This window comes from Lynx canadensis, chromosome E1 (assembly GCF_007474595.2).
Source record: "Lynx canadensis isolate LIC74 chromosome E1, mLynCan4.pri.v2, whole genome shotgun sequence".
NCBI classification, from domain to species: Eukaryota; Metazoa; Chordata; class Mammalia; order Carnivora; family Felidae; genus Lynx; species Lynx canadensis.
Genome location: NC_044316.2, coordinates 52,317,378 through 52,857,504, shown reverse-complemented (window position 1 = coordinate 52,857,504; position 540,127 = coordinate 52,317,378). Strand labels below are relative to the sequence as shown.

Sequence of the window (540,127 nt, the reverse complement as noted above, 5' to 3'; positions counted from 1 at the left end):
GTCTTTTCTGTGTTGGGGGAAGTCACCTCTGTGGGGCAAGATCTTTTCCAGGGACCCCTTACAGCTGTGGTGAAAGCCTGTGGGCGTGGGATTGGTTCCTCAGACAACTAACTGCTGGGGACTTTAAATGGAGAGCCACTGATGTCAAGAGGCATCAGGGACACTGGAGATCTCATTCTGGGGGCAGTGAAGGTACCTCTTGGCAACATCCACTCTCCAGGGGCAGCAGGGGCATTGAATCCAGCTGGGGCTCCCAGCTGCCCATGTAGCACTGGTCCTGGTGGCAGCGGTGGGCGACCCCAGTGAGGCCCCTCATCTGAATTGATTGCCTAGACATATGCTTTGATTGGGTTCTGAATGTTCTCGCTTCTCTTTATTCCTGTCTGTCCCCTGAGCCTGATTCTCCAGCTTTCCCGGAGGTTGTATGGGCTGTCCAGTATCTTACTGATAAATTTGATGGCTTTGAAAAATCAAAACCACTTTTGGTCGCTTGCCCTAGGGACCCTGACTGACACACCGTTCTGAGTTTCCAGCTCAGTAAGAGTGTGGCTGGTGTCTAACAGCAAGGGGGAGGCGTGTTGAGGCATCGGTTATGGTGGGGGACCTGGGGGTTTCTTTGTGCATACACCTGCCATCTCAGGTAGAGGAAAGGCCAGCTGGCCACAGAAGTCTCCACTGCGGAGCGTGTTGTGAAAGCAGGTTACCCTCTGCTTCCCTGGCCAAGTTCATCTGGCCATCCTGAAGATGCCACTGTTACTCTTCTGACTGCAGAACTGAGCGCCTGACAGAGGCTGTTCCTGAACATTCGTGCTCTGGAAACTGGGCACTAGAAACACTCCCGGGGCTGGAGGTAATGTGTCCTTGACTCTTTACCTTCTTTGGTTCCTTTTCCTTTCCCCTCTATGTCAAGGTCCCCCCTCCCCTTCATCTTCTGCCTTTTTTTTTTTTCTTTTACCATCTTGCCTTCTCAAAATCAGGATGGGGGCCAAGAGCTCAGCTTCAGCAGCTGAACAAGGCAAATGCTGGGCACACAGGGGCAGAGATGAAAAACTGTTTTTTTTTTGTTTTGCTCAAGGAGGTACATGAGCAAAGGGCACTTCGAGTTTTTATGCCATCATTTTGTTTTGGTTAGGGAAGTGTGTGTGTGGGGGGGGGGGGGGGGGGCAGGGGTGTGTTGGTGTCATTTTCTTCTTTTCAGCTTAAATCTTTAGGGTCAGGAAACATCCAGTGTTCCCATTCAAGAGATTACATTTAGATCATCCTGGGTCTCTGAGTTCAAACCCCAGCATTCTGCTAGTTACGAGAGCTGTGATTTTGAGCACCGTCCAGACACTTTGCATATGTGATCTCTAATCCCAACAATAAGCCTACAGCATTGGTGGCTTTCCACCCATTTGATAGATAAAGCCAGCTTCGGCAGAACCCAAGTAACCTGCCTGAGATTACGCAGCCTGTCTATATGTCCCTGGCAGCCTGACTCGAAAGTCCTTGATCTCCCTACTTTGTCACATTATTAGCTTCAAAGAAAATTTCAGAACATCAAGAGACAGATGGGTCAAACCACTCCGAGCACCATTCAGAGGGCGCCCACACTGCTTCCTGTCTGTTGCCCGGAGGTGGGTCTCTGCCATTGCCTGGGCAGTTTGGGACTGGAGCTGGAGTGCTCCTCCGGTGATGTGGGGGCAGGCGGCAGGCGGCTGGTCAGGCCTGGTAGCCAAGTGTTGGTGCCGGAGAGCCCACTTTCAAAGCTGGGACCACGTTCTGATACGTTTGCTTTCTCCGGACCCATCGGTGTTCCTGTCTCACTCAGATGGTTGAGGGGGCGGGATCCGCCTTACTTTTTATTTATTTAATGTTTACTTATTTATTTTGAAAGAGAGAAGGAACGCACGTGGGGGAGGAGCAGAGAGAGAGGGAGAGAGAATCCCAGGCAGACTCGGTGTTGTCAGCGAGGAGCCTGACGCGGCGCTCGATCCCCTGAACCATGAGATCATGACCTGAACTGAAATCAGGAGTCAGATGCTTAACCGACTGAGCCACCCAGGCACCCCTCTCCTTACTTTTTTGTTTTTGGTTTTTTTAAATGTTTTATTTATTCTTGAGAGAGAAAGAGAGAGAGACAGAGTGTGAGCAGAGGAGGGGCAGGGAGAGAGGGAGGCACAGAATCCGAAGCAGGCTCCAGGCTCCGAGCTGTCAGCACAGAGCCCGAAGCAGGGCTCGAACTCACAAGCGGTGAGATCATGACCCGAGCTGAAGTCGGACGCTCAACCGACTGAGCCACCCAGGCACCCCGATCCTTACTTTTTAATAGAAATATGGAAAGCAAGGCAGCATCATGTTTAAATTGCAGGGTTCTTAACTGGTCTCCTTCCCTGATGCCACATGTGGTCTAGCATCCAGGAAAGGGGCCCAGAGACCTTGGCTCCCGGGCTAAACAATTGAATAAATATTTGCAAGATGAATGAATAGTGCCATGCACAGTGTCACAGAATCACAAAGTGCCTGCTCAGAGGGTGCATTGGAAAAGGCAAAAGGACCTACCATCAATTGCCTAAGACGGTTCTCACTCGTCCCACACCCACCTCACCGACTTGTCTCAGGACCTCTCCTTTGATGAACGGTGCTGGGTGGCCGTGGGTCGGGCATGTCTGTGTTCAGCCTGAAGGGTGAACCTGCAGGATACTGTCCCGCTATGATGGTGTCAGAGAGAGGGCATCCTGTCCCAAGAGTTGGGGTGGGATGCGGGCCGGGCACCCCCGGAGGAGAAAGAACAAGTAGAAGATGGAAGCTTGCGTGGGAACATGAAAGTGAGCTTAATTCTGGCTGAGCGAGAAGAGATGGAAAAGGAGAAGGAAAAAAGGAGAGGCACCCTCAGCAGATTAACAGAGAGGGGAGGAAAGCTAGGAGGATTTGATCCGGTGAGGGACACACCGTGTTGATAAAAGGAATGTCAGGGGCTTGGAAGGAAGGCTGGATTCCACACCTGAACCCTGGTGGGATTCAGACGTTTGGTGTTTGTTCTGGGCTGAGATGCCAGTGGGATGGAGAGAGCCTAATGCAGTCGTCCCGCCGGCTTATCTTTATAGCTGTGTTTATCAGCTTGTGTCTGCTAGAGCTGACGTTTGCGGTGGAAGGGTTGGTTGTTTGACTCAACTGTTTGCAGATTCCGGAGACTCCGCCTTCAACAAATAGCCAGGCAGGCATCACACCTGACGACAGGAGCCTGGACGTCCGGGGTGCACACGTTCTCAGTACCTTGACTAAAACATGGTGCTAGGCGATGCAGAGTTCATGCTCCAAATGTTATGTCCTTGATTGGTGTGTGATTGAGTAATTACTGTGTTATTTGTTTGCTTGTTTGTTTACTTATTTATTTATAGAGAGAGCATGAGCAGGGGAGAGGGGCAGAGGGAGAGAGCGAGAGAATCCCAAGCAGTCTCCACGCTCAGTGCAGAGCCTGACAAGGGGCTCAGTCTCACGACCCTGGGATCACGACCTGAGCCAAAATCAAGAGTTGGACACTCAACCGACTGAGCCACTCAGGCGCCCTGAGTGGCTGCTATGTTAACTAGCTCTGTGCTGGACGCTGGAGAGAAGACAAAAGGTATTTGACTAACAGTGACTCTAGGGGCACTGGGTGACTCAGTTGGTTGAGCGCCTGACTCTTGATTTCGGTGCAGGTCAAGATCTCACAGTTCGTGAGATTGAGCCCCAGGTCAGACTCCGAGGTGACAGCACACAGCCTGTTTGGGAGTCTCTCTCTCCCCCTCTCTCTCTTCCCCTGCCCTGCTCACAGATGCGCTCCCTCTCTCTCTCTCTTTCTCTCTCTCTCTCAAAACAAATAAACGTAAAAATTCAGTGGCTTTGTAGCAAGCTCAAACTTTTCTTTTTTTAAAAAAAATTTTTAATATTTATTTCTGAGAGAGAGAGAGAGAGAGCAGGGGAGGGGCAGAGAGAGAGGGAGACAGAGAATCTGAAGCAGGCTCCAGGCTCCGAGCTGTCAGCCCAGAGCCCGATGCAGGGCTCGAACCCATAGACCGTGAGATCATGACCTGAGCTGAAGTTAGACGCTCAACTGACTGAGCCACCCAGGCTCCCCTTACATTTCTTTTCAAGTCCCATACACAGGCTTTTCCCCTCCCCAACCATTCCACAGCGGATGAGCCTTTCTTGTACGTATTGAGAAAATCAAAGTAATCAGACACGAATGTCCTCATGTTAAATCTGCTGTATCTACCAACCTGCCTGAATAGAAACTTAGACCTCCCGCCTTCTCTCTTGTTACGAAGAACCAAGTGTTCCTGCTCCCTTGACCTCTCCACTTGGCCTCTGGATCTCACTCCCCACTTCTCAAAAGCTTCACCTCCTTCTCTCTCCCATATAAGGAGAGAGGGTTCTGGATGGTTCAGGAGGATCCTTCCCATGACGGGCATCCTCTGCTTTTTGAAAGTTCGTGTAAGGCCCCTTCACTTTTTTTTTTTAATTTTTTTTTAACGTTTTTATTTATTTTTGAGACAGAGAGAGACAGAGCATGAAAGGGGGAGGGTCAGAGAGAGAGGGAGACACAGAATGTGAAACAGGCTCCAGGCTCTGAGCCGTCAGCCCAGAGCCCGACGCGGGGCTCGAACTCACGGACCTCGAGATCGTGACCTGAGCCGAAGTCGGATGCTTAACCGACTGAACCACCCAGGCGCCCCAGGCCCCTTCACTTTTAAGAAAGACCTCCCTTCATACCATTTTCGCTAACCAAAAGAAACCCGAGGAGGAGTTTCACTTTTATGATAAACAGGCCGAAAGCGCGAATAGGCCCCTACAGAGGCAGCGCACCTGAGCGGGGACAGGGGTGTCCAGCCCCTTCCAGGGACCACACTCGGCATCCCCGCATCCGGCTGGCCGCCCCAGCTTTGGACTGTGTGAGCATCCAGGCTGTATCTGCGCTGGTTTTGTGTGTCCCTTAGCAAGATGTGTCCGAAGGTATCAGAAAAGACTACGAGAGGTGACTTTTAGCATCAGTGGTAACTGCTTCCCTGCGCTGCCCCCTGTCGGCCAAGGAAAGGCTCTGTAGGAATCTCCACTTTCAGACAGTGGGGCGGGGCGGGCGGGGAACCTGGATCTTAAAAATACCCTCTGCTGTCTCCCATCTTAAGCGTCGCGCTCCTTTGCACGCCTTCTTGCAGCCCCCGTCTGCTTCTCGTCCTCTCGTCAGGAGGAGACGTCTCCAGTCACCTCCTGTTGTCCTGCTCCGCTCCACCCATCAGGGCTTCTCACGTCCCCCGCCGCATCCAGTGCAAGGCCCTTCCTGGCCATCTCGCCAGCTCCAGCAGCTTCTCTGTTCCTGGGCCTTTCGGCATAGCTGACCTGCGGCCTGTGGACACTGTTTCCTCTTGGCCTCTGCGACATGCCCCGGGGCCTTTCCTCCTACCGCACGAGGCACTTCTTCTCCATCGTTCTTGCTGGCTCTTCTTCCTGTGCTTGACTTCAGGCGTCAGATGGGCCCAGGCTCGAGCCTTAGCACCCGTCCCTTCTTGCCCTGCATTCCCTGACCAAGTGACCCCCTCCTGGCCCTCAGGGTTAGACGGTCACTGTGGCAGGTCATGTGGGAATTGTGCCCGTGGTGGAAATAGAGGGCAGGGAACACATGTCTGCAGGTGACGCCGGCGTGTGTGACTTCAGCCTGAGCTTTTGCGGGACGCCTCGCCGCCTCCTCAGAATCTCCACTTGGCTGCCTAAGAGACATCTCAGACTTAACACATCCACACTAATAACTCTCTTCCCGCCCCCCATCCTACACTCTCCTCCAGGGCACCCCCATCTCAGGAAATGGCACTGCCCAGTCAGGGCTAGAAACCCAGAATCACCCTCCACCCTCTCCTCTCACCATCCACGCCCCATCCATTTACGAGCCTTATGGATTCTTCCTCCAAGATAGGGGTCGATGAGCTTTTGCTAGAAAGAGCCAGAGTCAGTGGGCTTTGCCTGCTCTGTGGTCTCTATCCCTATTCAACGAGGCCTCGGTAGCAGGGTTAGGAATAGAGAAGATGTGAATCGGTGGGCATGGCAGTGTTCCAATAGCACTTTAGTTACAAAAGCAGGCAGAGTGGCCACGTCTGGTCCGTGGATCGTGGCTCACTGATCCCTGATCTACCGTAGATTCGTGTCCTCCACCTCCACCCGTCCATCGTAATGCATCCTTTGCTTCAAACCTCCAGTGGCTTTCTGCCCCTGGAGGGCAGAAGGCAAACTCCCATCAAAGACCACCAAGTCCCTGCAGGCCTCACTGGTCCCAGCCCTCTGTTCCTCCCTCACCAGCCTTCTGTTTCGTGAACAGGCTGTGGGCCCACTCCTCCCTAAGGACTTCCCTCTGGCCATTTCTTTTACCAGATCTTCACAGGCTGGTTGCCTCCTCTGAGAAGCCTGCCTGGGCCGCCCTCATCTAAAGTAGGAAGAGTTAGGGGCACCTGGGTGGCTCAGTCCCTTCAGCATCCGACTTCGGCCCAGGTCACGATCTCGCGGTCCGTGAGTTCGAACCCCACGTCGGGCTCTGTGCTGACGGCTCGGAGCCTGGAGCCTGCTTCAGGTTCTGCGTCTCCCACTCTGCCCCTCCCCATCATGTGGTCTGTGTGTCTCTCTCTCAAATACAAACAAACATTAAAAAAATTAAAAAAAAAAAAAAAGTGGGAAGGGTTAACCTTTATGAGGGGCTCACTATATGCCAGCCACTGTTACAGATTCTGAATATGAACGAACTACCTTACCTTATTGAGGAGGAAATTGGGGCCGAGGGAGAGTCTATAATTTGCCCCCAATCATTTAGGAATTAGCAGAGCTGAGACGCAAACCAGACTGGCTTCGGGGCCTGGGTGCTTAACCATCCTCTTGGCTGTCCGTGTATTTTCATCAGAGCGTCTGTCACTATATTGAGAGTTCACGGTCCTTTATTTATTTGTTGAGTGTCTCCGCTGCAATAAGGAGGGGAGACGTGGTCTGCCTTTCGTCTCACTGAATTCCTAGCTTCCAGAATAATGTCTGGCAACATAGTAGACGCTCACTATGTTTTTAGTGCACAGACAATAATTTAACTTTGTGGGGCGCCTGGGTGGCGCAGTCGGTTAAGCGTCCGACTTCAGCCAGGTCACGATCTCGCGGTCCGTGAGTTCGAGCCCCGCGTCAGGCTCTGGGCTGATGGCTCAGAGCCTGGAGCCTGTTTCCGATTCTGCGTCTCCCTCTCTCTCTGCCCCTCCCCCGTACATGCTCTGTCTCTCTCTGTCCCAAAAATAAATAAACGTTGAAAAAAAAAATTTAAAAAAAAAAAATAATAATTTAACTTTGTAATAATTTATTCGTATGCTGACGTATCGATAAATATTCAAAGTACACCTTACCTTAGAATTCCTACGAAAGAAAGAAGAGAAAGAAAATAATCAGATTTCCTTGAATTTCGGAAACGTCGAAGGAATTCACCTTCTGACCAGCCCTCCCCTCTCCCCCCAAGTTATGAGGTGAACTGTTTGCATTTTTGAACGTCCCTTGTGGAATTAGGAAACAAAAACAAAAACTCCTGTCCATTCTGACCATTTTGTTCTTTCATCTGCTTGGCCCCAGACTGGATTAGATGACAGATGCTCGGTCTTGAGCCCCGAGGAAATGTGAAATTCGGGTACTTGCAAATGTAGTTGGGGAGCAAATGCAAACAAGTGGTTAAAGTGTACTGAATACCCTGCGTAGGTGGGGGGAGCAGAAGAGCACACTACTTGACGTTCACATTTGGCAAGTTGTGCGGACGATTTGGGAGACCTTGACGTTGTATTCTGCACTGCGAGTGCCCCACGCAGAATTAAACCTTTGGGAGTTGGCCACCTTGAATACTATGTGGATGGAACTCGGACCCTGGACCCCTTTGGCTGCATCGACGCCATCCAGTGGTTATTTTCTGGAAATCCAGTTTATCCTCTTAGGAATTAGGGAGTGCTCCTAGGGTCCCCAGGGCCCCCTCTCCCCCAGCTGTGTCTGTGCCTAAGGTGGAAGTTTTACCGAACGCCCTTCAGCTACGCCGGTAGACCATGGGCTGCTTGGAGAGGGCTGGGACCCTACACACTGGAGTGCTGCTGGTTCTCCACGTGCCTCCCACCTGCCATTCTGTCCGTTCTGTGCCCTTCTCTGCTCTGGGCACCGTGGAGGACCTCTGCGGACTGCCTCCCTTGGCTCTCTTGCCCTGTGGCTCTGGTGGAGCTCAGCCACGGGCCGAGATCAAAGGGGTCCACTCTGACCCTGACCCTGGCTGAGTTCCTGTGCAGCTACAGCTCCCGTTGAATCCCACCTTCCCCCGTGGCTGTGCCTCTCACCGGGCTCTGGTAACAGCATCCCCTCCCTTGTCCCTTCAGCTTGAGGGCTGGTAAAGGCTTCCACCTGTATCTAGTGTCCCGGCGCCTCCTCTGTCCCTGGCTGATTCCCTTACTGCTCACACCTCTCTGTACGCGGCTCATTCCTTACATTCGCGTTAAAACCCGTTTCCAGCTGGACACAGATGGTTACAGACCCCAGATCAATGGCGTGATCCTCTCCTTCTGGTTAGCACCAGACCCCAGGTGGACCATGGTCTCACCCTGGAGGGAAAACACAGAATCGACTCAGCCATTTGTAACATGCTGTGACCTGCTAAGTTTCTAGAATGTTTCAGTAATATGAGGCTCTGTTTAGGGAGGTGACAAGTTATATTCCTGGTCCGTTCTGAAGGCGACCAAAGTTTAGTTAGGCTTGACTGCCAAGCCTGCACTGCACTGGCAGGAAATCCCCCTCGCCAGAAAGGAACACCCCGTGTAGACAGAAAGCATGTCGCGCCTTATCAGGCAGACACATAATGCATTTACTTTTCTGCCCTGGACTGGCTTTCACCTTGCATCACATGCTCGGCTTTGTTAGTGCCAGCTAAGCTCTCCACTAATGGCAGGATTAGAAGCTATAGTTTAATATTAGCCAGTTTGGAAAATGGTCATTTGTTTAACAACCAAAACGTTTCTGGTCTTTTTTTTTTTTTTTTTTTTTTTTTTTTTTTTTGCTGTGATTGAAGGTGAGGGAAACCTAATGTGTACTGGGCACCTCTGTGCGCCTGACAATGTGATAAAGCATTTAAAATACTTGCTTTCATTCAGTCCCTTGCACAACTCTGTGCGGTCCGTGGCGTTATCCCTGCCCTGCAGACAAGGAAGCGTGGGCTCGGGGGTATCCGGCACTGGCTCGGAGGTCGCCTATCTTGTTGGCCTGGTGCCGCGAGTTCGCTGTGCCTCAGTTTCCTTGTCTGTCGAGTGGGGTAACGGTGGTACTCCTGGGGATTAGCTCCTGAGGGAACTGAATGAGACGATGTATACACAGCGCCTAGAACAGAGCTTGTACCTCGTGAACGCCGCAAGCGTTGGCTCGCTTTCTTTTCTGGTTTCAGCAGTCTGGTTTGTGGTCAAGACCCTGTTTTAAGCAGCTAGAAATATCCATCATGTTTTGATGTGGAGTAAATGAAAAGGCGATGGGAAGGGGACAAAAAGTTCTCTGACCTAATTTTAAAACACCCGCTGTTTCCCTGTAATCACTTTTGCCATCTGCAAGACTTGCCGCGCCCTTACGGCATTTCTGGAGCACCCCCCTTCACCATCTGCTTTACCGTGACTTAAGCCATGCTCTTTAAACTCGGCCAGAATCCCGAAGACATCAGATCCGGTCATTAAGGGTCAGTCTGTGGACCAAAAGGGACTCAGCCGTGGTGGTCTGGTTTTAAATTTTGTTTTCCTTTTGCTACCGCGTGATTGCTAAGACATCTAGAAAACGTTTTGTAGGCTTTTCATTGGGTTTCGAGTTTTAAAAAAAATTCTGAAATTCTACACTCTCCAGTTCAGCGTTTCGGGAAACATAAAAAGTGCAGGTTATCGCGTGACCTGGGACTGTGGCCCATTTTCCTGAACACGTAGCGTCTTTTTCAGAGGTAGATGGGAGCAGAGGCGAGTTCACACAGGTGGCCTAATGAACAAACTTCAGTCTGAGTCCCGCCCATGGAGACTATGATTTCACGTGAAGGTAGTTTATAGAACAGAACACTTGCGAAGAAAAAAAGCAATACAGTTACTAAAAGCCACGTTTGCTTCCCGCTTTCCAGTATACACAATCAATCAGAACAGCAAAGACAGAGGTAAGTTTATCTGACATACAGAGACACATACAGACTCACAAAGTTAGTTAGAGCTTACTTGGAGGCCAAAGCAGTTTTAGCAAATTCTTCTCAATACCGGACATGCAGGAATGACATGTTCACGAGAATAACCACATTCACGGTACCACAAGAATGATAAACATAGCTTGTTCGCATACCTAAGCTTGTCATATTAAAATCATCCATCACACCATGTCACTGACATGGGTTTTGCAGTTGGACTCCCGGAGGCTTTTTTGGATGTCCCATGTTTCTTGTGTCCAGAGCATGGAAGGAGAAAGAAAACTCCCATTAAGCCCTCACAGATGGGTAGGAGGGGGCCTGAAGGCTCGAATTCCGTGACATCCACCACCTTCGGGAAACAACGATGTCAGCACCGCTCAGAAGAACAGAGGGGGTGAAACGCAGTGTGAGCGCCTGTGTATGAAGTATGTTCAGTCTCTGATAATGATTGATCCACTGCTTGTAAAAACCTGCTGTTGTTTAATGGTGAGTGACGGACAGATTACGAAATAGAGAGTAAGTACACTTTAGGAAACATACCATACATGTGAAACTGTTGTTGAACAATTGTCAAAGTCCACTCCATACCATTGACTGACTGTTTTTTCTTGCTGAGATGGTTCTCAGGCTGTTGGAAACTGGAATGGAGATTTTTTTTTCCAGGAGAAAAGGCTTTCACGTCATTTGGGAGAGCAGAATTGTCTACCTTTGCCCTGTATTATCATCAGATAGGGTGACCGTGGAGGCCGCTCATGGCATTTGGTTGTGTGGCTGGGCTGGCTGATTTCCTCCTCCAAACAGATGGGAAACCAGCCTTCATTGTCGGGTTGTGCTAAGTAGGAACTGTTTTCTCCTGTTCAACCGTGTAGTAGACCGCTTCCGTCTGAGGCCATGCTACAACCGGAAGAGGGGAGAGATGGGGAAAGATTGAGGCCTGGCTCTGTACCATCCACCCATAGGATTAAATGCCTCTACTGACTCTTTCCTTCAGAGTCGGTTCTCATTTTCTCATTTTGTGAAAACTAAGGTCTTTCTATTGTTTAAAGGTGGACTTTGGGCGAATGAGTGGCTCGGTCGGTTGAACACCTGACTTCAGCTCAGGTAGCGATCTCAGCTCAGGTAGTGAGTTCCAACCCTGCCTCGGGCTCTACGCTGACAGTGCAGAGCCTGCTTGCGGTTCTCTCTCCCTCTCTCTCTGCCCCTCCCCTGCTCTCTCTCTCTCTCAAATAAGTAAATGAACTTAAAAAAAAAAAAAAAACAAACAAGGTGGGTATTGTGGAATTCTCAAGGCAGTTTTAAAATTTTCAATATATATACATTTCAATAAATATTAGAGAACACTGTTTTGAAAGATAGATGGAAGAAACAGGATTTCAAAGAGGTACCTGCACCCCCATGTTTATTGCAGCATTATTTATGGTCGCCGAGATGTGGAAACAACATGGGTGGACCTTGAGGGCATTATGCTAAGTGAAATAAGTCAAAGATAAATACTATATGATTTCACTTATATGTGGAACTTAAAACAAAAAACCACACACACACACACACACACACACACACAAAATAAACTAAAGAACAGGAACTCTGATGAGCTAAAATTTTTAAATGTGAGACTCCCTGATCAAAGGCACCCCCCCCCCAACTTCTTTCTTAATGCTACCAGAGTACCTGGACCTCGGCTGACCTTAGCATTCTTGAAGGTGAAGCCCAACTCTGACAACAGGCTTTGCTGTCCGCCCCTTCAGTGCCCCACTTTGGTTCTTCTCCGACGATTAGAGTTGACTTCACTGATCCCGGAGGCAGAAAGGAAGCCCTTGAAATTCCAGATCCCCTAAACACCCATTTCCACAATGACCCAACAGCCCAGAACGATGTTGCTGATGGCAAACCGGATTTTGTATCTGCTCAGTTGGACTAGAAATGTTCTGTTTAACGGGTGAGGAGGGATGGGTTCCCTCAGCTGCAAAGACTGCTCCCAGCAGAGGCCACGTGCTGCGTGGCTGAGAATACGGCAAGCCCTGGGAGCTAGGAGAATGCAAAAGGTGGTCGTGTGAAGGCCCAGAGGAAAAGCAAACCATCTGTGATCTGTTGCCTCCTAGAGCAAGCTTGCGACACATACTACCATGCCCATCCACCTGGGAGTTTAGAAGTTTTAGGAGACTTACTCTGCTAAAAAGCATTTAAGGTGAGGCCAAAGTGAGTCTTTATCCAGTCTTTGTTCCGGAAGCGTCTAGATTACAGGTGGGCGTCACAGCTCTCTTTCTTATCACATACTGGCCAGTACTTAACAAGTAAAGAGAAGGAGCTGACGTGGATCTCCCAAACCACAGAGTGGACTGGAGTGGAACCATGGACAAGGGGAAGACTTCTTTGATATTGGAGAGCCTCTTTGTGGGGGTATGCTCATGCCTGAAGAAGAGACTGCAGTGCATTTTCTTGGTGGCCAAGCCTCTCCACTTCCCCCAAAGTGTTCAACCTGATTTTTATTAAGAAGCATGGGGGCACAAAGCTAGAGTCATCAAAACAGTCTGGTATTAGCATAAAGATAGACCCGTATATCAGCGGACCAGCATAGAGAGCCCACAGATAAACCCACATGTATGTGGTCATTTAACCTATGACCAAGGAGCCAAGAGTACACAACGGGGGAGGGACAGTCTCTTCGATACATGATGTTGTGCTGGGAAAACTGGACAGCCACGTGCAAAAGAATGTGTGTTCTTACAGCACACACAAAAATCAACTCAAAATGGATTATAGACCTAAAAGTAAGACCGGAAACCATAAAACTCCTGGAAGAGAGCATAGGCAGTAAGCTCCTTGACATTGGTCTTGACAATGATTTTTTGAAGTTGACACCCAAAGCAAAGGCAACAAAAGCAAAAATAGACAATTGGGACAATGTGAAGCTAAAAGGCTTCTGCAGAGCAAAGGAAACCATCAACAAAATGAAACGGCAGCCTGCTGAATATGAGGAAACATTTGCAATCATATATTTGGTAAGGGGTTAGTATCCAAAATATATAAAGAATTCCTACAACTTAGTAACAATAAAAATTTTTGATTAAAAAAATGGGCAGAGGATCTGAATATTTTTCCAAAGAAGACATACAGGGAGCCAGCAAGAACACAGAAAGGTGCCCAATATCACAAATCATCGGGGAAATGCAAATCAAAACCACAATGAGATATCACCTCACACTTGTCAGAATAGCTATTATCCAAAAGCCAAGAAAGGAATGTTTTAGGGAGGAAAGAGAACCCTTCTGCACTGTTGCTAGGAAATGTAAATTGGCACAGTCCCTATGGAAAACAGTATGGAGGTTCCTGAAAAAATTGAAAATAGAGGGCTCCTGGGTGGCTTAGTTGGTTAAGCGTCTGACTCTTGATTTCGGCTCAGGTCATGATCTCAGGGTTCATGAGTTTGAGCCCCACGTCGGGCTCAGCACTGACAGAACGGAGTCTGCTTGGGATTCTCTCTCTCCCTCTCTCTCTGCCCTACCCTGCTTGCTCTCTCAAAAAAAAAAAAAAAAAATAGAGCTATGATCCAGCCATCTAACTTCTGAGTATCCATCCAAAGGAAAACAGGATTTCAAAGAGGTACATGTACCCCCATGTTCACTGCAGCATTATTTATGGTTGCCAAGAAACAGAAACAACATGGATGGGCCTTGAGGGTATTATGCTAAGTGGAATAAATTAGAGAAAGATAAATACTATATGATTTCACTTACGTGTGGAATCTAAAAAAACAAAACAAAACAAAACAAAAAACATACACACACAAGAATAAAAATAAGACCAAAAAACACAAAACCAAGCTCATGGATACAAACAACAGATTGGCGGTTGCCAGAGGCAGAAGATGGGGGGGGGGACGGTGGGGGAAATGAATGAAGGGGTTCAAAAGATACAGATTTCCATTATAAATAAGTCAAGGGATGTAAGGGACGGCATGGCCACTATAGTTAATAATGCTGTATTGCCTATCTGAAAGCTGCTGAGAGTGAATTTTGAAAGTTCTCATCACAAAAAAAAAAAAAAAATTCTGTAATTACATGTAGTGACGGATGCTTAGTAGACTCCCGTGGTGATCATTTCACAATATATGCAAATATCAAACCATCACGTTATATACCTGGAACTAATACAGTATTGTATGGTGGTTACCCCTCAGTGAGAAAAAAAATTTAAAAAAGCAGCACGGGAGAAGGAAATATGTGTTAGAGTGCTGTCCTCCATGAGAACCCATTTGAAAATCATTTTGAGTGATTTTTCTGCACAGAGATGGTTATGTTTTTTCTTATGCAAGAGTATTGCTGTTAGCAGGACATGTGCTTTATGTTGTTTAACCAGCGGGGATGTGGTTTTGCCAACCCCTCTACTTTTTTTGAAATTGAGGTGACCATCATTTGCAGGGACAGCAGGCGGTCCCGGCTTGCACCCTATGATCTGGCATGGAGTTGTGTGCGTGAAACATTAGCTTATATGCAATCTCCCCCCGCCCCCCACCATAAAAAAAAAAAATGAGTGAATGTCTGTAGACTCCCAATGAGTTAGTCAAATTACAGTTCTCTCCCTCCATTGGAAGCCTTGGAGAATACCTGCATCGGAAGTCTTGCCCACAAGATCCAGGAGGTGTACTGGGTGTGAGCATGTGTGCGTGCACCACGGTGTGCCTCACATGCATGTGCGTGTGTCCCTCATGTGTGGGACACACGTGTGCTGCATTGTGTTGCCCTGTGCGCTGCATCCCAGGGGTGCGTGTGTCCGAGGGCACAGAGCGCAGCGAGCCTTAGGAGGCTGTCCCTCTGCACTGAGAAGTAGGACGTTGGTGAACGCTGACAAAACAACGAGACCTTGGTTATGTTGTGCAAGAAACAATTGGGTTTCTTGTTAAAAATAACACGCATGACGGGGCGCCTGGGTGGCTCAGTCTGTTAAGCATCGGACTTCGGCTCAGGTCATGATCTCACGGTTCGTGGGTTCCAGCCCCGCGTCGGGCTCTGTGCTGACAGCTCAGAGCCTGGAGCCTGCTTCGGATTCTGTATCTCCCTCTCTCTCTGCCCCTCCCCTGCTCACGCTGTGTCTCTCTCACTCAAAAATTAATAAACATTTAAAAAATTAAAAAAAAATAACACCCCATGAGGGAAAATGTCTGCTCTCTCAGTAATGACCACACTCCCTTGCCTGGGCACCAGCCCTCAGTGAGGAAGAGGGAGCATGGCCCAGGAATGGCACTGCTGCACCTTTGAGGTCCCCAGTGGCGGGTCGACAGGTGGTCCGGTAGAGCTGACCGTGGGTCTTCCTCTTTTGAAACTAGGAATTTCCCGGCCATTTTGCGATCTAATCTTCATAAGGACCTGGGACAACTGTGTCTCCTGTGTGCAGGGTTGAGGCGGTCTGATTTGGTTCCACCTTTCCTTTAGTGACTGCCCTTCAAAGGGACTTGCTCTATTGCTGGAGGAATTAGAGGCCCAGTCACTGAAGAACGGAGCGGGAGAGGCCATGGGACGCCACTTCAGAGTAGGCTTCTGTCACACTCCACGGGCTCTCCTACAAGGACAGGGCAATTTGATGTCTGGCCAGTCCTCACAGGCTAAGGGGCAAAGTGAGCCACCTCTCCTCACCAGACACCAGTCTCCTGGCAGAGAGGTCTTCTTCTGTCCCTCCTCTGTCCCTTCAGGAATGCCAGGAAAGAAGAGGGACGAAAAGCTAAACGTGTCTCCCCTTCTCCACCCACCTGGAGGCTGAGTCTGCGTGATCGGTTCTCACGCGGACAGTCTCTGTCCCCTGAACCCAGGGAGCAAGCCATGGCATTTCATTTAATATTATACTCACTTTTAACCTGGGGAGAATCCATCGTATCCTAGTCGGCGTGGTTAAGTCTTGGTTAATATTGACCTGTGTCGTGTAGCACAGTCCGGGTGCACGCGGCCTCGAAACGAGAAGACGGAGGCGATCGGCCTGTGTCCAGTCACTGCTGAGTTCACAGAAGCGGAGTGGGCAGCGGGGGCAGGAGGCATGAACACTTGCCCCGGAGTTGCTATTTCCAACCCTGACGGTCTGCCGACTGGAGTAACAGACCCGCGGAAGCTTTTCAGCCATAAGTAGAAATACAGTCCCTGGTGCCTCCTTTCCAGATGAGCTGCTAGAGGTAAGAATTTGAGACGCTGCCTATGGGGATATTCCAAGAAACTCACACATTAGGAGCCGAACAACCACTTAGGTGAAGGTTTGCTCTGATGGGACGGACCCGTGATAGGAAATGTGGTGTTTCAGAATCTGGCAAAACTCGGGATCAGACAGGTGACTGATTACAAGTTGTTAGAAATCTCAAATGCTTGGCTTGCTCGCTGCCTATGGTGATTTTTATGATGACACACATTCCAGAAACACTAATCGGGCCTTCCCAACCGTCTGTGGAGACCTGATGATTCTCTTGCCATCATCCTTCAGCAAGGCCAAAGTTCATCTCTGCCTTCCATCGTAACTTAGCTGTCTTGATTGAACCGTCACATTTGGAGCTGATTAGCAACACGTATCTCGACAGTCATTTCCTTCCTACCTCTCTCAGTGACCACACTGTCCACTTTTCCAGCGAGGTGCTCCTATCTAGGGCAGCTGGGGCTGAAAGGGTCAGCCATCAACACTGGAGATTAAATCTGTGTAAGCAAATAGACTCCAGTTTACTGCCTGCTCTGGAAGCCCCGCCCACCAGCCCGCATTTTCTCCTCTGCATGCCATTTGGGGTAGATAAATAAATCCATGCAAAAATTTTTTTAAAAGGTACAGTTTTAAGACGAGGCTATAGGAAAGGGAAAAGCTGTTACCCAAAAGTGCGTGCAGTAAAAATCCCATGCTATTGCTTAAGGAAAGGTCGGCTACAAGTTCCACTCAGGATTTCCTAGCAGTTACAACTAAGGAAGAGTCATGATTTCTCCTCCCCCTCCTCCTCCCCCTCCCCCTTCTCCTCCTCCCACCTCTCCTCCTTCCAAAAACAAAGGAAGGAAATGCAGTGTCCTTCCATTACCCACTGTCCTTCTCCTTGGCCGCCTAGACTGTCCCAAGCTATGGCACAAAATCCACCAAATGCTCGCTATTCCTCAACTCCGTGTTACTGAAACACAAGCTAACGTTGTCCAATACAGGCCACAATGTCCTATTATCTCTCCTGATACCTCTCTCACCAGATCCACTTAGGTTTAACCAGCTCTTAACTACCCATGCGAATGGGTAGGTTAAATAGTAGCTTGCATAATCCAAATGATCAGATGCCCTAAACTCACTGGAGTGCCTTACTTTTTGTTCTCTCCCAGCATCCAGCAGATTTATATTCATAATTGAATGCTGAGCTGAGGCTAAGCTGACATTTTGGAATTAAAATTATGTTAACATTTAAATTAAAACAGCTATTGATTCCCGCTTTTGGAAGAAAGAAAACCACCAGAGAGCAAGTTATCCTTGAAAGAGAGATTTTGAAAAATGGAGAATTCCTTTTCATCCAGTAGCAACCTGCCTGCTTATTTGGAGAGAATTATAGCTTCAATCTTAGAATGATCGCCCTGTTGATGAGCACCGACTATATATCTGGATATGCATTTTGTGTCAAGACTTTAGGCGGCTGCTGTGGGCCCCGGCCCCCTTGGAGGGAGCGTCTGATTGCAGGGGCCTGAGTGCTACAGAGTTCGTCCGTCTTCCCTGAAATTATTTCCACTAATTCTTGGTCCCTTGGAATCACTTCCCTAAGTAAAAACTCAGCCTTTATTCAAAGACCCGGGAATGTCTCATATTATTAGTATTGGCAAAGCCGGGTTTAAAGCATTTCCTTCCAAATCGTTGCTTGTTTTTATGGCGGAAGAGGAGGAAGAGTCACCTTCTATCAGTTGTGGCTGCTAAGAAGTCCTGAGTGGAACTTATAGCCGACCTTTCCTTAAGTAAGAGTGTGGGATTTTACTGCGTGCACTTTTGGGTCACGGCTTTTCCTATAGTCTCATCTTACAATTGTGCCTCTTTTAGTTTTTGCGTGGATTTACTTATCTATCATAATATTACTGAGCACATTTTTCTAGGCCGCAGTGAGTCCTTTCGGGAATGAGGTGGCATGAATAATATAGACAGAACGAAGGCGGCACATTAACAGCAATGCTACAGGTGGGGTTCTTAGTCATTCTGTCAAATGGGCCTTGCTTAGGGAGCCAGAAGAGGAAGGCTCCTTTTTAAATATGGTAAAATCTATATGTGAGACACTCAGGGAGTGAGGCTTTCACAGAAACCCAGAGATGATGGCATCCTTACAAACACCCACGTGTTATATCTTCATACCCTGGAAATTTTGCTCAGTGAAATGGGCATCATCTCGTCTCTTACTGCTTTGTACGTGAGCCCATCTACCATTTCAGGCACAGAAAAATGTCACCGATGGTGTGGAGTGCCTGTCTGTGACCATGCTTGAGGACAGCTCAGAGTCTGTGGCGTTGAAGGTCGATGTTCAATTTGTATATGGTGGGCGGGGAAGGTGGCACAGGCATACCTGTGAGGGATGGGACTCCCGCCACCACTCCTACCCAGGCACCCTCTACCTGCTACATTTTGGTTGGCTGGCTCCCATGCCTATGTTTCAGGAATAGCATCCTTGGGTCTTTAGTGTGTACTGTGGTTTTCTTAGTGCCTAGCTTTGTATCAACTCCTTAAAAAAAAAAAATCAAGGAGTTGTTAGATTATATTTCCATTTTCTTTCATTAGGAAGTCCTGTCTGCCTTTTTTTAAAAGAAGAATTTCGTGGTTTCTCGTCAAGGTGTAATCTTGTTTTATTCTTATTCATTTATTTTCATGGTGGGGGAGGATTAAATGGTTTCCCCACAAGAATTCCAGTCAACTTTTTGCCTGTCATGTTGGTGATTTCCTCCACCCTCCCCTTCCATGGCTCCCTAAGAAAGACCAAAGCAAATTAAGAAGGAACAAATGCAATCTTACAACAAAGCAGGCTTTGTCTTGATAAATACAATAATCGACGCCCCCCCCCCCCAAGCATTTAAGTCCTTTTGGGTAAATGAATGATTCTTTGATTATATCTAAGGAGAGAAAACACATGAATTTATAGTCTGGGTCCTCAAATAACTCCTTTGCCTTTCTCACTCTGATCCAACTTGCTGGAAATTAAATAGAAGCAAATACCCAGGGGGCAGAGGTGGGTTTGAGAGGCTGGAAGCTTTAAGGAGATGTCTTTAAGAAAAAGAATAATACAAAAATATCTTCCTTTTACAATTTTTTACGAAAACATGTGGTCATGTGAAAATACTGCCCAAGCATGTGAGATCCCTGAAGCTTAAACTTTATTGGCTTCATGGTAAGTCCACTTCTGTGGGTTCCATATTGTAACAAATGTCCACCTATACTATGCACACTTCAACTCGCTACTCGTGTACTTGAACACAGGGAACGTAGGAATGACTGTACAGGGACTAGAGAGGAATAGAATAGATAAGTATAAACGTTAAGACCACAAGATTACATATTAGGTTTTGAACATGCAGACGTACTTTCCTATCTTTGTTGAGCGTCACCATTTCTACAGATCATACCCAGGCATGATCTCTTCTTCTCCTGACTTGGAATTGTCTGCCTGCATTTAAATGTTCGCTTTAAGGGGGAGGTAATCAATTTAATACATTATCATTCACTCAGACAAGCAGACTCAAACACTGTTCTCTGATTGGACTCATGCTGAGCAATTCCCTATTCTAGAAGCCAGGTGTGATGGGCAAGAGGAAGGGAAGGCATGGGGGCAGGGAGCATATTGCCACTTGGCAGAGCTTGGCGTTTTATTCTATTTTTTATTTTTCAGGCAGTTCAGATACTGGTCTGGAGATCCCCATTGAGGAGGGTTCTCTGGGTCTCTGTGGTCTCATTCAGCCGGGATTTGTCCTGCTTACTGTCACTCCGTTCCCCGTCATCTGTGCCGCTCACCTTGACCAAGCAGAGGACATTCTGGAAGCTCTTCTTGAAGTTGTCAGACAAGAAGGCATACAGGATAGGGTTGGCACAGCTGTTAGCATAGGTGAGGACCACCACAAAGTCAAACATGCCTTTAAGCGCTGGGGTGGGATTGATGGCCACAGACACGGAGGAGACATTAAATATGTAGAAGGGGAGCCAGCAGAAAATGAAGACGGCCACCACTATGGACACCATCCGGGTGACCTTCTTCTCAGACTTTTTCCTCTTGGAGGAACCCACGCGGATCCCAGAGGACTTCACCTTGATGATAATGAACAGGTAGCAAAGACAAATGATGGTGAGGGGCACCAGGAACCCCAAGATGAAGGTGTAGATAATGAACCCTGTGTACCATGCCCCAGATTCACCTGGCCAGTTGATGGTACAGCTGCTTCTCCCCCACTGGTTGCTCCGAAGCCCAGCATAGATCATGATGGGCAAGATGACCAGCAGAGACACTCCCCACACAGCCACATTGACCATCTTGGCCGTTCGGGGTCTCCTCCACTTGGCCGACTTGATGGGGTGGACCACAGCCAGGTATCGGTCGATGCTCATGACCGTCAAGCAGAAAATGCTGGTGAACTGATTGATGCCATCCACAGTCATGACCACCCGGCAGATGGCCTTGCCAAAGGGCCAATGGACCAGAGCCACCTGCATGGCCAGGAAGGGCAGACCCAGCATGAAGAGCTCATCCGCGATGGCCAGGTTGAGGATGTAAATGTTGGTGATGGTCTTCATCTTGGCATAGCGGAGGATGACGTAAATGACAAGCGTATTGCCACACAATCCAATGATGCAGACTACAAAATATATGAACGTGAGGACTGCGTTGCTGGTCAGATCATAGTATGGCTCTGTCTGGTTGGAGCCGTTGGCCGCCACCACAGAGCCATTGAGGTCAAAGGGAGGGGAAAGCCACGGGCGGCTCTCATTGAGTAGCTCGTACTCCATGTCCATGGCTGCCTTACACTCCTCTAGGCCGATTCCAGCCAGCCAGAGATCTTACTCTCACCTTAAGGTGTCCTGGAGGCAAAGGATCCACTGTGACATCTGCAAGGGAAAAAAGGAAGACGGGTCCACCAGTCAGAGGCTTACACTCACGCCAGCTTTCTGGGTCTCCGGTTTACCCTCTCAGACATGCCCTGCAGTCGAAAAGCGTGTTCTCTTTCTGCATCAGCGTCAGAGCTACCGACCCATTCTTATGAGTGTGCAGACTCTTTGAGTTGTTTTTCCACCGGGGGTGGGGGGGGGGAGTAGGGAGATGGGGGGAAGGGTTTGTTTGGGTCGGGTCATCATGGTTGACCTTGTCATCTGTGGTGACGCATGTGTGGGACATGGCTGAGGCTGCAAAAAAAAAAAAAAAGGACTTTGATTCCTAAGAAGTTGACTGGTCGACCGTAAAGAGGCAGAGCATGAAGTCCCGCCACTGACTCTGAGGGGTCTGACACGGGCATTCTTGGCCTTTTCCCTGTGAGGACATCTCCACTGACTTGCCGACTGCTTTGGAGTCTTTCCATTCTAAAAATCCCAAGTGGAAAAATCCCAGAGTTTAGAGGTAAAGCAGAAGGGTTCCACCATGAAGCCTGTGTGACCTCGTGCCACACGACCCCTCTCACTCTCTCTCATTTGTGAAAACGGGGGCGTCATGGGGCACCTGGGCGGCTCAGTTGGTTAAGCGTCCAGCTCTTGATTTCGGCTCAGGTCATGATCGCACGGTTTATGGGATTGAGCCCCGCATGGGGCTCTGTGCTGACAGCATGGGACCTGCTTGGGATTCTCTCTCTCTCTCCCTCTCTCTCTCTCTGCCCCTCCCCTGCCTCTCTCAAAATAAATATTTTTAAAAATGGGGGCATCATGGAGGTTAAGGGATGAAATGTATGTGGAAATGCCTGGCATTGTGCTGAGCTCATAATCAGAACTAAAAAAAAAAAAAAAAAAAATCTTCTTTCCCCCTTTTTTCCTCTGCCATCTGAGTTAGCTCTAATTTATTGAAATCTACTCACATAATGAATAAATTTATAGTCTTAAATATCAAAAATAAAAATCTGGCTTGCTTTTATATTTAAAATGCATGTTTTAGTTTAGTTTGTTTCTTCTGTTTTCGTTTCTCCAATACCCAGTGCTTGACCTCCGCATGCTTCACAGAGTCCCTGGGGGGGAGGGTTACTCCCTGGGGGCTGGGGGGGGGGGTGGTTACTGCTCCGGAATGCTCATCTTCTAACACTCCAGCGGATTTGCCTGGGATCCCTGGTTAAGGAGGAAGACAGGAGCCAGGTGTGAGGGAGGCAGGCTCATTCACAGAAGTGCATTCCCAACACTACCTGGTTCATTCACGTCTCTATCCCCTTGATCTTCACCACCATCCTATGAAGTGGGATAACTGTCTCCGTTTTACAGATGAGAAACCGAGGCTTAGGGAGTTGAAGTAATTTGCTCCCATTCCCTTGTATGTAACTGGTGGAGCTGGGATTTAAACACAAGACGCTCGACTCTTCTGCGTTTTTCACAGCATCATATCTGCTGCTCGGTGGACTGGAAAACTAGTGGCTGATAATTGGGCTTTGGTTTAAAACAGCTGACTCCTGTTTTACGTTAGCGCTCAGAGAATAATTGTAACTCCACTGGCTTGGCCCAAGTCATAAAACAATAGCCCATCACATAATTAGGTGATTTATCTACTGTCATGAAAAAAAAACAGTGCTGGAGGGGGGGGTGGGTGGGCAGATTCTTTGTTCTGCACACCAGGGATATAGGAATGAACAGGGCATGTCTGGTGCCCTCTAGGAGGTGGTAATTTAGGGGGGGGGGCAGGCAAGGAAGCCAACTCCTATTGGGTGTGAATTGCATGGAGAAATGAACAAAGGGCTTAAGAATGCCTTCCTCTCCTGAAGGATTCAGAGGAGGCTTCGTAAGAGGAATGTGTAGGCTGGGTCTTGAATATATGAAGAATAAAGCAGGAAGGGCAGGAAGGAGGTCATTCCAGGAAGAGAGAAGATGGTAGAAGACCGGTGTGCTCAGCACACAGTGGGAATAATTCACTTGGTGGACACATGTCTCCCGAGCAGGGCACTTTCCCTGGTGCCTGAGTGAAGATTGGAGATTGCTCCTTTATGCTTGGAGAGACTGCTAGTGAGCTATAGGGGACTTAGCCACCAACAAGTTCTAGAGAATCCTTGCCCACCTTTGCCTCTGATTCATTCTGCACTGCCAGGCACAATTGTTTACCCTCTCTATGCTAATTTCCCTACCGGGCAACTATCTGTAAAGTGGGGTCTGGGCTCTGTGGCTGACCTTTCTGCAAAGCACTTTGGGGACCCAGGATTTAATGTCTTCGTTGGGTAAAAAGCATAAACTGGCAGCTCTTAGAAACCGAAATTATAAAGAAACCATTTTGGGTATCCCTGGATTAATTTGGGTTGTTTCCACTATTATTCTAACCGTCTTATTGGTACTTTAATTCTACAGACCCAGAATCCTGTTGAAGCTGCCTGCACTGGGGTGTGTATTCATCACTAGCATTTCCAAGGTCCCGTCTATGTAACATGCAAGGTCACACTTCAGTGTCTGGGTGAGCCTGAAGACCTCTGGGGGACAGAGCGCTGTCTAGAGGTTTGGAGATCGAGATGATGACAGTGGAGGACAGTGAGGGAGGGTCAAATGCTGATCTCCAGCCCTAACTCTGCCTTTTTGGCTGGGGTCTCCCTCAGTGGGATGGAATTGCCTGAGGTGATTGTTTTTCTGAAATAGGCTGTGAAGCAGCAGCACATAGCGTTCAGGGCTTGGTGAAGGTGGCAGAGGTGGTAAGCTGGCGAGCCAGTCCAGAGTGGGAGCCCTCTCCAAGGAAGAAATGAGTTTCAGTCACAGTGACTCTTATTATTTCATCAACAATGAAGTCAGCTGCCTAAGGTCTCCGAGTGACCTTCTGCTTCATCTGGGTCCCGGGGAAAGTGGAGTCCCATGCTAGGCAATCAATGCCTGTTGGATTGGGGTTAAGTTAGACGCACAAGGAAGCTTGGCTAGAATTCTGCTTGCCTTATTTTTCCAGCCTAAGAGTTAGTCACTGGCAACGGCTAGTTGTTGATTTCCTCTGAGACTGAGTCTGGGCTATGTTGGAGAGGAGGGTGAGAATGGTCTGGGGTATCCCTTGCCCTTCCGGGAGCCTATGAATCGAGTGTGGGCATTGGGACTGGGCATCAGGAGCGGTCCTAAATCCTGTTGGGCTCCAGCTTTTCCCTTCTTCCCAACATTCCACCCCAAGCCCCCCATTCATTCCTCACCACCACTTCCCCAGTGGCCAGCTAAACCCAAGTAGGTCTCCAGCCAGCCATAGCTCAGCCCTGCTGGTGGAAGAGACAATAGTCAGGTGCTAGCCACCGCGGCAATACAGCGCCTGAGGAAAGCCCAGGCAGCCTGGCCAAAGGGCATGGGGGAGAGGTGAGACTGGGGACAGTCCATTTGGTTCCCCAGGCTGGCACAGAAAATCCTCATCACTCAATTCCACGGCCCTCAGGTCCAAGGGTTTCTTAAAGAATCCTCTGCTATTTCCAGGAGGCTGATGGGGGAGATTAAAGACTGTGGTGCCAGCACTCCCCGTCGCTAAACGCAGAGGTGGTGGCCCAGGCATCAGGGCGGCAGGGAGCTGTTAACAGCCGCTTGGGGGCTTGGCCGGCGGCTCCCGGGCGCGGGCCCCTCAGGGGTTGGGTCTTTCCAAACATAGGCGAACTGTCCTCTCCTCCCCGGCGCTGGGGAAGGAGTCCCTAGACCTCTCGGGATCTGTCTCCCAGGCGGGGAAAGGAAAAACAGAGGAGAAGCCACCCTTTTTCTCTGCTCCACCGCCTGCCCCGTACAGGCTTGGATCTCGAATGCACGCCCCGCAGGAGCCCCCAGCAGTGACACCCTCCACCCCCGTCCCAGCCGGCTTCGCTCTCCTCGCGTGGGGTCTCTTTTGCAGGCGGCTGGGAGAGAAGTTGTCCCCCGTCGCAGCTACCACCTGGACGAGCCGGTTGGGGGACGAGGACTGGACAAGGGCGCATGCCACGCACACCAGCCTGCGGTGGTTGCGGACGCGTCCGATCCCGCACACACGATCCACAGCCCTCACTCACTCCAGGGCACCCGCCGTCGTTCCTTGCCACCAAAATCGCCGCCCAAAAGGCACAGGGGCGGAGAACCACGCTCCGGGACCTACTCTCGGGCACACCGAGGCGCGCACCACCATGCAGCGCAGATGCACCCAGGTGCCCAAGTGCGTCTCTCTCTCTCTCTCTCTCTCTCTCTCTCACACACACACACACACACACACGCACACACGCACACACGCCTCACCTTTGCTTTTCCGCTGCAATCGGCTAGCTCGGCTCGTCGGCACCCAGCGACCGTCCCCAACCCCGCCGGGCGCCCAGGCGCGCAGCAGCTTGGCCGGCGCCTGGCGCTCGGCGTCCCGCGCTGCCGGCTCCCGCTCGCCCCTCGCGCCGCCCGGAGCCCAAAGGGCCCGCAGACCCCCGGCGCCGAGCGCGGACCGAGGCTCGGGGCGCGGGTGGCCGAGCGAGCGCGTGCGCGCGGGTGGCTGCGTCGCCGGGACTGGCCCCGCGGAGCCCGGGCCCCTCGGCACATTTCCCCACGCGCCTCCCCCCCGCCCGGTTACGTCACGGCAGCTTCGCTCCGCCCGCTGGTCCGTAGGAGGACGGGGCTGAGCCGCCTGGAGAACCCGCCGGGGGCTGCGGGGCCGAGCTCACCGGGGCGGGGGCGTGAAGGGCCGAGCGATCCCGGCCTCCCGGACGCTCGTGGCGGGGACACGCGCTGCGTTCCCTCTTACCGCTTGCACAGGATCGGGTGTGTTCCAGCCAGCATATTCCGTGCGGCTGGAGTGGCGGCCCGGGGGACCCGGACCCGCGCCGGGACCTCCGCGCCTGGACCTCCGCCATCTCCCGTCAGACAAGTTTGCAGAGCCGGTCGTCCCGGGGCGCAGGGCCGCGGGGACAGCAGGGAGGAAATGGGTGTGGGGGAAAGCACTTCATGCAGTGGCCAGCACCCCTCCGGCCCAGCGTGTGAGCCGGCACATGGGTTCCAGAATTCAGCTCGAGGCTCAGCAGAGGACTCGTGCCCTCTCCCAGCTTTCTGTGCTCGGAGGTGCACAGGCATACAGCCAGTCGCCCGCCTGTAACCCTGTCCGACGGCACCTGTTGGCGGGACCCAGCTCGGCTCCCCTCCTGCGAGCTGTGCGTGAGCAAGAGGGGACACGCAGGAAGTGGGAGCTGAATCCCCCGGGGAAAGCGTTTTCTTTTCTTTTTTTTTTCTTTTCTTTTTTTTACTGTTTATTTATTTTTGAGAGGCAGAGAGACAGAGCACGAGCAGGGGAGGGGCAGAGAGAGGGAGGCACAGAATCCGAAGCAGGCTCCGGGCTCTGAGCTGTCAGCACAGAGTCCGACGCGGGGGCTCGAACTCACAAACTGTGAGATCATGACCTGAGCCGAAGTCCGATGCTTAACCCACTGAGCCACCCAGGCGCCCCCTGCCTCTTTTTTTTTTTTTTTTTTTACAGCGTTTTCATTTTTGAATATGATGATTCAGCTTCTGTTCCAATAGATTAATAAGTCATAATCGATCCTGCAGCCTCTCCTTATTCACCCTCCTCCAAGCACAGTCACAAACTCACCACCCTGGGTACAGTTTTTAGAAGACGGGGAACAGAAAGCAAACATTAATTCCAGTTTTGTCTATGGGCTGACAAGTCCAGAGGCTGCGTGCAGAGCGGGTAGCGGGAGCCCTGGAGATAGGTGAGTCACCTGGGAAAGAAAGTGCCCGGTTGGGTAGCAGTCAGCGGCAAGTATCTGTCTGGGCCACATTGTGTCCTGGGGTAGCTGCTGCAGGGGGTGAGGGTTTCCTTGGGTTTCGTCTCTTTCTGAGCTGTTGGTTATGATGGGGCTTGAATCCCTCTTGCTAGGGTCCGGGAGCGAGATGGAAGTTGAGTGAGTGGTTGCCTCATGTTCCAAACCATCCAGGAACCAGGTTCTCTCTCGACTCCTGTGTGCAGGGTAGAGGGGCTGGGGCAGGTGGCTCGCTGGAAGAGGGGTGTCCCTGCTCACTGTTGGCTGGGAGAGATGGGGGTGTTGAGGGTACCAGGAGGGCAGAGTGGGATTGAGCTCACAACTCCACATGCTCTGCATGCCCAGGGCACGCAGCTGGTGCAACAACCCCTGTTGCCATCTCCAGTTTAAAACCAGTGACCCGACTGGTTTGTAGGAAAAGGAAGACCCACACAGTGCCCATTCTGCTCTCCTTGCGATCATGCTGTCTTCTTGAAGGTCTTAAACATGTGTCGTTAAAAAAAACAAAGTAACCACAAGTTTTGGGGCGCTTGGGTGGCTCAGTCGGCTAAGCGTCTGGCTCTTGGTTTCGGGTCAGGTCATGCTCTCACAGTTCGAGGGTTCGAGCCCCGCGTTGGAGTCCCTGCTTGGGATTTTCTCTCTCTTCCTCTCCCTCTGCTCCTCCCCTTTCTCTCTCTCTCTCTCTCTCTCTCTCTCTCTCTCTCTCTCAAAATAAATAAATACACTTTAAAAACATAACCACAGTTTTGTAACCTGCACGAGAAACAACCACTGGCTTTCAATGCCTCTATGCACCTGCCCCCGCCCCGACCACAGTGGCCCTGATAGGACGATGCTTGGTTTGTTTTTCTTTCTGTTTTAGTACGAGTAGCGTACCAGCAAGAGCAAATTGCTCCCGGAAGATCAGGATCATCTTCCTTCAAGGCAGCTTGGGTGGTGAGCTGGCACCCTTCTGTGTGCCCGTTGGTTTGCAACCTCGGGAACTCTCTAGTGAAATCCGAGAGTGGTGCTTTACACGGAGGGCAGAGAGAGACTGAGGAAATAGGCAGGCCAGTCCGGATTGGTAGGTGGCGGTTTTAAGAAGCAAGAGAATTGACTTAGGAGGCTTGCCTTGGGTGCTTCCAGAATCTTAAAAATGTCTATAGAGGCCTTCTAGACCTGATGGTCTCAGTAATACCTTATTCTCTCAAGGCTGCACCCTTGAAGTGAACCCTAGTATGGGACAAATGGGTGAAACATACATTTCAAGGACAGGGAAGGAGGATAATGGGTGACCCACCTCCTCCCAACAATGTTCCTTTTTATTTAAAAAAAAATTTTAGGTTGATTTTTTTTTTTTTTTTTGAGAGAGAGAGAGAGAGAGAGAGAGAGAGAGAATATGAGCAGGGGAGGGAGGGTGAGAAAGAGGGACAGAGGATCCGAAGCAGGCTTTGTGCTGACAGCACAGATGTGGGGCTCGAACTCAGGAACCGTGAGATCATGACCTGAGCTGAAGTCTGACACGTAACCGACTGAGCCGCCCAGGCGCCCCTCCAACAATGTTCTTTATCTCAGAGATGGAGTGCAGTGAAATCCCCCTTCCTGTCCTTCACTTGTGAAATCTCTCCTTGCCTAATGTCAGGTTGGAAAAAAAATGCTGGTTCAGTCCACCTCAGGTGCACCTGTCTCTTGTGCAGGGCAGAGTGAATGGGGTTGAATAGCATTGACCTTGACAGCAGAAAATGTGTACTCTAGAGCGATTGTTGATTTTGTCTGGATAATGTACGCCTCCCCCTCGTCCCCCTTTGAATGCCTCAAAAGGCATTGACTTTGCTGCCACCCGTACTCAGCAGCCTTCCTGAGGCTCCCTCGTTGACTTCTAATGGCTACTCTTTTGACTGTCCTCTCCACCTGCCCAATGAAGTCTGCACTGTCACACCTGGGGCTGCCTCGACTTCTCTGCGGCTCAGTTAGTAACCAAGTAACACAACCGTGAGCCGGAGAAAGAGAGCGGGTGGGGAGGAGATAACCCGAGCACTGGCTTGTTTGATATCTTTAAAGCAATTAAATAATCCCCTTCCCCCTTTCAGCACTTATCGGAGAGACAATAGACAACAGGAAATTAAGAACAGAAGCAGGAAAAAGGGCCAGGGGTGGGAACTCAGCCTGTAACATGGGGTGGGAGGGGCGCTACTCCGTTCGCTGCTTTGGTGAGGAGTTCACAGCCTTAGGAACACGGCTGTGGATACAAATCCCAAGTAGGTCATTACATCTCTTAGCGGTTTAATAAGCTAAACGGGGGGGAATTGTTCCTCTGCAATCAGTTAGTGGACGTTAAGTCTCGCAGTTGAGCCTGAAGGGCAAGTTAGAGATCCCCCAGAGGAGGGTTGGACCTGGCCGGGAGTGGTTCAGGCCAATCCAGGCATCCAGTGTGGTTTTTATTGACTCTGTGGGAATGCCAAGGACAAAGTTTGCCACTTCTATTAATGTGGAAAGAGCAACGCTCCTGTTGTGGAGAACATACAGATGGACGGAGGAAGAGAAGGTCCCGGCATGATGAGGGTATTTTCTGGACTACCTGGGGGGACACTATTTTCAGCTGTTTTGTCCCTTGTCATCCCTAAACCAACTGCACTTGGCCAAAATTGGGATGTCACCTTCCACATTCTGTCTCTGAGGTTGCATCTTGTACCTGGTGGCACAAAAAGTCCTTTCCCACATCGGAGTCCTGACCTTTAGTTTGGAAGATATAGAATATTTAAACAATTTCTTTTAAAGATCTGGCCACTTGGCAGAGTGGGTTTAATGGTCTCTTCGGATACAGAAGGGGTTGACGTGAGGACCAGTCTTCGCTTCTCTCTCTCCCCCACCCCGTGACAGATAGGTTTGGCTTGACACTTCACCCCTTTATTCTATTAACATCCTCAATCCGTACAGAATACAATGGCTGAGTGCGCGAGCAGGCCTTAGAACCTTGCTGGAGACCACTGCAAATAAGTCTAGACCCAGGGATCATGGTTAGAAGACACCCAGGCTTAGACATTATTCCTTTTTCTCTCGCCTCCCCCATTCTGGCAGAAATGCACATAAATGGAATCCGGGACCCAGAGGGACCTTAGACATTCTCAAGTTTATAGCCCACATCCCATCATTATACAGGGAAAGATACCAAAGCTCCAAGAAGCACCGTGCCTTGTCCCGGGTCTCCCCCTCCACCGACAGTGGCAAAGTCAAGGGTCGAATGGGCTCTCCTCCATCACAGACGCTTGCCCCTCCCACAGGCACCCCGCCCCACGTGGTGTGTGGGAGCCAGCGCAGTAGAGGCCCAGCTCTTCCCTTCCATCGGTACACTACTCCTGATGGCCAAGTCCCTGCCGCCCCTGCCCTGGCCAGGCTCCTCTTTTTCGGTCCCTTGGCAACAGGGTGGGGACACATGTGGCCACCCCTGCTCTGTGATTTTTTTTTTTTTTTCCAGAGTGTGCTTCCTGGAGCACTGATTCTGGGAGATGCTGTGTAGAAAAAGAGCCCAGGTCTGTGAAATGCTTCTCCTTCTCTCAAAGACCCACCACGCATATTAATAACACTCATAGGTAACATTTATTAAGTACCCATTATGTGCATGGAGGGCTGAGGGTCTCGTACGTCCATTATCTCACTTAATCCTCTCAACCTTTGACATACATACCATTATTGATGGTATTTTGGGGCACCTGAGGGGCTCAGTCAGTTGAGCGTCTGACTTCAGCGCAGGTCATGATCTCATGGTTTGTGAGTTCAAGCCCCGCGTCAGGCTCTGTGCTGACAGCTCAGAGCAAAGTATTGTTACTTTGAGCAGAGAAGGAGGCTATTTATCTTAGACACGGTGTTTCCTCAACTTATTTAACCCTGGGATCTTTCCCTGTGAAGAATTTTTAACGCTAAGCGTTTACTGTGTGCCAGGCACCGTGTACTTTGTACACTTTGTACTTACTCATTTATCCTAACTGAAACCCTGCGAGCACATCACCATATTACCATCCCCATTTGTGAACAAAGCAACCGAGGTACAGAGAGGTTAAGTAACATGCCCAGGGCCACACAGCTACCCAGCGAGCGACAGAGCTGAACCACTCTGCCCCTCCAAGTACCAACGCCTGAGGCATGGTTTTGCGGGGCCACACATGTAGGAGAGGGGGCCCCTTCCGACCTGTAATCACTCTCAGGGGCTGATTAAGGTAGGAGAGGGTCTTTCTTTCCCCCGTGAATAGCCTGAATTGTTTCAAGCTCTTTTCCCTCCGGTGCTCCCCCCCAGCCTCACCGTGCATGTTGGTGAGTTCTGGATTGCTTCCAAGTCCTCTGAGGCCCTGACAGCCATCCGGTCCTCCCAGGACCCATTTATCCTCCCCCTTCCAGACGGAGCCAGGAGTATCTGGTGCTCTCCTGCTGCACGACCTGCCCCTCCCCCACTCCCCTCCACCCCCCCCCCCTCCCCACCCGGTGTCCAGCTTCCTGATTAGCCTGCTCCCTGGGGAGGCCTCTTCCTGGAAAAGGGGAGCTGCCTTTCGGATTGGATTTATAGACTCACAGAAGCCCAGCGGCACTCAGAGGGCATCTAGTTCAGGGCCTCACAACCAGGCTGCGCACCAGAATCACCTGGGGCGTCTTCAAAACTAAAGGTGGCCTGGGCCCCGTGCTTAGCGATCCTGATTTAATGGAGCTGGGATGGGGCCCAGATGATTTTTAAAAGCTCCCTAGATTCAGGGGCGCTGATGTATATGGGCACTCGTACCCCAATGTTTATAGCAGCACTTTCAACAATAGCCAAATTATGGAAAGAGCCTCAATGTCCATCAACTGACGAATGGATAAAGAAATTGTGGTTTATACACACAATGGAATACTACTTGGCAATGAGAAAGAATGAAATATGGCCTTTGGTAGCAACGGGGATGGAACTGGAGAGTGTTGTGCTAAGTGAAATAAGCCATCCAGAGAAAGACAGATACCATATGTTTTCACTCTTACGTGGATCCTGAGAAACTTAACAGAAGACCATGGGGGAGGGGAAGGGGGAAAAAAAAGTTAGAGAAGGAGGGAGTCAAACCATAAGAGACTCTTAACTGAGAACAGAGGGTGATGGGGGGGAGGGGAAAGTGGGTGATGGGCATTGAGGAGGGCACCTGTTGGGATGAGCGCTGGGTGTTGTATGGAAAAATTTGACAATAAATTTCATATTTAAAAAAAATAAAATTGGGAAACAAATTAAAAAAAATAAAAACTCCCTAGATGATTTTAATGTCAGCTAGAGCTGAGAATCACAGATAGTACAACCTTCTCATTTCAGAGGTAGAGGAGCTTTGGCTGGGGGCAGGCAGGGGGAGGGGAAAAGTCTGTCCTGGGTCAGACAACAAACCACTCGGTCTCTTTACTCTAGGGCTACCTCGGACTCACAACCCGCGCCATGAGCCCAGGAAGTCTGTGACGAGGCTAGAGGGAGCACTGGGCAGGGTTGGTGCAGGCTGGGGCCTGGAGGCTTCCGCTCTGGCGGCAGATGGGACCATGTTGTCCCTCTCATAAGGAAAAGCCCTGTTGAGTGGCAAACACCCCTGTCTCATGGTGACATGTCAGGGTGAGATGGGGGGAGGCGACACCTCAGTTCCCTTTGGCAAGTGCCCACTGCAGATGCTGTCTCTTGTAGGAATGGGTATTTCACAGCTATGAGAGGCAGGCAGCAATTTCATAAATGGGCCAGAACCAGCAAATGGGTCTCAGTGGCTTTGTTTTTATGAAGAGCAGGGAAGATCAGGGCCAGATTTCATCCTGGCCAAAGTGCTTTTAGAATCACTGCACTGGGGATGCCTGGGTGGCTCAGTCGGTTAAGCATCTGACTCTTGACTCCGGCTCAGGTCATGATCTCACGGTTTGTGAGATAGAGCCCCTTGTGGGGTTCTGTGCTTACAGCACTGAGCCTGCTTAGGATTCTTCCTCTCTCTCTCTCTCTCTCTCTCTCTCTCTCTCTCTCTCTCTGCCCCTCCCCTGCTCGCTCTTGCTCTCTCTTCCTCAAAATCAATAAACACTAAAAAAAAGAAAAAAGGATCTCTGCACTGAAGCACCCTCTTCTTTCTGGCATGTTCTTTCCCAGGGTCTGTGTGAGCATCCTGGGACCTTGGTAAGGAATCCCACTGGGTCCTTTCTTCATGGATAACCCCTCCTCCAGGCCCTAGACATTCTCCTTGTCCTTTTCTCCCTGCTCTAACAGCTAAAATCATCCGTTCACCCTTAACGGGACATGAATATTTACATTTTAAAAGAATTTGGGGGAGGCACAGGCCCCTAGGAGAGGCTCTCCAAGTGGAGACACTGGCCTGATATTGGCAGAGGGGTCTTCACTCCAGAGTCTGCGATGGCAGAGGAGTAGCACTGTCTCCTAACGTCAGGAATTTCTGCTGCCCAAGGGCCTCTATTCCCCAAGAAGCGAGAGCCGCCCGCCCTGAGTTAATCCAGTAAAGGCAGTTAATAGATTTTAAATCCTGTTTCCAAAGAGGCTGCAGTTCCTCCGCTGGCCTCTGGGTGGGGTGAGCGCACAGAACTCACCACCCATTGGGCCTCTGCGCGGCGTGGGGGGCGGGGGGCAGCAGGTGGGGCAGGATGGGGCCCCAAAGCCCACCTCCCCACTCTTCTTTTCCTTCCCTCCTCCCCTCGCCACCCTCCTCCCATCTGGGGCTGGGATGTAGCCCCGATAGAATCAAAATGACTGCAGTGGCTGGGACTCCTTCGTTTGGCGCAGATTCTGAAGCCCTCCGGGAGAGGAGGACTCTCCCGGTCTCCCCTTTCCCCATAGGTGTCCCCTCCGGGATCACTGCTGACAAGGACAATCTCCTCTCCCCCTGGCCTCTGTGTGAGATCAGGGTGGCCTGACTGGGAGTGAGGAAACCACAGCTTCTTGCAGCCTAGGTTGAGCTGGGCTGAGCTGAGGAGGCTTTGAGGGCCACTGCAGGTCGTGCGCGGGGAATTTTTACGGACATGGATTCGGAAAAGGATCTTGGAGAGCTGTCTTGGGAGCTTAGTGCCTGTTCTTGGGCTGCGTGCTGAAGCCCCTAGTGAGGCTGTCACCGAGCGGCGCAAAAGTTTCTGCAAGACAAGCAGGACAGATTTTCCTTCTTTTCCGCAGGAGGCGGCTCCACAAAGACCCGTGGGCATTGGCGGGGCTGCAGTTGCTGCGCCAGGAGGGGCTTCCTTCATTGAGCCAGGTGACGAAGCCCCGGTGACGAGACTTGGCCGCTTTCCAAAAGTGGGAGTTGACTGACGGCTTCTCCCTTCTCGCGGGGTGGGGAGGCAGGCGGCCTGTTGGTTTTGTTTGCTGGTCCAGCTGGCGGTCCCCAAGCTTCGTGGTGCCTGCCTGCCTGCCTCCCCGGCCGGAGCAGAGCAGATGGCTGGACCGGAGAGGGGGACCGGGGGTTTCCGTGCCCCACAAGGCATCCGTGTGTCCCCCTTCACCCCCGCGTCCCCTCCATGGCTGCTTCTCCCCCCTCCCCCCTTTCTCCTCCTCCCTCCTCCTCCACCTCCTCCCTGCCCTCCCCCACCCTCCCCCACCGCACTTTCCTTCTGCAGCCAGATCCCTTCTCCGACAGATTGTCCCCGTGCATGCCGCCAAAAACTAATTTCTCAGTGCCACTTCAGACACTCAATCTTCTTCCCTGGCAAGACCCTTTTATTAGAGGTTGCGAAGCGTGTCAAGTCCCGGTTCTTGTTGCTAGCCTGCCTGAACACGGAACCCTTTTGAGTAACTGGATCCAGGGCTTTGGAGGTGTCTTTGCTTCTAGTGGGGGGGGGGAGCACGTGGTGGGGCCCTGACACCGGCAGACCAAGCAGGTGACAGGGGAGATGGGACTTGGCTTCACCATAGGGTGCCGAATAAGGGCTCACTTTAGGGTTTTTTCAATAATAAATTCATTTAAACAGAACTTCAGAATTTTTTTTTTCCATACAGCTCTTCTATGCATACACAATATATACCAATTTTGAGCTACTTATCAAAATATGGCTGGTTCCAGAAATCAGATCGTCCCTAAAACAGTGATGATTGACCACCAATGAGTCTATTCTAAACATTGTGCTTTGGGTTCCAAAGTGAATTTTCTTTTTTTTAAAAATTTTTTTTTTCAACGTTTATTTATTTTGGGGACAGAGAGAGACAGAGCATGAACAGGGGAGGGGCAGAGAGAGAGGGAGACACAGAATCGGAAACAGGCTCCAGGCTCCGAGCCATCAGCCCAGAGCCCGACGCGGGGCTCGAACCCACGGACCGCGAGATCGTGACCTGGCTGAAGTCGGACGCTTAACCGACTGCGCCACCCAGGCGCCCCCAAAGTGAATTTTCAAAGAAGGGTTCCAAAAAAGACTTGGCAGTGGAGGTATTGAGTGCATGTTTAGTTTTCCAAGAGGAGCACCTCTCAGCGCCGTGAGATCGTTAGACCGTGTAGGAATAGGCTCTGATGTGGTTGGCAAAAGAAACAAACCAAAAATGTAAAAAGGCACCGACAACGTGATCGTGCTTCTGAAGGTTACATCTAGAGGCACCTGGGTGGCTCGGTCAGTTAAGCGTCCAGCTTCGGCTCACGTTATGATCTCTCGGGTTCGTGAGTTCGAGCCCTGTGTCAGGCTCTGTGCTGACAGCTCAGATCCTGGAGCCTACTGTGGATTCTGTGTCTCCCTCTTTCTCTGTCCCTCTCATGCGCTCTCTCTCTCTCTCTCTCTCTCTCTCTCAAGAATAATAAATAAACATGAAAAAATTTAAAGAAGATTATATCTGCACGTGAACCTCCTACACAGATACGTACCTTCGTTGACTCGTCCATCCATCCGTTCAGTAAACAAAAGAGCAGATCAGAGAAAAGGGGAGAAAATTTGTTTTCTGAGCTCTGTGATCAAATTTCTGACTGCGTCCTCTCCTGGTGAGGGAACTCAAAAGCCCCCACCTCAGGCCCTAAATCCTTTTGAGCAAGTGCTCAGAAAGCACGCAGGGCGATCACTGCATTGGATGTGCCTCTGTGGGCCTTTCGGAAATCAGATATTTTTTCAGGGTCTCTTGTATCCCACACAGGAGGCAGGCTAAAAGGGTTGTCATCGCTCACACTGTCTTTGTCCCCCGTTCTTGGCATCTTGCCACAAAGCTGGCAGTCCATCAAAAAACAATTAGTGGTGCATGACTTAAATGTGATGCATTTCTTTAGTGGGGTGGGAGGGCAGCACCAGAGCCCTGAGCTGCCAGAGGCTGCCTAGTGGGCTGGAGTTACTCATCCTGGTTAATTTCTTCCAAAAATGATATCATTGTCTATAATTTGAGGTCCAGAGAGTAAAATATATGCTGACAAAATATGCTGATCTTTAGTTCAAGCTGCTAGAAGGATTTGTTCAGCCAGGAAAATGTTATTTTAAATTTAATTTTTTGTCAGATTCTATGTGCTACGTGGTCAGAGAGTCAAACACTCCCTGAGGGTGAATACTTTCTTTTTGCTGTTTTTTTTTTTTTTCCTACTTAGGTACCTACATGTTTGTAAATGACACGCTTACAATTCTATGTCTTGATTTTTCTGTTTTAGATTCTTTTGACTTCCTGTGAGGAAAGAGCCCCATCTCACCACTTACACAGTGTTTTTCCCTACGCTCTTCCCTCTTGGTATAGTTATCCTTTTTCGTCAAATCAGGGGTCAGTGTTTGCATTGTTATAACTATGTAAATATTACTTAAGGCTGACCCAAACACTATTCTCTGCTGGTCTCTTCTTTCTTGTAGAGACTGTGTTTTCCATGGAGTTAATGATTACCTCTTTAAAAAAAAAAAAAAAAAAACTTGCTTACTTTTCTATGTAACTGTCCATATGTGACTCATCTTCAAATTCTGGCAGAATTGGAAGTCGTCTCTCAATGGAGTTAACCCACAGGTTTCATTTTTGGCTTGGAAGCATCCTTCCTGGATCCCTTTGTCCCTTCTGCTAAGTCCGGACCCATTGTCCTCGAAGTCTGCTGCCGAGCTCACGTCTCTTCAACATCATCCTGAGGCTTTTCTTTCTTGCTTTCCAACATTAGTTTTCTGTTCCCTCTCCCTCACTCTGTTCCTGGATAGCTTCTTTGTTTCACTGGAGCAGCTCCTTCAGGAGTTGTTTCTTCTCCTTCTTCTTCTTCTTCTTCTTCTTCTTCTTCTTCTTCTTCTCTCTTTTTTTTCTCCAAAATTTTATTTAAATTCTAGTTAATTAACATACAGTGTGACATTGGTGTCAGGAGTTGAATCCAGTGATTCATCGCTTACGTACAACACCCAGCGTTCATCCCAACAAGTGCCCCGCTAAGTGCCCACCACCCATCTAGCCCGTCTCCACCCACCTCCTTCCATCAACACTGTTTGTTCTCTACCTTTAAGAGTCTCTTATGGTTTGTTTCCCTCTCTCTCTTCCCCCCTTCCATATGTTCATTTGCTTTGTTTCCTAAATTCCACATATGAGTGAAATCATGTGGTGTTTGTCTTTCCCTGACTGATTTATTTTGCTTAGCGTAATACTCTCTAGCTCCATCCATGTCTTTGCAAATAGCAAGATTTCATTCTTTCTGATGGCTGAGTAATATTCCAGGGTGTGTGTGTGTGTGTGCACGTGCGCATGTGTGTATATATGTGCGTGTGCGTACACGTGCACATGTGTGTATGTGTGTGTGTGCACATGTGCGTGTGTGTGTGTGTATACACAAACTATGGAGAGAGCCCAAATGTTCATCAACTGATGTGATATACCTCATCTTCTTTTTCCATTCATCCGTCGATGGACATTTGGGCTCTCTCCGTAGCTTAGGTATTGTTGATAATGCTGCAATAAACATTGGGGTGCATGTACCCCTCAGAATCTGTATTCTTGTATCTTTGGGGTAAATACCTAGTAGTGCAACTGCTGGATTGGAAGACAATTCTGTTTTTAACGTTTTGAGGAACCTCCACACTGTTCTCCAGAGTGGCTGCACCAGTTTGCATTCCCACCAACAGTGCAAGAGGGTTCCCCTTTCTCCGCATCCTCACCAACACCTGTTGTTTCTTATGTTGTTAATTGTAGCCATTCTGACAGGTGTGAGGTATCTCATTGTGGTTTTGATTTGTATTTCCCTGATCATGAGTGATGTTGAGCGTTTTTTCATGTGTCCGTTAGCCTTCCTCCAGGAGCCTCTTGAGAAAGGGCATGTGGTAGTCGGCTTGTAAGACAAGCCCCAATAATCCCCATCTCCCAGTCCCTTCCCACACTGTGCTGGGATTGGTCTATGTGACCAACAGACTATGACAAAAATGATGGTGTGTCACTTTGGAGGTTAGGGGATACAAGACACTATGGCTTCTGTCTTGCTGACTGGCTTACTCTCCCCTCCCTTCTTTTATTCTCCCTCCTCCTTCCCCTCCCCTCCTCCTCCTCCCGCTCTTTCTCCTTCTTTTCTTCCTCTTCCTCTCTCTCTTTCTCTCTGATCATTCTTTCTGAGGAAAGCCAGTTGCCCTGTCATGAGCAGTCCTTTGTGGTGAGAAGCTGGAGCCTCCAGCCAGCAACCAAATGAATGAGCTTAGAAGGGCATCTTCCAAGCCCCAGTCAAGCCTCAGATGACCTTGCGGCTTCCTCGACACCTAAACTCACCCCCTCCTGGGAAGCCCCCAGCCAGTACCACCCAGAGAAGCCTCTCTCAGAACCCCGACTCACAGAAGGTAGGTGATGATAAATGTGTATAGTCTTAAGCCACTAAAATTTGGGTAACTTGGTTTGCAGCAATAGATATGCCAGCGGTAAATTTTTTGATACGGTGCTTCTCTAAAAATGTCTTTATTCTCACTTTCCACTGATGATTTGACTGTGTGTAGAATTCTGTCCCCTTCTCTCAGAATTTTGAAGGCAGTCATTTATTGTATCGTGGCTTCCCCGGGTGGATGTTGATGTGGCCAACACCTTTCTTTTCCCCATAACTCTTTAAACTTCCCTTCATTGCAGGCATTGGGACATTTTGTGAGGTTATGCTTTGGTGTAAATCGCTTTGGTTTTTACTGTGAGTTACGTTTGGCCTCAATTCAATAGGCCTCTTTAATCTGAAAAATCACGTTCCTTATTTTTGAAAGAAGGATGGCCTGGGTGGCTCAGTCGGTTAAGGGTCCGACTTCAGCTCAGGTCATGATCTCACGGTTCGTGGGTTCGAGCCCCGTGCTGGGCTGTCTGCTGACAGCTCAGAACCTGGAGCCTGCTTCGGATTCTGTGTCTCCCTCTTTCTTTGCCCCTCCCCTGCTCATGCTTTGTCTCTCTCTGTCTCAAAAATAAAATAAACATTAAAAAATTAATAAAATATTAAAAAGAAAGAACGATGTCGTTACATTGTTTTTTTGGAAATTATTCCATTCCTCTTGTCACGGGTCTCCCTTTCTGGAACTTCTGTTATTCAGACACACTGTTCAATTCTCTTGGCGTTTCTCTATTTTTCATGCCTTTGTTGTTTTTGTTTTACTTTCTGAGTGATCTTTTCTCTTCTAACCCCTCTGTTGAATTTATTTCAGCTATTGTATTTTTAATTGGTAGGAGTGTGTCCTATTCTCTAAACATGCTCTCTTTAGTAGTCTTCTGTTCTTGGTTCGCGGGTACAATATTTTGGTCTCAACTTTCTAAGGATTTTCTTTATTTTTAGTTTCCTTCTACTTCTTGCTTATTTGTTTCCCTCAGATTCCTTTCCTTATTTATTTTTATCTGTATTTCAAGGCTTTCTGCAGACAGTGATTCTTTATTGATTACGTATTTAAGAGAGAAGCCCAAAATGGCTTTTGAAGGCTCTTTCTACACAGGCATGGCTTCAAGTGGTGGATTCATTGTAGATTCTCAGGTGGAGGAGACCAGGTCACCTGGTCATTAGGAAGCCCCCTAATCTGTAGATTGTTTTCGTAAGCCTGCCAGCTTCCTGGGAACACCCCAAGCTGGAACGTAAGGGTTGTATAAGGCTGGCTAACATGCTCTTAGAGCCATGCAGAAAGAGACGGTTGAGGATTTCACCAAGTATTTAGATGTTCATTAGTTTCCCTGTTGGCAGTATTGCACCACGTCCCCACCTTTCCATAGACTTGGTGTCCCCGAGTCTAGAGCCTGGCTGTTTCAACCACTTCCCAAAGTAAACTTCGTTAAAAAGAAAAAAAAAAACTGGGGTAGAGGAAGCTGTATGGTGTGGGGAAGGGATCTAAGGTTCTGATCACTTTTTTTTTACTTGAAGTATATTGGACATAACATTATATTAGTTTCAGGTATACGGTATAGGGATTCACTATCTGTAGATACTGCAAAATGACTACCACCTTAAGTCGAGTTAACATCCATCACCATACATAGCTACAAAAATTTTTTGTGGGTGATGTCTAAACATTTCTTATGAAGTCATTCAGCCATCCTCGTCTTTCCAACCCTACTTGGAGCCTCTGATTCCTGGATCTTTCTGGAGATCTGAAGCTTGACTTGGCTTTCTTTCTGGTTGGCTTTACCCATTCAAGGTCACATTTCATTTTTTCTATCCTACAGAGTCAGTTACCTCCCTGGCTGTTTTCCAACTTCTGATTTTTGTTTCTGACATTTTCTCATGTATTGTCATTTCCTCTGTCATTTTCTTTATAAACTTTTGCTTTTGAAAATTTCTTTACTGTCACTGTAGAGGAGTTTGGAAGGGAGAGAAGAAAACTACACGTGTTCAATCTGCCATATTTAACCAGATGTCTTTACTGGTAGTCTGCACTGGAGTTTTTTTCATTCATTTGGTTTTATTTTGTTTGTTTATCCATGTGAATGTTTTTAGTTTTCATTTGTTTGATTGCTTTTAACCAGCTGTGTATTAGTGACTTGGTTAGCTTTGGACTTGGTTATTGATGTGGTTAGCTAAGTGTTACTGACTGGATTAGCTCACTGCTTGGTCCTCACCCATGGGATGACTTTCTGCCTGCTCTGTTCTGCATTCATTAATATGTAGTTGCAGGGATGGTGGCCACTGAAACATCCAGCTTAGAGTGGAACTGTTATGATGCCTTTCTCACTCTGGACTGACAGCTTCTGCTGAACATATCCTTTGCTGGGGTTGGTTGGGACTATGACTAGCAAAGTGGAGTGGCTCCCTCAGATATGTATAACTTTGTTCTAGTTAGGATACCTCCACATGGTAGATGGTTGTCAACTGGTCTTCAGGGCCAAAGGACATGATTGACCACCACCTACTTCTTGGATTCTCTTCCTTGAACCTTCCTTCAAGCTAGCTACCTTCTCCTGTTTTCTTTCCCCTGACCCTTTGGTCCCTCATCTGTCCATCTATTCACTCAACCAAATCTTTTGAGCACGTGCTATGTGCCCGGTCCTGTCTGAATAAGATACAAACACTTGCATCATGATATTTTTACAGAGGCAATGGTGCCCATGCTATGCACATCATGCTAGGAAGTTTGCATTTTATGCTGAAGGAAATGGTGGGAGGGGGGGTGGGTGTTGGGAATTCTACCAGGAGTGTGATGTGATCACTTACTTGTTTCATGGAGATAATTGGGCTGGGTATGGAAGAGTGGATCAAAGGTAGATAACACTGGTTGGGGAAGGGAGGGGATCTGTTAAAAGTCTGTTGAGGGGATTCAGCACAGAGCTGTTGAGGGCTTGATCTGTAGCAAATGATGTGAAACCAGGGCCACAGATTTGAGAGCGTTAAGAGGGAAGACTCTGGAAGGCTAGAAGCTTATGGGGTTTAGGGAAGGAGGGAGTGGGGATCCCAGGTTTCTGACTTCAGTAACTGGATGGATGGTGGTACCTGTTACCAGAAGAGGAATAGAGGGGGAGAACACAGTGTAGGCAGAAGAGAGTGAGTTCCATTTTAGTTGTACTGAGTTTGAGATGCCTATGGGACAGCTGAAGGAGGTGCCCAGTGCGAAGTTTGATCTGTGAGTCTGGATATCTTGGGAGAAAGAAACTGAGCTGGACATTTAATTTGAGAGTTACTCTCTAAGGTGATAGTTGGAAGTGGGGGAGTAAATGAGGTCATCCAGAGAGAATATAGGGATGAGAAGAGAAGAGAATGGGGAATTCCAATATTTAAGAGACAAGTCTTCTAAGAGAGACAGGGAGGGAAGAGATGAGGGAGAGATGGAGAGAAAGAGAGAGAAAGATGAAGAGAGACCCAGAGAGAGAAAAGCAGAAAAGGGGCCTGATCATTGTCTTGGATAGCAAGAAGAATGAGTCTCCCAGGCAGGGAGGGCTGAGGAAGTAGGGTTATGAAGAGGAGAACTGAAAGATGCATGTTGGCTTGAACACCCAGGAAGTCATTGGTGCCTTGGGAGGTGGTGTGGGCAGAAGGCAGATGGCAGCATGTTGAGGAGGGAGGAGGCATGGATGCAGAGGTGGTAGAGACGGCAGGTGTACTCAGTTCTTTCAGCACCTTAGTCGGGAAGAGGAAGGAGACACCAATGGCCAGAGGAAAGCATCTGGCTGAAAAGTGGGTTTTTTAAGGTGGTAAATGTGAGTAGATGTGATTAGGTTAGATTAGGAGAGAGAGGGAAGAGGAAGAGGGAGGGGGAGACTGAAGAGTTGAGAGGAAGGATGGACCTGGACAGCAAATGGGACTTCTCTTGTGTTGTGTTTGAAGAAGCTCATACATGCAGAAGTGACCACAGGCATTAGAGTTACGTGGGTGTGGGTGTAGATGCGAGGTGCATCTGGAAAAAACAGGAAGAATATGAGAGGGTTTTTTTGTTGTTGTTCAAGAATCATGCATAATGCATTTTTTTGAGGATTTACTCAGTTCCAGACACCGTGTGTCTGGCTGGAGACAGGGAAGTGAAAAACACACCCAGCCTTAGGGAGCTGTCTGGGGGGAGCACACTGATATCAACACACAAGTGTGCAGAATGTTGGGTGAATCCCTCCTGTGGCGTGGGGTCAGGGGAGGGGGGTCAGGAAGCCTTCACCGGGTGCCTCTGGTGCCTACCCTGGAGTGGGGTCTGAAAAGATGAGAAAGAATTTTCCAGGTGGTTAAAGGGGGGAGGCACATGGTTGGCCATGCAATTTAACCACAGGTATTTATTAAGCACCTGTACATATTAGGCATTGCACCTGGCCCACCAGGTGTAAGGGAAGTGAGCTGCCACTCCCACTGAGCGGTGTACCACATCTGGTGCAAGAGACATGCAGATGATTTCAATGCGGTGTGCCGAATGTTCCAACGGTAGTGAGTGTCCTTTGGGGGCACAGAGTGCCATTTGCTGTAGAAGGAAAATAGAGAATGGGAGAGGGAAAAGCAGGCAGGGCGAAGGGCAAGGTTTAAAGGGTCTGAGATACTATCCTGTAATGGGTTGGCTCCCTGGATTGACTGCCAATTGTGGGTCAGAGTCCTATTTTCGTCTACGGTCTGGTCATTGTATGTTTGCATATTCGTTCTCTGATGAGTGAAGATGAGGCCATGAGGGTGGGTCCTAAATCCAACATGACTGGTGCCCTTACAAGAAGAGACACAGACACACAGACACACAAGGAGAAGGCCATGAGATGATGGAGGCAGAGATTGGGGTGATGCATCTGTAAGCCAAGGGAAACCGAGGGTTGTGGGCCACACCAGAAACTAGGAGAGGCAAAGAAGGATCCTTCCCTAGGGCCTTCAGGGGGATCATGTTCCTGCCAACACCTTAATTTCAGATTTGTAGTTTCCAGAGCTGTGAGAAAATACATTTCTTTGTCTTTATGCCACCAGTCTGTGGTATGTGTTACAGCAGCCCTAAGAATCTAATATAGGCATCCAATGGGATGTTACCTGGGGATGGGCAGAGTTTCTCATGCATGTGGTCTGTGGGTTACCTGTTTCAGACTTACCAGGGGGCTTCTTGAGAATGCTGATTCCAGGCGCCTTGCACACTCTTTTGGAACTGGAATCTCTGGAGAGGGGGCTGGAGAACCTGGATTATAGCAAGACTCTCTGGTGATTCTTATGCTCACTAAAGTTCCAGACTGTGTTCGTGGGACACAGTCTGAGAGAAGGGAATAATGCAATCAGACTGTGCCTAAGAAAGATCATTTATCTTACGGGACAAGCAATCTGTTTCAGCAAATATTCTACAAGGAATACAAGAACAAGATGGAGGGGGAATCTGTAGATTAAAAATCTCTGAAAAGACAGATCAACGAATTTAGTCATTAGTAAGTGACAGAGCCAGGCCTGTCTGTCCCTGAAGCATAGAGGTGCCCACACCCACACCAGTTGTCAGAGAAGCCTTTCTGGCCCCCATGACAGACACGCACACCCTCTTTTGCATGGGGAGCAAAGTTTGCTCCTCAGTCCCTCACAATAGGCTGCCTCTTGTGTCCTTGGTCTCTCTCCTAGTCCTCAAACATTAGTTTGTGCAAGAATGACCTGAGGACATGGACCCAAACCTAATTTAGTAGATGGGGAGGGGCCCAGGAATCTGTATTTTAAAGTCTTCCCTCGGGGCACCTGCGTGGCTCAGTCGGTTGTGTCTGACTTGATATCAACTCAGGTCACGTTCTCATGGTTGAGAGATCAAGCCCACCTTGGGCTCTGGGCTGAGTGTGGAGCCTGCTTGGGATTCTCTCTCTCTCCCTCTCTCTCTCTCTCAAAAAATAAATAAATTAAAAAAAAAAAAAACAGTCTCCCCAAATGGTTTGTCTGCAGTAGGCAGTGGGCACGGGGTGGGTGAGCCATGACTGCATTGGTTCTTCTCTGTGGGAAGGATGGAAACCTCCGTTCCACGCAGTCCTTCTTCGATCTCTTGCTACCTGTCTTTGTTTGGGCCGTAAGAAAGCACCACAGCCAGGGGTGGCTTAAACAACAAACACTTGCTTTCTCACAGTTCTGGAGGCTGGACGTCCAAAATCAAGATGCCGGCAGGTTCGGTGTCTGATGCGGACTCTCCTGGCTCAAAGATGGCTGCCTTCTTGCTGTGTGTCTTGAGAGAGAGAGAGAGAGAGAGAGAGAGAGAGAGTCCCATCTTTCTTGTGTCTCCTCTTATAAGGGCACTGGTCCTATTCCTGAGGTCTCTCCTCATGACCTAACCACCTCCCAAAGACCCTACCCTCTAATACCATCATGTCGGGGGTTAGGACTTCAATGTGGATTTGAGGGGCACACCAACATTGAGTCCATAGCACCACCCCAAGAGGCATTGAAGTCTCGAGCCATTTTGGGGGTGGGGTGGGGTAGGGAGGGTGGTGGGAAAAACCAGTCTCATGTCTTGTCCCTCATATATATTTCTTTTTTTTTTTAATGTTTTATTTATTTTTGAGAGAGCACCAGTGGGGGAGGGGCAGAGAGAGGGGGACAGAGGATCTGAAGCGGGCTCCATGCTGACAGCAGAGAGCCTGATGTGGGGCTCGAACTCACGAACCGTGAGACCATGACCTGAGCCCAAGCCAGACACTCAGAAGAAGTCGGACACTCAGCCGACTGAGCCACCAGGCGCCCCTTCATATACATTTTCAAAAGAGACCTTCTAGCTCCTCCTTCCCAGCCCCCCCTCACCCCACCCATACTCACTTTCCTGTTTCCCTACAGGAGCACATCTCTTCTTAAAACACCAAACTATTATTATTTTTGAATTATAGAAGAATCGTGTGCTCCTTGAAGATACCTTGAAAACACAGAAAAGCACAGAGTCAAAGAAACAAACAAAACCGTTGAGTGATCTCTTACCCAGACCCAACCTCCGCAAAAGTGCCGTGCATGGCCCTCCAGTCTTTCCTGTGCACGGTGTCGCCTCAGACAAGCGCACCCTCTTCCTCCCAGCTCACCCAGCAGCTTGCTCTCCCCGGCACCCCCACACTCTCCTCAGCGCCCCGCTCGCTTCTCCAGAATTCAGACCCATCTGTGCCGGCCTCCAGCTACCTGCTCCCCGGCTTGCTTGGCTCCTTCCATAGGAATCACTGTCTTTGGGGGACACGTGGCAAGCTGATGGTGCCACCTGCTTTAACTGGCAGCACTTAACGCACCGTCTCCCTTTCTCCTGTCCTCCTCCTCCCTGCCCCTGGTCCGGGGAAGGGGGTGACATCTTCCGTATGAATATTGTGAAGTTTCGGCATGGTGAATGAAAAAGGTCAAGGACCTAGATTTTCCCTCTGCTAACTGAGAAGTACACAGCTCTGCAGGGGGGCTCTTTTTGTCCGTCTCTTCCTTCAGCAGAGATGTCCTCTTGAAGTCTATAGCAGGCTCTGTCCAGTCTCCTGTTGAAGGAACAGAGGCTGGAGGCCGCTTCCTGCCATCCCCGTGAAGAGTCTCCCGATCATAGTGACTGGAGAGAGTTATGGTTTTATTTGGGGGTAATAAACATGAGCTGCTCCGGAACCCAGAACAAATCCTGTTTCCATGCAAATGTAGTTTGTAATAAAAACCTGCCAGGACAGAAGTATGGGGGCTGTTTTTCCCAGCAAACGGCTCCCTTTGACAGAATATTCTTCAAAGTTATCCTGGGAGTAATCAAAGCAGCTGTCGGAAAGGTTCGAGTCTCAGGGATCCCAGTGGCGGCCACTGCTGTTGAATTAAGAAGTGATGGGGCGGGGCGCCTGGGTGGCTCGCTTGATTAAGCATCTGACTTCGGCTCAGGTCACGATCTCACGGTCCGTGAGTTCGAGCCCCGCGTCGGGCTCTGGGCTGATGGCTCAGAACCTGGAGCCTGCTTCCGATTCTGTGTCTCCTTCTCTCTCTGCCCCTCCCCCATTCATGCTCTGTCTCTCTCTATCTCAAAAATAAATAAAAACGTTAAAAAAAATTAAAAAAAAAGAGAAGTGATGGGGTGGGGCGCCTGGGTGGCTCGCTTGATTAAGTGTCTGACTTCGGCTCAGGTCATGATCTCACGGTTTGTGGGTTCGAGCCCCGTGTCAGGCTCTGCGCTGACAGCTCAGAGCCCTCAGCCTGCTTCTATTCTGTGTTTCCCTCTTAGCACCCTCCCCCCACCATCCCCCAGCTCATGCTCTGTCTCTCTCTCTCTCTCTCTAAAAAAAATAAATAAACATTAAAAAAAAGTTAAAAAAAAAAGTGATGGCGAGGCAGGAAGCTGGGCAGTGTGGTTAGGGATTGTAGAATGTGAGGCTGACTGCCGGCCCTCTTGCTTTCTTGACATTGTTGGCCAAGCCGTAGTGTAAAGTCAATCTTAAATTCCTACATTTAATACTCCTTTCAGACTGGCAGAATGAGTGCTTTGCAGATTCTCAACCCTGAAGTGCACAGGGACCGGATGAAGGAGTGAATACAAATTTTGCTGTTCCCTCTGCAACTCACCCATTGATGTTGCTTTGGGTGCAGAGCCCAGAATCCCAGCGAATCCGCAAAACAATACAGGGACTTATCACCCCGAGAAAAATGAATGCCCCATCCCACTCCGGGGACGTCAGTGCCTTCCTTCAGTTCTCCCAGCTAATCAGACACAATCAGAGCCACTGGACTCCAAAGCCAGAGCTCTCCTCCCATGCTCGTGCTCACAATGGACAGAGAGAGAGAGAGAGAGAGAGAGAGAGAGAGAGAGAGTGTCAAGGCTATCCCAGAAGTCCAGGGAGGATGTTACTATCTCAAAGCCCGTGCAAAGGCGCCAGCTCTACCTGGAACCAGACCGGGGTTTTCAGAAAGCAGAGCAGAAAGAGGGTAAGACCCCTCAAGGGCTCTGAGAGGCCAGAGGTGCTTCAGGAGGAGGGCAGTGCCCAGGAAGAGGAGGGTGGAGCTTGGTGGGCTGGCAGCAGACAGATGGCCCAGGCATCATTTCAATTTCATCTTCCTGACCAGCTGTCACTAGGAAAATGCGCCCTGGGCTGGAAAGGGGCCAAATGAGGAGAAGAGAGAAACTCAGACATCCAGAACTTCTTTGTTTTTTCATTCGTCTCCCACCCCACCCCCCCCCGCCAGATGATGGTGGTCTTCATGAGGTGTGGACAGCAGCAAGAGAATCCCGAGTCGACCAGGTGTCGGCTTGCTGGGCTCTGAGGTTTGTGTCTCCAGTCAATGAGTCGCCTGCTCCACCGCCACTCTCACTCCCTGGGGGGGGGGGGGGGTCATCTCCGGTGGTCCCTGGTGCCAGGCTGCTGTTTGCATATGCAAGGACTGACCGTGCGTCCGGTCAGCAGAGGATTGCAGGACTCAAAGGGTCATAGTAACATTGCCAGGCAACACTGGGGGAGTTTCCCACGGATCAGAATTCAGCTACTAAGCACCTTGCCCAGTCCCATCTCTGTTCAGCGTGCTGCGGGGCCATTTTCTGTGCCAGCTCGGAGACAGCAGGCCTCCACTCCTTGAGCCGATCACGGGAGAGGTGACCAAAAGCACTTTGATGGACAGGACGGTGGTTGGTTCCAAGTACAGTGCGCGATAACACGTTGGGATCAATAGTTTTGGTGGACCGTGGTCTCCAGTTCACAATATTTTAGGAACCTTTTTGAAGAAGAGTTCTGTCTTTTAGAGGGGTTTTTTTTTTTTTTTAATGATTTTCTCTCTGTTTAAAAAATTCCGATTAAAAATAGTTTTGGGGTTTCTTTGGCAAGTAATTTCTGCTCTGTGCTGTTGGTAATCGTTATACTTGGAGACCACTGTGGTGTCCACCAATAGAGGCTTGATGAAATGCGCCATTTTTGGACAAGACTCTGAAATAACAGCCAGTGTTTCGGAAGCTCCTTTTATACCAGGTGTCTATTCAGGGTTTGGCGGGACTTATTTCATTTAATCTGTACAATCTTGTGAGGGAAGAGACCTTAGTACGCTCTTGAAATTTTTTTTAACGTATATTTATTTCTGAGAGAGAGATAGAGACAGAGACAGAGAGAGACAGAGACAGAGCATGAGCAAGGAAGGGGCAGAGAGAGAAGGAGACACAGAATCCGAAACAGGCTCCAGGCTCTGAGCCGTCAGCAAGAGCCCGACGCGGGGCTCGAACTCACAAACTGCGAGATCATGACTTGAGCCGAAGCCGGGCATCCAACAGACTGAGCCACCCGGGCGCCCCTGGTATCCTCTTTTAATAATAAATGGAGGAATGGAGGACAGAGACATCGAGGGACTTGCCCAAGGTTGTGGGAGTTTTAGTTCAGGCAGGTTAAACCCAGAGTGTGTGCTCAAAGCCACTCTCCTCGAGCTGAGACTGCTTGTCGCTGGGTGGTGAGGTTGGAGACATTTTTATATTCATCTCGTTGTCTGTTTTTCTTACTTTTAACATGCTCACATTGCTTCCACAATAGGGAACAATATCCCAAAATATATACAAGTAGAAAATGATAAGATAAAAGAATCTGAAGTTTTTGGACCAGGAGGAGGGGTTTAAAAATTCCTAGCCCACTTTCATCCAGCTAGTCTTCATGTTTCATGGTTTTGGCAGGAGCTTCATCAATTTTAAAAGTTTGCAAAGTTGTCGCAATAGCCAACTATGTTTTCTATCTTATCTTGGTATGCATCTCACTTTGTCATATACTTTAATTTCTTTTAAGGAATTGATGGACATAAGTCTGTTTGTGACTTTTTGCTGTACAGAGACCTGGAAATAACTGATTGGAAATAAACTGGAAGTAAGATCCACTTCTAATGGGCGCCTTGGTGGCCCAGTCTGTTAAGTGTCCACCTTGGGCTCAGGTAATAATCTCGTGGTTTGTGAGTTCGAGTTCCGCGTCAGGCTCTCTGCTGTCAGTGCAGAGCCTGCTTCGGATCCGCTGTCTCTCTCTCTCTCTCTTCCCCTCCCCTGCTCACATTCTGTCTCTCTCAAAATATAAATAAACGTTAAAAAAAAAAAAAAGAAGTAAAGCAGTGCCTGGGTGGCTCAGTCGGTTAAGCATCCCACTTCGGCTCAGGTCATGATCTTGCGGTTCGTGAGTTTGAGCCCCGTGTCGGGCTCTGTGCTGACAGCTCAGAGCCTGGAGCCTGCCTGATTCTGTGTTTCCCTCTTTTCCCCTCCCCTGCTCACACTCTGTCTGTTTGTCTGCCTCTCTCTCTCTCTCTCTCTCAAAAATAAGTAAACATAAAAAAAATTTTTTTAAGAACTAAAACCCTCAAAATAAGGGAAAAATGGAATTGCAGAAAAAATAAAGTGTTATAAAGTATTATAAAACCACTTCAGGGTATTCCAGAGTTGCTAATACTGGGGAAGACATTGGGACAGTAATTTGGATCAGATCGTTATCCTGACAAAATTATATCCAACCAAATTGCACTGAAATGGATACTCGTTCTTGTGGTTGCCCACTATGAGAACTGTTTTGTTTACAGAAAACTTTCCCAACTTATAAGACAGAGCTCACCTCTGGAATAACCAGTATGGGGTTTCCTAGCCTTCATTGGAACTGGGGCGCGGGTGCCATGACATGGGAAGTGCTAATCATATGCATCCACGCGTGGCTTTGGATGAGAAGTCAGTGGCCAAAAGAAGCAGGGACCATGGTGAATCCATTCTTGGTAGGGGGGTAGCAACAGCAGTGACTATGTCCAGGTTTTAGAATGTTCTGGAAATGGGATCCGGGGGTCTCTGGTGATGCAGATGACAGTGTCCAACCCCTGAGGGTTGCAGCATGGCTGTCCTCACTAGGTTAGTTCTATAGTGTAATTATTGGATTGCACCTGACTGTTTAATCTTTGTCCCTCCTGAGGATTTTGCCGGTGACTCAATAGTCATTTAATAACATTTATTTCTGTGTAAATAAATCAGAGTTAGATACACACGTGCTACCATTTTCTTCCATGTATTTATCAGGCATATCTTTAATCCAATACTTTATACAATAAAATGATAGTGGGGCCAGGAAATACATTAAGGACGAAGAGAGTTTCTCGGAATTTTGGAGCCTTAAAAATTAATGTAAGATATTTGCATGATTTATAATTTATAAGTGATTTAAGCCTAAGGTTTTATGGAAGTCACCGAAAGGTATTCTAGAGGGATCTTGCTTCTTTTAGGTAATAAATTGGGTCATACATTGAAAGTTTCCAAGGGCCGTGAAGGTTGGAATAAAAACATTACTTATAATGAATCTCATACTTCATCATTTTCCCAAGTGGTGGTGCATTTACATAATAGTGGGAGTTTTGTGATGAGGTCTTTTGATTTTCGATGTTGCGGCAATGCCAGCTCATTTAGTCCAATACTGTATTATTAATAACTCATTTTTGCACACCATTGAAATCTCAGTGTCTGGGGGAATATCCAAGAAAAAGAAACTATTCCTTTTCTACCCATCCTCTCCTTCCCTACAAAAGTATAAAATTACATTTAGGTGTACTTAGGTCAAGGATTTTGTGAAACATTTTTTTTATTACGATTTTATTTGGGTTTTACATGAGGTTCGTGAGGGGAAGAAGTTCACAGGCTAGCATTTGGAATGCAGGGAGTTATTCATGTATGCAGCAAGCATCCTTTCAATAAACTCCCTGAGTCCTTCTCCAATGCCTCACCACGTCCCTGCTGTAAGTGTAGAAGTCATGCTTAACTTATGATTAAGTTCCACTCGAAGTAATAGAAACCCAAAAGAACAATGGCTTAAATTAGGTAGAAACAGGTCTACAAGCAGTCCAGGGCTGACATTGTGTCTCACAGTATCAGTGGCCCAGTCTCCTCCTGTCATATTGCTCTGCTGGGTGCTTTCATCCCCAAGGTCCCTTATGGTGCAATAGCGCTGCTCCAGTGACAGCCATTGCATCACATCTCTCCCAGCAGGGAAGAGGAAGCTTCCTCCTTTCAGGACACTTCCTGGTTAGAGCATAGTCACATGAGCTTATGTGGCTGCAAGGGGTCCTGGGAAATGTAGTCTTTATTCCAGGGGGCCATGTTCCCAGCTAAGAACTGAGGTTTCTTTAACTGAAGAGAAAGAGGAGAAAGGATTCCTGAAGACAGCTAAGCAATTATAAAGAACAGGATGATTTTTTTCCTAAGGGAGGAAATCAACATGTACACTTGTTGACTGCCTTGCAGCGTGTTAAACGTGTCAGTAGTGATGTATTCAAAGGGCTATGAGAAGATAAGAAGGGAGAGGCAGCGTGGAATAGCGTGGAGGCCGGTGAAACCTGATCTAGTCTTGACCACCTGGGCTCGAATTTGTTTTGCCATCTCCTAGCTGCGTGACCCCAGGCAAGTTCCTCACGCCAACCCCTGCTTCCTTAACGTTGCTACATAAAACACAAGACACCTGGGGTCCCAATACTTGGGACGTGCTTATGCTAAAAAAAAATTGTTATTTATCTGAAATTTAAATTTCACTGGGAGTCCTATATTTTTTTATATATATATATATTTTTTTTTATTTTTATTTTTTTGGGGAGTCCTGTATTTTTATTTGCTATATCTAGCCACCCCACCACCCCTTCCCCATCTGTAAAATGGGGGTTATTCGACTTCATAAACAAATGTATATTCCCTGGGAATTTACTGTATGCTGCATCCCGTTTTAGAGATGGGGATAAAACTTATGCGATGGGGTTATCAGGATTAGCCAAGAAGGCTCATGTAAAGAGCGAGGCCTGGCCCAGGATCAGAGCTCGTTGACCTCTGCTGCTGCTACACCTGCTCTTTGGCCTGGGGAAGCTCTGGTAGGGGGCAGGCTGAGGGATCCCAGCAGAACAACTTCTGAAGGGTGATGCCGTGGAACCCGTGACAGAGTAGATGTGTCCTGCCCATCCCAAGATTTAGTCCAGCTTCTCACCTCTAGAAAGCCCTCTGGGGCTACTCTGACTGAAAGAAAGCCCTCTCCCCCTGCTTCCGTTTCATGGTACATGTTTATACTTCTCTTTTGGCTATTAAGAAAAAAAGGCCTGGGGTGCCTGGGTGGCTCAGTCAGTCGAGCGTCTGACTTTGGCTCAGGTCATGATCTCATGGTTCGTGAGTTCGAGCCCCCCCCCCCCCCACCTCCTTGGGCTCTGTGCTGACAGCTCAGAGCCTGGAGTCTGCTTTGGATTCCGTGTCTCCCTCTCTCTCTGCCCCTCCCCTGCTCGCATTCTGTCTCCCTCCCTCTCTCTCTCTCCCACTCTCTCTCAAAAAAAAAAAAAGTCCTTGCACCTTTCATTCTGTAAAAGATTTGAGGTGACTTAATTGGCAATTTTTCATTGACTACATTGGCAGTCTCTCTCTCTCTCTCCTCTCTCTCTCTCTCTCTCTGCCTCTCTCCTGTCTCTTCCCTCACCCTCTCTCTGATCTCTTGCATTGTTATTCGATGTTCAGCAGTCTCCCATCCTTGTCTGCAAACTTCCTGAGTCCCAGGGTCATGGACCACAGTCCGGGAGAAACAAGCCCTTCCAGCCCTTCCATGGAGCACAGTCCATGAGAAACAGCTGTAAGGTGCCTTTGCCTTTCCTAGGAGGTAGACCTTGCCAGTCTTTCAAGAAATTGGGTGAAGAGTAAGTGTCTCCCCCCTCCCCCACCTCCCTCCCCCCACCTCCGTGTCTTTCTCCCTGGGCATCCTCTGGGGAAGCCTGTAGAACTTCTCCTGGTCTGACCACAAAGCTGCCAGCCACTGAATGGCTCTGCCACGAATGACCTCAAAAGGTGCCATGGTGGGCGGAGGGAGCAGAGGGAGGGAGAGAAGATACTTTGCTTTAAGATACTTTGAATATCAGGCCTCTCTGTGACATCTTAATTGAAGAAAGGGTTGCTGGATTGCATAAAAGGAAACATTAAAGCCTCTGTTCTAGACGAAGGGTTAACAATCTGGTGTCTTATCGATGCATTTCAAGGCATTTATATGTAAAATTGGGATGTGTATATATGTTTCCACTCTTCTGGAGAGCACATCCATAATTTTTGTCAGCTTTTCAAAGGACTCCCTACCTAAAGAAGTTTGAGGGATTATTTTTAGGGCCAACTCCTATTTCTTTTTTTTTTTAATTTTTTTAATGTTTATTTATTTTTGAGACAGAGACAGAGCATGAATGGGGGAGGGTCAGAGAGAGGGAGACACAGAATCTGAAACAGGCTCCGGGCTCTGAGCTGTCAGCCCAGAGCCCGACGCGGGGCTCGAACTCATGGACCGCAAAATCATGACCTGAGCCGAAGTCGGCCGCTTAACCGACTGAGCCACCCAGGCGCTCCCCAACTCCTATTTCTTATTTGCATCTCAACTTTTGCTGGGCCCTGTGTGGTGTAGCCCATTCCTTTGGAGTTCATCCCTTTAGATAATTTCTTTTTCTTTCTTTTCTTTCTTTCTTTCTTTCTTTCTTTCTTTCTTTCTTTCTTTCTTTCTTTCTTTTTCTTTCTTTCTTTCTTTCTTTCTTTCTTTCTTTCTTTCAAGTGTATTTATTTATTTTTGAGAAAGAGAGAGAGAGAGAAAGAGAGGAGGGTGGGGGAGGGGCAGAGAGACAGGAAGAGAGAGAATCCCAAGCAGACTCTGCACTATCAGCACGGAGCCCAACACGGGGCTCGAACTCACAAACCATGAGATCACGACCTGAGTCGAAATCAAGAGTCAGACACTTAACCAACCGAGCCACCCAGGCGCCCCTTTAGATCATTTGTGAGTTCACTGCTGCCTCCCCACTTGGCAATCAGGGGGGTGGTGGAGGATGCTCTGGGAGTACGGATGCATCTTCACATCAGCCGAAGTCACGCATGATGAGCCAGGTAAATCCGCTTGGGGAACGGAGAGAGCTGGGTGACTCCCATTGACATCTGAAGCCGATTCTAAATGTTTTGTGTTATCTGCAGCTTGGGATTTTCTGTGCCATTTTCTGTGGGACTTTGGGTGCACCGTTGGGAGTTGGCTGCACTAGGATGTGGAATAGCAGAGAGGACAAAAGGGAGCAGAGGATTTGTTCGTCTTGGAATAAGGAATGAAGCATATACCCTCCCCTACCCTGGCATACTGTTTTCTTTCCCTAGAGCAGAGGTCAGCAAACATCTGTAAATGGGCAAAGAGTAAATATTTTCAGCTATGTGGACCATGTTATTGCAACCACTCCACCGTCACGCTTAGCAAAAGCAGCCAGACACAACGTGTAAGTGAGTGACCGTGGCTGCACGTCCCGATAAAACTTTATTTACAAAAACAGGTGGTGCCCAGTACGCCCACCCTTGAACTAAAGTTTATGAGGGCTCAGTTTCACTCTTGCTTCCTCCCTTCCTTTGAAAGTCTCAAATGGTGCCGTTTATCATGCCTCCATGGCGCCCACTCGGTCCCACCAGGGTCCCATTGCCCTCTAGGAGAGACCTACTTTGATGCTAAATTGATCCTGACATTTTCTGGGTGGTGTTTTGTGCAGCCGAGTTCTTGGCAAAGAGCACTATAGCTGACTTTTCTTGTTAACAACTCTTGTTTCATAAGCCTGTTTGGATGGTCCCCCTGCAACTCCATCCAACTATGTAATGCTTTTCCAATCTGTGCTGATGAGTTCCTGGAGGCAGGAGACGGAGCCCAGGCCTCCTCATGGGCATTGCTGTCCAAAGCTTCACCAACCAGGGTGGTCTGCACTCAAAGCTTCGCGGTAGGGTTCTTGTAGGTGCGGCTCCTCCCTGAAAAGCCGACTTATGGAAAAAAAAAAAAAAAAAGAAAGATATATAATTACGCCTTCATCTATACATGTGTTTATAGCTTTTTAAAATTGTGGTGAAAAACATGTAACATCCAATTTACCATCTGTGAGATAATAGAAAATACATAGATTGGTCTCTGTCCCTGGTTCCTGGCGTAGAGCTCCAAAACCCTTGTAAGAACACTAGGATCGTCTCTTGTTCTAATATTTGTCTTTGGCCCTGTCCCTGACACAGGGCTCTTAAATCCCTTGTGAATTCCTAAGTGATAAGCGCTACAAACATCTTTTGTTCTAATGAAGTGACTCTGGGTGGGCTCTACGTGGCTCCTGGACAGGGGCTGGTCACTAGTACTGGGTTTGGAGAGCTTCCAGATGGGGGACCACAGCCTCATACTGGGTGATGCACCCAGCTTCACGGGGACAGAAGCTCCTGCGTTGGGGACCCTCCAAGGCCTTGCCGTATGTGTCTCCTCACCTGGCTGTTCATCCACGTGTATCTTTTCTTATATCCTTTAGCGAACTGGTAAACGTTAAATGTTATTCCTGAGTTCTGTGAGCCACTCTAGCAAGTTAAAGGAAGGCCAGGTGGGAGGAGGTCATGGCAACCTCTGATCTGTGGTCAGGTCGGACAGATGTTGTAGGTAACCTGGGGACCCACTACTTGAAGTTGGCGTCTGACGTAGGGTGGGGAGTGGTCTTGTGGGACTAAGCCCTTAACCTGTGGGATCCCATGTTACCTCCAGGGGTAGACGGTACCAGAACGGAGTTAAATTGTGGGACACCCGGCCAGTATTGCTTGGTGGGGAGAAAGCCCACACGCACGTAGTGACAGAAGTGTCAGAAGTGAGGTGTTTTCTGAGAGTGGTAGAGGAGACACACAGGAGTCGCACACTGAGTTTTTCCATTACGCCATGGAAGCCATTTTTAAGCGTACAGCCCGGTAGAGTTGACTGTATGCACGCCATTGTACAACAGACCTCTGGAACTTTTGCTTGCCAAACTGAAACTCTGCCTGTTGAACAACAACCCTCCCTCCCCTTAGCCCCCGGTGTCCATTCTACTTTCTGTTTCTAAGAGTTTGACTACTTTAGATACCTCGTGTGAATGCAATCAGTAGTGTCTTTTTTGTGACTGGCTTATTTCGCTCAGCACAATGCCTTCAAGGTTCATCCATGCTGTAGCCTATGTCAGAATTCCCTTCCTTTTAAGACTGAATGGTACTTCCTTGCATGCACGTACTACATTTTCTTTACTCGTTCATCCATCGATGGACATTTGGGTTCTACCTCTTGGCTATTCTGCATAAAGCGGCAATGAACCTGGGTGTGCAAATATCTCTTCAAGATCCTGTTTTCAATTCTTTTGGACGTATACCCAGAAGTGGGATTGTTGGATCAACTGGTAATTCTATGTTTATGTTTTTGAGGAACTTCTATTCTGTTTTCCATAGCACCTACGCCATTTTGCATTCCCGGCAACATATTAATAGGTTTTTTTTTTTTTTTTTGAAAAAGGTAAAAATGGAAGCAGGAGAGTCTATATATTCATTTAATAATATTTACTGAGGCTGCCTTTGGCTAGGCGCTGGGGTACTGCAATAGACCAGATAAATTCTTGTCCCTTGGCATTACAGTCTGGTTGTCGAGAGTCAGTAACAAATAGACCTATAGTAACACTAGAGAAATTGAAAAAGAGTTTGATTTAGCTATGTTGGGTGGGAAGGGAATGGTGCTGGTGCTTCCGGGATAGACATGGAGGGAGTGGACCCCTTTACGACTCTTCCTTAGGTAAATGCATCTGTAGATACCTATAGTCAGAGCTTAACTGTGGTGAACTTACTTATCATAGATATTTTATTTTATTTCATTTTTAATGTTTATTTATTTTTGAGAGAGAGAGAGCATGCATGCACAAGTGGGGGAGGTGCAGAGAGAAAGGGGGGTGCAGAGGATCCCAAGCAGGCTCTGTGCTGACAGCAGAGAGCCCGATGTGGGGCTCGAACTCGTGAACTGTGAGATGGTGACCTGAGCCGAAATCAAGAGTTGGATGCTCAACTCACTGAGCCACCCAGGTGCCCTCATACATTTTTTTTTAATGGGAATTAAATTCCTATAACATAAAATTATTCATTCTAAGTGAACAATTCAGCGGCATTTAGAACATTCACAGTGTTGTGCCACTGCCATCTCTGTGTGGTTCCAAAACATTTTCATCGTTCCAAAGCGAGACACTAGACCCAGTAAGTAGTTATTCTCCAGTCCTCTTCCTTCTGGTCCCTGAAAACTATCAGTCTTCTCTCTGTGTCTATGGATTTACCTGTCCTAACCATTCCATTTATCTGAAATATAAATACTACAAGTGGTCCTTTATGTCTGGCTTTTGTCGCGAACATCGTATTTTTGAGTTTTGTACACACAGAAGCGTGTATCAGTACTCCATTCCTTTTAGTGGGTGGAAAATATTCCATTGCATAAATATACCCGTTTTGTTTATCCATTCATCCACTGATGGCTGCTTAGGTTGTTTCCACCTTTTGGCTGCTGTGGGTGGTGTGAATTGTTGGCTACTGTGAACATTTACGCACAAGGATTTGTCTGAGCGCTGTCTTCATTTTTTGAGGGCGTGAGGATCATAGATGATTGTGGCTTCTTGATCACTTGGGTGCCGTCTCGTGAGAGGGAGCCCAGAAATGGCGTGAGCTGCCCCAGTGAGCTGTTGGGAAGCCCCAGGTCGCATGTGCTGTTACTTCCATTCCTCTCCCTCCTGGCTGGGCCAGCGTTCACTCTCTTCCTCCTGTTCTGAATCTGGAAAAGTCCCTGCCCTCCTCACACAGTCCCCAACTCCCATAAGCCACCTGCCCTCAAAGGGAAGAGCTGGGGCGCCTGGGTGGCTCAGTCGGTCAAGCGTCCAACTTCGGCTCAGGTCACGATCTCGCGGTTCATGAGTTCCAGCCCCACATTGGGCTGTGTGCTGACTGCTTGGAGCCTGGATCCTGCTTCAGATTCTGTCTCCCTCTCTCTCTGCCCCTCCCCCATCCATGCACACTCTCACTCTCTCTCTCTCAAAAATAAATCAACATTAAAACATTTTTTTAAAAAGGGAAGAGAAATCCACAGTCAGCCCTTCTGGAGCCCCAGAAGCTCCTGCCCATTCAGGCTGCCCGGCCCCCCTCTGTGGCCTCTGCAGGGTCCTCTGGTGGATATCTCGCGATGCTCTCACTTCCCTCTGTGGTTCCCAAGGGAGCTGGAGGTAGGACCAGCCTGTCTTTGAAGGTGAAGGGGGCTCTGACTTCACATCTGCCCCAAGTAAGTCCTCTTGTGAGGTGTCCTTTGCTTGGGGGCAGTGAGAGATGTTCTGGGCCAGGGGAGGAAATCAGGGACGGTTGTGGGAACCCCTTCCCCAGGAGGAAAGCACACCCTTTAGGTGGATCCTCTGCCCCTAGTGGATCCCCTTGGCAGATTCTCCAGGACAAGGAAAAGCTATTTGTCTTGAGATTGAGGTTCAGAAAATTCTAGGATTCTCTCTCTAATCAGGGCACAGGCAAAGCTTCTCTCTCTTTTTTTTTTTTTTTTTTAAAGAGAAGGGTTTTTTTTTTTTTCCCAACGTTTATTTATTTATTTATTTATTTATTTTTTTTGGGACAGAGAGAGACAGAGCATGAACGGGGGAGGGGCAGAGAGAGGGAGACGCAGAATCGGAAACAGGCTCCAGGCTCTGAGCCATCCGCCCAGAGCCTGACGCGGGGCTCGAACTCACGGACCGCGAGATCGTGACCTGGCTGAAGTCGGACGCTTAACCGACTGCGCCACCCAGGCGCCCCCAAAGCTTCTCTTTTTAGATGCTTCTAAAAAGTCTGAGCTTCTCTTTTTAGATGCTTCTGTTTCAAGGTGAGTGCTTTGTTAAATTCCAAGAATCACCGTTTGGTGATACCTGGGGATGCCGTCACTGGAAGGATTAAATATAAGCCAGTAGGAGGAAAATGGAGAGTGGGAGAGAGAAGAGCGGAGCATAGCCAATAGAAGAAGACACACACACACAAGAGAAGCATACCGTGGAGAGGGTCGCTTCTGTGGGTTCAGGGGCCCCACTGTCGCTCTGTCTTTGACCTTGAGGGGCTGCCTTTTCTCTAGTGTTTAAGCCTCTCCAGCACTCAGCAAAAAGCCCCGTATGTGGTAAATGCTCAGTAATGAGTCAATTACCATAAATGAGTGACGTCTGCCTTCGGAATGAGGCCAGGATGGGGCACGCAGAGCGCAAGCTGCCGCCAGGCCCAAACCTTTGGGATTTCCTCGCCCCGAGATGGTAAATCACTTGTTGGGCAAGCAAGTAACGCGGTTACCTCTGCCCCAGACAGCATCAAAATGAAATGTCAGCTGGCAGTTTGGCTTTAATTCTGGAAACACTCATGTTTCCTGCCCAGGTCAGCCTGCCTTCAGGTCCTCAGTGGTCTGATTGACAACAGTTTCGAGAACTCTGTATGCACTTATTAGTCTAATGGACAGACTGGAAGGTGGCTGCCCAGGGCAGAGAGCTGCTTTTATGTTCCCCTGTTTACATCCTTGGGCATAACTTGCCACTGGGGAACATCTGCATTATCTAATTTATTCCTTTGAAGCATTTCATTTTTGTTGATTGCTGCTTAAAGGTCATTTCCAAATAAACATGGAACGAAAGGTCACTGCACCCAGTGGAAAAATCGGCTTTGGTCGGATTCGTTTCCAACGCTGACCTCCTCACCGGCCCAATCTGTTCTTTTGGTTGTATGTGGCTAATTGTGTTGCCCTTTCCTTCTCAGCTCTGGATTTGGGGTGGGAGTTAGCAGTTGGATGGCAACAGGTACAAATCTCGCTGCGAATCTTTATTTATGGAAGTGTGGGCAGAATGTGTGTGTGTGTTGGGGGGATTAAGTCATTTCCAGAAATCGCTAGGGAGTAATACAAGTTCTGGCTGGCAGTTCTGAACAACTGTGCTCCTGGCCTGGATGAATTGGATGCCTACAGGCTTGGAGGTGAAATTGTGGATTTGCTGAAAAGGATTTTGGGAAAAGCACAAAGAAGAGACATTATGGCAAAAGACCAGGGATGTTCACCTTTGTCTGTGTTTTCCAAATAGTAAAGAAGGAAAAGACTTCAAACCAAGGGCTTGTTGATTTACTGCCCATCCTGGGCTGTGTTCTGAGAACAGATTAACTGCAGGTGGTTTGTGTGCACTGAGAGGAAAGACTTGAGCTACAAAGAGGAAGCTTTTGATGTTATCTGTTTTCTCCATCGGCCAGTAGATGTGCTATGGACATGGGACCATGGACTTTTTTTAAGTCTATTTATTTGTTTTGAGAATGAGGGGTTGTGGGGAGAGAAAGGATCCCCAGCAGGCTCCGTGATGTCAGTGCAGAGCCCAATGTGAGCTCTATCCCATGAACCACGGGACCATGACCTGAGCCGAAATCAAGAGTTGTATGTTCAACGGGCTGAGCCACCCAGGCACCCCAGGGACCATGGGATTTTAACGGGGCCTTCACCACATGGGCCTGATGCTTGGGCAAGATGGGTGGGCTCGAGAGCTGCCCCACAGGGGCAACATCCCAGGCAGGTGTGGGTGAAAACAAAAGGAAGGGTATCAGCACATAAAGACCGGTTGCCAGGATAAGCAAAAGGAGTTGTGGTCAGGAGGGTCGAGAGAATTAAGGAGGAAGATAAACAGGCAAAAACAGAGGGAGCAACAGAAGTGAAATTGGCGGCTGGGGGAGGTGAGAGAGAGAAGTGGCTTGTGTGGAGCAGGTAGAATTCCACAGGCTAGCTTCTGCGTAGACAGTGGGGCCAAGGCTCTGCACTAAGCACTTGATCTGTGCCGTTTCCATGTCATGGCCACTGAGTCCTCCCATGGTATCGATGATGAACTAGGGGCACCAGTCCCTGAGAGGCAGAGGCAGAGGAGAGAATCTGGCTGTGGGACACCAGGGCTCATGCCCTCTCCTGCTGCGCCACACGCCCCTCGGGGGATACGGCTGGCACGTGGACACGAGGAGGGCCACCGACAGTGGGTGCCCGAATGACGTGCCATCGTTGTCTGTTGGATTTGGCAGCCACGACCCCCACAAAAGCGTTTCCACTTGCTGATAACGGAAGTGGAATTTGGAGAACGCTTTCAGAAGTGTAGTTTGGGGACTTGGGGGTATCTATGAAGAGAAAACATGACAGATCCTATGACCCAGCTTGTTCCTCCAGGAATGGATCCTCAGAAATGTCCTCATCAGCATTGAAAGATGAAGACAGAAGAGTAGTCATTAGAGGGGCGCCTTGGGTGGCTTGGTCAGTTAAACCACCGACTCTTGGTTTCCACTCAGGTCATGATCTCACGGTTCATGAGGTCAAGCCCCGCATCAGGCTTTGCGCTCCCAGAGCCTGTTTCGGATTCTTTCTTTCTCCTTCTGTCTCTGTCCCTCTTTCCTCTCTCTCTCTCTCTCTCTCTCAAAATAAATAAATAACCTTAAAAAAAAAAGAGTAGTCATTAGAGTGTTGTCTGTACTAGCAAAAGATTAGAAACATCCTAGAAGTCCTTCAGGAGGGACTGGCCAACTAGAATACAGTTCATCTCAGGGGCGCCTGGGCGGTTCAGTCGGTTAAGCCTCTGACTTTGGCTTAGGTCATGATCTCGTAGTTCGTGAGATTGAGCCCTGACTCGGGCTCTGTGCTGACACCAGAGCCTGCTTGGGATTCTCTCTCTCCCTCTCTTTGTCCCTCCTCTCCCCTCAAAATAAATAAACATTAAAAAAAAAGTATAGGTATGTATGTTTGTATGTATACATATCTGTATAAGTATATAGATGTATGGAAATACGTATGTGGGTATATGTGTGTGTGTGTGTGTGTGTGTGTATACAGATAAACATGTACACACACATATATACATAAATGTGAACTTTTGGGGGACGATATAGAGGATGCTTGTGCATTCTGATGTGCTGCACAACTCAACAGATGACCAATGATTTGGTTCAGCCCCTGACTTAGGTAAACTAAGTCAGTCCTCCTCACTGTGCCTCTGCCCTGACACACTAAAGGACTTGTGGCCCCTTCACCCCCAACGGTGTCCCCAGGGCAGTTATTCTCAATTACAGGATCTTGCCAGTCAAGATGCGGCTCAGACACCCTGGTCATTAGTTCGGGGTCATGCCTCAGTCTGTTTATCTGTGAAGTGGTATGGTATCAGAAAGCTGCAGAAGGTGGCTGTGAAGGTCAATTACAGTGCAGCGGGCAGAGGACTTAGAGTGGCACTTTGTGCCTCGTAAAGTGTTAGCTATTGTCTGTAATTTTTAAAAATCCCTGAGGGGAGCCTGGGTGGCCCAGTCGGTTAAGCGTCTGACTCTCGGTTTCAGCTCAGGTCACGATCTCACAGTTTGTGGGTTGGAGCCCTGCATCGAGCTCTGCACTGACCATGTGGAGCCTGCTTGGGATTCTGTCTCTCTGTCTCTCTCTGTCGCTCCCTGGCCTGCTCTCTCTCTCTCTCTCTCTCAAAAAAAAAAATTGAATAAACATTAAAAATGGAGTTATTATTATAAAAAAGTAGAGTATAAAAGAAATTCCCGAGATGGACGTGCTACATATCCCTGCCCTCTCCGCCCCTCCACCCCCTAACCAGTAGAGAATCTCCAGTCGAAGCTAGAAGGAGGTCTTTGAACCAATGGATTCATTGGTGAACTCACCAAATTTAGTTGTTGAGCACCTACTGGGCAGGTTAATTTCCGTAGGTGCTGGTGATACAAGGCTGAGCGATATCGGTGTTATGTGTGTGCTTGGAGCTTTCGTTCCCACAGGGAAGACACGCACCAATCAAACACAACCCAACAACAACCCTTCCCCCGGCCCCCCACGGGTGAACACGGATAAAGGATCCGTGGCAAGTTATTTAAGTTTTCGTATGCTGATCCCAAGACCCTCACCTTTATCTGTGCCCCTTCCTTCAATGAATATGTAATGATTGCCTCTAAGGGTTTAAAATCTACCGTGATGTGTGGTCCATCTGCCTAGCCCCCAACCCTGATGGAGGCCTCAGGTTCCTGAAGTCGATCTTACTGCTGAACGTTCTAACTCCCTGATGGCCAACGAGAAGGAAGGGGATGCCTCTCTCTCTGGGCCAGGCTTGTTTCCAGAGGCGAGGCCGGTGGGCTCAGGCCTCAGCTGCTCCCTAAGACTCATCCGCCACCAGGCTCATGCCCCAGTTCCCTCTAGGTCGTCTGATCTGGCTATAGAGGAATACTTTTAGCTTTTAGCCAATTCTTGTCAGATGACCGAGGGACGTCAGAGAGAGAAATCGGGTGGAGAGGCTGGAGGCTGAGAGCTGGCGGCATAAACGTCATCGAGAGCTACTTATCATGCTGATGCGCTAACTGCCCTCTCTGGTTTCATGACTCACCTGGGGACTCTGGGGGTCCTGGCTCCTAAAGAAAGGTTTGTTTCTGGTTCTCAGGCCCTCACAGATGCCCTCACTCAGCTCGCCTGGAAGGGCCGGAGCCAGCCTCTGCCAGCAGCAGCCAGCTGTGCTCCAGATGTCTAACTCACTCAGCCTAGCAGCTCACTCCAACACTTTGTTACAGACCCTCTATCATTGAGAGGGACCTCGGCTGGTTAGAGGGAACTCAGAGGAAAGCCACGGTGGTCCTGTGAGGCTGGGGAGGTGGAACTGATATAGGATTCAGAGGGAGAGCCCAGCGCAGGATAGGAAAGGTGGGAAAGGCCCATTAATCATCTTTGAACACGGCATCCATCGTGGCACAGAAGATAGCAACTAACAGCGGTCTAGCCTTGCGGAGGGAGAGGATTAAACTGTGTCACAAGAGGCTTGGGTCAGACGGAGCAAAGTTAGAGAGCAGGACGCCGCGTCTTACTGAATCTAAGACGCCGTTCACCGAAGGATATGCTATTGTTTGTGAACCACCAAAGAAGAAAAAGCAAAACACACTCTCAAAACCAATACGATTTGCTTATACTTAGAAATTTCAAGTCTTACTTATTAAAAGAACCCTTTGATGCTTGACTTTATCTTATACACACATGTAAAGGAAGATATACCTACATGCGTACCTACACGTAATACGTATGTTATGAATACGCATGAAGGAATGTAATTACAATTAATTGCTAGGGGACTCACTTCCTGAAACTTCTTCCTGTCTGAGCCTGATGCTTCTCAATGACTTTTCAAGTCAGAACATTTACGTCATGTATTTTTTGTCTCATTATCCAGCATTGTCCCTATCTAGAATGTTGCTGATGTAGCATTTCTTAAAAGCATCCACGAAAGAAATAAAAGCCGCTGGTGCTAATCTCTTGCGCTAAGCCACCTTCGTGGATTTAAGCCAGACGTGTGGAGGAGGGTTTCTCGGAAGGTTGAGCATCGTCAGAATATCCTGAAGTGCTGGTAGAAACACACGTCGCTAGACGCCGCTCGCAGAGATTCTGGCTCAAGAGGCCTGGCATGGGGCCTTAGAATTTGCATTTCTAGTAAGATCCCAGGTGATGCTCATGTCGCTGGTCCAGGGATCACACTCTGAGTAGCTCTGTTGTGGGACTGGCTCGGTCTGCCTCCTTCAGGAATGCCACTAAAGACCTCCGATTTCCCACCTCCACGTTCCCTGGTCGTCTATCTCCTAGGGGCCAAAAGAGTCCTCCTCGGCTTCTTCCCAGTCTCCGAGGCCCTGCTGAGAGTTTTGTGCCTGTGTTTCCGATGTGGGCGTATGATCGGCCTTTGACGACTGCTTCCCACCTGCCACCTGGCCGACGGCAAAATGAATCCGATTTCCCAGGTGCCAAATTGGGGGTGGGGTGGTGGTTCACGCATCCTAGAACGAACGAAACGCAGTAGTTAACCTTCTCTACATGCCTTGAGTGAGAGTGAGGCTCCGGCCGGCCTGGTGCTGGCGGTGGGAGTTTCTCCCCTGTCCCCAAGCCTCCTGGGGCTACTCAGATAGTAAACAGCCCCGCCAGGGTACCCTTTATGTTACCAGGTCTGCGGATTGGGCCAGACGGTTCACTCTGGCGATTTGAACAGAGGCTACCCAGTCTTTTCTTTTCTTTTCTTTTTTCTGAACAGTGCTGTTAGAAACTCTCCGATATCATTCAATGCGGCACTCCCATAAAAAGGCGAAAAGGCCTTCTTTGCGCTCTGCTGGTTAAATACCAAAGAGCAGCTGTAAGCAGAGGGGCCGGTGACATGAGTTTGTGGCAACGGGCTGCTTGTCTCCATTAGTGTCATCTACAGAGAGCTTCCCCTTAGACTTAGACACGGGTAGGCCCTGAGGCCACCCAGCTGGTCCCCCCCACCCCACCCCCGCCCCAGGAGCCTGCAGGCATCAGCTTGGCCTGTGTTTTTTTGAGACTTTAACGAGCTCCCCAGCAGGCGCAGTGTCTCCCTGCGCTTCTCGTTGCCCTAAGAGAGCCTCTTCTTTGTCTAAGACGGTGGTTCTCCACCCGAGGGGGGGTGAGGGGGGCGCTCTCGCCCCTCAGGAGGCATTGGGCGATGACTGGCGACCTTAGTGGCTGTCACGTTGGGAGGGGGTGCCACTGGCATCTCGTGGGTAGAGGCCCAGGATCCTGCTGAGCATCTGACCACGCCCAGGACGGCGTCCCCCACCACAGAGGATGACGCGGCACAAAATGTCCCCAGTGCTGTGGTTGGAAAATGCTGGTCTGATACGGCAACCACGGACTCCAAGAGGTCGTGCCGGACGGTTGCCTTCTTCCTTGACGTCCAGAGGAGCGAGTGAAGGGAGGAAACAAGACAGTTCCGTAGGGCAGCGTGCTCCGCCGCTTTCCCGCAGTGCGAGGCCGGCATTGCTAATAAAAAGCTATCATCCACCCGGCGCCACTTGGGGACGGTTTCCCCTGATAGTCAAACAGGAGAAGAAACGGCGCATGCGCAGACTCCCGGACCCCGTTAAGGAACACATTTTATGCAAAAATCCCATGCTCCTGACACTTGAGTGCATATGGGAACACCCCGGGGGGGCCGTTGAAGCTGTAGGTTCTGGCCCGTCGGGTCCAGACAGGGCTGAGATTCTCCACCTCTACCAGGATCGCCACCCGAGACCTGCTAGGTGTGCCCGGTGCGGCGAGTGCATAGGTCACACGTGGCGGGCATGCCCTAACCTGGCCGGCAGCGTTCCTTCACATGTGTGATGTGATGTGGGGTGACCCACCCATCCTGGTTTGCCTAGAACTGTTCTGCGTAAAACCCAAAGTCTTGCATCGGAGAACCCCCGGATGGTCGGTCACTCTAGGAGCCCCACCGTCTCCCCAGGGGAAGGACAAGGTTGAACCGTCCAAATTTCCTTTAATGAGGAAGGCGCAGAGTCCCATGCAGGGGGGGACTCAAGGAGAGCTTTGTCTCTATTTTAGTTTCTCTCCCGTTCTGGGGATAGAAGCGGGTATGATGTCAGGAAACCCAGCTGCCTGCCGCTGGGACACGTCTGGTGTCACCAGGACTGTGTTTCTCTCTCTCTCTCTCTGTGAATTATGCTGCTGCAGCCTCCGCTCTTCTCTTCTCCCCATCCCTATTACTCTCTGCTTCCAGATCCTTCCCTACCTCCTCTGGCCAGGCCATTTCCCAGCGCTAAACTTGCAGTATTTCCTGACTGGTATAGTTCTCGAGGGTTTTTGCCCTTAAGGAAGTTGAGTTTTGTGGTGGGTAGAAAGAAAGCGTGAGATGTTTCCAAACTCATAAGTAGCTCATATTCCCAATGGGTAACAAATACACATGGCTTATAAAGGTCTGAGGGGCACCTGGGGGGCTCAATCCATTAAGTGTCTGACTCTTGGTTTCTGCTCAGGTCATGAGCTCACGGTTCGTGAGTTCGAGCCACGAGTTGGGCTCCCAGCTGACCGGGTGGAGCCTGCTTGGGATTCTCTCTCTCCCACTGTCTCTGCCCTCCCCTCCCCACGAAAAAAATAAGTAAATAAACTTAAAAACAATGAAAAGTTCTGAGATATGATGTAATTAAGGGCTACCATGCTGGATGGAGTAGAGAGTCTGTGTTGATGTGGATTCGCAGGTGGATGAGGGTAGACTCAGTAAGCACGTCATCTAAACGCTCCGCACGATGGTTTGTTCAATTTCTGTGTAGTTGGCCAAACACTCTGGTTAATTCCTGCCTCTGGGCCTTTGCTTAAACTGGTCTCCCCACCATGATTGCCTTCTCCTCTCCTCTCTGCTTACCCCCATCCCTCACTGTTCTATAAGGATCCCGTCTTTACCATGCCCTTCGCTCTCCCAGCCCTTAATGACCTCTGCTCTAGGACTTTGGGCATGAAATGGGGGTGACACTGCTTTCCAACTGATAGTAACCCCAGTCTGGACCAATGAGGGTTCGAGGATGGGAAAGCCTCCAAGAGAAGAGAATGAATTAACGCTTACAGTGGGGAGATTATCTTAGGGTGAGCTCCTCCCCAAACCCCCCGCCAGCCTTCTCATCTCAAGCCTCATCGGTCCTTGGGACCAGCAGCTGCTCTGACTTCTCTGATTAATCTTGTCCTTGGGGGTTTCTGTGAGATCCTGTTCTGGAAATCTTGCCTGGGGGTATGCACTGTAAAAATTAAGAGTCTTAAAATATTGTAGGTCATCCCTCATTTATCTGACAAATATTTATTAAGGGTCTTCTCTGTTCACCAGCGGGATAGCACACATTCATTATAATTCCCTTTGGAGCTGAAAAACCTAATTTGTATATGTGTTAGAACAGCAGTGGACAAGTCACATAGTTAGTTGTTTTGCATGGATGTGTTTACGTTGTTCTCCCGGTTTCTGGATGCCGAGGACCATGTGTTTCATTTATTCTGCAGCTGTGATTCCCAGCTTGGGGTTCCTGAGCTTGAAGGGACTGCCTAGTATCATGTTTATTAATTATTAATATTTCCAAAGGCCAAAACGAGGCAAAGGCAGATTAAAATCTAATTTCTTTGCTTTTGGCTGGAATGACAGCCACTTAGCTCTGCAGCTCTGGTATCTCACATTGATCTGAAGCTCTGATTAGTAGTTACATCAGTGTGTCTTGAAGGGATTAAAAATGGGGAAAATAATTAACCCTTGTTTAACATCGCTTGCCTGGCAGAATTCTTTCAAACTATTTTTGGGGGGATGGGGTTAGGAAAATAATAACAGGTGGCTTATAGTTAGCACAGAGGTGGTTACACATGGGACAACCAGTGCTCGTTAAAATGAACACAAAGTAGACTTTGATATTAAAATGGACCAGAGAGTGCTTCCCCACAGTGGCCATAGAAGGTTCTAGAAGAACTCAGGGTAGCCTTCTCAACCCCAGATGGAGGCACTTCAGGAGACAACATTCTAAAGTCCAACTGCCATGTGGCCCCCTGATGGCAGCTGGGTATGTATCGGGGGCCTTGCAGGAAGCCCCTCTTTTTTGTACTTTTCTGGAGCTGGTGGGAGGAGAACAGGAGAGTCAGTTTTGACCGCTTTGCCCTGTGCTTGTGGGTACTTCCCTGGGAATATCTGGGGAGCATTTGGGATGACCAGAGGAACGGGGTCTCCGGTGGGCAGTGGGAGCTCACCCGTCTGTGGGAGCCTCAGGGCTCAGATGTTCTGTCTGAGCCGTGGCCTCGCCAACCATCTGTCTGTGAAACTGGAAGGCGAGAGTGTGACAGGCTCGCCTGGTGGTGACAGGCGGTCCCCAGGGGGCTCCGGGAGGAGCAGGAGCGTGTGCATGTGGGAGGGAGGGAGGGAGGGACCTTCCTTGGGCCTTTGGCTCTCATCACTTAGAGACTACCTCATTCTGCAGCTGGCCTGTTGAAGAGCTAATGAGGTGCAGACAATTCTTGGAAATGATTGATTAAAATAAATCATGGAAAATTTCAAGGGCACCCGGCTTTCCAAAGAGCTGGGTGTTTTAAACATCCAGGTGCCTTTAGATATAAGCGCAGAGTCTATTTTATGGACTGATGGTCTTGTGCTGAGGTTTTGTAGTACCTGGATTGGGTGTCTTTACTGGCTTTAGGCATTATGATTTAAGCTCAGTGCAACTTGTTTCCTATATTCATCTTCTTTTATACCTTACCAAAATATTTTTAAATTATATATATGTTTTTAAAATTTTTAATTGTTTATTTATCTGCTTTGGGGGGGGTAGGGGCAGAAAGAGAGGGGGACAAAGAATCCAAAAAAGGCTCTGAGCTGTCAACACAGAGCCCGACGTGAGGCTTGAACCCATGAACTGTGAGATCATGAGCTGAGCTGAAGTCAGATGCTTAACCAACTGAGCCACCCAGGAGCCCCCGCCAAAATAGTTTTAAATTATAAAAGGAACATAGCATTGTAGAAAGGGGGAAAAGCTCTACCTTCTCATCACCCGATGCCCCAACTAATTTGTATGAATTTCCTTCTTAGTCTTCTGTTCCTTGTGTATTTTTTTACTACTGTAATAACAAAATGGCATATTTTTTGTCTATTGCTTTTTTCACAAAATATGATATCGTAAATACTTCCTGTGTTGCTATGATCTTTATCATGTTTACTAACCGCATAAAACTCCACTGCATTTATGTTCTGTAATTTGACTATCCTTCGGTTGAACATTAAGATGATCCATATCTTTTTCTCCCTATAATTTAAATGGTTTTATTCAGCGCGTTCCTGAGAAATCCTACTGATGGGCCACCCTCATTAGCAGGAGCAGGGGGCACAGGGCAAAATGCAGGGTTCCATCATTCTATTTAATTAGGCAAATGATTTATTCGAGTGCCTTTCATGTGGAAGACTTTCTGTCTGTATTGTTATTGTAGGTCTCCACTGAGGTTTTCTGAACATGTGGCCAGACTGTAAAAGCGTTGCCAATTATGATGACTTTAGGTAAAAGGCCAGCGTGAATCTGTGTCAAGTTTCAATTACGTAGTATTTTGAATTTCCGTAGTATCTTACTATGAAAACAGCTACAGTATTCTTGATTCGGGGATGTGTTAAGACACGGAATGGGAAAGTCAGCTGTTCGCAGAATGCCTGGAAAGTACCTGAACCATTTTTATTAGCTCTGGTATCCTGACCCATGTCCCTGTAGTTTTGCTTCCAATAATCATTTTCCCGGTTGAGCTGCGAGGCTGGGACTCTGATCCGACAGCCTAGGATGACTAAGGACTATCAGAGTGTGAAATGTGGGGGAGTTGGGGCCAATGGGAGATGTGGGGGCCAGCCCCGGCTCTGGCACCAACCGGCTGCCGGCCCAGGGTTTGTGCGGCCACCCGGGAAGCCAAGAGGCTTGGACCAGAAGCTCTCGGAGGGGCTTCCCAGCGCTGAATTTTATGGTGTAAGCCACAGTGACGTGCCGCCCTGTGTCAGCCGGAACCTCCATAACAAAGCACCACAGACCGAGTGGCTCACACAACAGAAATGTACTCTCTCGTGGTTCTGGCAGCTGGAATTCTGAAATCAAGGTGTCGCAGCGTTGGCTCCTACTGAGGCGCCCGAAGGAAGGATCCATTCAGGCCTTTCTCCTGGGCTTGCAGATGGCCGTCTTGTCCCCGTGGCTCTTCACGTCGTCTTTCTTATATATGTGTCCCTGTGTCCAGATTTCCTTTCTATAGGGACACCAGTCACATCGGGTTAGAGGCCACCCTAATGATCACACCTTGACTTGATCACCTTCGTAAAGACCCCATCTCCAAATAAGGTCCCATTCTGAGGGACTGGGGGTTAGGACTCCAACATGTGAATTTCGGGGGTGGAGGGAGACAGGACATTGGTCGATCAATAAGAGCCCCAACAGTGGAAGTTGAATTGGGAAGTCGGTCTACCTCCCTGTTAGGTTGAGAAAGTCCCCCTTAGCACAAAGAGATGACTTCCTCCCTCCCTCCTTCCCCCTTTTCTTTTCTTTTCTTTTCTTTTCTTTTCTTTTCTTTTCTTTTCTTTTCTTTTCTTTTCTTTTCTGTTTCTTTCTCCCTTCCTCTTCCCTCTTTTTCTTTTCTTTCTTTCTTTCTGGCACAAAAGAACTCCTCAGCTATACTTGGTAAAGTGTTGGTGCCAGTTTTGTGGTCTGGCACCGTTTTGCTTTGGCAGTTTAATCAGAGAATCAACGTTCAGCATAGGAGGGACCTCAGAGGTCACCTGAGGTCCAGCTCTTACACTTGGCAGTTTCAGAGAGGAAAGAACTGGCCCAAGATTGCCCAGTGAGTTATTGGCAAAAGCAACAACAACAACAAAACAAAACCAAACAAAGAAAAACTTGGAGCTCAAACAGCAGTGCCCCGATTCCTTGGAACCAGCCTGCGTGCTTCCTCCTTGATTTCTTGTGTCACTGCTGACACCTGTCAGGCCCTCAAGTCCAAGGGCACACCTGGCTTAAATGACAAATACCTCCCTTCGTGGCCACACGGGTGCTGTGGCGCACAAGCTCACAGAGCCAAAGGAGGGCTTTACCGAACAAGAACTCAGGTGCCTGAGAAGGTTCTTTGGCTAGGGGGGTGTTTTATTGGTTTTATTCACCTTTCACAGATGGTTTTTGGGAGAAATTTGAAGTGATGTGTTTAAGGATGAGTTAGGTTTCCCTACAGTGATTTGTCATGGGGGGTGGGGTGGGAGGATTGGCGGGGGGGAGGGGCAGGCATGGAAGAGACAGGAATCTTGGCCCATCTGGCAGAAAGGCTAGCGGGAAAATACGGCATGAATTCACTTAGGGATGGATCCTTCAGAAAAATGGAGAGCCTGGTCAGATGTCTGGGGAGCTGGTACCCGTCTGCCCAAGCAGCGAAGGGATGGGGAGGGTGGGGTCATCGTGTGTTTTTGCTAGGGGCAATTCCTGGCGCTTGGGGGCTTTCCCGCCTGCACGTGGTAGAAACGTTTGGACTCAGGGTGTATTGTTCCCTGGTGGCCGAGACAAAATGCCACAGCCTAGGGGACCTAAAACAACAGAAATGGATTCCCTCACAGTTCCGGAGGCCACAAAACCAGAACATGAGCTGCAGGGCCACGCTCTCTGAAGGCCCTCGGGGAATCCTTCCTGGCCCCATCCAGCTGGTGGTGGCTCCTGGTCCCCCTTGGCTGTGGCCACGTCACTGCGGGCTCTGCCTCCATCTTAACGTGGCTTTCTTGTCCCCGTGTCCTTGTCTTCGTTTCCCCTCTATCTCTTGTAAGTACGCGTGTCACTGGATGTAGCACCACCTCATTAATCCAGGATGACCTCTTCTCCAGACCTGCAAAGACCCTTTTCCCAAATAACGTCACATTCACGGGCACCCGGGGTTAGGATTTAAAGGTATCTTCTGGGGCGCCGGGGTGGCTTAGTCGGTTAAGCATCTGAGTCTTGATTTCAGCTCAGGTCATGATCTCATAGTTTGTAGGATCGAGCCCCGAGTGGGGCTCCGGGGTGACAGCACAGAGCTTGCTTGGGATTCTCTCCCTCTCTCTCTGCCCCTACCCTGTTCATGCATGCATTTGCATGCTTTCTTTCTCTCTAAATAAATAAATTTTTAAGAATTTTAAACGTTATCTTTGGGGGCAACCATTCAATGCACTACATGGGGCTTCTCGGATGACTCTGCACAGCACCCATGCATTTCCAGCCCCGGCCTTGCCCCCCCGCCCCCCAATCCGGTCTGATGGGACCTGGAGAGACTTGGAGGTGTGCTCCTCTCTCTGACTACGGACAGCTGAGAGACCACCTCCCCACCTTCTTGCCTTCTGCACGCGAGGGGGGTTCCCTTCCCACCATCCCATCTACTGTGGCTCCTGATTGGCTGGTCCTATTGACAGTTTGACAGTAGGAAACCACCGTCCTTTCTGGAAAGTTTCGTCCACCCCTCTCCTCGGGCCTCTATGAGCCTCAGCTAGTGAGATGACTTTAGTTTCTGCTCCTGCTTGGAGAGAGGAATAACGTTTATTGCAAGCCTGCCTCCCTCCCCATTCCCTGGGGCCTCTTAGGGTCTTTGCAAGCCCCCAAAGAACTCCTGCGTTTTGGGGTCTCATCCCACATTGCACCGAGCATATATTAAAATGCTCCCACATTCCATATTAAGTATGTTCTTTCCCCCACAAAATAATCAGGAAGATTTTTATAATTTTGCCTTGGAAATCATTTGGCTCCAGGCTGATTTAATTTATGATCGGCTGTGATTTCTTGGCCATTATTGTGCATACTTAGAAATTCTCCTGAAGTGAGAAAAGCTAACCTCTGATTGTTATTTGAATGTAATTAAATTTTTATGAACACCAAAGTCAACAATTAACAAGGTCTTATAGACATTTAAACACTTATTAATTTAAATTTCCAGGTTTTTTTTTCTTATTGAGCTAAAAATCTAATATTTTTTTCAATGCTTACCCATTTCATGGGCTGCTGGAAAACTTGGGGACCCCAGATACCGGTCCACTAGCTTCTGATGGCTAAGATGGCCCTGCTCTTCCCTTGGCCTCGCCTCGTCCTTCCCGGAGTTTCTCCTTCCCAAGTCCCAGGCTTCTCCAGCAGGGTGTCCAGCCCCTCTCTGCAGTGTCCTGGGACTGCCTTTGTCCCCTCCCCAAGCCGCCTGACACGAGCACCTTGCACTGTCACTTATGTTTTCCCTCTGCCCTGAACGTCCTGGTTCCCAATCTCTCTGGGGACTTCTGTTCTTTGGATAACCCACCCTGGCCCAATTTCCTAATTTTGACATCATGACCTTCTTCAGTCTGGCCCCACCATCCCAGCGCCTGTGACAGGGCCAGCTTCATGGGCGTGAGACCGATTTGGGAGTGCAGGGTCTCGTGCTCAGAAAGGCTCTGCACTTGGTTTAATGCCCTGCTGTCACCATCTTGAGATTTCCTAATAATTTTATCTCCGAACTTGGGTTTTGTAAGCAAAATCTGCTGGGACCCTGGAGTCCTCAGTGAGCAGAGAGATGCAGAAGAAAAGAAGGGCTTTATTAGTTAGTCCTTTTTTTAATGTTTATTTTGGGGGGGGCAGAAAGAGAGGGAGACAGAGATCCAAAGCAGGCTCTGCGCTGACAGCTGCAAGCCTGATGCGGGGCTCGGTGTGGGCTTGATGTGGGGCTTGAACTCAGGAACCGTAAGATCATGACCTGAGCTGATGTCGGATGCTTAACTGACTGAGCCACCCAGGTGCCCCTTAATTAGTACTTTTTTTTTAAGCTTATTTATTTTATTTTGAGAGAGAGAGAGAGAGAGAGAGAGAGACAGTGCGAGATGGGGAGGGGCAGAGAGAGGGAGACACAGAATCCCATGCGGGCTCCAAGCTGCTAGTGCAGAGCCTGATGCAGGTGTTTGATCCCATGAAGCCCTGAGATCATGACCTGAGCCAAAGCCAAGAGTCCGACGCTTAACTGACAGAGCTACCCAGGTGCCCCTTAGTGAGTATTTTCATGGCACTCTTCCGCCTACCTTTTGAATAAGTGGTCCCCTGTTTGCATTTTGTGCCAGGCCCTACAAATTGTGTAGTCTGTCCTGCCTAGTCATGACGGTGGGCAGGGGCCGGGTGTGGGTCCTGGTGGTTCACGGTGTCACCGGAGAAAGGCACCAGTGAAATCAGATGCTTCCAGGCAAACCCAAGTGTGTTAGTTTCCTTGGGCTGCAGAAACAGAGTACGGAAATCCTTGTCGTTTGAACCACCACAGATTTCTCATCTTACGATTCTGGATGTCAGAAGGGCCAACAGAAGGGCTAAGATCAAGGTACTGGCGGGGGCTGTGCTCCTTCCGGGGACTCTGGGGGCCAATCCATTTCCTTGCCTTTCTGGCTTCTCGAGGCCGCTGGCATCCCTTTGCCCTGGCCTCTGTTCACATCCTCATGCCTCCTACCCTCCTTTGACTTTGCTGCCTCCGTCCTTTCCCTTGTGGGGACCCTTGTGATGACGCTCCGCCCACCCAGAGAACCCAGGGTAATCTCCCCCCCTCGAGCTCCTTTGCTCAACCGCAGCTGCAAATACCCTTTTTCAGTGGGAGGTCCCCATTCACAGGTTTCAGGGATGAGGAGGACGTGGGCCTCTTCTGCCTACCAGAGGAAGCTATTGGTTTTCCAGCTTAAATCTCTAAATATGCACCCAGGGCACATTAGGTTTTGTGGGTTCTGAAGTTTATACAATTTTAAGGGTCCTCTTTAAGAAAAAAATTAGAAATTTTGATATTAAGATGAATATTACTTTAGTCTGAGGAAGAAACCACAAGACCTTAGATTGAGGCCCTTTTCTTCTGAGGCTTCTGGGCATTATCAGCAATGACATATGCCCTGGTCTGCTAGGTGGTAAACCTAGAACATTCTCCACTTCCTGCAACCTAGGTGCTCAGTTGATCTTGGAGTACCGGGGCCCCACAGAGTGTCTAGATGGATCAGAGGCTTGTGAAATAGGCATTGAGTAAAGGCAGGCAGGAAAGAAGGAAGGAAGGAAGGAAGAGAAAGAAGGAAGGGGAGGAGGAAGGAAGAAGGGAAGGAAGGAAAGAAAGAAGGAAGGAAGGAAGTTAGGAAAGGAAAGGAGGAAGTTAGGAAAGGAAGGAAGGAAAGAAAGAAGGAAGGAAGGAAGTTAGGAAAGGAAAGGAGGAAGTTAGGAAAGGAAGGAAGGAAGGAAAGAAAGAAGGAAGGAAGGAAAGAAGGAAGGGGGGAGGAGGAAGGAAGAAGGGAAGGAAGGAAGAAGGGAAGGAAAGAAAGAAGGAAAGAAGGAAGGAAAGAAAGAAGGAAGTTAGGAAAGGAAGGAAGGAAGGAAAGAAAGAAGGAAGGGGAGGAGGAAGGAAGAAGGGAAGGAAGGAAGGAAAGAAATAAGAAAGAGGAAGTAGGAAGGAGGAAAGGAAGAAGGAAGGGAGGAAAAGGAAGGAAAGGAAAGAAGAAGGAAGGTAGAGGGGAGGAAGGAAGAAGGGAAGGGAGGAAGGAAAGAAAAAGGAAAGAAGGAAGGGAGGAAAGGAAAGAAGGAAGAGGGAAGGAAGGAAGGAAAGAAAGAAGGAAGGAAGGAAAGAAGGAAGGGGAGGAGGAAGGAAGAAGGGAAGGAAGGAAAGAGAGAAGGAAGGGAAGAAAGAGGGAAGGAAGGAGGAAAGAGGAAGTAGGAAAGGAGAAGAAAGAAAGAAGGAAGGAAGGAAAGAAGGAAAGGGGAGGAGGAAGGAAGAAGGGAAGGAAGGAAGGAAAGAAAGAAGGAAAGAAGGAAGTTAGGAAAGGAAAGAAGGAAGTTAGGAAAGGAAGGAAGGAAGGAAAGAAAGAAGGAAGGGGAGGAGGAAGGAAGAAGGGAAGGAAGGAAGGAAAGAAAGAAGGAAAGAAGGAAGGAAGGAAGGAAGGAAGGAAGGAAGGAAGAAGGAAGGAAAGAAAGAAGGAAGGGGAGGAGGAAGGAAGAAGGGAAGGAAGGAAAGAAGGAAGGTAGGAAAGAAGGAAGTTAGGAAAGGAAAGAAGGAAAGAAAGAAAGAAGGGGAGGAGGAAGGAAGAAGGGAAGGAAGGAAAGAAAGAAGGAAGGAAGGAAGTTAGGAAAGGAAAGGAGGAAGTTAGGAAAGGAAGGAAGGAAAGAAAGAAGGAAGGAAGGAAGTTAGGAAAGGAAAGGAGGAAGTTAGGAAAGGAAGGAAGGAAAGAAAGAAGGAAGGAAGGAAAGAAGGAAGGGGAGGAGGAAGGAAGAAGGGAAGGAAGGAAGGGAAGGAAAGAAAAGAAGGAAAGAAGGAAGTTAGGAAAGGAAAGAAGGAAGTTAGGAAGGAAGGAAGGAAGGAAGGAAGGAAGGAAGGGGAGGAGGAAGGAAGAAGGGAAGGAAGGAAGGAAAGAAGAAGGAAAGGAAGGAAAGTTAGGAAAGGAAAAAGGAAGAGGAAAGGAAGGAAGGAAGGAAGGAAAGAAGGAAGGGGAGGAGGAAGGAAGGAAGGGAGAAGGAAGGAAGAAAGAAGGAAAGAAGGAAGAAGGAAAGGAAAGAAGGAGTTAGGAAGGAAGGAAGGAAAGAAGAAGGAAGGAAGGAAAGAGGAAGGAGGAGGAGGAAGAAGGGAAGGAGGAAGAAGAAAGAAGGAAGGAAGAAAGAAGGAAAGAAGGAAGTTAGGAAAGGAAGGAAGGAAAGAAGGAAGAAGGAAGGAAGGAAAGAAGGAAGGGGAGGAGGAAGGAAGAAGGGAAGGAAGGAAGGAAAGAAAGAAGGAAAGAAGGAAGTTAGGAAAGGAAAGAAGGAAGTTAGGAAAGGAAGGAAGGAAGGAAAGAAAGAAGGAAGGGGAGGAGGAAGGAAGAAGGGAAGGAAGGAAGGAAAGAAAGAAGGAAAGAAGGAAGTTAGGAAAGGAAAGAAGGAAGAAGGGAAGGAAGGAAGGAAAGAAAGAAGGAAGGAAGGAAAGAAGGAAGGGGAGGAGGAAGGAAGAAGGGAAGGAAGGAAAGAAAGAAGGAAGGAAGAAAGTTAGGAAAGGAAAGGAGGAAGTTAGGAAAGGAAGGAAGGAAAGAAAGAAGGAAGGAAGGAAAGAAGGAAGGGGAGGAGGAAGGAAGAAGGGAAGGAAGGAAGGAAAGAAAGAAGGAAAGAAGGAAGTTAGGAAAGGAAAGAAGGAAGTTAGGAAAGGAAGGAAGGAAGGAAAGAAAGAAGGAAGGGGAGGAGGAAGGAAGAAGGGAAGGAAGGAAGGAAAGAAAGAAGGAAAGAAGGAAGTTAGGAAAGGAAAGAAGGAAGTTAGGGAAGGAAGGAAGGAAAGAAAGAAGGAAGGAAGGAAAGAAAGAAGGAAGGGGAGGAGGAAGGAAGAAGGGAAGGAAAGAAAGAAGGAAAGAAAGAAGGAAGTTAGGAAAGGAAGGAAAGAGGGAAGGAAAGAAGGAAGAAGGAAGGAAGGAAGGAGGGAAGGAAGGAAGGAAGGAAGGAGAGACAGCCAAGAGATAATCATTCAGGTTGCCATGATGGGTGCTGGGCTGGGCGTTGGGTGATTCACTCCAGTCACTGTCTTAGGATGGGGAGCCTGAGGCTGGGAGGGTTTGGGAGGGGCTGGGGAATTTTTCCAAGGAAACTCATGTGCCAGGCTGAGATTCCTCTTGGCTGTCAGCTCTATGACCTCCTAAGAGAAATCAAGATCTCGGACAGCGAGGGAGGGAGAAGGGGAAGGGGGAAGAAGGGGTAGAGAAGGAAAGACCCAGGACCCACTGGGTTGGATCCCTTGTGCCCATCTCGTAGCTCTTCTCCACGTCCCCCAACCTGGGGTGTTTGGCTGCAGACACTGCCACTATCCCCACCCCCACCTCCACTCTGCCCCCATGCTGCGAGGGGGAGGCCCTGCCAGCTTGCTTCCCCAGGTCAAGCCACAGTAAAGGGCCACCATTCTGCTGCCCTGAGGCTCCTTTGCTGACTGTCAACATCACTTAGTTTTATGGCCTTTAGATACTCGGGAGGCAGCCCTCATAGCCTGCCTAACACCCGCCTCTCAGTGCCTGCTAGTGTGTGTGTGTGTGTGTGTGTGTGTGTGTGTGTGTGTGTGTGTTTACGGTTCACTGGGGGAAGGAAAGAAATTCTGAGATTTGTTTCTTGGGGGTCGGCCACCCAGCCTGAGATCAGCCCGAGGCTCTGCTGACCGGGGTGTTGATTTCGTCCTGCGAACCCTGTATGTCCGATGCAGGAAGAGTGCCCTCTCTGGAGTCAGCTGGGCTTGGGTTCCCACACTACCCTGTCAACCTGGAGTCCCGACAGAGCTTTCCTGAGACTCAGTCTCCTTATCTGTTAAATGGAGTGTCACAGCCCATTTGGGCTGCTGTCACCAACCACCACAGACTGGGTGGCTGATCTCCAAGAGAAACTGATCAGTCACAGATCTGGAAGCTGGAAATCCCAGATCAGGGGGTGCCAGCGTGGTGGGGCTGAGGGACCTGTTCTGGGTCGCGGACTCCTCATGTGTCTCCACACGGCGGAAGGGGGGGAGGGAGCTCTCTAGGGTCCTCTTTGTAAGGACACTAATCCCACGCAGGAAGGCTCCACTCATGAAATTCATATGTCTAACCCCCAATATGACTGCATTTGGAGATAGAGCATTTTGGAGGTAAGTAAGCTTAAATGAAGCCATAAGGGTGGGGGCCCTCATGCGATAGGATTGGTGGCCTTATAAGAAGAGGAAGGGAGAGAGAGAGATCTCTCTTCCTCCACAAGAGGACAGTGAGAAAGCAGCTGTCTGCAAGCCGGGAAGATAGCTCTTACCAAGAACCAAATCTGCACCTTGATCTTGGACCGATCCTAGACTTCCTGTTTCTAGAACTGTGAGGCAATAAATGGCAGCTGTTGAAGCCAGCCCCTGCCCCACCCCCCAGCCCTTCCCCGATCGGTGGTATTTTCTTGAGTAAGACACCTGGTCTGGTTCTCTGTTGGGTCTGAGAATCTCCTGAGGGCAGAGAGCCCCTACGGTCACCAGGCCATCTCATTTCCTGACACGGTGCGCGAATGTGGTGCCACCCTCAATGGGGATGACAGCTTTTTACTGGACAAAAGATGCCAGCTCCTATTGAATCCTCTGGTGTGTGGCACTGTAGTTATGAACAGTTTTTCTGACCTGGTCACCCTCTGGTAGGTTCCTGAGACAAAACATAGGACACCCAGTTAAATCAGAATTTCTGGTAAACAACGAAGGTGAAATATGTTTTTAGCATACGTATGTCCCAAATATTGCACAGGACACACGCTAAAACACGATTTGTCTTTTATTATTTATTTATTTATTTATTTATTAACGTTTTATTTATTTTTGAGACAGGGAGAGGAGCATGAACAGGGGAGGGTCAGAGAGAGGGAGACACAGAATCTGAAACGGGCTCCAGGCTCTGAGCTGTCAGCACAGAGCCCGACGTGGGGCTCGAACCCACGGACCGTGAGATCGTGACCTGAACCGAAGTCGGACGCTTAACCGACTGAGCCACCCAGGCGCCCCTATTTTTAAAAATTTGTAATTAAAAAATAATTTTTTTAACGTTTATTTATTTTTGACAGAGAGAGAGAGAGAGAGAGAGAGAGAGAGAGAGAGAGAGACAGAGCATGAGCTGGGGTGGGGCAGAGAGGGAGACACAAAATCCAAAGCAAGCTCCAGGCCCCCAGCCATCAGCACAGAGCCCGACGCGGGGCTCGAACTCACGGACCGCAAGATCATGACCTGAGCCGAAGTCGGACGCTCAACTGACTGAGCCACCCAGGAGCCCCCACGATTTGTCTTTTAACTGAAATTCACATTTAACTGGGCATCCTGTTTTTTTGTTTTGTTTTGTTTTTGTTTGTTTTTGTTTGAGAGAGCACAAGCGGGGAAGAAGCGCAGAGGGAGAGGGAGAGAGAATCCCAAGCAGGCTCCATGTTCGTTGCAGAGCTCGAGCCCACAACCCCTGGGATCATAACCTGAGCTGAAATCAGGAGTCGGGTGCTCAACCGACTGAGCCACCCAGGAGCCCCCCCCCCCCCCCCACGCTGGTCTTTTCATAGAAGGCCTGGGAAGCAAAGCCCTTGACCTAGAGCAATGGTTCTCAAAGCGTGGTCCCAGGACCAGCGCATCAACAAATCTTAGTTCAGAACAGAAAATCTCGGTCCCGGCTCAGACTGGCAGAGCCAGAACCTCTGCAGGGTGCCTGCATTCTGTGTTTTGACATTTTCCCTGGTGATTCTGATGGGAGCTATAGATTGAGGGCCACTGATTCAGAGAACGATGTTAATACCAGGAGGTTCCTCTTACCCCCCTCCCCCCCCACACATCAGCTCACTCAGCTGCCAAGTGTAGTGACAGAAATGATATCAGGGACGTTGCAAGGCGCTCTCTCCCCGTGGTGTCTGCGGCTTCATAGGAGACCGCAGAGGCTTGTACAAGCAGAATGTTCTCCGCTTGGCCTCGGGGCTCTGTTCCACCCGCCCCATCTGCTCCCGAGCCTGCGGAGGGCTGTGAACCAGAGAATTGATTCTTCAGGCGGGATCTGCCAGTCGCAGCCGGCGGGGAGGGGCCTGGCGGCTGGAGGGACACGTGTGCCGGGAGGGAAGCAGGAAGTGACTTCGGGAGAGGAGCCGGCCGAGCCAGCGGCAGCGGGGCTGATGGAAGTGGAGTGGGGGCTTGAGAGGGCACCGTAGTGAGTCAGCTCTTTCTCCCTTCAGCGCCTTGGTTGGGCCGGAGGCCCGGGGTCTGGGGCCCTCAGGAGAGTGTGGGACCTGGAAGGGCAAAATGGAGTTTGGAAGGCGGTGCCCTGCGGGGAGAGGAGGGGGTCGGGGGGAGAAGCCGGATGGCTGTGGCAGGTGGCAGAGGAGGGGAGGGGTGCCCGGAGCCCCCTCTGCCCCTGGCCGGGGTCGGCTGGAGGGTGTTGACCTGCCTTCCTTTGACAGTGGTTCACCGAATCCTCTTTGTTCGGCGGTTCATGGTGGGCGTGCGGGTGTGTGTGGGGGGGTGTCCCTGGGGCCCTGGGGCCCTGGCGGGGGGAGCAGAGGCGGGGCAGTCAGCGTCCCCTCCCACTCATCCTGGGGAGCAGCACGGCCTTTTGAACCTGACTGGACATTTGGTGACGGTGCAGCCGGCCTGAGCATGTGCATTTGTAACCCTTCCCCGGGGTCACTGGCCCCCAGACCACACTTGGAGCAGTGAGGTATCAGAGAACTTTCCACAGTCCCATCTGCCCAAGCCTGAATCCCGTTGCTGGATTCAACTCCTGGAGCGAGTGTGTGTGTGTGTGTGTGTGTGTGTGCAGTTTCATTAAATGCTGTTCCCACCTCTCCAACATCATCAATACTTGAGGCCGGCTCTGGGAGGCAGGGCAACAGGTTAGCGAGGGAGAGAAAAGAAATCCTGTATCAGTCAGGGAGCCTCCTGTGCAGCTGGAGAAGAATGTGTGCACACATCTTTAAAGTTGGGGAGGGCAGAGAATAATCCTCCCTCTTGCAAATTAATCCACGTTTATGTATTAACATCCGGCCCACAAGGAAGTCTGAGCCCCATCGCGGGCGGTGCTGGGACTGGTGCCCCTGTTCCCAAGGTGCCACTTACTGGCCGACCTATTGGAGAAAACTTTTCGTTCACTTGGGACTCTGTGCCAGTCTTGCCAGTCCCTCCCTCGCAGGGCAGGGGAAGTCACTTTCAAGGCCCTGGGCCTCCTAGAAGCGCCAGGGTTAGAGCAATGCTTTCCATTTTAATGGGTGTGAGACTCCCTCACAGAACTTGATAAAATGCAGAGCCTTGTTTCAGCAAGTCCCGGTGGGGCCCAACATCCTGCATTTCTAACTGGCTCCCGAGGGGGACCACCCTTGGAGCAGTGAGGATTTAAAACAGCACATGGAAGAAACTTCTCCCAGGGCCACCGGGTTTGCATTTTCAATGGTAAATGCTGTGATTCTTGGGACGGAAAGGGCGTGCTTGGCCTTGCTGATCCTTTCCCTTCTATCTTGGGTGCTCAGGTAGGTGCAGACAGGCTGGGATAGTGCTGTCCCTCAAACCAGGCCTCCCCCCCCCCCCGCCCCCGGCCCCGCTCCCGGAACACCCAGAGCTCTCTTGGTGGCGAACCCACAAAGCCCACGTTGACTTTGGCCTGTTGGCAAATGTATGTGGTCTCCTCTTCTCTATAGCTGTTAAAAGGCACATTCAGTACTGAAAAAAAAAATTTGTGTTTATTTTTTTGTTTGTTTGTTATGACCTGTCTTAGATGATAAGTACTAAGGGGTGACAGCTGTGTGCCTTTCTTTGCAAACGCTGTTTTAAATTTTATCCACAAGCAGCCAGAAATAGAAGGTTGGGGGGGTAATGATCCAGATGTCTTGGTTGACAGAGAAACAGAAACCACTCATTTTAGGGGGACCTAACATGATGAAGTATGTAAATGGGTGAGTTTTTAAAAAAATATATTATTTTCTCTTTCTTGGGGGCACTCCCTTTCCTGAGTTTTTATTTAGACACGGTCTGAATCCATAGACGCTGTTTCTCTTAGAGGTTTCCTGGCAAGGGAGCTGGGCTTGGGCTCATCTGGGCTCACCTGGGGACCCACAGCCTTCCCAGGTTGGAGTCCTATCCACGTTGCTGAGCCCCTTGGCATAAGGGCCCCGTCCACCCTCTGCCACGGTTTCCTTACGGGGTTAACAGAGTCAGCGTCTTTAGCTCTTGGTCCGCGCTCACAGAGCTCTGGGACCTGGCTGGGCTGAGCCCTGTGGGGTCATGTCCAGCCCTGTGGGAGCTGGAAGACCGGTGGGCAGTTGAATGAGCCCTTTGAGATGAGGCTGTGAGCCCTGATGTTTGTGTACCGGAACACGGGGCTTTTCAACAAATGGGTTTCTCTGCCTTGTAACTTTCCACAGCAAGACTCCGATCCCCTATCGTGTCAGAGCTAGAATTTAAAACGTGTTCAAGTCTAGAGGAGGTCCGCTGAGCGGAAACAAGAAGGAATGGTACTTCCCTTTCTTTCCTTGGTGGGCAGTAGTGTGAGTTCCGTTTCATTGGCGGTGTGCTCAGTTGACGGGGAAATGCTCCCTCTTCTAGCTCCCTCTCCTTGTCCTTGCTGAGTGTCCCATCAAGGTAAGCTGGCCCCTTTCTTTTGTTTTTAATTTTTTTTCTTAATGTTTTTTATTTATTTTTGAGACAGAGAGAGACAGAGCATGAGCAGGGAAGGGGCAGAGAGAGAGAGGGAGACACAGAATTGGAAGCAGGCTCCAGGCTCTGAGCCATCAGCACAGAGCCCGATGCGGGGCTCGAACTCACAGACTGTGAGATCATGACCTGAGCCGAAGTCGGACGCTCAACCGACTGAGCCACCCAGGTGCCCCATAAGCTGGCCCCTTTCAATATGAGTGTTTTTTGGATGCCAGGAAGCCCCATTTCATAGGGGTGCCAGGTGTGAAAAGGTATCATCCCTGTTCTTAAGCAACTAATGATGTAAAAGATACAGGAGGCGAGTCCATACAAAGAAAGCACCGCAGGTGTGCATAGAGACAGGCGTGGAGAGGGGTCGAAGTTGGCGTTAGAAGGTGCTCTGGGTCTGCTGGCTGGAACAAGGGAAGGAAGGCATTCTGGGAGGGAACCTGATGAAGAGTGACTTGGAGGCAGGACGATCTGGGACTTGCCGAAGGTGCCACAAATGACTAGCTGAGCGGGAGTTTGGGGTGGGGGGGTAGTGGCAAAAGAGTCGGTGGGGTATGCCCTTGGCAGGCCATGGGGAGCCATTGAAGGTTTGGTCAGGACTTAGGTGGGAGAGCTTCAAGAGGGAATCTGAGTTAGTCACCTGTATTTGGAGGAGACAGAACCGATGCTGGGCAAGGGCAGCCGGAGTAGGCAGGATATGGCAGAAGGCTGTAATCAGACCCTCCCCGTGCTCTCTTCCTCCCCGCTGAATAATCCACATTTTATGAACTTCTTCTCTTTGGAACTATCTCCCCAATGTCCTAAGCTCTTCCGTGGGCTCCTCTGGCGTCTCCCTAGGCGTCCCCAGGTCTGTGCGCGCAGGGTTAGATGACTTCTGATACTTGTGGGGCTGGACGAAGAGGCCGGGTCTGTGCCGGGTCGTTGAGGCCGCTGAGGGATGGCCGGGCGGAAAGGTGCATAGCGCCAAGCCAGATCGTGGGCCGGCTCAGGTGGAGGGTGTCAGGACACCTTAGCACGTGCAGGTGTCCCTGAAAGGCGCCGCTGGTGGCTGACCCCCCTCTTGCTCCTCTGCACACAGCTGTATCCAGCATGCTCCAAGGCCACAACTCTGTGCTCCAGGCGTTGCTGGGGACCTTCTTCACCTGGGGGCTGACGGCAGCTGGGGCAGCTCTCGTGTTCATATTCTCTAGTGGACAGGTGAGTTGGCATCGCTTGGGTTCTGAAGTTTGCAGGGGGCGGGGCTCTTGGCAAGCTCTGAAACCACACAGGGCAGGTTTCCCCGGGTAAGGCCACTGGCCACGCCTCCTCACCTCTGTGGTCTTTCTAGGTCCTGTTTTTCCCTCCTCCTCTCCCTACCCGGCTTCCGCTCCCCTCCTGGTGTGAAGGGAGGAGGAAGGGAGCCCAGTTATTAAGCCTCCTTTAGCTCCTGCCTGGTTTCTAGCTTCCGGCTCGTTTCCTTCAGTCCTGGTGCAGGTGGTCAGTTTGGCGGGTTAGCCGTCCCGCCCTGTGTCCTTGAGCTAGCTGGGATGATTGAAAAGCCCTGGGGAAAGGAAGGGTATCTGTTCCGCTTCTCATTGATGGCCATCTTTTCATTCTCTCCCCGACCCTCTCTGGGATGGAGACACACAGACTTGTCTCCCCCTGCCCCCACAGACCCCCACCCCACCCCTCACCCTGTGCATCCTCTACCCCTGCCCCCGGCAACCTCACTCACCCTGGTGCCTCCACACCCCACCCCCACACACCCTGTGCACCCCTGTACCCCCACCCCCCACATTCTCCCACCCCTATACCCTACACTCCTCCTACATACCCCACACAGACTCCCCTACCCCTGCCCCTCCATGTGCACACCCACAATCCTCCCAGCCCACACCCTATCTCTCCATATGCCCCCACCCCATACATCCCATATACCCTCACGTACCCCACATGTATCACACAGCCCCCCCACTCCCACTCACCCCCCCCCCCTCACGACACACACCACATACCCCTCCCCACTCCACAACCCCAGCCCACCTCATATACCTGAGATTCCCTCCTCTTCCCCAGCCCTTGACCCCCTCGGTCCATAGGCCTGGAGCGGTCAACCCATCTTTATCTTGAGGAATTGTCAAGTCCCCGCACCCTTCAGCAGGCTGCCTTAGAAACTGTAGGCGTGATAAGCGAGGGAGTGATTTAAGATCCATTTAAACATGCCGTGAGCCGGATCTGGAAAGGAAAACACAGCCTAGGAAGTTGGCAAGCCAGATGCTCTTGTGTTAGAGACCAGTAAGACGGGTGTTTGCTGTCAGGTAAGCTCTGACTTCCCCACCGCCCTCCCCCTCCTCTCCTCAGTGGGAGGTTTGGAGCCTATGAGACTTACAGCACCGGCATCCCAGCTTGCCCTTGGCAGGTAGTGAAACCTTTCAAAACCCAGTCCCTGAATGAGAGACACCCAGGTGGCAGAGGAGAGGGCCCAGGTCACCTCCTCCTCCTTCACGACAGTCACGCCAGGTTTTCTGGGGTCCCGTCTCTGTGCCCTTCTAGGGCAGGGCAGCCCGTGGTTGTAACTTCCGTAGTTACCCTGCGTTGAGGAGAGGTCTCGTCGCCCCCGGGCGTGCTGCCCTGCCGAGGGCTGAGCGAACGGCAGCACGACGGTGGATGGGGCCCCAGAGCCCCGTGTGGCCCGGGCCAACGCTCTGGGGGCACTTTGGGAGGGAACAGGTGCCTTCCCTTCTTCACCGACGTGCCCCCTTCTGCTGTGGAGCCTCAGAGCCCCTAATTTGTCTCGTGTTACTATAATCACCGAGGTCAGTAGGAGAAATTGCTGAAGACTTCTACTGTGTGGAGGCATGTTCCCCATGAACGTCACCACGTTTGGTGATTCACTAGAAGGACCCACAGCACCCAGAATATAGTTGTACTCATGGCTAAGGTTTAACATTGAAAGGATCAGCAGGAGAAGGATATAGGCGGAGTCTGGGGACATCCGTGCACAGGCCTTTGATGCTCCCTGCCTCCTGTGAGGGGCCCAACGAGGGCGTTCCTTCCCCCAGCAAGGAAAACGCAGTTAACACACGCGTGATGTGTCTGCCCGGGGCACCCTGTGGGGCCTCAGCCCCAAGGATTGTACCGGGGGTGCTCATGAAGGCAGTACATGCTGCCGAAATTCCAGACTTGCAGAAGGAAAGCAGGTGTCCTGCATCCACGACCTTGTCTGGAAACCAGCATAGGCACCTTGACCCACCCTTACCAGGGAATGGAGGGGGCAGTTCAAGCACCACGTTCCCAGAAGCCAGCCAAGGACCAGCCTTGCAAGCAGGACCTTGCAAAGGTAGCAGGCGTGGGTGGGCTATAGGCACCCTTTCTGCACAGGCAGATTGCATGAAAAGTGGGGGGAGGCACGGCGTTGGGAGGCAAAGGTGGCCAGAGACAGGAGTTCACAGAGCTGTGCTCTGGTCCCCGCAGCAAACCTCAGCTTCCATTCGGCTAAGATGGGGGCCGCAGTGAGGGTCACCTGGGATAGTAGACACGTGGACGCTGCCCTCCACAGTTGCTCTCAAACGTCTCTTCGCTCAGGGGCGCCTGGATGGCTCAGTTGGTTAAATGTCTGACTTTGGCTCAGGTCATGATCTCACGGTTCGTGAGTTCGAGCCCCGCATTGGTCTCTGTGCTGGCATCTCGGAACCTGGGGCCTGCTTCAAATTCTGTGTCTCCCTTTCTCTCTGCTCCTCCCCCTCTCATGCTCTGTCTCTTTCTCTTTCAAAAATAGATAGACATTACAAAAAATTAAAAAAAAACGTTTCGCTCAAAATTTGTTTTCTTGCTTTAAAATATATTTTAATTGTAGGAAACTCATAACGTATGAAAAAGCTTAAAGAAATAATAAAAAAGGTGCTTCTCAGAAAAAAAAAAAAACAAAACTCCAAGCCCTGAACCTGTTCATCCAGAGTTCAGTTCTATTCGCGTATACATGAACTTACCCGTATCTGTTTCTTTACATGACAGGGATCAAATTTTATGTAATATTTTACAACTAGTTTTCCTCACTTGGCATCATAAACATTCTTCCTACATCCCTAAATGCTTTTTTGATTATTTTGATCACTTCGGTTACTTAACCGGGCGTGTAATATTCTGTTGTAAGGATGGTCTGCAGTTTATGTAGCCCTTCCCCAACTGTTATGTCTTTTTTCTCCTAATGTCTTTAGAAATACTTTTGTGATGAACATACACCTTTGAGCACCTAGCTGATTAGTTCCTTGAAGTAAATGTCTAAAAGTGGAAAAACTTAAAAAGTATAATTTTTCTCCTTTCAGGATCCAGATGAATGCTGATAGAATAATTTTTTTTACCTGACTTCTTTATTAGATCTGTCTGGTTTCATTAAATTATTTGGTTGGCCAACTTTGCTTATGTCATGGCACGCCTAGAGGAAAATGTCATTTGTATGGCTTCCTGGGGTCAAAACTTTCCATCCACCTCCAGCCGCTCAGAGGTGGGAGAGGGCTGAGCAGTTGGGGTAATCACCTCAACCAGCCTGTAACGTGTTCACGGGGCTATAGATTATGTTCCTAACTTAGACTACAAAGTTAAACAAGTATTTTTAAATGGAAATATAAAATGCATATAGAAAAGCACACATTTTATTTTTATTTTTTTAACATTTATTTTTGAGGGAGAGAGAGCGAGCGAGCACGCACGCGTGTAAGTGGGGAGGGGCAGAGAGGAGGACAGAGGATCCAAAGCAGTCTCTGTGCTGACAGCAGCGAGCCCGATGTGGGGCTTGAACTCACGAACCATGAGAACCTGAGCCGAAGTCGACGTTCGACCGATTGAGCCTCCCAGGTGCCTCAAAAGGCGCCCATTTTATAAGTGTGCAGCTTGATGATTTTTCACGATCGCCTATAAAACTAGTACCCAGGTCAAGAACTAGAACAGCACCAGCCCCACAGCAGCCTTTCAGGATCCTTTCTAATCCCTACCCTCCATCCCCAACCTCCACTGCCAAGAGCAATCCCTCTCCTAGCCTGTGCCCGTAGAGATTAGTTTTCTCTGTTTCCGTACATTATATAAATGGAGTAATCATATGGTATGCGCTCTTCTGCGTCTGGCTGATTCCACTCTGCTTATTTTCCAGTTTCCCCATGCCCCTGCCTGATTATGGGCTCCATTCATGCATATGTCGTGTGTGTTCTCATTGCCGTGTGGTATTCTGTTGTGTGAATACATCCTAATTGTTGCATCCATGCTACTGTTGGTGGGGCGTTCGGGTAGTTTCTAGTTTTGGCTCTCACAAGTACTGCTGCTGAGAGCTTCTCTGGACACGTGTTCGGTGAGTCCAAGTAGGCGTTCCTGTTAGGTGATGATTTCACTACTCAGGGGCAGCACTGCTGGGTCGTAGGGTATGTTCATTTGCAGTTCGCTGGCTGCTGCCAGTTCGTTTTCCAAAGTGGCTGTGCCACTTTGTCCCTCCACCTGCAGCGTGGGAGAGTTCTGCTTGGTCCCCATGGTCCCTACCAACACTTATCAATTTCCATCTTTTAGGCCAGCTACTTACTAAAGGTTTATAGTTATCATTCACAGGAGAGCCAGGTAAAAGACAACACGTGGGTCAATGGAAGCCAAGCACCACTGAAAAAAACTGATTGGCTGTGGGATGGATGGAAGGCTAAAAAAAAAAAAACAAAAAACAAAAAACAAAACATCTTCCCCCTGGTTCTTGGCCCATTTGATAAAGGTTCCAATCCAGGCTTCTAGCTGGACAGGTTGACAAACTTAGGCACGGGCCAGTCTTTATTCGTGCGGCTCTCTTAGATCATATGGTTTCCTCTTATCCTCAGACTCATCCCTCAGACTCTGAAACATCTTGTTTATATTTTCAGAGGCGGATCTTGGATGGAAGTCTTGGATTTGCTGCAGGGGTAAGTAGCGTGTCAGTAGGAGCGATGTAAAACGGAGACATGCTTATTCTAACATTTCTGTGCCAAGGGGGTCTTTCCAGTCTCTCTTCTTGCCACCTAGATGCATCTCTCTGGGCTCCAGGTGCTAATGGCCCCTTCGTATCTCTGCCCCTACTTACCGTCGAGCTTATTGAAATGCTCCCACCTCTCAGCGAGAGAGGACTGCTTGTAGGGCAGCTGTCTCAGGACTTGTGAAATGAGGTGGTTTTTAGGAAGGGCCTCCACGGCGCTAGTTAAATATCTTTTCTCTCTTTCCCTTCCCTTTAAAAGCCCTTTTTTAATTGACATCTCCAAACATGTAAAAAAAGTGGAGAGAATCCCAGGTAGCCATCATTCAGCTTCAAGCATTACCGATGTTTCGCTAATTTCATTTCTGCTGACTTCCCCCAACCTTCTTGAGAGGTTGGAATATTTTGTTAAAGCGAATCCAAGACATCGTGTAAGTTCACCCGAAAGTTAAATCCCCATCTCTAACCGGATGGCTTGTTTCGTTGTTTTTTTACAACATAATCCCCTCATCACACTTACCCAAATTAGCAACTCCTTGCTGTAAGTAACCTAACAGCAGATTTTCTCCCATTTTTTCTTAAAAAAAATTTTTTTTTGATGTTTTTATTTTATTTTTGAGACACGGAGCACGAGCTGGGGATGGGCAGAGAGAGGGACAGCGCGCTCTGGCGCTGACCGCAGAGAGCCTGAACCCACTTGCCTTTAAGATCATGACCCAAGCCAAAGGTGGTCGCCTGGCCCACCGAGCCACCCAGGCGCCCCTCCTCCAGTTTTTCAAAGGGGTCATCGAATCAGCAGCTGAGCAAGATTTTCATATCGATTATATCTTTTAAGTGCCTTTTATTCTTAACAATCCCCCTTTTTTTTTTTTTTTCTCCAGTAATTTGTTGGAGACACTGGGTCTTTTATATCCGTAGAGTGTCCCACATGGTGAATTTGGCTGATGGCTTCCTCGGTGGGGGGCTGTGTACCTTGCTCCCCGGTTCCCCGATCTGTGAGCCGGGCGTTAGAGACTGGGGTTTGGGGAGTTCAGAGCCCCCTTCACAGGCACGCGTATACCGTGGTGGGATGTTCCGGTTGTGTTCGTCACACCGGAAGTCCCGTACCACGTGGTTTTCTCTTCCGGGTGATCAAGATTTGGTTCCTTTGCCTTCTTTTTACTGTGATCTGCAAAAACTGGCCCGGGGGTGGGGTCTCCCAGAGGTCGCCTAAGTCAGCAGCCGTCAGACTGGGGTCGGTGTACCTTCCAGGGCACACAGAGGCCCTCCCGGTGGTGCACAGAGGCACGGAGAGTGTTCACGAAATCCGTTTCCAGGTCCTCAGCGGCCACAGGCTGTCTTTCCTGAAACCCACTCTGGTGAGGACACCCTGGCAGCCCGAGGTGCTCCTTGCCCGAGTCCCCTTCCGCGTTTGCCCTCTCCCACTTTACAAGATAGATGCACTCTTGCCATTCTACCCTGTCCCTAGGTGGCAAAATCTCCATGCATAAATGGGGGAACGCTTGCGATGTTGGTGCTGGAGTGGAGAAAGTGAGGCCTCTAATCACCGATCCCTGGGCATAAATCCTTAAGTGGTTCAGACATGTCTCGCCCTTTGACTGTGGATCTAATCAAATTGTTTGCAGAGCGATGCTTAAAAACCATTTTGGGATTTGGGGCCTGTAACTTGGATAAAATTCAGAGAACAAAATGACATTATTGTAACAAAGTATCTATTTTCTCCATCATTTATACGAACACATTTCCTCTTTGCTTATGTTTAAAAAAGAAAGAAAAAGGCAAGAAAAATAGAAACAAAATTGATTCCCAACTCTTAATCTAGTGATGACCACTTAATATTTGTCCATGGATGTATGAGTGAATGGAAAAAACAAGGGGGAGGCCTCATCCATGAAAATACACATTTCCAAAAAAAAATTATTTTTTAGTGTTTAGTAATTGTAAAACAGTGTATTATATTTTTGTTGTTAGAAATCTGTTCTCTACCACTAATCATTTTAATGGTAACTCAATCTGGGAAATTCTTACTTAAGCAGTTAGAGCCCTAAGTTCACGTGAATTTTCCTAAAAATTAAATTAAAATGTATATAGACATTTATATTACAAAGAAGTAGGATAAATAAATCATTGATAGACGTTCTAGCGTAAAACAGAAGTTGCTTTAGGGTAAAATTCTGTGGGGAAAGAGAATTGAAATTTGAGTCTGGGAGAAAAAGTAATGACGTAAGTTTTGGGACTTTTCAAGAAGAGTTCGCTTTTTTGTGTGTTTAGGATGTAGCCTGTGAACAGAAGAGTACATAAAACATGAACATACAGTTTATATATATATATATGTTTATATATATATTTTAAGAGGATAAAATATTTGTCCGTGGATATATGAATGAATCACTAGAGTAAGAGTGGGAATCAAATCCCTATGCTGTTTAGATCCCAGTGGATATAATTAGTTGACTGATGACACAGAAATCGATATTTATATGCCGGAAATGAGTTTGCACCTCTTGAAATTCAAGATGAAAACCTTTTAAATGTTAACTTTAAAAGGAGTGAGGGGGTACCTAGTTTTTCAAAAATTCTTCTAGGGGTTACATAGATACAGAATTTGAAGAACTCTGTTCTGTACTGTCTTTCTGCTTTTGACTAGGCATTTGTGTCTCCTGTTCTAGGTGGCTCTTTTAGGGCAAAAGCCACTGTAAGGTTTATATAGCAAAAAGCAAAAAACAAAATGAAACAAGAAAGGGAACAAACAAGGAAAAGCAGAGAATAATAGTCTTCAGGACATGTAAGAATAAATTTGGGAGCATAATGAAACATGAAAATTTTAGATGTAATTTCCCCCCCCCCCCCAAAAAAAAATCATCAGGCCACTCTTTTGTGGTCATTTAAGTATGAGGATCTAAAATAAAATAGTTTTACTTCCGTTTTTTAATGTAGTTGTTAAAAAAAAAGATTCTAAAAATTATTTACGTGTGTGTGCTTTTTTCTTTTATTTTTTAAAGAAAATAGGATTTACTTTTCTGAAATTGACCTTGAGCTAGTTCCACAGGAGGAACTTCTGGAAAGTCACCAGATGCATGGAGGAAAGTAAAAGTGTGCTGTGGGAGACCGTTGAGACTCAAAACTCAGGAAATACCAGTGGCCTTCGTGACTAGTAATGGGTTCTCATAAATGCTTCCCCAAACTAGGGAGAAGGCAGTAGAGCCCAGGTGGCCTGAGCTGTAATAACCACTTGTACTAATCATGGGAATAATTTGTATTTAACACAGCCATTCTGTTGGCTAGGACAGTAGTTCTCAACTGGGGGGCGGTTTTACCCCCCGCTGCAGGGGGACATTTGGCATGTTCAGTTGTGACAACTGATATCTAGCGGGTAGGGGCCAGGGATGTTGCTAAACACCTTCCAGTGCACAGGACAGCCCCCCTCTCCCCCCCCCCCCCCCAAAGAATTACCCAGCCCAAAACGTCCGTGGTGCCACAGCAAGAAATCCCGGTCCAGAGCATTTTGATGTATCCTCTCTGGTCACAGAGTGGAATGTATAAAAATACAGATGTATTAGAAGTTAAAAAAAGAAGAAGAAGAAAATCATCCTGCCTCCCCCCCGCGCCCCCCCCCCCTTGCTTCTCAGAGGTCACCGCTGTTAACCATGAGCAGCTCCTTGGAGAACTGTTTATTATGCACGTACAAAGTATCGGCATAAACATGCCACAGGGCTTGCTAGCCTTCAGCACGGCTCTGAGATGCTTTGAGTAAATATCTTGAAAAGGGAAAGCCAGCCATCAGTCGGTTGACTGGGGTCCCATTGTACTTTGCACAGATGTAACATGTTTTCAGATCAGCGGGATACATTTATGCATGTGTTGTATGTGCATTGACACCCGTCTCTGCTTTAATGCTGCAGTGATGTATCTATACAATATATAATTGTGCACCGAGAAAGGAGATTCCTGGGACAAAGGACGTGGTGTTTTAAATGTGCTTAGCGGTATATTTCACAGGTGGTTTTTTTCCCTCATTAGCAGGGCCTTGGAAGCATTAATCAGTTCTCCTTAAATGACTCTTCAGAGAATCCAATTTGCCTTCCGCCGCCCCCCACCGACTCCTGACTCCTAAAAAAGGTTTAGACTCTTTTAAGTCTTTCATAATCGTTGTCTTTTTCTTAGTACCCATGTCAGCCGTCACGTTTTGCCTGAGGTGTGAACTTAATGGGGAGAAATTTTACCGTTAAAAAAAAAAAAAAAAGGCAGAAAAAGAAACCTAGAGTATTACAGCATTAAAGCCGGAAGAGTTTTACAACTTAAAAAAAAATTTTTTTTTAATGTTTATTTTTGAGAGAGACAGAGAGAGATAGGGTGAGCGGGGGAGGGACAGAAAGAGAGGGAGACACAGAACCTGAAACAGGCTCCAGGCTCCGAGATGTCAGCACAGAGCCCGATGGGGGCTCGATCTCTCGAACTGTGAGGTCATGACGTGAGCCGAAGTTGGGATGCTTAACCGACTGAGCCTCTCAGGCGCCCCAAAGCTGGGAGAGATTGTAGATGGTTATAATAGCTAGTATTTAGTGCACCTTTGTTGTTTACAAGGTGCTCTGCTGAGCACTTCGTGTCGACCATCTAATTTAATTTTCATAACGACTCCATGAGGTATGTAACATGTACTATTATTCACTCCCACTTTACAGCTGAGGAAATAGGCATAGCAAGTGTAAATGAATTGTTCCGGATCTCCCACGGTGAGCAGAGGCAGGATTTGAACACACAGTCTGACTCCAGAGCTTTCCCTCTTAAACCACAGTGCCTCCCGGCTGATGTCTGGTCCAATTGCCCCCCATGTAGAGGCAGGAAACAAATGCAGAGAGAAGAAATGACTTCTCTAGAATCGGAAATCACTAGGTAGGGGCAGAGCTAGGACCAAACTCAGCTGAGAAGTCAGGAGCTGCTGACATTTAGCTGTGTGACCTTGGGCAAGCTCCTTAGTGTTCCTGGACCTCAGTTGACTCTGCTCAGTTGACTGACATTGGGCTTGATGGTTTGTTAAGGGTTTCTTGGTTCTGTCCAGTTAAAGAGGCGGGTTCTAGCATGGGTTAGTGTATATCCTTTTCTTGTAAGGCAATTGGGAAGCATTCGTTCCACTTCACCTGTTCACTCACTCACTCACTCACTTGTTCGATGGCGAATTTACACATGCAGTTGAAGATCTTTTCATCTGAATTGAGATGAGCAGTCGTCGTCCCAAAAGGTAAACATTTGGGGGAATTCGAAGAGGCCAAAACATCAAGGGTCACCATTCACCATTTTAATTTTCTTTGCTCTGGTTTTGATGTCTCTTTGGTGAGGTTGACATTCACTAGTAATCTCTGAATCAGTGTACATCCTCTCTCAAGGAAGACGCGCTTGTGTGGAATAAACAGGACCAGGAACCTGCAGAAGAGAAAGGCAGCCTACCAATCAAGAAGCTTACTTGTAGGCAGGAAGAGGCAATTTAATATCTATTCTTTAATCCCATAGGGAGCTGGGTTCTCATGAAAGGCACGATTTTCTTAAGGAGGGTTTGGCTGAGTCTGTTTTTGTGCAGAACATGGTGAATAATATTTTCTCCAAATAACTGGCTCCCTGTTGGAAGTTAGTGATGCTCTCCGGTGATGGCCTCAGAGTCTGGAGGGACGAGGGTGACCAGCTGTTCTCCATTTCCATGGCGAAATGGATGGGCAGAATAGACTCAGTAGCATGAGGGATTCAGGGAGATTTCAGCCAGAGGCAGTGGAAAAGTGACCTGAGCCAAAGTCAGATGCTTGACCGACTGCACCACCCAGGTGGTGGTGATGTTTGTCCGTTTGAGGGCTGAGACTGTCCTCAGCCAAGAGGTGACGAGGTATACTGGGTTGGCTTGATGGGACTTGGAGCCGTCTGCCCTGGGGGTCTCATGTGACCGGCTAACTGTGGCATGGTGTGTGGAGAAAACGGGGGGAAGGGCGCCTCTCTAAGCAGGACCATTCACAGCCTCCCTCCAGGTTCTGTCACGATTGGCAAGGGGCCACCTGCCGCTTCTTGCCTCCTCTGCCTCTTGCATGGGAATGCCGTGGGACACTGGCGTTCAATCTCGTAACCGAGGGCTTTGGACCCTTAAGGTTTGCGTGAAAAGCATGTTATTTGTAAAGGTCTCCCATGGCCAGTTTACAACGGGAAAACTTCTGTGTCTCCGCCGAATGTTTTCAAACCTTGAGAGGCACGAGCAGCAGACGCTGAAGGCACCGTGGGGGGCAAGCCTGACTTCCGGCTCGGCGCTCCTGGACCCCAAACCGTAGCGGTTCTGCTGGGCATGAGAGCGATGTGGTGACAGCTGTGTCCCCTGGCCCTCCCCTCACCTTCCGTGACATGTGCCGGCAGGATCAGGGCCTTCCTTCCCGACACATCCGGACCCTGACTCCAGGGGTGGCCGGGTGAGAGAGGAAGAAAGGAGAAAAGGGAAGAAGAACGTCCAGGAAGGAGACAGACCATCACTATTATTATTCGTGTGTCTTTCCTTTTCAATTTCATGCTTCAGATCTCCAGTGTCGTAAACAGTGTGGGGGAGGAAATGATACACGTTACCTCCCATCTGCACTGACATCTAGGTGGAAGAACCCACGTGTGTTGTCTCGTCCTGCTAAGCAGCTGGCCCGTGTGGCTGTGGGGCCTGCCCAGAGTCGCCTGGATGCTTACCTCGCTTCCCTGCCTCGCCCGTCCTCTCTCCCTGCCTTTCCCGGGTGCTCAGGCTGTCTGTCCTCTCGCGGCCTGGGCACCTCTGCTTCCCCCTTGTTTCCTCTTCCTTTCCTTGCAGGCCTGGGCCCTGCAGGGATTGGGGCCAGGGCGTTCTCCTTGGTGAATACCTGCTCCTCTTTGTCTGGGGCATCCTTCCCTGTTCCGTGAAGGGGAGGGGCGAGTGTATGCAAGTGACCAGCAGCTTAAAAAAGGGCTTTGAGATTCCGTTTCAGTAGTCAGATGTGAGCGCTCCAAAGGCAGTAGCTCTTACACATCTCCCTGCAGGAGCAGGTAAACGTGTAATAGATATTCCTTAAGATGACTGGCTCAGTTTCACTCATTCACTCATTCATGCATCCATTCATTCATTCAGCATTTATGGAGGATCTGTTGTATTTCCAGGCACTGTGCCGAGTGCTAAGGATTTGAAGGGGTGATAGGAGGTGGTCTCTGTCTTTAAGGAGGTTACGGTCTAGTTCTAGTGGAGAGGTGGGCACCCTGCCTGTTTTTGTCGGCAGAGATTTATTGGCACCCACCACGCCTGTCTGTCCGCATACTGTCTGCGGGGCTCGTGCATCATAATGCAGAGTGAGGAACTGCTAAAGGACCATATCGCCTGCAAACCCTGAAGTATTCACCGTCTGGCCCTTTGCAGAAGTTTGCCGACCCCTGATTTAGTGTTTACGGTGGGGTTTTCTGAGGCCTGTTGCAGTACAAACAGCCCGAGCAGATGTCCACAGCTCCGTGCTGTGAGGGGCTCGGGCTGGCGGTCTCAGAACGTCCCTGGAATGTCTGGTGTTCCTGAGCAGGTGATTTCCTGGGGGAGCTAGGTTTTGCGGGGCGCGGGGGGGGGGGTCCTCCCCAAGGAGGCCTGACCTTGGCTGGTGAAATCGATGCTACTGCTGCCCCTTTGCTGGGGTGGGCCTTTGAAGAATCTTCAGGGGATAGCTTTGCAGGGCAGCACGGTGAATTATGTGGACCACTTTGCCCTCATCTTGTCACATAAGGCACACTGTGTTAGGACAGATGGCCAAGGACAAAAATGTGCGCTTTGAGATTGTGAACGAAAACTAGGTTTCCCAGCTCAAATCAACCTCAAGCTGGCAACCGTCCTCAGCACCCGTGGTCTAGCAGAGTGAGCTCACTTGGCCTCACATCCTCGGCAATTTAGTCCCAAGGAGCTTCTCTCTGGCTTTAGAGAAATTCCCTTCGTTCTGATGCAGTGGTTCCACTCAGGCTGCATGATAGAATCCTCTGGAAAGATTTAAAAAGCCCAGTGGCCTGGACACACCCTGGACTAACTACGTCTAAATCTCTGGGGCTGGGATAAGGCTTCAGTAGTTTCTCGAGCTCCCCGGGTGATCACAGCAGTGAGGACCCAGTCCGAATGGGGATGACGGTTTAATGAAGGATGGGCTGGTGTTTAGAAACAGCAGACTCCCTCCAGAAGCTCCAGGTAGCTGTGGGGCTAAGAGTCTGGCTGAGCCTGCGTGTGGGGCTGGGGCCGTGGTTACAGGGGCTCTGGGTGTGGAGGATGCCCGGACGGGGGTGCCCAGGGGGAGGCTGCTGCCGTGGCGGTCCACTGTGTGCCTGGCGGGTTGACTTTGATACCAGCCTGAGTTGGGACAGGTGTACTCACACGTAGGTTTCCCAATTGGTTAGGTGATACTGGTGTCCCAGCTGCCGGAATGAGAACTCTGGGCTCCCCGACACATGCAAAAGAAAGACGAGAGGCAGGATCTTGGCACCTTGGAGAACTTGAATGTGAGCGTAAATTCTCACCCGAGGCACAGTCTTAGTTGGATCGCACGCTGTGTCTGAAAAAAATCTCAGTATGGGCAGGGCCTTCCGGGAGTCATCTAAGGCATCCCTGTGCCATCAGACAGGGCAATGTTTTGCCTAATCCAGACAGATGGTGGGGATGGGGCTTGTTCCCATAGACTTTTATGAAGCAAGTCTCCGCTTTTTTTTTTTTTTTTTTTGTAACCTAATTGAGTGTTTAGCTAGCTTGTTAGAAACTTACCTAATCTAAATGTCTTCTGCAATTTAAATAAGAGAGAGTAGCTGACATCACCTTTCTTTGGCATCTTGGCACAAATCACATTACAAAGCATTTACTTAGGGTCAGTTCTTTTGCAAGATACTCCAAGTGCAAGGGGTCAAAGTCAATCTTGGTTAAGTCTTGTCCTGTGGCCTTAGCGTGCCAAGACCAAATCTCTACACGTGTTATTAACACAAGTGCTTTGTGCAAGGCCTGCCTTTGTGCAAGGATTGCTTCTGATTGCTTTTGAGTGGTGGCTCACTCATAGGAGGGGAGAAGAGCCGGTCATCAAAGCTTTGTCAAGCGCCTGTGCAGTTTTAGCGATGGCTCAGACATGTGTTCTGTTTGCAGAGGAACCATTTATTTTCCTCCTTCCTTAGGGAGTGGCTGCCCGGAAGGTGGGAGCAGGGAGAGGATGGGCCTCAGGCCAATCCATCCGCCATTTAGTGAGCACCTACTGTGTGGAAGGCATTGTGGGGGTACGTAAAGAAGCAAGATATAATCCCTCTCCGCAAGAGGCTAAGGCCGGCTGGGTTCCTGCAACCACGAGACAGGTCAGCATGTGGTTGTAGGAGGGTAATGTGTGCAAGGTGACAGGAAGCCTGGGGACAGGGAGGAGTTAGGGAGGACTGCTTCAAGGGTGAAAATGAAATTGGAAGAATATGTAGTTTGAGGATGGGCACGGAACGGGGAGGAAATGAATTCTGGGCAGAAAGAAGAGCATACTGGAAGCACGGGCATGGAAAACACAGGACTGTTGAAGGAATGGCGATTGGTTTGGCTGGAAGCTGCTGGCCGCAAGGTAGGTTGGGGCCTGGATATGAACAACCTGGGGCCCCGCGGAGGAGGGTTCGCGCTCTGTTCTCTAGATTGGTGGGGAGACCCTGGAGCTTTGAGGGAGGGGAGGTGACCGGAGTTGTAATTTCAGGAAGTGGGTTCTCTTGGAAGCAGATAGCACGGCCCATAGGGAGCAGATAGCACGGCAGCGGGAGGCAGGTTGGAGGCTCTGATGTTACTTTAGGTGGACTCCTGGACTCCTTAGAGGCCTCGAATCAGGCAGAGGCAGGGGAGTTGGGAAGGGAGAGAGCGAAGGTCAGTCCTGCTGGAGAACTGGGGACTTGGCGGTCCTTTGATTGCGAAGGTAGCCAAAGAAGTTCAAGCCCATCACAGGTACCGTGTTCCTGGGGCTCCTTCCCCTGGGGCAATCAGGGAATTTGGTATCACCTCCTGGCTTAGGGGCTGAGGAGGGGGGGCTCTACCAGAAACAGGGAGGTGGAGTTTATATCAGGCTTTTCTCTTTTGAGTGGGTTTGTACTTTGGAATCTGTGTGGCAGGATGGTCTCCACGGCAACCAGCCACCTACACCTAGCTGTACTGATGGTGATGCTTCCTTCTGCTCACCGTGCTTTTGACTGAGAGTCACTGAGACACCCCCCCCCCCCAATAGTGGCTTAAACAAGAAAGACTCCTCTCATGAAGAAGAAATCCAGAGACTGTGGCTGGGAAGGTAGGTCCATGGAGTCCTGAGGGATCCAGGCTCCTTTTCTACTTGGTGCTTTGCCCCAGAGGGAGGCGTTTGCCTTTCTGGCCCAAGGTGGCTGCTGGAGCTCAGGGCATCACAGCTGCCTCCAGGCAGCAAAATGTCAGCCGGGAGGGAGATTCCCTGTAAGTCTTGCCTGACAGCTCCACTTGTAGCTCATTAGCCAGAACTTACCGGAAGACCCCATCTACCTGCAAGGAAGGCCAGGACACCCGGTCTTTCAGCCGTGCTGCAGTGTGCCCAGCTAAACAGTGGGATTGTGCTGCTAAAGGAGATGGGAGAATGGAAACTGCAGCAGGCAATTAGCACCCTCGGCCACACAGCCCATCACGGAGAGAACGTTGAGCATTGGATGCTATTCTTGATTTGCCTTCCCTGTGTTCATTTTGTATGTGGTTGTTCTTTCAAGTGAACTGGGTTATTTTTTTCTTTAGTTTCTTTCAAAACGGGGGAGTAAAAACATGAACTTGGCAAGAAATTCAAGTAGTACAAAGGGCATGCAGTAAAACATAAGTCCCTTCATGTCTGTCATCAGGAGGCCACGAATGACGGAAAACCTAACTCAGTCTGGCAAAGGACTGATGAAGGAAATGTGTTGGCCCGCGCATTTAAAATACCAGGCTCAGAACTGACCTTGGATAATACTGCCAGACTGTGTAGATCCAAGGACATCACTGGGGCCTGGGTTTCTCCGTCTCCTGGTCCTGTTTTTCCCTGTGTCTCCACTTTTGGGTACTGTATTGACATCCTCTCAGACTCACGTCTGTGGAGAGGAGGAGCCCTTCTCCCCCAGCTTTAATGGCCCTTGGAATTGAGTTTCATGGGCAGGAAGTGACAGGCCTCACTTGGGTTGTGTCCTCTTCCCCGGACCCTAATTCCTGTTGCCATGGGGATGCGGTGTGTTAATTGGCCGGGCCTGGGCCACATGCCCACCCCTACTGGCCTCTTCCTCTTCCCCGTAGGTAAAAAGCAGAGACTAAAATTGATGAACAAGGAGGGGAGAGATGGTTCTTCTGAAGCAAAATGGAGGTATCCTTGCCCCAGTAGGTGTGATGGAGATTGGGTGGTCAACGTGCAGCAAACGTGCCCACATTCTTCAAGATACAGCAAACATCACCCACACTTCTTGTGCCAGTTAGAAACCACCCGAAAACACGGTGGCTTAAGTCAACAGCACTTTATCACTTCTTATGCTTCTGGATTGACTGGACTCCGCTGGGTGGTTCTTCTGGTCTTTCCTGGTGTCACTCATGGGGTCGGGGCGTCTGGTGGCTCAGTGGGGCTGCGGGGTATAGGAGGACTTCACTCACAGTGGTGGAGACTTGGTGCTACCTATTGTCTGGTCTCTGTCACGCACAGTGGCTCATGGGTCAGTGGTGCGGGTGGAAACTGTAAGGCCTTTGGAGGCCTGGTCTCAGGAATGTACACAAAATCACTGGTCGTGTTTTATTGGCCAAAGCAAGTTGCAAGGCCCGCCCAGATCCAGGGGGTGGGGAAATACTCCCTGGTCCTTGGTGACCACAACCTGCAAACTATCATGGCTCTGTGCTACCCTCTACCTCCTCGCTTTGCAGAGGTGATGCCTGTCGACAGTCTACCCTTCCAGGATCCACAGATCCTTTTTGTTGCCGGGTGCCATCTTGTTGTCATTTCTAGAAGTCCCGAGACCTCTCTCCTGGGTCTCCCTTTGTCCTGTTTTCTCCATCCTGCTTCTCAGCTTCTCTTTGGGTGTCACTCTCATCCAATGGGAGGAAATTCTGTCTTTCTAGGTTTCCATTCCATTCACAAACGAATACGCAAGGAAGGAATCTGAAGACCCTGTGAAACTTGATTCATGCTCTGGGGGCAGGAGAGAAGCAGAGCTTTTACAGGCCCAGATTAGTCATAGGTGTTCTGGTCTCCTGAGAGGAAGGAATTTGGGCTAAATTCTTAGGCAAGAGCCCCACTGTTCCGGAAGCAAGAATTAGCCGTTGGGTGAGGTGACATTCTGTGGCTAACAGTAATGTAATCGGTCTGGAATCTTTTCATATGGGGACACATGACCTTTTGAGAGTGGGTGTGTGTCCACACTATGGAATTGGAAGGACCCGGGAGAAATACCAGTTCTTACATTCCGTGCTTCAGCATTGTTTGGTTTTGTTAACCTGTATGACTTTGATTTTTTTTTAAAGTTTATTTATTTTGAGAAAAGGGAGGAGGGGCAGAGAGAGGGCGTGGGAGAGGGGCTGAGAGAGAGAATCCACTGCCAGCGAGGAGCCTGATGTGGGGCTCGAACCTACGAACCCCAAGATCATGACCTGAGCTAGCGTCGGACACTTAACTGACTAAGCCACCCAGGCGCCCCTGATTTTTTTTCTTTAAAAAAAAAAAATTTTTTTTTAACATTTATTTATTTCTGAGACAGAGACAGAGCATGAACAGGGGAAGGTCAGAGAGAGAGGGAGACACAAAATCCGAAACAGGCTCCAGGCTCCGAGCTGTCAGCGCAGAGCCCGAGGCGGGGCTCGAACTCACGAACCGTGAGATCATGACCCGAAGTTGGATACCTAACCGACTGAACCACCCAGGCGCCCCCTTTTTCCTTTTTTTTTAAAGGTCAAAAATTTCCCTTTCAAATTCAGGCATCAGTCTTATTCCCTCTTTGCAGGGGAATCTCTGCGTCATTTTGTGAACAGAATTTAAGAATATAAAGAGCATATTGCTGAGGGCAGGGTGGTGGAGTGAACGTCCATCCTGGTGTTTCTCTGATGGGCGTGCGGGTCGAGCGGCAGGACGGTTGCTGAACTGTGGATTTATCCCTCTTCTCACTCCCCCACTGCCCCCAAGCGTGGCGAGTGCAAGGAGACCAGAGAAGCTATAATCAGAGGCTGAGGACGCTCACTCCTGCCTTCTCCCAGGGCCCCTTGGAGAGTTTTGTCAGCCTCTGGCTCTCCTTCTACGATGCCTCCCATCCCAAGGGATGGGACCTCAGGAGTGCCTCCATCATACCTCCGATTTCCGAGGCAAGAGGAGCCTTCTTGGGCAGCTGATCCCACTCGGTGATAAACAGTGCTGGGCTCAGACAGGGAGTCGGGAGCCCTGGGTCGCTTTTCTAGCTGAGCTGTTTACAGTCCCTGTGATTAGCAGCAAGTCTTGTAACCTCTGGGCATCTCGTGGCTCCGCCGAGACTGAAATCCTTCCCCTCCTACCTCGTGCAGAGAGTGGAAGGGAAAAATCAGGGCATGATAGTTTAATGCCTCTGTGCCCTCTGGAGCCAAGCGAGAACAAACTACCAGAGAGGCAGCCGCCTTACTAGCTTGCTGGTGGACGTTGCCCTTTGCTGTCCGGGTGCCCTGGCTTTTAATCCCACATCTGACTTTGGCCCAGGGCCACGATGAGCTGTTTCTCCACGCTTCGCCGAACAGCGGTGGGAATAGAACCGTCAGGCCCGATGGAGAGTCAGCTCTGGGAGGATTGTGCGTTTGACAAGCCAGTGAAGGGAAATGGAAGCCTTCACACTCACCTGTGCAGATTTTTTTTTTCTTTTTTTCTTTTTTTTTTTTGGGGAGCGTTTCTTTGGAAACGTCTTAACTTTCTGAAGCCCTGGACTTCTTGTGAAGAAATCAACCACGACAGCCCTGGGGCTAAGTGAGTGAGTGTTCCAGGAGGATAGAAAGGAAAACAAAAACAAAAGCATATCTATCAGACGCATAAGCAAGGGGAAAATGGGTTAGTATTGTATCGAAGAAGGAGGAAGGGACCCGGAATCGTTGCCTGTGCAAAAGCGTTAAGTAGATTACCCGTCTGAATTTGCGGAACCCTCTGTAATTACGCATGGAGAGGTCTGTGGGGTGGGGTGTGTCCATGAGCTGACTGCGGGGAGCACTTACATCTTACGGGCTCGTGAGTCCCAAATACTATCATCTGACAATGGTTTATTGCTTTATACTTTTCAAAGCATTTCCCCATCCATTACCTCAACCGACCCTCATAATAATCCTGTAGCTGTAGGCTTTCTTTTTTGCAAATAATAGATGAAGGGTGTGCCGTATCTCATGCTGGACTTTTCCGTGTGACCTGTTCCTGGGGTGCTGGGGGCAGTGGGGAAGAGAAGGGAGCCTCCGGTACCCTCCTGAGATCCCGCCAAGGTGTGCCAAGCACTGGGGGTAAAACAGAAAACAAAGCAACCCCAAATTCCTGCTCTCACGGGACTGCCGTTCTTGCAGAGAGAGTCACAGGCTACGCTCTACGCTAAAACATATAGGATGTCAGACAGAGGTGAGTGTGAATGAGAACAATAAAGGAAAGGAGGATGATGGATACTGGGAGTCACGACTATTGCAGTTTTAAAAAGAATCAATCAGTGAAGATGCTAAGGAGATGTTCCCGATGTGTGGAAGGCTCTCAGTCAAGTCTTTTGACGTATTGAACAAATAAACAAAGGCTCAAATGGATGGATGGATGGGTAGGCGGGTGGATGGATGCACAGATTGTGGGTGGATGGGTGAGTGGATGATGGATGGATAGACAGAAGAGGAAGGATGGGTCCTCCCCCCGCCTCCCCCCGCCCCCCACCCCCTGCCTCCAGAGACCTGTGCTTCCTTCAGGAGCCTTACTATGCCTCACTATTTTTATATTCCCTTGCCCCATTTCATGCATCAATGTGGTGTACCCTAAGTGGGACCTCACCTCATGTAAGACCCTGGTGAGGATGAGCCCCTCCCTGCTGGAGAGAACCAGCATCCCACTGGTTAGGAATAGGAGGGCTCCCGGTTCTGTGCAGGTTGGGTTGGGAGGTAAATTGTTGCTAACTGGTCAAGGGAGAATTTGCCTCTCGTTTACTCCTACTCAGCCTTGTCATCATGGACCTCATGTCCTAAGTCCTGGGAGCTTGCCTGCTCTGTCTTTCTGGGAGCCTGGTCTCTTCCACATCCTTGGCATGGAGACTTTGCTCCTCGAGGAATTGAGTGTCTCATTTCCCCCTTCTTAATTTCTTAACCCCTATCCAAGATGGCACTCAGTGCTCCTTGGCAAGCGTTTGTAGCTCTCTGCTTATTCTGTACGGTCCTTATCTCTAGATCCTAACTGCTTGTTCGTTTCTCTTTCCTTAGTCCCAGACTGGAGGCACCTGGAAGGCAGGGGCTGTCCTTTCCACTGTTGAAACTTTGTCCCTAGTACAGAAACTCCAACATGGTTGGCACTCAAAAAAATATGTTTTTGTAGTATATATTATTTTTGAGAGAGAGAGAGAGAGAGAGAGCGCGCGCGAATGGGGGAGATGCAGAGAGAGGGGACAGAGGATCCAAAGCGGGTTTTGTGCTGACAGCGGAGAGCCAGATGCAGGGCTCAAAGTTATGAACCCTGAGATCGTGACCTGAGCCGAAGTCAGATGCTCAAATGACTGACCCACCCAGGCTTTCCAGCATTCAAAAATAATTTTAATATAAGCATTGAATGAGTGTGGTGAGTGCATTAAAGGTTTTCCTTGGGGTTGGCTGCCTTTAGGGCCAGCCCAGTTTCTCCAGACCTTCTGTGTGCACTGATGTACATCTCTGGAACATCAGGATGAAATCTCAAAATAGACAACGAGAAACCCTACCCTCTGGGTCTATAAGGAAATCGGTCTTTCTGATCCTTCCAACGAAGGAAGAAATTAATTGAATGTAAACTCATTACATCTCTGAAGCACTTTGAAAATTTCCCCATAATTTAATTACAGTGAACTTCTCAGGATGTAGTCATGCCAGGAAATGTCTCAAACTGTCAGTGGCGTGGGGTGAGGTAAGGGCAGGGGGATTGGGTACTGCGGGTGGGGCCTTATTTCTAGAGGACATGTGCTTTGGTATTATAACGAGCTATGGAGTCACCCTGGTTCGGTTTGATCCTGGTTTCTCTAATTAGTTGTGTGAGCTGGGACTTTGTAAGCCTCAATTTCCTCATCTGTAAAACAGGTTATAACAGTGCTGTCTCCTTTACGGGGTTGTTGCACACACGAAATGAGTCAAAATATTTGAAGCTCTTAGCACAGTGATGGTCACGTAGTAAATCTTGATTAGTATTATCTTCTGTCAGGGGAAACAGGTGGAGGACACACATGGAATTTGAAATTAGTAGAAGTTAGTGAACTTGGATATCAAGGTTTGGATCAGCTTTCTTTCAATATGTGACTCTCACATTACTGAGCGTCCCTTAATCACCCGCAGTTGATTATCTTACCTGTGCACACTCCTTCCTCCTTTCTTCCTGGCAGCACCGTCTTGGATGCTTTCTTTGTTCATGTATAACTTAAAAAAAAAAAAAAAAAGGGATCATACCGGACATAATGTTTAAAAGCATGTTCTAGGGTGCTTGGGTGGCTCAGTCGGTTAAGCGTCCGACTTTGGCTCAGGTCATGATCTCACAGTTAATGGGTTTCAGCCCCGCATCAGGCTCTGTGCTGATGGCTCAGAGCCTGGAACCTGCTTCAAGTTCTGTCTCTGTCTCTGTCTCTCTCTCTCTGCCCCTCTCTGCCCCCTTAGAAATAAAATAAAAAAAATTAAAGTTTTTTTTAAAGCACGTTCTTTCACTTCATATATCTTGAACTTTTTTCATATTCTCTTGGATCACAAGAACTGCCCATGTTTGTTTTCACTTTTGATTGAGGTATGATGAAAACACACCCAACTGCACGCAGTAACTGGGATATTTTTAACCAATGACCTGTTGCTCATTTCAGTTGGACTTGAGGCTTTGAATCGTTGTTTACTTTTATCAGGGCAATAGATGTACGCGACTAGGAAGAGCAAATGTTCGTAAAAGGCTTATAAAGAAAAGGACAGCATTCCCTCCCCTGCCTCCCACGGCCCCTTCTCTTTCCTAAAAGTGACCGCTTTTGTCTGTTTCTTGAGAAATTTTCCCTCATATTTCTAAACAAATCTATTCTGCAATTTTTTTTTTTTTTTTTTGATTGGGAAACCAGTACCCTTCAGTCTGGTCATTGTTCTTTTTAGATATCTTTAATAGTTTCCCCCGCTGGCCCTGTGTTCTCTCTCGATTAATCTTACTAGTTGGCCGTGGGGCCTCCTGGATGAACCTCTCGTTTTCCTCTCTTCTCTATTTTGTAATCTCTCTGCTGTTTTGTTCTGCACGGTGGGAAGTTTCATGGACCTTCAACTCCATAAAAGGAGCAAATGTTTTTTGTTGGTGTTTTCATAGTTTCAGTTTCTGAAAACTTTCTTGTTCTCCTTGTTTTTGTTTTGTTTTATTTGTTTTTTCTTTTCCTTCCGGCACCCTGTCCTTTTCAATGTTGTCTCCTTGAATTCCCAGGGTTCTCTCTAAGAGCCTTCTTTCTTCCTGCTTGGTTCCTGGGGTCGCCCGCGGGAGCATTTAAAGACAGTCTCCAGGAGCTCCTGGCTGGCTCAGTAGGTGGAGCCTGTGACTCTTGATCTCAGGGTTGTGAGTTCGAGCCCCACATTGGGCGTAGAGCTTACTTAATAAAAAAATAAGAATAAAATCAGTTTCCAGCTGGGTAAAGAAACCGTGCCTCGTAGTAGTACCAGCCAACATTTCGAGTGCCTCTCAGTAGTCCTTGCAACAGCCGGATGAGCGAGGGGCTGCCATTCCAGTCTTGCAGATGACAAAGCTGGGGCTTATGGAGGGGGATGGGACATGCCCAGGCCCTGTTGGGATTTGCCCTCAAGTCTGTGTGATTCTCGAGTCCTTGCCCTAAGCCTGGCGATACACGTTTCCCTGAGTTTTCTTTGATTACAGGGGAGGTCGAACATCTCATTAGTTCCTTGCACCCTTGGGCATTTCTTTGGTGACGAGCCAGTTATTTACAACCCTTGCCCCGTTTATGTCTCTAAGTTGTTATTTGCACTGGGGCTTCTGCAATCAGGCTTGAGTCTCCCCCCGATGCTAGTCCTCTCTGCACCTGCCACCTGTATACAGCAGCTTCCAGCCCAGGCCACCGGATGCCACTGTGGGCTCGTCACGGTCTCCTTGTCTGGGACATGCACTGATCCGCCCCTGCAGATCTCTAGCCGGTCACCTGATGGGCACCTCGCACTTGACAAGTTCAACCCAGGGCTCTCGACTGCTTTATTTCACTTCCTTCCCCATCCTGTGTTCCACATGTGCTCTCCCCTAGGTCTCCCCTCTCGGTCAAGGGCACCACCTTCCGTGAAGCTGCAGGGGCCCCAAACCGGGATGTCGCCTTGATTCCCATCTGCACTAGGTTGCATGATGTCACCATCCCCCCTCTCCGTCCCAATCTCTGTCCACCTAGAACCTGTGGGTATGGCTTTATTAGGAAATAGGGTCTTTGCAAATGTAATCAAGTTGAGATCATGCTGAATTAGGGTAAGCCCCAAATCCCATGTGACTGGTGTCCTTACGGGAAGAGACAAATATGGACACGGGCTTAGAGACCCATGGGGAGAAGATGGCCATGTGATGGGAATGATTGTCTACAACCCAAGGCATGCCGAGGATGGCTCACAGCCCCGGAGGCCAGAAGAGGCAAGGAAGGTTTCTTCTCTAGGGGCTTCAGAGGGACCATGGCCTCGCAGAGTCTTTGATTTTGGATCCGTAGGCTCCAGAACCACGAGAGAATACAGCTCTGTTGTTTCCAAGCCCCTTGGTTTGTGGCATGTGGCTAGGCAGCCGCAGGAGACCCCTACGCTCTCTGTCACATGACCCTGCCCCATCCATTCCACCGACAAGCCCTGTCTCTCCCTCCAGAATACAGCCCAGACGTGACCATCATTCTTCACCATCTGGTCTGCACTGTGGTCATCTCACAGGTGTGCCGGAGTGGCCTCTCTGGCTCTCTGCCTCTGCTCCCGCCTCCCCGCCACCCTGTGTCTACACCCCTTCATCCGCTGCAGCCTGTGTGAGCTTCTGTAAATGCACATTTCAGCTCCATTGCACCTGCGGGAGAGTGAAATCCTAGCTGCCCCACGATCTGCGAGGACCCTGCCCTTCTCTCTCTTCTCTGGTACCCCTCCCTGCCTCGGTCACTATGCCTGAGTCTTCTTTTCTGTCCTTAAACTTGTTCTGACCTCAGGAACGTCTTCCCTTTACTTGGAACTGAATATCGGCCCCTCTGATCATTCAGATCTCATCTCAAATGTCCCCTCCCCAAAGAAGCCTTCCCTGACCACCCACGCAAAATAACTCCTCCCCGTCAGTATCTGTCTCAGGGCAATGTTTTATTTCCTCTGTGTCATCCACTGTTCTCCGAATCTCTTATTTGTTTTCTTGGGTATTGTTTGTTGGCTCTTCCCAGAGAGAAAGCTCCTCCTGGGCAGAGTGTGCCTGTCTTGTGTATTACAGCCCTCAGTGCCCGACTCGTTAACTGTTCCCTGAATTAATTAATGCTGCCCCCAGAATTGTCTTCCTAAATCATATTTGAGATCCTTTCCCCTGCCCCTGAAGTTCTCCGTGGTTTCCTGTTTCTTACTGAATAAAGTTTAAACATCTTGGCACGGTATTCCCGGCTCTCCTGGCCTGTTCCCATCTCCTTCCCGTGCTTCTCCCTATATGTGTGCTCTGCCTTGACCTTTGCTGTTGCCTGAACCTGCCCTACCACTCCTGGAATGCTGAGTTTCTGCTCTGATTTCCCAGCCCCAACCCGGCTTTTTGGGTTGCGCGCACCCTGTGGTGCAGTGCTCTCTGTAGCCGGTCTTCCCGGGATCCCTCCGTGTGGACCTCCTTGGGTGCAATGCCTTTGGCCTCATGGTGTGTCGTCTTCTGCCAGATCCTTCTCTCCCAGCTCCCTGCTCACTGTCTCCCACAAATGCGAGGCACAGTTCTTTGTGCACACAGGCCCGTGAGCGCAAACGGACGCATCTCCATGTGTTATTGAAGTGGATTAAAACTTCGTGGGGCGCCTGGGTGGCTCACTCGGTTGAGCGACCAACTTCGGCTCAGGTCGTGATCTCGCGGTCCGTGAGCTCGAGCCCCGCGTCGGGCTCTGGGCGACAGCTTGGAGCTTGGAGCCTGCTTTGGATTCTGTCTCCCTCTCTCTCTGCCCCTCCCCTGTTCATGCTCTTTCTCTCTCTCTCTGTCAAGAATAAATAAACGTTTAAAAAAAATAAAACAAAAACAACTTGGTGATCTGGTGGCAAGGTTGAGGGTACTCTGGCCGCCGGGGATGCCTCCCCTTTGTCGTGTGTTTTACATGTGGCGCCACCTGGGTACACAGCACATGCTTCATGCTTACACGTGTTGTGTTATGCACCTGCAGACACGTGTATATGCAGTTTTCAGGATGGGTAAATTGGGCTTCTGTCCCTAGGAACTCCAGAGTTTAGATCATAAGGCTTTGGTTTAAACTCTTCTCTCAAATCCTTTGCTCTCATAATAGTAAAAATGGAGTCATATAATAAGCATTATAACGCTTAGTATTTATAGAGTTTTTAGGCCAGTTTTTGTGCTAAGCACTTAACATGCATTATTGCATTAATCCTTGTAGCAGTTACAGGAGATAAGCCCCACCTCAGGGACGGTGTTATGCTCTAGAGCAGGGACTCAAGAGCCACAGTGACTGGATTTGAATCTTGGCTCTGCCAGTTACTAACTGCATGCCCTTATCAATTACTTAAGTGCTCCGTGCCTCAGTTTCCCCAAATGTGGAATAGGGATAATAATAGCACCTAAATTTTTAAATGATTTTTTTAATATTTATTTCTGAGAGAGAGAGAGACAGACAGACAGACAAAGTGCAAGTGGGGGATGGACAGAGAGAGGGAGACACAGGATCTGAAGTAGGCTCCAGCTTCTGAGCTGTCAGCACAGAGCCTGATGCGGGGCTCAAACTCACAAACCACAAGATCATGACCTGAGCCAAAGTCGGACACTTAACAGACTGAGCCACCCAGGTGCCCCCTAAATTTTTAAAAGAATATATTCATTTGTTTATTTTTGAGAGGGAGGGGACGGGCAGAGGGAGAGGGGAGACAGAATCCCAGGGAGGCTCCATCCTGTCAGCACAGAGCCCATTGAGGGGCTCGATCCCACAAACTGTGAGATTATGTCCTAAGCTGAAATCAAGAGTTAGTTGCTTAACTGACTGAGCCACCCAGGTGCCCCCCAATAGTATCTAGCTTTAAAAAAAATTTTTTTTATATGTTTATTTTTTTTGAGAGAGAGAGAGAACATGAGCAGGGGAGGGGCAGAGAGAGAGGGAGACACAGAATCCAAGCAGGTTCCAGGCTCCGAGCTGTTAAGACTATTAACTTTTAAAAAAATTTTTTTTTAAAAATGTTTTTATTTATGTTTGAGACAGAGAGGGACAGAGCACGAGCAGGGGAGGGGCAGAGAGAGGGGGAGACAGAATCCGAAGCGGGCTCCAGGCTCTGAGCTGTCAGCACAGAGCCCGACGTGGGGCTCGAGCCCACAGACTGAGATCATGACCTGAGCCGAAGTCAGACCCTTAACAGACTGAGCCCCCCAGGTGCCATTATGGTCCCTAACTTTTCACCTGAGGAGGATTACAAAGGTTCCTGGGGCGGAGTCAATCTATAAATGTTGTTATGATCGATTCCATTTTACGTATGAGAATCACTATTCCACTATTATTTCTGTTTTCTGTGTGAAGACATAGGAGCCCTGGAGAGATGAATCTCTTCCCCAGGTCTCCCAGGCTGGGAGCTTAGGTTTGAATCAGGAAGTCCGACTCCACAGTCATGCCTTCTGTCCATTATGCTGCACTGCGTTTCACCAAGAGGGAGGAAGACGGGAAAAGAGTGGACGGGTGGGGCTAGCCAGGGTTGCTAGACCACATAACACGTCCCTATGTGAATTTGAATACCAGATAAATAAGAATTCTTTCATATAAGTGTGTCCCAAATGAAAAAAAAAACTCACTGTTTACCTGAAACTCGGATTTGCCTGGGGACCCTATATTTTGGTTTGCTAAATCAGGCAACCTAATGGGGGGGCTCTTTCATTCTTCAGTCCCTTCCTTAAGATTGTGTCCCACCAGGGGAGGAAAGGGGAAAAAAAAAAAAGATTGTGTCCCACCATTCCTGACCTGCTGTCCATTTCCCCGGGGTTGCTGCCACCATACTGATGGGGTGGTCCTTTGCACCCCCCAAGTGAGTTAGGGCAGGAAATGCGGAGAACCCATGTCGGCCTGAGTGGTAAAAATGAAATGTGATCTTGTTTGCAATAAAGCCTGGCATCTTTCTTTCTTGACCATGAAGATTGTGTCCCTAAGCCTTGCTGCTAATTTTCTTTGAGCCAGGAGAGGGGCACAGAGCCAGTGGCATGGTGGTTTCTTGCCACCGGTGAGGGAGAATAGTGAAGTCGAAGAAAATCTTCAACCAGATCTTTGAGTTTTTCTCGGTGTGACCACACAGCGGACTCTCACTCCTCCGAATGTTGGCAGGGACTGCTTCCTCCGCAGCCAGACCTGGGACAGATTGGATCAGTGTGAGTGAGTGGTGGTGTTGGGGTAGGGGAGGCTTGACCAACTGGTGCAGTCGTCCATCAACAGGCTGAAGGGAAGAGGGTGCTGATAAATTGGTGGCTGGGTGCCACGGAGAGGTTGCTTTGGGCAACGTCATGTTCTCGCTCTCTTGATGACCAGCTGGTGAAGAGGTCCAGTAAGGATGCCCTCCCCCTTTTTTAGTGTACATGGCATTAATGATTTTGGCAGGCCGCAGGATTCTGGGAGTCCTCCCTCATCTGGCTAGACTGAATCTGCTTTGAAAGGGCTGAGATAATTAGCATGCTTGCACCTGTCCATTATTCAGAAGAACGGGTCGGTGGAAGAGGAATGGCAAGCTCAAACCAAAAGTCTAAATATTATTTGACTTTGGAACCTCGTGGTCTTGGGTGCGGCTGAGGTCATTGCCAGTAGGTGCCCCAGTCCCGGGGGGCATCTGACACGACGCAGTTGCTTGGTAAATGTTTGTTGAGCTGAGTTGTACTTGGAATAGGAACAGGAACATAGGTTTGGAGCAGAACTGGGCTGGAGGGCTGACTTTTTCGGCTCTTTTCCCTCTGTTTGGGCAGGGCAAGTTAGAATTGGGTCGTTGGCCAGTAAATTGGAAGCCCAGATGTGCCTTGGGTGATTATTTTTGCTTTGCCCTCACCATGGAGACCTGTGGTCACTGAGAATGGATACTGAGAGGTCCTTTCGGGCATGATTAACGTATTTGCCTAATACTGCTGGCACTTCGTGTTTGATAATGGCCCGACTCCTAGCTCCGGGCATAGGCCTTGTCGGGTACTTGGTGATTGTGTTGGCCTATCCCCAGAGGGACCATGTTAGGGTGGACCCTAGACCCTGGAGACCCCATATACTGTTCATGGCACAAATGTGGCTCATCAAAATATGGGGGAGCCTCCCTAAGAGTCTTTAAAAAAGGGGGGCGCCTGGGTGGCGCAGTCGGTTAAGCGTCCGACTTCAGCCAGGTCACGATCTCACGGTCCGTGAGTTCGAGCCCCGCGTCGGGCTCTGGGCTGATGGCTCAGAGCCTGGAGCCTGTTTCCGATTCTGTGTCTCCCTCTCTCTCTGCCCCTCCCCCGTTCATGCTCTGTCTCTCTCTGTCCCAAAAATAAATAAACGTGGAAAAAAAAAAATTAAAAAAAAAAAAAAAAGGAACATACGTCCAGATCTTACGGCGTCAGCCCAATGAGTTTTGATGGTTATATACACCTGTATAACCACCACCCAAAGGGAGGTTGAGAACATTTCTGTCACTCCAGGGAGAGCTTCTATTACCTACGCTAATTCTTCCTCTCTTCCCAGGCAATTACTTTATAATTTCCATCACCATATGGTTTTGCATATTCTTGAACTTAAGTGGTTGCATTTAAAAAATGCACGAGGAAAAAAAAATAAAAAAATAAAAATAAAACAGGGGCGCCTGGGTGGCCCAGTTGGCGGAGCATCAGACTCTTGATTTCTGCTCAAGTCATGATCCCAGGCTTGTGGGATCGAGCCCTGCATCAGGCTCCGCGTTGAGCATGGAGCCTGCTTGGGATCCTCTCTCCCTCTGTCTCTGCCCCTTCCTAGCTCGTGTGTGCTCTCTCTCTCTCTCTCTCTCTCTCAAAACAAACAAACAAACAAATAAAATGAACAAGCCTATATATACAGTGTTGTCAGGTGTCCTTCACTCAGCGTAATGATCTTGAGATTCATACATGTTTTGATATCAGCGGTTTTCCCCCTTTTTATTGCTAAGGAATGTTTCATTTTATAAGTGTAGCGTTAAGAATGTATATCTATTCTCCCACTGATGGACATTGGGTTCTTTCGAGGTTTGGTCTACGAATAAAGCTGCTGTGAACATTTCTTGTGTAAGTCTTTGTGTGGATGTATGTTTTCATTTTTCTTGGGACAGCTATCCAAGAGAGGAATTACCGGGTCGTAGGGTAGAATTTTTTTTTTTTTTTTTTAAGTTCGTATGTTGTCTCCTACTTTGGAGCATGCGTGCAAACTTGCAGGCCAAGACCTTGCCCATCATTTTCACCGAGTGGGTGTGGCTAACAAGAGTCAGGCCATTCAAGCCAGTCTGCATCAACTAATAACTGTAATTGAAGCGAAGTGTAAATTATTATAATTCTGAGTTGTTAGATTGAAGTCTGTAAAATCATATGAAGCTGGTATATTATGAGGGCTTTCTGATAAAAGAAAATTAAGTACAGATATGGCCCCTGTATCAATTTGATTCATGCTTGAGTCATGAGTACTAACCGACTTGCCAAATTTGAGAGCTGACTCAATGCAGAATTCATGTGGCCAACCATCGTGGGGTCCTGGGGGGGGGGGTGACTCAGTAGTCAGTGGGCCCGGCCAAGCTCATTCTGGAGGGTTCTGATCCCACAACCCTGGGATCGTGACCTGAGCCTAAATCAAGAGTCGGACACTCAACCGACGGAGCTACCCAGACACCTCTTCCCTTTTTCATTAAGAGGGAAATTTTGTTCCGTGGCTTGGATTTTCTTCCAGTCTTCAAACTGTCTTTGCTGTCATAAAATCAATGCTTAACTGCACTCATCATGCCAGACTATTCTGATCCTTAAGGAACTCTTCACAAATTCATTTATATGATTTCCAGAGCAGAAATCGTCTCAAAATGGGCATTTAAGCAGAAATGAAAAGGTTTGCCTGCTGTGGGCTAGGTGTTTAGCTGATTGTTTTTGATTATTCTATGCTGGTACCTCTGACACCAGAGGGAAATTAATAGCATTGCAAAGTATGGATCCCTGTGGCATTTTACACCATATTTTGAGAAAAAAAAAAAAAAAAAAAGCATCATATGGGTTTTGCTAGCTTTTGGAAACCGCAGAAGGGAAGTGGGTGATGTTAGGCTCCAGCAACGTGAACGTGAGAAAGAGCTTGCAAACACATCTGCTGATTTTTAAATGTCTCCTGCAGCCCCTTTTGGCTCCCTGGTGTCCAGGCTGCGATTAGGAGCCTTTGACAAAATCATGCCGTCTGGGGCAGGGGGTGTCTCGTTATCATGCAGAAACATTTCTGGAAATTGAGTTTTTGTCCATAGGATCCTTTTCTCCCATTGGCTTTTTTTTTTTTTTTTTTCACTGTGACAGCAGGCTCTTCTATTATTAAAACTTTCAAAAATTGTATTATATATTTATTCATCACATTTACTTACATATTTAAGTATTTTAAAATTACATTGTCAATTTATTTTAAGATTGTCCCCCAAAGATATGTGCATGTGTAGTTTGAAAAGTTAAACTCTTGGGGCGCCTGGGTGGCTCAGTCGGTTGGGCTTCTGACTTAGGCTCAGGTGATGATCTCACAGTCCGTGGGTTTGAGCCGCGCATCGGGCTCTGGGCTGACAGCTCAGAGCATGGAATTCTGTGTCTCCCTCTCTCTCTGCCCCTCCCTCGCTTGCGCTCTCTCTCTGTCTCAAAAATAATAAAAACATTTTAAAAAATTAAAAAAAAAAGGCAAGTTCTTCTACAGGGTTGATTAACAAAAAGCAGCGATCTGCAAACACTCCCCTCCCTCTTTCCTATGTCTCAGGGATGAGTGTCAGTGTTTATTTGCTTCCAAATTTCTCAGCTGCACACCTACTCGGCCACTGCTTGGCTTTTTCAGCCTCAAATGTAGCCAGTGACTTCCAGGTGTGGAAGATGAGAACCCGGTTTTCTTATCTCCACCTGCATCCAATGCTGTAGATATGTTGTATTTTTGGGGGGTTAGTTCAATAATCACAGCTTAATCATGGAATATTATTGAGCCATAAAAAGAATATAATTGTGACCCACACTGCAACATGGAGGAACCTCAAAAGCATTATGCTAAGTGAAATAATCCAGATGCAAAGGGCAAGATTGCACGTTTCCACTAACATGGAACACGTACGATAGGCAAATTCGTAGAGACGGAGAGTGGATTAGAGGTTATCAGGGGGCAGGGTGGGGGGAAGAGGACAGGAGAATGAGGAGTTACTGCTCAGTGTTTACAGAGTTTCTGTTTGGGGTGGAAAGTTTTAGAAATAGCGGTGATCGGGGCGCCTGGGTAGCTCAGTCGGTTGAGCGTCCGACTTCAGCTCAGGTCACGATCTCACGGTCCGTGAGTTCGAGCCCCGCGTCGGGCTCTGGGCTGACGGCTCGGAGCCTGGAGCCTGCTTCCGATTCTGTGTCTCCCTCTGTCTCTGCCCCTCCCCCGTTCATGCTCTGTCTCTCTCTGTCTCAAAAATAAATAAACGTAAAAAAAAAAAAAATTTTTAAAAGAAATAGCGGTGATGGTTGTACAACACTGTGAATGTAATTAATATGGCTGAATCGTATAGACCTTTAACGTGGTAACTTTTATGTTACATATATTTTATCATAACAAATAAGCAAATCACTTAATAAACAATATTGGTCAGTTTACATTAAGACTGTAAATATTCTTGGGGCGCCTGAATGACTCAGTCGGTTGAGCGTCCGACTTGGGCTCAGGTCATGATCTCACGGTTCCTGGGTTTGAGCCCCGCGTCAGGCTCTGTGCTGACAGCTCGGAGCCTGGAGCCTGCTTCGGATTCTGTGTCTCCCTCTCTCTCTGCCCCTCCCCAACTCACGCTCTGTCTCTCAAAAATGAATAAACATTAAAAAAAAAAATAAAAAAAAGACTGTAAATATTCTTCATGAATTTCCTTTCTTGTGCAGCTGTGTTTTCTAGCATTAGTAAAGGTCTTTTTTTCCCCTTTACTGGACACCAGGCTCCTGCCTAGAATCATAAGTCTGTCCTCCAGACATTAGCCAGGAGGTCTATGATTTTGCTCTTGCCTGGGAACCTTCTAGCCTCTGTTCTCCTTCGGGCTCTTGGCCCTGGGCCTGAACTGTAGCTCCTGACACAGAGTGCCAGGACGTAAAGTCTTCAGCTGGCTTCCCCCCTGACCTGTGCAGGAAATCTGGGGAGGCACAGTGCTCTGGAGAAACCGCCCAGGGGGCGGGAGGTGGCCGGGGCTGGGGCAGGAGGGGGGCTGGAACGTGGGAGCACACTGGGCACTCCTGTTCCACAGGCTTTCACTTTCTCCTGTTTTCGGTGCGGTCCAGCCCCTAGCTGGGTGTGGAGTGCGGGTGGGGGTGTCCCCGAGTGTCTGGCAGGCCAGTTGCTTGGCCATATGAAGTTCAGGAAGAATCTGGGATCTGATGGCTTTCCAGCCTTTCCACCAGTCTTCTTTGCCACCCCATCTGCACCCCCATTTTGGATGGGTCTGGGCCCTTCCATCCCTGGGCTGCTCTGGGTTCTGTGGGGGGAACCACCTTAGGTCAGCCTTCTCAGGGTCTCTGTCAGTCCTTACGTGCCCCTCCTTTCCCTCTCCTTTCCTTTTTTGTGATCAAGATCCTTCCCGTCCCTATACTTTAAGTCCAGCGGGAATTCAGGAGCCAGCAGTCTGTGTTCGATCAGCCACCTGTAACCGAAAGTTCCACAATTTCAATTTCACGGTATTCCCAAATGGGCTAGGATTGACACACAGCAGCACGGTAAACATTGCTGTTTTAAACACAGTCAACACTGACAGTTATGTTTAGGGGGAAATCGTTCTCTGCTTAGACGTACTGAATAGGTGACATTGTGAATGTTACTGTTTCTGAGGAATTTCAAACATCTAGGGGATGGAATGGAGCTTTGGCGTTAAGAGCATGGCCTGGGTTTCAGATCCCAGCTCTGTGACTTCCTGCTGGGTGTCCTTGGGTGACTTACCCTCTCTGAGCCCCAAGGAGGGAGGCCGTAGGTTTCCCAGAGGTGAAGCTTGTGAGGCGCACAGTCCCCTCCGGCTACCACGAGTAGTGCCTCCCCAGGCCGGTCATTTTGCTGACCCCACAAAGCAAACCGTGGGCCCTCTTGGCTTCAAGTCTTTGCTCGCACAGTTTACGATCCTTGGCTGCAGTGATCCCCCTCAATCTTCTCTCAGGCCTTAGTAACTGTTACTATTAATTTTTAATAAACTCTTTGGAAGTATTTTAGATTTTGAGAGAACATTCAAAAATAGCACAGGGAATTTCCGCAGACCCTTATCCAGTTTCCCCTAAACATCTTACATAACCACAGCGCATTTGTCTAGGCCAAGAAATTAACACTGGTACATTACTCTTCCCTACACCCCAGACATTCAGTTGGATTTCACTGTTTTCCCGCTGATGACCTTCCTCTGTTCCCAGGATCCAGTCTGGGATGTATGTTGCATTTAGAGTGTCCTTGTTTTAAAGCGTAGTCTGTAAGGGAGGAAGGTGTGCCTCTCAGTCAGAGCCCTACACGGAAAGCATAATGTACGTGGGCTTTGTTTTGAACCTGCCAGCTTTAGCTATGCTGCTAGGGGGGAAATTATCTTCTTGTTTGCCTCCCTCTAAGGCAGTCATGGGCTTAAGGGTTTCAGTTTTTAAGGTTTATTTCGGTTTGTAAGGTCTGATGAATCTTGCAGAGAAAAATGTTCCACAAGATCATTTCTCCTGTTGATGAGTTGCCAAAGATTTCCCAGTGCTGCGTTTTCTTGGAGCAGCTTATATCCCAATGGTGGGGAATGGCCATGGGATCGATTACGTTTGATTATTGCTAAAACCGATTCATCCCAGGCTGTCATCGTGGGATGCCTTGCCTGGGAATGAGGGAGGCACTAACTTTAACTTTGTCTTTACTCGGTAGCCCTTAGAATTTCTTAAAAGACCCCCAGGGGTCAGTGGAGGTGGGGGAGGGGTGGGGCTGACTTGATGTGGGAGGGCGCAGTCAGTTTTGGATTACATCAGCTTGCGCTGGGGCTTTGGGAAAGCCCCTGGATCCCTTCAGGTCTCTGTTTTCCCACCTGTCACATGAAGCACTTGGACTGGGCAGCCTCCCGAAACCCCTTTCAACTCTGAGAGTGCAATTCTATCAGGAGATTGTATTCAATGGATTATCTGTGATGCTCTGAAAATTCTATACAATCTTCTTTCCACATTTAAGAAAAACTCCATTGCTTTAAACAGTGACTCATCCAGTGTTTGTCAAAGGACTGAAGACATTTGAGTATGAGCCTATATGGTACTTAATTTGGAAGGTAATTTAGGTAGTAGACTAACATTTAGGTAGTAGACTAAAAAATGAGTGTTGAATCACTTCCCGATTACGCCTTCTTTTGATTTCTCTGCTCCCCCATCGCTCCCCTTCACTAGCAGGGATAACAGAGGATTCATTTGGGCCATCCTGTATTGAAGAGCTGCTCTGCCCAGGACTGCCCGGCTCTGGGGTGCTAGGATACAGAGATGCTCACAGCGTGGCCCTAATCGTAGTCCCAGGGGAATATGGACACAAATAATGAATCCAGTGTGTTGGAAAGGGGCCACCCTGGAGGAAGGGTAGGCAGCGAGATGGGACCAAGCGGGGGAGCCTGCTGAGTGCAGGCAGACTCAGAGAAGAATCCGGCAACATCACTTTGACGCTTAACTTCCTGCCAGGAACTAGGTTGGTGTGGTGTATGCATCAGCCGGTGGAATTCTTTGAGACCATCTTGTTACGTAGTAGCATTGCCCCTGTGTTTCGTTTGCTCAGAACTGTGCTGCAGAGAGCTTAGGTTACTTGCTTAGGCTACCTCACTACCAAATGGCAGAGCCGACATTCAAATTTGAACCTGATTCTAAATCCTGTGTTTTCCTGTCCGTTGTATATGTGGACCCGGGTAAAGGGTGTTGGATGCTTGAAGAAAGGGCCATGAGAGGTAGGTCTTGTGTTTTGGCATTTTCGCTGATGAAAGTGCTTGGACCAAGGCAAGTTGGCTGGGGGTTTCAGCTCATAACCAGGGGCTATAGGGCAAGATCATTGCACGAATGATCTAATGGTTAGGGCAAGCCCAACTGTTTTTGTTTTTGTTTTTGTTTTTGTTTTTAATTGAGACCAAATTTACATACCGTTAATCATTTTATAGTGCCCAAGTCAGTGGCATTTAGTATGTTCACAATGTTGTGCAACCACCACCTCTGGCTAGTTCCAAATATTTTCATCACCCCCAAGGACGGCCCTGTACCCATGAAACTGTTGCCTCCCCCCGCCCCCCCCCCACCACCCCTCCGCCCATTTCCTGTCCCCACCACCCCCTGTCCATCACTGATCTGTTTTGTGTTGAGGATTTACCTGTTCTGGATACTTTGTGTAAATGGAATCGTATATACTATGCGACCTTTCCTGTCTGGCCTCTTGTACTTTGCATAATTAATATTTTCAAAGTTCACCGATACCATAGTATGGACCTAGCGCTCCATTCCTTTTCAGGGCTGAAAAGCACTCCATCATCTCTTAAGGGACATCTGGGGCTGTTTCCATCTTTTGTCAGTGATGAACAAGATGAACATCCACTTTTTTTTTTTTAACGTTTATTTATTTTTGGGACAGAGAGAGACAGAGCATGAATGGGGGAGGGGCAGAGAGAGAGGGAGACACAGAATCGGAAGCAGGCTCCAGGCTCCGAGCCATCAGCCCAGAGCCCGATGCGGAGCTGGAACTCACGGACCGCGAGATCGTGACCTGAGCCGAAGTCAGATGCTTAACCGACTGAGCCACCCAGGCGCCCCGAACATCCAGTTTTTTAAATCAAGTCTTGTCATCCATTCATTCATTCGCCCCTCTGTAGGGATCATGTTGAGGTCAGGATGGGGCTGAGACACCACGGGAGGCACGTCAAGAAGAGAGCCAGGGCGGGGCCACCCTTAGTCGTGGGGAGAAGGGCGGAGTACACACAGCTTCTCAAACATCAGCTGCCACGTTCAGATTTCTGGACCCTGCAGTAGACCTACCAAACCAGCCAGGTATTTTAAAAAAATAAACAAAAATAAAAAAAAAATAAAATAAAATACATTCAAAAAGAATGTAGGGTCTCCTGGGGCTCAGTCGGTTAAGCGTCTGACTTCAGCTCAGGTCATGATCTCACAGTCCGTGAGTTCGAACCCCGTGTCAGGCTCTGTGTCGACAGCTCAGAGCCTGGAGCCTGCTTCGGACTCTGTGACTCCCTCTCTCTCAGCCCCTCCGCCACCCACACTCTCTCTCTCTCTCTGTCTCTCAAAAAATAGATAAATGTTAAAATACATTAAAAAGAATGTGTTTCCTCCTTAGCTCTTTTTTTGCAGGAGTTGTTGTTACTGAAATGCTCACTTCCTTGAGCTGCTTTGATCATTTAGCACAAAACTGGGCCACTTCGGCCGGTTTAGCAACCTCTGGCTTGGAGGATGGACTTCACAAAAGCTTTCCCATAGCGCGTTTGATCGACTGGGTTTTATGTTTTCTTTTTGGCAGTAAAGAGGCAAACAAGGACTTTGGGGAACAGCGAGGTCCCTGCCGTGTACCCCAGAACCTGATTATGCACGCCTTTTGTAGACAAAGGTGGGAAGAGGAAGGTACCCACTGTCTGCTCCTCAGGCTTCTATCCCGTGTCTTCAGGGCTGGTGCTGCTAGACCCGTTTTTGCCTTTATAAGCAGGTTTGCATCAGTGGGAAGGCTTTCGGGATCTGTCATCTGGGGTCATAAAGGGACCGGCTGGCAAGGACTTTCCTGTGGAGCCCATTACCTGAAATCTTGAGCCCTCTCCTTGGCAACCTATCCCCTCCAGGCTCTGCTCCTTAGGGCTGAGAGTCCATCGGCACACGACTTCCTGCCTCTCTACAGCTAGTCAGTGTCACTACGTCCACATCAAAAAATGCTTAACATTTAAAGGAGCTTTTCTAGTATCGAGAGTTTCAGGCCAGCCAGCTACGTTGGGGGAATTACTAAATAGGACTTACCATACAGTCCAGCAGTGGCACTCCTCGGTATTTACCTGAACGAGCTGAAAAGTTACATCTATGCACAAACCTGCACGTGATGCTTAGAGCAGCTCTATCCATCATCGCCAAGACTTGGAAGCAACGAAGATACCCCTCTGCAGATGAATGCATAAATAAACGGTGTCCGTCCAGGCAATGGAATATTGTTCAGAGCCCAAAAGAAATGAGCTAGCAAGCCATGAAAAGACGTAGTGGGGGCGGGCGCCTGGGTGGCTCAGTCAGTTGAGGGTCCGACTCTTGATTTCAGCTCAGGTCACAATTTCACCATCTGTGAGTTCCAGCCCCGCGTTGGGGTCCCCGCGGGCCGTGCGGAGCCTGCTTGGGATTCTCTGTCTCTCCCCTCGCCTGCTTGAATGCGCATGTGCTTGCCCTTTCTCTCTTTCAAAATAAATAAGCTTTTTTTTTTTTTTTTTTTTAAAGAAGACACAGAGCAATCTTAAAAGCATATCACTAAGTGAAAGCAGCCAATCCAAAAAGGCTACACACTGTAGCGATTGATTCTGTCTGTATGACATTCTGGAAAAGGTAAAACTGTGGAGATGGTAAAAGGATCAGGGGTCTCCAGGGGCTAGGAGGAGGGAAGGATGGATAGAGCACACGGAAGTTTTAGGGTCGTGAAACTACTCTCTCTGATACTGGAGGAGTGGATACTTGTCTTTATGTGTTTGTACAAACCCATAGAACGTACAGCTCCAAGACTGGTCTCAAATGTAAACTATGGGCTTTGGACGGTAATGGTGTATCAATATGGTGTAACAACTATGCCACTGAGGGGCGGGAGGTTGATAGTGGGGAGGTTGTGCAAGATGGCGGGGCGGGGGGGGGGGGGCTTCTCTGTAATTTCTGCTCTATTTTCCTGTGAACCTGTAACTGCTCTAAAAAAATTGTCATGCATGCCTTCATATGCTGTATTAGTTTCTTGTTGCTGCTGTAAGAAGCTACACAAATGTAGTGGCTTAAAGCAACGCAAACATGCTATCTGAAAGTGCTGGAGGTCAGAGGTCAGGAGCCCAAAATGGATACAGTCAAGGTGTTCTCCGGGGTGCCTTCCTTCTGGAGGCTCTAGGGGAGAATCTGTTGCCTTGTCTTTTCCACTTTCTGGAGGCTGCCTGTATTTCTTGCTTCCCGACCTTTTCTCCATCATCAAGCCAGCCCGACAGCATCTTCCAGTCCCTTACTGACAGTGACCTCTGCTTTTGTCATTACGTCTTCCCTGTGACGCTTATTTTTTAAAACTATTTCATAATGTTGATTTATTTTTGAGACAGAGAGAGAGAGAAAGAGCGTGAGTGGGGGAGGGGCAGAGAGAGAGGGAGACACAGAACCTGAAACAGGCTCCAGGCGCTGAGCTGTCAGCACGGAGCCCGAGGCGGGGCTCGAACTCACAAACTGTGACATCATGACCTGAGCCGAAGTCGGACCCTTAGCCGACTGAGCCACTCAGGCAACCCTGTGACTCCTCTTGTTGTCTCATGGAAACCCTGTGATCCCATTGGCTCCATCCAGATCATCCAGCATAACCTCCCCATATCAAGATCCTTAACTTGATCACAAGTACGGAGTCCCCTTTGCCATGTACGGTGACATATTCACAGGTTTGGGGATTGGGATGCGGCTGTCTTTGGCGGGGTGGGGGGGAAGTCACCACATCTTTGTCTACCACATCTGCCCTTTAAATAACTTTTCTTTGGGCCTTGTGGTCGCTTGGGAAAGGCAACCCAATACTATCTCATGACTGTTCTCTGGTCTTTTTTCTAGTTTATGTGGGTGGCAGGGATGGTGAGGAAAAGGAATGAAGGAAATCCAGTTGGGTCCCCTTGGGTATCTGGAAGGATGAAGAATAGTGATTCTCAAGGAGGGGTCCACCCAAATCATCTGGGCTGCTTTTCTGTTTAAAGCACCCCAGATTCTGGCATACGCCTGCCTTGAGGGGCACATCTCTTTTGCCCTGTACCTCGTGTCACTTGTCCACGGGAACATTTTGTATTTCTCATCTGGAGGGGCAGAGGAAAGGTTGGCACACAGGGATGCTGAGGGATGGAAAGGAGCTAGGGCAGAGGGAGACGCACTTGGTGTGCAAGATGGGATGGGGAACCGAGGCTGAGGAAGTGCCCCCGACCCGTGGCATCGACAAGGATAGGGTGCGGGAGGGATTGAAGGATGAGACGAATGGCCTTCCTGGATGGTACCATTTTAGAGTTGCTGATGGTGGGGCTGTATGGAAGGCCCTGGAACGTGCAGGGAAAGAGGTTGCTGGACAGGTGCGTGCAGATCCTCCTTGGTGTGGAGTTCTCCACGAACAGCAGCTCTCAAAGGCTGTTGAATTCTAAAGCCATGAGACAACAGTCTGGGACGTGTTGGGCTGTGTCACGGAGAAGGGGCCCACAGGCTTCCTTGGACGATCTCGTGGAACTGAACTGATGAGATATTTTCTTTCTTTCTGGAAGTTTCTGAGGCAGATACAATTTTCCGGGGGGTGGCCCTAAGACTTTTGCTAGGAGAATCGGGCCCGGAGCAATTGATCATGTGTGGATGATTGTTGGCAGAAGAGAAATTACTTTCTGCATGGGTTTATTCTTTATTGTTGCTTTTGTAATTCCTGGTTCTGTCACTCTGAGTGTTATTTTGGAGATGGGTGATGCAGATTTTTTTTTTTTTTTAAAGGCAAGGCATAATTAAATCATTTTTAGAAACCCATTCAACACTTTGCATGTCAGTGACGACTGTCATATGGTTACGATGGGTAGTGGGTGTATCTGCCAAGGAGATGTCACAGCATCTGTAAGAGTAAACAGCCATGGATGAGCGTTTACTTCGGTAAACACTGGAAAGTTTTATCAAATTGACCTCACTGAGGTTTTTTTGGGTTCAGCTTCATTTTTCTCTTTCCTTTCATGTTTCTGCCCTCATCGAGGTGATAAGGTGCTACTTTTCAGTTCAGGATCTGCCATTTATTGGCTGTGCGCCCTTGTTCAAATTCTTATTACTTCTAGATTCAATTTCTTTCTCTACAGATAGTAATAGAAAACAGCATCTGCCTCCCAGGTTGTGGCAATGATAGAATAAGGTATCAAAGATACATTTCCCTGGAAATAGCAGGCGGTCAATGAGTATTAGTTCCCTTCTTTCCTTTGAGAGATAACAAAGTTGGCAAGACTGAGCTGATATTGATCAGTGGTTGTCCTCAAATATTTCAAAGGGTGCCACGTGTCAAAGAGGAAGGATACCTTCTTTGGTGCCTCAGAGAGCAGACCTAGAAAGCTAACAGGTAAAAATGGAAGGGAGACAGACACGTGTGACACACATCTACTGTGACAACCAAAACTGTCTCTAGACATGGCCAAACGTCCCCTGGAAGGTACAGTTGCCCATGGGTGAGACCCACTGGATTAGAGGCTAGATGACAGCATCTAGGACTCCATTCTCCCAAGGTCAGCTCTAGTCTGCCCCATGTTTTGTTCCTATAGCACTCGTTCCAGGCATTCTGGTGGTGGCCTTTCGGTTTGAGATAGTACCTACCGTGGAAGACTGAAGGCCTAGCACATGTGTTGGGTTCAGTTCAAGTGCAACTAAAGTCTGCACTTGAAACACCTTCTGTGTGGTTGGTTTAATGGCTTATTGTTCACTGTGGTTTTGCAGGTCATGTTAGCGGCTTCTTACTGGTCTCTCCTGGCCCCGGCAGTGGAGATGGCCACGTCCTCTGGGGGTTTTGGTGCCTTTGCCTTCTTCCCTGTGGCCATCGGCTTCACTCTCGGAGCTGCGTTTGTCTACCTGGCTGACCTCCTGATGCCTCACCTGGTGAGTACCACTCTTCAGACTTGACATAGCCATTCATGTCTCTGTTGAGCAGCCAGTGATATTGAAATAGATATTTTAAGGCATTTAGGGCTTTTACCTAGAGGCACTGAATTGTGACTGGTTTTTTTTTCTCCCTAAAAGAAAATAAGCTCTTGGTAATATGACTAATCGTTCCCTTAGTTACATTTTGGTGAGTTCAGATTTTAAATGTCAGATTTCATTATAAATATAGAGTATAGCTGATGTCGTACTCTGTGGCACTGTGTATATGAGCGGACCTAGAAACCGGGAGAAGTGAGTGAATATGATCATGGTCTTGACCCTTAAGGAGCGTTCACTGTCATCAGGGAGATGACGACATACCCAACTCTAGCCTAAGACCATTGGCCAAGCGTCACATGGACGGGAGCTTATTTATAGCAGGATGAAGTGGGGACATTGGGTAGCAGGGCTCTGAGTTTGAATTCACTTCTGCCATTTGCTGGTTGTGTGTCCCTCAGCTCCAGTTTTCCTTCCTATAGCTTGAAGATAACTCCCTTCAGGGGCTGCAAAGTAAAAATTTAAAAATCTAGGGGCACCTGGGTGACTCAGTCGATTAAGGAGCCGACTTTAGCTCAGGTCATGATCTCATGGTCTGTGAGTTCGAGCCCCGCGTCGGGCTTTGGGCTGACAGCTCAGAGCCTGGAGCCTGCTTCAGATTCTGTGTCTCCCTCTCTCTCTGCTCCCCCTCTGTTCATGCTCTGTCTCTCTCTGTCTCAAAAATAAATAAACATTAAAAAAATGTTAAAAAAAATTTTTTTTAATCTAAAAAGGCACCAGAATTGGGGGGTGGGGGTAGCCAGAGATGTTAGGCCTTTTTGGTAAACTAGGGCTGGTGGGTTGGGTTTGGGGGATGAGCGTCCACTTACTCATGCAGTAGCATGGTACGAACCACAGCCCGCCATCTGGCTGTGATCGCTGACAGAGAGAGCCAAGGTCAAGCCACGAGCTTGTAACTGAATGCCATTGGTTAAAACCAGGTAGTCTGCATATACTGTTGTCAGCGGAGAAAGGTCAGTGTCAGTAAGAACCCAGTAGGGGAACATACAGCCTCACCAGATGCTGTGTCCCAAGCAGCCCTAGAGGCAGGCAGAAGTCCTCCGTGAGATCTGAGCTAGTACTTGAATTCTCCGCTCACCCAGAAAGAGAAGAGGAGGAGGAAGGACCCTATCGGGGAGAATGAGGTTGAAGGTTATTGCTTCTGTTGGATTCTGATGAGCTGGGATCAGGTCAGGCTCACAGGAGTCAGCTGGACAACTATCCCAAGAGGTACTCTGACATTGTCTTCCCTGCCTTCCTGTCCTCTTTCTTGCCTGAAATTCCTGACCGGAGAGAGAGAAGGACGGGTTCTTGGGAACCTGACCCTGGGGCTGGTGAGAAGCTGATTACTCATGTCCCAGAAGGACCAGCCTCTGGACCAGAGAGCTGGATGTGATGGTTGGGTGGAGAGGCATGATATTGTCTTGGAGGAAAGACCATGTATCATTTTTTTTTTTTTTTTTTTTTTATCGAGAGCTTGAATGTCAGTGTCACTTTCTGCCCCCTGGACCCTTGGCCTCCTTGCTGTTCATTATGTTGCATGATAATGACTTTGAGAGGTCTCCTGTGTGGGCTGCCATATTCTGCTCTCAAATCCACCCTAGTAATGTGTGAACTTGCTGTTGGGATGTATTCTACTGGCCCTGGCAGGAAGATCTGACAGCCAACGGCCTTAACTCTTGCAACAGCAGTCCAGGGGCTGGCTCAGCGGCTCTGCACAGCCCCCGCTGGGTCTCATTCTGCCCTTCCTACCTAGTCCCCACTGGGCTTCTAAGACAGTCTCTTGTAGAGGGCTCTTTGCACTCATGATGGGCCACTGCTCACTGGTACTGGGGGCGGGCAGGAGGTCCCCAGCTATATTTGATCAGCTGTCTGAACGTGGGGACTTTCTCTGGGCAGTGTAAATAGTCATTGGCTAATTTGCACCAGGCAGCAGCACATTTTTTTAACCTTTTGCTTGATGTCTGTTCTAATATATGCTTTGAATATGGAGAAGATCCCAGGGAAAAGTCTTGGACAGACTGCACAGAAAATTAGGAATGGCTTGGGAGTGGCGGCAGAACATCCAGGGAGAGAACTCGAAGGGGCTTGAGAAAGGACATAATAACCGTTAATGCTCAGAAGCTCGCTAATCAGCAGAAAGATCAGCCTGAGAGTAAACATCTGTTCTAGGACAATAAATTAAAAAAAGTTTTTAATGTTTATTTATTTTTGAGGGAGAGGAGCGAGTGAGAGAGACAGAGCATGAATGGAGGAGGGGCAGAGAAGGAGACATAGAGTCTGAAGCAGGCTCCAGGCTCTGAGCCGTCAGCACGGAGCCCAACGCGGGGTTCGAACTCACGAACCGTGAGATCATGACCTGAGCTGAAGTCGGACACTTAACCGACTGAGCCACCCAGGCAGGCGCCTGTGTTCTAGGACATTTTAAAAGAAATTAATTCTGGCCATTGATAGGAGAAGGGGAATTTGCCCTGGAAGGTCTTATAAAAGGATAAGAATGATTTATAATTGCTATAGTCACCGAATACAGATGCTGCCATTGATGAGTGGTGCTTTGAAGCCCGACCCGCCATCGCTCTGAGACAGGACGAGGTTTCCTGGGTTTCACTGCTAATTTGCTTTCCAGACCCAGAAAGGGCAGCAGCTTGGATCTGTCGAAGATGCTTTCTGGAGTCTGAGTTCATGGGTTTGGACCTGGAGTCCAGGTGGTGGTCCCGCACTGATTGAGTGCCCCCAGGGAAGGTAGTGGTCTCAGGCAGCTGAGAAGGCAGTTTGGGAGCCCAGACTCTTGGGTTTATGGGAAGGAGATGGTTAGCAACCCTCTCCGTTTCTGTTCATGCAGCCTTTCACATTTATCTGTTGCCCTTTTGCAGCCCAAGCAAAATATTACTCATGAAAAGGGTTTTACTCCTAACAGCCTGTCAGGTTAACCCTGTTGTGGCTTTGTTAACTTCAGATACATCAAATCGCTCCCTGAACTGGATATTTGTTTTCTTTTCTTTATCGGGAAGTAAAACAGAGAAAGCTCAGGCAGTAACTGTTCATGGGCAATGAGCTCACAGAGGTTTACGGAGATTTTGCCAAATGGTGTCTTTGTTTTTTTAATTAAATTTATTTATTTTTTTAAACTTTTTTTTTTTTTCAACGTTTATTTATTTTTGGGACAGAGAGAGACAGAGCATGAACGGGGGAGGGGCAGAGAGAGAGGGAGACACAGAATCGGAAACAGGCTCCAGGCTCTGAGCCATCAGCCCAGAGCCTGACGCGGGGCTCGAACTCACGGACTGCGAGATCGTGACCTGGCTGAAGTCGGACGCTTAACCGACTGCGCCACCCAGGCGCCCCTAAATTTATTTATTTTTGAGAGAGAGAGAGAGCGAGAACGCGAGCACAGGGTGGAGAGAGAGGGAGACAGAGAATCCCAAGCAGGCTCCGCACCGTCAGCACAGAGCCCGACAAGGGACTAGAACTCATGAACTGTGAGATCATGACCTGAGCTGAACTCAAGAGTCAGACACTTAATTAATTGCCTGAGCCACCCAGGTGCCCCTGCCAAATGGCGTCTTAATGGGAGAGGGGAGGAGGCTGGGGGTAGGCACACAGGTGCCACCTCCTAGACCTCAGGAAGAAGGCTGGCCAGAGGGGGCTGGTACATGTGACTGGGACCAGCCCAAGCCCAGGGCTCCCTTTGGAGGCCCCAGGGAGAGACAGAATGGATACCAAAGGGCTGTTTGCAGACATTGGCATTTTTATGATCTTTGCAGTTTTACTTCTATATGAAGGTAAGGATAGCAGCAGGTGGGAAGCCTTCACCTTGAATTTAAAGCAGTGATTTTCTACTGGTGGGTAGAAGGGTAGGGTTGGGAAGGACGGTAGGGTGTGTGTTTCCAAGGCCTCCTGTCTTTCTTTTTAATCCCATTACTATTACATCAATACAACACAAAAATCTCACCATAAAAACTAAAAAACAACAACAAAAAAACCTTATGTGAAATTCCCTTCATGCTATAGACTGTGTCCCCCTCTAATTCATGTGGCGAAATCCTAACCCCCAATGCGATGGTTTTAGGAGGTGGGGCCTTCTGGAGGCGATCAGGTCACGAGTGTGGTGCCCTTACAGTGGGCTCAGTGCCCTTATAAAGAGGTTGCCAAGAGCTCCTTGCCCCTCCTGGCGGGTGAGGACACATGGGGACACATGGACACAGTCTAGGAACAAGAAACCAGACACTGATTCTTCCAGCGCTTTGATGTGGGACTTCCCAGCCTCCAGAACTGTGAGAAATCCATTTTTGTCGCACATAAGCCACTCTGCTTATAGTCATTTTTAAATAGGTTTTATTTTTTTAAGTAATCTCTACACCCAGCATGGGGCTTGAACCCACAACCCTGAGATCAAGAGCCATGCGCTCCACCGACTGAGCCAGCTGGGAGCTGCTCTTGTCATTTTTTATAGCAGCCTGAGTGGACTATGACATTTCCATCTTCCTGTCCTTTCCCAGACCAACCGTTGTTATTAGTTTAGGGGGTATCCTTCCAGATTTTTTTTTCTCTTTTCTTTCTGCAAGAAAATGAATTATGTTGTGTGTTTTAAACAGTGAAATAGAAACACGTTCCCCCTTTGCTTGTATCGCCCGAGTGTGCTTTCAATCCGCTCTAGAGCAGTCCCAGCTCTGCCTCATTTAGAGCTCCCTTCTCTCGTGAATGTGTGTGCATGAAGTTTTATACCATTGGAAACTGTGCATTCTCTTGTGTGTTATTTAAAAAAAATTTTTTTTTAATGTTTATTTATTTTTGAGAGAGAGAGAGACAGAGTGTGAGTGGGGGAGGAGCAGAGAGAGAGGGAGACACAGAATCTGAAGGAGGCTCCAGGCTCTGAGCTGTCAGCCCAGAGCCTGACGTGGGGCAGGAACTCATAGACCGCGAGATCGTGACCTGAGCTGAAATCGGCCGCTTAACCGACTGAGCCACCCAGGCGCCCCTCTTGTATGTTATTTTTAAATTTGAAATGACTTTTATCTGCAGTCATTTTAATACCTATGCAGCACCCCACCACCTAACTTGTATGTATGTAGTTTGCCGGGTGATTTCCCCATCATCTAGTAGCTAGATCCCTCCGTGCTATTACGTATGCATACATGTACATCTGGAAATGTAATTTTGTTTTGTGTTTTCTGAAAAACAAATGGTAACATACTGTCTATGTTGTTGCTACTTGCTTTTTTCAGCTTGCATTCTGTCTTGGCAGCCTTCTCCCTGGGAGCTGTGTGCTCCCCACCCCCTCCCTCCTCTCTCGTGAGGAGGCTGCCCGAAGACTGCAGGGGGAAGGGGAGCTGGTGGGAATCTGATTCCATCTGAGATCTCTCATCTGAGAGAGCCTGGCTGGTGGTCCTGCCCAGACAGGCTCGGGGGGCGGGGGGGGGGGCAGGTCAAGTTCATAAGCAGTGGGGGTCCTACCTTCTTCTCTGCCCCCTCTTTATCTCTGCCCCCAATCTCTCTGTGTCCCCAGTCCTGTTAAGTGTCTCTTCGTGTTCTCTGTAATGGCAAGAAGATGGCTCTGCTGAAAACTTGAACGAGCAGCGTGTGCACATACTTGTAACACGTGTCCAACTTTTGCCGACGTCCACGTTGGTTGGCGGGAGTTGCTATGAGGGACCACCTATGACAAGTGTCTGGAAGTGACAGACGTTGCAGGAGGCGATTATTCCGTCCCCCCCCCCCCCAGGGAGGGTTCGGATGCTTTTCTTCTCCTTCACAGATTCTCTCCATCTTTTAGCATTCCGATTCTACCTCACCAAAGAAAGAACACCTTATAGAGAGAAGATGGGGGTGGGGCAGGGATGGCAAGACTCTCTTACAAAAAAAGGGGAACTGCCGTAGGAACCACCTGGGAGTCTGTAGCACAAGCCTGGCATCGTCCGATGAGCCCAACTAGCTCCGTAGCAAAGGTTGGCTCTCTGCCTCAGTTGCCAGTGCTTCCTTCTTTCTCCTACTTGGTTGGGCTGTGGCAGATGCAATTCTGTTTGACATTGGAAGGCGCATCCCAGGCTTGATCGGTTGTTGGCATCTTGGCTGGGCTGGGGAGAGCCCCCGGTGCAGGGGCTGGGGCGCGGGGTGGATGGGGCACCTCCAGTGTCTACAGAATCAGGTCAAAGAGGAAGGAGGTTTTGCACATGGGCACATTGCTTAACTTTCTGCGCTTCTGTGTCCATTTCCTAAGTGTGCCAGAACATAGTACAGACCAGGTGGCTTCGACGACAGAAATGTATCTGCTTCCAAGAGAAATGTATCTGCTTCCAGTTCTAGGGGCTGGAACTCCGGGATCAGGGTGTCTGCAGCGTGGGTTTCTTCTGTGTCTTCTCTCCTTGGCTCGGAGATGCTGTCTTGTCGCCGTGCCCTCATGTGGTCTCCCTTCTGTGCAGCTGCATCCCTGGCATCTCCCTGTGTGTCCAAATTTCCTCTTATATGGACACCAGTCGGATTGGATCAGGGCCCCCCATCCTAACGGTCTTGTTTCTTTCTTTTTTTTTTTTTTATTTAAAAAAAATTTTTTTTTTCAACGTTTATTTATTTTTGGGACAGAGAGAGACAGAGCATGAATGGGGGAGGGGCAGAGAGAGAGGGAGACACAGAATCGGAAACAGGCTCCAGGCTCCGAGCCATCAGCCCAGAGCCCGATGCGGGGCTCGAACTCACAGACCGCGAGATCGTGACCTGGCTGAAGTCGGACGCTTAACCGACTGCGCCACCCAGGCGCCCCCGGTCTTGTTTCTTTCTTAACGACCTCTTTCAAGACCCTGTCTCCAATTACAGTCCCATTGTGAGGCACAGGGTTTAAGGCTTCAACGTAAGGATTTTAGGGGACGCAGTTCAGCCCATAACAAAGTTCCCTCAGTTTCTTTTGGTACTTACGGTACTAAGATTGAGAGGTGACTCGGGTAGGCAGACAGAGAGCTCATCCGTGGATGTCAGTGGAGGCCATCCGTTTAGGGACTGGGTGTCTTGAACAAGAACCCGCTGCAGTCCTGCACCGGAATGGGCAGGCTGACTGAGCACGTACCCTGAGCAGCCAAGCCCACTAACCGGTACGCAGCACTAATGAATACTTTAGTTCATTAGTTCATTTAGTTCATTTAGTTCATTTAGTGGAGCCAACCCGTAAGGTAGCCAGCAACAGAAGCAACAGCGTGTGAGCCCTGGCTGGAGAGCGCTGTGGAAAGGTGGTCTTTCGGAGGGCTTCCCTAACAGGGGTTTTGAGTCTTTTAAGGAACGGGCAGGAGATTGCATCGCCCTGGGGAGCTCTTGACGCACCGAAGCTGGAGGCCCTCTGGCACGCGGTATCTGGAGAGAGTGGCATTCAGGCCCCCCTGGGTCCCAAGGTGCAAGTGGGAGCCATACTTGGGCCTGCGATGCATTCTGCAGCCTCCAGCGACTTTCAGGAAGATGCTCGGGTGTCGATTTCGGTCCTGCCGGCGTGCACAGGGGCTGCAAGGGGCGTTGCAGCAGTCTAGCCTGGGGTGGTTGCTGCTGCTTGGAGAAAACCGCGGGTGTCGCCAGTGCGCAGTCTCACGGTGCACGATTGGCCGTGGATACACGTACCGCCAACTCCCTCTCTTCCCCTCCGCTTGCCCCCCTCGCTTTCTGGGGTGGGTGGTGAATGCTGCAGAAAAATGCCTGCGGCTTTGCAGCCAGTGGCCCAGAGCACCGGGGACTGTGTGCTCCGGATTTTGACCAGAGGGCTCGGGGCCAACCTCCGTCAAGGCTGTGTCTTCCCAGAGGACCCTCGGTGGGTCTGGCATGAAAACACGCACGTGTGCGTGCACGGGGGCACACGTAAGCTGTCGCTCTGGTAGAGGCCATAGAGCACTGTGAAAGCAAGCGCTAAACGCTTCTCGTTTTTATAATAAACTTGAAGGGATTAAAAAAAATTTTTTTTAATGTTTATTATTATTATTATTATTAATTATTTTGAGCGAGAGACACAGTGTGAGCCGGGGAGGGGCAGAGAGAGAGGGAGACACAGAATCCCAAGCAGGCTCCAGGCTCCAAGCTGTCGGCACAGAGCCCGATGCGGGGCTCGAACTCACAGACCGTGAGATTATGACCTGAGCCAAAGTCGGACGCCGAACCGACTGAGCCACCCGGGCGCCCCATACACTGGCAGGGATTGATTCTTAAATGCAAACCCTTCCAGAACTTGGCATTTGCTCTCCGTGCTTAGATTCCCTATTTTTTCCCATGAACTTGGGACTGAATACGTGTCTAGTCTAGCTGTTGAGCCCAGCTTATGGCACAGGGGATGGTGGCAGAGGGTTACAGGGCCGGAATTGGGTGCGCGTCTCTGTTAGCTCCTTCCTCCCACGGGTGGCAGCCTGTGTGTCTGTCACTCGCAGTGACATCCCTGGCGAGGCGCCTGGCGTGCCCTTCCCCAGCTTGTCAATCCGGCCACACCCCTGTTGTCCGGCTCCTCCGGGATGGGATCCGGGTGCCGATGGTAGGCCCCAAGGCTGGGGAGAGTCGAGCCCCAGGGCAGTCAGGGTTCTGGTGTCCGAGAAGAACAGAGGAGGGAACTGTGGGCACAGAGGTGTGGTCTGGCCAGTTCCTAGGACAGAGTCGGATGACAGCCGACTCTCCCCCTGTGGAGCCCCGGGGAGAAATGACAACGTATTTCTGTGGTAGCGGTGGTGTGGTGTTATACAGCACCCCCCTCCAGAAATGCTCTGTGCTGCCTGAAGTCTGCAGTTCCTTTCTCTGTCCTGTGTCTCAGGGGTGGCCGGAAGGGAAGGGACTTCATTCCTGTGTCGCAGGAGCACATCGGGGCTCCAGAATCACAGCCAATCCCCCCTGAAGCGTCCTTTTTCCAATCGGAGGACTTTCCTCACCTTGACCCGAGTAAGACAGAAGCGTTTCGACTCTAGCACAGAAGCTAAGTGACCATTACGAGCCCAGTGGCACTGGCAAACAGCTCAGAACACTGTTCTCTCCTGCTTACCCCACGGGATACCCTTTGTGTGTTCCTCCTCCGTGAAGCTTCCCTGACCACCCCGCGTCTTGGTTCCACTTGGCCCCTTCTCCCGTGTGGCCCTCGTCTTCCCTGTGCTGTGCTCACCTGTGGACCCGATCCCTTGGGGGCCTGAAGGCAGGAGCGTGGGTAAGGATGAGTCTGCTCTGGTCCCCGCTGTGTCCTCCACACCAGTCAGCACAGTGCCTGGCACATAGTAGGTCTCCAGGAGGCGTCTGATGGATGAGTAAATGAAGGTGTAGGGAAGATCGCAGGGGATCGTCTTTGTGAAAACTCCCTACAGCTTCCAAGTTTTAAAGGACTTTGTGCCCGTGAGTTATTTTCTGGAAGCGGATCCGTGCCCTCTGTGACTGGCCGCTTTCTTGGAAGAAAACAAACATGAGGCAGAGATAATTAAACGTGCAGGTGAAAAAACCAAAAACCGAATCTGAAATTTGAATCCGTTATACAGGTTTTCATGGCTGTACTTTCTTGGTGATGTTTGCCTAAAAAGGGGTATGATCAGGAAGTGTGTTAGAAGGGAGGTGGGAGGGGAGGTGGGAAGGAGCAGGGAAGTCGTCTTTGGTGCTTTAGAAAAAGACTAACACCTGAGCCTCCCTCTGGAGCCTCTGATCTAGATACCTAAAGCAACACATCCCCACAGAGGCTCCGATGTGCAGCCGATGTGGTGATGGCCGACTGAAGGCTACTCATAACTTGTTTTTTGTTCAGGTGTTTTTGACAAATTCACTGCACTTCAAATACCTTTCTCTTTCCCTTCTAAGCCAAGTTTTCCTATTGCAAAAGCCTCCGAAAAGAGGGACAGAAGGACTTTCTGCCGGTGACGAAGGGACAGTGTCAGGATGAAACGGGAGAGGATCCGGTTCTCTGAGTTGCACATTTCCAGGCTCGCCAGAATCACCTGGGAGACCTTTTGGCACACGCTCCCCTTTACCACTGCCCTTACCACCTCCCCCTTACCACTACCCCCCTTACCACCTCCCCCGATTCTCCCAGCAGCCTTTTGCGAAAGCGGTCACCTTGCTTCGTCTGACGCCCTGATCCTGACTCTGCTCACCACCCCGTCCATTTTGTCAGAAGCTGCTTGAATATCAAACTTCCATATGGCTGTGCCATTACAGTTGGTGGCGTCCCAGGAGACCGGCTCGCTGAAGATGCCCGGAAGCTATTTAAGGCAGGACCTGTACGTAATGAGCCTGGGGACGCGCCAGCTAAAGCTAGGTTTTCTTGCTGAGAGAGTGCTAGTTCAACATCACAGTTGGGGGTAAAGGTGGGTTATTTATATTATATAATGATACTATATTTTGTGAAGGCATATTATATGCTGACGTAGAAGGATACTCCTCCATAATGGCATTAGGTAATACTATGCCATTATATGTATTGTATCTTAATTCTATCTAACACCGCCATGCTCCCCACCCTAGTCTGCATTTCTAAGTGGGTATAAAGATTCTTTAGAGGCAACATGTTGTAGTGGAACAGGCATGGGCGTTGAACCAAATCGCCCTGGATTCATAGGGCCACCTGTCTTGCGACAGCTACTTATCTCTCTGAGCCTCAGTATCCTTATCTGTAGAATGGATAGAATCCTACCTGAGATGGTGGCAATAATGCTTACAGAGTACCTACCACACAGGTTGGCTGGCATACAGTAGGTGTTTAATAAATGTCAGTTCCCTTACATCAGGAAATGTGGAAGCTGTTGGGGATCCAGGCTTAGTAAAACGTGTGTGTGTGTGTGTGTGTGTGTGTGTGTGTGTGTGTGTGTTGGGGGAGATGTGTCTATGTGTTTGTGTATGCTTGCCGTCTTCAAAGGAGGAGGGTTTCATTGTGATGTTCATCGGTCTTGCCTCTGGGTTCTAGAAAGTGACATGTTCTCTCATAGATGTTTGGATATCCTATAAGCAGATGACCCCTCCTTTCTTCTATTGGGTTGAAAAGTTCTGCCCATAAAACTGGACCCTTAGGACCACAGCCCATCTTTGCCACTCCTGCTGTGGTATCTTTCTCTCAGATGGATTATTCAGAGGAAGAATGACCGGTGGCCACTCAGAGGCCAAAATGATTTGAGTAGGTTGAGGCGGAAACCTTCAACTTGCCTGATGCCTTCACTTTCCGTAACTAGATTTACCATACTCATGTAACAGGTTGCTAGCAGGTTGTGCCCCCGGTTTGACGTCTGGGTTGTTGCCAGGACTGAATTAGGCATTCCCCCCGGCCTCCAGCGTATGAACCCCTAAACCCCAGGGTGATGGTATTCGGAGTGAGGTCTTTGGGGGATAATTAGGTTCAGATGAGGCCTCAAGGGTGGGGCCCTCAGTGGTGGGATTAGTGCTCTTCCGAGAAGCGGCACCAGAGAGCTTGATCTCTCTCTCTCTCTGCCACGTGGGGACGCAGGGTGGCTGCCTACCCCCCCAGGAAGAAGGCTCCGTGGTGTATGTCTTCTCCATGCTGCCAAGTGGTTCTCCAACACCCGCTGGGTACCCTACAATTCAACTCAGTTCTGACGCTATCTCCCTGGAGATATCTGTCTACCTGCCAGTGTCGTGATCGTCGAGCAGCCATAGATCGAGGTTCCCAATCCCTCCTCCTCGGATTTGATTAGTCGGCTGAAGCAGCTCACAGAGCTCAGGAAAACAGTTTGCACTTGACCCTTGAACAAAGCAGATGTTAGTGGTGCCAACCTCTCCCCCACATACATGCAGGCCCCATGTAACTTAAAAAAAGTTTTTTTTAATGTTTTTTATTTTTGAGAGACACACACACACACACACACACACACACACACACACACAGAGGGTGGGCAGGAGCAGGGGATAGGCAGAGAGAGGGGGAGAGACAGAATCCGAAGCAGCCTCCAGGCCCTGAGCTGTCAGCACAGAGCCCGATGTGGGGCTCGAACTCATGGACTTTGAGGTCATGGCCTGAGCCAAAGTCGGAAGCTCAACAATGAAGCCACCCAGGTGGCCTTCCGTGTAACTTGTGAATCCTCCAAAACTTAACTGGTAATAGCACGCCTTCAGTGTTGACTGAAAGAAAGCCTTATTGATAATGCAAGCAGTTGATTAATCCGTACTTTGGATGCTGTACGTATTATGTGCTGCATTCTTCTAGTAAAGTAAGCTGGAGGGAAAAAAAATATTAAGAAAACCATAAGGATGGGGCGCCTGGGTGGCTCCCATCGGTTGAGCTTCCGACTTCAGCTCAGGTCATGATCTCACAGTTCAGGGGTTCGAACCCCGTGTTGGGCTCTGTGCTGACAGCTCAGAGCCTGGATCCTGCTTTGGATTTTGTGTCTGCTTCTCTTTCTGCTCCTACCCCGCTCTCTCTCTCTCTCTCTCTCTCTCTCAAAAATAAGTAAATGTTAAAAAAAATTAGAAAAGAAGAGAAAATCACAAGGAAGAAAAAATGCATTTACGGTGCCGTGCTCTGTCCACGGAAAAAAATCCGCCTATCATTGGACCCACACAACGCATGTTGTCCAAGGGTCAGCTGTACTTGTGAGATCGCTGGTCTGTTGAAAGACGATAAAACTCACAGCCAGATGGTACAGCAGTGCAGGGAAGGTACGGGAAGGTGCGGGGAGCTCCCCACACGTCAGCCCTCCGCGTCTCCCTGCCACCCTGGAAGCTCTCTGCATCCTGTGCCTTTGGGGTTTTGTGGAGATCCCATCACAAGGGCACGGTTGATTAGGTCACCCATTCAACCTCCAGTCCCTGGCTGCTTCCCAGAGGTCAGGGGATGGGGCTGAAAGTTCCAGCCCTCTCTAGGTTGGTTCCCCTGGCAACCAGGTGCTTTCTAAAGGTCACCTCATTCACATAAACTCAGGTGTGTTGGAAAGAGGTTTGCCTTAATCCGCTCTTACAGCTTAGGACTTCCCAAGGGTATTTTTTTAAAGAGTCCTGTGCCAGAAACAGGGACGAAGACCAGACACCGATTTCTTCTTACAAATCCCAGTATCACAAGGATCCTTGTCAGCACCCAATTCCGCGGGCACCCTGAGCTTGGACTCTCAGCCTCCAGAGCTGTGAGCAATAAATGTCTGTTGTTCAAGCCCCACAGCGTGTGTGGGGGGGGTTTTGTTAGGGCAGCGAAGACGGTGGTGGAGGCGATTGTCAGGGGCCTGGGGTGACCCAGCCCTTCTTCGCCCCTCGCAGGGGTCAGGGCCAGTTCCTGCAGCCGCCTCAGCCCTGGCTCAGAGGTCCTGGCACCACCGTGTGTGTAGGACTCACCCCTTGAGATGAGGAGTCTGAGACCTTAAAATCATTGACTGATGGATCCATCGATTGATTGATTATGTTTTTAGGGTCTCTGAGACCTCAAATCTTCACTTGAGGGTAAATTTTGATTCCTTCTCATTTTCATTTCTCTCCTCTCTGGCGGCAAAAGAGCTACTCAACTCACACTGGCTTTCCTTAAGGCTAGGATTCTGTGTCACTCAGGGTCCAGTCTGGGAGAGAAACCACACTTGTCATTTGAACATAGAGACTTCACTATAAAGAGCTGCCGACTGGGTACAGAGTCGTTAGCCAGGGTAAAAAGAGGGCTCCAAGGCCTCAAAGGTGGTAGTTCTTACCACCTGGGGCTGAGGAAATCGAGGAAGAAGGCAGCATCATTAAAACTTAGAAGGGGGGGGGCCCTCAGTGTCCAAGGAGGACGTGCCGGCAGGCTGGTGTTGATGTCGTGGGCTGGGGCCCGGTGAAGCTCGTTCCACAAGTACCGGGAAAAGTCCGGGTTGGATTTGGCCGACAGTACTGGAAGGAGTTGCCACTGCCGTGGCGGAGACGAGCTGCGGGAGGGGCAGCGGCCAGCAGACAGGAAGGAGCACGGCCCCTCTCAAGCCCTGTGAGGTTCCCTTTAGTCCCCTCACCGGCAGAAGCCACCGAAGAACGACTGGCGGGACCAAAACGTAGTTTGCAAGGCCTCAGCCCGAGGATTACAGAGGTGTAGAAGCAGACGCTCGGGCCGGTGGGGATTTCAGCCGGTGGCCGTTGGCCCAGGAACCCTGTGATCCTGTGTCTAAAAAGGACTGGGCCCATGGGTCAGGGTTCTGGGTTGTAAGCAACGGACACTGCTTCTGGCTGGCTGAACGGAAGTGGAGCTTGTAAGAGGCTACCGTGCCGCTCCCAGAATGTCGGCAAGAGAGGAGGGAAGCTGGAGAACGAGGCTCAGGGCTCAGATTTCGAGAGCACCACCCAAAACCAAGTCACCGCACTGCTCTGATGAGCAACGCACCGCTGGCCCCGGGGCAGCCCATGCGTCTACTTTGCCCCGCGCTCGAGTCTTGGCCAGATACACGACTTGATTACAGTGGCCGCTACTTTTGCATCAGCCAACACCAGAAGGACGGAGGAGGGATGGGGGGAGGGGGGAGATCCCCGCCCGATTTCACTGCCTTCTCAGGCAGCCCAGCGTGGGTGCTTTTGACTGGCGGAGCTCAGTCATGTGGCTGTGTCCCAGCTGCAGCTACGCCATCGTAAAACTGGGTGTCTGTAGGTTTTCAGGTCCTGTTATGGGAAGAGGTCTTCATTCTGTATCAACTGTCAGAAAGCGGGCAGTTCCCTACATACCACGGGGTTCAGATACAGCACAACCAAAATAAAACAAATCCATCCACGGTCATGGGCAGTGTTCACCACAGTAGGGAGTGGGCTCCTGACTTCCAGTGGATTCTTCCAGAAGTGCACAATCCCCGACATGCTGAAATGGCTGAGAATTACCTCCTAGGAAGTGCTCATCACACACGTATCAACTTCCCTCTAAATGTAAGGGCTCGGGGCACCTGGCTGGCTCAGGCAGTTAAACGTCCGACTTCAGCTCAGGTCATGATCTCATGGTTTGTGGGTTCGAGCCCCGTCGGGCTCTCTGCAGACAGCTCAGAGCCTGGAGCCTGCTTCCGATTCTGTGTCTCCCTTTCTCTCAGCCCCTACCCCACTCATGCTCTGACTCTGTGTCAAAAATAAATAAACATTTAAAAAAATAAAAAAAATAAACATTAAAATATTTAAAAAGTATATGAAAAAAATAAATATAAGGGCTCAATAAAGCCTTGGTAATGAGAACCCTTTGATGGTTGAGGTTTCAAGGTGTTCAGCAGGTTTATCAATAATTAGCAGCCCAAGAGGGTCTTACCCGGCTGAGTGCTAAACACTACGAGATTCCTGGCTGGAAAGGGTCTCTTTGAGCCCTGCCTGGCTTTGATTCATTTCCCGGCAGGCCTGCGGAGTGGGAAGATCAGCCGTTCTTGCATTCCCGACAAAGGCAGGGCTGGGAGATGAGTACATTTTTGAGGATGGCAGGAGGCAATGAGAGACAGAAGGTGAGGAATGAAATTTGGATGATTGATCGCTCCAGAAGGGGACACCCGCGTTGTCATGAGGACCCTCGAATTCTCTTCCCTTGGCAGTATGCATCCCGGGATGCCAGGGCTCCAGCCGTTGGCCGGTGGCCTCCCCGAGGGAGATAGGGCTGTACTTGTGTTTGCAGACCTGTGCCTTCTATGAGTCACTATTGCCATTTTATCGTCTTGTCTTTCTCTGTGAGACCCCGAGCCACTTCTAACTCATGCCCCATTCCCACTGCACGTGGCGGAAAATGCTGCCTACCAGCTCTTGAAAAAATTGCTACTCTTCTCTAATTAACCCCTCACTGTGGTCATCGTCACAGAAATGTCATCAGTTCCTTTCTATCTCAGAGTCTGCGAATCCTGTGCAGGCTGGCTCTCCTTGCCTCTTCACTGAGATGCTTCAGCAGGGACCTCCCTGACCCTGACTTTTCCTTCCCTTCCCCACTCTGTTCCGTGCTCGATGGGATCGCACGAGTTTTTATCCGGGGAGCGGGGGGGGGGGGGGAGCAGCTAATACCCCAACGCAGTCACATGTGTCAAGATCACACGTCGATGGCGTCTGGACTGGCAGACTTTTGCCCGTGTTTGTGGTCTCCCTTCCTGGGCCGTGACCTGGGCCGTGACTCTTCTGCCCCCGACGGCCCTGTTCCCACCAGACCTTTTCCTTCTATGATTCATTTAGCGCCAAATTTTGGAACCAGGCATTTTGCTAGTGCCAGGGATCAAAAGCCTTATAATTATGTAAACAAGCAATTACAGTGCAGTAATTACTATAATGGGAAAGAGTATAAGGCGAGAGCACTGAGAGTGACTCAGTCTGCTTGAGGGATTCACAGAAGGCTCCTGGAGTTGGTACTTGTGTTTAGACTTGAGGATGAGGTTGGGATTTGTCAGGTAGATGGCCTTGATAGGAAGTGGGGTATGCATTGCAGACACAGGTTCTGCGGGGGGTGCCTGGGGGGGGCTCAGTCGGTTGAGCGTCCGACTTCAGCTCAGGCCATGATCTCGCGGTTCGAGAGTTCGAGCCCCGCACCAGGCTCACTGCTGTCAGCCTGTCAGCGTGCAGAGGCTGCTTCGGATCCTCTGTCCCCCTCTCTCTGCCCCTCCCCTGCTTGCGCTCTCCCCCAAATAAATAAACCTTGAAAAAAAATAGCGATACACTGTAGCAGGCTCTTTGTTGCTGTGGTCCAAAGTGTACAGGAGCGTGAAACCTCAGCGCATACACACAACAGTCAATAAGGACTGATTTCCTCGCTGTCAGCAAAGCGTCTAAGTGGCAAGACTGCAGACGGGTGGGGTGGCTCTGCTCAAAAGGCCTGTTGTCTGCCTTCGCTCTGAGCCAGTCACCTGTCAGGGTGCAAAGTTGAGGGGCGGCTGTACTGGGTTGAATAGGAAACCCCAAATTCGTGTCTTTCCTAGAAACTCAGAATGTCACTCTCCTCGGAAATAGGGTCTCTTTGCAGATGTAATCAGTTAGGTAGAAGTCATGCTGGAGTAGGTTGGGCCCTGAGTCCAGTATGACTGATGTCCTTATAAGAAGAGGAAGAGACGGGTGCCTGAGGGGCTCACTCAGTTAAGCGTCTGTCCGAGTGTCTGGCTCGGGTCATGATCTCGCGGTCCGTGAGTTCGAGCCCCACGTCGGGCTCTGTGCTGACAGCTCAGAGCCTGGAGCCTGCTTCGGGTTCTGGGTCTCCCTGTCTCTCTGCCCCTCCCCTACTCACGCTCTGTCTCTCTCTGTCTCTCAAAAATAAATAAACATTGAAAAAAAATTTATTTATTTTTTTTATTTAAAAAAAAATTTTTTTTTCAACGTTTTTTATTTATTTTTGGGACAGAGAGAGACAGAGCATGAACGGGGGAGGGGCAGAGAGAGAGGGAGACACAGAATCGGAAACAGGCTCCAGGCTCCGAGCCATCAGCCCAGAGCCCGACGCGGGGCTCGAACCCACGGACCGCGAGATCGTGACCTGGCTGAAGTTGGACGCTTAACCGACTACGCCACCCAGGCGCCCCTGAAAAAAAATTTAAAAAAAGGAAGCATTTAAAATTTGATAACATTGAAAAAAAAACTTCTCTGTGACAAAAGACACCACCGAGTTATTAAAAACATTTTTTTAATGTTTATTTTTGAGAGAGAGAGAGAGAGAGGAACGACTGGGGGAGGGGCAGAGAGAGAGGGAGACACAGAATTTGAAGCAGGCTCCAGGCTCTGAGCGGTCAGCACAGAGCCTGATGTGGGGCTCGGATCCATGAACTGTGAGATGATGACCTGAGCTGAAGTTGGACACTTAGCCGACTTAGCTATCCAGGCACCCTAAGATACCATCAGCTGAAAGCCGGTGAGATGTTTACGGTGCATATAACTGACAAAGTATTGGTGTCTAGCTTATATAAAAATCTCCTGCAAATCAACAAGAAAAGGACAACCCATACTCAATAAAAAACAAACCAACTATTAGATTAGGAATTCAGAGAAGGAAGCCCTAAAGGACCAACAAATACATGAAAAGATGCTCCACATCCCTGGTAATTAGGGGAATGCAACTTACATTCTCATCCATTATATTTAACAAAAAATGAAAAAAGTTGGACAAAACTAAGTGTTAACCGAGGAAGATCTGGGCACATGGGAACTTGCATGTGCTGTTGGTAGGAGTGCAAATTGATTACAACCATCACAGTGAGTAGTTTGGAAATGTCTAGTAAAATTGAAGATTGCACACATCCCGTGACCAGATAATTCCCATTTCAGGTCTGTGCTCTCTAAACGTTCTCACAAAGGTACACGAGGAGCCACGCATAGGAAGTTTCATTGCAGCATGTCTCATGATGGTGAAAAATTGGAAATAAAATACTAGTCATCTGAAGAATGGATAATGAAATTGCGGTAAATTCACAAGATGCTAAACAGCAGTTAAAATGCATGAGCCGCATCTATATATTGACATGGCTAAATGTCTCATGTTGAGCAGAAACCAAAAGTAAGTTGCAGAATGCTACATAAAGTGAAATAGTGTTTAAAATTTGAAATTATAGGGGTGCCTGGGTGGCTCAGTCACCTAAGTGACCTACTTCGGCTCAGATCATGATCTCACGGTTCGTGGGTTCGAGCCCCGCAACGGGCTCTGTGCTGACAGCTCGGAGCCTGGAGCCCGCTTCGGATTCTGTGTCTTCCTCTCTCTCTGCCCCTCCCCTGCTCACGCTCTGTCTCTCTGTCTCTCAGAAATAAATAAATGTTAGAAAAATTTAATGTTTGAAATTATATAAAATAACATTGTATATTTTTATGGGCCTATAGGAATATATAGGTGTGTCTATTATTTAAAAAAAAATTTTTTTTAACGTTTTATTTATTTTTGAGACAGGGAGAGACAGAGTGTGAACAGGGGAGGGTCAGAGAGAGGGAGACACAGAATCCGAAACAGGCTCCAGGCTCTGAGCTGTCAGCACAGAGCCCGACGCGGGGCTCGAACTCACGGACCGTGAGATCGTGACCTGAGCCGAAGTCGGCCGCTTAACCGATTGAGCCACCCAGGTGCCCCTAGGTGTGTCTATTAAAAGTGTAAAAACATGGCTATGAAAGGTACTCATGAGCTTGTCCAGAAATTTAATGCCTCTTAGTTGGGGGTGGTGGTGGAGGCAGCTCCAATTCTTTTTGCAAAATTTTATTTTAAAAATCTGAATCAACAGGGGTGCCTGGGTGGCTCAGTCGGTTAAGCGTCCAACTCTTGATTTTGGCTCAGGTTATGATCTCGTGGTTTGTGAGATCGAGCACCACATTGGGCTCTATACTGACGGTACAGAGTCTGCTTGGGATTCTCTCTCTCCTTCCTTCTCTGCCCCTCCCCCACTCATGTTCACACTTTCTCAAAAAGAAATAAACTTAAAAAAAATTTTGAATCAACTATAGTAAAAGGTTTACCTTTGTTAAATTAAGGTAGGGAGTGCGTGGATTTCAATCTTGTTATTCTCTGTGCTTTTCTGCATCTCTGAAATAGTTCTTTAAGGAGCAGTGTTAAAACCTAAAGACAACATTGTAAATCATAAGAATAAATGACACTGAAGCGAAGGGGGAAACATTGTGTTCGACAGTGGATCGATCAGTGTTTTTACGTAATCTTTACCAACACGTCTCTCCCACATTTTGTAGTAATGGTCCCTGGCCTTTGGCGGTCATGTAATTCAAGTACTCTAAATTTTTGTGTGTGGGCTACAAAAAAATCTGCCAGATTTTGGTGTGAGAGAGAGTGCATGCGTGTGTCTGCAGGCATGCGTGTGTGTGTCCGTGCGTATGTACGTGTGTGCAGGTGCACGTCAGGGGAGGTGGAGGGTAATTACAAAATCCCAATATTAAAAGGAAGTAGGAAATGTCTACCTTGAATATATTCACACCATCGTACTTGAGCATCTCCTGTATTTTCTTCCTGGTCAGTTTTAGTGACAGTGATTACATTTCTAATTTTGATAACTACCGAGAATCAAGTTGCCCAAATTTGGGCAGGCTTTGAGTTTATAAAGTTTATTACCAATCGTAGTAATTTATCCATAGTAGTCATCAAGGTCCTGCCTTAGTGTGAATTTCAATGTTCTAACTTTGGAACCAAGGAGGACACGAGGGTAGCACACAGCATCAGTTCTTATCTTGTTTAATTAAGTTTTCAGCTTCCTGCTTGCCTTGAGATGGGGTATTTGTGATGTTACACTTGTCATGTAATGAGACGGATAAGCCATTTACAGTGTCATCTGCAAATAGTCTGATAATACGTGCGGCATTATCCATTTTTATGCTGGGTGATTTAGGATGAGTTCTCATCAAAAGAGAAAATTGCTCTGGTGATGAAGACAAAAGAAATTACTGGAGAACCTCTTAGAAGAACATTCATTGTCTCTTAGGTGACAGTAATGTCCCCCAAATAATTAAGTTTTATGATAATCCATATGTGAAGCCCTTTGCTGGAAGACCGGTATCCCAGGACTCGAATGCTGATGGATAGTCTATTGCAGTGGTCTGTGTTTAATTTTCAAGGTGGGATTTCATTACTTTTCTCCTAATAAATGTGAAAGTCTACATCTTGAAACCGTGGAATAAGAAAAAGCTATCTTCACTCGTAGCCTGGCTTGAGCAAGTAGAGGAGGTCAGGACGCATGGCAGACTGTCATTTTAAGTTAACATACTTCCCAAGTACAATGGTAATTTCCTAGAACAGTAGATGCCCTTTAAAAATTCTCTTAAAAGGCAAAAACAAAGATACCAGTCTGGATTGCTGAAAGGTAATCTATATCCTTAAGACATATCTCGCATATTCTTGTAAGCAGAATGATTTGACATAAATGGAATATTTATATGCTTGCTATTACCGAGTTAAAAGGCATGATAGTTCCTCCAGGCAATTTAAGAGAAGCTTGTACTGCCTGCTCCTTGTTCCTTGTTATCCCCGTAAAAATCACTTCATGGCAAATAAAAGGATTCAACAATTAGAGGAAAGGCAATACCAGAGTAAGGAAAACACTGTAAAAAGGAGCCAAGATCCGGCTGTGCTGTGGAATGCCAGCCTCTAGCAGTTAGTGATCACGGTCTGCTGTTCTCTTTGTTGTCGTTGCTTTGTTTTTCTTTTTGTTTATTGTGGTAAAAAAAAAAAAAAAAAAAAAAAACAACACATAACGTGAAATTGCCCATCTTATTTTTAGGGTTCGGTACAGTAGCATGCAGTATGCTCACCTTATCGTGAAACTGATCTGCAGACCTTTTTCATCTTCCAGCTCTGAAACTGTATGCATTTAGCAGCACCTCCCCGTTCTCTCCCTGCCCCCACCTCCAGCCCCCCGGTAACCACCCTCCTACTTCCTATTTCTATGAATTTGGCTACTTTAGATCTCCCGTGAGTGTGGAACCACATATAGTATTTGTCTGGCTTATTTCACTTAGGATAATGTCCTCAAGGTTCATCCAGGTTGTAGCTGGTGTCGGAATTCTCTTCTTCTTTCAGGCCGAGTAATATTCCACTGTATGGATATGCCACATTTAGTTTACCCTCCCATCTGCTGATGAATGTTTGGGCTGTTTCCACCTCTTTGCTATTGTGAGTAGTGCTGTTGTGAATGCGAGAGTGTTATTGACATCGAAGGGACGGGGGAAACGATGTCTTTGACAGGGGATCAGCGGGCTCTCCTTCAGACCCTGCTTTTAATTCTTTTGAAACTCACAAAAGGTATTTCTGGGTCGCATGGTGGTAGTTTTGTTTTTAATTCTTTTTTTTTTTTTTACATTTTTTTTTTAATGTTTATTTATTTTTGAGACAGAGAGAGACAGAGCATGAATGGGGGAGGGGCAGAGAGAGAGGGAGACACAGAACCGGAAGCAGGCTCCAGGCTCTGAGCCATCAGCCCAGAGCCCTACGCGGGGCTCGAACTCACAGAGTGTGAGATCGTGACCTGAGCTGAAGTCGGACGCTTAACCGACTGAGCCACCCAGGCGCCCCTGTTTTTAATTCTTTAAGGAATTGCCGTGCTATTTTTCATAGCAATGGTGCGATTTTACAGTTTCACCAACAGTGCACAAGGTTTCCATTTTCTCCATAGCCTCACCAGCACCTGCCATTTTCTGTTTTGTTTTGTTTTATTTTGTTTTTGGTAGTAGCCGTCCTCAGTGTGAGATGACATATCCTTGTGGTTTTGTATTCCTCCGATGATTAGTGATGTTGAGCATCTTTTCCTCTGCTTGTTGGCCATTTGTATGTCATCTTTGGAGAAACGTGTATTCAGTTCAAATGTGTATTTGATTTTTTGGCTGGCTGTTTTCCTCTCTAGGCTTTTCAATGTAACTGACTTGGGGGAGACATTTTTTTTTCCAATATGGCACTTCCATTTTTAAAAGCGAAAATCATTGACGAGGTAGAATCTCCTGTAAAAAAAAAAAAAAAAATTGGGGCGCCTGGGTGGCGCAGTCGGTTAAGCGTCCGACTTCAGCCAGGTCACGATCTCGCGGTCCGGGAGTTCGAGCCCCGCCCCGCGTCAGGCTCTGGGCTGATGGCTCAGAGCCTGGAGTCTGTTTCCGATTCTGTGTCTCCCTCTCTCTCTGCCCCTCCCCCGTTCATGCTCTGTCTCTCTCTGTCTTAAAAATAAATAAACGTTGGAAAAAAAAATTAAAAAAAAAAATTGACGGTTATAGTTAACCTTAAAAAAAAGGCTTTGATTTCCTAGAATGAAAAATAGCTCTTGTTGCAAAATGAACACTTGGCTATTTAAAACAAAACACAGGTCTGGGGACTTTTTCATTTGTTTTAAGTCTGCTCAGCTAACAAAGAAACAGATCAGAAACTGGCTGCTGCTTTTCCTGGGAATCTCTTCTGGTTTAGGGACACCCCTTTTTTAAAGCAGAAAGCTGTAGTCATTGCAGTTGGGGATAGTAAATAGGTCATCCCTTAGTTTTTATCTGGGGCTAGATAGCACTTGACGAGTGATTAGATACTAGGCACTGTTCTAAGGCCTGCCTGTGGGTTAACTCATTCAGTCCTTAATCCTATGAGCAAGGTTCTGTATTATTCCCATTTTACAGGTCGATGGAATCCCAGGGTTGAGGGGCCCTGGGAAGTTCCGTGGGCCAGTGCCTGGCGGGTGGCATCTCATACCTGACCCTTGGATATTCCGATTTAGGAGGCCTGAGGTGGGGCTCAGCTGCTTCTACTTCCAAAAAGCTTCACGGGGGCTCTTCGGACTGGGTCTGGGCCAGGTTTGAGAACCGGCCAAATGAGTCCGCCTCCCCAACAACCGTTTGGATCACTGCCCCGGCATCCCCTGCTAAAGGTTGTGCAGACACTGGATAGTTCCACTTTCAGAGGTGGCCCCCAGGCCATCCTGCCTTCGGGGAACCTAGGGTCTCACTGGAGAGAACGTTAGTTCCTAGGTCTGCTTCGACATACTGGCACACGTTGAGTGGCTTAGACAACCAAAATTTATCATTTCTGTGAGTTCTGGAGGCTAAAAGATGCGATTGAGGTGTTGGCACGGCCATCCTCCTTCTGAAGGCTCTAGTGAAGGACATGTTGCAGCCTTCTTGCCTGCCCTCTGGCAGTTCTTTGGGTTCTGATCGCATAACTGCCTTCTTCCCATGGCATTCCCCCTGTGTGCCCGTCTCTGTTTCTGTATCCACATTTCCCCTTTTAACAAGGACACAGTCATATCGGATCAGGGCCCACCCTAATGATCGCATCTTAACTTGATCATCTGCCAAGCCCCTATTTCCAAATCAGGTCAAATTCACATGTACTGAGGGTTGGGACGATGATATCTCTTTTGGAGGACACTGTTCAACCCATAACAAGGAGGCAGGGCATACACAGCTAGAGGCTTAGCAAATGCAGTGTTAAATGTCAGACATTGGTGTTGGCTGGGGCAAGTGCAGGGGGTGGTGTGGAAATAAGAAGGGTTTGGATGGAAGTGAACATCTCAGATAAATACCACTTGACCAAGGGGTTAGAGCATCAGTCCTGTCAGCAGAGATGGGGACAGACTTCAGGGAGCGATGCTGTGACTCGTCCCTCCCTCCATGGGCACCTCTGCCTTTTCCTGTCCAGTCCCGGTGTGGCTCTCCCTCGAGGGCCCCATCAGCTCCAGCCGATCATGCCTGGTCCCCGGCGCCTGGTGGAGGGGCGTCGACCACGCTGAGTTGGATGAACTCCTTAGAAGGACTGCAGCCCTACATGAGTTACTGTGCTTGTACCCAGTCCCAGCCTGGGCCTCCCAGCAGCACCCTGATGCACTAATCAATGCAGGCAATATTAGAGGCAGAGACTTCTTTGTTCCTAACCAGAGAAAATCGATGCTAGAAGAGGGTTCTTGCTCCTGTGCACCATTTGCTGGACTTACTGGTCGGCAGAATCATTAGCTTGAGAAGCAAGTGAAATAGACTACGTTTCAGATAAATAATCGTCCTCCTCCTTATTTATTTAGGATTCTGTTTCGACGGGGAAGGTGGTGGATGAGTCAGGGGCCCATGAAGACACTTTGTGCCACAAAAGAGAAGCCACCAGATGCTGTGTGACTGTGCTTTCCTTGGCTCCCACAAAGGGCTTTGCCTCTCTGTGGTGGTGGTCTTCACGCTTTAGCTTCTGGGTCACCTGGATTACGGGCCCACCCCCAAGGTGCCTGGTTCCGGAGGTCTGGAAGGGGACCTGAGAATTTGCATTTCTGCCAAGTTCCTAGGTGTTGCTAGTGCTGGCCTAGGGACCCCACTTTGAAAATAGCTGCCTTCCTGAATAAAATCCAGGCTCTGTTCGTTGGCCCTGACTCAGTGGGGTTGTTTGAGTGACAGATGCTCTGAGTTTCTGTTCCCTGTAACACTCTGAATGCCTGTTGTCAGCTCACCCCGCGTCACTTGTGTGTTAGTGCAAGTATTTATGCCAGTTACAGTTGTTGTAATCATTTCATTTAACCAAATATCACACAAACGGATGAAATATGAGGTAAGAAGGAAAAGAAGTTTGGATGACAGTTCAGTCGACTGCTGTGAACAGGTTTGCTAATGTTGAATCACGGAATTGCCATTAAATAAGGCACAGAAGAGACAGCTGTCAAAGACTGGGCAATGGTCCAAAATATTGAGAACGACTCTGTTTTAAGATTTCCTCCCATGTGTTAAGTCCTTCCACCACTTTAAGGAAACCAGATATGAAGACTGTAAACGAAGTATTATGGGTAAGGTGTTTGCAGAATAGAGAAAGCCGAACTCAATCTATTAAGCTACATGCACTAAAATGGCCTCTGTGCTACATCATAGGGTGAACAGGTTAATGCACATTTATTTGCTTGAAATTGGAAGTTATTTTTGGGGGAGAGTCTTTCCTTCGTCCGCTTTAAAAATCAACCCACTAATAACCAGTTTTGGCTGCATGGGAAGAGAGACTATTTACCAAGTACGTTTAGGTCCACGTGAAGAGGTCAGTGGTATAAGTTCCTGAGAATAGGATTACACGATGTTTTCTGAATTTTCCATCATTGTAGGAATTCTCAAGTTGCTCTCCGTGGAGCCTAACCCGATTTACACTTTTACCAGCAATGTTTGAGAATGACTTTCCCCCACACCCTCATCATATGGGGTTTTTGCCTGCTTTTTGTTGATAGGGGTAGGTGAAAAGGGTACCTCGTGGAGTCCGAATGGGTATTTTTCTTCTTGTGAGTTAGCTTGAGCATCTTGCCCTATGTTCCAAAGACATTTCTATTTCCTTTTCTGTGAACTGTATCCTTCTCTTGTTTTTCTGTGCATTGTTCGTCTCATTTTGGAGTTGCTTATATACTGAGGAAATTATCTGTCATTGTTTCAATTATTTTCTCTGTTCGTCTCTTACGACTTTGTTTATGGTACTTCTAGCTATGTAGATTTTCATTTAATTTGTACTTGTTTGAACTTACCAGTTTTTCTTGAGGAGTGCCGAGTAAAGTTTTCCTCATTCCAGGATGATTAAAAATATCATCTTTTCTATTGCTTTTATTTCACTTTTTACATCTAAATAGTTGACCCATCCAGAATCCATTTTGACGTAAGAAGTGGGGTAGTGTTTAAGACACTTGTATTTCCGGACGTCTGCCAGAAGTCCTGATGCCTAATTCGTTGAATAAAGCACACCTTTTCTCCATTGATGTGAAATGCCAACTCTTTTGTTTATCAAACTAGAGAATATACTTACTGATTAATTTCTGGATGTTTTAGTTGTAAAGTGGATAACATACTAGTCATTAGCCTCGTGTAGCTACTTAGCACTTGAAATGTGTCCGGTCCAAATTGAGACGTGTTGCAAACGTAAAAGACGCACCAGATCTTGCAGATTTACTAAAGAATGTATGACATGTCGGTGATTTTCATGTTGCTTACATGTTGGAGTGGTAACATTTTGCTGTTTCTTTTTACTGTGTTTGTTCTGGCTACTAGAAAGTTTAAAATTGCATTTGTGGCTCAGATTATGTTTTTACGGTGGAGCACTGCTTTAATCTTTTCTGTTCTATTCGTGTTCTGTGCTATTTCAATTATTGGAACTTTGTTTTATTACCTGTTAGATCCCCTACATCTCCATTCCTTTCCAGAGATTCTTTGTTGTTCTTCCAGCCCATTTTTCCATGTCAACTTCAGAGTCAGCCTTTTAGTTTCAAAAACATCCTCTAGGTATTTCTGTGGCGTTTGTTTCAAATTTATAGATTAATTTGAGCAGAAGTGGCAGCTTTAGGATGATGAGAGTTTCTGTCTAAGAACAAGGTGTGCCACTCCATTTGTTCAAAACATTGATTATGTCCCTTGGTAGTGCATTTTCTTTTGTTTCTATGGTAAATGAGATCTTTTCTTTCATAATACATTCTGTCTGGCTACTGTTGCATAGGAAAACTATTGATTTTTCCAAGCTGTTTGTACTAAACCGCCAAACTGAATACTGTTATTGGTAGTAGTCGTTCCTTGATAATTCTCTGTTATGTATGTATGTATTATATGTTAATATATACATTATATATATTAATATATCCATAAATAGTGATGGCTTACTTCCCCCCCCCAATTTTTATACCTTTTATGTCTCATTTCTTTCCATCTCTCTTCTCTCTTGTCTTATTACACCGATAACCCAGCTTTTAATTATCAGCTCTATTGTGCTGTTCCATTGGTTTATTTCTATCCTTTTTCTGCACTGCTTTGCAGTGAAGGGTTTACATTTTATATTTAATGTTCGTGCTGTTCTTTGTGCCTCCTTCCTGAAGCATTAACCTGAATGATGGGGTTGCGTGCCCGTGAACAGCAAAAAGCCTATGCATACATTGAAATTCTGGAAAATAGCCCAGTAATTCAGATTATTTGACACTGAAATTAGGGCGGAATGTGGGGAAGTTCATTAGCACAAGACACAAGACTTTTTTTTTTTTTTTTTTTTTTTTTTTTTTAAGAATGAGATTGGTTTTATATTTGAGCAGCTCCCACATGAGCACTAATGTTCTTGTTGCTATATTGTTCTAAGAACATGTGGTCTAGTGGTTATGGCTGTTTCACCAGAAAGTCAAACTTGGAGAAGTAAGGGACTGTCTCCTCTGTGGGTTTACCTTTCATCCCCGGGCAGGGTAGAGAAGTAGAGGAGAGAGGGAAAATCTGAGTTCTCATGGAAGGTACAGACTCTCTGAGGAGACAAAAAACCACTTACCCAGAGGGTGAGAGGGCAGTTGGTGGCCTTAAAGAAGCCAGAGGGAGGGGGGGTTGTGTGCATCGCACATGAGTGTGTTGTGTGCTTGGTCATCTTCGAGCAGAGAAGGGGGGTGATGATGGCCAGGGGGCCAGGAAGAAGCACAAGTCTGGGGTGCCAAGAGGAGGAAAGGACTGGCCGGGTCTGGGGAGCGGTTCTCTTGAAGGAGAGGCGTCCTCCATGTGGGTGGGCCGGCCAGTTGAGGGCAGGGTTGGGGGTGGCGCCTCCTAGTGGCCAAGGCAAGAAAGGCACATCATGGGGGCATGGAACATGAGACCTCTTTTTGCTCTCACTGCAGCTGGAGGCCAATGTCAGTTATTAAGGGGGCAGCGGTGGTGAGATCCCATGGTCTTAGAACCAGAAGGGCCCCTGGAGTCTCTGCTGCTGTTCTCAATCCGTCCAGAAGCCTTCTTAACAGCATCCTTGGCAGGGGCCCTTCAGCCTCTCTCTGAATGATGATGGAGAGCTGACCCCCCTCCTCCTACCCGCCGCTCCCGCCCCCGCCATGAGGTAACCGTTTCTCATGCAGTTCAGATTGTCAGAAAATTATCTTTTTACCCCAAAGTTGAGCGTCCTGTGAGCCAACAGTTTGGAAATCAGGTAATGTCAGACGAGATACCTGATTTTTAAAAAAAATTTTTTTTCAACGTTTATTTATTTTTGGGACAGAGAGAGACAGAGCATGAACGGGGGAGGGGAAGAGAGAGAGGGAGACACAGAATCGGAAACAGGCTCCAGGCTCTGAGCCATCAGCCCAGAGCCCGACGCGGGGCTCGAACTCACGGACCGCGAGATCGTGACCTGGCTGAAGTCGGACGCTTAACCGACTGCGCCACCCAGGCGCCCCCGAGATACCTGATTTTTGATCCCTCTGATTTTTTGGCAACTTTGAGGCCGGCGTCTAGCCTGGCAGCAGTCGGCCGGAAGTGGGTGGCCGCTGCCCCGGCCCAGGTGAGATCTGAAGTCATCTCCCGCCCCCTCCCCTCCCCCCAGCTCTCAGCGTGAACACAGGTGTGCCTGGTAGGGCTTCTCACCTGGGCCCTGCCAGGCATTTGAGCTGTGACCCCCGGTTTTGATTTTGGGGGATGAATTCTATGCAGTGCTTGGAAGCAGAGAGCCTCCAGAATCTAATCTACCATCTTTTTTCAAAAAGATCAGACGGTCTTTTATTACTTGCGAACCCAGCTGGCTTTTCCTTTCCAACCTGTGTTGTGCGGTGCCATTTTCATGCCATTGCTCGTCTGATTTCTTCTGTCCCTGGACTCCTTCTGTGGCAGTCCTCTTTCTGACACCCAGCTTAAGCGACACTTCCAGAAAACCTCCAGTGACCTCAACTGTCTTCTGAACCTCCAACAGCATCTTTGTTTTTGTCCCCATCATGTAGCACTTTTCAGATACAGCTTTTGTTTTTTGCTCATTTGCATGCACGGGCTGCAGAGGGTGTTTTTTTTTTTTTTTGTTTTTTTTTTTTTTTTTTTTGTAATGCCTCTTTGTCTCCCCTACAACTGCAGTTTGGTGCTTTCAGAATGCTGGCTATTCAGCAGATATTTGATTATTGATTGGAAGCTCAAGGGGAGAAGACAAGGTTTGGAGCAGCTGCGGTGGGGGCACGAAGTTGAAGGCTGGATGAAGAATTGCCAAGACGTGTCTGGCGTCACTTGCTAAGCTTAGGGGACTCAGATCTCTCTGGGTGTGTTATTTTGTCCAGGAGCAACCTTTGGACTAGCAGGAGGCGCAGAGAAAGAGTGCACGGAGGGATGACGGGGCGGGGGGGGGGGGAAGAATGCACATTTTTAATGGTTGCCCTTTGTGGCCAAGTGTGGCCAAACGCACAGGCAATTTTATTTAAACCTCAGAACCATGAGCAATATTCTCTCCTATTTTGCAATCACCGAAGCCTCAATTTGGAGAGGTTAATAACGTACCCAAGGCTGAACAGCTAGAATGTGGTGGGGCTGTGCATCGATCCCAGTGCTCTCTGACTCCAAAACCCCGAATCCTGCTTTCTCAGGACGGTGGGGACAATTGAGGGCTCATATCGGCGAGGCCAGCTTTGCAGAAGGCTGGGTGGCCGTGAGTCTAGCACAGAACTGCAAGAGGAGTGCTGAGAATGCCCTGTGTGGGGAGGGAGTCAGTGCAGACAACGTGAGGCCCAAGGACGAAGCTTAAAGGTAAAAATGACCCCCCCCCCCCCCCGCAAAAAAAAGGTAAAAATGACCCAGTGGCCTCCGGTCGAACATTCTACCCAGTACAGAAATCTTGGCTTCACGTTAACAGATGGCCTCTGCTCTGGACAGTTCTGTGAACTGAAACCTACTCTTTCACAAGAGAGAATATTCTATATGGGGGCAATTTTAAGATGAAGGTAATCACTTAATTTCTCTGTTAGAATGAGACCAAGCAGTGGGACAAAGGGAGAAGGTGAGCAATAGATTCTGGAAAACTCTTTGGCTTCGGCGAGTAGGTTTTTCTTATGAGGCAAAGCCACATAAAAACTCTGTCACTTTTCCTAGGCACCGTGCTTACCCTCAGAGAGCTCTTTAGAGCTCTTTAATCACCAGATTCCCAAACAGGGATGCAGCCTTGAGTTGTGTTTCTGCTGAACATCCCAGTCTTGGTGGTGGAGGACCACTGGGAGGTCAGAGGAAATCTGTTGCTCCGGAGAAGTAATTCTCTTTTCCTTTTCAATTCACGTGGGATCTTCTCTACAAGAAACACAAAAGAGACCTCCCAGCATCCTGTTTCTGTCCATGCTGCTGGCTTCAAGCTCTGTGGCTAAAGGTGGGACTCCATGTACTTATTGAGATATAGAGGTTTGTAAGTACTTTGCCTCTTCGATTTGTTTCCCACCCCCTGGAGATTCTCCTGACTTTGGCAGTAACCTTTTTTACCACAGGCTTTCTGAGTCACTTGAGGGACAGAAGGCATTTTGCCAGTGGGAAAACATAGCTCAGGATGTGTCCATTGGAGACCTTCAAGGGCTTATAGCAGACTCATTAAAGCATTTGCAGAGAAAAAAGCCAAGAATGCAAAAGCATCCCAAATGCCAACCAGACTGAAGCCTCCTTGAGCTGAAGTGAATATGCTTGACCAATAAATCAGCCATTCGTCATGATTTTCTTTGACTGATCCTGGGCTTGATTATCAAGGGAGCAGTGGCACAGCCACTTTTGGAGTCCCCGGTTTTGTTTTCTTTTGTTTTGTTTTTTTAATTCTTGGATTCTTTTGGCAAAGACTCACCGGATTGCAACTTTGGAAAGGGAAAATAAGTCAAAAATGGGTTGTCAGATGCCCAGTGTGGGCAGAAAGGGATTTATTTAGTGCTGGTTCATATAGTGAAGGCGGACTTCTGAGATGATGGGTCTCAAAGCCTCAGTGAGGCGACGCTCCAGAAGCCTGTGCCGGGGACATTATCGCACCTGTACATCAAGAAGAGAGAGCTGTGCCTTATACCTCAAGGGCGGCGCAGGAAACAAGCTCATCAAAAACTCTTTTGGGATGGCTGTTGCTGAGATCACTAGGGATTCCTGGAGCAAACCCTTCTTTGAGGGCCCCCGGCAACATTGGTGGTCCTCTCTTCTTCCCGACACAGTGGTGGCCTCTCCCACCCATTTCCTGTTGCTTCAGGGTTAATGTTGGAGCCACAATCATGAGACTTACAGCCTCTTTTGTGGAGGGAGGTGGCGTGGTTGATGGTTATAGGAGTAGAGGTCTGGAATCCGATTGCTTGCTTTTGTTTCCCAGCTCCTCCAAGCTTTGCTGAGGGTTCAGCCCCCTGAGTCTGAGTTTCCCTATTGGAAAAATGAGGATAGAAACACAACTTGTGAGACCTGGGTGGTTTCATCGGTTTGAGAGTCTGACTTCAGCTCAGGTCGTGATCTCACCGTTTGTTGGTTCGAGCCCCGCGTCGGGCTCCGCGCTGACATCTCGGAGCCTGGAGCCAGCTTCCGATTCTGTGTCTTCCTCTTTCTCTCTGCCCCTCCCCTACTTGTGCTCTCTCTCTCTCAAAAAAGTAAGGAAGGAAGGGAGGGAAGGAGGAAGGGAAGGGAAGGGAAGGGAAGGGAAGGGAAGGGAAGGGAAGGGAAGGGAAGGGAAGGGAAGAGAAGGAAGGAAGGAAGGAAGGAAGGAAGGAAGGAAGGAAGGAAGGAAGGAAGGAAGGAAAGAAGGAAAAAAGGAAGAAAAAGTGCCTTATGTTCAGTTAGTCTTAGCTGGTGTTATCTCAGTGAGACTCTTCTAAGAAAAATGACTGGCTTCTGATGTAAGCAGAGCTCTGTGTCCTGAGGTTTCAGGTTGCTAGCGCTTAACAAAATCCAACCCTTTACTGATCTTTATTTTTTAATTAATATCACTCTCCCTTTAACCTAAAGTATGGACCCGAATACCTGATTCTTCTTTGCTAAGATAGCTTGACATTTGAAAGGAATTTAACTATTCAGAGGACAACAGAGAAACAAATGAAAACCTAACAGCATCTAGCTTGCAGAGTGGGGTCCAGTCCCTCCAGCCACTGTGGAAAACAATATGGCGGTTCCTCAACAAGTTAAAAATGGAACTACCCTATGATCCAGCAATTGCACTACGATGTATTTACCCATAAGTTACAAAAATACTGATCTGAAGGGCCCATGCACCCCAATGTTTGCAGCAACATTATGTACAACAGGCAGATTATGAAAAGAGCCCAAGTGTCCATCGACGGAGGAATGGGTAAAGAAGATGTGGTATATATACACAATGGAATATTACTTGGCCTTCAAAAAAAATGAAATCTTGCCATTTGCAACGACTTGGATGGAGCAAGGGAGTACAGTGTAAAGTGAAATAAGTCAGAGAAAGACAGATACCACATGATTTCACTCAAATGTGGGATTTGAGAAGCAAAACAAATGAACATAGGGAGAAAAAAGGAGAGAGAGAGAGAGAGAGAGAGAGAGAGAGAGAGAGAGAAGCCAAGAAACAGACTTACTCTAGAGAACACATTGATGGTTACCAGAGGGAAGGTAGGTAGGGAGATGGGTGAAATAGGGGATGGGGATTAAGGAATACACTTGTGATGAGCAGCGGGTGTATGGGAGTATTGAATGACTGTATTGTACACCTGAAACTAACATTAAACAGGAATTTAAAGAAAAACTTAAAAAAAAAAAAGAGGTCCAGCCCCAGGACCTTGGGACCTACATTCTTGCAGATGGCCTGTGTGATATCTATGATCTGGTCCCAGAGCGGTAGCACAACCTTTCAGGCATTTTGCCTCTATTTTTTTCTTCCTCACTCCAGCTTTTCTCTCTGCAGGGGCCAATCAAGCTGCGGGACCCCAGAGCGTGAGGAACCCCCAGGGCACTTTCTCGGCCTGAGGATTCTCCTTCAGGTGCCAGACCTCAGAAGGCGTGGGTGCTGTTTGATGATAGAACGCGGTCTTCCCTTACACCTTTGTATTTCTTCCTGCTTAACTACCAAAAGACACTCGTGACCCCACAGTAGGAAGCCTCAACCTGGCGCATTTACATTTCTTCTTGAACTCTCTAGGTCCTCTGATGTGTTCAGTCTCTGCTCAGGGGGGCAGCCCCTGGTCCCTCCAGGTACGCTGGCTGCCATTTGCTCTCGTGTGGCGCTCCGGATGCGCTCTGGCCGGGAGCCCAGTTAGGCGACAGCAGGACAGAGAAGGGGCTTCAGTTCCTAATGTGCTTTCTGGCCTTGCGTCTCCTTAGGGGTAGGAATACTTTGACAAGCAGATGGTTCCATCCCTCGCTCATCTTTAGACACGAGGCAGGCAGTCGAGTTGAGTAACTGTTATCATTAGGGGTGTCCTCAGGCTCTTCCAGCTCTCCTAGGGGTGCGTTTTGCTGTTTACACACTCATGTTGCCTGGCGGGTTCTTCCGGCCAGCCGACGTTGGCTCAGGTGACGGTGACTTGAGCATTTCCCTGGGGTGAACCCCAGCGCCGTGATCACTCTGCCCAGAGCCCGGAGCCTCCTTCCGGGCCTGTAAGGTTTTCACTTTGAACGTCTCCGGAGACCCAGGTGCTGGGGGAGCAGGTCCCGGGAAGCGGGCCTCCTCATCTTATCTTTAGTTATCACGTGTCTGGTGCGATGGCCACCCGCCTGAGGGCAAGAGCCAGACCCGACACCCCCTTGTGTGCCAGGGCTGAGGGCAGCGCCTTGTCCAGAGTCGGTGCGCGGTGAGCGTGGACGAGAGTGAAGATGAATTGTCACATGCAAGTGCCACTGGCTCTGTTCCCAAGAGGGCTGTTGAATCCATTCGCTCCTTTCCATCTCCACTGCCAACATCCTAAGCCATCATTCCAGGCTTGCAAACGCCTCCCTGTAGGTCTCCCTGCTTCCACGGCCTGTGCCCCTGCTTAGTCTGTTCTCTGTACAGCAACCAGAAGACTCTAACACACGTAGATTGGCATGCCCCCAGCCCCGCCCCCGCCTAGAGCCCTCTGACTACTTTCCTTTGCGCTTAATACTAAGGACAGATGTGGGGCGCCTGGGGGGCTCAGTCGGTTGAGATCTGACTTTTGATTCCAGCTCAGGTCATGATCCCAGGGTGGTGGAATGGAGCCCCACATCGGGCTCCGCACTGAGGACAGGCACCTGTTAGTGTGCTCTTAGCCCAATTATCAGCCCCCAGCAGAGGGACTGACGACGGTAAATGCTCAGCGAATCTGATGATGGAAGGAAGGGCAGGTCAGATACGTGTTGTTCCTATGGTTTACAGTTGGAGGCCCAGGCCCCAGGATCTGAGGCTCAGCTGGGGTCTCTATGTGGTTTTGCCCACACCGCAGGCCAGAGGACGGCCTAGAAGCCTCCCAATGGGCCATTCCAGCCAGGAAGCCAGTGATGTTGGAGAACCCTGGGGACCGACACTCTGTTAGCTTTTCTCTGGTGGCCCCATGACTCACTGCTCATTTTCATTCCCACAGTTTTGCGGGTGGGGAGGCTCCCGGGGGCAAATGCTGATGGAGTCTATTTCCTGGGCACCTCTGCTCTCCGACACAGCTGGCTGGCCGATGGAGTTTTCCAGGGCGTCTCAGTTTATTGCTTTATTGAACGAAGGCATTCGTTCACTTGGGGAGCTGTTGCCCTTTGGATATTGCCACTAATGTGACTCTCATTTCCCCAAACTCATTGTTGCTGTGTAGGTTTCTATGACGGCTGTTTATTTTGTGTACGTTATATAAGGGGCTAGTGCCTCATGGTTATTTTCCACACGTCTTCCTGAGTCCCTTTCTCTGGGCACTGTGGGGCGCCGCCCTTTGCCTCTTTGTGTTCTGTGATGCTTTTGCAGGTGGTTAATCTAAACCTCGTTACTGGTTTGTCTCACGGGGCAAGGGGACGATTTCCTGCTGCCTCGTGATCTCCTAGATGGACTTTGTCCTGCAGGGACTAGGCCCCTAGGCCACACCTCTTTCCCTGCTGTTAGCTTTCTCTTGCCTGTCTAACAAATGACCACAAACTTGGTGGCTTTAGACAGCACCCATTTGTTAGCTCAGGGTTCTGTAGGTCTGAAGTCCAGGCCCACATGGCTGGGTTCTCTGCTGGTGTCTCATGGGCTAAAATCAAGATGGCGGCCAGCTGTGTTGTCATCTGGAGCCTGGAGTGCTCTTTCAAGCTCATTCCTGCAGGCAGAAGGGTGGGGTCTCCATTCCCTTGCTGGCCTTTGGCCAGGGGCTGCTTTCAGTTCCTTAAGGCCACTCAAGTTCCTCCTCACATGGCCTCCCACCTTCAGACCCACCTTGGCACATCACCTCCTTCTCACCTTTGGATCTCTCCGACATCACCCCAGAAAGCTCTCTGTTCTGAGGGCTCCTGTGTCTAGAGGAGGCCCTTCAGGTCATCTCTCTTCTTAAGGAAAACTGGGCCATACACCTTACCACAGCCATGGGACTGAGAGCTTGTCTTAGGGGGATTAGGGCAGGACATCTTTGGGGGCCATTTTAGAAAATCTGCCTGCCACACCTGGCCCGGGAGTCGAAATGTATCATCCAGGGACCTAATAGAGAAACTTGCTTGCCTTCCTGCAAATTAAGGCCTTCTCCCCGCCATGTAGTTTTCTCAGCTGAGTTACTGCTCAGCAGAGAGCAGTAACTCTCTCAGTCAAGTTACCACCTGTGGTGTCCAGACTCCTGTGTTCATTTATAAGGGAGCTGTGACCTTAAAGTGAGGTCCTCAAAGTATGGTATGAGCACTCTGGGGACTCCTGGAGGTTCCTTGAGATCCTTTCAGGGGAAATGAGAGGTTAAAATAACCATCATCATCATCATTATCAGGGGAAATGAGAGGTAATAATAATAATAATAATAATAATAATAATAATAATAATAAATTGAGTCATGAAAAAGCAAGTTAGCTTTTATAACAATACGAAGACTTTGCATTTGTTTCACTCTGATTCCCCTCAAAGAAGTCCTTGCTGATACCCGCTCTATTCTCCATACCTACCCTAGATTGACTGCCAGGACCTTTTCCCAAGAAATAATCTATTGTCCTTTATCCATTCTTAATTTTCTATCCTTGTTACAGCAGCTGAATGGATTCTTTGCCAAACATCCACTTACCCTATCTTCCTTTATAACAGAACTCCAATTTTGTTTGACCTCGTGATGAGCCGAGCTATAAAGCCTCAATCTGGCAGCCTTCCGTGGGGCTAGACCCAGGTGATGGGGTTGGCACAAGTCTTTTGGGAGGGCTTGCTTTCTCCTCTTCTCTTCACCCCTTCTCCTTCAACAATAGGGTAGCACCCGGGGTTGCGGGACACATGGCTAAGGGCACCAGGGTGGGAAGCCAGAAGGAGCCTGGTTCTTCCGGGCAGTGTGGGAACCACTGAACTGGCTGGATTGTTGACCCCCAGCCTTCTTGCAGTGAGACAAGTAAGCCCTTTATCTGTTTAAGTCCCTGCGATAGCGTTTTCTGTTTCTTCTTTTTTTTAAAAAAAAAAAAAAACTTTTTTGAGGGACACCTGGGTGGCGGTTAAGCATCTGACTTTGGAGGTGTCCGTGGTGGGGCACAAGGAGCTTAGTTGGAACCCTGTGTGGTCGCTCTCCAGGAAGGAGCCAGGTTGAAGGTGCTGGCCATGGCAACCCAAGCATCCTCCTCCTTCCTGCCCGACCTCCCACAGAGCCTGCCATTGACGTTTTGAGTTCTGGACAAAAAAAAAAAGAATGTCCAACAGGAGGTCTGTCGAAAACCTGACCCTGGCAGAGAATGGGGTGGGTAGGAAGCCAGGCAACCAAATGTGATGGCTAGTGTGGTTTCCCTGGCTCAAACAGCATCCTGGTTCTGAAGTCAGCGCCACGTGGCCCCGCGCCGACTGTCCGTGGTTGATACGGTCTGGGAAGGGAGCCTCACAGACCCCAGAGGATAATCTGTATTTGGCAAATAGAGGAGAACAAACTCAGAAACAGCGACCTTTTCTTTTGAAGCTTCTCCGAGTGATGTAACGATGGAAAATAATTATTAAGTCTCCGTTGGCCCAGGGCCCCGAATGGAAACGGGCGAGGGTATCGATTAGCTCAATGGCTCTTTAAAGAGCTGGTGATATTTGCCCTCATGCCTCATAAGCAGGCAGCCTCTTTTCTGTCTCCGTACTTATTGGATTTTAGATGGCAACGCACACAAAATCCTGCTTTCACTGGGTAAATATTAGGCTTCTGGTCGGGTGGGGAGACAGCAGAGGGAATCTGTCAAATGGAAGGGTTGCGGGGAGCTGTCTATATTGTAGTGCCCAAACCCAGGCCTGCTGTGAACCCTCCCCCGCCTCCTTCTGTCCCCTGAGCCTCACCCTCACTTTCCTTAAGTGACAGGCCACCACGGCCGTCATCCACGGTGAAAGGAGAAAGCAGTGGCAGTAAGCACCACGAAATGTCTTTTTCTCTTCTACCGCGGGACACGCTCTTACACGCTCACTTAGATCTGAGTGAGATTTTGTCACAGCTACGCTGCGTACGTCTTCTTTCCCCTTCCTTGTGGTTTCCACCTCTAGGGCAGACTCAGTCACAGTATTCCGTGTAATAATGAGGATGATGATAATCATAGCTGGTGGTAATCAGGGGCTTATTGCGTGCCACAGGTCCTGCTAAGCTCGTTACACAAATGTCTTTATTCTCCTTCTGGAAGAGAAGCTCCAGCCCCAGCAGGTTGGTTGAAAGCAGAACTTGGACCTGTGCACACTTGGCCCAAGGTCAGGATTTCAGCCCCTGTTTGCGAAACATAGGTGCTTTGTAGATACGATCTCGACTCCCCAGACGGCTACCCTGGAGGTCTGCACAGCTTCTCTTCTTTAATTAAACAAATGACACCAGTTAGGTCTAGTGTGCCCAGTTATACCGGGTTGGGGGAGCCCCTTGAGGGAGCCCTGGGCTCCTGACCAGCAGCCCGTCTGGAGAGGTCCTCCTTCTGGGGAAGGAGGGGTCTGGCCCACGGGCGCGGTGCTCGCGCTCTGCCCCAGCCTTGGCTGCACGGGAGCTGCTCAGACACTCTGCTCGAGTCGAAGCCAAACCTTCCGGAACAGCTACTGATCACGAGGGCCGATGGAGGCCTCGCTCTTGTGATTTTAATGCCTGCTCTCCATCTGGATGGAAAATATACTTGCAGTCAGGAGGGGTTTGGGAATAAAGGGTGAGATTTTCATTAAAATTGGGGACGTTATGCCATTTCCTGTGGGAGACAGCACTGAACAGTCAACCCAAAGCTGCTTTCTGGCCACCTGAGAGAGAAACTGATTTTCAGAGATAGGGAGGGGAAACGTGTGTGCGTGTGTGTGTGTGTGTGCGCGCGCGCGCGTGTGTGTGTTGGGCGAGGGATGGTGAATGCACACCTTGATTGTTTCTACCTCTGTAAGAGGCAATTGGCTTCTGAAAGTCTCATTTTATTTATTTGTATTTAAAAATTTTTTTTAATGTTTTTTTTTTCATTTATTTTGAGAGACAGGGAGGGAGGGAGACAACAAGTGGGGGTGGGACAGAGAAAGAGAATCCGAAACAGGCCTCCCAAGCAGGCGTCATACTGGCAACACACAGCCTGACGTGGGGCTCGATCCCACAAACCATGAGATCGTGACCCGAGCCGAAATCAAGAGTCAGACGCTTAACCCAACTGAGCCACCCAGGCGCTCCCAGAAGTCTCATTTTAACTCAGGCTCCCAGCTGTGCCCAAACCTCTTGTACACAATGGCCATAGTAAGCGGGAGCTACGGATCCCTGTTTTTCCGTCTCTCCCCTCCTGCCCCTCATGCTTTGGTAAGCAGAGATTGACGGAAAAGCATGAAATTCAAGAAACGAGAGGTCTGGGTGATTCAGAGGCAGGGTACTCAGCCTCTTGGTGATCGCATCCAGCAGCACAGGGGAGTCACTGAGTCCCGAGTCCCGCAGAGGTGGAGTGGGTGAGGAGACACAGTGGTGGGCCTGCTGGGCCCTGTGAGGAGAGCTTGAGGGAGTCCTTTCAGGAGAAATGACTTTCCACTGCGCTTTTTTTTTTTTTAATGTTTATTTATTTTTTCGGAGGGGTGGGGAGGAGCAGAGAGAGGGAGACAGAGGATCCGAAGCAGGCTCTGTGCTGTCAGTACAGAGCCCTATGGTAGGGCTCAAACTCACGAACTGCGAGATCATGACCTGAGCCAAAGTCAGACCCTTAACCGACTGAGCCACCCAGGCGGCCCCTCTGCTTTGCTTTTGTTGGAGAGCCTTCCTCTTACCCTCCGGTGAGGTTAGGAGCCCAACATGACCCCAGGACTCACGCACGGTCCTTTGATTCAGGCCCCCCTGGATTGCCATTCTCCCGGTTAATCCTCTGATTGCCTTTCAAATAGGCATAAAATGAGAGCCTTCTGGGGCAAATCCTGGTGTATTACAGTGGACCGAATTCTCTCTGTTGAGTTTTGCCCTCAGCAAGATGTCAAGGCTTGACTTTTCCTGTAAATATTAAGTTGATGGGGCTGTTGTATATTTTCTTTTATTTTTTTTTTCAACGTTTATTTATTTTTGGGACAGAGAGAGACAGAGCATGAACGGGGGAGGGGCAGAGAGAGAGGGAGACACAGAACCGGAAACAGGCTCCAGGCTCTGAGCCATCAGCCCAGAGCCCGACGCGGGGCTCGAACTCACGGACCGCGAGATCGTGACCTGGCCGAAGTCGGACGTTTAACCGACTGCGCCACCCAGGCGCCCCGTATATTTTCTTTTATTAGCGGCTTCCCTTCCCTGCCGCTCTGGCAATTCAACTGCATATACTCAGGATTCTCTTTGTTTGGGGCATAAAAGAGAAATCCTGTATTAGCATGGTGCGGCTGGTTCCTGAATGCACAGCTTCTGATGAAGGGCTTGTCGCCTGTAATAAACTCATGCTTCCTAGCCCAGATAAACGGTATTGGCGATGTAAAGGCAAGAAAGTTGCAGCCGCAGGAAGCAGAAAGTCACAAGCTGGGCAGCAGGGTGTGGGGAACAGAGAATGTAGTCTGTTGGCATTTTTTCTCTAACCCCACAAAGGACTCTGACTTACTTAGTGTTTCTTCTTATTTTTTTTTAAGAAGCTGGCCTTTTAACTGTTGAGAGTGTAAAGGTCAAATGGTTGGGGACTTAAACAAATTTTTTTTGGGGGGGGGGACGCCTGGGTGGCTCAGGCCTGCATCTGACTTCCGCTTAGGTCATGATCTCACATGAGTTCGAGCCCCACGTAGGGCTCTGTGCTGACAGCTGGGAGCCTGCTTCAGATTCTGTCTGTCTGTCTGTCTGTCTCTCTTTTTCTGCCTCTACCCTGCTCGCACTCCATCTCTCTCAAAAATAAATAAACATTAAAAAATTTTTTCTCTCTCTCTGCCTCTACCCCGCTTGCACTCTGTCTCTCTCTCTCTCTCAAAAATAAATAAACACTAAAAAAATTAAAAAAAGAAGTAAACCATTGGCGCCTGAATGGTTTGGGACTTTTAAAAATTATTTGAGCGAAAGATAAATGCTCTGTGGATCCTGGGGAGCCCTGGCTCAAGTGTAGTAAGCTGGTGGTGCCAGGCACCCCTGGGGATCAGGCCCCAGGCTCTGGCAGGATCCATCCTTTTTAGGAGGAGGGGCCCCAGCAGCTGGAATGCCAGGCTTGGGGAGAATATGCTAGAGCCCATGGTATTCTGGGATGAACTCACCTCACTGTGGCCTCCTCGTGTCACACGTGCCCTGTGCGCTTCACGATCTTTACAAAATATTAAAGATTAGACCAACATCTGTTGTCTTTGATCACCAGCTATTCTCGGGATCCTCATTTCCCCAGAAACCGAGGGAGATGGGTTTGGTGCGTCTCCTTTTGGATAGTTCTTTCTGTATATTTACACGCATCTTTAAAATACCCATAGAAGATATAGTGTGTGTGTGTGTGTGTGTGTGTGTGTGTGTGTGTGTGTGTGTCTGAGAGAAGGAGAGAGAGGGAGAGGGATACACACACACACACACACACACACACACACACACACACACAGGGAGGGGGCAGTGGAAGAAAGGGAGGAAGGAAGAGGGAGAGAGCCAATGAGAACACAGATGGCGAATTGCACAGGCTCATATGCTCATGGTTCCCTGGCCGGAGCTCTGGAGCTCTGGAGATGCCCTGTTTTTTGTCCCAGGGGTTTGTTTTAGTAGACAGTTGCCACGGCCCATATCTTCTGTTCGTCTCACCCCGTCTCCCTCTCCCACATCGGACCCTCTAAGAAGTTAGAGCCCTCCCTGGGAAGCTCCTCCTCTGTGAGGCTGGATCCTGGTGGCCGCAACTGAAATCAGTTTGGTTGTGTCCTCCCTGGAAGCCGCTGGTTTTCCCATCCTTCCCTGAGGCCCCGCCCTGGTGTGGGGCTCCCTTAACACATCTAACCCTGAACCTTCCCTGTGGTCCGGCTCCCTGCGATAGCGTGCTTCCATAAACTGGGGGAATGTGTCCCAGGCATAAGAAGAGCCGCCAGGAGGACTCTTCGGCCTCTCCCTTGGTGGCCCTGGCGTCCTGTGCTGACGCACAGGCTGTGCATTTCAGGTGGGGCAGTCGAGGTCTCTGGATGTGATCCCCTGCTCCTGCGTGGGGCTGCTGGGGGCCAGAACAACCCTGGCTTGGGAGGCCCGCCCCTCCAAAATATAATAAATAAAAGGTTTTTTTCCTTTTAGTTAGCCCTCTGGGAGGCCCAGGGTAGAATAATCCACGGTGGAGACTGGTTACATTCCTGCTCGAAGGGAAGGGCTGCGCTTGCAGAGCTGGTAGGGAGGGCTCAGGCACCAACAGCACAGGCTTGTGTGGTAGGCGGGGCTTCTGTGGATGTCACTTGTCCCACCCACCTGCACCCAAGGGCCCAGGCGGGTGGGCTGGTGGCAGGCGGGCGGATTTGACTCCCGGTTAGTGGGTTCCCTCCATGTGACCTTAAGCACTGCCAGTAGCCCTTCAGACCCTCGCCTAGTTCCTTCCACACGATTGTCCCGGACTTAGAAATGGGAGGGAAAGAGAACGTCAAATAACCAGCGTGCAAGAAGTCCGTCCAAACGGTTTCCTGCTCTGAGCCTTGCGCGGTCCGTGTTTACCTCCGCGGGGACACATTAATCAAGCCCCTCTTAATCAGTGCCCTCTTAATTCAATAGTGGACACATTCCCAGCTTGCCCCGTTAGCTCATGGGATTTGGGGGCAACAGCTAGTATTCCAGATAAGCATTTGCTCCTCCTCCTACTGGCAAATCCCAACTCTGCTCTCCAGGTCCCCGGGGGAAACACGTTAATCTTGTCCTCTTGCGCCGCGCAGGTATGCAGGCTGCGGTTCCAGATCAGATGAGGGTGGAGGCAGAGGGCAGGGAGAGGGGCCTGAATCATAGTAGCTGCGCCCGGAGAAAAACAGTAACAACGGAGGGTGGAGAAGAACAGAGCAGGCAGAGGAGATCACTCCCTTTAGTCCAGGGGCCAGGACATAGTTAACCCTGCATATTAACCCCTCTCCTTGATCCCACGCTGCCTGATGAGGTCTCTCTCCAGCCCTCACTCGATGAAGCTGAGGCAGATTTGCCGGCCTCCTGCACCCACTCCGAGGGTGTGCGGTGGGAATAGCTCACACATCGTTCAACCTGCAGATACGTGTTGGAGAAACGCAGTCAGCCCCTTTTGCCTCTTGATGAGTTTGTGTGTGTGTGTTTTTTTGTTTTTATTTTTATTTTTGGCAGACGGTTCTTTCCCCTGGTTGTCGGAGCTCTCCATGATGGATTGTTTTTCTAGTTTGGGAAGAGACATCTTGTGATTTTTCTCTTAAATTAGTCTACCTCTCCCAGGCACCTGTGGACACACCGACCCTTTGGTCTCCTTCCCGGGACGGCACTCTGATGTGGAGGCCAATTTCTGACTTCTGCCACGATATATTTGTTATCTGGGTCTTCCTGATAACAGGGACACACGCGTGCTCGCTCTCGCTCTCTCTCTCTCTCTCTCTCTCTCACACACACACACACACACACACACACACACACCGCTTTCTCACCTGTGCTTATTCATCTCAGCAGGGTGCTTTCTCTATAACAACAAGGTATGGTATCCCACTATAGCAGGTCTGTGACCTTCTGAAAATGCTGTCACCTTCAGAACATCCGTATCTGTCACCTGTGGTTATTTGCTCAGATTCCCTGTGTGGTAGGGAGGGCGTTGTTGCCCACAGATAATCCTCATGGGGGAAACGCCCCCTGCCTGAAAGCTCGTTGGGCTAGCTTGTGTGGGCATCCCGTCTTGCTCAGCCTGGAAGCCCAGGGAACCCATCCTCGGAAGGGCTGGGCATTCTACCTCTTGCCAGCCCTGTGGGTGCGGTGTTCCCGTGAGGAGACTTCGCCTGAGAAGAGACAGAAAGGCTATACCCTGTGCCGTTAGACCTGGCAGCCGCTGTCACCCTTGATGCCCTTTTGGATCTAAAGTCACTCCATTGTTGCCCTCTGCTGGGCTTGTCACCCCGATCTAGCTGGGATCCACCTTGCAGCCAAGGGCTTCTTCCTCAAGAGGCACCATATATATAAGTGGCTTGGCAAATTATGGGGAGGTGTGGGTGGAGAGATTATCCGTTCCATGGAGTGAGAGTAGATGTCTTTGTCTGGAATTAGACACTTGGAGATTTACCGAAGGTTGGGTGTAGGACAAGCCTTTGGCGTTATCCACTTCCAAGCCCCCTTGTTTCACAAGCAAGAGTTGATGTGTGTTGTTATCAGCAGCGCTTTCTTTCTGCTCAGGCTCCACAGCTCTTGGGGCGGCAATGACCATGCCTCTCTCTGCAGCTTTCTGTGGTTGTCCGTCCTGGCTTCCGCCCTATACTTTTATCTTGATACCAACTTTTGTCGACCCTCGCTGGGATTTCTGTACCCCCTTCATCCTCATGCCTAAGTATCTCGTCCTGATGCTTAACTCTGAACATTGAACACACACACGATTCCTGCTTTCTCTTTTTCGTCTTAATAGGTTAATGATCTTATTGACGTTGTTAATGACGAAGAGTTTTATGCCCTTTTGCTGGTGTCCGAGGAGGGTTTGAATGGCTTCAGTTGTATCCTTACCTCCCCCTGGAGGCCACTGGCTCCCAGCTGTGAGGTAGTTGATGGGAATTAGGAATCCAGCATGACCATGGACTCAAGCAAAACCAAGTGGCTCATCCCAGGACCAAACATGGCCTTATGAGCCCTGTGTTTATAACTTGAAGCTGATTTGTTCCCCTCAAACTAATTAGCATATCAGCACTGCCCTGCAGTGGCCCGGGACTGTCCTGGTTTGTCACTTAGCACTCTTAATTCGCTTTGTCCAAAGGTCAGCATTGTAGGGCTGACCCACAGGCTTGACTCACTCCTCTTCCCCGGACAAGCTCCGTTGCCCTTTGAAATCACTGCAGAGCTGTGCTAGGAAAACCAGCGTGCACCTCGAAGAGGCACCACTATCCGGCTTGCCTTTGGACTTTCACGAGCCCCCCTTCCTCCACCAAAAAAAAAAAAAAAAAAAAAAGACTAAAAGTTGTGTTTTCCAGCTGTGTTGGTAGAAAGGTGAATATAATGCAGGGTGGATTCATTATTACACATTCATTATCCCTCATTTTTTTTTCTTCTGATTTTAAAAGAAATTAGAACATTTTCAGGGGCCCCTAAAAGTGGGCCACTGGGCACGGCACTTCCTGTGCCTAGTGGGTCAGTTGACCCTGGGGGACACTACAGATTTCTTCCCCTTCACAGCCAAGCCGAAGCCTCTGCCTCACAGAACCTCTGGAACACGCCGTCTTGCCATGGTTTGCTGAGTCTGAAGACTGTTCTGTGAGGTTGGGGTTTGACGGGAAGTTTGTGTTGCAGAGAATTGGTGGAACACTAGATCTTGCTCGTAACATATGGCTCCCGATTCAGGCATCGAAGGAGAAATTTAGACTCTAGAAATGTCAGGATGGACCTCTGAGGTGGTCCGTAAGGGCTGTGGGCTCTTATGGTGGGCACTCTGTAGAATCCCCACCCGTCTTTGGGATTTCATCCCTTTAGGTTCCTGCTCTGGTTATCCATCAGTTGATTTTGAGTTCATCAAAAGGGAGGTCACTCTGGGTGGGCCTGACCTAATCAGGTGAGCCCTTACAGGCGAGACTAGGCCCTGTCTGAGGTCAGAGGGATTATTGCCGTCCTTGAAGGAGTACGGCCATGCTGTGAATAGCCTGAGGTGGGGGCCGCACGGCAAACGTGAGGGTGGCATCGAGTCCCTGAGAGCGGCCCCCAGGTGGCAGCCAGCAAGTGAAAGGGGGACCTCGGTCCTTCATCAACCGGGAACTGAATTCTGCCAACAGCCGGCGCACTCGGAAGAGGGCCCCGAGCCTCAGATGAGATCACGGTTTTGATTTGCGCCCGGTGAGAGAGACCCTGAGCAGAGGACCCGGTTTGAACCGTGGACGCTGAGATAGGAAATGATGGTTGCTTTTAGCCCCCGAACGTGCGGTGATTTGTACAGCCGTGGCGGCCTCATACACGCAGGCTGTGTGTCTGCCCTTGGTTGTTTGCTTTGGAAAAGAAAGAAAAGGGAAGATGTGGGTCTCCACGTCCCCATAGCAGGAAGCAAAAAATCATTCCCTCCAAGCAGGCTGCTTCAGAACCTTTTCAGCTGCCAAGTTTTCATCCAGCCCAGATACGTTGAATAATTAATTCTGCTCTAAGCAGAGTGATGCCTTGGATAAAGGCTGTTAAAAAAAAAAAATCAAGTCTGTTCTTCAAAGGCAGAGCTTCTGTTTTGAAGTGGTTTGCGTGCCATTTGCACGCTATTTCCTTAGCACCAAAACGCACAGGGATTTCCATCCTCACGCGAAGAGCCCCCCTTCCCTCTCTGCCATCCTTGGAGTCACTAACCGCCTCCCGGATTCCACCCTTTCCAGCCTTTTCAGCCGGCTTCCTCTGGGCCGTATACTCTGGTCCCAGTTCCGTCTGGGAAGCCGTGTGTCTCAGCCCTGGAGACACAATCATCAGGAGGCGACTGTTTTCAGAAACAGTTGGCGGCTTCAGACCCTGGTGGTCGAGCCCCCTGGGGGCCAGGTGCTGCTGAGCTGGTGGTGGTGCCTTCCCACACCCCGGGCCCCCGCCGTCGCCCTGTCCCCGCCTCCCCTACCAGGCTGCTCCCTGGCAGGCCGTGAGGAAATCGTGCTTTGCCCAAGTGGCTCCGGGGACAAACGCTGAAGCCGTGTTGAGGCCTCAACCCTGTTGCTTCCCTCCTGGTCTGTTGAAGCTGGTGCTTGTCTGTCCGATCCCCTGGACGGGTGGCTGACGGTTCAGTGGCCCCTGGCATGGCGCTGAGGGCACCCTTGTCCCTTCTGATGACCACCTCTGTGTCTTGCTTTCCATGTGAGGCCATCTTTACCAGCAATAAGATTTCTAGGATTTTCTCTTGTTGCCTGGAGACGCGGTTTTCAGGTGGGGCCCTTACCCCGTAGAATCTCGCGTTAGTTTCCATCCGTCTACACCCGTGAAGTGAGTTTTCACGGGCCGTTGCATGTAGGTTCGTGGTTCCATAGCTCTGGGATTCTGCCAGGCCTGGAGAGAGATCAGCACCAGTCGCCCCTGCGTGAACACCACGCTCAGACAGCTCTCCCTGCTGGATGTGGCGGCAGAGACTTGGCACCTAGTGTGTGCGTGTGTTCACACACGTCCCACCCTTTGGGTCGATATCGGTGGAGTCACTTTTTTTTTAATGTTTATTTTATTTTTGAGAGAGAGAGAGAGAGAGAGAGACAGAGCATGAGCAGGGGAGGGACAGAGAGAGGGAGACACAGAATCCGAAGCAGGCTCCAGGCTCCAAGCTGTCGGCACAGAGCCCGATGCGGGGCTCGAACTCGCAAACCGCGAGATCATGATCTGAGCTGAAGTCGGACGCTTAACTGACTGAGGCACCCAGGTGCCCCTTGGTGGGGTCACTTCTTGAAGTGTAGGTTGCCTTTAGTACATTCCTGGTTGACCGCAGCCTGGTGGTTGGGAGGACTAGCGAGATTTGGAGTCAGAAGTTCCCGGTGCAAATCTCACACGTGCCTGTGACTCACTGTGATGTTAGGTAAGTTATTAGCTTTTATGGCTTAGTTTCCTCAAATGTAAAATGGGGGTGCGTCAGTCAGCGTGGCACAAAGTACCACAAAGCAGCACAGACCGGGTAGCTTAAACAAAAGAATTCTATTGCCTCACAGTTCTGGAAGCTAGAAGTCCAAGGTGTTGGCCAGGTTGGTTCCTTCTGGGGGTCTCCAGGGAGGATCCATTCCAGGCCTGTCTCCATGGCATGTAGGTGGCTGTCTTGTCCCTGTCTTCACATTGTCTTCTCTGCAGGCGTGTCTGCGTCCAGATTCCCTCCTCTTGTAAGAACACCAGTCAGATTAGATTACAGCGCATCCTAATAACTTCATTTTAATTTAATTACCTCTTCAAAGATCTTATCTTCGAATAGGGTTCCGTTCTGGGGTGCTGGGGGTTAGGATTTCCACACAGGAATTTTAGGGGTGAAGTTCAGCCCCTCACGGGGGTAATGATGCTATCTGTCGGTCTACATCACAAGAAGATACCGAGGATCCCATGTGATAATATAAGAGGGCATGTTAGGGGCGCCCGAGTGGCTCAGTCGGGTAAGCATCTAACTTCGGCTCAGGTCATGATCTCGTGGCCCGTGGGTTCGAGCCCCGCGTCGGGCTCTGTGCTGTCAGTGCTGAGCCCGCTTCAGATCTTCCACCTGCTTCTTTCTTTCTCTGCCCCTCTCCTGCTTGCATGCACGCTCGCTCTCTCCCTCTCTCAAAAATAAAGAAAGAAACGTTAAAAAAAGGGACATGTTAGAAGCTGAGCATGGTGTAGACAAGAGGCTCTGTACAAACAGAGTTGCTTTCTCTGACATTGGTTCCGGCAAGTCTGTCCCAGTAAGAGCTGCTGGATGGAGTCAGCTTTCCGGCTGCTATTCTAGAACTAGAAGCCTCTATCATCTGTACAGGGCTCCATGAAGTCATTTGGTCTGAGCTTGGCTCCAATGTGTAATCTGTCTGTTGAATCTGTGCTCAGCAATTAGCCCTCAACAGCCAACTCAGCACTGCCGAGTACCCACTCCATCGTCAACACGAACGCAGCCCCAGGCGCTGAAATCGAGCAGTAGGATTTGGTTATAAAAAGAGTCACCCTGGTGATTCAGATTGTTGGCATTATTTGTTTCTGTAGATTATCATCTAAACGAAAATACAACATTAAAAATTTTTATTTTTGTTTTTTTTTACATTTATTTATTTTTGAGAGGCAGAGAGAGACAGAGCACAAGTGGGGGAGGGGCAGAGAGAGAAGGAGACACCGAATCCGAAGCAGGCTCCAGGCTCCCGGCCGTCAGCACAGAGCCCCACGCGGGGCTCAAACTCACAGACCGTGAGATCGGGACCTGAGCCGAAGTCGGACGCTTAACTGACTGAGCCACCCAGGCGCCCCCAAAATTAAAAAACTTTCATATTAAACTTTTGGACCTCTGAGAACGTGTCCTTGGGTCCCCATCGGAGAAGCGCTGTTGTGTGCGAACAAGACTGAATTGTGGGTTTAATCCAGAGCAGTTGCGTATAGGCTAGATCCATGGAGGGCTGCGTGCCAATTCACGGGCTCCCTGATGTTGGGTGCAACATTTTATGTGTCTGTGCACATGTGCTGTGATAGACTGTGAAAATGGCCACAGAGTCCTCCCCCGCTGAACGTCCATACTCTGGCAACATGACACTGAATCCTCCCAGTAGGAGCTACGGTCGATTTGTCCACGCCTCCAGTGGTCACTGACTTGCTGTGGTCAATGGGGTGGGTGGTAGCAGATGGAATCCAGGCAGAGACTTGCATAGCGCTTGACGTTGGATGTCACCTTATCTTGCTGAAATCCTGAATTCACTGTATGAACGGGCCCAGTGTAGGCTGGCAGAGGATGACAGGCCACGTGGAGAAGGGCCCTGGTTTCCCAGCCAAGAGTCAGACGACTGCTGGCCGGCAGGCTGTGGACTGCCCGATGCATGTGCCGTCCTGGGCCATTCAACCCCTGGGCGGGCTGTGGGTCCAGGCGATACTGACTGAGCCTAGGCCGTTGACTGTAGACTAACAAGCAATAATAACTGTTGTTTTAAGCCGCTAAGTTTTGGGGTGTTTTGTTATCTAGCAATAAATGTCTGATACACATGCACTTCTTCTTTTTTTTTTTTTTTTTCTGGGAAGAGTAATCTTGTCTTTTAGCAGATTTCTGGAGGGATCTGATATCCTTCTAAAGGAGAGCATAGGTAAGAAAAAGTTGTATGAGAAAACCCAGCTGGGGGTTCTCAAACTGTTGAACAGCGAGAAAAGGCTCCTGTGTGTATTTGGGTGTATTTTAATGGGTGTATTTTCGTGAATTCTAGGACTAAACCTAGAAGTAGGTTAAGAGTGATGGATATTCACTGAGGATTAGAAAGAAAATACCTCATTATACATAGGTACTTGTATTCCTTTAGATTTGTATTATCGTTTTAAGGAAAAGTTCTATTTCGAGTTAGAAGAAAACGCATCCTAGTTTGGAAAACTCCTCCAACCCCCCCTCTCTCGGTCAACCATGCTAGCAAAAGACCCAGTTCTTTGGAGCACAACCATACCGTCGCTTACCTGGGACAGCTATTGGAGGGCTCTCTTTGCAGGCTCTTGTAGAGCTGTGTCTGTGCAAAGCCGTGTGTTGCTTTAAAATCTGTTTTATATGATTAAATAGGCTTGATTACGAATAGTAATTTGGCATCAGAAATAGGAGAAGGTTTCGTCCCTAAAAAGATAGTCTGAGTAATAGCATACTTGCGTAGCTTAAATATAGCCAGAGGTCCGCAGTTAACTTCTGCCATCATGAAGCTCCGGGCCGAGGTCATGGAGGAGAGAGGGAGAATGGCGGAAGGCATGGCCTTGGGTGGGTCATGGGCTTCAGAGTGGAAAGGTCTCCCCTTCGAGGCGAGAGAGCTGGGCTGCCCCGCTCTGAGCGTTCCTGCCAGGAAGAGGAATGGATTAGCCTTTGGGTGGCGGGTCCCAGGCCAGGCGGCTGCACATCCTCACGTGGCCTCGGGGCTGATATCGAAGACCTCATGCAGTCATCAAGAGGGCAGATGGGGGGAAGCCCTGCTTCGTGCTCTTAGCTAGAATGTCCTGAATGCTCTGAAGTCTTTTCTCTCCCATTCTTCACGAATCCTTTCCCCTTCCCTTCTTTCTTTGTGTTGCATGTTATGCAACATTTCCCCCGCCCCCCCCCCCCCGGAGATTTCGTAGTATTGTTCATCCCTTCCTGGAAATTAATGGGGTTAGTGAACACTGACGCTGAAGACACAGCTGCTGCTCTGAGAATCCCGTGGCTTTGACATAGCCAAGGACACCGAAAGTGACCGTGCGCACTTTGGTAACTGTTGTGACAGAAGCATGTGTGGGATGTCAGGGGAGCGCAGGGAGGGAGGCGTAGTGAATCCAAACTAGGCTGGGCCTATCTAGGAAGGCTTCGTGGAGGAGGGGGCTCAGTCTTCTTCAGCCAAGATTTTAAAAGTATTAAGCATCGAGTAATCAGAAGCTTGAAAACCTCCTCGCTGGCCACTGATTGGATGCCGTGCTGTTGCCATGGGGAGAGGGGACACAGGCTGAGTTAGAGGTGCAATCCTAGCGTGCTCGGGCAAGGTAAACCAGGAGGGACCAAGTCCTTCGAGCTGTGATTCTCCTTGTCTTTAAGGCTCCTGGTTATGACCCATGATCCCTGAACACATTGGCAAACTGAGGTAAGAAAGATGACAGCGTCCTGCCTGAAAGAGACTGAGCGTCTACCCCACCCTGTGTCCCCGTGTCCCTGTTTGCTTGGAGGCCAGCCACTTGTCACCCTAAGCCAGCCAGCCCTAGGCAGCCAGGCTGCTGCCGGGCTCCCTGGGAGAGAAGGTCATCTATTATGTAAGTGTCATCCATATTCTGGCTAGTGATCAGGGGTGACATTTAATTTTTTTTCCATTATGTGGAATAATTTAAGATTGTGTTACGAGTGTCATTATTATTGCAATTTCCCGGTAATAAAAACAGCATCAATTATTTAATGTCACCTTGCGCGTCTGGGTTAAGTGGGGGTGATGGGAGCAGAGGCTGGGCGGGGGAGGAGGCCCAGCCCACGTGGGCTCCAGCTACCTTCCGAAACATCAGCTTGCCGTGAGTGCCGGTGGGGAGGGAGTGCGGCCCCTCTTGCGATCCTCATCCCCCTTCTCCGCTGGGGCTGGGTGGCTGGCAGGGGCACCAGTAATCCTTTGACCTTTCCCTCCACCCTTCATTAGAGAGCACTGACCCGCGGGCAAACCTCAATTCAAGAGGCTGCACTCCATGGGGCTGGGGTGGCTTAGAGTCAGGACTCCCCCAGCCTGAATGAACATGGCAGGCAGCGCGCCCAGGAGAGTCAGAGGTCGGTCTGCTTTGCCCTCCCTGACGGTTATTAGTAGCAATGACATCCTAGTGGGAGAAGAACCAGGGACAGGTGGGCACGTTGAAGTTGGCCTTTGGAACTTGGAGCAAACCCATCAAGCTTCTTACAGCGAGTTTGGGGCTTGCAGACCTCTGGCTCCCCCATGTCACGTATCCATAGTTGTGCCCTGCCCGGGGGCTGCTGTTTGCTGTTACAGACTTTTTTGTCTGGACGTGACTACATGCTCTTGGCTACACTCTAGGCTTTTCCTTGTGGGACTGATTTCTCTGGGGCTCTAGAAACCTCAGGCTCGTGCCTGGGACAGCAAACCCTGATGAGTAGTCCCCGGATGGTATTTCTTAGAGGAGATATATGTATGATTCCTTGAAACCTGTGTGTTTTCTTTTTCTTTTATTTGAGAGAACTTGAGCAGGGGAGGGGCAGAGAGAGAGAGAGAGAGAGAGAGAGAGAGAGAGAGAGAATCCTAAGCAGGTTCCATGATCGGTGCAGAGCCTGACGCAGGCTTGATCTTACAACCGTGAGATCATGACCTAGACGAAATCAAGAGTTGGACGCTTAACTGACTGAGCCACCCAGGAGCCCCAAAGCCTTTATGTTTCCATGTAAGGCATATTGTGGGGCTGCTTCCTTTCTCCCTCCCCCACTTTTATTTCGTCCTTTCCTTTTCTCTCCATTCCTTCTCTTTTGCTTCTGGGAAGTGCTCATTATTCTCCAGGTCCTGCCCCTTTTGCACAGCCTTTCCAGAGTGAGTGGAAATTGTTGTGTTTGTTCTGGACCGGACACTCGCTCTGAGCCATTAACAACAACATTAGTAATAACAATAATAGTTCTGTCACAAGAAGACAGTGATCTCAAGTTCCACGGCCCTTGATGGTGTTGCCTGGGGCCTCCCAGCAGCACCCACCCCTGCTTTCGGGACGAAATTGGATTTGGAGGGGCGTGTAGGGGTCGGGGAGGAGGGCAGGAGGAGGGCTTGGGGGAGGGGGTGGTGCAGAAGAAAATCAAGACTGGTGGCTTGGGAAGGGGCCTGTGTGTCTGGCACCTTGACATTTGGGAGCTGCAGGGTGACAGGGCAACCCCGAAGGGCCTGGAGTGCCAGGAGCCCGGCTGCAGCTGTCAGGGAGAGCAGGGGGACCCATCCCCGTCTGATGGACGGCTGAGCCGGCTGTCAGGGCTGCAGTGGAGAGCTGAGCAGCTTGCATTAGTCAAATGTCTGCCCTGGAAAGGATCATGCTCTCACCTTCCTGTCCTCGCGGGACCCTCAAGGATTGAGTAGGAAGCACAATTGGAAAAGCTTTGCAGAAGATTTAAAAAAGAAAGAAAAAGAAAGAAAGAAAGAAAGAAAGAAAGAAAGAAAGAAAGAAAGAAAGAGAAAGAAAGAAAGAAAGAAAGAAAGAAAGAAAGTAAAGGGAAGACGGGGAAAGCAGAAACGACAGCAAACGAAGCAAAGAAAGAAAAGCAAAGAAGAAAAGGAATGCAGGAGAGAACACCGACCCCATACCAAGTGCCTTCAGGAAGATAAAGAAAGCAAAGAAGAAGGAGAAAAAAAAAAAGAGGAAAGGAAAGAAAGAAAAGGAAAGCCCCAGAAATGTAAGGACATGCTAACATCAAGTAAAGAGGGCTGTGCTCCCATCAGCAAAGCAAGAGGAGGATGCAGAGAAGGAATTTCTCACTGGGGTCACTCACATGCAGGCCAAGGCCTTCTGTGTTTAAGGCAGTGCTCCCTCCACCTGCAGTGTGAGTGCTCCAGGAGCAGACGGGGCTCTGCGGAGCGTGGGGGTGGGGGTGGGGGGCTGGCAGCGTCAGCCCTGCGGGACCGTCCCACAGATGCTTCCTGACTTTCCCCCCACCTTCAGGGGCATTATGATAAAGCCACCAGAGCAGGGTCACCATCCCCCACTGGGACCATTCCTGGAAATTCCAAGGGATGTGTTTCTATTTCTGTTTTCCTCATCGGTGGTTGAGAGTGGAGGGCAGGGACATTGAGAATCCCAGAAGGGAGTCTGGAAGGAGCCCCGGGAGGCCGGCCGGTGCCTGGGCTCAGAGGCATGTGGAGAGTGCTGCCGGGGCGTGGGTGTAGACGTCGTTCTTGGCTTCGCCCCGGATGCCCCCCGCGGCTCTGCTGCATGGCTCACCCCAGGCCTTCCGAGGCAAGGTGTGGGATGGGGCGCACCGGAGGAGGCTGGGGACAGGTGGAATATGCTGGGTCCTTGTCTCGCTTTTAGAAGGACAGCTTCTAAGTGAAGTTGGAGGGGGGATAAAATGGTAAACGCAGACGGCGGGGAAAGGGGACGCTTGCCTTGCCGTGTCTGGCCTGAAACACGGTCTCCAGAAATCCTGGCGGCTTCTTGCCTTAGTTTCCAGTCTTTGCACAAACGCCATGGTCTCGGAGAGGCCTCCCTCAGCATCTTGCCTGGAGGAGCACGCCGTCTGTAACAGTTTGCGACCAGCTGGTACACCTTCAGGTGCTGGGACAGAGCCCGGCTTACCCCGGGAACCCAGCGAGGACTCCGCTGTGCTAGGAACGCCGTGGGAACGGTTGGACCTCCTCTTTCTCTTTGCATTATCGCTTCCTGGCGCTCTGTTTTATATCCGGTATTAGTTTATTGTCTGTCTCCGGAAGGAGAGTGCCAAGATTCAGGAGCCCACGGGGCTGGGCTACTTGGACCAGAACCTGGCACAGTTCTGGTATACAGTTGATGCTTAATAAGAGTTTGCCAGATGCATGAAGGCGAGCGGCCTTCCAAGACAAAGTGGCAGAAGTCTTCCCTTCGCAGTGCAAAAGAGGGCCTGAGAGTTTCCGGCACCGCAAACAACATGGGGAGCTTTGGGGCCCTGCCTGTCCTAAGTTGTTCTTTTTTTTTTTTTTTAATTAATTTATTTTTTTTAACGTTTATTTATTTTTGAGACAGAGAGAGACAGAGCACGAACAGGGGAGGGTCAGAGAGAGGGAGACACAGAATCTGAAACAGGCTCCAGGCTCTGAGCTGTCAGCACAGAGCCCGACGCGGGACTCGAACTCACGGACCGCGAGATCATGACCTGAGCCGAAGTCGGCTGCTCAACCGACTGAGCCACACAGGCGCCCCTGTCCTAAGTTGTTCAAAGCATTCCCCAGCCTCCGCCTGTTGACGCTCGGCTGGATCACTCTTTGTTGGGGGGGCTGTCCTGGGCGGCACCCCCCTGGCTGCTGTCCGTTAGATGCCGGTACCACTCCTGTCCCCCACCCCACGCACACAGAGAAGAGCCCACTGCCAGTGTGCCCTGCCTGGGGGGCGAAATCACCGCGGTTGAAAACCACTGTTGTCGGCTACACCCAGCTCTGCCCAAGCTGCACCTTGCTAAATGGGCCAAGTAACCAGCCTCGAGCATCTGAACGCTGTGGCATTTCTGCGCAACGAAGCGGCTCTCTTTTCATCTGCTTTCCCCAGGTGCGCGTCAATCACGTCGTAAAAAGAAGGAAGACCAGGGCAGGAGAATCAGCCGACACAAGCTCGTAGCGACACGCGTCTTTTAGGGCTGCGGTGGTTCCTCGATGTCAGGGTGAGGTGTAGAATTGGAAATAATTAAAGCGTAGAAACAAACAGAGCTGTGACGATATGGCCCACGGCACAAGCACAGACACCAGCTGTCCCTCGGGGGTGCTGACAGGGGGTTTCAGCAGGGAGCGGGACTGGCCCTCTCGAAGTCCCTTCTGTCCCCATGATTCTGTCCATCTGTAGTGCCAGCCTTGACTGTGATACGCTGTGACAGGCTGCCTTGCTTTGTGCTTCTCCCAGTGACAGAGCCGGTGAGATCCTGTAGCCCCTAGGACTCCGTAAAGGGACCCGAGGACTCTAATGAGGGAAGCTCAGACACAGCCACGAGGCATTTTTGTTTCCCCTTTTAGAACAAGTTTCAAAAAAAAAAGGTGGGGGGCGTCTGGGTGGCTCAGTCGGTTAAGCATCAAACTTAGGCTCAGGTCATGATCTCACGGTTTCTTTTTTTTTTTTTTTTTTTTTTTATTTTTTTTTTCAACGTTTTTTTTTTTTTATTTATTTTTGGGACAGAGAGAGACAGAGCATGAACGGGGGAGGGGCAGAGAGAGAGGGAGACACAGAATCGGAAACAGGCTCCAGGCTCCGAGCCATCAGCCCAGAGCCTGACGCGGGGCTCGAACTCACGGACTGCGAGATCGTGACCTGGCTGAAGTCGGACGCTTAACCGACTGTGCCACCCAGGCGCCCCGATCTCACGGTTTCTGAGTCCGAGCCCCGCATCGGGCTCTGTGCTGACAGCTCAGAGCCTGGAGCCTGCTTCGGATTCTGTGTTTCCCCTCTATCTCTGCCTCTCCCCTGCTCACGCTCTGTTTCTCCCTCTCTCTTTCTCTCTCACTCTCAAAAATAAACATTAAAAAAATAAAAAAAATTAAAAAGTCCAGGGGCATCTGGGTGGCTAGGTCTGTTAAACATCCAACTTTGGCTCAGGTCATGATCTCACGGCTCGTGAGTTCCAGCCCCGCATCAGACTGTGTGCTGACAGCTTGGAGCCTGGAGCCTACTTCAGATTCTGTGTCTCTCTCTTTCTCTGACCCTCCCCCACTTATGCTCTGTGTGTCTCTCTCTCTCAAAAATAAACATTAATAAAATAAAATAAAATAAAATAAAATAAAATAAAATAAAATAAAATAAAATAAAACAAAACAAGGTTTAACGACTGTTGGCACCCTTATTAACGTGTATCATAGAGGGTGTTATAAATAAAATGATTAGAATAATATCGATGTATTGGACAAGTGGGAAGACATGAGGGAGGGCTTATGTTTTCATTTGCAACCATTAATTATAAAGAAATAATTGAATAAGCGATCTGAATTATTAGATTCTCTTTCTGATTCCTGATCCACAGAAAACAGGAAGGTGCGTTTGTGTGTGTGTGTGTGTGTGAGACACAGTCAGCCATAACTTTGGTGAGATTCCTTCATGAAAAAAGCTTAAGCAAGAATTTTAGCAGTTGCTTGTAAATGGATGCATTTCACTGGGTCATCAGCCTTCTCCTCTCCCATATCAGAGACACATATTTTGAATGGAAACTTCTGTTTGGAACTACGTTTGCCTGGGTTTCAAAAAATATCTGTGGTTTTTTTTTTTTTTTTTTTCCCATTGCGATGATTCTACTCCCCTTCCCTTAGCAACTAGCATCAACATGTTTGGATGAAAGTGGAGGATGAAAGCCATTTTGGGGGGGACTTACCCATCTTCCTCATTCCCGTCGAGATCTTACACATTGTAAACTGTCCGCAGGGTGGGGGGGGGGTTCCGTGGATGGCTTTGGAAGAGAAGGTTGGCCCCATTATGGATTCATCGATCTGTTCCTACTCGAATATAGCCTCCATGAAAAGCTGTGACTTTGTCTTGTTCCCCAAGTCTGCACGAAGTTGGCGGTAAATAAGGTTTTGTTACATAAACAGGGGGCTCAAAATCCAGACTTTGCCTGATTGATGTAAAAACCGTCACATTAACTAGTTACAAAGCACAAGGGTGACATGGCTGTCTTAAGGTCTGTCTGGACTTCACACCAGATATGTTGGGTCCCCGGGACTGTCCCTGTTTCCTTCTTTTGAGGTGCTTTTGTTTGGCTCTCCTCCCCTTTTGATCTCATGAGAAACGTGAAGGTGGTCAGTTACCAAGAATGTTGACCTTGTTCCAGAGCGAGGCTGCCGTCTGAGAGAACCTGCCATATTGGCTTCTTTCGACAGTTCAGGAACGGAGCCCCTTGTGCCGTTGCCTGGCAGTGGTGAAGCGTGGGATGGGGCCCCATCTTTCCCAGTACGTGTTTTTCCCGTTTCTAGGATCAGCATCGATCCTCGGACCCCAGAGTTTTTGTCACCCCGAAAGCCCCACGCCCAGAAAGTGAGTTGTCTTCCTCGTGAGCCGGCCTGGCCAGACATCTGGGTCTGGTGCTTTTGGTAGAGACCGGCCAGCTGCGTGGGCAGCTCTGAGCTGGAGGAGTCTGGGGGATGAAGGTCGTGGGGGTGTTACAGTGACATCACTGCTTCTTGTTTCAGGGTGCCGCAGAAGACCCCCCAACGGCCCTGGCACTGAACTTCGCCCCTGCGTTGATGAAGAAGTCTGACGCTGAGGGTCCCAGGCTGCTGTTCCCCGAGAGGGAACTTTCCATCCGGATAGGTAGAGCTGGGCTTCTTTCAGGCAAGCTCCCTGCAGACCCGGGGCTGAGTCAGGCAGGATAGGTGGGAAACGGCAGGTGTTCTGTCCATCCGAATTCCTCACCCCGCAGTCGCACGACGCTGAACTGGCGTCTGGCCCCATGCCTTCCTCTCTTGTCGTTCTCCAAACCACCTGCTTCCCGCACAGGAGCTCACAGTGCCTTTCCATCGTCTTTCCAGCTTGGCTGAGTGGGCAGGGACCTCTCTGATGGGGCAGGGCCGGTCTGGGTCACAGCATCTGGCGTTTGTCCCTCCGTCTCCCCATCCCTGACAGACCCTAAATGCTCCTTTCCACTCGTGTGACTTTCATTTTTCTTTTTTTTTTTTGATTCATCTGGGAAACTGTGGACGTTTCTCTCACTGATTCAGTTTGGAGCCAGAAAACTCTTAAGGTAGAGGGAATGCGCTCCCCGAGAGGGATCTCATCACAGTTCATAAATCCCCAGGGGGGAGGTGTGGAAGGGGCTGGTGCCCACTGACAAGGAGTGGAAGGTGCACGGGCAGAAGTACATTGGTTTCCGGTCTCGGGGTAAGACTGCCCCTCCTTGCCTCTTCTTTGCTCACTCACTCAGGGCATTTGGCCAATTTAAGGGTCCGTTAGCATGAGGAGAGGTGGATGCCTTTCTTTCCCTAGCCCCTGCCCTTCCCACTTCCTCTGTAGACCACGGACGTGCAAAAGATATTGAGAACAGACACCTCCTCCCCTGCACAGAGTTCTCTCTCTCTTTTTTTAATTTTTACTTTTTTTTTGGGGGGGGGGGTGGACAGAGAGAGAATCCCAAGCAGGCTCTGTACTGTCAGCACAGAGCCTGATGCGGGTCTTGATCTCATGAACTGTGAGATCATGACCTGAGCTGAAATCAGGAGTCGGATGCTTAACCGATTGAGCCACCCAGGCGCCCCCTGACGGAGTTCTCTCTTGAGTGAATTGGGCAGAAGCAGACTGGCTGGGTGATTCAAGGGAGAAAAGCCCTTTCACACTTCTGTGCTGGTATTTTAATTCAATCTTTTTGTCATGTGTAGGCTACGACGAATCTCTAGACCTCAGGGGGAGTAAATGTTAGAGCGATGCTGGTTCTCCGATCTGTGTTCAGACTGTGCCCTGCGTGAATTATTCATGGAGAACTCGAATATCTTCCCCACTCGGGTTGATCCTCTCTGCCTCTTACAGCTTCCTAGGGGGATGTAACCGGGAAGCGGAAACTCATCTAACATCAGCTCACGTAATAGAGGGCTTAGCACAGAAAAATCTGCCCCCTGCCTCCCATCACACGTGCCATTCGTAGTCCAATCAGAGCGACTCAGGTGTTGTCCACTGTTCCTTTTCTATCGGGGAGTCACGAACTGTCTGGAAACTGGATGGGGCACTGTCCTCCAGGAAAGCTTGTCACTTTTTGTGCCGAACCGTGGGAACACGTGTCAACTCTTGCTGGCCATACCGGGCTAGCACTCCTGTGGACCCCTCTGAAGACTTTACAAAAGTCCTGATTCTGAGCCTTCTCTAGGATGAAAAAGTTGACCAGATTTTATTCTATCCTATTTTTTTGGTTTTGTTTTGTCTTCAAGGCCACAGGGGGGAAGGTTCAGAGCGTGTCAGTGAAAACAGTGTCAGTCCCCTGTGCTAGACCTCGTCCAGTGGGGCCATGAGAACCTAGAGCCAGCGGGAGTAGGCCGTGCAGGGGAGCCTCCTGGGACCGTGGGGTCTTCTTGGCAACCCAGGGTGAAGCGGTGAGTGGGGGTGGAGGCTGTAGGGGAGGGAGATGAAGCCCTATCCTCTGCTCAGGAACACCGAGGCCTGTTACCAGGCTACCTCCGGTCGCCATTGCTAACTGGTCAGACGCAAAGGCAAAGATCCCTTGCGGGGAGCACAAAGATGATTCGCCGAGACTGAGGGATCCCAGCCATCTCCAGAAAGGTCTCTCTTCGGCTCACTTGGACACGCCTGTGCATGTCAGGCAGTTGACAACCCTAAAACCGATAATGGCTATTTGCTGACTGGCCTCACGCAGATCAAGCCCGAATATGCATTATTTGTGCCATCTGGATGTGCCCTTAAGCTGGCTGTAAGTGCAACGTGGAGATCGGTTTAATGGGTGTTTAGTGAATAACATTAGCCTTTAAAAAATAATATTGGTGCCGCTGTTATAATGTCCCATAATTGGTTCAGCAAGAGGACAAGGCAGAGAAGCCACACTGTGGGAGAGAAGATTCAGCTATTCTGAGTGGTGGTGGCAGCCCCACGGAGCCGGGGAAAGCATTTATGAGATACTTTTCCTATTTAGCTCCTGGTGCCTAATGTTTTACGGTGGCAACTCTTCTCAAGGCTGGGGATATTTTGGGATTAGCCAGACCAGAAGTTCTTTTAAAACCATCAGTCAATCTCTCTCTCTTTCAATTCAGCTGTTTATTTCTCTCTCTCTCCAACTGGCTTTCTTTTAATTAAAAAAGTAATCACATGGATTAAAAACGGAGAAGTAATTTTTCTTCCAACTTCAACTCTTTTACGGTCCAGGCATCCATCTCAGACACACACACACACACACACACACTCTTTCTTGTGGGTCCTTTCAGAGATGGTACGTTCATACAGTCGTGCTTGGCTCATGGTTTCGAACCTTGTGTTTTTCACTAAGCAATACATTTTAGCCTTAGTTTCCTGGGATGCTCACAGATTCATGCCATTCATGTTATTGGCTATCATCTTACTTACTTAGTTCCCTCTTGATGGCCCTATAGGTTGTTTTCAGTCTTTTGCTTTTTTAAAGAATGTGGCAGAGAGCATTCCTATACGTATACCTCTGTGGGCAATTATGTTGTTGAGTAAATTCTAGAAATTAGGTTAGAGGTTCTGTATATCTGGGGTCCATGAATGGGCACCAAAGGGTTCATGTATCTCTTGACATTTCATACATAATAATAGGTGTTTTTAGAAGGCAAAACTCCAAAACATCCATCTTTCTTCAGGTGGTGCCATGACCCCGATGTTCATCTCGATCTTGGGTTTTTCTGCCCCAACCTTACCCATTCAGCTGCCCAGTGGGATTTTTATTATTATGATTTTTATTGGCACTCCTTCTAGGCTAAAGAAGGGTAGTAAAAAAGTGAATCAGTCCCTTCTTTTACTAATTGGTAGCTATCCATTTCAGTCTGTTGTTTGTTCTGAGGATGTTGAAACTCTTCAAGAGTGAGGTTTTTGTTTGCTTGTTTGTTTTTCATTGATCCATTAACATAGCAGATGGAGAATTGTCTGTAATTCTGCATTATCTGTGGAAGGAGCAGGAATGGGTATTATTTTCCAGTAGAGAAAGAGACGGATTAAATTTGGGAAATTATTTAGTTATGACGTGGTACTTACTTTATTTTCTGTAAACCTTTCCAAAGCTTATTGGAGGGGTAAGTGAATGGGGACTTGAGTCAGGCAAGCATAGGCTGTAAGAAACTCCAGTTAGAAACAGATTTTCCTTTAGTGTCCTGTTCTTTTATAATGGGAGAAATCACCAGGCAGGAATAATTCTACCGAGACAGCCTGGCAGATTCGAAGGCATGTTTTACAAAGCGAAACCAATGCAAACCTAATGTCAAGCGGGTTATAGGTTTGCCTGAGCTACCGTCACCAGCCCACCGGCAGCCTTTATTTGTTTACATTTTAGTCTAAAATGTCAAATTCCTTCTCGGTTATGCTACTGACTTGCTAGGTAGTACCCTCCTGTGGAGACAGAACTGATCTTGGGAGAGAGAATTCGCCCCTTCTGACTCAAGGTTCCCAAGTGCCTGATGCCCAGATTAGCACCTACCGGGCTGTCCGTTCACAACCGGGATGGAGTTCAGGTGTTCCCTGGTGTCCTTCTCCCTCCTCAGGAACCCTCATTTGTCCACTGGATATCATGCTGTCCTCTTTTAATCTTGAACTCTCCCGTTTTCCCAGTTAAGCATCATCCCTTAGATGCCTCTGGGAAAACACTGGACAACACCGCGGAACACGGAGCTGTCCAGCAACCGACAGTGTTTTCTTCCTGCTCAAGTGTTTGCATTTTTTTTTTTTTAACGTTTATTTATTTATTTATTTATTTTTTTTTTAATTTTTTTTTTCAACGTTTTTTTTTTTATTTATTTTTGGGACAGAGAGAGACAGAGCATGAACGGGGGGAGGGTCAGAGAGAGAGGGAGACACAGAATCGGAAACAGGCTCCAGGCTCTGAGCCGTCAGCCCAGAGCCCGACGCGGGGCTCGAACTCACGGACCGCGAGATCGTGACCTGAGCCGAAGTCGGCCGCCCAACCGACTGAGCCACCCAGGCGCCCCTCAAGTGTTTGCATTTTAACTGGGGACAGTCTCTCCAGGTGGATGATGAACCTGTTCGTTGGATTTCCACACTGGTTGGCCTTTGGAGGATTATACTTTTAGGTAGCTGTGGGGTACTAGGGGAGGGCTCTGTTCTCTTCCCCCTGTGCAGGGAGAAATCCCCTCTCGGAAGACAACTGCCTGTTCTCTCTCCGAGTACATCCATGTGTATTCAACTCCCAACTGCTAGATGTCCTTGGCAACGAAATTCCTCGTAGTAGCCTAATCCTAGGGAAGCAAAGAGGGCTTACTTAAACAGCTCCCAGGCTCCTGTGACAATCGCTTTTTTCTTTATTCTGTATCTTCTGACTTTGAGTCTTCTTCAAAGGAGACGCTCCCTCTGTCACCAATACTCACAGGCAAATTCGGTAAGCTGAAATCTATCAAGAGTCCGATGTAGCTCCCAGGAGAAATTCTGAGTGTTTCTTTGTAGTTAGGTCTCCAAAATAGCGTGGTTAGGGAAATCTCTGAGATGTTTATTAGTGGTTTTGACTTTTTATCAGTAAGATCTCTAAAGCTGCAAGAATAACTTCACAGTTTTTCCCGTAAGTTTAATGTGCTGGCATGTGGTTTTAGCAGTTAGACACCTCACCTCCCCTGTAATTGGTTGGTTAGGGGACACTTTAAAGTCTTTTCCTGGCCTAACTGAGAGTTGTCAGGGGCCTGGAAAATAGGCTGGCCCTGGCATTGTTACCTGCTTTCTGGACCAGGGCCTGCAACCTGGGTTTCTTCATTAAAAGGTTGGGAATGAACCAAACCTGTCAGCACATGGCAATAGCAATGTGCCACATCTTAATACAGGAAAATATGAAAGTATTTTGCAGAATGATGAAGAGCAAAGCATTCAACAGAAATAATTACCAGGAGCTCTCTGGCATCCTGGACGTTGAAGGAAATAAGGAAGTAATACAGAAATACCCTCTTGGAGGGGCTCCTGGGTGGCTCAGTCGGTTAAGCGTCCACCTTCGGCTCAGGTCATGATCTCACGGTTCGGGGGTTCGAGCCCCACATTGGGGGTCTGTGCTGACAGCTCAGAGCCTGGAGCTGCTTCGGATTCTGTGTCTCCCTCTCTCTCTGCCCCTTCCCTGCTCATGCTCTGTCTCTCTCTCTCTCTCTCTCTCAAAATAATAAATATTAAAAAAAAAAAAAAAAGAAATACTCTGTTGGACAGGGCTCTGCGTGGGGGTATGAGTGACTGTTAGCATGTCCCAGCTCCTGGAGGCATTACCGGGTGGGTCCATTTTATAGATTCTTTTGCTTCTGAAGAGCGTTATGTTTCACCTGATAGTTAACACTCAAGTGTTGCTTAGCCTGTCTGTGCGCCTTCTTCTAAGGGAGGCAGTCAATTTGGGGAGCGCATTTTCACGAGGCTTAGAAGCAATAATGGCACTTGCTTAGACTTGTATAAATCTGCTCGGGCTGCCATAACAAAGAACCACAGACTGGGTGGCTGCAACAGCAGAAGTTTATTTTCTCCCTGTTCTGGAGACTGGAAGTCTGGGGTCAGGGTGTCTGTAGCACTGGTTTCCTCTGAGCCCTCTCTCCTTGGTTCGTAGGTGGCCGCTTTCTCCCCTGAGTCCTTCCCTCTCTGTGTGAGGTGTCCTTATCGCTTCCACCTAAATTGGATGAGAGCCCACCCTAATGACCTCATTTTAACCTAATTACCTCTTGAAAGATCCTGTCTCCGAATACAGTTACCTGCTGGGGTACACAGGTTAAGGCTTCAACAAAGGAATCTGAGGGGCACACCCTCATCCCAAGGCGGCGCTTAACAATTTTTTTTTTAAAGTCATCTTCCCATGGATGGTAACCAGTCTAAAGGAACGCCAGGTGGCAAACGTTTCTTTCTGTCTTTTAGATTCTCTTGACGGTATTTCTGTCTCCTCATCTGTTAGACTCATAGCCGGATGGTCTGGGAACATAGAGAAAAGGGTACAAAAAAGAACTGAATGAATTTGAAAAGTTACTAGGAGTCAGCACCAAGAAAGAAAGTTAGGGGATTTTAAGTTTGATCTTGTTTTTGTTTTTTTTTTTTTTTTTTTGTATTTTTTGAACGTTTATTTTATTTTTGAGAAAGAGAGTCAGAGAGAGAGAGACAGCGCACAAGCGGTGGAGAGGCAGAGAGAGAGCTCCAGGCTCCAAGCTGTCAGCGCAGAACCTGATGCAGAGCTCGAACCCACGAACCGTGAGATCATGACCTGAGCTGAAGTCAGACACTTGACCCGCTGAGCCACGCGGGCGCCCCTAAGTCTCATCTAAGGCTGCTGGCGAGTGTGGCCATCTATGCCAATGAAGTTAAAGGGGTGGAACACAGCTACCCACTGCCGTCATCCCACGAAATGAGAGATGACTTCAGGGGAGATCAATATTAATACACAAGTGGACGTGCAAACGTGCTCTCCTGACAGTATTCACCTGCTAGGGCCGCATACCGCAAACTGGGTAGCTTAAACAACAGAAATTTATACTCTCCTGGCTCCGGGGACCAGAAGTCTGAAATTTGTGTCATCGGCACCACACCCTCTCCGGAGGCTCTGAGGGAAGATCCTTCCTTGGCTCCCGTAACTTCTGGCGGCACTGGCGTTCCTTGGCTTGTGGCCGCACCGCGCCAGTCTCTGCTGCCATTGGCACCTGGCCTCGTTCCTCGTGTGTCTGCGTCCGATTCTCCATCTCCCATAAAGACCCCGGTTGCTGGCTTTAGGACCCACACTAATCCAGTATGGCCGCCTCTTTTTTTTTAAAAATTTTTTTTTTTTTTCCAACGTTTATTTATTTTTGGGACAGAGAGAGACAGAGCATGAACGGGGGAGGGGCAGAGAGAGAGGGAGACACAGAATCGGAAACAGGCTCCAGGCTCTGAGCCATCAGCCCAGAGCCTGACGTGGGGCTCGAACTCACGGACCGCGAGATCGTGACCTGGCTGAAGTCGGACGCTTAACCGACTGCGCCACCCAGGCGCCCCAGTATGGCCGCCTCTTAATGACATCTGTACTCACGCCTCTGTTTCCAAGGAAGGTCCCTTTCTGAGGTTCTGGGTGGACGTGAGTTTTGGGGGGACACTTTTCAACCCAGTGCACTGACCAGTCCCCCTTCGTGATCAGTCCGTGACCAGGCTCTGGGAACTCAATTAGCGTGGAGGGGCTTGTTTGTCAAGCAGAAGTGAGGGAGGGGGGAGAACACGAGAGGAGACGGGAGGAGGCTAATCCTGGCAGTAATAAAAACCCATTTAATTCATCAGGAGCCTTTGGAGCAGCTGCTGGGGCTCTTTGTTTGAAATATTCATGAAGTGTCTACCGAGGAGTTAGGGATACAGTCTCCTTATGCAAAATTTAACATTTGCTGGGCTAGCAGGTTCTATCATATTTATAAGAGTTCTGACACATTCATTTCAGCTCATAAGTCTATTAAACTGGGAAATGCGTTTTTAATATGCTTTTGGGAAACAGACAAGTGGCTTGGGCAGTGCCAGCCCCCATTAGCATAGTCCTGCCAGGCTTTTATTACCCAGAGACGTAGGGGGCTGATGCCAAAGCCAGGCGACCTGGGCTCTCTCCATGTCTTTTTGTGTTTTGGTTTTCAGATGTTATTTTTTGCAGAAGCCCCTTAAGCTGGAGAAAGAAGCACAGGGTGACACCATCGTTTGTTTATTTATCGTTTTTCTTTTTGCTTGTTAGGGGAAGTGCCCGAGAAGGAATGGAAGCTGGTTGTGAGCCCATAGAACTGGGAAGTGCCACTCACTGAGACAGGCAGCCTTAGAGAAGGCAGGGGCTGATAGGGGATCATGAGGAGTAGGGTTTGAATCCATGTAAATCAACAACAATGACACTAGCATCTGGGATGGGGTCAGTGCAATCTTGCCTTAAAGAAAAGGAGTCTATGATGAGCTCCATTCGACCTGGGCATCCTTTGTTAGCACGCAGGGTCTGACCTCCTCTTTTTCAGGGGGTGCACACTGCAGTTCTGTTCTCCTTTCCTCTGTCTAGTGCATTTCCCTCCCTAGGGCCAGAGAAAGTAAATAGTGCCAAGTGTTTTAAAACTAATTCAGTTTGTCTCAACGAAACATGATTTCAAGGGTTGTGGCATTTTGGAGCTAGAGATACTAAGGGACGTGTCAGTGTCTTCCAGTTGACGATCCCAGACAGAACTAACTCTCAGGACTCCTGGACTCCTTGATAATCCTCAACTAATTAATCATCAGCCGGTAGGGGAGGCAGAGGTGTTCACTGGAGATGGCAGGAGAGGATGTATAAGATGTCTTTTGCAGCTCTTAGACACGGAGGGTCAGACATCTGCTGTCTTTCCTAGCAGATGAGGCTCCCCTGGTGATTTCAAGGCACCGATCCTCAACAAACCTCAGTCAAGTTTGCTCAAGTCAGCCTTATTAGTAAACATTGATTATGTTCTTTCCAGTAGTGATGCTCCTGTTGTACATATAGAAACAATTAGGAGGGACACCTGGGTGGCTCACTGGTTGAGCGTCCGACTCGTGATTTCGGCTCAGGTCATGATCTCACAGTTTGTGGGATCGAGCCCCACATCAGGCTCTGTGCTAACGTTGCGGAACCTGCTTAAGATTCTCTATCTCCCTTCCTCTCTCTGCCCCCCACCCCCCACAACTTGCATTCTCTCTTTCAAAATAAATAAACAAACATTAAAAAAACAATTAGGAGGCACAAACCCTCAAGGAGATTCAAATCTTCTTGGAAGACAAATAGGCCATTTTAAATAGTTCAACAAAACATACGCAAGCTTCTGACAATCCCGTAAATGGGTCTTGAATATGTCCTTGGTGCTCACTCACAGCACCCTTTGTTTTGAGCTATTTATTTTTAGATAAGGAGTGGGGTACAGTTTGAGGTTCAGCTTCTTTCGTATAGATGTTCAATTGTTGCAGCACTATGCGTGGGAAGGACCGACCTTCCCCTATTGAATAGACGTTGTGCTTTTGTAAAAAATTAATTGACCATATTGGTATGGGTCTGCGTTTGGACTCTGAGTTCTGCTTTAGTTTATGTGCCTATCCTTTTACCAGTATCACACTCTTAATTATGATAGGTTTATCATAAGTCTTGGAATCAGACATTATGCATCCTCCCACTTTGTTCTTTTTCAAACTTGTTTTGGTTATTCTAGCTCCTTTGCCTTTATATAATTTCAGAATCAGTTTGTTAAAATGTACAAAGAAATCCTGATGGGCTTTAGGCTGGGATTACGTTGACTCTGTAAATCAATATGGGGAAAATTGACACCTTAATAATCTTCATCTTCTATTTCATGAACATGGTATATCTTTCCATTTACTTACATTGTCTTTGACTTCTTTTGCAGTGTTTTGTGGTTTTCAGCATGTATATCCTATACATATTTGGTTAGATTTATACCTAAATATTCCTTTTATGGTGCTATTACAAACGATACTGTATTTGAAATTTTGACTTCTAATTGTTCATTGCTATCTCAGAAATATAATAGATGTTGTGTGTTAGTCTTGTTCCTGTAATCTGGCTGAACTCATTTGTTAGTTCTGACAGTTTTTTTGGTAGATTCCTTGGGATTTTCTCTGTCCTGTCTGTGAATAGTGACCGTTTCATTAACTTCCAGCCAATCTGTATGCCTTTTATTTCTTTTTTTTGACTTACTTGCACTGGCTAAGGCTCCTAGTACGTTGTTGAATAGGAGTTATGAGAGGAGGCATTCTTGCCTTATTCCTAATCTTAGGGAGAAAGCATTCAGTCTTTCACTATTAAGTATGGTGTTGTCTATGGGTTTATGGTAGATGAAAGGCATACATATTTGAAAAGCCACCAGGTTCCTAAGAGATGTCAGAATACAGAAATGGTATAGAGCAGGCCAGAAAATAGGTTATATGGTGCAACTTGGTTTGGATTCTGACTCAGCCGTTGGGCAGCTACAAGACCTTGGGCAACCTTCATAACCTCCTTTTTACCCTCAGCTTCTCTATCTAAAATGGGGATCATGGTAATTACCGCATGGAGCTGCTATGTAGATGGACATGGGTGATGCGTGTAAACTGCTTAGGACAGCACTCAGTGCTTTGTACTCCCTCAATGAATATTAGTCATCGTTATTCTATCTGGAAGGCAGGAAAAATGGCCCCAGAGCTCAGGGTGCCCGGATGTGGGATTTTTTTTGGCACAGACTATGGAGATTTTGCTGCCCCTATTAAAAAGTACAGAAACGGGAGCCTGGGTGACTCTGTCAGTTAAGCATCTGCCTTCGGCTCAGGTCATGATCTTGTGATTCATGGGTTTGAGCCCCATGTCAGGCTCTGTGCTGACAGCTCGGAGCCTGGAGCCGACTTGAGATTCTGTGTCTCCCTCTCTCTCTGCCCCTCTCCTGCTTGTTCTCACTCTGTCTCTCTCTCTCTATCTCTCTCTCTCTCAAAAACTAAATAAAAACATTAATTTTTTTTTTTTAAAGTACAGAAAGCTTTCGGGGTTGTATGTGGATTCTCCAGTCATTGAGCACATCTGGGTCTGTAATACTCTCAAGGTGCTCAGACAGATGTACAGCATTTATATTTGGTCCAGTTTAGGGACAGAGGAGCCACCCTGGAAAAGAACAGATGATCCCTAAGCTGGAAGAAGAGGTTCCTCAAGGGGAAAAGAAAGCCCTAAGGAAATTAAAGAAGCATAAATATATCGTTAAGGAAAAATACACCATAAGATAGATGTGAAACATGATAGAGAACCAGAAGGTGAGGAGGAGAGAACGTGTGTGTGTGTGTGTGTGTGTGTGTGTGTGTGTGTGGTGAAGAGCAAGGGGCTAGAGTCAGGGTGCGTGGTAGGTGTGGGAGTAACCTGGGCTCACGGTTCACTAGCATCAGAATGGACTTTGTCCATCTTTACTTTTTCTCTGCCCAGGACATAGAACAAGGTCTTAGATCAGAGAACGAAAGTTGATGGGATAAGCTTTGGAATTGTACAGAAGGCTGAGCTGCCCATCACTGGAAGGATTCAAGCACAGGCTAGGGGGCTAGTGGTCAGGGAAGTTATAGAGGGGCTTCATGTGCAGTGTGAAAGTTTGGGCCGAATAACTTGCTGAGACCCCCTTGTTGCTCCAGGATTGCTGGACCCTGAGCCTACCAAGAACAGCTGGGGGAGGCCTCCTCTGCCTGTCTGCCTCAGTGGACCTGAAAGTCTGGGACAACGGCTTCTGGTCTGAGATCCTGGAGTTTGCGAGTGGGAGCTTTGGCACAGGCTAACGGAAGCAGCATGGGTGTGGCCATTGGGGGCTGCAGGTGCCTTCTCTGGGCTCAGCTACGGGGCCTGCTGGGTGTTGCCATGGCAACCTCTCCCCTCCTTTCCCGCTGTCGACCAGTACCTCTGAGTGTGGTGAATCCCTTACTGACCCCTTGTGTGGTTTCATCTCATCCCATCTCTTCCCTTGGTCTCTCCACCCCTCCTGGTGTCTCTCACTCACCTCCCTGCGTCTCACCGTCAGAACCTCTCTTTTTGTGCCCACACCCCTTCCCGTCCCATCTGTCAGGGGATCAGCCTGCCTGCCTTTCCTCCCCTCTCTCTGAGACAGCAGTGAATCTGCTAGCTTCTCCCTTGCTCCAACTGTGGGCAGCCTTTGGAGAAGCCTCTCGGTCTCTGTTGGGCCCGGTGGTGCCCCCGTGGCCCCAGAGTAGCGGTTCTGGGGTGCTGCAGCGGTCGGAAAAGCTCTTCAGAGACCCTTGCTTCCCTGTGTGTCTGGAGGTCCATGTGGGCAGATTCCACCTGCCCCTCTTTCTGGAGACTCAGATCTGGGTGAAGTTCTCCCCCAGGCCTTTGCTTTGGGTTGGCTTTGCAGAGCAAGAACCCATCAGCTACACTGCTAATTAAACTCAGCCAGGCGATCTGTTGTCAGGGTCCCTGCCTGCCATGCATTTGGGGCGGAACCCCATGAGAGTCTAGACACCCTTCAAGTTTATTATGGAGAACCAACCTCTCCTTGGAGGCATCATCTTTCTTAGCGTCTGTCTTGGTAATGATGCCTCAACCCGTCCATCATCCGGCCCAACTTGATTAGAGTTATTAACCACTTAGTGTCAAAATATCCTTTCTTCCTGTCTGTCTGCCACAGCCAGGGGATAAAGCTTTGCCATGTTAATTTTCTTTTTTTGCAGAGTCTTCTGGTCCAACATTACTCCACCTGAGGAGTCTAATTGAACCATGCGTCTCCCCTTGGCGCTCTCCCCCTGTCTCGGCCTGGAAAAGAGCAGTTAGGGATAAGGGTAGATAGACTCTGTCCTGGCATCTAACGGGATCCTATTATCTGACCAAGACTTCAGGGCCGATTTTTGCTAGTGATTGGATTTCACAGTCCTGTCGCTCAGCCCAATTTTCAGCACTGGGCGAAGGGAGGGAAGCCTTCGAGGGCGCGCCGTTTAACAACAAAGGGAGGGGACCGGAAAGACTGCAACCAGGACGAGATTGAAACGGCTCTCCCAGAACTAACGAGCTGCTTCTGGCCTCCCCGCTGGCCTGCTGATGGGAAGTCATGGGCTCCAAAAGCTTGTTTAAGATTCTGAATGCAGAAGGCTGGACCGAGGCAAGTTTTGATCATACGACCTGACCAGCAGAACAGGGCATTTTAACTGCAAACCTGGGCTCTGAAAGTCTGGTTAGGAGAGGGTAGCACGGGGCTGTGGGGCTCTTGCTTTCCTTCCACCCTCTCTCCCCTTTTGTTCGGTGTGCAAAGGCCCCTGCAAAGGCAGAGGCATTTCAATATGCCATCGCATTGGGCACAGGGACACAGACAGCCCACACTGCTTCACCTGGGAAGGGACTCTTCACCACCACGCATCGAACACGCTGATGTGTCTTATCTTCTCTGCACAATGTCTTCCTTGAACCGATTGGCAATTATCTTCTTTTTTTCTTTTTTTTTTCTAATGTTTATTTATTTTGGGGGGGGAAGGGAGGGAGGGAGAAACCTGAGATCATGACTTGAGCCGAAGTCAGGCGCCCTGAGCCACCCAGACACCCTGGCAGTTATCTTCTTTGATCTGTAGGGAGCTTAACAGAAGCGAAATCCACAGTTTCCAAGGATTCCAAGACCCCCGGGACACCGCCGGAGGGGTTAGGAGGGGAAGTGAGTCGCCTGCTAGGACCAGCAAAGGGGACTGATGCCTGTTTTCCTACCCTTCAGAAACAGATACGCCTCTTAAAATGTCAAATTTCAGTATTTGGAAAATTGTAAATTAAATAGAAATGTTGGCTCAAAAGCAGGTAGCAATTCTTCTGAGGTTTCCGTGATGTCTGTCTAGATGCTCTGAAGTAGCTACTTACCTCTTACGTGGTGACCCTTGCATGGTGACCCCTTCCCCCACCCTAACCCACCTTCCTCAGAACATCTGTCTTGACTGTTTTGTGGGGAGGAGACCGCCCAAGCACCTGATGAAAAACATACACTGTTGGGTTATTGGCATTTGGGGGTGGGATGGCTCTTTGTGGTACCACATTACATGTTGCTTTGTGCCCTGGTCCCCAGCCGCTCTATACCTGGAATACCCCCTAGTCTGTGTGACAGTGGGGCAGAAGTGCCCCAGACATTTCCAACGGCTCCCTGCAGCGCTGTCTCCAAGGGAGCAGAAAAAAATAGGACAGGGTGGGTCTTGCACAAGGTTGCCAACTCAAAAAGTTTGAACTGTAGCCCAACCTCTGTTGCTGGAGGTGTCAGCCTGGGTCCAGGCTGGGGCTGCCCAGAGGAAGGGGCGCCTTCCGAATGTACCGAGTGCTCTGTGGGCCACCTGCCGTCCTGCCCTCGCCCCTGACGAAGAACCCCTGCTGGAGACCCTCTCCCCAGAAAAAGCACACCTATATGGGTTCTCACACATTTATACCTTCGATTTCTAGCACTTGGGGACTGGCCCAGCACGGTGCCTGGCACACACCGGGAGGTAAAGGCATGTCTGTCGACTGAGCAAAATAAAACCCATTTATGGTTCTATCTGGGGCCCAAAGACCCTTGGTGATGAGCCCCAGATGCATGCACTTCCCTCCCTTTGTATCACCTCCGTCTCCAGGGCATCATGGTCTTGTAGTCATGCTTGACATGCAGACGGCGGGAAGTGGCGAAACGTCTAAGGATGTTCGGACCGCGAGACTGTATCAGACAGATGCAAAGAGGAGAGACACTGAAATCCAGCAGATAGGGAAGCTCAGTTTTTCCCCTTCGCAGCCACACCCTAGACTTTTTGGGTGTAACAACTATACTCTCTGCTTTCCCCCACCCACTGCCCTGTTTGGGCTCCTCTTTTCTTCCATCCCATTCTCATCTCCTATCCACACTTCTTAATGGGATGTTTTGGAATTGTGTGCTATTCTAGGAGCTCGGAGTAAGACTTCCTATTATTGTGTGTTTCTTTTTTTCTTTTTTCTTTTTTTAATGTTTATTTTTGAGAGAGAGAGAGAGAGCATGTGAGCAGGGGAAGGGCAGAGAGAGAGGGAGACACAGAATCGGAAGCAGGCTCCAGGCTCCGAGCTGTCAGCTCAGAGCCTGACGCGGGGCTCGAACCCGTGAGCTGCGAGATCATGACCTGAGCTGAAGTCGGACGCTTAACCAGCTGGGCCACCCAGGCACCCCTGTTTCTTTATTTTCCCACCAGGTTTCTGATGGGGTAGGAGTGGTCTTGGTATTGTAAAGATCCATTGTTTTCTTTTTCTTTCATAAGGCACTTGGATGTTTTTTTTTTCCCCCCATTAGTTCATTAAATTCATTCATTCCATGAAGCCAGCCACTCTGGCTAAGTCTAAGCCAGGAACTTGGTCTCTGCCTTCAAAGATTGTGGGAGAGGCAGATGCCTAAAAACAAGCCATTACACAGTAATTACAAATAGTCATACTGCAATTTTGATGCTTGATTTCTTTTATAGTCTCCGGAGGGTGGTTACATTGTCTAGGAAAGAACCCGATCATTAGACCTGGGATCCTTTTCTTTGCAGGAATTTTATCATTGTTTTTGGATCAATGAATGTTCAGGAGTACATCAAATTCAACCTTCTTGAGAATCACATGGTTTCTTCCTTTACCCACCCATGTTCTTTGGACTAAGGCATATGGTCCAGGATGATATTGCAAATACTTCCTTTCATTGATATTCTCTCTGTGTGTGTATAAAGGGGGAATGAGGGCTCCCCAGTGAGTGTGTGTGTGGATGTGTGCGTGTGTGTGCGCACACACACGTTTGCATGCATATGTGTGCATGTTGACATATTTACTTCTTGATAGAATCAAATATTGCTTCATGTAAGTGATGAAATTGCCTATTGATTTCATAGACTATTTAGACTCAATATACTTTGTTTCCTGAAACCTGATAGGAAAAGGAAAGGTAACTGCTCACCAGATGCATACTAACATGCTTGTGGAAAGGGGAACGCGGTTGCCGTGAGGGATTGGCATTCCCACTGGTTCTTGGCAATGAATGCTCACTTAAGAAATATGTGTGCTACTTTCCGTAAAGGTTTAAAATCACCAGGTTTTTTTTTTTTTTTTTAACGTTTTTATTTTTGAGACAGAGAGAGACAGAGCATGAACGGGGGAGGGGCAGAGAGAGAGGGAGACACAGAATCGGAAGCAGGCTCCAGGCTCTGAGCCATCAGCCCAGAGCCCGACGCGGGACTCGAACTCACGGACCGCGAGATCGTGACCTGAGCTGAAGTCAGACGCTTGACCGACTGAGCCACCCAGGCGCCCCAGGTTTTTTTTTTTAAACGGTGTTTCTGAAACTCATGGGCTGCCTTCCATCATCTTTAATGAACATCACTAAGAGCCTCTTTAGAATGTGTGTTGAGACGTGAGTATACGAGAACACGGTGACAGGCTTGGGAATGTTTCGGCGAACACTGGTTCAGATCGGGGGTAGGGGCACCAGATAATGTCACCTGCAGGTCTGTGTGTTGGTTGCTGTTCAAATTGCGAAAAATGGTCCCTTCCATCCAGTGATTCGCATGCTGGCTCCCATGGGGCACTTATTTGCTACCAGAAGACTTTGAGGCTACTCTTCACCCCAGCCCCGTCTGCAGGGCCCCCCCCCCCCCCGGGGAGCTGCGTCAGGAGCAAAATGAACCACTAGGGCCCGCGTGCCCCTGAGTGCCATTCTGAGGTGCTCAGTAATCCTCTTTTGGGTCGAAAGTAGCAACTGATTACAAAGCAATAAAACCAATATGTGAACAAACACTATAGAACTCCTCTGAAGGGGAGAGTTTGGCCCCCTCCCCTCCGGAAGTGATCCCCAATTGATCCCAATTTGGGATGATGGCGTTTCTCCAAAGGCTCTTGGGAGTTCTTAGGAGGTTTCTCTGGGTCGATTTACGACCCAAATTAAACAAAACAAAACAAAACGCTCCCTCCCCCCAAATCAGCCTGGTTTTGTTTTGGTTGGGCATGATTTTAGCAAAAAGGGCCTTCTCCAAACCGTTTCCTTCCCCCAGGACATTTAAAGTAATGATCCTAAAGTCAGAGGGGTTTGCGCTCCCTTGTCCCTGATGCTCTGCAGGGCTCCCAGGGGGCAGCGTTCACTCGTGCCGGGTTTTCAGGACATTTTCTCATGTCTGTTCGGCCTTTGTGGCATTAGCTGGCCTCCTCCTGGTCTCTGGAGTTGTCGAGGTTGGTGAGAAGAGACAGAAGGACAAGTTCTAGGTATGATTTCTTGTCCAAAACATGGCTGGTTAAAAAAAAAAGTAGATTAAAAAAAAAATCATGGTTTGAACTCTTGTTTTCAGTATTATTAAGTTTCACCGCTCGATGACTCACAAAGATGAGGGCATCTGCTCAAAATTTGAAGAAGCATTTGTCTAGACCAAACCGTGCTCTGGCGTCCTTCCCGGGGAAGATGAGGACATAAAGACCCGCGGGCCCACATGTGACCCCAGGCACATTCCTAGCGTGAGATTTGTGTACTGACAAGACTTCTAGCATCGGCTTCAGCTCTCTGAGTGTAATAGGCTGTACCTATTCAGCTCCGCCTTGTACCAAGCAGCTCTCCAACCTCAGAGGCTTGCAACCACAAAGGTGTATTTTGCTCCCAGGTTACGTGCAGGCTGCAGGTTGGCTCTTCTCCTTCTGGGTCCCCGCTGAGGAAGCATCCCCTGTCAGGACATGCCTGGTGTCATGGTGGAGGGGAAGAGCAGGAGAGCTAGTGGAAACCTGCCGTGCCTCGTAAGAATTCTCCTTGAGTGTGGTTTCATCTCCACTCACGCCCGTTGCCCAGCAAATCACATGGGAATGCCTGTCCTTGTGCAGGGAGGTGTACTTGACCTTTAGGGAGGCACCGCCAGTCCAGGTGGGATGGAAAAATCCTCTGTAGGGAAGAGCGGCATGAATAATTGTGCAGGTAATACCCTTTGCCACAGTCCTCCCTCTCGGTCACAAACAATCACTTTCGTTCGTCCTATACACAAAGTAAATTCACTTCTGACCCAACGAAATGTGCCTTAAAATTCTCATCCAGTCATGGAATTGGCTGTGAATTTCAGGACCTTATGGTAAATTTCGGACATCTTCATCAGGTCTGGATCTAGCTGTTCTTGATCTGGAGACGCACCAACTAAAAACAGTTTCCTGTCCTCATGTCTGACGTGGTGGAACGGGAGCAGGTTGAAGCCTTCTGCTCGGAAGGAGGAAGGATGGCGGCCACATAGCCATCACTGATACATGGCAGTCCTGAAGTCCCACCAGACAGACATGTGAGGGTTCCCTACCCGGAGCATGGGGCATACTCCATGCGTGGGTCTGTTTCTGCACCCTGCAGGAAGCTCCAGTGTTCTCCATGGCCCCCGACTTTTCACTTCAGGAGATCTTCCTTCTTGACGATTCCCTTTGGGCACATCCAAAAAGACAAAAAAAATAGTACAGCGTATCCCTTCCTTGGGGACTAAGCAGCTTCCCTAGCCTGCTTCCCGCCTGTAGAATATTTGGGACTCCTAAAGTTGTTTCACGTGTTCAGTGGTCACCGTCTGTTCTGTGCCTGGGTAGTGGCACTTTTGGTGGCACAGCTCATTCTAAATCATTTTCAGTTTTCATTTTCACTTGATCTCAGTTATTCCATGGGCCAGTAGCCACACCCACATTTCTACGTGAGATAATCCTTTCCCAGACACACCCCGTCTCTAGGTTTAATTCTAGGCACTTGGAGCTCATCAAGTTTTGGTGAAACTGTGCCACTTACCACTCTTCCTGCAGACATTGCATCCAGGTAGAAGGATTTGCCGGGTGGGGGGTGGGGTGTATTTTAATCCATTTATAGGTCTTACCGTCAAAGTGCCCTTGGTTTTGTGTGTGTCCTGAGGTTAGGTCTTAATCATCTTTCCTTCTGAGAGCATTTTTCTTTTTCTTTTTCTTTTTCTCTTTCTTTTTCTTTTTCTTTTTCTTTTTCTTTTTTTTTCTTTATTAATATGAGATGAGAAAAAGTTGCAACTTCCAACTTTTTAAGTTCCAAGTTTTCTCGATTTTCTTTTCTTCTCTCCACCCTACTGGCGATCAGCTAATACTTTTCTGACCTCTTCTCTTTCTTGTAGCACTTTGTCAAATGCATAATGACTAAAGCACGTTTTGTAGTGCTCTGTTTTATGACCTTTTCACCCAAAGCCGTGCAGTCGACCTTGATGAAGCAACATGTGCCTCAGTGGCTCACAGTGCGTGTAGGCTGCAGATGGGGTGTGGTTCTGCTCTGCAGGAATTCTTTTTTTTTTTAATTTTTTTTTTAGCGTTTAATTATTTTTGAGAGAGAGCAACAGAGCGCGAGTGGGAGAGGGCCAGAGACAGAAGGAGACACAGAATCCAAAGCAGGCTCCAGGCTCCGAGCTGTCAGCACAGAGCCCGATGTGGGGCTTGAGCTCAGGAACCGAGATCATGACCTGAGCCGAAGTCAGATGCTTAATGGACTGAGCCACCCAGGTGCCCCACTCTGCATGAATTCTTATTCTGAAACTCAGGTGTGAGGGGCAGTCCCTGTTGGTCACACCTGGCGATCCCTCTTACACCGTCTGCCTGGATGCTGTGTACTTCACATCCAGTCCTGTTACCCAGGCGGCTCACATGGCCAGCCCTGACGATGGGGGAGGAAGGGAAGCGGAGACAGTCTAGAACTTCACATCACATGGCATTGAGCGGGGCTGTATAATTCTCCCTCAGCAAAGGGGAGGATTGAGTAATTGTGAATAAAAATTACAGTCTATGACCAGGCCTATTCTTTGTTCAATATAAAACAAGAAGAAAGGTGAATGATGACACCAGAGCTTACGATGAAGTTCTACCCATCTCACCAAACAAGCAAAATTTGGGAGAGGGGGCAGTTTTGTGTTTTCTTGGAGAGATTTCTTTCTGGTGATGATTTTACTCAAGGAGTTCCTAAAAACTCCTCGAGGGAGTGGCAGCATATTCATGGTGTTTTCATTCAGTGCAATGGGTGTTTTTTTCTTAAGACCTCTGTCTCCTCACCCTGGACAGTGCACTGCCCCACCCGACCTTCCAAGACTTTCCTTTATTAAGTCTTTGGTAATAGGGCTGTGTTTTAAGACTGACAAGGGATCAAACACCTTTTGTCTCTAACTCCCCTTTCCAACACAGAACTCTGTGTGCTCCCGATCGTGAAATCCCACTTAAATGGTTGTTTGTGGAAGCGAGAGGCGGCTGTAAAGTTGATGGGGAAAGAGACAGTTGGTGGAATAATACGTGTGAAACTCTGCTCTGGACATTTGGAGATTTGTTGGAACCATTGCTCTTGATGCAAAGCCAGGTGCTTCTGTAGGTCCTTTGATACCCAAATGATTACTTCTCCGTGTCACCCGGTGCCGTCAATCTCACAGGCCGTTCGTGTCCTGCACGTCCTTATAAGATCTCCTGTCTCTGTTGGGAGGTGGCAGGCTGCCCTGAGGGGCTCTCGGACACACCTAGATTTGAATTCTTGCAATTCTGGTGGTGCCTTTGTTACAGCAAATACTCGGGGCCCAGGAAGAGACAAGCCACGTGCACCCGGGGAATCCGAAAAGACTGTTTATCGCGCACCGGTGCCGGCTCGGCGGAGTCACATCCTAAAGCTGAGCCCCAAACCTTGGCAGCGGCCTCCGTTTATGGCTGGGAGGGTAGGGGGTTGAGGGACAAAAGGAAAAGGGAAGGGGCCCCTTATCGGTGGTGCTCTCCGGGCAGTTGGTGGACACAGAAGGCAAACAAGATTGTAGAAGCCAAAAGTCTGCAGGGGAGTATCCGGCTGGCCCCTTTTATCTCGTTTTTACTAGCTTTGCTTCTCTTTACTTATGGGAATAATATGTGTTGCACTGGGACGTAGGTAAAAATGTAATAGGACTGGTGGTGATGTTTGACGTACTCCATGGTTTCCAGATTCGGAGACTCGCTCTTTTCTGTACTTGTAGCATCTCTGAAATTAGTATTTCTCTTCCACAACCAATGGAGTGGAACATTTCTCTTCCACAACCAAAGGTCAGAGTGGAACTGACATGCCGCATAAAATAAAGGTGTGTGTTCAAGTTGTCGTGTCCTAAGATTTGGTGAAATGCGGAAATAAGCACTTGATAAAGATTTAGTTCTTCTTCTTTTTTTTTTTTTAAGTTGATTTATTTATTTCGAGAGAGACAGAGACCGCGTGAGCAGGGGAGAACAGAGAGAGAGGAGAGGGAGACAGAATTCCAGGCAGGCTCTGCATTGGTAGCACAGAGCCCGACGCGGGGCTCAAACTCGTGAAACCAGGAGATCATGACCTGAGCTGACACCAAGAGTTGGACGTTTCACACACTGAGCCACCCTTAGGTCTTAATAAAGAACGAAAAAGAAGTACAGATGTGTACGGAGGCCTCCTAAGTCATAGTGAGACGCTGGCTTTTGTGCTGAGGGTTCGAACAGGGTCTGACTGAAGTTTTAAGGGATCATCCTGGCTGTCCTGTTTGCTCTCACGCTGGTGTATCCCTCCTACCCCCACTGTTTTCCTACCTACATACGTCTAAAATGGTTCCGGCGCTGTTTGGTGGGCAGAGAAATCCTAAGTTGATAAAACGATCCGTGAGAACTTGAAAATTGCCGTGCAGGCCAAATTTATTACTGCTGCTGTCTCTACCAAAATAGAAAATAACCCAAGCTCTGGCGTGTGGCCCATTTCTGGCCAGCATCATTCGGTACGGTGAAAATCTACAGCAGCACAAACATTTGAAGAGATCCTTGAAATTCATCGCGGCCAGATTTGTCCTTGTCAACTGAGCCCTCCGAAACCGAGTTTCAGCCAGACCTTGCATTCCCAGCAGGGCTCTGGGGTGAACCCCAGTGTCACAGACGCGGCCCTGGCCCCCGGTCACCCTTGAGGCTCGGTCTCCACCTCACACGGGGTCCTCATGGTCAGAGGACTCTGAACTTCTCTCCCTTAGGGTTGTCAGTTGCCGACCTTCTCTTGGTTTCTGGAAAGAAGATCCCCTTCTGGGTCCCTGGTGCGGCTTCTCATGGTTGCTGTGGACAGTGCACGTGCCTCCCTCTGTCTTTCTCCATTTTTATGCTCATGGTAAAGTGGTTTGCTCTTTATTTTTGTTTTTCCAGATAGCTTACCCATTTTCTGCCAATTTCTGTTCTACGCTGCTCCCCCTCCTTGTAAGAGTAAGGAGAGACTTCCTCTCCCTGCATTCCTCTCTTCCTTTTCATTTCTAGAGCGTAGAGCCTGGCACCTTGGGGAATGTGGAAACAGGCTGGGATGCGTGACATGGGGAAGGAGAGTCTGTGGAACCAGATCTGGAGGCAGGAACTGGGGTCTGAGCGCGCTTTATAAGGCTGGCCTGTCGTTGGGTCCGGGCCACTCCATAAGGTGACTGTGGCTGGATTATAAGCATATCACCGATACTGAATCTATTTGCCACCGTGCAGTGCATGCCAAGGGGAGACTTTGCGGGAAGTTGAGCTGAGTTGAGGGGGACGTTTCTTCCCTGATGCCAGTTGTTCTCAACTACCGAAGTTCTTCCCATGCACGTTTCCTGGGAGTGCCGTGGAGCCCTGGGGCTCTGGCTGAGGGTGGGGGGAGTGCAGTGTGGCCCACGTGACCAACAGTGAGCCGGGGCCCTGGAGCCTGAGAACCGGTAACCTGTAGCCTCGGGCACACCAGCGTTCCCGTTTCGGCCTCACCCACCCAGTGCTATGTGGCTTTGGTAAGATAGTGTCTCTGGTCCTTGGTTTTCTCATCTGTAAGGTGGGTATGATAACATCCCCTTGCATGTTCACTGAGGATTAATTAAAGTGATGCGATACTGAATGGCTGCCCAGCGTTCGGTCCTCTGTTTGGCTGTAGCACAGATGGTATGAGGAAGCAGAGGAAGAGGGACCTGGGGGACATTTGCATTTGGACTGCCTGATGGCCCCTTGCCCTACAGCGGAACCAAGGCGGGGATGGCCTGGGGGTTTTGCCTTTGCGGCTTCTCTCCCTAGTTGTCTAAAGCGGCACTTGCTGGGTTGGTGAATAAGTGAGGCACTGGGCCAGGTGTACAATTAGATAAAAAAAATTTTTTTTTAACGTTTATTTATTTTTGAGACAGAGAGAGACAGAGCATGAACGGGGGAGGGGCAGGGAGAGAGGGAGACACAGAATCAGAAGCAGGCTCCAGGCTCTGAGCCGGCAGCACAGAGCCCGACACGGGGCTCGAACTCACGGACCGCGAGATCGTGACCTGAGCTGACGTCGGACGCTTAACCGACTGAGCCACCCAGGCGCCCCCCAAAATTTTTTTTAATGCAATATTTTGGAAACTCCAAATGAATGCAAAAAGTCCACAATGAACAGAACGTCAAAATTTTAAATACAGATAGAGTTCGATAGTGTTAGAATTGGGGAGCTGAGTAAGGCAGGGCTATGTAAGTGCAGCGTCGGGTCCAGCTTTTTTAAAAAAGAAAATTTTTTTTCATGTTGATTTATTTTTGGGAGACAGAGCACCAGCGGGGGAGGGGCAGAGAAAGATGGAGACACAGAAGCCACAACAGGCTCCAGGCTCTGAGCTGTCAGCACAGAGCCTGATGTGGGGCTCGAACCCACAGAGGTGAGATCAGGACCTGAGCCCAAGTCGGACGCTCAGCCGACTGAGCCACCCAGGCGCCCTGGGTCCAGCTTTTATTTTCAAACTTTTGGTATTTTTTTTTCTATCATGGATTTAGAGAAATTTATTTTAATTTAATTTATTTTCTTAAATTATTATTATTTAAAAAAAATTTCTTTAATGTGTATTTATTTTGACAGAGAGAGAGACGGGGGGGGGGAGCTGACTGGGGGAGGGGCAGAGAGAGAGGAGAGAGAGAATCTCAAGCGGGCTCTGGACTGTCAACTCAGAGTCCGATGCGGGGCTCGATCTCATGAACAGTGAGATCATGATCTGAGCCGAATTCTAGAGTCGGGCATCAGTGCCTTAACCCGCTGAGCCACCCAGGTGCCCCAAGCGACAAGTCTTCTTAGATCCGTAAGGGAAGTGAGGTCACAGGCCAACCGCTGCCTCCCAAACTGTGGACAGAGGGACAGAGAGTCTAGGGAACCTCCGATCACGGGACTAGAAACCCACGAGCCGAGCCACTGCGGGAACCAGCTCCCGCATTCTCCAGCAGCCTCCCCGTGAAAGCGGAAGGTAGAATTTTCCGCGTGTGACAAGCGTGAAGGGAACGTTGAATATGATCACAATGCAGATGGCGGTCTTTTGTTTTAACCGAGAAAAGCGTATTGGCTGCCAAATCAGGGGCATTTGGGGTTCAGAATGATCAATCACCCGGCTTAACGCTTTCACGTTGTGAGGTGAGGACACTGAGTCCCTCTAGGAGAAACGTCTGGCCCCAGATTTGGCCCTGGTGCATCTGAGTTCAGCCCATCAGGTCTCCAGTCTTTTTCATCCACAGCGGGCCAGGTGATGGCGCTGTTGAGGCCAGGCCTGTGGATCTGGTTCCTTGGTGGCTTCCCCACTCCCACCCTCGTCAGGAGCATTGGTGGGTGGTAGTCGTAGGTGAGAAGGAAGGAGTGGCTGGAAGAAGAACATCTACGCGAGAACACAGCCCAGATCTCTCACTTGTTAATCCTCATCCACCAAGGAGAACTCGTGGCACCCTTAGTGTCTCAGATTCCCATCTCGGTGATTCATGCACACTTTTATTTTGTACCCAGCCCAGTAAAGAGCAGCGGGTGGCTTTTAGCGATGCCCACCTGCCACCGGGGCTCTGGCAAAATCGTAAGGCAGATTAAACTTTATTTTGGAATATGCCTCGCTTCCCTCTTTGTAACCACCTCTCCCCATTCCCAGATTTTCCAGGGCCCCCAGATTTCCCTTTGGCTGTGCCAGCCTCTCCATAGTGAGATGCTCCATTGAAAACTGGTAAATGTTTTTGGGGCTTAATCCAGGAAACAGGGAAGATGGGTTACCTCTCTGCTTTTTTTTTTTTTTTTTTTAATTTTTAAAAAATATTTACTTAGAGAGAGAGAGGGAGACACAGAATCTGAAGCAGGCTCCAGGCTCTGAGCTGTCAGCACAGAGCCAGACGTGGGGCTTGAACCCACAAACTGTGAGATCATGACCAGAGCCAAAGTCGGATGTTTAACTGCCTGAGCCTCCCAGGCGCCCCTGACTCTTTGCTTTTTAAGTAAGTTCTCGAACATCTTTAGTTGGCAGCCTGTGGGAAATGTCAGGAGTCACCTGGTCCCTCCTGGCAGCTTTATATTGTCATGCAGTTGCTGGGCATCACAGTGGGGACACAGAGCTACTCTCCCCTTTAAGGTGACAGTTTCCAAAGGCAGGAACCGCCTTCATTCTGGTTACTGAGGTTCGAGGAGGCAGCCCTTGGCAAGTGATGACATTTATCCTCGTCCCCTTTCTTTCTTTACTCTTCCCACTGTCCTCAGACCCCTCTTTATTTTGCAAAGGTTCTAAGACGCATGCAATCCCATCACAGATTTAATGAAATATAAAGTCTCCCCGTGTGTGTGGAGTGTGTGTGTGTACTCCTAGCTTGAGCGTGGGCTGTGTCTGCCCTTCTAGTGCCGGGCAGCCTCTCTGGGCACGTGTGATACACTGACCTGGGAGGGGCAGAGGGGATGGGGAGCCTCCCGGGAGAGCGCGTCAGGCGCTCACGGACCTGGGGAAGACAGCCGCAGTGGCCAGCGGAAGGTAGGCTCTGTCCCTGGAACTTGGCTCCCAGTCCAGTTCAGACGGTTGCCTCCTGCCCAAGTGCTAAGGCAAGAGAGAGAGGACTAGAGGAGGTATGTGAAATACGAGTGACATCCTGAGAAGTGGCAATGGTGCCTCGCTGAGCTGCCGCCGTGGTGACAGCATGATGTGGCCGGCTCTTGTTCAGGAGGCCCAGAGAGGAGCCCTGGGAAGGAAAGGGAAGTGAGGTGCTTGCCTGGTGCATAGCGATGGGACCCCAGCGCAGCTCCGAGGTCTGGCCTGGGGACCTCCAGGTTCCCCCGTACGAGCCTGGAGGCATGCCTTAGCCAGTGTGGCAAGAGTTAGTGACATGTGGTTATGTTTATGTTTAAGGGGATCAAATAGTGTTTTAAGGGCTTTTTTCTCCCCTTCTGTTCTAAGGTTTCGTGTGTGTGTGTGTGTGTGTGTGTGTGTGTGTGTGTGTGCGTATTTCACTACTGTGGGTGCAATTTACAACATGTCATTTCTTGGAGATTAAATGTGGTGTTGAGATTAATGGGGCATTCAAATGCAATTAACTTCAGTGCTTGCTAATTGACTGAGCAGAAATTCCCATTGTTGCAGAGGATAGAGTGGCTCCCCACAGGACCCCCTTTGGAAAAAACAAAAGGCCAGAATTTCAGGTGTGCGCGTATTCCTGGGTGAGGCCAGACGTGTGCATGCGGCTTTCTGTCGGTGGCACTAGACTTCGGCATATGGCGATGTGGGTGTAGGTGGCTGGTTTGTGTTTGTGCAAAGAGACAGCGGAGGTTTCTGAAAAATGTCTGCTTAGCAGACTTAGAAAAAAAAAATGAATTCAGGGCATTTTAGTTAAAACAGCCACAGAGGTGTGAATAGGAGCGGGCTTTAGTGTGAGCAGCTCCAGGCCGCTGGTTCTCGGGACCATCTGGCACATGGCTGCTTGTCGCACGGGCTCAGCTTTTGTCCGGTGCCAGGGTGAACAAGGTGCTGGCATGTGAGTTAGTTGTGCGGTGATGTGGCATGGGACGGCAGAGGGGCTGGCTGGAGAAAGGCTAACGTGGGCCGGGGTGGGGAGTGGGGTGTCTCGTCTGTACTGGTGGGATTTTAATTTACGGAGGTGACTGAGTGATGGCACTCTCTGTGTTCCTCCCTCCCAGAGCCAAGTTCCTTTTCGTGGCATATGAGGCCCTGTGTACTCTGGGCCTAAGCTACCTGTCCGGCCTCAGCTTACACTCGCTCCCCTCCACTCACTGTGCTGCAGCCACAGGGCCTTTGCACGTGCTGTGCCCGCTGTTTCCAATGTCCCTCTGCTCTTCTCATGCCTGGCTCCTCTTCCTTCTTCACACGTTAGCTCATATATCACATGCCACCTCTCTAAACACATTCACCTGCTTCTTTCTCAGGACTTATTCTCTTGAAACAATCTTGGTTATTTACTTACTGACTTTCTGTCCACCTCCCGTATTAGAATGTAAGTTCCCTGAGGGTCTGGGTCTTGTCTGTCCACCTTTTATTTTTTTTACATCATATCCTGGTGCCTGGAACAGTGCTTGACACATAGTAGGCGCTCAGGGAGTTTTTGTTCAGTGATGGAGTGTAAGACCCGAAGGCCACTGTGGTTTATTCACGGTCTTTTCTGTACAATATCTAACGCGATATCAGTTCTTCCCAGAACATGGCAAGTCACAGAGGTATAAGGTGGCAGCACGGGATGTGTACCAGGAGGGTGTTTGAGTAGTGAAGTTTTTAAAAACTGCTCAATTTCCAAATCTATAGGGTAGGGGGAAGCGATACTCTATTTTGCATGTGTGGTGAAGATTGATTGCTAACGGCGTCATTGCCGCGTTACCTCTTTTCGTAAGTGGGTTTTAATACCTGTGAAGCGAGAGAGAAGAATCTGGATCGAGTTTCCAGTGGAAGTCCCACAGAGACACGGCGGGAGGCGTGGTGCTGTGGCTGGTAGGATGTGATGCAAACCGCGTTTTAGAAACCGGGAGACCCGGGTTCTAGTCTGACCTCCAGCAACTGCCAGAGACACTTGAGTTAACGGGATCCGTGGACCTCAGTTTCCTGATTTGCAGGTAAGGAGTCCGTCCTAGGTCAGCAGCTCTTCGCCTCTGCCATTTCGGCCGTGCGGGGGACTCGCTGGACGCTGAGGACCCTCTCCCCTGAAAAATACCCGGATGTACGATTTTGTCCCCTTAGGCTTTTGGACGGTTACAGAAACTCTGCAGCCCAGCTTATGAACCCCTGCATGAGCTCTTCCTAAAGACCAAGTTGGTCTCCCCAGAGTGTATTCCATGGAGACCCTTCTGTTGGATGTCAGTGGATAATGAGTGAAGAGAACTCTTGACTCAAATAAACTCGGAAAGTGTGATTCGAGTTAAACAGGTTTCTGAAGTGATGGCTTGCTTTCTTTCTTTTTTAATTTTTTTTAATGTTTACTTATTTTTGAGAGAGAGAGAGATAGAGTGTGAGCAGGGGAGGGGCAGAGAGAGAGGGAGACAGAATCCAAAGCAGGCGCCAGGCTCCGAGCCATCAGCACAGAGCCCGACGCGGGGCCCGAACCCTCAGACCGTGAGATCATGACCTGAGCCGAAGCCGGGCGCTCAACCGACTGAGCCACCCAGGTGCCCCTGAAGTTACGGCTTTCTAAAGACCCTCCTTGGGATAGTGTTTCTCCTTGCCTCCCTCACTGTAGAGGCCTCCTTTGCCAGCATGCTCCACATGACTAGCTAGAACTTTCCAGAAGAGAAACGGTTCTCTGAGATTAGACACCTCAGTTCGGCTCCGGAGTCCCACATATGTGGTGGATGAGATGGCCCGACTGGTCTCCCGTGGCTTGGAGAATGTGAAAACGTTCCCGGTCATGGTTTAAAGTTTGGAGACTTCTCTGGTCAGCGTCCTTTCTTGCCTGAGTAGATATGGGCATGGGTTGGCATAGGGGCAGCCAGATGTTTCTGCTACCCATCAAACTGAAATTCGCCCTGTTCTGGGCTGCATGCTTTTGTCCCCCCATATTGAAACCCTGATCCCCATTGTGGTGGTATGGGCAGGCCAGGCCTTTGGGAGGAAACTAGATCATGAGGGGAAAGCCCTCACAATGGGATTAATGCTCTTGTAAGAAGAGACGGGAGAGAGCTCGGCTTTCTGTCTGCCCTCCGCCACGTGAGGGTTTGATGAGAATGTCCGCAAATCAGGAAGAGGGCCCTCCCCGAGAACCAGATCTGCCAGCACCTTGATCTTGGACTTCCAGTCTCCAGAAGCGTGAGAGAAAAATATCTGTTCTTTCAGCCACCCTGTGGTAATTTGTTATAGCAGCCTGAGCTGGCTAAGGTGGACAGGCCAACACTTTGGGATTCGGATCTCACCTGTATGCTGAAGGCCGCCATCTTGGGGCCCCCTTACCCTCTGGTATGTAGCTCCCACCTGGTGTCGTCCTATGGCATCCCCTTCGCTCTTGCTCGAGGTCATTCCCATCACATGGTGGTTCATTCCCATCACATGCGGAAGCTTCTTGAGCGCCCTCCTTCAGAGTCCTGTCTACCTTGATGATCTGCGTGTATCCACCTTCATTGAGAACAAGCCTGGCAAACCAAGGATCTCTGGATAATTCTGCGCTTGGCAGAGGCCGTGCGGCAGTGTCATACAGCTAATCATCAAGTATCTTGCTCAGATGCAACCACCACGTTGTTTAGGTTCTAAGGCGTTGAGTCTGGCCCCGTCCTTGTGAGAAGCAGGTCGCAGTAGTGGTTTGAAGGGGGCTCTAAGACCCTACCCCCAACATCTCCCTCTCGTGATGCCTTCTGCCTCCGGAAGACTACTATTAAAATGTTCCTGTTTGAGAAAGGATGGGGGCTCCTAGGCTCCTCCCACTCACACCTGTGGATTTGTTAGGCTGGAGAGTCGGTATCCCAGGAGGTAGAAAGCGCCTGTCCCGGGGGTCTGGCCGCAGAAGCCTCGGGTTTCAAGGAAACAGTCACGGCAGGGGCAAGCCCGGAGGCCGGAGGACAGCCTGGGGTCTCGCCCGTGGCAGATCCAGGAGAAAGGGACCTTGAGGGAGAAAGAGAGAAAAGACAGAAGGCAGGTTCCTGCACCAACCACAGTGCTTTCAAGGGCTAGCCTTCCCGGAGGTCTTGCCAGGAGCATCATGGAGTGCTCGGAGTGCTTTTTGGAGCAGGTGAGAGCCGAGCTTTCTGCTGCCCAGCGTTGGGGGCCACACGTAGCCTGTGGTTGTTGTCTCTATCTGCAGAGGACGCCGCGCCTGGACCCGCATAGGGGGAGCAGAACCGGAGCACCCGAGTCGAGGTGGGTTGGGAGCAGCTGAATCCGTTCGCTGTGTTCGGGGAGGAGGGGAGAAAGGACAGCTATTTTAGAACGTGTGTGCGAGGCAGGAAGACCGGCGCCACTCTCCACTTGGGTTGTGCCGGCTCCGCGTGGGCAGGGGGTCTCATGCCATCCTGAGTCATTCTCTTCCGACAGCATTTTCCTTCCACACCCCGAGCAGGACCGGGAGAAGCGAGCAGGAGAGGCCCGCCGAACGGAAACCCGGGAAATATCCCTGCTTCCGAAATGCCAGCTCCCCGCTTCTCTCCTCTTGTTGGGGGGGGGACTTTAATCAGCCCATCTCAGTTCTTCTGGAAGGCAGCCTCTCACCCTGTGGCTGTCAGAGGTTTTCAGGCAGGAGCAGGTGTTTTGATGAGGCAGCCCCGGCTTTCAGGTGCAGGAGTTGGCTCGGGGGCATCGCTGGAGGGTGGTCTAGATTCACCCCGTCACATTTATGTGGTAGGTTTCCAACTAAACAGAGTGAGGAGGAAGAGGAGAGACGCTGTAGTGATGGGAAAGATGGCTGCAGAGGGAAGGATTTTCTGGGACATAACTGGATTTTGATTTTAGGCCTCTAATGAGATTTATTTAAGGAAGCCCAGCCAGTGGATATTATTCTGAGTTGTCCATTAAAGCCATGTTTCAGTAAACAAGGTCTGTTTCAGATGAGTTGCCTTCTGTCATCAATTGCAGTCAGCACGACTCGGTGCATATCTCTCGCAGCACAACAGGCCAACTGAAATACCCTTGGCATGGACGTCCTTCTGGGCACCGGCTTGGGAACTGCCTGGCACCCACCTCCCAGCCCTCCGCTCTGGCAGTTGTCCATGTTGTCTTCCTGTAGGCTCAGACTCAGCTGAGCCCTGGGTCTGGGTCCGGTTTTGGGTGGGAAGGAGGTCTAGGAGGTGACCCTGCCTCCAAAGACACAGGTGCCATTCTCACCCGTGATGCCCGTGTGTCCGTCCTAACTTTGTCAGATGCCTTGGCCAGGCTTCCTGGCCGTTCATGGCTCAGACCTCTGGCTGACCCCCTCTCCTCCTCTGGACTCGTAGGCAGGGTTCTGGACACACTCCCCCCAGCCAATTTCCCATCTGCTTGTGTTTGCATCACTGACCTCTTTGGATCTGATCTCTTTCCCATGTGACTCACAGGAACCTTTAGGTGTCCCCTTGCCAGGCACCCCCCATTCTGGCCCTTTGCATCTGCTCTATCTAGTTGTGAACTTAAAGCAAAGCATTCAGTTCTCACTCTCGATGCCAAGAGTGCTGGTCATGGGTTGGGCTGAGATGAGATGTTAGCACGGAAACCGTGTGGCCAGCACAGATGACTGGAAGAGCCCCAGAAGCACCTGTCTTGGAAAAGTGAAACTTAAGAACGGAGCAGACCGGGGTCGTCTGGGTGGCTCATTCGGTTGAGTGTCCGACTTCGGCTCAGGTCATGATCTCGTGGTTCATGAGTTCCAGCCTCCCATCGGGCTCTGTGCTGACAGCTCGGAGCTTGGAGCCTGCTTTGGATTCTGCCTCTCTCTCTGTCCCTTTCTCTGCCCCTCCCCTGCTTGCGCTCTCTCTCTCTCCCCCCCTCAAAATAAATAAACATAAAAAAAAAAAATAGAGCAGAGCAGACCAGCATCTGCCAGGGTCAGATTAGAAGAAGCCAATCCAAAAAAAAGAACTGAGGGGATTTGGACTTGGGGCCTGGCTTGAGCAATGTGTTTGCCGAGATGCGCCTTTATTATCTGGACGATTGACTCCGAGAAGCATCTCCTAAGGACATGCTTGCTCTGTTCCAGGTCTGTGTTCTTGCTCAAAAGTTGCTCATTGTAGAGAGGACACCTGGAATATTTGCAGTGCCTTTAAGTGGACCAAAACCTAGTGTTGAAATGATTTTCTGATGGGGCACCTGGGTGGCTCAGTTGGTTGAGCATCCAACCTTGGCTCAGGTCATGATCTCGCAGTTCATGAGTTCGAGCCCTGCATCAGGCTCTGTGCTGACAGCTCAGAGCCTGGAACCTGCTTTGGATTCTTTCTCTCTGCCCCTCCCCTGCTTGTGCTCTGTCTTTGAAAAATAAATAAACGTTAAAAAAAATGATTTTCGAAGACACATAAGGGGTTAACGTGCCTCTGTATTGAACAAGCACAAGTCATTTTGATGTACAGGCACAGGCACATGGGTGGCATGTGACATGGAAAATGCTGGCAGAGCTGGGGCTGGGACTTAGGGCGGTCTAGACCGTCCTTGGGACATGTGAGGGCCAGCCGGGCACCGTCTGTTCGCTTAGCCTCGGCAGGGTTCCCTCTGTGCAGTCCAGGGGAGTCTCCTTCATAGTGCAGAGGGGCGGGGCAGACGGTGGGAAAGGGAGCTGGTCGCACATCCCACTGAGGTTTGTCCCCTCCAGTTGGGGACATTGAGTCCAGTGTGGCATTTGTCCGGAGTCCTGTTGGTCCTAACTTTGGTGTTCTCCGGAGTGACAGATGGGAACGGGGAGCAGAATTCTGGGACAGACACCCCCTACTGACTCCACTCTGGATTGCCAGGCTGTCTGCAGAATGTGCCGGCTGTGGCTTTCTGCACAGGAGGGTAGCATAGTGGCCGAAACTCAAGAACAAGGGGGTAAGAAACCAGAGCTTGCGGTCAGCCCCCCCCCCCCACCTCCAGCTTTCCTGCGAACCCATGAGCGGCTGTGGCCCAGAGCAGCATCAGCCACTGCTGTCTGTGGCCACCCCTCCCAGCTCGCGGCCTGAGTCATCCAGAGTACGAAGGCCTGAAGACCAGTGACAAAGACTCCCTTCCGCGACCAGACTTGAGTTAGCTTTCATTGAATGCGCTTGGCCTGCCGAGCCCAGTTTGGGCAAGGAATCCCGCTAATTCAGCTTATGGGGAATCCCCACTTCCTCTGTCATCTGCCGACCTCCCACCAGAAAAGGATGTCTTCAGCCGAGTTTTCCCTCTTCTGGTCACCGGATGGGGAAAATCCATTTGACACAGTAGATACCAGGTTCCCTTGCCTGAAATGCCCTTCCCCCTCTGTCATAGGTCAGGCTGCTGTCACAAAGTACCATAGACTGGGGGGCCGATGAACACCAGAATTTTATGTCTCACAGTTCTGGAGGCTGGCTACCCCAGGTCAAGGTGCTGGTAAATTTGGTACCTGCTGAGAACTGACTTCCTGGTTCACAGACTGTCTTCTTGCCGTGTCCTTTCACGGCAGAAGGAGCTAGCGGGCTCTCTGGAGTCTCTTTTGTAAGGGCAGTACCTCCGTTCTTGAGGGTGGAGTCAAATCATCTCCCCAAGTCCCCATCTCCTAACACCGTCACATTGGGGATTAGGTTTCAACTTATGAATTCCGTGGGGACACAAACGGTCTATAGCACCTGTATTCCTGCAAAATCCTTCCTGGGCTTCCCATCCCTGGGCTCACTCATTACCTTGTTTGATGGAGCTTTCCCTGGTCACGGATTCCTTATCACTGTCTTCCCTCTCTCCAGCGAGGCCTGAGCCATGTGCTCTTCATTTCAGGGTCCCCTCGTGCTGGGCAGACGCTGGGTGAGTGACCGGCGTCTCTTGCCATGGCCCACAGCAGCAGGAATTGGGGCTGCCCTGGAGCTCAGGGGCTCCCATTCTGTATGAGGCAGGGGTGGGAAGGAAGGCGGGGCAGTGGTTTTAGGGAGAGGCCAGCTGAGTTTTAATTGAGGCTGGTTATTGAGACCTCGGGATGTCCCCTATTTTGTCCTCTCTTCCTCCAGGCAGACAAGTCTTTTCAGACAAATAGAAAGAAAAGACTAATAAAGCCCAATTACTTTGAGGAATTTGATCGTTTCCCTCCATTATCTTGTCTCCCTATTTCCCCCTTCAAACGTAATGGGAAAAAACCCATGAAGATAAATGATCCAGTGCTCCTAGGCCCCAGGAGTGCTCGCGTCGGCTGATAACTCTGAGGCTTGGCTGGCCCTTTGCTCTGAGAGGCTGGCTCAGCCTCCTGCGGCCACGGTCCAGCAAACAAAGCCTCTGGAAGGACTCACAATTGCTGGGGTCATTACAAGTGGTCTTGCAGAACAGGAGCAAGCTTCAATTATTTTTCTCATGCCTGACAAGGGGCGTCTTAGAAGCAGGAAATATTACAGATGGGGATGTGCCTAAAAGACACCCTGCGTCAGGGTCTGAAATGGGCTTTCGTTGCAGAACATGCATCCAAAAAGCTAGACCAGCCCTGGCATGTGCGTTCCATCCGTGGCCCCTTCCTGCATATGCCGATGGAGTTTCCTAATGGCCCTCTTCTTCAAACCATACCTAACTACAATTTATCATCTTTGACCAGGAGGGAAAAACACAAAATGATTCTCTGGTTCCTCTGCCTACTTGTAAGTCCAGATCCACAACCCCGTGGCCACGGGGAGAGAGAGAGCTCGCTCCAGAGAAAGGCCTTGGGTCTTGTGCGTGTCCCCCATGGGCAGAGGGGTACCCGCCAGAAGAGGGTAGCTTTGAAGCTAGCACTACACCTTCTCATGTACTTTTACTAGCTATATGTTGTTTTATTTTTTTAAGTTTGTTCATTTTCTTTTGAGAGAGAGAGAGAGAGGCAGGGAGGGGCAGAGGGAGAGAGAGAGAGAGAGAGAGAGAAAATCGCAAGCAGGCTCCATATTGTTAGCACGGAGTCTGACGAGGGGCTCGAACTGCAAACCGTATGATCATGACCTGAGCTGAATCAAGAGTCCGGATGCTTAACCGACTGAGCCACCCAGGGGCCCCTGGATGCCAAGTATCTTGCCGGCTTTCAGCGTGTGCACAGCTATTCCATCCGCATATGCTTGTTCTTGGCACGCCGGTGGCCCAGCCTTCCCTTCCCTTTGTTCACTTGTTTATTCACTCGCCCTTCCCTGAGCCGCTCTGTTAGTTTCCCAGCGCTGCCATAACTAATTACCACAAACTTGGTCTTCAAACAACAGGCATTTATAGTCTCATAGTTCTGGAGGCCAGAAGTCTGAAATCAAGCTGTCAGCGGGGCCTTCCTGGCTCTCCTGGCTCCTGGCAACCTTGACGTGCCTTGGCTTAGAGGTGCCTTACCCATCTCTTGCTTCCGTCTTCACACGGCCCTCTTCCCTGTGTGTCTTCTCTTCTTCTCTTCTCATCAGATTTAGGGTCCCCTGTACTCCAGGATGACCTCACCTTTATTACCTCTGCAAAGACCCTGTTTTCCAATAAGGTCACATTTTGAAGTTCCAGACGGACACAAAATTTTGTGGGGGGACCGACTACAGCCGTTAACTCATCAAAAAGCTTAACGTGTGCCAGTCACTACGGCGTCTGCTGGGAATAAGTTAGGGTACAAATGTAGAGGGGGCCCTGCCCTCCTCCCAGGGCTTACGGTCTGGCCGGGAAGACGATGGCTACATCGTCACGCACATCCAGCTGCAAACTGGAGCCTCTCTTCTCCCACCGGCGTTCCCAGCCCTGCCATCCAAGTAGCAGTCTTCATCCATGCCGCTGCCAGGCCGCTACTTCCTGTCCACGGAGTCAGTGCACGTCTCATCCTGTCGTCTTTGACCCCAGCCCGAGAGGGCGGGGCTCCTGTTGGCAGCCGCTACCTTCCACGGCAGCTCACGCCTCTGATTGCCTCGGGATTGGACGCCGAGTTGCGCACGGATCACCTTCAGGATGCAGTGGGCCTGCACCCTAGCGGAGGGGATCACCCGGGGTTCTGGCCCACATTGGAGTTCCAGCCCCTCACCCACCTTGTTGGCTTCCAGTCTCCATTCTCATAAATCTGCAAGGGGGAAATCGTTCTCGCCAGCCGTGCTTGAACCCCGTTTTACCAGTCGTATCAGCATTGCTGAAAATCTGATGGAGTTTCTTTGGTGGCTGTGACCTCCTGCAACATAATCCTTCTGGGGGAGAAATGTGCTTTCTCTCTCTAATAGACACAGACACGTGGGTGACATTTTGAAGCTTGGGTTCTGCTTAGGAAAAGGAAGATGCTAAAAATAAGGACCCCCCACCCCCACCCCTGCACTGTTGCTGGTGGACGCCAGACCCTCTAATTGCTGCTGCTCAATAATTAGCGTCCACTATCCTGGCGGTAACTCAGAAACGCCTGGAAGTATGGATTCTGTTGTTTATTGTTGTTGCATTAACGACCACAGACACTGATAAGACTCACTAAATAATTGCTCCCAGTTCCTGACCCTCATCTCCTCTGCCCTGGAGGACTGTGTCTGCCTCCTCACTCGCTCTCTGTCCCCACCCTTCCCTCCTACAACCAGTTCTCTGCCCAGCCACCCCGTAAAGATGCAAATCGGATTGCGCTTAGCCTTAGACTTCCAGGTCCTTAGCGTCGGGCACCTGGCTGCCCCTCTGGCCTCATCTGCAGTCACCCTGCCCTCCTGTTTTTCTTGCCACCCTCCCCAGGCCATGCAGGTGCTCAAACATGTCAGTGCCTTTCTGCAGAGAGCCATCGAGCTTGCACTTCCTTCCGGCCATCCGCAGGGCTGGCTCTTCCCTTACGGATTTCTCTGCTCAGAGGTCCTGACCAGAGAGGCAAGGGCTCCTCTCAAAGAAAGCTGTCGGCCACGCCCCTCCGCCTCTCGGCCACGCCCCCTCTGCCTCCTGGCCCCGTCCTCCCCGTGTCCCTCCCCCCCCCCCCCCCCCCCTCCAAGCACAGAGGCCTGTTGGACAGTTCTTTGTTGCCAGCTCCTCTCCTGGACTAAATTCCACAGAGCTTGGGATTTCTCTATGTTGCCCGGCACCATAATCCCAGTGCTGAGACCAGCTCATCGTAGGTGGTGACCGTGGGCAAAGAAGGCTGTGGCATTGACGTGAGGAGGGGAATGAGAGAGACGGGCAAGTCTGTCAGAGCCTGGCCTTTCCGTGAGGACCCGTCCTCCGCTCCTCGAATTGGGATCCAACACAAAGGACACGGGGTTTAAGGAAGACAAAAGGTTAGGTGGTTGTGACTGTTGGCTTTGAGGACGAGAAAGCCGAGCAGGATTCAGGATCTAGTCGGGTTCAGGAGGCCGAATCCGCGGGGACTGTTTGAGCCCAGACACCATTAGGCACAGCACAGCGCTCGTCCTCAGGCGGGCACCCTGTTTCCCTTTCTCAGGTTTGGGTTTATGAAAAGCCATTGGAGTTCCCGGCAAAGCCAGAGAGGGTGCAGCCCACTTACTGGGGCTGATAGGGTTCAGTAAAGTGGCTTTTACTTAAACAGGTCTGGACGCTCAGCACAGCCCTTCAGCCTGCGCCCCGTGGAATGCATGGAAAGTCCCCTCTTGCTCTGGAAGAGACCCTCTCTTGGCAGTAGCTTCCCTGGGCGTTGAGCAGATGCTGTGGAGGAGAGCGCTGGGTCTGGAGTCAGATCTGGGTTCTCGACCTGGCTCTGCAGAAGAGGAAAGGGAACAAGGAGGGTGTGTGTGTGGTGTGTGTGTGTGTGTGTGTGTGTGTGTGTGTGTGTGTGTGTATTCCTTGTTTGCTAAGCTCATGAGCCTTTCAGTGAAATTAGAATTCCTGCCTCTAAACCACAGTAGGTTTTCACTACATTTCTCATTGGGGTTCTTGGGTTTGGTTCGGGTTAGGAGAGAAGCCCCGTAACTTATCCCTTCCCTCTTTTGGGGACCACCTTGAGGTTGTCCTAAAATGTTAGCATGGATGACACAACGTTTCTTCCCTAACAGCGGTGGTAAAACGAGGAATGGATTCCCTGGGGATCTGACCTATCCCGATCGTTTCTACGCTCGTGAGATTGGGTGCTTCAGCCCCTCAGAAATTCCCAGTGTATCCCCGTTTTTTGGGAGGCTGCCAGTTGAAAACAAACAATTCCGTCGTGCTTCTGTGCTTAGTTGTCTTTCCACCATCCGTCCACTGGAGCTGGTTTCCTAAGGTGACTTCCTAATTGCTGAATGCTATGGATGCTTCTCAGTGCGTTATTAGACTTTCTGCATTTGGTTCGCTGGGCTCCTTATTCTTGTTTATCATAAAATTCTCTGTCCTTGCTCTCCCTCCCTGCTCTGTTTTTCCCAGTGTCCTGTCCTGTCCTGTCCTGTTCTCCCATCCATCCCTTACGTGTTGCCTTCCGCCCTCCCTTTGGCTCCGTCGTCTGCCCTCTTCTCTTGGGGGATATTTTACATGCCAGATGCTTCATCTGTTCTCAGTACACGCTCACTTCCGGCTCTGTTGCCAGCCCACGCTTCTCCTTGAGTGTCACACGCACGTTCCACCTGCCTGTCACGCGTCACCAGGACGCCGGACTCTGCCGTCAGACCCAGCTGGTCCAAAGCAGAGCTCATCAGCTCCCCCCAGACCCATCGCTTCCCTGCCATTTCCCCTAGTTTGTGCCACCACCTTTCACCTGCTTGCCTCAAGCCAGAAACTTGGCTCTTCTAGACCAGCCCCGCCCAGTAGAACTTGTGTGTCGATAGACGAGGTCTCTAACCGCACTGTGCAATATGGGAGCCACCGGCCACATGTGGCCGCCGAGCACTTGAATTGTGCCCAGTGTGACTGATTGACATTTAATGTCATTGAATTTTAACAACTTTATATGTAAACAGCTGCGAGCAGCTGGTAGTGCCCATACTGGACCACACAGTGCAGGGGGCTTTCTGTCCCTCGCTCACTCACCTCCCGTCCCGGGATTCCCTCAGTTCGGGCTTCTGCCTTTTTTCCCAGGAAGGATCTAGGACCTTCCATGGCCTGATTCTTTCCAAACGTGTGTTCTTGGAGTGGGCTTTCAGGGCTTTAAGCGTCATCTCCCCAGTGAACCCCTTCCTTCTCTTACACCCACGAGCAGACAGCTCTGAGCCCTTTCTCTTCTGTGTCTTTTTTCTCCCCCTACTTCTGTTAGGACAATGAACAAGTGTGTTAGCTGTGCCCTCGCTGTGAACCCTTCAGGAAAGGAGCAGCTTAGTGTATAAACACATCTTCTGGTGTCCTGTGTGGAGTACAGCACTAATAAATGTTTACGGGGCAAACAGAGGAGTGATGTGGATTGTCTCCAAATGTGGGCCCTTTGGCTTTGGGTTACATTTTATTCTTCTGGTAACGTGTTGTAAAAACTCCATCTATTGAAAAATCATGTAACTTGAAAACTCAGTTTTCATTGTACCATAAATTGAGTTAGATTCAATGAAGACTGCTGATTTTAAGATACTGAATCATACATACACCCCCCCCCCCCAAATTTTTTTAAATCTCTAATGGGGCTTTGGGATTATGGGCACTTTATTAAGCACAAATAGTACTAATTCTTTTAAAAAAAATAGCAATTTGTGTATGATCTATGTTAGCAATTTTCATTTAACTACAGCATTTGGTTAAATAAAATCCCCCTTTCCAACCATTCTTCACAGAGAATGCGTTTCTTAAACACTCTCAACTGGGTTTTGCTGAAGGTAGTGTTTACATGGAATTTTCTTTCCTCGGACTCAAAGCAGCCACGGTGGGGGGCACTGGCTCAGAAGAACAGAAAATAGCGAAGGAGGGAAGAAAACAGAAGGGGAGGATTTGTTATGGACGGGGGCGTTGGCAGCTGAAACACTTTGCCTCTCTTCAGAGGAAGGATGGAAAAGGGCTTTTCTGGTTGGAAACAGCATGTGTTGAGACAGACTTAGTCCCCGTGGGCAGTTTTCAAACCAGGTCAGGGAGCTTTCTTCCTCCTTGCGCGCTCCGATCTCGGGAATGTGTTTCCAAGCTGGCTTCTCTCCATCCCAAGGGGGTACCCCCCAGCGTTCCCCGCTGTCCGCCCATCCCTTCACATGCCTACCTCATTCCCAGAAACTGCCAACCGTGTTTGCCTCAAATTAGCCAAAGAAACAGTCTCCCGTTTTTAATCAATTAAGCAAAGATACGGATGTTTGTTCAGGTACAGCGCTAGGTTCCGGGAAGGCGGTGGCCGGCAGGATGGGCATGGTCCCCTGTTCACAGTACTCCCTAGATCTGCCTTCCGTGCTGCTGATCGGATCAAGTCCAAACCCTGGCTTTGTGCCACCTTCTGCAGCCCCGCCCACACGCTCTACTTGGGACGTCCCCTCTGTGCCCATGTTTCCTCCCCCTACCTGGCAATTCCACTCATCCTTCAAGCCTCAGCTTAAATATCCCTTCTCCATGAGGCTTTTCTGACTCATTGGGGCTGAGGCGTCAGCGCCTTCTAGATTCCCCATTCCCCCCTCCCCTATATTATTAGCATTGGTTGTTTTGTATTTTATTTCATGAGTTCACACATCAATCTCACTCAGTGCTTGGTTCCTCACGTTCAAATCCTGTATCGTATCTGTCTTCATATCCCTGAGACAGTGCCTGGTATGTGGCAGGTATTTGGGAGATATCTCAAAGGAGAACAATATACTCATTGGAGTAGCGTGTACCCTGTCACTTAAGAGAGCTCTCTTACCGTCTTTCTGATGAGCAGTGACTTGTCCTGCCATGTTTCCATCTTTTGTCCCTTCTGCTTCCTCGTACCCCGTTAGAATAGCGGCATCAAGGTCCAGAACAACGTCTTTCAATTTAAAATTAATCTCTTTCTAACGATGGTTCCTCTCGTGTGTGTTGTGGGTTTGGACAGCAAAGTGAAGCTCCCCTTGCCTCCCCACCGCTTTGTACCCATTATCCCTCCAGCATAAGATTTTTAAGCAATGTAGCAGAGATGAGATTTAAAGACCAAATTGTGTAGCAGAGCTAGCCAAGGAATTTACTTCTCAATTGAGCTGCTGTGGTCCACATGCTTTCGTTCAAGAGTATCGGTTGCTTTTTCCTTTATTCTCTTATTTTTTGGGGGGGGGGGTGGTGAGGGTGGGGGAGGTGGGTAGAAGGTATTGTTGTGTTAGAACTCTGTATAAATGATCATTTTGACAAAGGAACAAAAGCCCTCATTCCAACTGGCACCATATTTGAAATCAAAGTCACAGCTATCATTATGAAGACCTCATTTCCTGGTGATTGATTTAACATAATTGCTTCTTGGAGAAGTTACCCTGGACAACACATCGATGCTGGCAAGGAGGGACAAGCCACACTCACTCCTCTCCCTCCCTCGGGCTCACGTCTCTTGGATCCAACGGGGCCATTAGTTGGAGGGAGCAGTTTGGTGAGCAGTGGTGCCCGTGAAATCTCCCCAAACAGTGTCACACTGAGCTCTTTCTAACTCTGGAAATTGGGTGTGAACCAGCCTCGTGCATGGCTTGCGGACCAGTTGCTTCTGGACCACGTCATCTCACCTAGAATCCATGGAAATTTATAGCATCTTTTATCCCTGGGGATTAAGAGATTCAATTTAGTCTGCTGCTCACTTAGACAAGATAGGAAAAAATCACCCCAAATCAATGGCAAAATCGACGCCTCAATCTGGAAGGAGTGGCGCGATATTATTAAACTATTTCTCTTCCTCCTTCTATTACTACAGGAAGATAAGTATCTCATTTTTTTTCCTGTCCTAAGACTCTGAAGAGAAGGAGATTCTGTATTTTTCTCTGTCATCTATACCGGGCTCCCAGTAACGTTTGTAATTTGAAAAGAAAATTCTAAATGTCTTCCCTCCTATGGTCATGGAAGCTCACTTCCTTCTGTGCAGTCCTTGCTAAAAATCAAGATTCTTGTCTCTGCACTGGTCCTTCGTAGCATTTGTTCAGCAAATCCTTATTGAGCACCTACTGTGTCCCTTCCTGTCCAAGTTGAGGCTCCTTCTCTCCCCTTCTTGCCATGGAGCCAAGAGGCAGGGTTCCCATCACTCTTATTTTGACCTTTAATTAAAAGCCCTTCCTCTCCGGGCACCTGAGTGTCTCAGTCAGTTAAATGTTGGACTCTTGATCTCAGGGTCGTGAGATCGAGCCCTAAGTTGGGCTGCAGCTGGGTGTGGAGCCTACTTAAGAACAAAACAAAAAGCCTTTCCTCTCTAAACTTTGTGTTGTCTGCCTTTAGCATCATTGTTTCAGTGAGCACAAGCTAACTGCTGTAACAAACAGCCCCAGGGGCCCCAGGAAAGGATTACTTCTTGCTCAAGCAGTAGTCCCATCTGAGTAGGTTGGAAGGGGTGTTTGGCTCCTTCCCTGCCCTGTGATCTTGGCTGTATTCTGGTCCTCAGCCTTCATTCATCTGGAGGCTCCTACCATCTTGAAGGTCTCCCCTAGACCCTCTGCATCAGGCCTGCAGACAAGGAAAGAGCATAATTGAAGAGAATTTTGGGTTTTTAGGTGCCCAAGTCTAGAAATGTTACGTATCTCTTGTGCCCGCATTCCATTGGCCAGAACTGAGTCACATGGCCCACCCAACTGCTGGGAATGCTGGCAAGCACATCCCCCTGGATTCCCAAGAGGGAGAGGAGATGGGATTTGGGGACTATGTAGCAGCACCTCCCCACTGCTGTCAGCTTCCACGTGGACAGCTCTCAGTGCTCCCCTCATGGTGCTCCCTGGTGGTCACTGAGCCTTGCTCTCAGCTCAGACGGACACTTCAGTATCCTGTTCTCTGACCTCAGCATCGTGTCTCTCCATGCCCCTGGTCACCTCCCTGCCTCCAAAGACCTCTGTTTGGGACATGTTCTTACGGTCTTCGCCCCTCCCTTCCCTTCTGTGCTCCCTGACTCAGGGGCTGCTGAGAGCGATCACACACAAGTACAGGCATTAGTGCCGTTCCAGATTCCAGGTCGCCCACCTGGCTGGCTTGGCCAGCTCTTTCTGTTGTGCACTTGGTGATTATTGAAAGGTCTGTCACACCCCCGAAGCCCCCGTCTCAACCTTCATCCCCCTAACTCTCAGCCAACAGCTTTGTAATAGACGTAAGGCAAGGGAACCCTCAGCTTCGTGCTCTGCTCGCTCCTGACTTCCCCATTTGTTCCCGGCCCGCTTTTTATCAGCCCCAGAAGACGAGGTGTCTGCTCCCCCAACTCAGGGTTGGTCCTTTGTTCTTCCTACCCTGTCTTCTTCCTCTTCTTCCTCCTTCCATCAATTACCCTTTTGTTCTCTGTATCCCCTCTTGTCCTGGCTCGTTCAGCCTGTCCAGACACACTGATATGTCTTTTATCTTGACAAAGAAGGTCTTCCATCAACCCAGCCACCCGCCTCTAGCTGCCACCCACTTTCTTGTGTCATCTTTCAAACAAAACTTCTGCAAGTAGAGATTCACACCAGCTGTTTTCATTTCTTCGCCTCCGATCACCCCCCGACATGCGAATCCTAAACATCAAATCCAACGGGAAAATGTGTCACTTGACTGACGTCCACAGTATGCCGTCTGCGATGGTTAGTCTCTGCTGCTTCTCGAACCTTCCCTCCCCTTGCTTGTGGGACGCTTGTGCCTCCCAGTTCTCAGCCGTCCTTTCCGGCCCTGTCTTCCCAGTCTCCCTTTGGGCGTCTACCCGTGAAATTAGGGTTTCCCTCTTGTATTTCAGCAGCGTCCTCTTTCCCTTGTACTCACGTTCTCCCCTGGGGAGCTCACCCAGGCTCAAGGTTCTGCTTAGAACTTGAGTACTGAGTCACCTTTCTTTCATGGATGCTGGAATCAAATGTCCCCTCTCAGTGAGGATCTTACTTGTTTGTCCTACAGCCACCTAAATGGAGTGGGTCTCAAATGGAATACCCAATGTCCCTTTTCCCTGACCTCAGCCTTCTCTGCCTACTCTGTTCCTCACATTAGGAAGAATATGATGGAACCAAACCTCAGCCTCTCAGGCAAGAAACCTCAGCATCATTGATTTCTTTCCTTTTTTTCTAAGCCCCCAAATCCACTTAGTCACCAAGCCCTGCTGATTAGGCTTCATAAATATTTCTTGAATCCCTTCCTACCATGACGGGTCTCGTCGAATCCCTCATGACAACTTGCGTGGACCATTCCTTAATGCACCTCCCTGCCTCTGGTCTCCCTCCACCTCTCACCCACCTGACCCTGTGTGTTTATTTGCTTTCAACCCTTCAGCGGGTCGGAGTCCATTGCCCTTTACTGGCACTGAATACAACACGCGGTTACCTGGTACAGGTCAAACGTTCTCCTACAGGATGAGTCAGAACAAAGCAAAACAGCCATCCTGGGGCTGTGCTGTGCAAGTGGGTCCTTGTGGCTCAGGCTAAAATTAGTAGTGACAGCATCATATGTGGGTTATGAAAGAGCCGAATTTTAAATAACCTAGATGAAAGTGAAAAGAACTTGTTTCAACTCTGCTGCTGAAATTGTTTGATGACTCAAGAACCCTGTCTTGTGAATGCAGCCAACACTGGTGTCAAAGACCCAGAGGTGGAATCTGAGAACGCGCAGAAGCAGCATTTCTAAGTTAATGTGTTATTTTCTATGACGCTTTTTAAAAAATGTGCATTTACGACTAAGTTAGTGGATTAAATCGTACAAATGGCCATTTGACTATTCCATCCCCATCTGCGTCTTCAAAAGCTTTATATTTGGTTGGTCAGTTCCTTCCCTTTTCGCTGGGAAAATGGGAGACTTGCCCTATATTCGGAATTAGTGTGCATCTGGGCAGTATTTATTTTAGTATTTTGTTTGGATTTTGTTTGACTCTTGGGCCGCCTCTTGACTGGGTTTGAGCTTGATAGCACCGGGCCTCTGCAACTATACCTGGTTAGTCCCCAGCGACTCTTGAATGAAACAAGCTCAGGGCTGATTAGGTCGGCAAAGCGATACCGCAGCATGGGACTCTGAGAAGATCATGCCTTGTGAGATGTGTAGAAGCTTCTCTGTTTAGGCCAGCAGAGGTTCCAGAAGGCCTTCTGAAAGACCCCTTGTTCCTCAATCCGAGTCAACAAGCAGGCGCCAATCCCTGCTGTTGCCTTTGGGTTCTGGTAGGTGGTTTTGATCATATCTGTGAAAGATGCTGAGTTGAAAATTCACGTGTCAGAAGCCTGTACAGCCCTTTTCTTAGCAATGCGGTAAGATACCAAAGAAAGAGAAGGTGTATTTTAGAATCTTTGTGTACCTTATAATCTAATGGAACCCAAAAATGTAGAAAAAAGTTTAGTCTCAGAGCCTGGAGGTGAGTATAGAAGTCCTCTGTCCCACACACAGTATTTTCATCTCGATGTCCGTGGAAAAATGATTCAGTCCTGACTCGTATGACTCTGGGAAGAATTTTCCAGTTCTTAAGATGGCTCAGTTAACAAAAATAGGGAAAAAATAAAAAGCCTATTTTTAGAAACCATGACTTGAATGCAAGAGAAATGCAGTTTCCAAGGCAGGACGGGAGCCATTCAGGGAAGTTTCATTTCTAAGTCCCCACCGGTAATGATCGAGAGACGGGGGAAAATAAATACTTTTATTTATTTTTCACAAGTACATTCCAATTTGGGGTTTAAGTTTGCATTTAGTCAGGGCTGAAAGACAAATGGGAGCAGAGATCTGCTGAGGAGAGCTGGTATTTTTAATGAGTTCCCTCCCCCCTTTTCTATATTTGCTGTCACCCAGGCAAGCATGCCCACAAATAGTCACAATTTGTAAATTGTTCCTGACATATTTTCTGCTCTTTGAATTCCCTGAGTGCCTGCATCATAATTAGAAAGAAGCAATCTTTTCCATCAGTGATAGGAAAAAGGACATGGTTTCGGCATGCAAATAAGATGTTACCTAAACAGAAAATTATACGTGCAACAGCGACCGATCTCATCATGGAGACAGAATGGGAGCTGTTGACGGCAGTGGCCGCGGGGACCGTTCCTCCCTCTGCACGCTGACATTTCTCTCTGCTGCTCGCAGCCACCCACTATGTACACGGGCACAAGGAAGACAATGCAGACGAAAGAGCGGGACACAGAAGCCTCCGGAGAAATGCACGCAGCCTCCGCGGAGGGTTCCTTTGGTGGGTTGGAGGCTCTAGAGTTGAAAACCAGAGTTTTTGATGTGCGTCTTCCGCCCTGTTGCAGAGCCCCACTTCTGCACAAAGCTAAACACAAGAGCTAGACAAACTTTGCAAGCATACACCCTCTCATTTCAGTTGCTGACCAGTGGATGGATCAATTGGTTGATTCATTGATTCATTCATTCATCTACTCACTCGATGAGCATCTATTTGGTGCTATCCTAAACTCTGGGGAGAGAAAGGACTTACATCCAATGGGAGACAGTGGGGGATGGTTTCCTCTGGTTCCACGGGAAGAAAATAAAGCAGACTACTAGGATGGAAGTGTGACTGGGCTGGTTTTTTTCTTATATGAGGTGGTCAGGGAAGGCCTCTCTAAGAAGGTGGCTTTTGAGAAGAAGAGGGCACCTTTAGAGTATCTGTGGAGAGGGTATCCTGGTCAGAGGGAGCATCCTGGTTAAAGAAAGCATCAGTGAGAAGGTCGTGTTCCTGGGAGGTGCTTGATGTCTTTGAGGAACGGCCAGGACACCGGTGTGAATAAGGAGGGACACAGAGAACAGGGAGCCAGCACTGTGGACAGGTCTTGGACCACTAGGGCCTTCAGATTTCATTCCAAGTACAACAGAAAGCCATCAGGAGGTTTCAGTCAGAGGCGTTACATGAGTTGGCCCAAGTTCTACAGAACTGACCTGGTGGCCGTGTGGGATCTGGAAGGACAAAGGTGAAATCCAGGTTACCGGTTGGGAGGGAATGTTTGCAGTGGAGGAGAGGGTCACTCGGACGGAGGAAATAGTAGTGGAGTAGAATATTAAAGTGATGGGAAGTGTTGAGGGATGAGGCTGTGAGGGAAGGAGAAGGACGGAGGCAGACTCTTAGGCTTTTTGGATTGAGTGACTGGGTGAATGGCTGGGGGAAGAACAAGTCTGGGGTGGGGAGAGTCGGGAGTTTTGTATCTGAGATCGTTCTTAAATATCCACATAGCGCGGTTGAACAGGCAGATGGAGCCACGACTTGGGAGTTCGTAGAGATGTCCGGGCCAGAGGTGAACACTTGGGGATGTTGAAAGCCGTGGGCTTGGCTGAGATCGTCTCAGAAGCAGGTGTAGGCAGGAGAGAGGGGGGACTGAGGACTGAGCACCAGGGACCTCTGTCCCGAAGTCAGCAAGTTTGAGAAGACCCCAGCAGAGGAGGTTGATGGGTAGTGGCTCACGAGGGCATAGTAATGCCAGGAGGGGATCATGTCTCGGAAGCCAAATGAGGAATGTTCGAAAAGGAGGGTTTGGGGGCCACGTAAAATGTCGAAGGGACGAGCAAGATGCAGTCTGGGCAGTGACCGCTGGGTTGGGCCAAACGGAGACCAGTGGTGACCCTGACAAGCACGGTCTCACTGGAAAGGTGGAGATGAAGGGCTGATAGGAGAGGGTCAAAGAGAGAAGGAGAGTTTGACAAGTGAAGACAGAATATAGGAGATTCTGCTGAGGAGTTTTTGTTGTAAAAGGGGCAGAGGAATGGAGTGGTGGCCGAGGGGCTGTGACATCGTGGCAGGATTTATTTTTACAAGGGACCTGTTATGGAAGGCGTACACTCATAGAAGTAATCCAGCAGAGAGGGAGAAATTGATGACCCAGGAGAATTACAGGAGAATTGCTGGCTACGTGAGAGGGAATGGGGTAAGAGTGAGGATGCCTGTTTTCTGGGGGCAGAAGGCAGAGCAGATGGTGTGGACACGGGAACACGGGTGCACTTGGTAGGGACACGCTGAGGAATTTTTCTTCTGATTTCTCAAGGAAGTCAGAAATTAAAAAAAATATCAACTGGGAGGAAGGAGGATTGGAGGACTGAGGAGGAAGAAAGTATATAGTAGATTCCTTTGGAAGTGGTAACATGTCTTCCCGAACAGACTCTAGTAGAAATTCCAGCCAGCCCAGAAAGCTTTCAAACCAGGCCAGACACCATGCCATTACGTTTTTCCCAGCCCCCTTCAGCTTTCTGGGAGAGATGCGGAGAAGGTGGAGGGATGACATTCCTGAGGCATGTGTGCGGGTGTATGCCTAAGAGTAGGTTGTAACACAGGACCACTGCTGGATGAGGAGGGAGGTAAGGACACAAGGTGAGCGTTGGAAGTAAAAAGGCGGTTGGGCCAATGGAGTAGAGGTACCAGTGAAACCAGAGAATTATTGGATGGAAGGTTCAAAAGAAAGAGCTGGAAATATAGAAGGCGGGTGGTTGGCAATCGGGGACGCCTCAAATTGACATTTTGGAGGCAGTTCCTTTATTAGTAATACCCTTGGGGTTAGCGGGCTGAAACAGTGTGTGGGACAAGTTCATTGAAGGTGAGGATGAGAAAGTACCAAATAAGGGACTGAAATCAAGGTATCAGATGGTGTATCTATATGAGCCAGGAACACTGACATCGTGAATTATGAATTAATGATGGTGCTTATATCTTCAACAAATGGAGGGAGGGTCTAGGTGGGAACTGTGTGATTGCAAGAGGCGACCTTTTAGCCAACAGTATAAGAGGGTGTGAAAAGGGACCAGGACAGTTGACGGCAGCATTGGAAGAGGTTCACAGCTGCCTGGATGTACCCAGTGCTTGAGTTGAATAAATACGAATCTCGAGCATATTGGAAACACTGGGATTTCAGGCTCCATAACAAGCAGAAGCTAAACAGTCACTGGTCTGAAAATGTTGGAAAAATCTAGGAGTCGGTTTGAGAATCTGAAGCTAGCTTCCAGGAAATGATTTCGATAACATACGAGTATCGTCAGAAGTCCTTGAGTCAACTAGATAAGAATTGCCATGTTTTGAAGGCACTCTAGAAACGTATACACAAAATCATTCAAGTGCTAATAGTACTTGTCTGGTAGGCTCATTCGGTTGAGAGTCTGATTTCGGCTCAGGTCATGATCTCACGGTTCGTGAGTTCGAGCCCCGCATCGGGCTCTGTGCGGACAGCTCAGAGCCTGGAGCCTGCTTCGGAAGTCTGTGTCTTCCCCTTTCTCTCTGCCCCTCTCCTGCTGGTACTCTGTGTCTCTTTCTCAAAAATAAATAAACATTAAAAAAATTTTTTTTAAAAGCTTCAGTTTTAATGCCTGAGCATCAATTTTACACCATTTCAATGTCACCCAGGGGCACACCTCAACTGGCTCAGTCATCAAGAAGGTGCCATTCTGGGTTGTCTCTGATTTTCATCCAAATTTTTGGCAACAGCCCTCTGCAGCTTTAGAGAGGATTCGAAGAGGCTGCCGTATTGAGAACACAGAGCTGGCACAGACAGCTGTGATACCATCCAGGCCTGAAGCCCAAGTGTACCCAGATTTACACCTGTTAACAGTGCACAGAGGGGCCGATAGTTAACAGCAGAGCCCTGGACCACGTTCTACGCGGGTTTCGCTCACATCTGCCTCTGCGTCCATGGAGCCAATCTGCCCAAGTGACACGTGGCACAGAGATGGACCCTCCGTAATGAATCCTCTATCCTTAAGTGGATAATTCCACTTAAAAGCGTCTTGTGCCTCAAGCAGCCTGTGAAATCTTTCATCAGGAAAAGCGGTCGACCCTCTCCTGCTGAAGTCAGACATTATTCCTTGCCAGCGATTCGAGCTCCCGATGAAACTCAGACTCCTAGATTAAATGGTTGTAGTAAGTAGCTTGAATGAGTGAAACAGCAGAGCAGGCCAGCTTAATAAAATGGTTTAAAGATATCCCTGTAGAGCTTCAAATCTCAGGGTCAGTCCTGGAGGAGTCAAAGCAAATACAAGCAGAGTAGTAAAATGAGCGATGTGTTCTGACATCCTCAGAGTTCGGAGATGTCTTTCTGATCGTGGCTCTCAGACTTTCTGGGCTTTTCCCGTCTCCCTCTCACTTGAGTTGTGGGTATATGTATGTAGTGTGTCTCCTAAAGAAAGAGTTCAGGGGCGCCCGGGTGGCTCAGTCGGTTAAGCGTCCGACTTCAGCTCAGGCCATGATCTTGCGGTTCCCGAGCTCGAGCCCCACATCGGGCTCTCTGCTGTCAGCACAGAGCCTGCTTCAGATCCTGTCTCTGTCTCTGCCCTTCCCCCACTTGCACTTCCTCTCTCTCCAAAATAAATAAACATTAAAAAAAAAGAAGTCGAAAAAGCGGCTGTTTTGATCGCTTCCTTACAACGTCTACTCTGCAGTGCTCAGAAAATTTAGTAGTGTTATTATTGACAATACTCACGACCTCTAGCCAATGTCTTGGGATGCAGGAATAAAACGGACTAACACATCCTCGCTTCTTCTTTGGTGGGAACTAGAGAAAAAATAAGTATGATCTGGCGCTGCAGGAGAGAAGCCAGTTCTGCAGCCTGTGAGGCTCAGCGCACACACTTATTTGGGCAGCTCGGATGTTCTCACGTATACCAGAGCAGATTTTATGAAATTAGGGGCCTCTCTTGTTTTGAAGACGATGGAGAAGGCGTGTCCGTACCATTTCCATCGGCCACTTGCACGGTTCTCAATCAACAGCAGGTGTGGTCGTATTTCCCAAAGTGATCCGTGCAATACAGCTCCATGAGATACTCATTAAAAAGAATACAAGGGGGGAAAAAGATTCAGCAGTAGAATAAGTTTGGGAAGTGACATATATTATGTTGTCTTTTGGCGGAAGAGCGATGCCCACTTAGAGGCTCTGGAAATCCTCCGGTAAAGAGACTTATCCGATGTAACTGAACTCAGGCTTTTGCAGACACTTTCTTTTTTTAAAAAAAAATTTTTTTGATGGTTATTTATTTTTGAGAGAGTGGGAGAGACGACGGAGTGCGAGTGGTGGAGGGGCAGAGAGAAAGGAAGGCACAGAATCCGAAGCAGGCCCCAGGCTCTGTGTGTCGGCACAGAGCCCGACGAGGGGCTCGAAGCCACGAACCACAAGATCATGACCCGAGTCGAAGTAGGGATGCTCAACCGACTGAGCCACCCAGGCGCCCCCTCCAGGCACTTTCAACAGCTTTACTGACGTCCACTCACGATAAACAACACGGGTTTAAAGGGCACAATCTGATGAACTTAATGCATCTGGACGCCTGTGAAACCCGCCACACGACCCACATAGTTCCTTCTGATTTTCTGATTTGTATTTCACGGTGTGGATATGTCAGCGCGTCTGCGCCTTCGCTCGCTGACACGCATGTAGGTTGTTTGCAATGTGGGGCCGTTACAGACAAGGCTGCAATGGACGTTCGCGCACAAGTCTTTATATGGACACACGCGCCTTCCTTTCTTTCGGATGCAGACCCGGGAGTGGAATGAATGGCTCCATCACGTGGGAGGTGTTCCTCTGACTTTTTACGCACCTGCCAGGCTGTTTTTCCAAAGTGGTTCTGCCATTTCCTGTCGCAGTCAACCGTGGGTGAGCTCACCAACACTGAGTATGTTCGGTCTCTCTAACTTTAGCTCCCCAGGTGTGTACTTGTACTTCCTTCTGGTTTTAATTTGCGTTTCCCTGGTGACTAACGGTGTTGAGCATCTTTCCGTGGGCTTACGTGGCGTCAGTGTCCTCCTCAACTCAGGGATTCCACCAGGCTGTGCCTAAGGTCCCTCTCCTTGCTCTGTATCCTGCGAACTCTCAAGACGGCCAGCTGAGAAGGTCACAGGGCTCACTCTGCTCCTCTCCCTCAGAAGTCACCGTCTTTTGTTGCCTGTTGCCCAGTTGGAAATGGTTGTTTCATATATTTTGTCTGTTTTTTGTTTTGTTTTCTTTTGTTTTAGCTGTTGCAGGTGGGAGAGTCCACCCAATCCCTTTCATCCCATCCTTGCCATAAACAGAGGTGTCTAAACGTATCGCTTATGTTTATTTGACCGTGAAAATCAGTTTCTCTTGTCTGCTTTGTAATCCCACGGGACTTTTGTTCAATGGAACGCATATTGGCAGAGATGAGATTATATTCATATCCCTGGTCAGGGAGCCCTAGGATTTCAATTAATGTGCCAGATTTATTTTAATTAGAGTCGCAGGAATACTTCCTGACATTTTCATTACATGAAACGTATGTGAATGTACGTTTCGTGTTCCTACACCAGGTTTGAAATGGAGACAGATGTCATCTTTTCCATTTTAAAAACAGGGAAAGAATGTCACACACGTTTTTAGTGAACAACTCTCAGGCATACTGATCCTTAGCGAATACAGGTCTTTATTCTGTTCATGTTGGAACCTCCATGGGATGTACCTACCACTAGGTTTCGGGACCAACGTGGATTTGGTCTCTCTCATCCATCATCATACTGCCAGCAATGTGAACTTTGTAAAATGGCAGAATCGATGCAGTATGACTTTTCTATTTAGAAGCTTAACATTTCCAACAGTTGTGGGATAAAGTCCAAGATCCTCAGCATGACATAAAAGCTTTTACTATCTGTCTCTCTTCCATCTTTGTGACATCGTCTCTTATTTTCCCCCTCATGCCCCTTACATTCCAGCCACGCAGGGCTACTTTTATTCCAAAAAGAGTGCCCCAATCCTCTACCTTTTCTTGCCTATGAGAAATGTTCCTTTTGTCTACGGAACCCTGCGCCCTTCAAGATGGTTCAGGCATCTCTTCCGATCTTAAGGCTTCTTTGACTTTCCAGGCAGGATCAAGCATTCCTTTCCCTTGCTAGTCTTGTGCTTTGGCAAACCCAACACCTGTGTTACCGTTTCGTGTGAAAACCGTCTATCCACTGCTCTCCCCTTCCACCTCGTGCACTAGATACTGGGTCTTTTAAAGGCAGCCACCGGGTTTCTGTCCATCCTTCCATCGCCATCACGCCTTCGACAGTGGCTAGAATGCAGGGACCCTCAAGGATTAAGAGCACCAAGAACATATCTTCTTCCTAGCACAGACCTAGACTGTCAGAGAATCGGCAAATGTAGGCAAAGCCTCCTAAAGTGTGCCTGCCAGTGTTAGGTGATGGGGTGAATCACAAGATGTCATCAGGCAAAGTCGATAAGTCTGCTGAGAAGATAGGTTTAGGAGTCTGTGCCTGACGCCATGATTTTCTGCAGTTCAGGACAGCATCCATCCGGGACCCTCGCTCAGGCAGCATCGCACCTGTTCCACTCTGGGCTGGACGGGGGCCCGGCATGCGTCTGTGGGGCATGTGGGGACAGCTGGTCAGTATGACCAAGGCTTCTCAGGGTTGTTCAGAGCCACTCATTCCTACGGGCCACGCGCCTCTCCCTGGACGGTCTGTCCCAGAGGCGATTCAGCTACGTTGGGTTTTACGTCCAAGTCTCTCGATGCCCTCCTAAAATTCTCACAGAATGAGGTGGTAGTTTGGTTGTGGTTAAGATTTGTTCCTCGTTTTGGAAGAGGATGTGCATTTTGGTATTGAAGTTGGTCACTATGATTGTCCAGCACAGAATATTTTGCTCTGTGTTTAGCTTTAGGATGTGGGGTAAGGATGGGGTCCTACTGGCCCAGGACCCCCTCACACGGCCTCCTCCTGCTTCCCTACTACCTTTGGTCCCTAAGACAGGAGATGACAACCCAGGATTAATTAATAACCATTTGGAGTTGCAAGAAAATTTTGTGTGTACATATTTTCTAAGGGGATGGCTAGTACCTTTCAGCATATTTTCATTTTCATTTTCATTTTCTTTTTCTTTTTTTTTGAGAGAGAACAGGGGAAGGGCTGAGAGGGAGAAAGAGAATCTTTTTTTTTTTTTAAGTTTTATTTTAATGTTTATTTATTTTTGAGAGAGAGACAGAATGCAAATGGGTTAGGGGCAGAGAGAGAGAGGGAGACACAGAATCCAAAGCAGGCTCCAGGCTCTGAGCAGAAAGAGAATCTTAAGCAGTGTCCACACTCAGTTTGGAGCCCGACATGGGGAGATCATGAGATCGTGACCTGAGTCGAAATCAAGAGTTGGATGCTTAACTGAATGAGCCACCCAGGCACCCTTTCAGCAAATTTTCAAAGACCCCTGTAATCACAGAGAAAGTTAAAAGTCACTTTTTAGGGATGAGATGTGGGAGCTGTCTGGGGAAAGATGGAAGTTAACATCTATTTGGCACCCTGTTGATATGGTGACAGGCACCAGCAGGTGATCTGCCCTTGCTCTTTGAGACGGTGACATCTAGCAGCCTAGTGATGGGTCAAGGTGATGTCCTCGGGCAGAGCCAAGGGTATAAACACAGAATGATGCCACCACCGGAGGGTTTTTTTTTAAAAGAGTTCCTATTGCTCAGACTCCTTCCTCCAATCTCAAACTTCTAAGACTGTTGTCAGGTGAAGCTAATCTTGATCTTTTCAAGAATCCACTTTGGAGACAGGAACATCCGGGGCTCCAGAGATTCAGATTGACCGCAGGTACTTCTGACGGACCCAGAACCAAAGCGGAAACCCTTGATAAATAGAACAGGGTTTTCTTTTTTAATCCCGGGACCGTCATGCTTTCTATGATGGATGAAAGAGCTACTCAGACATTGGCATTTCGCACCTCCAGTTTATCTTCCTAATTGAAATGTAAGGAGCAACAGTATAGGCCACTTAAGATGCGCAGAACATTTAGAACAAATTCATTATTAAGGAAGAGTAGGAATTACTTCAAGCCTGTTTCCAGAGGGGGGATGGGGAACTAACCATGGCAGAAAGGTTTGGAAGTGAGAATGGAACGGGAGTCACTAAAACAGGGAGAACAAGAGAGACCCCTACCCTTGTATTACCTCGAAATGCCACTGCTGCTCTGTGTGGGTCCACAGCTCTCAGCTGGGCCATACCTCCATGGACTTTGAAGGAGGATTTCTACGGTCCATCAGTGGAACCAGTATGATGGGCACTGCCCACCCACCAGCCATTTAGGAACGGGTTTTAGGAAAGAATCAAGAGCTATGAGTCATTTTCCCATTTATCTATGTGAAACTGTTGGAAAAAGCAGCTCTTGAAGCTACACGTCTGTCCCATCTCCCGAGGCATATGAAAGCATTAATTAGGTGACGGCTTTGCTGCCCTCAAGTTGTCCTGGAGAAAAACCACCAATGAAGCCCTAAAAGTTCAGTCTCTGGATTCAGAGAATATTCTGTCATTTTAGATACATCCGAAAAAAAACAAAACAGGGTCAATCCTTCTTGAACTCCAGCAAATATGTAAGCAGAGAAGCTGATTAGCCTTCTTCTCTTTAGGCTGTCTATTCCAAGAATATGGGTTGCATGTGTCCAGTACATTTCAGTCACCATTCCTGGCCCTGCCCTCAGGGCCTGCAACCCAGTGGTGGAAACAGATATTAAATAAACTCATGGGCATAGCTATCACTTTCGAGGGCCATCATGATGGAAATAAGCAAGGTACTAAGGTCAGGACCAGAAGGAGATCTACTTTGTTTATTTCTTTCCTTATGACTGAATTATTTTCACAAAAATGATGTATGCTCTTTGTAGACATTTAAGCAATATAACAAATCCCAAGAAAAAGTCAAGAAATCCCCTCCAAGTCTCACCTTCCAGGGATGATCAATATAAACGTTTTGTAACCACAATTCTAGACATCTGTCTCTGCGTATTTATAGATAAAAGGATGGATGAATGGAAAGAATTTAATTAACATAGGAAGGGGAGTATGTGCTATTTTAAGTTTTCTTTTTTTCTTATTTTAGAGAGAGAGAGCACACACACATACAAGTCGGGGGGGGAGGGGCAGAGGGAGAGAGAGAATCTTAAGCAGACTCCACGCTCAGGTTCGATCCCACGACCCTGGGATCATGACCTGAGCTGAAACCAAGAGTTGGGATGCTCAACTGACCGAGCCACCCAGGCGCCCCTCCCTGCTATTTTAAAATAAGTATTGAATTTCATTAATTTTGAATTTAGCTGAAGCAAAAGAAAGCATAGCTAAAGGAATTGCTAAACTTCAGATAAATATTTTTTAATAGAAGGTATTCATTCATGGAAAACATATAAAGGTAAGAAAAAACTTGTATGGGAACCACTTGTATACGTTTTTTGACAAATATGTTCACTTGCTGTTGGAAAATAGTGGGATTGCTGGGTCAGAGAAGATGTATATGTCGTACTGTATAAGAAACTGCCAGATGGTTCTCCCGGGTGGCTGTCCTCTCTGACACATCTACCCAGGTGTGTGGAAGGTCCAGCTGTCCCACACCCTTGCCAGCATTTGGTGTTGCCAGTCTTGGTAGCTTTAGCCATTCTGTATTGTAGTGCGTGTGAAATGGCATCTGGGAGTTATCCTTCTATTTCCCCGATGACCGAGACGTCGAGTACATTGCTATTTGGGTAGATTCCTGTGAATGTCTGTTTAAGTCTTTTCCCATTTTTTTTTCTTTAATTGGGTCCTTTGTCTTTTTCTTATTGATTTGTGAACATCCTTCATATATTCTGGATACGAGTCCTTTGTTAGATGTACGGATTGGGAATCTTTTTTTTTTTTTTTTTAATCTGTCTGTGGCTTGTCTTTTCAGTTTTTTACTGGTGCCTTTTGAGGAGAAAGCATTTTAAATTTTGATAAGTTCTTAAATTTTTTTTAATCCAGTTGTTCTTTGGGGATATGTGCCTGTTGTATCTTCTCTAAGAAATCTTTGCCTACCCTGCTGCTTCGGATTCTGTGTCTCCTTCTCTCTCTGCCCCTCCCCCCTTGTGCTCTGCCTCTCTCTGTCTCTCAACAATAAATAAATGTAAAAAAATTAAAAAAAGAAAAGAACTCTTTGCCTATCCTCAGGTTGTGAAGAGATTGTCCTATATTTTCTTCTAGTTGCTTTATACTTTTAGCCTTACATCTTTAATATTTGTATATGCTGGGAGATAGGGGTCAAGATATCAGGTTTCTCTTTCTTTCTTTCTTTCTTTCTTCTTTCTTTCTTTCTTTCCTCTCTTTCTTCTCTTCTTTCTTTCTTTCTTTCTTCTTCTTTCTTTCTTTTCTTTCTTTCTTTCTTTCTTTCTTTCTTTCCTCTCTTTCTTTCTTTTTTTCTTTCTTTCTTTCTTTCTTTCTTTCTTTCTTTTCTTTCTTTCTTTCTTTCTCTCTCTCTCTCTCTCTCTCTCTCTCTCTCTCTCTCTTTCTTTCTCCGTATTGAAATCCAGCTGCTCCAGCACCATTTTTGGAAAAGATTTCCTTTCCTTTTGTCAAAGATCTACTGGCCACCTGAACGTGAGGCGGGTAACGGGTTGGATCTGTAGCTCTAGCAGGACTGTGCTGAGGGTCCAGGTCTCTTTGGCAAACTGCAGATGGCATGTGCCTCCCTTCCAGGCGGCAGGGCTGTTGCTCAGGAGGGCTCTTAACTACTGCTCGCTTCCTCTCAGCCCACATTCCACCCGTGCTTGGAGATTACGGGGAACGGGGCATACGCAGGCCGGGAGAAATCCCAGGACAGCTCTGAGAGCTCACCATGTTCCACGGTTAGGAACAGTTGTCTCCAGTGCTCACAAGTGCAGTCAGAATGCCTCCAGCCTGAATTAGGACACCCCCGTTCAGAGAGCTGAGGGGGAGTTCCCTGCCCCCTCCCCTTCTCTACTCTTTGATCACTTCCTCCCTGTGACACCATGTTCCTTCCTCATTTGTGAACCCCATGAAGAGTGCTCTGTCTTGCTTTCTCAGGCCCTGTACCCCCTACTAGTGGGGAGAGGGGTCTGACAGCAGACAGGGATGAGGAAATGAATGAAACCCAGCATCTGCCCAAGCCATTGCTGTGATCGAAACCTGTACTTTGTCTGGGGGCCGGTTTCTGATACTCTCATTATTCCGGCTGGATTCCCCCAGAGAGAACTCCTGGAAACTGCCTCCCACCCAGAGTCCAGCTCCCGTGCCTAGAGTTCATTGGCTGGAGCCCCAACTTCCTGCTCCCCGTGGTTCCCTGTGGTGACTGTCACCAACTCCTGGCTGTGCTCTCAGTGCAGGCATTCAGCAGAAAGTCACCATCCCACCATCTCAACTGTCTTGAAAATGGTAGGGTTGATTGGTACAGAGGACAAGCTCTTGCCCACCATCCGTTACGTGCCAGCTGTTCGTGACTGTTAAGGTCCTATTAAATTTCCTCCCACTCTTCTCTTTCCCCTTTTCTACCAGATAAACTGGGAGAAGAACCTCAGAGAAATGGTCAGGCGCTTGTTTGTCAGCTGCCCCTGGCTGATGATCAGTGGAGACACTTTTAATGACGTATTAGATGCCACACAGGAGGAAACGTTTTCGTGGACGGCTCTCTACCGAGTCTCTAAGAATTATGTTACAGACCTGGGCCAGAGAGTTGGATCATCTTCTGTCCATTAGTTGCAAAGCAGTTTGTTGCTCTTTGGAGTTTAATTCTCCTCCTGACAGTTACCTGGAGAAATCTTATCACCGCTGATTTTATCACCGTTGTTGTTATTTTGAAGATTTCTCCTTTTGACTAGATCTGCCGGAATGAAGCCGAGGTACCAAGAGGCATTTGTTACAAACATTCAGAACTAATGAACCGGGAAACAAAGGTAGAGGCACTGAATGAGCACGAATCACCATTTCTGATGATGCCCGTTCTCTGCAAAGGCTGCTATAACAGGTTCATGCTGAATCCTAGACTGCGGGGAGCATGAATATTCTTGGGATTTCCAGACCTGGATTTCTGCTCAGAGGTGAGCCTTTAGAGAGGCACAGCCTCACTGCCTTTGGGTGCGTCCCAGCACCATCTCTGCTGAGTTTCCGTGGAGGTGGGGCAGTGGGGCGCAGCGGCCAGGAGCGGGCACCACGGCCAGGAGGCAAGACCTGGATTCCTGTGTGACTCTGGCAGGAAGGCAGATGCAAAGCAGGACTTGATAAGGGGGGGACAGTGACTTTTGTTCCCTTGTTGGATGTCCCAGGGATAAGAGGACGGTTGTAGGTAGTTGTAGGGTTTTTTTTTAATTTTTTAATGTTTATTTATTTTTGAGAGAGAGAGGGCATGAGCAGGGGAGGAGCAGACAGAAAGGGAGACACAGAATCCACAGAAGGCTCCAGGCTCTGAGCCGTCAGCACAGAGCCCGACGTGGGGCTCGAACTCACAAACCACGAGATCATGACCTGAGCCGAAGTCAGATGCTTGACAGACTGGGCCACCCAGTCGCCCCATAGGTATTTCTTTTTTAACTGAAAATAAGACTGTGCAAAATATAGCACCCTTACCTTATCCTCTCCAACCTTTCCCTTCCCCTATGCTAATTCTAGCTTTTAGTTTTTTTAATGGAGAATTCATGGCACCATTTGCCACCATTGTGGGAGGTTTTGCGATTGACCCCTTTCCTTAACCTGATCTTTGCCCTATCTTCCGGTCCTTTCTTTGCGTCCTGCATCATCTGTCTCATTTGTTTCTCAACCCACCCATCAACCAAAGGGGTTGGAATTCAAGGTCAGCTCCGGAGCATGGTCTGTATTTTTCTTGTAATTGGTTGTACACCTTACACAGGTTATTATTTAAGGGGACAAGGGACCCTTACCGCCACGCCTGCTGGGGTGGAGCCAGCCAGTGACATAAAGTCTAGCCCTCAACTGGACTTCACATGTGGATCTCCAGGGCCAGAAGCTGTCCTTGGTTTTCAGTCCGTTCAAGGGAGGTTTTTAATAACTTGTGAATTGGGAATACCTTCTGAATGCTTTCTGAAGCCACTGAGAGTCATGAATACCTTCTGATCCCATGATAATAGTTTTTAGAGATATTTTGCCTCTTTGAAACAGACTTTGAAATCCATTCCTAAAAACTTTTTCAAATCCTGGCATTTGAGGAACTTGTGCTTTTTGTTTTCTGACCACTCCTGAGATTGTGTTATCCCTTCTTTTCTCTGCATCGAGACTTAATTCTTCCCCCCTGGGAGGTTTTATGTATAACGTTCTTCCTTCATTTGTAAATGCTCCTGGTGCCAAGGAGAAGCTCTCCGATCTGTAGTGATGATCTGTAGTGATGATGAATACCTGATCCCGTTTCAACGATACAGGTTTTAAAGTTCGTTCGTTCTTTGATTTATTCAGTAATTATTCATTGAGCATCTGTGGGTCAGGTATTGGGGATACGGCCTAAACAGATTGACAAAGCGCCCTGCCCTCTGAGCTTGTGTTTATCGTGGGGAGCATATGTGATAAAGAGGTAGGACATGTAAGAGCTAGACTGCATGAGTGCTGTTTGAAGAAAAAAGAAGGCAGGAAAGGGGGTGCCGGGGCGTGCTGATGTCAAAAGTGCATATTGAGATTGCTCACTACAGAGATGGCCTGTGAGTAAGGGCCTGCAGGAAGTAAGGGGACGAGCCAGAGGGATGTCTGGAGCAAGAGAATACCAGATCGAGACGGAAAAGCAGAAGCCAAGGCCCTGAGGTCAGAGCAAGCTTGGCATGTTCAAGCTTGGGGGGGAGTGTGTAGGCTGGGGAGGGTGTGTATTTTTCTGAAATATGCCAAGAAAATGTACTAATGGGCTACCATTTTCCTGAAACTTACAAGAGAAGAGAGTGTCACGAACTCCTTCCACGGTAGGGGCAAAAGCCGACAGTGTGGGTGTGATGGAGCGGAAGTGTCCCCAAGAGTGTCATTCATTGCCACAGAGGAGCCCCGGTTCTGGAGAGGAGGGATCGATCGCCTTGTGCCATTTTCAAGATGAAGACGGTCCAGCCACTTGCCCTTGGGGTGCAAACACGAGTCTGCCACGAAGCTGGAATAAAGTGTGGACTCTGTCCACATCCATCCTGACTCCACTGAGTGCATCTGATGGGCTCCCAGTAGGGGATCTGAGTCCCCGGGGCTAGAAAAACCCCCCTCATCGAAAATTACCTGCGGTCTTTTCCTCCTGCCCAGCTGCAGAGTTTTTTGCATTCCAATTATCTCTCGTGGATAAGTGTGGGGAGAAAAAAAATAATTGATGCATTTCACTTGGGCGTCGCAAGCCTGTCACAAAGGAAAGGTCTGGACCTCTTTTTTCCCATTTCAGTGTGACGCTAACAAGAGTGAAAAGCATTGTATTTGAGGGTCTAATTGGCTGCCCTTCAAAGGAATCAGGGAAATGGGCCCGGTTGTAAAGCCACCCAGATTTTTGCCTTGTGAGTTACCGTTCAAAGACTCAGCGGGACAGGTGGTCAGGAAGCGACACTCGGAGGGGCCCAGGGGGAATGGAAGCAGGCCTGGAAGAGAGGGCGAGAGCAAGGTGGTCCGATGCGAAAGGCACAGATGATTGATCTCAAAGCCTTTTTTGGCATTTTCCTTCAAAAGCACACCCTGACACGCCCCAGCTTTCCTCCATAAAACTCAAGACTGGAATGTCTTTCTCAGATGCATACAACGGTCTTTGAAAGTGTGCGAGTGGCTGTTCTCCCTTATCGAGACGGGGATGCTTTTCAATCTTTTAGTGAGACGGTACTTAATTAGGTTTTTTTCCTAAACCAGGTGCAGCATCAACTCACATTATGCGTTTTCTCTTAGCTCACCTCCTCACCGAGGTCCTGAACGTGCTGGGGGCCCGGCCGGGGCCTGGGGGCTTATTTCATGGGTGCAGGGACATTGAAAAGGTTTCTGTAGCCTCTAGCTTTCTGTGATTGTGGCCTCATTAGCACTATATTCTAACAAACACAGTCAAACGTGTAGAACTCAGTAATGTGCTCCCTCAGCCCTTCTCTACTTGACTTCGGTTTGGAGGCTGGGGGAAGTCAGCCCCCGAGAGGAAGCCCAGGGCTCCTGCCCCCTCCCCTCCATGAGCATTCCACAGTTGCTCCTCGTTTATTCTCTTCTCGACCATCATAATCCAGCCTTTATATCCACCCAGTGACCTGGACATTTTGGGCCACGACAGAGCATGAGATGATGTCTCAAGAGAACAAAGAGGAAAACGTCCAAGTTTAACTTTGACCCCCACAGGACGAGGTGCTAACACAGTAAGCGTGGGAAGTGCTCTAAGGAGAAGGGAGGACGGGAGTTAGGGAAGAAGCCCTGACTGCAGGATGATCATTAATAGATGAACACGCACAGACTGGGTAATCATCCAGAGCGGTGTGAATGTAGGACGATGGACACGTGCATGGCGGTGAGTGTGGATGTGCATGTGTGTGTGCACACGCGTGTGTGTGTGCACACGCATGCGTGCATACTCTAGTGGAAGGTGAGCAAAGGAAAGGTGGATGGATCGTAGGGCATTTGCCATCACTGGTTTTGAATAGCTTTTCCATAGATCTCTATCTTGCTTTGCAAGTTCATTGGCACAGAGCCTCCGGGGCGGGGCGGGGGGGGGTGCTCCAGGATCCCTCTGCCCGCCGATGAATCCCTCAGGAGGGTGGTGGCCGTGTCCAGAAAGGTGGACTGTTATGAAACTGCATCTTCCTCCATCTGGCAGCTCTCCGGAACATGAAAAATGCTCCACTTTGCCTGGGTGTAATTAAACTTAGGGCTGAAGTCTTACCCTGCAGCATTGCTGGTAAATTCAATAATGATGAATTAAGTGGAATATTTACAGCATTAATGTGAACAGGATTTAAAATCATATATACAGTTCACTTAATTACATTCCTTGTGACTTCCCTCCACCCTCAAAATGTTATTTCAGCATGCAGCCTAATTGCAGCAGCTTTTCTGTCTCAAAATAGCTCCTGTCTCTTCTTTTCCTCTCTCCACACTGATTTGCTCTCTGTATTTGTCTACGATCCTGTTGGAGATATATTTGCCTGCCTGGGTTTTTTGGTTGTGAGGTTCCCTTTTTTTCCCCCAGTGTATTCAATCTGCAGCCACTATAACATTTCTCAGCTTTATTTGGGGGTATAAGATGATTAGGCTGTGTTTTCAGGGACAACAATTAGAAATGACGGGGTCCTGAGCTCTCCAATCTGTGTCCTCTTTGCCTTGTTCACAATTGGTCGGAGACCCTGGCTGGGTTCTTTCTCCTGGGGAGGGGCCAGGGTGGGACCCTCGAGAATACAGACAGTGCCCCTGGTGGCCACTGTGCCCTCTCACCCGTCAGGAACGCTTCTGCTCATCTGCCATCTGGACTCTCTCTTTCCTCTCAGACTTGTCCCTGGTGGTTTCTTTGGGAGCGAAAGTGAAGCTGGTCAATTTTCTGTCCGGACTGGTAACTTCCGGCTCCTATCTCAGCCACTTCACCGGCACAACGGGAGGGATTTATAGGACCTTGACTTACCGGGAAGCAGTCTTTTCCCCTTTCCCCTGGTGCCTGAGCTTTGCTTAGCATCCCTGTGACAAATAGGTGCCCAGGTCCCATCCTCTGAGTAGCCAGCCTTGCCGAGGGGGGAGCTCTTCCCGGCACTTAGGCAACCACATCGCAAGAGGGAGCTGCTTGGGTCTGGGGTGGGAGACAGTGAGAAGTGGCCCAGCACCCAGCAGGGAATGCACAGTGGACTCTGGACACGTCTCCCTGCTTTGGAGCGAATAATCATCCGTGCTCCCCGGTCCCAGAGGCTTGCTTTCCCCGGGCAAACGTTTCAGTGGTTATTTCTGACCTGCTGTTCTCTGGTTCCACGGACAGCTGCCAAGACTTTATCACAACTGCGGCTTTTGTCTTGATCGGGGCAGTAGCCTGTGGTTGAAGGGGAGGGGAACCCACTTCATACTAGCTGGAGGAGGAGGAGAGAGTGCATCTTAAGGGCACAGAATCCAGGGGTGGGGAGATGCCCCGGGCCTCTGGGGAACACTGGGATTAGGAAGTGGGAAGCTGACGGCAGGCAGGCGGTGTCTATTCATTCCTCTCTGCCTCCCCGCCCAGGCCTATCCTTTCTGCTTGCCATTTGCATCCTGAAACCTGCAGGCCCGTTTTCTAGCTAGAGCTGTGCCCACCCCACCCCCCACCCTGGCTCCCAGTCACTGTGCCCACAGTTCAAGAGAACAGTCCGAGAATCTGGCAGAGTGGGTGAGTTGTACCTGCCTGGTCCCCTTGACTGTCCCTGGGGAGCAGAGTAGAGCACGCCTACCCCAGGCTCTCCCTCTGGGGGTGCCTGTGGGATGTGGGTCTCGGCTTCTAGCTCCCTTCGCTTTAGGACTCTGTCTGCTGGGTGGGACCACCGGCCTCCCCCAGCGCTGGGACAGGAGCGAAAACACTGATCTGGGGCATCGCTTTTCCTCTCCCCCCTGCAGATCTCCCAGGGACAGGCATCATCGCTGCAGCCGGGGAAGGGGGATCGCCGAGGATTTTGAGAGATAATTAGGTGATGGACATCATAGGCTCATTAGCAGGCCAAACTTTTCCCATTAAAAGACAGGTGGGGCTGCAGATCGGGGCTTTGGGCCCAGCAGCAATGTTCTCTTTGGAGCCACTGAACGGTCAGCCAAAAATCTGCCGGGGAGTGCAGCCACGGGAGTAGGGGGAGGGGGTTCTCTGTGCATCTGGAGAGCATCTGGGGCCATGGGGGACCATTCTCTCCCCTCCCTTTGCTTGGGCCTGGAGCCAAGATTGACAGTGGGTGAGTGGTGATTTGGGGGTCTACTCGGGATGCTTTGCAGATGAATGAATCGCCTCTGGGCACACCATTCTCAGAGGTAAAGCCAGGAATCATTTCTGCCTAACCTTGCGCCACCCCCCCCCCCCATGGCAATTATCCTGAGACCCTTGCAGGTGGCTAACCCGAGTCTGGATGGGAATATTTGCCCAGTTGTCCTGTGACAGGATGCACCCGGATATTGTGTAAAGGCAGGGTGTTCCGAGGTATTCTGCGGTCCTGCCTGTTAGGGAGGCATGGAGGGCGTTTCTGAGGCCTCTTCAGGGATGGACACCACAACCAGAGAGAGTTTCACATGAATACACCTGTCTTCCAGGACCCAATTCTGAGTGTGGTCTGCTCACTGCACCCCCCCCTCCCCCCCCCCCCCCGCCCTCATTAGAATTACTTTTAGTCCCGATTGAAAAATGTGATCCCTTCCCTCCTTTCAACCTATTTAGGTAAACAGGGGAGGTGTTTTAAATGCAGATGTAGAAAAATCTACAGGTTATGTTAAACAAAAAAAGCCAACTACAAAGCTGGAAACAATATAATTCCTTTTGAGTTAGAAAAAAAAAAGGAACTATTGGACAGGATGAATGTCCTGGTATTAATGTGATATGTGATATTTTTTTCTGGAAGAATGCATCAGAAGCTTGATCACTGGTTACCTTGGAAAGAGACACTTGGTGGGGGGTGGGGGGAGGGAAACTCCTGGTTTTCATTTCAACCTTTTCTGTTTGCATTTCTAACCACATACCTCTGTTATTTTCATGCTTTTAAATGCCATCAGGGATTATCTGGGCAGTGGGATTACACCCCCATTTTCTTTTCTTCTCTATGCTCTTTTCGTGTTAAGAAAACCAATTTTTAAAAACGCACTTCAAGAAGATGAACCTGCCACCCACTGACAGTAGTGGATTCTCCAGGGAGGGAGCCCAGGGTTGCATATTTAGCATGCACTCCAATATCCCAGGATGCGGCAGATCAGAGAATGCCACCCCAAAACGTGCCACTGGCATATCGATTATTTGGAGCAGACGCTTGAGGAACAGCAGAGGCAGGAAGGACTCTCTGACCTCTCCCTTCCTACCTAAAAACATGACATAGGGGCGCCTGGGTGGCTCAGTCGGTTAAGCGTCCCGACTTTGGCTCAGGTCACGATCTCGTGGTTTGTGGGTTCGAGCCCCGCGTCGGGCTCTGTGCTGACAGCTCAGAGCCTGGAGCCTGCTTCCGATTCTGTCTCCCTCTCTCTCTGCCCCTCCCCTGCTCACTCTGTCTCTCTCAAAAATAAATAAACATTGAAAAAAGAATAATAAAAAACAAAACATGACATAAAATTTCCTGTGAGGAAGGTACCCTCCTTGTACCAGGAAGGGCAGAAGTTCTGTGCATCGCCAGAGATGCTTGTCATCCTGGAGAAGTGCCCACGAGGTGCCCAGTGAAAACAACCCTTGTCTCCTATCGGTTCCTCCGTGTATTTATTTACCCTCCCACAGTCTGTCATCCTTCAAGCCCAGTTCCCCTTGCTTTTGTCTTGTTACTTCTCTACAAATCTGTTACTCTTTGTTTAGATGCTCCATAAGCCCCAAATTCTAATCACCCCTTTGAGTTACTCATCACCCAGCTTCACCCACGTATGTATGTGCTGCCCACGTTAATAAACTCTGTTTTTCTCTTGTCAGTCTGTCCTTTGTCTGTTTAATCTCCAGGCCCCAGCTGCAGAACCTAGGAGGGTGGAGGACAGGTTTTCCTTTCTCTCCTGTAAGATTCTGATGCTTCCCAGATCCTTGCAAATGGACATTTTGACAAACAGCAGAGCAAACGTTGTCTGGTGATTTTCTTGTGCCTTTCACTGCTACCACTTGGGGATGGCGACGCTGGGGCTCACTGCTTTGGGGGTGCCTACTCGCGATGCACATTTCTGAGCCTAGCCCCAGAGAAATTGTTGGCGTCCTATTCAGGAACCAGCTGGAGAAAACTCTTTCAAAGAGCTCATGGGATGAGGCCAGGCTACCTGGCTGATCTCCCTATTTCAAGGTCAATTTTTTGTAATCATGGGAGTGAAATCCATTGTATACACAGTCCCAGGGATTATGCAAAATGTGCACACAAGTGGGGAAGGGGGACCTTTGGGTGCTATCTTTAGAATTCTGCCTATCTCATGAACGCTGAAGAGAACTTTTCAATTTTTTTTTTTACCATTAATATGATGTTTCGTAGGTAGAGTTTTGATAGATATCTTTTGATAGATACTAAAGATAGTCTCTTTTTATCCACAGTCATTTTGCATCTATGTTCTTTTTTTAAATATTTATTTATTTTTGAGAGAGAGAGAAACAGACATAGTGCGAGCGAGGTTGGGGCAGAGAGAGAGGAAGACACAGAATCCGAAACAGGCTCCAGCCTCTGAGCTGTCAGTACAGAGCCTGATGTGGGGCTCGAACCCATAAGCTGTAGATCATGACCTGAGCCGAAGTTGGACGCTCAACCAACTGGAGCCACCCAGGCACCCCTGCATCTATGTTCATAAGTGAGTGTGGCTTAAAATTTTTATTTATGTTTTGTTTCTCTGGTGTGAATATTAAGGTTACACCAACATCATCCAGGGTCGAGTTGTCTTTCTTCCCCTCCCTCCCAACCGTTCATCCTCTGGAATTATTATTCTTTGATAATTTGATAGTGTAGAGGAGGGGGGAAAAAAAACCAAAAAACACTTTACCTCTACTGTCTTATGTCCAGTGCCTGGGACCTGTGAATTAAACTGACAAAAGACAGACTAACAGGAGAAACACAATAAAATTTTATTGTTAATTTTATGTGCATGAGGGCTCCACAGAAAAGACCTGAAAACCCAAAGCAGTGTTTAGGATTGAGAACTTATATACCATTTTGACATGGGGTCAAATTACTAGGCAAATTACTAGACAAAGAAAAAAAAATCTGAGCTTCTGGGGCCACACATTGTGGGGGAAAAATATATGGGGGAAACTAATGGTGGGTAAGGATTATTTGGTAAGGTTTGTGATGCAAACCAATCATCTCTGGTGTGTTCTCTTTCTGGTACAGGGAGGGGCAGGCACCATTAGGAATGGCGATTTATATCCTGCCCTTAGGCAGAAGGGGAGAAGGCAGAGAGTTCTTCCTGAACCTGCTGTTGCTCAGTTGCCTTAAGCTAAAAATAATCCTTATGCCCAAACGGTGCATTTGGGATCCCCTTCAATAGTCTCTCAGTACTCCCATTTTGCTTCTAATGTGTGTGTGTGTGTGTGTGTGTGTGTGTGCACATCACACTACACACCAGAGGCTGTGCACCTTGGAGACATGCTGGGGATGGTGGTATGGCGTTACCCAAGATGGATAGCGCTTCTCCCTCTTTTGTGTTGTTCTTTCTATTTACCACCTATTTTCTCCCCTCTTTTGGACTTCATTGGGTGTATTGACCTTTCTACACGACTTTCTCCTTTTTTTCCCCCACGCTTTATTTGTTTGAACATTTTAAATTCACTTTCGTGTTTGTGGCTACCTTTGACGTTTTAACAGGGATAGTAGACTTAATGATGTTCGAAATTAATGAGTATCTCTCTCCCCTCCTCCCTAGCAACCTTTCAGGGCCCTGGATGCTTGTAACTTGCTTTACCCCGGCATCGTCCATATTAGTTTTCTAACATTTTAGTTCTACCTTTTTTTTTTTCTGATACCTCCAAGTTAGTTACTAGTATTGTTACTGTTTTATTTTTTTTAAGCGTAGATTTTATTTTTTCAGAGCAATTTTAGGTTCACAGCAAAATTGGGCTGAAGGTTCAGAGATCCCTCGTATACTCCCCGCCCTCTCTCATGCAAAGCCTCCGCCATGGTCAACACCCCCGGACCAGAGAGGTACGTTTGTGACTTCTAAAGAACCTTTGTGGACGTATCATTAGCACCCAGAGTCCACAGTTTACATTAGGGTTCACTCTTGGTCTTGTACATTCTTTGGTTTTAAACAAACATATAATGCCATGTATCTACCATTACAGTATCATGCAGAGTATTTTCACTGCCCTAAAAATCCTCTGTGCTCCTCCTATCCCCCCTCTCCCCTGACAACCACTCCTCTCTTGACTGTCTCCATAGTTTGATTTTTCCAGAATGCCATACGGTCGAACACATACAGTCTGTGTTCACGTACAGCCTTTTCATTATTGCCTTCTTTCACTAAGTAATAGGCATTTGAGGCTCATTCATGTCTTTTCATGGCTTGATAGCTCGTTTCTTTTCAGTGTTGAATAGTATTCCCTTGTCTGGATGTGCTAACAACTGGATGTTTATCCGTTCACCTGCTCAGGGCATGTCGGTTGCTCCTAAGTTTTGGCAGTTATGAAGAAAGCTGCTATAAACATCCATGTGCAAGATGTTGTGAGGATGTAAGTTTTCAACTCCTTTGGGTGAATACTAAGGGGCATGATTACTGGATCATCTGGTAAAAGTATGTTTGGTTTTATTTATTTATTTATTTTTTTAATTTTAGAGAGAGAGAAAGAGAGCCCAGTTTGGGGCTCAATCTCACTGCTTTAAGACCTGAGCTGAAATCGAGGGTCAGATTGTCAACCAACTGAGCCACCCAGGTGCCCCTATTATATATATATTTTTAATTTTTTTAACGTTTATTTATTTTTGAGACAGAGGGAGACAGAGCATGAACGGGGAGGGTCAGAGAGAGAGGGAGACACAGAATCGGAAGCAGGCTCCTCGCTCTGAGCTGTCAGCACAGAGCTCGACGCGGGGCTCGAACTCACGGACCATGATATCATGACCTGAGCCGAAGTCGGATGCTTAACCGACTGAGCCAGCCAGGTGCCCCACCCAGGTGCCCCTATATTAGCTATAATTCTGTTCTGTATAAGTTTGTCGTTTATAAGCCACACTTCCTTGATAACTGTAGCTTTAACATAAATCTTCTGATTTCAAACAATGATTAAAAAGCTTTGAATAAGCATTTTGATAACAGTTTAATAAGCATAAGTGAGTCCTTAATTTAGGATCCTCTAATGATTCAGGATCTTGTAATGCTTTGGAGCCATTATCTCATTTATTCAGCCAACACATGTTTAATAATTTCTTGACATTTACCAGACATTGATTATTTTTATTATATAAGAGCACGAATGGAGATAGAAGGAATCAGAATAAACCTAGATTGGGGGGTCTATATTTTTCTTCTGAAAACTTCTATTAAAAAATAGAAAATAGGGGCGCCTGGGTGGCGCAGTCGGTTAAGCGTCCGACTTCAGCCAGGTCACGATCTCACGGTCCGTGGGTTCGAGCCCCGCGTCAGGCTCTGGGCTGATGGCTCAGAGCCTGGAGCCTGTTTCCAATTCTGTGTCTCCCTCTCTCTCTCTGCCCCTCTCCTGTTCATGCTCTGTCTCTCTCTGTCCCAAAAATAAATAAACGTTGAAAAAAAAAATTAAAAAAAAAAAAATAGAAAATAGACCTTTAAAATAGACCTTAAAAATATTATTATTATTGTCATTTTAGAAAGGGGGGAGAGGCAGAGAGAGAGAAGGAGAGAGAGAATCCCAAGCAGCTCTTTGCTGTCAGTGAAGAGCCTGACGTGGGGCTTGATCTCATGACACTGGGATCGTGACCCGAGCCAAAATCAAGAGTCGGGTGCTTAACCGACTGCGCCACCCAGGAGCCCTCCCCCTGCCCAACTTTTAAATTGTAATGACATCCTGCTTATCAATTCTTGTTATTGCTTTATATGATCAGCAGTTGTGTGTATTTTCCAGCAATTCTGCCCATTTCTTTGTTCGCCATCGTTCCACGCTTCACACCCCTTTCCCTTTTCTTTCTTCTTTTATTATTTCCTTACTCAGGATCCAGAAGGATAAACATCTCTTCTCTCATCTAAAAATACCTCTATTTTGCTCTGACTCTTGAAGGAAAAACTGAGTTGCATCTAAATGCCTCGGTTGACAGAAAGTTTTATTTCCTCTGGCACGTTGACAGCGTCATTCCGAAGTATTACTGCACTTCGACCGCGAGAGTTTTGTTACATGTCGCGGTCTCTGTAAGCGTCACAAAGACATATCCAGCAGCGGCCTCCTCTGTTTTCTGTCTTTCCCTCTGGTATCGTTTTCATTTGTCTTGGTGTTTCTCGGTTTCAGCATGGTGGGGCGTTGTAGGTGTACGTGTGTGTGTGTGTGTGCTGTTCTGCGTAAGACTTGGAGAGCTCTTCTTTTCTTATCACTCAAAGACTTACCTCTTTATTTAGTTACGCATTTATTTATTTATTTTTGCTGTTGCTTTTATTTTTAATTTTCTTTTTCTGTTTTCTTTTCTTTATTTTTATTTCTTTTAAATTTTATTTAAATCCGAGCTAGTGAACATCCAGTGTGATGATGGTTTCAGGAGTAGAATTTAGAGATTCATCCCCTACATGTAACACCCAGTGCTCATCCCAACAAGTGCCCTCCTTAGTGCCCATCCCTCATTTAGCCCATCCCCCCACCCAACACCCCACCAGCAACCCTCGGTTTGTTCTCTGTATTTAAGAGTCTCTTTTGGTGCCTGGGTGGCTCAGTCGGTTGAACGTCTGACTTTGGCTCAGGTCGTGATCTCGCGGTTCGTGAGTTCGAGACCCACGTCAGGCTCTGTGCTGACAGCTCGGAGCCTGGAGCCTGCTTCCCATTCTGTGTCTCCCTCTCTCTCTGCCCCTTGCCCACTAGCACTCTGTCTCTCCCTCTCTCTCTCTCTTAAAAATAAATAAACATTTGTATAAAAAAAAAAAGAGAGTCCCTCATGGTTTGCCTCCCTCTCTATTTTTATCTTATTTAAGCTGAATACTCATTATTATTATTATTATTATTATTATTATTAATTTCTGGGAAGTTTTTAGCAATTATCTCTTCTTAGCAATTATCTCTTCAAATTTACCTCTTCCTCATTCTTCATTGTCTTCTGCAGCACTTAATAGATGTTTATTCTATGCTCTTATATATCTGCCCCACGTGTTACACTTTCCTTGATGTTCTCTATCCCTTTATCTCTCTGTGGGCTCTTCTCTGGTTCATGGATTAGACACTGAGCTGATTGTCACCCACATTTTAAGTTGACTGTTAAGTTTTTTTATTTTTTATTTTTTTTAATGTTTATTTATTTTTGAGACTGAGAAAGAGCGTGAATGGGGGAGGGCCAGAGAGAGGGAGACACAGAATCTGAAGCAGGCTCCAGGCTCAGAGCTGTCAGCACAGAGGCCGATGCGGGGGTCGAACTCATGGGAGTGTCAGATCATGACCTGAGCTGAAGTCAGATGCTTAACTGACTGAGTCACCCAGGCGTCCCAGACTGTTGAGTTTTTAATTGCAATGACTAGTTTTTATTTTTGAATTGTCTCTGGCTTTTTTTTTTACTGTGTCTGCTTCCCTTTGTTACAGCTCGTTCTTTTCTTACAGGTTTGATTTCTTCTTTTATGTGTTTCGTGTCTTTAATGCCAGGTTAGGCATATTTTATATTTTAAAGCCATGTTTCTCCTTGGTGCATCATGGACTCCATTTGTCGGTGTGTTGTTTTCTCGTAGGCTTTGTAACTTTTTAATTTTAATATTTTATTTATTTTTGAGAGAGAGAGAGTGTGAGTGAGGAGAAGGGCAGAGAGAGAGGGAGACACAGAATCCAAAGCAGGCTCCAGGCTCTGAGCTGTCAGCACAGAGCCCGACACGGGGCTCGAACCCACGAAGTCAGATCATGACCTGAGCCGAAGTCGGACGCTGAACCGACTGAGCCACCAGCGCCCTGGCTTTGTAACTTTTTAGACCAGTACTTCTCTAGTGGGGTGTGCTTTTGCTCGAAGGATTCCCAAGGCCCTGGATCATGGGAGGACCTTCAACATGGTTTTGCATTTGCTTCTGTAAGACCCTTTTATAGTGATGTTAGCCTAGAACTGATTTTTACAGTGACGTCCAAGTCGGGGTTTTCCCAGCCCAGCAGACACTAGAGACTCAGAACCCTGAACGATTAAGGTGAAAGCCCATGGTTCTTGTTCTTCAAACAGTTTTTCCTCCAGGAACCAGGCAGAAACATGTAATCATTCTTTTGTCTCTCTGTGCAGCTGGACGGATCTTTTTGTCCTACTTTCCTGCCCCCTTCCACATAGGGACAGAATTTCGTGAGCCTTGCATTTATAGACTGTCACCACCTGCCTCGTGTGGCACAAGGCCTCCTCTTTGCTGCATGAGGACAGTAACACTCAGAACCCGTTAATGGGGCCTCGGTAATCCCTAGGCAACATCTGAACCTGAACTGGTTTTGGTATTTAGGCTCTGGTTTATAGCTTCCTTGTCATCAGTGATCCCTTTTCTTTGTTGCAAGCTCAGATGTGCATTTAAAACCCTTTTGTTTATCGCATCCGTCATTTCTAGGCATTGTGGAGGGAGATTTTGGTTGTATCTTAATGTTTAAATCTTGCTGGAAACAGACCTGTCTCTAGGAGAAATGTAAATTTGCACAGCCGTTGTACCGTGTCCTGTCTTGAGTTGTTCACGAGGTCCGAGGTGTCCCAGGCTCTGCCAGGCAGCAGGCAGCGCCCCTTACATACGTGTCACTTCCCGGAGCTTCACGATGCGTATCTTTTTTAAGACTTGTGACTTGACATTTCCGTAATGTTGACAATGAAATGAAAATGCGGATCCGCGTTCAAATTCGACAGGACTGATGTAAGTGGCAGGTCAGGACTTCTGTTAGGCTGTTCGGCAGGGAGGGAGGTTTTGAGTGGGGACTCCTTTTATGAGTGGGGAGTACATCTGTAACTATTTTGGGGTTGTGGGCGTGCTTGCTTTCCCAGTTCACCTTGCAGCTCCAGGTGTTTTCCGTATGCACCCACCATACTCAGGACCAGGAGGGAGACAACTCAGCATTGCAGTAGGTGGGGGGGGGGGGGGGGGGTTGGAAAACTCTCCTGTTAACCCTTTCACCCTGGTGCCCTGGGTGCCCAGGGAGGTGGTTGATGGTGAGGCCAGCGCATTCCTGAGAATCTTTTTGGCAATCCGTTTCCTTTGAGACGGATAGGCTACTAACAGGAAGGAGTAACGCGATCTTAGGCTCTGCTTGAGAGTGGTGCTTGAGGGGGAAAGGAGATTCTGCTCAGTGGTTTATCAGAAGTCTTATCTTGGTGCATGATTTTCTTTTTAGGGGGAAGGGGAAACTTTAAAGCCACTTGGTGACATGAACGGACAGAGGAGAAAGAGATAGGAGAAAATCTAGGATGAGCATTAACTTCCTTGGGGCTTATGCTAAAGTGTCGCCCGGGTTTCAATTAGCAGAGCACCTCCTTCCCCATTCCTGGCGGATCAGCGGTTACCATGGCAGCAGGCACACTGCTCCCTGTATAGCCCACCCTGTGGCGCGCCAGGTCCTGTTTGCTGAGCCCAGACCTGACTTCTCCGCAGGCTCGGGGTTCTACTGGCATCGAGTGGGACAGATTTTGGTGAGGAGGTGGTTTACGGTTTTGAGATGTGCCCGGCAGCTCTGTCTCGGTCGGATATTCTGTTCCTGCTCCCGTGCTTCCGACTGGAACCTTACACGCGAAGGCATCACAGGCTGTCCCGTGGGCAAGCACACCTCCTTGCCACTTCCCTTGGACCCTCACGTGGTGTCTCTCCATGGGTTTCCTTTGGTTGGGTCCTCCTGGAACAGGGTTTCTCAGAATGGGTTCCGTGGGCTTTCCGCCCAGGCGCTTGTTCCCACGTTCCTGGTTTGGCGAATGAGGAAGATTGTGGAATCTGTCTTTCTAATAGAAATTACGAGAGGAGGGGATACACCCCCTAAGGGGATAAGTCTATCCCGTTTGGTGCAAGGTGAACAAAACTGCTAAGAGTCCTAAGTAGGATTCCTAGTAAACACTTGTCAGGGAATCTGGGCTGGACATAACAGCCAGGGAGTCCATTCTCAATGGGCTTCTTTTGTGTTTTTCTGGATCCCTCTTTCTCCTCTAAACTATGTTCCCTCGGGTGCCTGTCACACCTTCAAACTCCGGAGCCCTGCCCAGTTCTCCCAGAAGTTCCAAGCAACTGCACTGAAGAAAAAAACTTTTTTTTTTTAATTAATGTTTATTTATTTTTTGAGAGAGAGACAGAGTGCGAGCCAGGGGAGGGGCAGAGAGAGAGGGATTCACAGACTCCGAAGCAGGCTCCAGGCTCTGAGCTGTCAGCACAGAGCCTGTCATAGGGCTTGAACTCAGGAACTATGAGATCATGACCGAGGCTGAAGTCGGATGCTTCACTGACTGAGCCACCCAGGCGCCCCGAAAAAAACTTAGTATGATTTTTGTGGAAGTTATTTAGGTGATCCTTCTTTTTAAAATGTTGTTTTATTATAACCTGAGACCTACCTTCTTAACAAATTTTGAAGGGTACACACACACGTTATCGTTGACTTTGGTACGATGTTATATGGGAGATCTCCAACGGCTTATTCATCTTGCTTAACAGATATTATGCCCACTGATTAGTAATGCCATCTTCAAAAATACAGAATGCTTTCACCCATTTGGGTGTCATCTTTGGACACGGGCCAGGCTTACCTTCTTGGCTTCTCTTCAATTTTAGTATATGTGCTACTGAAACGAGCAGGTTGGTTGATTTGTTTGCTTGCATACGTATGTACGTACGTATGTGTTTTTGCAAGTTCAAGTTTGAGAACCACTGCAGAAGACTCTGCTTGGCCTGGCCTCAGTTAGGTTCTTGTACCATCCAGTGGTTCCCAGCCTGTGAGAGTCTCACACACACACACACACACACACACACACACACACACACACGCACACGGCTTCAGTCCTGCACCTCTCTTTGTGGTGAGAGCTCCCGTGTCATTTGACATAATTGACATTACATTTTCCAGCCCTGTTTCATGGTGGTCCTCTTTTTTTTTTCTCGGGGCCTGAGGGGCAAAGAGAGAGGGAGACAGAATCCCAAGCAGGCACCATGCTGCCAGCACAGAGCCTAGTGTGGGTCTTGAACTCATAAACCGTGAGATCATGACCTGAGCTGAAATCAAGAGTCGGGCATTTAACCGACCGAGCCACCCAGGTGCCACCACATTGGTCCTCTTTCACATTCGTGGTCCGCCGTAATCCAGACATCGCCTAGAGAGAATGTCCTTCTGAAGCCTTTGTTTTCGGCAAGGCATTTATTTTCTGCTTTCGCGGAAGCTGAAAGGAGTATGGAGCTCTCAGCAGCCACGTCTCTCCCTTTCTCCGAACCCCCGCTGGATGGCATTTCCTTTCCCACTAGGAACCAAGCCATTCCTCATGGTCCCCTGTGGTCACATGAGAAGGTCTCTTCCCAGCCTGGCAAACATTTCTGCTCTGCCCCATTAAATCCTATTCGTTTCACCAAGCAGGGTCTGCCCTTGAACATGAGGACCGCCTCACTCGTCCCCACACTGACCGTACTGGTAAGCCCCACTCCACGTGACTTCTGATGGTTTTTATTCCTGCTGTCTCAGAACCAGGTTTTGTTTTGGTTTGGTTTTTTTTCGCTTTGTGCTTTAGCTTCAAGCGACCTCAGGTCAGAACAGATAGCTCTCTCTGTCAGTCTTCTCCTGTCTGACACAAGCAGAGGGCTCAAGAACTAAGCTTCCCACACTGGGGTCCACGCGGGGCGTCCTCCACGGCATCTGGGCTTCTCGGCATAGTGCCTGCCTGGTGTCCTTACACAGAGACAGACGCCCTCTGAAGATTTAGGGTAGCCCCTAAATCTTAACCAAAAATGGTAGATAAAGAGAATGTGTTTCCCTCCTGGGAGCTACATTTGTTTCCAGAGACCAATTTTCCTCCTGGCCCTTCCCCTTCCTACTAACATTGATGGGAAATCTGGGGAGTAAGGAATAGTGCTCATTCTTCTCGGAAATTAGCTGTTGGGTGCTATTTCAATGATCCAGTTTCCAAGGTGAATTTCTAAAAATTATATGTATACATTTTTTAAAAACATTAAATTTTAAAATGGAAATTTAATGGCCTAATGAAATAGCATTGAGTATATGATATTGTACATAGATCATGTATGTATTTATGCACATGTGTGCACATGTAAAGTTTATCTGCCTATCCATCCATCTGTCTATCTATCTATCTATCTATCTATCACAGTTTCTCTGGATAATAAACAACCACCCAGCACACTTTAGGGATGCTAGTGACCTACTTTGTCCCCATCTCTCTGGTTGTAACATTTTTTAGGAAGCGCAAACTGGTATTAATGTTAGTCTAAGTAAACAACATTAGATGAAAAATCTGCTATTCAAAAAAGAAAGAAGGAAGGAAGGAAAAAGAAAGAAAGAAAAGAGGACAAAATTACTTTGTAGTCCAAAGCAGAATAGACAATCTTAAAGGGCACCAAGCCCTCTCCGAGTATTGATGGAAAGTCTCTATTACCTGTAGCAACTGGTGACCCTTCCTGAAAGTTGAAAATGTTGACATGACCATGAATCTTAAAAGGCTCTCACTTTATAGCCAAGACTGGGCTCAACTCTGCCAGCACAGAGTATTGGGATCTGAAGGTATTTGAAAACTCTGCACCAAATCCTATCGTGATCCATTTTTTTCTGCCCCTTCATGGCCTTCTGCCCTTTTGGGCTTAAGTTAAGAACGGATTAAGTGTACTAGGCACATCATTAGCCTTCCTTTTTTCTTCTTCTTCTTTTTTTTTTTTTTTTAGTGTTTATTTATTTTGAGAGAGAGAGAAAGAGATAGAGGGGCAAAGAGAGAGGGAGAGAGAGAATCCCAAGCAGGCTCCCCACCATCGGTGCAGATGGGGCTGGAACTCACCAACCATGAGATCATGAGCTGAAACCAAGAGTTGGGTGTTTAACCAACCGAGCCACTGAGGTACCCCAGCCTTTGATGCCCTCAGCCGGCCTGCCAGCCTCTTAGGCCGTGTCTGTCTTACTCCTCCCTGCCCACACCATCCATCCACCTTTGACTGACAGCCCCCAGGGGAAGTTTGGGAGAAACTACCAGACCACCTCCAATCAAATAAATTGGTGATAATCTGCATGTGGGCACACATGTGCATATTCTCTCTCTCTCTCTCATTCTCTCTCTCTCTCTCTCTCTCTCTCACACACACACACACACACACACACACACACACACACACACACACCTGCACATCCTGAAAAGGTGAATAAGAGGAACACTTCTGGGCTCACAGCCATTGTAGCTTTCTTCCCCATTGATCCTGGCAAGGGAAACAGGTGGCTTCTGTGTCCGAATCACTTTTCCCCATCTGGTGAATGGGGATGTGGCGGAAAAAGTAGCAGATTGGTACAAGAGCTGCTGGGCTTGTTGGCCACGTGCCCATCTGGTGGCACCAGCAGATTTTTCTGTTCACAGTCCACCCCCCCACCCGCAAGTCTGACCTTGGCAGAAGTTTACCCAAATACGATGTGACTTTGTGTTCTTTGTACGATGTGTTCTTTGTGGAGAGGACCCATGAGTCTGGAAGTGTGGATTTTCTTTGTTAGTTGGGACTCATTCTTGTAGAGCTGGGTTCTTCTTAACACAGTGGGTAGCTGTGCTGAAGTTTACCTTTGCACTCTCCTAAGTGTTTCTTGAACAGATTAATGGCAGGATAATATTGCCAGGGAAATAGTTAGCTAATTAAGACAACAAACTTTTGGAGACAAACATTTAGCTGCATTTACATAATGTGTAAGTATTTGCATCTCGATGTGTTCATTGCTCTTTGCTTAGAAGCCGAGGCTGATTGGAAATGAGCCCACCCAACCCATGAGTGTCCTTGACATTGGCTTCACCTTAGGGCCGCACTGACAACAGATTCATCTCTACCTATCAGCATACAGATGCTTCTGCCCATCGCAGGTTCTGTCTTAGAATAGACTTGGTCCCAACCACGTCCTGTCCCCCAGAAAAGGGACTTTCTTTGCTGACCCTTGTGGAACGCAGTTCCATTTGCTCCCACCCTTGATCCGCTGGAACGTCTTCCTGGCAAGCGCTTCTGCTGAGGTGCAAGTTGTCCACTTGTCCCACCTCCACATAAGCCCTTGTTGTTCTTCATGTTGCTTTCGTGGAATCTGATCAGTGTCTGGAGGCTTCAGTCTCGGTGCGGGAGGCCTTCCTTGTGGCAAAGGAGAGGAAGGCACAGGAGGACACCTGTGCCTATCTGTACACCCTGCCCTCCTCCTAGCTTCCTTCAGGCTCCTCCCTTCCCGAACCTGCTCGTCTCTGGATAGGCTTTCGGAATGGGGTGACACGAGGGTGGCCAAGGACCAGGACCAGCTGGATTGAGGAGACTGGCTGCTTCTATGGGCTGAGTGGTTAATGAGGCCAGAACTCATGGCCAGGAGACCGTGCAGGGAACTGGGGATTTGCATGGGCAGCGAGCACTGGGTGGGAAGGCGGACCCGAGTCTGAGCCTGCAGGCCAAGTTCAAGTCCTCTTGGCCTTCGAATGTCTGTTCTGTTTGCAGCCCAGGGTGACGTGTACAGAGCCAACAGTCACCCGAAGTGGGCCAGTTACTTCGCAATTACGGGGTTCTTACAGACACCAGGGTTCAGCAAGGCTAGGAAAATACAAGGTGCCCGAAGAGCGGAGACTGTCACGCGTGCTCGGACGTGGGTGATTTTGGAAGGGACCAGCCTGGCAGCACGGGCTGATGAAGTGGGGCATTCTCAGAGCCCGTTGCCGGGAAAGACACTGATGTCATGTGATCCAGCGGTTCTCATATGCTGGCCGGCCCATGGGCCGGCAGCAGCAGCCCCACCTCAGAGCCCACAGAGATGCCCGTGGGCAGGCTCCTCCCTTGGGACATGCGGACCCACTAGGTCTGCTGCCAAGACTGGGAATCTGGATTTTTAAAGCTTTTCAGATAATTCTGATCAAGGCCTCTTTTCAGAAGCACCAGTCCAGTCCTTTCAGGAGACTTCCACGGCAACAAAGCTCCTAGAGCAGGTGTATCCTCCCTAAAACCTCCTGCTGTCCCCACTTGGGAGTGAGCACAGAGGATCCATGGCCGCAGTGCATGGTGGTCAGATGCGTCCTCAGGCGTCTGCATGGTAGAAGGAGGTGTTCGTGCCCCTGGTGCTTTAGAGAATTAACGGGTCGGGGGTCTTTGGGTTTTGGTGGAGGTGGAGGCTCCCCTGGCAGGGAAAGCTTGTGGTGGTGCGATGCCGGGTGGGGGGGGGGGCGGGGATCAGCCCCAAACTAGCAGTCAGGAGCCGGGGGCTTGACTCTCGGTCCTGCTGTGAACTGGCAGTGTTACCCTAGCGGGATCACTCTGTAGCCGAGGTTTTGTTATTTCAGTCAGACCTCTTCTGATTGCTGGCGACAGGAATCAACTCATCCAGCTGAAGCCGAATCAACTTTTATTTGCTCACTCGTGGGGAGAGGTACTGAAAGCTCGCGGAATCAAGGGCAGCTTCAGGAACAGGCCTCGGGCTCTGAACAGCGAGGGCAGTACCATCAAGACAGCCTCTGCACCCGGCGCATTTCCTTGTTCCTGCCCCGCGTGGCTGGGCTTCAGCCCACGGGGGCGGTGTCCACGGGGCAATATCCGTAGGCCACTGGCTCAGATCTGACTGGCTCAGATCATACGTTCACCCCCGAACTGACCACTGTGCTCTGCAGACTAGACCAGGCTTAGGGTCGGGGGCTGGGGTTGGAGAGGCCTTCTGCTGAACACCTCCGTCTTCCCTGTCCGAGCTCTGAATCAACTTTAAGAGGCGAAGGAGGCAAAGGGAAATAAAAATTCCACGCTCAATACCAAAAGATTGGGTTAGAGGCAATGGCTGTGATGTGCATCAGAGTGGGATTCGTGATGGTGGACTGTGGAATTAGGCCAATTTACTCACCAACTCACAGACACGCTGGGGAATCCCGTGAACCTTGCAGCATGGAGGCCTAGACTGGAAGTCAGGCTGCCTGTGGGCACCCTGGCACTCAGGGCAAGGGGGGAGGCTAACCCCAAATTCATCTCTCAAGAAACTCACTCTGTCCCCATGGGGAGGTATTAAGGGGGGCACAAAAGACCAGGAGTATTTAGGGCAAAGTCCCTCCTCATGGAAACAGAAGTAGGGGCAGCAGAATTTCATACCCCACCAAACCGGGGGTAGACCAACCAGTTAGTTCCATGAAGGAGGCAGAGCTGGGAATAATGGCTGGGCGGCTGGTTGAAAGGATGTTAGGGTAGGCCACTGAGCTAACCTCTTCCTTACCTGTAACATAGGATTTGCAAGAACTTACCTCCCAGGGTTGCTTCTAGAATTAAAGAAGATAAAAAGTTTTCCAGGTGACCATGCCTGTGGGGTCTTGCATGGTGCAGAATAGGCATTTCAATTGGTGATCATTGAACCTGAATCAGGGAGAGAGAGGAGGTCATGAGGCAGGGTCCTGAGGTTATCTTGGGCCGTCGCCTTTCACAGCGGGGTCGGTGTTTACATAAGCCTTTTGGGGGTTAGAGTGTCCTTTTTTCAGGTTGTCATCTACTGTCCCTCCTCTTTTTGCTTTTTTTTGTCCCCTGTTGAGGAAGAGGTCGAAGTAATGTCTTCTGTTAGTAGGCAGCTCTAATAGGTAGCATGCTAAAAAAAAAAGTCCACAGTGAGATTAGTCTACCACCCACTGCATATTGTTTCTTGGAGATCCACGTACACTGAACTCAGGTTCATCCATTGGTTTATCAAGCCCAGGCAGGTCCGGATGGGCCATGCAAAGCACGGAGTGTTGGGGGAAAGGACAGACAACGCTTGCAAATGTCAAGGCAAACCTTTGCGTGGACACCACAAGGTGTCCATAGGACGCAGCATTCTGTCATGGTACTCACTCTCTGGACTCTTCTTTCGAGTTAGTCAAGCTGACCAGTGACCTCCATTATGATTCACACATGGCTGAATTATCCACACCAGCCGCTGGGTGGACCCAGGCCATAAACTTCTTTGGGGAACATAAAGGCTTAGGAATAATTCACATGAGGGCTACTGATGACTAAGAGAATTGAATCTTAAAGAAATCCTAAAAACCCTACTTTTAAAAAAAAAAAAAAATTAAGTTTATTTATTTATTTTGAGAGAGACAGAGATAGCATGAGTGTGGGAAGGGCAGCTAGAGAGAGAGAGGGAGAATCCCAAGCAGGCTCTGTGCTGCCAGCAGAGCCCGATGTGGGGCTCGAACCCATGAAGCCGTGAGATCATGACCTGAACTGAAACCAAGAGTCAGACGCTTAACCAACAGAGTCACCCAGGTGCCCCGTTAAAAACCCTGCTTTTAGTAGCCTGGATCTGGGGCCAGCAAAGTACAGTCTGCTGGCAAGATCTGGCCTGTTTTTGTAAAAAAGAGTTTTATTGGAATGCAGACAAACCAACTCATTTGCCTGCTGTCTGTGGCTCCCCTTTGCGCTACAAAGGCAGAGTTGAGTAGTTTTCCAGGAAGCTGGAATGACCCACAAAGTCTAAAATATTTATTATCTGGACCTTTACCTGAACATTTGCTGACCCTTGCGATGGATGTCCATATGGAAGGCATTTGCATAAATAAATGTTGGTTGGTCAATCAGTAGGATGTTTCGGAATGAGGGTCTTAACCTTTAATAAAACCATAGACTCTCTGAAAACATGTGCAAAATGTTCTGTGTTGTAGATGTGTGCGCACACTTTTCTGGGGGAAGAGTGTGCTTGGCTTCCATTACTCATTCCACAAATATTTAAGGACCTCCTCTGTGCTAAGCGCTGTGCCATTGTGAGCATGTGGACTCAGCCCTTTGCGCTGCTCAGGCATCAGAGGTGGTGGCCCTGTGCACAGACCAAAGATGCACTGGAAAGCGGTTAAATATTACGGAATTTAGGCTGTAGAAGACCCCCCCTCCCCCGCCACACACACATACCATATACATGTTCTTTCTACTACACCATTTAAATTGAACCTGAAAAACAAAGGGCTCAGAAACCACCCTGAAGGTAACATTTATATCACAGAAATCCCAGAACAGTAAATATTGACCCTTCCAAGTTCAACCAACATTTAGCCAATTGTAAAGTGCCCGTTTATAATTCCTGTCCAGATGACTTTTAGTACTCTAAACAACCAAAGCTCACTAGAGGCCTGGAAGGTAACTGGTTGACCCAGACTTTGAAATGGTTTGGACAATTAACACATCTTTTCTTCTGACAAGAAAAAAAATCTTGAGTATATATTGTTAGTTCTCTGTTTGACTACTGGAAACTCTGCCTTGTTCCTTCTTGACCTCCAGTAGGTGATGGAGATTTGGCTGAGAACCATTGACTCGGGGGGATTATTATATTATGATATGGAGTATGTTCACACCTTACCACTACGTGAAGTCATGTTTCAGAACTGTATGATCCACCTAAAAACGTGTGTGTGTGTGTGTGTGTGTGTGTGTGTGTGTGTGTGTATTCATCTATACAGATACAGCATAAATATAAAAAAAAGACTGTCAGGATTTGTTGAAGGTGGTCCCCTCTGGGTGGTGAATGATTTTTAGTTTCCCTGTGCCCTTATCAGTATTTTCTCTATTTCCTGTAATGTCTGGGAATGTTTGTATTGTCAGAAAATATCATAATACATTTAAAGGGAACATAATGCTTTTCGTCTTAGGGCAGAAAGAGATGCCGATTCCTCTGGGCAAACAAATTTGCTCCTCATTCAGTGGACGTTCTTACTTTCTGAACAGTGAATGTGCCGTCTCTGAAGCTCATCTTGGGGCATTTCTTAGTCTAGAACAGAGTTGGATGAACACTGACATTGGAAATAGCCTCTCTCTCCTACTTGTCTGGGATGAGCGACCATGTAGGCCAGCGGCGGCAGAGCATAGAATTCGCGCTGGAAGGGGCCCCGAGGTCTACCTAGTTCAGCTCATTTGCAGTTGGAAGAGGCTGAGACCTTCAGAGGTTGGGACTTGCACAGGGTTGTGTACAGAAGACTAGGGATAGAGTTGACCTGAGATTTCTATGCCATGGGTTCATTCATTTAATTGTGGCTTTCTAAGGACAGCAGGAAACCAGGTGCAATTGTGTAAAAAAATTTTTTAATGTTTATTTATTTTCGAGAGTCAGGGAGAAACAGAGCATGACTGTGGGAGGGGCAGAGAGAGAGAGGGAGACACAGAATCAGAAGCAGGCTTCAGGCTCTGAGCTATCAGCACAGAGCCCGACACGGGGCCTGAACCCACGAACCGTGAGACCATGACCTGAGCTGAAGTCGGACGCTTAACTGACTGAGCCACCCAGATGCCCCGACCTGGTGCAAATTTAATATAGACAAGTATATCAAAGCCATGGATGTCCAAGGACATGAATAGAGCTTCCCTATGGTAGTTAGTCTTCCCTAGTCCTTCCTTCCCCCTCTCCCTCCTTCTCCCCCTGTAAGGGCTTATCTTCCAAACTTCTCGACTGTGCTTGGTATTTCCTTTCCCCCCACCTTGGAGTCCCGGTGGAAGATGGAGCCTGTCTCCCAGGGTAGAAGTTGGACTTCCGGCCTCTCTTGCAGCTAGAGCTGACCGTGGCTTGGCCAGTGGGGCGGACCTGGTAGCAAAGTTATCCCAGCAGAAGCGGCCAGGACTCAGTGCCAGTGACCTGAGCTGGGGCATTTGGCGTCCAGCCTTGAGGACAGAGGTGCTGCCACATGGGTGTGTGGTGGCATTTTGGTGGAGCAGGAGTCCTGGTCTCCCTTGGCTCTGTTGGGGTTCCAGGCTGGGTTCTGTGGCCTTCCTGGGTTAATTCCACGAGCCCCTCAGTTTTCTTCTGGTGACTGACTTGGCTTCTATTGCCCTTCCCTGAGGCCCGTGCCCCGTAAATTCTCCCCGCTGAACCTGCCGTGGGCAGAAATTCTCCCTTGCCTCCAGGTAAAGCTCTCTTACCTTCTTGTAACCAAGACAACCAACAAACCACACATCTTCAGGCCTGTGCTCATCTTTTCCTTCCTTCCTTGTTATCTCCAGCCACTAACTGTGTTCCCGTGTCAACTGTGCGTATCCTGAAAAGCAAGAAAATCCCCGGACCAAGAAACGTTTGTGGAATTTTAGATCCACATGAACCTTTCCAGCACCGCGGTTTCCGTTCAGTCACGTGCCCCTAGGCAAAAGGAAGGTTTTGTTTCCCAGCGCCCTTTGCAGACCGTAATGCTATTGGTTAATACTGGCCATGTGTGCGCGCTCATGATTGTGGCACCTAACGGTGTCATTGATAGTGTCGTGTTTGGATTCCTGGTGGCCAAGCCCTAGGACAAGAGAGGAAATGCGAGATAGAAATAGAGGAAGAGTTTAGGGCGACCTAGACCCTTCATAGACTCTCTGTAGACACAGGGGAGATAAGAGAATGCCTTGTTTGGGGGGGAATTGATTTTTCTCTCAATTCTTCTGCTGGTGGCTGCCTTTCCCGGTGATGGTCCGTATTCTCTAAAAGAAGAAAAAAAAAGGATTTTCATTTGATGTAAGGAGACCATGGTTTCTGTCAGGATGGTACAATTACTTTTTACCTTCTGGTCTTAAATTCCTTTGCCTTCCCCCCCTTCTCCGTCCCCCACCATGCATTTGGCAGTCATGTGTGTCCTTAGGTGCCCACATAGAACTAAGAATCAGGTGACTGAGCCACCTAGGTGCCCCTGGACTGATGTAAATTTAGAGACTAAGGAAGTACTTGGATTAAGTAGTACTGAAGTGGTCTAAAATATTAATTTTCAAAATCTAGAATATATCAGAATTACCTTGGGGGTGAGGGTAGGAGAGAGCATATGGTGGATTCCTGGGCCCCAGAATCCATGATGTGCCCTCACCCACAGGTTCTAGCCCAGTAGCTCCAGGACGGGCTCCAGGAGTTGGTGTCTTACAAGTTCCCACCATGACCCAGCAACGGATGGACTTCTACTCCACGCTTGGGAGATACAGTGGTCTAGGCTATTAATCTTTATTCTCAGAATTAGAGAGGACAGCAGAACAGCATTATGTCATAGGGGAAAGTGAACCAATGACAATTAAGTTAATATTTGCTGTTGGACAAGAGCCCTGAAGTGGGTGCTGTTCTCCTGGGTGCCTCCTCCCTGACCTGGTAATTGACAACCATGTAGGTTAAGCACACGCCTTCCCCCCCCCCCCCCCCCCCCCCCCCCCCCGCCATCTTTCTGGGGTCGGCTGAGAGTCCTTTGCAAACCTCTTATAAGCACTGGTATTTTTCAGGATGCCCTTTTTCTCTCTCCGATGAGTGTGCTGGGAGTTTTTTGAAACAAATGTCTTTTGCGGGTGGACTCCCCCAAAGCTAGAATGATCTCTTTCCCACGGGAGCATTTGTGCTGAACACACACATGCAGGGTAGACAGCTCTGGAGCCCACCTGGGATTTATTTTTAGACCACATTCAATTCATCAGGAATGAGTTCATGTTGATTAATTGGTTGTTTGTACCTTTGCAGCAGAAGAACTGACCTGGTAGGTAATGTTATTGGATATTTTGGCTCCCTTGGCTGAGAATATAAATTATTACCTTAGATAGTTGGAAAAAGCCATGTTTTAGTGGGTGGTTTGCTTAATGGATGAGAAACCTCTCGCTAAGAGTGAGCTCATCTCTTCGGAGGTACATTTAATTTTTACCAGTTATGCAGATCCATTTGTGTCTGTGTTGTCCCTAAGCAGTTGCTTATTTGTAAGCATCAATAGGCGAGGCATGGGTTACTTACAGGTCCTGGGAAATATGGATTGAAAAGACAAGGGAATCGAACCAGCCACCCTACCCAGGCAGCATTTGACCCTCTGATAATCGTGTGGCTCATGATGTTTAGAATGATAAGTGAAGACATCTATTCTAGTTACAGAGATTATAAATCAGGTTTTTTGGGAAATGTTTATTTTTGAGAGAGAGAGAGAAAGAGAGCCTGCACGCGCTAGTCGGGGAGGGGCAGAGGGAGCGGGAGAGAGGATCCAAAGCGGGCTCTGTGCTGACAGCAGAGAGCCCGACGTGGATCTCGAACTCACGAACCGTAAGATCATGACCTGAGCCGACGTCGGATACTTAACCGACTGAGCTACCCAGGTAACCCCTGTAAATAAGTTTTGCATCATATTTCTTAAACTCCAGATGCTTCTCTGCTCAAGGGTTAGTAATTAAGCATAATAAATACTTCAGTTATCTTTCCATGAAGTTTCCTTCATCTCCAGTGGAATCTTTTCCTGCCCTGGGTTACGTGTGACCCATGCAGTGTCTCCTTGGACGGTTTTGCACTGAGAAGAGTGTGTGGCTGCTTTCAGAGTGGAATGCGGTTTGTGCATTCTCTCCCCACCTGAGAACTGAGACACTAAATGGGGCAACAAGTAGGATGGTCAGATGAAATACAGGGTATCCGGGTAAGTTTCAGTGTCAAATAAGAATGAATGCTTTTTACGATAAGTATATCCCAGGCAATATTTGGGATATACTTATCCTAAAAAGTTTCATTTTATCTGAAATTCGGTTACAACTGAGCACCCCGTCTTTTTTATTTGCTAAATCTGGAAGCCCCAGCAGGGCTCCTGTTCCACACTAGATTCCTCTCGCCGTATGTAATGTTTGCGGAACTGCTGTTACTTACAAGAGGCCCGGGGTCATTGGGTAGCAAGAAGACTAGGGAAGGAGGAGAAGCTCTCATGTATCCTGCTTTTGAAAAAAGTAGCGTTTCAATATTGAGAGAGAAACACAGCTTTGGGGACCATACCAGCCAGCAGCATAAATGAAGCGGATGACCCCTCTCCCCCTACTTTTTAAAAAAAATTTTTTTTTTCAATGTTTATTTATTTTTGGGACAGAGAGAGGCAGAGCATGAACGGGAGAGGGGCAGAGAGAGAGGGAGACACGGAACCGGAAACAGGCTCCAGGCTCTGAGCCATCAGCCCAGAGCCCGACGCGGGGCTCGAACTCCCGGACCGCGAGATCGTGACCTGGCTGAAGTCGGACGCTTAACCGACTGCGCCACCCAGGCGCCCCGTAACTTTTTAAAGGGAGGCTGGAATCCCAGGTTGGCCAGGTGGATACACCTGTCTGATGTGTGAGAACACCCACTGCTCCCAGCCGGGTCTCAGGTACCATCGACAAGCACAGGCACCTCACAGGAAAATTACCCGTGTCCGTAAGGAGTTAGTCAATCATGTATCATTAAAGAGGCCTTGTTTGGACAGAGGACCCTTCACAAAAGGGAAAATAAATACACCTGAAACTCTGAAAAATGTTCAACTTCACCTGTAGTCAAAGAAATACAAATGAAGGGAAATGTCATTTCCTTCGTAAGTGGATACATTTATTTTTAAATGAAAAATACCCATGCTGACTAAGAAATGCCATGGTGAGAACTCGTGAACTTTCCTCATGGAAATGGAAATGGCATGGCCTTTCTGGAAATTAATTAGCCAAACGCACCACCGCCCTTTCATCAACACTTCAGCTCTGGGAATTTTGTTCAAATTTCTGCTTGTTAATACAGGTGAAAGGTTTTGCAGTGATATTTATAGAAAAAAAATTAGAAATGGCCTAAATGCCCAACATTATGAGAATGTAAATAATAATTTCTATTGCTGGAAATGCTTCTAAGAGTTTTCAGTCATATGGGGGAAATGCTTATGTTTAGCGAGAATAAAAAGCAGTCTTCAGTTGTATAATATGCTATCCCGGTTACGTAAAACCAGGCAAAAAAGCACGGAAGGAAGTATACCAAACTCCAAATATATATGTTTTTAGGTGATGTGTTTATGTGTGATTTAAATTTTCTTCTATTTTTAGAGTTTCCAAGGTTGCTTTGATATGCACTTACGTCTTTATAGTCAGAATGCAGTTACTATACCAGCAGAAGTATTTACCAGCAGGAGTATTTTATTTGGGGCACCTGCCCAATGGTGGAGAGGTGGGTCGAATGCCTGGCCAGCCCCCCCTTGACTACTGGAGCCCATAAAACTTATGGAATGGGAAACATTTAAATGAATGCCATGCTGTTGGCTTTATGCCAGGACTTCACATTTGCAGCATATATGTTGGCATTTCCAAGGGGTTGTGGAGGATCTAAGGACACTCATGGGTGAGTAGCCTTGTAGGGCTCAGGGAAGCTGAGGAACTTCTCTCGGGTGAGGGTGCCACGAGCATCATCTTGGCTGCCCGGTTTTGCATTGAGAGATGGATTGCACTCAATTGCCAGCCTCAATGACTCACACCTTCCCATTTACTAACACAAGTGCCCAGTGGGTTCTAAAGACAGCATTTAAGGCAAAAATGTTGAAGAGTCAAAATCACCCCCTTGAACATCCTTTTTCTCCCTTAAACCGCCAAGACTTGCCCCTCACCCAGAACCTCCAAAGCCAAGAATTCATTTTTCTTACCATTTCAACGAACACCTCTCTCTTTCTGGGCGATTGAAGCCAAAGTTTCTTTGAAAGGATAGTGATGGAAAGGAGAAAGGGAGGAATGGATAAATGGAGTTTTCCCATGTTTGTTTTCAACGGCACATACCTGAATTTGCAAAATGTGCCTGTGATACAGCTCCACTGTAGTTCAATGTTAGGAAACCAGTTGTTGGCCAACTAGGAGTTACAAGTCAGCCCGTGGAAGATTTAAGAACCATTGCACAAAGTTTCTCTATCTGCATTAGGAGCTTTTCCTCACATGCGGGGGTGTGTTTCCTGGGGTAGGTCAGCCCTCTGCTCCCATGGTGTATTTGAACCATGAAGCCATAAAACAAAGAATTAGTGCCTGAGGTCAAGAAGGTACTTTTCCTGGGTGGGTGCCCCTTCTGGGTGGGAGGGAGCAGAAAGAGTATGCCCCCATGTGGCAAGACGAGGCACCGCAGCTTTTAGCGTCTAGAAAACTGAATTAAACTTGAATAAAAAGAAATGGTTTTGCAAATGATGGGCTCAGAACTAAGCAAAATTCCCTTAAGGCCTTAAAAACTAGAGTCACAGAGGCTAAGAAATGTAGAAAATGTTTCTGGAGTTTTAAGTGAAACAAGTGGAATATGAAACTGTACATTAAGATGTATAATCAAGGGGCACCTGGGTGGCTCAGCCGGTTAAGTGTCCGACTTCGGCTCAGGTCATGATCTTACGGTCTGTGAGTTCAAGCCCTGCATCAGGCTCTGTGCGGACAGCTCGGAGCCTGGAGCTTGCATCAGATTCTGTCTCCCTCCCTCTCTGCCCCTCCCCCACTTGTGCTCTGTCTCTCTCTCTCAAAAAAAAAAAAAAAAACAACAAAACAAAAACCATTTTAGTACAAAGGCACTGAGGCACAGATATAGCATTTCTCTGAAGCCTTATGGCTAATGATTGATAGAGCCAGAGTCCTATGGTTGACAAAGCCATGATCCCATGGTAGGCAGTGTGATCCCACATCTATTCTCTTTACCATTTGCACTGACCACAAATATGCACACACACACACACACACACACACACACAAAGCATGAACTGGACAAGGGGTAGGAACAAATGACGGTCATCGGGATAGGGACACCGGAGACTTTTTCTTTAATGTAGTTATGCTTACAGCTTTACAAAAAGGAAGCAGTCTGAGTGTGGAGAGGTTTAGAGACAGTTACAGGCTTTAGTTTTGGGTATATTTGAACTGGAGGGTCATCTGCCAAGACTGTGAGAATGACCTGGCTCTTTCTTAAATTTCCATGTGATTGTCAGGAAGGGCCTCCATGGGCCTTGATCTCTCCACGTGCCGGGGTGGATACTCACCCATGTTGAGTCATTATTTCATGCTCAAATTTGGAATTAATTACATAAAGGAAGTCATGCTAATCCCATAAATGATTAAAGAAACAGAACCAAATTCTTAGCAAGCATTGTCACACTCATGTTGATAATTGAATTTCTTCCCCCAACTCATTCTGATTTCCTGGGAAACCAACAGGAAGGAAAAATAATAAGTAAATAGATTATCCTCTCTCCCTGCTTCGGACTGGCCTTTTGATTTTGTTTGTGCATACGTAGTACGTAGTGAATATATATATCACTGACTACTCTTCATTATATGTTTTGTAAATGGGGTTTAGAAGGAAGGTATTTTTCCAGTGGGTCGAAGTTTTCTGCACTTAGCAGATGAGGATTTGCCTATTTGTGTTAACTCAACCAGATCATTTCCAATGATATGTTGGGGATATTTTTAAAGCTCTTGTGGCTGGTGCTTTATTAATTAGTGTTGCCGCATTCGCTGGGAGCTGAGGTTTCATCCCTGGGCCCTGTTAGATTTGGCCGGTTACATCATCTGAGGGACACCAGACATCCTGTGGGCCCCATCCTGGGCCCATGGGTTATGAAAACAAAGGTTAACGTGGTTTTCATTTTGCATGATGTTCTCGGTCTGAGGTCCTTGAATCCATGAGGATTCAAAAATTATTTCAAATTGTCTTTGTTTTTTATTAATTAATTTTTTATTTTTATTTATTTATTTATTTTTTTGCTGAAGAGAGGATTATAGCTTTCACTGTACTTTAAAAAGCAGTTGCTGGGGCGCCCGGGTGGCTCAGTCAATTAGGCGGCCAACTTTAGCTCAGGTCATGATCTCACGGTTCCTGGGTTCAAGCCCTGTGTTGGGCTTTGCGCTGACAGCTCAGAATGTAGAGCCTGCTCTGGATTCTGTGTCTTCCTCTCTCTCCCTCCCCGGCTTGTGCGCGCGCGCTCTCTCTCTCTCTCTCAAAAATAAATAAACATTAAAATTTTTTTTTTTTTTTTTCAAAAGCGGTTGCTGATTCAAAATGGTTTAGAGCCACTGATACAGAGACTTCACCTTTTGCTTCACTGGGACAGGGCCTACCCAGGCATCAGGGTTTGCCATGACCCCTGGCTCGTGCCTGCCGGACCAGAGACGGCTTTGCTCTGTGATACGATGCTTTGGGATGAGAATCACATGTGTGATTGTGTGAATGTGTCACAGAAGGTCGCCCCACCCTTCAGTGGGAGAGATGAGCCTTGGCCAGGTCTGTCTGTTCCCCTGTGGTCCTTCTCAAATCCAGCAATGCCGTGCCTCTCCAGGAAAGGAGGACAACAGGCTCAACCCCAGCAGTGGGTCCCTTCTTTGTGTGGATTCTTAGATGCTAACATCTCAGGTAAAAAAAAAAAAAAAATGCTTTTTTGATAATGGGCAGCTTTGAAGTCTTTTCTTTTACCTTCTGAAAGAATCGTAACCCTGTGTTCCGCGCTAGGTGTTGATAACTATTTTCTACTTGTAGCTGCTTTATCCTTGGACATAGCAGGTCTAAGGGTTTCAGAAGCGTTGTTTTCAGGTTTGTCTATGAGTGGGACTGACTATAGATACGAGACGTCCACTGAGCCTTCTCCACCTCTGGGGTCACTGGTTGCAAGCTCACCAAACCCCCTCTGCACGCTGAATGTATCCAACATAAACATCTGGGATTTCAAGTCCCTGAATGCCACGGCAGTGAGAGCAGTGAGCAAAGGAGCAGATCAACAGCCCCCCCTCCCCACCCCTCACACCCCAGCCCAGTCAACAACAGGGTGCTGGTGAAGAGGTGGCCTCTGAAGGCAAAGACCTGGCTTGACTTCGGAATCCATCTGGGACAAGTTGGTGACCTGGGACTGGTTAACTCTACCTCTTTGCTCTTCAAGCTTTTTTTTTGTTTTTAATTTTTTTTGTAATGTTTATTTTTAAGAGAGAGAGAGCAGGGGAGGGGCAGAGAGAGAGAGGGAGACACAGAATCCAAAGCAGGCGCCAGGCTCTGAGCTGTCCGCACAGAGCCCGACGTGGGGCTCGAACTCATGAACCGTGGGATCGTGACCTGAGCCGAAGTCGGACACTTAACCGACTGAGCCACCCAGGTGTGCCCCTCAAGCTTTGCATTTGTTAGAGGGAACCTTCTCTGCTTTGTGGGGCTTTTGTGAAGACTGAGGATAAAGTTCCCTATTAGCCAATGTCACTAATGCCATTTTGCGTTTCTGAATGGACATTGCCCGTCCTTCCTCTTTGCCAAATCCTACTTCGAAAGTGCCCAGACCTTTCCCCCCTCAACAGGTTCTTGTCGCTCTGGCACACCTCTTCAGCCCACCCCAGGCTTGGCCACTGCCCCCATGAAGCGGTCGTCCTTTGCTCATGGTGCTGGTGTTCTTGGTATGCGGTGGTCTCAATGGCCCTGCCAGGAGAGGCAAGGAGATTCATTGCTCAGGAGGCGTTCGTACTCTCTGTAGTGATTAATTTGGACTAATTTTCCTCGTTGCAGACCCATTAGAGGCTGTTAGCAAACAGTGGCTTATTTAACATGCACGTGAGCTGTTCACACCATCTCAGGTCCCGTTCGGGCACAGCAGCTTTCGCACACGGGGACCCCGAGGTGGGGCACGGGGACCCCAAGGTGGGGGCACGTGGCTTTACCTCTTTCTGCTTCTCCGTCGCTCCTATTAGACACTAGCACACGGCTGGGATTTGCTAACGGTGCCCCCATTTCTGTTGCTCTCTGTGCAAATTTGCAGCGGATTCAGAGTCTGATGCCTCCGTGGCCCTGACAGAAATAAGCACCAGCTTCAGAGTTTATAAGAGAGTGTACATTTCTGCCCTCCGATGCAAAGGAATTACTCATATCTTCTCTGTCTCTTGTCTCTTAAATTGTAAAATCCCAAGGGGAAGAGTTCCCCACCCTCCACCACCATCAGCTCCCACTGGAGAGCGAGGTCAGGTCTGTGTGCTCAAAGGAAACCCAAGGAATCCGTGGTGTTTCCTGACTGGTCCCGGAGGAAGGCGGGTGCCCTCTGCCACCATATGGAGACCGCGCCGTGAATGTGTATTTAGCTTTGCCCCGTGCAAATAGTGTCTGGGTAGAGTGGCTTTCCAACAGAGATTATTGGAGTCCCCAGAGGCCGGTTATATGAGCTGCGGCTGCTGACTGGGTGGGGGCTGGTAACCCTGCATATTCTGGAGGATCCATAGAAGGCCCCTTCTCCCTAAGGGCATTGAGATTCGGCTGTTGTAAGAGAGAGAGAACCGACTGGGACCTGGGGAAGCCTGAGTCTCCCTGCCCTTTGGAACTTGCTTACTCTTCAGGCTTACTTGCTTGATTTGAGTGAACAAACACAGAAGGATTTTCAAAAGAAGATTCCCCCCTTCCCCACCCCCCGTTTTGGAAATACAAAGCAATGTTCACTTAGGCGTGTTCATCCGAAAAGAGGATCCAAGACCCGATCAAGTTTCTGTAGCGAGATTCTCGTTGCTAAGATCAACCCCCTCCTACCTTTGCTTTATACCAAGAAGTAAGGAGAGGGGTGCCTGGGTGGCTCAGTCAGCTAAGCCTCCGACTTCGGCTCAGGTCATGATCTCACAGTTCGTGAGTTCGAGCCCCGCGTTGGGCTCTGTGCTGACAGCCTAGAACCTGGAGCTTGCTTCCAGTTCTGTGTCTCCCTCTCACTCTACCCCCTCCACTGCTCACATTCTCTCTCTCTCCCCCTCTCCCAGAAATAAAAAAAAATAATAAAATAAAATAAAAAATAAAAAGAAGTAAAGGAGAGCCCCATGGTCAGGGCGAAAGGAGTCCTTATGGTTGCCTGTTGTTTCTTAATTTGACTCTGGGAAAAATTTTCTGCAACTTTCCGCTTAGAGATGAGAATTCTTTTGCTCGTGGAAAGTTCATAGGGAAGGGAAGGAGCCCACCACAGAGAGTCCCTCCTACCCTTCAAGTTGATGACCATTAACTCCTGCAAGAGACATTCCCCGCCCCCACCGACACAGTGGAGAATCAGTCAGGCTTCTGCTGTTTCTTGCAGCCAGGGGAGCCACATCGCTTATTGTCCAGACCAGGACACTTTGAGAGTGAAAGGGGACACCAACAATCCCCCCACCCCCGGGGTGGCGAGCCCAAACTGGGATGTATGGTTGCCCTATCGTGTCCCGTCCAAGACCACTGAGTTGTGACTTACAGGTTCTTAGGTTCACTCGTGATAGTGAGACCCTCCTTTCCATTTGTGCCGCCACGTGCCTGAGATTCGCTCCAGACTCTGCTCCCCCAGGAAGCCGCTCCCACAAATGCGTCCCGTGCTGTGCACCGCAGTCTAGACACTGCCTCAGACCCAGGCGATTTGCCTCCATTGAGAGTGAGCAAATGACCCTGGAGACCATGGGTGGTTGGCACAGCCTGGGCCTAGGAAATGACATCCTTCAAATGTATCCCCCAAGAGGAATGTTTGAAAGGGAGGTTGGCTCATGAAGTCCAGTGGCTGGGACCGTAGTCAGCCCCTGGGGCTCAGAATGTCCCGCGACACGCAGGCTGCCATTTGTCTGTCTGTCTGTCTGTCTGTCCGGCTGGCTGGCTGGGTGCATGATTTCCCATGTCTGTGTGTCTGTGTGCAGCCTCTTCCTTCTGTCATCTGCCAAGCTGCTTCCTTGCTCTCTTCCCTCGTGGGTCGTCAGGCTGCCCTCGCACGACCTTTTGGGCTGAGAATCCACACACGTCACCAGTCCCTTGGCCCTGGGGAGGGGATCTCTTTGGCTGGGCCTGGCACGCGGATGGGTTCCCATGAGGCGGTGTGAAGAGGAGAGGAGGGTCACATACCCTGCAATGCTGTAGGGAAGGAGGAAACACAGGACAGCCAGCGCAGTCCACACCTACGCACTTAGCCCTTGCGTGGAGCCTCTCATTTAAGCCTCACGAACCTCTGTGGGTTGGGTCCTCTTAGTGTCCCATTTTGTGACTCAGGAAACCAGGGCACAGAGACGGTAACCAGCTCGTGTAGCGCCACACAGCTGCTAGGTGCACGAGTCAGGGGTGAGTCGGGGAGCCTGGCTCCAGGCGCTGAGCTCCTGGCCACTCCTCAATATTGTTTCTTTTAAATAGGCGTTGTTAGGGTGGCCCCAGTTCCATCTTTTTTTATCCCTTCCAGTACCTGTACTTTGGGCGCCGTCTGTTCAGCGAATGTTTGCTAAAATGAATCAAGTGAAGGAAGGAAGGAGGAACAGGGAAAGAAACAGAATCCGCGGTCCCCTGGGAAGTCAGGAAGTGGACCATTTCCCGGGGTTGAAAGCTGCTTCCCACTGCTGCTTGCCAAGGACCAGCGTGCACATTTTCAAAGTGCTCTCTCTCCCTGTCCCTCTCTGTTTGCTCAGACAAGAGTGAGAACGGGGAGGCCTATCAGCGGAAGAAGGCGGTGGCCGCGGGTCTTCCCGAGGGCCCTGCTGTCCCGCCGCCTCCTCGAGGGAACCTGGCGCAGCCCCTTGGCGGCAGCTGGAGGAGGATCGCGCTGCTCATCTTGGCCATCACCATACACAACATTCCAGGTGAGGTCTTGCCCCCGAGCGGTCCAGCCACCTGCCCGAAGGTAAAGTCACGCCGTCAGCTCAGCTGCTCGGCTGGAACAGTCGTGACGTGGGTCCTTTTTTGACGGGGGTGGGGGACAGAACGCAAATCTTCCTTGGCTTTATTTGTAACTTGCGTTATTGCTGTGGGGAGCACCTTTTACAAGTCCGGGATGTCTCCGGTTCCGCGTGACGCTCTTTTATTATTTTTTTTAAGTTTATTTATTTTGAGAGACAGAGAGTGAGAGAGGGAGTGAGGGAGGGGCAGAAAGAGAAGGAGAGGGAGAATCCCAAGCAAGCTCTGTGCTGTCAGTGCACAGCCTGGTGCAGGGGCTTGAACTCTCGGACCGTGAGATCACGATTTGCTTGAGCTGAAATCGAGATCGGACGCGTAACCGACTGAACTGGCCAGGCGCCCCTGCTTAACGCCCTTTTAAAATACTGACTTCTGTGTAGCTGAGCGCTGATAGTTGCCTTACGTGCCTTCTTGCTGTGGGACACCTGTCTGAAATGTCCTTGCGAGGCCTATCCTTTTTAGCATTCGGCAGTAACTCGTGTTGTGTCTTTGGATTTATTTTAATTGAAAAAAATGTGCTGGCATTCTGTTTCAAAAATAATATCACGTTTCATTTAGAGTAACTAGAGAATGTAGATAAACATGAAAAAGAATAAAGATATTATAAAAAAAATAAATTGAGGGGCGCCTGGGTGGCGCAGTCGGTTAAGCGTCCGACTTCAGCCAGGTCACGATCTCGCGGTCCGGGAGTTCGAGCCCCGCGTCGGGCTCTGGGCTGATGGCTCAGAGTCTGGAGCCTGTTTCCGATTCTGTGTCTCCCTCTCTCTCTGCCCCTCCCCCGTTCATGCTCTGTCTCTCTCCCAAAAAAAAATAAATGTTGAAAAAAAAAAATTAAAAAAAAAAAATAAATTGAAGGAAGCTGAGGCAGTCCTTGGGTCGGTCACATCTTGGAATTCACCAGTTAGTGTATCTGGACAAATGACTCGAGCTCTCTGAGCCTTGGTTTTCTCATCTGTGAAATGGGCATTTGCTACCACTGAGATAACTGGGGTATTATTTACAAAATGAATTGATTTATCTTGATACTTAAATAAGGTGCTATAATGTGTACAGACACACGTACGTTCACAGATTTTGGTACCGTACTTGGGCCACATGAGCAATTGGAACATGGTCGCGGTTGTTAGCATTAATAATACTCCTGTCCTCCTTCCCAGCTGCAGCTTCCTCAGTCTTGAGTTCTTCAGCATCCAGACCCATCTTCCTTGGGCCAGAACTCGAGTCTGAGGAATAACCTTGCTGAGGGAGTGTCCCAGGGTGATATATTATCTGAGCCCTTGCCCAGTTCATAATGCCAACCCGTTACCCTGTTACGCAGCCATGACTCGACCGGACCAGGCTTGCTAGAGGCACATTCTTCTCCTCGAAGCTGGTGTAGACGTTGTTCTATTGCCCTCTGGCTTCAATGTTGTGGGAGAAAAGGCCACAGCCAATGTATTCCTCTCTGGGTAACTTGATATAACTTCTGCTTGCACAGAAGTCATTTTTAACTTTTACAACGTTTGTAACTTCTGCTTTGTCATTTTTAAAGAATCAAAATTTCAATGTTCTATATTCCCGTATATACTGAACCTGTCTAGAACACTATGTGTCCAATTACTTTTTTTTTTATTTGAGAGAGAGAGAGAGAGAGAGAGCACACGCGTGCACACGTGTGCACACAAGTCGGGGAGGAGCAGACAGAGAGGGAGACAGAATTCCAAGCGGTTCCTTGCTGTTAGCGCAGAGCCCCATGAGGGACTTGAACTCACAAACCGCGAGATCGTGGCCTGAGCTGAAATCAAGAGTCGGATACTTAACTGATTGAGCCACCCAGGCGCCCCAATCACTTTTTAAACTTACGTCTTCCCCTAGATGAGAAGCACTTTCCTTATCATTTCTGTCCTGGTCTTAGGAATTTCTATCATAGGATCATATAGGCTGGTTGCCTTCCAGTTTTTCTTCACAATCTCATTTCCCTCTTGGCTCTTTCCCTTTTGGCCATAGGCATACTCTCTGGTTTTTCTAGAGCTTACTATTCAGTATTCCTTTGGAGGAAGTCTTATGTGGGACCCCAAAGCACCAAGCTGACCCCAGTAGATTTGCCCTGGTGGATGGGTCTGGCCACATTCACCCCCAAAGTTTTAGCGAGCTCATTGGAAGACCAAAGACTTGGCAGAGGGTGGCTTGAAAAACCTCCACAGTCACCCTCAACCTATTAAATTCTAATCAGTAGAAAAGAGAAGGTACTTACCCTGCCTCTTCAGTCGTAATAGTTAATTGCTATCTTGCTGCCACTCAAGGCTCCTTCTCTAACCAGTTGAAAACGAATAAAGATCAGCCCAGTGGGTTTACAGCCAAATAAGGTAACTATACTGGCTTGAGGTATCCCGTGGTGATTTTCTGTCTCCCAGAAGAACACAAAAGTGATCTAAAAATCCGGATTTCATAGGACTGGGCTTTGAGAAGCCGGGCATAAGCTTTCCTCTGGCGGAGCCCTTCCCATCTCCCACCTGCCACTACCCTCTGTGTTCCCGTGTGCTCAACTGGGACTGTTTCTGGGCTCATTTTAACAGAAGATCAGGGAGAGTCAGAGTTCACATATTTACGTGTTCATTGACTTCAGTAAGAGCTTGGATTAAGGCCAGAAGCAAAAATGTGTTAGCAGGAGGAGGTGTGGGTGGACACTGACATTTGATGATTCGTAATCAGCACAGATTCAAAAGTTACTTCTTTCCTGACAACAGACCTTCTTCTGGATCTTTGGCGTTCCCAAGTTCAAGTTCAACCTGTGTCCCTTTTATGGTGAATTGGAAGTACCTTTTGACTGTATGGAGGATTGAGTGGCTCATAGGAACCTCAACTAGTTGGTTCATCAGAAGCATTGCGTTAACAGTTCATGACCTGGGGAGCGGCTGGCTTGCCTAGATCAAGAGGTTCAAGGGGAAATTTCTCCTCCTTTCCTGCCTTTTATTAATTGCATTTTATGTGTGTATGTATGTATGTATGTATGTATGTATTTAGGCTTATTTATTTATTTTTGAGAGAGAGAGAGAGAGAGAGAGAGAGAGAGAGAGAGAGCGTGCACAAGCTGGGGAAGGGCAGAGAGAGACAGACAGACACACAGACAGAATCGGAAGCAGGCTCCAGGCTCTGTCTGAGTGGTCAGCACAGAGCCCTACACGGGGCTCAAGCCCACAAACCGTGAGATCGTGACGTGAACCAAAGCCGGATGCTTAGCCGGCTGAGCCACCCAGGCACCCCAGAAAGGAGTTGCAATTTTAAATAGAGCAGTCAGAGTGAGTCTCACTGAGACCTTGCATTTGAGTCTGACATGCAGCTCTCTGGGGCAGAGGGAATGTTCCAGGCAGAGGGGCAGCCAGTGCAAGAATGCTGAGGCAGGAGCACGTGAGGACCGATGAGGAGTAGTCAGGAGTCCACTGTGGCCGGAACAGGGTGAGTGGGAGGCACGAAGGAAGGACAGAGAGGCCGGCCCCGCCCCAGCTGGCACTTGTAAGGATTTTCGTTTTCGCTCTGTGGGACTTTTGAACAGAGAAGCATATGATCTGAGTTGTGTTGTAAAAGATTCTCTGTCGGTGCTGAGTTCAGACTGGACTCAGGAGGGGGAGGGCGGCTGTGGAGAGACGGGGCAGAGAGGCCACTCACTGCAGGAAGGCAGGTAATAGACGAAGGTGGCTCAGACCAGGGTGGTGGTGCCAGAGATGCTGAGCAGGGGTCCCATTCTGGCTTCTGTTGAAGGTGGAGAGGGGGGATTTGCTGGTGCAGTAGACGTGGGGTGAGAGACGAAGGCAGGATCCAGGAAGGACCCCGAGGTTTCAGGGCTGACCGGCTAAGCGTGGAATCGCCTTCGACTGGGATGGGGATGGCCCAGCGGGGGCAGGCTGCAGAAGGGCATGTCAAGAACTCCGTTTTGGACTGCGAGGTTTGGTTGTCGGCAGACCTTCGAGTGGAGATACCCATCAGGCAGTCGGATGTTCGAATTTGGAGATGGGAGCAGAGTCTGGGCCGCAGAGATCAATCTGGGCCGCCTGTGAATCATTGGCACGTAGATGCGGTTGAACCCCCCCGGCACCAGATGACATCACCAGGGTCTAAATACAAACAGACGAGTCTCCCAAGGCCCCACTGGGACGCATCCCTGGAGCCTCAGTCTGCTAACTCCGGTCGGAAGAGAAGTTCACTCGCCCGCAGTTACCCGCGGCAGCTTCCTGCCCTTTGATGGGAACCATTTCAAGAGCTTGTCTGTCGCCAGCTTACCTTTGAAAAGGTCTCTTTTTTACCATTATCCTTTATAGCTTATTAAAAATTTAACTAGAGCTTTCACGTTCCCCGCGACTCTGGGTTTTAGATAGACTTTTCACAGTGACTAAAAGGATACTTGATTTTTTTGAAGTTTTTTTGTCTTTGCTGGTTCAGTTTTGTATGTCCTGGGGATGATAGGGATGACATTTTGTTAATTTTTTTTTTAATGTGGAAGTAAAAAAAGGAAGCTTGTTAGTAAGTGTCTTGTCCACTAGAGTTTTCTGGTGTGTGAGGTCACACATGTAGGCACACGCACACACCCCAGGCCCTGGGTTTACACATGTGTGCAAGGGAGGATGTGTTCTTTCATTTTATTTTATTTTTAAAAATTTTTTTTAATGTTTATTTTTGAGAGAGAGAGAGAGTGTGAGCAGGGGAGGGGCAGAGAGAGAGGGAGACACAGAATCCGAAGCAGGCTCCGGGCTCCGAGCTGTCAGCACAGAGCCCGACATGGGGCTCGAACCCACCGACTGTGAGATCATGACCTGAGCCGAAGTCGGACGCTCAACTGACTGAGCCACCCAGGTGCCCCGGGGCAGACATGTTCTTAAACTTTTGTGGCTCACAGCTGTTCTTAAGAACCTGGGAGGAGCTGGGGACCCCCTCCCATGCAGCACGCAGGCAGCCCCAAGTGTTCATGGACCTCGTGAAGACCACCCACAGCCCTAGAGCAGGGAAGAATCCCCACTTTCGAGGAAAACACGCACAATCGTGCCAACAGTGGACGTGTTTCCGGAAGAAACCGTAATGGCCGAGGAAGACCATCAGACGTGAGCCCCTCCGGCCCGTGTGGCAGACCTCAAGTCTTTACAGGTAGATGTGCCGCCTCCAAGTTCCATGCCCCCTCTCTGGCTTGGCCAATGTGCGTTGAAGGCGGGATGGGGTGCCCGAGTCCTTTGGAAAATGGTGCCCCGGGGAAATGATGTGTTTTCTGCACAAGCAACTCTGTCGCCTTCTGAGCATTGTCTCTGAAAAGTGATTTTCATGCGGCATCATGCAGGCTGAAGGGCTCTGAGCCTTCCAGAGGTCCCCGGGCCTTCGGAAAACAAGCACCCTCTGTGCATCTGAGTGGAATTAAAAATCAACTAGCAAATCGAGTTCCTACTAATCTCTTTTCATGAGCAGCTTATGGTCTCGACAGTGTGCTATAGCATCATTTTGTATGCCAGAAAGATAAATTTAGAGCTTAAAGGGATCTTCCAGAGTTATCTTCTTCAAGCACTACTCCATTTGGTGACTCAGGGTGTGTGTGTGTGTGTGTGTGTGTGTGTGTGTGTGTGTGTGTGTGTGTGTTAAATTATCGCTGCAATTCCTTTCAGCCCTGGCATTGGATGATTCTGTGAAAAATAATACAAAAAGTACAATATTCATCTAATGTATTTAGCGGTGTAAATCATTCCTTTCTTGGTGATGCCTTGCTATGTCCCGTCTGTGCTTCTGTAGTGATGGTTATCACCTTGAATGGCAGTCATTTAAAGGGGTCTCGCTCCCCCCACCCACCACAGATGGAGTTTCCTGTAAGAAGCCCCATGCTGTCTCCCTTTTAGGACTTCATGTTGCATATTGAAGCTCAGCGTCTATTCCAGCACAAGGAATGACTGGTGCACTTGGTACCTACGGTCCATCCTGGGATGGAGGGCTGTCATCTGAGAGCCAAGGGTCCCAGTTTCCCTTCTCCCTTGGCCACAGGCGGGCTAAGGGACGGCATTCAGCTTCTGTGGGTCTCTGTGACACAGTGGGCTCTCCTTTGTGGTTAAAATTATTTATAAACCCATAGAAGAGGCGAGATGAGTCACACGCTTTTTATTTTCCTCTCATTAAAGTCAAGAGCCAAGTTCACTTTGCTGGTTGTTGCTGTGACATACAGCGAACTAGGGTCACTGCCTGTGTCTCCAGAAACAGCACAACAATTGATTTTAATTATTTGGCTTGTCTTCACTCAACGGTTCCTGTTAGGCTACATTTTGTGGCTTTACATGAAATGCTTGAGTGGGGCTTTTTTTTTTTTTTTAAGGAACAGAATCTCACAAATTTATACACTAAAAATATTAACCGTCGTTGGTTATTCCTGGGATTGTGGCTGATTTTTATTTTCTTCATGTTCTTGTGAGATTTATCAACTTATCTATCACAAATGACTTGTATGATAAAAAAGGTTTTTGGAAGAGGAACCTCTGTCGCTTAACTGCCTCAACATCCCTCACCCCCAAAACACACACAAAAGGGTAGAAATAACAGTTATTCCTTTATGGCTGAGATAACCTTGTTTGGGTGGTTTTCATTACAGGCTGGAAACAAAACAAAGGATTTGTATTAGATTGCTTTCTCTTCTGTGTCTAATCTCTATGCCTCCTTCCTATAAACATTCTTGGGTTATCTGGTCCACCCATATAACCTACGCTTGGTTATCCTGTCCCTAGATAATCCAGGACCGTCCTGTCTGCAAAATCTCCTTTGTCATGAACACTGGGATTCCCAGGTTCCAGGTCTTGTCCCTGGCATTCACTTTACCCTTGTGTGTGGTCTCCACGTGCTGGAAGGGCAGCTTCAGCGGTCTGGCAACTTAGAGCTTACAGGAAGGAGCCAAGAGCTAGAAAGAACAGCTTCCTGACTCTTCATTTTCCTGGGACAAAGACCGAATAGAAAATCCTGTTATTAGAAAGGGAGCTTTCCAGGGAAAACACTGAAGCAACAGCCTCTCCTTCGCATTGTTCTGTTTCCAGAAACTGGAGGAGTATTCTGCACAGCCAGGGACCCAGGCTCAGTTAATGTGTAAGCTGAAGACCACTCAAGACTGCAACTCATTGGCAGCAACAAAAGCCACCAGTCATACTGGAGGCTGCCTCTTGCCGTCCAGGGAGGCAGAAGATGAAGCTCACGGTTGCATGTGCAGGCATGGGCAGCCTGCCTCTCGCTACGGGGGGGGCTATGCTTTCTTCCTCCTGATGGATCACAGAGTTTTTCAGAGCCAGTTACAGAGAAGTTCAGGAAATGCTTCTCGTGTTTTGAAGCTTGCCACATTAGATGTGAATGTCTGCGGCACCACAATGGCGTGTTGGTGCGATTGTCACTCCAGACGCAGCAGCTCAGATCAGCAGGGAGGTTTCGGCAGGGGAAACGTGGACTATCACCGTGGGCGCTCTGCAGATGCGGGTACAGTGAGCCCCCGCGCGGTCCCCATGCACCTGTCGCCATCACCACCACCTTCACCAAGGGAGGACAATCCAGGACCCAAGCAAATCGTTAGCCCTTTGATGTATCAAGGAGGGAGGTGTGGGGAGACGGGACAAGCCCAGGATGTAGAATCAGAAAGGCCAGGGCGTGAACCCTGGAGCCACCAAATGCTTTGCCAGCTGGGTGATCTCAGCTAAGATGCTGGGAGTTTCAGGGTCCTGGCTGTAAAATGGAAATAATAATCCATCTTGGGGTTCGGTGTTAAGTGAGGTGACAGTGCTGGCCACCAGCAGGGCCACTCGTTATGTCATCTGCTGTGACGTGTATATCACGGGGCCTAGAACACCTCGTCCTCTCCCCTCCCCCCCCTGCCCCCTCTTACTTTGCCTTCACGCCGCTCTGATCCCGAAAGACAGTTTCGTTCTGGCCTTGGGCGTCTCCAGTGGAACATCTCCAACCACTTTAATTCCTATCTCCAGCAGGTGACATTCGAAGATGCTTCCCATTTACCCCAGGAGTTGGGAAACACTGTAATATTCTCCTCTAATTATCTGTGTCTCAGTGGGAAGCCTGACATTATAATTAACTTGGGCTCCTGTCTGGGATGACATTTTGCGCAGCATATTGTGTTCCTGGGTGAGCACCGTAGCAGAAGCTGGTAGTGTGCTCCCCGGTGACGCTGTTGGGTTTGAGCAGGAGAACTGGCACAGAGCCCCCGAGGGTGAAATCGTAACTGGGATTCCTGCAGGCCCCCCCCGACCACCACCTCCCCAGTGCAACAGGGCAGCTTTAAAATTCACTACCAACTCCTGCCATGGGTTACAGACCCCTGCCTGTGCCCTACCGACTTGCCGGAACACGTGAGCTATGTTCTGGAGCTGCATGAGGATTGGGGCGCCTGGGTGGCTCAGTCAGCTGAGGGTCCGACTCTTGGCTGCTGCTCTGGTCATGGTCTCGCGGTTTCGGGAGTTCGAGCCCCGCATCAGGATTCTCTGTCTCCCTTTCTGTCTCTGCCCCTCCCCAACTTGGGCTGTCTCTGTCTCTCTCAAAATAAATAAACTTAAAAAAAAAATTTAAAGCTGCATGAGGACTAGGGTTAAAATCAAGACTCATTTCCACATCTGCTAGATTATGTCATCCTCCCATCTATTATGTAAATTAAAGGGAAAAATTAAGGCAAGAGAATCTGAACATGTTTTTGTCTGAAGACTCAATGTTTCCGGTAAATTCCAATTGTCTTTCTACTCTGACCAGGCAGTTATCAGCCACATCACGGTTTTCCTAAGTCCTCCCAGACCTGCACTGTCCGGGACAGCAGCTAGTAGCTATAGGGACAGACAAGCGTAGGTTCTGGAGTTAGAAAGCCTGAGATCCCAGAGCCACCAAATGCTGTCCTATTTATTTGTCAGATTTAAACAAAATGCAGAATTTAAATCCTCAGTCACACCTAGCCACATGTCAAGTGCTGACTAGCCATACACAGCCAGTGGCTACCACATTGGACAGCACAGGTACCGAACAATTCTGTCATCGCAGAAAGTTCTATTGGATGGCACTGGCCTGGACCCTTGGCAAAACAATGTGAACTCCACAGGTTATCTAGAGCCTACCTCAGCTTGCCTTGGGCCGAGTTCTATTTAGGGGAGACATTCTGTTTCCCGAGACAGGTGTTCTTGGTTGTGGGGTCGGGCGTCAAACGTATTTTACGAATAAAATACCTTACGTTTCAAAATTTGAAAATAAGTGGATTTTGTTAAAATAAGCTAAGGGGAGGACAGAGTCACCCCTGTGGTGCCATCATTCTTGTTCCCTTTGGTTCTGATCTGGCTTCCGATTTCTCAGATGGGGTGGGGGGCAGCTTGTGCAGAGAAATCACAGCAGGCTCGTCACCACGTCTAATGTCAAGGAGATGGAAAGAGCCACTCCAAGGATGATCTTGTCATTCTCTGCTCCGGGTGACACACACCTGCCCCCGGAGCAAGCCAGCATACTGGTCTGTGCCAGCTTAGCCCTCTCACAGAACAGATTCTCTTGCCTCAGCTCGGGTTTCGAAGGAAGGACATTAACTGTCACATGAAAATCACCACAGCATTTACTGTCACTTTTTTTTTTTTTTTTTTTTGCTGGGAACATTGCCTAGTTCATCCCCCAATGCTCCCAAATAAGGTATTTAGTTTAGAATGCACCGCCTGAGAAAGCTTTGCCTCGCTTGTGGAAACGGTATTCATAATTTATTGTGTATGCCTTTTCTTTTTGCCCTCGGCTGCTAAGAACACAGAGCCCCATTGCGATCAAGATAAGAAGGAAGTGCATTCTGATGGTCTCATTATTGGAATTCTTCTCTTCTTGTACAACCTACTACTGTATTGTCCTTTAATCCATTTCAAAAGGAGGGAGGTTACTCATTAATTGGCACTTGCGATTTTATTCCTTTGTCTCCGGTTTCCTTTGTTTCCTGGGCACAGATTCGATTTCTAATCCAGATACCTGAAAAATACTTTTATCTGGTTTGTAATGGAGACTGGGGGCCAGGTGAGAGGTGGTGCAGTCATCTGTTTATAATGTTCAACCAAACAGTAGACTGATAACGTCCTGTGTGTGGAGGCTGCTAGATCCCCCATGTCCAACAGGAATACAATGCAATCTGCGTCTCCATTGTTAGCTTCCTAGTAGCCATTTTTTAAAAAAATGTAAAAAGCAAGTGAAACTAATTTTTAATTTTTTTTTTAGCGTTTACTTATTTTTGAGAGTGAGAGACAGAGCCCGAGCGGGGGAGGGGCAGAGAGAGAGAGGGAGACACAGAATCTCTAGAAGGTTCCAGGCTCTGAGCTGTCAGCACAGAGCCCGACATGGGGCTTGAACTCACAAACCATGAGATGGTGACCTGAGCCGAAGTCGAACGCTCAACCAACTGAGCCACCCAGCCGCCCCGAGACTAATTTTTAATACATATTCTATTTAACCCAAATAGTCAAAATCTTATTATTTCAACAGACTCAATGTAAAAAATTGAGACATTGTACATTCTTTTTTTTCCACACTAAGTCTTTGAAATGCAGCGTGTATTTTACACTCTGGGCACAACTCAGTTCGGAGGCTAAATTTTTAATGGTTCAAGTGAAATGTAGTCCCCTCAAAACAAAGCTGTGTAGAGTGGAGAAAAAAAATATTATATATATTTCTTCAGTTTTCAGATGTAAACTTAAGTTAATTAAAACAAAAACAAATCATTCATTGTCTCAGTCCCACCAGCCAAATCCCAAGTGCTTCGCGGCCACACGTAGCTAGTAGCCGCCGTGTCCGATGGCATGGATCTAGATGCTCTGAGAGCTACAAAACAGGATAAAAAACAGCCCTTGCCTCAAAAGAGCTTCCCGTCTGGCAGACAGGATGAAGTTTATACACACACGTATTATGATGCAGTGCAGAACGAATCCATTGTCACCGGAAGTCAAAGCAGTAAGTGCAAGCCTTCGGAGCAAGGGTGTCGTTTCTTTTGGCTCTGTGCGGTTTAAACAATAATATTTACTGCTCGCAGACTTGACATTGAAACCCAGGCCTTGTAGGACTGACTGGGTGCCAGTGATCCCACCCACAGCAGAGAGGATGGAGGAGGCCAGCGGGAATGCCCTGGACAGCGGCACATGGGAAAGGTCAAGGCCACTGGCTCAATGCCAGGCTGTTCTCTTTCTTCCTGCTAGTTAATGAGATTAGTGTCTCGAGCCTCGGCACTGACCTACCTTCGCATGCGCCGGGCAGATCATCTTTTGTGTCAGAACTACAATGTTGCTGCTGTGCTCAGCCCGGGCAGCTCCGAGCTGGGCCAAGGCTGCCATGAGAAATACCTGCAGACCCTTTCCTCCGCCTGGAGAAGCCATCCCGAGGACAGGTTGTTCCTGCATACTGGCCCGCTGCTTCCGTCCCAGAACTCAAAGGCATTATCATGTCCAGAGTCCCACGTGACCCATGTTGGCTTTGCTTTGATCTTTGCCCAGCGCTTGACTTGTCTTTGCTTCGCTGTAAAAAGGATTGTAGCTTCTCTCAAACTTTGATTTATAAAAATACCCGAAGCCTTGGCGGGCAGATTAATCCTCCAAGGAACATCTCATCTGCTGATGTGTCCCCGTCCCCTGTTGGGGTGGCCTCAACTCTTGAGAAGCTATAGCAGATAACAGGACTAATCAGGTGATAATATTTGAGGTACTAACTTTATAATAGTCCCAGCTCATTCATATTCATATATGCTAATTTTAGCACACATTAATTATGTGTTTAATAAGTCCCCTGTTTATTCTATTTTGTCTCCATTCCCTTGATAGCTGTTATGGTGTGGGGTTGAAAATAATTAAAATGTTACTTGTGTTCTGCAAATAACAATTAACCAAGGATGAATTCTGAAATCAAAATCCCATTGTCTTCCCCTCTCTCTGATAAAATACAGTGAGTGAAACGGCAGCCCAGTGTAGGTCTGTTCCCCGCGCAGTTGGTGTGTTTCCCTTTTCAGGGTGGTAAGTGCCAGAGATGGGTCCTGGCCTGACTCAAAACAGCCTCCGTTGCCTTGGGCTCCTATCTTCTTGTGGACCTGGAGACACACATTCGGGGGTGGTGAGCTCCCACGGGGCCGTGGGAGACGAGGAGGGAGCCTGTTCTCCACAGAACACACAGGGGGGTGGAAGCTGGCAAGTTCTGTCTGTGGGAAGCCCCCAGGGGGGCTGTGGTGGACCCGAGCTTCCTCCCACACCTGGGCCCAAGCCCCGTCTAGCCACCCGTCCTTCGGCAGTTCAGCACCTTGGAGAAGAGACAGCCCCCTGGCCTGTGATTTTTGCATGTTACCTGCCCAAAGGGTGGCACCGCGACCTCATGCAGGGTCTCGTCCTAGTCAGTCACCCTCTGGCTGCTCTTGCAGTGGCTGGTAGCTATTGGGAATAGACATCGGGCCCCATTTCCTGTTGCCTTGGATCTCGTGCCACATCTTGCCCTGCTCCAACGTCCTACAAAATACCAGCACATAGTCACTCTTCCTGCCCCTGAACTCTTTCTTCCCTGACTGCTTCTCTTTCCTAACCCTGGGAGTGGCCCCAAGCTGTTGATCTTTGCAGCCCATGCCCATGACTTAAGCCCCACTGTCAGCTTTGTAGAGCACAGATCCCTCAGCTTGAGCCAAGCAGCTATTATAAACGGGGCTCGAATGAGTGCTTGAAAAGAAATCCATCGCCCCTTTTGGTCAGCAATTCTACTCAAGAGAAAATGCACAAGGAGGGGAATCTCAAAATAGATCTGTCTTGTTAACGGGCTACCAAAAAAACTAATTAGAAAATAATCCAGGGGTGCTTGGGTGGCTCAGTTGGTTAAGCATCTGACTGTTGATTTCAGCACAGGTCATAATCTCACAGTTCATCAGTTCAAGCCCTGCATTGGGCTCTGCACTGGCAGCTCGGAGCCTGCTTAGGATTCAGTCTCTGTCCCTCTCTCTCTCTCTCTATCTCTCAAAAATAAATAAGCTTAAAAAAAAAAAGAATAAAAAATAAAATAACCCAAAGCTTATGGGATTTGGAATTTGGAAATTGCCTTGGAATGATAGCAATTTAGACTAGCCAAATTCTCCATTTCCACACGTAAGTAAGAGCTAGGAATCAGAGTCTATAGTTTTTATCTTACCGTGTAAATAACCGTGTGGTTTGTATGTATTACAACTTCAGCAAGTTGTGATTTCCAGACCCGCGAAGGAAGGTGAGTCAGTGTGGCCCCACCTCCCTGCCTCCCAGGTGACAGGAGGATAAACTTTGACCAGGGACATGAGCCTGCCTGAGGAGTAAAGGGACCAGAGAGACAGTGGTTTCCCTGACTACCGGATACAGTAGTTAAAAGCAATGTTTGTCCACACCTTCCCTTCCACATCCCCATTTCCTCCGAGCCTCAGAGCGACAAATTCATCATCTCTTGCTCTGATTAAAGTTCAGAGCTGTCATTTCCAGACATTTTGTTCATTTGCTCTTCAGTATATTCTCAGAAATGCTTCCCGGCGCAGAGATGTTAGAGAAGAAGCAGGGACGTGCTGGTGGGGAAAAAAAAAATCTCTGACTCCCATTTTCAGGTGCAAATTCTTAAATGTCAATACAGCAACATAGCCGTCTTCTCCCGTCTGCCTTTAATCAAATGCTTTTCTCCAGCAGAGCCATTTGTTTGCACAATTAGCAAGTCCCAGAGGCATCTTAGCTTCCCTTTCTGTGCCCTGTTCTCAAGGGGCAGTCTCCCCTTCACACTAGGGCCATGTGGGGCTTTTCTGTCAGGAGTGGGGTACATGATGAACTGAGCCACTGACCCCTCCAGAGGTCAGGGGAAAACGCCCAGGGGAGGAGAGCAGAGAGGTAGAATTTTAGGCCCCAAGGACGGGGGGAGATGCCGGGTTGTGTATGGGGTTTGGTGGAGGTATTTGGGGCCGTGCACCTTTCCAAGCTCCTTGGGCTGTGCCCTGGCAGGGACACACTCTGCCCTGATTTGCCCCGTCCTCCCGGGGCTCAGGATAAGCTCTAGGTTTTGCCTCCCGGTGCTTCTGAAGAGTGCCCTGTTGCTTAGAGACAGGGCACGACGCCTGGAGTGAAGATAAGGTTGTCAAGGAAACCAAGCCACAAATTCCCTTGTTTTTCTTCCAGTTGCTGGACAGAAGAGTAAAGGATTTTCGCTCTGACAACTGGGAAGGTATCTTCTTTTCTGTGTGTGTGTTAGACAAACACCAATTTGTTGTCCAAGATACAGCCGAGTTAGTACCTGAGTCGACAAACAGGGTTGAGTTTTGCCTTTTTTTTTTTTTTCTTTTTAACAGCAGTGAGTGCTTTCTGACAGAGACAATTAAGCAGCCACTGTAACGTGTATCTTTTTTTCAGGTGTGTGGACCCCAGGACCCAACCCCCTCTGTTACACCACTGAGCTTTTTTGAATTCTGAGTTTTCACTTATTGCCCCAGCTTTTCTCTTTTGGTGGGATCGTGAGTGTCTTTTTGGAAACTCGCAGCAGCAGCGGCCGCCCTTTCCGTCCTCCGTCTCTGAGTCATTTCCATGTTTCACATGGTAGGAATCAAGGAACGCAGACATCTTCCTCTTAACTCTGGTGTTCATAATTCAGGAAAAAAAGGCCTTTTGGGGTCATCCTCAAGGGATTCTTTGTTGAAGCCGCAGAAGTTCACATCTGCTCTGTGCTCTTGTGTCAGTGGACTGCAGAGTCGGGGGTCCACATAGTGGCACCCCCAAATGCTCCCTCCACTCTGGGGAGTTTGAGGTACAGGTAAAGGGTTCTTCATTTATCGGTGGTGGCAATTTTAGCTCCTGCTGGCAGCTTGAAGAATCACCTGTGAGCGTGTGTCCCCTAGCTTTCTACAGACTTAAACCTGTTCCTACTTGTTAAGGAGAAATGCATCCTTGGCCCATCTCCTTTTCTCCCCATCTTCTGCCTGTGTATTTCTCTTGAGCAGTGTTACCAGTTGTCTGAGTCCCTCTGATGTGTTTCTCCGTGCCATCCCCTGACCTTATAAGGGACTTCTGCACCGCTCAGTGACATTCCTTAACACACACTTGGTTCTGCCCCTTTCCTGAGTTCTTGGGAACGTTTCAGTGCTCCATGGAGACATTGGAGGGTCACTCAACCAAGTGAGGGGGGGGGTCAAAACACAGTTACTGAGGGGATGATCTGCTCCATTAGTGACCTAGAGAAAGGGCACCAGGAGCAGAGAGGAGGCACCAGTTAACTCTGGGTCAGGGATGCAAGTAGTCTGGGGAGCTGGGGAGGAAGGGCACACTAGGGCAGTTAGACAGTAAAAGATGCATAGGATTTTGATAAATGGAAAGGGGAGAAAGAGAAGGGGCCTGGGTCTCTCTGGACCCCCAGACATGGATTGTCCTTGGCTAAAATATCCCTCCAGTGGTAACACACTATTTTGTCTTGACTTCCAGTGTAGTGCTGAAGCTGTCTTTTCAGGGTTTTGCCCGTGATCCCCTCCTCCCATCCAATGCCCTGGTGCTCCCTTATTCACAACTGGCCTTAGCCAGTATGCTGCTCGGGTCTGTCCAGAGGCTGCCACAACCCCACCCTTCTCTGCTTCCTCCCCTTCCCTCTGTCCCCCTCCACCATTTCTGGCCCATCTTTTCACCTGGCCAACTTCTACTCAACCTTCAATGCCCAGCTCAAGCATCATCTCCTTGGGGAACATTACTTGATCCCATCTGCCCAGCATGCCTCGGTGGCCCCTCCTGGTGACCCCAACACTCAGAACTCCCCCCACAGCCTGCATTTCCCATTCTGTTCCACACTGGCTTTAGATTTCTAGACTCTCAAAATCCAGACAGACACCTGCAGGTAGTGGCTCACCTTCCTCATTTTGGGGGTTGGTTCTGTTCCCACCTGAAATGGGGAAGGGCCTGTACAGTCAGTCCCTGGTGAGCAGGGAGGTGGGATAGGGAAGGAAGGCATGCAGAGCTGGGGGGGACCCAGGGCTGCTGGGCAAATGACCACAAACTCGGTAGCTTAATGAACAGAAAAGTATTGCCTCACAGTTCTAGAGGCTAGAAGTCCAAAGTCAAGGTGTCAGCAGGGTTGGCTCCTTGTGAGGCTGGGAGGGAAGGATCTGTCCACACCTCTCTCCTCTGCTTACAGATGGCCATCTTGTCCCTGTGGCTCTTGACATCTTCCCTCTGTGCATGTCTATTCCATAAGGACACCAGTCACGTTGGATAAGGGGCCCGACCTACTCCAGGCTGACCTCCTCTTAAGTAATTACATCTGCACCACTGTATTTCTAAACAAGGTCATGTTCTGACGTACTAGGTGTTAGGACCTCAACATATGAACTGGGGCGGGGGGAGGGAGTGGGAACCGTGACATTATTCCACCCATAGCACCCTCCTTCCAGGAAGACCAGACAAACACGTTCAACCTGCCTCTTCAAAACTTGGACTATGAACATAAGCCACATATCACCTAAATATCATCTAATTAGTCACTCAGACCAGCCTATTGATGGCACGACAATCTGTAGCTGACCTGAAGGGCAGGTAGCCTGCAGGATGATTAAATCATTAAACCCAAAGATCTCCAAGGCTGGAATTCTGATGCACTGTCACAAGGTGAAGACAGACAGAAACAGGGACCTAAGTACAGTCCTGAAATTAGATTCCTCACCCCCAAACAGGTGAGAAAAGTGTCTTCAGGAGGAAGGAAGTGAATTTGGATTTTAATTCCATAAGAAGCTTAATTGGGGGCGTCTGGGTGGCTCAGTCGGTTGAACGTCTGGCTCTTGATTTCTGCTCAGGTCATGATTTCTCAGTTCGTGAGATTGAGCCCTGCGTTGGGCTCTGTGCTGACAGCGCAGAGCCTGCTTGGGGTTCTCTCTCTGCCTCTCTCTCTCTCTCTCTCTCTCTCTCTCTCAAGATAAATAAATAAACATTTTTTTTTTAATTTTTTTTTTCAACGTTTATTTATTTTTGGGACAGAGAGAGACAGAGCATGAACGGGGGAGGGGCAGAGAGAGAGGGAGACACAGAATGGGAAACAGGCTCCAGGCTCTGAGCCATCAGCCCAGAGCCTGACGCGGGGCTCGAACTCCCGGACCGCGAGATCGTGACCTGGCTGAAGTCGGACGCTTAACCGACTGCGCCACCCAGGCGCCCCGATAAATAAATAAACATTAAAAAAAGAGAAGCTTAATCGTTCATTCAATCACGTATTGATTGAAGTGTTTGCTGCTCACCTCCTTTCTGCAAGGCGTGAGGTACCACTGGAGTTGATAAGTGAACCTGGTGAAGCCGTTCCTTCCAGGGCTCATGCTGTGTCTACTGTCACCTGGACAAGGGGAGGTACAAGGCAGGGTACCCTCCTCTGAGAATCCAATGATAGAAGAGAGCCCCACAGCCTTGGTCTTGCAGACAAGGACCCCCCAGCATGCTGGGCTAGAAACTGAGACCAGAGTAGCATCCAAGATCACCGGGCCTTTTAGGCCAAAGCAGTGAAAATGGAGGGGGTGTTGGCTGCTTTATGTCTTGGGAGGACCACCATGGGGAGCAGAGCCTGGGTTTGTCCCATGTTCCCTCCCAAGCCGGAAGTAGAACGAACGAGTGAAAGGTATAGGAGAATAGATGTTAGCACAGCATAAGGAATAACTTTTTCACAGTTGGAACTATCTAAAAGTGAACTATTCTGGTTTATCTCGAGAGGTAGTGATGTTGTCATAGCCAACCTGCCCTTTCTGGAGAAAGAGACCCCAGGATCTGTCATAGTCAGCCATTCCTCTATCTGATGTAATATGACTGCCTCTAGAGAACCCTTGAAGTCAGAAAACACTCTCAATCAAGCTAATTGCTTTCTTTCCCAGACCACAGGGTTTGGAAGGAACTAGTTACTTATTTATTAGTGGATTTGAAGTAAATTTTCCTTTTGGAAAAAGAACTCTGTTCTTCATATTCCTCCACGTAAGCTCGGGCTGGGCTGTGGTGTATGAAATCTAATCTCCTACCAGGAAATGATTATTTATTTGAACGCTTCCTCCAAATCCATTACACACTCTGGAGCGTGAGTTTGGGGACGATAGATTTCATAGCTGTGCTGTTGACACTTTGGGTTCATTCTATTCCCCACGAGCCCTTCTTTCACGCGTGGCCGGCAGTGGGTGAGGGGATTAGGAAGTCCCCGCTGTGATTGACAGATGCCTCTGCAGATATGGATCGCCTTTTCCACTAGCCTGGGAGTGTGTTCTTTGCCCCTGCTGCTTTCCTTAATACGCTAGCTTTGCGCTTGTGGATAATTTGCGGTGTTCTTCAAGTAACTGTGCCACTGCTTTTCAAATGTTTTGCTTCTTCTAATTAAGAAAGGGAATTGGATGTACTCTTGCTTGGCTGATTTTTTTTTTCCTCCTCTGCATGGGATGGGAATGGGAAGGAAGAGCAAAAGAAATAGCTAAGAGATGTTTAAGAAAATAACCCTGATGCCACCAATGATCAAAGCTGTGTCTGGGAGTTCATTCCTATGAGAGGTGTAGGGATCCACAAGTTCAAGTTCAGTCCAAGGAGTGCATTCATGGAGACGGGAATACTCCACAGCTGGGCACCCCCCCGCCCCCCCCCCCACACATCCAGAAACTTTTCTCGGCCACGGAAATGCAGGCAGACGATGTTGAATGGAGCACGCAGGATCCAAAGACCAACGTAAAGAACCTCTCTGCCTTCCCAGTTGGGATGAGGGGTTGGCTGCATATGCAGAAAACCTGAAGCAACAGCATCTGCTCTCATTTAGAAGTCCAGAGACAGGCAGTTCAGCACAGATATGGCGACTACAAAACACATTTAGGGACATAGGTCCCTTTTCATTTTCTGCTTTGCATATGGCTTTGATCTTGAGTTACCTCATAGTCAGGGTAGCCACTGGAACTCCAGTCATTACCCTACTCTACAGGTGGTACAGAGGACAACTCGAAACTCTTGCTTTGTCTTCTGGAAAGTTCGGGCTCACAGTGCTCTCCTGCTAAGGAAAGGGGGGCAAATGGATATTAGAAGGCAGGAATAGTCTCTGCTCTGCCCAGACAGTGGTCTGTTAGAGTCTCAGCACCAGTGATGTGCCTGAGCGACCTCGTGGAAAGGGAACCCCATTCAAGACCACTCCTTGCAGAAGCAGCCACATGGTGGCAAGAGCCCACCTGGGTTTGAATCCTGGCTGACCCGCTCACTGCAGTCTTTGGCAAGTTATCGAACTTTTTTGAGCCTCCATTCCCTCTGCGTAAAATGGAGTAATTATCCACGCCACATGGTGCTCCTGTGGCCAGGAGTCTACGTTCCAAAGCTGACAGGTCACCCGTGTCGTTGTTAATTTAGTGCTCTTACCATCACCTCCTCATGGGCTGTTTGCATCCCTGCAGTCCTACCTGGGCTGCACGTTTCTCATACATTCCTTCTAGAACCTTCTAAGTTTGTAAGGCAAATCACAGAACAGCTTTATATTCTGTTTATCGCTGTATCTAACTGCCCTATTAGTTCTCCCTTACTGCCCCTGGGTGATTTCATGGGCAGACATCTCAATTTCCAGTATGTTTCAGGTGGATAAACACTTTTCCTTATCCTGTTTGATGCTGATGAGCCAGTCTGGTAACTTCAGTCTCTCGTTCAGTATAACGAACATCCTTCTCTCCTCATCTGATTAGCCTTGGAAGCCCACAGTGGGGTCAGAGGTGGGTGGTCTGTCTTTTCCTTTGTTTTGTTTTTTTTTTTTTACCCTTTGATCTTGCTCATCTTGCTGGGGATGGCTCAGCCATGCCAGGGAACTGAAGGAAGACAGAAAGAAAAGGTGGTGGTGGGGTATAGTTGGTGGTATTGGCAAAAGGTCTTCCCTAAAGATGACAGTTGTAATGTAGTGTTGTGTACTCAAAGTGGCAGATTTTCAAGTGTGGGCCCTTCGCCTCATGGGTTTCTGAGGGCTTTTCCAAGCCTCCAATGGGAGTATCCACTGGTATAGGTAGGGTGCCTTGTGGTGGACCACGTAGGAGTTCCCTCTCATCCCCTGGTGGTCTTCTCTGCATAAATTCCATTAGAAGTGCCATTTGCCCTTGTAGGTGGACCTCTGAGGGGAGAACCTGTAGACGTTGTATCTAGTCACCTTCCAAAATAATCAAGCTGGTCCTTTGTCCTTTGGAAATGCAGGCTACTTCCAGAGTAGCCCCTTCTCCTCAGTCAGCCACTAGAATTCTCCCAGCCACCTTCTCCCCTCGGGACTCTTTCCAGGAAACAGTCAGAGAGCAGTTCTACAGGGAAGTATGCCAAGCCTGGCGAGCTTATTTCTTGGGGTGGACTTTCACTTGGCCTGAGTACAGAAAAGTTCCCTCCTCCGCAGGGCATACTCTGATAGCTCTCTCTGAGGGAGAGACCTCATGGTCTTTCCATGGGACCACTGGGAAGCAGCACCATTTTGGAGGGACTCCTCCCCATTAAGACCTGCATAGAGCGTTAGGCACCTTTGTAGATGAGTACTGTCCATAGAATTTTTTATGATGATGGAAATATTTCGTATACACAGTCTCATATGGTAACCGCTAGCTACCTTATTGGATATGTGGGTATGCAATCTCGTTGAATTTTAACTAATTTAAATTTAAGTAGCCACATGTGGCTACTGTAACAGACAACACTGTTTCAGAATGAGAGGGTGATGCCAGCTATTTTCTTAGCAACAGGTCTATTCTACCACTAGATACCTTGCTCTGCTCTTTCAAGAAAGTCATCCCGAAAGCCTCTCCCAACCATAAATAAGGAGCATTGCCAGTGACAAGTTTTAAATGTTGGTTCCCAGAGCCACATTATTAGGGAGGTGGACTTTAGTCTCGTTAATGGGGAGTAGGTGTCTTTCTCTGAGCCTCCCTCTGCCCCAGTCTGTCCCGACTGGAGGCATTTTGCTCTTTTGAGAGTAATGGCTGAAGTCTTAGCTCTGGCATATCTTTTGACCGCCTATTAAAAAGAAATTCTTTATTTTCCTGGAGTAAGTATTCCTAGCAGTGCCATCGTGGGCTTTGGATGATCAGCTTCTGCTTTCCTCCAGGAAATGGTTGGTAGATTGGATGCTGACAAGGGTTGCCCAGGATCCTGGTGATGCCCATGATCATAGGGAAGGACAGAACTAGTCCCAGAGTGTGATACTTGAATGCAGTTTAGGTCCAGCAGGATAAAGGACCATGCTGCTTTACCAAGTTAATCTACTATAGTCTACAGTAGCAAAAATAAAATAAAATAAAATAAAATTATGACTCTCAATGTGCAATAGCTCTGCTTATTCTAGTTAGGGAAAAGATTTTTATTTAGATTAGATTTTTATTAACTTATTAGATTTTTTTTAATCTAGTTTTTTAGAGTACTTTAAAATGAATTAAGTTTTATTAATTTGGAGAACAAAGTAAGGACCCACAAGGGATCAGGAAGTTCTGTGTCAGTTAGGATTCTTAGTTGCAAGTAACAGAGGTCAGCTCTGGCCAGCTTAATCACACCCAGGAGATTATCAGAAGTATGAGGAATAACTCAGACAATGAAAGGGAAAATGGATTGCCAGGTCTTGGAAGACCATAGCGAGGCATCCCAAGATTTGCAATGATAGATACAAGCTAACGGGTGTCTTTTGAAAGAGCTGACATTACAATGACTCAGGGACAACCATTTTCTGCCTCTGTCATTCAGCTCAAGATTCAATTCTGGAAGAGAAAATCTGATCGACCTAGTCTACTGGGAGGGCCGGGGGTGGGGAGGTCATTCGCAAAGAAAAGCAGAGTGCCGTCTCCAAAGAGAGGAAGTAGGCATTCAAGCGTAGGAAAACGGAGCCCTTCCCAAACACATTGCTCCTTTAAATAGTGTCAAAATCGTTACAGACACCAGAGAGAGTTACAAGAACAATTCTCTTTGCAATTCTCTTTGCAATTTTTCTCCACGTATCAGACAACAGTAAAGTTCATCATGTAAAAGAGACTTCGGAAATTATTTCATTTACCCTAATTTGCCCACTTTACAGGTCAAGAAGCCAAATGACTTGTCCAGGATTCCACAGCTGGGTAACGGTAGAGGCAGGACCAGAAGCAGGTCTCCAGAGGGAGTTATGATGTCCCTGCTGCCGTGCCACTCACTCTGCCTCTCCCATCGGCAAACACTTTTCAGTTGCTTGAAAGCACATTGTCTTTACATGAGGCTAACTGTTCCTTTTTCAGTCTCACCCTTGCGTTTCAGTTGCTTAGGCATCTTTGCAATAGATGTATCGAACCCTAGACTCTAGATTCTAAATCACTCAAGTTCATACTACTTTTTGTTGTTGCTCTGACTTCAAATAGCAAGCAAGATGTCTAGGATACAATGGTGACGATTCTCAAAGTTGACTCTGGGGGAAGATCTGCAGAGAGAGAGAGAGGGAGAGGCTGCCAGCCCATCAAATTGACTGCCCAGATACTTTCCCCCTCACAGATGATCTCTGGTTAGAATAAGATAACCTTGGAGGGTAACTCTCTCTTCAAACATATTATGTGTAGTTTTTCTTGTTTCTGGCCAAAGAGAATACAATGTCATTTCTGCAAAGGCCAAGTTTGGGTTGGGGCGAGGGGAAGGCAATTTATTCAGTGGCCCACTAAGTTGGCTGGTAGAAATAGTAACTCTCTCCAAAGGCTTGTATTATTAGACCACTTTGCTGATAGGCTTTTTATTGTGGATGCAGTTTCATTGCTTTAGATACAATATATTTTATGGCAAAATAAGATTCTTTCATCTAACAGTGCCTGCCATATTCATCTCACTGCGATTGTTGAGTACAAAAAACAGGGGTGATGTGGTCTCCGACCCCTGAGAGCTTATCTGGTCCGTGATGAGAGGGTAAGAGCAGAGGAATCCCGTGTCTGGTTGAAAAGGAGGGAAGAGATAGAATGTCTTTTGCTTAAGAAAAAAAAAAAAAACAATCCCCACTTTTCCCCAGTGGTCAAAGAATTTTGGAATTGGAATGGACCTCCGAGGTAACATAGGTCACCCCCTGGTTTAAGAGAAACTCGGAGAAAGTGTGACCTGGCCAAGATCCACAGTGCTAATAGCAGAACTGGAGGAGCAAGGAGGTTGAACTCTATTTCAGTCAAGCATCTCAATGACTGAACCGCTGATATGCAAAGATGCCAGCCCCTCCCCTCACTTCTGAGATCCAGGGAGGTTTGGGAAGGCATCACATCCCTTTTTTTTCCTCCCTGAAAATCTTTTCCCACAAAGCTTTAAAATGATAATCAGCGATACTTTATTTTTTCTGCCTTATTTATTTAATAAATAATAAATGTTTATTTATTTTTGAGAGAGAGAAACAGAGTGTGAGGCAGAGAGAGGGAGAGGCACAGAATCCGAAGCAGGCTCCAGGCTCCGAGCTGTCAGCACAGAGCCTGATGCGGGGCTCCCACCTCATGAATGGCGAGGTCATGACCTGAGCCGAAGTCGGACGCCCAACCGACTGACCCACCCAGGCACCCCTCTTTTTTCTCCTTTTAAAGTCAAGTTATAATGTATGTACAGTAAACACATCTCAAATATACAGCTGAAAGAGTTTTTGTGTATGTACATATCCCTGTAACCACTATTGAGATCAGGATGCAAAACATTTCTAGCCACATAGAAGGCTTCCTCATAGCCCTGCATAGGCAGTAACTTCCTCTAAGACATAAGTACTGTTCTAAGTCACTTCCCCCACAGATGGGGTCTCCCCATTCTTGAATATCATTTAATGGAATCATCCTGCATGTTGTCCTTCTTTATCTGGTTTCTTTCGCTCTGAGATTCATCCATGCCTGTGTCGTATTAGTTGATGAATTGAACAATTTTTTTTTTTTTTTTTTTTTTTTGCTGTGTAATATACTGTTGTATTTATGTGCCACAGCATATCCATTCTGCTTGGGTAGATACTTGGGTGTTTCCAGTTTGCGGCTACTAGAAGAAAAGCCACGCTGAACATTTTCCACAAGTATTTTTGTGGACATGCATATTCATTTTTCTTGTGTATATTTTTATGGATGGAGCCGCCAGGGAATAGGATAGACATATGTTTGGCTTGAATAGATTAACCAGTACGATTTTAGAATCAGGAAAGACATTTTCTTACCATAGTATTCAGTGATGATTATTACCGGTGGGTTTTTTTTTTTTTTCGTTTAAATACAAAAACAATAAAACAGAGGCTTAGAATTAAGCTGGCTTCCTTTAAACATGGCAGATTTAGCACATGCATTTCTGCTTCTTCCCCAAACCCCACTGAAATGATAGTAAGGACTTAAAAATGGGTACCTAGAAGGACAGAGATCTGGAGTGGTGAACAGATGTTGGGAAATGGAAAACAGAAGAAAAAGTACTAATTGCCTGGCTTCAAATGGAGAAGGACCTAAGTTCCTGCAGAATGGAAGCCTCCAAGAAGCCAGATGAAATGTGCTAGTTAAATCCTGGGAAGCCTCAACAATCCTGGGAGTAGAATGGGGACAAGATGGGACAGCCAACAGGGTGGTTGATGGTAATCTGTATCAGGGGTAGTTAGACTTTTTTTTTTTTTTAAGTTTTAAAAATATTTATTTATTTTTAAGAAACACAGAGAGAGCATGGGTGTGCAAGGGAGGGGCAGAGGATCCCAAGCAGGCTCCGTGCCGACAGGAGAAAGCCCTATGTGGGGCTTGAACTCATGAACCATGAGATCATGATCTGAGCCGAAGTTGGATGCTTAGCCAACTGAGCCACCCAGGTGCTCCCGGAGTAGTTAGATCTTTGTCCCACACCCAACAAATGGACAGTCATGTCTCCTGCAGCATGGCAAGAGACACGTTTATTATCTATATAAACGAGGCCAGAGAGGCATCTGGCTTGATAGACCAGGAGAAAATAAAGATGATGATCCAACTTGGTACAGGGAATAATGAAACCAAGAGCACAGCATCCAGGGAGGAAAGGGGAGGACCCTTTGCTGGGGAAACTGAAGAGTCTTAGGCAAATGGTCTCCAGACACTGACACTGGGGAGTCTACCTACCAAAAAGATGTGACCACACAGCCCCCTGGGATTTCATCCAGCGCCCGACAAGCCCCATCCATCCTGGGCCTCCAGTGAGCTTTTTAATGCCTTGCGTGAAATATGGCTTGGACAGCCAGAGTTACTCAGACTTCTGAGGAATGCCTTCCTTCTGAAAGATAAAGTCCAAAAGCTAATTTGGAGATAACAGAAACAAGGCATCGCTCACAAGAAAACATGAAAACAAAACAAAATGATTAATATCCTCAGAGAAGAAGAGGACACAATGACTAATTAAAAGGGATGATCTGATGAAGAAGGAGCTCTCAGAAATTAAAAACAGGAAACCTAGATTTAAAAAGTAGAAAGGCTAAAAGAGCAAGTTGGAGAAATATCTAAGAAAATAGAATAAAAGGCAGAATGCCACATGACGTGAGAAAGGAAGATAAGAAAATGAGCAGGTGAGGGGCGCCTGGGTGGCGCAGTCGGTTAAGCGTCCGACTTCAGCCAGGTCACAATCTCGCGGTCCGTGAGTTCGAGCCCCGCGTCGGGCTCTGGGCTGATGGCTCAGAGCCTGGAGCCTGTTTCCGATTCTGTGTCTCCCTCTCTCTCTGCCCCTCCCCCGTTCATGCTCTGTCTCTCTCTGTCCCAAAAATAAATAAACGTTGAAAAAAAAAATTAAAAAAAAAAATAAATAAAAAAAAGAAAATGAGCAGGTGAGTCCAGTGGGACCAGCTACTGACTAATCACCATTCCAAAAAGAAAGTAGAGTTTCAAGAGTGCCAGAGTGGTCAAATAAAAATTTCCCCAGACTGAAGTAGACTAACTTTGCAGACTGGAAAAGAATTCTGAGTGCCGACCCCGTACATGAAAAAGGGACCCTTGCCAGGAAGCACCATCGTGAGCTTCTAGGGTGCCATCACCAGAGCTTGCAGAAAGGGGGACATAGTTCTGAGTTAGAAGGACATCACACATCCCAACAGCAGTGTTTCAAGCCAGAGGACGATTGAAGGAGGTTTTCAAGTTCCCAAGTTTCAAGTTTTCAAAGGCCTGAGGAATCGGACACTGGCACAGATCTCTTTCCTCATTTCCGTGCTTTGAAGGACCATAGGCCAGAGTGGTCCGGTGCAAGTCAGCACTGCGTCACCTCTCCTGGTCCCCACTCTTGGGGTGTCAACTTGACCTGGGAGCCCGCCCGACGTTCCCCAGAGCAAGCTGATTAAGGTGATGTGATGAGCAGGCCTTGAGGCTGTGTCTCACTGATCAGGGGAGGAAGGGAACACCAGCCGGGACTTCCACTCTCTTGAGTGTGAACGTGCCGTCCTCAGAGGCCCCACAGCACATATGACAAACAGAACATCAGGCATTTTATGTGGCCAACTCCACGCACCAATGGCAAAGCTGCTGCCACCCAGGTTCACCCGTCAGCCTCCTTTGCACTCAGCCTTTGTGGAGGCCTAGGATGCCTACCAGGCTGGAGCAGTGGGTTAGGACAGGAGAGGGTTCACGTGCGGTCCGGAGGTGGGGGTGGGGTGGGGCTTGTTCGCTAGTCCCATCAAGACTGCATGGAATAGAGCTGGGGGTCCTCAAAGAAAAGCAGGGAGCTGCCACCAAAAGTGGGGGGTAAGGATACTGAGTATACAAGAACCAGCTCCCCACCCCAAACCCCCAAAGCCTCTTCAATTAGTATCAAAACAGTTACACGTACCAGAGGCTGACTTTGTGTTGATCGCTGTAATTTTGTGTGATAGAGTAGTAAGGTTAGTCATATAAAAGGGACTTTGGAAATTATTTACTTTCCCCTTAAGATGACCACCTTATAGATCGGGAAATTGCATAACTTCTCCAAGCTTCCACAGCCAGACAGAGTGGCAGAGATGAGTCCAGAAGGAGGTCTATTGATGCATTGTGTTCCTGTCGCTGTACCAACCCCTGGGCGTCACTCATCAGCAAATGCTTTTCAGCTGCTTGAAAGCACGTTATCCTCTTGTGTGATTAACCAGTCCTTTTTCAGTCTTACGGTTGCAATTAAATTGCTCAGGTGTCTTTGTAATAGATTGTTTCTACCTCTAGGCTCCAGATGCTAAGTCTGGCCACACACCCTTGCCTGGGCTGGGCAAGGGGAGAAGGGGGAAGTGGGATGCACGCTCCCAACAAGGGTGTGTGTCCTCCTGTGGGTCCTTAGGTTGCCAGACCTGTGCAGCCACATCTTTCCAGAACGGTGGCCACTGGGCAGAGCTCTGTGCAGGACTGGAGGGAAAGAATAGGCAATGGTTCCAGATTCTTTGGACTTTATACTCAAGTGGGGGCTGTATACAGACAATGTTTACAAAGAAACATAGAAGCAGGTAAAATGGGGGGCGGGGCACCTGGGTGGCTCAGTCGGTTGGGCATCCAACTCTTGATTTCAGCTCAGGTCGTGATCCCAGGGTTGTGGGATCGAGCCCCCCATCGGGGTCCACCCTGAGTGTGGAGCCTGCTTAAGATTCTCTCTCTCTCTCTCTCTCTCTCTCTCTCTCTCTCTCTGCCATTCTCCTCTGCGTACATACACAGTCTCTCTCTCTCTCTCTCAAATTAATATATATATATATATATATATATATATATATATATATAAAGAAACAGGCACAATGGCTCTGTTATGAAATGGAGGCATTTGTCTATAAGAATTCATTTCTCATCTAAAGTTGGTTAAATGGAGTAGGATTGATGACTGGTCTCAGAAGGGCATCTGACCCAGGGGCACAGGATCATCTGGATCCCAGGTGAATCATCTCCATCCAGATGGCTGCCACCAGCCCCCTCCAAAGCCACTACAGGAGAGCAAGTCCCAGAGGGTGAAGTAAGACTCCCTTTCTTCTACCAAATATCAATCAAGGGTCTGCTCTGTGTCAGTGTGGAGATGTAAAGTCGAGAAATCAGATGAGATGTGCCTGGCTGAGGAGGGGGGTCAGCTCTCGGTGGGTCTGTTTCCAAGCAATTGAGAGGCGATCCCGGAAGTAACCTCACACCTCTCTTGTGGGGCTTGCCTCTGCCTTTTAAACCCTTTAAATCCTTCACCCTGTGGAGAAGTGGCATGTGACAACTGCCCAGAGCTCCACAGTCCACGCAGCCCCCCCGGTAGCCCCCAAAGTCGCTTCTTTGCACCTCCTGAGTGTGTCGCTTCTTCTCTGCCTGAGAGGTCACGTCCAAGCAGGAGGTGCAGATGCTGGGTGTGTTCGTGGTCCTAAGTTGCTAGTGCAGAGACATGTGGGGTCACTTGCCAAGCCCTAGGCTGGCTGGAGCCCGGGGCCCTAGCCCAGCCCTGCGGGCCCAGGAGTCGGGAAGCCTTGGAGAATCTCCTTCCAGCCTCTTCCACCAGCGCTCCCCAGCATGAACCTCCCTGCAGAGGCGGCATTAAGCAGTGGTTGTGAGTGTATACCTTGGAGCAAACTGGGTTGGGATGCCGACTCTGCCACCTGCTAGCCTGGGCTGGACATTGACACCTGTAAGGTTCAGTCTCCCGGGTGTAGATCTGGACGGCGGGGGTTGCATCTCCGGAGTCGGCGCGGAGAACTCGGCGAGGCGGGACATGCCGAGTACCTGGCACTTACAAAGAGCTCGGTAAATGGGACTGCTGGCGTGACTAGCCTTTGTCCGGCCCTTTCTTCCGATATTCCCTGGAATAAACAGAACCCCACCCTTTCAAGCCCTCTTCGAATGCTACCTGCTTCTTGCCTAATCACCTTGGTGGAAGAAAGGAGGAAGTGTCCTTGACCTGCCAGCGATTGCTTCATTCCTTGTCTTATTCAATACTCCTACAATCCCATTCTACAGATGTGGAAACCGAGCCCTGCAGGGGCTCCCTATTGCCTCCAGCAGTAGACTAGACTGATGGGTATTCCTCAGGGGCATCATTATTATTTATTATCATTCATAGTAACATAGTCCTGTGCGCTGCTTTGAATCACAGATGTTTGTGCCCGTGTGACTGTTCGGTCCTCAACAAGCTCATAAACCCCTGGTGGGCAGATTCTTGTTTTGTACTAGGCTTTTCTGGCAGCAGAGCAGTGTGTGAATGCACACACATCCTTGTACACAGGTACTTCCCAGAAACTGTTCTCTGGGAGTGATCTCCCCCACGCTCTGCAGAAAGTCGGGAAGTTTCAGCCCCACCTTCCCTTGGGAACTCTCGGCGACTGCCTTAGCCTGTGGACAGCTCCCTCCTGACAACTCTTGTGTGAATCACTTATTTGGCCTACGGCGTCTGCCATCTTGCATTACATTGTCATTTATCCTTTTTTGCATGTGTGTTGTTTCCCCAAGTGACTGTGAAAATCAAGAACTAGGGGTAATGTCTTTTTATAGACTGACCACTTCCATTATCTTGCACACGGTCAATGCTAAGTCACTGTTGAGTATGATGCGGTGATGCCGTTGGATTTTGATGTGTGTGGTTTGCCCTGGACACACCTGGGTACTCTCCAGGGTCTGGGTTCTGTTCTCCCAGCCTCTCATTTTAATGCGTTCTCCATCCTGCCCTCTCCCTCCCTTGCTGCCACTGTCCGCCTCTGCCTCCTGCCCTCCCTCTCATCTGGCATTTCCCCAGGGGAAGATAGAAAGTTTTGCCTGCAGAGGCCACATCTCAGGCTGCTGCGTAATTGTTGAAGACATCCCTGCTCCGTAGAGAGGGCATACTTCCAAGAATCTCGATGCTGGGAGACGAGCAGAGAGACAAGCCCCCATTCGTATAGAGTGACCCAAAGTACAGGAGGCAGGGCACACCCACTGGCTGGCTTCCCTGGGTGCTGTTGCTGGGAACCATGAGATGTGAAGCCCGTTACTCCCAGGAGGATGATGAGGGAAGCCTCGTCTAATGAGCAAGATGTGACTTCCAGGCTCCTCTGTCTCATGTATTGGAAAATAATTTTCCTGTTGTGGCCAGAGGCCTGCTGAGCCAATCTGAGGAGTTTCCTGCTGCCTGAGGCTGAGCCCAGGGCTCCTTCCTCATGACTCAGAGTGGTTAAGCTGCAATCCAAAGACACGGAGGCTGATGGGGCGCCTGGGTGGCTCAGTGGGTTGAACGTCCGACTCCGGCTCAGGTCATGATCTCACGGTCCGTGAGTTTGAGCCCCGCGTCGGGCTCTGTGCTGACAGCTCAGAGCCTGGAGCCTGTTTCAGATTCTGTGTCTCCCTCTCTCTCTGACCCTCCCCCGTTCATGCTCTGTCTCTCTCTGTCTCAAAAATAAATAAACATTAAAAAAAAAAAAGACAAAGACACGGAGGCTGATTAGCATGGGGCTCTGGATACATTTCATTGCATTCCCTTGCATTGTAGGAAAGTCAAAAGTCATCCCAACTTTTACTTCTTTCTTATGGTCATTTTCTGTGTCCTACTTCTTTCTCCCCCTTCTTTATTCCCCGTGCATGTATCAGTCATTCATTCATTTATTTTTTTCACTCAACCCATAACATTTTGTTGACCCTCTGTTATGTACCAACTGCTGTGCTATTCAGCAGAGATGTAACATGCAACTGTCCTTGCCTTCAGGGGTTCTTGAATTTACAGAGTTAGCGCCCTGCAAATCACACACATAATTAGTTACATGCCCTTGTGATAAGTAGTAAAAAACAGAGGCATGGTGTGCTGTGACCGCCGAGCCATCGAGCAGAGAATTCTGACCTCACGTGTTAGGAGGATGTGGCAGTTTTAATTTTTTTTTTTAATGTTTATTTATTTTTGAGAGAGAGACAGAGACAGAGCACGAGCGGGGGAGGAGCAGAGAGAGAGGGAGACACAGAATCCGAAACAGGCTCCAGGCTCCGAGCTGTCAGCACAGAGCCCAACAAGGGGCTTGAACTCACAAACTGCAAGATCGTGACCTGAGCCGAAGTCGGCTGCTTAACCGACTGAGCCACCCAGGCGCCCGGATGTGGCAGTCTTACAAACATGTCCATAAATTCTTTGACATTCCTCCCTTTAAGAGGTGGAGGCTAATTCTCCTTCCTTTGGAAGGGAAGTGCCAGATTTAGTGATCTGCTTCTAACCAGATCACTGGGGAAAAGCAGAAGTGATGGTTATGCTACTCTGGAGACTAGGTCATCGAAAGTCCATATTGTTTCCATCTTGGCTGCCCTGTCGATTTCTTTCCCTCGTGGATCACCTGCTCTGAGAAAAGCCAGCTTTCACGTCATGATCAGCCTTGTGGAGAGACCATGTGGTGCGAAACTGAAGCCAGCTACCTCCAGCCAGTAGCCGTAGGAGGGCACCATCTTGGAAGAAGGTCCCTCAAACCAGTCTGGCCTTCACATGACCACAGCTCCACCGACATGTTGACTGCAGCCTCATGAGAGGCCATGAACCAGAACCACCCAGCTAAGCTACCCTTAAACTCTTGACCCACAGAGCTGTGAGGTAATACATGCAGTAAGTGGGATAATTTGTTAACCAGTAATAGATAATGAATACATAGTGTGACGGAAGTTAATTCTTCAATACTCTACTTATCTGAAAAGTCTTCATTATCCCCCCACTTTGGACTGATGCCTTGACTGTGTATACAGTTCCATTCTCTTCCCCCAGAATTTGGAAAGCGTTCGTCCATTGTGTCCATTGTGGGTGTTGACGTGTCCAGTGCCTTTCTTTCTCCACCCCCCGACCCACAGAAGTCGTGCGAGGTCATAAGTGTTAATTGTGTATGCTGCTGGATTTTGGGAGTGATTTGTCACACAACAATAGATAACTGATACAGAGGCAGAGAAAGGAAGGCGTTGATGGTAGGGACGCGCTCAACGAAGTGAAAGCTACACAGAGCCCTGAAGGCAGAGAAGAAATTGACCAGGTGAGGAGGAGGTTGGGGGACAGGCCCAAGGGCACAGTGCACAGGAGCCCCGCACCATGATGAAATGCTGTAAGAGAAAGTGGGGCTCATTAGCTGGAGTAGAGAAGGATGGGCAGAGAGGAGTGTCTGGCAATGAAATCGGGCACCTAGGGGGAGCACCAGGGCCTCAGGGACCATGCCAAGAATTTAGCATTTCATCTTGTGAGCAATGAGAAGCAAAGGCTTTGGTCAGGAGAGCAGTGTTAGCGGATTTTCTTACCAAACTAGCAAAAGGATTGCCTGGGACTTAAGAGAAAAGGACCCGGTTGTGTGCTAGTCTAGCCTGTCGATAACCAGCGCTGTGGCTGCACCAGCCTTTGTGGTTCTTATGATCGCAAGACACCTTTCAGCAGAAACCATGGGGAATCTTCTAGGAAAAATGCTTATTACTTACAAGACCTGGGAATTAGGTAGCACACTGGCAGCCACAGGTGTGGTCATGGGGGGTGGGGGGAGAGAGCAGAGAGCGAGCTATAGCACAAGAAAGCCAGGCCTTGTGCATTGGGTTCTGCTCTTATTGGGGTTGAAGGTGGGGCCTGGAGTAAGCCCTTTTCCTTAGCCTGGGTGATTTGTACTCCCGAACCCCATGGCTGTGTTGAGCACGCGCTTCTGATTTTCCCCCTCTAGGCGGGAGGAGATGCGGGGACCCACTGGCAAACAATCTATGGTGACTGTTCCCAGGTACTGGCAGCTCTCAGGTGCAATCTCATTTCCCCAGGATGGGTGAGGGTGCTCTCGGGACAGCGCCACGAATCCCAGGCACAGCTGGATGTCGATGGCAACCCAGATCTTGGCAGGCTGCTATTACCAGCTGGAGGCACGACCGCGGGCCCCTCGGGCTTCCTTCCAGCCCGCAGACTCTGTCTTTTCCCTGTGCGCCCGCCTGTGCAGCTCACCTGGGGATGAGGGTTTGCCGCGTGGGAAGCCGCGAGGTCTGGTTCGTGTCTGCAGAGCAGGACTGTGTTTTTCTCCTGGCCCCGTGTGAAACTGCAGAGGTCCCCGTCAACCCCAGGGGAGCAGAACTTGTTGGCCTTCGCCGTTCCTTCCCTTTCTGTGCGCCCTTCCCATTCATCCAGACAGAGCAATGTGTATGTACGTCAAGGGGCAGTTTCAGGTGTATAACCGAAAATTTCATGTGTCATGTGTCAACTCTACTTCGATTTAAAAAAAAGAGGCATTTTCTGGGGCGCCTGGGTGGCTCAGTCGGTTAAGCGTCTGACTTCGGCTCGGGTCATGATCTCACAGTTCGTGGGTTTGAACCCCACGTTGGGCTCTGTGCTGACAGCTCGGAGCCTGGAGCCTGCTTCAGATTCTCTGTCTCCCTCTCTCTCTGCCCCTCCTCTGCTTTCTCTCAAAAATAAATAAACACTAATAAACAAATAAATAAAATTTAAAAGGGCATTTTCCCCTTTAAAAGGAGAAATCTATTACCTGTAATCCTTTTCCTCCCTTACTCACCCATTCCTGTGTTCCACACAATTCGTTCTGTCATCATATCCTATGTATTAAAGAAAAATCTGTCTTGGGGCTCCTGGGTGGCTCAGTTGGTTAACCATCCAACCCTTGGTTTTGGTTCAGGTCATGATCTTGTGGTTCGTGGGTTTGAGCCCCGCATCGGGATAATGGCACGGAGCCCGCTTGGGATTCTCTTTCTCTCTCTGCCCCTCCTCCACTCACATGCACTCTCTCTCACTCTATCGCTCAAAAATAAATAAATAAAAAATAAAATAAAAATAAGTGAATAAATAAACTTAAAAAAAAAAAAAGAAAAATCTGTCCGAGGGTCACAAATATAGAGCCTCAGTGGACCAGGCAGTTCATGGAAACTAGGCGAGCAGCTAGTGAAGACAATAGGGGGGTGTGGGCCTGTGGCCACCAGGAGAGTGCTTGCCCAGCAATGGGACTTTTTAAAGTGTGCCGTCTGTGGCCTGCCTCTGGTCCCTGTTGGGCTAGCACCCTGGGAGTCCGTGGCCCTGCATCTGATCATGGACCAATCACTCCCTCCACAGCCCTTTGTCTGGAAGCCTTACCAGAAACCCACCTTCATGCTAGCTTTGCCCGCACTCTGTCCCCAGAATTGCCTTCCTAAAATGGCAGATGTCCTCATCCGTCCCGGGGCCAGGGCCTCTGCTGATTCACCAGAGCCCGCAGGGTACATGGCTGGTCTAAACACCTCGGGGTTGAACTTAAGCCCTTTGCAATGTTCTCCCGAAGCTCTCATTTGGATTTTGGTTTCCCCTACTCCGCTGGGAGTTTCTCAGGCCCCATTGTTTTGACATTGCCTTTGAGTCCCTGGCGCCTGGCAGGGTCCTGCCGGAGTCAGTGCTGTTTGCTGGGGGATCGAATGTTTTGTACACGCAGTGGACAGTGTTTGTGCCCTTGCTGATTTGCAGCCGGGTGTGTGGAGGGGTTGAGAAGGAAATGCAGTCGCCACGTGAGGGGGCATGTGACTCATGGAGGAAGACCTTTGACCTTGATACCCAAAGCCTCCCTGACGCAGCCGCTGCTTTACCAAGTGTGCGTGGGCCCAAGAGGGACTTGGTGCGGTGAAAGGCGATGGGACCTCTAGAGCAGATGGGCTTGGGTTCAAATCCTGACTCTGTCACCTCCTACCATGTGACCTCATGTGTGTGTGTTTTAAATTTTTTTTAATATTTATTTTTGAGACAGAGAGAGCATAAGTTGGGGGAGGGCCAGAGAGAGAGGGAGACACAGAATCTGAAGCAGCCTCCAGAGCCCAAGCTGTCAGTGCAGAACCCGACGCAGGGCTCGAACCCATGAGCTGCATGATCGTGACCTGAGCCGAAGTCAGACACGTAACTGACTGAGCCACCCAGGTGTCCCGACCTTGTGTGTTTTAAAGCCGGAAATTCTGTGTGCTACCCTGACCTCTCTGAGCCTCAGAGGGCTCCAGACTTCTAGTCTTGAGTTCCCTGCTCTCGTTAGACGTGCTCCCCACCCAGCGGGGTGGGCTTCCCGCCCAGCCAGACCGGCTACAGTCCACCTGGTCCCCAACCTGCCAGCATAGACGTTCCAGCAGGCCGCTCGCATCCTCCATCAGGAATCAAGAGCCACTTCACCCTCTTTCCGTTATGAAGCCTGCCTCCCGCTGTCCCTTCTGGTTCATTCTGTCCCTGAGTACAACCCCCAGTGGCCCTTCATGGCATGCAGTGTCTCCCTCTGCTGGCTGCAGGTGTATGTGATTAATAAGCTGCTGCAAATCTCATCTGTCCAGTGTCTGGTGTCGTGTGTTTGACCATCTCGTTCTGTGTAGGGTGGGGAACCCCTCCCTCCCTCACTACCAGGTGAAGAAGAGGTGATCAGAGCACCTTGTAAGAACAGTCTGATCTCTCCGTGCCTCGGTTTCCTTCTCTGTAAAAGGAGAGGCTATCAAAGTGCCTCCATCATAGGGTCACCATGAGCATTGAGTGAAATAATGTCTATAGAGCACGTAAAACCGCTCCTGGAACACAGGAAGCACTGTGCCTTTGCTATTATAATTTGCTATGATCGACCTGGCGCCTTGGCTCTCAAACTTGGGGCTGCGTCAAGATCACCTGGAGGGTTTTGCTGCTCTCCACCCCCAGAGCGTCTCAATCAGCGGGTCTCTGGGAAGGGGCCCAAGAACTTGCACTTCTAACAAGTTCCGAGAATGCTGATGTTGCCCATCTGGGGACTCCACTTTGAGAACCGCTAACTTCATGGGAAGATCTACCAGGCAGGGAGCCAAACTCGTCCTTGACTTGGGCTGCGGGACTGTGTGGACTTGGTCTAGCTGTTTCTGTTTCAGCTTCCCTTCTGCCTTCTGCTCAGCATCCCACTAACTATAAATGTGAATGTGATACGAATCCCAGAAATTCACTGCTTCCTCTGAAAGACGGGTGTTCTTCTTGTGACCTCCCTCCTTGGAAATGCAGCTCCAGAACCTCTCCGTGGTATAAAAAACGTGCCGGCTGGGGAGAACATGCTACTGTCTGCTATCTCTCTTCCCGCACTTTGTGGTTCTGTTCTGGAAGACTGTCACCTCCTCCCTTGCCAGGTTCTGTCTGTCCAGGTCACTTGGTGGGTATTCCGGATGCTTGTTTGTCAGAGCTGGGCCACGGGCAAGCAGCATGGAGTTTTTATCGCAGTCAGAAAACCTCTGGGATTAGCCGAGCCTGGGGTCCTGGATGTACCAGTCTGCTCTCCCGGGGGCACAGGCAGCGTTGACGCCACATGGTACTCAATGCTCTAGCCTACAGAAAGAGGGAAATAAACAGATATCTGTCCCGGTTTGTTATTGCCAGCTCCCCTCTGTGTAGCCGTGGGTAAGTCGCCTCCCGTGGCTATAGAACAAGCACTTTGTGTTGTAGAATCCTAGACGAAGAATGGACTTGTTTTTTTCATAGCGGCCTGATTTCCCCCAGCTGAATCTTCTGTCCTGCGGGGGATCTCAGAAAACCAAACTAAAGTCAAATTCCCTACCCAGGCATCTCAGTTTGTCAGACCAGACATGGAAGGTGAAGCTTGCCCATGTTCATCAGCGATTTCTTCAGCATGGTGGGAGGCCCATTACCTATCAACAGATTTCTCCCCCTTCTCCAGTAATGCTTGACCACCGGGCCGTCACTTGTGGATGTCAGTACCTTTACACTGCTTCAGGGAATGAGGGTCCATAGATGCCCACATAAGGAAAAGTTTCTTTCTTTAAAAAATTGTTTTTAATGTTTATTTATTTTTGAGAGAGAGAGAGAGAGAGAGAGAGAGAGACAGAGTGCAAGCAGGGGAGGGAGGGGCAGAGAGGGAGACACAGAATCTGAGGCAGGCTCCAGGCTCTGAGCCGTGGGCACAGAGCCTAACACGGGGCTCGAACCCACAAACCATGAAATCATGACCTGAGCCGAAGTCGGACCCCCAACTAGCTAAGCCCCCAGGCGAATTGCAACTAATTCAGATGCTTCAGAGAAAGGGTGGGTTTTACTTAGATTGCTGTTTTAGATCATGCCTCTAGACTATCTAGCATCTGCCATACAGTGGGTGACTGCTCAACTGAGCAAAAAGGGTAGAATTGGAGGACAAGCCATTGTCTTCCAGGCAATAGGCCTACTTCTGGGGTGGTCCTCACCTTGGAGACACTGAACCTACTCCCACATCCAATCCCAAAACCATTCTTCATCTCACACACCCGTTACCCCGACACATTCTTCTTTGACTTGAGCCTCAAGGTGGCTAATCCTCCATTGTTCTCCGTGGCCCCCTGGCACGAGTGCAAAGTTCAATAACAAATAGCGAGAGAGAGTTTGGCTTGGGTGGGGTAAAATATCACCCTGCCCGTGAAGTTTTTCTCTCTGTTGGTGACCCCTGAGGATTTGATACTCAGTCACATGAAGATAACACCATCAGGAGAGACACAAGAAAATATACCAGGGTGAGACAGCTGGCTTTGTCACCCAGCCTTTCACCTGGAGTCCCATTTCAGTTGTGTGGTCTGCGGTGGCCGCCACATTTCACTCTGGCCGTGTCCCGTCCTCCCACCGTCCAACCTTCCCACAGCTTCCTGTCTCAGTGCTTGAGATTGGGTTCTCTGCCTCCGATGTCGTCAGGGACTTCTGGTCAAGCAGGAGCAGCATTAACTTCACTGCACACCCCTGATGCACGTCCTCTCCACCAGCTTTCCGATGGGGCTGTTGTTAGGCCATTGTAACGATAAATCCTGCCATCTCTCAAAATCATGTGTGTATCATTCTTTTTTTTTTAATGTTTATTTATTTTTGAGAGACAGAGACAAAGTGTGAGTGGGGAGGGGCAGAGAGAGAGGGAGACACAGAATCCGAAGCAGGCTCCAGGCTCTGAGCTGTCAGCACAAGCCCGATGTGGGGCTCGAACTCACAAACCGTGAGATTGTGACCTGAGCCGAGGTCAGACGCCCAACCGACTGAGCCATCCTGGTGCCCCTATCATTCTTATACTCCCCTTCTCTGGGGTCAGGTTACTGAGCATGCCTAATGAAAATGTGGGACTCGAGACAGAGGTACATCAAAAAGAGCTGCAAAATGGAGGGTTAGCATAAACTGGAGCTGTGTGAAGCTAGCCAACTTCCTTGACTTTTGGTTTTTTTCTCTTCTGCATAGAGGAAAGTGGATAAACACTGATCTTCAGAAACTCTCCAGATGCTCATATGGTATCACACTCAGATGAGAAGATCATTAGAGAAAACTGTCAACCCACCGAAGCAGGGGAAGGATTGATTCAGCCAGAAGTCATGGCAGAGAGCTATCAGGAGATCCCAATGTAGATTGGATAGGAGGGAAGGGGCTAGGTCAAGATGTTTCTGATTGAGGGATCCAGGAGGCATGGAGGAAATAGCCTGTGGTGCTAGTTTGGGTCTAATCAATGGGGAAAGGACCTTGGTTTCCCAGACCCAGAGGATGCAGGCTAGAGGCTACTTGACTTACAAAATGCTGGGGAAAAAAATGCCAAGTGTTGGGGATGCAGCGGTTAGTAGAACGTGCTGTCCCTGCCCTAATGGAGATTTACAGTCCATGGAGAGGAGGACGCTGATGAAAGAGTCATACAAATAAATGTGAATCTTATGTACCTGCAACAGAGAGGTGCACAGTGCCATGAGGACACATAATAGCAGGACTGGCCCAGAGAAGCATCCAGGGAAAGAGGAGGAGAAGAATCATTGGGGTAGGCAGTGCATCGCAGGAGGGGAACAGAATGTACTAGGGACAAGAGGCATGGTGACTTTGGTTTTGGCAGAAACTTGGCCATGGAGCTGTGTTTAGCTCGAGTTGGGTTTTATCCATACTTAAAATTACCACTACCTTAAAATTACCTCTACCCCCAGGATTCAACAGATATTATTGGCTGAGTGTGTGCTAGTCTGACAGTTAGAAGGAAGGGCTCCAAGAGGAGGGGAAGCCACTGTAAAACCCCAATATTTCAACTTAAAAGAGGAGAATTGCCTTGAAATTTTGGATGGCTACAGCAAAAGTGGCAAATGGTAAACGCCGGAGGTGTGTTATTTCAGGGTCTCTTGAGGCGTGTTTGTCCGAATAAGCTGACACCAGGTCCCCTGCACTCTATCTTAAACATATGGAGGCTGCCTCTAGGACCCTGGTCTGTGGCATCCCTCACTGTCTCCAGTGTCACCATCCCTTAATCTCACTGTCCATCCAGAGGTACATCCCACCTCCTGTCCATACAGAAGGGAGGGGTCTAAGACAGATCAAGACATTGCTATGCATATCCCCCGTCATCAAGGAATATCCTGGGTGTGTTCTAATCTGGAAAAAAATACCCCAGAGTTCATCCTGAAATCTTTTTTTTTTTAAATTTTTAATGTTTATTTATTTTTAAGAGAGAGAGAGAGAGAGAGAGAGAGAGAATGAGTGGGAGACACAGAATACGAAGTAGGCTCCAGGCTCCGAGCTGTCAGCGCAGAGCCCAACGTGGGGCCCAAATTCATGAACCATGAGATCATGACCTGAGCCGAAGTTGGACACTCAACTGACCGAGCCACCCAGGTGTCCCCTAAATCTTCTGTTCCTGTAACCAATCTAGCATTTTGACGCATGGGGAAGGCGGCTTATTTTGGTAACTAGGACTACTTCCCTATCTTGAAGAAAAGGCAAGATGTGATGTATATAATAAGACGTTATATGTGGGAGGGCGTATGGAGCATTTGCCTTTGAAATTGGGTTATTTACAGTAAGACAGGAAGATAAATGTAAAAATTTCACTGGCACAGACTGTGGGTTAATTGTCTGGAAGAGCCAGGATCAAAGGCATCTGTAGTTACAGTATTAACTAAGAATAGAACTTTTCATTGGCTGTCCTAGCAAACTCAGACTCTTCACTGCAGCTCCCATATGTTTGTAAATGGGGTAGGGTGATGTTTCTGTCAGATTCTAGCTGGGCGCCCAGGCCCTGACTCCTGGTTTCCCACCCAAAAGTTGCTAGGATCCAAGTTGTACCATAAGGCTTCTGCATGTGCGTACTGCCCTTTCAGGGTGTTTTCCACCTCCCTACAGGTTTCTGATAATTATGATCCATGAATGGGGGGAATATCTTATCCGATGAGGTAAAGAAAATGAATATTCAGTAGCCCGAAGAGTGAGCTTTGGTCCAATCCAATTAAACCCTTTTTTTTTTTGGAGCATAAAATTTCATTCCTGGGCCAAGCTAATATGTGTTCCTGGCTCAAGGTGTTTTTCATACTTAGATGTGAGATGCATTCAGCACATCTGAGTGACAAGACAAGACCCGGAAGATTCAGATACATACGTACAATACCCTTGCAGCTCTTCGGATTCCACTGGGAGCACAAGGGAAACACAGGGAAGAAGGAAAGCCATTTTCCCAGGATTCCTGTACCAGGGACCCAGTGGGCCCCTGACGCCTCCACTGAAGTCCAAATATTGCAGCACTGGTTTAGTTTACATACTTGTGGGCTTTCCCGCCATCTTTCCTCAACTCTCTCTCTCTCTCTCTCTCTCTCTCTCTCTCTCTCTCTCAAGTTTTGTTACTTACTCTCTTGCCACATCCATTCTCCTTCTCTGTCTTCTTCCCATTCAGCCTGCAAGTATCCTCTTCCAGACTTAGAGGAAAGAGGGAGGGAGGGAGAGAAGACAGAAGGAAGTGGAGGAAGACAGAAGGGGAAGGAAGGAGAGCGGATTATCCTCAGTAATAATTGCCCCTCGGGCTCTCATCCTATTTCCTTGCCTCTTTTCATCTCCAGACGTCTCCCAAGTAGCTTGACACCCTCCGACCAAAGCCACGTGTTGACATTCTGGTGACACATTGTTTTTGCCTTGCCTTGTTTGTTTTCTGAGCACTTCTGAATGCTTCATTCATACCCTTTGCTTTTAGTCGCTCCTGGGGGTTACCCCACAGCTTCCTCTTTCCCCCCCCCCACCTGTTTCCACTTTGGAGCCACCCTGCCATCATGAGGCAGCCCTGCCCTGGCTCCTGAAAGCCCCAGAGTTCCACAGAGCCTTTCTCGCTGGCTGAGGCGGGGGCCGGGGAGGCACTGAGCCTGCCTTGCTTTTTGGAAAGCGGCACTCATGGCTGCTTTTCTGTTCCTACGTCTTCGTTCCATCACATTCTGACTCGGCCGTTTATAAACTCTGTTTTCCTCTCCCTTCCCGTGGCACATTGTCTTCCACCCGCCGTTTAGAAGTTCATGTCCATTTGATCTGATCGATCATCTCTGGCTTTATTGTCTCGTTCCTGGGCATTTTTGTTCCCTGCGCCGTGGTATTTCAGACTACCGTAGGTTGATGGCTCCCAAATCAATATCTACCTCCAAACTTGTCTCTTCTGCCCCAGGCCTTCCACGTGACTGGGGCAGTTCCCCTGAACGTTCTGTAAGCGTGTTAAAACCTTGCGCCTACGTCGTTCGCCATAAGCTCAATTTCCATTCTTATCAAAACACTTCATTTTCCCCCAAGAAAGAAGCATGCTGCCCTTGATCTGTCTTCCCTCACGTATAATATCTAGTTGAAATTCAGATCCTCTCAATTATACCTTATACATGCCTGTGAAGTGCATTCTCTACCCCTCCCATCCGGTCCGCCTCAGTCTGCCTTCAGCTAAAATCAGCTGAGCAGGTGTTCGTTGGGCTCCGCTCTGTGCTTTGCCACAAAAGTCTGGTCGGATGTGTTCCATGTACCGCAAGGAAGAATCCCTCAGACGGGTTATTTCAAAACAGTGTGATTGCCGTGACCGTGGAGGTGAATACGATCCTATGAAGAGGGCACGGAGGAGGGGTGTGGGGGAGGCCAGAGGAAGTCCCCCTGGAAGTAGGGATGTCTCTGCTGAGTCTAAAGGGGGATGAAAAGTAGAGAAGAAGGAGAGCATCCCGGGGAGGGGATAAACAGCGCTGTCTGCCGGATGTAAGGCCAGCTCGGGCTCACAGTGTGGCCGCACACCGGTTAGGACTGGCTGAGGGATGGTCCTGCGGGAAGGTGGGCCAGGGGGCAGGCCGTGCCCCGCTCCAGAGGGTGTGGGGGCTTTATCCTGTACGCAGTGAGAACCGCCACTCCAGTGCACCCTTAAATTTTGTTTAATGTTATTCATTTCTTGAGAGAGAGCGAGTGAGAGAGCGTGCACGTGGGTGTGAGTGGGGGAGGGCAGAGAGCGAGGGGGAGACACAGAATCCGGAGCAGGCTCCAGGCTCTGAGCTGTCAGCACAGAGCCCGACCCAGGGCTCGAACCCACGCACCGTGAGATCATGACCTGAGCCAAAGTCGGACGCTCAACCGACTGAGCCACCCAGGTGCCCCTCCCGTGCACCCTTCACACAGGTCGCTAAGGCAGCATCGTGGGGAGAAACTGGCCATCTGCAAGGAGGTTGGGACCCTCTGGCCAGCACTTCAGGTGGAAGTTAAACAGCCCCAGTGTGGTTTAGGGTACAGGCTAAGTGGCTGTCCCAGGCCCCTGAAATACGGTGGCTTATGTAAGGTAGAAGTGTGTTTGTGTCTCTGTGGTTTATATACTTTATTCCAGTTACCAGGGAGGCCAGAAATAAAGTCTCTAGCTTGACAGCCCTGTGCTCAGCTAAACTCTGCTCCTGCGGACGGAGGGTAGGGTGGCTGGAGGGGGAATGGACTGTCTCCCACAGTAATGCCATCAGGGGTACGTGCTGGGGAGAGTCCACATGCCCTGGGCTTAGAGGTCGATTGGTATGGGTAACAGGAGAGAGGGCCCCTGTCCCGGGCTCAGGCAATCAGGTGTTGCCCTCAGGAGAGACAGAAAAAGCAGAGGACAAGGAGGGAGGGAGGCACAGAGGAAAGACCAGGCGTTCCGGTTGGGATTTATTCACTTTGAGCTTCCTGTTGCTCCTCTGGGGGAGCCGTCCAGGTCTTAAACTTGGTAAGCCCGCCTTGAGCCAACCAGAAGGGAGGTCCTGGCCAGTGCCCTAAGAGCTTGGGCTACGATAATGAGCGTGGGGGGCATCTGGGTGGCTCAGCTGGTTAAGCGTCTGACTTCGGCTCAGGTCGTGATCTCACGGTTCATGGGTTCGAGCCCCGGGTCGGGCTCTGTGCTGACAGCTCAGAGCCTGGAGCCTGCTTTGGATCCTGTGTCTCCTCTCTCTCTGCCCCTCCCCTGCTCACACTCTGTCTCTGTCTCTCTCTCTCAAAAATAAATAAACATTAAAAAAAATTTTTAACTATAATGAGTGTGGGATGGGGGGAAAGAAATTTGGGAAATGTTTTCAAGAAAAACTGAATGCCGATCTAATATAGGAGGAGATAGAAAGGGCAGTTGAACTCTACGTGGAGGGATGAACTCGCGAAGCCCAGGGGCGGCTCTGACATATTTCTCTGCCCCCAGCACCTCTAGGACACGGCAGGGCAGGTGGGGGACATAGCATCAACACCCACCAAGTGAATGTTGCCCCTTTCATCCCGAACGTCAGCAATGAAATCAAAATTGAGAAGTTCTTACTAGATCTCTCAGAAAAGCTATATTTCTTCATGATGGCTGTGCCCCGCTCAGGGACAGCTGAGCTCAAGTCAGCCCCCAAACCAAGGACAGAAGCCAAGGCAATGACAGTAGGTCTTGCTTGGGAGGTGTTTATGGTGAAGACCTGGCTGGCTGAGCATTTACCCTGGAGTGATACCAGTTTCTCCTCACTTCTTTCTCACTTGGCCCACTTAGAGCTATTCCTTTCTTTTGCCTTTTTTTTTTTAAGTTTTTTTTTTCTTTTGAGAGAGAGAGAGAGAGCGAGCATGAGTGAGGAAGGGGCAGAGAGAGGGAAAGAGAATCCCAAGCAGGCTCTGCACTGTCAATACAGAGCCTGATTCAGGGCTTGAATTCACAAGCCGGGAGATCATGACCTGAGCTGAAATCAAGAGTCGGATGCTTCACCGACTGAGCCACCCGGGTGCCCCTCTTTTGCTTTTTAAAAATCCAGCATGCTGGAGTCCACAAAGGGTTTGGGTTGAAACAAAGAAATTAGGGTTTACCCCTCCTTCACCTTGGGCCCTTGCTAAGCCCGGAGTGCACAGACCAGGAGGATAGTCACTGCTCAACCACCATGAGAAAGAATTCCATGCTGGCCTTGAACTTGGGCCCAGGGCCTTCGGGAAAGGAATCCTCTGATGCCATATACTCAGAGAAGGAGGTATATACACCACAGGTAGTTGTGCCTCCTGGGCTCCCTGGACTCCTTGCCCGGTTACGAGGGGAGCAGCTGCAGGACCCCCTAGGAGGAGCCCTCTTATGTGCAGGGCCAAGAGCAGGCTTCATGGCTCTGGTTTAAATGCAGTTCTGGGTTTAGATGCTCCTCACCGTGGATCATGTGAGCAGCTAGGACACAGTCTGGGGAGCATCATATATCAGCAGCAATGAGCCAACTGAAGGTAGAGGCCAGAGATGTGAACTTCTCCTTGAACATGAGATGCTGCCACGATGGTGTCAATTGGGTGGGGGGTGAGGGGTGGGGGGAGCAACATATATCAGCAGCAATGAGCCAACTGAAGGTAGAGGCCAGAGATGTGAACTTCCCCTTGAACATGAGATGCTGCCACGATGGTGTCAATTGGGTGGGGGGTGAGGGGTGGGGGGGGGCATTCTTGCCCAGCGGCCACAACGCGTGGAGTAAAAGCATGGTACAATCAGATGAACCGTCTCCTTAGCGCTTATACGAGAAAAGCAGATGGCAGCCAAGAACTTCTTAGAATACCTCTTATGTCCCGGGATGTCTGGGGGGGCTCACGATGCCAGTCCCCCAAATGCCTTCTAAAGGCCATCCCGCCAACGGGAGAAACTGGACATTAAGCGAACATCTGTTTTTCATTCTGGAGCCCAGTGTAACTCATTCCCTGCCCCAGAAAGGGGGTGCCTCTGCAGGGCAGCAAGGTTGGAGGGGGTAGAGATGGTGAAAGCTCTTTCATCATGAGTGCCGCTGGGTAACAGGAAATTAAGGGTAAAGGCCTCCACATTCCAAGAGAGAGATCAGAAAAGTCCTGAAGCAGTGGGTTTGACCCATGAAAGAAGCCGGGTCTCTGCTCAGTTCTAAGAGATTTGGTTACCCGCTTCCTAAACCTTTATCAGATGAGGAAGGAAAAGCACATGACACACGAAAGGGCGAGGTCTTGCTGCATGTGAACCTCCTGAAAACTGCAAGACAGGAAAGCAGATCTCATGACAACGAACGGGGCATAAAATCGATGACATGTGTCATTCGTGCAAATGCCACCTCAATGAACAGGCCAGCTGGAGGGTGGCTCGAACGAGGGACCTGATGTCCCCTCCTACCTCCAGATGTCTGAGGCCATCATGTTTCATGGCCTCACACAGTAAGGAAGGTCTCTGAGATGACTCTGGGTCATTGGCGCAGAAATTAAATTTAATTAAGGATGTGGGAAAATGAGGATCATCTTTGAGAACAACCTCCATCAAAATAAAGGACAGTATCAGTGCTTAAGGGTGGAGGCGCAGCTATGGGAAGACCCGTGTTGATTACTCTGGCTCCTTCGTGGTCTGAGTCCCTGAGTTTCCCTCCATCAGCGTGGGTACTGGTGGCTGGTGGTGGCCAGCCGGGAGGGACAGAGGCGTCCCCTCCACAGCACGGCGGCCCAGTGGCCAAGACCAAGGTTGGCAGATCAGGCCCTGAGTCCTGCCATCTCCGCAGAGCCATGTGAACTTGGCCAGGTTCCATTGCCTTTCTAAGCCTCATGGTCCTCTCTGCAAAATGCGGTTCTGACACCATATCCCTCATGAGATGAATGAGGAAACGCACCCAGAGCACAGAGCCTGTCCCAGAAACTTCCATTACTGTTTGTATTAGTTTTCTAGGGCTGGCACACCGGGTGGCTTAAAACAAACGTTTTATTTCCCCACAGTTCCGAGGCCATGTGAAATCAAGGTGTCCTGGCAGGGCCGTGCTTCTCCTCCTGAAGGCTTGGGGCCGGGGGTGGGGGGTGGGTTGGTTCTTCCTTGGTTCTTCCAGACTCAGGTGGCCGTGGAAAGTCCCTGGCAGGTAGACACATCACTCCGGTCTCTGCCTGTGTTCACATGGCTGGCTTCTCTCCGTGTCTGTGTGTCTCCTCTTATAAGGACATCAGCTACTGGACTCTAGGACCCACCCCAATCCAGTACAACCTCATCTTAACAAATTACCTCTGCGAAGATCCTGTTTCCAAATAAGATCACATTCCGAGGCTCAGGTTGAATATGAATTTGGGGCGGGCAGTATTCACCCCAGTGCAGGATTCCCTGGTGAGACTTAGAGTTTTCTAAGGGGGTCCTGTCAAACATAGAACTCGCTTCCCCTCCCCACTCCAATCCCGTTCACCTCACAGGACACGTGAGACGTGAGGCCTGTTGCTAGAACTTCCTTCATTTGGCTTCCAGATCCGTCCCCTATTAAAACGCACGTGGTTCAATGAGGATGTTGCCCTTGTTGTTTGAAGTCTTTTAAGATACTGAAGCCCAACTGTGGGTGTGTTCATTTAGGCCTCCTCCCACATACTACTAGTTCACAAAGCAGATTCGTGTCACCTCGGCCAATCCTCTCAGCCTCCTGGAGATGTAGGCAGGACCCATGTTGCAGATGAGAAAAGGCGGTTGAGAAAGGTCACGTACCATGAACTGTAAAAGTCGACTTCAGAGCCAGGACCCTTGGCTCTTGGTATCGAGGCAGGTGGTGACCAGGGGAGAGGCGGGATGCTTGCTTTACCAGACAAGCTTGGGGAGGTGATGTCACCTCTCCGAGCCGCTGTTATTCCACCTGGAGAATGGGATGGATTGCATCTTGTCTGAAATGCTGCTGTGAGAATTAGATCAGACATGTGTGTGTGTAGTATTGGGAATTTCCCGGCGAATGTTTGTTTCCCTTCTCCTCCATCTAGTAGTTATATTAGCAGCAACCTGTCTCTTGGTTTTGCTTGGTGCCTGCCTTGCATGGTCCCAGGAGGGTTTGCGTTCGAGAAATGGCAAGTGTGGTGGTCAAGGTGTATGGGAAAGGGAAGAACGGAAGCAATGGTTGTAGGTCCCCCCACGATCTTGGCAGCTGTCTGAGATAGGTGCCAAGTGGACTTCCTGGAGGGGGTGACTCCACTGCCATCTGGCATTTGCAGGCACGTGTCCTGGTCCTACTGTTTGTAATCACATCTCCTCCAAGCAGGGGACCTTGCCCATCTGTATTTCCTAATTCTTCCCAGACCAGCCTGATCCTAGGAGACATAACATGTGGTAGCTCTGTGGGACCTGCCTGGAAAAGAGGGTTTCATAAATAACTTAGAGCCGCAGGGTACCTCGGGAAGGGCTGGCAGAGGAGTTCTGTGTGAATATCCCTGGTCTTTCAGAAATAAGCATGGATCCAGCGCCAGCTAGCACCAAGCCCTCCGCAGCAGAAGAGGAGAGCTAAACCCTCATGCCTAATTTCTAGCCCAGCCCTGCTGTGGGTCTTCCCATCACTGGACTCCAGAGAAATGTGCAGAGAAGTGTGCCAGCTTTGTTCTTCAAGGCAGACCAGAAGAAGTGCCTTGAGGCAGAGAATGGCCCTGAGCTCGGGGCAGAGCGCTTCCTGTGTGTTGAGGCTTGAGGGTCATGCACTGAAGTGAGCTGGTACCTTGTAGCCCGGCTCCCTGCAGCTGTGCCCAGGTGATGCCTCCATCTGATTGGTATATGCCCCCATGATCATCTTGCAGGATATAATCCTTTACGAAAGACTGATTCCCGGAGGCTTCCGTTAGCATGTAGATCTTCCTGCTGCACTGGGTGGATGTGAGCTCAGAGAGCTCACCTCTCTTACCTTGTCTGGTTGTGCTCTGGACCTGGTTCCCCGAGGCCTCCAATAGGCAATGCTAGAATCAACCTGACCTGCTTGCGACAAACACAGCTTCCCTGCCCCTTCCGTGTTTCATGGGACCTGGGTGTGTATTTTTGAGAAGGGCCAGAGATGATTCAGATTCAACCCATCCAAGGACCAGCCAGCTGTCTGCTCCTAGAGTGGTGGCCCGTGGGGCATCTCAGCTGCCTGGATACTGGGCTGCGGGGTGGGGGGGGGGGGCTGGGATCTTGAGAGGGGCTCCAGGCTTAGAACCACAGAAGCTCCTATAGAGATGAAGCCTCTGCTTGGAGAAGGCTCCACAGAGCAGGGTCTCAGGGCTGGAAATGGATCTGATGAAAGGGAGCTGAGGAGAGAAGAGTCAGGTAGCAAGAGACTGGCTGGGTTTTTTTTTTTCCTTTTTTCTTTCATGTGTAGCCAGGCGCCACTGCTCCCTTGACAACAAGTGCCTGAAAGTTAGACAGGCATGGAAGGAAAGATGGCCCGGCCAGGGTGAAACAGAGCAGAGGGGAGATGTCTCCTGCCTGAGCCTTGTGGAGGGAGAAAGAAGGGAGAAGACAGTAAGGAGGAAGTTCTCTGAACTTCAGCTCACTCTGGGCTCACAGGACATACCCCTGACCTTGGCTTAGAAAGAAGCACAAAGCAATGTGGCATCAATGGCAAAATGTAGACAGGGATCCAGACAGACGGGGGATGTTCAAGCCAGAGGCCACCGTTTCTTTTTCAAAGATTTTTCATTTTTTGAAATAAAGACTGGGACACACAAAACGGCCCATTTGTCAGCTGTCGGTTGGGTCACTGCCTTGACGATTGGATTCTTAAGGCCAGCTGACATACCCAATTAACGCGAGGTTGGGAGACCCCCCTCTAGGCATGACTTCAGATGACTTTGTTTACCTTTATTTAGCGAAAAGCGATGAAAAGCGGTCTTTGCAAGGTCTTAGGTTATCCCAGGGCGATGCCGCCTTGGCCAATTTAATTACATGCTGCTCTGGAGCTACTGTTTTGCAAACGGAGGAGCTGTAACGGAAGACCTGTTATCTGGTTGCTTAGAAACTCTGTACTTTTACTACCTCAAGTCGTCACCAAGCCCTTCTGGGGAGTCAAGGCAGGCTGCCACCAGCTCTCCTAAGTCGTAAATTTCTCAAGAGCCAGGCGTAAACCGTGCAGCAAGACGATGGAGATTTTGGTGGTGATTGTCCCATTACAGACCATTTCAGTCCCCGCAGGGAACACGAGCCTCGTCTGGTCCCCGCTTCTGGCTCCGGCCGTCGGTTACACAAGTGCACCCTTGTTCGTTTGCATGTGTGCATTCCGTGGACCAAGTCACCATGCCCCATGAGGATGGCTACTCCAGAGAGCCAGAAACCAGGAGCGACTCTGTGACCTTTTGCATCCAAAGAGGCACAGGGGCCCAGAGTGCCTAGTTGGGAGCCCAAGCAGCTTTGGCTTCAAACTTGTCCCCACTTACGGCCTTACTAACACCATCCCTTGTGCTTCAGCTTTGTAATTACAATCCGGGCGATGGGGAGTACAGACGCCTCCTGGGCCAGGCTCCATCTGTGGGTCAGTCTGCTCCTACCACTTCAGAAGCTGGGGGGAAGGTTGGGTGTTTTGACCTGCAGCCAGAACACCCCTCCCTGAAGTGTGTATTTTGTTGATGGTGTTAGGCTTGGAAATCTACAGGTCGGTGATGGTAAAATTGTGCTCACGAGCTCTGGTCAGCCTGGCTCAAGGTCACAACCTGCACTTTTGGCCACACGGCTGTGGATGCCACACCATGATATCCCATGAGTGTGTGTTTCAGCTTGTCTATAGAAGATAACCTTTCAAAGCAGCACACCAGCCTAGGGTGAAAGCATGCCTGATAATCTGATCGTGCCAGGGCCTAGCTTCTATCAACTTATTCTGATCTGAGACTATCTGTGCATCTCTCCTTCATCTTCCCCCTTTTCTCTGTTCTTTTCATTGTTCCTTCTATTCATTTCACTCCTTTGCTTCACTGACTTGTGCACCTGCCATGAGCCAAGCTCTGTGCCGTGGGCAGCAGAACTGTAGTGTGGGTGATGAAACAGGAAGTCTGCACTTACCTTCTCTTTCTGTCTCTCCTCTCAGCTGAGTCCTGCCAAGCGGGTACTGGACTCCCTTATGCATTCGCTCTCCCCACCAGAACCACAGATAGCATTTTGTCAAGCAGGATCAGTCATTCTGCACCTGAGTTTTGAACAGTCACTGTGTGGCTTCCAGAGCTGTGGAGATGTAGAAGATGTCCAAGGTGGGATCCCCAAACCCAAGTAGCTTAGAGTACATATTAAGAATAGAGAAAAATAAAGGGAGAAGGTGTGTGCCATCGTGCTAAGCCTGGGGGTACTGGTGGGCTCGACAGTCCTGGAGGGTCTTGAACTTGGATGTGGAGGTAAAGGAACAGAGTTCTCAGGTGTAATGAGGAAGGAACAGTATGGTATAAAGGGTGGGAACCCCAAATACTGCCTTACTGTGGTGGAGGAATAACTGCAGATTCGGGTGGGGGTATCCGGAAGTAAAGTACAACTCTTTCCAAATGACCAAGTCAGTCTTGCTCAGCCCTGAAGATGAGTTTTGCAGTGAAGCCTTGTTGAATGAGCCCTTATCATCATCCGGTGTTGTTGGAAAGGGATCAAGGGGAGAAGGGAGAGCCCCGGGAAATAGCTTTCCATCTCAGGTGTGTCCCCAGGCCAGGTGAGTGAATGACCAGGAAGAATAAAGAGTGATGTGTCTAGATACTCTTACTTCAGTGAGAGAAGAGGTGGGAAGGAATGAAGGATGTGGCAGGTCGAGACAGAGGAAAGCTCCCGTCTCCACAGGAAAAAGAATGTTGGCTGGTGGAGAGGTACCCACCCTCTCAAGAGGTGGGGCTGAGGTTCAGGACGGCTCTCTCTGCACCAGCACTTTCTCTTTCCCTCCAGGTCTTTGGCACTGGCTCCGTTTCTTTCTCCGATGACTAGTTTGTTGCGTTTGAAAAATTAACACTACGTGAGACCTCACATTTTCCTTGATTTGTTTGACATCTAAAGGATAAAGCTCGTCCTCTCTGTAAACCGCACGTGGATTTTTCTCATTTCTGTGTTGCAGTTGGCCTCAGCCATGGCCGATGGGCACATTACAGTGCCATCTTGTTTTATTAGGAATCTGAGCCGTGTGCTTTATTATCCATTGTCATGTCTTCTCATCGAAGGCGTCTGGTGTGAAACCAGAGGCAGCCACATGAAACTCTAAAGATAATCCGTCAGACCACAGAGACTCTCAACTCAGGCTCTGCCATCCAGGGCAAGGCTGATTCACAGGGAGTGTAGGCAGCCTCCCGCCAGGTGAGCCTGCAGGTGCAATCGTGCTATGACTCCCTATTCCCTCCTCTGGGCCGACTCCTGTAAAGCATGACTCACCAAGCGACTCCCAGCACACATCTGTGCTTCTGTTTTCTCATCCTTCCCTAATGCAGAGTGCTGTTTTCAGGATTTTTTAAAACGAGCCACACATAAAAAGTACAGAACAAATACCTGGCATATAGTAAATGCTAAATGACGTTGGCTATTATTTTCATCATCGTTAATTAGAGCCAAGTTATACACTTATAGTAATCCCTTACAGTTTGCTCATGTGAAAAATGTGGATGAGAATGCCAGCCTGCCTTGTAAGTGTAGGATACGCACATGCTTGTCATCAGTGGGGCTTAATACACATTTATTGAAGGAATAATGTAGACTTTAAAGTGTTAAGTTCTGAAAAAAAAAATTTAGGGCAGCTTTTGCTGTTCTTCCAAATGTATCACGCTAGTTCCAAGGGCATACGTTGGTCTCTAGGGCATTGATTGGGCGTTTCGCTCTTCTGGCCAGTGTGACGGTATATCAGCTCAGGTCCAAGCTGGTGCCAAGAAGGGCTAGATGTGCAAGACATCTGTTGGGAGAAACGCATGGAAGGGTAGAGGGAAAGGAGTAAAAAGGTGGAAGGCAGAGCCTTCAGCCTGTGATGCAGATCTGGCACCTGTGGAAGGAGACAGGGAAGGAAGAGTCTTCACGTGTGGCACAGTTCCAGAGATGTTTCAGTCAAGACAATGTGAGGGGAGGCCCTTCAGCCACAGGAGTCTGCTGAGAAGAGTCCCACATTCTATACTGGTCACCCCATGCTCAGTCACTGGCTGGGAGCAGCTGAGAGAGGGGGAAATGTGGTGGTGGGTTCTGAAAAGCAGCCACTGGGGCCACCAGTCACTATGCTCCCCACAGCAGATCTGAAGGACGCATTTTCATGGCTACCACAGATCGTCAGTGGGACAGGCTGTAAACTCTGAAGGTAGGGAATCAGTTGTCTCTGCTTTTCTTTTTCCCCTCTGTGGTTTCTACTATTCTGCATGTGTTTGCTGAGGCTTTTTCAGGAAGAAGCAAGAGATTGAGCATGTTCTGGGAGTGGGCAGGGGGTAGTTAGAGGCAAGACAAGGGGTTATCACCAGATTGGTTGCCGGACACTGTCCAGCAGCCCGAGTGCTGAATTCTGATAGAAAGACAGCTAGTTATGTGAGGAACCAACTGCTTCCTAGGAGAATTGGCATCCCAGGAAAACACTTAATGCATTGGCCACAACCCTTTGGCAGATAAGGAAACCAAGGCTAAGAACCAGAATGATACATCTTATCTGCCACCACAGTTGCCATTTTCTTAGTGGTCATATCTGAGAATTTGCCTTTGGTTTTTGGCTCCTGGTCCACTGTCTCCAGCTCCTGGAGGGTCACTGTAGTTTAGTGGAAGGGTAACTTACCTAGAAATCTGAGTATCTGGACTGGCATCTTGACTTTCAATGAACATGCTGAGTGATTGATTCTATAACATGTCAGTGTGGGAAGCATACTCTGTGCTGTTGGGGATGATGAAGGCATTAGGGGCATATCCCTGTCCCCAGTGTTCCTACGACTTTCATCACCAGCCTACCTTATCTATAAAGTGATGCTCCACAAAAATGAAGTGTTGGGGGGTAACATATGGAAGTAAAGCAGGTCTGTTTTCTATTTCCTTAGTGGTTTGTTTATCAAAGAATTGCTTTATTTCAAAATGTCAAGTAGTATTACATAGGATGCAAGTTTTACATCTAAGAGGTCATACATGGGGGTTTTTCCTGAACCTTATATTTTTTTATTGTGGTAAAATATATATAATACAAAATTTGCCATGTTAACCATTTTAAGTCTACAGTTTTGTGGCATTAAGTACATTCACATGATTGTGCAACCATCACCACCATCCATCTCCAGAATTTTTCCATTTTCACAAACTGAAGCTCTGCACCCATTAGACAATAACTCCCAGCCACTCCTCCCATCCTGCCGCCTGCAACCACCATTCTATTCTCCATCTCTATGAATTTGACTATCCCAGGTGCCTCGTAGACTTGGGAGTCTTGCAATATCTGTCCTTTTATAATTGGCTTATTTCACTTAGTATAATCTCTTCAAGGTTCATCCATGTTGTAGCAGGTGTCAGAATTGCCTTCCTTTTCAAGGCCACATAATATTCCAGTGTATGTAACCAATGAGTCTTTAAAGGTTGTGAACCTCTTCTCTGTTGTGTCATAGATGAGAGATATGCTGGAAAGATGAGCACCATGCAGGCCAGAGGGTTGTTGACTATCATGGGCTCTCACCACCTAGTATTAAGGTGCTTTTCCGAGTTCAGAGCCAGTGGCTAATAATGTGAACTCTGGGCCACTTAGAGGAGGGTGGTGAGCAGTGAAGGATGGAGGGGGGAGAAGGGGTGTTTGCAAAGTTAGATCTAGAAGCCAAGAAAGAGTCCTGCTAACTCATACCCGGTCACCTCTCAGAGGCTGGCCAGGGTCCAGCTGCACTAATGACTATGCCATATGTCAGCGTTAGAGAGGCGAGAAGGGGCACAGAGAATGGAGAGCACAGGTCTGGTGGTGGGCGAGATGGAGAACACTGACCTCAGTTCCTGCCTCAGAGCAGGAAAACTGCTTAGGAGACTGCTCTCTGACTCTTGGGTTCCTTCAGGCTACACTGTGGGCCTAGGGGTGGCCACAGGGACAGAGGGTGCTAGGGCTCTTTGAAGGCAGGGTCATTTCATTTATCTACTTATCCTAATATGTGCAAGGCATTCACCCTGGTGCTGGAGATTCGCATGATGTTGCATGAAACAGACACAGTTACCCCTTACCGGAGTTCACGGTCTGGTAGGAGTGATGGATGCTTATCTAAGCCACCTCTTCTATGAGGCTGCAGTGTGGTCTCGCTGAAAATAGCTCCCCAAGGAATACTCTTCCCAGCCCTGGATTATTTTTCTTTATGACACTCCTCATTACCTGACCTTATCTTCTGTCTCTTTGTTTATCTGGTCTTCTCTTTCTCCTCTACAAAAAGAGTCAATCTCTAAAAGGTGGAGACTATTTTACGTATTGATGTTCCTTATGCACCTAGAGGAAACTCCAGCCTGATGCCGATGCTGAATAAATACTTCCTGAATGAACCAACAAAAGAAATACTTGCAATAAACATGCAATTCAGCATGTGGTGAAGGACAAGTTGAAGGTGCTATGAGAGCACAGTATGGGTGTGCCTGACCTACTTTGGGGGCCAGGGAAGGTTTCTCTGAGGAAGTTACATGACCACTGAAACCCAAAAGACAAGCAGATGTTAACTAAGTGGGCAAAGTAGAGAGAGGGAGAGACATAGCCAGAAGAAGCAATGGCCCAAGGCCCTGCAGTTGGAGGAAACATAACTACTTGCAAAGTCCAGGTAACTAGAAACAGACGAGAACATGAGATTAGGATAGACAAGGCCAGACTGTGCAGGTTACCATTTTCACTTCCTTCTAAGTGCAGAGGGGAACCACTGGAGGGTTTTAGAGCAGAGGAGAGCAACATTGATCCAGTTTTCTTTCTTTCTTTTTTTTAATGTTTATTTTTGTTTGTTTGTTTTTGAGAGAGCAAGAGCATGAGCAGGAGGCAGGGAGCAGAGAAAGAGTGAGACAGCAGGATCTGAAGCAGGCTCCACACTGTCAATGAAGGGCCCCAATGTGGGGCTTGAACTCATGAACGTGAGATCATGACCTGAGCCAAAGTCGGACACTTAACCCACTGCGCCACCCAGGCACCCTGATCCATGTTTTCAAAAGGTGCCATTGAACCCAGTAATTCCCCTCCTAAGAATATACCCAAAAGATAAAAAACACAGGTATTCCAAGACATACTTGCACCCTGAATGGTTAACAGCAGAACTGTTCATAATAACCAAATGGTGGGAACCAAGCCAAAGGTCCGTCAGCAGGTGAATTATCAGCAGATGCTTATCCATCAGCAGATAAGCAAATGGTGGTTTGCTGCACAGTGGAATATTGCTCAGCTGTAAAATGAAGTGAGGCACTGCTAAACATGGCAAGATGGATGAACCTGAAAATATGTGAAGAGGGGCACCTTGGGGCTCAGTCGGTAAGCATCCAACTCTTGGATCTTGGCTCAGATCATGATCTCACGGTTTGTGTGAGTTTGAGCCCCCACATCAGGCTCTGCACTGATGGTGAGGAGCCTGCTAGGGATTCTGTCTATCCTTCTCTCTGCCCCTCACCTGCTTGTGCTGTCTCTCTCTCAAAATAAATAAATAAACTTAAAAAATATATATTATGCTAAGTGAAGACAGCCGACATGAAAGGTTATATCTTACATGATCCCATTTATGTGAAATTTCCAGAAGAGGCAAATCCCTCGATCCACAAAGCAGATTGGTAGTGGTCAGGGGTTGGGTGAAGGGAGGAAAAGGGGGTCACCGTTTGGTTCTCTTTTGGGTTTGGGGGTCACACAGAGTTTCGGAATAGATAGAAATGGTGGTTGTTAAAAATGGTGAAGCTACTAAAGTGCTACTGAAATGTATACTTTACAATGGCCACTTTTATATCTATGAAGTTCACCTTCAGTAATAAGAAAAAGAAGTTCCATTGGCTTCTGGTTGTTCAGTGTCAAAGGTGGTGCCCACACTGGCCGGCTGTCAAGGAAGTGTTTGCTGATGAGGATAACTATAGAAGGAGCAGCAAATGGGGCGCCTGGGTGGCGCAGTCGGTTAAGCGTCCGACTTCAGCCAGGTCACGATCTCGCGGTCCGTGAGTTCGAGCCCCGCGTCGGGCTCTGGGCTGATGGCTCGGAGCCTGGAGCCTGTTTCCGATTCTGTGTCTCCCTCTCTCTCTGCCCCTCCCCCGTTCATGCTCTGTCTCTCTCTGTCCCAAAAATAAATAAACGTTGAAAAAAAAAAAAAAAAAAAGAAGGAGCAGCAAAGACAGCCTCGTGTCTTTACCTGCACGGCACAAACACTGCCCTACTTGGGTCCATCCTTGAGTGCTTGGAGACAAAGGGCTGGACCTGCCGTGGCCTTGAATCTATAACATGTGGCCATTGCTGACATATTGATCAGCCCATCTTCACCTTCAGACAGTAAAGGCAATGGAAGAGTACCTTCGTTCTGTTCACAGGTGGCAAAACCGGGCGCCTGTCTGGGATGCAGGCTGGGGTTGGCTTCTCTGGCCTTTGGTCAATAAGAAGGTAAAAGAACGAGTGATTTCTTTACTCCTCCTTCTAGAAAGTAAGTGAATCCTTGCAAACTGAAATGTTCAGGGACTGGAAAATAAGACATTTACCTGGAAGACATGTTTAAAATGACTGAATTACTGGGTGCCTGGGTGGCTCAGTTGGTTAAGTGTCCAGCTTCGGCTCAGGTCATGATGTCACAGTTCATGAGTTCGAGCCTCACATCAGGCTCTGTGCTGACAGCCCGGAGCCTGGAGCCTGCTTCCAATTCTGTGTCTCCTTCCCTCTCTGCCCCTCCTCTGCTCACACTCTGTCTCTCTCTCTCTCTCTCTCTCTCTCTCTCTCAAAACTAAATAAACATTAAAAAAAAAATAAAATAAAATGGCTGAATTACTAAGTTTCTTCCAGCCAGGAAGGGATAGGGCTATGATTAGACCCTTTGGGCCCTGGGTCCTTCTAGAATAATTGTCTACCCTAGTGCAGCTGAGTCAGAGAGGAGGTGACAGCCTGTATCCCATCGTGCTTCATAGTTGGAAAACCTTCATATGCCTTTTGTCTCCCTGTGTCCTCACTATTTACCTTGGGGGGTGGGTGCTATCACAGCCCTCCCTGGTCTAGCCCTGAGGTCACTGAGGCCCATTGATAAAAAGTGATTCGCTGAAGGACGCTCAGCTGTGTGAATGATCTGAGGCCACTTGGCATCATCCTCATTCTTAAAGTGACATCCCACTTTCCGCCATCAGGCCTCGTGACCTCCTTTGCCAAGAGGAGCTCCCAGCAGCGTGGTGATTCCCATCTGCTCTCTAGCCACCAGCAGTGGAGGATTCTGGTCAGGCTGATGGCCAGAGTCCTGTCTGGGCTCCTGAGGCTGATGAAAAATTTTCCATTATCTCGCGACCAGCACTGGGTCAAGTTCTGAGTCAGACTGTCCTTTGCAAGATGGAAGAAAAAAAAAAAATGTCTCCTTGGGGAGAACCTTAGAACACAGAGATAAAGATAAAACTGACAAATATGTCATTACCAGATTAAAAAATAGCCAGCTTGTGGTTGACCTGCTTTTAAGAGTTTTCAGCTGCAGGGGAATATTGCTTTTTATTGTGATTTTATTTGAAAGGGAAGCTCCCCAGCCCTGACTGGCTCAGCTCCCAAGAGCTCCTGGGCACGGTTCCCTGTGTGTCAGCAGCAGGTACCCCAGTCAGCCTGACCCGATTCCACCATCACTGGACAGATGACCCTTTGTGGTAGAGCTGCAGGGTTTTGTGCTTGAAACTCTGCTCCCCCCCCCCCCCCTACCCCCCCGTCACTTATTTTTCTCTCCTATTTTCTGGGCTACAAATGGCACATGTGTAATACAACTTCCACAAGATGCAGCGTCAGACCCAAAGCTCTGGGCCGGGAACGCCGGAGGCTGGCAACATGCCCTCCAGGATTCCCTGGGTTTACGTCTGCCCTCCTCCCCCACTCACCCTGTCCGGCCCCAGCCATCCGTGGGCTGTCCCACCAATGGTGCCACTTAGGCTCTTCTTGTTGCACGAGACAGACCCTGGGGCTACCTCGGGGGAGAGAGGGGCATTAAAAGGGCATGCGCAGACTGGGAAGCTGTCGTTCCTCCTAATGACCCCAGTGCCCGTAACCACTCTCCGCGGTTACCCACCAGGGTGTCCGCTTCAGTTAGGGTTTATGGATGAGCCAAGGGAAAGGTGGGGGTGAGGGAATGTGGCGCCACGCTGTAGAAATCTCCCCTTGCCCTGGGCGAAGTACAGAAGAGCTGCACCTTGTTTCTACCACAGCTGCATGGCTGTGAAGGTCCAGTGTTTGCAAACCAGTGCACCCCTCCCCTGAACTCTGCTTTCTGTGAGTCACGCGGTTCCTGAGACCCCGCTTGGGGTGGAGCACCTCCCCGTAAGGTCAGCCATCATGACAGCCCTTCGCTGTGCTCCATGGAACTCCCTGAGGCAGATACCTGCATGAGCTCAGAGAAAGACAAGAAGACAGAGGGGAAAGGGGTCTGTAGTCGGTGACCCTGGGGTCCCCTACTGGACAATAGCACCACTCCTAGAGGAGATCAGGAGCTGAATCCACCTGAAATCGAATAAACCTTACCTAGGGTAGCTGGGCAAGGACAAAACAGGCAGAAACAATGGAAGCAAATGATGTGTCGTCACATTGCCTGGCAACCTCCAGGCTCTGGCAGATGGGCTCTGAGAATGTACCGAGGTGTGACCAGGTGAAATGGGGCTGCCTCACTGGACGGGGCACTGGTCATCAGCTTCCTGTCCTGGAGAAATCCACTAAGCCGCAGCTCAGAACTCATATCTCCACTCAGCCCTCACTGACTTCTCTGAGCCACGCTGGCTATTCCACCCGTGAATGCCTTTCCCTTGAGCAGAACACTCATCTTCCTGTACGTTCCCAGTTCTGAGCAGACACTGTGGTGCAGATCAAGCTCTCAGTAAGTCCTTGCACGGTGACTAGGCGGTATGACACGGATGAGTCAATTTCCTTTTATTCAAATAAAAATGATATGATGGTGGCGAGGGCGGGTTTGCAAAAGGCTCAGAAACCTCTTAATTATTTTTAATTCTCCCAGGCAGTATTTCCCTGAACGAGTCCCACAAAACACAGGTTCTGCAAGATGTAGCAGGTGTTATCTAATAAAGGGTTCTGTTGTCAAATAATGTTTGGAAAACAAGCTATACAGGTTTCTTTACTGTGGGGAATTATTCTAGCCTTTAAAATGTTTCTTTTTTTTTTTAACGTTTATTTATTTTTGAGACAGAGAGAGACAAAGCATGAACAGGGGAGGGTCAGGGAGAGGGAGACACAGAATCCAAAAACAGGCTCCAGGCTCTGAGCTGTCAGCACAGAGCCCGACGCGGGGCTCGAAACTCACGGACCGCGAGATCATGACCTGAGCCGAAGTCGGCCGCTTAACCGACTGAGCCACCCAGGCGCCCCTAGCCTTTAAAATGTTAATGTAGACACCAAATGTTCAAGAGCAGAATATCATGGTTTCCGAAACTCATTAGGTTGGACCCAATGAATTGCTACTTTCTAGTAAAAAAAAAAAAAGACAGTGGTTAAATTGCAATAATTTCATAGGATTCAACCCAATATTTGACTATTGAATCTTTAAACATTGTTACTGGTGTTCCATGGAACGCAGTTTGGAAAACATGGATCTAGGACATTGGTTTTCCTTTGGAGGTGAGGGAGAAGATGGGGGATGCGGGGTTCAAGGAGGGAGAATCTTAAATCACATCGAAAGCCTTTTCACAGTGCACATCCCTAGACTCCTGTCCCAGGAGAGTCTGAAGTGCCTTTGGGGTTGTGAGTGGGGGTGAGTCTTAGAGAATTCTCTCCCTAGAGGTTCAGGGATGATTGTCCCCACCTCCACCCCATGGTAGCCAACTGAAAACCAGAGATGGAGGTAACAGCCTGTATCCCATCGTGCTTCATAGTTGGAAACGCTTCATATACCTGTTGTCTCCCTGTGTCCTCACTATTTACGTTGGTGGGGTAGGTGCTATCACCGCCCTCCCTGGGCTAGCCCTGAGGTCACTCGGGCTCTCCCTAGGCTGGCCTAGGGAGAGACCCCCTAGAAAGGCCAAAAACTTCTCTGCCAGAGTCAAGGCCTGTTTCCTCATCCCAAACAAGCAACAGCCTAGCTGGGTCCTAAAATTCAGAAGAGCCACAGTGAGAAATAATGAACATGATGATAACCAGTGGGACACGGGTGAGGCTGGAACTTTCTGGGCATTCTGGTTTTCTGTCTGTAGTCGAAGCAGAGGGTCGTGCTTGAATAAGGATAGCAGGAAGGGCTTCACTGGGTCTGAGAAAACAAGGTCATGGCAACACACACTACTCCTTGGGGGAAACCCCAACAACAGCACACCCACAGTCCCCCGGGTCCTTATTGGAAGGCCAGCCTTTGCCAACTTGTCATCTCTGGAATATCCCAGACTCTCCTAAGGCTGGCTCTGTATCTGCTGTCCACATCTACTCATGATTTGCCCCAGAGCGGAGCTCTGGTCCTCGATTAACCGTGGATTCCCTGTGTTCTTTCCTCCTCATTGTGGACGTAGCATGGCCCCACCCTTCTCTTGCTTTGACCTTGCTCTTGAATGCCCGCTGATCCGTGCACTGCACTGTGCTTGCTTGTAAGAACTTTGCAATCAGCCAACAATTAGAATTCCTTTTCCCTGGGGATGAGTGGTGTTGGCTGGGAATTCTGGACCAAACCCACACTTGGATATTAGACAAATGGAGAAGAGCAGATTGTTGGGGCTTCACAGACACGAGTGGAAAGCCTTATATGACCTGGAGCAAGGTAGTTACCCTCTTGCTCTCATGTCTATAAGTATGTATGTATGTATGTATTTAGAGAGCAAGTGGGGGAGGGGCAGGGAGAGGGAGAGAGAGGATCCCAGGCAGGCTCCACACTGTTAGTGCAGAGCCCGATGCGGAGCTTGAACTCGTGACCCATGAGATCATGACCTGAGCCGAAGCCAGTCACTTAACTGACTGAGCCACCCAGGTCCCCCTGCTTTCTTATCTTTTAAATGCAGACATTGGTCATATGTATCTCCACCCCATGGTCATTGGCAGGATTGTGTTTGAAAGTGTGAAATAAAGTGGCTAAGAAACAGCAAGTGCTCAAAAGACATCACCATCCCCTTTTATTACTTCTGAGGTTTGGCATGGCGTTCTGGTTCTTTCACTGAGATGTTTTGGCATGGAGTTGGGAGGCCTGGGGTTGAGCTTGGTTAATATGTTTTATTTTACTTGATTCGGTTGACTGTACCTGGGGCATGTACTCTATAGTTTGCATTGTTTCATAGATTAGGTCAGGACTGAGTATAGGGAAGCAGGTGACACAATGGGGCTGTGTGACAAAGGGGCAGTCGTGGCACCGAAGGGGATTCCAGTAGAAGGAATGGTCAAGTAAGAAGTTGAATGGGTGCCTTTGCCAGCAAATTATTCTCTATGGGTTTCCCCAGTGGAAAGGTTGGAAGGCAGAACACAGGGTGACCCTGTGGCATGGGAGGTAGCTTGAGTTCACAGCCACCAAGGGGGATCATTGATTTGAGTTGCCTACAGAGCTGGTTCTGAGGTGGCTGTAGGGTGGGGGCTGTGTTGCTGGCTTCCTTGATCATGAATATTCAATCTCAGTCAAAATGAAAGGGTGTATCTTCTGGTGCTCACGTCAACCCTACTGATATCTCAAGGCATTTTTTAAAATGTTTCCAACAGGGGGAGAAGCTTATGCCAAACCAGCCACTTTTTTGCACTTAGCACTACCAAGAGTATAGTGCATGGGATGTAGGTGGCTGGGATTAGAGACGGAGCCACTCGCTGGCCATAGGACAGCTCAGTGTCCCACGTGGAAACCACAGCTGTCTTTCTGCCTTAAAACCCCGGGCCCAGCTTCATAAACAGGGTCGAGCAGCAGGCTCAGACATTTCCAACACCCTCCTTGCAGAACGCAGACATGGTTTCTTCGATGTCTTTTCTGAAGAGCATATGTTAAAATATGTTCCGTGAAATCCATGTATCCTGGGATCTGCAAAGAAGAAAGCAAAAAAGCATTCCATGGCAAAAGACATTTGCATAATTGCATACTCTGTACTTCTGTGACAGATTCACACAACATGCATACCGATTAGTCTACTTAAATCCCCATACATTTATACACATATGTATGTGCACACGTAAGTACACGCACATGTATGTGCATATGTGTGTATACAGAAATATATATACATGGCTGTACATGTATTTAGGGTCAAATATATTTGACAGGCACTTCCATGAAATGCTTATAAACATGCACCAGACCTTACACTCCCCAGAATTCACTTTGGGAAATGCTATCCTAGATCTTTCTCTGCGGATTGTAGGTGAGTCAGACTCTTGACTAGAATTCTAGACAGAGCCGGGCTGACTTGAAAATATGTCCCCTATCAGACCTAACCTTAAAGGCACATCCAAAGCAGCATTCCAGAAGGAAAAGCCTGTCGATGTCAGGCAGGTAAATAAATCTGAGACTGGGCTAGATGTGAGTGTTTAGGGAGTGGTGACTCCTTCAAGGACTGGAGAGGACGCACCCTATCTAAAGGCATTCTGTGTTTAAAGCCTGTGAATCTCCTTGTAGACCAAGCTAAACTCTGCTGTGAACCCAGCACAGCCTGCGGAGCAAGGTCTTGCCGTCTTCCCCCTACTTCAGCCGCTATGAGAAGTTTCGGAATAATACAAGTTTAGGGTTGGGACAGATGTCGAATATTTGAATTTCCTGGGGCGATATCAACTGTGATGTCCCCTGAGTTTCTGTTTTGTGCTTCTGCCTAAACATGTCTGTTACACAAAGCCCTGACTCCCACGGTGCGTGGATCTGTATAAATAGCTCTGATCCCAAGGAGGACCTCCTTGCATGGAGCCAAGAGCTGGCCACCTCTGCCTTCTCTTGGCCAGTTCTGTATACCTAAGTTTGGGATGTTACGCTTTTCTTAGACGCCATATCTGAGCTAAATGTTTTCTCTCATTTTGCACCCTTTGTGATTTCTTTATCGCGTGTCTCTTGAGCATACAGTGTTCTCGATGTTGTGTTCTCTCACAGTTTTTCCTTCTGTGTCCCCACTGAAGTTGTTGATGCTCACACGGAATGGACAGTGGCAACAGCCGAGCCATGTGGCTTAGCTCTTCCCGAGGGGTTGCACGAACCCTTTAACTGACACCCGAGTGTAGTCGCTCATCCAGTTAGGAATGCGGTTATCCGCACCACGATGCATTATTTTACCTTGTTCATTTGGTATCACAAGAACCAAAACCTATGATGAAATCTGGATACATTATAATATTGTGTCCTTTGCACCCCCCTGCCCTCCTAGTTACAATCCGCCAAAAGGGTTTTGCACTTCGTTTGAAATTAACTGTTCATGAATGCCCGCTGGTTCCTCTTGACTTCCATTCCTGTTGTTTGTTTGTTTGTTTGTTGTTGTTTGATGGAGATTTGTGAACTAGACTTGTAATAATCTAGTTGTGGTTTTTTTAGCAGAGGACCACTCACAATTTCTTTGGCCGCCGTCTGCCATATTCCCCCCCTCCCCTCCATCAGCTAACTCTTAGCTCCCTGCTGCTCAGGGAGCGCCCACGTCTGTTTTGGATCTCCTTATAGAGAAAAACCAGGATTGCACGTGCCAAGTACAAGGGCAGATCCCTCCGTGGTCTGACTAAGGAGGACAGCCTGTGTGTGGGCCTCGTGACAAAGCCAGCTGGGAGGATTCTCCTGGCACCTGCCGCTCTCTCTCCGGAGTATCTTGGATCAAATCTGACATTAATTAAAAGAAGGCCTCAGGCTTTGAGCACCTTGCTAGCTGGGTTACATATTTTATTAGTTTCTGACATTTACGCTGGACTTCGAATTGGGCAAATGTTTCAAAGTGATTTATGAGACCATCCTCTACCTCTGCGTGGCTGAGCAGCACCTTGGGCAGCCAGCTGTCACTGACCTGGTGAGGGCAATGCAAGGGGACGACTGGGAAATCAGAAAGAACACCTCCAAATTAATCCTATAATTGCCATAAAAAATGTTTTTAAGTTTAAATGGATAGACTGATAAGAACATTCTAGATGAAAGGCCACCTGGGAAGTTAAATAGAAAGCAGTCCTCCAGGTCACAGACACAAAGTCAAAGATGTAAAATGGTGAGCAGGGATGCAGAGAAATAATTCTTAAGCTAAAGAAAACACACAGCCTTGCAGATTTTATTTGTTATTATTTTTGAGAGAGAGAGAGCACGAGCAGGGTAGGGGCAGAGAGAGAGAGAATCCCAAGCAAGGCTCAAACTCACCAACCATGAGACCATGACTTCAGCCAAGATCAAGAGTCAGCCACTAACCAATAGAGCCACCAGGAGCCCCCAATGTTGCAGATTTAAATGACCCACCAAATGCTGAGTATGAATGAACAGAGACCTCCCCCTCAGACAGATCTTGGTGAGATTTTAAAACTCTAAACACGAAGATGAAAAAAATTTAAGAGCTTCCAGGGGGAAAAGTCAGCTCAACTACAAGGAACTGAGAGTCAAATTAATACCAGACTTCTCAGCAGCAACACTGGATACCAGAAGGCAGTGGGACAGTGCCTTCAAGATACTGAAGAGAGGTCATTTGGGACCTAGAATTTTCTATCAGACCAAACTATTAAGTCACAGAGCAAAAAATCAAAATTATTTTTACACATGCAAGGACTCAGAAGTTTATCACCATCTATCCTGTGGGGTCACGGAGGCCCTCGAACAAAACAAGGAAGGAACACATGACATCTGAGGGAGGTTGGCATCACAAATGCTGTGTGATCTCTCTTATACGAGCTTCTCTTTTTTTTTTTAAGTTTATTTATTTATTTTGAGAAAGACAGAGAGAGAGAGAGAGAGAGAGAGAGAGAGAGATTGACCCCAAGACGGGGCAGGGCAGAGAGAGAAGGAGAGAGAGGATCCCAACCAGGCTCCATGCTGTTGGCACAGAGCCAGATGTAGGGCTTGAGAAACCATGAGATCATGACCTGAGCCAAGATCATAACCGACTGAACCACCCAGGCGCCCCCTCCTATATGAGAGTCTTAGAGGAGTCACATTCATGGAGACAAACCTGGGATGGTGGCTGATAGAGACTGGGCTGGAGGGAAAATGGGAGTTAGTGTGTAAGGAGGACCGAGTTTCAATTTTGCAGGATACAAAGAGTTCTGGAAAGACAGTAGTGGTGGGTACCCAACTGTGAATGACCTTAATGCCACTGAGCCTTAACATGGTTAAGATGTTAAATTTTATGTGATGTGTATTTACTGCCATTGAAAGAAACAAGGGGGTATTATGCTAAGTGAAATAAGTCAGAGAAAGATATCATATGTTTTCACTCATATGTGGAAATTGAGAAACTTAACAGAAGACCATGGGGGAAGGGAAGGGGAAAAAAATAGTTACAAACAGAGAAGGAGGGAAGCAAACCATAAGAGACTCTTAAATACAGAGAACAAACTGAGGGTGGATGGGGTGGGGGAGGGAGGGGGAAATGGGTGATGGGCATTGAGGAGGGCACTTGTTGGGATGAGCACTGGGTGTTGTATGTAAGTGATGAATCATGGCAATCTACCCCCAAAACTAAGAGCACACTGTATATGCTGTATGTTAGCTAACTTGACAATAAATTATATTTAAAAGTAATCATAAAAGAAACAATATAAGAAAGAGAGAAAGAAAGAAAGAAAGAAAGAAAGAAAGAAAGAAAGAAAGAAAGAAAAAGAAAAGAGAAAGGGAAGGAGGAAGTGAGGGGGGGAGGGAGGAAGGAAGGAAGGAAGGAAGGAAGGAAGGAAGGAAGGAGAAGGTATCTAATTAAGACCCAGAAGATAAGATGAACACCAGAAAGAATCCAGAAAGAATCCAATGGGACTTGATTCTTGGGACTATTTTCTGCAAATGGGAAGAATTTAAAGGCTTCTTGGGACTATCTTTCCGTCTCTTCATTTAGCAACCTGATTTGTAAAGAATATACGTTAGCACCCCACTATCATAAATTCCATTTTTATTTGGGTTGCTGTTTTCTGAGCTGGTCTGAGAACACACCTTGGGTGGAATATATCTGCAGAACAAGTACCAAATGCGATAGCTTTCATAGAGTCAAGGTGGACAGAAGGCAGAGGTGGGAAGAAAGTACACTGAATCCCTCAACCTTTCCAAGGGAGGCTCAACAGAGTAAGAAGCAATGGTTCTGTCAACTGACTATCTAAATCAAGACTGTGATACATTAGGGGCACCTGGGTGGCTCAGTCGGTTGAGCGTCCGACTTCGGCTCAGGTCACGATCTCACAGTTCATGGGTTCGAGCCCTATGTCAGGCTCTGTGCTGACAGCTCAGAGCCTGGAGCCTTGCTTCCGATTCTGTGTCTCCCTCTCTCTCTGCCCCTCCCCTGCTTACAGTCTGTCTCTCTCTCTCTCTCTCAAAAATAAATAAATATGAAAAAATTGTTTTAAAAAAGCAAATGTATTAATATTTAAAGTTATGTAAAGTTACAGTGGCACCCACTGGAGAATGAAAAGTTAGAACTTAGAAAACATACGTCGCCTCATAGGAGGGGAACTAGGGAATGGAGATTTAGATGGGGAAATGTATTACTTTAGACTTTTTTGAGCATTTTGAATGTTTTCTTCCATGTGTAGGTGTATTGCTTTGATTAAAAAGTAGTGAGTAGCATGATTTAAAATAACCATTTTTTAGGTTCAAAGTAAGAATATAAAATGAAACATTTTGATGTGCCTAAAGTCTTTTTTTTTTTAATTTTTTTTAACGTTTATTTATTTTTGAGACAGGGAGAGACAGCATGACGGGGGAGGGTCAGAGAGAGATGGAGATACAGAATCTGAAACAGGCTCCAGGCTCTGAGCTGTCAGCACAGAGCCCGACGCGGGGCTCAAACTCACAGACCGCGAGATCATGACCTGAGCCGAAGTCGGATGCTTAACCGACTGAGCCACCCAGGCGCCCCTGATGTGCCTAAAGTCTTAGGGAAAGTAAAAGGATGTTCAAATATATGGAGATGGTGGCAACAGAAATGGTGATAGTGCTAAGGAGGAGTTGAACAGGAGTCGTGGAAGGCAGCAGAGGACCGGTCTCCATGTCTCCAACAGGGCTAAGAGTATACCCATCTTATGGGGTTGTTGAAAGGACCAGATTAAAGACGGTGTCCAAATGGATGCTCTTGCTGACATTGATACCATTCTCAGCCCTTTGAGTTCCCAGTAGGAGAAGAGGCGTAATGGTCAACTAAATGAAGAAGCCCGTGTGGTGCACTATGAAAAAGAAGGAACACATAGGCTGAACGGCTCAAGAGGTGTGTGACTTTGGGCATATTGTTTGACCGCTCCGAACCCCAGTTTACCTCTCTGGAAAATACAGTAACAGTATCAATTTGGCAATCGAACTAGGGTTAAATTAGGTCAGTTTAGGTGATGAACATAGTGTACCTGGGACCGACTTTGGCTGAATTATCTAGTCTTTGGGTTGCAAGTCGCAGAGCGAGAACTCAAATGGCTTTAGGAAAATAGTGGGGGGTGGCAAGGACGTTGCCACATCTCACATACTCACAGGAAGGACAGAGCCCCAGCTGTGCTCCAGGCTTCAGGGATAAATGAAAAATAGACACAGACACTTTGCTTTATCCATCGCTGCTTCTTGTCACATGCCGGCTACACCGTCTCCTTCTGTAGACCAGCTTCTCCTACGCGATACAGAATGAGGATAATGATGGCTCCTGACCTTCCCTTCCTTTGGCTGCCTGGCACTCTTCCTACTCCATGGAAAAATCCCAGCTCTCACTTCGCCCACTTGACCAAGTGCCCAGTCAGCCGTGGCCAGGAGGACAGGTCCGTGCAGGATGGCCATGACCACAGAGGGCCCACCCTGAGGAGCCCGGAAGCCACCGCTGGGTGCACGGCGATCACAGGGCTGGGGCAGAGAGGGCAGACACCATTTTCCTCCTCTGTTGACATCCTTGTGAAATGCTACTGCTCCCTCTAAGGAAAATACTACTCCCCACTGCCCCCGCCCCACCTCGCCCAGTACAGTCATTGTATTATAGTGCTGGCCATCAGTGTAGCGAAACACAACAGTGCTGAGACATCAACAGCTGTTTCTTGCCTGGCTTTTAGAAATACTTTGGTGGTGGAGGGCTTGGGTGATTCAGTCGGTCGAGCATCCAACTCGTGATTTCGGCTCAGGTCATGATCTTAACGATTCATGTGTTTGAGCCCCGCATCGGGCTCTGAGCTGACAGTACAGAGCCTACCTTAGATTCTGTCTCCCTTTCTCCCTGCCCCTCCCCATCCCCTTCTCTCTTGAAAATAATAAAAAAAAAAAAAAAAGAAGAAGAAATACTTTGGTGGGAGTTGGGTACGGGGAATGGTAAATTGAACCTGTGCCTTAGGTCATTCATCATTCTAAGAGAACTGCCAGCGTCTAATTTTGTTCGTAAGTCCTTCAAGGGGGGTAAAAAAAATTCTTTCCTCCCGGTTTCTTTTGGCCCTCAAGTCCACAGGAGTCACAGAACCATGAATCAGTCCCCCTCATACCTCCAGAACCGTCCAGCTTTCAGGCCTGTCCCAAAGCTGGCTGTACCCCATGCGTGGGCTGTGGGGGAGGAGGCAGGCAGGTGGACCAGCTCACAGCTCACTCACAAGACAGCCTGCCCCAGGCTGCCTGTCCCTGCAGCTCGGCAGCTCCGTCCTCCTGGGACCAAGACTGCAGTGACCAGTGACTCTTCATGCTGAACCCCAGGGAGGACCAGCAGGTGCCAGCTACCACCTGAGGGCTTCAAGGTCCCTGGGCAGGGTAATTCCCACGGAGTACAGAATGGGTGACAGCAGCATGCCGCTGGGGGACAGCCGACTCCCTGCTCCCCTCGCTTTGCTTTGTCCCAGGAATCCCGTCTTTTTGTGGAGAAGAGCGTCCTTTTCATGAAGCCTCGAGAAGCTGGGCTGTTAGGGGTGTGTGTGTGTGTGTGTGTGTGTGTGTGTGTGTGTGTGTGAGCTACAGGCATTTTCAGTGAGGCAGGTTCTCTGGCTGAATTCCTGCTATGGCTTCCTTCCAGTGGTTGGTGAACTATGAGCAGGGACGGTGCCACGGGGTGGCTTTGGCCATGCTTGGCCATGCTTTCCTCTCTTTCCTGGAACCCTGTCCCACCTCAGAGCAGTTGTCACCACCTGGGAGATTGAGATCGGGGGTGGGAAGCTTCAGCATGCAGCGTGGTGCCGGGGGGGGGGGGGCTCCCCATTGCCTGGGGGGATGGGCGCCACTGAACAGAAACTCCACCTGCAGCCCTGGCTTCAAATAAGCCCATCATCGCAGGGTACACTTGTATTGGGAAAATAATTCTATAGAGGCCACACTTTTGACCGCCTAGGATCCATTGTCCCGCCTCTTCATGGTCGTAGAGTTTCTTGGGTTTTCAATGCTTCCTAAATCTCAGAAGGATTTGTTGGTAAATTATAGAACAGAAACTTGTGCACTTAAATAGTGTGAATTTGTCAGATTCAAGCACCTGGATGCTCCTCTGCACACCGGGGCCTCTGCAAGTGGGGAGAGGGAGCTCGGTGACCAGGTGCTTGGAGAGCAGAGACCATGATGCTTCTCTGGCCCCCCCTACCACACCTGGTCTGGCCCTCTACTGCACCTGGTCTGACCCCCCCCCCCCAACCACACTTGATCTGCCCCCCCCACACACACACACACCTGGCCTGGCCCCTCCACCACACCTGGTCTGGCCCCCCCCCCCACACCTGGCATGTCCCTGGGCCTGCAAGTTTATCCTTTACCTGGAGGGCAAGCTGCGCTGTGGCCAGAGTGGCACATGGTAAAGGGGAGCTGGCTAGAGTCCCGAGTCTGGGCATGAAGCAGGACTTGTGGGCTGGAATTGCCCAGCATTTTCTGTACCAGCAAAGGCATTCCCTTCCTTTTTTCTCCACGGGAACACAGGGATCTGATCTTTGTCTGGTTGCTGAAAACTGAAGCAAATTGAAATTGACTCTTGGATGTGGATATTCAACAAGATGCCTTCACTTGTTTAAAGATGTGGCTGAGTCATCCGTCCTCCTTTCTACCAACAAGGAGATGCCTCCTTCTCTGCCGTCTGCTGGGGTTGGAGGCGGCAAGGACCACAGGACAGTAGTTCCTTCGGGTCCTTCGCTGGAACCCAACTGGAGACAGTAGACTATGCCAAAAAAAGCACACTTGCAAATGTTAATTAGGGAGTGTTTATTTTAATTAGAGGGAGATCCATGATGGAATATCTTTACTTATGAACATCTCTTAATAAGGTCTTAAGACATGCCTATTGACACTGATAAGAATTTGAGCTCGATTCATCTCTCCTGGAACACCTGTCTTTCCCAACAGTTGACTTTACCCAATACAAATAGCAGGGCTAGTAATCCATATTAGAAAGTGTGTCCAACTACTTTTTCAAAAAATAACACTAAGTAGATCATTTTTATCCTTTATGGGGTGTTTGCCAGACCCCACAGGGATTCTGTGGCAATACCTGGCTGGTTGTACCAACATCTCATTTAATATGATCAGAGATCCTGCCTTGCTGCTTTCCCTTCTTGCTGGAAATCTGCATGTGGCCAATGACAGGCCAAGTGGGGGAACCAGTATATTGTGGGCCAGTCTCCCCAGAAGGCCCAGCCAAGTTGTGGGTTCAGAGTAGAAATAAAGACAGCAGGCATGTCCACGCCAGATGGGTGAACCCTCCCGACAGCCAAAAGCAAGTCCTTATGGCCAGGAAATCCCTCCCATAGTGTGATGTGACACTGCCTCCTCATCCAGCATGTCACACCCCTCCCAGCCCAGGGACAGTGCCCAGATGGGCAGGAGCAGGGGAGGAATCAAAACTGGGCTCTCCTAGCATCCTTGAAGGCTCCCATTGCCACTGGGGGTGGGCATGCCCCCTTCCTCACGGCCCCCATTGCCCACACGGTCCCCTCCAGCCACAGATGCCCCAAGATGGTTATATTGCTATTTTTTAAAATAAATAACCCATGAGGACCTGGGAACATATAAGTGGCAGCTTGGCCTCGCTCTAGGACTGAGCCCCTATTTAATGTTGAAGCATCATGTGTCCACAAGGGCCAACACAAGGCCACCGTCTCCATTCTTTTCAATCCCGCCTATCACCACATCCATGGTCATCCCTGCCTGGGAGGCAGCTCAGCAGGGGCAAAGGCCACTTTTCTCCCAGGGAAGGAGTATTTTCAACCCCCGTTCAGTGAGGTATGTCATACGTTTCAAGAACCTCCTCCCTCAAGGTAATGTGTCCCCTTTGTCTGAATCCCTCCAGCTGCAATATGAGTCATTTTTCTCTTGTTCGGTCCTCAGTAGAGATGAGAACAAGTAAGTTGTCCTCTTTCACCTCATTTCTCCACCTTTGGGATTTGCTGTTGGTGGTGCTGGTGGCAGCAGCTGTTTGTTTGTTTGTTTGTTTTTTTAAGATTTTATTATTTAAAAACATTTTTTAATGTTTTTAATGTTTATTTTTGAGAGAGAGAGAGAGAGAGCGAGAGAGAGAGAGAGAGAGAGAGTAGGGGAGGGGCAGAGAGAGAGGGAGACATAGAATCTGAAACGGGCACCAGGCTCCGAGCTGTCAGTACAGAGCCCCATGCGGGACTCGAACCCATGAATCACAAGATCATGACCTGAGCTGAAGTCGGATGCTTAACTGACTGAGCTACCTAGGCGCCCCTCCAAAAAAATTTTTAATATATTTAAATTCAAGTTAGTTAACATATAGTGTAATATTGGTTTCAGGAGTAGGACTCAGTGATTCATCACTTAACATTTAATACCCAGTGCTCATCTCAGCAAGTGCCCTCCTTAATGCCCATCCCCTATTTAGTCCATTCCCCCCACTCCCTCTAGCAACCCTCAGTTTGTTCTCAGTATTTAAGAGTCTCTCATGGTTTGTCTCCCTCTTTCTTTTTATCTTATGTTTCCTTCCCTTCCTTTATGTTCATCTGTTTTGTTTCTTAAATTCCACATATTAATGGAATCATATGATATTTATCTTTCTCTGATTGACATATTTCGCTTGGCATAATACACTCTAGTTCCATCCACATTGTTGCACATGGCAAGATTTCATTCTTTTTGATCACTGAGTAATATTCCATTGTATATATATACCACATCTTCTTTATCCATTCATTAATCGATGGACATTTAGGCTCTTTCCATAATTTGGCTATTGTTGAACTTTTTAAAAAAAATATTTACTTGAGAGAGAGAGAGCGCACAACCAGGGGAGGGGCACAGAGAGAGGGAGACACAGAATCCAAAGCAGGCTCCAGGCTCTGCGCTGTCAGCACAGAGCCCAACACGGGCTGGAACTCATGAACTATGAGATCATGACCTGAGCCGAAGTCCAGCACTTAACCCAATGAGCCACCCAGGCGCTCCTCTTGTTGAAATTTTTAAGTAGTCTTTACACCCAAGAGATTACTTGGCTAATCTCTTACTTGGGGCTCAAACTCACAACTCTGAGATCAAGAGTCACACACTCTACCGAATGAGCCAGCCAGGAGCCCCCACAGCCAGGTTTAATATTAAGCCCCCACAGGCTGTGAGCTGCTGTCTTAAATTTAATACTTTTTGAATCGAGGGGAAAAAGTCATAACATCCCTCATTTCCTTCATGGCCATTGTGTTGACCTTCTCTAAATGGCTTTTGGCTGTAATGTCTAGAACCGATAGCAAGGACGCTTAAACCAGAGACCCAGCTAGAGCATTGAAAGTTGAGTAATCAGGAGATCCCATGGCCCCTGCATGACCACCCTGAGATGCAAAGAAGGAACAGCAGAGGCAGTGGCTGGAGAACCGAGGCTTCCCATCAGCACATTAAGTGACAGACTGAGGGTTTAGTTCACTGCCCCCCAGTGTGAAAGCCACCCAAGAGGAATGTAATCATGAGCTGTGGTGAGAGAGTGACAGAGCCCAGGACAGGGAGATGAGACCCCCCCACAGTCTTTAGCCCTGGCCTGAGTGCCCCAGACACCCAAATCTGTATTTCAGAAGGCTCTGTCTTGCTGAGACCATCTGACAGCCGGGCCCACATGGAGAGGAGCATAACCAGGTAGGGAGAGGTGGGGTGTCCCCACAGCAGCTCAGCTGAACCAGTAACCACATTTCTCCTGACCCCATGCTGGCTTTCCCTCCCATCCCCCATGTGACCTGACACCATGAATGTCAGGCAGAGCTGAAATGTCACCTACGTCAACTGTTTTGGAGGCTGGCAAGGTCTCTTGGAGAAGACCTGTGAACTATTCCCCTCCCCTCACCATGCCCTTAAAAACAAAGGAATAGTAGGGGCGCCTGGGTGGCTCAGTCCAGCTAAATGTCTGACTCCGGCTCAGGTCGTGATCTCACAGTTTGTGGATTTGAGCCCCGAGTCAGGCTCTCTGCTGACCGCTCAGAGCCTGGCGTCTGCTTCAGATTCTGTGTCTCCCTTTCTCTGCCCACTGCCCCCCCCACCGCCACTAGCACTCTGTCTCTCAAAAATAAATGTTAAAAAATTAAAAAGGAAACAACAACAAAGAAATGGCTAGCCCTCAATGGAAAAAGAAAATATTAGTTGCTATGGTCCGAACGTTCGTATCCTTCCCCACATTCATACACTGAAATCCTGCCCCCCAAGGTGATGATATCAGGAGGTTGAAGATGGGAACCCAGGGATTAGAGTCTGTTACAGAGGCTTAATAAAGGTCCCTCGCCCTTCACCACGTCAGGACATGGCAAGAAGGTGCGTCTGTGAACCCGGAAGGAGGCTCTCACCAGACACCCCGTCTGCCAGCATCTTGGCCTCGGACTTTCAGCCTCCAGAACTGTTGAGAAATGGATTCGTGTTAGTTATTAGCCACCCGGGTTATGGTATTTGGTTATAGCAGCCGGAGCAGGCCAAGACACTAGTTTTTAACTGCTCATTTTCCTACCATCTACTTAAACTCTTAGAGCGTTCTAGAATAGTTTAAAAACGCTTCCCCTCGATGGGAAGCCAGTGGTTCTCAACCGGCCACGATATTTCCCCAGGGGACATTAGGCAGTGCCCGGAGACATTTTTGACTAGCACCCCTCATGGGGAGGGGGCGTGGCCAGCATCTAGTGGGCAGAGGCCAGGGATGCGGCTCAACGTCCTAAGATGTCTAGGCCGGCCTCGTACAAGACAGTGTCCGTAGCGAGAAAGCCTTCCCCGAGCACATCATCCTGTACGCGAAGCATCGTTATCCTCCTTCCATTTCTAGAGGAACCTTAAATAACATACCGGACCTGAGCCGTAGCCTTTTTGTTATTCTTCTCCCCGGTGGGGGACAAGATGGGATGGAGACACAGGAGGGTGGGGAGATGGAGGGAGGGACGCACACGCACCTGCCGTCCAACCCCGCAGGAGGGCGGCGGGGGCGGCCTGGGCTTTCTGAGCCTATTCTCCGGCTTGACTTGTCCTCAGGACGCTGCCTCGCCCACCATCTATCTGCCAGATGCGCCACTACAGATCTGGGATTTATCTTCTCTCTCTTTGCACCCGAGTTAATGGCAGTGGCTGTGAAAAGAGGCAGCGGCTCACTGATAATATTCCAGTCACTTGGGTTTCTTCTCTTAATTACCTTCCTAATTTGCACTTTTGGTGGAACACCTGGGGTGTGAGCACCAGTCGGCAATTTTTTCCTCTGCTCCTTCTCCACCCAGCGGGTTCTTTCTGCCATCTGTTGATCTTAAATATCTGCCTTAATTCTTTTATTTATGTTCTTTCCGCACGTGTAATTTATCTTGGTCTCTCATTAGCTTCTCTGCCAGGCTCTATTCCACCTTCGGATGAGGTAGCAATTGCATTTCTTTCCCCATCACCTGCCCTTCCCCTGGCGGTGGGAAACTGCTTGCCCCCCCCTCCCCCCCCAGGACACAGCTTATGCTTTTGGAGCAGAGAGGAGGGACCCGCTTCATGTGCAGATCATCACAGAATGTTCCGCACTGTTGGCCCAGGTACAGGGTGGGGGCAGAGGGACTATGCATTCACTGCTCCAAACCCCTTCAGAGTACGGATTCGGATGCCAGCTCTTGCCACCCACACCTGGGAGAAAGCCACAAGTGCAGGTTGGCAAACGGGGGGTGGGGGGAGTGGGGGACCTGGCTCTGCTGCTCGGGCTGCGTGCGTCCCTTTGGGCAGACGCTATTTTTTCCTGCCTTAACTGGTTACTCCCCTGCCCAACCTCCCAGAGCTACTGTGAGTCCAAGTGTTGGGGCTTTTGCTAAATAACCAGAAGGGGTTAGTTCGCTGATTAATATGGGTCCTGTTGCTCTGGGCTGCACTATCGTTTACGTTAAAGTGACTGATTAGAGCAAAATCTTTAACAAAAGAGCCAACCAGCTGTTGTTTATACTTTAGGAAAGCACATTTTTTTTTTTCAAAGGAAGGGAGATGCCCCTCTGATGTTATAAAACACCGCTTAGTCCCTCCCCAGCTTTGGACACCTCTCCCCAGTGGGTCAGGGCTCCCTGGTGAAGTTCTTTGACTTGGAGACCCGCAGTCACCGCTGAGAGCCGGCTGAGGGCTTGGCTGTTTGGGCACAAAACAAGAATGAGGACAGCAGCTTTGGAAACACTGGAGTCTCTGAGGGTAGGGGACTGGCCAAATGGAAGAAGCGTCGGAGATGTCCTCCAGCTTTCTGATCTCATGACCGCGGGCACCGGCAGCTACTGTGATTCAGATTCTGTGTCTCCCTCTCTCTCTCTGCCCCTCCCCTGCTCACAAGAGACCACAGCTCTGTCTCTCTGTCCCTCAAAAATGAATAAATGTTAAAAAAAATTTTTTATTTTATTTTTTATTTTTTTTTAACGTTTATTTATTTTTGAGACAGAGAGAGACACAGCATGAATGGGGGAGGGGCAGAGAGAGAGAGGGAGACACAGAATCGGAAGCAGGCTCCAGGCTCTGAGCCATCAGCCCAGAGCCCGACGCGGGGCTCCAACTCGCGGACCGCGAGATCATGACCTGAGCTGAAGTCGGAAGCTGAACTGACTGAGCCACCCAGGCGCCCCAAAATTTCTTTTTTTTAAAGGCGCCTGGGTGGCTCAGTCGGTTAAGCATCCAACTTCGGCTCTGGTCATGATCTCATGGTCTGTGAGTTCCAGCCCCGCATTGGGCTCTGGGCTGACGGCTCGGAGCCTGGAGCCTGCTTCGGATTCTGTGTCTCCCTCTCTCTCGGCCCCTCCCCTGCTCGCACTCTGTCTCTCTCTCTCTCTCTCTCTCTCTCTCTCTCTCTCTCAAAAATGAATAAATGTAAAAAAAAAATTTAGAATTTACATCAGGAGCCTTAACAATTATATAAAAATAAATCAGTCTTTAAAGCCTCGATCCTGAAACATGCGGTTGCTCTGGTGGTGTTGATTGCCTGGCCACTTTGGCCCCAGAGCCTGTTGGACGCAGTATCTCAGGGGCTTCTCTGCAGCCGGCTCTGGAGTGTGCTAGGCATGCTGGGAGGGTGCTGTCTGCCATCTGGTTTTGGAAAAACCTCCCCCCCCCACACCACCCCCCACCCCAACCAAACCGATAACTTCTGAGCCTGGCAGTGGCCCAAGAGTCATGCCACGTGATCTCTGGGGTTTCCTCTACCTCTAAAGTCCTAGGATTCTGTATCCCACCATTGGTCATTATGAGGAATATGGGAAGATACTTGGAGGAGCATGAGAATCCCAAATTCTCAACCAGCAACCCCCATAGGGTCCCCACAGGAGATTGAAGCACAAAGGGTAAGGTGAGGGAAGAAAAGAGCCCTTTAGGCCTTAGCAGGGTGTTCGGACTCCAAACCCCATTGTGGTCCCTCGGTGAACCAGACTAGATAATGGGTGAGCTCTTACCCTTTCACGTGGGACAAGCGTGAGCAGCTCTTTTTTCTCCAGGTGCCTCCTAGAATCCTAGCATCCTTGGCCCACCCCAACTAAAAAGGACACAAAGGATAAAAAGAGGTGTTTCAGAGAGGCGGTGAATCCCAAAAGAAGACAAGCCCTTCTTACTCAGTGGATTTTTCCCTCTTCCCTCTTTATAACAAAAAAGTTCCTCCTGGCCCCAAAAGCCGTTGGTCTTGATTCTGACCAGTATTGGTAGGTCTCTTTCCTGTTATGATTCAGGGGATCTTTAAACTGTCCCACACATACCAGAAAATGTCTTAACATTATGGTTCTACCCCACTGGTCCCAGGCCACTGGACCATTTTTCTGTAATCTTTCCTTCTCCATCAGATACTTGTAGACAAGCAGTGTTCTTCCACATTTGATCAAAGTCAGAGTGTTGGTAGCCTTGGCAGGCTTACTAGTCCTTCTGGAGAGGACTTGGGGAATCATCTTGTCCATCCCTAAGCTTAAGCTAGACTGTAGCCACACCATCTCAGAGTAGACTGTAACAGTCTACCATTTCAAGATGGCCCCTCAAATGTCTGGGAAGACATCATTGGGCCCCTGCACCAATCTCGGACTTCTTGTTGCGTGAGCTAAATAAAACCCTATGTGTTTAGCTTAGGAGCCCGTCATCAATCTCTTTCAGTAAAGGGCCAGACAGTAAATATTGTAGGTCTTTGGGCCATATGTTCTCTATCACAACTACTCATCTCTGCTGATGTAGCGCAAAAGCAGCCACAGACAACTTGTCAACAAATTAAGCATGGCAGTGTGCCAATAAAACTTTATTTGTGAACACTAAAATTATATAACTTTCATGTGTCATGAAATACTATTCTTTCTTTGATTTTTTTTCCAGTTATTTAAAAACGTAAACGTCGTTCTTAGCTTTCAGGCCATACCAAAATAGGCAGTGGGCTGAATTTGGCCCTCAGACCATTGCCAGCCAACCCCAGGTTTAAACTCCACAGTTATGTGGGTTTTCTGTTACTGGCAGCCTAATGCGGTCTCACCTGACATAGCGATGGTAATGAACCTTGTTCGAAAATTGCTTCTAACCCTTCATGCTTTTTTATTCCATTTCAGAGGGTCTTGCTGTTGGCGTCGGATTTGGGGCTGTGGAAAAGACGGCATCCGCCACCTTCGAGAGTGCCAGGTAAGCCAGCACCTGCTCCCTAGAGCCTGGCACCGTACCCAGTGGTGCTCTGGAAATGCTTATTACCTCGGTGGGCACCCATGGCCCCAGAGGGCCAAGACTGGTGGAAGTTGGTGGGGGAGGTCAGGTGAAGCTTGCCTGAGAGAGGGGTTCCATCAAACAAGCTGGTTTATGCCGTTTGTCAGATGAGCTATCTAATGGGTAACCGCTTTGAAAACACAACATGGAAATAATCGTCTGCGTTCTCCAAATCCTTTAAATGTATAAAGACTAAAGACAAAAAAAAAAAAAAATTAACAAAGCCAGCAACTGATGCTCTCAACTGCTCCCTCTTTTTGAAGCCGCTCCTTTCTCTTTCCGGACCCTGCGCTCTCCTGGTTTCCCCCCACTTCCTGTTCCTCTACAGATTCTTCTGTGGGCTTCTTGTCCTGCGACCCTCTCTGAAATGTTGATGTTGCCTGGGATCCATCTCTGGGGCATCATTTCTTCTCACTTAGTGTACTCTCCTTGGGGAATCTCCTCCATTCCCGAGACTTTATTTCCCATGCATTTGCTGGTGATGCCAATGTTGATCTTCAGCCTAGACTGTTTTCTGGAACTTACACCTACGGGTCCAGCTACCTTGCAGACATCTCCACTCAAATGTTTTTCAGGATCCCCACGCTCAGCATTTCCAAAGTTGAGCTTATTGTCTCCTGCTGCCATCCTGCAAAAACCTGTCCTTCCTCCAGGGTTCCCCATCACCCCCTTGCACCCGGTTGCCCAAACCAAACTCACTGCTATCCTTGACTCCTCATGTCCATAGACAGTCTTTCTGCAGACAATCTGTGCCTTCTAAGTTCTTCTTCTCTTCTACCTCCCTGGCCCCACACAGGGCCTAGGCAAGGCTATCGTCTCGGGACCACGGAGGCTTATGGCTTATCCTGTAGCCATAATGGAGATGTGTTCTACGTGGTCCCTTGTGCCTACAGGACCGTGAATACTACAGCCTTGGGCTGGAGGAGAGCAGGGAGGAGCCTTCCATCCAAGGGTGGCAAACTCAGGTGCCTTCAGAAGACTAAGGGGCAAGAAATTGAGTGGAGACCATCCTGGGGTGGAGACAGTTAGGAACAGTGAGGACAGAGGTGAACCTCAACTGGGCAGCACATGCACTATCTCAAGGCACAATTATTTTAAAAATATGATTCATGTTCAAGAGATGGTCCCGGGGGCCACTGGTTTCTGACCCCTGCATCTAGCTCATTTCTCTGCCTTCTTACCTACTTTTTCCCCCTGTGGCAGTGGCCCCACCTCCTTCAGTGATCGACCTGGTTTCTATTCCCCTGCTTGTCAGGAACTCATTTCTCACAGAGCCCCTTTCCCGCCCTCCCTCGGCTGCTGAACTTATGTGAGGCCTCTTTATGCCCCATCCCCTCCTTTTAGCTCCTCAGCCAATGTGAGACCCCTGTGTGTTAAGTGTAGTCTCTGCTGGTCTTTATTTATTATTATTATTTTTTTAACCTTGGGGGAGGTCAGAGAGAGAGGGAGAGAGAGAATCCCCAGCAGGCTCCACATTCAGCACGGAGCCCGGCGCAGGGCTCAGACTCACAACCCTGAGATCATGACTCAAGTTGACAAAGTCAAGAGTCAGATGCTCAACCGACTGAGCCACCCAGGCGCCCCCCTGTAGGGCTTTAAATTCTAATGCTACATGTTAAGGGACATGTGTGCTCCTTGAGGCCCCAGACGTGCATGTGGGCCGGCATGTTCCAAGCCGAAATTTCCCCTGTTCTCAACTTCTTTTTCCCACCTGTCAAACTGGTGGGTTCCTCCAGCATCATCTGTTCATGTGATACCTATTGTGAAAACCAAATGAGCTGGTTGATGGAGGGTGGGGGGAGGGCAGAGGGGACCTCATAATGTAGAAATGTCGCCAAAATCAAGGGTTAATTGTGATTCCTAATGCCCTGCAGGCTGCTTTTCTCACCCTGGGAGAGGGGAGAGGGTCGGGGAGTATGGCTTTTTTGCCGTTTTGATCTTGGCCTCGCTTAGACCAGGAGAAACTTCCGAGTCAGCAGGATCCCGGGAGCTGAGCCCGTCAGCATCCACAGGCTGGGTCCTCCTAGAGCTCGGGCACCGTGCATGTTGCAGGGGGTCGGTGGCTGGCAAGTGACAGCCCTGCCCCCAGCCAGGCTTTCAGTCCAGCCACGTCTCCCGCGACATCGGGATGTCCACTCGGACGGCCCTCTATTCTATTACCTGCACTTTCCGCTAATCTTTATAAATATTTCTGAAGAAAGTAGAGCAACAATCTTTCCGACCCAGCCCCTCTCTTCCCTTGAACAGACGCTCTCTGAGTTACATAAACCCTCAACAGGACCTTCCAGTTGGGATTGACCTGGGGCGGCAGTCTTGGTATTTTCAGCCTCAAAAAACCCCCTGCTAATGGAGCCACTGGGGGGTTCTCACCACCCCCCGCCCTCCACCCACTCTCAGCCACAGCATGTGGGGCTTTGCTGTTGTCACCACTGTGTCCAGAGTATCTTGGGAGGGAGGGTTCTCCCTCCAACAGGCCCTCCCCATCAGGCCATCCCCCCCCCCATAAATCCACATACAGTTCGTGATTTGGGTTCTTCCTTTTCAAGTGCCCGGGGGTGGGGGGAGGGGGTGAGGATGGTGATGCATAAGAGCCCCCAGGCAAGGCACGAGGGAGAAGGAGAAAGAACAAGGCTAATGCCGAAAGGCAGGCTGCAAAAGCAAAGTCATCCGATGATTAAACGCATCTTTTACAAGAGACAGGTTTTGCCTTTTGAAATCCCAGCTCCGGGTGATGAACGAGGGGCACGCCTAAGACATGACACAGAAAAGCTTGAAAACAAAGGAGTGAAAAAAGGTGGAAGGTGCACCCTGGCCAAAAAGAAAGCAGGTATTACAGTCTTGGAATCAGACAAAACAGACTCTCGAGCAGAAAGCTACGTAAAGAATGGAGGTCAGTACTTTGCAGGAAGAGGAACAGTGCCCCGGGCTGATGGGCACCTGTATGCTCCTGGCAACCTAAGTCTCACACTGGGGAAGGAAAATGGTCAGAATTTCAAGGGAAGTCAGACAAAACCATCGTCATGGTGAAGGGTTAGGATTCCCCGCCCGGGCACGGAGAAGGCAGATAAAAAGTTAACACGACATACATCATGGATGTGCGTAGAGCCCCAGCCTGGCGATGAAAAAACCGACATTCTTGTCAAGCCTGCGTGCGCATGGTTCCCAAAATTGATGAGCGCTGTGCCGCAGAGAAAAGTCGGAATGCCCCCCAAATCAATACCACTCAGACCACATTCTGTGACCGCAGTGTGACATAATTGAAAATCAATACCAGAAAAGATGGCCTAAATAATTGGTTAGTGGGCAGTGAAACCAGTAACACCGTAAGAAGGGCACAGCGCAAGCTCCAAGGAAGGGATACAAACCGAGTTACTAAGAAACCAGTGGATGAAGGGCAGGCTCTTCCTTCGTGTCAGGGGCACTTCATAGAACGGTGGTACTTCATCAGGACCGGGGGGGATGGTCAGCTTGAATTGGTGGGCACGATGGGGGCAGGTAATATTGTGAAGAAAGGCCCAGGTAGGTCCCAAGGCATTTTCAGGGCCGGCGGAGAGGTGAAGTCACCGAGATGGAGCTCACATGGTGCTTTCTGGAAGGTAAGCCTGACGGCTAAGAAAGCACATCATGCACCGAGCGGTTGGCAGCTAGGGTGGGTTCTGATATGCAGGGAAAGGAAATGATAAAACCCAAGAGGTGGTTTGAACCGTGATCTGGCTCCCGTGGAATAATTTGAGGCGAGGACATAGATGGACCCGTGTTGACCACCCACAGCTGTGTGCCCTCAGAGCAGGACGAGGGATGTGGGACTGAAGGGAGACCACAAGGAGGGGAGGGAGGAAGAGCTTTGAATGCAGACCCACCAGACGGCATCTGTCGGCGGATTTTGTTGTCCTGCGGAAGGGAGAAGGGGGAATTCAGGTTTGAGCGTAGAGAGACCTAGATAATCACGTAGGGCTCCGGGAGGGCCCGGAGGGCGAGAGGATGCATTTGCAGGTACTTGGCAACAAGAGTTACCTGGCATGTGCCTGGGGCCCACGTGGACCAAGCTAGCTGCTTTTCATTTAGCCTAGGGGTCTCAGCAAACTGTAGCCCCCGGGCCAGGTCCGGCCCAACACCCGGTTCTGGAAACGGCGTTTGCTTCGAACACAGCCGACACTCATTTGTTGACATATTGTCCGTAACTCCTTGTAATAATGGAGGCGGGCAGTTGCCGCAGAACCTCAAGGCCGAAAGCTGAGCGTCTATACTCATCTGGCCCTTTGCAGACCAAAGTATGCAGACCTCTAATTTGGCGGAAAACCGTAATTTTACTGCAGATTCATCAGCAAATGCTCTGACACCAACTGACTCTTGTACGACCTCTTTCTTGTGCCCTGTTAATAATGCATCTGGAAGCCACATATCTGCAGCCACCACGGGAGAAAAGAAAGGTATAAAATAAAGACTCCCAAGGAGGCACGATCCTTAATTGAATTTCTCCACAACCAGGACTCAGGCAGGACGCAGGCATGTAATTTGTGTAGGGCTGCTGCTGCCACCCAGTGTTCGGATGCTGTTACTTCACCTTTATGGCACCTGTCCCCATGCCTTCCCTCCATCCACCCTCCTTCCTCACTGGATAGCTGGTGTGGCACTGTTTATCCCGAATTCAGTGTCCTCTGAACTGCGAAGCATCTCAGGCAGCAAAGGGAAGCCCGTGGTTCAAGGGAAACATAGCTTTCTTCTCTCCAGTCTGGTCCCGTCGCAGTTTCTTCTGGTGTCACTACCAAGAAATTCTTCAGACCACATGTCCCTTGGGAGTTTGCTGCTTAAACAGTTTTCCTTTCTGAAGTGGCATTACCTCCAAAGAACATGTTCCCGACGGAGGAAACGTGCCCTCGGCTCTCACTTGACTCAGCGGCAGGCATAATGCAAACCAGCGGGGAGAGCAAGGCTATTTACACTTCACATACAGACCACTTCCTATTAGGCTTTGACTGAGCACACACGTTGGGTGGCGTTTGTCACCCACGAACATACCCTGACCGGCAGGTGCAACAGGCTCTGGGTAGCCAAGGAGGCTGGCTGCAGACTCATGGTCTTTGTGGATAATCCACAAAGCACATCCCCAAGACACGCCTCGAATGTGTTTCTTGTGTCCCAACCAGCTAATGCTAACCGACATCTAGATACTTGGGAAGGGATGCCTGGTGGATTAGTCTGCATCTGGACCTAAGGTGGCTCACTAAGTTGCACAGGAGGGACATCAAAATAAATTTGAAAGTGTATGTCTGCCTCCCTTATCAAGGGGTAAATCATAAGTCAGATGTATACTTTCCCTGGCTTAAAAACCAACACACGTGTTGGTATATTAACAATCATTTAAGACAGCAGTCATTAGTCAACCAAGCAGCCATTTGTTTAGAAACAAAAATGGTGGGGCGCCTGGCTGGCTCAGTTGGCCAAGCACCCGACTTCGGCTCAGGTCATGATCTCCCAGTCCGTGAGTTCAAGTCCCGTGTCAGGGTCTGTGCTGACAGCTCGGAGTCTGGAGCCTGCTTCGAATTCTGCGTCTCCTTCTCTCTCTATGCCCCTCTCCTGCTCTCGCTCTTGTCTCTCTCTCTCTCTCTGTCAAAAATAAATAAACATTAAAAAAAAATGGCAGTAGACACATTTTCCTGGTCATTAGTCAACAGTAACCAGTCGATATGTCTTTATGTGGAAGACCCATTACCTATGTGCATCTATCTGTCCAATTAATCCCCCTACTTTGGATCCAGAAAATTATTGAAAATAGGTTTGCCAATTAAATGTAGAGAAGGTCAAGAGCAGGCCTCACTGTTGTGGTGGGGAGGGGTCTCGGAGAACTAAGTGTAAACTTCTTCAGCATATAGTCCGCTCACACATCTACCGTAACCGCCTGCACGGGTCAAGCCGCTCTTGCAAAGTCCCTAGATCACCCTGTGGCAGGACCAGCTGCCAGACTTCCAGAGAATTCTCAAGAGGCTCTCCATGCCTCAGGGTGCCGCTCTTGACCTCACGCGCCCGCAGCTCTGGGTCTCACCGTTCCAGAGCCCAGCCCGGTCTCTCTGGAGACTGGTCTTCAGGCTGAGAAGTGCAGCCCCAGCATGAGGTCAGGAAAGGTGCCCGGGAGAGGAGATCCTTTCACCCCTTGACCCAACCACTGCCACCCCTTTCACAGCAGAATAATACACACGCCCTCTCCCACTCCCCGCGCCACAAACCCCACCGCCACACGCTTCAATCACCCCAGAAAGCGAATTCTTGTGCTGTTCTGTATGTGTGACGGCGGACTGTGCTCTCCATTTTATTTTATGCAAGCAAGCCCTTCTCCTGAACCCATCAAGCTACCTCGCCCGGGATTCTAGAGTCATCTATCGGCAGCTCTTTCTCTTACATGCTTCTTTCCAGTCCTCCCACACACCGATCCCTTTACCCTGTATTCTGACGAGAGAGAGGAATTTGCAAGTGTGGGCAGGCAGGCAGCAGGTGGTGGCCAGTGCCCCCGTGTGGTGGCTAGCCATCATCGATGCCAGGTGACAAAACAATGACAAAGGGACAAAAGCAGTCGAGACACGTGGATGACTGAAGCAGTGTGGATCTCAGACAGAAGTCACACCTACAAAAGTTTAAGACCCGGTGTTATATACATACGAGTTTATGCTGTGTGCATTTCCCGAAATAGTTACATCTTTATATTCCTGCCATGTTGACCCCAATAGTTCACTGGATTCAGCCCTGACGGTGCTCCGCTGTCGTGTTATTTTCCCGCATCAGCATAACGGCAAAGTTTTTGCGTGGTCCCGGCACAGAGAGGAGGGTGGATGTGGAAGTCACCGGAAAAGAGCAGGAAGTCCCTCGGGGCCGTGACTGTCGGCACCAGTAGGAAAGCAGTGGGGTGAATGGGCTTAACTTCGAGACACCCAAAAATTCATTCGATTTTTCTTTATGTTTTATTTTGCTGATGACTTCAAAAAACAATGTGATGAAAATTAGTATATTAGTCCTGGAAGTAAAGAGGATGGGCCTAAAAGCCTGCCAAACACATGGACAGAGCCAGACTCGGGCCCAGCACTTCCTTGTAGGCAATTGGAGAGCCATTCCCTCCACAGAGCTGTTCCCGAGCACGCCCCACAGGGTTTTCTGTTCTGTTTTGTTTTAATTTTTTTTTTTAATGTTTATTTATTTTTGAGAGCGAGAGACAGAGCATGAGCAGGGGAGGAGCAGAGAGAGAGAGGGAGACACAGAATCGGAAGCAGGCTCCAGGCTCTGAGCCATCAGCACAGAACCCGACGCGGGGCTCAAACCCACAAACCGTGAGATCATGACCTGAGCCGAAGGTGGACGCTCAACCGACTGAGCCACCCAGGCGCCCCCTTCTTTTTCCCTCGTCCCCACTGACCCTCAAGAAGTGCCCCTCCCATCCTCAGAACCCCCGGGGGTTCTCCAACAGTCCTCCTGAGAACAGTCTCCAGGTGCTTTGCTCCAGGAGGCCTGACTGAAAGGAGCCGGCAGGGTTGGGGGCTGGGGAGCGAGGGCGAGAAAGGAATGGTCTCCGTCCTGTCTCCTTGTCCACACCCCGGCATTCTTACCGCCCTCTGCCACTCTCTCTCCTGGCTCCTTCTCCCTTCCCGTGGGTTTTTATGCTCCCAGCAAGAGCAGAATGGTACAGGAAACAATGAAAAAAGTAACAGTATTTCGCCAGTAAGCCCCCTCCACTTCCCGTGTTCTGTCCCCAAGAACCCCCAAGATTTTTCTCGGACTGGGTTATCCTCTTGAGGGGATAGCAGCACCCCCACCCCTTCAGACACTTTGCCTTCCACATCCCCAGGTCTGTGCAGACACACAGATGTCATTGTTACCCGCACACCTGGGGACTCCCCCGCTGATAACGAAGAGAATCTGGAACCTAATAGCCACTTGCCTGCAAAATATGCCCATCGTGGGGCCTGGTGCCCATTCATTCCCTGCACTGGGTGCACAGATACGTGAACAGATGGAGGAGTGAAAGTCCGTGTACTTATCATTTACCTGCTACCTGAGATTGTCCACGAGAAACCGTTTAATGTTAGTTTGGCTTCACCCACGAATCTGGCAGACTTTCCATACTTCCCAGGACAGCTGGGATAATTACCATTATTTGAGCACAAAGCCACTAGAAAGGATACAAAGAAAAACCCGATCGGTTTTGGGTGTTCTGGAAGTCAGGGTTCTTCAGACCTTTGCTCGCCTTTCCTGGCACACATCATCAAGTCTAAGGTGACCGTCAGCTATGTCAGAGTGACCTCGTCGGGAGGCCCAGTGACGGTCATTCATCCCTCCCTGCTGGTACTGGAGAGGGGAGCCATGTCTCCCCCTGGCAGATGGTTTCCTTCGAAGGTTGGGGACATTCTCTGATGTGAACCTCCAGCAGCAGCATTCTGACTCCCACACCCATCCATCCACACACACGGTGCTACAGAGACAGAAAAATGCTCGCGAATGTGCTCATTTCAGCACGCGGTCCTTCCACTGGTACCTCTGTGTCAAGCAGAGGGGACCCAGGCTAGCAAGCCCCTGGCAGTCTGACCGTGTCCTTGACTCTTACTATCTAAACCTCAGTTTTTATGTGCATTTCGTGAAGAGAGGCAGGTTGCATCTGTGGTTCCGGGACTGTCGGGCTTTGCGGGACAATAAAAATGTTGCCTGTGTATGTGGACGGACGGAGAGCTGTCACCTTCTCTGTTTTGCAAAGTAAAGGCATCGATAGAAAGCTGCGATCATAGGCTCTTCCTGTCAGTCAATTCTTGTATAAGGTATCTCTTAGTTAACAGTGTACTTATCACCAAAAATCAGTTCATAAAGTCAGGAAAAAACAAAATCCGTTCTACTTTTCAGTTAGGAGTTTGCTTCTCTTTATCTTTCTCTGTCTCTCTCCATTCAAATTCAGAGCAACTTACAACATGAAAAGCTTGTCCAACACCACTCGATACGTAATTATGTTCTTCATACAAATTCGTCAGTTTGAGCCCCCCACCCCCGCCGGGCAATGCAACAAAGTGATCTTGAACATCCCCTGTATTCTACTACTGTGTATCATGCTACCTTGAAAATCTTACTGTATTTTATCTGTGTTGAAAACCAGTTTCCGCAGATCGGGATGATATACTTGCAAAAGTCATACTGATTTTGTTTCTGCTACTGTGTGGAAATGAGGGATCCAGGATGGGATCATATCATAGGAAAAAAAGATTGGTTTTTAGTGCACGTCTGAGTTATGGGGTGTAAATCTTGATACACACACACACACACACACACACACACACGGACTGCTTGTGTGCCGCATGTGGGATTCAGGGTGTGATCTGAGAGAAGGCAAGGAACAGTGACACAGTCAACCCCACACACTTGTCTACCTGTTTTCAAGCCCCGGAACAAAGCAGGTGTCATTCACTGGGAGGGAAATAGGGCGCCCTCTGCCCACAGCCGCTCGCATGCGCGGGGCACAGTGAGACCTGTGAGAACCAGTCGTGGGGCCCTGGTGCAGCACCCACCCCTCCCCAGCCCAGCAAGCCCAAGAACACACAGAATATTGGAGGGCCTGGATCCTGGAGCTAGACCATCTGGGTTCAGATCTTGACTCTGCCACTCCTGGCTGTAGAACCTGAACGGGTTGCCTTTCTTCTGTGCCTCAGTTTCCTAATCTGCAAATTCCCACAGTAATCAGTAGTCTTAGAAGTAGTCATAACGATAATAGCGTCTACTTCAACAGACTTAACTGGATTTCTTATACACGAAGAACCTGGAACAGCGCTTGGCATACAGGAAGGCAGTGTAGGATGTGGGATTTTTTTTTTTTTTTTTTTTTTTGCATTGTAGGTATTGTTTTTTGTTTTGTTTGTTTTGTTCTATTTTGTTTTCCTTTGGCCTGCCCATCGCAGGCACTACAGATAGATGCCCGGCCCATTCCTGCCCCTGCCTGGGCTCCAGGATTGGAGCTCCCAATCCCCTGCCTACCCAGAAAGAGAACTGGTTTGGAAGTGGCATCCACAGTCTGCGTGGGACCACGCAGGCCTGGAGGCCCTAGTCCAGCAACGTGGGGGGCTCCAGGTGCGTATAGCTGCTCCCGATGTTGCTTCTGTTGGCCTGAGTCTCGGGCCCCATGCCTAACATCCTTTCCCCGATCCCCCTTTGGGGATTTTGCCGTCATGTCTCAGCACAGACGTGACATTCGTGTTCGTTGGCTCTCGCTCCGGGACCGCTCAGTGTCCTCAGCCGTTAGTGTGTACGCACGCTTTACCCCATCCTGTGCCCTCGCCCGGAGCACGGCCTGGGCCATCTCCTCTGCTGTCGCGTGGGACCCAGCACCAGGCTGGGCAGAGTGGGCTCTGCGCCAGGGGGTCGACAGCCTGCCTGGAATTCTGTACGCGGTTCCATAATGGACAGCACCCGCCAAGGGCACTAGCTGCTTCCTCCTGGCCCCGCGAGTCTCTGGACTCACTCTCAGACCTTGAGTTGCTTGTCCCAAGCTGTGCAGGAGGACGGACAGGGCGGCGATGGGAACGGAGGAGAGAAAAGTGTGTGTCGTCTCCAGAGCCTGGGAAAGCCACAAAGAAACCACACTGCTGTTCTCAAAGAGCTTTGTAGGGTCCCTGCCTCCCCGCTGCCCCCCCGCCCCCAAGCCCGCTGCAGGCTAAACAGAGTGCACGTTGTGTAGAGATCCGTCCCCCGTGCCAAGATGTCCAGCCCTGTCGCCGGGGATGTGGGTGGGGGTGGCTGGAGGCGTTGGGGGGGGGGGGGCGGAGGGGGCCACGGCACAAATGGCCCCTTGTGCTGCCCACAGGGGAGAGGCCGCTGCTCGGCAGACAGGAGGCAGTGCGGCTGCCTCCCTCCTTGTTCAGACAGCGTGACTCGCGTGGGGACGTCGGAGGGGTCCATCGCTGCCCCGTTCGGCCTCCCCCACAGCTCGTTACAAGCAAGGAGAGGCAGAGAGTGACAGTGTTTTCCAGAGCAGACGCTAAGGGATCCGTAGGCACGGCTCGCTTGGGGTGGTGGTCTTCGTGCCACAACCCTTGCTTGGCAAGCTGCAAAAGGCAGCTTGGGTACGTGCGTTCGTTTGCCCTTGTGACACTAGTAGGGACAGCTGTCGTTATGGGCAGTTTACATGCACCACTTAATCCTCGCTGCCATCCCAGTATGGAGAGGGGGACGCGGAGCCTGGGAACTTTCTCGGGGGTCATGCTTCCGGCAAGCGGAAGGCTCAGGGTCTGGCTGAGGTCTGGCCGATGCAGAGGCCCGTGCCGAACCGCCTCCCCACCCCTGCTTCCAGCAAGCACGAAAGCTGACGTTTACAGAGTGCTTTCCACGCGCAGACTCTGCACCCGCTGACCTGTGTATTGGCCGGTCCTCGAAGCCCCCTGCGAAATGACGGGCCCCAGTTTACAGCTGCGGGATGCTCCTGCAAAGAGGCAGAGGCCGGATTCGAACCCAGGAAGCCTGGCTCCGGAGCCCGTGCCCTAAACCGTTGCCCTCTCCTGCCACCCGGGTCAAGTACCTGCCAGGTCCACAGAGGCTGGGAAAACGCCCCCTAAGGCGGTGCGGAAGATAGTCTCGGCTTAGTTGTAAAAAGGTGTCTGACCCCTTTTGTGGATGCTTTTGTGTTGGCTGTAGGAGGTCTGAGTCCATTGTCAAACCCCTCTTTGACATCCTGTCTCATTGGACATTTTGGGGGTTGGGGGTGTATATGACTCTCCCCGGTGAGGGAAAGACTTTGTCTAGCCGATCTTAGTGGCAGCGAGTATTTCTGTCAAAGGTCTTGCCGAACACCGCTCTAGACGTCTGCTGCTGTAGTAAGAACCCTAAGGCTTGCCTGGTGTCTCCATGCAGCCAGTGGCTGAGGGAAGGAAGGGCGAGAGGAGGACGATCCAAAGAGAGGGGACAGAGGTAGTCTGGATAGCCATTACGTCACGGTCCACTTCCCCACCTCACCTCCCAGAAAGCATGGACAGATAGGCTGGGACGCTGGGAGGATAGGACCAGTTACCTGTCCTGTGAGTGCCCGAACGAGGGGAGGTGGGGGTTGGCTGTGTGGAGGCCCCAGGTTCTTTTGGGCAACGGTGTTGTGGTAGAATTGTGTCCCCCAGAAAGTTGTGCTGATGTCCCAACCTGTGAATGCAACCTTCGTGGGCGGGAGGGTCTGTACAGAGGGAATTTGTTAAGACCAGGTCATGCTGCATGCGGGTGGGTCCTAAATCCAGTATGACCAGTGTCCCTCCAAGATGAGGAGAAAAGACACACACACTCAACGCTCACACAGAGGAGAATGCCCCTGGACAGCACAGAGACACCAAGGGAAGACTTCGGGCACGTGAAGACAGAGGCGGAGATTGGAGTGACGTGGCTACAAGCCGAGAAGGGCTCAGGGGCAGTGACAGCCACCCGGAGCTGGAAGAGCCAGGGGGGTGTCCTTCCCTGGGGGTGTCCTTCCCTGGAGGCGTCGGAGGGAGCCCGGCCCTGCTGGCCCCTTGACTCGTAGCATCCCGAACAGTGAACATAAATCCCTGTGTCGGCGGCCATAGGAGCCTAACGCATAGCGTCTCCACACTCCCCATCTGTACCTTCTCCGTCCCCTGACCCCACTCAGCTCTCTTCACCTCCTCCCACGGAGGACACTTCTGATCCCCATTCTTCTCTATCTGGACGCACGTTTCCCTCACCCCTCCGGGAGCTTTCCTTTTTTTTTTTTTTTTTAAATTTCAGGAGGAGCTTCTGGTTCTGTTTCATTTTATTCCCGAAGTCTCTCTCGGTTCAGCTTGGACCAAATGGGAGAAAAGCGGTGGTTTTCTTCCTTCGTCCGCAGCCGCCTGCAGACGCGGGCCCATGGGAGAGTCAGGGCTGTCCCCGTATCGGAGCTATTAAACTGTCGTAAGAAAGAGGCCTTTGTCACAGGGAACACGGCACTCGGCTCAGAAACAGAGACAGATTGTGCCAGAAAACAAACAACAACAAAAAAAATGGTTCAACCACAGAATTCTTTGGGACTTCAGTCATCAGCCTATCGCTTGCTCTTAAAAGACAAATTTTGCCCAGACCCAAGGCTGGGGGCCCTCCCCGGACCATCTGCACCTGGCCTGCACCCCACTCCCTGCTGGTGTGACCCATGCCTGCCTGTCTGCAGGCTGGGGAGTCAGAGCCCCTCAGGGGGCTGGGCAGGAGAATGAGGACCCGAGTTCGCTATTATTCAGGACAGAAAAGGGAGAAGCGCTTGGAGAAGTCAGGGAGGCCAAGTTACATACGCCTTGGCCCACCAGAGTGAAGATTTGCGTAATTTTGCATTCAATCTGAGAGAGCCTCCTTTTATGCAGGAGAAAAACGGAAGTAACATGACTTGCCCAAAGCCACACCGTTCACTAATGTCAGACCGTACCTGCCTGCCCGGGACCAGTGGCCAAAGTGCCCCATGTCCCAGCGTGGCACTCGGACTGCCCTGGGCCCTGAACCCTGAGAAAGCTACTCTTGAGTCTGTTGGTCACAGAGCCCCAGCCACACTCCGCTGGCTTTCACCCTCCACCATCTCTGATCACATCAGGGTTAACATCTTGGTGCTACTCAGGTGGCCAGCATGAAGGGCGCTCCCCAGGCCACCGTGCCACAGAGAAAGTGAAGACAGCAGAGGAGGGGCTTTCCCTGGGCCTCAGGGAGGGGTCCGCATCTGGTTACAGAAGCCGGTACACTCGTTAAGAACGGTCTCTTTCAGAAAGCAAGGCAAAAAGAGGGGCTCGGCGTTCAGAGGAGACAAAGGAAGTGGGGTTTATCGTGTCTTCCTTCTCCAGGACCCAGAGCAGCGCTTCCTGAACCCCGGTTGAGGACCACGGCGTGACCATCACACCCCAGACACGGTTCCACGCCTCTGCTTCCGGGTCGGGTCCCAAAGCAACATGTTCAGCGAGCCCCCCACGTGCTGTGGAGGAACCGGCACGAGAGCCACGGCTCTAGAAGGAAAGCAAGGGAAGAGGGGCGTAGGGGCCCCACACCCCTGTTTCAGCTGTCCCCCATGAAGGGGGAGATGCTTCCCCAGCCCGGGTCTTTCCTGAGTCAGGGGGAAAGAGAGGCACCATTTCAGAGGACGCAGCCTCTGGCCTGGGGTCAGAGACAAGTGACAACAGCAGAAACGCCTGCTTTGTTTTATCCCCAAGACAAATTATTACATAATCTTCAGGACCTTACACAAAATGAAGACTCGGGGTCCCTTGTTCAAATAGCTGGAGGAGAAAAAAAAAAGGCTTTTTTTTTCTTCTTCTATGATGTCTCTGTCAACCTGTCATCGTGCTTTATTAAAATCGCGTCATCTTAACATTTTTTAATTGCAGTAAAATACACATAACATAAAAGCTACCACCGTAGCCGTTTTAAGTGTGCAGTCCGGTGGCATTTAGTGCATTCACACTGTTGCGCAGCTGTCCCCAGCATCCGTCTCTAGAACTCTTCCGTCTTGCAAGAGGGAAACCCTGTCCTCACTAAACAAGAAGCCCCCACCGCCCCCTCCCCTCAGCCCCAGAACCCCCCAATCTACTGTCTTTCTCTGTGAATTGACTACTTACCCCGGTACCTCCTGTGAGTGAAATCATACAGGATGTGTCTTTTTGTGCCTGGAATGTTTCGCATAGGTGGCAGGTGTCAGAAATTGCTTCCTTTTCAAGGCTGAATAATATTCCCCTGTGTGTACACACCACATTTTGTGTATCCATCTGTCCGTTGATGGACACTTGGACTGCTCCCACCTCCTGGCTATTATAAGACCCTGTTTTCAATTCTTTTGGGTATATACCCCGAAGTAGCATTGCTGGGTCACAGGGAAATTGGATTTTTAATTTTTTGAGGAATTTTTCATGGCATTTTTTTATTTACTATTTAATGTTGGGCTCCCTCAGGCACAGGGCTTCTTCCTGGAGGAATGTACACCCTCACAGGCTCCCGGGGCCTGACCCCTTGACCGTGACCAGGTGCTTGGGGGGAGGGGGGGCTGTGCTTCTGACCTGACCTTCCTGGTGCCCAGGCCCCTGAGTGGCTGCACTGTTCGTGTGGCCCTTTATGACAGAGAGCGGAAAGAAACTGGGAAGAGAAAGTGAGGATCAGGGGTTCAGTGAGGCCAGGTGAGGTGAGTTTAAATATGTGCATGTAAAGATCTGTGATTCCAGGGGCGCCTGGGTGGCGCAGTCGGTTAAGCGTCCGACTTCAGCCAGGTCACGATCTCGCGGTCCGTGAGTTCGAGCCCCGCGTCAGGCTCTGGGCTGATGGCTCAGAGCCTGGAGCCTGTTTCCGATTCTGTGTCTCCCTCTCTCTCTGCCCCTCCCCCGTTCATGCTCTGTCTCTCTCTGTCCCAAAAATAAATAAACGTTGAAAAAAAAAAAAATAAAAAAAAAAAAAAAAAAAAAAAAAAAAAAAAAGATCTGTGATTCCAGACTTTTCTCTCAGCTCTTTGGCCAAATGAACCTTTCACTGTTGGCCTCATGCCTCCAGCCACGTTTCCTCTTCAGGTAGATTGGAAGCTCCATGAACCCAGATCTGAACCTGGGGTAGTGACAGGATGGGCACACTGTGGGCTTCAGGTGGTCCCACCTTCCTGCCCGTTTTGGGGGAGCGCCCCCCCCCCCCCCCCGTGATCTCAAGGGGGGTCTTATTCTCTGGAGTCTAAACACAGTGTTCCCCCCCTCAAGCTTTCTTCCTGAAGCCTCAGTTTCTGCATCTGTAAAAATAGGGTTGCCTTGGGGGGAATAAATAAAAGTGAAGGTTAAGGTCTTGGGTGGTGCGCTGCTATGTAGCCGGTACCACTCTCAGCAGCGGGGCTGTGACTTCGCCTCTTCTTCTGCGGCTGGAGCATGCAAAGGCAGGGTGAGGTAGAATCTTCTCCATGGACTAGGAGCCGGAGGAGCACGTCTCTCTGCTCTGACCTCAGGTTCTTCACGGCGTCTGCTTGTTGGTAACACGCCAGCAATCTGTTGTTAAAAAAGGACCATGGGGGCACCTGGGTGGCTCAGTCGGTTGAGCGTCTGACTTTGGTTCAGGTCATGATCTTGTGATTTGTGGGCTCGAGCCCCGCATCGGGCTCACTGTTATCAGCGTGGAGCCCGCTTCGGATCCTCTGTCCCCTCCTCTCTGCCTTTCCCTCCACTTGTGCTTTCTCAAAAATAAATAACATTTAAAAAAAAAATGACCATGATGTCATCGCTATGGCTTGTGTGCCATATAACGTGTGGATATCTCAGTAGCTCCACATGACCAGTTGGGGCTTGTTCCCCAACTGAAGACCAAAATAAAAAGGGACCTGACATAACATGCCCCTCAGTGTGCCAGACAATGGTTTAGAAATTAACATTTATTATAACCACTATAAATATACCTAATAACATTTTTCGGTAACAGCTTTATTGTGATATAATTCACTTACTATATAATTCACCCATTTATAGCGTACAGTTTTTAGTATATTCACAGAGTTGTGCAGCCATCACCACAGTCAATTCCAGAACATTCCATCACCCCAGAAAGGCAGTCTATACACATAAGCTGTCACTACCCCCTCTCCCCATTTCCCCTCAACCCTTGAACCCCTGGCACCTGCTAAGCTACTTTCTGTCTCTGTAGAATTTCCTGTTTGGGACATTGCATATATGTGGTCCTCTGCAACTGGCATCTTTAACTTAGTGTCATGTTTCCAAAGTTAATTCATGTTGCAGCTTACATCAGTATTTTACTTCTTTGTGTGGCCAAATAACATTCCATGGTACCGATACACCACATTTTGTTGATCCATTCATCAGTCGATGGACATTTGGGTTGCTTCTATGTTGGGGCAATCGCAAACAGTGCTGCATCAAACATCTGAGTGCAAGTTTGTACATGGACGTTATTTTCCGTCTTCCTGGGCAGATTCCCAGGAGTGGAATTGCTGGATCGTATCATAAATCTGGTTAACATTTGAGGAACTGCCAACCCGTTTTCCAAAGCAGGTGCACCATTCTCCATTCCCACCACCAGTAAAGGAGGGTTCTAATTTCTCACATCCTCACCGATACTTGTTATTATCTGACTTTTTGATGATAGCCATCCTAGAGGGTAGTGGGAAGCCATTGTGGTTTTCATTTGAATTTTCCTGGTGCTTAATGATGTTGGGCTTAGTGGCCATTTGTGTATCTTCTTTGGAGAAATGTCTATTAAAGCTCTTTACCCAGTGTTTAAATTGGAGTACACAACTTTATTAGTGAGTGTCAAGAATTCTTTATGCATTTGATATACATACAAGTCCTTTATCAGGTATATGATTTGCATATGTTCTCATATATATGGGTTGCTTTTTCACTTTCTTGATGGTGTTCTCTGAAGTACGAATTTTATTTTATTTTTTTAATGTTTATTTATTTTGGGAGAGAGAGAGCATGAACGGGGGGAGAGGCAGAGAGAGAGAGGGGTAGGGAGAGAGAGAGAGAGAGAGAGAGAGAGAGAGAGAGAGAGAGAATCAGCAGGGGAGGGATTGGTGGGGGGAGAGACAGAAAGAGAGAGAGAGAATCCCAAGCAGGCCCCGTGACACCAGTGCAGAGCCTGATGTGGGGCCAGAACCCATGAACTGTGAGACAGGACTTGAGCCAAAATCAAGAGTCAGACCTTAACTGACTGACCCACCCAGGTGCCCCTGAAGTACAAATGTTAAAAATTTTGATGAGTCCAGTTTATCTCTCTCTTTTGTTTGTATTTTTGGTGACAAATCTAAGAAACCATTGCTTCATCCTGGGTCACAAGGATTAACTCATTTTCTTCTAAACGTTTTATAGTTTGGACTGTTAAAGTATTTAATTCATTTTGAGTTAATATTTGTATACGATATGAGATAGAAATTCAGCTTCATTCTTTTGCATGTAAATGTCCAATTGTCCAGCACCATTTATTGAAAATAGTCTTCTTTTCCCTTTGATTTGACCTGGCACCCTTATTGAAAATCAGTTTACTACATGGGGCGCCTGGGTGGCGCAGTCGGTTGGGCGTCCGATATCAGCCAGGTCACGATCTCGCGGTCCGTGAGTTCGAGCCCCGCGTCAGGCTCTGGGCTGATGGCTCGGAGCCTGGAGCCTGTTTCCGATTCTGTGTCTCCCTCTCTCTCTGCCCCTCCCCCGTTCATGCTCTGTCTCTCTCTGTCCCAAAAATAAATAAAAAAACGTTGAAAAAAAAATTAAAAAAAAAAAAAAAAAAAGAAAATCAGTTTACTACAAATGGGAGGTGTTTCCCTCCCCCTCCCCCTCCCCCCGCCCCCTGAACTCTCAACTGCATTCCATTGATCTCTATGTCTGTCCTCCTGCCAGTACACCACAGGTTTGACTACTGTAGCTTTGTAGTAAAATTTTAATTTAGGAAGTGCTAGTCCTCCAACTTAGTTCTTAACTGTCAAGATTGTATCAGCAATTCGGTGTCCCTGTTGTTTCCTTATGAATTTTAGGACCAGCCTATCAATTACTGCAAAAAATCATTTGAGATTTTGAAAGACTTTGCATTAAATCTGAAGATCAATTCAGGGAGTGTTGACATCTTACCAATACTAAGTCTTCCAATCCATGAACATGGGATATCTTTCCATTTGTTTTGGTCTTCACTTTCAGTAATGTTTTGTAATTTTCAGTGTCTGAGTCTTTTACCTCCTTGGCTAAATTTATTACTGGAGATTTTATTCATTTTGATACTATTATAAGTAGAATTATTTTCTTAATTTTGTTTTCAGATGGCTCATTGTTAGTCTATAGAAATACCTTGTGTGTGTGTGTGTGTGTGTGTGTGTGTGTGTGTGTGTGTGTGGTATATTTATCTTGTGTCCAGAAGCCTTGCTGAACTCATTTATTATCTCTTGTAATTCTTTCTGGTGAGTTCCTTAGGATTTTCCATATATGAGCTTATGTTGTCTTCAAACAGAGATAATTTTACTTCTTCCTTTCCAATCTAGATGCCTCATTAATTTTTCTTATCTTATTATACTGGTAGGACCTCCAGTATAATGTTGAATAGAAGTAGTGAGAGTGGACATGTGTGTCTTGTTCATGATCTTAGGGGGAAGGCATTCAGTCTTCTACCTTTCAAGTACAATATGTGATGTTAGCTGTGGTTTTTTTTTTTTTAATGTCTTTTTATTGCCCACACAGGTGAATGACAACCTGAATGGCTAAAGGTCCTGATTTGCACTTTTTTTATTTGAAGGGGGACAGAGGAAGAGGGAGAGAGAGAATCTTCTTCTTCTTCTTTTTTTTTTTTTTTTTTGAGAGAGAGAGAGAATCAATCTTAAGCAGACTTTACACCCAGCATGGAGCCTGACATGGGATTCAATCCCACAACCGTGAGATCATGACCTGAGCTGAAATCAAGAGTCAGATGCTTAACCAACAGCCACCCAGGTGTCCCAGCTGTGGGTTTAAAACAATTTTTTTAATGTTTATTTATTTATTTATTTATTTATTTAATTTATTTATTTTAGCATTTATTCATTTTTGAAAGACAGAGAGAGACAGAGCGCGAATGGGGGAGGGGCAGAGAAACAGGGAGACACAGAATCTGAAGCAGGCTCCAGGCTCCGAGCTGTCAACACAGAGCCGGACGTGGGGCTCGAACTCATGGACCACGAGATCGTGACCTGAGCTGAAGTCGGCCTCTCAACCGACTGAGCCACCCAGGCGTCCCTAATGTTTATTTATTTTTGAGAGAGAGAGAGAGAGAGAGAGAGAGAGAGAGAGAGAGAGAGAGAACGCATGAGTGGAGGAGGGGCAGAGAGAGACGGAGACACAGAACTCGAAGCAGTCTCCAGGCCCTGAGATGTCAGCACAGAGCCTGACAGGAGGCTTGCACTCACGGACTGTGAGATCATGACCTGAGCCGAAGTCAGATGCTTAACTGACTGAGACACTCAGGTGCCACCCCCCAGCTGTGGGTTTTTAATAGGTGATCTATATCACATCAAGAAAGTTCTCTTCTATTCCTAGTTTGTTGAAGGTTTTTATTATGAAAACATGTTGGGATTTTGTCAAATGCTTTTCTTGCATCTATTGAAATGCTTTTTTTCTTTTATCCTATTGATATGGAATATTGCACTGATTTTCAGATGTTTAAAACCAACCTTACATTCCAGGGATAAATCCCACTTGGTTATGATGTATAATCTTTTTTTATATGTTGCTAAATCTGGTTTGTTAGAACTTGACTGAAGAATTTTACATCCGTATCCATAGGAGGCATTGGTCTGTAGTTTTATTTTCTTGTGATGTCTTTGTCTGGTTTTGGTGTCAGGTAACACTGACAATTAGTCCAATTAGATATTGGGGATAAGAACAACTAGAACTCCTCCCCCCGCCCCGCCACCCCGCCAATTTTTTGAATTTGTGCAGGTAGGTAAATGTTAGTGCCTCTCACAGATACTGAGATTCCAAGGGAGGAAGAAGGCAATGATGAGTTTGATGATTAAGATCAGGGTACGAGAACAATTTGGGTTTTACCCCTATTGACGTAGCAACTGCTGTTTTAAGAAAACTGGTTCACAACCTCCACTTTCTCCAGACCAGTTGGTGGGCCTGGCACCTACCCTTGGCAACTCTCCTATCTATCTACCTTCTGGTCCAAGAATGTGGGCGTAGTTCCTGCTTTATAAGATACCTGTTCAGGACCTATGCGAGACCTGCCATCAGATACCTTACCTATGCTTAATACCTTGTTACTCCATTTCTGAGCTGGGCTTCAGGTCTCTGGCTCTGAATTCTTCCAACCTGGATCCTGACCCCATTACCTACCGGGTCTGTGGATACAGAGGTCCTCCCCTCGCATTGCATGGGTGGTGAGCCTCATCACCCCAGGCTCTGATGGTATAATGTGTCTGCTTGAACCTGCTTCTTCTCCTCTACCTTTCTTTTTACCTGGACTCTTCAGACTGTCTTGTCTGCTTTGAATTTTCAGTTGCTTACCTGCCCTTGCTCATTGGTGCTGCCTGTTACCACTGCCCCCTTCTCTCCAGAATCTTGACATTTGTTTCCCCAACTGGACTTGCCTCTTCTTATATCCCATCCTGATACCAGCTGACCTCACCTCTCCCCACACCTCCCACGATGTCTTACCTGTCCATCTTGTTGGTCCTGGATTTCCCTGGCCTGCCCCATGCTGCTGCTGCTCATATGTCAACTGTGACCCCATGGTATTGACTTCCAAGGTAAAAAACCTCAATTCCTTTTCCTCTGTGGGTAAGTTAAATACATGAAAGCATATCCTTTGACCAAGGGTCTTTGTAGATGGAGAAACAAGGAAGTGCTGCAGCTTTCCAGGGGAGGATTACCTTTAAGCTCTGTGGAAGGTTCCTCATATCACTCAGCAAAGCCTTGGAAACCTTTCAAAGCAGACTGAAAACTCAAACCTCAGAATCACAAACACTGCTTTCTGGTAGGGTCGTAGCCAAGGTTTTAACTGGACCCAAGCCATCCTGCAAATGTTCTCTCTGGGTTGCCTTTCTATTTAAAAACATGAGAAGGGGAAAACAATAGATTACAATGATATATAGAGTAAATAGTCAGGGTTGGTGGAACAGATCACCTCTTTCTTCTTCCTCCTCCTCCTCCTCCCTCTTCTTCCTCCTCCTTCCTCCTCCTCTTCCTCCTTCCTCCTCTTCCTTCATCCTTTCTCTTCTTCTCTTCTTCTTCCTCCCCCCTCCTACACCCCTTTTTTCCTTCTCCTCCTTCTTCTCCTCTCTCCTTCTGTCATGCACCTACATACTCACGTACTTCCTTCATTTTTTATGCATAGCTCAGTAAGGCTGTCAGCCTATAATTTCTTTGTCCAACAACCACTGTTCATGGAGTACACTTCTCTTTGTCAAATTTTAATTAATTATAAGAGAAAACATATTTGGCTCCGCTCGTCTGTGTTCCAGAGGGACCTTAAACAACAGGGTGAGGGCCAGTCTACATATCAGTTCACCTTGGACTGGTCTGATACATCTGGACACTCCAAACAAAAAAGAGCTCAGCTCTTTCCTGGGCAAGGAAATGGGTTTAAAAAGAAAAAAAAAATCTGATTGTCTTAGCCTGTGTTTCTTAGAAAACAGAGCCGAAGGCAAAGTTTACATGCTAAAGCGTATTAGGAAGTAAACTCCCAGAGAAGCAAGAGTGAGGGGAAAAGGAAGCGAATGGCATGAGGAAGGCAAGGAAGTAAATCTGAGACATATCAGTGAGCTGGCCATAGCGTCTCAAAAACTAAAATCTCAGTGCTTGGTCATGGTTATGAAGAACATCTTTATTGAGATGGAGTGGAACTGCTGAGTCTCAGAACTGTCTGTTGGAAGGCGCAGAGGGGGCGAGAGAAGAAATGCACACGGGATTTATCTCATAATGCCTTTGCATCCCCTGCTTCTTTGGCCCAAGCCCACTTCCGCCATGCTTCTGACTTGCATTACCCATCCCTCCAGGCAGCTGCTGTGGGTCCAGTCAGGGGGATGTGGGCACTGAACCTGCTGTGGGTCCAGCCACCATGGAAAGAAACCGAGTCTTTACTTCTGAGCATACCTAGAGCATTCCTGATGTTATGAGGTAACGAGCTGCAGGTGAGACTTCAGGAATGGCATGCTATATTAGTCATGGTTCTCCAGAGAACCAGAACCAATAGAATGTGTATACATAGAGAAAGATTTATTATAAGGAATTGGCTCATGTCTCATGGAGGCTGACAAGTCCAAACTTGCAGTACGGACTGATTCCTTATAGGTTTCTGACCTGTCCCACAGTACCACCTACATGTTCCTGCCCGTACACATACACATATTCTCACTCAGGGCAGGCCCGCTTTGTTTCTGTTGTAATCAGTGTAACAAAATTGTTGATGATGTAGTTGAATATAACAAAATTGTTAACGATGGTGAAGTTGACTTTCTCTGTTTCATGCCAACTCTTGGAAATCTGGGATGCATTTTCCATTTACAGCACATCTCAGTTTGGATTTACCATGTCTCAGGTGTTCAATAGCCACACATGCCTCATGGCTACCATACTGGATAGCACAGCTCTTGAGCAGTGGTTCTCAACCTTGGCTGCATGCTGGAATTTTCTGGGGGCTTTAAAATACTGATACTGAGGTCCTCCCCATAGTGATTCTGATTTAATGGGGCTAAGTTGAGGCCTGGGCTCCTCGGGAGATTTTTATATTGAGGCTGGAGAACCACTGGTCTACAGGGCACTCTCCCTCAGAAGTTGAGTTCTTTTCTCCCACTCTGGCCAGACCTCTTTTTCCCTGATCCCCATGGGACCCACATTGTAAACAGAAATTAAGCAAGCTCTAACTTGGGTCGTGGGCAGAAGAAAAACAGAAACAGGATGGTATTAAATTTGTCTGACAGACGAGAGTGAACAAGCTGAATGCACTTGTCTTCTCTGGGTCTGTTTACCAACAGGCTCGGTAATTATTTGCTTTTGCCAGGCCCTTTATGCTTGCAGTGTGTTCCCTGATCTCTCTTTGCCAGAGCACTCTCTGAGGATTGAGACTCATTTATGAACCCTACAGATTTGGCAGGATTTCACCCTACATTGCACTGGGAGCTTCCAAAGGGAACAGAGGCATTCTGTAAAGAATCCTGGTTCCCAGAGACAACTGCAGGAATATATGTGGCGAGAAACCAAGGGTATCGTGACTTCTGCAGAACTTATATTTCTCTGCCTTAGACAAGCAAACTCTCCTTCTCCACAAATAGAAACCAGTCCAGACAAACCACAGAGACTCGGGTTTCCAAACGCATCCAAAAAAGATTGTTTCAGGGAAGTGGACAAATGAGGCATGAGTAATTCGATCAGCAGGAAAACAAACACAGTGACGCCCCACATCTGAAACCCAGGGTGTCGGCGGGCAGCTGTTAGCCAGTTCCAGCAGCTCACAAACACCTGGGGCCCCATCTGCCTGCTTGGTCCCTCACATTCAAATTAGACTTCCCAGGGAAGGCACGGACCTGGAGGCCATGTATCTTGGGAAACAGAAAATTGCTGAGGTCCTTCTGGAGGCTGTGGAACCAGAGAAAATATATATGGAGAATGGGATCATTGGGAGGATCATGAGTGACTTGAATTTTACTCTGGAGAGTCTCAGTCCAGAACTCATAAAGTAAATAATTGGCTCAAGCGAGAGCTTTTTGCTTTAGTGAACACACTGGGGTAAGGTGCATATAGCTCAGCCTTTGCCACTGAGCTGGCCAGCCCTCCAGCTGCTAGGATGCCAAACCCTTTATGTTGATCTTCAGGTAGAGGAAATGGGCCAACCCATCCACTCTTATCCATCTAACCTGTCACCCAGAGCCTGTAATTGCAAATGCTAGTTGGTAACAAGGGTACAATGTGGCTATGGATAAGAAAGTCAGTACAGCTCAATGAATAACTCACACAGGAACAAATCCCATGAATTTACTAACGACGTTCACAGATAATCACCTTGCCTACCAACATAGTTCACATAAAGTCAATCACATTTCCTGTGCATCCCTAGAGTTTTATATTCTCCTTTCATATAAAGGTGTGGGGAGAGGGAGCAGGATCTTGATGACCAATCTTTTCCTCACTCTGTTCCCAACCAGTATAGTGTACTTGTGTGCAACTTTTTTAACAAGATATTTTTAGTGTTCATTTATGTCAATGGTAAGAGACAGAATGACAGTACATATCGTCCTAAGCTAAAAAGAAAATTTACTGGGTTTGCAGAGCTAAAAAGTCCAGGGATCCTGGCTTCAAGCACAGTTTGGTCCAGGGGCATAAATTATATCATCAGACCTCTGCTTATTTGTCTGTCTGTCCCCTCTGCTCTCCTCAATGTTGGCTTGATTCTCAGGTTCTCTGTGGTAGCAAGATTGTCTCCTGCTAACCGCTCCAGCCCTGTGTCCTCCAGGTTCAGGTTCAAGAGAAATAGGCTATCTCCCCCTGGTAGCTCCCTTGAGGTCTGATTAAACCAAATTATAGCACATAAATTGAACCAGCTGAACTAATTACTGTGACAAGATGATTGGATTTACTCCTATCATCCAGAGTATGATCTCAGTTTGCTCCCTGGAGCCCAGAATGGAGCCTCAGCTGAATCCTGTGGACTGAGAGGGGACAAGGAGGTTTCCCCAGGGGAACGGCCTGGCCTCTCTGAGAGGCGCCTTCATACTCTTGTTCTCTCATGCTTTATTCCATTGGGCCTCCTTGGATAGAGCACACACCTGCAGAGGTTACGCTTGGGCGTTTTGGGGGGACAGCGTCCTTGCATGCTTCGAGGCCACCATCAGACTGAGGGCCTCGCAGGACCCCCTGGAGATCATAAGAAGTGGGCTTCGTAAACTGCCCAGAGCTTCACAAAGTCAAGTCCTCTTTTTACTGCTGTTCCTCAGGACCCGTGGATTTGGCTCCTTCCTTTACTTCTTTAGTCTTAAATGCCTGAAGAATCGGGCTGTTATTCCCCAGAGAGGCAACCTAGCACAGTGTCACGAGCGCGGGCTCCGAAGCCACCCTCCCTGGGTCCAAGTCTGGGCTCTGCCACTGACCACCTGGGTGGCCTTGAGTAAGTTACCTCTGTGTCTTGGTTTCCTCATCTGTAAATTGGGTACGATAAGATGATCTCCCTTGCATTAATGAGTGTAATACATGTCAAATGCTCAGAATAGCATCTGGCATATTTGCAGGTACTCCGTGGTAAAAATCATAGCTTTTACTCTTATTATTATTTTTTTTAAGTTTATTTTGAGAGAGACAGAGATAGCATGAGTTGGGGAGGGGCAGAGAGAGAGAGAGAATCCCAAACAGGGTCCGCACTGTCAACACAGAGCCCGATGCGCGGCTCAAACCCACGAAACCAGGAGATCATGACCTGAGCCGAAACCAAGAGTCGGATGCCTAACCGACTGAGCCACCCAGGCGCCCCAGGTTTTACTCTTATGAAGTGAGTTCCTCTGTCCGGAGCCATGAAACAGAAGTTGATTTCTGAGCCTCTCCCAAAGACACACTGCGGTAGAAGGCAGAGCTTTCCAGCGTTCATTCCTGAGTCTATCTTGTTGGCAATGGGATATCACCATTTTTTGAAAAGGATTTAAAAGCTGAATCTGTCTGGGACTCGGTCTGGCCTTTAGCACATCAGAAAAGCAGTTCAGAGCGAGGAACTCTTACCCTGTGTTCTTCACGGGCCTTGATGTCAAGACCAAGGATGCCGGTGACGTGCCTGGGGCCCCATGAAGCAAAGATGCCTTGAAAACCTGACCCGTAGATATTGCCCCAACGGGCATTACCTTCACCCTGCGAGAGAATGCTCCTTTAAAGGCGTTCTTCGGCTTGCTGTGTATTCTTATCACAATAGCTCCCCCACCTCTTGCCCCCACGGAACTGCTGTAATTAAAAGGCCATCAGCTCTGCAGATCATGACTTGGCCAGAAAAGTTTCTGCGGGTTGGAGCTTGAGTCTAGAGGGATTTGATTTTGATATGCAGGGTTTATGTTGTCGTTTCTCTCTCTCTGGAAGCACAGACACAACAGGAACACCAGTCCTACAAGAGGGACTTTTCACTGCCTTATGGTTTGGACAGGATCCACTCCTGATGGAAACCCCCTAACATTTCAGGAAAAGTCTATGCAATAAATCCGAGCAGGAGGAGCAGGAGGAAGAACGAATACAGGACGATCCACAGTCTGGTGACGGGGTGATAATGGGGCTCAAGAGATCAAGCAGCCCATTTCAGTCTCCTTTGCTCATCCCAGGCTCTCAAACCCACAAGGACAGCTGAAGTCCATTCTCAAAATTCCTTGCAAAAGAGAAATCCACAGCCTCTCCCAGGCACGCTTCCTGCTTGTATGCAAACGTGATTGCCAGAACTCGGCACCGTCGATCACTGGGACAGATCATTCTTTGTCGTGGGGACTATCGTGGTCATTGCAGGTCATTCAGCAGCGTCCCCGGTCTCTACCCACCAGGTATCAGAAGCACTGTTGGGGCCCAAACTGTGTCTAGACCCTGCCCAGTGTCCCCTGGGGGGACCAGATCTCCCTGGTTGAGAACCACCCCCCGAGGTAGTACATACTTCAAACACTGGAAGGCCTACTGTGTGCCAGGCTTCTGCCAGGTGCTGGTTGAATCAAAACCAGTGGGCTCCTGTCCTCGGACTCAGAAGAACAGAGCACTTGCAAATGAGTGTAAATGCAGACAGCCTGGATTGGTGCATCTGGGGTAAATCAGTCATATGTTCGTGCCAAGAAACGCCTATGTTCTGTAAACGGCGTTACTTAACTGTCTTCCGAGCGAGCTCTCGCTGGCCCCAAGGCCTTCCTACTTAGCCAGCCCTCAAAGCCATTCCGCACTCCCTCCCCAGTGCAGAGGGAGTGGCTGCTCCCAGTCTCCTGAAGAACCACACTTCAGAGGCTTGGCCAGCGTCCTCTGCGCCTCCCTCTCTCCAGGCAAAATTCCAGGTCTCTAACCTCCTGGGAGGCATTGTGGGTAATGCCAAAATCGTGCCAAACATCTGGATGAGAACGGCAAGATGTGGCCAGTTCCTGCAAAGTTTCCACGCTGTGCTGCCGGGGTAGAACGTGAAAGCATCTGTCCCCAGCTCCATGCTGTGACATCCGCGCTCAGTAGAGGGGCCCTGCGTCTCAGCTCCACCTCCCTCTCCACACTTTCTTGGCCTCCATCAGCTCACCTTGGAGCCTGAAGTGGGGACTGTGCCATGCCGACTCCTTTGGGCCCTTCTCCCCCACAGTCCCAGCCCCACTTTTGGGCTCTTGTCTCTAGGAGGTACTCAGAAGCCAGTAAATACCTCTAGATGTTTGATGTTATGTATATAAACAGTCATATGTCCCCCTGGCCTCTTAGGTTTCACTCAGACTGTCCCCAGAGTTAGACAGAAATGACTTTATGATTCTGAGACTTAGCACCCTTCTCCAGCCCAGTTTTTGACCGAAAACTATCAATAAAACCTGAAATGAGGTCCCTGTCCCAATCGAACTCAAGAGAACAATCACAGATGCAAAACATAACTTTAAGTTAAAAAAAAAGCAGCTGGCCCAAGCCGTGCCCCACTCTCGGCCAAGAATCCAGCGACATCGCGGAGCCCGGCCTTGGAAGGGCCACAGAGACCTTTGACCTGAAACCGGGGTTTCCACATTCTTGACCTTCCTCTCCCAAGACCTTGTGTTCTTGAAGAAACCCTGTAGCCTAGTTTCTGTGTGGCCTTGGGTAAGATATCGGACGTACAGCCTCAGAGCAGGCTAACTCCCCATCCGGCTTTCTCCGAGGACCGAGTTTTTAGGTGTGGGATGCCACCAACACCCAGATTCTGGAAGTGGCCTCCTGAAGGGTGGACATACGTGGCACACGAGAAACCTGGTCATTCCAGGACTTGGGCAGCCCATCCCCCCCCCCCCCCCCGCCACTGAAGATGGGTCATGGGTGGTGCAGTTAACAGAGCACAGAGCAGCACAGAAGGCTTTTGTCCCCTGCTCCCCTAGCTGAGAATATTCCCAGCACCGGCTGCCCTTGGCAGCCTCCATCTCGGGGCTAGCTGCTCCCTCCCCAGAGACCTTTTAAAACCAGGATAGATAGTTGCTTGTCCTGAGCGGTCATACCACAGCGCCAAGGCGAAAGGTGGATGGGACCCTCTCTGCAAATGCCTGTCAGCCTCAGGGGGCGGCTGCTGTTGGTGAACGATATGAACGAGTGGTTCCATCACACATTGTGGGAGCTCTCTGAGGCGTCTCCCTGCTCCGTCCTGCTCCAGAATTCTCAGGAGGGGCAGACTAGATAGATTCCCGAGGGGCCAGAGCTGAGCTGCTCCTTCACCCCCAAAACCCAGCAAAGTCTGCAGGGATTTCATTCCCGCCCCCCCCCCACCCAAAGATCCTCCCCCAAAGGTATCCCTCAGTGCAGACAAAGCCCACCCAGGTATTCACACTGGAGGAGTATTTGAATTCTAGGAAATCATATCGTTGGAGCCAGGGACACCCCTGCTCCTGTCCGACGCTATTTCCCAGCACCTAGGACAGTACGTGGCACAAATAAATATCTGTTGAATGAATGAATGAGAGGAAAGGAGTTTTAAGGCATTGCCTTTCAGCCAAAGCCCTTTTTCTTTTCCTTTTACCACGGAGTGTTTTAAACAACCATATGGGAAGGAAAACGTTATAATGAATCTCCATATGCCCATCACCAGCTTCAGTAATTATTCAGCCAAACTTGCCTCTTTTTTTTTTTGGCTTTTATTATGGAAATGTGTAAACATACATAAAAACAGGAGACTACTATAATAAACCCCATATGTGCATCACCCAGCTTCAACTATTATCAAAATGGCTTTTTTTCCCCTTCTCCCTTTGATCTGAAACCCAGCCAACCCAGCGCCCGCCCCCCCACCCCCCCAGCCTCCCAGCGTAAGGCTGTGTGCATGTAAATGCAGACATGGAGGCATATAGAAAAGCACCTCCTCCCCCAGCAGGTCATTATCTGTGTTTATCTTATCAGGATACTCCTAAACCAGGCCCGCTTAGAACAAGGCGTCCCCAGTTCCGTTTATAAATCCACCGTCCCAGGCGGAAAACAATCTGAAAGGCAGCATTGTTCCTGGACAAGGCTGTAACTGTGATAACGGAGCTTGTGTGGCTCCTGTCTGCTAATAAATCGTCAGCCCCCGGGGTTGTGGCCGGGGACCTTGGCAGAGCACTGTGCCCTGTGTCTTCTCCTTCCCAGGCCCGTCCCGGACACGTACAGATCAAATCAGACAGAAGAGCATTTACTGAGCTCCTGGGGCTCGGTCCCCACCGTGGGACACACCCCTGGCCATGACTCCGTGTTTCTCAGAGTGTGGGCTCAGCTGGGGAGACGGAATCCGGGGATCTGCCCTGTGGTGTAATGGGCTCCTTGTTCTGGGTACTTGGCTTTTTGGTTTCCATGAGATGGTTAGATGGCGGTGGGCATTGATGGTGACTACGGAAGTTGAGCGGACCAGCGTGTCTCCTGCCTCTTCTTGCAACCCAGCCAGACTTACCCTGGGCCCTTATTGGCAGCAAATTAAGAGACATCTTCATGTAGGGGTGGTCAGGGAAGGCCTGGCCGTTAAAAGTACATATGCAAAAGTACTTTGCAAAACCATAAAAGGCCACGTGAAAGTTGATGTCATTGTTATGTGGAGAAACAAACAAGACTCCTGTGGGTAAAGTGAAGTGGAACATCCCGGGCACAGACAGTCATCGCCAGCCCCGGGCCAAGGTCCTGAGTTCCGCGTACAAAATGCAGATGCTTAAATATACCTCACGAGGCTGCGGCAGTAATCAGCTGATACTATACGCGAAGCCTCTAGAACAGTGCGGGACACGTAGCAGGGCTTGGAAAGGCAATGGTAACGTAGCAATAGTGTTACACTATTTATGTGTAATATAATTTGCAATGTGATCATCAAAAGCAAGTTCACGGAGGTGCTAAAAATAGGTGAGTAGGTCTGTGTGGGTGAATTGGAAAACTCTTGATGGGAAACGACAGGAGATTGGAAGAAGTTTTATGCGGAAATCGCGGAGTTGGGGGCAATGAGGTTGTACGAGAGAGTATGGGTGTTTTATGGTAGGCAGTGGGAAACCCCTGAAGGCTCTTGAGCGAGGCAAGGATGGATGATGAGGAATGTCCACGAAGTCCGGCAGGAAGAGGAGCAGACTTTGGAGTCTGATTGGCTGAACCATGCAAATGTCCTTTAAGCCAGGAGCCTTGGGTCTTTGATGTGTAGAGTGGGAATTAACAGCAGCCACCTTGCATCCCGCCACTCTCCTGGTAGACCTCTTTGAAATGGTGACTGTTATTATTTGTGCTCTGGAAAGATCATCTGTCAGCATGGTGGAGAATGGGGGTGCTTTGAAGGAGGGAGCAACTCGAGGCAGAGGCTAAGGCCGGGACTCAGGGGAGGACCCAGGGGGGAAAAACTGGGGGAGGACTCGGGGGAGGACTCTAGGGGAAAAATGAGGGGAGGATCCACGAGAGGACTTTGGGGAAGACTCTGGGGAGGATCCAGGGGAGGACTCATGGGAGGACTCAGGGAAAGATTCAGGGGAGGACCCAGGGGGAAAATCGGGGGAGGACCCAGGGGAGGATTCAGGGGAGGACCCAGGAGGAAAATCGGGGGGGGGGACCCAGGGGAGGATTCAGGGAAAGACCCAGGGGAGGATTCAGGGGAGGACCCAGGGGAGGATTCAGGTACAGGCCTAAGCTCTGCCACTCCTTCCCAGCCCCGAGACCTCCGTTGACATGCCAGCTTCTCTGAAAGGCCCTGCCTTCCCGTCCACCCCTACCCCCATTTACTCTTGATCCCACCGGCCAACCTGTTTCCTTCTGAGCCCTTCACAAGCTGTAATTACATATACTTTCCTCTCTACTTAATTACTATCTGTGTCTCCTCACAGACTCTGCCCTGCATCAGGGTCTGTTTCACCACACCCAGCGTCCAGGTGTTGCAGATGTCTCCCCCCCCCCCCCCCCCCCCCCCGCCACCCTCTACCTAGTCTCCTCTGGCTGCCAAAACAAATTACCACAGAGCAGAGGGCTTAAAACAACAGGTTATGTCCCAGCTCTGGAGGCCAGAAGTCTGCAATCAAGATTTCGGCAGGGCCATCCTCCCTCTGCAGGTTCCGGAGGAGAATCTTCCTTTGTCTCTTCTAGACTCTGGTGGCTCCAGGCAACTCTTGGGTTTTGGCGGTGTAAGTCCGGTCTCTGCCTCCGTCCTCATGTGGCTTTCTCCTCTTCTGTGAGCCCTCCCTCTGTTTGTCTCTTCTCCAGACACTTGTCATTGATTTAGGGCCCTCCCAGATAATCCTGATCCGTATCGTCTCCAGATCCTTAACTTAAATGCATCCACGACGACCCTTTTCCCAAGTGAGGCCATGTTCACAAGTTCTGGGCATGGCGTTCCTCTTTGGGGACCACCATGCAGCCCACGATGCCCTCCTTTGTGCGACGTTCTCCTGGAATAAAGATGCTTTGAACAATAATGACTTGCCGAGTGCCCACTGGGTACAAGGCACCGTCCCAGGCACAGAACCCAGCCACACGTGACCCAGGACACGTCCGTCTCTCACGACGCTTGCCTTTTTTTTAGTGGGAAGGGACCAACAATGAACAAATGGGTATAAATGTGCCAGCTGGTGGCAGACATGCCGAGGAGAAAAATCAAGCCAGGAATGAGGCAGAGCACATGAGAGAAGTGATGGAGACAGACTCTGTCTAGATGGGCACTCAGGAGAGGCCTGCAGGAGAGCAGAGGCGGGGTGGAGGCGGGGGAGGGAGGTTGAGGCAGAGACCTGAGTCCAGTAAGGAACACAGGTGGACCGGAGGTGTGTATTCCGCATTTCTACCCTTCTTGGCATTCCTGATCTCTGGCCTCTGTTTAGGCCATTCTCTTTATTTCCAAAGAGAACCAAAGGATTCAGTACCAGACCAAGAGAAAGGGCAGATTTCTCTCAAGAGAGGAGAGAACAAAGGACGGGCCAAAGGAGGCCCTACTGCCAACCACAGGGAGGCCAGCCCTGCACACATCACATGCCTGGCCTTGGCCTGGAAACAGGGAGCAAGAGTGAGGCTTGCATCGGGAGGAAATCTCAGGGTGGGTATCCGCAGAGTCCCCACCACCTCTGGGCCACAAAACGAGGGCAGCCGACTCTGCAGGGCAGCCCAGGGACAACTGGCCGGCTGGCCCCAGCCCCAGGCCTTCCTGCAGGTGGCCCGGGGCTTGTTAAAGAGAAACCACCATTTCAGACCGTGCCGGATAGACCCCGACATGACCCCACAGGTTCCCCTCTGTCCGTCTGTGCCCTGTTGATCATCTGCCTGTCGCCGTTCCTCAGCCAGCCACAGATCCGCTGGAGAGGACACAGTGGGAAAGACAGAGCCACCCGGCAAGGGTGGGGTCAGCAGACACCCCTCCGCCCTCACAAAGCACCAGCCACAGCCCCACAGCAGACAGGCGGGTCTGGCGGACGCTCACAAAATGGGGGGAGCCCGTCTTCAGCTGGTTCCGGGTCTGCAGCCCGACAACCTGCCTCTTTCTTGAGGAAATTCAAAGCCAGGTCAACTACCAAACCAGGGGGGCTCCACAGTGATTGGGGCTGTGAAGGGGAGCTCCATGGAGGTGCCCCAGAGGCCGCAGGGACTGTGGTAGCTGAGTGACGTCAAGGAGACCATGCCTTTGATGCCCGGGAAACAGGAGCCAGAGTAGGAAGCTGCAAAGGACACCAGAGCTCAGGGAAGTGTCCAGAAGGAGCCAATTCCCACATTTCTGACTACGGTTTAAGTAAGCAAGAAAACTACGCACTCTCCAAACGAAGCAGTATCTTTAGTCTGAATGCACATGTTCTACAGCCCAGGAATGACCTCACGGTGGATTTTGTGAGGTCGGCCTCACAGCACCCAGAGAGCCCTGCCTTGCAAGGTCTCAGGGGCCAGCACATCTCAGCGAGTAAGCGACTGTAGGCAGGGGACCCCCCAGTACCACCTCCTTTAGTTCTTCTTCTCCCCTTCCCTCAAACTCCCTGAGCGTGGCAGACTGTCCAGATGGACACTGTCCCCTCAAGAGTCAGAACAGGAAAGGGGCACCTGGGTGGTTTAGTTGGTTAAGCGTCCGACTTCGGCTCAGGTCATGATCTCACGGTCGGTGAGTTTGAGCCCCACGTTGGGCTCTGTGCTGACAGCTCGGAGCCTGGAGCCTGCTTCGGATTCTATGTCTCTTCTCTCTATGCCCCTCCCCCGCTTGCGCTCTGTCTCTCAAAAATAAATAAACATTTAAAAAAATTAACAAAATTCTGACAAAAAGAGAACAGGAAGGTGGGCATAGCAAGCTGACCATCATCTTCCTCCAAAGAGCCAGATAGTAAACATTTTAGGCTTTGTGGCAATTACACAGGTCTGCCCTTTTAGCCCCAAAGCAGCCGTAAATAGCATAAATGGATAGGTGTGGCTGGGTGCCACTAAAATTCCGTTTACAAAAACAGTACGGGTTAGATTTGGCCCGTGGCCATAGTTTGCCGACCCCTGATGTAGACAGCAGAGAGCTTTGGAGTGTTTTTGAGCAGAGGAATGGTATGGCCAATTCTGCGCGCGGGGAAGATGGCTGCGGCAGCCGTGGGGAGGCGGAGACGGGCCCGGGGCAGGGAAGACTGGCGTTCCCTTGGCCTGGGGTCTTGGACTGGGCTCTGTGCCACTGAGCGTACAGCAGTTTTCCCGAGATAAGGGAAGGCAAGATCTTGCCTTCGGGAAGGCGAGGTGCTGGGTACTCTGCGACCACCCAAGGAACGGACGGTTTATTGATCTCGTTTTTAAATAAAATATTTTAATAACGTTTATGAGTTCTGGTTATGAGGCCAGGGCCCTCCCGGCATCTGGGCAGCATCTGGTTCAAGGGCTCTGTGCGGGCAGCTCTGCAGGTCTTCACGCCCATCTGTTTGGGTTAAAGATGGGAGGGGCCGAGGGAAGGAAGTCCCCCGGGCCACAAGCGTGCTGGAAGGTCGGTGGTCCACGCAGCTCTGGAGAAGCAGGGCCTGCGGGGAGCCAAGTGTTCACGCACCCTCTTGGGGCTGAGGGCCACCGGAGAGCAGGGTGGGCCCAGGCCAGGGGTGGCCGAGGTACCTGCTGAATTGGGTACCTGGATGGGGGAGGGGTTGCTTTGAATTCTAGTAGTTCCCTGTTTTGTTCCATTTTCGTCTGGGGACTCTCCCTACTTTAAAATTGATCCAGGTGTTTGGTTTACATGAAGATATTTGGCATCTGATGAAGCCCACGGAATGCTGAGTTTAATATTCTTTTAGCGCCAGGTGAACCCAACTTGCGTTACCGCTATCACTTCCTGGCAGACGGGTCTTGCCTGAGAAAGAGGACCCTGCTGAGGTCAGAGCCCAGTTCAGGCGATGAGGGCAGGTGAGGCAACAGGCTGTTGATCGTTCTCTCCGCTCCCCTTCTCCCCACGGCCCCCATTGGACTGTGGGCATGGTGGCTCATGGGCGCGGAGTAAATGTGTAAATCCTTGCTCTCCTCACCTCACGCCATCCCATCACTCTAGGAGTTGATTAGGTTTACAAAAGCCAACTCAGGACAAATGGCTAGGTGTGCAGTTGAGACAGGCATGGGGACAGATGGCAACCTACCTGGTCAGGCCAGATCTCGGGGGTTTGGTGGGAGAGGCCTCCTCCCTGTTCCCTGATTCCTCAAGCCCAGGAGTCCTGCCCCCTCTGTAGGCCACTGACCACATTGTGACAGTGTCATAGCTGGGAGGGCGGTACCTGGTCCAGAAATCCATAGGTCTGCAGGGCCCCGTGCGTGTCGCGGGGAAAACTTTGGTGAACAAAGGATATCTGCACGTGGACGTGACTCAAGCGTGAGTCAAATGCAATCACTGGCTTTATTCATATTTCATTTCTACATGTGAGTAAATCTCAAAAAAAAAAAATAAAAAGCCACTGGTTCACTCTTGCAATGTTAGTGGAATTGATCCCGAACAGCTGAAGTTATTGAAGGCACTGTTTCAGTTGCAAACAGCTTTTTTGATCCAGTGACTAGAATGTAAGTGTTCTGGGGTGGGAGGGGGGCAGCTCTTGCACTTTTGGCTAATAAGAAATTCTGGAGTTAATAGTCGTGTCTAAGTCTGATGGTGGAATGCCTAGTCGTCACTTTCCAAATGGTTGTGCTAGTTAACCATTTTTAAAATTTTTTACATTTATTTTTCAAAGTTTATTTCTTTTGAGAAAGAGGGAGAGGAGAGGGAGAGTGCGTGAGGGGGGAGGGGCAGAGAGAGAGTGAGAGAGAGAAGTGCAAGCAGGCTCCACACTGTCCGTACAGGACCTGACGTGGGGCTCGAACCCACGAACCAAGAGATTGTGACCTGAACCAAAGTAAAGAGTCAGATACTTAACTGCCTGAGCCACCCAGCTGCCCCGACCACTTTGTTCGGAACGTAAATCTCAGAAAGGCTAACGCCAGGGTCACGTATAGATGTATACGGATGCCTAGAGGATACTCAGGACACAGTGTGGTACATTTTACCCAGAGAGAAGCAGATACAGAGAAGGGAGTGTCTTGCCCAAGGTCACTGCTAGGAGATAAGTGAGCCAGGATGTGAGCTAAAGGGTTTACTCTGTCTCTTACCCCATGCTCAGGGTCCTCAGCGAGGACTGCACTTCTGGATCACCTGGGAACTTGGTCCCTAGGCTTCATCCCCAGGGAGCTGGTACCTACGTTTTGAAAAAGCTCTCAGATCCTCCCCCATCCCTAGGCTGCCCTTCCGCTTAAAGTCTCCTTTGATAGAATCAATCCTTTGAGATAAGGCTTTAAGAGATCTTGAGGACGTGCTGAGAAGAAGAGATCTCACATAAAATGGAAGTGACCCATTTCCATACTTGCCCCTTCCCACAAAGGGCCTCTCTCCCTTGCATGTTTGGAATGTCTGATCTGGTTTATCTGCTCTGGAAGTTGCCATGTGACTTGCTGCTCCCCAGGGCTGTGTTCTGGGTGGTTCTACTGCACCTACTGCCTGCCTGAAACCCCCCTGGCCTGGGGACATAGTTTGGCTATTAGAGGGCCTTGTGAAATCTATCTGTGAACTGCTCCCACCGTAACACTCTCCTCCCATTGCTAGCTGAAGCCCTGCTAAACTCGGGGGGCGGCTAGGGGACATCCAGCGGGGCAGCTAATGTGTCCCCCTCCACACACACACGCACACACACACTGCCTGGAAGGCAGCCTTCAGAGGGGATACTGGTCTTGGGTGGAGGGCAGCCCAGCTGTGGATGCACTCATGATGGCCTGGCAGCCACCGATTGGCCTGGCCAGGGTTGAAGTGCTTGTCCAGCATGAGGTCATGGCTGCAGAGTTTTCCAGTTAGAAAAGTTGCATTGTCTGCCCAGGAAATATTAACATCTTTCCTTTCCTCCAGCAGTGCCTGGCCACTGGGCGCTCCACAGCTGGCAGGGCTTTGACTTCCAACAATGATGATGCTTTGCATTTCCCCTGGGCCCTTCATTCAGGCATCTTAGGGCCTATTCTTGTTCTGCGGCGCGCCTGCAAAGCCACAGCTTCCTCATCAGAGGGCGGAAAACAGGCCCCAACAGGCATGGGAGAGATCCGCGGCCCTCAATGCATACTTGTCTTCCCTTAAGTTCACAGTTAAGCAGCCGCAGAGCATTCGACAACCAGCTCCAAGTGGCCTCTAAAGCTGTTGGGCCTCTTCCCGACGTGTAGCCAGCTTGGGCCATTCAAAGGAGTCATGGCAATCCTTGCACACAAAAGGGGCCCTCTGATGCCACTGGCTTGTAAGCGGAACATACCCAGGTTCCAACCGGTCGGGCTCTCCAGGGCGCTGTGTGGCCTTGGGGACGTCACTTAGCCTCTCAGAGCCTCCGTTTCTGCTTTGTGTCCATTTGGAATAATTACACCAACTTGGGAAAGATTTGGAGGTTCAACAACAGAGCACGTAGAACCTTGCACGCGGTCTGTGCAAACGCTCGCTCAGTGCTACTATTTTGTCATCCTTATCATTGTTAGCATGCAGACCTTCTCCTATCCCATGCCTCGTCCTCACAGGGGCTTTGGCTCACTGCTGAGTTTCTCTGTAATTTCAGCCACGGGTTTCCAAACCCTGTCCCACAGAGATCTAAGGTCTCCGCGGTAGAAGCGGGAGCCGGGCTTTGCTCTCTTCTGTTTTAAATATTGCGCTCCTACCAAGAGCTCATCGAAGAAACGGATTCCCCAGCCCGATGAATTTGGAAAGTAGCTATCTAGAAGGTTCTTGAGAGTTTGTTTATTCCTCTGGCAAGGTTACTTGCCTGGCCATAAGGCCAATGGGACAGATGCTTGGCCACTCCTTTCGTAGCAAGCAGCAGACAGAGGGACCCAGCTCGCCTGTATTGGTCCCATCACGCCCGGACTCAACGACACTGTCATGTAAACTTCCTTTACTACAACTCAAGCCTGTCACATAGGGAAATCGGCTGGCTGTCAGTCTGCTTCGAAGCCCCTTATAAACTCAAAGGTAGTATCTCAGGTGGACACCCTGGGTAGTTCTATCTTGGGCCAGCGCCGGACATTCACAGCAGCAGCTGGAGAACAAGTGGACAGAAGCCTGGCCTTGGGAGTTGGCCTCCTCCCGGCACAGAAGCCCCCAGGTGCGCATGCTTGGAGGGAGCGCCACTTGCCAGGCAGACCCGGGGCATTGTTTGGAGGAAAGGGCCCTCCAAGGTGTGGAGGGGAGGGCCACGGGCAGGAGAGGCTACTGCTGTCTTTACCAGCAAGAGCCAGCCAAGAATAACACATCACGTGGGGGTCCCAGAGGCAGGTGGAGGGTGATGATGGTGGGGTCCAGGATCGAGTATTATTTGAAAGTATGGGCAGACCATAGTCAGCTTTGCGAAGCTTTGTTACCACATAGCAGGATTCTAGACACCGGACAATGTCTAGCGGGGCTTCGGCTCTTGGGGAGGGGCAGGCGACAAAGAGCACGTAAAATGAGGCACCAAAAAGACCTCAGCGTCAGGCAGTAAAGCATGCCAGCAGTGGAGCTGGGTTGCAGGGGCTTAGACTAAAGGCAGATAACCTATTTGCAGATCTTCAAAGGGGTGTTGGATCTCACATTATTGGACTAGAGGCTCCCACATGTATCTTGCGGTAAACCAGTAATGGCCCTGGGGGGAGAATCATTCCTACAGGTGGGGATCAAGGGGTCCAGCTGTGGATAGATTTGATGCCGAGGATGGAAATCTGGCTATTTCAAAATCAGAAAGTTGCCCGTGCTCCTCAGTCAGTCCCAGTCCCCAGCTGAGCAGTTCGCCTCTGTAGCTGTGTTACAAGGGAAGCCAGCCAAAAACACCTGAGAGGCCCGGTTCAACCCCATTGTGAAAACTAACCTTTGCCACCATCCTGACATCAATTCTCTTGGGGCTCATTGCATTTGGAATAAAGTTCAAGTTCACTCCCCCACCGTGTCCCGCCCCGTCTCTCAGTAGACTCCAGCCACACAGGACCTCTTCAGATTTCTTGACCACACGAAGATCTTGCCCTACAGACAGGCCTTTATTCTTGCCTTGCCCTCTGCATGGAGCATTCATTCTCCCTAAAGTTCACTCTCTAACCTGCTGGTCCCGTCCCGTTCCTTCTTCAGATCTCGGTTTCAATTACATCTCCTCCCAGAGTCCAACTCTGGGCACCCTATCTAAGTGAGGGCCTCCCTGAAATTCCCCGTCGCATCCCACGGCCGTGCCCTTCCCAGTCCTGACCACAGTTCCTCTGTGTGGAAGTGTCTGCTTACGTGTTTGCTGTCTGTTCCCTGCTCTTGTGAGAACAAGGAATGAGGCACCTAGGAAGGGCTTGCTAAGTTCTTGCCGGCTAAATGAGTATCTGTTTAGCAGAATTGAATGGAAGCATTTTCCCCTCTCAGCACTGCTTCTAGCCATTGCTTGGTCCATCCTGCATCAGTGCAGCTGGAATCAAAGGCCACAGGGTGGTTCAGGAACTTGATGTGTCATCACAGCCCTCAGGTGGCCAGCGACAAGCCTGTGCACAGACATGATGAGAAGTTCCAGCTCCTGGGGGCCCAGGCTGCAAAAAGTCAGGTTTACAGTAGCTTTGTACGGTCTGGAGGAGAGTCCTCTGAGTTATCCTTGACCGTTGTTGTCAGGACTGGCCGTGCTGTCCTGCCCCATCCCAGGGTGGTGGCTCTGTCAGCTTCCCTGGTCAGAGCGAAAAGTCTTCTGTCCTGGCTTGTCGGTTCCTTAGCATTTGCTGCTTATTTTTTATGATGTGCTACCTTGCTCGTAAATTGTCTGCCTGTCCCACGAGCTTGGGCAGAGCCTCCAGACCACAAGCCGGACACTTGCACCATTGACTTTACCAGGATTGTGGTGCCATTGACGTTCCGCGTGACCTCTGGCGTGGTAAGTCCAGATGCTTCCCAGGGGAGGGAGTGGGTCAAGGAACCCAGTCTCTGACTCATGGGCTGTCCGGGGAACCTGACAAATCCACTTTTGGACACAGCCTGCAGATAACCTTGAGCTAATAGCAGGCCCCGGGAAATAACCCTGTGGCTCCTTGGGGGCCATAACTAGAGCAGAAAATCTCTCTTGTGAGTCACTATAAATATTTACCCTCGAAAGTCTGATTGTGAAATTTGCTAAGCTCTTGGATGGCTCTACTCCTGGGACTCAAAGGGCCCCTGCCAGCAGAGCTTAGATGGGTAGTGCTGAAATGAAAAGGGTGAGGCAGGAAGCTGGGAAGAGCCCCAAGCTGCCAGATCTCCAAGAGGAATCCTGGGGCTTGGGCTTCTCTAGGAAAATGCAAGTGATGGAGTCACAGATATTCTGGGAGCTTTTCCTCTGGTGGCAAATCTATTGGCTGCACTCGTTTCTTGGCTATGTGTTTACCTAAATGGAATCCCTCCCCCCCCCCCCACCACAAGATCAACCCTCTGCCTCTCAGTAGGAGCTTTTATAGGCCAAGGGCTAGGTGCAGAATCCCCTGCTGACCTGATTCTGTCCTCACCACTATCCAAACTCAGCCTTGACAACATGGAAACACCAAATCCAAAGCCAATCATGGCCCTGGATGGCTTTCTCTCTTCTCCCGCGGGAGTGTCTGTTTTGTGCATTCGTCGGCATATCCTTCCTTCCCGCCAACCGGGACCTAACGGAGAATTAGTTACATGGGAAGACTCAGAGAGGGTCTTTTGTCAACGGTCGCTTGTGGTGAATTAGAATGCAGAGGGAACCAGAAGAAATGCAGGAAGCAAAGCCTTCTTGGGAATCCACCAATAACCTGGCCACTTGGAAGACTTTCCATCTGAAGGGTCTGTGCCCACCCCCTTTTCCTTTCACTGCTCCCAGTACAGACCAGGAACGGAAACAGCTCCTTGTAAAGACGGTGGGCAAGAGTCCCTGTCATAGATGCCCGTCCCCTGCAGAGTGGCTAGGAGTTCTGGCAGTGGACAGTTTTCATTTGGTTTGGCTTTGCTGACATTTTGTTTTTGTGTCAAAGAAACGGGTGCCTCAAGATAATGCTGTAGGTCTTAGGTTATTCAGATTTGAACTTTTACCGTGTGCTTGAGATTGACTCACAAATCAGGCAGTTATATAAATAAGGGGCTGATAAGAAGATAGCTGAGGCTCGGTTTGAGTCAATAGCTTCCTAAAGGGTGGAAATCATCTCCCAGTCGGAGGCAAAGAGCCCAGCTGTACAGCCCCAGTACAGGCAACGGTCTGGAAGTGGAGGTTCCCTCAGACATAATGGGGGCTCCACTCCTGGCTTAAAGAGCTGAGGAAGAGCTCTTGGAGGCCGGTGAGTTCCTTGCAGTCCAGCTGGGAAGAAGCTAACAGTCAGCTGACATGCCTGTCTTGCCTGGAACGGGCTCTGCCGTTGGCTCAGCAGTCACATTGGGCGGTGGCGGAGTGGGGGGGATTTCAGCAGGGAAAATGGCGCTTTCTCACTCGTGACGAGATGTCCACAGCTCTGCCAGAAGGACAGCAGGGGCAAAAGATACGTGGAGGATGGGACTCTCCACTTCTCTCCTTCCTCCTTGCCACCCTCATCTGGTCTCTCGTCCATCCCAGCCACTCCCGCATCCCTGTGACGTTCTGCCCATGCCAGCCCTAGCGAGTGCATGAAAACACGATTCTAGTAATGTGGCTCCTACCTGGGTGGCCCACAGGTGCTCCGAGACAAGCCCCGAATCCTTACTATGTGGCTCAGCCATAGTTACGGGCCCCTCGTAATTGAAATGGTGTTCAAACAAAAACTCATACGCCCATGTTCATAGCAACCCTACTCATGATAGCCACCAGGTAGGAACCATCCAAATGCCCATCCGTGAACGAATGGATAAACAAAACGGGTTCTGTTCACACCGGGGAATATTATTCATCCGTAAAAAAAGAATGAAGTACCGACAGACGATACGATACGGATGAAGCTTGAGAACATTGTGCTAAGTGAAAGGAACCAGTCACAAAAGGTCACATATTGTATGATTCCATTTATATGCTCCTGAGGCAGAAAGCAGATTAGCTGGTTGCCAGGGCTGGGGAGACAAGGGGATGGAAAATGACAGCCAATGAATACGGGGTTTCCTTTCGGGGTGATGAAAATGTTCCGGAACCAGGTAGCGGAGACCGTTGCACAATATTGTGAATGTACTAAATGCCACTGAACTCCGCACTTCAAAATGGTCAGGATGGCAAATTTTATTCCATGTGAATTTTACCACAATTAAAAAAAAATCCTTACTGTGCCCTCCGAGCCCACCTCACATCAGGCCATTGTCCCCTTGCTCACCCCACTCCCCATTCATGACAAACACCTGCAGCTTCCTGCCACGGGGGTTCCATGTCTCTGCCTGGCCATCCTCCCTCAGGAGACTCTCCAGAACCCTGATGGCCTGTCTTGGCTGTCCCTCTTCGGTTCCAGCAGCCGTGCCCTTCCTGGAAGCACGAATTCCCCAGGGATTATTGCCCTTTGGAGTCGTCAGGCTGTCTTGTCTGGAGAGAGAGAAGAGGAACTCAGTGGTGGCTGAGGATTGATTAATCCTTGAATCGCTTCATGATCGTGACCCCAGCGGCTGAGGAATGATCTCCTCGGAGTTTCAAATTCCTCCCGTCTCCACATTTTGTCTCATTACTCATTTCTCAGTCCTTTCATGTTCCCTTCCCACTGTTCCGAGGGAAGGCCTTTTCCCGTAGGGAAAAAAAGAACCAAACGCAAACCATGTTATAAATGGTGATTCAGTTCCTGCCGTCCCCCACGAGCTTTACGTCAGCCATAAGGTACTCAAATACTTGTAAGCCACTCATGCATGAGTTAAATGGGCTTTTGTGAGCTGAGCCGGGCACCCAACCCGCCATTTGTAGCAGACCTTTGTAGGGAAACCTGCTGGGAGCTTTAAAAAGGTATAAATGTTTTGTATTCCAAAAATGCCATTGGAATGTGGACTCCCTGCCTCTGTTTGTGGGGTGTTAGTTGATGGATATGGTTGTCCCTGCCCTGAGATGCGCGGAGGGAGAAGGAGCCCGAATGAGCTTGGAAGTCAGGCTAAGAGGCGAGGGCGGAGGCTTGTAGGTGGTGATGTTGTCTCCGAGATGGCCTTGGTGGTGGCGGGAGAGGCCCTCGGTGGGCCTCCTCTGCTCCCTCCCTCCTTACGCGCTGCCCGTGCTCGCTGTGTCCCAGACACCCTCGAGGGAGCATGGCTAAAGACTCCAGAAATTGGAGACATGCTAGCTAGCTTCATTTCCCCCTTATCACTAGCCCCCACTGATGCTGCACCTGCTGTATCCTGAGCTTGCTGTGCAAGGATATGGAGGGGGCTTTCTCGTCAACACTGACACTCTGAGGCAGAGGCTCCTGTGTAACGGGGGCCGGCTTGTGTCTCGGGGGATGTTCAGAACCATCCCTGGCTTCTCCACACTAGATATCAGTAGCCCGGCTCCCGCTGCGACACCAAGTCTCCGGACGTTGACAATGTACCCTGGGAGGCCGAGTCACCAGCCTCCCTCCCCTGTTGAAAACCCTTGGTCTGGGGGAACAGGAGGGACTGTCATTTTTGTGGATGCCTGCATCCTTTCTTTACTGGAGCCCAGAGCTCACGCCCACCCCCCCACCCCCCCAGCAGCACCAAGACCTGACAGGTGTGATGTGCCCTTGGCTTGAGCTGGGACATCCCAGCTACTGCCTGCATGGTAAAAGGCGCCTGAGACAGGGTGGGTGTGTGCATCTTGGAAGGCTCTGGAATAGTTCTGTTTCCCCAGAGCTCTGCCAAGAAGGCCCCGCTGGGGCTTTTGATGAGCCCACCTCTCCTCTTGAGCCTTTTCTGAGCCCGGCTTCCCCACCCAGCTGCTGCCCGCCGGGGGCTGGGGTCGGGGGAGGGTGGATTCATGACATCCTCATTGCACAGAGCTGCTCGTGCATTTTGGGGCAAACCATTCTTCCCTCTACGCTGCAGAAGCCTATTCGTTCTGATGGTGACAGGTAAATGTATGTCTCTGTGTCAGCAGCTTTCAAAGTGTGGCCTCCAGCAACAGCAGCATTGCCTGTTAAAAGTGTACGTTCTCAGGCCCCACTCCCATCTACTGGATGCCCTGGGTGGACCCAGCAGTCTGTTTTAACAAACCCTCTAGGTGATTCTCATGGACCCTCAAGTTTGAGAACCACTACTGCCCAAGAACTTAGCCTTCCTTTGCCTGGATGGCAAACGTGTGCCACTTAAAGATAGCCCTGTCACCTCTAGTCTTCAATACGCTCAGCTCGGGTTATAAACACAGACAATTTGGGATTCCCCCTCCCTCTTCTCCTCTTCCCTAAAGGAGATCTGAATTCTCAGCATTACCCCTCTCCTCACTGAGGGGAGCATCTGGTGAGGTGCTGTCCTTTCTCCTTGTAGCTTCACTGTGAAGCTACATAGCACTGTGTTGCACATAGCGCTGGGCACAAAGTAAATGCTCAATGAACCCTGGCTACTTCTTTCATCACCATGCTGATCAGTAGCCATGTATCAAAAAGAGTTAACACAGCAGGCTTGAAACAGCTCTCCTTAGGGAGGTCTATTTGCAGGGCTGGAAACTTGATAAGGGTGTCTCTCTGTGCCTAAACTGTTTGTGCAAATCGTATTGTTTTACGCTGAACGCCTGCTTCACTTCCGGGAGTCTGGAATGTGGTAGTGTGTGGTAGTCGGAGGGTGCCTATGTGACCAGCCCCCAGTAGAATCTTTGGGCACGGAGGCTCTAATGGGTGCCCTGGGGAGACAAGAATTTGCATGCATTGTCACAAATTCACCCCTGGAGGAATTGAGCACACCCTGTGAGCTAGCAAAAAACAGAACTTCTGGAAGCTTGTGCCTGGTTTCCACCAGATTTTGCCCCAAGTATGTCTTTCCTTTGCTGATTTCGCTTTGTATCTTTTCACTGCAATACATCTTATCTGTAGGTACGACTGAATGCTGAGTCCTGTGGGTCCTTGCAGTGGCTCATCCAATTGGGGTGGGCTTGGGAGACCTCCAGCGGCAGAAGTAGCAGCAATGACAGTGGCTGACGTCAGGAGGCTGCACCTAAGGGAAGCTGCACACAGCACCCATCACATCCTAGGGTTATGAGTGGGAGGCAGCCAGGGTCCTGACCTTAGTGGGTTGGAAATGGGGACTTAAGGGCTGAGAGGGCCAGGGGACTGGAAGAGGCTCAGTACACAAAGCCCAACATGAGATGGGCTCGTCACATCTTTTCATGTCAACACTTTTTTTTAATTTTTAGTTTTTTTAAATTTTTTTGTTTATTGGGGGGGAGTATTTTAAGGAGGAATTTAGTGAAGAAATGGGCAGAAGACATGAATAGGCACTTTTCCGAAGAAGACATCCAGATGGCCAACAGACACATGAAAAGGTGCTCAACATCACTCATCATCAGGGAAATACAAATCAAAACCACACTGAGATATCACCTCACACCAGTCAGAGTGGCTAAAATTAACAGCTCAGGCAACAAAAGATGCTGGCGAGGATGTGGAGAAACGGGAACCCTCTTGCACTGTCGGTGGGAATGCAAACTGGTGCAGCCACTCTGGAAAACAGTGTGGGGGTTCCTCAAAAAATGAAAAATAGATCTACCCTATGACCCAGCAATAGCACTGCTAGGAATTTACCCAAGGGATACAGGAATGCTGATGCATAGGGGCACTTGTACCCCAATGTTTATAGCAGCACTTTCAACAATAGCCAAGTTATGGAAAGAGCCTAAACGTCCATCAACTGATGAATGGATAAAGAAATTGTGGTTTATATACACCATGGAATACTACTTGGCAATGAGAAAGAATGAAATCCTGCCATTTGCAGCAACATGGATGGAACTGGAGGGTATTAAGCTAAGTGAAATAAGTCAGTCAGAGAAAGACAGATATCATGTTTTCACTCATATGTGGAACTTGAGAAACTTAGCAGAAGACCATGGCGGGGGGGGGGGGAGTAGTTACAGAGAAGGAGGGAAGCAAACCATAAGAGACTCTTAAATATAGAGAACAAACTGAGGGTGGATGGGGTGGGGGAGGGCAGGAGGGAGGGGGAAATGGGTGACGGGCATTGAGGAGGGCACTTGTTGGGATGAGCACTGGGTGTTGTATGTAAGTGATGAATCACGGGAATCTACCCCCAAAACCAAGAGCACACTTCAATGTTTTTTTTTTTAATCTTATTTTTGAGAGAGAGAGAGACAGAGTGTTAGTTGGGAGGAGAGGGGCAAAGAGAGAGGGAGACACAGAATCCGAAGCAGGCTCCAGGCTCTGAGCTGTCAGCACAGAGCCCAACGCAGGGCTCGAACCCCCAAACCGTGAGATCATGACCTGAGCTGAAGTTGGGTGCTCCACCAGCTGAGCCACCTAGGCGCACCCTTGACACGTTTACTTATACAGTTACTTTCTGTGTCAGGCAAATAATGTTGTAGTTGGTTCCTCTTACAAAAGTATTACAATTTTATTTACAAAAAAAAAAAAAAAAAAGGCATTTGAAGGAAAAAAGGTGGATTGATCTAAAGTGAGAAATCGTGGTGCACATTGTGAGGGTAGGCCGGCGTGACCAGGCCGGGGGGCCGACCTTCAAGACCTTGGCTGGATGGGATTCCAGGAGACAGGAGACACCCGGCTGGGGGAAGGCAGTCAGAGGAGACCTGAGTGCTCTGGGAGGTTTCCAGGCTTCCTAGGGAGGTGCCCAGCCTGTCGGCATTGACACCCCTCCCAGAGTGGCTTAGCATGTGGAAGCTATGGAGGCAAGGGAGGAGGGAGGGCCATCGAGCATGCTCGCTGTAGCAATGGGGGGAAGCACAGTGGCGTGTGGACAACTGACTCACTTTGTGTGTATGTGGAGAGGGAGGGGCTCTTTGTGTGTGTGTGTGTGTGTGTGTGTGTGTATAATAAGACTATTGTTCTCTCCATAGATAGAGAAACATTCACACTCACATAAACACACACGCGTACCTTTCTTCCCCACTGAACCATTTGACATGGCAGGGCTCTTTATCTCTATGTACTTCAGCTGTATCTTTTAAGGATAAGGACATTCTGATTTAAAAAAGTAGAGGAAGGGCGCCTGGGTGGCTCACTCGTTAAGTGTCCAACTCTTGATTTCCGCTAAGGTCCTGATCTCATGGTTTGTGAGTTCGAGCCCCACATCAGGCTCTGGGCTGATAGTACAGAACCTGCTAGGGATTCTGTCTCCCTCTCTCTCTGTCCCTCCCTCACTTGCTCTCTCCCTCTCTCAAAATAAACAAAAATAAACTTTAAAAAAAAAGTTAAAAAGGGGCGCCTGGGTGGCTCAGTGGGTTAAGTGTCTGACTCCTGGTTTCGGCTCAGGTCAAGATCTCCTGGTTTGTGGGTTTGAGCCCCGCCTCAGGCTCTGTGCTGATGGCAAGGAGCCTGCTAGGGATTCTGTCTCCCTCTCTCTGCCCCTCCCCTGCTTGCTCTCTCTCCCTCTCTCTCTCTCAAAAATAGATAAGTAAACATTTAAAAGATTTTAAATGAAATAAATTAAAAAATAGAGGAAAGGAAATGAACACTATTCATAAAGAAGGTATAATACGCAGTCCCTGGCACATAGACTCTCTAAATATTTGGTGAATGACTAAATTTGTACATTAAATTACTTGAGAAGTCTCAGAGCAAAGCAACCTACTTAACTTTGCGGGGAAAAAGGAAGAATAAAGACATTCTCTCACATAACCACAATATGATTTTCCCACCCAGGAAATTCCACACTGGTCTAATGAAATTATCTAGTACGCTGACCCTCTCCAATTTTTGTAATCACTCCCAAATGTCCTTTATAGATGTGTCTGTGACGTTTTATGTGTTGGCTTTGGCGTTGTGTTTGGTTGTCACATCTCCTTAATCTCCTTTAATGGAAAGCAGTTTCCTGCCTTTCTGTCTTGGATGACACTGATGTTCTTGGACTGGCTGTTTTCGATAGGAAACAGTGGAGAAAGCAACCTTCTCCATAATCTCCTGTTCACATGGGACGGTTCTTTTTTTTTTTAATGTTTATTTATTTTTGAGAGAGAGAGAGAGAGAGTGCATAAGCAGGGGAGGGGTGGAGAGAGAGGGAGACAGAATCCGAAGCAGGCTCCAGGCTCCGAGCTGTCAGCACAGAGCCCGACGTGGGGCTTGAACTCATGAACCGTGAGATCATGACCGGAGCCAAAGTCAGATGCTTAACTGACTGAGCCACCCAGGTGCCCCAAGAACATTAATATTTGAAACCAACGGGGTATTTTACAATGTTCGTGATAGGCACCCCCTCTCCAACCCCTGCATTGGAAGATTGGTACTGGACAGCTTCGTGGTGTGAAATATTGCCCTTAATCACAGGTTACCCCCCCCCCCCCATAAACTGAGAGTACAGGAAGATCCACCCTCGCTCTGTAAGATTTCTGTAGGAGTGGGGGGCGGGGGCAGCACATGTGGGTGAAGTCCTTAAGCTCTGGAATCAGATCTGAGCTGGAATTTCAGCGACTTGGGGGCTCATGAATTTGGGAGAGATATTTCACCCTCTGTAAGCCTCAGCTTCTACATCTCTAAAATGGGTTCGTGGCGTTTCTTGTGCCAGAGTAAAATGAGTTGGTTCATCCACAGCGCTTGTCTTTGGATCTGGCGCAAGGCGGGATCTGCTGTTCTTGCTGTGGTTGCCGTTGGCCTGTGATCGGCACCTGCCGCTTCTCACAAAAGCGGCTCTGATGAGGGTGGCTGCTTCGCCCACCCCCTCGGTGTCATTAGCAGCATGTACACAGCAGCAGACGCAGAACCTTCCAGCTGAGGATTATCCACAGCCCACCTCACTGGCGTGGGCTTCTTGGACATGCATCTTGCACTCGGAACATAGTCGTCCCCCAGCAGCAAAGCTCAGCGTCCCCAGCTAGCCAGGACGAGGAAGGAAGAGAGTTCTTTCTTGTTAGATTTCTTTCGAGCACCCTGCCTGGTTTTCTTCGTGTAAGTCTGCACTCAGAGGCAGCGGGCTATGATCTATGGGCCACATGCTTTCAGTGCCGTGAGGCTGGAGAGCCTAAGACAGCAGTCTCACGGATGTCGAGTGTTCTGAGGCTTGGGGAGGTGCTGTTGTTCGGGGGTGAGGGTCCAGGGCCAGGGCTGGGCCATGACTCCCTGGGTCTTGCTCCTGCCTCTTCACCTGCACCTTCAAGTTCCGTAAAGAAGGACGATGAGGGATGACCAGGCACCCTAACCCCAACGTCTTCACCCATCCTCGTGTACTCCTTGCAAGCCTCCCATGTTGTTTGCGTGACACTCTGACTCCCGTGCACTGCAACGCTTTGAGTTGCAGCTCGAGGCTTCCCATGCTCCAAGTTGTCTTGGCCATCAAGCCATTGACATCACCGGCCGTGCAGTTGGAAGTGGGTAGAACCCCACGTTTCCCTGCACGCCTCTCCCGCACTCCCTGCACTGTGGGTCTTTGCTAGCTGAAGAGAGCGTAGGAAGTTCGGAGCCCCTCAGACTCGTTTCATTTGCAAGGAATATCATTCCTCTTTGTTCCAGGGGGCCCAGGCTGGTTGCCCCACAACAGACTGCGTACTGACAGGCGGCTTTCTCCGCCCAGCTGCGGTTATAGCTGCATGCAAATCGCCCGCGATTTCTCACCAGAGCTCAAAGCTCCCTGTTCGGTTTGCATTAGGCGTGCAGTTCAATTACTCTCCTTGAAGGAGGAGGAGCAGGTGGTGTTCAGCTTTGAACTCCGTCCACATGCCCCAGGGATAAGTGAAGGTATCGTTTGGTCTTAACAAGGGAGTGGGGGGAAGAAAAATGCCTGTTCTCTAAGTTTTGCATTGGCCAAGAGCCAGGCCGAGAGAGCAACGTGACCGAGACGGCAGTCGAAGGCTATTGAGAGCTTATGTTATTCAGCAACAGAGCATCGGGCTTCCAGTTCCGTGCCCAGAAGATTGTTTTGCGGGTGGAAAAGAAAGGAGCCTTTCAGCCCCTCTCATTTGGCCTGCACCGCGGTTTTCGCTGAGCACCCGGTTCGGAGTTTCCTCCTGGAGCGATTGGTTTATGCTGTCCAGATGTGCACAATGCGATGGTTTTTGTTTTTCAGCTTTCCAGATGTGCACGGCCAAGAAAACGGGCTTTGGCAAACACGGAGGCCGGTCTCTGCAGCCCCTGAAATCCAGAGAACCCACAATGCCGCCCTTGTGTAGGAATTACAAAGCTTAGGGTCTGGAAAAGAGCTTGTGCGTCGCCCGATTCAGCCTCCTTGCTTTAGAGCTGGGGACACCGCGGCCCAGGGAGCTGTGACATGCTCGCTGCTGATTGATTACCTGCGGCTGGCAGCAGGCGAGACCTCGGCCTTGCTGGAACTCACGGCCCGTCGCTCTGCGCATGCCTGTTTCATGGCCGTGTGCACCTGGCACTCTTCTAGTGTTCACCGGGACACCTAGGTGAACAGAGATTCCTAGCGTGTTTCGATGCCGGGTCAGACACAGGGGAAAGAGTGAATCATTTTTCACCTATGAAAAAAAAGTACATTATACAGTAGGTTAGATGGTAGAGATTTCTATCAAAGAAGGAAGAAGAGAAGAAAATTAGGTTTAAAGGGGAATGAGAGCGCTGGATGGTTTGCAATTTTAGATAAGGGGAGGAGGGAGATTTCACTGAGGAGGTGACTACCTTACAACTGCTGATTAACAAAAATAGCTCAAAGTTTGGTGGCTCAAACCAATAAACATTAGCTCATGTTTTTTTGTGGGTTAGGAATTGGAGAATGGCTTTGCTGAGTAGTCCCTGCTCCGTGTCCCTCTTGAGATTGCAATCAGGAAGTCAGCTGGGGCTGCTCTCATCTGAAGGCTGGACTGGGCTGGAGGGCCTGCTTCCAAGATGGCAGACCACATGGCTGCTGGCTGGAGGCCCGCTTGTCACATGCGTGCCTCCATGTGGCTGCTTGAGGGTCCTACGACATGGCAGCTGGCTTCCCCCAGAGCTAGTGATCGAGAGAGACAGATGAAAGCCACAAAGTCTTTTGTGACCTAAGCCTTGGAAAAGTCATATAGCCCAGTCTGGAAAGAGGTGAAGAAGTGAGCCACAGATACCCCAGGAGGAATATTCCATTAGAAATGCCCAAAGCCGGAGAGAGAGAAGGGCAGAGAGAGAAGAGCAGAGAGAAAGGCTGAACAGATAGAGTAGAAAGAGCCAGGGAAGAAGAATAGAGGAGGTCAGAGAGAAGACAAAGGGTGGGGACATGTAGGTCACGCAAGCTAGGAGAAGGGCTTGGGTGCTGCCTCTGGGTGAACTGGGTAGCCACAGCAATTTTGAGCCAAGGAGCAGCGTAAGCAGGTGTAGTAGGTGTGGCGAGAACAGACTGGAGGGGTAGGGAGAGAAGCAAGGGGACCAGTTAGAACACTGCCACCGTAAACCACGCAGGAGATGGTGGCAGTTCCCACCTGGGTGCAGCCGTGGAGGAGGGAGGATGTGCCTGGATCCACATAGGCTTGGAGGATAGATCCTACAGGTTTCTCTGTCGGGTTATGGGTGAGGAGTGAGAGTAGCCGAGAATGACATCAAGGTTTGTGGTCTTCGTTCCCTGAAGCCATCACTGGCCACTTTTTCTCCCTGCTTTCTGTGGTTTTATATGAAGAGATGGCTTATGGGAAAGGCTTGGAACCCAGCACCGTTTGCCTTATTGCTGTGACCCGCGCTGTGTTCTTCAGTTTATCGTTCGCCCTTTGTGGGACCTTGGTTATTACTGTCTACAAAATGGAAAATAAACTTCTACTTCTCAAGTGAAAGAAAGAATACATGTTCATAAAGGCACTTAAAGCTCTTTAGAAGAAACTACTAAAGTGCTGGAAAATTTTTTAATGGTTTGTAATGGTATTTTTCATGCTGGAGAACAAAATGTTTTTGTGGCACGCCCTCCCCTCCAATGTTGATCCTGTAGATGGAATGACTGATGCAGGCAGTGGATAAGAAAATGGGGTGAATCATGGCAGGGGGATAAACTCGGGTGTTCTAGGAAAGGCCTTACACCAAGCTCCAAACCTATGGCCCCGGGGAAGCCAGCTTCATGCCAAGTTTGCAAAGTGTTCATCACCCATAACCCTCCCAGGATCCTCCAGTGGGGTCTTGTAGGGCCACCTAAACTATTCACAGAATGTCCCCAAGCAAGCATGACTAGGCTGAGCCATTGGAAGTGAAGACAGTGGCTCCTCATGGGGCCGGAGCAGGGGGAGCAGGGAGCCCGGGGTTGGAGGCTCCTGGGGTGCTCATCATGTTCTGTTTCTTCATCTGGGTGGGGAGTTCGTGATGATCATCAAGTTTCTGAAAATTCATCAAGCAGAACACTTATCGTATGTGCTCTTCTCTGCATGTACATTCAGCTGCAATAAATTGTCTTTATTAAAAGGCAGTGAGTGTGGGGGGGACATCTGGGTGGCTCAGTCAGTTAAGCACCCGACTCTTGGTTTTGGCTCAGGTCATGTTCTCACGGTTCCATGAGTTTGAGCCCCACGGCAGGCTCCACGCTAATGGTGTGGAGCCAGCTTGGGATTCTCTCTCTCCCTCTCCTTCTGCCTCTCTCTCAGCCTCTCTCAAAATAAATAAGTAAGCTTAAAATAAAAAAGGCAATGAGGAGTTTTCTTGTCCCCACCCGGGACCTGAATTCCTACCTTGAGAGCATCTACATTCTCTACTAAAATGCACTGGTCTTTTTTTTTTTAATGGATTTTATTTTTATTTTTTAGAGAGCATGAGAGGGAGAGGGTCAGAGAGAGAGAGAGAGAGAGAGAGAGAGAGAGAGAGAGAGAGAGAGAATCTCAAGCAGGCTCCATGCTCAGTGCAGAGCCCGATGCACGGCTCGATCCCACGACCCAGGGATCAAGACCTGAGCCGAAATCAAGAGTCGGAAGTTCAACCAGCTGAGCAGCTCAGGCGCCCCCAAATGCACTGTTTTAAAAAATCAATTACTTTAGAGGAGAACCCACCAATAAGTTTTTGCTATTGGCCACTGACACCTCCTACCAATTAGTAGGTGAGAGAAGGCATAGCTGGGCTTTGTCTGTTTGGGGACTCTATGTGATTAGAAGCGCACAACATTCACGATTTGTGTCTAGTTTTTCTCTTTTTTTCTCACTCAAAATTTTGCCTCTGAGATGCGTCATACTGTTGCACGTAGTTATAGGTCATTCATTCTCGTTGCTGTATGCCATTGCACGGTGTGACCGGAACGCTGTTTCTTTATTCGCTCAGTCTTTGATGGGCGTTTGCTGAGTTTTTGGTTTGGGGCTGTTACTGAGAGAACCTAGTAGCCTTTTTATGAATACGTAAGCACGTTACTCTTGGGTACATAGCCCCAGGTGCTTTTTAAGTCTCACGAGGCAGCCTTGCACCTGGCCTGTGCATAGAGCTGATTTATTTGCCAGGAGACATGGCAGGTGAAGGTCCCCGGGGTGTCCCTGGGGGGGCGAGAGATTCCCCGCCTGCCCCCCCCCCCCCCCAAATCTGGGAGGCTTCTCTGCTTCCCTGCAAGGAGAGGTGCGCAGTGGTGGCCCGAGTCACCCCTGTACGCCTCCCTGCCTTGTGGCTTGCTTCCTGGGGCTCTTCCCTGCCCTCTCTGCGAAGGTCGGCAGACTTTAAGGGAAAGGATGGGTCATTCCAGCCTGTGGCAATAAAGCCTCCCAAAACTGTAAGAAGGGGGTGGGGAAGATCCCTTTCGTGCTAAACCAGCTCCAGGGAGCGGGTAGGGCCCAGCAGCCCCGCGGGGAGCCTCCAGCCCCTACCCATCTGCAGGCTCATCAAACACCTCAGCCGCCAGCAGCCCGAGTGGGAAGCTGGTGATGTCACCGCCGAGCCTGAACAGTCAGGCCTTTCAGGGCAGGACGATAACAATCAACACGGTGTGTGAGGGCCTGCCACGCAAGAACACACACGCTCACGGCACAGGGGAGGATCTGCAAGAGCCCGGGTGAAGCGGGGCTTGTCAGGAATATGCTGTTCTTTCATAACCAGCAGCGCAGAGATCATAGCCTGGAGAGCAGGCTGCCCTCGCACCTGCCAACTCCCAGAGGAACCCGTGACGCTCCCTCCCACCTCCCCGGGGACCCCTCGCCTCCAACCCCAGCCCTAAACCCGCCACGGAGCAATAATCTGCGCGTGGGGTTCCAGCAGGAATGCCCCGTCGCACAACTCCAGAAGGGTGCCGGTCACAGAGCACACGACGCGCACGGCAGGTCCACGATTGTGCGACTCCGAGGCCCCAAAGCTACTGCCTTAGGAATGCAGGAGCAGAGGCCCCATCATTGCCCAGTGTCACTTTCACCTTGAATCCCAGGAGTCTGTCCCGCCACAGCTAAGTTCCCTGAAAGACTCAACTCCACTGAACCAAGAAATTTCTCAAATAACGTGGATGGGGTCGGATGTTGTCCTTTGCTTGGTCTGAGCAATGTTTTCTGACGTTCAGATACTTGCTGAGGAAGAAACCTAAGCAGTGGTTGTCAAGCAGGGACCCCTCAGCCCCCCCCCCCCCCCAGGAAGACGTTCTGCAGAGTCTGGAGACATTTTTGGTTGTCAGGACTGGGAGGGTACGGCTGGAATCTAGTGGGAAGAGGCCGGAGATGCTGTTAAACCTCCCACCATGCCCAGGACAGACCCTACAGCAAAGAGTGACCTGGCCTAACATGTCCGTAGTGGCGAGGTTAAGAAGCCGTGCCGTGGATGAGACGTTCCAACCCCGTTAACTCTGGGGGTCTCTGGTTAACACCTCTTCCATCAGGTCTGGTGTCCTTGCCTCCAGATCGCCCCAAATCGCAGATCACCACTGAGTGGGCATACGGCATCACCTGCTCGTCTGCTGGGGACGTGAGCCCAGGTGACTGCTGGGGACGTGAGCCCAGGTGACCATCTCTCTCCAAGATGGTGTGATGGGTCTGTGTGAGGCTCAGAGGACCCGAAGTATGTGACCACTGTCACTTCGTGGCCGGGTGACCTTGGGGATGGCCGCTCGTGCATCAGTTTCCCCGTCTGCAAAATGGGGATAGGAAGGGTAGAAAACACTTAACAAGGTAGTTGAGGTTAATTGTGTTGCTACGTGTAATAAAACACCCACAACCACGCCTCCCATTTTATCACCTTCAATAAATGGCAGGGATGATTGTCATTATCTTTATTCCAGCCAGGGGACCTTAGGCTCCCGTGATGGGCATGGTAAGCGGAGATGAGACGCGAGCTGATTTCGGGGGCGGGCTGTTGCCATGGGGAATGCGCGCCCTGTGCTTCGTGCTGCTGCCCTTGCTGAAAACTTTCCCCAAGTTCAAGGCCTGAGATAATTAAGTGGCAGGTTTGAGTGGAGACCACCAATACACAAGTTTCGAGGGAACGCCTCCAAAGGGGGGCTGGAGGCCCCTGGGGCGCAACTCCACACCTGGCCTTGGGAAGACTCGGGTGCAGCTGGGCCGGGGCACTGAGCACTCAGCACTGAGCAGACTCTGCAGACTGTGACGCTTTCTCGTGCGCAGGAACGGTACAAGATGGGTGTCTAGGACGCCAGCGCCCGCGTGCCCGCATGTGTGTGTGTGTGTGTGTGTGTGTGTGTGTGTGTAGGCTTTGAACTGGGGAAGGGGTGAGAAAAGAAGGCCTGGATGACCCTGGCCTACCACCTCACTCCTACGCTTGCTCAGTTCCTTCTTCCCTTGGGACACGCGTCTCCCCATCTCTCTCTCTTGATTAAAAGGATCCCTGTCCTTCAAAGTCCGTCTTGAATGTCACCTTCTGTCTCGGATCATCTTCTTCTGTGGGAATCGTCCTCCCCTCACACTTTGCGCTGCTCTTCCGGCTTTGAGCCAGTTCCGTGCCGTCCTGTCCTTCGTAGGCAGGTGTTTGCCCTCTCTTTGATTGCAGCCTCCTGAAGATGGAGGGGGGCCCTTCCTACCATCTTTCTTCGTGTGTGAACTGAGCTCTCACACATGGCCAGCGCGCAGCGGGGATTCTGGAGGCGCCCTTGAAAGGGGGCTCCCTGCTGCCGACAGTTGCTATTCTGGCCTTGGTTCCGACCAGGAGGTCACAGCATCAAGACGGTTGAGGAGCATGAGCTCGAGAAGAAAGTTTCACGGAGGCTGGGAAGGTCACCAGGCGCTGGGGAGCAGGAGAGCCCGAATGCCGCCTGTTCGGGAACCTCGGGCAATTTGAACAGTAGGACCGTTCGAAGGAGCCCCAGCTCTGGGATGTGTGTGGTTGGCACTTTACAGCGATGTCCACAGAAGAACCCCGAAAATGGGGCATTTATGCCCCTTTTGTGGAAAAAGTGAAGGCCGAGTTTCCTATAGCTTGCGCTGGGTCACAATGGTGCACCGGGGGGTCCCCACCGGGTCTGTCAGGCAAACCTACTATCTGTCACGCCACCCTCTCCGTGCCTTGGTTTCTCCCTTAACCACGAAGGTGTTGGACAAGGGACCTCCAAGGGCCCTCTGCAGCCAAGTGTTCTCTGGCTTTTACTCTGGGGGCTGAGTGGGAGGAGGACGCAGGAGATGAGAAGGCAGGCCTGGGGTGGGGGGCAATGGGATCCGGCTTCTAAGAAGAAGCAGAAACAGCTGCCCACGGGGATGGCCTTTCTTCCTGTCGCTCACCTCTCAGGATTAGCGGTACCTGAAGATAAGGGCAAGGAGGGCCCTTCTGACAGCAGCCTGGACGGCCAGCGTTGCACCTGACAGGCCCCGGCCCTCCTCCACTTACTCTCTCCTCCCCACCCCTGCTCTCCCCATGGATGTCCTTTCCCTGCCCTTCTCTCCCCTCCCTTGCGAATCCCAGTCAGACACAGATGACGGGTCACCGTGGGGCTTGGCTTGACCCTGAGACAAAGGGGTGCCGTCAGGGCACAGCCTGTGGTTTCTTTTCTTAATGAGCCCTTCGTCCCCACCTCCTTCTCCCTGCCGCTAATTTGCTGCAGTCCAGATTAGTGGCGGGGTCTTTGTGCTTCCTCTGGGAAGAACAAAACACAGGACACGGCAGCCTCACGGTCTTGGGAAGGACAAGGTTTGGGTTTCTCCCCTTGCTTTTCAAATCCGTTGGGAACCTTCATAGCCCATCCTGGAAAGGAACCCTCTCATCTGGGCTTTCCCTGCCCCAAGTGGGATGAAGGGGGGATGGCCCCCCAGGTCCCGCTACCTGGAGAGGCGGCAGGAAGGGCCGAGGCTCTCGCGTGGAGCCAGGGAGAGCACAGTAGGGCTGCAAGAGGAGTGAGCGTCTGGGGCTTCCTTCCTGGCAGACCGCCCTTCCCCCCTCATTCATGGGGCCCCATCCTGCTGATCTCGGCCCCCCACGACCTAAGCCAGCTCCAAGCTTGTCCATCCAAGGGACCAGTCCTGCCAGCCTGAGCCCCTGCTCCCCTTCTCCTCTCTTACCCTGGGCACCTGGGAGCCACTCTCTTCTGTCACTGCTGTTGCTACTCCTGTCGCCCCAGCAACCCTCCACTTTGATGCTTCTGTTCTCTGTTCTTCCATTCTGAGCCCCTCCAGGACTCCCCCGTTCAGGTTTTATGCACAGGAAGCATCCAGGCTGCTGGCCACCTGGTGCATTCACAAGGAGCCGCTGGTGTCCTCAGCTCCCACGTGGGGCCACCCCGTGACGCTTCTCAGCTGAGTGTCAGGATAGCAGGAAGGGTCTCCTGGGCCGGGGGTGGGCGTGGCGACGAGCCTCATCCTCACCCATTTTGGTGATGTCTTAGGTCACGGGTTCGCCACACTGCGGGCGCGTTCTTCAAGTCTGCGGACCTGGAGCCCGACACCATAGCGATCAATTGCGGCCTCCGAGGGTGGGCCCGGGCATCGGCATTTCGGCCAGGGCTGGGAGCTCTGGATTTTTTAATCCAGTCCTGAGCTGACGCAAATGATGAAGTGGTGCTACAGAGGGTGTGGAGGGGACTGAGCCCTTCCATGGGGTCCCCCCCACCTAGCTGACATCTTACAGATTCAGGGCATACGGCGGAGCAGGGAACACGGTGGGCTAGCGTGTGTGTGTGTGTGTGTGTGTGTGTGTGTGTGTGAAGAACAGAACCAAGTTGGGAAGGGATGTGTATGAAGATGGGAAGGGCAGAGACTCTGTGGTCCGACCCTTGCGGGGGGGTGAAGGGGCCCAGGAACACTCAGGAGAGATCTGGTGATCTCCCAGCAAGGTGGTGCCCTGCTGAGGACGGCCTGGCAGGTCTCAGAGGGTGTAGCACCTGGTTGGGCTGGGAGCCCCATGTCAGAGTCAGGCAGGCGGAGGTGATGTGGCTTGCCAGGGATAGAAGAATGGGGTTCTGTGCTGCTTATCAGGATGGTGGCCTGCTGGACAGGATGTGGAGGAGGCTCCCACAGCCCGCCTGGCGGATGGCTGCAGTCAGTGCTGCGTCATGGTGAGGACTTTGGCCGGGCAGCCCCACCTCTGACTTGCTGGTGACATGGGGCTGGCAACCCTGGGGTTAGGCTGGGGGTAAGTCGTGTGCCTACCTGTGAACGGGGTCGGGGGGGCAGGCGATGCTGTTTCTACGTCAGACAAGGGACTCGAGATCTGGTCAGACACTTTGACCTTCCTTGTTGAAAGAAACCTTAGATTCAGGTCAAGAAAGCTGGTCGTATTCACTTATCCATTCGGGGGCGGGGAGGGGATGCTGAAAAAGTGTGGGGGGAAGAAGGGACCACCACTTTGAGGGTCTATTTGAGAAGACAGGACAGGGGCTCATGAAATACTGGCAAGATGATATTGGCAAATGAAACCTTAAGGTTCATTTCTTCCACAGAAATATATTTTAAATGTCCCTTGCTCCTGAAGTAGGAGCTCAGGGTCAGTGTGGGCTATGACAGTGATAGCAGAAGCCTCTAGAGCCCAGGGCTCTCTGCCCAGGGCTGGTGGGAGCATATGGGGGCCCTGTAACTTGAGCAGGGCTTGACCAGATGATCCAAGGCTGGTTTGGGTTCCTAGACCCAAGATCCAAGAGGGTGAGAAGGAGAAGGAGGGGGGGGAAGCGGGGGAGGGAGGGGCGGGGGGGGGGGGGGAGGGGGAGGGAGGGGGGAGGGAGGGAGGGAGGGCGGGAGGAGGGGGGGAGGGGAGGAAGAAAAGAGAGGAAGGGAGGAAGGGGGGAAGGGGGGAGGAAGGGAGGGGGGAGGGGAGGGAGGAGGGAGGGAGGGAAGGAGGGAGGGAGGAAGAAGGGAAGAAAGAAGAGAGAGGGAGGGAGGGGGGGAGGGGAGGGAGGGAGGGGGGAGGGGGGGAGGGAGGAGGGAGGAGGAAGACAGAAAGAAAGAGAGAGAGAGCGAGGAAGGGAGGAAGAAGGGGGGAGGGAGGGAGGGAGGAGGGAGGAGGGGGGGGAGGGAGGGAGGAGGGAAGAAAAGAAAGAAAGAAAGAGAGAGAGAGGAAGGGGGAAGAAGGGGAGAGGAGGGAGGGAGGGAGGGAGGGAGGGAGGGAGGGAGGGAGGGAGGAGGAAAGAAAGAAAGAAAGAAAGAAAGAGAGAGCGAGAGGAAGGGAGGGAAGGGGAGAGGAGGGAGGGAGGAAGGAAGGAAGGAAGGAAGGGAGGGAGGGAGGAGGAAAGAGAAGAAAGAAAGAGAGAGAGAGAGGAGGAGGAAGGAGGGAGGGAGGGTCTTGTTCTTCTTCTCCCTACCCTCCCTCCCTCCCTCCCTCCTTCCCTCTCTCTTTCTTTCTTTCTTTCTTTCTTTCTTTCTTTCTTTCTTTCTTTCTTTCTTTCTGTGGGAGAGGGCAGAGAGAATCCCAAGCAGTCTCTACCCTGTCAACACAGAGCCTGATGCGGGGCTCAAACTCACAAACTGTGAGATCATGGCCTGCGCTGAAACCGAGTCAGATGCTTAGCTGACTGAGCCACCCAGGCGCCCTGAGAAGTGAGACTCTTGACCCTGATCCCAAGCCCAGCCCCCAAGGCCAGCCTTTTTTCACCCTCCGCAGATAGCAGGACAGTTTGCCCCTGAGCCTGACCAGTGACCACAGCACAGCCCCTCCCCCCTGCCGCCACGTGTCCCACCGGAGCAGAGGAGAGAGGATCTCAGTGAGCACCACAGGGGCCCAAAGAAGCGTGGTGCCAGTGCCGGACCCGCAGAGAGTCGGCGCGGAAGCCAAGCCAGGAGACCTGTGTCCCTGTTGGATCTATTCGGCACCTCCCTGCCCCATTTCCGAGGTTGCCTCTCAGTAAAGTGCGATGTATCTGTCTCCAAGCCAGAAGGGAATGGAGACCCAAAGGTACCGAGCACCTCACATGTGCTGGGAACCGTACAGGCATGAGGTCATTGGGCCACACGGCAGTCGGCCATCCTTCGTAGGAGACGTTACCATCCCCACGCAAGCCCGTCTGTGGTATTCATAAGGCTCTGAGACCTACAAAGTCAAAGGATTTGCACAAAGTTATACGGCTGAGTGGCAGAGCGCGGGTCGTCCTAATGTCCAGCCAGCATGCTCTCTGCTCACTGTAGCGCCACAAAGGTCCAGTGTCCCTGGGGACCGGGAGCAGCACCAAGGGGTGGACGGTCTGTATCAGCCCTTTCTCCTTGCGTCCTGCACCTGCACCTATGCCCTAACCCTGCTCTTTCCTCCGCCTGGCACAGGTCTCACCTGGATCTCTGACACCAAAGGGCATCGTTGGGCCTAGGCGAGGGGGTCCTGCGTGTGTGGGTGCTCAGTTCCAGACGGTTGCCTCCACGTGTCTTCTTGGTCTTTCAGGAATTTAGCCATTGGAATCGGGATCCAGAATTTCCCGGAGGGCCTCGCTGTCAGCCTCCCCCTGCGAGGGGCTGGCTTCTCCCCCTGGAGAGCCTTCTGGTAAGTGCTCCGAGAGTGTCAGCTGTCAGAGGCCAGGGTCGTGTCTGACGTAAAGTCAGAGCGGTCCTCTGTATGGGCTTCCTTCTTCAAGAACCATCTCTTCCGTCCCGGAAGTGTCTCTGGAGCTTCTGGTCAAACGCCAACAGTCTGTTTGAGTCCTGAGCCCTCAAGGGTGGGAGGAAGCTCAAGAAACTCATCTCTTGACCTTCAGCCTTTACATAAACCAGCTCAAATCGCCAGGTTTCCTATTTCAAAATGTTTCCATTGTAGCCACGCCATGCCCATTCAGTGTTAGGGCTCTTTCCCCTCCAGTAGGAAGTAAACCAATGTCTACCCTAAATATCACATGCCTTTGCTGAGGCCCATCTGACCACAGCCCGTCTCCAAGAGTCACACACGTAGCCCCTGTCACAACCCTTGTCACTGTGAAGGCCAGGATCGTGTCCATAGGAGATGATGCCCTACTGTACTCAGACTTTGTGTTTTCATGGGCTCCAGAGGCCTTTCTAGTCTCTTCCTTAATTTTACCTTCTCAGTGACACATAAGGTGAGTCCTCAGTTTTCCGAGGAGAGAACTGTGGCCTAGAATGTCAGGTGACTGGTTTCGGTGGTGATGACTCCAAGACCAGAAGTTTAATCTTCTGTCCCTCAACTCAGGACTCTGAGCCTCAGAATACTTCTCTGTTAAAGCAATCACTGCTCTAGAATGTATGGTGAGGGCATTTAAAAAGACTGCTAATAACAACAATTTAAAAATGCCTTCCATTTTATGGGGCCTTATGACTTACAAGTTCTTACACATACTTAAATTATCTTATTTCCCCCCTCCTGTCTCTTTCTCCATTGCCGGAGTCTACGGAATAGAGGCCTAGGTGCGGGCAGGGCGTGATGGCCTTAGAGATTTGATTCAAATGTGAGTTCTGGGAGCCCAGTAGCTGTGACTGTTTTTTTTCATATGGGAGGGGCACCCCGGACAGGAGGTGAGGGACCCTGAGCTTAAACTTTTTTTCTTCTTGCTCCAGTCTGGGCCTGACGTCCAACTCACTTTTTCCCCAAGTGACAAAGCCAAGCCAGGAATTGTACCCACAGCACAGAGCTACAAAGTCGGCTGACCCGTGCACAGGGCACAGGTCAGGCAGCGGTGGCCCCTTACAGGGTTCTGCAGCGCAGACAGTGTTTCCCCCATGCCCACTGTCTGCCCCCGGCCAGGGAGAAGCAGAGAAGCGGGGTGCAGGGCGGGGGTGGAGTTCACAGCCCTGTCCTGTCGCTGGGGAGGCACGCTGGGCGGGGAAGTGCCCCAGTGCACCTCTGGGTTTCTTGCCCCCGTTTTACAGTTGGAGAGATTGAGGCTCACAGGCAGTATATCTTGCCAAATGCCCACAGCAAGGGATAGCGGGAAAGATATCCCAGCTCCCTTGTCTAGTGGTGTCCAACCCATATCAGGTGACTCTTGCAGGTGGTGACTTTTGCTGCGCTATGGGGAGCAGGTGCCAGCTCATCTGCTCTCAGCGCTCACCTGGGCTACTGTTTTACTCAGGGCTCATATGATTTCAAGCAACAGAGACCCACTCTCACTAGCTCGAGTAAAGGGAATTATTTATATTTTTTATTGTGAAAGAGAGTGTGCATGTGCACAAGTGGAGGAGGGGCAAAGAGAGAGGGAGAGGGAGAGAATTTCAGGCAGAACCCACCACGGGGCTCGATCCCATGAACCATAAGGTCATGACCTGAGCTGAAATGAAGAGTTGGACGCTTAACCGACTGAGCCACCCAGGTGCCCCAGGGACTTAAAAAAAAAAAAAAATTTTTTTTAATGTTTATTTATTTTTGAGAGAGTCAGAGATAAAGACAGAGTGCGAGCAGGGCAGGGGCAGAGAGAGAGAGAGAGGAAGACACAGAATCAGAACCAGGCTCCAGGCTCTGAGCTGTCAGCACAGAGCCTGATGCGGGGCTTGAACTCACGGACCGTGAGATCATGACCTGAGCTGAAGTTGGACGCTTAATCCACTGAGCTGCCCAGGCCCGCGCCCCCCCCCCCCCGCCGCCAACCGAGGGATTTTTTTTTTTTTTAAAGAAGAAATCTCAGCTTAATTCAGGATGGGGTAGTGGGGACAGGCCGTCAGTATACATCTAGCCAGGTAGGTCCACATCTTCAGTAGAGATGCATGGGTGCAGCTCCTTCAGAAGGGGGTACAGTTGTGACCCAAACACACCAGGCACAACTATGCTAGGGAAGTGTCTATACCACTCCTAATCAGTGTCCTCTCGGTCAAGAGACAAGGTAGACATCAGCTGACCAATGGTTAGCAAGCACGTGGTGGATCTGTCCAATGGGTTATTGCTCAGTCGTAAAAGAAAGGAATGATACGTGTTATGACATGGATGTACCTTGAAAACATTATGTGGGATGAAATAAGCTAGTAAAAAGGACCACATATTGCTTGAATCCGTTTATACGAAATATCCAGAATAGGCAAATCCATCGAGACAAAAGCAGGTCAGTGGTTGCCGGGAGCTGGGGGAGGGAGGGGTGGGGAGTGGCCGCTGAGGGGTGTGGGGTTTCCTTTTGTGGTGATGAGAATGTTCTGGAACTAGATAGGGGTGATGGTTGCACAACCTTGTGACGATACTAAAACCACTGGACTGAACACATTAAATGGGTGTGCCATATGGTATGTGAATTATATCTCAATAATGCTATTATGGAAGACAGACAGTGTGGAAACCTTAAAACTCTACCAGAAACCCGGGGGTGGGGGGGGAGCCTACTGTGTTAGAGGAGGTCAGGGAAGAAGGAGGTGGCTAAAAACGCAGTGATTTGCACTGCTGTGCGCGGATATGACGTGGAATGAAATGCATCCGTTTTCTGGGGCTGAGTCAGCAGTCTGAGCACAGAGTGCCTGGTATCTGCTTGACTTTCCTCATGGTGGCACTTGTCTCTGGTCTCTCCTCAGGTACGGGCAGCTAAGCGGCATGGTGGAGCCCCTGGCAGGGGTCTTCGGTGCCTTTGCCGTGGTGCTGGCTGAGCCCCTCCTGCCCTACGCCCTGGCCTTTGCTGCTGGTGCCATGGTCTATGTGGTCATGGACGACATCATCCCCGAGGCTCAGATCAGGTTGAAGAGCATCCCCTCCCCCATTCGGGCTCGTCTGTTTCCCAAGCCCGGGGCCCTGCATACAGATCTTGCCTTTCCTCACTTGCTGCTCCTTTCTTTGCTCCCACCCCTTTCTGCCGCTTCCCGAGATCGTCCCCACTCCCTTCTCAACTGTGTTTTCCGAAACTAGAGAGAGGAGTAAGGGGCGGGTGGGTGGGGATGGCCCAGGTGACACCAGGTAATGGCATACAGACACTCTACCTCCCCACCCCCATGACACAGACGATTAGCTTTTGCATATTGTCCCTTTCTCTCCCCACCCTTCTCTTTCTCGATTTTTCTAGGGCTAGAATCTCGGGAGAGGTGAGCTCTGAGAGCCAAAGCTATCCATCCATGTTCTTATTATGTAGCCATAGGCCAGGTGTCCGGGAAGGGGGGGGGGGGCTTCCTTTCTCTGTTTTATTTATTTATTTATTTATTTATTTATTTATTTATTTATTTATTTTACATATTTATTTATTTCGAGAGAGAGAGACAGAAAGAGAGAGAGAATCCCAAGCAAGCTCAGTGCCACCAGCACAGAGCCTGACGCAGGGCTCAGTCTCACGAACCGTGAGATCGTGACCTGAGCTGAAATTAAGAGTCGGATGCTTAACCGACTGAGCCACCCAGGCACCCCTGTTTCGTTTGGTTTTTGTAGCTAGTTTAAAGGTCAGATTCAATAATATCATCAAGAATTTAATTGCCACTCTTTATCATTCGAGCATTTATTCCAGAGCCATAAGAGGTGTCTTTGGGCAAGTTACTTCTGTATGCCTCAGTTTCCCCACCAGTAACAAGAGAATAACGGTAGTACTACTGATCTTGTGTGGTCATCCTTTGGGATTACATGAATTACTTTGCCTGGCATATAGTAAGCCCCAGTAAACGTTACATGTCAATATTATTATCCTTACTAATCGTAGTGGTACATTTTTATTGGAATTGGACATCACAGAGGATGCTTGCAGCTTGGACAGTGTCCCAGAGTACATTAAGGTCTTCCTTTCCTTCCCTCCCAGTGGTAACGGGAAACTGGCATCCTGGACCTCCATCCTGGGATTTGTGGTGATGATGTCACTCGATGTCGGCCTGGGCTAGTGCTGAGATGCCTCAGAGCCCAGGAAAAGCAGCACAAGGAAACTGCAGTGGCTGGCTTCTACGGGACCACACGCCTCTTCCTTTACATTAAAACATTTTTCCTTTCTCTCCTTTTCATCTCATTATCCTGATTGACTCTGATCATAACATGACAATTTTTACTTTTCTCTTGAGGGAGATAATAGTTTTATTTAGAATGTCAAGGTGTCACGGAACAACAGATTTTTGTTTCTGGCCACTGAATAGAATCTTTCTTCGGCGGGATTACCAAGGACACACAGATCAGGGAAATCTCTGCTTTCACACCCTCAGTCTCTCTCACTGGACTCTGTGGCAGCTTGTCAAGTTCACCTGGAGGAGCAAGCTGCTAAGAGAGAAGCTTCCAAGCATTTTTTGCCTCGTGACTCAGAGCAGAATGGTCAGGACCTCTCTCGTCCATCCCTCCTGACCTCTCACCATTGAGCATCTACCCGTTAGACCAGAACTGGAACATCATGGACAGAGCAACCAACTTTCCAAGGTTCAGCCAGCCTAAGGAGGAATACGACTTCCTCCTGTGTCCCCCCGAGGGACACGCTGGATGGGAAGGGACACAGACAAAGGGAAGAAAATCAGTTTGTCTTTTTCTTTCTTTCTTTCTTTTTTCCTTTTCCAAGGCAAAGATTGACACTATTGAAGTTAAGGGAATTAGGGAATTCGGAGAGCCACGAACACAGTGAACCCTGTAAAGGCAGAGAGCAGCTTTGCTCAGAGACCTCTGCTTTCTATGGATTCCAAGAGCAAAGTGGTTTGTCATGGTTTCCAGATCCCCTAGACATTTCTTTCAATACGTTTATAGCCTCCAGTTTTCTAAGAGACTCGGGGACTCCAGCAGGTGGCTGGAGCCCAAACCCTCCTGGAGTTATGGAGGGAGCCACTGAAGCTAACTTCAGTGAGAGAAAGACATTTGGAATCTGCAATACGCCCTTCCCGGTTGACCATTCCGTAACTTGTAACCTGACCCTGCCGGAGTCTTAAACTGCCGCAGGCTTTGCTGGAGTGTGGCCAGAGAGCGCAGGATGGGAGAGGGAAGAAGGGGTGGGAAGAAAAAGAGAGATTTTCACGTCCCCCTTGTAAAGGAAATCTTGGCCAAGTCACCATTCTGAAATGACCCTAAAGAATGACTTAAAGTAGACCAGAGGCCAGTCTGCCCCTTCCTGCCGAGAGCTTCTCCAACAGGGGCCACACACTGTCTGCTTCAAACAGAGCTAAAGCCTGCCGTCCTTGTTGGTCAAAGGAGCATGTGCGACCTTAAATGGGCTCTGCCAATGTGGCCGGCAGCCCGGGAACCAGGTATTCGGGCACTGTGTTGTCAATGCCTGCCCTCTGAGTTTACATGTTGAATTGCTTCCAAGGGTGAAGAGCCTGCTCTGTGAATGCTCTGAGACCCCGAAGGCCAACCTCATGCTGGGTCTATGTATGTTCTTCTGAAGCACTGATGATCAAAATTGAAGACACATTCAGAGGGTTTTGATTGGTTGAAATTAATTGGTTTGGTGGTTGGTATATGTGTATTTTTTGATGTCTTTGTATGTAGTTCTGCATAACGCAAACTCTCTGATGGACAAGACCTCATAACTGTGATTAATATCAATAAAGGGGATATTGTTGTGGATGAGCTGTGTCCAATCCTTCTCCAAGTTGCTTCTTTCCAGGGTTGATAATGTAAGAGCTTACTAAAGTCAGTCCTAACATCTCCCCTACCTGACGTCAGCAGAAGCAAAGGAAAGAGCTCCGATGAGATGGGCCAGTTAGATTCATGGTTACAAGCCACAGATCCACCTCCAGCTAATTTAGATGGGTATTTAATGGAAGGCTGTTGGGAGCTCTCAAGATCCATAGGAGAAACCATCTCGAAAGAGGGTTGCATCCAAGAAGTCTAGAGGTCTGGGACCACGACCCAATCACATCTCAAAAACAGCTTGGTTTGGGTGCCATGATCCCTGGATACTGAAAACTGCTACTCAAACTGCTCCTCCTTGGTTCTACCACCACCGCCATGGGAATGAACCAGTCTGAACTGACCCTGATCCTTTGCGCCCCGGTTCCACATTCAAAGTTCTGGGCAGTAACATCTAAGCTGGCAGCATTTATATCCTGTGTCCATGAACTAGCTGGTCCTGCCTCCCTACCAAGACTCACAAAATAATGGCTCTTCAGTTTGTGGAATGAGTTCAGATAGTGGAGACCCAAAAGAAGAAAAAAATATGTTTATGACGTTTATTACAGCCTCACTCTCTTGCTGCTTGCTCCACACCTCCATACATTCAAACTTCTCTGTTCACCCTTAAACAAAACTTCTGCTAGATAATGGAGCTCTCCATCATGCAATGAAACTTCATACTTTCCCTTTCTAAAGGGAGTTACCCTAAGGACCGGCTGCCCCAGTATGGAGCATTCCTTTCTTGGATTCAAAAATTCTAAACTGGTGGGGTCCAAAGGTGAAGAGAGTGTGTTATTAGGTAAAATGGAGCAGGCATCATCCCCACACCCCCGTCTTCCAGACCCGATTCATCTGGCTTTGGGGAGAAACAGCCCCACGTATCGATCATTGGTTCTGAACCAGTGTCTTTTTCTTTTTTTTTGAACCAGTGTCTTAAAGGACACTTGTCCTTAAAGGACCACTTGTCTTAAAGGACAGTACCTCAACTTCATTAGATACTGTCTCAGAGCTAGTCCTGAAACCAGATCTTCAATAATTCAAGTCATCATTCAAAACACATTACTGCTCCTGAGTGATAGGCTCAAATCACCAGGATATCTACCCAATGCCTTCCCTCTTTGACTATGAGTGAATTATTTGGTCAGAAGTAGTGTCACATAGAATGCCATAGTGATTGGATAGACAGGGGAGCTACTCCAAACCCACATATACAAGCCTGTTTCAGTGGGGGTGATATCTCTGCCTTTTCCATAATGGAAGAGGTCCAAAGTAATCAGTCTTGAACTAAGTAGTCTATGGGTGTCCCTGGAGTATCAGCAGTACCCAGGGTCACAGCCCAGTCCCATATAAACCATTTCCAATTGGTAACGGAACTTTGTGAGTGTGCTAGATGACCCATACATAACGGACGGTCTGGCTCACACATGGCATGCAATACCTTAGGGAAAAATCACCTGATGTTCTATGTTCCTATGCTTCTCACACTAGCACAATAAACCCAGAATCTCTCTAGCAATGAGACGTCAATGAATTCAGACTAGAATTATGTTCTTCCCTCCATGGTTGAGTACCCTAAAAATCTATTCCTACACATCTTTCCCCCAAATTTGTCAATAAAATTAGGAAACTCCTGAAATAGTGTTGGCTTCAAATCCTTATTCTCCCCGGGTTGAGTTTGCCACTGCCCTTCCTTTGGGGGCATGCTGGGATATAACTCATCATTTCTGGAGACGATACAGGGTGTTGGGCGAGGAGAACTGGCTTTCCCTTGCAGGGTGACTCCTTCAGGCAAAGCAAAAACACAGTGAAGTGTTTCAGAAGACTGAAGGAAGGGGGTTGTTTCAGCTGACAAAGGAAGCTCTTTGAGGATTTAGAATTGAGAAAATTCCAAGGTTTTTGAATCCTCCCATATATCTCTGTTTTCCTTTTCTGGGTCCTACTGCTTCCTGACCATTGCTTTCTATGAAAAGGGTATAACTGGGGCGCCTGGGTGGCTCAGTCGGTTGAGTGGCCGACTTCCGCTCAGGTCACGATCTCGCGGTCCGTGGGTTCGAGCCCCGCGTCGGGCTCTGTGCTGACAGCTCAGAGCCTGGAGCCTGTTTCAGATTCTGTGTCTCCCTCTCTCTGACCCTCCCCCATTCATGCTCTGTCTCTCTCTGTCTCAAAAATAAATAAACATTAAAAAAAAAAAAAAGAAAAAAAGAAAAGGGTATAACTTTACCAGCACGGACATTCAGCCAATCCTGGGGATTGGATTTTGCATTTGCTTTTTCTACTTTTCTCAGCCTTATGGATACAAGAGGTAAAAGGATATTTAAGAACTGTCATAAGATAACTCTAGGTTTAAAAATTTTTTTAATATTTATTTTTGAGACAGACAGACAGAGCATGAAGGGGGGAGGGTCAGAGAGAGAGGGGAACACAGAATCCGAAGCAGGCTCCAGGCTCTGCGCTGTCAGCACAGAGCCTGACACGGGGCCCGAACTCACAGACCGTGAGATCATGACCTGAACCGAAGTCGGACGCTCAACCGACTGAGCCACCCAGGCGCCTCGATATCTCTAGGTTTTAATCTTTTCCTTGAGCTGGTATTTCAGTACTGGAGTTTGCTAGTGTGTTTTCAAGCTGCTAGCCCTGCCTGATGGGACTGACTCTGTCTTCATATCCTTGACCGTTTGGTGGCAGAAACTTGTTCCCTCAAGGCTTTGCCTTCGATGGACCCTTCATTCCAGAGGACTGTAAGGAGAAATTGAGAGATGGGGGTAAGTATCAGCATCTGGCTCTTCTCTGGGGACCTAACAAAGACATTCTCACCCCACTGTTCTAAAAAAGTTTTTTTTTTTTTCAATGTTTACTTATTTTTGAGAGAGAGAGAGAGAGAGAGAAAGCATGAGCAAGGGAGGGGCAGAGAGAGAGGGAGACACAGAATCAGAAACAGGCTCCAGGCTGTCAGAACAAAGCCTGATGCGGGGCTCAAACCCACAAACCATGAGATCATGACCTGAGCCAAAGTCAGACACTTAACCAACTGAGCCACTCAGGCGCCCTTCACCCCGCTGTTCTGAGGGAAGGACCAAAGGGCCATCGGGTGAAAACTGTGGGCCAGGCAGGGTGCTACGCGCATCACCTCCTTTACAGCTCCTTGACTTCCACGTTACTGCCCCACTTTGCCAACAAGGAAGGTGAGGTCCAGAAAATCTTCCTCTCTCCAAAGTGGTGACAGGCAGTGGCAGGGTTGGCTCTACTTTGCACTAAGAATGCGGTAAGTGACTTCCCAGACCCTCCTCCTTGGAGCTTTCCAGGCCCAACGTTCTGCACCCCTCCACCCTCTAATAAAATGTTGGTTGAACCTGTGAAAGTTGGAAGCAAATGGGAGCCCAGGGGCTGTTCTTTTCCTCTCTTCCTTTTAAACAAGTATGATTACATATAACAAAGGCACAGACCGTAGGTATGCGGTTCCACGAATTTTTACCTCCGCACCCCTGGGCCGAGCCCTGCGGCAGGGTCTAGGGAAGCCACCGGCGTGGGGTTCCCCGGCTCTCAGGTCTCTCCCCCTGGCTACGTGCCCTGGTCAGCCGCCTGGCCCGCAGGTGCCACCCGCCCTCCCGGCCAGAGGAGGCTGGGCTGCCTGCGCGGGCACACGTTCCCCGGGGCGCGGCCCCGGGTCACCAAGAACCCGACGCGGCGCCGGGGGCGGGTCCCCGGGCGGGATCCGCGGTCGGCGGGCGGCTGTTTACCTGCGCGGGGCGGGGCTGCGGCCGCGGGCGGGGGCGGGGCCTGGGGCTAGCGCTGGGCGGGGCCTGCAGCAGAAGGTGCTCCCGGGAAGCGCTGGGGCCCGCCCCTCCCGGCAGCCCCGCCTGCCACGAACCCGCCAACGCCAGCAACCCGCTTGGTTCCAAGGAGGGCAGTCCGTCTCCACCGAAGGGAACTCTGGCTTCCTGGGGCTCCCTGCTGTGTGCAGGCTTGTCCCTTGCAGGGGTGGACCCGGATTTGGGGTTTCCGAAGTTTATGCAATTCGAGGAGCACTCTTTGGGAGGAAATTAAAGGACAAACACACCATTAGGTACCGGACTTTGGAAAGGGCGCCTGAGACCAGCGGCCCTGCAGTCGAGGCTTCCCTGGCTTTAAGGTAAGTTCACCTCTGGCCCCCGAGCCGTAATTTACCCTGTCTGACGGTGCTAGGGCATTTTGAGGTTCCAGAACGTCAGGGGTTTTATTGAGCGAGTTCACTTTGTGATCATCTTCCTAGTATAGCCCAGCCCTGCAACTGTGACAGGGGGTGGTAGTGTGTTCACAGGCAGGAGGAATACCTCTCAAAATTGTGCTTCTCTGTCCTGGAGCGGGAAGAACTACACCTGCCAGGCCGAGTGTTTCCTCCTTCCGGCCGGAAGCGGGAAGAAGGGTGGCCCCCGGCTGCCACTGAGCGCTGGGGGAAACAGAAAGCCTAAGCCTTAGGATCCTACCCAACCCTCTTCCCTTCTAGTTCTCCTCTTGACAGTGTCTGGGCTCCGCCAGCGACTTGATAGCTAAGGGGCCCTGCATGGCCACCGTGTGTCCCCAAGGGCTGTCACTGGGCCGCTGCAGCTTCTGATGGGGCTGCTCAGCCTCAAGACCCCCAAGCGGCCTTGGGCACCTGGCTATGCCCTCTATTCCAAGACATGGAAGACATAGGCAGATGGCTGAGCGAAAAGAGCAGCTGGATTTTGTTGGCCCAGGGAAAGGCATAGGATTCTTTTCATACAGGGTAGACCTTGGGACCTGTATCCCAGCAGCCCTTGATTCTTATCCAGATTTAAAGATCAGACCAGAAATTGTGTGGGATCTCCTCTGATGTAGTCTCTACTCTCTCGCAAACTATGAGCCACAAAGTTAACGAGTGTTTTTGCTGGCCTTGTTGTCTAGCAGTAAGGGGTATGGATCTTGGAGTTGGTGTTTGGAGTTGGTGAGGACCCAGCCCTGGGGTTTAAGGCCAGGCTTGACTCCCTTCACTGATGGCAAGAGTCATGGCCTCCAAGAAGTCCAGGATGTGTCAGAAGAATGAGAAGGTAGCCTGGAGGGAGCATGCAGAGAGAGCCAAACTTTAGCGAAGGTTTGGCTTTCTTTGCTTTCCAAGTGCTCAGTAAAGGTGTTGGAAGTGTACCCCCTTCTCTGACCTTGCCTTTTAGCTTTAGGGTTGGATGTGCACTTGGGTCTGCAGCCCGCATCGGTCACTACCACCCCGTGGAGGGTGTCCCATAGAAAAGAACAGTCCGCTGTTTTCAGATTAGTACTTGGGTCTAAACTTCATCAAAGTTTCTCCTGAACAGGATACCTGCTCCATTTCTGCTTTTTCAGTGAACAATGCTGAAAGAACTTACTATGGGAAATTAGGGGGAATATAAAATTGGTCATTCACTAACAAGTCTATAATATAGGTTAAGAAAAAAAGCCTGCTCTTGGCTGTATTCTCTGGGGGCTCTACTGGGGAAGAGTTCACTTCCAAGAGCACCCAGGTGGCTGGCAGAATTCAGTTCTCGGTGGTCGTCGGGACTGGGAGCCCAGCTTCTTGCTGACTGTCGGCTCCGGGCTTTCCTTAGCTCCTAGGGGCCACCTGTGGTTCCACCTGTAGGGGCCACTCACAGTTTCTTGGCACACGGGCTTTCCCAACATGGCTGCTTACTTCATCGAATCAGCCTCTGGGTGAGTTTGCTAGCAAGAGGGGATCAAAGTAGCAGAATCACAGAAGCGAGACCCTGTCACCTTTGCCATATTCTCCGGGCTCAGAAACCCAGGTCACATGAGTTGACTTCACACGTTCGCCGTCTTTTTCGTCCATCGTGGCGTACGTGACACGGCCGACTTCGTGTGGGTATGATATGACTTTATTCTCTCTCTTGCGCATACGCGTCAGAGTGGTGCAGTGAGAAAATGGAAGGGTTGAGTGAGTGGGGGGGGGACTGCGGTCACGGATGCCCACCTGGAGAGATCGACTGTGCTGCGTGAGACCCGTGGATCCTGGTCCATCTGCCTTCCTCGAGGGATGTCTGTGGGCTGAGCCCCCAGAACTCTGATCCAGAGTTGTGGCCAACTCTTGGCTTCTTTACGGGACCCAGCGGCAGGTGCTGGGATGCTGAGTGCTTGGAGAGGAGCATTTGCAAGTCTCTCCCCCCCTACCCCATCTTCTGTCATTAGCAGAACAGAGCTAAGTATAAATGCTTCAGAGTCAGGGTGACCATTTCCATGCAGACATGGGATAGAGGCGGTGATGCCTTAATTTTGGACACTGTCTTCAGTTTGGTCTAGAAACTCTTACAGACCAGCTCCTATTACATATTTCATGGCAATGGCCATGTAAGTCTCAGCCATTGGCCGTACTTTGTAGGCAAGAGGGAAGGAAGGGAGACACAGGGACGACAATAACCAAAAACCAGGCTCCTACCAGACCTGTAAGAGCTTATAGACCTAGAAATCTCCCAAGGATTTATATGCACATACCTGTATGTTCAAAACTTGTATAAATAGACTTGTATAATAAAAACAGAACAACAAAAACCTTGTAGGTCAGAATCAAGCGTTAACTTTCTTGGTTGGGAACCGAAACTTTAATGTAAGGGAGATATTAGATGAATAGACTTTTGGGTCCCCGGCAGAGATTGAAACGGGCTATGCCTGGGGTGGGGGGTGGGGGGAAGTAGGTGATGGGCATTGAGGAGGGCTGAGCACTGGGTGTTGGATGGAAAGCAATTTGACAATAAATTTCATATTAAAAAAAAAAAAAACAGGCTATGCCCTGGAAACTAGAAAGGTTCACGAACCTATAGCATCCTCCTTCCTAGAGCTGTTTCTTTATCCACTAGGTTATGCGGCTTGAGGAGGAGGGCTGATAGAGGCGTGTGTATTTGTTTAACGCAGAATTGTTGGCAAATGTAAAATTCTTGGCAAACCTGTCAGGTTGGCAGGTGCTGAAACGCTTTTTCCAAGCCAGCAAACCTCTGCTGCCAGTTTTCCATCATCATCTTCGTGGCGCCACCAGGCAGAGTGCCATCTGTCTTAGCTCTTGGTAGACCCAGGCACCAGCCACACTGACAGCCTCTGGAAGGATGACACAGCTCTCAAGATTAAAGGGAGGGCCAGGGTTAGAGCTTTTCCTCAATGGGCTCTATCTGGCCAGCTGTGAAAGACAAGGGTGAAAATGGGGAGGTGGTTTATCCTCATCTGAAGGTTTGGACTGGGGGGTAGGGTTGGGATGGGAGGGGCAGGGTAAAGAAGAAGGAGAGAGGGATGTTGATGGGGATGCCGACTGGTACCATTGGCATCACTTGCACCACTGGATGGCAGAGGTCACGGCTGTGGGAAAAGGTAGGATCCTTCAAGGCAGCTTCTTTAGAATCCATAGCACTGATGGTGTGTCCGTGTAAGATGACATTGCTGATAGTGTGGCTGATTGTGATCAGCCTTGGCAGGGAAGCTCTGAGCAGGGCTTTGTGGTTTGGAAAAGCGCAGCAAACAAGTAAGGCACAGGGCGGCCTCAGAAAGCCAACCTCCTGTGCCCAGGGCTGCCATCACCACCCACACACAGGCTCCTCTTACCGAGAGCCCAGCTTTCATTTCCTCCCGACTTTCGTTGATGGCGGAGCCTCGTCCCACCTATTTGGCCCTTGGGAATATTACCCATCAGCACCTGGTGCCTCGCTTTTTTCTGCTGGGTCATTGACCCTCTGCGTTGCCCGTGTCCCACGAATCGGTCAGCACCATTCTTCACTGAGATTTTGTTGGCAGGTATAAAGGGGAGTCGGGCCAGCCCAGGGTATGATATGGCTGCCTAAGTAAAGGAGGGTAGGATCTTATAGTCGGAAGGAGAGAGAGCACCTATGCATGTAGGTGTGGCTGTTACAATTCAGGGAGTGAACGGGTGACTTCTGATATTCTCTCTCTAATCTTTATCTTCACTCGCACCATCCACTAAGAACAAAAATAGCAAGGGGAAAAGATTCAGTGGATAACATTAGCTTGGGCAATGTACCAGCTAAAAGTGGAACGCTCGCAAACATCCTACAAATGTCAGGCTATGCAGGACGCTTTACCTGGGATGGTTACCAGTGGTTTGGCCGCCATTATAGCTGCCCTTCCTCCTGCCGGTAGAAGTATTGTGACCGTCCCCTTCTGAACCACGACTACAGCTTTGGCCAAACGTGTCCTGTGTTTAGGAACTGCCTCAGTCCATCTGGTCTCTGCTGTGATGTAATCTGTGCTACAGCAGGAGTATTTGGGAAGTAAGTGTCACGAGACGTTCCTCTGGAGTCCCACCAAAAACGAGTGGTTTACTGTCCAACACTGGAGCTCACTCAACTTTTTACTGTCTGGTTAAAAAAAAAAAAAAAACACAAAGCCAAGTCCATTGTAACGGCTCTAATTTCAGGGCAAGGCCAGATCCGATCGTTTGCTTTACGACGCATACCGAAGCCTTAGGTGGGCAGATTTATTCTTTCCTCCATGTTTGGATCTTTAACATGTGTTTTTGTTCACATTCTATTGGGGAGAATTTTGAGCCTCTACTTCAAGTAAACAGAATGGTGTCATGGATCCTCTTGGACCCATCAACCAGTTCCAGCAACCATTAACCAGTCTGGCCCCCCTCACCTCTCTCTTTCTCATTATTCTGAAAGAAGGTAAAAAGAAAATCCCAGACATTTGTCATTTGATTCATAAGCAGGTTGGTATGTGTCTCAAAAAGGAAAAGGATTGCTTTTTTTTACGTGACCCTGATACCATTACTATACCAAAAAAAAAAAAAAAACAAAAAAAACAAAAAAACTTACATTATGTAATTTGCTTTAAAAACCCATATATACCTTATTCCCTCTCTTTAAGTTGAGGAGTGGCCTTTGGCCAAACACAATAAAATCTTAACTGTTTAACTCAAATAGCCTATATTTCTAAGGGAATTTGTGCTTTTTTCAAAACTCATTCATTAGCTCATTTCCTTTCCCTAAATAAGCCTGTGGGGTAAAGCGCAGGGAATGAGACCTGGGCAGCAGGGCCTCAATCAGCACTAATCATAACTCTGAACTTGCCTTGCACCCATGGCCTAGGCAGCTCGTGCCAATGGCCCCACCCTAGAGGGACAGCAGGTCTGGACACCCCCTCCTCACCTGTCCCCTCCGTCTGTGCTGAGTGCCAGGCCCCGGCTAGGCGTCTGCAGCTGCGGAAAAGTTATTTGCCTGAGGAAAACGCTTGTATATTCCTGGCCAGGTGGCTGGCCGTCATGTGGATGGAGAGTGGGAAGGGAGGGGATAGCCAGACAGAATAAGACAGCCGAGGATGGCTTCCAGGACTTGTCAAGAAGCATACTCACCGGGCAGCATCCGCACAGGCTGCCTCCAGATTCTCTTAGACCACAAAGTCCCCCAACATCTGTAGAGCCTGCCACCTCTCTCTGGCTGCCAAGGGCAGTGGCACACCTTTCTGGTTGCTGTTGAATTTGTAGGGCATCTCATTTGGAAATCCATACTTCCATTTTCCCTCTTCCCAGGCAGGGTTCTGTTTTTCGTGGGTTTTTAAAATTTTTTGTAACATTTATTTATTTTTGAGAGAGAGAGAGAGAGAGAGAGAGAGCGCGAGCACGAATGGGGGAGGGGCAGAGAGAGAGAGGGAGACACAGAATCCGAAGCAGGCTCCAGGCTCCGAGCCGTAAGCCCAGAGCCCGACGCGGGGCTCGAACTCACGGACCGCGAGATCGTGACCTGAGCTGAAGTCAGACACCCAAGTGACTGGGCCACCCTGCTGCCCCGGCAGGGTTGTGTTTTTTAAACTGCCAGGCACATGAGCTGGGGGTGTGCACCACCTAAGTGCTCATAAAGTAGCTAGAAGATCCCTGTGCCTACACGGAAAAATGATTTTCTTTTCATGTAGCTCTCTCGGGGCTGGTTTTAAGAAAGGACATGTCAGAGTTTCAGGCGCACCTTCTCTGGCTCTGGTTGGCTTCTGGGGATGAGAGCCTAATGCCCCCCCCCCCCCCCCCCCCCCCCAGGTCCCCACCCCGGGCTTTTAGGTTGACTGACACTTTGCGTGTCAGTGAGAGCTCGTGCTGGAAGCCTGGGGCTTTGCTGGAGAATGTGGATCCTAACTTGCATTGTGTTCATCGAGGGCCCTGACAAGTGCCGATGGATTTGGCTTCCTTGCAAAGCCCCAGCTCTGGGCGGGGACAAAGGGGAGCATTGTTAGGCAGGGCAGGCCTCTGCCTGTGAGCCCACTCATTTGCCTGACGGTGGAGACAGGTGTATCACGCACTCAGCGTGCCAGAGCGACGCTGGGTGATTAAGATCTTGGCTTTGTTCCCCAGGGCCAGGCGTAGAGAAGCAGATGTGCAGAGAGGGACCGCCATGGTCACTCTCCCTGGAAGCTGCCCCTCCCTGCAAGCTCTTCTTCTCTTAGCTTGCCCTTCTGAGTTCTGCTCCTACAAATGGCATCGTGTGGGGACAGGGAACTCTGGATCCTGCCCTGACTTCTTGCCCTTTGTGGCTCGAGGGGGAGCAGTAGGGCATTGGCCATCTTCATGAGGGAGACACATCCGGATGTCGTTGAACCAAGCTGAGAGAGCGCCTTCTGCCGCCCCACGGTGGCACCCAAAGAGGCCACGTCATATCTCCCGGAAGGGGACCCTTCCAGCCTGACCCACCCCAGCTGGGGGCCGTGCATGGATAGGTAGTTTCCTCGCACCTTCTGGGTTGTTGCCATAAATGTGTAAAACTATCTGTGTCGTTTTTAAAATTAAAATGCTATTTTAGGGGCACCTGGGTGGCTCAGTCGGTTGAGCTTCTGACTTCAGCTGAGGTCGTGATCTCACAGTTTGTGGGTTCGAGCCCCGCGTCGGGCTCTGTGCTGACAGCTCAGAGCCTGGAGCCTGTTTCGGATTCTGTGTCTCCCTCTCTCTCTCTGCCCCTCCCTTGCTCGTGCTCTGTCTCTCTCTGTCTCAAAAATAAATAAAAACATTAAAAAAATCTTTTTAATGCCATTTTATTAAGTACCAGATACATAATGCTTCCTAAATCAAGCCGCACGATAACATGTTTAATGAGTCAGTCATGCCCTGCCCTCTCCTTCCTCAAGTGTGAATTTGCTCCCTCTGAACACCTTTTTCAAGTGCAGTTATGTGTTTCTTTTGAGATTTACTTCTGATTTCCCAATACCATGCTTGTCCTGGCATTTCTCCCCATTTTGGTTTCAGATACTATCTATTGACTTCTTACGTTGGAAAGTGAAAGTTTCCTTACTTGGCCTTGTGTTTGGGTTCGTGCAGTAAAAGCCTGCTGTGTCTTAACCAATGAGGACAGATTTCTCTCAAATTACTTAAGGTGCCGTCGAGGCTCAGTCTGGGATTGGAGCAGTGGTTCCGAGGGGTCACTGGGGACCCTGCCTGCCTCTTGCCATTCTGCTCTGTAATCCTCAGCACGTGCCTGCCTTCCGTCCACTCTTCCCTTTCTGCGAAACAACAAACTCTACCTGCCTGGTACAGTAGACGGACGTGTCTGTGTTCTGGTCCCCAGAACCCATGAGTATCTTAGGTTATAGACCTGAGGGGAATCAAGGTCGCAGGTGGAATTAAGTTTGCCAGTCTGCTGACCTTGAGATGGGGCGATCACCCGGGGTCATTGGGATGGGACCAGTGTCAGCACGAGGGTCCTCATGCATGAAAGATGCGGAAGGGATGCTGAGGTGATGTGTGGAGAATGACTCTCCTGGCCGTTGCAGACTTTCGGGATGGAAGGGGACCGTGAACCGAGGAATGCGGGTGGCAGCCTGAAGCTGGAGGGACAGGTGGGTGGGTTCTCGCCTGGAGCCTCCAGAAGGACGTCAGCCCTGCTGATGCTCTGTTGCCTTCTTAGGTCCCCTGCTGCTGTCACATAGTTTGGCACTATTCAGGGTTCTGGGGTTTTGTGTGACCTTGCTCTCTCCTTTCTTCTCCTGCTCCTTCCCTCCTTGGAAGGTCTTCCTTTCATTTCTAATGGGCTGGAACTTTGTGATCTTGGTGTGGACCTGCCTTCGTTCATCACACTGGGCCCTTGACAGGAAACTTTCAACCCTGAAAACGTGTGTCTGTTTTCTTATATCGTTTGCCTTCACAGTTTCTCCCCCTCGGATTTCTCCCTTGGAATTGTTATTTGTTGCATCTCGAAACTCCTGGCTCTGTCCTCTTTGGTATCCATTCCTCTTGTGTTTACTATGCCTTTCTCTGTCTCTGTCTCTCAACATAATCTTACAATTTTACCACTTTTTCTTTTTTAAAAAATGTTTATTTATTTTGAGAGAAAGAGAGTGAGCGAGCAAGGGAGGTGCAGAGAGGAGGAGAAAGAAAGAATCCCAGGTAGGCTCTGTGCTGCCAGCCCAGAGCCCGATGTGGGGCTTGAACCCACAAACTGTGAAATCATGACCTGAGCTGAAATCAAGGGTCGGACGTCAACGCTCAGCTGAGCCACCCAGGTGCCCCTCTTTCTTTTTTTAAATGATTTTATTTTTATTTTTTTATTTATTTTATTTATTTATTTTTTTTAATTTTTTTTTTTCAACGTTTATTTATTTTTGGGACAGAGAGAGACAGAGCATGAACGGGGGAGGGGCAGAGAGAGAGGGAGACACAGAATCGGAAACAGGCTCCAGGCTCTGAGCCATCAGCCCAGAGCCCGACGCGGGGCTCGAACCCACGGACCGTGAGATCGTGACCTGGCTGAAGTCGGACACTTAACCGACTGCGCCACCCAGGCGCCCCTAAATGATTTTATTTTTAAGTAATCTCTACACCCAGCGTGGGGCTCAAACTCACAGCCCCAAGATGAAGAGTTGCCCGCTCTACCGACTGAGCCAGCCAGGTGCCCCACCACCACTTTTTGATTTTTGTTGTCACATTTTTCATTTTCTGAGAGCTCAAATTGCCATGATAATCCGTCTTGTGGCCTGCTCTTCTTAGTTCTTGGATGTAGTGCTTTCTTCTGTCTCTCCCAGTGTTACAATGAAAGGAGCTAGTAGGTTTTACTATGTTTTTGTTTTCTTCCAGTCCCTGCCTTGGTTTCCCCTGGGTTTCTTTCCTCTTCCCCTACCCCATTTTGTTGTTTGGGTCTCTGTCCTATTTGGGACTTGCCCCCAATGTCTGGTGATGCCTCATTGAAAGCTCTGTACACAGGGGTGGAGATGGCTGGGACCAGACGGCTGGTCGACTCCACTGGTGGCTGTTTGGGCAGAGACTAGACCTTGCACTGTGGAACCTCAGTTACCACTATCTTTTCTCTTGGGGTGATCCGTGTTACCGTAGCAGAATCTGGACGTGTCTTGTCAAGGGGGGGTCGTAAATTGGTCACTAACGTTCACGGTGCTAGGTGGAGGGGCACATAGGCGCCTTTTGTTATCCCTCCCTCGGCTTCCTGCTTTGCCCCTGCTTCTGCAGTGCCCACGTCTGGACCCTCTGGGTCAGTTTCTCCGGAAACTGAATTGCCAGTCTCCCATGGGGTAGAGGGGGAAGTTGGCCGGCTGCACAGGGTGGGCGTATGCCAGGGATCTGGGGGCTCTAACACCCATTCACAGACGTCCAGGGAACGTGCCGTTCTCTGCCCACCCCACACCCTGCCTTTGGCGGTAACTAGTGTTTCCAACTCCTGTGCCGTTCTGGTGTGCCAGGGTGCAGGTTGGCTGCCTCGTGTGGCCTCCTCCTCTGCAGACAGCTGGGCTTCAGTTTTCTTCACGCCATTGAATCCTTTTTTGACTTTCAGAATTCTCTTATGTCCTCTCCTCTCCTGTTCTCTTTGTTTTTCTGACTTTTTTTTTTTCCTTGTAAATACCATTGCTATCATTCCAGTGGTTTCAGGAAGGAGGGGAAGGAATCACACATGCTCAGCCTACCATGTTTTACTGGAAGTCTTTCTGATCTTTTTTGGCCTTATCCCAGTACCAAACGCCAGTAACCCGGTGCGACAGATCTCTACACGTCACTGGTAGGAACTGAAACCCAGAGATGTTAAGAGTAGCCACCGACACAGCCAGTGTTGGGTTGGTCGTTTGGGGCTCATGGCTAGTAATTAATGGTGTAGGATATGCCACACACTGGAGATATAAACATAAGACAGATGGGGCGCCTGGGTGGCTCAGTCAGTTGAGCGTCCGACTTCAGCTCAGGTCACGATCTCACGGTTCGTGAGTTCGAGCCCCGCGTCGGGCTCTGGGCTGATGGCTCAGAGCCTGGAGCCTGCTTCCGATTCTGTGTCTCCCTCTCTCTCTGCCCCTCCCCCATTCATGCTCTGTCTCAAAAATAAATAAACATTAAAAAAAAATTAAAAAAAAAAAAACAACAGAAGACAGAGTTGCCATTCTTAGGGGAAAAACAGGGCACGAGAGAATTATTGAGTCCTTACTGGGATTCATGCATTATCTTGTGGAGTCCTCAAATCAAGCTTTCAGAGAGGTTGGGTAAAGTTTAGAGATACAAGATAAGCTCCCTGGGTGTCCCTCCTGAAAGTGACCGGGGTCTGGAATTTAAGCTCAGGTCTGTGTGACTCCACAGCAAATGTTCCCCGCTCTGACCCACTCTGCCTTTATTGTTTTGACTCTTTCTAGACCTGACAGCTCATGGCTCTGCTCTCAGAGTCGCATCTTAACATGTGGCCTTCAGGTTTTCTGCACTGCCCTTCTCAGCTAGTTTTTGTTCTTGTCCTCATGTCTGCCCATCAGTGTCACAAAACGGCTGCTGCAGCTCCATGAATCACGTCCCCATCCCCATCTGTAGGTTGAACAGCATTCGCCCAAAATCCATGTCTACCCAGAACCCTAGAATGTGACCGTTTGGGGTCTTTTGCAGATATAGCTAAGGCAAGGATCAGGATGAGATTATATTGGATGAGAGTGGGACCTAAATCCAATGAGTGGCAGAAAGGAGCACACGAAGACCGAGTCAGGCTGCATGAAGCCAGAGGCAGAAATTGGAGTGATGTGGCCACAAGCCAGGGGAATGTCAGGAGCCACCAGAAGCTGGAATTGGTAGGGAAGGGTTCTGCCCTGGAGCTTTTCGAAGAGAAGCTGACACCCTGAATTTGAGCTTCTGGCCTCCAGACCACGAGACAATAAGTGTCTGTTGTATTCAGCTGCCGAGTTGGTGGTCATTTGCTGTGGCTGCACACGGAATCAGATACACCAATCCACGGCTGGAAGGAGAAGGGAGGTCTGCACCTGCAGCCTCCTTCCCTTTTGTTAGGAAAGCCAAAGATCCCCTAGAAACAGGCTTCCTGTAACATCTCCTTGTCAGAAATAGGTAAAATGGCCAATCCTAGCTGCAAGGAAGTCTAGCAAAACAAGAGTAGGGTTTTGTTTTTCCGTATTTGGAACGTTCTGAGTTTTGGTGACTGCCCGTGCTCTGGCTGTAAAGAAATGACCAGGACATGCCAAGGAGTCACCTTTTTGCTTCCCCAGAGCCAGGTGCCTATGGAACGTCTCCTCTCCTCCCTGTGGTCCCCCTTTCCTACGACCTCCTTCCCTCTTGTTTTCTCCTCTTTCTCTAACAGCCTCCATCCTGTATGTAGCTCAAAGCAGTGCCTTGAATATTAACTAAGATAATATGCAGTGAACTTGCCCTCTGTGTCGTTGGTGCTCAACACAAGCGCACAGGAAGGAGGCTTACAAAGGTAAGGGTAGATATAAAGTGTGAAAGTTGGGAAGGACCTTGTGAATGCTGAGAAACGTGCCTCCTTAGACGTGTCTAAGAATCGAATGAGGGGCCGTGTGCCTTTGGTTAGTACCTGCTGCTCTCCTGGAAGCTGGGTCACGATTTGGACCAACACTTCTCACACTCGAATGTACATTTAAAAATCACCCGCAGAAGGGCGCCTGGGTGGCTCAGTCGGTTAAGCGTCCGACTCCTGGTTTCAGTTCAGGTCACGATCTCGTGGTTTGTGAGTTCGAGCCCCACATCGGGCTCTATGCTGACAGCATGGAGCCTGCTTGGGATTCTCTCTCCCTCTCTCTCTGCCCCTCCCCAGCTCTTCTCTCTCTTTCTCTCTCTCTCTCAAAATAAATAAGAATAAACTTTAAAAAAAACCCAAAAAACAAAAATCACCCACAGAATTTACCAAATGCAGATTCCCAGATTCCCGTGTGCCACCACCCTCTCCCTCCCTACTCCTTGCTCATGGAATTGTACGGAACAAGGCCTGGGAATCTATATGTCTACTACGCTCCCCCACCCAGGGTGGTCCGTCCACTTCCCACGAGCTTCATTCCGGTCCCATGATTGTGAGCTTCCGGAAGCACGGCCTGAATTGATTATCAGACGCTTTTTGAAAGAAGTGGGAGGCAGCTCTCTGTTCCTGGCTTTTGGACAGGGATTTGGGCCTAACTGGCCTTCAGTCTTTGAGGAACTTTCCGCAGAGGGGGCTCCGGGAGTTTGTTTGGACCTCCTCGGAGCCGCAGGCACACAGGGACCGGGGACAGAGCGCGCGCGGTGGCCGCGCGATGGGAGCGATGAGCCGCAGGGTTCTGTTATCCCAGGATCCTGTCAGCCCCTGTGGGCCTGCAGACACGTCTGCACAGCCACCTGCTGGAACAGAGGGATAGGAGCTTCCTGCTTTCCGAGCACACGCCTCCAAGGAAGAGGGGGGAGAAAGCTGGTTAGAAACGGAGTTGGCCACTGTCACCTTTTAGCATTCCAACGGTGATTCTTCCTCCGCCTTGGCCTTCCCCGGACCTGAAGAGCGTTCCCGTGATGCCGTGGGAATTCCTACATCTCTCTGCTGCCCTTCTACTCTATCTAATCTCTCCATCCCATAGCACACCTCCTCTCAGATACATCCAGTTCCCTCTCTGTGACCCGCTCTTAAACTTTCCTTTAGGGGCGCCTGGGTGACTCAGTCGGTTGAACATCCAACTGGCTCAGGTCACGATCTCATGGTTCGTGAGTTCGAGCCCCGCGTCGGGCTCGGTGCTGACACCTCGGAGCCTGGGGCCTGCTTCGGATTCTGTGTCTCCCTCTCTCTCTGCCCCTCCCTCACTCATGCTCTGTCTCTCTGTCTCTCAAAACTAATAAATAAATGTTAAAAAAAATTTAAAAAACTTCTTTTATCAGCATAAGGCACCAAAGGCAAAGCTCTCAGAACAGCACCCAGCACGGTACGCACTAGGCAAACACCGCCTCTTATGTGTTGTCTGATGCCCCCCGCGCCCCTCCTTGCTGACCTCATGCTCACCCGGGGCTTCCTCGCAGCCCCGCGGCCCCTGCCCCCAACCGTCCACCTTCCTCGCCCACTCCGCGCCCCTGCCGTTCCCAGCGCTGTGGGGTCTGGCCCGGTTTTATTGCCAGCCCATTTCCCGGCTACACAAAGGGGGCCTTTGTTACAGGCCCTTGCAGATGTTGAGTATTTGGAAAACATTCCAATCAGAAGGTGTTTGTCCTCTGGATGCCCTCGGAAGGGTCCGGGACAGGGGTTCAGGGGTGGCGATCCCAGGCCTCGGGAGCTGGGACTCCCTGAGAAAACGCGGCGAGTCACGGGTGCTTTTTGGTGTCATTTCCCGTAACCCTTCAGTTTGGTCCCAGTCGATTTCCTCCCCACTTATGTGATGTGCCAGCAAGGCCCCTCACCCCGCCTGCCAGTTGACTTCCAGCGAGTGGGTCGCGTGCCTGTCTTATTGGATCCAGCAAAGGAGAGAAGCACAAGGAGCTGTGACTGAATTGTGTCCCTAAAAGTCATGTGTTGAAGCCCTAACCCCCAATGTGACTGTATCCGGAGATAGGGCTTTCAGGGAGGTAACTAAGGCACTGTCTTAATCCAATAAGATTGGTGGCCTTATAAGAAGAGGAAAGAGGGAACTCGCCCTCTCTCTGCCATGTGATGACTCAGGGAGAAGGCGGCCATCTGCTCTCACCAGAACCCGACCACACTGGCCCCCTGATCTCGGACCTCCAGCCTCCAGAACCCTGAGAAAAAAAATGTCTGTTGTTCAAGCCATTCTGTCCGTGGTGTTTTGTTACAGCAGCCTGAGCTGACTAAGACCCAGGGCAAGAATTGTGATTGACAGCTTCAAGCAGACGGGGGCCTTTTAAATGGCACACACAACCAGGACTTGGTGTTGTGATTCCAAACTCCGTGCTCTCCCATTACAATATGCCTCCTTTGTTTTGTTTCTGGAAGAAAAAAAAAACAGGAAATATCACCTCTTTTGGAGGCTCAACCTGCAAGGTGGCGATTGGATAATCTGTTATGGTGCCTCCTGGCTCTAGGCACCTGCCTCGTTCACCTTTCCCCTGATTCCCCAAGTCAGGAAGCTGATTCATAAACAGAAGTCGAGGCCCAGAGAGGTTAGGACAGCTTGCTGCAGGCCACACAGCAGGTCAGCCAGAGAGAGGGCAGGACTGGAATCTGGCGCTAGTGGGTCAGCACAGGGCCCTTTACTGAACGTCTGAAGTTATGGAAGCGAGGGAGTCTCAGCACCAAGGTTCAGCCATTCCCAGCCAAGCCTGGCCAATGCGCCGGCCATGCCAAGCTGTGCTGGGTATCCTCTTTCCTGCCTCTTGGGGACTCTGCCTAGTTAGAGGCTAGCTTCTCTGTTTCCATAGGTTAGCTCCCCCCTCTTTCCTGTGTCCACTCTCTGCTCCCCCCTGGCCTGAGAACCCCACCCCACGTTCGTCACCAGCAGGTGCCCCCTTTAACCTCTCTGGACCTCTGTTCCTCTCTTTACAAAGCACCCATGCTCTTCCAGAGGGCCTTTTATAAAGACCAGGGAGCGAGGACCTCAGGAGAGATGGGCTTAGGAGATAGTGGGTGTGGGAGAAGTGGGGCAATTGGAGACCGTTGCTGGGGAGAGGTTCTCACACTGGCTGTGCGTGTAGCTGCTGAAAAGTTGCTTTTCACTTTGGAGGAGTGTGCATAGTCACCATCATCCTGGTACCTAGTTGGGGGTTGTTGGGAGGATTAAGAGGGTTGTTGAGGTTGTTAGTCCCCCAAACACATCCTACAGGACTGAGCGATGTCCTGGGATGTGGGACTGTCTGTGCTAAAACCAGGAAAGTCCCAGGCAAACCAGGATGAGTTAGTCACTCTGCCTGAAACAATGCTCTAAGGGGAAGTTACCCCCTGTTTTTCAGGCAAGAACTAAATATGGTGGGTTGCAGAGGGCCTGTCATAGCTTGGATTATTGTTTTGTTTGTATATACTCCCCCACCCCTTCCCACTAATCCTGCATCATGGCTGTTGGCCTTGGCCATATCACTTCTTTGGCCGATGGAATGTTAGTGGTCCTACCAGGAGCAGAGGCTTTAGGGTTTGGCTTAGTTTGGTTTCCTGTGGTCTATCTCAAGAAGAGCATGTCCCAGATCTCTACTAGCCCTTGAGTCTTGGATCTAGAGGAACACAAGTGGAGTGGATCTGAACCCAACTGTGGTAGATCATGTCGATAATTAACTCTCTGCCTTGCCCCATCAGACGAATCATGCCAACCTGAATCCGTGCCCCTTTGTACTGGGAGGTTGCTGTTTATGTCTTCAGGAGGGGGACCTATTTCTATTGCCCTCCACTGCCTTGAACCTGGGCTGGGCACCTTGTGACTTGCTTTGACCAGAAGGTGGCCAAAGTGGTATGTGGGGCTTCCAGAGCCCTTAAGAGACCTTGCATACCGGACTGTCACTCTCCTGGACCCCCGAGCCCACCATGTTGCGAAGACATCCTTCTAGATTCCTGAGGAACGAGAGGCCACATGAAAGAGAACCAGTGATCCCCAAAGGATCGCCAGCACCAATTGCTGGACACAGAAGTGAGACCACCTCGGACCCTAGCCACACGAATGAGCCCAGGCAAGATCAGCAGATCTGCCCGGCCAGCTTAAAGAACCATCAGAAAGAAAGAAATCATTGTTTTAAGCCACCGAGTTGGAATAGATGACTGTCCACCCACAGCCTGGGATCCAAGCTCAGCCAGCAGGCAACCTCAAGTCACGTTGCCCCGTTGGGTCCATCCCACACTGGCAGAACCACAGTCAACCAGCAGGCCTGCGAATGTGGTATTCAATGCCTCTCATTGTAAGACAGTAGTGTTCCATCGTTTGTCACGCTATTGGTATTGAACTTACGTTAACATGGGGAGATTCAACCGAAGCGAGGCTGGCTCCAAAGCCCAGCCTTTAACAGATTACAATCCTGTGCTGTCATCTTACGTCCCAGAAATATTGCCCTGGGTGCCCAGGGACATCCCCAGCCTGCCCGAAGCACCCAGAAACCCTGTGTGCGGCCCGGGTCCCCTTTTATCTTATGGTCCTCATTGTAGGGGGCCTTCCACATTGTCAGAAAGAGAAGGGGGTGAGGGTCACATGCCAAAAAGAAGTGATGGTTGAGGAACTCTTTTTACAAACTCTGTAAAGCTTTGCAAATAATCAATATAGACTTAAATATACATTAAGACAGCATAGATTATACCCAGGAGTGCTACAGCAGAAAGAGGCATAAAAAGTTGAGGAGCGGAGAAGAACATCGCAGAAAATCTGGACTTCAGGGTAGGGAAGCAGCAGACTGCATGTCACATAATAACCATTTTGGGGTACCTGGGTGGCTCAGTCGGTTAAGCATCCGACTTCAGGTCACGATCTAGCCCCGCGTCAGGCTCTGTGCTGATGGCTCAGAGCCTGGAGCCGGCTTCAGATTCTGTGTCTCCCTCTCTCTCTGCCCCTCACCCACTCATGCTCTGTCTGTCTCTCTCTCTCTGAAAAATAAATGAACAACATTATAAAAAAAAAATTTTAATGAGTTTCAACCACACAACTAAGCAGCATGTGTGTGAAAACTGCAATGGAAATAAGGGGAATGATAAACGGAATTTGGGGTATTTGTCCGGGAAGAAGAGGAGGGTCTACACAAAGAATGTCAGTGGTCTTAGATCTTCATTAAGCTGGGTGGTGGATTCCAGGTGTTCCTGTGACTATTGCAAAAGAGTAACAGCACCCACACAGGAAGCGGCAGGATATGATGTGTAGACTCTGGGTTTGAACCTCAGTTTGCCACGCACCGGGGTCTTGGGCAAGTGACAACCTCTTTATGCGCTAGCCTCCTCATCGGTGAATAGAAATTGGTGGCCACAGTACCTACCCCAGAATTTATGCCATAAAAAGTGCCTGTCAGGTACACGCCATGAGTTACGTGTGTTATTTTGTGTATATCAACTCTCCTACGGGAAATGAGATGGAGTTGGAGAGGGTGCTCATCTGTGTTCATTCATTAGCGCGGATTAAGCGTCTGCTCTGAACCAGACTCAGGGGCTTATACGGATCTGCGGAAATAAACTGGTGAGTTACAGGGGAACGTCATTTACTGATTTGCAAAGCAAGAGCCTGATGCCGTTGTTGCAAAGCCTTGCACGGAGGTGTGTCAGCAGAAGGGTTGGGAGGGGTTTCATGGAGGAGGAAGGGTTTCGCTCAGCTGCTTCGAGCCCCCTCTGGGGCTGGGGCTGAATGTGCTCCCCCAGCCGGTCTGGGATGGCTGTGGATTCCACTTTGGCCTTGAATGGGAGTGATTGTCTTGTGCCTGGGGAGGAGCAGACCGTGGAGTTCAATAATTAATTTGCCACAATTAAACCAGAGACTTCTGTCTCCAGCAGCAGATAAGCCTGCGGAGAGCTAACAGCGGGAAGGGAGGGGCGGCTTTGACAAACCGGTTGTGAAGGGAAGGTGGGGCTGATTGACTGGTGACAGTGGCCGGTCATTGCTTTATGGTGGTAATAAGTCATCCTCGGGCATCTGAGGGATCTAGGCCCCAGCTGTGGGGATAAGGGGGTAAGCCCCTGGCCAGGCTTTCTTGGCAGTCTGATGGACCGTTAGGGAAGGTTTGGGGGCCCTCGAGGTGGAGGTTGGTTGTCAGTTTACCTTGGTCCTTCGTGTCTGGGCTGGGTGGACCAGATGCGCCAGCTGCTATGTGGACGTCGGGCGTCTCCACCAAGAGGCAGCTAGAGTCGAGAGAGGACTCTGTCAGGCAGACATGGCGATCAGCCCAGGGGGACTGGCTTTCCCTAGGAAGCAGGGATGGGAGTAGGCAGCAACAGGTTAGACTCCAGGAAGAACTTTCCTCCGGAAGCAGTGATAATCAGAACACTTGGCCTCTCTTGAGTGCTTGCTTCGAGCCCAGCACTAGGTACTTGACACATAGTCACTAATTCCTGTAACCCACAGGGTAGGTAATTTTACTGTCCCTTTATAGAGATGAGGAAGTGGAGTCTGGCTGATGTTAAAACACCTTGGAGTTCTTGTAGCTCCAAAGCAGCAGAGGCACGAATGGAAGGAACCGACAGGTACTGACGAGACTTTTCTTGCAGCTTCTAGGCTCCAGGTATCCTGCATCCCCAAAGGTGCCCATCAGAGATGTTTCAGGACAGTCTTATCTCTGGAGTCTTCCTTGGTCCTCTTGTTCTGACATTTATCACCTGTGGCCATACATGCGGTCATCACATACCTGCATAGGCCACACGCACATATACGACACACACATGCTCGTGCATAGCACATGCGTGCACCCACATCACATAGACACATCACCTGCCTTCCCCCCCAACACACACACCTTCGAGGAGCTGGTGTGAGGGCAACAGAATCGTTGGACCGACAGCAGCCGGTTGTTGGCCCCCGGGGCAGCTGGGGCGGATAGTGTCCCTGGAACATGCTGAGGGAACACACTGGAACACACTGGAAAACAGATCTCATACTGGCCCTTGAAGTTGTCCACACTTACTGCACACTTGGCCACAGTAATTGGGTCGCGCTTCATCTTTGTAGGAGGTCTGCTGGGAGCCCTTCAAACTCCAGAAAGAGCTCATTAAACTTTGCATTGGTCTTGAGATGGGAACTGGGGACCATCCCTGCCCACGCTGACTTTATTAAATTGAGGCCCAGTGAGGGTGAGGGTCATGTGTGAGATTATTTGGCTCGGGAGCAACAAATTCGGTGGGGACGACACAACCCTAAACGCAGCCTCACAAGCCCCCAGCGTGCCACGGTTGTCAGAGACTGAGACAAGGGGATAGGTGGCCATAGCCCATTGGTCCTGAAATGACTTGGCTGCTCTGTTAACAGATCAGGCAGTGACTGAAGGATGCTGGTGTGATGGATGCACCTCCTCTCCTCCTTGGTGGGGGTCGTGTTTGCTCTGTAGTTCTGTTCCCAGAGTTAGTCCAAAGGAGAGTTCTAGGAGTTTGCTCCCTCGTTCGCCGTGCATTGATGGAGCTGTGATGGGCTGCTGGGCTGACTGACTGACGCCATCCACAGAGTTGGAGGTGGCCTCGGCTGGGGCCTGGGTTCTGAGATGTCGATTTGCAGTAGGCTTTCTCAGTGTCGTGAGGTCTGAGGCTGGATCGTTCTGTCTCGTGGGAAGCTGTTCTATGTGCAAGGGTGAGAACGAAAAATGTCTTAGACGTGCCCAGTGCTCCCTGGGCAAGGAGGGAGAGAATGTCTCCATCGAGAGCCGGTGCTATTGGTACCTTTGAATTAGGGGGTATGACTGTCTTCAGGCCAACAGTCACCCTGCCTCTTGTCCCTTCTCCCTCTCTATCCATCCGTGCCCTCTCCATCTGTCCAGTGGGCGTCGTGAAGGCAGAGGATGAAGCCTTTGAATCGCGAGTCGGGAGGAAAGCAAAACTCGTGCCCTACCTCGCACGGCCTTTTGCCACCAGCAAAAGCGAGCCGGGAGTGGGCATGGCAGCTAGGCGAAATGGGGCTTTCTTTTCTCTTCCCTCAAAGTCCTCATTCTCTGCAAGGTCTGCGAGTGGCCAACGGAGACCCGAGGCCGCTCTGCAGGCAAGGACAAGCTGCCAGCACAAGCACCCCTCTGTCCTTTTCTCCAAAGGGGGTTTGCCTTCCTCCTCCTCCTCCTCCTCCCCTTCCCCCTCCCCTTTTAGAAACTCCTGTGTTTTTCCCATCCGTCCACTTGCACGGCCACCCGTTCCCCCAACCCCCTCCCCGAGTCCTGGTACACCTGACTTATTTATTTATTTACGGCTGGAGTATTTGAGCCGAGGGTTAGTTCGGGTCTATTAAGTTTGCTCCTTTTCCTGCCTGGGAACCCGGGTAATGAGTAACCATAGCGTGCTACAGGCAGCTGGCTCGGACAAACCCAGAGACGCTGTGAGAGCTGCATAAGGGAGCGTTTGTTCTGTCCCTTCTCAATAGTTCCTTGTGCAGGAGGCAGGGGATGGGAGGGAGGGAGGGAGGGAGGGAGGGAGAAAGAGACAGACACTAAATCACTGCACTTTTGACAATTCCTCTCTTCTCTCCTCCTCCCTCCCCCTATCCTCCTCCCACCTACACCCACCATCGTGGACCCAAGGCTTCCCGAGTCTTCCCACTGGCTCATCCAAACCTTGCGGGGTACTTTTTGGCGCGTTGTAGATGACGCGGAGCCTGAGGGCTGATTTTTACCATGGGGAAGGTTTAGGCGCCCTGGGTCTCCCTCTCAGTATGTAGATGAACACAATGCCCATTGTCTTCCAGTTCACTTAATGATCCCATAAATCTCTAGATATCTATTCCCAACCTTGTGTGCCTGGCTATGCTATAAAGCTGTTTGAAAAGTGCTTTCATAAAGCAGTTCAAGTATATTATGGGATTAGTCATATGCGCCACAATCAACGTGGGGCTCATTAGGGCTGTACTAGGTTCGTATTATTGTGGAGACCGAGAGACAGACCAAGAAATATATTGCCTCTGTGGCTCTTGGAAAATCTCCCAAGTGGTAGTCATATCCATTCATTCCATGTGCGGGTATTAAATATGTATAATAAACCAGCCACTTGGCTAGGTACTAGGAGCAACTGTAGAAATGAGTGGGGCATGATTCTTGCCTCAAGTTTACAAAGTGGTAAGAAAAAGAGGAAAGAACGCATGTCTGTGGATTAGGGTTATATAGAGTCGGATGGGATATGTTCCCTACGAGGGGTACAAACAAACTATCCCAGGAGACTAGAGGAGGGAAAGATCAAAATCTTCGGTAGCATGAAGGGAGGCTAGACTCTGGGAGGTAAAAATGGAGGGTGGCCCCTCCTCCAGGAAAAAGAAAAGTTTTACCAGAGATATTGAGGCAGGTGGGACTTGGAGCTTATTTGGGGGACAAGGAGGGGCTGGGCTGGTTAAGTCATGGGCAGATAAATCCAGATCTGCGTTGGGTTTTAATGAATGAGGCTACGGTGTGTGAAATACATACAAAAGGGAAGACATTAGCAATGTGGAAACCAGTTAGAAGGGGCTCCTCTGAGATAGAAGCAAATGAGAAAAGAAAGAATGGGCAAGACAGTGAACCATAAGACGGTGGGGGTTAGGAACTATGGAGACTGCAGCGTGGAGGGGCACTGAGCTTTTTGCCTAGGTGGCCGGGAGGGCCGAGCTGGAGAAACATAACCAATCGGGAGGTCCGGCGAAGGATCAGAACTGAGCAGCGAGATGAACGGTGTGGTTCCTGTGTGTTGGGTGTGAGAGGCCAGCAGGGCACCAAGGAGCAGGCTCCTGATAACCAGTTGGAAAGAGAGTTCTGGGGTTTGAACGGAAAGTCACGACTGCGATCTCTCGCTAGCTGGCCAGTTAATGCTTCCGTGACGGGGGGAGCATTCTTGGAACACAGGACTGGATCTCTTCCCTTGGCCTGTCCCGGTCCTCTCCCCACCCTGCCCCAGGAGCTGCCCTATCTGGATTGCATCGGCAGGCTCTCTTGGCCTCTGGATTCCAGCTGGGTTCAGCCAGTGGAACAACGGCGAGGGATGGAAAGCAGCCATAGTTCTTGGCACGTGGGTCTCCCTGTGTTGCTGCCTTCCCTAGATTCTGGACACAATTGCTCCCCTTGTCCCCTCTGGCTTAGTGGGGAGAGGGAGGGGGTCAAGCCTCATTGCTGGCAGGTGCTGAGGCCCTGCACTCTCCCTCGTTGGTTTCCCCGAACCTTATCCGTCCCCTTGTGCATAGTCCCTGCCTTCAACTCTCTTCAGCCCTGCAATTGGGAAGGGCCATCTGTATCCTACGAGGACCCTGAATAATACAAAAACTGGAGTCAGGGACACGCGGAACATATCCTATCTCTTTCTCTTGGATGATACTCCTAATCAAGAGAGACCTTCTAAGACATGGACAAATAATCATTACAACTGAGGAAAGCTCTGTCAGCTGAAATGATTGGCAAATTTTCTAGGATCCGTCCATCATGGGATCAGCTCTTGATCACCTGCTTTTTAACATTTCCAGATTCTTCTCTGTCATACTGTCTGCCACCGACTTCCCCGGGAAGCTTCAAAGCTCCTTCTTGACGCTAAGATGAGTTGCTATTTGAAGTCACAGCCGTGAGCCACCTATAATGGAGCCAGCATTTCCTAAGCAGAAAGGAATTCTGAGCAGGAACACTTGCTTTTTGCTCAAGTTTATCAAAACTTCTTCCAAAACTTGGCGAATTTCCAGTAGAAGATAGCCTCTAAGTATCAGTCTGTTCGAAAACGCATGCGTGCCCCTCACGCGGTGTTTGCTTTCCTGCCTCGGTGGCGGCTCTCTTGTCACAGTCTCTTTGCACATGGTTCGGGAGTTCATAGACTTTTTCATTGCAAGCGATAGACACCCAGATGGAACTAGCATGGGCCCAAAGAGGAATTTCTTGGAAGGGTTTGGGGCAAAATAAATAAATAAATAAATAAACCCAAATGAAAGAATGGAATATCCAAAGACAGGTTGGAAGGAATACAGTCTGTCTTCAGAACATGCGTGGAACTGCTTTTCTCTGCACGTTAGCTGTCTTCCTTCTCTTTGCAGATCTGCTTTCTTCATATGGTAGGGAGAGCGGTCATTCTCAACGAAGGGAGGAGTACCAGGCAAATTAGTGTTCACCATACACATGGTCGAACAGCAATTATTTCCAGAAGCCAAGTAATCAACTTCATTTACGAGGCTCCACACACACCATTTGACGTATTCACAATTTAATAGACAGAAGCTATCAGTTAAGCAAATAAATCAATCAGGTAATTGGCAATGTCAACGTAGGAACAACTCGTTATTTTCTGGTTGCCGATGGATGCACCTTAGTTATTTGATAGGGTGGTGACTGAGGTTGTGTGATAATGGATCATAAATGAGATCACACAGGTACAAGCCTCGGTGTATGTGACCTTGGGCAGGTCACTCAACATTCCTGACCTTGTTCGCTCATCAAGAAAAATGGGAATAACGGTACTGTCACCTCAAAGTGTTGACACGAAGCTTGAATGATGTCATGTTTGTAAAGTGATGTTGCAAAGCCTCTTGAGAGTTCAAGTTGGAAGACAGAAGAAACTGTGATCCATAAATCCCAGCACTGCTCAGGTTTCTACACACCCTTTATATCTCACTGGTTCTCAGAGTCATCTTGCAAAATAAGGAGGGGTGGGGAAAATGGCCCCCGCGTTTGAGATGGTACAAACAGGTCCAGAAAGGTTGAGTGGCTTCTTGAAGATAACACAGCAGAGTCACTACCAGAGTGGGCTATATGTTCAAGACTTCAGCCTGGTGCCATCAACACGACTGGTCATCAGTCAAGGGTGGCTTCTGTGACACAAATCCTGATGTAACCTGTAAGTGTAGACACTGAGGACATGTTTGACATCACATAGCAGCAAGTCCAGAGGTAGGATGGGCTCCAGGACTAGTCAATCCGGTGGTTCAGTGATGTCATCAGGGACCCAGGTTCTCCCAGCCCCAGCCAGCATCACCTTCATCCTGAGGTTGGTCACTGAAGGGTTGCAAGGTGTTCCTGGAAATTGAGGCTACATGCTGGTCATTTTAGATCAGGAAAGAATGTTGCCCCACCCCCTCATTGTACAGGTGAGCTTTGAATGCCTGGCCAAATGTCACATGGTAGACTAGAACTGTAATATGTGATTAATGGGAAATCAAGTGCATATTTGGAAGTGCACCTCAACAGGGACCCAGATGGCTAGGGATGGAGGGCAGACTGTGACTTCTCAGTTCCTGGCTTGTGTTTGAAATTTCTAGGTCTCCCAATTTGCCATTAAATATGTTTTCCAACTGTTTCGAATATTTGCAGTGATACTGGCTTTATTCCATTGCCACTTTAGGTGACACTGAAATTGCAGTGTTTTCCAAGTGTGCCTTCATTTGCAAGGTTCACATAGAATGCCAGCATGCAATCGGGCCCTCACTCAGGCAGGTGTCTCGTTCCACAGGGAGGGCTTGTATTTCCCTTCTCCCCTTGGTTCCGTGTCTCCCGCAGCCCCTCGCCATCACCAGCCTACTTTCCATCTCTATGAATTTGCCTGTTCTGGACATTTCATACAAATGGGGTCATGCAATGAGTAGCCTTTGCATCTGATTTCTTAGCATATTTTCCTTTTTTTTTCTTTTTTTTATTAAAAAAATGTTTAATGTTAATTTGTTTTGAGAGACAGAACGCAAGTGGGGGAGAGACAGAGAGAGAGGGAGACACAGAATCTGAAGCAGGCTCCAGGCTCTGAGCTGTCAGCACAGAGACCATTGTGGGGCTTTGAACCCATGGAGTGTGAGATCATGACCTAAGCCAAAGTTGGATGCTCAGCTGACTGAGCCACCCAGGTGCCCCTCTTAGCATATTTTCAATGTTCCTTTATGTTGTAGCATGTATCAACCCTTCATCCCTTTTCATTGCTGAATAATATTCCATTGTATAAATGTATCACATTCATCCATTCATCCACTGATGGATGTTTGGATCGTTTCCACTTTTTGCCATTATGACTAATGTTGCTATGAGTGTTTGTGTACAAGTTTTTTTGTGTGTGGACATATGTTTTCACTTCTCTTGGGCAGAGACCTAGCAGTGGATTCGCAGGGTCATATAGTAACAATATTGTAATCATTTGAAGATTGCTGGACTGGTTTCCAAAGTGACGGCTCCATTTTACCTTCCCACCAGCAGTGTCTAAGCGTTCCAGTTTCTCCATATCCTCACCAACACTTGTTATTATCATGTCAGCTTTAACTAGACAAAGTTTTACTACTTCCTTTCCAGTCTCGATACCTTTATTTTCTTCCCTAGTTGCTGTGGGCTACAAACCCCAGTACCATGTTGAGGAGAAGTAATGAGAGTAGACATCCTTGGCTTGTTCCTGACCAGGACACATCCCATCTTTCACCACCATGGTTCGCTGTGGGTTTTTCATAGATGGCCTTGATTAGGCTGAGGAAGTCCCTTTTGTTCCTAATCTGAGTGTTTTATTGGGAAAAGGTTTTGGATTCTGTCAGATGCTTTTTCTGTGTCAACTGAGATGATCAGGTAGCTTTTCTTCTCTTCTCTCTCTCTCTCTTTTTTTTTTTGTTTTTTTTCAGTTCATGTAGTGAATTGCATTGATGGATTTCCTTGTGTTAAATCAACTTTGCATTCCTGGGGTAAAATCCCACTTGGTCATGGTGTATGATCTTTTTTATATGTTGCTAAATATGGTTTGCTAGTATGTTGTTAAGGATCTTTGCAGGTATATTCACAAGGGATATTGGTCTGTAATTTCTCTTTATTGTTTTGTCTTAGTAACAAGGTAATACTGGGTGTTACCGGGAATCAGGGTAATACTAGCTTCATAGAATAAATTGGGAAGTGATCCTTTCTGTTCTGTTTTTTGGAAGAGCTCGTGAAGGATTAAATGTTTGTGAAGATTTTAAAGTGTGGTAGCTTTCATCCATGAAGCCATCTGGCCCCGGGCTTTACTTTGTGTGAGGTTTTTTCTTTTAATTACTAATTCAATCTCTTCTTGTAGGTCTACTTAGATAGCCTATTTTTCAGATGATTTTTGAAAACAGGTAGGTTAAAGGTCAATTTGCCAGATAAAGTAATTATTAAAGACTTATACTCTCCGTGTGAAAATACTGCCGTTGACAGTGTTGAGCTTCTAACTTGGCTTCAGGTGGTGAAACCATAGAATGAGCCCCTCCCCGCTCTTCAGGGCCTGGCTCTGCCTCTCATGATCCATGTGACGGTGGGAAGGTCACTCTGTCTCTGAGTGCCCATTTCGTCATCTGCACCTGTCTTGCTGTGTGAGCTTGATCAGTTGCTTACCTTCTCTGGGTCTCATTTTCTACATATGTAAAATGAAGCAGCGAACACATTTGTTAGGAATGTGCCTTCCACGTCCGGATTGACTTGGGAGCCTCTCCATAAATACTTCATTGAGTAAATGAATGAAAACGTGACGGTTTGTTATTCTGTCTCCTCGCCTGGGCCTTTTCTATGAAGCCTGTGAAAAAGCCTGATGGCTTATGGCCTCTTCGGCCACTTGTACAGAAAGCCGACCCCTCATTTTCCCGCAGGACACCCAGACTCTGTTAATTAAGGGCTGAGCCAGAACTTGAATCGAGCCTCTTCCTTCCTTCCACCTGATATTTCTTCACTGGACAGCCATCCCTGCAGGTGGTCTGATTTCTGGCATGCAGAGGCGGGGGCAGGGAAAATCAACAGGTTGTACAGAATAACTGATGTTCAAAGCCTGCTCGGGCACCTACCCACCCCATGACCTTGGTCACGTTCTTCGGCCCTCTCGAAGCCGCTTTGCCCATCTCCGTGGGGAGGAAGGACGGTAAAGGTTGCAGTGGGGCGGCAGGCTTAGAGACGCGTGCCAGCCATTATTAGCTACCCCTCCTTCCTGCCTCTCTCTTCCCCCCTCCTCAGCGAAGCAGAAGGAGGGGACAGAACTTTCAGTGTGGGATGAGGTAAGTGAGGAGGCTGATTTCAGAACCTCTAGCAAACAAAGCCTCAGTGTTCCAAGGGGAGCGCCCGTGTGGCTCCTCCTTACTGGGGGGTAGGAGGAGTGGGGTGGGGCCGACGTATTTTCCCAGAACTGCTCACTCAAGTCTCCCACCCATCTGACCTGCTCCCTGGAATGGAAGAAATGACCCCAGATCGAGAGAGAGAGAGAGAGAGAGAGAGAGAGAGAGAGAGAAGAGAGGGCATCTCAGGTGAATGCCTGGACCCGTGTCTTAGAGAGTATTTGCATTACAAAGCTTCTTGCAAAATCTGGGTTGGGCTTCCTGCTCACCCTAAGGAGGAGCCCTGTGCAAGTCCCAAGCTCTGTGTGTCCCCTGCCCATAACCATACCCCCTTTTCAGGGGCCTGTTTGGTTTTGCTAGTTCCATGAAAGGGAAAAGGTGTAGTCTAACTGCGTCCCATGCCTTCTGTCGCCTTGTGCTGGCATGCCTGGGTGTCTGGGGCTTTCTGCAGCCACTCTACTCCCCGGGGGGGGGGAGAATGTGGGTTTCTGGCTGAGCAGCTTTTTGCCATCAGTGGGAGACGTGGGGGAGAGCCGCCTGCCACATTTCACCCGGACGTGAGACCCTATGGCACCGGTTCTGACAGAGCGTGCTAGTGTGAGAGCGTAGCCATGCCTCCCTTCCCCAGCCCCCGGCACCTCCTAGCCTCTGCCTCCCCATCGTCCATGCAGCAAACTTCTCTGGCTGCTTTTAAAGCCAAAGTTGAGGCCGCCTCCTCCAGGAAGCCTTCTCTGACCACCCAAGTCGCTCACACTGCCGCCTGAGATGTAGATGTCTCTGTGCACATGTAATTCTAGTTTTGATCAATTTTATCACCTGTCCTTAGAGAAGCCTTTTCAAGTCAGACCCACTTTTTCTTCTGTTACAGCCTTTCCATCCTTGTGTATTTCTTTCCTTATTTATTTCGTATTATTCTGCAATTATTTAATTTAATTGGGTTGTTTACTCATTTATTGTCTGTCTCCCCCGCAAGGAAAGGCTTTGTAATTATTCCCCCAGTGGTTTGCATAACACCTGGTGCTCGGTTGGTGCCCAATATATGTTTGTTGGATGAATGAATGAATGGTCACCATCGTTCAGCGTAGAGACAAAAAGCCATCAACTCTCATTCTTCATGGTACTTCAAGGGCAAACGCCATCTTTTTTCTCATGAGGCCATGAACCAGCAAAAATACTGACCGGTAGTCAGATGCTGGCATGTAGGTGTAGCCTAATTAATTCTACCCTCTTGGTCAGCTTGCTGTAACGTCAGACTTTTGGGCAGAGCTTTGTGGGTGAGACTTCTGGGGGTTATTCAGTATGTGTGGGGGATAAGTGTTCGTCCACCTGCCAGGGCACTATTTACCTGCATTTACCTTGTTAATGATGTAAGCTTGTCAGTCACACGAAACCAGCCTGATGTTGACTGAGCCCCAATTAAGGAGATTTTTTTTTTTTTTTTAAAAGTATATGATACAGGGGCACCTGGGTGGCCCAGTCAATTAAGACTCCGACTTTGGTTCAGGTCATGATCTCACCATCCGTGGGTTCAAGCCCCACATCGGGCTCTGTGCTGTTAGCACGGAGCCCGCTTTGGATCCTCTGTCCCCTCTCTCCCTGCCCCTCACCCTCTGGTGCTCACTCTGTCTCTGTCTCTGTCTCTGTCTCTCTCTCTCTCCCCCCCCCCGAAAATAAATGAACATAAAAATTTTTTTAAAAAAGCATATGATGCAGTTCTTGACCCTAATGTCCTTAAAATTAATTGGAGGAGTGAGACATGCACACGTGTAAGTAACCAATGCTGAAAGACCACAGACTGCCAACATCAAGTGAATGGAGTGGATAACGTTGTGAAGGAAGTACAGAGAAGAAAACCGTCTTTGGAATGGGGGGCAGGGAAGACCATCCCAGAGAAGCTTGAAGGACACACCTAGCACAAGGCATGGCAGAGAGGAGCCACTCAAGGGCAAACCTGAGGAGCATTCCTGGCAGATTGAATGGGCTGAGTAAGGTGGAGGTGGGGGGGGCGGTTCATCAAGGTGGGAGGTTATAAGGATTTGATCTAGGGTGGGAACAATGGAAAAATGGACATAAGATATGTCAAAGCATGAATCAGGACGACTCAGGGAGGTGGAAGGCGGAGAGCGGAAGGAATAAAAAAGGAATCGGGGCGTCTGGGTGGCTCAGCCGGTTAAGCATATGACTCTTGATTTCCACTTCAGGCCATGATCTCACGGTGTGTGAGTTTGAGCCCCACATCGGGCTTTACATGGGCAGCACGGAGCCTGCTTTGAATTCTCTCTCTCTGCCCCTGTCCCACTCACTTTCTCTGTGTCTCTCTCTCAAAATAAATAAGCTTAAAAAAAAAAAAAAAAAGGATTTGCGAGTTCAGCCCTGATGTCCGAGAGACCTAGAAAATCAGGGGCATAAATAAAGAATCCAGAAATGCAAACCAGTTTGTGGATGGGGTCTGACTTTGGATTCTTCTCAAAGCAGACACATAACGTGGGTACCGTAAGTCATTGATCAGAGCGTTTGAGTTCAGCAGCACCAGCGGAGGACGAGGGGAGAGTGACTAGGAGGGAGAACAGGCAATCATAAAAATGGTGGGTTAATGAGAAGTTACGCCGAGGGCGTCCAGGGCTGAATCTCACTGGAGACCCTCTGGGCAACTGGGTGAACTTCAGAACTGCCAAGTGGCAGGGTGAAGATGAAGTGTTTATCCAATGACTTTCTTCCTTCCCTCATTGCTTGAGGGCCGTCCTTGGAGATGCTCTTGCCGAGAGCTAAACAGTCCCCAGGAGCATCAGGAGACAGAAAACAGGACCACAGCAGGCTGGGGCAGAGGCGGTCACTTGCTAGAAGCGCCCACCGGTGGCGTGGCTCTGTTGGGCGAGGCAGCGACAGTACGTGGGTCAAGGTGCTTGTCCTTAGGCAGCCTGGGGTGGAGACATCCAGCAGGCAGGTGGGAGACAGAGCTGGGGTCGAGCCACACTCCCTGGTGGGCAGGACTGGTGCAAGAGGAAAAGGCACCCAAGGAGGGAGACGAGTGGGCAGCTCGGCCCTGGAGCCTGGCATGTGCCCCCCTTAGTGTGGGGCGGGTGGACCTGTGCAGACCCCAGCACCTGGCACGTTACTGCAGAAGCCTAGGGAAGGAAGGATTTCGGGAAACTAAGAAGGCCCGGACAAGCTCCCTGGAGGCAGAGGAGGGGCTGAGTCTGTGTGATAAAGGCAGGTGGACGGAAGTAAGCAGGTGGCAGGCCAGGCTGTTTGGCCCCAGGCTGGTCACCCTGTGTCTCATCTGTAAGACAGCAGTGATCCTCTTTCCTAGTTTTTCAGGTCACTGTCTGTCTGAAATGTTTAAGTGCTTGGCACGGAGCCTGCCATTTAATTAGTGCCTGATGAAATTTTTCAGAATCATTTATTATTGAGAACTGAGCATGTTACCAAGCAGAAAGCGAAAGAATGATAGTCTTGTGACCTGGAGAGAGAGGTGTGGGCTCTGATGACTCCTCGCGTGGTTGCACATGTGACCGCACACAAACTTGGAATTTTCCAGAAATCTAATGGCTTGGCTGATCCTTTCTGAAACTTCCTGGTGGTTCTAGAGCACTCCCTTCCATTTAATGACAGTATTTTTTTTTTTTTCTGAAATCTGTCTGAGTTTGCGTCTCTTAGTTATTTTAATCTCTACAACCAAGCAGAGAAAAACCGGCAAGCTGGGTTTCATAATTAGAGCCCACAGATATGCCCTGTCTACTTCTCAAACATATTCCAGTACCTTTGGCTCTTCCCTTGTGCAGTCCCTGCTTTGATATCTTCAGGTGTCGGCACCAAGTTCATCTGCGTGTTTTAACCCGCCACCGTGAGTGTCCTGGGATCTCAGTGCACAAGACGGGGGCCGTTGGGTCGGTCTTGGACTTTGTTGAATTTCTTTCATGTCAAACTATTTCCAAATGCTCCATCTCCCTTGCACTGCTCAACTTATGAAGGCTCTCTAAATCATATTGCTAATAAGAGAAAGGATATTGTGGAACGAGAGGTGGGGCATTCCATTTGTTTAAAATCAACACTCTGTCATGGGGCGCCTGGGTGGCTCAGTCGGTTGAATCTCCTGACTTTGGTTCCAGTCATGATCTCGCGGTTCATGAGTCCGAGCCCTGCATCAGGCTCTGTGCTAACAGCTCAGAGCCTGGAGCCTGCTGGGATTCTGTCTCTCTCTCTCTCTCTCTCTCTCTCTCTCTCTCTCTCTCTCTCTCTGCCTCTCTCTGCGTGCCCTGTCTCTCTCTCAAAAATAAATGAACATTAAAAAAAATTTTAAATCGACACTCCGTCCAAGCCTTTTAATTTTTTTTTTAAATTTTTTAACGTTTATTTATTTTTGAGACAGAGACAGACCATGAACAGGGGAGGGGCAGAGAGAGAGGGAGACACAGAATCCGAAACAGGCTCCAGGCTCCTAGCTGAGGGCACAGAGTCCGACGCGGGGCTCGAACTCACGGACCGTGAGATCGTGACCTGAGCCGAAGTCGGCCGCCCAACCGACTGAGCCACCCAGGCACCCCATAAGCCTTTTAATTTTTAAAGTAGGATTGTGTATGTATGTAGGATTGTGCCCACTTGCAGAATAAAAACAATGTTTAAATGTACATCAGATGGTGCAGTTTCTGGGGCCGGGGGTGCAGCCTGAGAGCGTGCGTTTCGAGATGCCCTCCTGCGTGGCCTCCTGATGCTGATGTAGCTCTGTGCAGTAGAACTTGGGCAGCGACAGAAATGTTCCATATCTGCGCTGCCCAGTACGTTAGCCTCTAGCCACCTGTTGCTACTAAGCACTTAAAAAGGTGACTAGCGAAAGTAAGGAACTGAATTTTAAACTATTTACTTCTAATTACTTTTTCGATTTAAAGAGCCACACGTGGGCTGGTGGCTTACTGTGGGAGACAGGGCAGTTCTCAACTGTTAACTTTCTGGGATTATGTCTCGTTTATCTGTGTGCCTCTTCGGGATTTGCATGTTGTAGGAACAAGCATGATGACACTAGTGTTTCCTTATGTTACACTCAGGTTGTGTTTTAGGGACTCCTTTCATGTATAGGATCTTATTGAAGCTTCCCAATGGTCCTAGTATTGCCCATGTGGGTACTGAGCGATCGCTTTGTCCTAGTCACCGTCCCAGATGTTTTCCAGGCACTAAGTCATTTGTGCCTTGAAACAACCCAATGAATGAGCCCCATTCTACAGATGAGGACATTGAGGCACAGGTCCATCAGAACCCTGCTCAAGTCACTGCACTAGGGAGTGATGTCAAAGCTGGGCTTTGAGCCTAGGATCTAGTCTGGCTCAGACCGCCCACATTTAGCTTGATGCTTTATTGCCTTAGAACATACCTTCTCTTCCATAGGTGTTTCCTTTTTAACAGGTGCAACAGTGCTGCTTAGACTTTCCCAAAGGCGTGACCGGCAGACCAGTGCCCAGCTACCACGTTTTATGTATGTTGATTGATGGAGACAAGGTGACTGGTTCTGAGCACTTCTGTCCCAAGCCAGGTCCCACCGTCACGCTGGCCCTGTGTCCTGCACTCAGGCCGTTTTCCATCCATCACCTGGCTGGTCGCCATCAGCCCCAGGACCTTAGGCAGTGCCTCCTTTCAACAAGGAAGAGTAGAATGGGTGATGGAAGACTGTGGGCAGGGCAGGGAAGGGGCAGAAGGAAGGACAGGAGGACAGGTGGCCTCCCGAATGGCTAACATTTATGGAGCGCCTGTAACTGTCAAGGTCACGCTGGGTGCTTCCTACTTATTCAGACACTCTCACAGCAGCTTGTACAGAGCACCTGCTGTTCCTGGAACGAACCCCAGGGCGGTGGGTACCAGAGTGAGAGGATCAGGCCATGCTGCAGGGAAATGTATAGACAGACACACCATCTGGAACTGTGGAGGAGCTGGGGATGTTTCTGAGCCCTACTCTGCTATTTGTTTGCTCTGTGACATGAACCGAGTCGCCTAACTGCTCCCAGCTTCGAATTTGCCTCTGACAAGTGATTAATACAACACCTGCTGCTGACACCTTGGGAAGTCGTATGACACGATATGTCACAAACATCCGGGACAGTGCCTGGCACGTAGCAAGCTCTCAGGAAACGTCTGCATCCATGGCATTGGTACAGGTGCTACCCCTAAAAGCAGGTGTGCAACTGGCTCTAAGAACCCCAGTAAGAGACTACCATGTGCCCTTCCCCCAGCAAAGCAGACAGGAGGATCCTGATAAACAGGAGATAAATGCATGGCCTGCAGAAACTTGGTCTAGAGAAGACTCAAAGCGCTTGGAGGTTGGATGGAGGTCTCTCAGGTCATGGGCTTTTAAGAGGACTTCCTGGACGAGGTGGCATGTGAGTTGGCCTTGAGGCTAGGTAGAAGACGAGTCCGACGTTCTGTAGCTAGGGCTGGGGGCGTTCTGGCTAGAAGAGGCACAAGCAGCCACAGTGAGGGCTGGAGAAGTCTGGGGTGCTTGCAAATAGCAAGTATTCCAGTTTTTTTGGAGTTCAAGGGGATTTGTTGGTGAGTGTGGGAGATACAGATGAAGAACAGGGTTAAAGTCAGACTGCGGAAGGCTCTGATGCCAGGCCGTCGAGTTTATATGTCATTTTGTGGGCAGTGAGGGGCTTCTGGAGGTACTTTTCCTCCCCAGTTTTCACTTTTATTTACTTGAAATTTCACACCCATTCTACATTTAATATGGAAAGTCAGAGGTCCAAGAGTAGCCAAGAAACTCTTTTTTTTGTAAATTTTTTTTTTGACGTTTATTTATTTTGAGAGACAGAACAGAGCGTGAGCTGGGGAGGGGCAGAGAAAGAGAGAGGGAGAGAGAGAATCCCCAGCAGTGAGGTAACTCACGAACCGTGAGATCATGACCTGACCTGAGATCAGGAGTCAGACGCTTCACCAACTGAGCCACCCAGGCACCCCCAGATTTCCTTAGTTTTGACCTAACATCCTTTTTCTGGGCCAGAGTGTCCCTTTAGCGTCCTCTGGGCTGTGACAGCTTTTCAGATTTTCCCTGTTTTTGTTGACCTTCACATTTTTGAGGGGGACCGGTCAGGTATTTTGTAGACTGTCCCACCATTGGAATTTTTCTCTTAACTAGATGATGAGGGGGTTACACCCACCCCTCCGCCTTTTATCCTTTACTCTTGAAAGGAAGTCACTCTAGGCAGCCTACACTTAAGGGTTCTACGTCCTTGAGGGCAGAATACCTACGTAAATTTTTGGAATTCTGCACAGATTTGTTTGTTTTTCTTCATATATTTATTTATTCAATTATCTAATTGTATCAGGATGGACTCATGAATATTTATGGTTTACTTTGGGTTATAATCCAATAGGACTGGACTTATTTTGTTATTCAGATTGTTCTTAACTTCGGACCAACGTTCAGTTGGTTTCTGTGTCCCTTTGATGTTCTCCCATCATTGTGGGGGGTGTGTGTGTGTGTGTGCGCGCACGCACGCGTGTGCATGTGCGTGCACATGCTTTCTTACTTCCTGGCACTACAGGATGCTCGAGGCTCATCTTGTATATTTCTTGCCCCAATCCTAAAATCGGCCATTTCTCTGAGGAAACCTGGTTCCTTTTATGGGGCAATCGTGATAGAAACAAACCATGGATCCAATGCTCATTGCCACCTGGGTGTCATTGTTTCTACATCCACATACAGCAGAGGGAGCCGGGAGATCTCTGTGTGTATACGAACCTGTCTACATACACATGTCTGTAAATATTCTCCAGGACTGTGAAATGATAAGTGCCTGTTGCTCTAAGCCAGCCAGTTTGTACAGCAGCTCTAGGAAATTAGTACGAGTCCCTTCCCCTCCTCTTCAGTGAGTTCCCCTTTCCTTTTTTTTTTCTTTCAAAAAAATTTTAATGTTTGTTTTTTAGAGAGAGAGAGAGAGAGAGAGAGCACAAGTGGGGGAGGAGCAGAGAGAGAGGGAGGCACAGAATCCGAAGCAGGCTCCAGGCTCCGAGCTGTCAGCACACATCCGGACGCAGGACTCAAACTCACAGACCGTGAGATCATGACCTGAGCTGAATTCAGGTGCTTAACCGACACAGCCACCCAGGTGCCCCTGCCTTCTTTCTTCTTGACCCTCATGGTGTCCTCCACATGGCCAGCTCTCTGCCTGCCTTTGTCGTTTTGTGTTTTGTGTGCCTCTTTGGCTCCTTCCTACCCATTCCTTCCAAACTCCACTCAGAGACCAGCCCTCTAGATGCCTTGGCTCATGCCCCTGAGCCGAGTTAGGTCCCCTGTTGCATACGGCCCTTTGCACATCCCCACAGTTACCGCCGTGTTGTATCCTCCTCTTACCTGACTGTCAGCTTCTTGAGGGAGGACTCCTACCTTTGTGCTTCCGGGGTGTGCAGGTGCTCAGGTGTTGGATAAATGAGGAGGCAGCTGCAGAAACAGAAGCCTGCGATTAAGTGCCTGGCAGCTCCAGAATGTGATCTGGGAGCGTCTCGGATGGCATTTGGTTTGCAGAAGTTGAGCCTTGAAACTGAGTTTGCTTAGCACTTAACAAGTGTAAGGAAATTATAGTTGTTGAAATTAGAGATGGGGAGATCAGGCCGCCCTGTGCAGGCGGGTCAGCAACGAGTGTGGTCGCCTCCCTCTACAACCCCATGGAAGCAGTCACCAGTATCCTCTGTGTCAGACGAAGTATCCAAGGTGTACATGGGAACTCCTCCGTGAAGGTCACACACAGCTAGTTCGCGCAGGCTGGGACTGCAGCCTAGCTGGGTTTGTCTGACTCCAGGGCTACCGAGGTTTGTCATCCTGGGCGGCATTTAGGTGCTTGAGGTCACCCACCTTGTGCACAAAGACCAGCCTAGACCTAACGGAGGTGAGAGCGAGGCCGGAATCCCAGCCTTACCTAAGACGGAAGGGTGCAAGGGAGCACAGCTGTTCCGTGTGGACCCCAACCGTTCCCACAGCTGTTCTGCATTTGCTGTGACTGGGTGAAGAGAACTACACCTCCCAGGAAGCAGCGCGGCGCCCTGGCTGCCCCCTCCCTACGCCCCGCCCCGGGGAGGCTCATATATAAGGGCGGAATGGCCCGGCCTCCGGCAGAGCGCGAGGGCAGCGAGGGCGCGCGGCGCCGTCCTGGGCTTGGGGGAAAGCGGCCACCAGGGCTGGCCTCCGCGGCTCCGCGCCTCTCCCCCGGCCTCTCCTGCCCCGCGGCGTCCAGCCTGCGCCGCCAGGGCCCCGCGGACCTGCCAACCCGAGGCCAAGAGTGGAATTGCCCTGCCGCTTTCCCGGGCTTGGCGGAGCGGATCCCGGCGGGGAGCTCGGCGCTCGCGATGGCGATGCGCAGCGAGGAAAGGCGAGGAGCTGCGTGCGGGCTGGGTGCCCTCGGAGCGCCGGGAGGCGGGGAGCGCCCGCCGCCGGGCCGGGGGATGCTGCCGCTTGGGAACCCCTGCGGCGAAGTCCCTCCATCTCCGCGGGGCTCCAGCACAGAGGTCGGGGCTGCAGGCCCTTTGGCCTTGGATGGAAAGTGGGAAATGGGGCGCGGGGCTGCGGACCCCCTAACGTGGATTACTTGGTGCGTGTCAGCCGGGCTCAGAAGACCCACGACCTCGTCTCCATCCTCGGATTGATTCATTCCACCTGGCAGTCGGGCCGCTTTACCTGGAGGTAAGTTTCCCTGCGATTCGAGGGAGGGGGTTTGAGTGGACTCGTCTGCCCCCTGCCCCCCTACCCCGCGACGCTTTCTGAAGGTCTTGGAGTAAAGTTTTGTCGTTGTACTGACATCTTCGCAGAGGTCGTTTGGCCGTCCTTCTGCCTCCAGGCGGAGCCGACTGGCCGGGTCGCGGTGGTCAGCGTTCATGCCGGGCGTGCGGGGTCATCGCCGTCCGCCCCCCAGCGCCGCCAAGCCTCTGGCTGCCCCGCGGGACAGACCCTCCGCGGGGGAAAAGGCCCCTCGCCCTTACCTTTTCCCTTGTCGCCCTCCGGGGCCCGTTACTTCGGGAGCGGTGCCGCCTCGGGGAGCTCCCGACCTCTGCCCACGGGCGACCCAGAATGCGGCTGGGGCGCAGCGCCTGGCGGTGGCGCCCGGGCCGAGCCCCTCTCTCCGTGCGGGGTGGGGGCTGGGGCGTGTCTGGATGTCCCTGTCGCCGGTGCCTTGGTGAGCGGCTTTGCTGCAAGCTTCCCCCCCGCCCCCCAACTCCGGGTCAGGCGGACGCCAGGGTGGTGTGGGCAGGGCTTTCTGGAGAGGTGGGAGACGGCAGGATTTCGGTCCACCGCGTCCACCCGCGCCCCTACCCCGTACGCCCCCACCCCAGCGCAATCTGTTTCTGGAAGGGGTTTCAGGGCCAGCGTGGCGGGGGGGGGGGGCGGGGGCACTTAGTCTTGAGTCCTGAGCTAACCGCTCTGAATCCACAGCTCCTTCCTCTCCCTGTCCTTTTGTGTCGGTGCTGTTTGGGGCAACTCCGTGCCTGTCACTGCACTGAGTAGGCGCGGAATACTGTTTGTTGAATGAATGACTGAGCGACTCCACCTTGATGTACAGATAAAGCCGGGTCCCTCCTTTACCTTCTCCCTCCTTGCCACTTGTCCTCAACTCCAGGACAACCTCCGCCCCCCCCCCCCCCCCGCAATATGGCTTCCTGGAGATGCTTTCCCAGATGTGGGACTCCCTTCCTTCCTCCCAACCCTGTTGGCAGCCTGTTGGCCATGGTCCTTTCCCACCCAGAAGTCCCTCCTGCGCAGATAATTTCTGGAAGCTGTCAGGGGTCTCCCTCAGGGTGCCTTGCCTCCAGTGAGCACCTGCTTGGGGAAGAAGGGAGGGCCAGGCGTTGCCGGAGGGAAAGAGGTAATATGTGTTAACACTGCCCCCTCCCCCCAGGAGCCTGTGCCTGTGGCCGTGCCCAGGTCCCTGGACCTGCCCACGTTGGTGTGGCACCTTTTCTTTTGGCCCTTCCCCACCCTCGCCCCCTGCCAGCCCCTGGGAGACTGTTAAACTGCTCCACGATTGACTCGTAGCTTCACCACGGCAGCTCACTCTGACCTTAGAAGCAATCCGCGCACTCTCTCTCTTTAGGAAACTACAAAAAAAGTGTAAAGAGCAGGAAAAAAAATACCCAGTTCCAAGTAGTGCTGGCAGCTTGACGTATTTGCTCACTGCTGAAATCTTGCGCTAGAGACAACTTCGTTCGCTGCTTTTTTCCTCTCGGTTTTACTTAACAGTCCCCACGTGATGACTGGGTTCCGCTGCCCGCGTCAACTCCCGATCTGCTTGACAGTTCCCCTACTGTTGGGCGCTAAGGTACTCGTAGATTTTTACCCTTAGAACTAAGGCATCAGTGGGGCGCCTGGGTGGCTCAGCCGGTTGAGCGTCCAGCTTCGGCTCAGGTCATGATCTCGTGGTCCGTGGGTTCGAGCCCCACGTCGGGCTCTGTGCTGACAGCTCAGAGCCTGGAGCCTGTTTCGGATTGTGTCTCCCTCTCTCTGCTCTTCCCCCGCTCGTGCGCTCTCTCTCTCAGAAATAAATAAACATTTAAAAAATGAAGAAAAAAAAGAACTAAGGCATCATTGAGCATCATTTGTACATAAAGATGTGTCCACTTTTTGGATGATCTCCTTTGGAGAATTCCCAGAAATCACTCTGTCTGCTTTTAGTCAGAGTCATGGCTGCAGTGGACATTCCCATGGTGGGATTGAAGAGAGCCCCATGTCCCCATCAGATAATATCACAACTGGGAGCCAGAGTACAGGAGGTGGGAAGACACTTGCTGAGTAAATGCAGTGTTTCATTTCGAGTTTCCTGAAGCCCAGGGTTGACCAGCACTGGTATGAGAGTAACTTAAAAATTTGTGTCCAGGATTATGATGTAAATTATTTTAGCAAGGCCCCAAGCTAAGATTTAGTAGGCAGCTGGATTAAAAATGCTGTCCTTTTTAAAAAGAATTAACTTTTGGGGCGCCTGGGTGGCTTGGTCGGTTAAGTGTCCGACTTCGGCTCAGGTCATGATCTCACAGCTCGTGAGTTTAAGCCCCGCGTCGGGCTCTGTGCTGACTGCTCAGAGCCTGGAGCCTGTTTCAGATTCTGTGTCTCCCTCTCTCTCTGCCCCTCCCCTGTTCATGCTCTGTCTCTCTCTGTCTCAAAAATAAATAAACGTTAAAAAATAAAAAAAAAAAAAATGAAAAAAAATAAAAAGAATTAACTTTTGATTTGGATGGAAATCTATATTTATAGGAAAGTCACAAAAATAGTACATGGAGGTCCCCTATACCCTTTACCCAGCTCCCCTAAGTGTTAACATGTTAAGTGTCCACAGTGCTATGGTCAAAGCCGGCGGACTGACACTGACAGGATACTTTGAACTCACCTTCAGGCCTTATTCAAGTTTCTCCACTTGTCCCACTAATGTCCTTTTTCTGGTCCAGGATCCCATTCAGGATCTTGCATTGCAGAAAATTCTGTCTTGTAAAAAAAGTGGGAGTGGAGAGGGATTCAGAAGACCCTCTTCTTTCTTTTCAACCACTTTATCGAGGTGTGATTGACAGACACAAAGCTGTACATATTTAATGGAGATCACTTGATGAGCTTGGTAATAAGTATACACCTTGAGACCCTTACCACAACCTAGGCCACAAACATCCATTGTCTACAGAAGTTTCCTCCCGCCCTCTTTATTATCATTATTATTTTGTTGATAAGAACACTCAACGAAAGATCTTCCCTCTTAGCAAATGTTTAAGTATACAATGCAGTATTGTTAACTGTGGACGCTGAGAGGGAACACTAGGCCTTGCTCATTTCTGCAGACCATCTTTATTCTGGAGAAGGTTTTAAATGGGGACTGCTTTCGTCTTCTTCCCCAGGTTAACTTGCCCCATCCCCCCCCTTCTTGCCCCGTGTCCCCCCCCCCCCCCCCCCGTGACAGCACAACAGCTGAGACCCTTCAGAGCCTAGAGGAGACTGGAGACCTGACTGTGAATGGCCGAAACTCCTCTGCGCACCCCTCCTTCCTCCCCCTCCCCCCCACCCCTCCACTGGGAGTGAGTCGTTTAGTAAAAATTGGGTTATAGCCTGATCTGTCCCGACACGTCTTCCAAGGGGTAGGTGGATAGATGACATCCGGCGTGCGTGAGAATGAGCTGCCGAGCACCGAATCGGCGGCTGGCAAGTCCAGCGTGCAGTGCCTGTGTGGGTGACTCACGCGGGCCCAGCAGCAGGTGTGCTGGGGCTGCTAAGCGTGCAACCCCGCCAGAGACCGTGTTTTCTGGTTATCCGGGCACACATAAAGGTTGCTCTTGCCTCAGACTGGATGTAGGGAATTGTCAACCGGTCTGGGGCTTAGGAAGTGATCCCCTTTTCTTTCGGGGACTTCTTTCTCCTGCCAGGGGTGAGGAGAGCCAGCCCGAAGGGGCTTGGGAAGCAGCTGACACGGATGCAGGCTGGCTGGCCCTCGTGTGTCTTTGCAGAAGAGAACATCTGAGTTCACAGCTGAGGAAGCCCAAGAAACAGGCCCTGCTCCTGCCCCTACAGCAGAGAGCACGTTAGCCTGAATCTTCTGCCAACAGTGTGCCATCAAATTAGGGCTGTCCCTTCCAGCTTGGGGTGGCTGCCCGCACAGAGCGTAGGTGCTGTTTATTGGGAGAAGGACGTTTTGAGTTGCTTGGATCTCAACACAACAGACTTCAGCTGTCCAGGTGGAGTTTCTGTGTTGCCCTTAGGGTATGGTCGCCTAGAGTGGGTTTTTCTTTTCCTCTTTGAAGCGCTTCTGGCCTTCCTTTTCTATCTCACAAGCTGGAAGAGACCCCTCCTCTCCCTCTCCCCGTCTCCCATCCTGCACCGGCCCAGACGTTTTCCATAACCGGGCAGCTCCAGCGAGGAGCATAACAGGAAGTCTTGGTGGGAGAGGGGTTGGGGATGTTGTGACTAACCAGCTCTGGAACAGCCCTTCCGTCTACACCTGCCTTCTCTGTCTCCTCAGTGACTCCTCACGGGCCCTCCCTCCAGAGCCTCTGCTCTTCCCAGTTAAGACCGTTCACTTAGCGCTACTCCACCGCGGTCCCTCAGGTTGTGGTTTGCCTGAGAACAGATCGCTTGAAGACCTTGTTAAAAATAAGTACTGATAGCAGCCGTCCTGCCCTCCCCGACCTTAACGGTTCGGTTTCTGTACAGGTGGGGGCAGGGGAGGGCTCTGAGGTCTCGCCATTCCAGGACAGATGGATACCTTTAAGAATCAGAGAGTTGACTGACGTCTTGGCCAGCAAAAGTCCGAGCTGAGTTTTTTTCCCTCTGAAACTTACCAGGCACAAAGCTGCACGCTCGCTCTCTCTCTCTCTCTCTCTCTCTCTCTCTCTTTTTTCCTCCTCCTACCTCCACCTGGTCTGGGCCTCCACATGCACTTAACTTAGTTTGTTGGTTTCGAAACGTGAAGTCTTGAAATCGGGTATCCTTTATGCTTGGTTAGGACAGAAGTGGCTGCCTTTGGGTGAACGACAGAGGATCTTCAGTTCTGGGCTTTGGGAACAAATTAGATCTGCAGGTTCTCCCCCCACCACCCGCCCGGGTCTGTGAGTTCCCCGGGAGCTTGGAAGAAGGTGCCTGGTGATAGGCAGTTTCCCGGTCTGCCTACACAGACCACTGCCACTTCTGTTTCTGGACAGCATCATCCTAGGCTATGTCCACGATCGCCGTGGAGCTGGTCGGTGTCCTCCACGGCAAGGGAGCACCCCCTTCGTCACGTGGTACGTGCACCCAGCTCACTTTATGCGAGGAAGACAATGGTCCTGGACGAAGGCCCTCGCTTCGAACTATGCCGTCGGCCAAGAAGACACCCTGTTCAAAATCGCTCACTCTGCAGACCATGTTTGTGCCCGAAAAAATGTCTATACAAAACCAATCTCGGTTGATCACATGACCCGCGAAAGGCCTGGAGGGAACATCCAAGCGGTGGAATGCTGAAAAGGCTAGTTTCTGTCAAAGCATTCTTTCTGTGATGTGAATCATCGCCTACTCCCGCATTTGATTTGTTGGTACAGGTTTTCACATAGAAGCCTTGAAACCAGGTGCTTTCTGTCGTTGGTTAAGGCAGAAGTGGCTGCACTGGGGCGAAGGATAAAGTTCTGGGTTTCCAGAAATCAGTCAGACCTTCAGTCTCTCCCCTCAGCTCTGTGAGCACAACACCCCCGTTTTACCCTTTTAGTGTGGGCATGCGCCTCATTCACACTGCCTTTCCATCTTCCCACCATCCGTCTCCAGAACTTTGTCAGCGTCCCCAACTGAAACTCTGTGCCCTTTAAACACGAACTCCCTGTCCTGCCCCTGCTCGGCCCCTGGCAACCACCATCCTGCTTTCTGTCTCTATCAATAGGGACTTCATGTAAGTATAATCGTAGAATGTTTGTCCTTCTGTGTCTGCCTTCCGTCACTGAGCATAATGTCCTCGAGGCTCCCCCGTGTCGTAGCAGGTGCCAGAATTCTTTTCCATTTTAAGGCTGAATAATTTTCCGCTGTACGTGGAGGCCACGTTTTGTTTATTCGTCCATCCGTCGATGGCCACTTGGGTTGCGGCTGCCTCTTGGCGATGGTGGCTAATGCTGCTTTTGAACCTGAGTGTGCGGAAAGCTGTTCGAGGTCCTGCTCTCAGCTCTTTTGTGGGTATGCCCGGGAGTAGGACTGCTGGATCCCAGGGTCATTTCGTGTGTGATATTTATTTATTTATTTATTTATTTATTTATTTGAGGAACCACCAGACTGTTTTCCACAGCAGCTGCAGAATTTACATTCCCACCGGCAAGGCAGAAGGGTTCCAGCTTTTCCACATCCTTGCCAAAATGTTTTTGTTTTTTGGTAATAGCCATCCCATCGGGTGTGAAGCGGCACTTTAATTTTAAAGGCAGATTGACCGGGATGGTTACATATTCCCCCCCCCCCCCCCCCCCCCCCCCCCCCGGTTTACACTCAGCGTGCCCGCGGATCTCCTTTTTATCTCGGAGGAAGAATCTTCACTGGGAGCGAAGCGATGGGAATAAAGAGCAGCCGTGGGCAGGCAGCCGTCAGCTCCCAGCCAGCTGCATCTGTTCTTGGTAAATTAAAAGGTCTGGTGATCTAGTGAGTTCTTAAGTCCTGATAATTTGCACCGGAGTTGTCCATATCCCGTCTGGTACCAGCCCCAACCTGGTGAAATGGTCAGGTGTCATCCCCATTTTTCCGGAAGAAAATGGAGATTGGCATTGCCACTGGAGAGCACTCTAGGGGGAACTCTATCCTCCATGGTCAAGTTTGTGTGGCTGTGGGATTTCGTATGTGAAGTTTCCTGGCTGTGGGTTTTTTTTTTTTTTTTTTTTTTGAAAGAAAAATTTAATTCTTCTTCTGTGGAACTCTTTTCTGCACGGTCACAGGCTGAAGAAATGCCTTTCTGAGCACATGGGTGCCATGTCAGATTCCTGTCGCAGCTCCCGCGGAGAGCCCTGGTTAGTAGCTGGGTCAGGGTGACCAGCTCCCTCTTAGGGTTTGCTTCCTGAAGCTGTGTGTGAGTCCCGAGAGCTCAGTCTGTTCTGGTTGGTCATTGGACATCCCAGGTGTGCGTCCAGCCTCGAGGGGGTTAGGCGTTTGCAGTAAGTGATGTTAGTGGACTGGGGACCGACTGTTCCCCAAGTTTGTCTCTCCCAGCCTCTGCACCTTCCCCCATGCGGCAGAAGGAAGGTGACTTTGTGTCCCTGGAGCCATAATGAATGTAGTTCTATTTCATTTAATTTTTTTTCATTCTGATATTCTTTTTCTTATTATTTTAGAGAGCGAGAAAGCATGAGTTAGGGAGTGGGGCAGAGGGGGAGAGAAAGAGAATCTTTAAAAAAATTTTTTTAATCTTTATTTTTGAGAGAGAGAGAGAGAGACAGAGCATGAGTAGGGGAGGGGCAGAGAGAGAGAGAGGGAGACACAGAATCCAAAGCAGGCTCCAGGCTCTGAGCTGTCAGCACAGAGCCTCACGCGGGGCTCAAACTCAGCCACCAAAGCACCCTGAGAAAGAGAAGCTTAAGCAGGTTCCGTGCTCAACGTGGAGCCTGATGCAGGGCTCGATCCCACAACCCTGGGATCATGACTTGAGCTGAAACTAAGAGTCGGATGCTCAGCCAAGGAAGCCACCCAGGCGCCCCTGTTTCTTTTTATTTTTTAAATTAAGCAGCAAGAAACAAAGCTCTTATTCCTCTGGATGGGGTGACAGAACAGGATGGTCCCAACCCCGAGGAGGAGGCTGTCTTCTCTCTGGGAGGGGAGGGGAGGGGAGGAGGAACCTGCCCCTGACATCTCCCCATGGCCCTGCGTGTGACCCTTCCTCCTCTGACTTCACACAAGACTTGTCTAGTGGCCCCAGAGTCACCCTGAGGGAGGCTTCTCTGAATCTAAGGAATCTGTGGCCACTGGCAAGCCAGTTGGGAAATTGAGATGTTTGGGTTTTTAATTAAATTTCTTCAGTAGAGACCAGGAATGTGGTTAACCAAAGAGCTGAGATGGTCCCGGTTTCTAATTCCACCCTGACCACTGTGCTTTTCCGCCTTTCCTGGAATTGCTCTCTTGGTCACTTTCCGCTGACCTGGTTTTATCCTGTTCTCCTCCCTTCCCCACCCGAGCCCCTCATGCTGCCTCTGAACTAATGTCTTTCCTCTCCTCCGTGTTCGTTCTCTCTGCCCTTATCATCCTGGCATCTGTCCACCGGGCTCTGACTTGGAGAAGATGCTTGTGTGGCTGCATTCATGGCTCACAGTCGAAATGGCCATTTGATATCCCTGTCCCCTAAACTAGGACCTTGTCCTGTTCCTTCCGCACCCCTGCGTAAGGGTTCAACAGATGGGATCCACCAACCAGTGCCGGCCACCAGAGCAGGAGTGTTCTGTTGGGAAAGAGCGAGAAGCCAACCTTTCACAGGCTCGTAGCAGGTGTTCCCAGCATCTCTTTCTTAATCCTTGTAGGCCTGGAGGTGGGCATTATTACCTCTGATGTCAGACGTTTAGAGACTGGAGGAACACCCTTAATGCCCAAGAGCCTGGCAGGATGGAACCATGGTTCCGTGTCATGCCTGACACTGGGGTCCCATCCTGACCTAGTCACCACTGTCTGTGTGACATTGGACAAGTCACTGGGCCTCTCTGGGCTCACTTCCTCATCCGTAAAAGAAGAGTCTGTTTTTAGATTGGGTGCTTTTGGTTGCGAGTTAGAGAAACCAATTCTAACTGGCTTAAACAATCAAGTTTGGGGTTGTTCATCTACCTGGAAAGTCTAGGAGTTGTGCCTTGGGGTGATTTGGCTCTCTGTTTTTCTCCAGTTCTTTTTATTCTTAGGTTTTAATTCCCTGATGGAAGCAGGAAGGGCAGGGGTATTGGCACACCCCTGTCTCTACAGATCCAGAGCAAGAGAATGCCTTCATTTCAGCTTTCTGGAGAGCTGGCCCGGCAGCAGGGCTCACCCCTGGACCCATCCCTGTGGCCCAGTGGGATACACTGATTGGCTGTCCTGTGGTCACATGCCTCACAGCGCCTCTGCAGGTGGAGGCGGCTTCCCTCCACCCAAAGCCACTGGGATGTGCAAATGGGAGTGAGGGCCGTAGGAACAGGGAAGGACGCAGAGAAACATCGGAAGTTCGCTATGAGTAAACTGGACTACCGGATAATCCACCAGAATGAATGGTGGGCAGGGGGTTACTTGTGTTTCCCGTTGTATAGCTAGGACCAAGGGGGGTGGCGGGGTGTTGTAATGCTCAGTGACAGGAGGCAAATGGATGGACCTCGCCAGTTCTTTCCTCCTCTGAGCTTCTGGACCCGAGATTCTATTTTTTTTGACCGGACATTCTCTTGCTCCATCAAGAAATGGGATTTGGCTCTTGGACCTCCAGATCTGGCCTTGCAGGGGATTGCCCATGTCTGGGTTCTCATTTACCTGCAGGAAAGGGTCGTTACTGGAATAGCAACTTGACGCTTGGCGTGGCAGCTGTCAGCTGAGAGGACACATTTTGTCCTATTCCTGATATGAAAAGCCCAGTGATGGGAGATGGGGCTAATGGATGTGCGCAGACTTCTTGCGAAGCTCCTGCATGTGGCAGCCTGGGGAGGAGCCTGAGCGCCCCGTTAGACCAGACAGAGGGCTTGTCCTGGCGCAAGCACATATGTGGACTTCTCTAGATGGCCACACATTCACATGCCAACTGGTGTCCCAGCTTCCGGGGGCTCCATGTTAAAGAGATGGCTCTGCTCTCCAGGCCGTTGAACTCCAGGTGGGAGTGCTTGCTTTGTCTGCATGTCAGACAGGTAGGCTTTGAGGAGCACTGATTTATGCTCGTGGGTCCTGTGAGCTCTAACGGCCGCCACGCTGCCCTGGCAGGTGCTCTCAGCTGCCCTCGTTTGCCATGGTGAGGGGGAAAGTTCATGGTCATGATGAGAGATCATTTCTACCCCCAAGCATGAGTGTGATTCGGCTTTTTCGCAAGGGTGGTGCGCGGTGGAGGAGAGGGGGTGATTATCATGATTAAAGTGATGGAGGTCCTCAGACGTGTGCTAGCTTCCGCGTTTAGTACTGCCCCGTTGAATAGACGAGGAAGCTGAGGCTCCCAGGGCTTCCGTCACTTGTCCAGAGTCACCCTGCCGGCCAGTGGCAGAGCCAGACCTCCATCTGCTCCAAGTTGGCACTTGACTGCATCTATCTCGCCTCAAGCTGCAAGCGCGCATCCCTGCTTCTTTTGGAAAGTGCTCAAAGTCACGGATCAGATGGATTTGATAAGGTCTCCGTAGCTGTGATTCATCTTTCACCCCTTCCTCCGGAGCAACCGCAGACAAGTTTAAGACAGTGCTTCCTTGTCCCTTCTCAGTGAAGTCAATGTTAAAAAATTTACACCAAACCAATCGAAAGATTCTTCTGCCAGAGTTTCGCTGATGAGGAGCTATCGTCAACTTCTCCCCAGGTTCCAGGCCTTTCCCTGAGGTCTACCTCTTCTGTTTTGCCATCTTCCCATTATTCCCAGCGGATGTAGGACCTGGCTGGGAGAGCTAGAAACCGCTGCGTGCCATTTCCCAACCGGCAGGCATGGAGTCAGGATCCACATGCAGGTAAACCACTACCTTTCCCTATAGTATTGTCCTGACTCTGTTCACGTGGGAGATGCTCACGTCCCAGACCCGCATCAATGTCCTCAACCCCCTTGTTGCTGAAATCCCACCAGGGATGCTCGGGCCACATTGTACTGAGTTGGGTTCCGGTGACTTTTTTCCGTCTCCTGCGACCGCTGGCATTTAGGGTGATGATGGTGGGGAGGCCTAGCGTCCTCGCTCAAGGAGCCTCACGAGGTTGGGTGCACACGTTTGAGGGGGACAGGGAGGTAGATTGGCCCACGATCAAGGTGTTTAATGGAAGTGTTTGTGTTGAAGGATTGTAACTGTCCTATAACAGGGCAGTGTCGTGTGCACTTTACTCCTTGAGCTCAAAGCTGAGCTGGGCTTTCAGACCACACCTGTGGCTGGCCTGTCCTTCCGATTGACGTTGGAGGGTAGAAATAGAGCCTGGGTGGCCTTGGGGCTGGGGAGGGGTGGCAGTCAAGGTGTGTCTAGTTCACTGGACCAGGTGGACTGCATCTTGGATTCCTCCTCCCACTTCTTTTCTTGCCCCTTCTTGGCTGGAAACCTGTGTAAATGTTACAGAAATGGACGAGCTCCATGGCTATATCTGCTGCCGTTGTCTCTCTACTGTGATGTCGCTGGATTTAACTGGGGAAGGCAATTTCCACTTTCTAGTCGAGGAGTCCAGTTCTCTTTGGGTTTTCTTCTCAGAAGTGAAGAATTTGGGCTACAGAGGGTAGAATCTGGGGAGTCCAGGCTGAAGTGCAGTGACCTGTGTGAAGGTGGTTTATGAGTGTGACTCACGAGTCTCAGGAGCTCTGTTGGCCTGAGGAGCAGATAGCAGCAGGGTGTGGGGGAGGAGGCGGTGAGGTGCCCTCGATGGTTCTTCCTGGGGTCTGCATCGGGCTTGACTCAACCCACTCTTCCCTGTGACCCGTTAGCCACTCCTTTCCTTAGGGGTTGGGTCCTTCTTGTCTCTTTCCCTGGCTGTCCCTGTGCTTAGTCGGTGACACTCCCAGGTGGAGGGGACCTAGGGTCCAATACTGCTGTTACAGTGGTCGCCAGGTTGTACTTAAACTCACCGATGGGTACTCACCCTTTCTTTTTTCAAATTTCTCTTTTATCCAGTCTTTCCCGTCCCTGAATTTGTATTACTAATGATCTAATATATACCGCCATGACCGGTTCACGTACGTGGATTTTTCTTCTTCAGTAAAATCAGAAGCGTGCTTTCCCGGCGCCTGGCCTGATGCCGACTCCAGTGAAAACAGTGTGTGCTTGATGAGGTGACAGGTCAGGGGCCCACGCCACCCTGCCATTTTGCTGCTGTGTGTGGCTGTGGACGCTGGGTCCGTGGACTCGGGCTGGTTTACCCAGACACATTGCGTTGGAAAAATGGCTTTTCACATCTTGCTTTTGGAAGGCGTCGCTGGTCTTTGCTCCAAGTAGTCCTGGGCATTGCGCACCTCTGTCCCTTGTGCCTACAAATGGTGGCTCAGCCAGGAGCGCTGGTTTTGCCTGTTTTCAGTCTCCTAACTTGCCTTGTGGCTTTGGGCAGGTTCTGCCACATCTTGGGGCCTCAGTTTCCCCCCCCCTTTGTACCTTACTGTGTACTCGATGGCTCCTTGATTAATTTCGGCATAGAGGGTGCCTCCTTGTCTCCCTCGCTGTTGTTGGCAGATTTCCGTGAGCCAGGTAGGCGAGAAGAAACACCCAATTGTTCTTGGTGGACACATCATTCCCAGCTCTTTGTGCTGTACCGCCCAGCTTCTTGGAGAAGTACTCAATTAAACATAAATGAAATCAAAACATACAACGGTCTCGTGGGGGCAGTTTTTATAAAACATCATTTGTGATAGTTTGGGATGCCTTCAGAAATAAGTGAGGGTGACCTTGTACCAAAATAAACATCTAGAAGAGTAAATTACCCTCTTTGCCCTGTGGCTGGAGAGAATTTTATTTATTTAAGGGCCTGTGGCTGCTTGCCTCCCCCTTTCCACAGTGAACATTTGGACCCAAACTGCCTTCAAAGGATCGATCCTTTAGTACAGTGTAACAGAGGCCCTTCACTTAGGTAAAAATGAGATTCTTTTCTGCTTGCGGGCGGTTCCCGAGCTGGATTCGGGAAGCAGACCCAGCTGCCGGGCACACAGCCGTGTCACCAGAGTTCTGCTCCGTGGGGTTGCCTCTTTGCTAGCATTTCTGTTGCTTTTGAGGCTGAGAGGCCTGGTTATAACCTGAATTGTTCTGGGAGGGAGCCGTCCTCGCCACGCCCCCTTTTCCTTCCCGCCCTCCCCTCCCTCCCCTCCTCTTAGGGGGAAAAAAAAAATCCTTCCCCTTTTCTGCATCTGTGTCTTTAAGAATTCCCTCCATTGTAGCCCTGGGACAGAGACCCTTCTGTGAAAGTCTGTTGGAGGCCTGTCCTCTGTGACACCCCGCCCCCCGTATTAAAAGACCATCGGAACAAGCTCCCCATTCTCCTCTGGAGAGGGTCCCTCTGTCCCAAGCCAAGCAACTCTTAAGGGAGCGTTTATCCTGGGACACTCAGCTTACAAAGACTGTTGCAGCTTCAGATAAACTCACTCAGACCCGCGGGGAGGAGGACAAAACCCCCTTTCTTTTCACCCCTGCGGGGAGACCAATAGAGACTTTGTGCTGGAGAGCAGGGGTCTGAGCAAACAGAGGAGGGGTCTGTGGTGGGGCTGGTGGGGGAGAGCCTCCTGGGTTATTATCTTATCAGTTTATCTTTCAGGGGGAAGTCTCCGCAGGGGGCAGTGGACTGTAACTCTCCCAGAACCGCTGCCTCAACTCTGGCTCTCCCCTCCACTCCCCTCCAGGTCCGCAAGACTCTCTTGGGCAGGTTTGTCTTGGTTTGCCTGGAGGGATCCGTTTTTTGTTTTTTGTTTTTTCTAAAACCTGTTGGGTAGGGCAAAACTCACCCGCTTGGTGGGCCAGGCCCCAACTGTGTGTGTGTGTGTGTGTGTGTGTGTGTGTGTGTGTGTGTGTGTGCGCGTGTATAAAGGTTCTTGGTCTAGGGGTGCCAGGGTGGCTCAGTTGGTTAAGCTTCCCAGTCTTGCTTTCGGGTCAGGTCACAATCTCACGGTTCATGGGTTCAAGCCCTGCATCAGGCTCTGTGCTGACAGCACAGAGCCTGCTTGGGATTCTCTCTCCCTCCCTCTCTCTCTCTGCCCCTCCCCAACTTATGCTGTCTCTCTCAAAATAAATAAATGAACTTAAAAAAAAAAAAGATTCTTGGTCTAAAGGTCTTCGGGTGGCAAGCATCATTGGTAAATTTGGCCGCCTGGGAACGTGTGTGTGTGTGTGTGTGTGTGTGTGTGTGTGCACTCATGCGCCTCATCTGGAGGTATGTGGGTGCCCCTGGCCCCCACATGTGGCCTTTGCCATAACTCTGGCGTAGCCTTTGTTGTATGTGGCGAGAGGTAAACCGCAAACGTCTGTGATTCGCTATTCGAATTGGAGTCCGAGTCGAACACTGCAGGTGCCTGGCCTGGCGTCACCAGGCAGTGGGGCGCCTGAGGTTCGGCCCTGCTCTGGCTGAGCCTGGAGCTTCTGCCTGCTGCTGAGCTGGAGGCCACGCGCGAGGGTCCAGCACAGCGAGAGGGCCAGCGGGGAAGAGCTGAGGGTGCCAGGGTCACAGCAGAATGAGGGTGCTGCCAGGCCCTAGCCTTCCCGCCTGGCTTTGGTTTTGTCCTCTGCCTCCTGCCGTTCCTGCTGCCTTCCCCCAGGGTTGGAAATCTACTCACGGCTCTGGGTCCCGGTCTGTCTCGCACCCACGTAGGCCTGTGCCCTTGCAGTGCTCGGCTCCCACGCGTGCCCGCTGTGCCGGGGAGACGGCAGAGAGGCTGCAGCCTGCGGGGCCCAGTTGCAGCCGGGAGGGAGATGCCTGGCTGCTTGTGCACACAGGCTGGGTCGAGGCGCCTTGCTGGAGCTGGAGGAAAGCGCCTTCCCCACTGATGTCTTAGAGAGGAACTCTGACCCAGCTCCCGGCCCCAAATCTGTGACTTGGTCTTCCCATTTTCTTTTCTCAGGGTGGGGGACCCTGGCAGCCGACCTGTGTGCGGGAGTTGGGGGGTGGGGACAGGAGGGATGGCTCCTGAAATTCCCGAGTCACCTGTGTTCTGTCTCCGTGCATGATCCTCCTGCGATGCCAGGAGTGAGTGCCTAGAGGGGGCAGGGTGGGGGTGCAGGGGCAATGAGAGAGGCCTTCTTCTCTGCAGGGCTTTATGGCCAGGGCAGTCGGGGTCTCGCATCCCAGGGCAGGAGGCTCCTGGGCCTTCCCCTTGTCTGGCGGAGCCTGTCTTGGCCGCGGAGGGCTGGCTGCACCCTGGGCCTGCCTGCCTCGTGAACCAGGAGGGTGAGAGTCGCCCTGAATCACTGCACATGGACTTCCTGCGCGGGGGAGGCGGTCTCAGAAGCAGGCGCTAGGCACCCGTGGGGGCGGGGAAGAGGGGTTTGCAGAATTCAGGATGGAGCCAAGAGGGCGTTGGGCGAGAAACAAACCGCGCTCCTTTGCATGGCTGTGCGGACCCACCGGGACCGATGACGGCAGGAGGGAAGGTTGGCCAGTGGCAGGGTTTGGGGGGACCGCATGGAGCAAAAGAGGGGAGCCCAAGTTCTTGTCTTGGGGATTGGGGGTGGGAAGGGTGGTGACCTCGGGGGCGAGGACGCGGAACAGCGGCCAACGTCAGCCCTGCTGGGGAAGCAGCAGCATCGCCATCCCGGACATCGGACAGTGGGTCTCTGCATCCTGGGGGCGTTCCTGGACTCCCAGGACGGGACCAGGAAATGAGTACTACTGGCTTGAAGTCCCCCCCAACCACAGGATCCAGAATAATCCCCAGGGATTTTACACAATGGCAGCGTGCGCCAGAGGGGACCAGGGCCGGATGGGCAGATCAGGGTCACTCCTGGCAGGATGTCTGCCTTTGTGGGGGTGCCCAGGTTGTTTCTGTACCTTTGCCACGGTGTGAGCCCTCGTTTCGTACAGGCCGGTGTTTCTGAACCACTTATTGCCGTAGATGGAGGCGGTGGCGCCACGGGATCTATCGATTGGCCGTCTGAGGGAGGGTGAGACGTGCCTTAGGTCCAGCCGGGGTCTCCTTGTTTGCTTGCTTCTCTCCCAGGCGAGCGAGAGATCTCGGATCGCTCACCCTGCCTCTCTGTGCCTCCGCGCATTTCATATGTGTGAAACGGATGTGTTCCCAAGTTCCGTCCAGCTCTAGACATCACGCGATCCCATGTTTTATGATGTGCGTCCACGGGGGGCTGGGAGTGTGTCTGGGCATGTGCACGGGCTCACTTGTCCCTCGGTTCTTGTGCACCTTTCCCTGTGGCTCAAGTCACTTCTGCCCCGGAAGGGTGTCATCCCACCTCTCCACCCCGTCCCAAGGAGAAGGGGACCCTTGCCTTGGTGACGGTGAGGATGTGAGAACCCATTGGCCCATATACAGCCTGGCAGAGGGCAGGGAGGGACAGGAGAGTCAGCTTGGGATCAAGAGTCAGGCTGCTGGTCTCCTGGGGGGACTCACCTCCATTGCGTCCGCCCCGATGGGTGGTTGGTGAACGGGCAGCACCGAGCGTGAGGTCCCGAGGCTCGGAGCAGGCGGTCGAGGAGGTAGGGCGGCTGCTGTCCCTTTCTGGCTTCTTTTACACCCGAGAAAAGCTGGAGGCTCTGGGGATTGTCCGGTGGGCCTGGGACGATGCTTGTGTGAGTCTGTGTCTGGGCAGGGTGACGTGTGCCTCGTCCTTTGGCTCGTTGTTCACACACACTGGCACAGCCCACATTCAGGCAGCCCAGAAGAAGCCCTTTTTACTGGTATCCGACCTTCCTTGGGCACCAACACGCCCTCCCCCAGCGTGGCAGGTCGGCCTTACTGATCTGACTAGGAAAAAGGTCTGCTTGGCTTAATTCCTCCTGTCACTGACTTTTTCAGTGGGCGAGGGAGCTTTCTTGATGAGGCGTGTGTTTTGGAAACCGGATGGAACATCCTTATCATCGGCGCTCTTAACTGCCACCTTTGTGCGTTCCCTTTGGTTCCAGGCCCGATCAGAAGGGAGGAGGCTGGGTTTGGGAGTTGCCCACAGGCGCAAGCCTCTCTTTGGACTGAAGCTTCACCTGGTAACACGTGGATGGCACCTTGAGCACAGGGCAGGGCTCTCCCTGCCCTGGACTCGAGCCTCCCATTCTTGCGTTGGCGGAGGGTGACACTTAGCACAAGGGAGACTTTGGCGGGAAAGGGGGAGCTGGGCGGGCTAGTGGGATAAGCAGCAGGGGGTGAGGGAGTGTTGTCGTTTATTAGTGAAAACAATACAGGGTTTGTCTCCAGGGTACGGTGGTGCCTGGGGAGGCGAGTCATGTTGGTCCCAAGCAAAAAGAAAATCTGACCCCAGGGAGCAGGGAGAATAGCACCTTGTTTAGGGAGGTCAGGGCAAGTGAGGGACGGGGAGGCAGGGAGGAGGCGGATGAGGCGCATTCCCAGGCAGGGACCATATGTCTCGGGAACCTGGCCCCCTAAAAGGACCGCAAGCTGGGTGGGATTTGTGGGGTGGCTGGCCCCCAAGGCCTTGCATTCTGGGGTGGGTTTGGGGGAACCGTCTCCTTATCGGCTCTGCTCCTTGAGGGTGGCCTAAAGAAGGTCCCCCATTGGGAGGGAGGATGGCTAGAGGGGTCTGCCTTCATGTGGGGGCCCCTGGTGGGCTCCCGTCTTGCTTCCCACTCAGCCCGATTGCATGATCTGACTCCGGGCAGAGAAGCCCTCCGAACCCGGGGGCAGGCCCTGTGGGAATCTCCCGGGGCGCCCCTCACCTGGCCGCACTGTGGGGCTGAGACCTTAGGGGTCTGGGGGCTGCAAGAGGAAGCACAGAGACCTCCCTGCTGCAGTGTTTTCTGCCTCGGACCCTCCGTGACCACGCCTGTGCACTTCCCCCAGCTGTATCTTTCCTGCAGACACCCTGCCCCCTCCTGTAGACGTGGCTCCCCAAACCCAGTGACTCACTTCTGTTTCTAGCTAACAACTTCTTATCTTTTAAAGCAGAGGGGCTTGTAGACGGTCCCTTCTCATTGGCAGAAGCACTCCCCTGTCTGGTGTGACCCTGCAGCTCTTGGTGACTTTGCCCTTGCTCACGTGATCCGTGACTTCAACAGGCTCAGCGGTCCCTGCCCCCCCCCCCCTTCAACCCCGACCTCCTGCTCTCTGCTGAGGGATCTTGTTCCCAGAACAGCAGCCCTCACTGCCCATAAGGAGCCCCGAGCTGGGTGAACTTGGAGCGCCAGCCATCTGCCAGAGGGAACCGCGATGGAGAATCCCGGTGGTGGGTGTGGACACTCAGCTCTGACACGCTCCTCGCAGGGTGTGGGGGGTCCGGATCACACTGGGGCCGGTACAACCCCGTTCTGAGAGAGGGGCTCTGCATTGTTGAAGTTCGGTGGTTGAGGGTTAACAAGAAAAGCTAATACTATTAGCCGATAATAGTTGCTGACACTCCAGCACATTCTGTGTTCCGAGCATCCGTCATTCTAGGACACACACATACAGCATACGTGTAAGCTTGCTCAGACACACGCGTGCACACGCACACTCCTGTATCCCTCACAACGGCCCTGTGAGGAAGCCGTCATTATTATCCGTATTTTACAGATGAGGAAAGGCAGGCACAGAGAGGGCAAGTAACCTCAAAGGTCACACAGCCATCACGCGGTGCGAGCTGGCCCCAAAGCCAAGCTCTCGGGCTCCGGGGGTTGCGATCGAGCACCAGGCTGTGTTCCCAGGGAGCCGGAGGACGGCTGTGTGCCAGCTCCGTGGTCATGTCCACCCGCCCTGGAGCCTTGGAAGGGCTTTGTGTAGCCTCCTTCTCCAGTGGCAGAGCCTGAGGCTCACGGAAGTCAAATGACACGGCTCAGGGTCACCCGCTTGCGTCCTTAGCTCAGCCAGCTCGAAAAGCTGGCGCCCCCGCGCAGAGACGAATGCTGTGGTTCCCGCTACCCGTATGCGGGTTGTCTTGCAGGAGGTTTTGGATCATCCGATCCCTGTATTTTGTTTGAGGGAGGGTCTGGAGAAGCCGGCATCATCCCCGGCTCACTGAGGGGGGCGGTGGTGGGAGGAAGAGGGGTTGGCTCTGCCCCCTGCCTGCGGGGTGCCCTGTCCTGCTGTTTTCCTGGCTCAGCCCCGACGGTCCCAGCCCCTGGGCCTTGCACACTGTCCATGCGAATCCCCCCCTTTTTTCCCCCACTTCAGATGACGCGTCAGCCTCAAGAGGCGGCCCCCTTCGGCCCATGGGTGCCAAGTGGGACCTGTTTGTTCCTCGAAGGAAATGCGTCTTCCCTATTAAGTGTTAGGGGTCCGCCTGGCTTAGCGGGGCTTCCTTCATTGCAGGAGCTAGGGTGGGAGGAAGGGGAGCAGAGGCGGCCCTGGGCTGGGTTCCTGGCCTTGAGCAGCGGGTCCGGTGGGTTTTCTGAGGGAGGAAGGGGGGGATCAAGGATGCAGCGTTCTGTGAGGCTGCTCCCTTCCCGGCCTCCCCTGTGAGTCTTCATCTTTATTGATTTGGGGTGTGCTCCCCCTGCCCCCTCCCTCCCCCTCCTCCTCCCCCCCACTTCGTCCCCGCCTCGTCCCCCGCCTCGTCCCCCTCCTCGTCCCCTCCTCCTCCTCATCCCCTCCTCCTCCTCATCCTCCTCCTCATCCCCCTCCTTGCCCCCCTCCCTCGTCCCACCTTGTCCCCCCCCTTGTCCCCCCTTGTCCCCCCCTTGTTCCCGTCCCCCCATCCCCCCCTTCATCTCCCCTTCATCCCCCCTTATCCCCCCCTTGTCCCCCCTCATCCCCCCTCATCTCCCCCTCGTCCCCCCCTCCTCGTCCCCCCTCATCCCCCCTCCTCGTCCCCCCCATCTCCCCTCCTCGTCCCCCCCTTGTCCCCTTCCTCGCCCCCTCCCTCGTCCCCCTCCCTTGTCCCCCCTCATCCCCCCCTTGTCACCCGCTTGTTCCCCCCGTCCCCCCCCTTGTGCCCCCTTCGTCCCCCCTTCATCCCCTCTCATCCCCCTCCTCGTCCCCCTCCTCATCCCCCTCCTCGTCCCCCCTCATCCCCCCTCATTCCCCCGACCCCCCATCATCCCCCCCTTTGTCCCCACTCGTCCCCCCTCCTCATCCCCCCCATCACCCCCTTGTTCCCCCATCCCCCCTTGTCCCCCCCTTCATCCCCCCTCATCCCCCCTCCATCCCCCCTCATCCCCCCTCCTTGTGCCCCCCTCTTCGTCCCCCCTTCCTCCCCCCTCCTCCCCCTCCTCTTCCTCCCTCCTGTTCCCCCATCCCCCCTCCTCCTCATCCCCCTCATCCCCCCTTCCCCCTCATCCTCTTCCCCCCCATCCTCCTCCAACTCCACCTCATCCCCCCTCCACCTCGTCCCCCCACCACCTCCTCCCCCCTCCACCACGTCCCCCCTCCTCCACCTCATCCCCCCTTCCACCTCGTCCCCCCACCACCTCGTCCCCCCTCCTCCACCTCGTCCCCCCTCCTCCACCTCGTCCCCCCTCCTCCACCACGTCCCCCCTCCTCCACCACATCCCCCCTCCTCCACCTCGTCCCCCCTCCTCCTCGTCCCCCCCTCCTCCCCCTCCTCCCCTCCTCCTCCTCCTCGTCCCCCCTCCTCCTCGTCTCCCCTCCTCATCCCCCTCATCCCTGTCTCCCTCCTCACCCCCCTTGTCCTCCTCCTCCTTCCCCTCCTCCTCGCCCTCCTCCTCCCTCTCCCTGCTCACCCTCCCTTCTCTCATCCTCCGTTCTCCACCTACCTCCTCCACCACCCTCCTTTCCTTCACTCTCCTCCTTGCCCACCCTCCCTCCCTCTTTATCCTCCTCCTCCTTGCCTTCCTCCTCCTTGTCCTCCCTCCCCCTGTTCACCCTCCCTCCTCCTTGCCCTCTTCTTCCTCCTCATCCTCCTCCTCAGCCTCCTTGCCCCGCTCCTCGCCCCCCTCATCCCCCTCCTCGCCCCCTTCCTCGCCCCCCTCGCCCCCCTCCTCGCCCCCCTCCTCTCCCCCCTCGCCCTCCCTCCTCTCCACCCTCCCCCTCCCTCCTCCTCCTCACCCTTGCATGGCTACCTCTCTTTAAAGGCACCTGATGATAACTGAGCACCTACTGTGTGTTGGGTTCTGTGACATTCTCTCCACGTGCCACATCACTCCTCCTGACACAGACGTTGGAAGTGATTCCATTTTGCAGCTGGTTCTGCTGATGTGGTCGAGATGTGCGATATCCTGCCCAGCATCCCAGCTGGTGAGGGGCCGAGCAGGGATTTTAAATCAGGCTTGGGGTCTGGAAAGCCGTGTTCTTCCTGACCCTCCTGCCTCTGTTCGAAGCTGGCTCAGCCCCTAGCTCCCCTGAGAGGCCCTCCTGGGGACCCCTTCCTCCCAGGCCATGGCTCCACCTTTGGATTTTTCGGCACTGCGAGTTTTTGACCCTGATGATGAGATTTTATCCTCAGCCACCGTGAGTTGCTTTTTAAATGTGTCCACAGGTTGTAAGCCTGAAAATACAGGGCACTTTTTTCTATTACTTTCGTGTCCCTCAGAGCATTCAGTACAGGGCCAGGCACACCGTAGAGATCTCTTTAAGTCTTGTTAAATGGAAAGGAAAAGCACTAATGTGGTGTTGAGTGTGTAAGACGTGTCACCTTCTGGTGGCATGACGCATGCTGGTGAATATTGTTAGCATCGTCACAGATGAGAAGACAGGAAAGCACGTGCAGGATCAAACTGCTGATGAGGGGCTCGGCTGGTCTGAGCCGGGAGCCCACGGGCTGCAGCCCAGCACTGTCGGCTGGGGCTTTTGGCCCCTGGGGGGCAGGAGAGCAACATTCGCGGTAAGGCTTGCTGGCCCTGGGGTGGGGTGTGGGGTTCGGCTCTGAGCATGATGCCTCATTCTTTTACCTTGAGCTGCCTACCTGCACACCAACTCTTTTTTTTTTTTTAAACAGCTTTGTATTTTTTTTTTAATTTTTTTTTCAACATTTATTTATTTTTGGGACAGAGAGAGACAGAGCATGAACGGGGGAGGGGCAGAGAGAGAGGGAGACACAGAATCGGAAACAGGCTCTAGGCTCTGAGCCATCAGCCCAGAGCCCGACGCGGGGCTCGAACCCACGGACCGCGAGATCGTGACCTGGCTGAAGTCGGACGCTTAACCGACTGCGCCACCCAGGCGCCCCAACAGCTTTGTATTTTTAAATGTTTGTTTAGTTTTGAGAGAGAGCACGCGCTCGTGATCACGTGTGCATGCGGTAGTGGGTGAGCGGGAGCGAGAGAGAGACCAGGATCCAAAGTGGGCTCTGTGCTGACAGCAGAGAGCCTGGTGTGGGGCTCGAATCCACGAACCTCGAGACCGTGACCTGAGCTGAATTCGGACGCTTAACTGACGGAGCCACCCAGGTGCCCCAAAACCGGCTTTATCAAGAAATAACTTAACATCATACAAAACTCATCTATTGTAAATGTTCAACTGAGTGAATTTCAGTAAATTTGGAAGCTTGAGTGACCGTCACTGCAATGCAGGGGTTTTGTCCCACAATTCAGCTTTGAGATATCCATCAACCACCTCCCCGCTCCCCCCCCCCCCCCCCCCCGCCGCTGACCCCCTGCAGATTTCCTGCCAGTCCCCACTCCCCTGGGCAGCCCTAGGCAACCGCTGATATGCTCTGTCACTTTGCCCTATGTGGGCATTTTGTATCCATGCAATTAGACAACATCTGGCTTCCTTCGCTTAGGATGATTCTGAGAAAGTGGCCGCCACTGAGTTTTCATTGAGGTGCGTGTGTGTGCATGTGTGTGTGTGCATGTGTGTGTGTGTGTGTGTGTGTGTGTGTGTGTGGCAGCAAATGGGTTAACCGGAAACGTGCAACACATTTATGTTACGGTAGGAGGGTGGGGGCTGTACCTGGGGATGTGAGGAGTGTCTTGTCTTCAGTGCTTCCTTCCTGCCTGGGCTCCTGATTGCACACGCCCCACCTTGCCAGCCAGCTTTAAAGGACCTGGCTTCCTCCTTCCGGGCGGTTTCAGCTTAATTAAGTCATAATGACAGACGGAGAAGCTGTTTCCTGGCAATTAAAGTAAGTGGAAGATTGGAACCTGGGCCAGCCCTCCTCTCAGCCAGGAAGGACTTGACCCTCCCGTGGCCTTGTTCCCGCTCCCCAGAGGGGGTCTGGGAGGATGTTGGCAAAGTCCCTCCTCTCTCCAGGGCTCCCCTTTGCTGCAACTGATTTTTCTCTTCCCAGGCTGATTCTCTAGGCTGTTGTCTACCAGGGTAAAAAGGCCCCGTTTCATGTATTTTTAGGTTTTTTCCCTCCCCACCTCCCCAGCTCCAATCCAAGGAGACAGAGAGAGGAGCCGTTTATTCATTCAGCGAACTGGTCTTGGGTGCCTAGCACAGGCAGGGGAGGAGATCCAGCCCCAGACCTCTGGAGGCTTCCAGCCGGGAGGGGGAGAGGAGGCGTGAAGTGGACAAACTGAGGCCGAGAGAACAAAAGCACCTGTTCCCAGACGGGGGCGACCACAGTGCCGCCTGGGATGGTGGGGAAGAAAAGGACATAGAAACCCGACGGCTCGGCTGTGGGAAGCGGGGAGGGGAGCTCTGGAAGAGAGGACCACGGTGTGGGCTGGCTGCAGGTGGAGGGGAGGCGCGTGGCCCCTGCAGGGCTGTGCCGGGGCCGTGGCCAGAGAAGGCGGGAATGCTCCGCTCCCAGGATCCCACATCCGCAGATGTGCCATCAGAAGGCTGTGACCGCTGCTAAGCTGCAGAGCCAGGAGGAGAAAGCGGGTGGGAGCGGCCTGGTCCCACGCTCTAGATGGGGTGGGGTCTTGAGGAAGCCTGCCGCGCCCCCAGACCCGCAGTCAGAGCTGTCGTCGGCTGCCGTCCCTGTGAGTTGTGCTCTGGTGACTTTCCTCCTATTTTACACCACTATTCATCCAAACCATACATTTTCTTCCCGACCACTGTGTCCTTAAGCTGTCCGCAGCGTCCCGCCTCCCTGCCGCGCGCTTGTATTTTCCCGTCGGTCCAGCCCACTCCCGGTCTGCATCTGGGTTTCGCAGAGTCCTGATCTCCGAGCCGGTGGTCTGATTCTCCTTCTCAACCCCTCCTTCGGTTCTCGTCTTTCCACGTTCTTGCGTTCCTCGTCTTTGTGTTTGCTTTCATTGCCTGTGTGGTATTCTGCCAAACCAACGCCTCGGTTTGCTTCATGTGTAACTAACTAACTCTTCAGCAGAGGGCCACCAGCTTTAGTTTAGGCTCATGTAAATGGGGCTACGAAACTTCTTATATTGTGCTTTTTGTGCCTTTTGGTCAAACTGGGTATTTCGGTGGCAGGATGCACGCTGCTGGCGTATTCCTGGTCTCTGGGGTCTCGGGTCTTTCTGCTCTCAAGACGCACATCTGGGAGGCGTTAGGAGAGTCTTCAGTTTTGCTCTTGGACCTGCCTGGCACTCGGCTGCAGCTGAAGAGATGTTTCTTCCCCTTGTGTGGATTTCCAGGCTCCAGGTGGGGTGCAGAATTCTTAACCTTTAAAGGAGAAACTTGAGTCCCAGACTTGCTCTGTGTCCCCTCTCCATGTCCATGTTTCCATGTTGGCTGAGCCCCTCTCTGTCCCTGCCTTCCCGTCCTGGAAGGACCACTGGGCACAGGGGGGACGGGGAGAAGGGAGCGGCTTGCTCTGGGATTCCTTCCAGGCGTTGAAAAGTCTTCCTCTTTTTATAGCCCTGCCCGGGCTCAGGGGCTCTGAGCGTTGAGCAAACACCCCTTGAACAAGAAAAGCTGCTTTGTGCTCCCAGTGCCGATGGCCCGGTCTCAAGTGTCACCAGTGGCCCTGACTTGAGAATCACTAAGGGGCAGTGCAGAATGCGTGTGTGCGTGCATGTGTGTGCGTGTGTGTGCATGCATGCAGATGTACACAAACACGTTTGGGGAGGGGGGCACTGAGCTTTTATTCCAGGAGAGCTCTTGCAAGTCCTGTGGGAAGAGGGAAGGTGATGGGAAATGTTCCGGAGGTCACTGTGACTGTGAGCGATGCAGACACTGTTCCTGTTTATTCTGACGGCCATGGACATTTTAGAACACTGTCAGAAAATGAACCCTTGATGGTGGCCTAAAGATGAAATATGTCGGATGACCCCTTGACGTGCTTGACCAGACATCCATAGTATGGGTCCTATTCTTCTGACATTTATTTATTTATTTTTTAATGTTTTCATTTATTTTTCAGAGAGAGAGACAGACAGAGCATGAGCTGGGGAGGGGCAGAGAGAGAGGGAGACACAGAATCTGAAGCAGGCTCCAGGCTCTGAGCCGTGAGCCCAGAGCCCAACGTGGGGCTCGAACTCACGGACCGCAAGATCACGACCTGAGCCGAAGTCAGACGCTTAACCGACTGAGCCACCCAGGCACCCCTGCTGTCATTTCTATAACAGGGGAGATTTTCCTGTGTCCCGGCCTACCTGGTTCATGATCCTTCATGGCATGAGGGCCCCTGAGTCAATGGGCCATTGTTTTCTTAACAAGTCCCCGGTGCTGGGCCTTTGGATTTCCATTTTTCACCCCGAGGCTGTCATAAACATTTTTGTACTTTTTTTTTTTTTTTTTAAATAATAAGAGCATCTGAAGTGACTTGGGTCTCTGACTTGACAATCGTAACCCTTATCCAGTTCCTTAAAACTCGAACGAGGCTGGGGAAAGGAGCAAAGCTGTGCCCCTGTTCTCTCACTGACTGCAGGTGGGGCCGTGTCAGAAGCCAAGGCTGTGGGAAGTGGCCTTCACTGTGGCTGGGGGGGGGGGGGGGGGGCGGGGTCTCACTCTCTGTCTTTCGCGGGGGCCCTACACTCTTCCTCTTCTCATCCTCCTTCACTTCAGGTAAAAAGCTTTCTCATTTTTCAAAGCTTGGAGCCTCATTCCTGCCTGTGTTCCTCAAGCTTACCTCCGTTCCCTCCCACCCATCCCCTCCCGTGTCTGCTTTTCCCGGGACACAAGGCTGGGTCTCCCCTTCCTCATGGAGGAGGGAGGGTGGAGGGAAGCCCAGCAGCCAGCATTGGCCAGAGGGCCAGGTGAGATGGGCTTATGGCCAGGACCGTGGAGACCCCCCCTCACCTTGCCTCTAGAATCCCCTAATCTAAGTGCTTGATCAGCACTTGACTTCCGGGCCCTGGATGGTGGACCAGAGGGAAGGATGTCAGGGCGGCAGCCAAAGAAAATGTCTGCCTGTATGCACATCTGATTTTGTGCGTGCTGAAAGTTCAGTGTCCCTCTCTCTCTGACCGAGCTGAGCGCTTTTAACTGAAGTTTGGTGATGTCAATCATAGAGGTTTATGCTTATCCGTTCCGCTCTGAGTGCCCTCATGCCTACCAAGGGGAGAGAAGAAATACAAGGTAGCATACAACAGAATGATCCTCAGCCATAGAAAGAATTAACTGCTGACCCTTCCTACAGTATAGACGAACGTTGAAAACATTGTGCTCAGTGAAAGAAACAGAAAAACAAAAGGAACGCGCGTTGTCTGATTCCACTTACATGAAAGAGACAGAAAGCAGACTAATGATTGCCGGGTCCTGGGAGAGGGTGGGGGTGAGGGCTGTGACTGCTTAATGGACGTGTGGGTTTCCTTTTGGTGGGTTGACGATGTTCTGGGACAGAGAGTGGGGATGGCTGCCCCACACTGTGGACATGCTCGGTTGCCTCTGAAACGTACACGTTAAAATGGTGAGTTTTGTTAGGTGAATGTTATACCAATAGGATGGAAAGGGCACACCCGGGACTTTGTGATAGGATTTGTCTCAGGAGAAGGCTCAGAGTTCCATCCGCTTGGTTTTCTGCCCCCATCCAGTCCTCTCTGCTTCTTAGGAGTCCCGGCCCCAGAACTGGATGAGGCCCTTTGCAAGGTGGACCCGATTCTGGAAGTCTCTTGGCAGCAGGAAACTATGTGAGCAAGGTGGAACCGTGCCCTGGTGTGGTGAGCGCAGAAACTCTACCCTCAGGGCAGAGGAGGAGGGGCTCCTGCGGAGCTTTCTGGGGTCTACTTGGAAGTGTTGGTAAGCCGTCCTGCTAAGAGACGCGGATCGTCCCGCTAAGAGACGCGGATCGTCCTGCTAAGAGACCCGGATCCTCCTTTCCAGGCTGCTCCCGGCCTCATGCAGACTTTGCCAGGCGCTTCTGCCTTCAGGGGCCCCCTCTTCCTTAAAAAAAAAAAAAAAAAAGTAACTTTTATCACCACGAACATATTAGTATATATTAAGACATTTTCTTCAGCCTAAACGTTTGTGTTCTTTTATTCCTCTGATTTCAAAATAAAACATTTTCATGGCCCTTAAAAATACCATAGGTTCTACCACTGTGCCTCTGGGCCTAAGTTTCCGTGACCAACCCCTTTTACTCTGAGATGAAGGTCCCCAGAGAGCGGCCTCAGCGCCCCGCAGGAGCTCAGCACCCAGACTGCCCCCCGCCGTCCTCCGTATACCTCGACAAGGTGGAAATGAGGGGAGTGGCTGGAAAAGGACTCCCGTATCTCCACGCACAGGCCCTGCTGAGCCATGGTTTATGCGTTAGGTGGATGTTGTTCTTGGACAAAGACTATGGTTATGGACCCAAAGCAAAGCTTATCTCTAGATCGTTTTCTCCCCGCATTTGGGTTCATGCATCATGGGGGACACAGGGAGAAGCAGGTGCTGCTACCTCCCAGGAATGATGGTGCGTACACACTGGCTTGGCTCGTGCGTAGCCCAGAATTTCAAGGCAGTGTGCGATGTAGGCCGCTGATGGGGACCAGGCGGGAGTTCACAGGCACCTGGGGCTGGAATGAAGGCGGCTTTCCTGATCGAGGGGTGACGTGTCTTTGGGACCTACGTAGGTTCAACAGATTCCTCTTTCTTGTGGGTGCGGGAAAGGTTGACGTTGTCCTTCTCTGCCCAGAAACCATGTTGGGGGGATTGTTCTTGACGTACGATTTTTATTAGTACAAGACAGAAGTGGAGTAAGGACAGAAAATTGGAACCAGGGTATGTAACCGACGTTTCTGTTCCTATTGTGGAGTAAAAATTGGTGGCTGCTTCCTGCTCTGTTAGTTTTGCAGGCCAGTTCGGGCTTTGATGTCCCCGGTGCCCGGGGAGTCAGGCTGGGTGACCAGGAGGTCATGCTGTGCCGTCGGCCTTGGGGGCAGGAACCCTGCCTGCAAAGTGTCCGCTTGTCCTCTGGGGCTTGCACACCTCTGTGAAATTTGGGGCAGGGGCTTGGTTCCTTTCGTGTATCTTCCAAATTTCTGTGGGGCGGAACCTGCTGAGAATGAGAATAGGACGCTGGCCGTGGTGGCCGGACCACGGTGCCGGGAGGGACCCTGACTTTCAGGGCTCCCGGTGCCTCTGGGGGTGGGGAACATGCACTTGAACCAACACCCACACCCATTCCTATCTTACTTTTTAAAAATAATTTCTTTGAAGTTTACTCATTTATTATTTCTGAGAGAGACAGAGCATGAGCAGGGAAGGGGGAGAGAGAGGGAGACGCAGAATCTGAAGCAGGCTCCAGGCTCTGAGCTGTCAGCACAGAGCCCAATGTGGGGATCAAACTCATGAACCACAAGATCATGACCTGAGCCAAAGTCAGACACTTAACTGACCGAGCCACCCAGGCGCCCCAAAAATGTGTTTTGAGTAGAGCTAGTCTTGGGATTAGTAACCTTTTCATAGTCCTAACTGATAACCCAACATTGGGCAGACACGAGGAAGAAGTTTTATTTGTATTTATTTATTTATAATATTTATTTTTGAGAGACAGAGACAGAGCATGAGTGGGGGAAGGGCAGAGAGTGAGGGAGACGCAGAATCTGAAGCAGGCTCCAGGCTCCAAGCTGTCAGCACAGAGCCTGATGTGGGGCTCGACTTCATGAACCGTGAGATGATGACCTGAGCCGAAGTCAGATGCTCAACTGACTGAGCCACTCAGGTGCCCCCCGCCCCCATCTTACTTTTTATAGAGTGAGATACAGCAGTGTATGTAGCCTAAGCAGGAGCATAAATTGCAAGTGTTGTAAGAACTGGGGGAGGAAGTCTCAGGGCAGATAAAGGGACTCCAGACCTCCGAATGGTGGCTTAACTCCCCCCCTCGCCCCCCCACCCCCGTTTGCTGGCAATGAGCCAAGTCTCCTGGGGACCCGCCCCTGGGCTCCACCAGCAACATTCACCCCAAGTTTATCCCAGCTCCGGGTCACCGAGGCCAGCACTCCTGAGAACGGGCTCCCGTTTGCCTTTTGGGAGGTGCTGGGCTACCGTGAAAAGCACCCCGTCCGGGTGACACTTGCCCAAGCTCGGCCCACAGCCGGCCCAGATCTCTGGCCATGGAGGTGACTTTGCACTCTGGGGATTCGTGCTCCTCATCTGCAAGCGGGGTGATGGAACCAGCCCCCCCAGCTGCTGCTGCTGGTCTAACTGAGGTGGAATGCGCCTGTGCCTGTCGGTGCGTGGGAGAAAATGTCCTGCAAAGTGATGTGATCACAGGTGCTCCGTGGCACCACCTCCTTTTATCCTCAGAACACTCGGCGAGTGTGGGAACTTCTACAAATGCAGAGTGAGCGGCCCGTGGTTTGCAGCTCTGGGTGTCCCCGGGTGCCCACTCACTGACCGGGCCCGTGCGTGAACACGAACGGGCGGGGGATGCACAGGTGCCGGGCCGAGAGGGGCCTGCCTCTTGCAGCATCATGTAGCTCAGATGGTTATGGGGTCTGCAGTGGGCCTTTCTCTTACTGTGTTTCTTGTCCCTGGAGCCTGCCCAGGGCCTGGTCGGGGCCGGCCAGACTCTTGGGCTATGGTGCCCTCTAGTGTATACGTTAGGTTGTTGCAGGTGCTTTTCCAAATCGTACTACCAACTTCAGGCTGGGGCTGAAAAGCTGAAAATCCAAGCTGCCTTTTCTCTCCCCAGGTGGACATCGCTTTAAGGAAGTTGTGTCGCAACTTTGCAAGCCGTCAAACATACTTATGCCTGGCCTGACAAGGCCAAGTGAATTTAAGGCAGTTTATTTACAATCTTATTTTTATACATAAAGAAAATAAAAGTAGGGAAAATAAAGGTGGAAAAATAAGATGAAGCCACGAACAAAGCTAGGATCAAGTGGTCTGCTGTAATCCCTAAATGCGTCATGGGTACGATCTAGAGTAGTCTAGAGCTTTCTAGATCACTTCTATCATTTCTCAGTAGATTTCATTGTCCATATGCTTTGATTGGTAGAGATGCTCAGGGCCTCTGGACTCCCTGCAAAATGCCATGTGGCTGAGGCATCGTATTCTTACAGGAATTCTGAACCTCAAGGAACTTCTGGGTTCATTCCGTGTCCTTTCCCTTCAAGGAGGCCTGCGGTGTAAACAGCAAAGAGCAAGTCTGTGACTCAGAGGAAGGCCAGAACAGGGCAGTGACAGCCGGGTGTGATGAAGAATGGATACTCTTTTGAATATCCAGAGTGGTGGTTCTCCAGGCTAAGTGCATTTGAGCTGCATGGAGTGCTGTTAGAACACGGATCCCTGCTTCCACCCCCAGAGTTTCTGATACAGTAGTTCTTGGGGGGAGGGGGGGGCGGGAGTCTGCATTTCTAATAAGTTCCCATGATGCTCCTACTGCCGGTTGAAGGACCCCACTGGTCTAGAGAGAGTAGATGTATACTTGCTGGCAATGGAGTTTTATGGTGTCTATTCACTGGCACAACCTTGGAAGCTTTGCTCTGCCAGACCAGGGAGGGTCCCTCTTTGATGCAGGTGTTACAGCGGAAACCCCCTGCTGAGACAGGGCGGACATTTCACCTTAAAATTAAGGGGCTCTCTCAAGAATGGGAGACCTTGTCTCTGCTCTAGCTCGACTGTCTCTAGAAAACATTTGCGTGTCTGTTACACACATGAATAACAAGAATGACAGACTCCAGTTCCAAGGTTTGGATACAGGCTGTGGTATTTTAGCCTAGAAAAAAATATTTTTTTCTTTTTTTAAGTTTATTTATTTTGAGAGAGAGAGAGAGAGAACGTGAGGGTGTGCGCAAGCAGGGGAGGAGCGGAGAGCGAGGAAGAGAGAATCCCAAGCAGTCTCCATGCTGTCAGCACAGAGCCCAACACAGGGCTCAAACCCACAAACCATGAGATCATGACCTAAGCTGAAATCCAGAGTCGGATGCTTAACCGACTGAGTCGCCCAGGCGCCCCCTAGCCTAGAAAAAAATTTTAAAGCAGTTGTTCCTAAACATTCACCTTGACCTTAAAACAAAAACAAAAACCTCTCAGTACCACCAGGATAAAACCTTGCCTTGTTGCCATGCAAATTCCTGGTGTCTCCCTCAAGATACGGGTTGCCTCATGTTCTCCCCGCATAAGGGGGTGGTCCGCTGTGGTGGGTTCTTCGAAACTGGCTAGAGGTTGAGACACCCTCCCACCAACTGAGCCTTCAGTTCTTGGAACTGGATACATAGGGCAGGTATTCATTAGGGCTCCTTCTAGAGCTCCCCCAGTAAGACCGTATCCTGTCCATGTGACAGGTGGGGGGTTGAGGCGTGGGGTAAACATACCCCCTCAAGAGGGGGGAACGACCACCAAAAAAAAAAAAAATGGCAAACATTTATGAAGCACTGATTGAAGTGACGTTTCCCCTGTGAACGTATTTAATCACACAGGGCATCTAGCGAGCTTGGCCCTCCTCGCCATCTCCAGGAGCCGGATGAGGAAGTGAGGTCCTTGACTAGGCCAGGTGCCCGAGGTCATTCCTGTAGCAAGTGACAGAGCTGGGATTCAAACCCAGGCAGTCGGGTTTTCAATCTGGAGCTCCTGAGGTTTAAAAATGGGGGCCAGAACCCCTGTTTTCCACAGTGGTGAGTCAAGATGAGTTCTGCGAACCCTGACTCTGAAGACCGAATATAAAGATCCGTCTCAGGTGTGTGTGCATGTGCGTGTTTGTGTGTGTGTGTGTGTGCATGCCAATGGCCAAGGAAACACTGCCTAGCCTATAAAAAGCTTTGCTGTTCGGAAGTCTGAGGCAAAGAACAGTGTCTGAGCTAGGGATGGCCACTCCGTGCCTGGACGCTTCTCCTTGACATTGGTAGGGTCTGTCGCCACCTAGTGGTTCTTTGCTGTATCAGCTCTCAGTAGAACTCTCCAGGGCCTGGGACCGTGAACGTCTGACAGAGGGCCCCTTCCACTCCTTCCAGTTGGGCCTGTCTCTTCCATGGTTCTGGTCTTGAAAGGCACAGGGGGGTGCTCGTGAAGCACCCACATGTGCTTCAGGGCCAGCCCTGAATCAGAGGCACACCTGAATGCCAGGTGACTTTGTCGGGTTACTTAACTTCCCCCACTGTCTGTTTCCCATTTATAGGGACGCTGATGCTCGAGGTGGTTTGGGAATTAGAGATAATGAGGCGGCCGGCATGTACTAGCTGTTCAACTGTCTTTCGTGGTGGACCGTGGGTCTGTGGCCAGTGAACCTTGTGTATACAGCTTTCAGACATCAGCCTGTTGTGTAATTCCTGGACGGGTGGTGGACAGGATGGTAATGGTTCTGACCAGTTATCCACCCGTTGTATCCAGTACAATTTCTTCTTATTCTGGAATAATTCTGAATTTACCAAAAAGTCGCATCGGTAGCACAGAGAGTTGCTCTAACGTCTTCCGTAACCCTGCTATAGTTGTCAAAACTACGAAGTTAACGTGGGTGCAATGCTGTTACCTAAACTACAGACCTGATGTGTATTTCACTAGTCTTTTCGCCAATAACCTTCTTCTGTTCGGGGATCCAATTTGGATTCCCGCAACGCATTTAGCTCTCTCTGAGTCGGTGCAGTTTTTAATGACCTTGACAGTTCTGGAGAGGACCGGTCGTGTGTTCTGCAGAAGGCTCTTCAATTTTGGTTTGCCTGATGTTTTCTCATAATAGACTGGCATGTGGGGAAGAATACCACAGAGGGGCGAAGTATCCTCATTGCATCACATCGTGGGTATGTGATATCCACGTGACTTCTCCCTGGCCATGATATGACCTTCATTACTCAGAAGGTGGCTCAGCCAGGTGTCTCCATTTCAGACTTGCTGTTTTTCCCCTTCCATACTCCGTTCATTAGAAGAGAGTCCCCGAGTTCAGCCCACACCCAGCAGGAGGGGAAGCCAGCCTATCTCCCGGACGGGGCAGTACCTGTGTGTGTTGCTGGGAATTCTTCTGTAAGGGAGTTTTGTCCCTCTCCACCCCATTAATGTATCTGTTTGATCGTTTATTTATATCAGGATGGGCTCATGGATGCCTGTTAAAACACATTTCTCCTTGTCTTGATTGTGGAATAATTCTTTCCAAGCTTAGAGGGATAATCCCTAAGTTCTGGTTTTGGGGTTTTGGGTGAATACTTCTTGATCATTTCTTTTAGTGCTATGTTTATAAAAAGCCCGTAATAACGTGTATGTCTAATTACCACTTGGATTTGGACCTTGCGGGGTCTTTGGGTAAGAGAACTGGGTTTCACGTGGGAGTCTGTTGGTGGCAGTCGAGGCGATACCCCCGTGGTGATTGAGGACTGCGGACGTCTCATTTGTGGGAGGCAGCAGGGTGTGGGCTCCACTCCCGCGGGGAAATCCCGGTGCTGCTCACACTGAGTGTGCCTCTGCGGGGGGGCCTGCCCTCGTCCCTGCCTCCAGCTTTCCATCTGCAAAGGCAGAGGCCGGGACTGGACTTCAAGTCTGTATACCGCTGGGCACATAGGTCTTTGTTGTTACTATCCCTGAAAACGTCCTGTGAGCAGGGCTCTGGCATCACGCATCGCTCTATGTTCCTGATGAGGAAGCCCATGGGCCACACTGCTCAGGGCCCTCTGCAGGGTCATGGCCAAACCTCAGTAGGACTAGATCTAGACCATCACTCACATATCACATTCCAGCCTGAATGGTTTCCGTGGTATCCACAGTAGCACATCTTGGGGGGGGGGGAGGGCTGACCTCGGGTATGTATGGGGCCACCCATCCCTGCTTCCCTTGTCCTTCCTCCTGACCTCCCAGCGCCCCAGCATTAAGTGGTGGTCTGGGCTGTGAGGCAAGGCTGACACCAGGGGGAGAGGGAAATTCAGAGGGCGTCAGAGGCCTCGCGATCCTCCAGGGTCTGGGAATCAGTCTCCGAGGTCCTGGCTCCATCGGGATTGGATGACCAGGTGCCTGGGGACAGCCCGACTCTGGAGGGAAACAGGGCGGATGTGCACATCAGGTGCTGGTGCGTCTGAAGGTAGGAGCCATCCTTTTCCAGGTGTTGGAATTCTCAGAACTTCTGCCATGGCAACCCGCATCCTGGTTTCAGGGTATCTAAGAGGCCCCCTTATTGTTCAGGCTGTTGCCTGGTGAACACGGGGTTAGCGGTTGGCGGGGGGGGGGGGGGCCCTCAGCCTCCAGAGTCTGCCTCATTCTCCCTGGGTGGAGGTGGCCATGCACTGCCTCGGTCCGCCCTTCGAACCTGGGATGAGTGTGCATGACTGAGAGGGCATGTGCACACGGGAGCTGTGTGTGTGTGTGTGTGTGTGTACATGTGCGTGTGTCCACAGAGAATGAGGGCGTGTGTACATGGGTGTGGTTTTGTGAGCGCACGTGTGTGTGGGAGGTGAGGGAAGAACTGCACGCCTGTGCGTGGGAGTGTGCACACGCATGTGTCCGTGTATATGGTAACTGAGTTCAGGTGTATGGGTGTGCATGCACAATGTGTGAACGTGTGGGCGTGGGCATCGAGTATGAATGTGTGCATGTGCACGTGGGTACGTGCGTGCGTGTGGGGTTTGTACAAATGTGTGGGGGTGTGTGCGTGCAGGTGTGAGTGTGTATGATGCACGAGTGTGTGCGTGCTTCCAAGCGTGTGGACGTGTACATGTGTGGGGTATGTGCACGCGTGTGTGATTGCACGTGTGCGACTCGTGTGTCTGAAGGCCACTGCTTCCACGTGATGCCGCCTTTCGATGCATCCGTGTGACCTGCCAAGCGTCACAGTCTCGCTCGTCCGGGGACTGTCTGTTCTCTTTATCTGCTGCTTTAATTAGTTTGACTTCATAATAAAACATTTTTTTCTTGAATTTTTTTTTCGAGTTTCCTGTGACCATCCCACGAGTCACTTACATAGGGTTCCTCCCATGATCCATTTCGTGTTTTCCTGTGGCTAAAATTTCACTTCTATTAAACACAAACGGGCACGATGTTAACGTCCTTCATGATCGGCTCAAAGCTGTGGGACAGAGCACAGCATGGGGCCAGTGCGCCTAAATGTGCGTGTGTGTGCGTGCGTGTGTGTGTGTGTGTGTGTGTGAGGAGGTGAGTGTAAAAGGAGGAAATGCTAATGGGGTGGATCTGAGGAGGTGAGGGAAGAACTGAGTGGGGCAGAGGCTTTAGGAGCCGGAAGGAGATTCTCTTTTCCAACAGGATTCCGACACCACCCTCCCCCAGGAGTTTATGGGATGGTCGGGCTAAAGCCAGCATAGTTCCAGGCATGTAACGTAAGATACACCAGGAATTCCCTGGAGAGGAGCCTCACCTCTCTCAGTGGCGGGGACAGGGGAGGAGCCAGCAGCCGTGGAGTTTCTGTGGGATTGTTGGGAGGGGAGGTCAAGTCCAGCCCAGTGGTTTATTTCAAAGGGGACATTTGCAGGTGCACTGGGGTTAGGGATGTGGATGTTGGGGACAGTCCTATAGCCACCCCTCCAAGACCGCTTATCTAGGGGTAACACTGGAGGTCTGGGAGCTAGATGACCAGGAAGGTGTTTAGGACGAGCAATGTGAGGGAGAGTCCTGCCGAGGGTTTGGCTAGCAGCGGAAGGACCAGTGCTGACCTAAGTGACGTGGCCTTGCTGCTCAGGCCTCACCAAGGAAGTTGTTCTTCTTACTACAGTGGGAAAGACTTTAATCAAATCAGGAGACGGAGAGCAATTTAGAGGGTGTCCTGGTTAAGTGCCCCTAAATTACATTCATCTAGGACCTTCTGAGCAAGAAGGAGCTGGACTGCAGAGAGCAGAGACATGAGCACTAGCTGCGGGGCGGGGGGGGGAGTGTCAGACATGGCCTAGGGGGTGCCCTGCTTAACTTTCTAGACCGAAGGGCGGGGGTCAGCGGCAGGGTCGGCAAGGGGGTGGCCGCGGGGGCCGGCGAGAGCTTGCCAGGCTGAGGAGAAGAGTCAGACTTCCGTGGTGAGTGGGCTCTGTGCGTCTACAGTAGACTTATAATTTACCCGTTTCTGTACACTAGAACAGAACTACTTTGGTGCACAAAGTAGATTCTTAATGCTTTACACGCTGCCGGGCGGGGGACGTGGGGGTGAGGGCAGCTCGGGAGGGCCTTCCGCCCTGAGTCACGGTTTTGACTGTGATGTTACAGGTGTTGGGTAGCGCCTGAAAGGCTTTGGACAGGGGGCTTTGGGGAAGGTAAACCTGCACCCCGTCTGTGCGGGGGGGGTTGTGGGCAGGGGAGGACACTGGTCAGAGGCTGCTGTCACCGCACCGCGGTGTGAAACTGTGACCAGGACGCTGGCAAGGCGCAGGCTGGCCCTCATGCTGGGGGGTTGTGCCGACCTGGCAGAGAGGTCGATATTTCAACAGTTGTTTGTTTATACCCTGCCTTCATTGAAAAGAGAGTCAAGGTGGTAAGTCATCACCTTAGAATCTAATTTTCTTTCTCTTCACTCATTCAGCAAATATGCAAGTACCTCCTATGTGCCAGGCACCGTTCCCGGCACTTACTTGTTGTATTCGTGACCTAACGCTGTGTAACAAACCACCCCAAACTTAGCAGCTTGAAACAACATGTATTCTTAAAGTTTTGTTCATGTTTATTTTCTGAGAGAGGGAGGGAGAGAGCATGAGTGGAGGCGGGGCAGAGAGAGAGAATCCCAAGCAGGCTTTGCTCTGTGCACGCAGCGCCCGGCTCGGGGCTCGATCCCACGAATCGTGAGATCGTGACCTGAGCAGAAATCCAGAGTTGGTCACTTAACTGACTGCGCCCCCCAGGCGCCCCCCTCCCCTTTATTTTTTTTTCTCCAGAAACGTGTGTCATCTGAGGTTTCTGTGGGGGCAGGAATGTGGGTGTGACTCAGGGTGTCAGGGTGTCTCTGGAGGCTGCAGTCAGGGCGGTGACTGGGGCTGCCGCCATCTGAAGGTTCGAGCGGGGCAGGGTCTACTCCACGCTCACTCGAGGGTTGTCAGCCAGATCGAGTTCCTTATGGGCTGTTGGCTGAAGGCCTTGTGTCCTTGTCACGTGGATCTCTCAATAAGACAGGCCACATTGTGGCAGCTGGCTGAGAGAGACCAGGAGAGAGGACGAATGAGAGAGGGTCCAGCACGTCGGAAGTCACAGCCTTTGGTATCCTCGACGCCTGTGCTCTTGGAGCGCTGCCCAGCCAGCCTGGACGTGGAGTGCTGTCCTGCCCCTTTGTTTGTTTTAAAGTAAAAGTAATTAGTATTTGCCAGGTAATAAACGTGTTTTGGGCAGGATGTGCTAACTGCGAGACCTTGGGCAAATTATGTGAGTCATCCGTGAAATGGAAAGAATAACACCTGCGTCTTGGAGAGAAGTAATAGAAATTCTGGCTTATGGCATAGTAGCGCTAAAATCCTTTCCATTCGCTTATCATATCCTCGTATAGAAAGGTAATTAGAGTAGAGAGCACATATAATTAATACACGGTAAGTATGTCATTCCCCTCCAGGGTGATGTGCTGGGCCACGGGAAGCAGAAATGAATAAAGATGGAATTGTGTCTCACGCTCAGCTCGTGCCGGTGGGGGAGGCAGATACCTAAACGGATTATTACATTGGATGGGTGCGGGCCACTGCTCAGCTCTGCATTAGCAGTGGGGAGTGCACGGAGGTGGGAGCCACTGTCTGGCCTTGCAGACCAGAATGCAAACGCTGCCCTCGTGAAAAACCCGAAGGCAAGGCATCCACCTACAAGCTTCAGGGACGGGTGGACCCTCCCTCACCTGAGAGTTTTGGCCTGAAGAATCGGGTCGTGGCCTCCGTATGACTTACAGGACTTTTGTAGGATTGTGGCTTCCTGCTTTGCAGGGAAGCAAGAGGACACAGGTTGAGACACATTCATTTCCCATCTGTAAAAACCTGCCTCACAGGTGACCACCTCAGCGTCCTCCACCCAGGAATAGCCTTACCTGCCTGGGCAGGAGGCCCGGGGCTCAGGGCCCACGATACTTTTCGGAGCCCACAGAAATGTTTCAATTTTAATTTCTTTTTTTTTTTTTTCAGTTTTTTAAAATGTTTGTTTATTTTTGAGAGAGAGCACAAGCAGGGGAAGGGCAGAGAGAAACAGACAGAGCCTGAGCAGGGGAGGGGCAGAGAGAGAGGGAGACACAGAATCTGAAGCAGGCTCCAGGCTCTGAGCTGTCAGCACAGAGTCTGATGCGGGGCTTGAACTCATGAACCTTGAGGTCATGACCTGAGCTGAAGTCAGACGCTTAACCAACTGAGCCACCCAGGCGCCCCGTGCTTGTTGTTTTGATGAGGGAAATGACTGGGTGCTTGGCACGTAGGAGATACTGAGTGAACGCATGTTGAAAATGTCTTTCCCGAGACCATTTAATTGTGCTCGTTTTTACTTTGCACACACTGTAGCCTGCCCAGACTGTGGATACACAATGAAAACTAACCGAAATCCACAATGACAGAGGAAGACACAAGAATTCTTGTCTATTGGCTCAAAATGGCAGAGACTCCCTTGCACAGATTACGCCCCAAGCTCAAGGACCCTGGGAGGCCACATGATGAGCTGGGGGCTGCCCGGTGATGACGGGAACCGGAACATTGCAGGGGGGCCGAGTCGGGGACCCCCTAGACCACCCCCGGTTTCAGTGGCTCACTGGAACTCACAGGACTCCACATACAGCTATACTCACAGCTCTGACTGATTTCAGCGAAAGGATAAAATGCAAAGTCAGTCGAAGTCAGGGGGAGACGAGGTGCAAGCTGCCCAGCGTCCCTCCCCTGGGGAGTCCCCCAGTGCCGCTTCGCATGCGTGAATTGAGAGGCGCTGTGGTCAGTGCCAAAAGTGGGCGCTGGATTTCAGACACTCGCTACGGAAAAGTAGCACCATCGCTCATGAATCATTTTCACAAATTTGGTTCGTGTTGAAACGAGAAGACTTGAGATGTATTGGGTTCAATAAACATTATTAAAATTAGCGATGGCTGTTTCTTTGGAGCTCTTGCAAGTGGCTGCTAGAACATTCTGGATGACTTGTGGGACTCACGGTCTGCTGCTTTTGGCCCCTGTTGGCCTATGTCAAGTACTCTCTAAGCCAGTCCCTCCCCTCCACCCACCGCCACCTGCTCTGAGGGAGACCCCGCCCACATCCCATGATACAGAGGAGGAAGGCTCCGAGAAGTGATAGAGCCGGGACTTGTCCCAGGGTGTCTGGTTCCAGAACTCGCCCTCCGCACTGGACTCTCTTGCCTTTCACGATGTCACTGTTCTCGGAAAGCTCGCCATATAGCCTGGGAAACCGTAAATCAACACTAACGTCGTAGGGTTTGCATAGTGCTGTGATGGGCATGCATAGGGCATGCCCAGGATACAGAGGGAATTGGTGTATCATTGAGGAGTCATCCTGGAGGGATTCCAAGAGGAGGTGACATTTGAACTAGGTTCCGACGGTAGTCGGCAGAGAAAGGGGTGAGCGTTCCAAGTGCTGGAATAGCGCGTGCCCAGGCACAGAGGGGACAGGCACCAGGTGCCATGCTTGGGAAATGCACAGTCTGGGATGTCTGAATGGAACGTAATCGTGCGGGGGGCCCTATGGGGAGATGCGGCAGGCACAGGGGTGACAGGAGTCTGATAATCCTGGGCTTTGTAATGCGGTCGAACCTCATACTGATGGCAAAGGAAAGACCTTGCCTCTTATGTAGAGAAACAGCGTAATTTGAAATGCGTTTGAGGAAGCTCACTCTTCTGATGAGGGGGACGGGTAGGAGGCGGGGCAACAGGGGTGCGCATCCTGTAGGAGGCTCTTCAGAGATCGGGAGCAAGATCTGGAGAACCTGGGCACAAGCCGGAGAGGAGGGCACGGGCTGAGGGAGGGAGATTCTTGGTGTGGTTGATGGATTCCAGGGGGATTGTTGGTGTGGTGGAAGGTGGATTCAGGACGAGTCCTGGATTTCTTGTCTCCATGCATCATCACCTGTGCCATGCAGAAATAAGCAGAGGGAGGGCACAGGCTTGAGGGTGATGATGCCAAGAGCACTTGTAGACAAGATGAGGTCCTCAGAGGGACCACGGGTGAGCTGATCTGCAGTAGGTGCTGGAACTAGTCATCTAGTGCCCCGGACAGAGTGACGAACTGGCACTCGGGGCCGACACTGGCCATCAGGGATCGCGGAGCCCTACTACGTGCTGGACATCCTACTGAGCACTCCTCATGTATTCAAGTTTCTAAATAACTTAACGGTGTTTCATCCCAATTGTATAGAAGAGAAGACGGGCTCAGAGAGAGTGACTGATTTGCTGTTGGCCACACAGCTCTTACCAGGGACAGGGTTGGGGGGGTAGGGGTGAGGAGGGGTTAAACCCCGGGTCTGGCTGTCTCAGAGGGTATGTGCTTTCCTCTGCCACGCTCAGCTGGACATTTAAGGAGCAGGTGACGGGAACTCCATCAGCGAGGAACACGGAGAAACAGTGGCCAGCGTTGAGAGGAACACAGGGATGCCAGAAGAGAGTTTTCTGGAGCGGAAATGTGAGGGGTGTAATTCTTCCAGGGGGAAGGGCTACAGAGCACTCATTGTACTTGGCAGCTGGGGTGTCATTGGTGACCTTGACTCAGAGCAGTTTCGGGGACAAGCAGGGCATGGCTGTCAATTGCAGAGGCCAGAGCAGTGGCTGGGAGGGGTGAATGTAGAGTGTTGCAGGGAAGCCAGCGGCAGGGGAGGGTGGGGGAGAGCAGAGGCGGATCTTCCCTGGAGGTAATGAAGCAACAGCCCCCCACCTGCATGGGCCCTCTGCTCTGCATCAAACTATGTATGTCTAACCTCACATGTGCCTTTAACCTCATTATTTTTCTGAAAGAAGATGCCCCTCCCTCCAGAAAAATGTATAAGCTTCAGGTCCCATAAAACCCAAGTCTACCCCTGGGAGACAGGGGCTGGATGCAAAGAGTGGGTTCAGGAACCAATAAGCAAGGGAGTGGGTTCGGGGCTCGGAGATCCAGGTGTGGCCTTGTGACTTACCAGCTGCAGACCTCGGGCAAGTTATCTGGGTCCTTCCCTTTCCTTTTCTGTACAACAAAAACCATAAAAGTGCTCATCTCCTAGGGTGGTTTGAAGATTAAATGAGATAATGTGTATAAAGGAATTAGCACAGTCATTCACACGTAGCCAACCGCTCAATGCCTTTGCAGCGATTTCCTGTCAGATACTATTTTCCCGGTTGGTGTTCTAAGGATTTGTAACTTTTCCTGTGTTGGGTTCCTCCCGTGGTCTGTGAATGGAGAGCATGTGTTTTTCTCTTGCGTTGCGCCGTAATTTGTTTCAGAGGACCAGATTCAGTCCCGGGAGGCACACGGATGGAATCACGCACCACGTCCCAGGGGAGATGTGTCCTAGTTTGTGGTCCTGGCAGGGCCAGGACCCAAACCCAGATTCTCTGGGAACACGCCAAGTGGCCTGTCTCACAGCCCTGGGGCCACACACCTGATGCGTGGCTGCTGTGTGCCTGTCTGCAGCCCCGAAGGGTGTGACCGGTACTCCTCTGCCCATCAGAGCTCCCCTTTGCTCTGGCCCCCGCTCTTCTTGGGAAACAACCCTTTTTAAGCTTGGAGCAAGTGGCTGGAGGAGAGGGTGGGTCTGGGATTGCAAAAACAGCCCCAGAGCATCCTCTAGGGCAGCCGGTTCCTGGCCAGCCCCGGGTTGCGTAGTGCGCCCGGACAGCTGGTGTCCGTCTGCAGGCTCCTGCCTGCGGGCCTGGAGTGACAGCTTGGCAGGCCCAGGCCCTGCTCCGGACCCTCCCCCGGAGCCAGTCAGGGCTGGGAGCCCTGGACCTCTTTCCCGGTCCCTGCGCGGCCGTTCCCAGAGTGGCCGCTTGATGGCGCTGTGGCTCCACTGAGCGCCTTCGCCGGTGGCCGCGGGCCGCTGCTGCTTCAGCAAGCACAAAGCCCCTGCCGGTCCCAGCGGCTCCCCAACTTACACCCCGCATGGAAGAAGCTTGGGGCTTTGGCGTTGTCTCCCCTGCCCTTGTCCTGGCAATGCCCAGGACCCTCGCCACCGACTTTATTCTTCCTAAAACTTTTTTTTTTTTCTTGTTTTGATTTGTTTACTTGCCTGCACCACGTTTCCGCGGTCTTACTAATAGCTATTTACCAGGTCCGGGGCCCCAAGCCCCGGGCCTGCCGAAGAACTACAATTTAATTTAATCTCTGCTCTGATTTTGGGGAGGAATTGAACGGAGCCATGGCCGGGCTGGCCTGTTTCCTCTTTTCAAGCTTTTCTGTGGCTCTAACTTCACTCCAAAAAAAAAAAAAAAAAAAAAAAAAAATCCTTCTTAGGTCTGGTGCTTGGGAGAGAACGGTGTTTGAACACAAAGTTCAAGCAAGCCGCTAGCATGGAATGCAAAGAAAATTAAGAAGAAGAAAAGAAGCTCTTTAAAAATGGGCTTTTTATCTGACTCCAAACATTCTGAAGTGCACATGTATAAAATCGTGCAAAACGCAGAGAAAGAAATAGAAAGCATTCGTACTTTTTCACCCGGAAGTGCCTTCTATTTCAGTATCTTATTCCAAGATATATTGTCACTGCACGGATCTGTCTTCTGTAATCCGCCCCCCCCCCCCCTGGATCCGTTGATTCATCGGTTTGCTTGCCCAATTTTTAATTTAATACACGGAGCACGGTTCTCCTTGGCAAGCTGGCTTTTGAACGCTCACTGAAGCAGGTCTGTGTTTGAAGTTTCGCACACAGACGGTGCTCGGCTAGGTTTTTGTGTGAAAAGGTCTCCGTGGAGCCGTGATTCAGACGTTCGGAAGAGAGTGATTGAACGCTAGCTTCCAGGGAGGGCAGAACTCTGTAGATGTGGCTTTCCTCAAGGCCAGAGTTGCCCTGTTTCGATTTGCAAAGCGAGCTGCCCCATTTAACTCAGCAGGTCTGAGGACACCCAGAGCAGGGTGCTTGGGCTCCTGAGCTTTGAGCTTTGCCTGGCAGAACCTCTGGGCATCTGTAGGCAGGCGGTGGGGGGGGGGGGACTCTGCAGGCTGAGAGGCAGGCTCAGGGCTCACCGAGTCAGGCCCTCGTTCCTCTGGAGGATCCCCGGACAGATGCAGAAGGCCCGGGTGCGTGTGCATGCGCGTGTGTGCTTATGTGCGTGCGCGCGTGTGCATGCGTGTGTGTGTGTGTGTGTGTGTGCGTGTGCGTGTGCGTGTCAGGTTGCTGCTTCCGGCTCTGCCTTCCCTCCCTGGGGGCAGACACAGCAGCCAGCCTGTCTGAGCCGACTGGCCTGTCCAAACCCAGGACTCTGCACGCTTGTGCTCCGCCCGAGAGCAGCAAAGGGCGGGGGCAGAAAGAAGGCTGGAGCTGGCATTGCTGGGTCCCCGGGGTCCCCTGTTCCCAGGGCAGCGGGACACCTAGCCCCAGGAGACAGAAAAAGGTTTTTTATTTGTCTTTTCTCTCTCTCTCTTTCCCCTCCTGCTGTTACTCTCCTTCTGCCCTGACTGGCTGCCCCCTGGAGGCACAAGGGGTCCCGGGCTCTCTCAGGACTCTGGGAAGAAACCGCAGGGGATGGGGACAAAGGAGACAGCACTCTGGTCATCAGAGCCTTGATGGCCCAGGTGCCCTTCAGGTCCCCTGTGCCTGCGGTGGCCCTGGGGCAGGAACAGCGTCCCGCAGCCACACTGACCAGAGCTCACACCCTGGCTTTGCCTGCCTCTAGCTTTGTGTTCTTGGGGGAGTCACACAACTCTCTCAGCTTTGGTTTTCTTATCCAGAAAATCGAGAAACTTTGGCCAGTCCATAGGGTTGATGTGAAGAAAGCTGAGGTAAAGGAGGGTAATTTCTTTAAAGCTGCTAGCTATTAAATGCTCCCACGGGCCACACATCGTGTAAGGATTTTGCTTAGATTCTTCTAGTTAATCCTCACAAGACCCCGACGACGTACGTGGCATTATGGTCCCTGTGGTGGGCAACAGACACCCAGACAGGTCGTTGTTACCGTGCCCAGAGTCACCCAGATGGCGAGACTGGAGCCTCCGAGCTCGACTGGGACACTTTTGCTGAATGGCTCTCACCCCACCTCCCCCGCATCACTTTCCCCTTCTGCCCCCCACCCCGCGTGCTCCTGTGTGGGAGGCATCCAGTCAGATGGCAGCTCATCCCACCCCATGCCAAGGACCTCCGGTTTGGAGCCTTGTGGCTTTCTTCTTCTAGAAGTCATGGGATCCACTTCCTGTTTCCGAAACTACACCAGATACGACTGTGGAGCTTTGAATAAAGGAGCAGCATATTCAATAATGAATATGCACAACTGTGGTCAATAAGATGTGAAAAGTCTCCACTGAGGAAGAACACGCCTTCCAAGGGTGTGTGTGTGTGTGTGTGTGTGTGAACATGCGCTTGTGTGTATGGAGACTCCTCACCCCTGCAGGTGGAAAGAGCACAGCAACTGCAAAACGTGACCCAGGGCATCAGGTAGGGGCGATGCCATGAGATGAAGCATCTCTCCGGAAGGAAGGCAGGGGCAGGGGCGCGTGGGGAGGAGGACAGGAAGAGAAAGCCTTCTAGAGCAGGATGAAAGGCCGGGGTGCCTTCTGGGGCTCCCCCGCCCAAGTGCCTTCTGTCTCCTTGCTGCTGTGGTTTCTTCACATCCTTTAAAGAAGAAAAAGTCCTTTCATTCGACTCTGGGGTGGGGGCGGGGCGGGGGAGACTTCACAGGGCAGTGCCTGAGGTGACACTCCGGTGTGAGTTGCCATTAAAGCAAAATCAATCATGGAGGGAGCACGAGCGCCTTCAGGCCCACCCACTGGCGAGGATGACGATGGTGGTGAAGGATTGTCACCTGGTGGATCGGCGAGAGGAAGGAAGACACACAGCAAACGCGGGGACGCGACTCGGCCAGGGTGACATTGCTTACTGTCTGGCGGGCCAGGTGTCTGTAGTGAGGGGCCTTCTGATAGCCAGGTGTCGGCCAGTGCGTTTCCTTCTCAGAGCTGGCCAGCTTGATGCAAGATCCTCTCCCTAGGATTTGCTATCTGAGGAATCTTTCCACCGTGTGTGACAAGGCGTGAGAGAGAGCACAGTACGGTTTTAGAAAACACACACACACACACACACACACACACACACACACACACACACACAGTTGTAAACGGAGTACATCTCCGGCTGTGATGAGAGGCTGTCATCGTGTGTGAAAGCCAGAAGTGGCCCCGGGCAGAAGGAGATGGCCCCTTGACTCCCCTTCCCATGTTCCACCCTGAAAACCCACTTGTATGGGTCCCACGTTCCCCTGATGCTCCCACAGGTGACGGTACCCGTTTCCACTTTAGGAAGCTGGTGGTTGGCCTGAGGATTGACGGCCGGGGTAGAGACGCGGCCTTTTCTTGTAGCTCTAAAAATAACCCCACAGCGGCAGTTTTGGGAAAGTGTGGGGAAAATGGTCCTGGGTGCATGGTGGCATTTCTCGTCTGTCTCAGGTGGTGCGGCTGAGGCTTCTGCTGTGTTAGCTTGATTATCGCTGGCGGGAGCCTCTCGTGTGCCTGTCCCAGAGACCCCTCTGCGTTAGGAGGTGTGTGTCATCGTTTGTGCCTGCCGCCTGCAGCTAGGGTAGGGTGACAGGCCTATGCTGAGACCAGTACTTCACCGAAGCTATGAAAGGCTGCCCTCCTGGGCTTATCGTCAAGTACTCCATGTTAATACTGTAAGTAACAGCTTCTGCTTATTGACTACACACTATGCCCAAATTTCACAATTCTGGATGGTAGGTATTATTTACATTTTATGAATGAAGAAGCATATTCAGAGAAGTTAAGCAACTTGCCTGAGGCCACACAGCTTTAGGGGCAGAACTGAGCACCCGACTGTCATCTGTCTGCCTCTCCAGATAGCGAGTGCCCTTCCTGCTTAGCTCCAGGTGACACTGAGGTCTAGAGGCCGGGCTATGACGCACAGGGAGGGCTCAAAGCAAGTAAATGACTGACTTGCTTAACCTTACCCTCTGGAGGCGCCTGGGTGGCTCAGTGGGTTAAGCGTCTGACTTTGGCTCAAGTCACGATCTCACGGTTCGTGGGTTCGAGCCCCACGTCGGGCTCTGTGCTGACAGCTCAGAGCCTGGAGCTGCTTCAGAGTCTGTGTCTCCCTCTCTCGCTCTCTGCCCCTCTCCCCTTCAAAAATAAACAAACATTAAAACAAAAACAAAACCAAAAACCTTTACCCTCGAATGAGGCTGCTGCAGCTAGAAACGCCCCATTGGACTGACACTGCAGCCCACCGCCCTTCTGGAGGATGAGGAGGAGGGGGGAAGTGTCACATAGCCCCCTGGGCAAAGATGACAGAGGAGCATGTGGTTGTCTCCTGAGATTTGATCTTTGTTGTCTGGCAGTTTTTCAGAAACCAGCCGGACAGCTACGTGCTGTGGTTGGACCCCTCTGGGGTTTCTGCTTCCCCATGGGATCTGCAAGCAGGAAAGTGTCTAAGACGCAACCCACTGACCTCGTGGTGACAGCCATGTGCACATCCCTGAGTCAGATCAGCTCTGGATGTCGATGTCGCAAGCGGGAAGCATGTGCCGTCTGGGGTTTGTACGTCGGCAGCCCTTCTCCCCGCCTGTCCACTCGGGTCTGGGGTCGGCTTCATCTGCCGGGGTTATTCTGAGTGAGGAATCTCCTCCTTGGCTTGAGGGGTCGAGAAGCCAGGATCCCCCTGCGGGGGCTTAGGACTTGAGCCTTCAAATACAGTCAGGCCGGCACCCCTACCCCTTCCCGCGTTCCTTCCTGCAGTTAGAGGCCGCTTTCTGAAGATTGTAAGTGAGCAAGAGTGAAAAGCAGGGCGGTTGTTTGCTTGGGCGAGACAGACGGTGGGGAAATTTGCTTGAGCAAATTGTAGGCGGCACACCATCTCCGTAGACTGCCCTCGGGTTGAGGTGTGGGAATGACACTTGTCAACATCTGTGCCTGCGATGAGTTGTGGTATGTGTTTTGTGTTCCAAAAAATGAAGCCTCTTATCTGGAGATCTTCATGGAAAGAAATCGATTCATTTGTTAATTAATTCAACAAATATTTGTTCGGCGTGTATTGTTGGCCTGGCGCGGTGCTGCTTGCCGGGGATACGGAGGTGCGTGCAGATACGTGCCCTCGAGGACAGTCCTCAGATGGTGGAGAGGGAGAAGCTTGAACCAGTAAGCATAATGGCACAAAGTTTGTGCTAAGTGGCTGGAGAGAGAAGTCTGGGCTTCTAGGGATCCACTGAGCGATATATGACTCCATCTGTGGTCAGTGGGAAGACTTCGTCAGGGACATTCATTCGGTGAGCCTTGAAAGTTTAAGACGTATTCAAAGAGTGTTGCATGGAGGAAGTGAGAGGAAGGGCATTTCAGGCAGAGGGAACAGCATGTGCGGACGCACAGAGGCTTGGAAGGGAGCCTCTTGGAAGGGAGTGTTTAAGGAATAGTACGTACAGATGCACAGAGGCTTGGAAGGCAATGTCTAAGAAACAGTAACACTGGGGGCGCCTGGGTGGCTCAGTCGGTTGAGCGTCCGACTTCGGCTCGGGTCCTGATCTCACGGTCTGTGGGTTCGAGCCCCGCGTCGGGCTCTGTGCTGACAGCTTGGAGCCTGGAGCCTGCTTCGGGTTCTGTGTCTCCCTCTCTCTCTCTGCCCCTCCCCTGCTAATGCTCTGTCTGTCTCTCTCTCAAAAAACGAATAAACATTAAAAAAGACTTTTTTAAAAAAAGAAACAGTAACACCAGAGCTTGGCCATACGCTGGAGGTAGAGGTTTTGGGGAGGAGAACATGAGGTGGTACATATAATATGCATAGCTCAGTGCCAGGCAGGAAGGCTCCAAGAAAAGGTTAGCTCTTACTATCTTTCTGGTATGAAAATGACATCATTACCTCCCTTTTCTCCACCCGTCAGAGTTTATCTTCCTTCATTTTGTATTCTTGGTGTATTTCTTCATGAGATAATGAGAGGCTCTGTGATGGCAGTTGTGAAAGAAAATCTTGACATAAATACTATCTTCATGAAACACTGGATGTTCTTTTGAACATAGTCATATCATGTGTTGCTTCGGACAGATGTGATCCGTTCCCTTTCAAGAGCGATCATAACTAAGTGTGGGTTGAATTGGATGGCTGGAATTTGAGTTCTGAAGACTTGGTATTATTGTGGGTGACCAATGTGTTTGGACGGTAGAAGGAAATTTGTTTTTAAATCGCTTTTCACACGTTCTGTGTTCTTATGCACGCTGACTTTAGGCAGTGACCCCTCAGAAAGCATTCCTATGTATCTCGGAGTTTGCAGGGGGGCTTTTAAAAAAAACTTTTTTGAAATGTTTATTTATTTATTTTCAAGAGAGAGCACATGCGGGGGAAGGGAGCAGAGAGGTTGGGGAGGAGAGAATCCCAAGCAGGCTCTGAGCTGTCAGTGCAGAGCCCGATGTGGGGCTAGAACCCCTGGAACTGTGAGATCATGACCTGAGCCAAAGTTGGATGTTTGACCGACTGAGCCACCCAGGTGCCCCTGGAGGGGGGCTTTATTAGGAGGATGCTGAGGTCAAGGGAGAGGCCATAGTGGGTGGATCCAAGGGGAGCTTGGAAGAAGGAGAAGACATTCTCTTCCTTTAAATAATTTCCAAAGCTTTAAAAAAAATACTTATTTTTAGGAGAGCACAAGTGGGGGAAGGATTGAGAGAGGGGGACGGAGGATCTGAAGGGGGCTTCTGCGCTGAAAGGCTGACGGCAACGAGCCCGACGTGGAGCTTGAACTCACAGGCCACGAGATCATGACCTGAGCTGAAGTCAGGCACTCAACCGACTGAGCCCCGCAGGCGCCCCTAAATAATTTTCAAGTTTTAACGTCGCAACACTCTCGGGAGATTATAGACACAGAAAAGAACGGAAATTCTCATAAGGTCTAGCGATTTGGCCTGGGTATTTCTTTGTAGCCTGGAGTTTTCTTGGAAGTCACCTTTATCGATTCTCAAAATTCCTGGGAATTCTGCAACCTATTCCCCCGTGAAATGTCGCATTTCACAGTGTACCCATTGTGTGTTTCCAGTGCCCTCTTGTCCCAAACCCCAGCACCGCCTGAGAAGTTACAAAGGGCGCTTCCTTCCTGACCCTCCCCTCTCTATTAAATTAATTAATTAAAAGGCACAAACCCTTGCAGCCCGAGAACATTCTCCATTTCTTTCGGTTGACTTCCGTGCACTCAACAAAAATCTTCCCACCATTTGGGTGACTTTACCGGGCTGCAACCTGCAACATTATTTCAGGCTTTGTTCTTAACATCTTGTGCTCCAGATAGCGCCAGCAAGGGAGTTTGTCTGTTTGTTTGTTCATAAAGTGCCTACGTGGTTGGAAAGGAGGGAGGGAGATGGTGATGAGAAAGAAGGGTTGGCCAGGGAGCCGACCTCCTGCAAGATAATCAAAATGAAAAAAGAAACAAATGTGTTGAGAGGGAGTTACTTTAAGCGTCACATGAGCTGCAGGATTTGGGCCAGGAGGGGGTTGTGTTTTCAAGCGCAAGGGGTAACCGAACTTGGGTCCTCGCTTGGCGTATCTCTCCTGCGGCCTCTGGGTCCACAGCAACCAGTGAAAAATCTCATTAGGAATGTTTTCCCCGTCCCCGGTCCCCACCCCTGTGAGATGACCTGAACACCGAGTGGATGGAGCAGATGGAGCGGTTCCCAAATAGCAGAGTAGAGACAAGCGGAGGGAGTTTTGTCCTGGTGGGGACGGGCTGCTTGGGGGGGGATCAGTTTTGGAGGCCAGGTATTCTCCTGTTTGGCTCTCCCTCCATTTTCCAAATTCTCAGGTTAAGTAAGAGCAAAGTGAGAAAAATCGTGGAGTTTGTACTGTGTGCGCACTACTGGCTGTGACTTTGAGGGTTAGGTTGACTAGATATTTCTTTTAGGGGTGTTTCTGGAAGCGAAAATGGGAAAGTTGGTAGCGTCTTGTCTGAAAGAATCAGGGAATGGACTTACCTTTAACTGTGCCTGTGCACAAATAAATCTTGCTGCTCCTGATTGTGTGTGTGTGTGTGCGCACGCGCGCGCGCGTGTGTGTGTGTGTGTTTACATACACCTGGGTCCATGCTTCCTGGCTGGCATATCTGTTTGTGCATAAATATGTGCAGAACTATAAATAAAAACCACAGACGAATGCCTTTGAATGAAACATGAGGGCTACGCTTTCTATTTTGTGCAGGAAACGAGGCATGCACGTCTCGTTCAGACACCAAGTCTGAACAGCAGCTCTGGGAAGGGACGGACAGGGGGTGCTGGGGCTCCCGGGGCTCTGTTTACCCAGGAGGCATATTTTCCTTGTATGGAATTTAAGGAGGGATCCTTCTTTGATGCTCCAAGGTGACACGGTGTGAACCTCAAAGACAGACTGGTCATTCTCCCACGTGTCTTCCTATGGGTGACATTTGTGGGTTTCTGAGGCCACTAGAAGGCCTGTCAGACCGGCTGTGCTGAGGAGTGACCCTTGTGAGCAGGTGTAGTACCCACAGTTAGCACTGTTTGAGCACCAAAGGTGTACCGAGCCCTGGGCTAAGAGTGTTATCTCAGCACTCGGAGGACCCTGGGACGTGGGTCATATTGTCATCAGTTTATACACATAAAGAGACAACTGCTAGGAGGGCCCACACATCACCAGTGTCCCCCAGATTGACGTAGAGCTGGGATAATAACTCCGGATGGCAGAGTGTAAAGCCTGCATTTATCCTTCCCTCAAAAGAGAGGATGGGGTGACCGGGTGGCTCAGTGGGTTAAGTGTTGAACTCTTGCTTCCAGCTCCGGTCATGATCTCCCGGTTCGTGAGTTCTAGCCCCGAGGGGGGCTCTGTGCTGACAGCGTGGAGCCTGCTTGGGATTCTCTCTCTCTTTGCCCCTCACGTGCACCCACGTGTGTGCATGTGCACTCTCTCTCTCTCTCAAAATAAGTAAAACAAAACAAAACAAAAAACCTTAAGGGATATATACTAAAGAAGCTGAATAAATGCTTCCTGAGTGGATGAAATGTTCTAGCAGTTTGAGAAGTTAAAACACATACACGCTCTCTTTGTGTTTACCATGTAGTAGACGTTAGCTGTGCACCTGGAAGCAAGGTCTAGAACTTGCTCTCCATTTCTTCACTTGTACACACGGGGAAAGTCAGCACACACATTCATGAGGATTCAACGGGGTAAGGGTCGCACGGCTCTTGGAACAGAGGTGCCTAGTGCCACCGCACTTGCCCTTACTATGGCGATGGCTGCAGTTACCGTCGGGTGCGGCAGGAGCACGTGGGTGAGTGCAGGCAGAGACAGCCAGCGTCACGGGTAGAGGGTGGCACAGAGGAGGCCGAAGGCACCCAGGGAAGGGGCACCAGGCGACGGGGTGTCTGGTGTGCACTGGACCAGGGTCGCAAGGATGGCACGGATGACAAGACCGATACCCCAAGGGTGCAGGGACATGTGGGGGTGACAGGAAGGAGCCGGGCCTTGCCGGAAAGGTCCATTGTCGGTGAAAGTGCCAGCCGAGGAGAGCACGTGAAAACCCTGCTGGGCCAGGAGGCAGAAGGGGAGCCCGGTCAGTGGCTCTGAGCTGAAGAAGCATCTAATGAATGGATGGTATTGGGTGTGCGAGGGGCAGCCAGGGTATTGAGATGGAGGAGGGGAAGGTGAGATGGGCTCTGCAGGCACCCGGTCCAGGCCCCCTGTGCAGCGCAACGCCCTGGTTCCTTTGCGTGAGCCCGGGTACGTGGAGGCGGGCGCGTGAGCCTGGGTGTGCGCTGTGCGGGCGGGGGGGATGGTCACGTGAGCATGGGTGGGCGCTGGGGGAATGGTCACGTGAGCGTGGGGGTGGGCGCGTGAGCCTGCGTGTGAGCTGTGTGCGTGTGGGGGGTGGTCACGTGAGCATGTGTGCCCTCCGCGGGGATGGGCAGGGGAACCAGGGCGCCCTCCGTGGAGGTGAGCACGGGAGCGTGGGTGCGCTCCGCAGGCACGGGCAGGTGAGCCTCGGTGCACTCCGTGGGGGTGGGTATAGGGTGGGGGACAACGGGAACGTGAGGATACCTCGCAGTTTAGGTAGATCGGCTACCAGGGCTGTTTAGAGGCAAGACGACGTCGGGAGAGTGGACAAAGCTGGTTGGTAGAGTGCCAGACAGGAGACTGAGGGTTTGTGGGCTCAGGCAAGACGAAGGGAGCTGCGCGTGGGCCGGGGAGGTCTTAGGGAGACCTCTGTGGCTGCGCCCCAGAGCCAGCCTTATTAGTTCGTGTCGCCAGTGCACATCACTTTCGGCTCGGCTGATGAATAGCATCGACTCAGCGTCGGGCTCTGAGGCTGAATCCGACACACATTTGTACTGACCCAAGGGTGGAGCGTGACCCACCCACCATCCTGGGGACTACATAACATTAAAGCATTACGTTTCCCCGAGGAAACAGCAGCAAGGCCAGTGGGGACGTGAGGGATGACAGAAGAGGATCATACACGAGACCAAGAGAGCAGTTTCCTGATTGCGTAGCCGGGAGATGAGCGGGGGTGATGGACGTGGAGAAACGAAGTCTGGAACCTTGCTCCGATTTGATAGTTGTGGAGGGCTGGCCAGTCCCAGACCTGTTGCAGGCAGCAAGCATCCTGATTGCGGGAAATACGATGCTTCTTTTTGGTGTGCTTCTGGATGAGATAAAGAATTGCAGGGTGGATGGTAGAAACTAGGAACCTTCAGTGTATTTGCATCCCCAGGTGTGCAGACGGGTGGACTTGTTTCGAACCCTGTGGGCATCGCAGAGGCTGCTGGCATGTTGCTTGCATCATGCATGTTGCATCATGCATGTTGATTGCATCCCGCAATCAGGATAGACTGGAGCTATGGAATTCAGAGATGGCCCCAGCTGGGAGGCTGGCTGGCACACCAAGACGTTGAGGTTCCACGTGGCCAAAAGAGGCAGGGACTATGGGCTGAAATCAACGGGATGAAACTCAGCAGTGTTGGGTCCTACACAATTGTATAAGGGAGGAAAAGGGGTGATACCTTGGAAGTCGATCGTATGATTAAAATAGGAAGCTGCATCAAGACAGTCACAATGTCTGAGGTAAGGAAAGGAATAGTCAAGTGATTCTGGTCCATACAGAGCCCTAGGGGTAGCTGGTTATTTTGGGGTCCAGTAATTCGAGTGTATTTGGAGGAGGGTCTCCAGGATAGTGAGGGGGTCTGAAAAATCATTCTGTGTAAGAAATAGTTGTCATATCACTGTCGTCCACTAAATATGTTGAATGAGCGAATTGCCCGAATGAACAATACCAACGGATTTTGCTGTTTGAAAGGGTGCCATGTTGAGAAGAGAATGTTCATAAGACGTTCATGGCGTCCTATAATTCAGGAAGAGGACACGTTCATTAAAGTTCTTGAGTGACAGATTTCAGCATGATTTGGGGGGAGTTTGGGGACTCTCCTTCCTCCAGATGACCTGGTAGAGCCAGCTTGGGTAACAGGAGTGTGGGGCTCAGGGGAGGAGAGGTAGGAGCTTGGAAAAAGGAATTAATTGTTGATTGGGACCTTTTTTGACAAACAACCTGGCTCTTGTTGGGCATGAAATAAGCCTGTGGAGACTTAAAATTTGTGTGTGTGTCTATGTGTGTATATGTATTACTTTTTACTAAATAATGCATCGAAAATAAAGACTGAATGTAGAGCTTGATGAATTTTTACATATGTATACATCTGTATAACTACCATCCATAATCAAGATCTAGAATATTTGCAGCAACCTGGAAGGTACTATCGTGCCAGTTCTTCCCCACTTACCCCAGATATTTCATGGTTCATTGTGGTGTTTTGTTGCAGAAAGGAAGGGTTGCGTGCTCACAGCTAGGCGGTCGACAGATGAGCCCATCCAGCAAAGAAAGAAAGAAGGGCTTCTGGTAGAGAGGTGTCTGAAATGAAAGTGAGATGGAGCTCGATTCTGAGTTGGAATGAAGTTTGGTGGGTCCTAGAACCTTTCTTTTAGGCTGAGACATTTAGGCACTGCATTTTAAGAAAACTGTTTTGCTCATGTGTAGACTTTTATCCGGCCAGATTTCCATCCTGAGGGTTTTTCTTTCTACTTATCTGACAAACCATAAATTTTATTTCCTTTAGGGGCAGAACCAACCTTCGAGTGCACTCATGGCCCACGTTTTAAGAGTCGGCTCCCTTTCTATCCTTGGTCTCTGGTTAAACACATTTTCTTTTTCTTGGAGCAGACTTCGCACAGAGGGGCTGACGATATGTATTCCTCCAGAAGGAGCTCCCGCCTGCCCCGCAGGAGAAGAGAAAGCCAGGTTCCACCTCATTCTGCTCTGGTAGCTGTGTCTGTCCTGCTAGAAGTCTTATTCCTGGTGCGCGGGAATTGTACTCTACCTAACCTTGGTCACTTAGCGCTTCTTGGTTTCTAGTTTCTTTTCCTCTGCCTCCTTTAAAGAGCGGCAGAGTTTTGGACTTTGGACAACTTATAATGCCGGAAATCATGTTGATTTTCGGGAGTCTGTTTGTTTCCAGAACAGCAGCCCACTTCCCGGTGAACTGGCTGGCGATTGGTTGATGAAATGAAGGAAGTAGCCTCAGAATGCTGGGGAAGGCTTTAAGGCCCGTGGTGTTGTCTCCTTGTCTTGTGTTTGGGACGTCAGAGACCGAGGCATAGGCACCAAGACTTTGATGATGTCTGTTGAAGGAATCTCCTACCTCTTGCCCTGTTGGGAACATGGTGGTTGAAAACATAAGTTTCTCTTTGAGCACAGGAGTTTCTTTTTTCATTATTTATTTACCTATAATTGTGGTCACACTCATACATAATATAAAATTAACCATTTTAACCCTTCTTATGTGTAACATTCAGTGCCATTAAGCACATTCATATCGTTGTGCAGACATCATCACCATCCCCCCACAGAACTTTTTTCATCTTGCGAAACTGAAACGCCGCCCTGTTAAACGAGAGCTCTCCATTCACAGAGTCCCCCGACAGCCACGATTCTACTCTGTTTTTCTGTGATTGGACTGTTCCAGGGGCTTCATTGAAGTGGAATTATACACAACTTGCCCTTTTGTGACTGGCTCATTTCACTCAGCATAATGTCCTCAAGGTTCATCCATACTGTAGCTTCTCTCAGAGGTTCCTTCCTTTTCAGGGCCGAATAATATTCCACGATGGACACACCCCATTTAGAGCATTGTTTTTATATATTTTTTAATTTTTATTTATTTTTCAGAGAGAGGGAGACAGAGTGTTACTGGGGGAGGGGCAGAGAGAGAGAGAGAGAAGGAGACATCGAATCTGAAGCAGGTTCCAGGCTCCGAGCTGTCAGCACAGAGCCCGACGCGGGGCTCGAACTCATGAACCGTGAGACCATGACCTGAGCCAAAGTCAGATGCTTAACCGATTGAGCCATCCAGGCACCCCTGGAGCATAGTTTTTAATGCGAGTGCATCATGGACCGAGTCTTCTTAATTTCACGTATATGGAGCACCTACTGTGTTCCTGACCACACACCCATTATCTTGTGGCCGGGGGTGGGGGGGGGGGACTCCCAGGTGTAGCATCAGTGTTTTTCATGAGGAAACAGAAGTATGCATGGGTGAAGGTGAGCTCTTTAGGGGAAATACCGCCTAGAGCTCCTCCTTTCCAGTGTTTGCTGCACAGAAGGCTTTGAGGTATGGTCTAATAGTTCTCTTTTGGCAAGCCATCTTTCCTAGATTTCCAGAAATATGATTAGGATTGTTTTCCTGGGCTTCAGAGCCACAAACAGTGATGTGGTTTTAGGCATAGGCTATTGGCAAGGCTGATGAAATGTGGGATCATTTCATTATCCCCCTAAGTCAGTGTTGCCTGAAGGCTTTTAATGTGATGTGTAGGTAGGTAGGTAGATACAGGGGTTTTTTTTTGGACAGACTCTAAAACACCACGCTAAGGGAATTGGAAATAAGAGGGTGAACAAGCCGAAAGTTAGACCCAGCTCTTCTGTTAATTCATTTTGAGACTCTAGGGAGGCTTTTCATTGCATTCCCTGGTTTTCTGCTTGGTCACACGTGAAGAATAATCCTACCCTCTCTGTGTCACAGAGGTCTTCATGGGGAAGGGTGGTTCAAAGCCCAGAAACCTTTTAAACAGGGTCGTCCGTCAGTTGAAATGGAACTCCCAGCCCATCTCCAGTCTCTGGATCTGTACAACAAAATGTGTGCTCAGGTCACATGCATTATCTGTCTCACGGTTTGCCTTGAAAGGCTTATTTGCCAAACGCGTTCACCTGTTCATCGAACATTCACGGACCGATTTCCCTGTGCTAGGCACTGAATGAGTGTCCCAATGGAGAGAGGGGTGAACAAAACTCCAGACATTAAGGATCAAACTGTTTTGAGGAAAAAAGGATGATTACCAGATGATTATAATGCTCGGAGGCTAATCCATACTTTGCAGCCTGTCCTTTCCCTGTCCCTCCAAGAGACAAAGAAAAAAAAAATGAAAAAAAGCTGAGTTGGACTCTTAGTAGCTCTTTGTCCCTTTTGGATGAGTGTCCGGTGTGTTCCTCGTGCTCACAGATAATCCTTCAAGGTCTTGGATGCAAACAGTTTTTCTGTGTCTCCATATTTTTCTGTATCAAAGGGGAATATCAACAGGTGTGGATCCTCAGGGCTCGGTGGTGACTGCAGGGGGGTGGGGCAGGGGGTGTGGGGCAGACGGGTTTTGGTAGATATTTGGTGCAGGGATCCTTGCTGTCTGAGAAGGAGACTGTCTCAACCCAGACATTCCAAGTTCATTTTGCAAATGACACCTTCCCCTTGGGACTGAAACTGTGGTCGCCACAAGTGTTTCCCAGATTACCGGTCCCATGCTAGGTAAGACTCACATGATGAAGAGCCAAGAGGTAGTCATAAAGATGCACTCTTCTGAGTAGGGATAATAATTGCACCCTGAAAATGAAGATTTGGGGCAGAGATTCATGTGAAGGAACCCTTTTGTGAGGTGATATCTTGGCCGGTACGGTAGGAGACAGATCTCATTCGTGTGCTGCTCTAAGTCATGGAATGAGAAGAAACAAACTGTTGATAACTTGGAAAGTGCTGGATGTACCTCGGGGAGACCCACTACTACCTCCTGGGGCGTCTGCTTCCCCGCTGATGAAATGAAGGAGGTTGACCAGATGCCCCTGTGGCTCGTTGGTTTCTGATTCCTACACCCTGTTTCTGGCAGAGTTTGCCAGCTCAGCTCTTGGGCATAGCACGGCCTCTGGTACATGCCTTTGGGACCCGTTTCAAGAGAGTGTTGAATACACAACCCTGAAGACTCTTGCAAACCTTTCTAGGTAACACTTACTTCATTGCGCTTTTAAACACGAAACAGAAAGAACACGCCGCTTAGCAGGCTCACGGTAATCGGGGCTGACAGATGTCACTCAGAATTTTATTATTGAAAGCCACAATGATTTTCCAAATAACCTAAAAATGTATAATCCAACCTCAAAATAGTGTCCTGTAACACAGGCCAGGGAACCCTGTAGGAAATGAAGTCAGAATCTTGGCACCCCTGATGTGCTTGTTCAATTGCTTTGAAGACTTTCACGTCCTCCCGGGAACACAGGCACGTGAAACCATATCAAGTTGCTCAGTGTGGCTCCCAAGCTCTCAGAGGACGGAGAGCGCCTTGGGTGTCTCACTCTGGTACCTAAGCCAAGGTGACACCTCTTCTGGTCCCCATGAAGAGCTTTCTCCCCATCCTATGAGAGCAGGGGTGGATAGAGAGCCATGTTAACACACTTAAAAAATTAAGCACCTTTCAGTCTGTAGGTGGTTCTGTTTTACTCGGAATCTCGGGCAGGTGACTCATAGAGACACTTAAAACAGGAAACGAAAATGTGTTGAGTGCCTACGATGAATCCAGGGTGCTTCGTGTACCCCTCATGTTGTTTACGTATTCCTCATAGTGATTTAAGTGTATATGAAATATTATTAATATGTATATTAACTACATTAACACAGGATGAATTGTCAGTAATGCGTTCATCATAAACAGTCTTGTGGGAATTACTGTCCCGTTCTGCAGATGAGGAAACTGAGGCCCAGAGAGGTCAGGGAACTTAAACCCCGTGGATCACAGCTAGGAGACAGAAGAACAGGAGTTTGGCTCCAGGTGGGTACTTGGGGTTTTGGAGTTGGCATGAGTCTCATTGCTGGCTCACTGTCCTGAGCCAGCAGCCCTGGGACAGTGGGTGGGACCAGCGAGCTGTCTTTCTAGGACTAGGAAACGGGCAGAACTGGTCTGGCCTGAAGGGGGAGGGAGGACAGGTCTGGGCCCCGCCCCTTCCAAGGAGCTGCCCGAAGCCACGCCCCCTGTCCCAGGTGGGCAGCCCCCGAAGCACATCCCGCTGGATGCTATCTCTCCAGATTGATCTCCAGGAAGCCTCTCCCGCGGCTTCCGAGCTGGGGGAGAGGCAGGCGGGGCTGCCAGCATCCGACTGGCCGTTATTTGGTTTTCTCTGACTAGATCTTTGTTTCTGTGAAACCCTTAGCTGCTGAGGCTCTCGCGCGTCGGCTTAATCGCTGCCTCATGGAGCGCTAGCCTGGTTAAGTAAACACCGCTGGAATATTACCTGTCTGTTAACCTGTCAAAATTGCTTTACAGCCCCCTTTTATCTCCCCCCCCACGGAATTTCCCCTGGAGTGTTCTGCCTGCTCTCTGGTTCCTTTCCTCCCTGCCCTCCATCCTGCAAGGCCTCCCCACCCCCTGAGTCATTAAATATTGTCAGAGTTCCGCCACTTACCGCTGCCCTGTTTGCCCAGTGCAGATAAATTGCTGTTGACTCTGTGATGCAGACCAAGGACACCAGGCTCCTAGCCCCAAGAAAGTAACCAGGATGCCTGCCAGGTGGGCGGAGGCTGGGGGGTGGGGGGGGGTGCTGGGGTCTGGAGCTGCCCCAGCCTGGGGGACGCTGCCTGGGGAGGGAGCCCTGCCTTCCGGTTACCCAGTTTGCCTCCAGGCCAGCCGGCACTCTGCTCCTGGCACGCCTTCTTCCTTCCCTCTCCGTCCACCTCGCCCTCTCTCTAAACATGGGGTTTATGAATCTGAGGGTCTTAGGGGAACATCCAGTTCTAAGTCTCGTAGAGGCTAAGCCCTGGCTCCATGATTTGGTCTCATGCTCCATTGAATATGTTCAAGGATTCCTTGGAGATTCACTTCTTTCCCCAAGTTATGGTAAAATACACATAACGTGAAATGTACCATTGTAATCGTTTCATTTTATTTATTTATTTATTTATTTTTGAGAGAGAGAGGGTACAAGTGAGCGAGGGGCAGAGAGAGAGAGAGAGAGAGAGAAAGAGAGAGAAGTGGGGCTTACCCGAAGCAGGGCTCCTGCTCGCCCGATGCGGGACTTGAACTCATGAACCGTGAGATCATGATCTGAGCCGAAATCAGATGCTTAACTGACTGAGCCACCAAGGCGCACCTGCATCGTAATCATTTTAAAGTGTGCAGCTCAGTGACATTAAGTGCATCCACGGTGTTATGCAACCCTCACCACCATCTAGTTCCAGAACTCTTTGACCCCGCCCCTACCCCAAAAGGAAACCCCGTCCCCGTCCCCGTCAGGTAGTCATTGTCCACTCCTCCCTCCCGCCGTGAGCCCCTGGCTACCACTAATCCACTTTGTGTCTCTATGGATTTGCCTGTTCTGGGTATTTCTGGATATGTCACGTAAACAGAGTTACACAAGTTGTGGCCTTTTGTGTCTGGCTTCTTCCCTATGGTTCTCAAGGTGCCAGAGACTGACTTCTGTCTTCTGCTCAGGGTGGGGACTCCTCCAAGGGACAGTGGGACAGTTGCTGGGGAACCTCTGGGTCTTGTGCCTGGCAGGCGTGAGCCTCTGATCTCTCCATCCCTTGCCTTTTCCACCGGAGACTTTCCAGTGTCTCCTTGGGGAGGACGTTTTGACTTTCAGTAAAGCCACCGGGCCTTCCCCGTCTGCCAGGCTGGGCAGAGGCAAGCCTGGAGCCTGCCAGGGCCTGGGGGAGGACTTCACGAAGAGGCTCCTCTCCCAAGCAGCCCTCCATGCTTGTGATCCATCCAAGGGCTACCATTCTTTCCTCCTTGGGGTCAGAAATCTGATAAGTCCTGGAACCGTTTCCTTTCTGGACAGCGAGCTCAGCACATGGCGTGGAGAAGATCTAACTTTTCATCGGAGAGTCAGCGGCGTTAGGGGCGTGGGCTTTGGAGTCCGCTGGGCGTTTGAATCTCCTCTGTCATCTCTTAGCTGCATGACCTCAGTTTTTCCACCTGTAAAATCGGGATGACAATGCCTTTTCCTTTAGGGCTGTGATGATTACACGGTGATTGCGTGCATTACTGACCATAAATCGCTTCACGTTGAGTGCAGTGCGTGATGTTTAGGACGTGTACAGTAATTGGTTATTCATAAAATGTAGGATAAATGAATCGGTACATCTCCCCGCCCTCCCCCCCCCCCCCCATCAACCTTTGCCAATCTAGAGTTCTGGCAACTTCTAGAAAATGCACAGGGCTTTAGGGTATCATTTAATTAGATGCATTTGCTGGTTTTCAGGTTTCTGAAAAGCTCTCAACTTTTGGTTTGCGACAAGGAGGAAACCTTGCTTCTATTCAAGTCAGCAACAAGACAGGGTGTCACCATTTTTTTTTTTTTCGTTTGCTTCGCCATGTTTGGAATCTCTCCCATTCTGAGGCCATTCCTGACTCATTCATGTTTTCCATTCCAGTAGCCTGACCCCTGGGACGTTGGTGACACGGCACTCATTAATCACGTGTGACACGGAGGGGCTGTAGAAAGTGTGGAAGAATCGCTACGTGCCCTGAGTGCCCGGTCCCTTACACGGCTGGGGACGAGGGGCTCCATTTCATTTGCAGCCTGACATGGGGGCAGTATAATCTTTGTGAGGTTTGTTGAACGCCTACTAGGTGAGTGTGTGAAGCAGTCTGCAGGAATGTCGGTGGGCATGTCGGTGGTTCTGTTTTTTGGCCATTGTGAGGGATCGGTGCTTCGTGAAACCTCTCTGGCCTCCCGTCTGTGAGTCCTTTGCCCTCGGCCTGTGTGTGTCTCATGACACGAAGGGAGACTGTGGCTAAGCCTTTCACGGTACCTGGTTCCCACTCTTGTCTGGCGGGCGCTCCGTGGGTTTTCCAGGAGAGCTGGGCACAAACAAGTTGGGGCTTCTCAGAACAGCCGCTGAGCGGCCTCCTCAGAACTTTCTTGGGAACTTTTTGTTTTTTATTAACACTTCAGTCAAGCAAAAAGATGTCGATTCCCTTATTTTCTCCCTAACTTTGTGTGCATATATATGTGTGTTTGTTTGTTTCTTCAGGAAGGATGAACCTGTAGATTTTTTTCTAAAGTCATGTTTATTGACATATGACTGACATACAGTAACACTCACCCTTTTTTGGTGTTCAGTGAATTTTCATTTTTAAATACTTCTTTATTTTCGAGAGAGAGCGTGAGCAGGGGAGGGGCAGAGAGAAAGGGGGACAGAGGATCCAAAGTGGGCTCCACGCTGACAGCAGAGAGCCTGATGCAGGGCTTGAACCCACAAACCATGAGATCGTGACCTGAGCCAAAAGTCGGACGCTCAGTCGCCTGAGCCACCCAGGTGCCCCAGATTTTCATTTTTGATGCTGTGTGTCCTTCCTGCGATATCCCCTAAAATCTGGTTTGGACTCACATTTACCTGCAGATTCGAGTAACTGGGAAGACAATGCTTGGTACCCAGCCCTGGAGATGAAATTGTTTCCGGCATGCTTAGAAAGTGGTCCTAGGGAGACAGATAAAAACAGATGCAGGACATTTTTTGCCTTGACGGGGGGTGGGGGGGGGGGTACTGAGGAACAGTTTCTGGGCGTTTGTCGCGGCATTTTAAGGAAGATACTAAGCAGAGAGCTGCGTTGTATGTGAGCAGATGAATTCGGGTGGACTCAGCCGGAAGCTTCTGGAGGCTGACCTGGGCTCTGAGTGCTTACCTGGAAGGCCCCTGAAGCATCTGCACCGGGGATCCATGAAATGGGAGGGCGGGCCTGGTTCAGCCCCTTGCTGGGTGATCTCATCTTGCCTTCAAGAGACTGGACCTCATTTTCTTCTTTGGCTATAAAAGGAGCTTCCTGGGGCTTGAAAGTCTAGGCAGAGGTTTTGTCGTCTTCTCCGCGTGTCCGAACCCCCGCTCCCCCCGACCGGCACTGTACTGTGGGGGTGTGAGCCCTAGTGACCCCCAGTGCCTTCCAGTTCACTGGCTCGCTGATAACGTTCCAGCGGGTTTTGTGTTGCGTTGCTTGGAGACGGGTGGAACGAGGCCAATCACGATTTAAGTGGGGCTCCTGAACTTTCTGGGGCCACTAGGTTTGAACTGGGCTCTGTCCTCTTACTTTGCTGGTTCGTTCGCTGGCCCTGCCTGCCTCCTGAGGAGAAAACAAACAGAACTCCGTCTACACTCAGATGAGCTGCCTTAAACAAGGGAGGGAACAGAAGCAGAGACCCACTCTGCCCGCGCCCCCCCCCTCCCCTGGCGGCCTGCCTTCTCTTCTGGGGCTGAGGCGGGCAATTGTCTTGCCTTCAAGCCATCAAGAGACTGCAGCCAGCCTCTGAATGTCCACTCGGGGAGTATGGCTGGGACTGCGATATGCCTGTCAAACCCAAGGGAGGGGTGCTTCAGAAGGCTCCAGAGAGTGGCTTTGTCTTCTCGCAGCAGCTCGTGGGCTTGCGGCCATATCCTGGCTGAGCCATGGTACATCCAGCTTCTCTGGGGCCAGGGCTGAGTCACCACAAATCCCCCACAGCGTTGGCAGCGGCTGCTTAAAGAGACCCCGCCTGGAAGAACAGGAGCGCTCTGGGCTTTCTCTGGAATCGGGCTGGATGAGGGAAGGCAAAGGGTCAGAATCTATCAGAATCTTCTAGCATGAAGGAGTGATCCCAGGGCTCCTGCAGTCAACCTTTCCACCGCCTGGTAGACCCCTGCCCCGGCCTGGGCTGCGCACACGTGGAGTCAGGCCCTCTGAACTCAGGCGGCCAAGTTCACCTCCCTCTTGAGAGATGGGCACGGGGGCTTGGCCCTGCACGTCACACCGTCTCTTCGCTGCAGCCCGGAGGCCTGGGAGGCCGGTCCAGGGGTGCCGTGGCTTTCCCTTCTGCCTCCTCTCACTGCCCACCTCTGAGTAGCCCAGTAAGGAGGGCAGATGAGAGGAGCCCCAGAGTTCCATCACTGCCCTCGATGCCTGGAAGGGCGGAGAGGCAGGGACAGACTGGGAGTCAGCCTTGGGATGAGATGCCCGCCCATTTCCTCTCTGCCTGGCTTCAGGGTGCACTGGGCACTCAAGTCACTTGGTGGGTCCTGGCTGCCCAGGAGATGTGACACCTGCCTCGGGTCCAGGGAGACGGTTAGGGGGAGGCTGACAGCAGGTGAAGGGAGAGGGGGATGAGTTTTCTGGACACCTGTGTTCATACACATAACCCCACACACTTCTCTGATTGATCCTGGCTACGAAAGTAAACCGTACTCTGGATGAGAGAACCAAAGCACGTTCTGAGGTATGAAGAGCCATCAAGTTCCTATAGATGTTTGCTTTGAATTTTTTGTTCTTATTTGATAGAGTGTGAGCTGGGGAGGGGGAGAGAGCGGGAGGGAGGGAGGGAGAGAGGGAGAATCCCAAGCAGGCTCCACACTGCCAGCGTAGAGCCCGGTGCGGGGCTCGAACTCACGAACCGGGAGATCATGACCTGAGCGGACGCTTAGCCCGCTGAGCCACCCAGGTGCCCCCCCCTGCAGACCTTTGCTTTAAATGCGAGTGCATACATCCTTGGAGGGATTACAGGTGCTAGGAAGGCAACTAGGCATCTTTGAAGGAGGAGACAAGGACTCCTGTGGTTTTGTTTATCCTGTGACATAGCACCGGGGTGGCATTCTCGTCCAGGGTGCCTGAGTTGGGAGTCCTGGCTAAAGCCTCTGTAATCCAGCCTCTGGAGGGACTTACAGGGGGTTCTCCGCCCCCGCCCCACCTTCCCCTGTTCCCTCCTCCCTTCCACCTTCTGCCCCGCCTCCACCCCCACCCCCACCCCCAGCTGACTCGGAGTCACCGCTGCAGGAGGTTTGTCTCGCTTGCTGGAGTTGTGTGTGTAGCTCAGTGACACTAGGTTATTCCTAAATGTCAGGCCTGATTCGCTGCAAGTTTTATTTGATGCGAACATCATGTTTTATTTATAGTACGAGGGTCCGTCCGTGTATCTGCCCTCTTAACAGTTTGTGCTTACAGGGCGCGCGTAACTCTTCACAATTAAAAGCAAACAAACACACGCAGCACTGAGGGAGTATTGCTTACAGCTCGGGGCTTGGGTTAAAGTGTGGTCACTTGACAAAGCCCGCTCCAAGATAAGGCATACACGTGTATACGCTCACACAGTTAGAATCGTGAGGTCTGTCTGATCTTCTCATGGCTTGGGTTTTAATTTAAGCTTGAGGGCACCTGGACGGCTCCGTGTAAGCATCCGACTTCAGCTCAGGTTACGATCTGGAGGTTCATGGGTTCAAGCCCCGCGTCGGGCTCTGTGCTGACAGCTCGGAGCCTGGAGCCTGCTTTGGATTCTGTGTCTCCTTCTCAGTCTGTCCCTGTCCCTCACCCTCTGCCTCTCTCTGTCTCTCTCTCTCTCTCAAAAATAAGCCAACGTTAGACAAAAATCTTTTTAATAAAAACCATAAAAGATAATAATTTAAGGTTGATAGGTTGAATGACCCAAATGTCAAAGATCTCCCGGTCGGCCTAACACAGCTCCGTTAGCGACGTGTGCTCGCCTCACCCTGGAAGACACACACTGGAGGAAAGGTGCCTTGGTTTTTAAGGCTTTAGTTTCTTCTCTGTGCGGTTACTTGCTCCTGTTAAGTTACTCTAGTACCTGCTCAGCTAACGAGGGGAAATGTCCCCTTTGCATGAAAGGCAGGTTTTGTTTTCTTCCTCACAGCCAGATTCTGTATGTTCCAGTCCCCTCCTTCCCAACAGCCAGTGGACTGTGCGGGAAAGAGGGGTAGGAGTGCGTTCCGGGCAGACCCTACCCCTGTAACCAATTCCATTTTTCTCTTCCCTGGGAAGATCCTCTTATCGTTTCTGGGAAGAATTCAAAAGTGAAGTGGGTTTATGGGGCGCCTGGGTGGCGCAGTCGGTTAAGCATCTGACTTCAGCCAGGTCACGATCTCACGGTCCGTGAGTTCGAGCCCCGCGTCAGGCTCTGGGCTGATGGCTCGGAGCCTGGAGCCTGTTTCCGATTCTGTGTCTCCCTCTCTCTCTGCCCCTCCCCCGTTCATGCTCTGTCTCTCTCTGTCCCAAAAATAAATAAAAAACGTTGAAAAAAAATTAAAAAAAAAAAAAAAAGTGAAGTGGGTTTTACCAGCTACGCAACCAGACCGCACAGGCCCCAGGGAGATGACGAGCCTCAGACCCTGGGCATTGTTCTTCTTGGGGGAAATGGAACCTGGCATCCTTTGCCACAAAGACTTGATCCCTCCTGACCTGAAGGTGTGGCCTTGACCAGAGTGACAAGATTGCAAACACTGGGAGCGAAGAAAGTATCTCATGTTGCAGCCCTTTTCCTCCCAGAATATTCTGAACTTCCTGTCGTTTTTCATCAGTTGCATCGAGAGGAGAGACTCTGGGTTTAAAGCAGTGTTTCTCCCCTTTAAGAGGTTGTGTTGTGTATGAATTCAAGCTGAGCTTGGCATGGAGGAGCATTCCCTCTGACCAGTAGCTTGTTTTTTCTTTTTCTTTCTTTCTTTCTTTTCTTTCTCTTTTTGCAGGCCAGGATGGCACTTAAGAATTCCCCAGCATGGGGTCTGGCTCCGTTTCCAAAACCTCTCCTGCCACCCTCTTTTCCTGGCTTCTCAGATATATAATGCTTTACAGGGCTAAGCATGGGGACAGAGTGTTTTGCATTGACGAACAGGAGTCTCAAAATAAAATACGGGCTTGTTTGGAAAAGCAAGGTGATGGTTCCAGTTAGCATGCTGGGTAGGTTCCTGGTTTGGGTTCTCTGTGAGCCATTTCTAGATACGAAGCCGCTTTGTAGTCTCTACTCCTTCCCCTATTTCATTCACCATAAAAAAATAAATAAATAAATACAAAGCATACAACTCTGCTGACCATCACGTCCTTTTGTCCTTCCTCTTGCATGCATTAGTGCACAACCCTGCTCAAGTTTTCCTTCAGGGACCTCCAGTAGACACTACAGAGAGATGAGAAGGAAATTAAACTCGGTGGGGGTCGCCCCTGCACCTCGAAAGTAATTCCATGATTGAAATGCCGAAGATCCGAAGATACCTCTCTCTGTCAGACCCGGAGAGAGGACGGTTGGGAGTAGCTTGCGCCGAAGGGAATGAAGGTTTAATTTCTAGGTGGCTCTTTGAAATGAGTCTGGTTTGCAAGGGGTGTGTGTGTGTGTGTGTGTGTGTGTGTGTGTGTGTGTGTGGAAATGCCTGTCCTGAATGTCTGTTAACTCTTTCCAGTCTGATGGGTTTTTTTTCTCTAGGGTGAAGAGTCTTTTATTGTCCAAATGAATTTAAAGGGACTCATCTATTGGTCATAAGGCAAATGGACTCAGGCTCTCTGGAGGTGAGGGTGGCAATATACAAGAAAAGTCTTGAAGGGCATACTCTTGACACACTCTCAGCACACTTTTAGAAATGGGTTCTGAGGACGTTGTTAGACACGCACAGCCTGGGTGAATTCGTGCATTTAGGGAACAGTGAAAACCCAAAAGCAATGGGTGTGCCCTTCAAGGGGAGGGGATCGCCCGTCCATTGAGTGGGACCTGTGCTAGGAAGCTATTGAACATAACGCTGTTGGCTTCTGTTCGTTGACTTAGAAGTACGTTCATGATATGCACTGTTCAGTGAAAGCAGTGTGTTTACAAACGCTAGGAGCCCTCTAGTGTGATACCCCAGACTGGATCCCGCAACAGGAACAAGAGATGTTGGCCGAAAAACTGGAGTGATCCAAAAAAATCTGTAGTTCACGGTAGCGTGTCCATGTTAATTTCTTGGTTTTGACAAATATACCGTAGTTATGTAAAATATCCATGACATTTTTTATCTTTCCTGGGTGAGGGACGTATGGGAACTCTGTACTGTCTTTGCAGCTTTTCTATAAATCTAAAATTCTTCCCCCAAAAAAATGTCTTTTAAGAAAAAGCATCTGAGCACGCTTAACACTTTGGAAGGATTTATAACCAAAGAACAGATTACCTCTGAGGGTTGCTGTGATTATAGATGATCTTAATTTTCTAGTTTGCAATGAGAATTATTTTGTGTTAAAAAAAAATCAGGGAAGTTTATTCCCTCTGGGGAAAGAAAGTAGCACCCGATAAAATTTTGTCTTTTTTGTTTGTTTGTTTTGTTTTTTGGTATTATTGCCTATGACTCTCTTCATTAGATTTCATGGATCCTTTAGGGTAAAGTTTTAGTTCATTCTTCTGGGCACAGCCAGGCAGGCAAGATATGTCACGATCAAGAGCTTTGCTCTTAAAAAAAAAAATTTTTTTTTTAAATCTATAAAATGGGGTTAATGACTCTTTTCTCTTAAGGCCATGGCGAAAGCTAATCAAGTGTGCACGGTGTTACTTATAATGGGTGCCATGGTCACCTAGGGGACTCTGTGCCTGGCAGCTGCTCGCATTGGGTGTATCTTACCCCGATATATCTTTTCTGAAATCTTCTACGCTAATCGTTACTTCTGTGATGGATGAGTGTGTGCATTATATTTATTTGTTAATTCACTTAATAAGGATTTATGGGCTGTTACTCAAACATTAAGTATTTGAGGATCATGATTATGCTGTTCCCTTCCTATCCCACTGTCCCATGCTCCGTGCCCAAATAATCTTTGTGGGTTGTGTTTGTATATGTTGTGTCTAAATTAGGCCAGTTGAGAAAAATCCTTCAGAGGTGTGACTTTTTTTTTCTGAGCCCAGATTCTCTCATAAAGGTGCATTGACTTCACATGTCCTCACCCTACCTTACCTGCAGACACACTCGAGGAGTCTCCCAGTGTCCCTGGGGAGATGGCCATTGTCATCTTTCCTGGTGGTGACTGAGAAAAGACGTTTCTGTAAACTCGCATGTCCAGGAAGGGTGCCCCCCCCCCCCCCCGGATCGTCATCTCAGAGCCTCAGAGCCGACCCGGAGATCCCCTGCGGAGACTGGAACACTCTGCACGTGGCCCTGGGAGCCAGGCCACCCCATCCTGATCCCAGCCTGGTAACTGCTTACTTCTCAAGCAAGGTCACCACAGTCTGTCTGAGCCTCCCTCCGCTCCACAATACCATCCTGGCCACTTGGGCTTCCTGGGTCTAATGTTCTGCGATTCTAGAACATTTGGCAAGAAGAAGCACCATCCTTCCCGCCCCCCCCCCCCCCGCCTCCCCACCCAGAACACAAAGCAAAAAACCTCCCAAACCAACATCACAGGCTTCAAAGCTTTGAACATACCATTTCAATAATGTTTATTTAATATTGGATAAAAATATACTGCTTTACCTTTGAAAAAAATAATTAAATAACCGGGAGGGCTTCAAAGCATTTCCTTTCCCCTCTGCTTTCCAGGAGGAGAAATATTTTTCAAAGTCATTTGCATATTAAAGAGCCGGGCCCCAGAAGCCCTTCGTGTAGGGGACTGAGATCAGCAAGTCAATCAAGTATTTCTCGGAACACCCGTTTTGTGCACAGTTTGAAACAGAGACCCCTTCCCCTTCTCATAATGTCCCCTTCTCCCTTTCCTTTATTATTTGTATTTTGTTTCTCTTCAGGCCCGCATGTGTGCGGAGAAACTTAATCCATTTGTTTCTGATTCATTGACACTTAACTCACCCAAACGCCGTGTAGAGAGAGGTAGTCCAAGTCCAAGATGTGCTTCATCCCAAGGAACAGGAAATTGCGTCTTGGGCGCAGCGATCAAACGCAGACCCAGGCCGCCGCGACCGGTCTTAACCCAGACCACAGAGGGACTCTCTGCCTTGGGAGGCTCTAGGTCAGCTCTGAGCCCTCTGAGTCTTTCCCATTCGCTCCTCTCTCTGCAGCCTCTGAAAGCCTCAGCAGCTCTGAAAAGTCACCACAACGAGGTGCCTTTCACATGAGGCTGTTTTGGGGTGCCCTTTCGTTTCTCTCCCCCCCACCAATATTTTATTATGGAAGTGTGTAAATATACGTAAAAGTTGGAAGAAAGCATTTTACAGCAAGCGCCCATAGACCCTCCACCTCCATGCCGTGCTCGACTTTTGCCAGACTCCGTATCTCACGGCCAGCCTGATTTCCACGCATCTCTCTGCCCCATGTTCTTCGATCCACTCAGAGTAAGTTGCTAATCCCCCCCAAATACCACAGCACGAACATCATTAGCTGGACTTCAGTATCTGGTTAGAGATCTTTTGCTTCCTTTCAGGCAACCTTTGCGCAAATCTCAAGCGTCCCTAGGTGTGGGTGCTCCCAGCACCCAGCAGGTTCCCCCATGTGACTTTGCCAGCCCCTCCCCACCCCGAGGCCCCCAGTGGCAACTACTCTTCTGTTTTTTGTTTTTTGTTTGTCCCTAGATGACTGTGCCCATTCTAGGAGGAACGCCACATAAATGAAGTCATTCCTTACCTATTCCGTCGTGTGACTCCTCTTTGACTCAGGGTAATGTTTCAGAGATCCGTCCCATTCTTGGACGTCCAGGGCTTTTGTGCCCTTGAGGGCTGCCCCATTGAATGACGGTTCATTCTTCCATTCTCCCACTGATGGGCACCTGTCTTGTTTCCAGTTTGGGGCTGTGTTGAACTAAGTTGACTGGACATTCTTGAACAGAACTTTGTGGACACACATTTTCATCTGTCTCGGGTTAAATGATTATTAGGAGTGGAATCGTGGGCTCAGGGAGTAGCTATCCACTTAGTGCCATAAGAAACCATCAGACCCTTTCCCAGCGTGCCTGTACCCTTATGCACTTCCGGTGACCATGTACAAACAAACCTTCCAGTGGCTCTTCTCGTCATTAGCATTTGGGGCTGTCACTTTTTATTTATTTTTTTTATTTTGGATTTTTTTTTTTTCTTTTCAAACTTCTGTTTAGATTCTGGTTAACCTATAGTGCCATATTGGTTTCAGGAGTAGAATTTAGTGATTCATCGCTTAGCATGCAACACCCAGTGATCGTCATAACAGGTGCCCTCCTTGTCACGCATTTAGGGGCAGTCACTTTTGAGAAGTTTAGCCATTTTGGTAAGTGTGTGGGTAGATCTTGCGTTCTCACTGTATATTATGTGTGTCTCCTCTGCATAGACACAGAGCAGAATGTAATGGGGGAAGGAGGGATTCTTTTTTTAAAAATGTTTTTAAAACATTTACTCAGTTTTTGAGAGACAGAGGCAGTGTGCATGGGGGAAGGACGGAGAGAGAGGAAGACACATAATCCAAAGCAGGCCCCAGGCTGTCAGCCCAGAGCGCAATGTGGGGCTCCAACTCACGAACCGTGAGATCAGGACCTGAGCTGAAGTCGGACCGTTAACCAACTGAGCCACCCAGGAGCCCCTGGAGGGAAGAAGGATTCTTACATGAAGAAGTACTTATGAACCAGCTTACCTCTGGGGACCTCAGGAGCCTTCCTTTCTCTTGGCAAACTAGACCTTTCTGATTCCACTTGCCTTTCTCTGTCTTGTAGATCTGTGCTCCCTCCTTAGGGGACAAACACCCCCATGGCAGGGGCTGCGTCTCCAGTCAGCTTTCCAGCAGTGCCCTCGGGGATTTGTGCAGGTGCGGCTTGTTCCCTGAGGCTCCAGACTCACCCTTGTCACCAGATTGAGCCCCCTGAAACCTGGGCTCCCTCAGCTCAGCTGGGCCCCCATGTCCAGCAGAGCGAGAGACCCACGGTAGATGTTCAGTACGTATCTGAATAAAGGGACCGAGTGGCCTTTTCCTTCTTGCAAGTCGCGATCCATTTATTCAACAAACGTTGTCTAAGGATCTCCTTACCGTCTCCAGTGCTAACCCAAGGCTGAGGACGGTTTGGAAGTAGATAGACCTGGTTGCCTGGCCTTGCGGAGCTCTGTCTGGGAGCCCCTTGACTTCCAGGCAGAAAGTGAGTTGGTGCCGTGACAGAGTCATGGGAAGGAAGGGCCCTCAGCCGGCACACTGTCATTTGTCAGCAGTGTGACCCGGCCCGTTGGCTTGTCCTCAGAGCCCCTATGTGCTCCCCCGTGCGATGGTTTCTACCTCACAGGATGATTGTGGGGATCAGAACCCCTGCCTCGAAGGTCCTTAGCATACTGCCTGGTACAGAATGACACTCAAGAGGGGGCGGCTCGTACTCGTGTTACGTTTACAGGTATGTCTCAGAAGAGACAAAAGCCATTGAACCCTAGTAGGTAAGTTATGTCTCCCAGCAAAGGTGTACATTCCTTAAAACCTGGGATCAAGGGGCGCCTGGGTGGCTCAGTTGGTTGAGCGTCCAACTTCGGCTTAGGTCACGATCTCATGGCTCGTGAGTTCGAGCCCCGCGTCGGGCTCTGTGCTGACAGCTCGGAGCCTGGAGCCTGCTTCATATTCTGGGTCTCCCTCTCTCTCTCTCTGCTCTCTCCTGCTCACGCTATCTCTCTCTGTCTCTCAAAAATAAATAAACGTTAAAAAAATTAAAAAAAAAAAACAACCTGGGATCGATCTGTCTGATTTTTCTGGGCTCTCCTCTTGTATATGGTGCTGAGTCTGTGCCTGCAGACCAAATAGACATGCCACCCTAAATGGAGATTAATGTGCAAGGGATTTTTTTTTTTTCTTTAATTTTGAAAAGGAAGCCGAAATCCCACAATGGGTGTGGCATCATCGGCTCTGCCCACAGACCTGGATAGTGTCAGACAGGCCCTTCAAACCAGCGCTTTTAAATTGCGTTACAACAACGGATGCTTCATGAGGATTTGCTGATATTCTTGGACGTGGGACCTAGACTTCTCTTCCTGCTGAGCCGCAGGCTATTGGGCTCACCCGGCTGAGTCTCGTCTCTTCTGAGTAGTTGCGATTGTAAATAATCGCTGTGAAATGCCTACAGGGGACCAGCCTGTGCACAGGATAAAGTCCCAGTCCTGCTTCTAAGAATACGAGTGAGGAGGGAAATGGTGAGTGGATGTGACCCGGGAAGGGTCACCCCGAAGCTGGCCCCTTCTCCCTACAACGTGCGCCTCCCCGGGCTCCCCGGATAGGGTCACCCTCTGCTCTTTTCTTCACCCACCTCGCCAAACTGGGCCGGCTTCCCTTCTGGGTCAGATATCCTCAGCGCACTTCCAGCAGCTGGGCCTGATGTCAGAGGCAGAGAACTGTCTGGATTCCTGTCCCAGCCTCCCTCCCCACCGCCCTTTTGATCCAAGATTGAGTAAGAGACGTTGGCAAGGACCGAGAGAGACAACTCAATTGTTTCAACTTGCAGAGAAGGGGGAGATGGGTTCTCATCTGCAAGATGACTCATGCCCCCCTCCCCCCCCAACCGGCCCCCTCCGACCCCGCCCTGCCATTAGAAAGTTCAAAACCAAATACAAAACCAGCAACAAACCACAAGCGAATTGCCCCCTTGTCTGGGTACACACTTGGCATTCAGAGACGCCCTTGGAGAGAGGCTGCCTGGGATGAGCTCCTTCTCACGGGCTGTGTATTTCCAGCTCTGTTTTGTGGGGTCAGGACCCTGATTTTCGGGGTGTGCGCTTTGGAGGCAGGGCCACCAGGTTAGTTGGACCGTCTCTCATGCAGCTCGCTCCCCCTGCTGACTTGCCCTTCCCCCACCTCTCCCCCCCCCTCCCCCCCACCAAGTCCCTTCTCAGTGGAGCTCTGAGAACAGCTTTTTCTCTGTTTCCTGGACTCTGAATGCGGTAGCTGTGGTCCCCGGGCCTGCAGCGCGGGCATATCATGTAACTCCTCTAGGCTTCATTCCTATGCAGGACAGGTAGGCTGCAGGCTCTAACACGCCGCCAGCCAGGCTCCACTGAGGCCTCGGCACCAGTGGAAATTTTAAAAAAAGAGGGAGCAGGAGGGGAGTGAGTGAGAGGGATTATTTTGTTTCAACGTGTTTGAAAGCGAGATCTGTGGCCAGTTGGGGTTTTTTTTTTCCCTCCCCCCCTTCCCCCCTTATTTACACAGTCTGTTCGGAGGCACACCAGGGCCTGTTTGGATTGGGTGTTTGCTTCGGAGACAGGCCAAGTGTTTCAGCCCTGCCCGGTGGCACCAGGAGGCCCAGTCGGTCACAAGACCTCACAGGGCCTCCTCGCTCTCTGCTTTCCTCCTTTTCCCCCGCTCTCCCTTCCTCGCAGCGGCTCTCGCTCCGTAGCAACGCTGGGCACGTAGCAGCCTTAGGGAGGCTGTCCGCTAAGGGGACTTCACCTGCAGAATGAGGGCTTTCTGAGTCCCGGGCAGGGGTGTGGGGGGTGTGGAAAGACAGAGAGGAGGGCTGGGGTGCAGACCCTGGGGTAGATGCTTCTCTAGAAGTTCTGGATTCACAGCCCCCCCCCCCCCCGCCCCCGCCAAACCGGGGTCCATGAGCAAACTTGGCAGTGTGTGGAACAGTTTCACATTTGGGGAGCTAAGCTGTGGCCTGGGCCTCTGGAAGTCTGCGTAAGGGGTTTTCTCTCGGGGATGAGGAGCTGGGATAAGGCTTGTCTGGGGAGATAGTGCAGAGCAGAGCCAGCCCGCGCTGTGCTCCAGGTCTTTGCTAGGCCGAGTGGGATCCAGCAGCAAGCTGTAGCAGCCGGAACTTGCTAGAAAGCCAGGCTGTCAGGCCCCACCCAGACCTAGTGAATTAGAACCTGCTTTTACCACGATCCACAGGTGGTTCACGTGTGTGTTACAGTTTGAAAAGCACAGTTCTGGACCTGCAGTTCCCCAAAGGGGGGTTCCTGACCTCCTCCTCCTACCTCGAGATGCTCTTGGACAGAAGGATTCTGCGGTCAGTGCCATTGGAGAAAGTTGTAAAATGCACCTTCCACCCCTGGAAATTAATTTATGTATGTCTGCAAGAAGAAGTCTGTTTAGTTTGCTTGAACTCAGGATTTACCAAATTTGATTTAGATCATCTCCCACCATTTCTCTCCCAAGGAGCATGAGTTGATGTCCCTTGGAACTAATGGTGTGTGGCTTCTCCTTGGAGGAGCACGGATCTAGTTGATAAGACGGTTCATCCCAAGAAGCTTACGTGCCTTCGCTGTAGAGGGAGGAAGAGAGCCTAGTGGTTACGACGTAGACTCCGCTTAAGGACCTGGGTTCTAATCCCGGCTCAGCTCCTTTACTAAGGGAGTGGCTTTTGCCATGGCACACAGCTGCTCCGTGCCTTGGTTTTGTCCTCTGTGAAATGGGAGGGATGACGATACCTAACTAGATAGAGGTCTGGTGACGCTTAGACCATTGAATGGTGACTTAAATGAGAACGGCACCTGGGATGCAGAAACCCCTTAGTAAGCGTCGGCTTGTGCATCATTTTGTGTCTTACTTTCTTGGGGTCCCTGCCCCACAAGTAGTCTAGATGAGCCATCCCAAACCCAGCTGTGCATCAGAATCCCCCATGGAGTTTCTGGAGCCCCATGGCAGAGCCACTGAGTCGGTCTCTAGCAGGGAGACCTGGGAATCTGCATTTTGTAAGCCCCGGGACTGATTCCAGTGCAGTGGGCTTTTCCTTAGGTGGCTGGGGTACAGCTGCTCCAGAACCAGTCTTCTGTAGCCGAGGAAGGCCTGCCCCGATTGCTCATGCTGCTTTAAAGCTAACACTTCCCCAGGGAAGGTGCAGTCTGGTCTGGGGGCCTGAAGTCAGCAGTAGAACTTTCTCCCTGTACTTCATTCTGCTCATCTATCCAATGAGAAGGCGGTGCAAAGTGTGGCCCTTGGATCACCAGCAGCAGAAGCATTTGGGACTTGCTAAAACTGCACTCTCAAGCCCCAGCCCAGACCTACCGAAGCGGAATCTGCATTTTAACGAGAACCCCGTAAAGATCGCGTTAAACAGAAGCAATGCCTCTGCAGAAACAGTTGAAAAAATCAGTTTGCAGAAGTCAAAATGCAGTAGCCTTTTTTCTTAATGAGGAGAACTCGGTTAAGCTGAGGACGGTACCGTGTTGGGGGACATTGGGACAGTGACCAGCTGTTATCCATCCAGCTGGAGAAGAGGAAACAGGCTTCAGGAGCCCCAGGGACTACAGTCAGATTGGTGAGAACCTTTCCTGATGTTGAAGGTTGCAAGTTCCTAAGAAGGTTTGCAGGAGTAAGTAAGCTTTGGGCTGGCTTCTCTAGTATCTGTTAATATCAGATTGAGGGCTGTGTGTCCATTTTACAAATGTTTATCCAGGTGCCAGCTGTGTGCTAAGCTTGGGTACCAGTGGATGGCAGGGATTCTGTATTGCTGTTTGTATTCATACTCACTCAGGATAAGCACGTATCTCTGTGCTCAGAGCTTTGCATGGACCATCACTCTGGCATAGCTGATGGCCTTACGGAGGTGTATCAGCTATCTACTGCTGCGTAACAAACCACCCCAAAACTTAGTGGCTTCAAATAGTAACTATTTGGTCATGATTCTGGATTTGGAGCTGGGCTTGGCTGGGCAGTTCTTCTACTAGTCTAGTCAGTGGTTACTCAGGAAGCGTCATTTGGCTGGAGATTGGATGGGGCTGGGCTGAGCTGGGTCCCGGGGGACACTGGGCCTTTCTCTGTTTCCTCATCATTTCGGGACTTCTCTTCCTTCACATGGTGTCTCCACATGGCCCCTTGAGTAGGGTGGTGTGGCTCTCAGATCTCCTTAAGACCTAGGCCTGGAACCAGCACAGCATTACTCCTGCCACATTATGTTGGTTAAAGCAGGTCACAGGGCCAGCCTCCATTCAAGGGTGGGAAACGGAACAAGGGTACAGTGTTAGGAGGCAAGGTTCACCGCGAGCCACCGACCTCATGGTTAGCGCACAAGCTGCTGCCGCTGGTCTCCCGCATGCCGGCTGATGGGAAAGGTCTCATTTTGTATCTAAGAATGACAAGGTTGTCTCTGAACCAGAGGGCCAACTCTCTGATTAGATTTTACTATTCCCTTGACCTTTCTACCTAAATAATTGGGGTGGCTAAAAACCCTTGCTAAATGTTTTTTATTAGCGACAGGTGCCATCGTCCCTCTGGTTATCAGAGTCTATTAAGAAGTGGGATTCAACCCTTTC

General features: G+C 49.8%; 2 protein-coding genes and 1 non-coding gene across 4 annotated transcripts; 1 reads left to right on the top strand and 2 right to left on the bottom strand.

The window, feature by feature from the left end:
• Nucleotides 1-19,312: 19,312 nt before the first annotated feature.
• SSTR2 (somatostatin receptor 2) lies at nucleotides 19,313-25,594 on the bottom strand. Its single transcript, XM_030295447.1, has 2 exons — nucleotides 25,532-25,594; nucleotides 19,313-21,256 (listed from the first exon to the last, which is right to left on the bottom strand). The coding sequence occupies exon 2, from the start codon at nucleotides 21,161-21,163 to the stop codon at nucleotides 20,054-20,056; it is 1,110 nt and encodes a 369-aa protein (XP_030151307.1). The 5' UTR covers nucleotides 21,164-21,256; nucleotides 25,532-25,594; the 3' UTR covers nucleotides 19,313-20,053.
• A 55,746-nt stretch (nucleotides 25,595-81,340) lies between these two features.
• On the top strand, nucleotides 81,341-423,852 carry SLC39A11 (solute carrier family 39 member 11). 2 transcript variants are annotated; one of them, XM_030295448.2, is made up of 10 exons: nucleotides 81,341-81,452; nucleotides 85,014-85,132; nucleotides 89,806-89,844; nucleotides 126,077-126,235; nucleotides 183,858-183,999; nucleotides 279,002-279,172; nucleotides 357,025-357,094; nucleotides 417,865-417,963; nucleotides 420,918-421,076; nucleotides 422,117-423,852. In XM_030295448.2, the coding sequence occupies exons 2-10, from the start codon at nucleotides 85,025-85,027 to the stop codon at nucleotides 422,193-422,195; spliced, it is 1,026 nt and encodes a 341-aa protein (XP_030151308.1). In that variant the 5' UTR covers nucleotides 81,341-81,452; nucleotides 85,014-85,024; the 3' UTR covers nucleotides 422,196-423,852. The 2 variants fall into 2 exon arrangements, with proteins under 2 accessions (XP_030151308.1, XP_030151309.1); XM_030295449.1 differs by having other exon boundaries at nucleotides 81,348-81,452; nucleotides 183,858-183,978.
• Nucleotides 258,443-258,550, bottom strand: LOC115501883. Its single transcript, XR_003964938.1, has one exon. It is a non-coding gene; the product is annotated as a U6 spliceosomal RNA (small nuclear RNA).
• Nucleotides 423,853-540,127: the final 116,275 nt, after the last annotated feature.

Bases quoted from the DNA above. Each gene is read 5' to 3' on its own strand.
- SSTR2 (XM_030295447.1), bottom strand. From the start codon at position 21,163: ATGGACATGGAGTACGAGCTACTCAATGAGAGCCGCCCGTGGCTTTCC.
- SLC39A11 (XM_030295448.2), top strand. From the start codon at position 85,025: ATGCTCCAAGGCCACAACTCTGTGCTCCAGGCGTTGCTGGGGACCTTC. The intron at 89,845-126,076 runs GTAAGTAGCGTG...GTGGTTTTGCAG, and splicing joins GTCTTGGATTTGCTGCAGGG to GTCATGTTAGCGGCTTCTTA. The intron at 184,000-279,001 runs GCAAGCTCCCTG...CTGTTTGCTCAG, and splicing joins TAGAGCTGGGCTTCTTTCAG to ACAAGAGTGAGAACGGGGAG.